The following is a 489,564-nucleotide window of genomic DNA, read 5'->3' on the forward strand; positions in this document are numbered from 1 at the left end:
TTCGCTGGTGGCGCAGTGGTTGAGAGTCCGCCTGCCGATGCAGGGGACATGGGCTCGTGCCCCGGTCCGGGAAGATCCCACATGCCGCGGAGCGGCTGGGCCCGTGAGCCATGGCCGCTGAGCCTGCGTGTCCGGAGCCTGTGCTCCGCAACGGGAGAGGCCACAGCAGTGAGAGGCCAGCAAAAAAAAAAAAAAAAAATGTTTTTTGAATGCCCTGTATGTAGTAGCATAGCACAGTAGTAGCTATGTAGTGGCAAGTAAGACACTGGTCCTCTAGGTACTTACTGGTCCTCTAGGTACTTAGTGGAAGAAATAAATTATGCACACAAACAGTTATAGTAGAAAACAGAGTCAAACACCATAAATGAGACATCTAATCGTTCAAGAGATGTCATTTTGCTTGGGGACAAGTCTTATGGAAAAAGACAAGTCTTTTGGAAAAAACAATGAAATTTAGTGTAGGCTATGCAGGTGGTGAGGCTTTTATAGAAATGATGGCAGAAAAGCTGAGGGGACTGATGGAAACCAGCAGCGTGAGCTATGACACAGAGGAGAGCCCAGTCTAGAGTGATTATGAGCAAGTCATTCTATTTAGCTGCAGTGTAAAAAGTGGCGAGTAGCTGGCAGGGCAGGGAGGGTGGAGAGAAGCTTGAGAAGGTAAGTAAAACCACCAGTAGGAAATTATCCTTTACTCAGAAGACAGTGAAGATTCCTAGGTGGTTCTGGAGAAAGAGCGTGGCACGCTCAAGTAGCAGTTGAGAAAACATTATTTTTCAATGAGACTGTAGGTTAGACTGTAGGTACAGAGATCGATTAGCAGGTATAGGCACTGCCCAGAAAAACGAAGGAAGCAGTGGAAATGGACAAGAGGACACCAAGCCACAGATAGTTCAGAATCTTTAGGACCTGGTAATCAGAAGAACTTGGGAGCTAAAGGTGTTACTCTTGGTTACAGCCAGATAACAGAAGGTTAAATTGAATTAGCTTAGGCAAAAAGAGTTCACAAAATCCAAAGGGGGGCTGAAACCCAGCCCTGGGAGCACTTAGAGCCAACTAGAAGCAGGGACCCAAATGCCATCCTATCTCTCACCTACCATCCTTCCTGCAAGCTGTTGTCAACCAACTTTCCATCTTACAAAGGAGCTTTTTCCACGTGGCAGACGTGGTCACTAATACCTCCTGAGGTTTATGTCTTCCAAGTTCTACCACTGAGAGGAAATAACAAACAGACATTGCTTTCTTCTCAAATCCAAACATCCCAGGAAATAACTGCTTTCCATGGTAATTTACATGTATTATCTCACTTGATACTCATTCAACAGTCCAATGAAGTAGGTACTTTATCATCAGAGAAACCCATGCCACCTATCTAGAGGATAGTAACCTACTGATTAAAATCCTGCCGTTTACTTCAGGGTCAAGCCATCAACCACCGTGTACTGCTGCTCTCCACAGGCATACTGTGGATCCACCCTTTAGCCAATCATCTGAGGCCAGAGAAGGTTGAACCCTGTAAGACTGTGGCCATGTAGCTAGGATGGGACAGTTCTTGAAGAAGCAGGGCTGGCAGACAGAAAAGCCTCTAGAAAGCCACTGAACAAAGACAAATCCAAAGTATCAAGCTAGCGTGCTGAAAGATAAATCATCAGGAAGTGATCATTTGCAAGAGAACATAATGAGTTTGACTCTGACTAGTTTGGTTTGTGCTGGCCGCCCACGTATGTAGATATAGCCACCAGGCAGGTGGGAATGAGATGGCTGTGTACCCAGGTAGAGACTAATTTTATAAATCTAGGAGTCACGCTCAAAGCAGGGGTAATTAAAGAAAAGGGAGTGGATGTTTGCTGAGGAAAAAAGTATAGAGAAGGTTCTAAAAATGAAAGAGAGAGTAGGAGTTCTTGGTGGAGGAGCCGGGGAAGGAACTTGGGAAATACTTCTACGTTTGGAGGACAGAAAAAGGAAAAGTCAGTAATAATGGAAGCAGAGAAGAAGCCACCAGGAAAAGACGAAAAGGGTGAGAGAGGAGGGTCCAAAGACAAGAACACTGCAAGATGAAGTAATGACAGTATCATCTAGAGACAGAGAAGGAAGACCCAGAACAATCTAATTAGACAACAGTCACTGGCGTCCATTTGGCAGCAAAGCGTGGGAGGGAATGTTTAAACTAATCATGGTTTAAGGAGTGGAGAGGGGCAGTGGGTCATGAAGTGGGTCGCAGGTGTAATGAGTCTTTGACGAGGTTCAGTGATGAAGGAAAGAAGAGAAGTCGTATGGAAAACAGCGTTTTACGATATGGGAGCCCTGAGTCTGCTGTAGGTCCAGGGGGCAGAGCCGTTAGAAAAGGAGGACTCACACGTGGGCAGCCCTGAAGGAAGGAAGGCCTCGTAGCACCTCACCTACCCAGAACCTGGCAATCCGGCAACCTCTCCTATCCAGAATACAATCAAGAACCACGAGGCAAAAATGGTCTCAACAGCCTAAATCAATGTCATTATACTTTTTCAATCAAGTTCTTGGGTTTCACCTAAAAGAAAACTCTGATTCTTCTGCAAAACTGAATCAGTCTTACTCTCCTCTAGGTCAGAGATGGAGAAATGTTTCTCCTGGACTCTAGTCTGATAGTAGAAAACCACACCCACATATACTCATGATAAAAGGTTAAATCAAATTCCCATTTAATTAGCTAAGGATACAAAATCTCATAGGACATCAGGAAGCCACAGAGCAGGAACAGATGTAACATATTTCAGCATGGCTTTCCTTGACCCAGGGTCCCTGGGAGCAGAGGTGGGATAGGGGCAAGAAAATAAAACTGACACTGTCCAGACAGGGTGGGGTTTTCTACCTGGAAACATAATTCTGTCTAAAATCCTGTCCTTTTATGCTAAGTGTCCAATCACCATTCTAGAACTTACACTAACACCATAGGTCATTCCGTTTAACGGAAGGCTTACAGATACCAGGTTTCCTGGTCCTTGAACCATTCTCAGCATCAGCAGGACACATCAGTGTATAGTCAGTGCCAGGTATCCCCAAATAATAGCTCTGCCTCTGGTTCTCCAGTACCCTAGAAAGATCATTTCCCCTCTGAGTCAGAGGTTTTCTGGTGCCTGTGTCCCTTCTCCAGCCATCTCCATCCTGCTCTGTGCCCTGGGAGAGGGATCTGTATGGACTGCACCAAAGAGATCTATCTTGCCTTCTGTATTCCAGTTGGGGTCGGCCAATAGGAAACACTGGAAGGACACTGAAATAGAGGAGGGAGATGAGGTCAGAGATTTGTTCTCATAAACTCTCTTCACATCACCAAGTTTGAGGTGCCATTTATTTTTTGCAGGGCCTGACTTCTACCACCATCCCATGACAGATAGGTTTCAGCTCCCATGCCAATTCTATCAATTGGTAGGCACTTCTGGGAACGTCTTTTGTGAAGGATTCTAAGACCACGTCCAGGCTTTTAGTGATTGGTGGGTCATGATTGGTTGGGGAAGAGTAGCTCTCATGCCAAGTGTTGCCAGCCCTTGTTTTGCATCTTAACAATCATCTGGTGTCCAGATTCTCAGAAGATGTAAAGCCAGAGACAGAGATTTGTTACAAGTGGTCAATCTGGGAAAAATACAAAGTGGCGGCTGACAGAGTAGCGGAAGAGGAGCCTGAAAGGAAAGCTTAAAAAGTAAACAAACAGGGCTTCCCTGGTGGCACAGTGGTTGAGAGTCTGCCTGCCGATGCAGGGGACACGGGTTCGTGCCCCGGTCCGGGAAGATCCCACATGCCTCAAAGTGGCTGAGCCTGCGCGTCTGGAGCCTGTGCTCCGCAACGGGAGAGGCCACAACAGTGAGAGGCCCACGTACAGCAAAAAAAAAAAAAAAGTAAACAAACAAAAAAGCTAAACACAATGAGATTTCTCCTGAAATCTAGCCTCAGCTTGCTGGGGAGCCCCGGAGTGTGAGCGGCACCACAAAGTCGATGCTCCTCATAACTGTTGAACCAGCCCAAACTAGCCCTATCCTGTTTCTAAAAAGGTACTGAGTTGTTTTCAGAGACAGCAGAACAAAACCCACAAGTCATGTGGCCAAAGCATGCCCAGAGGAGAAAATTTTGACCTAAAATAACACCTGGAACTAAAGTTCCTCCCCACGGAACCAAAGGACTGAGACATGACTGGAGCGTGAATGCCGGAACCCTTTCAGAAGCGAAGGGTGCTGAGACAAGGGCGATAGGTTTTTGTATCCCGTGTCAGTCAGTCACTGGTTCCCTGGTTGGGTGGGTGGAGGCAGGGGGTGTGCAGTAAACCTCCCAAGTAGTTCTGGGCAGTTTCCTGGGGAGGGCGATTCTCTGGAGAAGGGTGGATCCACAAGCTACTATCAGCCAACACTCACAACAGCTGAGGGTGGTGTGCTGGTCAAATAAAGGGGGGAGGGGTGAGACCAACAGTGTCTAGTAGAGGGGGCTTCCAAGGTGTCTAGGCATCGGCCAGTGTCCTGGATACTTGTTCTCCTACCACTCTGTCATCCAGAGGTCTCCATTTATCAGCACTTACTGACACTGGTGGCGCACAGATATGCCATCCCATGTGGTCTTTAGCTGGCCGTCATCAACTGAGATCTGATAACTCATCTGATCCCCAGGTGTAGTCAGTGCTGTAGTAGCCCCTCTGAGTCCCAGCCCTGAGAGCCCTGCAGTCTCTCTCCTCTCTCTCTCTCTCTCTCTCTCTCTTTCTCTGTCTGTCTCTGTCTCTCTCTGTCTGTCTCTCTGTCTGTCTTTGTCTGTCTCTCTCTCTGTCTCTGTCTCTCCCTCCCTCTCTCCCTCCCTCTCTCTCCCTCCCTCTCTCTCTCTCTCTCTCTCTTTCTCTGTCTGTCTCTGTCTCTCTCTGTCTCTCTGTCTGTCTCTCTGTCTGTCTTTGTCTGTCTCTCTGTCTGTCTCTGTCTCTCCCTCCCTCTCTCCCTCCCTCTCTCTCCCTCCCTCTCTCTCTCTCTCTCTCTCTCTCTCTCTCTTTCTCTGTCTGTCTCTGTCTCTCTCTGTCTGTCTCTCTGTCTGTCTTTGTCTGTCTCTCTCTCTGTCTCTGTCTCTCCCTCCCTCTCTCCCTCCCTCTCTCTCCCTCCCTCTCTCTCTCTCTCTCTCTCTCTCTCTCTTTCTCTGTCTGTCTCTGTCTCTCTCTGTCTCTCTGTCTGTCTCTCTGTCTGTCTTTGTCTGTCTCTCTCTCTGTCTCTGTCTCTCCCTCCCTCTCTCCCTCCCTCTCTCTCCCTCCCTCTCTCTCTCTCTCTCTCTCTCTCTCTCTCTTTCTCTGTCTCTCTCTGTCTCTCTGTCTGTCTCTCTGTCTGTCTTTGTCTGTCTCTCTCTCTGTCTCTGTCTCTCCCTCCCTCTCTCCCTCCCTCTCTCTCCCTCCCTCTCTCTCCCTCCCTCTCTCTCCCTCCCTCTCTCCCTCCCTCTCTCTCCCTCTCTCTCTCTCTCTCTCTCTTTCTCTGTCTGTCTCTGTCTCTCTCTGTCTCTCTGTCTGTCTCTCTGTCTGTCTTTGTCTGTCTCTCTCTCTGTCTCTGTCTCTCCCTCCCTCTCTCTCCCTCCCTCTCTCTCCCTCCCTCTCTCTCCCTCCCTCTCTCCCTCCCTCTCCCTCCCTCTCTCTCTCTCTCTCTCTCTCACACACACACACACACACACACACACACACACACACACACACACCCCTGTCATCCCTCCCAGGGCCTAGAAGCACTGACTGCATGCTGCACCTTCCCGGGTGAACGAGGTGAGTAAGCCTGCACCAGGCTCTGTGTGGGTCTTATGAGGCTTCCGGCCATCCCAGAGCTCCATCTTAGGAAAGGAGGCTCCCCATCTTGGCATTTTGAAAACTTGTCAGTAGTCTCTTCAGCTACCTTCCAAGGTTTCAACCCCTAATGAAGTGGGACATTTGCCTTCTCTGACCCACATGCCATCCATGTGCTCCGAGCCACTTTCCACCCTTCTTCTGGGGCAACACTTTTCTACTCTCTGGCCTGGTAGGTTCTTCAACTACTTTATTTACAAGGTAATTTTTTTCTGTTAAACTTCGTTAGGGGATTTTTTTAATTGGTACTGAAAACTAACCTTTTGTAACTGAAAAAACCTTTTCTCCCTCAAAAAGCCCTGATATATATATTTTTTTCTTTCACAACTATTGTCTCAGCTCTGGGTTTCAAAAGTCTGTTCTTGAAACACAAAAGCTGAGCAATAGTTTTTTCTTTGTTTTTACATTCCTGCCTTAATAATGCTGATCCTCCCTGAGGCAACGATGCCTCCGACTAAATAATAGAGCCTTTGAAACAAGGAGGGTTTCAGAAGAGAGGGCACAACCAGCCGAGATGGGACCGCAAGACCAGAGGCACGGAAACGTGCAGCAGGCTTAGAGGCTCTGGAGGGATAAGAAGTTTTCCAAAAAGGAGGACTGTGCCAGAAAGGCAAATGAAAAGGAATGTGGAAAGAAATCAAGATGAGTTTTTAGAGGTTTCAGTTTCAGGCTTGGTAGGGAAATCCCTAGATCACTTCACCTCGCCTGGGGCTGCACCTCAAAGGGCATGTCCAGACTTGCAGGATCTGGACCCTGGAGAGGAGAATAAGATGGAAAAGAATAGGAAGAGAAACCACTTTAAATTTGTTCAAGATACTTAAAATAGGCAGCGATGAATATTTGGCCTCGGTCCAGATACACAAACAAACATCCCAAATGTCTACTACTAGAGAAGAATTTAAAAGACATAAGAATTTAGTCCAAAATATGTCTGAGAGCTAGATAAAAAGAGTCATACGGCACGAGTAAAAGGAAACTGTTAGTTTTCTTCACTGTAGGAAACACAGATGAAGAGGGAATATTGTTCTGGTTTTAAAACTGGAATTAATGGTGTTAGGGCAGGCTGCCCCCAAATGTGCCAAAGTGGCATATTGATTATTTTGAATTACTTAAGAAACAGCCAATACAAGATGGACACTCTGACCCTCCTCTGTCTCCCTGAAAGCAGGAAATAAATCCCCCGTGTGAAAGGTACCCTCCCTGCACCAGGAGGTAGGGAGACATTCTTATCACCAGAGAGAGAGAAGTCAGTGCTCAGAAGGCTGTATAAACAACACTTGTTACTTTACTACCCCGAGCCCAAAGTTCTGTGTCTTGTCAGTTCTTCACAAATGTGTAGTTTCTTTGTCTAAAAAGTATAAAACTGCCTGCTCTGGTCATTTCTTTAGGTTCCATATCTATAAGAACTCTGAACACACAAAATTTAATTTGATTTTCTCCTATTAGTCTGTCTTGGGTCAATCTAATTATTATACCAGCCAAAAGAACCCAGAGGATAGGGGAAAATTTTCCCTCTTCAACAGTGGCATGATTGAAAATGGGCCCAGTAATCTAAATAAAACGTACAACTATCCATTGTATTCCAGAAACTTACCAGAGTAAACTAAGGTTTGGGCACATAATTCCTCTTGGTTTCAGATATTTGGGTCAAAGAAGCATTTGTAAACTTTTTAAAAGTATTTTTGTCTGTTTATAAATAACTGACAGAGTTTGTTTTTCACTCTTTGGTCTTTTAATTGATAATTTATTATCAATCATCTCTGAATTGGTTTATAGTTGATAATCACATTAACATTTACTGAGAACTTATTATATGCACTTTACCTATAATAACTCATTTAATTATCACAAAAACCCTGTGAGATGGATTCCCATTTTATAACTGAGGAAAAGTTAATTAAGCAAATACTATGTACCAGGCACAAAGTGCTTTGTATGTAGTATCTCATTTAACCCTTAAATAAAAAAATAACTACTGTTACCAAACCAAACTTGGGTCCGCTTGCCTGCCACGCAGCAAAACCAATCTAATGATACCAGGTTGTGATGAAGGAAAGTACAGCATTTATTTGCAGGGCACCAAACAAGGGAAATGGGCAGCTCACACTCAAAAGACCCAAACTCCCTATTGGCTTTCAGGCAAGGGTTTTTAAAGGCAACATGTGGATGAGATTTATGGCTCCTGGGCTTTCTTCTGATTGGTTGGTGGTGACGTGACAAGGTGATGTTTCAGGAATCTTAATCATCAACCTTCTGGTTCCAACTGGTCTGGGGTCTAGTGCTTGTGCTCAGAATGTAGTCACCATCCTTCACCTGGACAGAGGTCTTTGTTTCTACAAAACAACTCAAAGATATGCATCAGATTGTTACGTGTATCTCTTGAGAAACTAGGACTCTGTTTCATTGCTGCACTATTGTTTCTTGACTGCTTTCCCTTTGTTTCTGAATTCCCTCACTTTCCTAATTAGTAACTACTTGAGTCTGCTCTTTGAACTGAGGGAAGGTCTAGAAGACTAAAACCTTTTTTTACAAACAAGAAAACATGGAGCACAGGGGTTTTTGTACCCGGGAGGACCCTGCAGAGTCCTGCTTGGTTTCAATCCCCTCTTTTCTTTGATACCCCTCAATCCTGAGGGGAACAGGGATGGGGCACAAAAAGGGAATAAAGTTTTAGATAGAGAGGTTTGTCATAAACTCAGCAGGGGAACTCGATTTTAGGGGGACTCAGTTTCACTATGAGAGTCTATTATTGTCCCCATTTTATAGATGAGGAAATTGAAATTCAGATAGATGAATTTGTTTTAAGGTGATACAACTAGTAAGTGATGCAGGAAGGATTTTAACCCAAGCCTACCTATTAACCCAAATGTTATGTTAGAAAGCTAGAAATAATCTATGTTTAATAGGTAGAAATAATCTATATGTTCAGTAATAAGTAATTAGTTAAATAAGTTAATGGTACATCCATATAATTAAATATTATGCAGGCATTAAAAACAATGCTGAACATATACCATATTGACATATAAAACAAACTTTTCAGCTGAAAAAAGTAGATAACGTAATATGCACCTGTGATTTCATTTTAAAATATATAAAAATAAAAACATGCATACTTTCTTAGAAAGGAATGATGGAAGTTAAATGAAAATGCAGGGACCCTTGTGAAGGGTAGCAAAGTATGCCACCCCAAAATATGCCTCTTTGGCACAGGGATTATTACCTTAAACCGATTATTTTTGAGAGCCGGCAGACACAGCAGGAGCTCTAAAACAGAGAAGTTACCCTTTTGTAAGGGACATTTACATTTATAAAGGAAACCTCTGTGCCTCTCAGTACCAGGAATCTCAGGTTGACTAAATCACAAGAGAATCTTACTAATAATAGAGAAGGCACAGACGTCAATCTGCATAACAAATTTTACCCTTGTTTACCTGGCTTTTCCTGGTAACTTCCCATAACTGGTCTCTCCCTGTCTTTAGCAGAAGATGGAATTTAAGGTAGTGGCTTGGGCCATCTGGAGAGTTATTCATTTTCCCTGGGTATCTTCCACATATACATGAAGTATACATGTTAATAAATTTCTGTTTGTTTTTTTCTCTTGTTAACCTGTTTTTTATTAACAAGGGGGCCTCAACCAAGAACTCAAAAGGGTAGAGGGAACGTTTTTTTCCCTCCCCTACACTTGTTCAACAATTGCCAAGAATTTCAGGATGGTGACAGCAGGGCATTGAACCAAGTACAGGAGCCTTCTGAGTGCAGGGCTCTGTGTGACTGCACAGGTCACATGCCCACGCAGCTGGCCCAGTTATAAGTACTCTTTACTTTCTTCTTTTTGCTTGTGAAAGGAATCAGAACATACCACCCCAAAATATGCTACTTTGGCATAATGATTATTTTGAGCTGAAGGCAATTGAGAAGAGGTGACACAGGAAGAACTCTTTGCCTCCCCCTTTCTGCCTAAAACCGGGGCATAAATTTCCCTTCGTAAAGGTGATATAAATTTCCATTTGTAAGTGTGCTTTCCTCTCCAGGAAGAGGAGAAATATAGCTCTTATCTGCCTAACTAAACAAGCTTTGTCTCCCATATATTTCCTAGTCATCTTTCCACAGTTTACTACCCACAGAGGCCCCAAACTCCTTTTCCTTTGCTCACTTCTCCACAATTTATTACCCTTTGTTAAAAACGATACAGACATGAGTCCACTGGTTTAACGGATTCTTTGGGTTTTCACTTTTATCTTGAAGCCCCTGTGCATGTGAAAATATTAACATCTATAAAGAAAAACACAGTTTTTCTCCTATTAATCTGTCTTTTCTCAGTTTAATTGTAGGCTCCCAGATACAAAACCTGAGAGGGTGGAAGAAAATGTTTTTCCTTTCCTACACTTATCAGTATTACATTGCTTGTATGACCTGCTTTGGTAATAAGAAAAAGAAAATAAAGTAATAAAAGAAAGGGCATCAAATATGGTGATGGGAGTTTTGGAATATATACATATAAATATAGATATACATATACATACACATATATGTATAGATAGATAATATTTTTTTCTAAATGCCTGTCTTCATTCCTTCCTTCTTTCCTTCATTCTTTCTTGCTTAAATAATTTGGTACTAAAGCCAGTAGGTGAAATTGAGCAAAAGTAAGTATCCACATTGGAGAGTGGGTGCTAGTGGCCCAGTGCAAGGAGGTGGTTCCTAAGAGGGATGAGAAAGGCCTCTGCATGGAGTGGGGTTGTAGCAATGGCGTGGCATGTGCGCCCACACAAGATAGGGACAGCATCCGTACATGTGGGCGATTGCAGAACGAGGTGAGTGGATGCCCACTCGGGGCAGTGGGGATGAGAAGAGACTGATTACCTTGGGGGTTGATCCAACAAACAAATATATTGGGGTTATGGGGTCCAGGCTTCTCCCTCTTAGAAAAAGGATTTACAAATATGGAAAGGGAGGAAACTGGAATAAACCCTGCGGTATGTAAAATCAGAATTGGATATATCAGTCATTTTGTGTTTTCGATAGTATATGTATATAGGGGTGTGTGTGTGTGTGTGTGTGTGTGTGTGTGTGTGTGTGTAGATATATATGCCCTAGCTCTTTCCATTGAGAGAGCCTAAGGGCAATGCCATTGCAAAAACATTGAGAATACCTACTGTTCAGATCTGTTACTAAATACCATTCTCTGCAAAAAAATAACAAAAGAAAAACAGACAAACAAACAAAACAAAAAAAAGCCCAAAGCTCTTTGAAGATATACTTGATTCCAGTGTGTGTGCCAGAAAGTACAGAAGTGTTCAAAGAATGATGAGAATATGTCAAAAGAACTGAAAGCCAGCCTAAAGGGGCTAGGCAAATCTGGGACAATTTGAGGGTCAGTAAACAATGATAGAAACAAATATTGCCTACTGAATAAATTAAGCAACCATGAGTTCATGCTAATATACAAAAATGAATGAATGAATGAGAAGAAAAAGCTTTTCCTTACAGTATACAACACTATATATATATAATGCTCACTAATAAATGTGGAAGGAATGATGGATTTAGGAAATCACCATTTGGCATCATAGTTGAAAATCTTACAAGGCTTCTAGACAAAGAACAAAACTTTCAAAGGCAATTGATAATGGAAAGATAACTAGACTAGTAATAGACTTCTTATCTGTAACCTTGGTTGAATCAGACAATTTGCATTTATATTTACAGACCACTGGCGATATCCCTCTATCAAGGGAAGTTCTCATCCCCATGTGAGAGCAAAGAAAAGAAGTTTTGGAGTGTTGCAAAGGCTCCGAAAATATCCTACCTGTGTACCTTTCTGAGAAAATTTTCTAACCAAATGAAAATCAAATCTCATGATAGGGAAGATGAAAAGTTCAGGAAACATTGATGAACAATGAATTTCATAATATTTACAATTATATCTAAATGGAATATGACAGTTAACTGGAGATTATACTCTGGTAAGAATTTTGAAACAGGAGATTCTGTGAGGAAAAACTTGATGACTGTCTGGGTTTGAAATCCTATAATTTTCTCATACAAACTCAAGATTTGGGCTTCCCTGGTGGCACAGTGGTTGAGAGTCCGCCTGCCGATGCAGGGGACACAGGTTCGTGCCCCGGTCGGGGAAGATCCCACATGCCATGGAGAGGCTGGGCCCGTGAGCCATGGCCGCTGAGCCTGCGCATCCGGAGCCTGTGCTCCGCAACAGGAGAGGCCACAACAGTGAGAGACCCACATACCGCAAACAATAGGGAAGGTATGGGCAGTCAAATGTTCTAAAGGTTTCATTTCAGTGGAAGAAGTGGAGAAGCATTAAGCTAGTAATAGAGTGTGGTAGGAAGGCAAAGTTGTTACTTATTTTTTGATCCATCAATAGAAAGATGTAATTATTACAGTTGGGAAGACAACTATTAGTAAAATTGAAAAAATATATGTCTGGTAGGGAATGAGCGAGTTGGAGGACATTATTTAATTTTCACATATCCATAGAAATATAAAAATAACTGCTAAAGCCAGGAAAGTTATGAGTAGCAGAATGGAAATCCAATTTATGAGTGGAGGAGAAAAAGATAAAAAGAAACCTTATCAATCTAATAAGAGTGAGGAAAAGAGAGAAAAGAAAGTATACAAATGTACAATAAAGTGGAAGAAATAAAATTAAGTATATAAATTTTCACTACCATTGTGAAATTCTCCTATCAAAAGGCAAAAACTCTCAGACTGAGTTTGAAAATCAAATTGGATTATATTCTGTATCAGGCAGGGCCTCAGTAAGATGACACATTGGAAACAGGATAATTTGAGAAAGGTCTCCTCTGGAAAGTGTGCACGGGGAGTGGAAGTACAAGGCATAGTGCGATACTGGGTGAACACCAGCAGGGCTGTTCCCACTCCAAGGCCCAAAAGGACAAGGGGAGGGTGGGATTCCCAGAACCTGGAAAGAAAGAATCATGTAGAGTAGGACACCCAGAGAGGAGCAGTGACTCTTGGTTGAAGGTCATAGAGGTGACATCACAGGAAGGAGTCAAGAATTAACTTCAGTCTCCCTCCCTTGATTTAGCCAGAGAGCAAGGGAAGAAGTTGGTGTGGTCCCTACAAGTCAGCCCTTTTGCAGAGACCAGAAGGGTGAATGGTGGGTCCAGAGGAACAAGCAGACAAGATACTTGCCACACATACTGTTGACAAGCTCTACACCAAAATTAAAGCAACAAGGAAAACTTCGAAAAAAGGAAAGGTACGTAATAGTAATAGGATGTTAGTAGGATTTTCCTATTATCCAGAAGTTGTGAGATTTATGCTAGACCCAACGCTGGGGAGCAGATGGAGACAAATGTTCTCCCATAAGAGAACTATCTGGAAGTCAAGCTGCCAGAATATCCTGGCAGGACATACTAATGGGCACAGCAGCCAGTACCCTCCTCTCCCATTTGGGGATGGGGAAAAGTGATGTTTAGGCCTTAAGGAAAACAATATTCCTGGAGAGAAGCACTTGAGGAGATGCACAAAGATTGTAAATGAGGTGACTTGTGTCCAGTTCCTTGGCTGGATGCTTGCTGAGTTGCAGAACACACAGGTCTGGTCAGGTGATGCCACCAAAGTAATGCATACAGAGAGTTCTTGGGAGAGTAATGTGATCTCCTGAAGTATGGGGCATACCAGAACATGGACACTGTATCTACTTCTGGCCTGGAGAACCTTGAAGATGGCCACTGAATGACCCATGCCATCAGGGCTTGAAAGAACAGTGGTGAAGTGTAACCAGGAAGAAGATGGGGCAACCGTCCTCCCATCCCAAGTCCAACTTGATGTGACATGATATTACGGAGGATCTTATACTTTTTCCATCGTAGATAGAATACCAGCCACTATATCATTGGATAGTTATACCACATTTTAAATGACTTCTCTACAATCTACATGGACAAACAATTCATACAAAGGCTACTGGTAAATTAGGTACACGAAGTGCTTAACCAAAGCAGTATTTGTAACAATGGTAAAATACCATCTAAATGGCCCAAAATAGTGGATGGTGAAATGAATTATACACATATCAACTAGATGAAATTTAATTCTTAAAATAAGGATTCTTTGAATTGTGTAGCAAGATAAGAAATTATACTGTTAAGCAAGGAGAGTAGCATAAAAAAAATATTCCTAGTCTATGATTGGAACAGTGTAAAAAAGGGCATACACCAATGAGCAAATACAAAAAGCAAGCACAAATAAAACAAGAACTGATGTCTTAGGCTAGTGGAATGTGGATGAAGTCTTTTTTGCAGTCATCACTTCTGTTGTCATACAGTTGCTTAAGCAATAAGTGAAATCAAAGGCTCAAAACAGAGAAACAAATGGGTGGAAGCAGAAGAAGCAACAATTAGACAACCCTTGAGGAATTTTGCTTTAGACGGAAGCAGAAAATGGGGTGGTACCTGGAAAGGTCTGGGCCAAGGGAAGGGAGGGACTTTTATGAAGTTAGGGAAAGAGCTACATATTTTTATGCTGATCATATTTTTATGATCTACTGGGAAGGAGCAAAACTGATGCTGGGGAAAAACCCTTCAGCAAGGGAGAGGAAATGTGAGCCCACACTCAGGTGGAAGTGGGCAAGGGGCAGGTCAAGGGCCACATAGAGTACATGGGAGCAGATACAAGTAGGTTGGCTGTTTGATGGTGGGAAGTTGAGGGAATTCTATTCTGATTGATTCCATTACCTTCAGTGAAATAAGAAGCAAAAGGAGGAGTCAACTAAGAATGGGGTTTGTTGGAAGTTTAAGATAGAAGGAGAAGTGTGAAATGGTCTCAGAGGTTGAAAGTGTGAAACAACCAAGGCAATATGGTAGAATTCCCTGAGAAAACTGAGGGTCTACTTGAGGTCTGGGCAGTAACAGGTCTTACCGACATATCCTGTGCAAGACAACCTATCTCAACTATATGATATCAACGCCTTGAACACATGGTCTTTCTTTTTGCTGTGTCTCTTAAACAGTTCAGTTTTGGTGCCGTAAATTGCTAGTATCCTCCCTTTTCATTTTATGTGTGAACAATGATGTTGAAAGTACACTTGCAAGCAGCTGTCTTGAAGTATCAACTTCCATTTACTCTTTGAAAGTTTTATCATTATACCAGAACATCTTCTGGGAATATCAGAATGAGCTGACCCTAGACACTGACGCCATCACCCATCAGAAGCCATGACCCGTGATTTATGGGTGTGAATTAGATCGTAGACTCTCAAGAGGATTGACACCCTCAGCAACTGCAAAGTGAAGAAATCTGTGTCATTTTCCTCAGGATAAGTGAGGTAATTTTTGGGGGTTTTTTTTCTTTTATTTTGGTTTTGTTTTTGTTTTTAATGTGATGGCTTTAAGTGAAGACAGGGCGACACAAATTGCATGACGAGCTCCTCTCAAAAGTTATTTTTTGCAGCCTACACGCTGATGTCACTAACAGTACTTCACACCGGTGAGGTGGATATGATTCCACAGTGGGATTTATTCAAAGTGTATCAGGAAATGGGGGAGAGAAGTGAACACATTAAGAGGAAAAAAAAATTTTTAATTAATATAATAATTGACCAAGAAAAATGGTCAATGAATATTTGATCTTTTGTTCCTTTAAAAATCCATGTCGTATGAAAATGTGATGAGGAGAAAAGAACAATTAAAAGGTACAGGTACCTGACTGGCTTTTCCTGTCTCTTTCCCCAAATGTCAGGCTCATAGGAACCCCTATGGTCCACCTCTGTGCAGATAAAAATCTTTCCTTTCCAGACTAAAAGTCAAATTTCTGAATATTTATAGCCTGAAGTTATTGTCTGTGAATCTGGTAACTTAGACCAGAGAGTGTTGCTTTGAACACTGGTATTTGAGGTACTTTCCAGATAACATTGAAATGACCTTTCCTTAGCACTTGCCAAACTTATGAAAAAATTTAAAAAACAGTAATTTAGTGAACTGACATTTTTTGCACATCAAGGTTATGCCCGAGATGATACCCAAAGTGAATATGGAAAAAAGAGGGACTCTCATCATGCTTTCAGGAAAAGTGTAAACTGACAAAACTTTTTCAAACAAACTTGATAAAATGTACCCCAAAGTCTTAAAACATTCATTTATTTAATCAAAAGTATTTATTTATTGAGTGTCTTCTATATCAAGGGCTGGAAATTATATTCTATCAGTGAGTGAATAGACATTACACAAATAATTACTAGTGCAATGAGCCCCATGAAAGGAAAATCAAAAGGACCTAAGAGCAAAGAATTAGTCCTAAGAAAGTAATTAGAATTATACAGTAAGATATAATTTAAACAGTGAGAACTACCTAAATGTCCACAAGCAGTGGATTAAGTAAATTATTGTATATCCATGCAATGCAATAATACAATGGCATTAAGAATAAAGCTATAGAAAAATACTTAATAACATGTAGAAATGTTCATAATATACTGGTTAATGGAAAATGTTATAAAAATGTGTCCAGTATGACCCAATTTGGTAAAAACTAAACTATTTATAGATCTCTATCCTTATCCATCATCTATGAAGGATACACCAGAAAATGTTAGCATTATAATTGCTGGCTAGGGATATTACAGCAATACTTTCTTCTTTGTGCTTATCTTCATGAACATTCTTGTAGTTGTAAGAAATAATAATAGTAATAAGTATATAATTGGGCATGGGGTAACTGATATTTGAGAGAGAAGACCTAAGGAGTGTATTATTCAACTGTTCTTCTAAATTACGTGAAATCTGTTCTTGTATTAAATTAGATCAACAGAATACAGTGTTTCTGAAATACATTTTTAAAATCCTCTACAGAAATGCTTTCACCAAGTTACAACTGAATGATGAACTTGGCTTTATTAAGGCAATCTGAAGAATATTTTCTTAATCTTTGGCGAAATTACAGTTCAAAGTATTGGCCCTTAACGTTACTTACTGCTCCCTTTATAAAGGGCCACTTAACAGGTTTCTAAGAGAATTGATGCCAGAAAAGAGTTAACTTTTCCATGAGCTCTTATCAAATAGCACACATTTTAGAACACAACTTATTTATCTTATTGCCTTGTCTGCCAGGAAGATTAGAGCTAAATTCAGTGATCGATTAATGTAAAGATCCAGCTCCTGGTACAATTAGTACTGTCCTTTTAAGTGACATGTGTTGCTCATTTTTATAATTTTAAGCTCTTCTGTCTTTTAATAGGCAAGTCCCCTCAGATTGTTTTTCTAAATAGACATGTAAGGTAGAGAGATGTCCAGATGCTCTATAATAAATAAACAGGAAAAATTGGAAATTAGTACTCATTTGCTGTTCGTACATATACATAATGCTAAAGTTTTTAAATAGTTGTCCTTATAATAATATGATTGATTGTTTTTCTAACTACGTTTGCCTTTTACATGGATAGTGAAAACATTAACTTTATCTCAGCCTATTTGAATTGCAATGGTTTTAAATAGAATCTTTAAAATAACTTCATTATTCTATTAGTTAACTACTGGTCAGAATGTTAGTTTTTCAGACAGCACATTGTTTTGGAGAGTTTAAATTAATGAAATGCATTTTCCGATCATAGAAGGAGTATTGAGAGAACACTTGAAAATTTCAAGTCTAGTCAACACTGGTTCCAGTTTTTTTGTTTTTTTTTTAATCACTACTCCTTTCTGTATAACTTTTGTGAGAAGAACTTAACCTTAACACTAATTTGAAATGAACTTTTGTATTCTCCTAATGACTAGGGACTGAAGTGTTTAAATAACCTTTTTCATCCCCAGGGAGATGACTGCTGTAGGTCAGTCTTGAGGTCATTGGCTGAAGAGTTACAAAGAAAGTCATAGTTTTGGCTGAATATATAGTAAATTGGACTATGATAAAGCTGATGCTTCCTCTGAGATGAAAGAGAAAAATATTCAATCCTCTCCTCTGAACATAAATAAATACTGGCTATAGTTAGCCAGTTTGGGTGGATTGGAGTTTAAAATATTTCTAAATTTGGTACACATTACCATATGTAGTCAGGTTAAAGCTACTGATGTCTGGGAACATTTCTGGGAAAACAGAAGTATATCCAAGAAAAGATAAAGAATCTTAGAACTGTAGAGATGGAAGCCCTATGGTGGTCCATTCTCCTGTGTCTAGAAAGGCTGACAAAGAGTCCATAATAAGTAGAAACTCTCTTTGGAGAACTGAAGGAAGAGTGTTTCTGCAGCTTCTTGCTGTAATGAACTTTCATTCAGCCTTTGCATAAAAGAACCTGATGAAACGTGGGAATTTGCATGATTTTGGTAATCAGTGTTACCCTATCTTGAAAACTCTGTCTTGTCAATGTCTCCTTAAGATATTAATGTTCCAGGGCTTCCCTGGTGGTGCAGGGGTTGAGAGTCCGCCTGCCGATGCAGGGGACACGGGTTCGTGCCTTGGTCTGGGAAGATCCCACATGCCGCAGAGCGGCTGGGCCCGTGAGCCGTGGCCGCTGAGCCTGCGCGTCCGGAGCCTGTGCTCCGCAACGGGAGAGGCCACAACAGTGAAAGGCCCGCATCCCGCAAAAAAAAAAAAAAAAAAAAAAAAAAAAAAAAAAGATATTAATGTTCCATATGTGATGTATTCAAAGTTCAGAGAAATTGTACCCTCTTATCTGCTCACTAAACATCTATTAATGAAGCCCAGGTATGGTAGTTTTGGGGGCAATTATTTACCCTATTGGTTTCTACTAATCATGTGATCTTTCATGTTTCTTTTTTCAGTATACCAACAGCAATGATGACCTTTATTTTCAAATCATGGACAATCAGAGGTATAGATTTACACGGGGATTGTAGGCCTGGGATTAGGCCATTGAATTTTTAACTTCCATGTGATATTTTTTACGTGACTTTTTTCTAAGCCAGATTCTGCCATGCTATACTTGCTCAATTTATTCTTTTTTTAAACTTAGAAGCAGAACTTTACTATAGCTACTAATTTTATCTTAACCCTTCTAAGTTGTAGAAAGGCTTTTAAGTTTTAATTTTATCATCTGTACTACTAATTAGCATTTCCAGCTTTATGATGCTAAAACTTTAGCAAGAATGGCACCTCTATGAAGGCACGAGCGCTGTTCACTGGTCGGAATGTAACACAGTACAGTTACTTTGGAGGTGAATTTGGCAATGTATTTTAAAATTAAAGTTGAAAATGCAGGAACCCAATAAATCCATTGCTAGGTAACTCTGGAGAAAAAGTTAAATATATGCACATGGAGATACGTACAAAGACGGTCATCGCAGCACTGTTTGTAGTGGCCAAGACTTGTGTAAAACCTAAATGTACATCAGTCAGGAAATAATTAAGGACTCTGGAATGCTCTGTAGCCATTAAAATGAACAAGGTAGATCCATGTTTAATTATCATGGAAAGAATTCTAAGACATACACTGAGCGAAAACACAAGTTACTGAAAGTTAGGGAAACGTGATACCATTTATGTAAAGATACATACAGTCATACTAAACAACACTGTATCTTTTCTATGGTATACATATGCATGTAAATGCACAAAGAAAAATCTGAAGTGATACACCCCAAACTGAGAAAAATGGTTTTATCTGGGAAGAAGAAGGAAGTGACTGGGATTGGGGGTGGAGTCCAAAGGATACTCTCACCATTATCTGTAATGCTCTCATTTTTCACAAAGATATCGTATAACTTTGTATTATTGTACAAAGTTAATTTTTAACTGGTTAAAACCCAACAACGAAAAGAATGAAAAGAAACCTAATTCAAGGTGTCAATAAAAATGTTTAAAAGGAAAACATCCTTAAGCTCACATTAAAAAAATACTCCTTCATTTTATAGAAATGGTAAATGAAGAAATAAGAAACCAATTATATGACATTAGCTGCCTGAGAAAGTCCAGGAACATCTTCTCACTGGAAGATTCTCAACGTGTCCTTGTGGACATTTGGGGAATGGGCACCAAGTCAATCCATGCTCTCTCCTGTTCCGTGATGTGGCCTATTTCTGGGCCCTCATCCCTTCATATTCAGTATGAATTTTGGTTTTATCTCTTATAATGGAACTGAAAATTAAAATACCTCAGAGTCCAACTTTGAGGAGCGAGGCAGTAAGTGGATGAAGGGATACTTACAAAGATCTTCTCTCAAAATACAACTGCAGCCACTTTCCAACGGGGAGGATAAGATGGAGTGCAGAAGTCAGCAGAGAGCTGTCCCTGGAATCCTACAGGACATGGCCAGAGACGACACAGGGCAGCTTTACTTCATGGACACTCTGCATTTACTTTCTGGTTTTTATTGAGGAATTTTACCTCAAATTATTATATTTTTCTCATTACATATGTTTTCAAATAAGTAGGAAAAATTAGTACATGCATATGGTTTAAAAAAATCAAGTAGTACAAAAACAGTACAATGAGAAGTCTTCCTTTAACTGCAGATTCCAGTCCCCAGAGGCAGACACTCCTGAAATACTCTGTCTATAAAAGCACGTATTGGGTTGGCCAAAATGTTCATTCGTTTTGTTCCGTAAGATGCCTCTAGTAGCACTTAGTTGTCTTTAACTTCATTCGAAACAATTTTGTTAGATTGTATTGTGACAGCTGTCGTATCAGCGTGTATTTAAAAAAAAAATTATCAATATTGGTGAATTTTTGTGTAGCCCTTTTAATATTGAAGTTGGAAGAAAAAAGCAACATTTTCGGCATATTATGCTTTCTAATTCCGAGAAAGGTTAAAACGCAACTGAAACGCAAAAAAAGATTTGTGCAGTGTATGGAGAAGGTGCTGTGACTGATTGAATGTGTCAAAACTGGTTTGCTGGAGATTTCTCACTGGACGATGCTCCACAGTCTGGTAGACCAGTTGAAGTTGATAGTGATCAAGTTGAAACATTAACTGAGAATAATCAGTGTTACACCACGCGGGAGATAGCTGACATACTCAAAATATCCACATCAAACGTTGAAATCGTTTGCACTAGGTTGGTCATGTGAATCACTTTGATATTTGGGTTCCTCATAAGTTAAGCGAAAAAAACCTTCTTGACTGTATTTCCGCATACAGTTCTCTACATACATAACCTACATAACGAAAACGTTCCATTTTGAAAACAAATTGTGATGGGCAATGAAAAGTGGATACTGTCCAATAATGTGGAACGGAAGAGATCATGGGGCAAGTGAAATGAACAACCACCAACCACGCTAAAGGCTGGTCTTCATCCAAAGAAGGTGATGTTATGTATATGGTGGGATTGGAAGGGAGTCCTCTATTATGAGCTCCTTCTGGAAAACCAAAGGATTAATTCCAACAAGTACTGCTCCCAATTAGATCAACTGAAAGCAGTACTCGATGAATAGTATCCGGAATTAGTCAACAGAAAATGGATAATCCTCCATCAGGATAACGCAAGACCACATGTCTCTTTGATGACCAGGCAAAAGCTGTTAGAGCTCGGCTGGGAAGTTCTGATTCATCTTCTGTATTCACCAGACACTGCACCTTCGGATTTCCATTGATTTCAGTCTTCACAAAATTCTCTTAGTGGAAAAAATTTCAATTCCCTGGAAGACTGTAAAAGGCACCTAGAACAATTCTCTGCTCAAAAAGATAAAAAGTTTTGGGAAGATAGAATTATGAAGTTGCCTGAAAAATGGCAGAAGGTAGTGGAACAAAAGGGTGAATATGTTGTTCAATCAAGTTCTTGGTGAAAATGAAAAATGTTGTCTTTTGTTTTTACTTAAAAACCAAAGGCATTTTTTTGCCAACCCAATATATTGCAGGCATATGCATGTTTTCCCTTCATGAAAATGGAAGCATGCTAAACACATTGCAATATGCCTTACATTTTTCACTTATTTTCTACTTTTTCAGTATACCTAGATCATTCCACAGCCATGTATATAGATTGACTTCATTTAAAAAAAAAAACCGCAATAGTTCTTTATAAATTGCATCTGGCAATGATGGGCTCTCAAAAAACATTAAATGAATGACTCCACATAGTTTCTTTCATAAGCCTCTAATGAAGACCATTTTATTGTTTATTTCCAGTCTTTTGCACCCACAAGCAAAGCTGAAGTATATATGTTCACACATCTTTGTGCATGTGTGTGAATATGTCTGTAGGATAAATTCCTAGACAAGAAATTGCTGAATTAAAAGATACACTTATTTCAAATATTGACTGCTATTGCTGATCGACCTCCAACCAGCAGTGAAAGAGAGTACCTGTTTCCTTCAACTCTCTAATCCTATACGTTAAACTTTTTGACTGTACCCATCTGAGAAATAAAACAATGTATTTCTTTCCCTCGAATGTTTTATATTTTGTTTATATATTTTAAAAGGCTTCTTTATGGAAATATTATGTATTAATCTATATATTTTATTTATAGTTCTTTTTCTATGAACTACTTGTTCATGTTCTTTTGCCAGTGAGTCGTTTCTCACTGATATTTAAGGTCTCTTTGTTTTTTAGTTTAACTTTGATGTCACAGATAATGCATAATTTCCCAGTTTGTCATTTATCTTTTTTTTTTTTTTTTTTTTTTTTGTGGTACGCAGGCCTCTCACTGTTGTGGCCTCTCCCGTTGCGGAGCACAGGCTCCGGACGCGCAGGCTCAGCGGCCATGGCTCACGGGCCCAGCCGCTCCGCGGCATGTGGGATCTTCCCGGACCGGGGCACGAACCCGCGTCTCCTGCATCGGCAGGTGGACTCTCAACCACTGCGCCACCAGGGAGGCCCTGTCATTTATCGTTTGACTTGGGTTTAGAGCAGGGAGGGGGACAGCACTAGTGGTGGATACTTGTGTTAAATTTATATAATTGAAAGGTTTGTTCATATAGCTTTCCCCAAACCAAGGAGCAGTCTGTCCCAAAGGTAAATTCAGGTTCCTGCTTCTTACACAGTTGTTTTAAGATGACAGGGGTTTTTTTCTGCTAGTTTTTGCACATTAAAAAAAAAAAAAGTGCCTTGAATTGACGGTCAGGATGTCCCCTTTACACTAATGTCAAATAAGAACAAATGGACAATGATATTCGAATCTCTCTAATCTGAGCAGACCACACAGAAGATAAGGAATAGCAGGGTCTTTCTGTAAGGGGCTACTTTGAAATAATATTTATTATTAACAACAATTTATTTGAATGAAATTAATATAAGGAAGGCTGAGCTCCTCTGATTCAATAGCTTTTTTCATCCAACTTTTACTACTGTGTTGAGCTAATTAAAAAACATAGAACATATGAATAAACCTAGTTACTTCTAGCATCCCTCTCTTTTCAAAGGTAAAAGAACAAGTCCTTGTGGTTGTCCAGTGGCCCTCAGGGAAGCCCAAGATAATTTAAAGGTAAAAGACATCATGAAGTTTTTACTTTTCTGAATTTAGGAGTTGATCTTGGGAAGGCAAAATCAAAGCCTATGAGAGGAGACTGGTCACTTGATTAATATGGTCACAGACATCTGAAAATAGTGCATGATTGTAGCTTGACTGTCTATGTAGAGTGACAATACACTATTTAAAAATAAGCTGACCGAAGGTGACGTAATGAAGCCTTGGCTATTTCAGGAACTTCGGTGTGTTCCTTGTTTATTTATCCGTTTTTAAAAATCAAGGACACAAAATCCACATAAAGCACAGATCATTATTCTGGGTGAGACCAGAATCTGCCACCTGGGCATGGAAGATAAACAGTAACCTTTCTTTACGTCTCGTGGAGATAGAGGTGCTCACTCTATTACACCACAGGTGATGGTCATAATGATGACTCGAGAACTGATTAGATGACTTCTGATGTACCAGGCTTTAGAAGTCCGTAATTTGTATATTTTAGTAAGCTTTCATAAGGAAATGGGCTTGGTGTGATTTCATTCAAAAACGGTTAACATTTAGAGTCATTGACCACACCCATACATAATGTAGATGAGGAGTTTGGTTTTCAAAAACAACTTTCTAAAATGAAATTAGTGCATGTGCTCATTTAAAAAATATATATATTTGTTTAGACTGCTTAGTGCCACTAGGTCCAAGGATGCAGCAATGTTTAGGGCTAAAAGATCTCTCCTTTAAGGGACTTTGTATTCTATTGAAGTGAGGGGACAGATAATATAAGGAAACAAATAAACAAGATACAATTTTAGATAATAAGTTTTATGTAATAGTGAGTAGCCAGAGGTTATTTTTATAAAATAAAAATAATTTGACCATCCAAGGTATCAATACTAACATTTAAACATATCTCATTCTAATATGGGTTTGGGAGTATATAACAAATGGGATATTATTCTATAGTTTTGTAAACTACTTTCAATTAACAATATGTATACTGCAAGTATTTTTCCATGTTATGAATTCTCCTACAAAGCTGTCTGTGTGGCTACATGGAACACATTGGTTTCTATGACTATGACATGATTTATTTAAATTAATTTGTTCACCCTTAATTATTTGGATTATCCTTCATTTTTTCCTTATTATAATCAATGTTGTAATAAGCACCAAGGTTGCTAAATGTACGTGTCTGTGATTTTTTTCTTTAGAGTAAATTTCTTGCACCAAAACTGTTGGCCTAAATGATATTTAATTTCAAAAATTTAAGGACTTGGAACCTCCCTGAAGGTCCAGTGGTTAAGACTCTGCACTTCCAATGCCAGGGGCACGGTTTTGATCCCTGTTGGGGAACTAAGATCCTACATGCCAGGTGGTAGGGTGAAAAAAAAAAAAACCTGCTAAGAAAAAAAATTTAAGGACTTGATGCACACACTTTTAAACTGCCTTTTCAAAATGCTACAATAATTTATCCTCCATCTGGCAGCTCATGAAGTTTCCAGTTCACCCTGTCCTTGACAACCTGGGGTGATATCATTTCTATTTTTCTCTCAACTATATAGGAGAAAATTTTCATTTTTATTTCAACATGCATTTCTTTATTTTTTTCTAAGATAATTCACATGCCATAAAATTCACCATTTTTAAGTGTACAATTTACTGGTTTTTTAGTATATTCACAAAGTGGTGCAACCATTACCACTATCTAACTGCAGAGCTTTTTGGTCACTCCAAAAACACCCTACACCCGCTAGCAGTCACTCCCCAGCCCCCTCTTCTCCCAGCCCTTGGCAGCCCCTTTATCTACTTTGTATTTCTGTGGATTTTGGTCTCTTCTTGACATTTTGTATACATGGAATCATGCTCTTCTTTCTGGCTTTTCTGATTCCACTGTAACAAGTTTCATCCATGTTTTAGCATGTATCATTTGTTTTTAGAGTCAAATAATATTCCGTTGTATGGATATACCAAATTTTGTTTATCCATTTGTCAATTGATAGACATTTGGGTAGTTTCCACTTTTTGGCTATTATGAATAATGCTGCTATGAACATTCATTGACGTGCTTTTGTGTGAACACAGTTTTCATTTCATATATATAATGAATGCAATTGCTAGGTCATACGGTGACTCTGTGTTTAATTTTTTGAGGACCTGCCAGACTCTTCTCTATATTTATGTTCCCACCAGCATTGTATGAAGGTTCCAATTATTCCACACCCTTGACAGCCCTTGTTATTTTCTGTTTTTTGTTTGTTTGTTTTTTATTATAGCTATTTTAGTGGGTGTGAAGTGATAACTCATTGTGGTTTTGATTTACATTTTACTAATGACTATCTTGAAAATCTTCTCACATACTTACTGGCTATTTTTGTAGATTCTTTGGGGAAATGTCTATTCAAGTACTTTGTCCACTTTTAAATTGGGTTGTCTTTTTACTGTTGAGTTGTAACAGTTCTTTATATATTCTGGAGACTAGACTCTCATCATATATATGGTTTGCAAAATTTTCTCCCATTCTCTGGATACCTTTCATTTTCTCTAAAGTCTGATTTGATACACAAAACTTTCTAATTTGGATGAAGTACAATTTATCTATTGTTGCTTGTGTCTTTAGTGCCGTATCTAAGAAACCATTGCCTAATCCAAGGTCACAAAGATTTATACCTATGTTTTCATCTAAGAGGGTTCATAGTTTTACATTTAAGTCTATGATCTATGTTGAGTTAGTTAATTTTTTAAAATATAGTGTGAGGCAGGGGTCCAAATTAATTCTTTTCATGTGAATATCTAGTCCCAACACCATTGTTGGAAAGACTCTTCTTTCCCCATTGAATGGTTTTGGCATCCTTGTTGAAAATCAGTTGATCATAAATGTCAGTTTCTTTTTTGACTCTCAATTCTATTGCATTGATTTATATGTCTACCCTTAATCCTGTATCACACTGTCCTATACATTGTAGCTTTGTAGAAAGTTTTGAAATCAAGTCTTCCAACTCTGTTCTGCTTGTTCAAGACTGTTTTGGCTATTCTCAGTCCTTCACTTGTCCATATCAGTTTCATAATTGGCTTGTCAATTTCTTCAAAAAAGGAAGTTGGAATTTTGACAGAGAATGCATTGAAGCTGTAGATCAATTTGAGTATTACCATCTTAACAATATTGTCTTTCAATCCGTGAATACAGATGTCTTCCCACTTATTTACATCTTATTTAATTTCTTCCAAATAATGTTTTGTAGTTTTTGGTATACAAGTCTTGAACTTCTTTGGTTAAATTTATTCCTAAATATTTTATTTATTTTGATGCTATTGTAAATGGAATTGTTTCCTTAATTTCATATTTGGATTGTTCTTTACTAGTGTTAAGAAATACAACTGATTTTAATGTACTGATCTTGTATCCTGCAACCTTGCTGAAGTCATTTATTAGCTCAGATAGTTGTGTGTGTGTATTCTTCAGGGTTTTCTATATATAAGATTGTGTACTCTGCTAATACAGATAGAGTTACTTCTTCCTTGGCAAACTGGATCCTTTTATTTCATTTCTTTTTTTTTTTTTTTTTATGCGTTACGCGGGCCTCTCACTGTTGTGGTCTCTCCCGTTGCGGAGGACAGGCTCCGGACGCGCAGGCTCAGCGGCCATGCCTCACGGGCCCAGCCGCTCCGCGGCATGTGGGATCTTCCCAGACCGGGGCACGAACCCGTGTCCCCTGCATCGGCAGGCGGACTCTCAACCACTGCGCCACCAGGGAAGCCCTTATTTCATTTCTTACCTAATTACTCCATTATAAGAACCCACCCTTGTGACCTCATTTAACCTTAATTACCTACTTAAAAGGCCCCATCTCCAAATACAGTCACACTGAAGGTTAGAACTTCAACATAGGAATCTGGGGGAGGGGGGGACACAATTCAGTCCATGACAGTTATCTGCAACTTACAAGAGTTGTAAAGTTGCTCAAAGACAAAGGTACAGAGACCCCACAGAATCAGATAACCTAGACAATGCCTAATTTTCCACTGAAGATATATAGTAATCATTTCTGTCCACTTAAAAGTCTTTCAGATTTTTTCCCTGCAGTTAAGAAAAAAGTATTTGCTATTCTTATACGTTTATTTGTCCAATTGAATTTTACAATATTGCTAGATTGTGTTAAAATGGTGCTAAAATTTTAAACTAATATTGTTTAAAAAATTTAAATATGGTTAGGGGTATTTGACATTGTTATTTTACTGTATGTTTCCATCCAGGAACAGTTAAAAATTTTTTTAAGTTCTCATTAAATCTTTGTACTTTTCATCATTTAGATTCTGAACAATTCTTATTAATTCCAAAGTAATTTACCTTGGTGTTGTAAGGGAAATTCCTCTTTCCTTTATGGTTCCTAAATAGTTATCACTGGAAACCAATGGTTTTTAAAAATAATGAGTTTTGTATCCATCATCTTATAGAATTCTCCTATTGGTTCTAGTTATTTTTCAAAATTATATTTATTTTAATATTCATCCTTATAGTTGGGTAAATTGAGAATGTAAGTTGAGTGCTTATGGTTCAGCTGAGAGCAAATTGATTGCATCTAAGAATATTTTGTCTGTCTCTGTGTGTGTGTACAGGGGTGTGTTGAGAAGAGTCTGGGTAGGAACATGAGACAACTTTCTTAATGATGTCTTCTTGGAATTAACGCTATTTGTCTTGGAGACCTAGATTCCCAGAGCTGGCTTATCCATTTCATGTGACATCTCCTCCTCTGGTTTTAGAAGGAGCTAGGAAACAAGCAGTTATTGTACATGGGATGCAGTTCCTCAGGACCTGTGGTCTATTAGCACACAGATTCCTTAACTGCTTGTAGGTGTTCCCTAAATTTCTGGATACTACTGTTCAAAAATATTTTGACTTAGCTTTTATCCCTTTGCTCTTGCAATACTCAGGTTTGTGTGACACGGAGTTCAAGGCTTCTTCAAATCTAACTCGATTTCAAAGTTAAGTGGCAACCTGATGCATGCTGCAGTAGCTTTAAGCATTCCCTAGGATACCCACAGAGATCGTCTGGAAGGGAGCTGTTTGTCTTAACAGATTTTCAAAGCAGATAAAACCTGTCCATTTTGGAGAGAGATGTCAGACAACATACATCAGCCCGGAGAAGAGTACTCTGGTTTTAAAGCTCCAAAGAATCGATTCATACGTCCTAGAAATGCATCTAGAGTTAAATACCTCTTGGAGACTTATGAACAAGTGCACTGATGGATAATCTTTTGAAACCAAATATGTTCTTAAATAGAGGAATTTCTGTATTCTCACATCTTCCAAGAAGCTTTCCCTAACCCCTGCCTACCCTCAAGCTGAGTTACCCCTTATCTGAAATCTCACGAAACTTTATTTTTACACTTCTATGGCCTTGACACTTTCTGCTGGTATTTGTGTTGTTCGTGCTCCCCATGTATCAGCCTCACTGTGCCAGAAGATTGGGTATCTCCCACTGCACTTACTGAAATGCTTTGCAAACAGTAGGTGCTCAGTATATGAAGTTCTGTGGATGGACATTTTGATAATCTGTAGTACCTGTTATATTCTACTGAAAATTAGCAAAGTGCAATTAACTTCAATTTTGTAGTTTGGGATTTTCAGTAAACTACCCTCCCTCCAAGAAATGCCTAACAGTTTAGCTAGAATAAGACATTAACATACTTCTATCACGATGAGGATTTGAGGCCCATCTTCATCTTTCCACTTTTGTCTAATTCAAGTTAGGCTAGTAAAAGAAAAGCCTTTTCCTCTTAGCAACCCAACCCGCTCCCCTTCTCTGGCCTCTTTCTTCGCTTATGTTGTGAACTACTTCAGCCTCTGCCTTCAGTGTTAACAGTTTGTGCTTGTGCGTAACCCTCGGCTTTTGGTGATGAGAGATGTTCGCAACCTATTCTGACACAGAACCCTTCCTCGCTTCCGATTCCTCTGCTTCTTGGGGGTGGAAATAGTTTCTCCGCTTTGAAACGCTGGCAGGGAAAAAGAATGGGGGAGAAAATTGCATTTAAACTTTGAAAAGTTGAATCACGGCTGGTTGCACAGCAAAAGCTCCGCAGTGTGGAGAAAGTCTGAATGTGATTTGGTTTGCGCGGGGCTGGGCTGGGCGCCTTCGGGGGGAACCGGCGGGGTAGAGCCCCCGGGGCGGCGAAGGCCCGGAACGTGGCCTCCCGCCGCATCCCCGCACCTCCCCCGCCCCCCGGCTGCGTTCGGGCTGCCCCCACCCCCCGGGCAAGGAGGTCGCGCGCTTGCGTGTTGCGGCCAGAGCGCCCGTCCCGGAGACCGGTCGCAGAAAACGCCGAGCGAGTAGGGGGCGGCGCGCAGGAAGGGAGGAGGACCGGAGACCTGCGGGGTTGGTGGGCGTTCGCGGGTGGAGACGTAGAAGATGTGACGCCGTGGCCCGGCTGCTGCCAGACCAGCGGACGCTGTGCCGGCGGTTGCAAAAGGATCCCTGGCGCTGCAGCTTCGGGAGGCGGCCCTCCCGAGAGCGGCGGCTGCGGAGACACCCAGCCCTCACTCCCAGCTCCCGGGCCGCTCGGCTCCCCGCGCTCTAGGGCCGGCGGAGAGGGAAGCGGCGGAACAGTTTGAGGCTGGGGGCCCGCGGGCGCGGCCGCGTGCCGCGGGGAGGGAGGCTGGGGGGCCGGGGCCGGGGCCGCGCCCCGGAGCGCGTCCGAGGCCGGGGCCGGGGCGCGGCGACTCCCCGCGCGGCTCCAGGGACTCGGGGACCCCAACAGGGCGCTGGCGGGGCCATGGCAGCCGGGAGCATCACCACGCTGCCCGCCCTGCCGGAGGACGGCGGCAGCGGCGCCTTCCCGCCCGGCCACTTCAAGGACCCGAAGAGGCTGTACTGCAAAAACGGGGGCTTCTTCCTGCGCATCCACCCCGACGGCCGAGTGGACGGGGTCCGCGAGAAGAGCGACCCTCACGGTGAGTGCTGGCCGGCTCTTCCTACCCCGCGCCGTCTCCATCCCCTGCCGTTCTCTCTCCCGCCCCTGCCTTCCAGCCTCCGCGCTCCTTCCTTCTCTTCACTCTGACCCCAGTGGGGCTTGTGGTCTCTCCCCGCGCGGCCCTCGGCGGTTTTGGGTTCACCACTCGGCCCCTCCTGCTCCGAGCTGCGGTGGCGGGTAGACGCTCGCCCAGGCTTTGGAGTGTGCTGGTTTCCACTGGTAAACCAGTCCCCCGGGCCCGGAGCCGCAGGGCGCCCGGGCCTTGCCGGCGACTCTGTGGGCTCAGACAACCTGTCGCGTCGGGGATGCCCGGCGGCCGAACAGAGGTGGGTGGCTCACGGAGGTGCCGCCGGCGCCCCCAGCCTGAAGTTCCGACCCCTTCTCTGTGGGATGCGCGCAGTCCCCGGGACAAAGCCAGGAGGGACCGCAGCCGAATTAAACGTTTCTTATTGGAAAGATACCTTTCCAGAGTCGTGCCCTTAAATTCCAGTTTGGTAGGATCCAAGGCAGTTGGCACACTGCTGTCACCCATCCATTTCTGTTTTTTTCCCCGAATTTCGGAAAACTGAAAAAGCAGAAAATATGGACTGTATTAGTAAAGTGCTATAGACCTTTGTTGCAGTAGTGAAAAGAACTGCAAAAACTTTAATCTTCCACTTGCAGTTATTAGCTATGGGACCTTGAGCGACCCTTAACCCTTGAGCCCGTTTCCTCATCCTGAAAGGGGGGGATAATCAACCTTGCATCAGGCTTGAGGATCAAATGAGGATTTATATAAAGTGCACAGAGGACTCAGTTTACTAGTATGCAGTTTCGTTTTCTGTAAAAATAAAATGAAATAAAATCTATCTGTGGTTATAGAAAGAAGATGGGCCTAAGTCATTAGTTCTCAAACTTTAGGGATGCATCAGAATCACCTGGAAGGTTTGTTATAACACATGGCTGAACCATCTCCCAGAGTTTCAGATTGCTTAGGTCTGGAGTGGGGGCTGATTTGCATTTCTAACAAGTTCCCAGGTGATGCTGACCAGGGAGCACACTTTGAGAACCCACTGGTCTAGAGAAAAGATGGAGAAAAAGGTGTAAAATGGGCTGGTAAAAATACTGATGAATTGGAAGTGAGAGAAAGAGATCAGATATATTTTAACTGTCACCCTGTTAAGTGTAGGTAAAACATCTCTTTTGAAAGCTGTTTGTTCTGCCATTCCTTCCTTTATGGGTTTCAGGTGGAAAACCTGATCCTCTTTTTGCCTGAGAAAAGACCCGCAGGAGTCCGTCTTTACCTTATGATGCTAATGGTGTGTCCTACACTTTGGAATGCGGGAGTAGGAAGTGGAGAGAGCTCTGCAGCCAAGCCTCCATTGACAAATTCGGGAATGGGAATGTGCTTTCATAAGAATTGAGTCTGTATTGGTTCCAAAATAGCAACAAGCAAAAGATGCAGGCCTGTAATTTTTTTCAGGCCTGCCGTAATTAAAAAGTTTTCTCTTGTACTATCCAGTAAATCTGAAAAGATGCTTTTAGTCCAGTCTATCGGTAGCGCTCCTTCTCTATTTTGGTAACTTAAATGGATTTCACAAAATTATCTTTGTGTTTGGAGTTTGTTCTGCAGTTGTCTGCCAGGCTAGCCCAGCTGGTTAGGGCAAGGTGCACATATGTCCCAATTAGTTTTGCTCTTTTCTAGTAGCACAAAAAGGAGCATGTTCTTTGACGAGAAGACAGAAGAACTCTCCCCCAGATTGGGTTCATATTGAGGCTTCCCCTAGTACTCTCTTTTTTTTTCCAGACATTTTATTAGTTACAGTTTTTTTCTTTGACACTCTCGATACCCTATTTCCTTTAGAACAAAACTGTATAGGGGCTAGCGAGTGAGGGTAATTCTGAATTGCATACCGCATTACCACCCTTGTAAAAACACCTGTTAACTTTTTATTCCCAGTTCTGGGCTGGGCTGTCATTTTTGTAATCTGATTTTAACTCAGTGGTACTCAAATAGGATTGGTACTGCCTGCCCCCTTCCACCTCCAGGGAACATCTAGCAATGCCTGGAGACATTTATGGTTGTCACGCCTGGAAGGGTGGCATTTAATAAGTAGAGGCCGGGGATGATGCTGCAGTGCACAAGATACCTCCCTAATCCCTCAGCAAAAAATTTTCTGACCCTAAATGTTAGAAGTGCTAAGGTTGAGAAACCCTACTGACTTGATAACTAGCTAAAGACAAGACGTTTAAAAGTGAAGAGTAGAATATTCATCCAGATCTGTGGAGAGCACTGATTTTTTAAAAATCACCTTGTACCAGGTGATAGCCTGACAAGAATGTAAACCTAAAAATGATAAATTTAGGCCACTTTTGTATAGCCCAACCTGGACATAAGTTTAAGTACAGTGTTTTTTTCTGGCATGTCGAAGGCGTACTGATAGTTGACCAAACCAGGAGGAGACTGATGGGAAATATATAAGAAAAAAAATGACTTAACAATATCCTCTGAATTACATCCCCTCCGTTCCCCTGAACGAGCAAAACTGATCAGGAAACGTGGAGAAATCAGTTAACCGTTGCTACAGCTTCCCTCTGAGTTAAGGCCCAGATATCTAGACCTGTTTGAAACGTTGGAAAACCCCAAGGCCCCATTCCTCAAACTGTTTTGCCCAATGGACCCTAAAATGTGTCATTGGAGATTTATTCCTTTGGCGTTAACACTTTCCGGACGTTTCTAAAATGCAAATACAGTCTGCTCTCCGTATCCGAGGGTTCCCCATCTGCGGAGATGAGGGTCAACAGTGCTGCGCCACGTTCCTCGAGGGACTTGAGGCTCCATGGTTGTTGGTACCTGCGGGGGATCCTGGAACCGGCCCCCCACGGATACCGAGGGAGGAGGGTCCCTCTGGAAGAGTTCAGCAGCGTTCGGATTTTACCGTTTAGCGTGGATTAAATCGCACGTGCAGTTTCTTCTCCAAAACCTGACCTGGAGGACTGGAGTTGGCGGAGCTGGGGGGCGGGGAGCTGTGAAGGCTGTGGCATGAATGTGGGGCGCTGCTTAGGGGCGGGGGCCGTAGCTCAGGTTCTGGAGAGGACGCGGGGCGGGGGCGGACGGCGGCAGAAAGGAAGGGATCAGACGCCTGGACGCCCGTGTTTCCAGCTTCACAGTGTTGCTGAAGATCACCTGTGCTTCTCACCTGGGTTCTCTCTTGAATTGCTTTCACAAGTTGCCTTTGAAAAGGCAACTTTCCTTACAATCCTGGAATAAGCTGTGTTTGATACGAGAGTCTTGCTAAAAGCATGATAAAAACAAGGACGGAGGGCTTCCCTGGTGGCGCAGTGGCTGAGAATCTGCCTGCCAATGCAGGGGACATGGGTTCGAGCCCTGGTCTGGGAAGATCCCACATGCCACGGAGCAACTGGGCCCGTGAGCCACAACTCCTGAGCCTGAGCCTGCGCGTCTGGAGTCTGTGCTCCGCAACAAGAGAGGCCATGAAAGTGAGACGCCTGCTCACCACGATGAAGGGTGGCCCCCGCTTGCTAAAAAACTAGAGAAAGCCCTCTCACAGAAAAGACCCAACACAGCCAAAAATAAATAAATAAATTAAAAAAAAAAAAAAAACAAGGACGGAGCCTGTGCTCCCCCCCCCCCCCCCCCGTGTGCACGGTGCACACCCACCACCTTCCCTTCGGCGTCCTGGATGTTTTTACAGGCCCCTTCCAAATGCCCATGGGAATGGGTAACAAGTGTATGCTCTAAAGTAGTGAACCACGTGAAAACATTCAGAAGAGAGAACATTTTATCCCAAGCAGCACGTACAACATATGGTGGAGTATAGTAAGGGCAAAGTATGCTGCCTGTGTGCGTTTTAGCATCAAATTTATTCCAGATGCTGTTATTTTGGCAAAAATGAAGGTAGTAAGTGCTGGGTCGACCCTTGGGCCTCTCCCAGGAGGGCTTCTCCCAGGAGGTGACTGCCTGCTTGCCCCACTTCTTGGCTTCCAGGCTCCAGAGGACACTGAGCCTTGAAGAGACTGAGGGACCCGTCCACTCCCATTTGGAGAAGGGATGGGATCCGGTCTGTGTGACCCCTGGTCTGTGTGACCCCCGTGCCGTGTGCCATGGCACATATTCCATGCAACCCCTCATTGTTAAAAACATGAACTTGCGAAATTCAAAGGGAGGCTTCGGACCTTTTATTTCACAGATTTTAAAGATATTCTGGGGGGAAAAGGTTTTTTTGTTGTTGTTTGTTTTTTAAAAGAAGTTTGTATAGTGTAGTAATGATACGGCTAGATTCTGTGAGTGGATTATTATTCTCTGTTCATGATTTACACACTTTGAGAAAATGCTGGCACCTTAAGGTAGGAACCATGACTTCTCCATATAAATAAACATCATAAAAGATTTCTATCTTTTACTCTGGGAATTCTCACTAAATGTCAGCTGCTGATGAGAACATTCTGTGTGGACCATCCCGTGGAATAACTCCTCCTGGACCACATGACATATAAAAGCACGGTCGAGGTTTATAGTTCTCTTGGTGCAGTTAACACATACGTTTAGACACTTGGTCAGTCTTTTAATGAAGATGATTATATGTGACAAAATTATATTTGGAAAATATTTTGGAATCTTAAAAGCTGGCTATTAGCATTTTTAAGGGTAATCTATACAAAGATGAATCATTTCTCAGGATAATTAGTTTAAAGCTCTCATTATGAATCCTGTTTTCTTTTTTTTTTTTTTTAAATTTTATTTATTTATTTATTTTTGGCTGTGTTGGGTCTTCGTTTCTATGCGAGGGCTTTCGCTAGTTGCGGCGAGCAGGGCCCACTCTTCATCGCGGTGCGCAGGCCTCTCACTGTCGCGGCCTCTCTTTGTGGAGCGCAGGCTCCACACGCGCAGGCTCAGCGGCCATGGCTCACGGGCCCAGTTGCCCCGCGGCATGTGGGATCTTCCCGGACCAGGGCTCGAACCTGTGTCCCCTGCATTGGCAGGCGGATTCTTAACCACTGCGCCACCAGGGAAGCCCCTGAATCCTGTTTTCTTTAAAAAGCACCTGAGATTTTTACCACGTACTGTGTGATATAAAATTCCTCAGGTATGTTGTGCATTTTGTTCATTCTTTCTTTCGTGGCCAATACCCTAGAATCCTGTACGCTCTTCTACTTCATCTCCTTTTCTCTTTTTAATTCTGGATTCTGCACCAGGCATTCTACTTAAGTCATTCTGGGCCCCAGCAGTCTTCCAGTTCAATCACGTGGACTTATCCAATTTGTGGCCCTACTTGTGACACTTGACACCATTGTCTGCCTCTGTCTTCCCGAGAATTCCTTGGCTTCTGTTATACCACATCAACCTGGTTTCCTCTCACCCATCCGACCGTCTTTTCCTCTGGTTTCTCCTTCTTTCGGTCTTTTGCTATAATATTCCCCAAGGCTCTGTCTTGGCACTCTGTCTTTCTGTGTACTCGTGGTCCTTCTGCAGATCAATTATAGTCTTTGTCTCAGATTTCCCACCTCTGTGTTAGTACCGTGTTTCTCACTGCTCAGCGGACAGATGCACTGCCACAGCCTCACCTCAACCCACATAAAACAGACCATAACACAGTTTTCTCCAACTAGCACCCTTCCTACCAAATTTGTTTGTAGTGAAATTATCCTTCTAGTCTCCAAAGCTAGACGCCTTGGAGTCTTCCCTACCTCAGTGACTTTTCCTTGCCTTGTCTCTTGGTTTCCCCTGTCCTGTATTTACCTACAACCATACCCTCCCCGACTTTCCCTCTCCAATATGACCCACCTGCTCAGTCTTATTTCCCACTCTTTGCCATCCGCACTCCCCTGACGCTGCCAGTGCTCTGTGCTTTCACTGTAGTCTCTAATCTGACAGACCCATCACTGTTACAATGATGGGCTTTTCCACTTGTGATCCTTATTTTTGGAAAATCCTTCTTTTTCTTATCAATTCTTTTCTCACACCCTCCTCCCACTCCCACCTTTCTCTGGAAAGATCTTTTATGAGTCAGCTCAGTGGTCTTCTCCTTTGTGAAACTTTCCCCAGCCTTCCCAGGGAGAATTACTTGTTTCTATCTCTGCATTTCCCATAGTACTTGGTACATACTCTACGGACTTCATGATTTTGCTTGTAATTGTTTATGTCTCCTGCACTGGGGCTGTGAACTCTGTCCTCTCTGTGTCTGCTCAAAGAATGTGTGTTAAGTTCAACATGTACCCAACAAATTAGCCAAGTCTTCTAACTTCCTTTCTGATCGTCTTCTCACATCCTTCTTCTTCTCTTAGCCTTTAATTGGCCATTAATCCTCTTACCTTACCCCAGTCCTAGGCATGCATCAGGCCCCATTTCTTTCATACCGCCCTGTACCTGTCTTTCCTCTCCTGCATGCTATCTAAAAATTCTCTCTAATAGCTTGATATATTTTAACTTCACGTCCCTCAATTTTACTGGAAATTTCTAGTTGACAGGGATTTTTTAAAATTCAAATGACATTACCTAGCAGTTCTTTACTCTTTTCTACTCTGAGGTCTCAGACTGCATTTACTCACCCCAGGATCCCCTTGACTCCACTGCTCAGTGAATGACAAGGCTGAGGCCCATTGAAGAGGTTCAATCTCTATTGTTGAATGAGCTAGAACTTTAAATAAATAAGCATACGTACTTCGGCACGAGGCGTGTAAAATGGATAAATTGAATGTAGCATCACTGTAGTTCCTTCTGCAGCGACACCTTTCACATTATTCAAAGGAAGCAATAAAGGTAAAACACAATCATTTGTTAGGATTAATTTTTATCGTGGAAGATTTTCTTTTCAGCTATTGAATAGCATAACATTTCTAGCCAATTCCAGAACTAGTTATAATGCTCTAATTAAAAAATACAGATTTGAGAATTCATACTTGAACCATATACTTTAATCCTTAAATCTCTCTCTCTCAAGTCTAAAACCTGTGAATCATTTTATAAATTAGGATTAAGAACTGTCTGGTTCCATTGTTAGTATCTGCTTTGGCTGGGAGGAAATGACACAAATAGTTTCATTCTAATATTCATTCAGATTTATGAGCCAGTATTCACAACAATCATAAAACTCTTAAAAGGACAGAAACTGTATGACAAAGTGAGTCATAGTCTTTGTGATGTGATGTCTGCAAGGGTGGGTAGGAGAGATTGCTGAATGACCAGTCTCATTCTCCTGCTTTCTGAGCTGAATCATTTTATAAAGAGAAAACAATTCATAGGTTTACAGATCGTCATAACATAAACAGGAAATGGAAGAGAGTAACAGAGTCAAATACCCCCTTTTAAAAAGTTACTTTTTGAAATATAACATTTGATGAACAGTGTTTGTTTTGAATTAGAAATGAAATTATTTACTGCCTAATAACTTATTTTTTAATTTAACACCTGCTATATGTCTTCTTTATATATTTTCATTTTTTCAATAAATTATGTTTCTTCTCCCATCTTTTTATTTCTTTTTAAATTTTTTCTCTCGTGTCATTTGACCTTTCCCTTCTTAGCTATTTCTACCTTTGGCTTATTTGACAAGTGTGTGTGTGTGTGTGTGTGTGTGTGTGTGTGTGTGTGTGTGTGTGTATGTGTGTATGTAGGGGCAGGTGTCATTATTCACTGGTTGGATGACTACTTGAATTGGATGGGGACTCGAGAAGAAGGTCCCTTTCATCTTGGAAATTCTGATTCTGGGATGGTATAATCTTGGATTTTGCATGGTTGGTCCTCTTTTGTTACTTTTTATCTTACTCGAATCAGAAATTTGGAGAGCCTCTCTCAGTCAAATTTAATCTTTAAATGCAAGATTGATTAATCTTATCTCCTTATCTTCTTTGAGGCAAAGCATTTGTCAAAACAATTATGTGAAAAGAGAAATAGAATCTGAGTGTGTGTTTCTTAGTTTTAGAAGTAGTTCTTATATACTTATATTTATACATTACTCTGAATGCAGCAGTTTAGTAATGGGAATATAATGCAAGTAAAATTGGGAAGCCAATCTTGCTAACTGGTTTAGTAGAGCACAGTAGTATATGAATAAGGCATATACAACAAGTGTTAGATTAAAAAATAATGAATTACAGCAACACCTTCAGCTGTGACCAGGTGGGGAAAGTGAGACACAGACTGTTTTGGAGGGAGGGTGTTAAAGCATGAGGGGTTGATGGGATCTGTCCAGCCTTAGCCAGACACCTAGGGAGATTAGGCACCATAATGACTAGGCAAAGTCCCTGTGCCATCATAGGGGAAGGGTCAGTTGTTTGACCTTCACCTCTGTATTCCTTGGACCTTGTTACTTTCTGAGTGTTTTTTCAATGAATGAATGAAATTCTTGAGAACATGCTCTATGTGAGCTTTATGAACAATATGTTTAATCTTATTACAGTCTTCTGAAACAAGTATCATTTTCATTTTACAGATAAGGATAGGGTTTTTGCTGTTGGCTTTTCAAAACACGATCTCTTTGTTTGCGACAAGAAGTAATTAATTGTGCCTTCCGTACTTCTTAGTGTTTAGAATACAGTTCATGGCCAGAATTCCAGATGGATGGTGTAGCAGAAATTTGAACAGAATTAGTGATTTTAAAAAATTATTTAAACTCTTCCCAGAGCCTTTACCATGTCTAGCAGAGTTAACCTCTGTCATCTTTTCTCCCACCCCTTGCTTTATTGCGTTCTTTTTTGTTTAGAAAGTATTTCTGTCATGATTTATTATGAAACAGCTCTTTAATATTTAGGGGTTGTTTTCTGAAGCGCCCAAAGATTTTGAAATGGCATATTTAATTTAAAAAGTAAAATAGACGGCTTCCCTGGTGGCGCAGAGGTTGAGAGTCTGCCTGCCGATGCAGGGGATGCGGGTTTGTGCTCGGTCCGGGAAGATCCCACATGCTGTGGAGCGGCTGGGCCCGTGAGCCATGGCCGCTGAGCCTGTGCGTCCGGAGCCTGTGCTCCGCAACGGGAGAGGTCACAACAGTGAGAGGCCCGCGTACCGCAAAAAAAAACAAACAAAACAAAACCTAAAATAGAAAGAGTAGGACGTAATTAAGGATAAATACTGTATAAGAATGGAATGAACCTCGAAGATTGGGTCTGGAAGATTAAGATACAGAATAAGCGAAAGCATGCAGAAAATGCAAAGAGAATAACTAAAAGGATGTCTAAAAATTACAGTTAGACCCTTTCAGGGAAATTCACGATAGGCTCCCTCTTTAAGGACATGTGGTATAAGATTAAAAAAGCAACCAAAAGAAAAAAAGCAGATGTACTTGGACCTATTTTATTTTAATCTTCTTCACCAAGTGAGATTTTCAGTCAACCAATAAATGTTTGGATGTCTAGTATGTGAGGAAATAAAGACCAAGATAAGACAAAAAGATACAAAGAAAGTGCTTAGCCAGACACATCTAGAAATGTGTCTAAAATGAAAAATGAAACTCCTCTTTCCTTGGAATCACTTGCCTCCCTCTTTTGACTCCCCTATATTTTAAAATATAAAATATATTTAAAAAAATTTCTTGCCAACCACGTCCATCTCTTGGAGTAAATTTCTGCTCTTCATTTTCCTCAATCTTCACATCCCTTTCTCAGGCCCTGTGCATTTCGGTTCTGCAGTGTCTTTTACACTCACGTTGGCCTCTGCATTGTTGCCACAGCTGCTCTAGTTCTGTCCCTGACTGTTGCCAATGGCTTCTAGCCTTTCCCATCTGTGTAAGTTTGCTAGGGCTGCCATAACAAAATACCGTGGACTGAGTGGCTCAAACAACAGAAATTAATTTTCCCGTAGTTCTGAAGCCTAGAAGTCCGAGATTAAAGTGTCTGCAGGTTTGGTCTTTCTGAGGCTTCTTCTCGGCTCACAGACAGCTGCCTTCTTGCTGCCCTTTCATCTCTTTGCACACATACAAACCTCCTCTTCTTGGTTCAGATTTGGTTAGGGCCCACCCTAATTGACTCATTTTAATTTAATCACCTCTTCAGAGGCCCTATCTCCGGATAGTCATTTTCTGAGGTACTGAGGCCTAGGGCTTCAACATATAAGTTTGGGGCAGCGGCGGGTAGGAGATACAATTCAGCCCATAACACATCTAATCAACCGGATATTGTTCTTCCGCAGAGTAATCTTCCCAGAGAGCAGCTCCGATCTTCTTATTCCTCTCCTCAGAAAAACATGGACTCGAAACAGTCCAGTCCCCTGGTACACACGTCGTTTACAGATGTGGGCACTGTTAAAAGTCTGTGAGAATGATAGAGAATAGGAAAGTTACCAGCAGATGAGTGGTTGTCTTATATATCAAAAAGTGGGATAAAGCTATTTTCCGGAAACTCTATGTAGGTAGTAAGCTTGATGTAGTTTCTTGAAAAAAAAAAAATTCCAAGAGTCTTAGAATACTGAGAAAAGAAAATAACACAGAAAGTAGTAAATAGGGTGATCTATAATGGGAGAGTAGTAACATACATAGGCTTGATATGTTCATTTCAGTGGAATATCAGACCAAACTTCTCATAATAACCTTCTACAAAAGAAATACATTTTCTTTGGGAGAGAGTCTGGAGCTTTTCATGTTTGGGTTTCTAAGGCCAGGCTAAGGACTGTATCACTTTTAATGAACTGGAAGTATGCTCTCCCTCTAAAAGGTAAAAAATTGAAGATAAATTTATTATCATAATCTAAAAGTATTCTTAATAGACAGCTCACTCTGTTTTCTAATTACCACCCAAAAGTGAAGCTTTAGATTCTTATTCTAATTCAGGGTTATAATTTTTGCTAGAGCTTCCACCCAACTTTTTTTTTTTTTTTTTTTTTTGCAGTATGCGCGCCTCTCACTGTTGTGGCCTCTCCCGTTGCGGGGCACAGGCTCCGGACGCGCAGGCTCAGCGGCCATAGCTCGTGGGCCTAGCCGCTCCGCGGCATGTGGGATCTTCCCGGACCGGGGCACGAACCCATGTCCCCTGCATCGGCAGGTGGGCTCTCAACCACTGCGCCACCAGGGAAGCCCCCACCCAACTTTTAACGGCAGTGTAGCTCACATCCCCATACAGCAGGAGAATTCATTTAGTGATTTACACGTATGTTTTGCAGCTCAACTAATTTTTCTTGGAACGCATTGCAGGAAGTTACATTACTCAAAAAGTAGATAGTCTTTGAGTGTTTTAATGAGATTAGGGGGAAAAAAAAACCCAGTTGGGATATCTATTTGGTTATACCTATGTTGAATATTTTCCAGACTTAAATTATTTTTGGCCGTGCTTAATGATGTAGGACTGTAGAGCTTTTGTGTTGTAGAATTCTGGAGACTCTTGGCGTTGCCCATGGTATCACCTCCAGAAGTGATTGGGTGTTCCTTGTAGGCACCTCTGTTTTTCTAGAAGGAGCCTAATGCTCACCATGGCTGATAGTTAAAGCACATGGTTCTTTACAATTCAGCCCATAGGCCAGAGAGCAGCACTTTTTTAAGGTCCTGCTGTGGGAAATAATATTTATGGAGGCCTGACTCAAGGATCTATAGTACATCTTTCCTCCGGGTTGTGGATTTTAATATGGGTTGTCCATGGACAAGCTTCAGGTTTCCATAATCTCCTGAAAATAGATGCAAAATATTATGTCAGGGTGTTGTTTCTGAGGAGAAGATACATAGCATTTTATCAGGTTCTCAAAAAGTTGTCCATGGTCCAAAATATGTTAAGGATACTACCACTAATAACTAAGGTATATCTTCTAATTAACCTGACCATCAGCGAGGGAACCAATTTGAATACATTGGTGTGAGACTGTAGTTTATGGTAAACGATTTTCAAGAGTAACATCTCTCTGAAACTGGTGTCTGTGTTAATTCTAAGAAATATGTAAAGCTGCTGTTTATCTCATTACATTGTGTCCCCTCTGAGGACTCCTGAGAGAATTTCTCTGTGGTAACTGTAGTTATGCTTCTCCTTAGTGGCCAGTTTGTTCTAACCTTATGGACTCCGGGCAACTTGTTATGGCTACTGGCTTCTAGAAAGCCGAATATGTGGTGTGCTTCTAGCAAGTATAGTAATCTCAGTCCTGGCTTCACCAATTTTTAACTCTTATTTTCTATTTGCCTTATTAAAAAGCCATTTTTAAAGTTTTTGTTTGTTTGTTTTTGGTCTTGGTATATTGTCAATATCTTTGTAACTCATCTTAAATATTAAGTTGTACCTCAATAAAAATAATATATTTTTTGATTTGCCATTTTAACCACAAAATTTCTACTATATTGTCATATATAGCATTGGGTGCTGGGGATTAAAAGTCAGATAATGTAGGCACCTACCACCTGAAACTAACACAATATTTTAAGTCAATTAAAATTGAATTAAAAATATTTTAATTCAATTAAAAAAATGTAGGCCTCTGCCCCTTAAGGTGTATATTGTCCGGCAGGACAAGAAAGAGATGTAAGTCAGGAAAAAAAAAAAAAGAGATGTAAGTCAGTAAGGACACTGAAATGTTATGGCTGCTTTGCTCGTGTTGTGTCCTGGGGGAAGAGTGAGATCGTACTACGGAGGACAGTAATTCTACAGGGAAGTCAGAAAAGGCTTCAGACAGGAGGGACTGCTGGCCTGGGTGTTGGGAGGCAACTAGGTGTTTGCCCGGCAGCTGACCCTGTTATCTAATTGCCACCAAAAAGTGATGCTTTAGGTCCTTATTCTAAACAGAGTTAACAGTTTTTGCTAGACCCTCTATACCACTTTTAACAGCAGTATGGCTAACATTCCCATACAGCAGCAGAATTCATTTGGTTATTTATATATGTTTTGCAGCTCAACTAATTTTTCTTGGAAGACTCATAAGGGCATGCAGGCCAAGGAAGCAGCTCCAGGTTTGGTATGCTTTGGGAACTGCAAACATTTTGGCATGGCCAGAGTGTAGGGTTATAGTAAGAGGTAAGGCCAGCCACGTAGGAAGGGCCAGGATTCTTTTTTTTTTTTTAATTGAAGTCCAGTTGATTTACAAAGTTGTGTTCGATTCTGGTGTACAGCAAATGATTCAGTTGTACATACACATATATCTATTTCTTTTTGGATTCTTTTCCTTTATAGGTTATTACAAAATATTGGGTATCATTCCCTGTGCAGTATATCTTTGTTGTTTATCCACTCTTTATATAAGAGTTTGCATCTGTTAGTCCCAAACTCTCAGTCCAACCTTCCCTCGCTCCCTCTCCCGCTTGACAACCACAAGTCTGATCTTTATGTCTGTGAGTCTGTTTCTGTTTCATAGATGAGTTCATTTGTGTCATAGTTTAGATGCCACATGTGAATGATATCATATGGTATTTGTCTTTCTGACTTGGCTTAGTACGATGCTCTCTGGGTCCATTCACGCAGCTGCAAATGGCATTATTTCATTGTTTATGGCTGAGTAGTATTCCATTTTATATGTATACTGCATCTTCTTTATCCATTCATCTGTTGATGGACATTTAGGTTGTTTCCATGTCTTGGCTACTGTAAATAGTGCTGCTCTGAACACAGGGGTGCATGTATCTTTTCGAATTATAGTTTTGTCCTGATGTATGGAAGGGCCTGGATTGTGATGGACTTTGTAAGCCATGCTAACAATTTGGTCTTTATCCTCAAAGCAGTGGGGAGTCAGTGAAAGAGTGTAATCATAAGAATAAGAATATCAGATTTGGGCTTTTGTAAAATCACTCAGGCAGGTGTGTGGGATGGATCGAAGGGTATAAGGCTGGGAGTAGGGAGGAGAGTTAGGAAATTTATTGTGGTAGTCCAGTTGAGAAATGTAGATCTCTTATAGCATTGTCTGGCACATCATAAGTGAGGTACAGACATTAGAAGAGAAGGGTCTCCATTTTGTCAAGAGAAAAAAGGAAATTATTGGACTTCTGTCCAGGCCAGAACCCAAGATGGCTGTGCTCTTGTTGAGACATATTGGCCGTCATTGCCTCTGTGCCCACCTTGGTCCTCAGCTCTGTATCAGAAATGCTGTTCCTTTGGAAACCACAGCCAGAGAAGAGATGGAGAGGTTCTGGAATAACAACAGTGGTTCAGAGCACCCTTTGTCTCCCCATATTGCTATCTGTAGCTGGTCTCTTCCCATGGTGATGTCCATTTGCCACCATGGCACTGGTATTGCCTTGAGTGCAGGGGTCTTTCTTTTTGCTTGTCGGCCCTTTTGATCCCTGGAAGCTTTGAGTCTCATTTGGAACTTGTGAAGTCCCTGTATTTGGGGCCAGCAGTGATCCACACAGCCAGATTTGCACTCATCTTCCTTCTCATGTGTCACACCTGGAATGGGATCTGACTCCTGATGTGGGATCAAGAAAGGGCCCGATAGTTCCCCAGCTATACCAGTCTGGAGTGCTTGTCTTGGTTCTTACTGTGTTGTCCTCTGTAGGGCTGGCAGCCCTGTGAGGAGCCGAAGTTCCCAGCATCATCTTCCTACAGATTGTTACATTGACCTGTCTTCCTGCTTGTCACTCCTGTCTTCAGCCAGGGCAGAGTCCTCCTGATTTGTTTAGACCCTTTTTGCTTGCAGATCCCCCTTGGAGCTCAGCAGTAGAGGACCTTATAGGACCATAGTAGTGGAAAAGGGTCCAGTTTTCCCCTTCTTTCTTTCTTTTTTTTTTTTTTTTGCGGCACGTGGGCCTCTCACTGTTGTGGCCTCTCCCGTTGCGGAGCACAGGCTCCGGACGTGCAGGCTCAGCGGCCATGGCTCACGGGCCCAGCCGCTCCGCGGCATGTGGGATCTTCCCGGACCGGGGCACGAACCCGTGTCCCCTGCATCGGCAGGCGGACTCTCAACCACTGCGCCACCAGGGAAGCCCCCCCCGCCCCTTATTTATTTCTAAAGGTGGAATGACTGCAATAACTCCCTTTTCCTGGCTGTAACTTGCAGCCTACTCTGGGCCTGGGAGCGCTCAGTCTTTCTTCATGTTAGGCCTTGCTTTGTGCCGAGGGTCAGCTTTTGGCTCCTTCTTCCTGAGACAGTGGAAACGATGCCAGCTCTGTGGCCTCTGCTGTTGGGACTGGGAGTGGGGCTTTGGGTCCCGCTGCCTGTGGGTTGTTGGCTTAAGGACAACTCTGTTCATTGGTCAGAGCCCAGGGTCTTTAGCACCAACACAGCGTGACTGAAAGAAGAGAGGGGTGGTGGAGGGGAATTAGCCTGTCCCAGCTAGAGGCAGACAAAGAGAGTGAGTTGGCTCTTGGAGCAGGTGCTTTGGGGAGAAGAGATATAGCTTCTGATGCAAGAGGAAGATCCAGAAAATTATCATTGAACCTATTAACGGTTATTTCTTTTCCTTGCATTTACAGAAAAACCAAGCCTCTTATTGTCATGTTTTCTAAACCAAATTCATGTGACAGCTTTTTCTGAAACTGAATTTAAAAGATCATTTTGTCTTTGGAAACAAAAAGGAAGTTATTGGAATAACAAAAAAATGACCCCGTTTATAAAAATGCACACACACAAAAGAACTATATACTTATGGAGTAAATAAGTAGGCTAAGAGCTGAAAAGGATGTATACCAAACTGCTAACTCGTGCTTATAACTTTGGAGAGGGGGCTAGGATTGAGAGAGAAGAAATGAAGGGGAATCCTTACTTCTTTATCTATGTATTTGGAAAATTTTAACAATTATATATCCACATATTATTTATATAAAGATTTCTGAGAAGGATGAATGGAGTGAGGGAGCAGAGACAGATGGTGGATACTATTCTCTGGGGTATGTGAATATGAAGGGACAGAGAGAGATGAGATGGTAACCAAGAGGCTTCTGTCTTGGGAGGGTGGAGCTATGGGTGGGGGTCTTTGGCCATCGGTCACACAGATGATTGTTGGTGAGCAGTGCCCAGGCCTATGCCTGTCCCCTAGAAGGAACCCACTTCTCACTCCTTCATCCATTCTTTGGCTTATTTCCTCTTAAGCCCCACTCAGATGCATGGCCTTGGTCGTTATCAGTAAAACTGCTTTACTTTGCTTTGGGAAATGGTGCTTAATTAGTACTAATTATTTCTAATTCACTGTACATTCTAAGTCAAAGCATGCCAAAAATCTAAATCTAAATGTATTCTGCATAATATCGTTTACTTTTTTAAGGTGAATCATAACCGTGTTCTTTGGGAAAGTCCTATACTGGTGCAGCAGTGGGCTGGAAGAGACATGAAGGGACTGGATCAGATCACAGAGGGATGGAGTAAGTTTAATGGAAGCAAGGAGACTCTGGGAAGGGAGGAGACCAGCGCGGGTGCAGTTTGGACTGACCCTGTGGACGGGGTTTGACATCCGAACAGCCGTGCTCACTGAAGGTCAGCCTGACTTTGGAGTCTCATCACAGAGGCTAGTCCTGCTGGTGAAGATGTTACCAAGGGCAACAGCTAAACAGCTGTTTATCTCCTGACCACATAGCAGTTCAATTTGTAGGAGGACTGAGTTAGGTTCTCCAGAGAAACAGAACCATTAGGAGATACAGATGAGATAGAGTAGGAGAGGGAAGGAGGGATTTATTTTAAGAAATTGATTCATGTGATTATGGAAGCTGGAAACCTCTTAGGCTGGAGACCCAGAGGAGAGCCAGTGTTGGAGTTCAAGTTCAGAAGGCCGTCTGCTGGCAGAATTCTTTCTTGCTCAGGGAAGGTCAGTCTTTTGTTCTACTAGGCCTTCAAGTGATTGGATGAGGCCACCCACATTATGGGGGACAGTCCACTTTATTCAAAGTCCACCACTTCAAATATAAACCTCATCCAAAAACACCCCTCACAGAAGCATCCAGAATAATGTTTGACCAAATATCTGGGCACCATGGCCCAGCCAAGTTGACACATGACATTAACCATCGCAGGGCCCTTGTTGGCATAAATCCTAGACTGGCCTAAGTGTTCAACCCTGACTTGGATAGGACCCCCTTATTCACAGCGATATCCCAAGGACGTGGGGCGGAGGGTTCCTGAGAGAGGCACGAGACTGGCCTCCTATTCATGCTGAGATCATTTTGCTTTGGTCCCCACTGAGACCCCAAGGAGGCTCCACCTTCCATGACTGGTGCTTGCCAGGGAACATGGAGGCTAGCTTCTTTCTCCTCACCCCCTTCTCCCTCCTCTCCTCCCTTTTCCTCTTGTGAATTGAGATATAATTGACATATAGCATTGTACTAGTTTTAGTTATAAAACATAATGATTTGATATATGTATATATTATGAACTGATCACCACAGTAAGTTTAGTTAACATCTATCATCTCACATAGATACAGATTTTTTTTCTTATGATGAGAACTTTTAAGATCTACCCTTCTAGCAACTTGTAATTATACAGCACAGTATTGGTAACTATAGTCACCGTACCATACATTACATCCCCAGGACTTGATTATCTTATAATTTGAAGTTTGTGCATTTACACCTCCTTTACCCATTTTGTCCACCTTCCCAGCCCCCTGGCTCGGCAGTTGACTAATCAATCTGTTCTCTGTATCTAAGATTTTTTTTTTAAGATTCCACATATAAATGATATCATACAGCATACATCTTTGTCTGACTTATTTCACTTAGCATAATGCCCTTAAGATCCATCCAAATGGGTCAGGATTTCCTTCCTTTTTATGGCTGAATAATATTTGTGTGTGTGTGTGTATTTCACATTTTCTTTATACATTCATCCATCAGTGATGGACACAAGTGGTTTCCATGTCTTGGCTATTGTAAACAATGCTGCAGTGAACATGGGTGCAGATTTTCTTTTTGAGTTAGTGATTTTGTTTTCTTTGTATAAATACCCACAAGTGGAATTGTTGGATCATATGGTAGTTTTATTTTTAATTTTCGGAGGAACTTCTGTACTGTTTTTCATTAGCTTTTTTCTTCTGGTTCTCTTTTCCTTCCCCCAACACACACGAGTTAGTTTTGCTTCCTTAGGATTTCTGAAAACGAGAATAATGATCCTATTCCAGAAGAAAGGATATTATTAAAATCAACAAACAAAAAAGGATTCCCAACAAGTCAGAGTAATACTTACACGTGGAGATGTTCGAGGCTGTCGCCTGTGGTCACAGATAGCATTACTGCTGTCCCTGGTCTCCATCAGCTGCTGAATGCTCCAAAGGCTGCCCTGCTTGTCCCTCATCACAGAAGTGAACTGGGCCTCAGATGCCTGTTTCTGAGGACCAGACAGCAGAGGGCAGTTGAGGCTGCAGTCTGATTGGGTAGGTGTTAGTCTTTTTTTAAAGTCATGTTCTAGTCTGTGATTGGAAACGTCTGTTGCTTCTGTCTTACATCATCCTCAAACTAGCATTGATTAGAAGCAGGGGTATCAGCATAACTAGAGGCACTTCTGTTGTCAGTTGTCTCAGCCTCATGAGAGGTCCAAGATGACATAGAAGTAAGGGAAGGGTCAGATGCCTTTCTACTTCACTGGCACTGCTGGGAGAGAGCAGGGGATGTGAGGGGCTTTGATTAGGTGCTGGGCCAAGAGCGGGGGAGTTTCTCCATGTACTGCCCATCTCCCTTACCCGCACCCTGGACTGTTGGGTCTCCTTAACTGGGCCTCTTTGTTTATCTTTATGTCCTCAGGGGCAAGGTGCCTCCCCACTGGGAAGCTAAAAGGCCATGCCAGACAACACCAGATACACAGAGATTTCAGTGTGCCGATTTTGTAGCAAAATGGCACAAAATGACAAACCCTCTTTGGTGGCTTAGTTGCTGTTTAAAAAAAAAAAAGAGAGAAAGAAAAGACAAATGTGTTCCACTAAATGATGAGCTTAGCTTGGTCAGCGCAGTATGAGTGAATATGTTTTAGGTATGGGAGCACTGAGGGACCTTAGGTCTGCGATCTTCGGTTTTTCTTTGAAGCAGGAGGCAGTGTTATCTCCGGGAGGGAGGTATGGCTGTGGGCTGGGCCTGTAGAGCCAGCTCTAAGTCTTATGGCTGCTGTAGGGAATGGGAGAGGACAGAGACCGGGATGTGCCCACGGTCGCTGATGGCTCACTTGAGGCTGGAGACCCACATTCATAACAACACCAGTCTGGATGGTTGTGTCACTTCTGGGGACGTTTCCACTGTGTAGGTTCAACAGCGCGAGTGCAGGAGTGGAGAAGCCAGATGGCTATATTGATCCAAAAATTGGAGCTTCGATGGCAGAAGTGCGAGAAAGAAAAAGCAGGAGAACTGAGTTATGCCCCGCAGAGCTCAGAGTGATAAGGAGGGAAGCGCAAGAGGCTACGGACGGATAGATAACTGAACCTGACTCCACCATTTAAGTCAAAGCGGCTGAAGGAAGTGAGGTTATACCATGTCGGAGTTTGAGATGAAGCCGCTCTCGAATGATGGCATGGCCATGAGAGTGGTGAATGCAGGTTGCTAGACTCGATAAGCCAAGGATCTCGGAGGCTCGATTGTTGGTGGGTCTTCTGCATGAACAGTGCCATCTCTCTAGATGATGGCAAGGGATGCAGGGTGCCTAATTCCAAGGTTTTCAGTGAGTGACAGTGACGGTCAGTGGATAGCACTGACAAAGAGGAAGAGAGGGTATGGACCTTGAAGGATGAAAGACTTCAGTGTGGTCGTGGGAAATTTATATCGTAGCTGCCATTGCAGGAAGCCAGAAAACAGCTGCATATGCTAAGAGGGGAGAGGCTGGATTCCAGTGGAAAATGGCTCTTTGGAAGAATTGGCTGGACCCCAGTGTGCTTAGCTCCCAGTGGTGTTGCAATGGCCTGTGATGACCAGCAGCCCTTAGGATTTGAGTGTTGCAAGGGGGAGAGGTCTGGGTGGGGTAAGGAAAACATCTTTTGGTCAAAGCAACTGTTTCCTATTTTTAAGAACATCGGTGTTGGGACAGGTCATCTGCAAAGCACCTTCCTGGTTTAAAAGTTCTTTCCACGAATCTGAAAAAATGCACGTCAGGAGTTTGATCCCTTGTTATTGTCCAGCTGGAAGAATATGCCTGGATTCTGAATAATCTTTTCTTCATGTGAAAATCACCGTTCCCTTAGAGATAGAAAGTAAAATACTTTAGAAATTCTTGGGGGGGGAAAGATAATTACAGTAAAAGGTATGAGTTGAACAAAGTGAGCTGTATTTTGTGTCTGGTCTTGGAACAGTTTACTTGGGAGGGCGACTCCCTTCCATGCCTGAGATAAGAGGTTTCAGTTCAGAGCATCTCAAGAAGAATCACTTTCTGTGCCTAAAGCCTTTCCTATTCCTCTAAAAATAATGTCGAGATAATGGTGGATGCCTTTATAGATGTCTGATTTTTTTTTCTCTTTTTAGTAACCTCATATATCTTTTGGAGGAAGCAGAAAGGATAAATTAAATCAGGGGAGCAGACAGGGCAAGGGAGGTAGAAAGTGAAGAGGGAAAGGAAGAAAGAGAAAAAAAACAAACACACATCCAGGAATATGCAAGAGAAGATTTAGCCTGAAACAGACTTTCATATTCAAAACTCCTGAGTAATTAGTTGTGTGGGCTCTTGGCATTCTCTTCAGAGAGGTATTCCAACTCTGGGAAGGAGAAAGGAGCAAAAGAAAACAAAATGATGACTTTCCGTGCCACAGAGAAAGGGAATACATTCAACAATTATGATTCTAGGCTCCTTTTTTGGGATCGAAGTGTGAGTACTAGAGCCAGATGCTATTTGCTTTGCTATTTGTATACTTTTGTGACTTTTTTTTAAAACTTTATAAACTATAGCAATTAACTCTTTGTCTTTTTATTATGAGGAATAAGAAGACACAGTATAAGAAGATTTTCTTTGGGGAGATAAATTCCCTTACTTCTTGGTATTTTTCTCCATTCGCCGGTTTTCCCCTTACCCTCTCCATCATCACACAACTCATTGCTTGGAACAAGGCACAGTTTCAGCGTGATTTCAACCAGCTATTTCTTGAAGAATGGCAGATGAGAAAATAATAGAGTGACATGCTTCTCAGGGCAGTTTGGCTCTGCAGCCAGCAAGAGAAGGAGGGTTAGGACCGCTGACTTTTGACCCTGGGTCCTTAGGTGATCTTGGGCAAAGCAATCCACCAACCTGGGACTCTGCTTCCTTATCTTGAACTGAAAAGTCTGCACTAGATGATTTTCAAGGGCCAAGCGCTAAGGATTTTTGACTCAAATTCTGCTGGAGGGTTTTGACAATCAGTTTTGGGGAAGGGCTGATAATATCATCAGAAACAGGCGTGGCCAAAGGAAAAGCGTGTGAACCCAGAAAACAGGGCACTTCGTGTCAGCTGTGTCCCTGGAGATGGCCAGTGATGATCTTAAAGCAAGAGACGTATGGGGGCAAGCAGTGACTGTACACGTGGCTGTAGGGGACACGTGCTGTTACCAGAGTTAAGTGCAGAGGGAGAACGACAACAGAGCTGACTTTCTAAATAGGGGCTAGATTTGATTCACTCCCTAACTAGACTGTGTTGAACAGCTATTCTTGAAATTAGAGAAAAATGCAAAACTGTAATCAAGTCTTTGTTCTTTCTGCCCTGGTCCTACCCCCGGCCCCCTCTCCCCTTTATTCTCACTCCTCTGTTAAGGTCATTCTTGTCTTCCACATTTGTGCAGGCAACAGGTAGACCTGGGTTTAGGTCTCAGCTGTGCCTTTCTAGTTGTATGATCTTGGGTGAAATTACTTCATTTCTTTAAACACCAGTTTCCTCATCTGCCAAGCAGGGATGCTAGCTAATAATAGCCACCGTGTTAATAATGTTGTATTAATATGTCAGATAGTAAGCCCTTAGTGAACGTTAGCTGTGACTGCTGTTTACTGTTCCTAAAGCTCCCTTTTATAGACTTATATCTCGTCTGTCCTCCAGTGCTTGAGAAATCTATTGCTGTGTAACAAACATCTCAAAATTTAATGCTCTAAAATCACCATTTTATTATTTCTCATGATTCTGTGTATTGACTGGAGTTCAGCTGGATGGTTCTTCTGCTAGCATAGTAGCTGCAGTCAAATGGTGGCTGGAACAGGAATACCTAAGATGGCTTTACTTACGTGTCTGGTGCCTTGGCAGGGTAACTGAAACTCCAGTGATTTGTTCCTTTCTCCACGCGGTCTCTCCATGAGACTAGCTTGGGCTTCTTTTCATAGAGGCTGGATCGCAAGACCAGAGCTCCCATCTGTAAGCACTGTTCACGTCATGTTTGCTAATGTCCCATTGACTAAATTCAAGCAACACGGCCCAAGACTAGAGTCAATATGGGAGGGGCTACACAAGGTATGACTATCAAGAGGTGTGGTTCATTGGAGCCACCAAAATAAGTCTCTGCCACATCCAGTTTCCAAACCCCTACTGTCTGGAAAACAACTTCACTCGGATGTCACTCTGTAAGCTTGAACGTAACTAATTCACTTCCAATCAAATAAGCAGTTCATCGTTCTCCTTGAGCAGGAAGCTGGTGCTGGATCATAAACTGGATATCCTCATTTTGTCAACTTTCTTCCCAAATTATTCCATCATTTTTCCTTATTTCCAAGTTGAAAACCTAAACATAACTTTCCCCCCTTCTTGTTTTTGTTTTTTTACCAAAATCCAGACTTCATGAAACCCTGGTGTTTATTCCTTTGTTCTCTGTCCTCACTGCCGCTTTCAGCGTGCATATTCTTATTATCTTACACGTGTATGGCTGCAGTAACCTTTTTTTTTTTTTTTTTTCCGCGGTACGCGGGCCTCTCACTGTTGTTGCCTCTCCCGCTGCGGAGCACAGGCTCCGGACGCGCAGGCCCAGCGGCCATGGCTCACGGGCCCAGCCGCTCCGCGGCACGTGGTATATTCCCGGACCGGGGCACGAACCCGCGTCCTCTGCATCGGCAGGCGGACTCTCAACCACTGCGCCACCAGGGAAGCCCCCTGTATGTTCTCTTATATTGAATGGAGAGAGATGCAGAAGGCAGTTCCATGAATTATCTTCACCGTTAAAAATAGACATTTGTTCAGCACTTAATACATGTGCTCTAGACGCTGACCGAGGCGGGGATGAGTGAGGCTTACTTAGCTAGTTACACGGCACAATGAGAGCACCTGTTTCTTCTGTAGGTGGAGAGTATAAAACATGTTAGGAACATGGGAAGAGAAACCTATTACATTTTTTATTTTTTAGATCTATAAACCTTTTGGGTCAGATAAACATTTAAAAATTGGACTTTGAAAGAATAACTTCCTGTCCATATGAGGGAACAACATTATAAAGTGATAAACATAGAGAGGCATTAACCTGAGGAAGTTGAACAGGCGTATTCAGTTAATCCCTGACATTAATTTCATACTGTTCATTTCCATTCCAGAGGCGGCGTATTTTTGTGAAACCAGCGATAGTATTTAACCTCAGTAATTGAGATATCGCGTACGGAAGTGGCAAACATACTGGAAGAATCTCTCCCACTGTGCCAGCTTTCAGCCACAGTTTCAAATACCCTGTTTCAAAGAACTGAACTCCAGAGTAGTCCACTTCACTTTATTAACCTGGACTTCAAGGCAGCTGCGTTCTTTGGGGTGGAGCCATGCTCTTCTCTTAACTGTGACCCCGTTATTCCTTTAAAGTTATTCCGTTAACTTCTCAGCACAGCCGAAGAAGGGGCCCTGTTTCTGTCTTGGAGACTTTCAGGCAGAGGGGCCGTTTCCAACTTCCTACTAAGTCCACCCAGCTATGTCATGCAGGGGATGCAGGGGAGAGCTTTCCTTGGGAGGGCCTCCTCAGAAGTTTTGGAGATGGGCCTCGAGCTCTTGGCTGCCATCAGGGTTTTCCAAAGTGGAGGCCGCAGTAAAGCTCGTCATTGACCAAGAGACGTGCCGCCCAGGCTATTTTCATGAGGGTCAAATAAAACTCTCTTGTCTTAAGCCTGCTTTGAAAGGTGTTTTCCTAATGATTTTACCAGTCGAACAGAATGTGTGGAGAGTGCAGTTAAATAGCTGGGACACTCTGGGCAGCTCCCCTCCTCCACCCTGTGCCCCCCTCGCCTTTCCCCCGAAGCTCCTCCTTTCCCAGGCACACACTTGCTGCTCTGTTTTCTGTTCTGGAGCTGCCTGAATTGTGTGATTTTTGAGGATGAATGTGAACTCCTCAATCCAGAAAGAAGTGCCAGGAACGCAAATAGCTAATTGGCATTCACCCCTAGGGCAGGCGCGTGACCAGCCAAGCTGGTTGCGTTATCTCCATGGGGCGCTTAGCTTTGAGAGAGACCTCAGCTCTCTCAGATCATCCAAGGAGCATTTCCAAAAGGTAGAAAGAATCGCCAAGAAAAGGCTGTAATCAGGAGGGTGCTCTGTCTTTTGGGTATGTTGGATTGGTTGCAGAAATACTTGTTTGAGGCAGTTTATATTTTTGCTATTACTCTCTATCTGAGCTTCTAGTGATTGCAGGGCACTCTGGCCGGGTTAATAGCCTTATGAAACAGGGATTTCAGGTTGGTGATCCGCAAGCCAAATTCCAGTCACAACTCTGTATGTGTGTGTGTATATGTGCGCACGCACGTGCAAGCACCTGGCCGGTACTGAGTAGTGGCTGCCCCATTGGTTGGGAGGGGTATATGTTCTCCGGTTTATCACGGTCCCCACTATTCCCTGCTTCTCCTAACCTTATCACCAAGGTGCTTCTCTCTTGTCTGTTACTCACATGGTCCCTGTAGGCCTTTGAGTTTGCTACCCTGCTTTTAGTACAAGTATTTGCAGTGCTCCTTGAATGCTGAACTCTGAGACAAACCAAAGGAGCTGCTAAGGATTTTTCAAGAATTGATTTATATTATAGAACTAAACTTTAGAAACATCAGCTGTTATTTTTCAGTGAAAATAGTTTTCAGCCTATAGCAGGGGCTGCCCCTGACGGAAGGTGTGTCTGACTTTGAACAATTTGGTCCATATTAGGCTGTTGACTTCCTCAGGGGCCTGTCTGCCGCTGGTCTCCTCAGACAACAGCAGCGATTCTGAAACCTTGGTGCTTCCACCTCCAGCTTCGGAAGGCCTCTGCTGGAAGACGTCTTCCCATACGTAGCACAGGTGCCGGCCCCAGGAGCCGGTGCACATCCTGTTTATTCAGTAACATTATAGGAAATAGGAAGAAATGGGAAGTGACCACATGTTCTGGGGTCACCAGAGCAGTTCTCAGCGTTCTTTTACTGATTAAAAATGTAATGCTCTATAACATTCAGCTATCTGAGGCATACAGAATCTTTCTGTCTTGTCTTTATATAACCTTTACATAACCTCCTTCCACCGCCTAACTTTTTAATATGGCCACAAACAGGTAGCAAAAGTGGTATTTGAACTTCATCCTTCTTTCCTCTGCCTGCTGTTCCCTCACCATCTAATGGGAGTATTCAGAGGCTATGAATAGAGAATGGAAGAAATTGAGAACCCATGGTGGCACAATAGCCCATAGACCATGTATTGAGCCTCTGAATAATTGAGAATCTGATAAGTAGAATAAGCGATCAAAAAAAAAAAAGAATTTTCAAACAGTGATTCATCTTAGAATCATTTCATATTTTCCCCATGACTATTAGAGTAAAATCATAAAAATGGAGTGTTAACTGAAACTTTGCATCAGATCTTTGTACTGTGTTGTATTGTGTTTTATTCCATGAGCCCAGATAGGACTGCACTCATAGTGAGTGAACAAGTTGTAGAATGGAAAAACCTGCATACATTGGAGGCAAATTATTTGGTCTATGGGCTGTTCCACCTGTGGGTTCTCAATTACGTCCATTTCTATTCTTCCATGGAAACGGAACTTAGAGTAAAAATAATATCTAGAGGAGTCTATCTTCTTTATATTACTTGGCTTTTTTTCTCTCTTAAATAATTCTTTGTATCTTAAAGCATATATTTCAAATATTGACTATTAAACTAGATGAGATTTTGAACTAGTTGGTTGATACTTTTAAAATTAGTTAAAAAATTTTTTGAGGTAATTTTAGATTCACATACAGTTATAAGAAGTAATAGAGATTTGATGTCCCCTTTGCCCAGTTTTCCCCAACTGTAACATCTTGCAGTACCTTTTACAGTATCACACCAGGATATTGACGTCGACACAGCCGAGACACAGAACACTTCCATCATCACAAGGATTCCTCAGGTTGCCCTTTTATAGCCACACTCATTCCCCCAATCCCACCTCTGGCAACTGCCAATCTATTCTCCATTTCTGTAATTTTGTGGCCCCCTTATTTTTAGAACCATTTCTCCCACAGCTGGTCTCTGGGAAGAAAATAGCCTTTAACACTTATGTAGGGCTGAGGACTTTTTGTAGGTGGAAGCTGGTACTTGTTTATACCTGTGTGCCCTCAGAGTTGACTTGGGGTTCTATGCCAGGAGACAGCGTCTGGTCCTGAAATCCAGCTCACTAAGTTGTTGCTACTGCAGCCATTGCCAGAAAATGCCCCTGCCAAAGGTTGACGGAATTTTCCCTCCTGAATTACACACCGCTTCAAAGCAGGCCAAGAAATGACCTGGGTGGGAGGCATTTCTGCACTCTCCCTGACACTACGATAGTCAGATATTGTCTGGGGTCCCTGGTAGCTGTGGAAAGGGTGAGAGGAGGTATTCTATTTTCTCCACCTATCAACCTGTTGTGATTGTTTACTGATGGGTGTTGAGGCTTTGAACTCTTGCCTTTTCTCTCCATCTTTGAAGTTCTCTCTGCTGCTCTGCAGCTCTGCGTTAACCCTGTATTGCACTTTGAGCTTCTGGAATGCCACAAGGTGCCAGATAGTCTTTCCCTCTTTCTTGCTATCAGTATGACTTCATTACTTGATGCCACTTACAAAGTAAAAGCCATTGCCATTGTGTTATTAGAAGAATCGGGAATCATCCAATGTCTACAGCTGTTCGGACCTGTGTTACACTTGCTCTTGAGGTAGCTCAGCTACCTCAAACGCTTCCACTTTAGGACATGAAGTATAGATCCAGTAGAGGAGATATTGGAGAAAATTGATTTCTGTAGGTTTTTATGGATTGGAATTGCTTGTAACAGCCCTGTCTTTGGCATAAATCAACTGTACATTTAAAAAAAATTTTATTGCAGAAATTAAATGATATGGCTTAGACGTAACTGGCAAGAAATTTGGTATTTCAGACATATTATATTACACTCACTTAAAAAAATTATTTATTTATTTGTCTGCGTTGTGTCTTCGTTGCTGAGTGCAGGCTTTCTCTAGTTGCAGTGAGCTGGGGCTACTCTTCACTCTTGTTGTGGAGCACGGGCTCTAGGCGCGCGGGCTTCAGTAGTTGTGGCTCGTGGGCTCTAGAGCGCAGGCTCCATAGTTGTGGCTTAGTTGCTCCGTGGCATGTGAGATCTTCCCGGAACAGGGCTCAAACCCACGTCCCCTGCATTGGCGGGCGGATTCTTAACCACTGCGCCACCAGGGAAGCCCCTATTACACTTACTTTTATTTAAACTCTTTTAAATATTTTGTCACCATTGGTAGTCTTAAGTCCCACGATGAAAACAATTTCTACTTTGTGGATATAAGGCTTGATACAGAGAGAGATTTAATGGACTCATAAAGCCATGTCCTGATTGAGTAGTAATGAAAGAATTCATGGATTTCTAAGGTCCTCCCTTCCTTTCTTCCTTCCTATTTTTCTTTCTTTCATATTATGTCTACCTTTAACCTTCTTTGCAAACCGAGGAGTTGTTAAGAATTTGAAAGAACTGTGTGTGTATCTAATATTCTTATCTATAAACTTTAACCAGCCAGTTGAGTTGTGAGAAGAATGGAATGTGTGTTTTTTGGTTTCTGGGATGATATGCAAAAGGAAATGATAAAAAAAAGTTTAAGGAGAGAGTCAGTGTGAAGCTCGTTAGTCAAATTAGACAAACAAAAGAGGAGATAAATAAATTGAGGTTGCTGATCTTTGTAATCTATCTGATTATTACCTCTGGTATTCCACATATGTATGGAGATTTAAAGTTTTTCATTTTTAGCAAATGAGTTTCTTTTGCTACATACACTCCTTTGTCAGTTATCTGCATTAAAAAGTTTTCAGTGCTTGGTCTTCAGCATTAAATTGGATGATTCCTGACAGAAGAAAATAAACCAGTGGGTTATGCCTTGGAATTTAGTTGTCAGTTACTCAGTAATTTCTGTTCCAAGGAGACTACTAAACCTGACTCAGTTACTTTTTGACTCAAAAACGTAATTATATTGGAAAGCTAACACACTGTACCACCAAGTTTTAAATTAATATGTTTTTTTTGAATGGTAAGTAAGAAATTAAAATGTGTACAATGTTCTCAGAACAGGATGTCAGGAATATAAGTGCTTGTCAGCGGTAGATCCATATAGTGAACTTTGTAATATAGTATTAGGCAGCTTCTTTCCGATTATTTTTGTGTACTGAATTAAGAGTTTCACTTTGCTTAAGCTTAAAATTATTTAAATGAGAAATAACATTAATGCTGGCCCAGCTAAAGAAACACCATGCAGTTGCCACCAGAATGTAAGCCCCATGAGGGCACAGACTTTGTAGATCTTGGCTACTGTTGTATTTCTAGCTCCTAGACCAGTTCCTGACACATGAGGCAACTGATACCATTTTGTCGAATGAAGGAATAATAAACACAGGATAATAGATTGAGAAATTGTATAAGGTCTGTGTCTTCTTTGCAGTAAGTACCATTTAGTTTACTTCCCTTGAGAATAGTGACACTATAAATTTATTTGCCATAGGTAGAGTCAGCCTCAGTAGGGTACGACATTATGTACAGCATAAATGACATTACTGAAAGATGCCTCTGCCATTTTGTAGATCATACTTGCCCTTTTCTAGATATCCTCATGTCCTAGATCAAGTATAAGGTTTCCTAACACATCGTATAATCCTTGAGTCTCAAAACAAAGCAATAGGAAGAAGCAGGTGTAGAGTAGGAGGCCAACATCTATGATGGTTACATAGTTGATTACAAGGCTCTACTAAAACTTTTACATATGCAGAGAGATCTAATATCTAATTTTCACTATAGGCTTGTGCAATAGCAATTATTTTCCATTGTGCAGGTGAAGAGGTAAGCTCAGCTAGTAAGTGGTGAAGCCTGATGAGTCCAGTTCTGTCTGAAATTTGTTCAATTTGTCCAAAATGTGTGCATTTGACACCATGTTATTTTTTCTGAGTACTACAATTTAATTTCTGTGGTTTGTTTCAGTCAGAATTGTTGAAGAAGTTGTTTGCATTAACTGTTCTCAAATTCTTCCTGTGGTTAATCCAGTGATTACTTTTCAGTCCTATATTACCTGACTTCTTTTGTACCATTTGACATTGAAGGTCTTTTTAAAGGTCCCACTTGAGACTGTCTTCAGTTGGGTTTTACTCTCCCCTGGTTTTCTACTTCTGACCACTCTTGGGGGGTTCGTTAAATGTATAGACTACATGGGGGGAGACGTGACTCTCTATATTGAGTCTTCCCATTGGTAAGCATACATAGCTCCCCTTTTAAGTCTTTTCAGAATGACTTTCAATAAACTTTTATAACTTTCTCCATACAAGTCCTTGGTACCTTTAGTTATTATCTCAAATGGTATCTTTAAAAAAAAAAATAACTATGTGTTCTAACAGTTTGTTGTGGGTAACAGAAACTCAACTGATTTTTATACTTGTATCAAGCAACCTTGCTGGAGTATTTTCAGTACTTCATTTGTATTTTATTTCGACTTTCAAAAAACTTTTTATTCAGGAAAAATTATAGAAGATTTATAGAAGAGTTGCAAAGATTTTATAGAGTTCCCCTATACCCTTCACCCCGCTTTCCCTAAGGTTAACTTTTGCATAACTGTGGCACTTTTGTCAAAAGTAAAAAAAAAAAAAAAAACAACCAATACTGATACATTACTGTTAACTAAACTACAGACTTTATTTAGATTTCACCACTTTTTCCACTGACATCCTTTTTTTGCTCCAGTATCCAATCCTTGCATCTAGTCTCTTAATATTAATGCAGAAAATTGTACCACCCACAAAGAATAACAGTTTTGTCCCTTAGTTTCCAAATCTGTGCATGTGTGTGGTGTAGGTGTGCGTGTGTGTGGTGTAGGCGTGCGTGTGTGTGGTGTAGGTGTGCGTGCATGTGTGTATGGGGTGTAGGTGTGTGTGTGCATGCGTGTGTGTGGTGTAGGAGTAGGTGTGTGCACGTGAGGGGTGTAGGTGTGTGTGTGGTGTAGGTGTGCGTGTCTGGTATACGGGTGCGCGCACGTGTGTGTGTGGTGTAGGTGTGTGCACGTGTGTGTGGGGTGTAGGTGTAGCGGTGTGCGTGTGTGGTGTAGGTGTGTGTGGTGTAGGTGTGCATGTGTGCGTGCGCGTGTGGTGTAGGTTTGCATGTAGGTGTGTGTAGTTGTGTGCGTGTGTGGTGTAGGTGCGTGCATGTGGTGTAGGTGTGTGCACGTGTGTGGGGTGCAGGTGTGTGTGCGTGTGTGGTGTAGGTGTGTGCGTGTGTGGTGTAGGTGTGTGTGGTGTTGGTGTGTGTGGTGTTGGTGTAGGTGTATGTGTGGGTGTAGGTGTGTGTGTGCATGTGTGGTGTAGGTGCGTGCATGTGGTGTAGGTGTGTGCATGTGTGTGTGGGTGTAGGTGTGTGTGGTGTTGGTGTAGGTGTGTGTGTGGTGTAGGTGCGTGCGTGTGTGTGGTGTAGGTGTGTGTGGTGTCGGTGTGTGGGGTGTAGGTGCGTGTGGGGTGTAGGTGCGTGTGTGTGGTGTAGGTGTGTGTGGTGTCGGTGTAGGTGTGTGTGGGGTGTAGGTGCGTGTGGGGTGTAGGTGCGTGTGTGTGGTGTAGGTGTGTGTGTGTGGTGTAGGTGTGTGTGTGTGGTGTAGGTGCGTGTGGTGTAGGTGCGTGTGGTGTAGGTGCGCGTGTGTGGTGTAGGTGTGTGTGGTGTAGGTGCGTGTGTGTGGTGTAGGTGCGTGTGTGTGGTGTAGGTGTGTGTGGTGTAGGTGCGTGTGGTGTAGGTGCGTGTGTGTGGTGTAGGTGTGTGTGGTGTCGGTGTAGGTGCGTGTGGGGTGTAGGTGCGTGTGGGGTGTAGGTGCGTGTGTGTGGGTGTAGGTGTGTGTGGTGTTGGTGTAGGTGTGTGTGTGGTGTAGGTGCGTGCGTGTGTGTGGTGTAGGTGTGTGTGGTGTCGGTGTGTGGGGTGTAGGTGCGTGTGGGGTGTAGGTGCGTGTGTGTGGTGTAGGTGTGTGTGGTGTCGGTGTAGGTGTGTGTGGGGTGTAGGTGCGTGTGGGGTGTAGGTGCGTGTGTGTGGTGTAGGTGTGTGTGTGTGGTGTAGGTGTGTGTGTGTGGTGTAGGTGTGTGTGTGTGGTGTAGGTGCGTGTGGTGTAGGTGCGTGTGGTGTAGGTGCGCGTGTGGTGTAGGTGTGTGTGGTGTAGGTGCGTGTGGTGTAGGTGCGTGTGTGTGGTGTAGGTGTGTGTGGTGTCGGTGTAGGTGCGTGTGGGGTGTAGGTGCGTGTGGGGTGTAGGTGCGTGTGTGTGGTGTAGGTGTGTGTGGTGTCGGTGTAGGTGTGTGTGGGGTGTAGGTGTGTGTGGGGTGTAGGTGCGTGTGTGTGGTGTAGGTGCATGCACGTGTGGTGTAGGTGTGTATGTGTGTGCATGTGTGTGGTGTAGGTTTGTGCGCATGTGTGGTGTAGGGGTGTGTGGTGTAGGGGTGTGTGTGTGGGGTGTGGGGGTGTAGGTGTGGGGGGTGTAGGTGTGTGCGTGTGTGTGGTGTAGGGGTGTGCGCATGTGTGGTGTAGGTGTGTGGGGTGTAGGTGTGTGCATGTGTGGGGGGGTTGTAGGTGCGTGTGTGTGCGCGTGTGTGGTGTAGGTGTGTGCACAGTGCTTACCCTCGTGAGCTGGCTTGACTGACCACTCTTTTCCAGGCTCTGCTGGCTCTACACCCTCTACTCCTGCAAATGTTGGTGTGTCCCAGGATTCCGTCCTTTGCCCTTTACTTCATGCCTGTTACACACTGTTCTGGATCTCATTTTGTATCTCCCTGTGTGGGTTTGCAGCAGCCTGTGTGTCCAAGGTAGCCACTGTTTGCTATGATTACCAAATCTTTATTTCCAGCATAGATTTCTTTTTTTGAGCTCCAGATTCATATAGCTGACTCTCTTCTGGATATCTCTGTCTGGATTTTCCACAGACTGTCAATATGTCTTAAGGGAACTTATCTGATTATCTTCTCTTGCCAACTTGTCCCTCCTCCTGTATTTCCCATCTCAACAATCTCCCAAATATCCAAGGCAGAGAAACCCGTGGCTCAGAGAGAAACCATTCTTTCCTTCCTTCTTCCTTCCCTGCCTCCTCCTTACCTCCACTATCTCCCTTCATTAACTTTTAATTCTTTTTCCTTCAAGTCTCACATATTTATCAACGTCTCTCCATCCTATTTCATGCAAAGCTCGCATTCTTTCTTCTTTTTTTTATAGTCAAACTCCTTAACGTAGTCTTCAGAGCCTCTGGCCTCTCCAGCCTCATCCTGTCCCGCGATGCCCTCTCACACAGTACACACCACCCCCTCACTCTGTGCTGGCCACACCCATGTACCTGACATTCCTTGGCTGTGCCATGCTTTCTGTCCCTTTCTCCTTTGCAAGTTACGTCAGGATGCTTTTGTTGTTGTTGTTCCTACTCTCTCTTTTCCTGACTAACTCTGCTAATTCCTGTAGTCTCCATTCAGTTGTCGCTGCTTCCAGGAAACCTTTCATCTCCCAGGCTGGGTTAGGTGTACCTTCTAGTGTTCTTGGATAGCTTGTGTGAATTTCTCTCATGGCACTGACATTATGGAGCTCATCTAGTTATCTGTGTACCATCCCTCTTCTCCTCCACAGTATTGTATGTTCAAGGTCAAAGACTGATGTTGTAGTTTCCTTTATGCTTCCTATTGCTTAGCACGGTACCTGGCACATACCTGTTACTAGTAAATGTTCATGAATGAATGAATGAATGTATTATTCACTGTTCTCAGAAACACTGAGTTGTCTATTTCCCAAAACCATATTCTTTCACTGGGGACAAACCTCTCTAAATGTCAGCTTCTTTATTTATAACCGAGGAGGGTGCACTGGATGATCTCTGAAGTCCTTTACTGCTCTAACAAGTTAGTATTCGTGATTTTAAGATTTATCATCCTTGAGCCTATTCAAAAGAAAATGATACAAATTCATGGAGGAAATTCCAAAAAAGGAGTTGCAAAATGTTTCGAGCAGGCTTTTTGGTTATACTCTGTTAACTAAATGTGTCAAGTGCTAATTAATGGCCTGAGCACTTGAATATTTGAGTAGTTTACTGTGATCAGAGTTTCTGTTCCTTTGCTTACATATCTAAATCATTTTAGAGAGGCTGTGCAAATTCTCCTTTGCTAAAGATTTTCAAGTAAAAGACAACTGTTTTTCATGGATATTGTAGATGGGATTTAAGATGTAATTGTATAGTGATGGGACCAATTGACCCCTAAGATCTTGCCTAATGATGAGATTCTTCAATTTTGTGGTTTACAGCTTTTGTTTTTATGCTACAGCAGAGAAAAAAAAGTTGAATTTTAAACTTGGATAACACACTATGTGTTTTTCCAAGTTCACCTCTTAGTGGATTTAATATCAACATTAGGAGGCCACCAGAAGTCTATGTTTATCAAAATTGTTGACTTCTGTGCATCCAAAACCTGAATATAGTGGGTGGTCTCCAGCGTGCTGAAGTGACCGGGGCTACATCAGTGTTCAAGGTCCAATTTAGAAAGGTCTTTTATTGTAGACTTCTTTTTTTAATTTTAAAAACTTTCAAAATGTAAAATATAACATAGATACAGAAAAACACATAAAACAAACTTGTACTTTAATGGGTTATTACTAGGTGAACATTTTTGTAATCGTCCCTCAGGTCAGAAAACAGAACTTTGCCAGTCACCGTAGAAGCCCCTCTGTGTGTCCCCTGTCCCAATCACAGTCCCCTGCCTCCTCAATAAAAGTGTACAGATCTTTAATTACTTCTTTGCGTTTCTTAATAGTTTCATCACACTGATAGGCATCCTTAAATATTCTGCTTTATTTACTTTTTAAAGTATGTCAGTTTTAAGCCTTTTTTAGTCTCAGGTCCTTCTTCCATCTTTTTTTCTCCCTAGTAATTGATTGTTGAGGAAATTGGTTTATTTGACCTGTGGGGTTTCTTTAAAGTTTTTTTTTTTTTTTTAATGTGGACCATTTTTAAAGTCTTTATTGAATTTGTTACATTATTGCTTCTGATTTATGTTTTGGTTTTTTGGCCTTGAGGCATGTGGGATCTTAGCTCCCCAACCAGGGGTCGAACCCACACCCCCTGCATTGGAAGGCAAAGTCTTAACCACTGGACCCCCAGGGAAGTCCCCGACCTGTGGGGTTTCTCAGTCTGGATTTTGCCTGTTGCTCTAGCTGTCTTGGACTTGGCTGTTTAGGCTGTGTGGCTGTTTCGTGCCTCAGTCCTGAAATGACATTCTACCTGGAATATCATTCTATCTAGTCTCCCTACCCTATACCTTGTTCATGAGGTTATCTCCTACATATCCTTCAAAACTTAGCTCAAACCTCATCTCGCCTAGAAAGATTCTCTGATTTTCCCTCTAATAATAGATATGTCATTTTCTGTAGTCTCATAGCACCTGTATAATGCTCCAGTATGACACCAAGGACATTGCTGCAATGGTTCCTTTACCCTCTTTTTCTTGTGTGAGATGCTTTCAATTCATCAAACATTCACAAGAGACTTCTATGTGTCTGGCATTGTGTTAACTCACAGGATACAGAGATGGATATAGTTCCCTGCCCTCAAGAAGCTCACAATCAAAGAGGGCCAGACAAGTAGGGTACAAAATTGTTCCGAGTAGAGGAAGCAGGATAAAGGAGTATAGAGGAGAGGACTCCTATCCTAAACTGAGGGGAGAAGGGAAAAGGGAATGACCACAGAAGGTTTTCCAGGGTAGATTATAATTCCACAGTCTAGCGCACTGCATGCAAGAGAATTGGTACTTATTTATACTACAAAAAGGAATGTTCTATTTTATAGTCATTTATTATGCACTTTTTAGGTGGTAAGTTTCATATTATCAATATTATGGAGAAAAACAATTTTTTGTTTTGCTTTTTGGATAGCTATGACAGACACTTTTCAAGTGTATAAACAGCTAGATTGAAGTATTAAAATAGGGTTTAGTTTTATATAAGGTGAAAACCAAGGCTTTAACCTTTATTCTAAATGTAAAAGTATACATTAATATTTTCTATTTCCAGAAACTAAGCTGAGGATAATAGTTTCCCTGGTTAGGCACAGAAGGGAATAGATCATTTTTATGGTTCAGAAGAGTTGATGATAATGTTATCCAAAGTTATCCTCCATTTTTCAGAACATATTTTTGCTAGCTTGTCTATTATATTGTTTCATTTCCTGAAAAGTATGGAACATTTTACATTGTATTCGTTATGTGGAAATTTAATAGAATTCCTTTCATTTCCTATCTTGAAGTGCCTGATATTTAAAACCACTCCTTTAAAGAAGACCCTCTTCCCACTCTTCCTCCAGCCAACAAAACATGTCTTTGGTTCATGCCTTTTCTATGTCGTAAGATCCAATGGCTTTGCTTATTAAGAGTCTTCTAAATCTCAAGTATGATTATTTTATTGTAGCTTTCCTCCCTATGAAGCCAGTCCAGTATGAAACAGTGACTGTCCAGTGTCCTTGAGTACTGGCTGAGATTTCACACTGTATAGAATCCAAAAGTATCTCAAGGACTGTCTCTGGAACATTAACACAGTTTTCATACCTGTTATGGACTGAATGTTTGTGTCGTTCCCCACCCCCCGCCCCCCAAATTAATGTGTGGAAATCCAAACCCTTGATGGAATGGTATTAGGAGATGGAGGGTCTTTGGGAACTGGTCATGTCATGGGGGTGGAGCCCTCATGAATGGGATCAGTGTCCCTACAAAAGGGACCCCACAGAGCCCCTTCTGCTATGTGAGGACACTGAGAGAAGACAGCTGTTTGTGAACCAGAAAAAGGGCTCTCACCAGACACTGAATCTAACGCCATCTTGATCTTAGATTCCTTAGCCTCCAGAACTGTGAGAAATAAATGTTGCTTAAGTCACCCAGTCTATGGTATTTTTGTTATAGGAACCTGAATGGTCTAAGACAATACCCTTCAGTAAATTGGTACTCGCATTTAACATTAATTGCCCAATGAACTGCCTTGGTTACTTTTTGTTCTTTTATAACCACCCCCCCCCCAATTTTTTATTAGAGAAAGTTTCAAACATATACAAAAAATAGAAGAACCAATTTAATGAACCCCATGTACCCATCACCTAGCTTCAGTAGTTATCATCGCAGTCTTGTTTCATCTATACCTGCCTTAGCTCTTTACCCCCTTCCCTACTACTGGATTGTTTTAACTATATCTGAGACATCATGTCATTTCATCAAAGCATTTGAAAAATGACTACATAAATTACTACGTAAGTGATATGTATGTATTAGTGCATATTAGATACATAAATGATTGATATGTATCTCTAAAAGACTGATATGTATCTCTAAAAGATCCTTTAAAAATAATTACAGTTCCATTCTCATGCCTAAAAATTAAAAAATTCCCTTAGAAGTATAAAATATCCAGTTAGTGTTAAAATTTCTCCTATGGTCTTACAGTAATTTTTATAGTTGGTTTGCTTTCATCAAGGTTTACTCATTGCTTTTTTAAAATAAATTTATTTATTTTTGGCTGTGTTGGGTTTCTGTTGCTGTGTGTGGGCTTTCTCTGGTTGCGCCGAGCGGGGGCTACTCTTCGTTGTGGTGCACGGGCTTCTCATTGTGGTGGCTTCTCTTGTGGAGCACGAGCTCTAGGCACACGGGCTTCAGTAGTTGCAGCACATGGGCTCAGTCATTGTGGCTGATGAACTCTAGAGCGCGGGCTCAGTAGTTGTGGCTCATGGGCTCTAGAGCGCAGGCTCAGTAGTTGTGGCGCACGGGCTTAGTTGCTCCACGGCATGTGGGATCTTCCTGGACCAGGGCTCGAACCTGTGTCCCCTGCATTGGCAGGCGGATTCTTAACTACTGCGCCACCAGGGAAGCCCTACACATTCCTTTTGATACATTTCTTACATCGCTTTTGAGAAATTTCCCTCTTGGAACTCATGACTGCAATTACTTCATGTTTAATATGGCATACACTTGGCATTTTATTCTACATTATTTAAAAATTCTGACAATGCTAACATTGTTCTTGTTATAAAAGTAATATATGTTCAACCGAGAAAAAAATTTTAAATATCAAAAAGTGTATGAAAGTAAAATATTATTTTCCTCTTATTACGCTGAAATAACTGTTAGCTCTTTGGGATTATTTTCTACTAATATATATATATTCCATTGTGTAATTTTTACATAGTATGTATTCCCTCTGCTATTTCTTTAGGCTTAATTTGCTCTTCTGGTTCTTAAGGTAAAAGCTGAGATTTTCATGATTTTTTGTTTTTCCATTATAAACACTTAAAGCTATACCTTTCCCTTTAAGCACGTTGAGTTTTTATTACCATACAATGAGAAATATTTTCTAATTTCCCTTGTGATTTCTTTGATATGTGTTTTGCTTGGAAATGTATTGCTTAATCTCCAAATATTTGTGGGATTTTCTAGATATCTTATTGTTATTAATTTCTCATATTACACTCTGTATGATTTCAGCCCTTTTAAGTATATTGAGACTTGCTTTATGGCCTGCATATAATTTATTCTTGGGAGTATTCCTTGAAAATATATATATTCTGCAGATTTTGGGTGTAGGGATCTTTAAGTGTCAATTTAGGCACATCCGCATGTAAAACAATGAAGTTGGACCCTCATACAACATAAAAAAATTAACTCAAAATGGACCAAAACCTAAATGACAAGGTAAAACTAAAACTCTTACGAGAAGAGCATAGGCGTAAATCTTCATGGCCTTGGATTAGGCAGTAGTTTCCCAGATATGACACCAAAAGCACAAGCAATGAAAAAACAAAATCAATAAATTGGATTTCATGAAAATTAAAAATGTTTATGCATCAAAGGATAATACCAAGAAAGTGAAAAGACAAGCCACAGGATGGGAAAAGATATTTGCAAATCAGATATCTAATTAGGGTTTGTATCTAGAACATATAAAGAACTCTTACAACTCAATGAGAAAAAGACAATCTAAAAAATGGGCCAAGGATCTGAATAGACATTTCTCTAAAGCAGATATACAAGTAGCCAATAAACACATGAAAAGATACTCAACATCAGAAAAATGAAAATCAGATCTAAGACATACCACTTCACACCCAATCAGGACGACTATAATAGAAAAAACAAACAAACAAAAAACACCACCACGGACTATCACAAATGTGGCCTGGATGTGGAGAAACTGGAACCCTTAATTTCTAGTGGGAATGTGAAATGGTTGCTTTGGAAAAGTCTGACAATTTCTCAAATGATTAAACATAGAGTTACCACATTGACTTCTTGGTATATACCCAAGAGAAATGAAAACATATGTCTACACAAAATCTTGTACTTGAATGTTTATAGCAGCATTATTCATAATAGCCAAAAATTGGAAACAAACCAAATGTCTATCACCTGATGGGTGGGTAGATCAAATGGGTTCTCTCTATTCAATGCAGTGTTGTTTGGCAATAAAAAAGAATGAAGTACTGATACATGGCTATAATGTGAATGAACCTTGAAAACAATATGCTAAGTGAAAGAAGCCAGTCACAAAAGACTACATATTGTATGATCCCATTTATATGAAATATCCAGAATAGGCATATCTATAGAGACAGGAAGTGGATTAGTGGTAGCCTAGGGTTGGGGATGGTGGTATTGGGGACATAGGAGGTGAACCATAGGAGGTGTGGGATGATGAAGATGTTCTAAAATTGATTGTGGTGATGGTTGCACAACTTTGTGAATATACTAAAAACCACTGAATTGTATGTACACTTTAAATGAATTGTATCATACATGAATTATGTCTCAGACTGTTAAAAAACAAAAGCACCAGGGGTACCAATAGTACAAGTCCACTAGGCAAATAAGCATAGGATCACTTACCATGCTGGCAGAGTTAATTTTTTTTAGCATAGTTTTCAAATGACAATGATGTTAAGAAGAGACTAAAGTTTCAGGTAAATGAAACCTACCTGATCTCAAAAAAAAAAAAAAAAAGTCAGGTCAGGTTGGCTGATAACATTATTCTTATATTCCATATACTTACAGATCTATTTCTTCTGTCAATTTTTGCTTCAGGCAATTTATTATTATAGCACATTATCTATTATTATGTGCTACATGTTTAAAATTATGTTTTCTTGAGGTATCTGACCCTCTTATCATTATGAAATAACTTTGTTCATCTCTAGTTATACGACTTGCCTTGAAGTCCACATCAGATATTAATATAGCCATACTAGCATTCTTATAATTAGGGTATACATTTTATATTTTTTTCCCACATTACTATCAACTTGCCTGTATCTTTGTATTTAATGTGCTTTCCTTGTAGACAACATAGTTGGGTTTTGCCTTTTAACTTCTTGACAATTTTTCCTTTAAGTGTTTAGTTCATTCACATTTAGTTCAATTATTGATGTGTTGGGTTTAATCTGCCATCTTGGAATTTGTTTTCTAATTTCCCCATCTGTTCTTTGTCCTTCTGTTCCTCTGCCTTCTTTTGGGTTGAGTACTTTTTCATATTCCATTTTGTCTAAGACAAAAATAGCCCAGCTATTAACTATTTGGGTAGGTCAGGATTATCCTTGCTCTTGAAATCTACCATTGTCTTTTGAAGATCTCTCTTCATCCTGCTTTTCATTTGGTGAAGGCTCAGTGGTGCTCAGAGGGCTCTTTCTCAGCTCTGTTCCACTCCCAGCTGTCAGTGGACTGCTGCTTCGCACTCAGCAAAGCCTTAGGTGCTTCAGAAGGATCTCTTAGCCCTTCTGTTCTGTCCTCTGCCTCTGGTGTGTGATGGTTGTGCACTAGGTGCAAGCTCTGTAGGAGAGAACTGGCAGGTGGGTATGGAATTGCTGTTTGATTAGGGCTCCTTAGAAATCCAGTTCTTCACGTCAGCAGCACTTAAAGTTTGTAAAAGTTCAGCTGGTTTCTTTACACTCCCCATTTTGACAGGGTCAGTCTTCTTCCTGTCAAAGATGGAAGCAGGTCATCTTTTTGGTGGGGGAAGGGATCATCTGTATGTGAAATTTAGTTTACTTAGGTCTCTTTGCATCTCAGCTCTGATGGGTTTTTAAAGAAAATCTATGATTTTGTGGATTTTCCAGCTTCTTATTGGTTTCAGGCTTTGGTTACTTTTAAAGTTTATATATATCCTTTTTTTTTTTTTTTTTTTGGTGATACACGGGCCTCTCACTGTTGTGGCCTCTCCCGTTGCGGTGCACAGGCTCCGGATGCGCAGGCTCAGCGGCCATGGCTCACGGGCCCAGCCGCTCCGCGGCATGTGGGATCTTCCCGGACCGGGGCACGAACCCGTGTCCCCTGCATCGGCAGGCAGACTCCCAACCACTGCGCCACCAGGGAAACCCTTAAAGTTTATATTTTTATAGTTATATGTTAAGGGAAACACTTTTCAGGCATCTACAATTAGTGTTTACTTTTTAGTGTCTTATCAAATGACGGTATCCTAATGTGGAATCCCAAGAAATCTGTGAAAGGCCAATGAATAAATGAATGATGACATTTACTTTGGGTACTGAGTTACAGGTACTGACCACACATTAATATCCATAATCTGCCTTATGACCAGTAATACACATTTACAAGATGGTGGGCTTGAGCTAGGCTATAGTTTATTGATAAAGTGCTGGGAAAAAACCATAGTGATTGACTATGCAGTCTTGCCTCAGGAGCATTTATACAACCATATGAGTTAAAAAGAGATGCAAATGCATTCGTAATTAATATGGCTTATCTACATCACTTTAGAGCTATATACAAGGATTTTTATTCATAATCATTAATTTTGCTTATATTTGTTAAAAATAAATCTTGGGCTTCCCTGGTGGTGCAGTGGTTGAGAGTCCGCCTGCCGATGCAGGGGACACGGGTTCGTGCCCCGGTCTGGGAAGATCCCACATGCCGCGGAGCGGCTGGGCCCGTGAGCCATGGCCGCTGAGCCTGCGCGTCTGGAGCCTGTGCTCCGCAACGGGAGCGGTCACAACAGTGAGAGGCCCGCGTACCGCAAAAAAAAAAAAAAAAAAATCTTATTTTCTACAGTTTCCCATAATGTTTTGAAAGAGACTTTATGCCTTTCTCCGTTTAGTTTTCATGTCTTGATTATATTCCTTTTACTTTGTACTGTCTTTTAAGATTCTGTAGAAGAATTTCACCTGGAGTGACTGGTACAGAGGAGAATCAGACATTAAATGTCCAACAAATATCTTTTTATAAAAAATGTAAATTCTCATTCATAAAATAATGAGAATAATGAACTCCCATGCTTCTAATAACTATTGACATAGGTTAATCAATCTTGTTTTATTTATCCCACCCATTTTATTAAAAAAATATTGATTGATTCCTGGAATATTTTATTTTTTTCCTGGAATATTTTAAAGCCAATCCCAGATGTTATATCTCATTTTACCCGTATGTTGTTCTACCTGATAGGAAAAAGTTTAAAACATAATTACTATGACATAATTATGTCTAACAAAGTTAATAGTAATTCCAGAATTTTTCAAACATTGCCTTTTCGTGCCATGTTTCCTAGCTGCCCGGTTCACCTGGGAAAATTAAATTTACTTTATGTTTCTAATGTTATCCAAATAATATTCTGATTTCTAAAATTTTGAATATTCACTACTTTTTTCTATTGCTCTCAAGAATGTCCTAGATATGTTTATAGGCCACAGAATAGCCTATGAAAAAACTTGTTCTGGGACCCAAGCACATTTTATACACACTGTATACTTGATCCCCTTATGGTGATTTATAATGCAGGTTATGAGAGGCAAAGTTCTGAGAAGTTTGACAATAAAGAGTTAACTTGACTTAACCAAGAATTTCCTAAATTTATTTGGCCCCAGAACCTGTTTTTTAAGTAATCTCTGTCAGCCAAAATACATTTTGGGGAATGCTGTTCTAGGCAGGAGAATGCTGCTTCTGAATAGCAAAACAAATTTTGAACTTAATTTTAACTGGATTAATTAGATGATTATTTGTCCCTATGGCATTATCATCATGATCATGTAATATCTATTTTTTTGTTTTTCAACAGTCTGCTTAATATTGATAATGTAGTGTAACACATAGGTCATCCTCTTTAGGATCTTACATTCTGAAAATCTTTCATCACACTATAAGCAAATTAAGCATAAACATTTTGTTTTCCCAATAGATATTTGCAAAAAAAAAAAATCTGTACATCACAATCCCTCCATAAAGAAAGATAAATGCATTTGGTATTGATTGTATTGAAGGGGAAGCTAGAAATAAGAGGTGAGGAAACTCAAGGAAATACAAACCAAAAGATAATAGTGAGCAATTATATTTTATTTGTGAAGAATTGGTTAAAATAACTTTTAAAGAGTTTAAAGTTAGGCAGTAGTGTGGAAATTCTCATAAGTAGTTTATATATTCATGTACTCTTAAAATATGTTCATAAAAAAAAATCTAAGTAGTTAACAGGGCCAAGTGGAGGCTAATTACACATGAAGGGAAAAAAATTCTCCATCTGTCACTCTTATCCGCTTACTGACACTGGATTGAGAGGGGAGTCAAGAAGCACTCATACTTTAGTGGGTCTGCCTCTCATTCTAACAGAATTTAATTGACATCTGGCCCCTGTCCCCCAGCTCCTTGGCTGGATGCACAAGTGCCTCTTGTCTTTACCCTGCATGTTGCATAAACATGTAGATGCCTCTTTTTTCTATGATGCTACAAAGGTAATTTTTTCTCCATTACTTATAGTCAAACTACAACTTCAAGCAGAAGAGAGAGGGGTTGTGTCTATCAAAGGAGTGTGTGCGAACCGTTACCTTGCTATGAAGGAAGATGGAAGATTACTGGCTTCTGTAAGTAATGTTTTCTCTTTTCGTACTTTTTAAAAAAAAATTTTAGCTTTTATTGCTATGAATTTACTAGTATTGGTATTATTAAATCTTTATTAAGGGTTTTACAGGTATATCATTTAATCTTCACATTCATCCTATAAAATAGAGTATTATACTCTATTTCACAGAGGCAAAAACTGAAGTTCTGAGGGTGTAATAAAGTAACCAAGAAAACACAGGTCATATGAGGCAGAGCCTGGATGGCACACCAGGAGGGCATGCCAGGCAGTCTTGACTCTAGAGCAGGAACTCTAATTCACTGCATTTTACTGCCTTTGCTGCAAAGCTATTAAACTATAGTCTTGTTTTTAAATTATATTTTTAATAAATTTATTTACTTTTGGACGCATTGGGTCTTCGCTGCTGCACAGGCTTTCTCTAGCTGCGGTGAGCGGGGGCTACTCTTCATTGCAACGTGCAGGCTTCTCATTGCGGTGGCTTCCCTGTTGTGGAGCACGGGCTTCATAGTTACGGCACGCAGGCTCAGCAGTTGTGGCTCTACAGCGCAGGCTCAGTAGTTGTGGTGCACAGGCTTAGTTGCTCCACGGCATGTGGGATCTTCCTGGACCAGGGCTCGAACCCGTGTCCCCTGCATTGGCAGGCGGATTCTTAACCACTACACCACCAGGGAAGTCCCTAAAACTATAGTTTAAAAAAAATCTTTATATTGTGCAGTTGTCTGAAGATCACTGGGATGGACATATAAAATTTTGAGTATGAGTTTTTAAGCTTATTTCAAATATGACATAGAAACACTTGCCATTTAGAGTACTATAAAATAGAGACAATAATGATTGTATCTCAGAGTTTTTGTGTGGACTAAATAATTTATATCGTGCCAAAATCAGGGTCTTATACATAATAGGTCCTCAAAATTGTTACTTCCTCATGTTACTTCTGATTTATATATAAGCTCATTAAGGGCAGGGACTTCTCTTTTTTTTTTTTTTTTTGCGGTACACAGGCCTCTCACCGCTGTGGCCTCGCCCGCTGCAGAGCACAGGCTCCGGACGCGCAGGCTCAGCGGCCATGGCTCACGGGCCCAGCCACTCCGCGGCATGTGGGATCTTCCCGTACCGGGGCACGTACCCGTGTCCCCTGCATCGGCAGGCGGACTCCCAACCACTGCGCCACCAGGGAAGCCCTTCTCTTTTTTTTTTTTTTATTTTTTATCACACTACTCCAGGGTCCTTGCTGCTGGCTAGTATTCTTTCCATTAATACAGGCTCCCTGTCAACTTCACCATTATTATTACAACCAGGATTGTATGTCTGTTGAGCAGACACTGTGTGGGGAATGACGCAGGGAGGCAGATCAGTATAAAAGACACAGATTGTACTTCTGTCTCATTGGGGGAGTAGATAAGACATGTACCTAAAAGTGTGTGTATATACAAACCACAGCCATAATACCAATACCAGTAGCCAGTTATATAGCACTTTATAGCTTTCCCCACAGAATGGATCTAATAGTACTGAGCAGTTGTGGTGTTTTGAGCTTAGTTTTTGAATTTTTTTCTGAGTGAAGAGCTTTGGATTTCTTTTTAATTAATTTTTTATTGGCGTGTAGTTGATTTACGTTGTGCTAGCTTCTGCTGTACAGCAAAGTGAATCAGTTATACATACATCCACTTGTTTTTAGATTCTTTTCCCATATAGGTCATTACAGAATATTGAGTTCCCTGTGCTATACAGTAGGCCCATATTAGTTATCTATTTTATACATAGTAGTGTGTATATGTCAACCCCAATGTCCCAGTTTATCCCTCCCCTTTTCCCCTCGATAACTATGTTTGTGTTTTACATCTGTGACTCTATTTCTGTTCTGTAAATAAGTTCATTTGTACCATTTTTTTAGATTCCACATATAAGTGATATCATATATGTCTTTCTCTGTCTTCACTTAGTATATAATTTCTGTGTCCATCCATGTTGTTGCAAATGGCATTATTTCATTCGTTTTTATGGCTGAGTAATAGTCCATTGTGTATATATTTACATCTTCTTTACCCATTCCTGTCGCTGGTCATTTAGGTTTCCTCCATGTCTTGGCTATTGTAAATAGTGCTGCAGTGAACACTGGAGTGCATGTATCTTTTCAAATTACCGTTTTCTCCAGATATATACCCAGGAGTGGGATTGCTGGATCATATGGCAGCTCTATTTTTTTGTTTCTTAAGGAACCTCCATACTGTTCTCCATAGTGGCTGTATCAATTTACATTCCAACCAACAGTGCAAGAGGGTTCCCTTTTCTCCACACCCTCTCCAGCATTTGTTGTTTGAAGATTTTTTGATGATGGCCATTCTGAGTGGTGTGAGGTGATACCTCATGGTAGTTTTGATTTGCATTTCTCTAATGATTAGTGATGTTCAACATCTTTTCATGTGCCTATTGGCCATCTGTATGTGATCTTTGGATTTCTGAAGGGACTCAAACAGAATTACAGAGAAAAAGAATATTCAACCATCTGATTGATCATCTGACAAGGATATATTTATTATATTTATGTGATTTTTGTAGGATAAATAAGTCTCAGTGTAGTGGTGCTCTTTTTATGTAACTGAATAAATTTTAGAATCCTCTTCAATAGCTAGTATTTTTTGAGTGTACAGTATACTAGATACCATGCTAGGCATTAGGGTTATAAAACTGAATACAAAATGGCCTGTGCCTTTAATAAGTGACAATCTGGGGAGGCAGAAGTGTAAATAAGTATTCGTAATAATGTGTAAGGGGTGGCTTTGGTGTGTTCTTCTATATGTTGCATGTATGCATAGTAATAAAGGAAAGGGAGCGATTAAACTTGTCTAGATTGGGAAAAATGACCTACCAAGAGGATCTGACATAATGCAGAGGAAGGAGTTTATCAGGCAGTTCGGGAACAGAGGAATGGAGATCAGGATATAGATAATTCTAGGACATGGCACAGGCATGGATGCGGAAGGCTTACTAGGGGTTTCTCCAGAATTACAATTCACTCCTGCTGGAGTATAAGGTGCAAAGGCAACAGAAGGTAGAGGGGAAAAGACGAGGCTGGAGAAGCAGGTAAACTGCCTGCTGAAGTACCTGAGCTGCTCTCAGCAGTGGGAAGCCATAAAGCGTTTTAAGAGACACATGAGATTTGAATTCAAGAAAGAGCTCTCTGGCAGCAGCGCAGAGGATGGATTTGAGGGGTCCAAGGCTGGTGGAGACAGGCCAGTTAGAAGGCCATGGGAATAGTCCAAGCAAGTGATGATCAGAACCTGGCAGTGACAGGATGAAGAGGATGGAGTAAAGTGTGAGCACTGAAGCTGACCCGAGTTACGAGTAGAGTCGAGGAAAGAGTCAAAGATGACATCCAGGTTTCTAGTTTGGATGAGGAGGTAGATGAGAAAGGGGAAGAGGAAAAGAGCAAGTTCTGGGAAAAGGTAAGACAGATTCACATTTAGTCTTATCTAGTTTGAGGTGCCTAAGAGAAATTCAGGTGAAGATGTTCACTACATAGTTGGAGTTAGGGGTCTGGAGTTTAGAGGAGAGGTGTTGTGTTGATATATAGATTTGGGCGTCATAAGCATATATGTGGTGGCTAAAGCAGGGGAAATGGATGAGGTTTCCTAGGCAAAAAAAACATAGCTATGAAAGGCTGACTACTTGGAACTTTCACTTCTTCCACTGTTTTTTTTTTTCTACCAGCCTGTTGTCATCTCAAGGGATGATGTAATACTTTGGGAATCTACTGAAGTAGCATTTAAAATATTTCCAGGACAGTGAATCAATGGGTAATTTTGGATGACCTTGACCTTGTAGAGAGAAGAGGGGATAACCCTACTCTTCTCACCCCAGGATGTAACAAAACACAGTGTGAATCACTTTGTCTCCTGCAATAGTGTTGATGTGGCTACTGTCAGACAGTAAAGGTGGTGGAGGAAAGAAAGTAAATACATACAACATTTGCTTCTGTCTCAACTATGGACAACTCTAGTCAAATTGGCACTAGTCAAAATGGTTTTAAAGCTCTAGACTTTGCTATGTCTGTCTTGTGACTTCAGATTGTTACCCTGTGGTTTTCCACTTAAAGAGATTAGAAGATCCAGTAATCTGGTAATCATGGTGGCCCTGTAAGATAGTCATTGGAGGGGTTATTTATCTTGAGAACACAGGCTGGAACACAGGTTCATCTGTAATGATAAAAATAATTGTCAAAAGTGATGAAAACAGAAGCTACTCTACCTTATTTATTACATTTTTTTAAAAAAAATTGAAGTATAGTTGATTTACTATGTTGTGTTAGTTTCTGGTGTAGAGCAAAGTGATTCAATTTTAAATATATTTTCATATTCTTTTCCATTATAGGTTATACGAGATATTGAATATAGTTCCTTGTGATGTATACACTAGGACTTGTTTATTTTATACATAGTAGTTTGTATCTGCTAATCCCAAACTCCTAATTTATCCCTCCCCACTCTTCCCCCTTTGGTAACCATAAGTTTGTTTTCTATGTCTGTAAGTCTGTTTCTGTTTTGTAAATAAATGTCAACGGACATTTAGGTTGAGAAGTTACTCTATAGTGAGTCTTTGAAACTACTGGAGTCTGTAAAAGAGGAGACAATTTAAGACACTAGACCTAAAACCTGAGCTGTCTTCTCATTCTTAGAGAATTTTCTACAAGTTAGAATTCAGAGAATTCTGACCTCTTCTCTTGGCACATAGGCATTAAGCTTCCCAAACTGTTGATTCTGTACCATCAGAAGCATAAAATAAACAAATAAAACAATAAAATAAAAGTGTTTCCTTAGCTAAGCAGGACCTTTCACAAGATTAAGGTCACAGCATTCTATTTAGTCTTAAATATATTTCTGTCCCCTTGGATGTGTGTTAATTCTTCCAGATACAACAGATTTCCTTCAAGCTGGTACAGTAAGAGTTAGTTTAGCAATGCTCAGAAATTTATCACAAGCTCTGTAGGGACAATGCTACAGCTGTTACACATAAATGGAATATTCAGGATTTATCAGTTTTCTTTGAGGAAAGGCACCAGCCAAGATCCAGTTGTTCCAGCTCCTGTCACTGGATCTATTCCATGCCAAGGTCATGAGTCAATTTCTAGTCTTACCATTCAATTTGTGTGGCTTGCTGCCTTGCCTCTTCAGCAGCAATCCTCTTTCAGATTAGTCTGGGTGGGCTGTGTCAATTTTCAGATGAAAAAATAAGTGTCCCTAAAACAAGGGACACTTACCCCCAAACCAAGGAGGTGGTGTTGATTCAGGAAGTGGCATATTTTCCTCTGAGTCAGATCCATAGGCACTGAGCTATCAACAATAGCAACTTTCAGGCAAGAAATTAAAAGTCTTGACCCTTGGCTATTAATAGCATCTGTTCCACTGTTTAACAGGTTGAGATGAATCACTGATGATGAAAGACACTGTAGCTGGGGATGTCAGCAGGGACCTCACTCAGGTGACAATGGGAAGAGACAACTGGCATGTAAAAAAGAAAAACAAAACAAAACAACTTTGGGATAAGTCCAGTGTTGTGACCAGTAGCCATCATTTGGGGATGCAGATGTTCCTTATTACCTAGAGACACTGGGGTTTATGAACTTGCATTTGCCAAAGGCATAATTCTTCCCACTCTTCTTCTACAGGGCCCCACCCCATTTCAGACTGCTATGTTATGGCACATCCCTGGGTTCTTCTGCATTGTATCCTGTGTGCGATTCCTACACTGATTTGTAAAACATTATAGTTTCCCCTCAGAAAGAAGAGCATGCTGGATAATAACACATTTTGGTTTCTAAGAGTCAGGTTAGGTTGATTACTACCAGTTGAGAGTATTAAAAAAGACTCAGTAACTATATTTACCTGCCAAAGCCTAAATCTGGAGGCTGAAGTTGAGTAGTTCTTTAATATACAACAGACTCCGTGTTCCGTTCCATAGCAAAATAAATTTTGTTGCTATGAACAACAGAAGCCCAGGACAAATATTAGGATCTATGATTTCTTCTATGTTCAAAAATTGCATATAATGAGGTTAACTGTAGTCTTAAGTTTAAATCACCAAAGAACCTCAGTGTTAGCACTGGTATGAAAAAATCTGCCTGGTCTTTAGCTGCTAGAAAAAGTTGCACATTGTTTTCTATATTATGCGACAGATTGTGATAACCTAAACAAAATAATTCAGTAAGTATTAGAATGTGTGTGATCTGTGTTGATCCGTAAGAGTCAAATATGCAAAAGTTATGTATCGTATCTGAGAACATACATTTAATTACTGTAAAAGTAAAAATTTTTTTTACTTATCGAATAACTTTCTTACTTGAGGGGAAATGAAACTTAAAGAGATTTTTGAGGGTTCACTTATACAGAATGGTGATATATACTGATTAAATTTGTCAGAAAATGCAGTAAAGAAGAATATCATTTTTAAGAGATAAAATACTAGATTAAATGCAAAGGTTACTGCTTAATAAGAATTATTGCTTCTTTTAGAATCCAATCTTATAAAATTTTACGTAAGCTACATATATATTACAATATTAAGATTAAATTTAAACTTTTTACAATTTGTGTCTTTCTCAGTTTGTTTTGAAATAGTCAACACTGATACTTACACATCATGTCTGTTTCTAATTCTCAGAAGCTGTGTAAGCAAAAGCGTTCTTGGACTCGTGTTGAGCAAACTCTCTCATAAGCCAAAACTGCAAAATCAAAGTACTGTAAAAGAATAAACAATCCAAAAAACAGAGCATGGGGGAGTGAGCATAAGGGTCAATCTAACATTTAGCAGTGCACAAGAATTCTGAGGCCAATACATAAGGACAGGGGATGGTGGGGGGCGGCAGGGGGAGGAGAATTTACTCTAGTTCTTTTCTTATAGTATTCCAGGGCTTTAAGATTGTTTTAGAGGCTTAAAAATTGTTAAAGATTGGGAGGGATCTTAAAGATCATCTAACCCAGTCTTCTTTTACAGATGAGAAAAGTAAGGTTCAGAGCGGTTAAGTGGCTCACTCAAAGATACAAGATAGTCAGGGATCAAGGCAAGACTGGAACCCAGGTTTCCTGGCTCATAAAGATCCTCGCAGATGTTAGGATAGTCAATGGGTCAACTGGCTTGGTTTCCTCAGGGACTAAATTAGTCCATAAAATTAGACTATATTCTGTTTTTCAGTACTTAGGCTATATTTTCCTTGGCCTTAGTTCCTTTGTTCTTATTTAGATTTTGCAGTGCCATTGAATGGTATTTTTACTGTAACCTATATAAAAGTTTCATTTATTCATTAATTTAGTAAATATTTATTGATCACTATGTGCCAGGCACTGATATAGCAATAGAACAGAAGAAAAACAACAGAAGAAAATCTCCACCCGCCTGGCATTTATAGTATGGTGAAATAAAGTGGATATGTATATATAAATAAATGATCTGTATTTGGATGTTGTAGAGCACAGAAATGAATGAGATGCTTTTATCCCTCATAGTGTAACTAGAGTTACTAAATTCAGTTACTTGAGATTCTTTTTTTGTGGTCATACTTGTAGCCCTAAAGTCAGGTTTTTTTAAAAATAAATGTTGATTTTAGAATAGTAATAGGTTTACAGAAAAGTTGTGAAGATGCAGTACAGAGAGTTTCTGTATACTCCACACCCAGCTTCTCCTATTAACATGTTACATTAGTATGGTACACCTGTCATGACTAATGAACCAGTATTGATACATACATCATTATTAGCTGAAGTTCACACTTTATTCATATTTCCTTAATTTTTAGCTCATGTCCTTTTTCTGTTCCAGGATACCACATTTAGTCATCATGTTCCTGTAGTCTCCCTTAGATCATGACATTTCCTTAGACTCTCCTTTTTGTGATTACTTTGACAGTTTGAGGAGTACTGGTCAAGTATTTGTTAGAAGGTCTTCGAGTTTGCCTGATGTTTTCCTCATGATTAGACGTGGGTTATGAGTGTGTGGGAGGTGGATCACAGAGGTAAAGTACTATTTTCATTGTATCGTTTCAGGGAACATGCTTATCACTAATAATATTAACACCTTGGTCAGCTGGCTGAGGTAGTGTTTGTCTCCACTGTAAAGTTACTGCTGTTTTCCCCTTGCCATACTGTATTTGGAAGAAAGTCACTATACACAGCCTACATTTAAGAGATGGGAGTCGGGGCGGGGGAGGTTTATGCTCCGTCTCCTTGAGGAGGAAGTATCTGCGTAAATTATTTGGAATTCTTTTGTATGAGAAACAACTTCTTTTATTTAGTTAATCATGTGTATCAGTATATATGTATGGATATTTATTTTGTACTTTGGGTTATAATCCAAAACTGTATTTGTTGTTCATTGTTTCAGCTTTGGCTCTTGGGAGCTTTTTCATTTGGCTCCTGTATTCTTTGACATACCCCAGTCAATGTGGGTTTTTTTGAGCACTTCCTTTTCATGTCCTCTAAGAGTGCTCCAGTCTCATCTTGTATATTCCCTACTCCAGCCCAGAATGAGCCATTTCTCTAAGGAGGCTTGGTTCCTTCTACTGGAAAATGGCATCAGAAACCAAGATCTGGGCGTGCTTGTTGCTACCGAGGTGTGTCTGCTTCCAGGCCCTCTTATCTGACCGAGCAAGGAATATAGGCATATACCAACCTGGATATATATATATATATACATAACTATAAATATTTCTACATTTAACCATCTATATTTAACCATAAATATTTCTATATTTAAAAATGAGTACATACTGATGTTATCCAACCCTAATCCAACAGTATTAGCCTTCCCTGCTGGCTTGTCTGTAACTACCCACTCCAATAGTGAGAAACATGGTTCCTCCCATTTCCTAGGGTCAGTTTTTCATTATGTATAAATATCTCACATCAGTTTACTTTCTTTTTGAAATTTCAAAGTAAATTAAATATATAGGCAAAATACAAATGAAACTATTTAAAATGTTGATATTTAAAATGTTGATTATGCTTTTTCAAACTCTATTTGATTCTTTCCTATTCAGATGCCCCTACGAGGGGTCAAGTTTCCAGCACCATCTTTAAAATCATTAGCATCACCGTTATCAGTATCAACAAATGGTTATTGTGCCCCTTATATAGGACCATAAGCTAAGCTAGTTCATGTGGATAATGTTCAGGCAAGTCTTGAGGTGTGGCCTACCACTGATGCATGACAGATTTATATTACTCTCATACATGTACATCTACATTCAGTTTTTAGATTCCATACCTTTTAGAAGTGAGAATATGGCTTATTGGAATTACTGTAACTTAAAACACTTCTCAGCATTCCAAATAAATTAGTACTTTTCAAGTTCCAATTCTGTGGTTATTAGCATTAGTAAGAGGGAAAGAAGGTTAAGTGATTTGTCTCTTGCAGAGTATGCGCTCAGTAAACACTCTTTATCTCCTTTAGGACATCTAATATTCATCTCAAACTCAACATATCCAAAACTGAATTCCTAATCTTTCTCTATAAAACCTGTTCCCCCTCACAGCTTTCCCCATCTCAGCAAGTCCATTCCCCATCTCAGCAAGTCCATCATCTAGAACATAAACTTCGGTGCCACCCTTGATTCCTCTGTATCTTACACCGCACATCTGATGTGTCAGGAAACTGTGTTGACTCTACTTTCAGAATACATCCAGAAGCAGACAGCTTCTTACCTTCTCTGCTGCTACCAGCGTGGTCTGAGTCTCCCTCTCTGTCTAGGTTACTGAGCAAGCCTCTAACGGGTGTATCTGTGTCTGCATCTGCCTTTGGCCCAGAGTAATCTTGACAGCCAGAGTAATCCTGGAAAAATGTCAGATCATGCTCAAAAGTCTACAATGGCTTTTCAGTTTCTCAGGATAGAAGCCAAAATACTTACAGTAGCCTATAAATCTCCTATCTCATTACCTCTCTGACTTCATTTCCTTTCCCCTTCAAACCCTCTGCTTCATTTCCACTGGCCTTGCTGCCCTTCACACACTTTAGGCATGATCCTGTTGTAGGGATTTTACACTGGCTTTTCCCTGTCTGCTTGGGATGCTGTTCTCTGGTATCTGGAGGGTTAACTCCAGCTCCTTCAGGTTTTTGCTCAAATATCACTTTCTCAGTGGAGCCTACTGTGGCCGTGCTATTTAATACTGCAGCCTAATCTGTACCCACACCATCCCCCATCCCTCTTATCCTCTCAGTTTTACTTTTTCCCATAGGATTTATCGTATTTTAGCGTACAATTTATTCAATTATGCTTACTGCTTATTTTGTGTCTCCTCCAGTGAGAATCTGACCAGCACAAAGGCAGGGATCTTTGTTCACTGATGTATCCCAGTGCCTAGAAGAAAAAAATTACGTTAAATGAATAAATGCATTATTTGAGCTGTGTGCTTTCTGTATCCCAAGATTATTCTTAAATTAAAAAAAATGAAAATAAAGGAAAATGTAATTTGATGAAAAGGTGTCAGATGGATACATGGGCAAAGGGTTATCATTTATTTTTTTGGAGTATAGTTGCTTTACAATGTTGCATTAGTCTTTGCTGTACAGCAAAGTGAATCAGCTACACGTATACATATCTCCCCTCTTTTCTGGACTTCCTTCCCATTTAGGTCACCACAGAGCACTGAGCAGAGCTCCCTGTGCTAGACAGTCAGTTCTCATTAGTTATCTGTTTTATACACAGTAGTGTATATATGTCAATCCTAGTCTCCTGATCTATGAGCCTTGAGTTTTAGATTCCTCATTTGTTAATGAGTATATATGATACATTATGTCAGAGGATTGTTGTGGTATTTATATAAAATGATATGCATGAGAGCAGTCAATAACCATGAATTAAGGGATTTCCCAGCTCCTGGGCCTATATAAAATAAGGCTTGAAGGCAAGGTACAATTTGTTGTAAGCCCTTTAGGAGCTACTTACCCACTTCCTCTGTGATGTCCTCTGAAGATCTCCTTTTCTCTTAAGTTTGTAATGGTGAGCAGTTAAACATTGAGTATAGGAAAAAAGCTCTGTGAATATGTTTATAAAGGTTAAAAAAATTACACTGCATCAGTTTTTAACAGGATTATTGACATCACAACCAATGAAGATGATTTGTAAACTTAGGATGGAGAGAACTGCAAATTGCTTAAAATGGGATGTTAGATGCATGCTTTTATTGAGACTGAATTTTGGCTCTACTACCCATTAAAAGAATGCAGTTTGTTTTCAAGTGCACATCAGCTGTTTAGTAACCTTACATGTCCGAATGTTCAGCACAGATGCACAATTTCCTTCTCTCCCCTCTGTGTAAAAAGGTACAAGTAACCTCTGTTTAAAAAATAAAAAAACAAACTTGTGGTTTCCATAATGTATCAATATTATCCACTTAATCCCCGGTACTATTTCTTTTCTCTAAAATACTAGCATCTGGCTGAGAAGGCAAATATTACTGGCATGGTATGTATCCCAGTTGGCCAAGCATTATAGGGAGTGCTAACTAGCAAGGTGGGGCACCCTGTAGGCTGACTGAACACCAAAAAATGAGCATATCAACGTCCTGAGGATAACTGACTGATGTGGTTTAGGTCTGTTTCTGGGAAATTAGCCCATGAATCTCAATGCTGACCTTTCATGTTATCTTTATGATTACATGACTTTTCCTTTCACTCTTTACTTTTCAACTCCAGACCTTAAACCTGGAATAGAGAAAGAGGAAGATTTTTATTGGTGGCACTAAAAAGTGACAAGATAAAGTAAAACAGGTTAACGTCAGTTAACAAAGGAAGCACAATAATTTCACCAAAGGTAGCAAGTATTGGCTACAGAGTATCCATGCCACTGTTATTGCATTTGAATCTCTTTGAAAATCATGAGACAGTCCTGGGTATCATATAGCTGGGTCCTTGTGCAATGTATGCTTCTTTGTAAGGCTACCTGTGATTTATTTGCACTTAAGTTCCTTTCTTAGTAAGTTACAAAAAAAAAAAAACATGAGCAAACTAGATAAGTTTGCATTTCAGTTTTTAAAAGTTCAGTTAACAGTAGTCAAAACATTAAAGCCAAGTAAATATCCAGTAAAATTCTTATCTCTAGAAGCCGACTTACAGGAGCTATTAATCACTTTTAGGTCTTTCTTGTTACTGGATGTATGTCTTTTTGGAGACCACTGAAATCTATGTTCATGGGATGTTTCAAGTCTGAGCCAGTGTGGTTCCTACACCACCTGTGTGCTCCTACTGCCTAGCACCTGACCTGTCCATCGTGGGGCTGGAGAATGGTCCTTGGACTGCTCCTCCGAAGAAATGTGCTTGAAACTGTCCTGCTGATATGCTGTGTTCCTGTCCTGTGTCTTTCTGCAGACTCAGATTGTGTCAGATTTTGGCCTGTTGAGTCTCACTACTTTGATCGTCCTGCTGAACCCAAAGCACTGTGTACTGTCATTAAATATTTAACATGAAAAGTATGACAACAACTACTAATTTTTCCTTTGTTTTTCAGAAATGTGTTACAGACGAGTGTTTCTTTTTTGAACGACTGGAATCTAATAACTACAATACTTACCGGTCAAGGAAATACTCCAGTTGGTATGTGGCACTGAAGCGAACTGGGCAGTATAAACTTGGCCCCAAAACAGGACCTGGGCAGAAAGCTATACTTTTTCTTCCAATGTCTGCTAAGAGCTGATCTTAATGGCAGCATCTGATCTCATTTCATATACCTCATGCAAGAAGAGGTATATTTTAGAAATTTGTTGATGAAAGGAAAAGAAAAATGTATACAGCTATCTGCTCAGTTTACGTAACTGGTCAGATAACCTTTTATCTAACAGTAAAATATTTAACCATTGCCTTAGTAAAACAACAACAACAAAAATTCTTGGAAAATGCATAGACTTCCACTTTTTATATAGAATTTGCCTTTATCCAGTGAAGCTTACTTACAGCTACAATCTTTTTCATACATTTGCTTCATTTGAGAAGAGGCTTTTAAAATGTGCATACGTACAAACAAGTTTTCTTCACGGAAATCATAGACATTAGAAAATTTAAGTCAGATATTTAGTTAACCCAAATGTCCACTACTTCTTATAATACGGCACACATTAATCTACAGGTACAATTTACTTAAACATTTTAAAACCATGTAAATATAAATCTAATCCATGCCTGTCATAGTTTTATAACTGTCTGGCAGTTCCTTGTGATAGACTTTATAGAACAAGCCTGTGTAAACTGCTGGAAGTTCTTCCATGGTCAGATCAATCTTGTCAAACCCTTCTCTGTATCCATACAGCAGCAGCCTAGCAACTCTGCTGGTGATCGGAGTTGTATTTTCAGTCTTGACTAGGTCGCTGAGATCCATCCACTCACACCTTAAGCATTCACGCTGGCAAAAATTTATGGTGAATGAATATGGCTTTAGGCGGCAGATAATATACATATCTGACTTTCCAAAAGCTCCAGGATGGGTGTGCTGTTGCCGAATACTCAGGAGGGACCTGAATTCTGACTTTATACCAGTCTCTTCAAAAACTTCTCGAACTGCTGTATCTCCTACATAGAAGAAAATGTACAAATCAATAAGGATCACATTCTTAGGAATTTAATCATCAAAGATTTTCAAGAAGCATTTTCTAAATGCTCAAAAAGTACAACTTTACCCTAAGAAAATAAAGTTTTCAATGTAAACTCTTTGCCTTACTGGACATCCTGAAGTACCGAAGTATTTTCTTACCAATGTTTATCTAAGAAGCTTTTGAAATACTGAATATTTCTTTGGCTGCTACTTGCAGGCTTACCCACTTATATATATATATATATATATATTTTGGGAGTCACATTTTAAAAAATGCTTCCTGCTTTATTTCCCCAGAGGTGAAAACATAGGTTGCAAAGCTGCAGTTAATATTCCTACGTATTTTTTCATTATTATCCTGTTCCTGATTACCCATCAAAACTGCCTAAATTTATAAACATCAGAATTGAGAAAAAGTGATCCACTCTTCTTTATAAAAGTCTGGAGAGCTACAGAAGGTACTGAACTATGAAATGATTCAACTCTCCCCTGGTCTCTGCTGGGACTGTCAAGCCTCTGAAGTCATAGAGCTGTGAGTGGAATCCCACCATGGTTAATTTTTGGCATTTTCTTTGTTTCCTGCATTTCAAAGAACTTGGATTCATTCCTCCAACAGCAAAATGCAGTCATTTCATCAGAAGTTTTCAAAAAACTTGCAATTTACAGAATTTTATAATACAACTAGGGTTTTCACATTTTATAAGGTTGATTTTTCAATAATATGCAAATTTCTGGGACAGGATTTTTATTGCCAATAACTTATTTTTGTGGCTGCTTTTTCTAAATATCCAGATGAAACTCCTACATGGGATTTCTCTAATTTTATAATGCTCTGTCATTGTCTCCCAAAGTGTTTTATAAGAAGCCCCTAAAAAAGCTGCCTTCCTTGCCTATTTGCTGGGAAGCTTCACAATTGCCACAGGTACAAATTTTTGTTCAACTACCCTTTAATGCCTCCATTTTCTTGTTTGTCAAATTGTCAATTATATTTGTCTTCTTAGTAGTCCTACTAGTGAGGAATAGGCAAGGAAGAGCAAGTCGTTGAAAGAAAAAAAAATGTCTCAAATGTTTTTTCTGATAAACAGCTCTGGAAATATGCACAGGAAAAGTGTTTAATATATAAGACGTTTGTCTGCCATACTTGAATTATATGTGGATTTCCCTTATAATTGAGATTTGCCTTAGGTCAAACATGGTTAGAAATTATATTTTTAAACTGAAAACATAAAAGAAGAATTTATATGTTAAGGAAAACTTGCCTTAATAAGAAAGCTAATTTTTAGTAGTATACATGTTTGTTATTAAATTTGTTAAAGATTGTGGCAGTAGTCTTAAATTTTACATGTCATTTGCTGATCTGACTTAAAAATTGTTTAAATGTCTATTTTTATTCTTTAAACACTTTGAAAGATGACCATGGGGGTCTTGTTTAGCTTTTAGCAACACTAATCAAGAGTTTGGCATTTAGTTCTTGAGTCTGGCCTGTTGATGTGTTATGGAAGCACAGGACAGGGCTGGTGAGCGAAATCTGCCCTGCTCAGCAGTCACCACAGCAGTTGATTCAAAATTGGTGCTGCCTGGGTAGTTTGATCCGTTTAATTTGAATCCATGATATTGACTAGACTAAAAGCTGAATGGGCAAATAAGCGCTTTTGTATCTAGAAGAACCCCTTCCATCTTAAGATTGAAATCTCTTCTCCAAAGATTTTACCATGAATTTAAAGATTTTTCTATCTAAAGTGCTTTATTCTCCTGTACCTTTATTATTTTAATGTACTGTAAGCTAAATTGAAATAACTGTTTTATAGGTTTGAAGAACATAGGAAAAACCAAGAGGGTTTTGTTTTTATTTTTGCTGGTTGAAAGATATGTTTAAAAACGTCAGTGTTTTGTTAAGTTAAAGGACAATAATGAAATGGAATTTATATTTGTTATTTCTATTTTCTAATATTTAATAGGATTAGATTGAAATAAAAGGAAAAACTGTGCAGAATATGGGTTTTTCTGGTGTTTGTTTCCCTCTGACTCTGGTACACTGATGAATTCTGATCAGACCCCCCTGCTTTAAAGACCTTTGGCTATGCAGGGATGCTCTTCCTGTCAGTGGTAATGAGATTTTTTTTCAGGAAGGCAGCGTCTCCATTTTTAACCTTGTACATGTATTGTACTCTTAGAGTATTATATTATATGAAAACCTAAGGATTGCATTCTATTTTGTATACGCCCCCTTAATGATTTTCCTTTTTTTTTTAAGCACTACGGACAGTAGTGCTTCATTTACCTAGTAGTATCAAAGAATGAATGATTCCAAACAAATGTGCTTCTCAGTTAACTACTGTTTACTGCTTAAGAGCCAATATGAATGTTTGCACATTTGTGATGGCAGTATACCTAAAGTATATTACATACTTTCCTAAAAACAGAGCTTAAAGAAAATAATTTAAATAATTCCTGGATGATCTGGCTTCATCATTAAGAATAATCTATTATTGTACTGTTACAAAATAGAAATGCCCTCTATACATAGTCTTCCAGATCTCTACTGTCAGTTATCATTTCTAACTGCTTTCAGGGTTTTATCAGTTCTGAGGCAAAGCTTCAATTTATACTACTCCTAGGTAGTGTGGTGAATGCCAATTGCTGCTTTTTTCTTACTTCCACATGGTGAGGTGTATATACGATCTCTGAATAGGTGGGTTGTTGTGACAACCACAAACACACACAAAAAAGTAGTGAATTCCTAATAATATGGACTTGAAGTGTTCTGGAGTACACTCAAACCTACAATTATACACATTTGGCTTGGAAATGTGTTTCTCCATTTAAATATATCTGAAACTCAGACTATCCATAAAAATTCAAATGAGAAAAGTCAATTCATTTGAGAAGGCAAGACTCAGAAGAGGAAGCTACACAGACCTTCTCCTGTAGACTGCTGTTTGCCCAGTATCAACTGGATGAGGATGTAAAACATAAACTTAACTAGTTCACATGATGTCATATCACATAAGGATAGTGTGAGATAATCAGGAGCTCTAGAATAAATGCCCTTCTCTTTCAACACTTGCACCACTACAAAATCCTTTTTATTTCAACAGAAGGCCTAGCAAACTCTAAGCAAAAGGTCAGTAAGTACCTAAAAAACAAAATTTGCTATGGATATATCTGAATGTAGTGAATTTACTTATAGGATATTAGGAGTTGATTCTATACTATGTATACGGCATTTTAAATTTGTGGAACATTAAAAAAAATCGTTTCAAGTATATATATATTTAAAATACTTAAAAATAATTTAGGACATTGCCTTCATATAAATGATGGCTAAAGAGACTAGGGGACATACATATTGAGGAAAAAGTCATAGACAAATAATACTGATATGAAATGAGTTGATTTATTATGATAGGGACTGCACTTGACCCAATGGTTTAAGGAATAGGTAGGAAAACTCAGTTTCTATTCTTTCCTTCCTGTAAAATCCTGACATAATGAGCTCAGTAAATTGTTTTAGGAAGTTATCTTTCATTTCAGACTTTCTCATTTGAGACATTTTACTATGCTTTGGCTTTCTGTCCAAAATAAACAGTAGATAAAATTTTCATAAACAGAAGAATTATGTCACCACTGTTCTATAATTGACTTTATAAATAATTCTTATTTCACAATTCATTTAAAAGTTACTCTTGATCCTTGTGTGATAGAATGCTCAAGAATTTGTTTTATCATAGTTTAATTCCAACAATTTTAGTTATATTCAAAATAACCCTTAATGCTAAACTTGACTGATGTACATCCAAAGCTTCTCATTTTCAAGCAAATTAATCTAGAAGCAGTCCTAAGCAGAAAAACAGGTGTTATGCTCCTAATGGTATTATTTATAACAATGAAATAAGTTGTAATATTGGAAGTTTTGCTGCTAATTTTATATCATCCCTGAAGTAACTTCACTGAAATTTTCTGACTTAGCCTAAACCAATTAGAAAAGTTAAAATCTTATTCTCAGCTCTACAGCAAGAAAGTAAACATATGAATTTCCTCAACATTTTCAAGTCAATTAAAGATATGTAATATACACACCAATATCTTCTCCAGGCTCTGACAGGCCTCCTGGAAACTTCCACATATTTTTCAACTGCAGTATAAAATCAGAAAATAAAGTTAACATACCTTTTATTCACAAACATACACAAACACACGAATGCCACAAAATTTACTCATAATTGGTCAAGGTGGTTGAGAATTTATTTTTTGGTTAATTATATGCAAATTTTTTTCAGCTTCCTTCCTCACGCCTCCCTTCTTTTTAGGGATAACTGGTGACTTGTGAAACCTTTTCCCACCTTTTTCTTCAGGAACTAGAAGTGGTTTTGTTTGGTTAATGTGATAAATTCTGTATAAGTGAAACAGTGGGGGGGGAACATCTACTGAATTTGTGTAGTTAAAAAAATTTTGCTGCTAGTTTATTAAAAAATAGAGGAATCTTACTGATGCTGCTATAAATAAGTAGAAAATACAGTATAAATTTAATCACTAAAGTATGCTACTTTCAATTTTCACATTTACTTTCTGTATTGTGTCTAATCAGATATGTTCATCTTAAGATTTCTCTTATTCTCTGTGTTAATGATTTTATGTACAAATGTAACTGCTTTTCATGGGAAGTGTGAATAAAATTGATTAGTTTAAGTTTGTGGCTTTTTGTATATCATTTCTTTTTTTGATGGGGAGGGACAGGTGGGAAGATCTGATCTAGGAATGGGGATAAATGTGGAAAATTTATTTTAAATAATTCTGCAGTGACATGGGACAATATTCTTATGGCTGACACGATAACTTTTTCCTGTTAGGATTCTGTTGTATCAATCCATCACCATGATAAAAGCTGAAGAATGAGAAATTATGACATCCTCATAAAGGTACTGCAGCTTGGAGCCAGTACCCCTCATACTCTTCATTCATAAAACAAGTTTATGGACCTTTACTGGTGTGCTTTGTGACCCACTCATTTCCTGCGCAAGAGCTTCTTAAAGAATGTGTCATTTCCCAACTATGCTAGGTTGGAGCCCAGTGGCATGGTTCCCAGAGTTTCCACAGACTTGATTATGTGGGTACAGAATTGAGGCTTACCACCCTTCTGTGTCTGGCTCAGACTTGAGATTAATTTATAAAGCATATTATGTTTTACTTTTTAAATGTAGAAATATATCTCTAAGAATATCTCAACATTACATGTACTGTCTTTGGGGTTCCATTTTGAAATTGTTCCAGAAGCAATGTTTCTACAAAAACTATGCAGTCTTTTGTCTGCTAGTATATTAAACTTCACCACCATAAATTATTTCTAACAAAAGATGTTATAATAGGGCAAACAATTCTCCAAAACAAAATCAACTTTTAAAAATCTTTACCTAGACCTGATTATAAATAATTGGAAACTTTTGATTAAATTTGGAGATAGGAACTTATTAGAAGGGGAAAATGCTAGCTATAAGGATTGAAAACAGCTCACACACATTTGACTTTGATTATTTCATAAACCTTAGGTATGGAAAGATTATTTTTATGCTGGTGATTAGTTTGCGATATTTTCTGGCATCAATTAGGTTTAAAGAGCTTATTTTAAAACAGCTTCCTCCTCCTCCCCAAAAGCTTGAGCTTACATTTAGTTCTAAGTGGTAGGTTGAGAGGCCTAAGTTTGAAAAACCTGGTTAATATTGTAGATATGATAGATCAGTGGAGGGACAAGTAGGTCTTCTCACTTTTTTTTTTAACGTTAAAAAATACTCCCACTAGCTGGGTTTAGCAATATAATAAGTAATAATAATAAATATTACTAGGTAATGTATATTGAATGTCCACCATGTTCCAGATACTATGCTAAATGCTTTAACAATTATACACATTTAAACTTTATAGTAACCCCACAAGAAACTATTACTGTTCCCATTTTTATTTTTTTCCATTTCTTTTTTTATTGAAGTATAGTTGATTTACAATATTGTGTTACAGCAAAGTGTAAAAGTGTACAGCAAAGTGATTCAGTTATACATATGTTTTTCAGATTATTCTCCATTATAGGTTATTATAAGATATTGAATTCAGTTCCCTGTGCTATACAGTGAATCCTTACTGCTTATTGTTCCCATTTTAGAAGTGATGAAACTGAGGACAAATAGGTTAAATAATTTACCTGGAGTGGCACAGTGTGTAGCAAAACTCACAGTTAAAATCCAGGCAATCTGATTCTAATCATCTTTTAAGAAATTTAAAAAGTTGGTTTGCTATTTTCATACTAATTCTTTACCACTATTTGCTGCTTTTTCATTTATCTTTTGATCTTCAGACCTCATTGGAACATTCTATATAAACCCAACGAGAATCTGTATCCTAGTCTTACATTCCTCCAGGGTTTGTGAATTTGAACTAAAACCTAGTTTGGTATCAAACGTCTTTGTATCTACCTCTTGCCTGTGAGTTCCCTATCAAGAATCGTTTGATTGGCATGAGATTTATTTCTCTGCTAATGATTTACTACTACTCTGCTAGTGATTTACTGTTACTCCACTAGTGATTTGCTATTACTCTACTAGTGATTTACTATTACTCTAACACTTCCAGTATATTGTTTCATAGGGGAAAAATTACTGAGGAAGGGGTAAGGTTGGGTTTTGAATATGAACAGTAACCCATAGTTTCTGTTTTCATCCTTGTTCTCCCTTCTAATAAAAGACAAAACATCTCTATGCTTCAAGTGTAAAATTGCAAGATCCTTTTCTCCCTAATCTTAAAAAAGGAACTTTCCACTCTCTTCTAAAAGAAATACTCTACTCAGACATTCTCTTGCCTCTTTGCTTGTTGGGTCCTACCCAACATTCACATATATGACCCCTCCCTGCTTTGAGTTAGTCAGGTCATCTAGTTCCTGAAGCATATCTGATCTGATTTTTACATACTACAAAAGGCAGTTATCCTTTTAAATTATAAAGATGTGTGATTTTTTTTTTTTTTTTGTGGTACGCGGGCCTCTCTCTGTTGTGGCCTCTCCCGTTGCAGAGCACAGGCTCCGACGCGCAGGCTCAGCGGCCATGGCTCACGGGCCCAGCCGCTCCGCGGCATGTGGGATCTTCCCGGACCAGGGCACGAACCCGTTTCCCCTGCATCGGCAGGCAGACTCTCAACCACCGCGCCACCAGGGAAGCCCCAAAATGTGTGATTTTAAAGCATATTCAGAGTATTTCCAGCATATTGTAGAATGGTGAATGTGATGATAAATTTTTCCTATACGTTTGCCAATTATAAATCTTGTGTGTGTGTGTGTGTGCACGTGTGTGTTTGTAGGTGTGAGTGTAAAACAGAAGAGTGTGTAAATGATGTACAGTGGTCCCATCAATCACTGGAACCTCTTTCCTTCCTCGGTGTTAGGAACTGCTAGCCCCAATAGTAAGCATTTTGGGTATCAACAAAGGGTATTATTTTTTTAATGCATTCTTCATACTAACAGAGTGTAAGATATTTTCTGTTAAGGCAATTTCAAGTTTAATACCACTGTTTCTTATGCAACCTATCCTGAAGATAAACTCAAGTTTATTTTAGCGTTTCTAGAATGGGTAAATAGGAGTGACTCATTTTCTGATCCTTTTTCTCACTATTTTTCCAACCCCACAGACATCTTCTGTTTTCCTAAGCAGATGATTCGCTTCAGGATCTTCCCTGGGTGTGGCTGCTGAAATCCTAACTAGGAATTTGTGTAAACAGAACCCCCCAAAGACTATTAATTTCTTTCAAATAGAAATTGTCTAATCTCAAGAACCTAGAACAAGGGTACAGACTTGCTAGCCTCTTCCTTTTGGTTCTTATATTATTTGACTTTATCATTCTTCCCTAACTCAAACTTGGTCAGATGCCTGAGATCTCATTATCTTTTCTTTTCACTGTTCTGGTCTTTAATGCTACTACTCTCACTCTTCAGAATTCAGAGCCACTGTGTTTAGATAAATCCAATTAACTACAGTATTATCACTGTTATGTGACGGATGCTACCAGAGATGTCTTAATAAGTTTGTTCATTCATTCAATAAAAATTTACTGAGTCCTAGGTTTAGGGCATACAGAAAATTAATGCACAATATGGCAAGGCTAGTCATTCTCTTTCTCCTTATACTACTGTATTTTTCTTAATAACATTCACCATCACTTTATATATTATTTATTCATTCACTTATTATTTGTATCTTACCTATTTGAATATAAGCTCCAGATGTAGAAACTTTGTTTTGTTCACTAATGCTTACTTAGAGCTTAAAACAGAGCCTACAACATAGTTATGTACAGGAACTCAGTAATGTTTGGCAAATGAATGAATAGGTCCCTACCATTAACTCAGCTCTTTAGCACCTGGTTTACAAGGTCAAGCCACTGTTAGGTCTTTTGTTCCTCAAAATCATGGGGCAGGGACAAAGGAAGGGACTATATGGGTAGGAAAGGAGAAAGGACATGTTTTAAGTATTTCAGCTTTGAGTCTGAGTGTGCATTTGCTCATGCAAAGAAAGGAGAAAAAATGGCTCAGATGTCTGAAAATAACGCTAATTAGTTATTTACAGCTAATAGCTATCATTTATGCTTCAATTCCACCTAACACCAAAATAATTACAGAAATTAAATATGATTTAGTCTCACTTTATACTTTTTATTACATTGAGCTATACATTAATACTGTTTTTATATTTTATTGCTCTGTTAGATAGATCTCTGTTCATAACTTAAATCAAAACCCTAAGTAAGAGTATCACTTCTATTTAATTCACAAAGAAACCAAAGTCTTATATAATTTGAATTTGTTTCTAGCTTCTGCCAATCCCAGCTGCCTAGAAGCACGGTGGGGATCATGATTAGGTTCTGAGCAGCAGTACTTTCTCTTAAAGAACCAATCACTGGCAAGACTGAAAATCAGCAAATGAAGAATCTGGATGCCCAGTGTTCTAGTTTGGAGGTTCTCAAACTTGACCGTGCACCTAAAACACCTGGAGGGCTTGTTAACACACAAATTGTTGAGCGGCATCCCCAGAGTTTGATTCATCAGGCCTGGGGGTGGGGCAGGGGTGTGAGAATGTGTGGTTTCTAAGAAGTTGATACTATGATTGTCCCTCAGCTTCAAATTCAGCCTCCGTGCTCTGCCTAGTGATGCTGGAGCTGGGACTCTGCTAAGCAGTTTTGGTCTTGCCAACTGACTCCCTGTTAGGCTCCACCAACAGACTGCAAGGCTGGAGGAGGAAGAAGGGAGCAGCTCCTCCTGTCTGCTTCCTGTGGGCTTCCCACGTGCTTGCGGTTCCTGTATTGCCTCGGCATGCTGCTTCATTCTGGCAGCAGCAGTTCCTTCCCATAGCAACAGCCAAATCCACTTTGCAGTTTCCTAGCATTTCCAACATGAGCTTCATTGTGTCCCCTCCCCAGAGACACTGGCCAGCTGATGCTGGGTCCCAGGCCCTCTGAGTCCAGAGACATCAGCAGCTGAACAGCATTTCTTATTAGAGATTTGATTAGCTATGTGCAGTCCCAAATGAAGGGATGCACAACCTACCAGAATAGTATAAAGATTACCTTAAACTGAAGACATATGAGATACAGCAAGATGCAGAAAGAAGCCTTTTCTGAGATTCCCTTTATCTGATTAAAGGTAAAGCTTTCTGAGGACAAAGCTGCCATAAATCCTTTCTGGGGAGCTTCCAGCGAGGAAGGAAACTAACCTTCAGCACCTGGTGAGAAACTGCATACACAAACTTTATTAGAAGCTGCCATAACTTCTAAAATTACTCTTTATATCCTTCACTTAATCATGTCCCTTTTCTCCATAATAATTTTTCTTCACACACTTTTGTTCTAACCTCTTTTTTTTTCTTTAGGCCAAATATGTACTGTTTAAGTATCATCGTTGGCAACTGAACTGAATGGAACTGTCAACCTAAACAATACAGTGGCATCTGTACTATGTATTAAAAAAAGCGAAAAACTACCTCCCTAAAAAACAAACCCCATTCAAGTGAAGTCTTTTGTATCCTATGCAAAGTATGATAGGCATTGCCATAAAACTACTGACTCCCTCAAAAAAATCCAAGTTTTAATTCCATTTATGTTTTCATCTGCTTTAGTTTAGTGAAAAGATTCCTCTCTAGGCTTAAATTCTGACTCTGCCAATTACCAGTTGTGTAATGTTGAAAAAGTTACTGCAACCTCTCTAAAGTTTTTTTGAAAAACGGAGATAATAACGAATACCATTATTAAATAAGAAAATTTATGCAGAAGTATTTTGTCATCACAATTATCATTATTTATCTGATTTTATTTCTATTAAATAGCAAAACGATGGAATTAAAATAATTTTGTTTAGCCTGAAAACCTCATCAATTAGGATCACGAATGCGTACTATAATAGGAGAACAAGTGACTTGGAGAATGGTCGAGTGTTAGCAAATGTTTGGTTATGAATTTTTAGTAGGCTAGAAGCCATAGCAGAGCTGGTGCTACACTTTACTTGGGTTTTTAATCCTCTTGAGATATGGCTGTTGGTTCCAAGAGACATCAAATAAACCATTTAGGAACCTATCTAGGGTTAATTACTCAAAAGTCCCCCCAGCTTAAGGGTATGACCTTCAATTGACCCTAAAGGCAACTGACCCCCAAAGGAAACTTAAGGTGGAGGATTGAAAACTCTCCACTCACATCTTTATAAGCCCATGTTACAGGATGAAGAATGGCTAAAACAATGCCACTGTGGATAGGTCTCTTGGAGTTTTTGTTTAGTCATTAAGTCTTGGGTCTCCCTTTCCTTTGTTTCCTGACTACCTTGGAAAATACTAACAAACATTCCAGAAAACACTAGCAATTATTTCTTTGAAACTAAGATGAGCAAAACTAGAGAGGCACTGAATGCAATCATGATTAACTGAGAATCATAAAAGTTTTTAGTCATTTACAGTGGAGTTTAGGCAAATTTAGTATACATAGTTTTGACTATTGCCCTGTTTTAAAAATAAAGCTCAATTCAATTCTTTCCTTTTCAATTGCTGCAACACAGATTGCTCTGGAAGTTTGATTTCTGCAAACTAAAGCTGTTAAATCATTTGTCTTGGAAGGTTTTATAAGGGAAAAAAAAAAAACCATCCCCATAACATCACGCTGTCTAGGTTTGGAGTAAGACAGGTTAGCCATAATTGCCAGGGAAGCTCCTTCTTTTCTTTTTTTCAGACTGCAAGCCAATTTTTAATATTATTAGTTAGACCTAGGTTTATTCTCTATGAATTTCCATGTTTTAATAAATGAGTAATTACATAAATAGATTCTTAGTTGGTTGATCCACCAGTCCTGAAAAACTGCTCAGAATGGAGCAATCATATTACTCTGGCTGTCTTTCAGTCTCTGTCAAAGTCCTTAATGAAATTTTATTTGATAAAGTCACTTACAACACAGCGTGCTCTTTTAAAATCTTAAAAGTTTACCCTTTTCTTTCCAAAATACCAGAGTGGTTTAAACCAGGTTATATCTGGTATCTTATCTTACATGTGCATAAGTGTATAGGGAGAATTATAGTATTGGGATATTTCATTTGTGATCATCGAATCTAACTCCTTAATTTCATAAATGGGGCAACTTAGGTTCCCAGGGGCTCACAGATTTGCCCAGAGTTGTACAGCTAGCTAATGGCAGGGCCAAATCTTAGAACCCAGGTCTCCTGATCCAATTTTGTTTGTACAACTTCTTATGTCACCTGAGCGTAGAAAAAATTAAATTTTGGTGATACTGTTGCTTCTTTAAATGCAAGAAAGGACAGTTAAAGGCATACACTTAAAAGACAGTAAAACCTTTTATAATATCTCTTTAGAAGTAACTTTTATATACGAAGGTATAGATTATTTTTCCAACTTAGCAAAAGAAATTAACCAATTTATGTTACTTGTATATACTTGTATACCATATATATATGGTATCTGCCAATAATGTTTGGGCATATCATCTCTCTGCCATACTGCAGAGTTATAATATCCACTTTCAGTCTAACCCAATTTAATTGAACAAAATCCTAAGTAAGTTTTCTCAGACCTTGGGTACTAAATATTAATACAACCTCCTTTGGCCTAAGGGTAGTTAAGACCTGAATGATAAAATAGTAAAATAATGACTACGGGAACTGTTCTTTTGTAGGTTAGAGTAGGGTAAGTTAAGGACCATGACCATCTGGTGTTCCTCATAATTTCAAGGCATGTAGGGAAATAGCTGTATGTCTTTGAAATCCTTACTTGATGCTTGGAATTGGATGTGGAGAGAATCAGGGCTTATCACTCTCACATGAAATGAGTTTACTTAGGTTTGGGCTAATCTTTTTTAAGATTACAGACTCTAAAATTAGATTGGTTTTACTACCACGTTATCTGCATAATTTTGGGTAAATAGCCTCTCTGCGTGCCTTTCACCCTATCTCCAATTTCTAGATCTAGCAATTTACCCTATGGTAAAAGGGTAAATAACATAGTATAGTGATAAATAAACAGAGTATAGCTGTCCATATATCATCTTCATCACTGTCACCTCAATCAAAATCTTTCAGTAAACAAAATCTGAATTGTTTCTATGTCAAATCTAAACTCCTCTTCCTGGCTCTCAGGCCCCCTCATAACTAGGCCCTATTTTTACCATTCAGTCTTGCTTCCTACTTACTCTCCGCTCATTACCATCAAATATACATATACATACATACATATATATGTACTCCAATTCAAATATAAAACTTACTGATGGCTAGGCACAATACTACTTTAGGTACCCAATAAAAATCTGTTGAAGATAAAGTTTAGTTTGAGTCAGAGATCCTGCCTTAACTAAAACTTTAACGTTACTTAATACCATGAGAGTGTTTTCAGATAGCATTTTTGAGAAATGATTGATACTGCTTTCAGCTATAATTATGAGTATTAGTTTAAAATTTAAAAACATATATGAGGAGAAAAATGTATGACTCTATCCACCAATATTTACTGAAGTCTCAGAAAGTATCAAAGTAATTATTCTCGTCACTTATACTCCTGAGCATGAAAGCATCTGACCTCTAAGCATGGTACTTCTCTTAAAAACTTCTGTTACTTCTAGTTGCCTATAGTTCTTATTTGGGTGTATGAGGCTCTTTAATTCTGTTCCCAATCTAGCTCTCAAACCAAATATTTTACCATTCCCATCTGTAAAGGAGAGACGGTCCATACAGGCAGACGCTTGGCCCGGGGAGCCCCATTGCCTGCTGGGAAATCTGCTGAGTCAGACAGAGGGGCTGGAGAAGCCTAGACTCTGCTTGTGAGGAGTGTGTGCATGCTGGCTTGCTAACAATCAGGGCAAAAAGAGACCAGCACTGGCGGGTGCCGCCTTGCCACACTTCCCAATCCGCAGGGGTGAATGCCTGGGTCCCGCTTACTCCACACCTCAGCCTGGTGTGAGATAAGGGCAGAGACTCAATCTAGCTGCGCGTACAGACTGGGCCGCCTGAGGTGGATCAGGGCCAAACTGCAGAGACCACTGTCAGTGCACACATGCGGGTGGTGGATCAAACTGAGCAGACACTGTCAGTGCTGCACCGGGCCGTGCCACAATTACGCGCAGTGGCTAACTGCCAAATCTCCAAGTCCCTGGGAGAGGACTCGATATAGCTGCACAGAGACAACTTGAAGGGTCTGAGGCGTGGTCTGGGGAGAACCTCGGAGCCTGTGGTAGGTGTGTGGACAGCAGGGGCAGGTCGGCTGCAGCAGACTTGGTCAGCGCATGCATAGGTGGTGCCATAAAAAAGTAGAGTGGCTGGATGCTGCGTCTTGAGCAGACAGGCCCTGGGCAGGAGTATGCAGTGGTACGTGTCCCGTGGGAGTGCTCTGGCTCCAGCTCCACCCACTTCGCACTGCAGGGTGGAGCTGGATGTGGGGCTGGCAGGTCCTGGAAGAGGTCTACCACAGAGGCTGCCCAGGTCCCAGGTGCAACACAGCAACCTCAATTCCTGCAGTCACAGCCTCCAGCCCCAGTCTACTCCACACCACAGCCTAGCACTGGGTCTGGGATGAACACAACAGAGAAAGGGACGAGACCATGGGCTGCTTCTGGGCGAAACCGTGGGCAACTACAGGTGCACAGGTTCACTGTGACTACACAGGCGTTATATGCTTCTGCGGTCACCTCCTTTGGGGCAGAGCACACACTCAAGGGCAATTGAACCTAACTGCACCCAACCATTAGGGCTTCTTCAACAACTGGGGAGCAGACACTGCCCCCAACAGGGTGGTGACAGCCATGGAGCAAAGAGGAGGCCCTGCTCCTCATCTAGCACAGGTTCTGCACACCACAACACCTATTACAACCCCTATCAATGGGGTAACAGCCAGCACACTCTGAAGAAAGAAGTGGCTGGCATCTATACCAAAACAAGCCCTTGCACTAAAAATAACAGACTCACACAGTCTACACAGGGAAACACCCCTTCAAGATCAAAGTAGATAATTGTTTCTCCTAAATGCACGGAGACAGAGAAAGTTTAAAAACAGAGGAACTACTCCCAATAAAAAGAACAAGAGAAATCTCCTGAAAGAACAAATAATGAAACAGACCTCACCAGTCTATTAGACTCTGAGTCCAAAAATGAGGTAATAAAAATGCTTATTTAAGAAAGATTATCGGGACTTCCCTGGCGGCACAGTGGTTAAGAATCTGCCTGCTAATGCAAGGGAAATGGGTTTGATCCCTTGTCTGGGAAGATCCCACATGCTGTGGAGCAACTAAGCCCACGTGCCACAACTACTGAGCCTGCGTGATACAACTGCTGAAGCCCATGTGCCTAGAGCCCATGCTCTGCAAAAGAGAAGCCACCACAATGAGAAGTCCACATGCTGCAACGAAGAGTAGGCCCCGCTCACCACAAATAGAGAAAGCCCACATGCAGCAACAAAGACCCAATGCAGCCAAAAATAAAGTTAAAAAAAGATTATTAATAAAATTCAGATTATTAATAAAATGAAATTTACTAAGATCATTAATAAAATAATAAAAGTTTATTATTTATTAATAAAATAAAAAAGACTATTAATAAAATTCAGATCACTGTAACAAGGAACTATAAACTAAAAATGAACCAAACAGACAATTCAATTACTGAGATAAAAACCTATCTAGAAGCAATGAATAGCAGACTAAATGACACAGAAGGAATAAGTAATCTAGGAGACAGAATAATGGCAATCACCCAATCAGAACAGCAGACAGAAAGACAAATGAAAAAAACTGAAAGCAACATACGAGATCTATGGGATATGTAAAGTGTGCCAACCTATGCACAGAAGGAGAAAAGAGAAAAAAGGGTATCAAAAATGTATTTGAAGAAATTATGGCTGAAAACTTTCCAAACCTTAAGAAGGAAACATATATCCAGGTACAGGAAACACAGAGGGTCCCAAACAACATGAACACACACAAAGACATATCATAATTAAAATGGCAAAAGTTAAAGTGAGGATTCTAAAGGCAGCAGGAGCAAAACAAAGAGTCAGTTACAAGGGAATCCCATAAGGCTATCAGCTGATTTCTCTGCAGAAACTCTGCAGGCCAGAAGGGAGTGACATGATATATTCAAAGACCTGAAAGGGAAAAACCTGCAACCTAGGATACTCTACCCAGCAAGATTATCATTTAGGAGAGAAAGAATTTCTCAGACAAGCAAAAACTAAAGGAATTCAGCAATACTAAACCTATCCTAAAAGAAATACTGAAAGGTCTTCTCTAAATAGAAAAGAAGCAAGAACCTATAGAAAAAGAAAAACAAGAGGATAGGCAAATATATGAAAGGATTGAAAATTAAATAAGCAAGCACACAGATTTAAAAAACAATTAAAAAATTGTAGAAGTGATTATAACTAGAACAAACAGTAAAAGGGTAAGCATGAAGATGCAAAACAGGGTATCAAAATCACAAAAAGTGGGGGAGGGGAGTATAAAAATGTAAATCTTTTAGAACGTGTTTGAACTTGCATGACTATCAATTTAAAGCAGATACAGTTATGGGTCAACATACTTGTAAACCAGAGTAGCCACAAATCAAAAACATACAATAGATTCAAAGAAACTAAAAAGAAAGAAACTCAAGCAAACTAAAAAAGAAAACCATCAATCACAAAAGGAAAAACAAAAAGAAGAAATGAGCCAAAAAGAGCTACAAAAACAACTGGAAAACAAGGTTTTAAATGGCAACAAGTACATACCTATCAATAATTACTTTATGTGTCAATGGACTAAATGCTCTGATCAGAAGACACAGAGTGACAGACTGGATTTAAAAAAAAAAAAAAAACCTATAATATGCTGTGGACAAGAGACTCACTTTAGGGTGAAATACACACACAGGTTGAAAGTGAGGGGATGGAAAAAGATATTTCATGCAAATGGAAACCAGAAAGCAGGGGTAGCAATACTCGTATCGGACAAAACAAACTTTTTAAAAAAGTCTACAAAGAAAGACAAAGATGGACACTTTGTAAGGATGAAAGGGATCAATACAAAAAACCTGATATTACACTGTAACATATGCACTCAATATAAGAGCACTTAAATATATAAAACAAATACATAACAGACATAAAGGGAGAAACTGACAGAAATACAATAACGGTAGGAGACTTTAACACCCCACTGATATCAATAGACAAATATTACAGACAGAAAATCAATAAAGCAACAGAGGTCCTAAATGACACAATAGACCAGTTGGACTTAATTGATGTTTACAGGACACTACATCCAAAAAAACCAAAATAAACATTCTTCTCAAGTGCACATGGAACATTCTCTAGGATAAAACACATACTAGGACACAAAACAAGCCTCAACAAATTTAAGAGGATAGAATTTACCCCAAGCATCTTTTCTGACTACATGAAACTAGATATTAACCACAGAAAGAAAACTGGGAAAAGAATGAACACATGGAGACTAAACAATATGCTACTAAAAAACCAATGGGTCAACAATGAAATCAAAGAGGAAATCAGAAAATACCCTGAGACAGATGAAAATAAAAACACAACCTTACAAAATCCATAGGATGCAGCAAAAGCAGTTCTATAAGGGAAGTTCATAGCGATACGGGACTTCTTCAAGAAACAGGAAAAATCTCAAATAAACAACCTAACCTACCAACTGAAAGAATTTTAGAAAAAGAAGAATGCACAAAATCCAAAGTCAGCAAAGTCAGCAGAAGGAAAGAAATAATAAAGATCAGAGAGGAAATAGAAGAGAGATCCAAATAAACAAGAGAAAAGATCAATAAAGGCAAGAGCTGCATTTTTGAAAAGATAAAACAAAATTGACAAACCTCTAGGCAGGTTCATCAAGAAAAAAAAGAGAGAGAACCCAAATAAACAAATTAAGAAATGAAAGAGAAGAAATAACAACTGATACCACCACAAATAAGAAAAAAAAATCCTAAGAGAATCCTATGAACAGTTATATGCCAACAAACTGAACAACCTAGAAGAAATGGACAAATTTTTAGAAACATACAGCCTGCCAAAACTGAGTCAAGAAGAAATAGGTAACTTGAACAGACCAACCTCTAGATGTGAAACAGAATCTGTAATTAAAAAAACTGCAAACAATAACCCAGGACTGGACAGCTTCACTGGGGGATTCTACCAAACATAGAAAGAAGAACTTATACCTATCCTCCTCAAACTATTCCAAAAGACTGAGGAGGAGGGAACACTCCCAAATTCATTCTATGAAGCGACCATCACCGTAATACCAAAACCAGACAAAGACACTACAAAAAAAGAAAATTACAGGCCAACATCTTTGATGAACACAGATGCAAAAATCATCAACAAAATACTAGAAAACCAAATCCAACAATACATACAAAGATCAAAAACCAAGATCAAGTTGAATTAATTCCAGGGTTGCAAGAATGGTTCAACATATGCAAATCAATCAACGTGACACACCACATTAACAAAAGGAAAGACAAAAACCACATGGTCATCTCAACAGATGCAGAAAAAGCATTCCACAACATTCAACATCCATTCATGATAAAAACTCTCAACAAAGTGGGTATAGAGGGAAAATATCTCTGTAATAAAAGCCATTTAAGACAAATCCACAGGCAACATAATACTCAGTGGTGAAAAGCTGAAAGCCATCCCACTAAATTCTGGAACAAGATAAGGATGCCCACTCTCACCATTTCTATTCAACATAGTATTGGCAGTCCTAGCCACAGCAATGAGACAAGAAATAAAAAGTATCCAAACCAGAAGGGAAGAGGCAAAATTGTATTTATACGCAGATGACATGATACTCCATATAGGAAACCCTAAAGACTCCACACAAAACTATTAGAGGTTTACCTCCTCCCACAAATACATCAAAAACACAAAGACAAGTGGAATGATTCACACAGAACATCTAGTGAATGCTGGCAGAATGGGAAGAAAACTTCCACATAACTGAGTTAAGACAAAACAATAAAGGAAAAAAAAGAGAGAGAAAGGAATCCAATGGGACCTGAGCCCCAGGGAGGGAGCTGTGAAGGAGGAAAGCATCAAATAAAATACAAGGGGATCCCCAATAAGGTTAACAGCTGAGTTTTCAGCAGTAACTATTCAGGCAAGAAGGAAGTGGCACGATATTTAAAGAGATGAAAGGGAAAAACCTAGAACAAAAAATAATGTATCCAGTAAGGCTCTCGTTCAGATTCGATGGAGAAATCAAAACCTTTATGGACAAGCAAAAGCTAAGAGAATTCAGCACCACCAAACTAGCTTTACAATAAATGGTAAAGGAACTTCTCTAGGCAGAAAAGGTCACAACTAGGAGCTAGAAAATTATGAATGAGAAAGCTCACTGGTAAAGGCAAACATACAGTTAAGGTTGGAAATCATCTACACACAAATATGATAGGAAAACCAGAAATTGTGAGCAAAGCAGAGTACAAATGGAGGATATTGGAAATGGTTTGGAAATTAAGAGACCAGCAACTTAAAACAATCTCATATATATATGGCCTGCTACATCAAAACCTCATGGGAACTGCAAACCGAAAATCTGCAATAGATACACACACACACAAAAAAGAAAAAGCAATCCAAACACAACAGAAAAGATAGTCATCAAATCACAAGAGAACAAAAAAGGGAAGAAAAAAAACCTACAAAAACAAACCCAAAACAACTAACAAAATGGCAATAAGAACATACATATCGATAATTACCTTAAATGTAAATGGATTAAATGGCCCAACCAAAAGACGGAGACTGGCTGAATGGATACAAAGACAAGACCCATATACACGCAGTCTACAAGAGACACATTTCAGATCTAGGGACTTATACAGAAAGTGAGGGGATGGAAAAAGGTATTCCATGCAAATGGAAATCAAAAGAAAGCTGGCGCAACAATACTCAAATCAGACAAAACAGACTTTACAGGCTGTTATGAGAGACAAAGAAGGATACTACATAAGGATCAAGGGATCAGTATAAGAAAATATAACAATTGTAAATACATATGTACCCAATAGAGAGGTACTCAATGTATGAGGCAAATGTTAACAGCCATAAAAGGAGAAATTGACAGTTAGCACAATTATAGTGGGGGACTTTCACAACCCACTTTCATCAACAGACAGATCATCCAGACAGAAAATCAATAAGGAAACACAGACCTTAAATGACACATTAGACCACATAGACTTAACTGATATTTACAGAACTTTCCATCTGAAAGCAGCAGAATACACGTTCTTCTCAAGTGCACATGGAACATTCTCCTGGATAGAGCACATCTTGGGCCACCAATCAAGCCTCAGTAAATTTAAGAAAACTGAAATTATATCAAGCAACTTTTCCAACCACAACGTTTTGAGATTAGAAATCACATACAAGAAGAAAACTGTAAAAAACACAAACATGTGGAGACTAAACAGCCAATGGACCACTGAAGAATTCTAAGAGGAAATCAAAAAATACCTAGAGACAAATTACAATGAAAACACAATGATCCAAAACCTGTGGGACACAGCAAAAGCAGTTCTAAGAGGGAAGTTTATAGTGATACAAGCTTATCTCAGGAAACAAGAAAAATCTCGAATATACACCCTAACCGTATACCTAAAACAACTAGAGAAAGACGAGCAAACAAAACCCCAAGTTAGTTGAAGGAAAGAAACCATAAGGATCAGAGCTGAAATAAATGAAACGGAGATGAAGAAAACAACAGCAAAGATCAAAACTAAAAGATGGCTCTGTGAAAAGATAAACAAATCTGATAAATCTTTTGCCAGACTCATCAAGAAAAAAAAGGAAGAGAACTCAAATCAATAAAATAAGAAATAAAGAAGTTACAATGGACAACACAGAAATACATGAGATCATATGAGACTACTAAAAGCAACTATATGCCAATAAAATGGACAAATTCTAAGAAAGGTCCAATCTCCCAAGACTGAACCAGGAAGAAATAGAAAATATGAACAGGCCAATCACAAATACTGAAATTGAAGCTGTGATTAAAAACCCCCCACCAAACAAACGTCCAGGACCAGGTGGCTTCACAGGCGAATTCTACCAAACATTTAGAGAAGAGTTAACACCTCTCCTTCTGAAACTCTTCCAAGAAATTGCAGAGGAAGGGACATTCCTAAATTCATTCCATGAGGCCAAAACCAGACAAAGATACCACACACACACACACACACACACACACACACAAATTCACAGGCCAATATCACTGATGAACATAGACACAAAAATCCTCAATCAAATACTAGCAAACTGAATCCAACAATACATTAAAAGAATCATACACCATGATCAAGTGGGATTTATCCCAGGGATGCAAGGATTCTTAAATATCCGCAAGTCAATCAGTGTGATAAACAACATTAAGAAACTGAAGAATAAAAATAAAAAAACCCTATGATCATCTCAATAGATGCACAAAAAGCTTTTGACAAAATTGAACACTGATTTATGATAAAAACTATGAAGAAAGTGGGCACAGAGGTAACCTACCTCAACACCATTCTCAATGGTGAAAAGCTGAAAGCATTTCCTCTAAGATCAGGAACAAGACAAGGATGTACACTCTCACCATTTTTATTCAACGTAATTTTGGAAGTCCTAGTTACAGCAATCAGAGAAGAGAAAGATATAAAAGGGATCCAAATTGGAGAAGTAGAACTGTCACTGTTTGCAGATGACATGAGATTATACATAGGAAATCCTAAAGATGCTACCAGAAAACTACTAGAGTTCATCAATGAATTCAGTAAAGTTGCAGGATACAAAATTAACACACAAAAATATCTTGCATTCCTATACACTAACAATGAAAGATCAGAAAGAGAAATTAAAGAAACAATCCCATTTACCATTGCATCAAAAAGAATAACACACGTACCAACGAAAAAACGACAATCCAAAACCTTTGGGATGCATTAAAAGCAGTTCTAAGAGAGAAGTTTATAGTGATACAAGCTTATTTCAGGGAACAAGACAAATCTAAGGAGGCAAAAGACCTGTACTCTGAAAACTATAATGTGCTGATGAAAGAAATGGAAGATGACACAAACAGATGGAGAGACATACCATGTTCTTGGATTGGAAAAATCAATATTGAGAAAATGACTATACTACCCAAAGCAATCTACAGATTCAATGCAATCCCTATCAAATTACCAATGGCATTTTTCACAGAACTAGAATAAAAAATTTTACAATTTGTGTTGAACAACAAAGAACATGAAGAGCCAAAGCAATCTTGAGAAAGAAAAATGGAGCTGGAGGAATCAGGATCCCTGACTTCAGACTATACTACAAAGCTACAGTAATCAAGACAGTATGGTACTGGCACAAAAACAGAAATACACATCAATGGAACAGGATAGAAAGCCCAGAGATAAATCCTCCCACCTATGGTCACCTAATCTATGACAAAGGAGGCAAGAATATGCAATGGAGAAAACACAGACTCTTCAATAAGTGGCGGTGGGAAAATTGGACAGCTACAAGTAAAAGAATGAAATTAGAGGGCTTCCCTGGTGGCGCAGTGGTTGAGAGTATGCCTGCTGATGCAGGGGACACGGGTTCATGCCCCGGTCTGGGAAGATCCCAAGTGTCGCGGAGCAGCTGGGGGCCTGTGAGCCATGGCTGCTGAGCCTGCGCATCTGGAGTCTGTGCTCCGCAACAGGAGAGGCCACAACAGTGAGAGGCCCGTATACCGCAAAAAAAAAAAAAAAAAAAAAAGAATGAAATTAGAACACTCCCTAACACCATACACAAAAATAAACTCAAAATGGATTAAAGACCTAAATGTAAAGCTGGACATTATAAAACTCTTAGAGGAAAACATAGGCAGAACACTCTTTGACATAAATCTAAGCAAGATCTTTTCTGGAGATTTTATCGAAGATGGCGTAAGAGTAAGACACGGAGATCACCTTCCTCCCCACAGATACATCAGAAATACATCTACACGTGGAACAACTCCTACTGAACAGCTGCTGAATGCTGGCAGAAGACCTCAGACATCCCAAAAGGCAAGAAACCCCCCATGTACCTGGGTAGGGAAAAAGAATAAAGAATAAACAGAGACAAAAGGATAGGGACGGGACCTGCACCAGTGGGAGAGAGCTGTGAAGGAGGAAAGGTTTCCACACACTAGAAGCCCCTTCGCGGACGGAGACTGTGGGTGGCGGAGGAGGAAAGCTTCGGAGCTGCGGAGGAGGAAAGCTTCGGAGCTGCGGAGGAGAGCACAGCAATGGGTGCAGGGGGCAGAGCGGAGAGATTCCTGCACAGAGGATCGGCGCCGACCGGCACTCACCAGCCCGAGAGGCCTGTCTGCTCCCCTGCCGGGGCGGGCGGGGCTGGGAGCTGAGGCTCGGGCTTCGGTAGGAGCGCAGTGAGAGGACTGGGGTTGGCGGCGTGAACACAGCCTGCAGGGCATTAGTGCGCCACGGCTGGCAGGGAGGGAGTCCGGGGAAAAGTGTGGACCTGCTGAAAAAGCAAGAGACTTTTTCTTCCCTCTTTGTTTCCTGGTGCGCGAGGAGAGGGGATTAAGAACGCTGCTTAAAGGAGCTACAGAGACGGGCGTGAGCCGCGGCTAAAAGCGCGGACCCCGGAGACAGGCATGAGACGCCAAGGGTGCAGCTGCCGCCACCAAGAAGCCTGTGTGCAAGCACAGGTCACTATCCACACCCCCCCTTCCAGGGAGCCTGTGCAGCCCGCCACTGCCAGGGTCCCGGATCCAGGGACAACTCCCCCAGGAGAACGCACAGCGTGCCTCAGGCTGGTGCAACATCACGGTGGCCTCTGCCGCCGCAGGCTCGCCCGGCACTCCGTGCCCCTCCCTACCCCCGGCCTGAGTAAGCCAGAGCCCCCGAATCAGCGGTTCCTTTAACCCCGTCCAGTCTGAGCGAAGAACAGACACCTTCCGGCAACCTACACGCAGAGGCGCGGCCAAATCCAAAGCTGAGCCCCTGGGAGCTGTGAGAACAAAGAGAAAGGGAAATCTCTCCCAGCAGCCTCAGAAGCAGCGGATTAAAGCTCCACAATCAACTTGATGTACCCTGCATCTGTGGAATACATGAATAGATGACGAATCATCCCAAATTAAGGAGGTGGACTTAGAGAGCAAGATTTATGATTTTTTCCCCTTTTCCTCTTTTTGTGTGTATGTGTATGCTTCTGTGTAAGCTTTTGTCTGTATAGCTTTGCTTCCACCATTTGTCCGAGGGTTCTATCCATTCGGTTTTTTAAAATATTTTTTTCTTAATAATTACTTTTTATTTTAATAACTTTATTTTATTTTACTTTATCTTTCTTTCCTTCCTTCCCTCCTTTAGACAATGAATCATCCCAAATTGAGCAGGTGGACTTTGAGAGCAAGATTTATGATTTTTCCCCCTTTTCCTCTTTTTGTGACTATGTGTATGCTTCTGTGTGAGATTTTGTCTGTATAGCTTTGCTTCCACCATTTGCCCTAGGGTTCTATCCGTCCGTTTTTCTCTCTTAATAATTATTTTTTTATTTTAATAATTTAATTATATTTTATCTTACTTTATCTTCTTTCTTTCTTTTTTTCCATCCTTCCCTCCCTCCCTCCTTCTTTCCTTTTCTTTTCTCTTTACTTCCTTCTTTCTTTTCTTTCTTTCTTTCTCCTTCCTCCCTTCCTCCCTCCCTACCCTCCCCCCTTCCTCCCTCCCTCCCTCGCTCCCTCCCTTCCTATTGTTTCTTTCTACATTTTCTCCCTTTAATTCTGAGCTGTGTGGATGAAAGTCTCTTGGTGCTGCAGCCACGAGTCAGTGCTGTACCTCTGAGGGAGGAGAGCCAACTTCAGGACACTGGTCCACAAGACACCTCCCAGCTCCACATAATATCAAATGGCGAAAATCTCCCAGAGATCTCCATCTCAACACCAACACCCAGCTTCACTCAATGACCAGCAAGCTACAGTGCTGGACATCCTATGCCAAACAACTAGCAAGACAGGAACACAACCCCATCCATTAGCACAGAGGCTGCCTAAAATCATAATAAGTCCACAGACACCCCAAAACACACCACCAGATGTGAACCTACCCACCAGAAAGACAAGATCCAGCCTCATCCACCAAAACACAGGCCCTAGTCCCCTCCACCAGGAAGGCTACACAATCCACTGAACCAACTTTAACCACTGGGGACAGACACCAAAAACAACAGGAACTACGAACCTGCAGCATGCAAAAAGGAGACCCCAAACACAGTAAGATAAGCAAAACGAGAAGACACTAAAAATTAAACAGCAGATGAAGGAGCAAGATAAAAACCCACCAGACCTAACAAATGAAGAGGAAATAGGCAGTCTACCTGAAAAAGAATTCAGAATAATGAGAGTAAAGATGATCCAAAATCTCGGAAGTAGAATATACAAAATGCAAGAAACATTTAACAAGAACCTAGAAGAACTAAAGACGAAACAAACAACGACGAACAACACAATAAATGAAATGAAAAATACTATAGATGGGATGAATAGCAGAATAACTGAGGCAGAAGAACGGATAAGTGACCTGGAAGATAAAATAGTGGAAATAACTACTGCAGAGCAGAATAAAGAAAGAAGCATGAAAAGAAGTGAGGACAGTGTCAGAGACCTCTGGGACAACATTAAACACACCAACATTCGAATTACAGGGGTTCCAGGAGAAGAAGAGAAAAAGAAAGGGACTGAGAAAATATTTGAAGGGATTATAGTTGAAAACTTCCCTAATATGGGAAAGAAATAGTTAATCAAGTCAAGTTAATAGTTAATCAAGCACAGAGAGTCCCATACAGGATAAATGCAAGGAGAAATACACCAAGACACATATTAATCAAACTGTCAAAAATTAAATACAAAGAAGACATATTAAAAGCAGCAAGGGAAAAACAACAAATAACACACAAGGGAATCCCCATAAGGTTAACAGCTGATCTTTCAGCAGAAACTCTGCAAGCCAGAAGGGACTGGCAGGACATATTTAAAGTGATGAAGGAGAAAAATCCTACAACAAACATTACTCTACCCAGCAAGGATCTCATTCAGGTTTGATGGCGAAATTAAAACCTTTACAGACAAGCAAAAGCTGAGAGAGTTCAGCACCACCAAACCAGCTCTACAACAACTGCTAAAGGAACTTCTCTAGACAAGAAACACAAGAGAAGGAAAAGACCTACAATAACGAACCCAAAACAATTAAGAAAATGGGAATAGGAACATACATATCACTAATTACCTTAAATGTAAATGGACTAAATGCTCCCACCAAAAGACACAGATTGGCTGAATGGATACAAAAACAAGACCCATATATTTGCTGTCTACAGGAGACCCACTTCAGACCTAGAGACACATACAGACTGAAAGTAAAAGGATGGAAAAAGATATTTCATGCAAATTGAAACCAAAAGAAAGATGGAGTAGCAATTCTCATATCAGACAAAACAGACTTTAAACTAAAGACTATTACAAGAGACAAAGAAGGACACTACATAATGATCAAGGGATCGATCCAAGAAGAAGATATAACAATTGTAAATATTTATGCACCCAACATAGGAGCACCTCAATACATAAGGCAAAAACTAACAGCCATAAAAGGGGAAATCGACAGTAACACAATCATAGTAGGGGACTTTAACACCCCACTTTCACCAATGGACAGATCATCCAAAATGAAAATAAATAAGGAAACACAAGCTTTAAATGATACATTAAACAAGAAGGACTTAATTGATATTTATAGGACATTCCATCCAAAAACAACAGAATACACATTTTTCTCTAGTGCTCATGGATCATTTTCCAGGATTGATCATATCTTGGGTCACAAATCAAGCTTTGGTAAATATAAGAAAATTGAAATTGTATCAAGTATCTTTTCTGACCACAATGCTATGAGACTAGATATCAATTACAGGAAAAGATCTGTAAAAAGTACAAACACATGGAGGCTAAACAATACACTACTTAATAATGAAGTGATCACTGAAGAAATCAAAGAGGAAATTAAAAAATACCTAGAAACAAATGACAATGGAGACACAATGACCCAAAACCTATGGGATGCAGCAAAAGCAGTTCTAAGAGGGAAGTTTATAGCAATACAATCCTACCTTAAGAAAGAGGAAACATCTCGAATAAACAACCTAACCTTGCACCTAAAGCAATTAGAGAAAGAAGAACAAAAAAAACCCCAAAGTTAGCAGAAGGAAAGAAATCATAAAAATCAGATCATAAATAAACGAAAAAGAAATGAAGGAAACGATAGCAAAGATCAATAAAACTAAAAGCTGCTTCTTTGAGAAGATAAACAAAATTGATAAACCATTAGGCAGACTCATCAAGAAAAAAAGGGAGAAGACGCAAATCAATAGAATTAGAAATGAAAAAGGAGAAGTAACAACTGACACTGCAAAAATACAAAAGATCATGAGAGATTACTACAAGCAACTCTATGCCAATAAAATGGACAACCTGGAAGAAACAGACAAATTCTTAGAAATGCACAACCTGTCAAGACTGAATCAGGAAGAAATAGAAAATTTGAACAGACCAATCACAAGCACTGATATTGAAACTGTGATTAAAAATCTTCCAACAAACAAAAGCCCAGGACCAGATGGCTTCACAGGTGAATTCTATCAAACATTTAGAGAAGAGCTAACACCTATCCTTCTCAAACTCTTCCAAAATATAGCAGAGGGGGGAACACTCCCAAACTCATTCTACAAGGCCACCATCACCCTGATACCAAAACCAGACAAGGATGTCACAAAGAAAGAAAACTACAGGCCAATATCACTGATGAACATAGGTACAAAAATCCTCAACAAAATACTAGCAAACAGAATCCAACAGTACATTAAACGGATCGTACACCATGATCAAGTGGGGTTTACTCCAGGAATCCAAGGATTCTTCAGTATATGCAAATCAATCAATGTGATACACCATATTAACAAATTGAAGGAGAAAAACCATATGATCATCTCAATAGATGCAGAGAAAGCTTTCGACAAAATTCAACACCCATTTATTATAAAAACCCTGCAGAAAGTAGGCATAGAGGGAACTTTCCTTAACATAATAAAGGCCATATATGACAAACCCACAGCCAACATCGTCCTCAATGGTGAAACACTGAAACCATTTCCTCTAAGATCAGGAACAAGAAAAGGTTGCCCACTCTCAACCCTCTTATTCAACATAGTTTTGGAAGTTTTAGGCACAGCAATAAGAGAAGAAAAGGAAATAAAAGGAATCCAAATCGGAAAAGAAGAAGTAAAGCTGTCACTGTTTGCAGATGACATGATACTATACATAGAGAATCCTAAAGATGCTACCAGAAAACTACTAGAGCTAATCAATGCATTTGGTAAAGCAGCAGGATAGAAAATTAATGCACAGAAATCTCTGGCATTCCTATACACTAATGATGAAAAATCTGAAAGTGAAATCAAGAAAACACTCCCATTTACCATTGCAACAAAAAGAATACAATACCTAGGAATAAATCTACCTAAGGAGACAAAAGACCTGTATGCAGAAAATTATAAGACACTGATGAAAGAAATTAAAGATGATCCAAACAGATGGAGAGATATACCATGCTCTTGGATTGGAAGAATCAACACTGTGAAAATGACTCTACTACCCAAAGCAATCTACCGATTCAATGCAATCCCTATCAAACTACCACTGGCATTTTTCACAGAACTAGAACAAAAAATTTCACAATTTGTATGAAAACACGAAAGACCCCAAATAGCCAAAGCAATCTTGAGAACGAAAAACAAAGCTGGAGGAATCAGGCTCCCTGACTTCAGACTATACTACAAAGCTACAGTAATCAAGACAGTATGGTACTGGCACAAAAACAGAAAGATAGATCAATGGAACAGGATAGAAAACCCAGAGATAAACCCACGCACATATGGTCACCTTATCTTTGATAAAGGAGGCAGGAATGTACAGTGGAGAAAGGACAGCCTCTTCAATAAGTGGTGCTGGGAAAACTGGACAGGTACATGTAGAAGTATGAGATTAGATCACTCCCTAACACCATACAGAAGAATGAGCTCAAAATGGATTAAAAACCTAAATATAAGGCCAGAAACTATCAAACTCCTAAAGGAAAACATAGGCAGGACACTCGACATAAATCACAGCAAGATCCTTTTTGACCCACCTCCTAGAGAAATGGAAATAAAAACAAAAATAAACAAAGGGACCTAATGAAACTTCAAAGCTTTTGCACAGCAAAGGAAACCATAAACAAGACCAAAGACAAACCTCAGAATGAGGGAAAATATTTGCAAATGAAGCAACTGTCTAAGGATTAATCGCCAAAATTTATAAGCAGCTCTTGCAGCTCAATAACAAAAAAACACACAACCCAATCCAAAAATGGGCAGAAGACCTAAATAGACATTTGTCCAAAGAAGATATACAGATTGCCAACAAACACATGAAAGAACACTAAACATCATTAATCATTAGAGAAATGCAAATCAAAACTACAGTGAGATATCATCTCACACCGGTCAGAATGGCCATCATCAAAAAATCTAGAAACAATAAATGCTGGAGGGGCTGTGGAGAAAAGGGAACACTCTTGCACTGTTGGTGCAAATGTGAATTGGTACAGCCACTATGGAGAATATTATGGAGGTTCCTTAAAAAACTACAAATAGAACTACCATATGACCCAGCAATCCCACTACTGGGCATATACCCTGAGAAAACCATAATTCAAGGAGTCAGGTACCAAAATGTTCATTGCAGCTCTATTTACAATAGCCAAGAGATGGAAGCAACCTAAGTGTCCATCATCGGATGAATGGATAAAGAAGATGTGGCACAGATATACAATGGAATATTATTCAGCCATAAAAAGAAACGAAATTGAGCTATTCGTAATGAGGTGGATAGACCTAGAGTCTGTCATACAGAGTGAAGTAAGTCAGAAAGAGAAAAACAAATACTGTATGCTAACACATATATATGGAATTTAAGAAAAAAATATGTCATGAAGAACCTAGGAGTAAGACAGGAATAAAAACACAGACCTACTAGAGAATGGACTTGAGGATATGGGGAGGGGGAAGGGTAAGTTGTGAGAAAGCGAGAGAGATGCATGGACATATATACACTACCAAACGTAAGGTAGATAGCTAGTGGGAAGCAGCCGCATAGCACAGGGAGATCAGCTCAGTGCTTTGTGACCCCCTGGAGGGGTGGGATAGAGAGGGTGGGAGGGAGGGAGATGCAAGAGGGAAGAGATATGGGAACATATGTATATATATAACTGATTCATTTTGTTGTAAAGCAGAAACTAACACACCATTGAAATGCAATTATACTCCAATAAAGATGTTAAAAAAAAAAAAGATCTTTTCTGACCCACCTCCTAGGGTAATGAAAATAAAAAAATAAGTAAATGAGACATAATTAAACTTAAAAGCTTTTGCATAGCAAAGGAAACCATAAGCAAGACAAAAAGTCAACCCTCAGAATGGGAGAAAATATTTGCAAATGAAGCTACCAACCAGGGATTAACCTCCAAAATATACAAACAGCTCATGCAGCTCAATATCAAAAAAACCCCAAACAACCCAATGAAAAAATGGGCAGAAGACCTAAATAGTTCTCCAAAGAAGACAGATGGCCAACAAACACATGAAAAGATGATCAACATCACTAATTTTTAGAGAAATGCAAATCAAAACTATAATGAGGTATCGCCTCACACCAGTCAAAATGGGCATCATCAAGAAGTCTACAAACAATAAATGCTGGAGAGGGTGTGGAGAAAAGGGAATCCTCCTATACTGTTGCTGGGAATGTAAGTTGGTACGGTCACTATAGAGAACAGTATGGAGGTTCCTTAAAAAACTAAATATAGAATTACCATATGATCCAGCAATCCACTCCTGGGCATATATCCAAAGTAAAGCATGATTCGAAAAGATACATACAACCAGTATTCATTGCAATGCTATTTACATCCCAAGACATGAAAGCAACCTAAATTTCCATGGACAGATGAACAGATAAAGAAGATGTGGTATATATATATATATATATATATATATATATATATATATATACACACACACAATGACTATTACTCAGCCATAAAAAAAGAATGAAATAATGCCATTTGCATGGATGGACCTAGACATTATCATGCTAAATGAAGTCAGACAAAGACAATATCATATGATGTCACTTATGTGTTAAATGTTAAAAAAAAAAGAGAGACAAATGAACTTATTTGCAAATCAGAAACAGAATCACAGACTTTGAAAGCAGACTTGTGGTTGCCAGGTGGGGGAAATGTCGGGGGGAGGGATAAATTAGAAGTTTTAGATTAACATATACACACCACTATATACAAAATAATCACCAGGGACCTATTGTATAGCACAGGGAACTCTGCTCAATATTCTTTAATAACTTAAATGGGAAAAGAATTTGAAGAAGAATAGATAGATGTATATGTATAACGGAATCACTTTGCTGTACACCTAAAACTAACACAACATTGTTAATCAACTATACTCCAAAATAAAATAATAATTAGGAAAAAAAATGTTTTGTTGTTTAAGCTATCCAGTCTATGGTATTTTTGTTATAGCAGCATGAATGGACTAAGACACCATGTCAGCGCCTTTCTGAACTCTGTGCATTTATATATGCAATTCTATTTTCTCAGTCTGTTTTTCTACCCCACCTCCCTTCCCCACCCTGGTTTTTGTTTTGTTTTGTTTTGTTTTTGTTTTGCCTCGAATCTCCTACTCCTTCTTCAAGACCCAGTTTAAATGTTACTTCGAAGGAGAAGTCTTTAGGGGCTTTTTAAAGGTGAAGTTAATTGTTAACAATGTGTTATATGACTACTTTCCCAAATGGATAGTAAGCTACAGGACATCAGGGATACTGTCTTATTAATCTTTGTATTCTTAGCACCTGGCTCAGAATAGGAGCTTAATGAATATTGAATGAGTGGAATAATATCTTAACAGCTTGTTAGAAACAGAGTTTGTCTTCCTAATTAAATACAGCCATTTATAATTTTTTTGTAGTCATAAAATAATACTTAGGAACACTTAGGTTACTCTGACATTTTTAAGGACTGGATAAGTGTTTTTTGGATTAAATAAGTATCCAAATGATAACAACGTCTTAGAAATGACTTTAAAAATATCTTTCTAAGATATCCCATACTCTTGGATTGGAAGAATTAATATTGTTAAAATGGCCATACTACCCAAAGTGATCTACATATTTAATGTGATCCATATCAAATCACCCATGACATTTTTCACAGAACCAGAAAAATCCCAAAATTCATATGGAACCATAAAAGACCCAGAATTGCCAATGCAATCCTCAGGAAAAAGAACAAAGCAGGAGGTATAACCCTGCCAGACTTCAGACAATACTACAAAGCTATAGTCATCAAAACAGCATGGTATTGGCACTAAAACAGAAATATGGAACAGAATAGAGAGCCCAGAAATAAACCCACATACCTACGGTCAATTAATCTTTGATAAAGAAGGCAAGAATATACAATGGGAAAAAAACAGTCTCTTCAGCAAATGATGTTGGCAAAGTAGGAGAGCCACATGTAAATCAATGAAATTAGAACACTCCCTCATACCATAGCACCACTATTCACAACAGCCAAGACTAGGAAACAACCTAAATGTCCATTGACAGATGAATGGATAAAGAAGATGTGGTACATATATATAATAGAATACTACTCAGCCATAAAAAAGAACAAAATAATGCCATTTCAGCAACATGGATGCAATTATGGATTATCATACTAAGTAAAAAAGAGAAAGATAAATACCATATGATATCACTTATGTGTGGAATCTAAAATATGACACAAATGAATCTGTCTATGAAACAGAAACGGACTCATGAACATAGAGAACAGACTGGTGGTTGCCAAGGGGGAAAGGGTTGGGGGAGAGATGGAGTGGGAGGTTGGGGTTAACAGATGTAAGCTTTTATATGTACAGGGGATAAACAACAAGGTCCTAATGTATAGCATAGAGTACTATACTCAATATCCTATGATAAACCATAATGGAAAAGAATATTTAAAAAAGAATATATATATATGACTGAATCACTTTGCTGTACAGCAGAAATTACCACAACATTGTAAATCAAGCATATGTCAATAAAAAAATATTGATCAGAGTAAATTAAAAAAATCTTTCTATAATTCTTTGAGCATATCAAAATTCTACACTTTATTTTTCTCTAGATAGAACATTTAGAAAGCAATTTATAAAGCAGAAACAACTTACTTTATTTCGATCTTGTACAACCAATATTTTTCTAGTATTTTCATCAAATACAGCTCCTGTTGGGGGGTGGAAGATAATTGAGAAATATGAATTTCATTCACCTCAGACTACTCCCACACTATTACCTGTGGTCATCAGAATCCTACCCATCCCTGAAGGCCTACTTCAAATAACCACCTCATTCATGAAGAGTTGTAAATTTCTCCAGCAAGAAATCAGTTGCTCAGTTATCTAGGTTCTTTTAACAACTTAGGAGTACCAATGATGATTCTAGCATATGCTAACTCGTAGGATAATCATTTGCATCTCCTTCTCTAGATCATCTATTCCTGACAGTATAAATAATCTTTCTATCCTTTTTTAGCGTTTAGTGTCCAATTTTATTTTTTTTAACTTAAGTTTTATTGGAGTATAGTTGCTTTACAATGTTGTGTTAGTTTCTACTGTACAGCAAAATGAATCAGCTATACGTATACATATAACCCCTTTTTTTGGATTTCCTTCCCATTTAGGTCACCACAGAGCACTGAGTAGAGTTCCCTGTGCTATACAGTAGGTTCTCATTAGTTATCTATTTTTATGCTAGTATCAATAGTGTATATGTGTCAGTCCCAGTCTCACAATTCATCCCACCCCCCTCCCCGCTTCCTCCTTTGGTGTCTATATGTTTGTTCTCTATGTCTGCATCTCTATTTCTGTTTAGCAAATAAGATCATCTATTAGTGTCCAATTTTAAATGCCTAAAAAGATTTATTGAGTCAATGAATTGACTTTTCCATTCTCATTTTTATTCCTTGAATCACTATGTATATGCATGGGTTGTGCTCCCTGATGATCCAAATCTCAAATATCTAAATATTCAGTTCAAGACCTCCTCCTTAAAGCACTTAAATTTCTTTACCATGTTATGTACACAATGTTATAACTTACCAATATATTGCTTTGGAATATTCAAGTTCTAGTCCATTGCTTTCATTTACTCATTCATTATATACATTGCCCAGTGTACTAGGCATTTTACTAGATGTTAGGATCTCAAAAATAAGTTTTTGTTTTTTTTTTTCTCTCTTTGGGTAATCCTAGGTCAAAAATACAAATGACACTAATGATTTGTATTAGGTCCCTTTAAATGCTTTAATTTTAAAATTAAAGATACTGTTAAAAACATATTTTCCGGGCTTTCCTGGTGGGGCAGTGGTTGGGGGTCTGCCTGACGATGCAGGGGACGCGGGTTCGTGCCCCGGTCCGGGAGGATCCCACATGCCGCGGAGCGGCTGGGCCTGCGCGTCCAGAGCCTGTGCTCCGCGGCAGGAGAGGCCACGGCAGTGAGAGGCCCACGTACCGCAAAAAAAACAAAAACAAACAACCAAAAACCCATATTTTCCACTTAATCATCCATTCTTTTAATATTAACCGAGCTCCTATATATAATACATACAGGTTCTATGTATAGCATATTAATTGAGATCCTATTATGTGTCAGGTACTTTTCTAGGTGCTAGGGATACAGTGGTGAACAAAACAAAATTCCTCACCGTTACAGGGTTCGCGTTCTGGTGTGTGTTTGAGGAGGTGACAAATAAATAAAAAATTAATTACACAGAACATGAGATGGTGATAAATACTCTGTAAAGGTAAAATATAGTAGGGAATAGATATGTGCAACACAAGGAAGAACTATGTTCTCTGAAATTAAAACACCACATTTTAGTATTTCAAAGCCAAGAAGGGAAACTACAAAGTGAGATATAATTTAATGTCAGATTCTATTAGAAAATATAAACTGTAATTTAATTGGACTTTACCAGGGATAGAATGCCAGGAAAACCTATTCTTAAATTTTAATAATTTGTGATTGCTCAAATTGAACTTTTTCCGAATTCACTATAAACATGAGCCAAAATCAGCACTGCTAAACACAATGTGAGCGACCCCTGTGGGTCACAACATAAAAGTTAAATAAAGCCGAAGAGATCAGGGATTAAACAGAGGTTATTATTATATTATAATTAGTCAGGTACTGTACTAAGTGCCTTAGGTGCATTATGTCAGCTATTCCTCATAATAATCCTGTGAGTGGTATAATTTTGAGTGCCCAAGTTCACACAACCCTAAAACTGATGTCCTGTCTGGGTCCCAAGCAGGTATTCTTCTCACTGTGCGACACTGCCCCTTCACCACGCTACAACTGCCTTTTCAGAGGGCTGACATTGCCAACTGAAGATCTACCCAACCATTCATTTGAGAAATATTTATTGAGCACCTACTTCACACCAGACACTGTGTTTAGCCTGAGGATAAAATGGTAAACAAGACAGATAAAATACCTGCCTTCCTGGAGTTTATATTATTGTGGGGTCGATTAAGTATATGACATAATTTCAAACTGTGTAAGTACTATAAAGAAAAACAGAGGATAAAGGGACAAAGGATGATGGGACTGGCAGGTGGGAGGACTCTATTTTATACAGTAAGGTCAGGAGCTTTCCTGAGGAGATACTTCAGCTCTAAAGAGCTCGATAAACAAAGCCCTGGGGAAGAGCACTGCAGGAAGAGGAGCCAGTAGGTTTAAAGGCTCTGAGGCAGATAAAAGCTTGCTGCATGAAGAACAGAAAGAGAGCCATAGCTCACTCCATTCCACTGTAGGGGAGGAAAGATTTTTTTCTTCTACCCGCTTAGGTTCTGCGTCTGGGACCTGTGAGTTGAACTGACAAAGTACAGATAAATGGATAAGAAGTATATAAATTTTATTTGATGTTAATAATTTTACGTGGCCTGAGTAGGGGAGGAGAACTTCATAGAAAGAAGTGAAGATCCCCCCAAAGTGTTAGACCCAGGGGCTTATGTTCCATTTTAAGAAAGAGGGATAAATTGTGCAGAAATGACAAGAGGAAAAGGGGTGTGGGCTAAGGAAGGTAAACTGTGAAAAAGTGACTAGGAACTATTTGGGGAACTCACAGAATATAATGGCTGTTTTCACGAGGTTTGCACAGATTCATCTCTGTGCCAACTCCCTGGCTCCGGTGACAAGAATGTTTTCCTCTTCGTGGTAGAAAAGCTCAGAATGATCAACGTGCCAAAGGGGCACTTGGGGTGGCGGGCTGTGACTCCCTTCACCAGCTATGCCTTCTGCAGCTTATAAACAAGTGTCAGCTATTCTCTCTTCACCTAAAAACTCTGTACCTTCCCAGAAGAATTCCTCACACCACCTCCTGATCCCAACAGCCACTTCAAATCCTAGCTGGCCTTCAAGACTCTCATCAAGTTTCCGACCTCTCATTCCCTGAACTCCTGTGATGTATCTTAACTCTACTATACCATACTGTACTTGGTTATAAACAAGTTCTTCATAGGATACTCTTTACGCATATATTACCAATTCTGTAGTACTAACTAGAAACTCTGCTTTGAAAGTCTGTACCAATGAATTGACAATTATCTCTATGTCTTTCCCATGAAGTGTGAGGCTGCCATCAAATTTTCAAGTGGTCTTTTGAAGTAGAGCTGAATGGGAAGTTGCTGAATTGCCTCTACTTGCTAGAGGGGAGTGAGACCGTGGACAGAGAAAACATTAGAAATCCTTGAACAACTCCTTTAAGAGACTTTAAAGATGCAAACTACCTTTAAAAACTCTTGTAAATTATATAAAGGCAAATAATACTATTATTAATAAATTACTAATAATACATATTACTACTTTATTTCATAGTAAGTCATAAGGATTCTTTTCTATTTTTGTTTTTTGGGAAATCTAGTTTTCTTAACCCTGGTTCTCAAAGGATAGTCCTAGGACCAGCATCAACACTAGCAGCTGTAGCAGCAGAGCACTTATTAGAAAAAGCAGTTCTCAGGCCCTACCCCAGACCAACTGAATTAGAAACTCTTGGGGCTGGGGCCCAGCAATCTGTTTTAACAAGCCCTCCCGGTGATTCTGATGCACTCTCTACAATGTGAGAACTCCTGTCTTCACCTAAAGCAAGTCTTCTCTCAAGACTCTCTCTGAAGCTAACCAGTGACTTCAAAATTCTGTATTTAAATTATGCTATTTTAAAACAACTGTTTGGCACAATGACTTAATGTCAATGTCTCTAAGAAGTAATGTTCAAATCACTGAAAAACTGGTTTGCTTTGCCTTCAATTCAACTTAAAAGTTATCTTTTATTTTACTAAATCACATAATTAGTACTAATATGTTTTACCATAATGAAATGAATCTATCCCCTGATCCCAATTCATTGTTACTATTTCAGTAGTGAAGTTCACATATCCATGAAAAACATGTTCAAACATATCCTTTGAAAAACTAAACTTGCTTGTTCTCTGTGCTGCCCTCTGCTGATTCATAAGGCAAACTTCATCTATTTAAAGTATCAATACCAGCTGCAGTTCCAAGGAGGACAATCATTTAATCAACTTATTCATTCCACATGAACCGACTACTAGCTCATCTGTAAGAAGACACTGGGTGAACCTTTAAAAAGTTAATTGTGATTAACATTAGTTTGAAACAGACCTGCAACTCCCACTTGATGTGTAGCATATCCTGGTAATCTGCTGGGCCCCTCTCCCAGCCACAGAGTCAGCGTGGATGAGTCCGATTCTGCGTGGTGAAAGCAGAAGCCCAGGGAAGCGGCAGGGGCAATAAATCGACTTTGGAGGATGGGAATGTGCAGCCATACTGCTACTCTACCTTCTGATCTCCATTTCTGTATTGCAGCTAAAACACAGAAGATAAACATCTGTAAATATTTTCCAGTGAGAGGAGTGGAATAAAGCAAAACTCATCTCTGGGTGTCACCTCCTCCAGGAAGCCAAGTTTAAGCTCCACTTCCCTTACTAGTTAGCTCTCTTTGGGGGTGGGCGGGCGGCACAGGGGAATCGCAAAATGTACTGTTCACATACACCAGCAGCACGTAAACTATCACGTTTTATAATTATATATGATTTTTCCACCAGACTGAATTCCTCGAAAATAAAGTCAATATAGTGATGATCTTTATATATCACCTGACACAATACCTGGCACACAATTGGTGCTCAATAATTGTATTAAAATGAACAAATAAACTGATTTAAATAAAACACCATTTCATTGTTGTTCCTTTTAACAATCTTGGTTGTCATCTTTATAAATGACTATTATGGGCTTTTATTTACTTTTCCTTTAAAAGTCCTGTCTCTCATATATATATGTGTGTGTGTATATATATATACACACACACATATATATATACACACACATATATATACACACACATATATATATACACACACACATATATTTTTGGTTTATACATTTCAAGGTGAAAAATATAACTTTGTTGTTAAATAATGTATGGTAGTTCTAGAAAATTTTCAAAATAAAGTACAATGAAGAAATCAAAACTTCACATTAGCACACAGATAAATTTAAAATCGACATTTTTTGCATGAATATAATTTTGGAATTGACATACCATGTATAATTTACAACATTTTTTTTACTACATATTATAAATGTTTTGCTATGCCATTAAAATTCTTTAACAAACACACATTTTTAATGACTGTGTAATTCTCCTCATATAGGTCTACCATAAACTACTTAACTGACCTCCTACTTTTGGACATTTAGATTGTTTCTAACTTTCCTTTATTACAAATTATACCATGACAAACATTAAAATAGATTTTCGGTCTTTGACTTTAAATTCTCTTACTTTATTACTTGAGATTGAGCCAGGGAAAAAAGATGCTAACATTTATATGGCCCTTACTAAATTCCAGACATTTTAGATACACTGTTTCATTAAGTTCTCACAACATAAAAGGCAGGCATTATCACCCCTAATTTATAGGTGAAGAAATGAATACTTCCACAGTTTTAGAAAAACTTTTCAGATCACTTTCTCCATCCACCATCGCGATCTTTACAACAATCCTGTAAAGTGTGTGTGGAGAGAGGGGGAAGACTTGATTATTTGTTTAATGGTTAGATTCCTTTCCCTCCTCTTCTATGGCCTCTGCAGTAAGCATCTCCTGGTTAAGGGACCATCTTGCTCTACCTTTTTGAAGTCAGTGTGCCTAACACAGTGACAGACAATATGGGAGCCTTAATTTAACGTACCTTTTGATTTGGGGCTGTGGCGCCCCTTCAGATCCTTCTCTCATCAATCCTTCTCTGATTAAATCTTTTTAAAAACTGACAGAATTACATAAAGTGAAATGCACAAACCTTAAGTGAACATTTGGTGGGTTTTGACCTATGCATACATCTGTGCCACCCACGCTCCAGTCAAGATTACAGAACATTTCTATCACCCCAGAAAGTCCCCGTGTTCTCCTTCCCAATCATTCCAATCAAACGAAAAAGCTGAAGTTCTACAAGTATAGTCACTTGTTTCCTATTTTTTCTCTTTACACTCTGGCTTGGAGAACCTGTCCACTGCTACTGCTTCAGCTAACAACTACGCAACGGTGGCTGCCTAGTCCTGGCCTCACTGAACACTGAATTTTTCTGCTCTTCAGCTGCTCGCATCTTCTGAAGGCTGCTGCCTCAAACTTCACACCTATATTCAAAACTGATTCCTACACCAGCCACCTTAGTTTTGCTTACAGGCATTTTTCTGGCTCCAATGCTCAAAGCCCAAGAATCCTTTTTAAAATGCTTTCTTTCTTCTCTGCTTCACTAATAAACTTTAATGCTTCTTCCTCCTCTTTCTCTCATTCCTCTGCTCAGATCCAGCCCTCAAAGTGAGCTCACATACCACCTCTTTGACAATAAGCTTTCCTCACGTGCTTTCCAAATGTGAACCTAAGGACTACTTTCTAGTAGATTTGCTAGAACTTACTACACATTGCCCGATGACACCTGTTACTGTTTTTCTAATCCTAATTAATATTTTGTGCATTTGCAATCATCCAGGTTAACGTGAGATTATGCACTGGGGCTCAATTCCTATTCTATGACTGGCTTGTCTAAAGTCACACAGCTAGTGAGCGGCACAGCAAAAACCAGAACAAGTGTTATTTCCCCACTGATGCAGATATATGTGAAGCTTAGCAACATGTTACCTCTTCATCCATCTAACTTTAGTTATCAATAACGGGAACAGTAAAAGAATAGACCTCACGTGCAAAACAACCATTGCTAATACATTATAGGCAATCAGTTCTATTTACTTGAAAAGAAAGAATACATTTAGACTTCCTACCAGGCTTTCTTCTCAGATAATTTTAAGATTCTTTCTATAGGCAATACCATTCCCTTTTGTTTGACTCAATAACAAAAAAGCCAGCAATAGCTCTTATAGTGCAGCCAAGAACAAATTCTAGAGCCAGGGGAAGTTAGTCTGTCTCTTAGTACCATCATCTTTGAAATGGGGATAATAACAGTACCGACCTCACAGGTATGAGGATTAAATGAATCAATACTTTTGAAGTGCTTAAAACAGTGTCTAGCACTTAGTAAGTACAGAAGAATTTATTAAAAAGATACAAAAGAATATGGTACTTCAGAGTTTATAAATTAGTTTCATGTAATTTATCTTTGATTACCATATCTATCCAGTAAAGTAGTTAGAGTGGGCATTATTCACATGAGCAAACTAAGAGGCAAATATTTTCAGTGGTGATTTTCCTAATGCCTCGTTAAGCATGTGGCAAAACCTGGGACTTGAAACCTGGATGTGTGACTCCAAATTCAACCCACTTTCTGCTTTGCCTTCCTGACTGAGGTAGTGCTTTAATCACTGACAAGTAACAAGTGTGTACAATAAATACCTGTGTCTACCCACACAAACGTGCACATATTAGAGGATGAACATTTGATTCTCGTAGCGTTAACACTGTTGTAGTTAGCAGCTGTTCCCGAGGAGAGAAAACAAGGTGAAGAGGTAAACTGTTTATAACTGAGGATGGTTGAAGATGAAAACGACTAGCTCAGTTATATTTCCATAGATGCTCACTTGCCATATTGCTCCATAGGTTAAAGATTACTTTCAGTTTCCTCTAAGTGTGAGAGGATGAGTTTCCATGCTAGCTTTCAAGTTGATTATAAGGGCCCTCAGGGGCAGTCTGAAAAACGGGCTGCTCCGCCAAATCACGGGCTCTCAAAGTGAAGGCTCCTCCATCCAAGCTATCTTTCTTATCACTGGCCTCAAGGTTCAAAGAGAGTGGCGAGTTTTCCCACTGGAGACTGAAACCACTCACCAATCTCCCCGGTGAATCACAAAAGGCTTGTTACTAAGGAAAAGCAAACTCTAGTTCTCGGCGCCACAGCTCCTGACCCAACTTGTGCACAAATACGACCACTCAGAACCTCTCTGGCCCACTCACTGTCCACCACCTGTACTAGAAAGTGCTACGGTTCTGCCTTGGGCAAACTGTCCGGCGAAACGAAGGGTCGGTAAGTGATAGTAAACGAGAGCGTAATAATATCAACAAACATTTACAGAGCGTTAAATACGTGGCAGATACCGTGCGAGGCACTTCATATGCATTACGCAATTTATCTCTCAGCCATCCCATGAGCTCCTATTACCTGGTTTTACAGATGAGAAAACGGTGGTTTACAGAACTTGCCCAAGGTCACACACTAGAAAGATGACCAGAAACAAGGGCTGCCGATCCCAAAGTCTGAGCTCGTCACCATTTCACCCAACCGCCTCAGAGACCTCCCAGCCAAGGGCACAAGAACGAAAGGCACAAAACGGCTGCGGGTCACGCACGCCCTCTCTCCTTCCCTCAGGCGCGACTCGGGGTTGGGGGCCGCGGTTACTTCCTTAGAAAGGCAGGGGAGCCTCGGACCAGGCGCACTTGCCCTGCAAAGCCCTCTGGAAGGCGACCGGGTCCAAGCGGTGCATTGCGTCCAGCCGCGCCAGGCGCACGGAGACGCCCCCGAATCTGTCAAGCTCGCCCCGCAGCTCGCCGGCTCCGGAGGTGGCGTCCCGAGCGCAACCCGGGCCGCCCGAGGCCCCACGGGGCCCAGCAAAGAGCACTGCGCGGCGGGCCCGCGCCAACACCGCACGCCAGCGACCCCCTCTCAGTAGCTGCGGCATCTCCGCACCGGCCCTCGTGGCCCACGCGGACGCTTCCAAATCACGCGGCCTGGGAGTGACGGCGCTACCGTAAGTTTTAGAAGAGTGTCACTCACGCATTCTCAGAGTTGAGCAGGGGTCTGCAGCGCTAAGTAGAGGAGACGGCGAAGTCCGGTCGACCGGCTCCTCTCAAGAATTTGCCCAGCTCAAGGAAAGCGACAGAACTTTCCCACCACTCCCCTTCCCTCCCCTGTTCCCCCCACCCCCACCTCAGTTTAATTCAACAGACATTTTGTTCAGGGATAGAGAAGGAGGCGGAGATACGAAAAAGTCCTGTTTTTCAGGAATTTATAATCTAAATGAGGGTTCCGTCCACCTAATCCGTCTTCTGTGGGGAAAGTCAGAACGTCTTCCACATCTTCAACGACAGCGGATTCTGAAGACGCTATGTTCTCCCACTCTTGCTGCGCTCCACTCAGGGGATTACGGCGCGGGACGGAGCCTCGCTGGTTTCTGCCCCGGAAGTTTTTCTCTCAGCGAAGCGCGCACGTTGAGCCGGCTTTGCAGCTGCTTCTCTCGGGCTGTCTTCCGATCATGTCGTCCAAGAAGAACAGAAAACGGTTGAACCAAAGCGCCGGGAATGGTTCGCCCTCGGCCTCCGCTGCTTCCTTTTCTGCCGGGGCCACAGCTTCTGCCGTGGCGGCCGGGACACTGGTGGTGATCAACTTCTTAGAAAAGGGTAAAGAGTTCTGAGAGGGAGACCCGAGGCCGAGGGGGCGCCGCCCGAGAGGACGAAAACCTAGCGATTCTGCCTTGAGGTGTAAAGGTTTTTAAAAAGTTGGGTGAGGCAGAGGTGTGCGAGAGGCACAGAAGTATGTAAGACACTCGAAGCCGCGCCTGCACTAGAGAAGTTGGGCAGAAATGACTTAGTGGCTAAGTCAAGCTCTTTTGTAAATTGCTTTGAATTTCTAAATTGCGCTTGAAACGGTTTTGCCTTATTTAAGATTAACGGCGTATTTAACTGCGAAGTCGCTTGTCTCTAGCGATAATAGTATACCTATACTAAAAAACTGAAAGCCCAGTTCAGTACCGCTGTCGGTATGTCCTTCCTAAGAGACGTTAATGTGCCTTTAAAACGGAAAGTTGGCTTATTTCCTACTACACGGGGTTCTGGTATTTAATTAAACAGCTGTTAAGTGCGCACGGGTGCTAGCAGGAGCTTGGGTATTTCATGTATCTCATTTATTCTGCGCAGAGCTTTGGGAGATGGGTACTGTATTATTATGTTCATTTTACAGAGAAAGAAAAGTTAACGCTATTCCCCCCCACCACCCTTCCCCCCAGGTTACACAGGTCCTAACTAAATGGCAGAGGCTTTTTTTGAGTCCAGATGTATTTGATTCTAAAGCCATGGACCTAGATCACAGCAACCTTGACTTGGGAGAACGGATTTAAGTGAAAAGCATTGAGTTGGTAAAGCTTTTAGCAGGCGTGATGTTTTGTAGCTTTGAAAAAGGGATCAGATTAACCTAGTGGCAAGATTTTATTTATGTCTAGTGCAGACCCTAAAGACAATCTTCCAGTTAACATTGTATTTTCAGGCTTTTTGGGGATCGGAGGACAACTTGTTCTGTTGGGCATATTCAGTCTCTTTTTAAACTGGATCCTTCCCATTGACATTTAAACCTACTGATTTCTCTTTCACTTTTTTTTTTTTTTTTTTTTTTTTGCGGTGCGTGGGCCTCTCACTGTTGTGGCCTCTCCCGTTGCGGAGCACAGGCTCCAGACGCGCAGGCTCAGCGGCCATGGCTCAGGCTCCAGACGCGCAGGCTCAGCGGCCATGGCTCACGGACCTAGCCGCTCCGCGGCACGTGGGATCTTCCCGGACCGGGGCACGAACCCGTGTCTGCTGCATCGGCAGGCGGACTCTCAACCACTGCGCCACCAGGGAAGCCCCTTCTCTTTCATCTTTAAACAAAAGCTCCGCACTTTTTATCACCACCCTCCACTGCAAGACTTCTTAAAAGGAGGGGTCCCTGCCTCCTCATCTCTCACTTACTCCATAGCCTATTCCTATTTGACATCCACCTCATTATTCCATGGAAACTGCCTGTACCCTGGTCACTGATGATCTCCACGTTGGTAAATCCAATGGATGGTTTTTCATTACTTACTTTACTTGACCCCTCAGCAGCTTTTGGTATTGTCAGCCATTTCTATCTTCTTGAAACACTTTATTTCTTGACTTACGTGTCATCAAAATCAATGAGTTTTTCTCCTTCCTTTGGTTGGTACTTCATTAGTTCCCTTTGCAGGCTTACCCTCTTCCACCTAATCATCAGATGTAGAAGTTCCTTATTTCTTAGTCCTAAACCCTCTTTTTCTCTCTATAAATCTTCTTTCTTTGGCAAGTTCATCCAATGTCCAGCGTTTCCTTCCCATTTACCCTTATTATTTTCAGATTTGTATTTGTAATTTAGATTGTTCTGAGTCTTGATTTAATTGTCTTCTAGATCAATGCTTCTCAAACTTCATAGGGAAGGTTTAAAAATTTACAACACATCACAGATCAGCACTGTTGTAAAATATGATAAAAGTAAATTATTGGAAAAATAAGTTAAAAAAGAGAAATTTTTATTAGATTCAACAGATGTAAAATTACTCTGTCAAATTGCAATAAAAGCTTCTAAATGCTTATTCTCATTTTTTCTACTTACTTCATCATGAACAGTATCAGATAGTTTGTGGACCACACTTCTTTTTTAATTGAAATATAGTTGACGAACAGTATTAGTTTCAGGTGTAAGTCATAGTGATTCACTTTTAAATACATTAGGAAATGATCACCTTGATAAAGTCTAGTAACCAACCGTCTGTCACCATCCAAAGTTATTTCAGTATTGACTATATTCCTTATGCTGTACATTACTTCTCTGTGACTTACTTACTTTATAACTGGAAGTTTGTACCTCTTAATCGCCTTCCCCTGTGTGCCTAGCCCCCTCACCCTCCTCCCATCTAGCAAATATCCCTTTGTTCTTTGTATCTGAGTTTGTTTCTGTTTGTTTTGTTTTTTAGATTCCACATATAAGTGAAATCATCTGATCCTGATCTTTCTCTGACTTATTTCACTTGGCATAATACCCTCTAGATCCATCCGTGTTGTTGCAAATGGGAAGATTTCATTCTTTTTTATGGCTGAGTAATATTTCATTGTAATATATATGTATAAAATTTATTTATGTATTTTGGATATTAACCCCTTATCAGATATATCATTTGCAGATATCTTCTCTCATTCAGTAGGCTGTCTTTTTGTTTCGTTGATGGTTTCCTTCATTGTGCAAAAGCTTTTTAGTTTGATGTAGTCTCATTTATTTTTGCTTTTGTTGCCCTTGCCTCAGGAGACAGATCCAAAAATACTGCTAAGACCAACTTCAAAGAGTTTACTGTATATATTTTTTCTAGGAGTTTTATGGTTTCAGGTCTTATATTTAAAATCTTTAATCCATTTTGAGTTTATTTTGTACATGGTGTAAGAAAGTGATCCAGTTTGATTCTTTTGCATGTAGCTGTCCAGTTTTCCCAACACCATTTATTGAAGAGGCTCTCTTTTGCCCATTATATATTCTTACCTCTTTTGTCATCAATTAATTTCCCCTATAGGTGTGGTTCATTTCTGAGCTCTCTATTCTGTTCCATTGATCTATGTGTCTGTTTTTGTGCCAGTACCATACTGTTCTAATTACTATAACTTTGCAGTATAGTTTGAAATCAGGGAGCATGCTACCTCCATCTTTGTTCTTTCTCAAGATTGCTGTGGCTATTCCAGTTCCATACGGATTTTAGGATCATTAGTTCTAGTTCTGTGGGAAATGCCATTAGTATTTTGATAGGGATTGCATTGAATCTGTAGATTGCTTTAGGTGGTAGTATAGACATTTGAACAATATTGATTCTTCCAATCTGTGAGCACAGTATATCTTTCCATTTATTTGTGTCTTCAGTTTCTTTCATCAGAGTCTTATAGTTTTCCGAGTACAAGTCTTTTACCCCCTTGGTTAAATTTATTAGATGCAGTTGTAAATGGGATTGTTTTCTTAATTTGTGGTCCATACTTTGAATATAGCACTGTGCTATACCTCTTCTTTTGGACTTTTCAAAGATACTTCAGGACTGACTTCCTGAAGTCAGATTTCCTCCAACAAAACAAATGAGCTCTGTTCAGTCTTTCTCATTGTAAAATTCAGAAATCTAAGATTCCTTCATGACACCGCTCTCTTACATCTCACATTATCCAGTCCACCACCACGTCCTGTTTACTAAGTATTTCCCATGTTCCACTTCTGAACTCCCTTCCCACTGCTTCAATCTTAATCTCAGACACCATCCTCTCTCACCTGGACTACTACACTAGCTGCTCTCTTCCAATTCCTTTTCCACTCTGCAGACAGAATGATCTTTTAAAATAAAAATCCTGTCACGACCCTGCTTTTCACCACTAACTGGCCTCCAATTACTGTCAGATTAAAGACAAGGAGCTTGATAAAGCCCACTGCCCTGGGTGGTCTTGACCTTCCTTATGTGGTTCCTTGTTTCCTACCACTCTGCCTGTACTTTTTCCCTCAGATGGACAATGCTGTCTTTTGTCAAGGATGTCTGTACAAGCTCTTCTTTTTGCTGAGAATTGTCTTCCCCCCCACTTCTTCATTTAGTTAATTTTATTCTTCCTTCAGACCTGAATTTAAATATTCTTGGAGAAGCATTCTCTGATTCTTTCAAATTAGATCTGATCCTGCATTATAGCCTCTCTTAGGACTCTTAGTTTTTCTTTCATTGCATTAATCTTAGTTTAGAATTGTACAGTTATTTAGTGATTGTTTAATAACTTTCATTCTATTAAGTTATAAACTCCATGAGGCCAAGGACTGTGTCTGTTTTTGTTCACCTTATTTCCCCAGTGCCTAGTGTAGTATCCTGCCATATAGTGGGCACATGGTAAATATTTGCTGAATGAACAAATGAAGGGTGGGTGGTTGTTTGAAATTACCTTTACTATCTCATTAGTTAATCTGGCACATAGGTGCTCAGTAAGTGTGAAGTTAATTAATAGGAAGTAGATGTAGAGATATATTTTTAAAGTATTGAAGGAGTGAGGACTGGTGAAAATTGTGCGGGGGATAGCTTACATAGATTTGGATACTGTAAGCAGAGAATACAATGGAAATGTATTAGGAAATAAAGCCAACAGATGGGAATTTGAGCATGATCTCCATTGCTGATAGGGAGGAAATGGAGGTAGAGAAGTGTGTGATGTTTCAAATCTTGGTGCAGGATAGGATGGAGGGAAGAGAGGAAGAAAACTTAGAATCTTGTCAGGGACTGAGTACCCCCCTCAAGGTAATTATCAAGAGGGAAGGGTAATTCATTGAGGTTTCCTTTATTAGGAAGAAAGAAGTGGCAGAAACTGAACATTATGAGGTTATCAAACAGGACGCTTTGCTCTTATTGCTGGGTAAACTGTGTAAGAGACCTGGTGCTCATAGGAAAGTTGAATTTCTTTTCAGCCTGTCATATTTTAAAAAATGCTTATTTTATGCTCAGTTCTGTTAATCTTAGCCCTGGGAGATGCTTTGTTTTTCTAGATTTGTTCATCTGATGACAGAGGGAAAATAAATGTGTTGGGAAGTTACTTCGCAGTGGCAGAGAATGATGTAAATCAGACATACCTCATGGTTTTGCTTTTGTTGACTTAGTTCCTTTTTAATTACAAAAGATCTGTTTTTCTGATTATGAAAGAACACTAATACTAGTCAGAGCTCTGTGATTATGATATATGTGACTCTAAGTTTTATAATAAAGTTTATGTGAGAGGCATCATAAGCGTTACATGGATTTTGTGCTGAAAAGAAAAATATTGTATACTCATCTACTACATTCATTCATTTCATGCATATTTGTTATGCATCTGCTATATTTGATGCACTCCTAGGTGCTGGAGTTACAAAGATGAATATGACCCATTTCCTGTTACAAAGCAGTATATTGTTAAAGGAAAGTCAGATTGTAAAATAAATGAATATTGTGATAACTGCTAGTATCTGGCAACATAGGGTGCTGGTAGCATCAGAGGAGGGACAGCTAACCAAATGTGGAGCTTGAGGGAGTGTGTGGGCAGGGGTGGAGATGTTAGCATATCATTTTCAGAGGTTTTGAAACTGGCCTGAATTCTGGGCCCCTTCTTTGGCCAAAAGTTGAAAGCTCTAATGGTCATTTGAGTCGGTGTGTGTTCGCCTAAGGAATAAGACTTGTGTTATTGTTATCCATGTGTTCCTGGGAATAGAAAGGAAGAATGTCTGGTTCCTATCCTGTGGGTGAGAAGTGGAAACATAACTTAATCCTCCAGAGCCAGATGATGTGTCATTTCCCCAGTTCAAGCCTTTGAGTACTAGTAGCCAACTCAACTTAGAATCTGTAATATGAAAAGTTCAGAATGCAAGTATGAAAAGCCCTACTGCAAGTATGTTCAGTTAGTAATGAAATTAGAGATTTTTTTTTTAAATAATGAAAACCAATACCTACCCCATAAAACATCCATTTTTAGTTAGCAGTCATATTGTCAGTGGATCCTTACAAAGGTTTGGTTTTAAGTCTGATTGCTAAAATAAGGAGGGTTGGGACAGTAGTCTTTCCAGGGTTTGTTAAGTGCATTCGTATGGTCATGTGGATAAAGGAGTTTTATTTATTCCAAAAGAAAGCATGCTTTAACTTCAGTTACAAATAGTGCAAAAATAATTTTCTTTTCCTTCTTGGTAGACGACAAAGTTCCTAAAGCATTCCAGAATTCCCTTGTTCAACTTGGACTCAACACCATGAAGTCTGCAAACATATGTATTGGTCGACCAGTGTTGCTTACCAGTTTGGATGGAAAGCAAGAGGTGAGAGTCCTTTTCATTTCCTTACTTTAGAAATAGTTCAGATGTTTTTGATTTTAATTTTCAACACAAGCAGTAATAAATGAAAAGCTATATCTTACAAGACCCTCACATCTATGTAAACTTTTCCTTCCTTTGATACCCTGTGAGTTGTAGGCCCTAAGTGCCATGATGTAGAAAGAAGCCTTTCCTCCAGAGGTAGTGACACACTACCAGCCCTATTTGTCCCAGTCTGTTAGTTGTATTTCTTCACAGAAATGTTATTTTGGGTCATCTGTTTTGCATGTAAATATTTGATTACCCTCCGTTTGTCCTGGCTACCATTCATCATACCTGAGACTCTAAGTCCAGAACCTTTCCTGGGTCATTTTGGCAGCTTAGCTTTCTTCCTCTGACTCTGCCATGTCTTCTGCTGCTGCTTCATCAGTCAGTGTTCTCTCACCCAGTGGGGTCCTTTCGAAATGTTTTGCAGTCTTATATCTGCTGATGGCTTGCCTCCCATTCCTTTCATTGTTCTGGGCTTATACTGTAGAACATCCTTTACTGTGTTTTGTGGAAGAGAAGACTATAAATGTGTGATCTCAGCCTATTATCCGGAGCTAGAAATCTTTGAGTTTCTCCCTTACCATTTAAGTCGGTTGAGAACCAGGTTCCCATGGAGCTCTTGTACTGGGTCACTCGCTGTTTCCTAAATGTAGTTTATGCTCCAGACTGAACTACCTTACAGTTAGCTTGCCTTCAGTATTTTTTCTCATTTTTCTCTTATCACCTGTTAATGCCTGTCTCTTTTCTTAAATCCACCTTTCAGCTCTTCCACCATTTTCACTGTGGTATTATTCCTGATCTTCACAAAAGAGATGTAATATTTATTAAAAAAATAGTTTTTTTGTAACTGATGTCAAATCATAACTCCTTTGGGGTACGGACTGTGTTTTGCAGATCCACGTACTTGACTGTGCTTAGTTTTCTTCCTTATAAATGAATGATATTCTATAAATATTTATTATATTTTTGTTTCCTATGTTCTGGGCAGGTCTATACGGCCTGGCCTGTGGCAGGATTTCCTGGAGGCAAGGTTGGCCTGAGTGAAATGGCACAGAAGAATGTGGGTGTGAGGGTTGGTGATGCCATCCACGTCCAGCCTGTTTTGGGTGCTGTGCTGCAGGCTGAGGAAATGGACGTGGCACTCAGGTTTGGCTCTTTTCTTTGGTGACTGTCTGGATCAGTGCTGCCCAAATGAGTCACAAATGTGAACCACACATGTAATTTTTCATTTTCTAGTAGCCACATTTAAAAAGTGAAGAGAAAGAGAAAGTAATTGTAATGGTATGTTTTATTTAACCAGTATATGTAAAGTCTTATTTGAATTTATAATAACTACAAAAAACTATTAACAAGATTTTTCATTCTGTTTTTCAAACTGAGTCTTCAAAATCCAGTGTGTTATGTTACACTTGTAGCGTATCTCAATTTAGGCTAGCCACATTTTTAGCACTTGATAGCCACATGTGGTGAGTGGCTAGTGGCCTACTGTGTCAGACAGCACAAGCTAGATGGGTGCTATGTGATTTATGGACTGTGGACTCTGATGTCCCGTGACTAGAATATGCCCTGACATTTCAGGTGAGAGGAATTGTTGTTGATGGATATTTAACAGTTTTTTTTTTGTCTTGGTTTGCTTCTTGTCTTTTTTACAGTTGTAAAGACAGGAATAGCTTACTGTGATTTGGCAAGAAACAAGTTTTAATTAAGACTGCTCAAGTGAAGTGTACCTGATTCTGTATTTTAACTCATTGATTATACGGTCAAATAAAACAATTATATCTATCCAATTTTTAAATAGTCCCCCACCAAAGATGGCAAATATGGTTAAAGTATATCACCCATCCTCTTGAATGTTCTGTATCTAATAGGATTTTTACTCAGTTTGCATATACAAGTCTTATCAAAATTTGTTTTAAAAAAAAAAATCTTGGGCTTCCCTGGTGGCGCAGTGGTTGAGAGTCCGCCTGCCGATGCAGGGGACACGGGTTTGTGACCCGGTCCGGGAAGATCCCACATGCCGCGGAGCGGCTAGGCCCGTGAGCCATGGCCGCTGAGCCTGCGCGTCCGGAGCCTGTGCTCCGCAACGGGAGAGGCCACAACTGTGAGAGGCCCGCGTACCACAAAAAATAAAAAATCTTTTAATACTTTAATATCATGTTTGTAAAAACTTGGGGAATTTTATATGCCAGAATCACAAAACATTTTTCAGTCATTAGCTTGATTTTGAAAAGTTTTCTTCACTATTCTACTTTTGTAGATTCCAAGCTTAAGCTTTGGTGTATTTTTTCTTTTAAAAACAGGAAAATGTCTTCAGTGCATTGAATAACAGTTTAACGAGCAACAAAATAAAAAGCCAGAAAGGAAAAGAGAACATATGTTGAGCGTCAGCTGTGTACTAGCACACACACCCACACTTTCCTCTTTTTCTTCTCTCATTTAGTCCTCTAAACATCCAGCAAGGTATCCATATTTATCCCTCTTTACAGATGAGGAAATGGGCTCAATGAGAAGTAACTTGCCCATTATTTTATGGTAATTTTTTAGTTAATTCAGGTTCAACAGGATTAATCTTCATACTGTTTTAAAACAGTGCTTTAGGTAGCAGTAATCAGTTGACTGGGTTTTTGATGATTACTAACAAGTGTGACCTCTTGAGGGCGCAGCAGTCTTAGGTGATAATGATTACCTACTATAGAGGGACTGTATATGTTTTAAATGGAAACTTGGTTTTTTATTTTAAAGAACCTTATGTTTTAAACATGGCAGAAGAACTTAGACAAGAAACTTAATTTCCAATAAGAAGAATCAGTTATTTTAGTCTGCTGTTTAAATCCTTCAGTTGTATCTGAAAAAGTTTATTATCAATACTAATGTTAGAGCTCCTTCTAGTGGAAATGATTTTATCTGCTTTTTTAAAAGCAAAACTGATTGTTTTACATATTTGTACATATTTGCAAATATCTTCTCTTCAAAGTTTAATAAATAAAAGCAATTTAAGTAGTTTCAGAGTTCTTTAAACAAGTAAATTTAAGTATTTAAGGAAATATGTACAATCTTCTCTTTAGTTTATACACGCATTTGATTCATGAAATTTTCTCCTTGTTTTTCTCTCTCTCTTTTATATGACTACACAATTGGTTCTCATTATTGGTGATAGTTGTGTTCCATGACGTTGCCACAAGTACTGAATTAGCGAATACTGAACTGTTGCTCCTAGGGAGGGTGTGTGTGTGTGTGTATTTATTTAACACATATAAATATGTGAAAATATATATCTTATGTAGATTATAATCTTAAGTCCTTGAAACAACTCATTCTGGTAGATTCTATTTTCTTTATTTTTCAAATGAGGAGAAGTGGCTCAGAAATATTAAGTGACTTGCCTGAGGCCACCCCATTAACAGATGCCAGAGTTAGGATGCAAACCCCCTCTGTGTGGTGCCAGAGCTGGAACTTTTCACGCCATACTGCACTGCTCCCTACCCTGCCCAGCTTCCATCCTCTGGTCACCTCTGAATGAGAGTTGAAACAAAAGGCCTTTTTCAGCCTCAGCTGGGAAAGTATTGGGTTACAGTTTTTGCCTGCTCTGTGCTCATCCACAAATGACTGGCAGAGCTCTGCTAGTATTGATTTTGGGGTTATAAGCACATTTTAGCAAGTAGGTGAATTTGCATACGGAATTTTCAAATAATGTAGTTTGGCTGTATTGATTTTGTTACTGATAAGGTGGTTGGGAGCAAGGCTTAGATTTGGACCAGATGCTCCTGCTAATACACCTTTTCCTGAGCTAAACCATTCTCCCTCTGTGATCTCTGGCAGAGCTCGCAACTGTAGGCTTCCTCTGCTGATATGGGCCGCTTACACACAGAGGAGGAGGGAAAATGCACATATTCTGAGAACTCTCTAAGAACGTGTTTCTTTACACGTGTAATGATTTTTAGGCATGTTTCCTGTACTCAAACAAGCAATTTTCCTGGAAGACACAGTTTTTGGTCAGAAGACGCTTTTCCATTTTTTCTTAGGCATACCCTTTCTCTAGCATAAACTTGCACTGTACCATGACTCCGCTTTTTTTCTACCTCTTCAGATAACGTACTCTATAGGATTTAAATTTCCTTAAAGATAATGTATAAATTATACGAAGAGAATAAAGTAAGCTATTAATAAAAGCCTTTCTCCAAGCTGGGCAAGTTCAGAAAGGAAATGATTAATTGAGGCCAGTGTTTTTCCAATGTTTCTGACTATAACACACAATAAAAAACACATACTTTTCATTGTGATTAATTGCTCCTATACATCCACAGATGTAGTACATAAATGTACACACGTGTGTACATGTATATACCCGAGTATATAGGGGTGGGTGTGTGTGGTATGTAAGATAGTAAAGAAAACTGATTTAGGTCACTGGGACACCAAATTGCAAATGGTGTTTTCATGGCTATAAGAAATATCTAAAAAGTGTAAATCATTCCAAAATTGTATAAATCATTTCCAGATTGTAAACTAACGATTCTTTTGATTAGGTCTACATCACAACTGTGTACATGTCATTTTATATTACATTTTTGTTTCTGGTGTACTCAATGCTGATTTTTATTTCTCCCACCCTTCACAGTGACAAAAATGCAGATATTAATGAAGAGCAACTGACTGCTTGTCTTCTGAGAAAACTAGGTGAGATGTCTCTTCCATACGTTTTCTAAATGTTAAAAAGCAAGGCAGCAGCAAATAAACTGATGTGTCTTTGAGGTCTTATGTACATAATGCTGTTCTTTAAAATAGTGTAGAGAATATTCTCAATGAATGAACGTCCTTTTAAGATAGGGATGTAGTATCTGCCGCCGCCCCCCACCCCCAACTGCCAAGTAATTGATTGGTAGTTGAGCAGTGGAGAGAATTTTTGACTTAACTGTGAGCAAAGTCAGTGGTAGAACTAAGACTTTTAACCCTTGAACTCTGTTCTTTCTGGTCAGGTATGTTATCTTGGAGTGTTGGTGTAGATGTGCCATTTTAGCTTGGTTTGTTACTGAACGTGGAATGCCTGGCTCTATGGGGTTATAGCTGTAGAATCCTAAATGTACTGAGTGTAGAGAATTTCAGAGAATTAGCTTGACCTTCTGTCTCCAGATAGTGCCCTATCATAGGGGAATATTAGGTCCTCTGTTTTTCATAACGGTTGTTTTATTAATACTTCCATCTTTGATTTAGTCTTTTCAGTCAGATAGTTTTGTTAATAGATGAAATAAATTGCTATTTAAACTTTAAATGGGTGAAAAATTGTGCTAATGTATATATTTAATAAATTGTTTTCCAGATGGCAAGATTGTTTTACCAGGCAACTTTCTGTATTGTACATTCTATGGACGACCATGCAAGTTGCAAGTGTTGCGAGTGAAAGGAGCAGATGGCACGCTGTTGAGAAGGGCTCAGAATGACTCTGACACTATTGCCCGGGGAATGGCCTCCAAGCCATCCAGTGTGGAAACTAGTACCCTGGATATATCCTTACAGCTAAGCCAGTTAGGTCTGGAAGTGCCCCAAAACCCAACATCAAGCAGTACTCCTTACAAACCAGGAGATGGCAGAATGATAAATAAAGCTGGTGGCGTTTCGTCAGGTGTTACACAGAGTCCTGGGAATGGCAGTGGACTTGGACTAGAGGCAGTCACAGGTCTTAAACGTCGTTCTCAGTCTGCCAGAGAAGGAAATGAGCAACCTGTCAATGAAGAGAGATTGCTAAAGTCACCCAGCGTGGGAGCACAGTGCAACACCGATACCTTTTATTTTATTTCTTCGACAACAAGAGTCAATTTTACAAAGATTCGTACAAATTCAAACGATCAAGACAACCAATTAAAAGTAACTTATGACATGATTGGTGGCTTAAATAGTCAGCTGAAAGAAATTAGAGAAATAATTGAATTACCTCTCAAACAGCCTGAGCTTTTCAAGAGTTATGGTATGATTTCTTCAGTGTACTACACCCAGAAATGTTAAATTCATACTAAAAGCAGTTGGCTCATTTCACTTATCTAATAATTGTTCACCCTCTTTTCCTGTTTTTCTTTCCTGAGTGGGAGGTGTGGTAGGAGATGCCAGTTAAGTTGGCCTTTTTCCAAGCTTGGTCTCTTCAGGTTGTAATGTGAGTTAGTTGTAGCCTTGTCTCTCTTAACTGTGCACTTCCACAGTTGTTTGTATTGGATCTAGAGTAAGTATCTTGTCATGCTAGATTAGCCGTAATGACTAAAAAAATAAATCAAACATTTAAATAGTTTGGATAAAACTTCTTTGTTAGGAAATGTAGCTGGGTGCAGATCTCTTTGCGTTGAAACAAGTAGTAAGGGAGTGACTTGGCTTTTAGAAAACTCAGGGCTTCTTCTGTATTGTTAACTGCCCAGATCCTCTGCATATATTTGGTGCATACCGTGTCTTTCTCTGCTTTTTGCTTTTTCTTTTTTCATGAATATCTATATCTATCTATCTATATATAAAATGAATACTTGGATTCACATATAAAAGGAACCCTGGTAAGGCTTATGTTCTCTGAGATGGCTAGTTGGATAAAAATTGGGGTTGGGGGCTTATTTTGCATGCCCTTCCTGTTGCTTGGGCTTTGTTTTTTGATCATTGAACTGTGCTGTGTGGGATGGGGCATGTCAATAGTGTGGGTGTTAAACCAGTTTTTTTACTAACCAGCCTGGCCTGGTTGGGTCTACAGAGAGAGAAAAAGTCATTGTTTGAGATCACCGTTTGGGCTAGTTAGTACATTTTTCTATGGGGAAAGGGAAGTTCTGACTCTTACTTTAGTTTTTGTGCAAGGTAAATTTATTTTATAACTCGTGTTTGAAGTCATATGACAACACTTACAAGCAACCTAGTAATGCTGCATCCAGTGTTCTCTGCTTTTTCTTCTAGGAATTCCTCCCCCTAGAGGAGTGTTGCTCTATGGCCCTCCAGGTACTGGAAAGACAATGATTGCCAGGGCTGTTGCTAATGAAGTTGGTGCCTATGTTTCTGTAATTAATGGCCCTGAAATTATTAGCAAGTAAGTGCATAATTTAATAGACTAAACAATATTATTAGATATACATCTTAAATGTGGTTTTTAAAAAAATGACTCAATAGTGTTCTGTCTGGATATTTCACACATTGAAATTTTTTTGTGTGTGTGTGTGGTACGCGGGCCTCTCACTGTTGTGGCCTCTCTGGTTGCGGAGCACAGGCTCCGGACACGCAGGCTCAGTGGCCATGGCTCACGGGCCTAGCCGCTCTGCGGCATGTGGGATCTTCCCGGAATGGGGCATGAACCTGTGTCCCCTGCATCGGCAGGCGGACTCTCAACCACTGCGCCACCAGGGAAGCCCACACATTGAAATATTTTTAATTTGCTTTTTTAATGTGTATAAACATTAAGTTTGGAAAATAATTTTTGAAAGTAGTATTAAGGATTGTGGAAATATTTAAAAAGTCAGGTGAGCTTTTATAGAGCTTTAAAAATGATAAGAGTTGGTCTTTAAATGTATTTTATTTGTTACAGATTCTATGGGGAGACTGAAGCAAGGTTACGTCAGATATTTGCTGAAGCCACTCTGCGGTATTCTTTATTTTTGGATGTTTGGAATTAGTAGTCAAGGGTGTATTAATGAAAGTAGAGATAGTAGTACTTTATACGAAGCATGAAAGAATAGAACAAAAATAATAGTGATGGCACTGGAAGTAGATTGTAAGTTTAATGAGGTTCTATCTAATCTAATTCTATCTAATATTGTTTTGGAAATGTGAGAAATAAGTTATTAAATTACATAATGTAGCAAAAGGTACAAACTTCCCGTTATAAAATAAATCATGGGGATGTTATCTACAGCATGGTGACTGTAGTTAATAGTACTGTATTGCACATTTGAAAGTTGCAAAGAGAGTAGATTTAAACAGTCTCATTATAAGAAAAAAAATTTTATGACTGTACGGAGACAACGTGAATTAGACTTACTGTGGTAATCATTTCATGATACGTATATACAAATGTTGAATCATTATGTTGTGTAACTGAAAGTAATGTTATATGTCAGTATCTCAATTTTAAAAATTACATAAGGTAAAAGAATTAAGACAGTGCTGTCTGATAAGTCATGTGAATTTGCTTGAGCATATAAATTTATGATTTTCTTTCTTTTGGGTACATCTGATCTCGATAGACTATTATAGTTGCCCTTTAGGCTTAAAACTTTATTACAGTTTGCTTCAAAGTGACAAATCTTTTGCTTTAGAAATGATTCTTACTAATCATTTCTTAGTTTAGGCTACCATTGTTACATTGCAAGGAGTATTAATGAGTGGCCTGTAACTTGGTCTAATGTAGTTTTATTCATAATATGGCTATGTCTCTTTCATTGTTTTGGTATGTAACCTACCATAATTACTGCCCTCTTATCAAAACTTCCATTTTTAAAGTGTTTTCCTCCAGTAGATAAAATAAGTAGTCTTTACTCCAAATACTGAAGATTTGAGAATCAGTGGTATACCTTATTGTTTAGAATGTTTTTATTGTCCTATTAATTTGTTCCTGGAAGTTGAGACTTCCTCTTATGAGAGAATTCACATCTTTGTATGGGAGAATTGGTCATCTTGAAAGTTGTTTTTTTAGTAGATTTTTTAAAAAGAGCATTTCTACTTTCTATCTCTTGGAACTTTAAACCATCTCCAAGGAATAGCATCACTGGTCTCAGCTTCTGAAGTGATCCAGGCATAGCAATTTAGTGGGCATTAGTGGGCAAGTTCTGTCTGGGCATAGACTGTCATCTCATGAGCAATACATGTTCTCAGTACTCTACTTTTTATTGAGGGCAGATCTACTAGAATGTGATATTGGTGAGTTAATAATTTAGGCTAGAATTAATCTAAGATTTTTCAGCTTAACATCCTATTGCTTTTGTCTTTAATATTATTAATTAAATCCTAAATTTGATGCATTGCATTTCAGTCAAAAAATTAAAACAATTTCAATTTTTTAACTGCAGTGCAACATATCATTTAAAAATTAAATATATATTAGAGAATTCATTTTACTTGTTTATTTTTAGGCACCCATCAATTATTTTTATTGATGAGCTGGATGCACTCTGCCCTAAAAGAGAAGGGGCTCAGAATGAAGTGGAAAAAAGAGTTGTAGCTTCACTCTTAACACTGATGGATGGTATTGGTTCAGTAAGTACAGCACCAGTATTGATTTCTGTAGGAGGGGCTATTTTCTTAATAATATACATGTAGTGGCAAAAACTGTCAAATATGTCTGAGTTTTTTGGATACTCTAGGGTAAGGAATTTTTTTCATGATTTCTTAGTAACAGCTAGGACAGTATAATCTGGCATATTTTTCTAGCATATAAAATTATATACAATGATAGATTTATAATAAATGGTATTAACCTAAAAACCTGAAGCCCAAGTCAGTAAGGAAAATTTAGCAATTAAATTTAAGGGGAATTTACTAAGAAATTTCATGAGTAAGTCTTATTACTCTTGTAAAAATTGATTCTTTGGGGGCTCTAAGTTGGGCAAGTGAAAGGACAGAAAGTGAGAATAATGGGAAATGTGTTTGTACAACATTTAAAAAGAATTTACTCATGTTACCAGATTCTTTGATAGTGCATACAGTCTTATATTAATAAAAACTATGTGCTGATCATGAAAGGGAGATCCATAGGACTAATAGGGAAGAGGAATGAAGAAAAATTCTTTCAGACTCCTGTTAGGCATTTATCAGAAGAATACACTTCTTATACAAGATTGTAAATAACTCATATTTTTAGAATCATAATATGTCAGAACCAGAAGAAATTATAGAAATCATGGAGTCCCCAGTCTTTTGCACATTGAAAAACTGTGCAATTCAAACTTTTTGGTTTTACTGACTATTGGTAGAAACTGAACACGTGAAAATAACGGGAATGTTTGGTATTGTCTCTATTATTTGCTAACCTGTGTTACAATTTTAAGAGTAACATAAGAGAAGGATTGTAACCTGCGGGAGGCTGGATGACCATCTGGTTCTCAGTCTTAGGGCACTACCTAGGTGTGATCATGATGTCCCAGGTTCGGTTCTGAACTTACAGAGCTGGAGGATTCAGTGTTGTTAGTATGTTGGAGATAGTGGAGCTCTGAGGATAGATCCATAATAACAACACTCACAAGAGACTGATACATAAACTGGGACACCAGTTCGTCCATTTATGATAAGTATAATTATTATCAACTATACTTCAATGAAGAGTTTTGAAAAAGAAAAGTATAATTATTAAGCTGACCAAATACTTTGTTTATGAACGGCTCTCTTTTCATCCTGAAGAAAAATATATGTGGAGAGCTGTATTATAATTCGAATGGATTTTGGTGAGTAGGAAATCAGGAGGCTCTGTGTTGGAGCATCTTAATTACTATGTCATTGCTACCTCTTTCTCTGCCACTGGGATAGACCTGCTGTGAACTGATGTTCTTGCCTTTGGGCAGGACTGGGAGCATGTGACACTGCTGTTTTAGCCTGAAAATATTTAAGGACCTGTATTTTTGTCTTCTAAACTCATAATTCATAGGTTCACTGTAATCCGTGCACTTCCTGTTAGCACATCCAGTATAGTTGATTAGGTTTGAGTTTTCTTACTTCAAATCACATTCCAATTAAGCTTGTCTCTGTGAGATTACACTTGGGTCATCTGAGTAGAATGTTGGATAATTTCTACAGGTGGCTCATTGTGAACATAGTTCTTTATAATTTGTTGTTCCAGATTTTATTCTCAGAGTAAAAATCCATATGTATTCAAGGGTATCTGATACTTGGGTGTTGGTTATATTTTGTGTATTTTCAGGAATTTGAATATTTATCAAAACAAAATAGAAACAGTGTGAATGTGAGGAAGATTTCTTAGACAACTGCGTAATAGAGCCTTGTTCTGTTTGAAACACGTGTAGGTCATAATCTTTGCTTTCAAGTAGGGAAAAGGACAACTTAAAACAATTAAACAAATTAAAACTATGGTATAGGGTATATATGTTGTTATTTATGAGAATTGTGTAGTTAAGATGCTAGAAGTGGGAGAGACATCACTTAGAGTAGATAGTTAAGTATTGGAAAACTTTCTAGGTAAGGGAGCATTTAGACTGAGCTTTGGGAAATATGGGATGAATGACAAAATTTGAGAAATAAGGGATAGGACTTAGCCTAGTTAGATCTATCCTTGTCTATATAGTGAGTGCGTATTTTTTTTATTTTTTTACTTTTAGAAGAATATGTTTTATATATATATATATATATATTTTTTTTTTTTTTTTTTTTGTGGTACGTGGGCCTGTCACTACTGTGGCCTCTCCTGTTGCAGAGCACCAGGCTCCCGACGCACAGGCTCAGTGGCCATGGCTCACGGGCCCAGCCACTCCGTGGCATGCAGGATCCTCCCGGACCGGGGCACGAACCCCTGTCCCCTGCATCGGCAGGCGGACTCTCAACCACTGCGCCACCAGGGAAGTCCCTGTAATATATTTTAATTTTGTTTTGTTAGGAGGGAAGTGAAGGACAGGTGTTGGTTCTTGGGGCCACAAATCGTCCCCATGCTTTGGATGCTGCACTCCGAAGACCTGGACGGTTTGATAAAGAAATTGAGATTGGAGTTCCGAATGCACAAGACCGGCTAGATATCCTCCAGAAACTGCTTCGAAGGGTGCCCCATTTGCTTACTGAAGCTGAACTGCTACAGCTGGCAAATAATGCTCATGGATACGTTGGAGCAGACTTGAAAGCCTTGTGTAATGAAGCAGGTGAGAGTGATTTGCTGTAGTGACTCTGTACTGATGGATTTAATAACTGGTTTATTCACAAACTGATAATTTATATCTCACTTATTTCCTAATGGAAATAGCTAAATTTTTTTCTAATCATAAAATATATATGTTTTATGAAAAAAATCTGGATAATTCAGAAAACTATAAAAATGAAATAAGAATCACTCTTAATCCCTCTTCCTAAAAATAAAAATATACACATAAAAATATACACTTAAAAAAAGGATGTACTTGGCATATACAAGCAGTAAATAAATATTAACTGCTGTTAATATGACTTAATAATTTCAGATTTTCAGGTATTTAACTGATCTTCTGTTTCCCCTAATCTAGCAATGAATCAGATTTTGAGAAGGTAATTTTTAAAAAGATTAGTCTTAAAATTAAAGTGTCCAGTAGGGAAAATATGTAGTTTTGTGTATACTGTCTTAAATACTAGTATATGTTGTGTTATGCAGTCGTGTTCTCTAACTTTATATAGCAGAATAAAGCTTAAGAACAGTGTGCTAGAATTTTTGCAAGAGATTTTTCTAAAGAGGCAGGGGTGTATAGTAGAAAATGGATTTTGAGTAGAAAATACCTTTAAAATCAATCTTGTGGTCTTGGGCAAGTTCTTTGCCTTATCTGAGCCTTAGTTTTTCCCATTTGTAAATTGGGGGGGTTGTGGTAGATGATACTTAAGTGCCTTTGTACATATGACATTCCTTGGATATAAGGGAGAAGAAGAAATAAATGGAAAAAAAGAAGGGAAGAAAGGAAGGGGGGCAGGGAAGAAGGATAGGAAGGATAGGATGAACTAGAACATAACAAGGAAGTACCCAAGTTAGGCACTAAACCTGGCCTGGCCTCATTAGCTACTTTCATACACCTGGCTTTTCCACTCTTCATTGTCTTCACTTTTGTGTCTGAATGATTTAAACTTAGGTGGTTAGTCAGGGCTTTCTCCCACAGTGTTCTTAGAAATAATGCTACAAAGCAGACTAATGCTGATTGTGAAGTTAACTGCATTTTCTCATTGAAACAGTCTGACTAAGGACTTGATTAACTTATACATTTGGTTAATAGTGTGACTCAGAAGGAAAGATAAAACAACTCAAACTCTATAATTAAAAATAGTCGAATTTTGCTCCAAATGCTGTAGAATGGGCATATCTCACTTATTGAATATACAAGGGCACCCCTAATGTGTGCATTGAGCATAGGAAGAAAAAACTCAGCTGTACAGTAAATTTGAACTACGTATTCTCCTAGTTCTAGGTAAAAAGAATTGAAAATTTAATGTTGCCTTCTAGCTAAATTCAAATGTAGAGGAGTTATTAGGGGAAAAGTTGGATGGCTCTTAGTCTTTTAAAATGACTGCCTAGGGAAGTTTGAACTGCTGTGCCCCCCCCCCCTTTTTTTTTTTAACATAGTAAGTGTCCTTGGACAAGTAGAAGCAGTCACAATTATTACACTGACCTTAGAATTACACAAAGTTAGAATCATATTTTTTACAAAAAGAGTCATGGTAAAATTTTAATATTTAGAAGCAGTATGCTCAGTACGTATTTGAGAAGTGTATGTGAAAACTGGGAGACGTAATGAGGTGTAATTACCACTCCACTCCTCTTGGTAGAGTAATAAAAATATTTATTCACTTCAGAGTTGAGTTTAGTTTTGTCTTTAAACCTCCGTTGAGCTTCATCTCCTCCTATCCTTTCTTGCCTTTAGAAATCCCTGCTCTGTGCTAAGGAAACAACTCCAAGTGGTTATTGCTACCTTTATAGGTAGCAGTAGACAAGGTAGTGTTCTGTGATGCCTTAAATAACTGCTGCTATTTTTTTGAACATTTCCAGTCAATTTTTGGCTTCCCACTGACAAGATTTCTCAGCTATGGTTCTGACTGTGGACTTTAAATACATCTTGCTTAAAACCAGTGCTTTTTAGGAGGCATTTTCATTGTTCACCAGTTGTGCTGTGTGTAAGTGGACAGCTTGAGAATTCCCACTGGCTTATCTAGGAAATAAGGCACCTTGACCTCCAAATTTGTGAGGAAAGAGAGACTCCAGCTCCAAGAGATGTATTCCTGAGTACACAAGTTAATTCTGTCTCTTATTCTTTTCTGCAGAATTCAGATTCATTTCACATGTTCTCAATTCCAGACAGATCACTTGGAGTTGAGGTTCTCAGCCTTTATTGTGCATCAGAATCACCTGGAGAACTTAGTAAACTATAGGTGGCTGGCTGTGCCCTATTCCCAGAGTTTTTGGTTCAGTAGGTCTGGGCTGGTACCTGTGAATTCCTAATATGTTCCCAGCTGATGCTGATGCTGCTGGGACCACACTTTGAGAGCCACTGACATAGGTCACTGGTTCTTTTTTTTTTTTAAAGGTAGGAACCCCTGTTTTTGTTTTTTAATTTTTTAAATATTTATTTTATTTATTTTTGGCTGTGTTGGGTCTTAGTTGAATCACACAGGATCTTCCTTGTGGCGCACGGGCTCCAGAGCACCTGGGCTCTCTAGTTGAGGCGTGCTGGCTCAGTAGTTGAGGCACCTGGGTTTAGGTGCCCTGCCCATGTGGGATCTTAGTTCCCTGACCAGGGTTCAAACCTGTGTCCCCTGCAACAGAAGGCGGATTCTTAACCACTGGACCACTAGGGAATTCCCAGGTCATTGGTTCTTAAAACCTCATTATGCCTCAGGTTCACCTGGGAAGCCATGCACACTCCCATGCAGGTGTGCGCGCGCCCACACACACACACACACACACACACACACACACACTCCCTCTCTCTCTCTCTCTCTCTCTCTCTCTCTCTCTCTCTCTCTCTCTCTCTCTCTCTCTGTCTCTCTCTCACATACACACACACACACATACTCACTCACTTTCCATACTTAATTGAATAAAGAAGGTGGGGAACTGGAATCAGTATTTATGTTTTCCAAGTGATTTGAAGTAGCCAGTCTTGTACTTCCCTGTCAACAGGAAATGTATCATTAATTTAGGCCAGTGGTTCTCCTGTGTTAAACCTGTATAAGAATCACTTGTAGAGCTTGTTAAAACACAATTCTGGGCTGCATGCTACTGGTTTAGTAGGTCCAGCTGGGGTACAAGAATTTGCATTTCTATCAAGTTACAGATGATAATCAGTGCTGCTGGTCCAAGGGCTACACTTTGAGAACCACTGATTTAGGCCCACCAGTTCTCTGATTTTTGGAGATTCTCTGTAACTGATTTAAATAACTGCATTTAGTTTAGGTAATGTAATTCTGACTCTCTCACTGATAGTGTTGAGTTTCTTCCTAGAGTTTTTATGTGATAGTAATGTACTATTCTATACTACTGTATCATTTTAGTCTCTGACTGTAGGAGAAAATGAGTGTCCTAGTTTGTCTTGCAGGTATATATAATGGTTCTGAATAAAACTTTAAAATGAAAAATAATTCTGAAAGATAGAAAGCCACAATTAAGGAAGTAGTTAAGGATTAACACTTAAGAATACAAGTAGGAATGTAGACATGTGTTTTTCTTAGAACATTTGCTTGCTTATGATTTGTGGACATGTATGTTCTTTGAGCTTTTGGTGTGTTGGCTGTCTGGTGGTTTTCCTTTTTCCTGGACTGGCTTCTAGTTGGGGAGGCTCTGCCATTTTTAATAAAATGGTGCACAGGTGTCTAGTAATTACATACATTGAAGTGATTCAGAATTTCATAAAACCTAAGTGAACTATGTTACTGATTGTTTTGTTAATCTTAAGGTTATTGTTTGTGGGTTATTAATACAAAAGATCAAAATCATTGTAGTATATATGTTTGTGCATGCTTTTCCAGAGGACCGAAGGTTTGCAATCTATTCCAGAGTTTGTAAGGGTGATGCTGTGTCTTTTGCAGTGTGATTGCTCTCAACTTTTCTAATCTTTTTTTCTAGTGTTACTGAATATTTTCCGTATTTTTAAACTTTGTCTCCATAACAAATAAGAAAGTTGGAAATACTACTGTAGTATTGCTTTCAACAATTGGATCTCTTATTATCTGAGCAGATATAATGTTTAATGTTGCAGGTTGGGTGTGAAACTGATTTTCAAATGTTATGTTTTCTTTATAATTAATTTTTGAGCTAGAGTGTGGTTTGATAAGTTGTGACTTGTCCAAAAGCCTAATGTTTTGTAGCTCACCTTTTTAAGCAAAGAGCAGCTGCATTTTGAAATGTTTTATCTCAAGCAGACAAGCTGTTTATAAGCTCAACTCTGACACATCCTGACACTTAATGTCTGTGTTTTTATCCCTCCTGGGATTAGGCTGCCTTTCTAATTAATTAGTTGCATAGCCTTTTATTAATTCCCTCAAAATTTATAATGTTTTAAATTAACAACATAGATAAGCATACCACACTTTTTTAGAAAACATGAAATGTTAATTATGCAGTGGAGACATGAATTATATAAACTCTGCTGAATGTTAGAAGATGCTTAGCAACAATGTTTTCCAAATGCAGGGATTTATTATAAACTTATCCTTCTAAGGCTGCCTGTGCCATTTCAGGAGAGTGAATATAAATAGAGCTTGATTTCTTCAAGAAGAGGACTCGGTCATTTTGTTAACAGTGGAAGGAAGCATTTGCTTCACATCTCTAAGAATTTATCTTTAGCATCCTTGTTGATTACACATCATTTCAACATGTTCATACCAAATGCTTGGGCCTTGATAAGATACCATCACAGAACAGGAAGAATTAAAACTCTTATTTAAACAATGATTTTGTCATTATTACACTTATGTAGGTCTAGTAAAAATACTGAATCTAATTATTATAACATAACTTCTTGTGAAATGGAAAATGTTATCTGTCTTGCAGCAGGGTTCTCAGATATTTATAGCTGTTAGTCCTCCCTCCCACCCTTCACTAGCTTATTTGAACAGGAATTTATGGAGGATCTCCTATGTACAATCCAGTTCTTAAGAAAGGTTCTTTTTCTAACATTTTCCACCATTTTTGAATTCTGCCAATGTTATTTTCTAAGTTAGAATTAAAATGTTGATTCTTTAAAAATTCAATATTTTTAAATAAGATGCAGGGAAATAGTAGGGTTTTGTGGAAAGCTTATGGTGAGCTCTAGTTTCAAATGCTAACACTACCCCTTATCAGCTGGGAGTCACTGGGCAAGCCATTTAACCTCTTGAACTCTTTCCTCATCTGCTAAATAGGGATAACTTTTTTTTTTGTATAACATTTTAAAAAGAGTTCTTATGAGGTTTAGAAGTATAGCCTGACAGCAGTGTTCATGTTTTATACAGGCCCTTGGTAGGTGTCACTTTCTCTCTTTTTTAAAAAAAAAATTTCATATTTTATGTGTATTTATGCACTTCTCTGGTAGATGCTTATTTGAATTTTGACAGTATTCCTGATTTTATGAAGTATTTGGTTACTGTAGTACAAGTGGTATCAGGGAAGTCTAGCAGAATCCTTTACCTTGCTAGAGTAGCGACTTTTACTGAATCTGGATCGGTAAAAGTCTTGCCCATCAATAGAAATATGCAGACTAGAAATAGATATGGCTTATTTTGGGGGCGCCTCCCTGACAGATTTTCTTGCTGAATGTGAGAGCTCTCCTGTCATACATAGTCAGTTACAGTCTCTTGCCTCCCGTACCCACGTCGTCCCACATGTGAGTCCACTTTAGCCCTGCAGTAGAGCAACAAAATTAATTGATGTATGTATCACGATTATCCTCTAATTAATGCATTTCATAAGGGATCATATCTTTATTCATTATTGTAGGTGGATAAATAGGCAGTAATTATGCAATATAATATCATAAAACAATGAATTTTCCCCTCTGTTTTGTAATTCTGAAATATAGTGATAGTTATATTTGTGATGTTAGGATTTTTCCTACTGCGTAAACATTATGGATATTATATGAGAAGTAGAATTTTTTTTGGTCAGTGAATTGGGTATCTTAATATTAGTTCTGCTGTTCATTTGAAATGACTGGAGATGAGTGGTTTGTTTCAGAAAAACAAGTGGTAGTTTTGATTCTGTTTAAGCTCTAAGTGATATATCCTATTTACTTCACTAGTGGAAAATTTTCTGAGTTGCCTTGCCAAGGCTATAAAAGTAGAAAACCTAAGGAAAGGTTTTCTTTCTAATTAAAAAAAAAAAATCAGTCTTTCTAAACAAAAGTTACTTCTAAGAGTTATTCTTAATTCCTTTTTTTGTTACTCTTTGTCAGCTCTATTTTCAAAATTTATTCAGAGTTTCAGCTTTAAAAAATTTTTTAAACTATTTTTCATTGCTCTTGTCTAGACTGTTGGGATGTCTTCTTCCTGCCCACTCTGTCCTCCACCTTCTAACCCTTTTTATTGTTTACATTGTCTAAGCTGCAGGATTTTGAATTGCAGGTTTTGGAGATGAGAGTCTTGGTTAGATCTATGTTTTAGTGAGTTGTCACCGGTTAGATTATGATTGAAGCCATTGAAATGAATGAAGTCACTTAGAGAGAATGAACAGAGTTCATTTTTTCGTTCATTTATTGAGCCAGGCACTGCACTTGGTGCTGGGACTACGTCAGTGAATAAGAGAGACTTGGACTTTCTCCTCTTAGAGCTCAAGATGCACAGAGAAGTGCAGCAGTGTAACAGGTAAAATTATAATATGTTGTGTTGTATTTGTGAAGGATCAGGGAGGTTTTAGCCTGCTACTGAGGAAAGAAGGGATCCTGGGGAATACCACCATTCAAAGGTTGAATTGTTAGGAAAAATCTGGTATAGAAGACTGAAGAGTGGCTAGAGAGGTGGGAAGAGAACCCCAAAAAAGTGGTGACTCAACTGAGGGAAGATTCAGGGAGGAAGTAATTAGAAATAATATATTATTAGTTACCACTAATTGAGTACTTACAAGGTGCCATCCATTGTTTGAAGTGCCTTCACACGTGTTAATGATTTCTTACAGCATTCCTTATATGGTTATCTTCATTTTATAGGTGAAGAAACTTAGGTCAGACAGGTTATGGAACTTCACCAAGATCACACAGGAAATAAATAGTGGAGCCAGGATCGACAGTATAGAGACCACAGTGACATCAAGTGCTTAATACTTGGGTGGTCATGAGGGCCTTGGAAGAGAGTAGTTCTAGTAGATCGCAATAAATTGAGGGGGTGATTGAAAGTTCAAGGAACAGAGATAGTGACTGTGAATTATTTTTTCAGTTTTAATGGTGTGTTATTTAGAGTTTTTGTACCTTCCAAAAAAAGGGACAAATATAGTTGGCCTTCTGCCCCCCTGCCCCCTGCCCCAAGTCAGACTATATTCCTTCATTATTTTCCTGGTTCCTCTCCTCTTACCTGGACCTTGCTCTAGTCCACAAAGCCATAGATCTTCAACCTCTGTTGGCATAAGAATTGTGCTATGAGCAAACTATCCTTTTTGTTCCTAACTCTGCATTTTTTTTTTTTTGTGGTACGCGGGCCTCTCACTGTTGTGGCCTCTCCCGTTGCGGAGCACAGGCTCCGGACGTGCAGGCTCAGCGGCCATGGCTCACGGGCCCAGCCGCTCCGCGGCATGTGGGATCTTCCCGGACCGGGGCACGAGCCCGTGTCCCCTGCATCGGCAGGTGGACTCTCAACCACTGCGCCACCAGGGAAGCCCCTAACTCTGCATTTTAATAGGGTTGGTAAGCCAGGTAATAAATAATTTGATATTAAAATTTTGATACTATAAGCTGTATTTTTAGGAAAGTTTGTTAAAACCTGGGACTGGTGAAGTGAATTAATTCTGTCGTTTTAGAACTAGAATACCCTATCAGAAATCATTTCGTATATTCTCTTATTCCACAGATGAGTACAGACTGTGTGATCCATCCAAGCTCAAGCAGTTAGTGAAGTCTTGGCCCAAGATTCAGGTCTTGAGACCAGGGTGCTTTCCATAGTGCTATTACTTTTAAAAGCAATTTTTAAAAGTGATAGGGGATTCGTAATAGACCTGGCTTCTGCAGTCAGTCTAAGTTATACCAATCATTTGTAATAAAAATAACGCAAGAACCACAATACCCTCTTTGAGAGTATTCTGTTTAATTTCTTTTCTATGAATAAGGAGTGAGAAATGGAACTCTCCCAGTGATATATCAGGTAATACTTATCACCTTGTCTATACTTAATACTGAGTTGAGGGAGAGTAAAGACTCCAGATAAAACATTTCTGGAATTCTGATATTTTGAGGAAAGTATATTTTAAAAAGAGAGACTTAGATTTTTGTAGTTGCTTTCAGTCTTCATTTGCCTGAATATACTATTCAGAAATTTTATGCCTAACTTTTACAATTCAAATCTGAGATCCTGATGCCCATGTTTCATGTTACTTCTTTATATAATTGTCTGTAGGGTAGATAATAATTCTAAAAAACATTATTACTCCTGTGATGAATTTTAGTTTCTAAGGAAGGAACTTAATTGCATGCTCAAAAAATAACATCATTATTTAGCAAGCATTAAGTATAGAATTGTAGGATGCCGTATGCATGGAGCAAGATGTTTGTTGATTGAATATGGAGCAGATGGTCTTGAAGAGCATGAATTTAGAGTAATTGCTCTTGTCTAGAAGTGATTATATCTGGATAGTGATGTGGGGCTTGAGGAGAACATGTCATATACCGGAAAGAATGTGTTGGCATTAGGCTTGCCTGGGGCATTTTGTCTTTTGTTCTCTTCGTTGCATCTTGTTTCCCATTTCAAAACTTTTGAGATCATTGGAGCATAAAATAATGAAAGCAAAATGACACATTTAATTAGCTACACCTGTTTTTTTGTTTCAAAGCTGTGTTTCTTAACATAGTTTTATTGGTTCTGTTTTTGTTTACATTTTAAAAATTAAACTTAGTAATGAAAGGAAATGTTATAGATTGCTTGCCCTAAGCTGTATTCCTTGATGATGTACATGTGTCCGTTTGCTCCTCTAGTTAATTGTTTACTTCTGGTTTATAAAAATATGTGTCTTTTTAAAAATTTAATTTCTTGCCATAGATTCTAGTATGGCCTCCTGAGGAATGGTGATGTCCAATAATTTAAGCTTAGCATCATAGAATTTTCTGCACACAGCTTCATTCCCAATGGGCTGGAAACAACCTGGGGTTGTTTTGTTTGGGAGTTGTTTGACCAGGGCCTTTTGAACAGTAGTGTCCCAGTGAAGTACTAGATATTATTTATGTAAGAATGAGCTTTTCTTTTTTTTTTTTTTTTGCGGTACGTGGGTCTCTCACTGTTGTGGCCTCTCCCGTTGCGGAGCACAGGCTCCGGACGTGCAGGCTCAGTGGCCATGGCTCACGGGCCCAGCCGCTCTGCGGCATGTGGGATCCTCCCGGACCGGGGCACGAACCCGTGTCCCCTGCATTGGCAGGTGGATTCTCAACCCCTGAGCCACCAGGGAAGCCCAAGCTTTTCTTTTTTTAACAATAATATCCTTTCAGAAGTTTCTAACTACTTTGTAACTACATGACTTAACCTGGTGACAAAAGCAGTTATTAAAAAGACTACCTTTTCCAAAAAAATAAAAATAAAAAAATAAAGCTGAAAATAATTTAGAGAAAATACTGATATATTTTAATCTTTCCATTTAATAAATGACATAACTGATGGCCAGAGGAGCTAAGTTTTATATGTCAAGTGACATCTGAGCTAGTGGCAGATCTAGGACCATGGAGGGTTGTTTGCATTAATATGATAGCTCCAAGGATCTTTAACTTTATAAGCTCTGATATACATTTAATTCATATAAATTCTGTTTCAACTTATGTTATTTTCAAGAATAGCATTTGTATAAAATACAGTACCTCTGTACAGCATCTAGAATCATAGAACCTCATACTGAGAAAGAATCTGAAGGGCTCTGGTAGGAATTTCCAGTATCCTTGTTATGTTTTTACAGCTTTTGGAAATCTGTGATCTTTCTTATTTTCTTTTTCCCTTTCTGACAGTGTGCCATACTTCATCTTCTCACATTATCTACAAACGAATAGAGATGGATTTAGGTTTATTTAAAACATGTTCTTTCATATTTCTAAGTGTGAACTCTTTAAGGATAGAGATTTTGTCTTTTACTGTTCTTCAGGGATGCATCATCTCTGAAGTGTTATGCTCATTCTTGTCCCTAGGCCTTTTTTTTTTTTTTTTTGTGGTACGCAGGCCTCTCACTGTTATGGCCTCTCCCGTTGCGGAGCACAGGCTCCGGACGTGCAGGCTCAGCGGCCATGGCTCACGGGCCCAGCCGCTCCGCGGCATGTGGGATCTTCCTGGACCGGGGCACGAACCTGCGTTCCCTGCATCGGCAGGCGGACTCTCAACCACTGTGTCACCAGGGAAGCCCCCCTAGGCCTTTATATATGCTGTTCCCTCTGCCTTGAATACTCTGCTGCCTCTTTGGCCTCAATTCCCATATTAGCAGTTTAACATCAACTCATTTTTCAGGTCTAACTAATTTAGCTTGTATACATGTTTTAGTCTCTCTTCATTTGTGAAATAAAGGAATATACTAAATGATTTCTGTGAGGGTTATCTAACTCTAAACTGTCACTAATCCTACTAAACTGAATTAGATGTCCCTGACGTGTTTTTATGCCACTTTGTTCTTTCCATGTCATAATACTTGGCACAGTATATAATAATAACTTGTTATCATACGTCTTCTCTTTTAGACTGTTAGCACTATGAGAGGTTTATCTGCCTTCTTGCTCTTTTGTACTCTAGAAAAAGAGCTCAGTACATTGTTGAATGAATTAACTATGTCTAGGAGTTTCTAAGTGAATATTTTGAATGAATGAATAGAACTAATATTGAAGAAGAGTACCTGTGAAAGAGTAACTTATAGTCAATGAATATCTCTTCTCAGTGGCTTCATGACATGGTATTTTATTTTACTATTTGCTTTGCTTTAATATGAATTGTACTGAATTGGCAAGTAAGTAACACAGGTACAGAATAGTGATTCTCTCATTGAGAACTATTCTGTAAAAAATACTTGCAGATTCATTAACATAGGGAATGCTCTTGTCTCTCCTCAAGTCCTGTTCTTTTCTCCCTTGTTTATAGTGGCTTTGTTTATAGGTTTTTTCCCTTTCACTTCATTTTTTATGTATTCTATTTTTTAATAAACTTCTTTCTGAAATATAACATGTATAGAAAAGTGTAAAAACTATAAGATCCATGCATTTTCCAAAGTATATATAACCAGATATAAAGCATTATATATATATAAAGCATTATTAGTGCCCTAGAACTTCCATGAGATTCTCTCCCAGCCACTACTCTTCATCTCAGCACAAAAGGCAACCACTCTTTCTGGCTTCTAACACCATGGATTAGTTCAGCCTGTTTTGTGCTGTCTTCTTTCTCTCATATTATGGTTTGAGAGCTTCATCATTTTATTCAGTTGTAGCATTAGTTCATTTTTATTGCTATATTTTATTGTATAAATATTGTGAGTAATGATGCCATCAGTATTCTTGCACATATTTTTTTTGGTGCACAGATGTACACATTTCTGTTTGCTTTATATCTGGGTGTGGAATTATCAGGTTATAGAATATGTGTGTGTGTTGTTGTTAGTAAATACTGCCAAAAGTTTTCTGTGGTGATTGCTTCAATTTCCTCTTCCACTAGTAATGTGTGAAAATTCCAGTTTCTTCTCATTCTTGCCAGAATTTGGTGGGTTATTAACAGTATTTCATTGTGTTTTTATTTCTCTGAAGACTGAGTTGAATACTTTTTTATATATGTATTGCCCATTTAGATATCCTCCTTCGTGACATGCCTATTCAGATATCTGTTCAATTTTTCTATTGTGTTGCTTTAAAAAAAATAATTACTCTCTTTACAGTGTCTTTGAGGAATAGAAGTTTGTAACCATATACATTTATTATAACATATAAATATAATGAACCAAGTTATCAACATTTTTCTTTATGGATAGTGATTTTTTTTATCATGTTTAAGAAATCTGTGTAAATTCCACAATTGTGAATATTTTATTTTATATTATCTTCTTTCATTTAAAGATGCTTTATTATCTTTCCTTTTACATTACTATCTATAATTATTTCACTTTTTTCCATGTAGATAATTAGTTGTACCAGCACTAGTTAATGAAATGACCATTCTTCTTGCTCTGCATTGTTAACTAACCTTTGTCATAAATCAAGAGTTTGGGTTTGTTCTGAATTCTCTGTTCTGTTTCATTGATCTCTTTATCCTTGTGCAAAATACTGAAATATCTTTAATCACTTAAGCCTTCTGAAAAGACTTAATTTCTGGAGGGTAAGTACACCTTTTTTCTTCTTCCTCAAGATTGTCTTGACTATTCTTGGGCCTTTGCATTTGCTTAGAACTTTAAAAATCAGCTTGCCAGACTCCCTCCCCTCCAAGACAAAACAAAATTGGATTTAGATTGGAATTATTAAATCTCTTGATCAATTTAGGGAGAATTAGAAAGTTAATATCTACAAGTTATCTACCATTTGGTAGATCCCTTCATTTATTTTAGGTCTTTAATTTCTCTCAAAGTTTTATAGTTTTAAGGGAAGAAGTCTTGCATAATGTTCATTAGATTTATTCTAAGGTTTTTTTTAATGCAGTTATTTTTTAATTCTAAGGTTTTTTTTAATGCAGTTATAAATGGCATCTTGTAAAGTTTCACTTTAATTGTGTTTGTTGGTTTCTGGAAAAACTAAACTCTTATGTATTGACTTTGTGTCTACCTACCTTGCTAAATTCACATATTAATTTTAATAGTGTGTATGGAAATTGGTTGAGTTTTTATGTATGTAGTCATGTTAAAGTTTTCTGTGTATACAATCTGCAAATAGTGACAGTTTTCATTCCTTTTAACCTCTACACTTCTTTTTCTTGCCTTGTTGTAGTGGTTAGGATCTTTAACATAGTATTTAATAGAAATGATAACAGTACTTATCCTTATCTCATTCTTGATCCTAGGGAGAAAATTTTTAACCTTTTACTATTAAGAATTATATTTGCTCTCTTTTTGTAGCTAATATGATAGAGTAACAAAATTTCCATCTGTTCCTAGTTTTTATAATTAATGATACTGATTTTTATGACATTCATTTTCTGGGTCTATTGAGATAGTCATATTCTCTTCTTTATTCTATTAATGTGGACCATGATGTTGATTGATTTTCAAATGTTAAGCTAACTTTACATTCTTGGAATATAGCCATCTTGTCATGACGTATAATCCTTTATTTACATATTGATATTTTTGCTGATGTTTTGTTTAGGATATTTGCACCTATGTTCAGGAGAGATATCAGTCTGCAGTTTTCTTGTAATGTCCTTTTAAGATTTGAGGAACAGGGCTATGCTGGCCTCATGAATCAAGTTGGGAATTATCCTGGCCTCTTTTTTTCTCTGCAAGAGTTTTTGTAAGCTTAGTGTTATAGTCATACTTAACTACTTTGTAACATTAACCAATAAAGCCATCTACGTTTAGAATTTTCTTTTTGGAAAGGTTTTAATTACATAATGAATTTAATAGCTATTGGAATATTCAATTATGTACTTTGTTTTGATAAGCTTTTTTTCCCCCCTAGAAATTGGTTCATTTCATCTAAATTTTTGAGTTATTTGGTATAAGGTTATTCCTGATATCCTCTTATTATCTTTTCAATGGCCTGTGGGTTCTGTAGTGTAGACCATTCAGTAGTCATTTTTGCTTCCTGATATTGGTAATGTGTGTCTTTTCTCACATTTCCCTGATTTGTCTTGCCAGAGATTTATCTCTATTAGCCTTTTCAGAAAATAAACCTTTGGATTTATTGATTTGTTTTTTTAATTGCACATTAATTTTCCATTTCATTAATTTCTGTTCCTATCTTCATTATTTCCTTCCCACTGTTTTGTTTTATTTGTTTTTGGTTTATTTTATTCTTTGTTTTATAAGATGAGCACCTCATTGACCTTCACACTTTATTCTTCCCTAATATGTGCATTATGCCTGTCATTGTCCCTTTAAGTACAGCTTTAGTAGCATCCCACAAATTTTCATGTTATATTTTCATTATTATTCAGTTGAAAAACTTAACAATTTTCATTGGATTTTTTTTTTGACCATGAATTACTTGGAAATGTATTGGTTAATTTCCAGATATTTGTATTTTTGGTATCTTTTTGTTACTGATTTTGCTATTAAGTCTCATGTAATCAGAGAACATAAACATTATGATTTCAATCCTTGAAATTTGTGGAGAGTTGCTTTGTGTCCCACCCTGTGGTCAGTTTTGGTACTCCTTCCAGGTACCCTTGAAAGCATGGGTATTTTACTATTTTGGATATTTATTGTTTTGTATATATGCCAGTTAAGATAGGTGAGTTAATTTTGTTTTTATAACTTCTACATATATATTTTTTGTTCGTTTGTTTTTGTTACTGAGGGAAGTGTGTTAAAATCTGCAAGTAAGGCTGCAAATTTGTCTGTTTCTCCTTTTAGTTCTGCTTAATTTTGCTGTTTATACTTTGAGCCTTTGTTACTAGGCATGTATTAGAATTTTATGTATTCTTGGTGAATGGACCCTTTTATCATCCTGAAATATCTAGTAATACCTCTTAAAGTCTATTTGATAGTAGATATAGATGCACTATTTTCCTTTTACATGCATGGTACCTTTTTTCTATTTTACTGTCAACCTTTCTGTATTTTTATATTTCAGAATATGACTCTTGTAAACAGCACAAATTTGGGTTTTATTTTTTTCATCTAATGCTGTCAATCTTTTAATTCAAGTACATGATACATTTATATTTAGGGTAATATCTTAAATACTTAGGTTTAATTTACCTTCTATTTGTCCCACTTGTATGTTTTTTCATCTTTTTTACTGTCTTCTCTTGGAATAGTCAAGTATTTTTGTTACTTCCTCATCTTACGGTTATCTTTTTAGTTATGTATTTTACTCATCTTTTAGTATTTATCTTACATACTACAATATGTCTCCTTGGCTTACTAGAGACTAATGCAAGAAAAGTGCAAACAGTTTGGGAACACTTTGCTTCTCTTTACTGCAAAAACACTATTATTAGTGTTTTATTCAATTATTATTCATTTATATTTGTCTACATATTTGGTGGTCCCTGTAACAAACCACTAAGTTTGATGCCCCACTAGGAGTCATCACAGGACTCAGCATATAGTTGTATTCATGGCCTTGATTTATTTCAGTGAAATGATACCAAGCAGAAGCAGCCCAAGGAGCATAGTGCAAAGTATGGAAAAAAAATAGGCATAAGCTTCCAAGAGTCCTCTCCCTGTGGAGTCACACAGGACATTTTAAAAATCTTCCAGCAATGAAGTGTGACAACATGTATGTAATGTTGTCTACCAGAAAAGATCATTAGAGACCCAGTGCTAGGGATCTACACAATGAGCCAATTTTCCTATTATTCATTTACCAGCTACTAAATAGCCTGTCCTTTCCTCATTGATTTATGATATATTATTGTAAATTTATCAGATATTAATATTATACATGTATGGATTGTCTCTGAACTCTATTCTGTCTCAGTGTGGTCTGTATAGTCTTATAACTTTTAAACACATATTTAATACTATTAATTATATCTTAATATCCAGTAAGGTAAATCTTATTTATTTGCATTACTGTTGAGTTAGTTATGTATAGACCTTTATTCCACAGTATATTTTTAGGGAAAGTTTGTTCTGATTTAGCAAAAATATACAACTGACATTTTGACTGTGGTCACATTTACAATACATAGATTATTTTGAATATAATCGATGTTTTTGTTGTATTGTCATCCCATTCAAGAATATGGGATGTCTCCCTTGTGTTCATATTTTCCTCTTTATTAGAATTGTCTCCATAGGGGTGTTATGTTTTTGGTTAGGAAAATTCCTATATACTTTATTATTTTTGTCATTATTGTGAATGGTATCTTTTTTTCTTACTATATTTTAGAATTGCTTTTCTTGGTGTGGAAAAAGCTTATATTGATTATTTTTTGCAGGTTGTCTACCTTGCTTATCTCATAATTCTAATAGTTTTTTATTTTTTTTGGCTTTTCTGGGTAAATTATTGTCATATGCAAATAATGGCAGTTTTATTTCTTTCCATCCTTTTGGCTCTTTCTTAGTCTCATTTTTTTCTATTCTTAATTGCCAGGGACTCTACAATTGAATTATCCAGTAGTAGTGATAGTGGCGTCCTTGTCTTGTTGACAGTTTTGAAGAGACTGCATATAAAGTTTTTTCATCAAGTGTAATATTTGCTAAGGATTTCTGGAATGTAGTCTTAAGTACACTTTGCTAAGAGTATTTTGCATTATTTTTATCATTATAAATGGATGTTGAATCTTATCAAATATTTTTTCTGCATTAGTAATAATTATATAATCTCAATAATGTGGTGAGTTAGGTTTTTTGATGAACTGGCCTTTCATTTCTGAGATAAACTCTATTTGATTGTGAAATCTAATTTTTAATGCACTGTTAGATTTAGTCAGCTAATATTTTATTTAGAACTTTTGTCCCATGTCTGTAAGTAAAAGGCATTTTTTTCTTGTTCATATTTGGTTTTTGAGTCAAGGTTATATTAGCCTCTTAAAATGTTTGGGTAGTTTTGCTCTCACTTATAAAAACCTCAGTCTGGGGGACTTCCCTGGTGGCACAATGGTTAAGAATCCTCCTGTCAATGCAGGGGACACGGGTTCGATCCCTGGTTGGGGAAGATCCCACATGCCCCAGAGCAGCTAAGCCTGTGTGCTACAACTACTGAGCCTGCGCTCTAGAGCCCGCGAGCCACAGGTACTGAAGCCCGCACACCTAGAGCCTGTCTCCGCAAGAGAAACCACTGCAATGAGAAGGCCTTGCACTGCAACAAAGAGTAGCCCCCACTCGCCACAACTAGGGAAAGTCCTGCGTGCAGCAGTGAAGACCCAACGCAGCCAAAAATATAAATAAATATATAAAATAAATTTATTTAAAAAAAAAATCTCAGTCTGCATTATAATGGGAAAAAAGGATATTTCTTAAAAATTCCATAGGATTGTTATTTGTGTCATGATCCAGTTAGGAGATAGAACCTCTACCACTCATTTTTGTAGAGAGAATTTACTATAAAGCATTCATAACAAATTATAAAATTACTAACTGAGAAGCTACTATCACCTGTAAGGCTGGGGAAACAAAGGAAAGAGGTTGGGATTTCTAAAATCTAGAACTCAGACCTCTGAAGAACTGCCTGATATTTTGAAGGCTGGCTCAGACCTCTGAGAATGGCACTGGTGGATTGGTACTGATATCTCTTAGGGGTTGCTAGAGTGGAATAGCAGACAGGACAGGAGGCCACAGAAGTAAAGAGTTAGTCCCTTCTCTCCCCTTCATCTGCAGTCTCTCTCTAGAGCTTTGCTCTATCATTGGCAAAGCCTACCATGGAGCCAAAGTGTAGTTTGCAGAGTCTCAGCCCCAAGTATCACAAAGCCAAGTTTAGAAGTATGGTTTTGGAGCTGAAAGTCAATAATTTAGTAACTGGTACAACTGAAAACTAAGTTACATAATGCTCATATAATCTCTGTGTGAGCTGCAAAAGAAATTATATAAGGAACTAAATGTTAAGAATAGAATGGTAGTAAAAACTCTGTTTTAGATTTTATCTAAGAGGGAACTATAACAAAAACAGTTATCAGGAAACAGGAAGGGTTAAAAATAAATGCATTCAACTCAGATAGTTGGAAAAGAGCAATACAGTGAGCCCAAACATGAAAGAAATTTAAAATGTTAAGGGTAGAGTCAATAGACTTGAGAACAAAACAGCAAAGTTTAAAATAATCTCATTCTTTGACAAGATTCTTAAGATGATGAAGTCAGACCAAGGTCCATTCAAGAGACAGAACCACACGAGTGGAAGTTTTTGGTGAAAGAGAAAAGCAGATGCAAATAAAATATAGAATGGAGGAAATAATGACATGGTAGAGATTAAAAAAACAAACGTTCATTCTGGCTGTTAAAAAACCTTGTCTGCGGAAGAATAATGTGGAGATCTATGTCACTGGCTTACCTGTTAATTTCCTTGCAGCCTCATGATTAACTTTACTTTGATTAACTATACTTAAATATGTATTAACATTTTTAGTATAACCATTAAAATAATAGAGAGTGTATAACTTTAAAACTAAATAGAAGGCAAAATGGAATGTGAAAAGCACAAAAGATTGAGTCTCAAAGAAAGCAAGAAAAGGAAGTGGTAAGGATAAGAATAATTTTAATGCAAAACTCATTCCTTAAGGATGACTACCGTATATTGATAAAACATTCAGTTCACTGGGAAGTTATAACTTTTAAATCTGATGTACTTGACAGGGTAGCTTTGAAACATAAAACAAAAATATCTAACTACAAGGAGAAATGAACAGAACAACCATTTTAGTGAGTTTTAACACATCTCTGTCAGTCTTTGAGGATAGAGAAGGTTTGAAGAACACTATCAACAAACTTGATCTAATGGATATGTATTTGGAACACTGAACCAGTAACATATATACATATTCAAACAGGTAGAGAATGTTTATGAATTTGCCATTCGAAAAATTCATTTCATACAAACCTTGTTCTCTAAGTTAAATTCAGTCAGTTAAAAAACCTTCACGGGGCTTCCCTGGTGGCGCAGTGGTTGAGAGTCTGCCTGCCGATGCAGGGGACACGGGTTAGTGCTCCGGTCCAGGAAGATCCCACATGCCGCAGAGCAGCTGGACCCATGAGCCATGGCCGCTGAGCCTGCGCGTTCGGAGCCTGTGCTCCGCAACGGGAGAGGCCACAACAGTGAGAGGCCCGCGTACTGCAAAAAAAAAAAAAAAAACTTTCACAGTTTAGAAATTAGAATATTTTAAATAAATTATTGGTTGAACTGTAATATGCAAATAAAAAGCTATTTGGAATTGAATGATCAAAATCTGTGGTATGCGGCTAAAGGAATTCTTACAGGGAAATTTACAACCTGAAATTCTTATGTTAGAAATGAAGAAAGGTTGAGAAATAAAAAGCTGTGCATTAGTATTAAAAAAATAATAAACCCTAAAAAACAGAAAGATTTAATAAAGATTAGACAGAAATGAATGGAAGAAGAAAAGAATTATGAGAAATAAGTAGAATGATTTTGTGTGCTATTCCATCCTGATTGCTCTCCCCTCCCTGCTACCTCTGCATGGGTATCGTGAGCTCTGGAGTTATCACAGCCTCTGTTCAGCTTCTCTTGTTGATTCCAGTACTTCATTAGAAGCTCTTCTTGGGCAGATCTTTTACTTTATTTAAAGAATAGTCCTCGGCTTTATTGGCGAGGGGAGGCAAAACTATTCCTGCAGCTTTTCTCTAGGTCCCAACTATTTAGAACATGGTGATTTCCACTACTCTGTCTTCCAGTTTGCTGATGCATTCTTCTGTATCATGTAATCTACTGTTGATTCCTTCTAGCATATCTTTTACTTTAGTTATTGTATTCTTTTTTTTTGAATTATAGTTGATTTATAATACAGTGTTGTGTTAATTTCAGGTATAACATAATGATTCAGTATTTTTTCAGTTTATATTCCATTATAGGTTATTATAAGTTAATAGGTATACTTTCCTGTGCTGTATAGTAAATCATTGTTGCTTATCTATTTTGTATATAATAGTTTATATCTGTTAAGCCCATACCCCTAATTTGTCCCACCCCACTTCCCTCTCCCCTTTGGTAACCACAGGTTTGTTTTCTGTGTCTAAGTCTCATTCTGTTTTGTTTATACATTCATTTGTATTATTTTTTAGATTCCATATGTAAGTGATGTCATATAGTATTTGTCTCTGTCTGAGTTGTTTCACTATGCATAATATTCTCTAGGTCCACCAACGTTGATGCAAATGGCAGTATTTCATTCTTTTTTATGCCGGAATAATATTCCTGTGTTTGTGTGTGTATGTGTGTTTGTGAGTGTGTGTGTGTACATATATATTCTTTGATTTTTATGAGCTGTTTGTATATATTGGATTTTATTAGTTATTCTTTTTTTTTACAAATTTATTTTATTTATTTATTTTTGGCTGCATTGGGTCTTCGTTGCTGCGTGCAGGCTTCCTCTTGTTGTGGCGAGTGGGTACTACTCTTCATTGTGGTGCATGGGCTTCTTGTTGCGGTGGCTTCTCTTGTTGTGGAGCACCAGCTCTAGACGTGCGGGCTTCAGTAGTTGTGGCACACAGGCTCAGTAGTTGTGGCTCGTGGGCTCTAGAGCGCAGGCTCAGTAGTTGTAGCTCACGGGCCTGGTTGCTCTGCGGCATGTGGGATCCTCCCAGACCAGGGATCAAACTTGTGTCCCCTGCATTAGCAGGTGGGTTCTTAACCACTGCGCCACCAGGGAAGTCCCCAGTTATTGTATTCTTTACCTTTGTTTTCTTCATTATATTTTCTCTCTGTTAAAATTTTCACTGTGTTCATCCATTCTGTGTTCGCTGAGCATCTTTACGATTATTACCTTGAACTCTCTACTGAGTAGCTTGCTTATCTCCCCTTTGTTTAGCCCTTTTTCTGAGTCCTTTGTCTTGTTCCTTTATTTGGAACATATTCCTCTGTCTCCTCATTTTGCAGATTTTGCTGTGTTTTTTTTTTGTGTTGGGTAGGTCAGTTATGTTGGCTGATTTTGGAGAAGTGGCCTTTTGTAGGTGACATTCTATGGGGCCCAGCAGCACACTCCCCTCTGGTCACTAGAGCTATATGCTCTAGGGCAGCGGTCCCCAACCTTTTTGGCACCAGGGACTGGTTTCTTGGAAGATAATTTTTTCGTGTGTGGTAGGGGGGAGGGATGGTTCAGGCGGTAATGCGAGCGATGGGGAGCGGCAGATGAAGCTTTGCTCGCGCACCCGGTCCTCACCTCCTGCTCTGCAGCCCGGTTCCTAACAGTCCCCAGCCCAGGGGTTGGGGACCCTGGTCACTCTAGGGTGTAAGGTGTGAGCCCTACATGAGCTGCATGGGTCCTTCTGTTTTGGTGAGGCTGACTGCTAAGGGTGCTTGCAGAAGACACAGTTTTGTTTTTTTTTAATCGAAGTATAGTTGATTTACAGTGTTGTGTTAATTTCTGCTGTACAGTAGAGTGAGTCAGTTATACATACATATATATATATATACACTTTAAAAAATATTCTTTTCCATTATGGTTTATCATAGGATATTGAACATAGTTCTCTGTGCCATACAGTAGGACTTTGCTACTTATCCATTCCATATACAGTAAGGCCCCTACATACGAATGAGTACCATTCCGAGAGCCCATTCTTAAGTCCATTTTGTTTGTAAGTCCAACAAAGTTAGTCTACGTACCCAACTAACAAAATCAGCTATATAGTACTGTACTGTAATAGATTTATAATACTTTTCACACAAATAATACATAAAAAACAAACACACACACAAAAAAAACATTTTTAACCTTACAGTACAGTACCTTGAAAAGTACAGTAGTAGAGTACAACAGCTGGCATACAGGGGCTGGCACTGAGTGAACAGGCAAGAAGAGTTACTGACTGGAGGAGGGAGAGGAGGTGGGAGATGGTAGAGCTGAAGGATCGTCAGCAGTAGGAGACGGAGGGCAAGCTGCAATTTCACTCACGCCTGACGTCGATGGCACAGGTTCTGGTTCCTTGCTGGATTCAATTCTATCTACCCTCTTGAAAAAACGATCCAGTGACGTCCGGGTAGTAGCTCTTTTTTTTCTTGTCATAGATGACACGGTAGCACTGGATTGCATTCTGAATGGCGGCTGCAACCTTCCTGTACTGTTCTATGTTTGCGTCCTGTGCCTCAAAAACTAACAGTGCCTCCTCAAATAAAGAAAGTCCCCTTGCCATTTCCTGTGTCGTGAATCTCTTCGGTTCTTCAGTTTCTTATTCTTCCTGTTGTTGCTCCACTCTCAATTATTTTCACTTTTGTTTCCATCGTTATTGCTTGGCGTTTCTTAGCAGTACCACCTATATCACCGCTGCTTTCACACTTGCTTCCCGACATCCTGGGCTTGAAATAAAGATACTGTACTACTGTACTCTATACAGCAGGGGTCCCGGAACTGGGCCGCACAACAGGAGGCGAGCGGCAGGCAAGCAAGCAAATCTTCATCTGCTGCTCCCCATCGCTTGCATTACTGCCTGAACCATATCCCTCCCCACTCCCCACCTGTCTGTGGAAAAATTGTCTTCCACGAAACCAGTCTCTGGTGCCAAAACGTTTGGGGACAGCTGCTATACAGTACTCTACAGTAAAGTACACAAAAGCTCAACCTGTTGTAGAGGATGCATGCATGTTACAATGTATTCCAGACACGTGAACAAACTTACGTGATTAGACATGCAAGTGCATGTTCGTATCTTTGAAACTTGAAGGTTCGTATGTAGGGGACTTACTGTATAAAAGCCTACATCTGCTAACCCCAGCCTTCCACTCCATCCCTCTCCTAACCTCCTCACCCTTGGCAACCACCAGTCTGTTCTCTATTTCCGTGATTCTGTTTCATAGACAGGTTCATTTGTGTCATATTTTAGATTCCACATATAAGTGGTATCATATGGTATTTGTCTTTCCCTTTCTGACTTACTTGGAGGCAGGGCTGTCCCCAGCTCAGTAGGCTGCCAGTCCCTGCCTCATGAGTGGCTGCTGCTCTTTCCAAATCCCTTTCTCAAATGAAAATAATCGGTCTCCTTTATTGTCCCACTTTATGCCTTGTGACGTAAATGTGGGAAAATTATTAGACCACTTCCTTTGTTTCAGTTTCTAGTATATCAGTGCTGGTAAGAGTAAGGTATCTGGTCTAAATTAGAAATATTGACAAGTATTGCCAGATAGCCATTTGGGACATGAAGTGTTAGATTCTTTTGGTCTTTTGATCACTTCCATTTATGTAAGATTTTTTAGAACTGCTTTAATTCTTTCAGGTCACCAAGGTGCTGTCTAATACAACACAGTGCCTTATTACTGAGGATTTATTTATTTAGTTTTTTATGATTGCACCATTTGAAAGGTATGTTGGGCAGTGAAACAACCTAATTTAAAGTAAACTTTTATTTTCATGTCAAGAACTGTGAAGGTTTGCGATTTTACCCTACTTGCAATTTAACAAGTTTCACAAGTGCTTTCAGAAGACACAGTATTCCTGGGTCAGAGTCAAAGGATAGACTACTACTTACAGCAACAGAAGTAGCCAGAGAAACAGCATTTGCACCAGCTCCCGGAGCCTCATTTCTCACAAAGAGATACAAAAAGGGCTGGGTGACATCTGAGTCCTTATGAGGTGGCATTACAGGAGAACCTTGAGCTTAGGGAACCTTCATCTTTTGAAATGGGCAGTAAGCATATCTGCCCTTTGCTTTGGAGGGAGACACTCTGTCTTCCTGTACACAGACATCCTTGAAAAGATAGTCTGTAACAGAGGCAGTTAGTGCTTCTGTTGGAAAGATAAGCAGAAATGTGAGAGATGTAAAGAATTATCTTTCAACATTTTTGGAAGGCAGAAAACCATATAGATATTTGTAAGATAGACTTAAATAAGTGGCATAGATTTCGGATTGCAGAGTATGGCCTAAGAAATTTTCCATAGAAAATAGTGATCTTTTTACATATATCTTCAGTTTCCTCTTTTGTAGCTTTTTTTCTGGTTAACCTACTGTCTCGGAGACCTCCATGAATATTAGACTTGCAATGATAGCTTTCCTTGGGAAAGATTACTGTGGATCTATTTTCTGAGTGGTGTATTATTCACTGTTTTTCCTTAGTAGTCAAAGATATCCAGACCTCTGTTTGGGGGAGTTTGTGTTTTCTTTCCTTGAACCAATGCTTCTGTTTCAAAGTTCAAATAAATGAAGGCAAGTAAGATGACAATTATGATATCATTTAAATTTAGTAAAAATTCACTGAGGCATAACATTTTAGACAAAAGACATTAAAAATGATGGAGCTTGTTGGTGACCCAGGGCAAGTTCAGTTATTTAGACTGGATTTCTAAGAGGTCTCTGAGACTAAAATTCTTCAAAGTGGAACTTCATTGTGTACTAGAACACAAATATAGCACTTCATTACAAAATACCCTCAGGCAAAGAACACATAGGGACTTTGCTGCCCTCTAGACTAGAGGTCTTTGTCATAGATAAAGGGGCTCTAAATCTGGGAACTTGGATGGGGGGATGGCTTGGGGCATTCAGTCCTATCAGTGCTTAAACTCCAAGCAAACAGCAAAAACAAAGAACCTAACATCGGTAATGTTTTAGGTCAGCATGATCTCATTTAAGTTATTTTGCATCTCTCTAAATTTGACTTGGTTGATCACCTTTTTGGCTTTGTGGTATTTTACTATTCTGATTCTACTTCTCTATCTCTGCCTAAACCATCGTTTGTTCCTATACTCCTCAAATGATCGACTTCCCTAAGATTGAGATGTCAACCCTCATTCTTCCATCCCTGATCCCTCTCTAGCTTCCCTTTTATAGGTCTCTTCTACTCCTATAATATCAGATCTCGTGTGTATATACATAACTCTGAAGTTTGATTCTGTCTTGAATTCCAAAACTACATTTCTGACTGCCAACTGAACATTTCCTTCAAGATGTTCTGCCAATACCTTACAAAACTTGTAACTCTGGTTTGTGTGTATTAACAAAAAGGGCAGGGTGAAAGGTATGTTACTGGTTTAATATTTTACTCTTTTCAAAGAAATTCTCCAAACAGGTTATTTTGACAAATCTTTATGGTCTTTTTTGCGGAAGTTGTTTGGTAAATTTTATTTCACATATGTAAAATATCTGTCTTTTCATATTTCATAGCGGTTTGTCATATTTTTACCACCAATACTAAGCATTTAGATTTTTGCCTTCATCCCCCACATTATCCCTTCTCCCTCCCCACCCTCCCGCCACTGTACACGCACGCACGCATGTGCACAAGCACACAAAATTTTAAATGTTATAATATGCATGAGCTTTGGGTTTTTTGTTATTATTTTTATTGGTAATGGTTCAGTGTGTATTTATGAGGTGGAAGACAGAGCTTGTGCTACTTTTCTCTTTACAGGTCTTCATGCCTTGAGGAGAGTCTTGAGGAAACACCCTAACCTCCCTGACAGTAAGATGGCTGGGTTGGTGAAGATTACTCTGAAAGATTTCTTGCAGGGGATGAATGACATCAGGCCCAGTGCCATGAGGGAGGTAGCAATTGATGTCCCAAATGTAAGTCATTTGTACCCTCATGCTAGCCACACTGTTTGAATTAAACTCTGAAAGAAACTAAGACCCCAGGGAAACTACCTTCCTAAGCTAAACTTAAAAAAATTTTTTTTTCGCAAAAAAAAAAAAAAGGGCTTCCCTGGTGGCGCAGTGGTTGAGAGTCCGCCTGCCGATGCAGGGGACGCGGGTTCGTGCCCCGGTCCGGGAAGATCCCACATGCCGCGGAGCGGCTGGGCCCGTGAGCCATGGCCGCTGAGGCTGCGCGTCTGGAGCCTGAGCTCCGCAACGGGAGAGGCCACAACAGTGAGAGGCCCGCGTACCGCAAAAAAAAAAAAAAAAAATTTTTTTTTAATTGAAATTTTTATGGAGATAATTGTAGATATAGTACAGTTGTAAGAAATACTTTAGGGAGAGTGTATGTATACTTTACCCAGTCTCTCCCGCAGTGGTAACACCTTACAAAACTATAATACAGTATCACAAGCCAGGATATTGATAGAATCATCGATCTTTTTCAGGTTTCCCCAGTGTTGCCTGTACTCATTTATGTGTACGTGTGTGTCTGTGTCTGTGTATTTAGTTCTGTGCAGTGTTATTATATGTAAAGTTTTGTGTATCCATCACCAGAATCGAGATACTGAGGATTTCCATCACCACAATGATCCCTTGCTTTGCCCTTTCATAACTACACCCACCTTGTTCATGCATCCATTTCCAAAATTCTGTCATTTCAGAAGTGTTGTGTAAATGGAATTATACATTAGATAATTGTTTAGGATTAGTTTTTTTCACTTACTGTAATTCCCTGGTGATTCATTCAAGTTGTTATATATCAATAGTTTGTTCCTTTCTTTTGCTGAGTAGTATTCCATGGTATATGTGTACAACGGTTTGTTTAACCATTCACCAGTTGAAGGACATCTGGCTTGTTTCCAGTTTGGGGCTATTATGAGTAAAGCTTCTATGAACATTTTTCTACAGGTATTATGTGAATATAAGTTTTTATTTCTCTGGAACAAATACCCAAGTGTAGTACAGTTACTGGGTTGTATACTAATTCCATGTTTAGTTTTACCAGAAAATGTCAACAAGGCTAATTTTAGAACAAAAAAAAAATCTTCTAGTTATGATACTTTCTACTAATGATGCTTGATGTTTCCTTGGGTTCTTTTACATATACTTCATTGACTGTCTCTGCAGAGTTTTCAGTGAGATCACCACAAGGGCAACAGAAGTTACCTTTTATGCATGGACCACCTGTTACGTCACCTGTGACACACATGGGCCTAATATTCGGGGGTGGGGGATGGCTTTATAGTTTTCTTTGAATATATTAATATTTTTAGAAAATGAACATTGAAACAAACATTGGCAGTGTGTTCTGCATTATATTATATTGTAATATGTCAATATGTATTTTGAAGTGTCAAAAGAGAGCTGTTATTTAAACTTATTTCACCATGGACCACGTGGAGCAGAGACTTGCAGCATTTGCAGTGTGGTGGATTGCAAAAAATGACCACAAATTCTTCCCTTCACTGTGTTTGCCCTTTTGCACTGCAGTCTTGTAGCTCCTACTCTAAATGCTAGGGAGTCAAGTTTTCCATCCTTGAATCTGCACTTGGCCATGTAACTTGCTTTGGCCAGTGGAGTGTTGGCAGCCATAATGCAAGCAGGCTTGAAAGCGCTTAGGGCTTGCCTTCTCTTGCTGGTCTTTGCCATTGCATTAGCTTTGTTAAGAAATCTGTACTAGCTTCCTGGAGGATGAGAGACTGTGTGAACAGGGATGAGCCTTCCTAGTTGAGATCCCCTCATTCTAGTCATCACCAGTTGTCAGACATGTGATGCCATGCTAGACTATCCCACTCCAATCAAAGTTTGCCCCAACCAGGAGAAACCAGTTAACCCTCAGAATTGTCAGAAATAATAAAGTTATTTTGAGCCACTAAATTTTACAGTCATTAGCAAAAGCTAAGTGAAGCAGGCACTTGTTAGCTTCTTATAGAACACAGTTGTTTTGTAAGTTTAGGCTGGGAAACAGTACCCTGGAGATAAGAACATTCCCAAGGACTAACTGCTAGTTTAGGCTGCTTAATGTGATTTTGAATTCTTTTTGAAACATTTTCAAATTTACTACTGAAAGCTCAACTTTGGGGTTTTTCAGAAGCTCTGTAGCAGAACATGCTCATTTCATATGAATAATTTGACAAATGGAATTATAGAATGAAGAATGATTGATGTTGGGTTAGTAGAAACTTCACTTCTTTGGAACTTACGGTCTAAAGTTCGGGGACATTGATTGGTATGAATACCGATATTGGTATGAATATTTGCAGTATTTATCTGTATTTTATTGGGTACTGTAACATAATATAATGGGTCAGGTAGACACCTAATCATCAAATGCCTCATGTGAAAATTTCAGGGGATAGGGTTATAACCAACTGCACCATCCCCAAACATTTTAGTGATTAAAAAAGTTTAGGAGCTAAGGAAACCTACAGTCAGCTTTTAAACTTAAAGTTATTGCCAATGAAGAATGTGTTTAAGCAGTGGCTGTCCACTCTTAGAACTGCTGAACTGATTTATTCATCATAGGAACTGGTACTACAGCTGCACTTTTAATTGCTCTAATGAAAGAATTTTTCCTTTATTTTCTTTTGATACAGTATTTACAACCCATGGACTTGTGCCTTTCTCCATTTGGCGTTTCATTATTTGGTCTAAGTCCATGGTGTACTATGATGTTACTCATGAGCTCCAAAGTGATTAGCCTTGGTCAGAGGACTTTCTTACATTGCTTTTCATGCTCACTTCAGATTGTAAAAATTTTCCTGAGAAGTCAACATTTCTGTAATTGGATTCCTAAAGTTCACTCTTCTGATTTCTGGCTATTACACCTACAAAGATCTCTCCAACTGATTTCTGCAGAAGATTTAATATTTATTTTGCTATAGAAAACCTGTTTAAAGTAGCTAGTTAATTGCGGCTTTTTTTTTTAATAGCAAAGTGAGCATTCAGCATCTTTTGAGAAAAGATTTTAGTGTGTGAAATTAAACCTTCTAAATCACACTTGCTAAAGTTTGAAAGAAATGTCTTAAGGTTGGAATGTTGCCAATTATAATATAGTGCATTATTAATTTCAGGAGACCACAAGTGTTAGCCACTTACTTAAATGTAATGTTTCCTTTTTTTGGACTTTCTGAATTGGTGATTATACCAATTGGTGTGTTAAAAGTCAAATGCATTTTACAATTAATCAGTGATGAAAGTCAAATATATTTCTTTACTTGAGGAATCCTTAGAATCTTTGAATATGCTAATATGCATTGTGAAATTTCAGTTTTTCACCCAGAGATAACTGTTAATATTTTGTCACAGTTCCAATAGATTTTTTAGAATTTTATAGATTTTCTTCTGTGCATATAGGTATTTTAATATAGTTAATCTTAGGATATATATAGTTTTATGTTCTGCTTTTATCATTTAAAGTTATATGATAAATGTTTTACTCTAAAATTTCCTGGCAAACATCTTTTTATTGACAGCATAATAGACTGTTATGTTGATAAACTGTAATTGTTTTATCTTTCTTCCATTCTCAGAAATTTAGGGTTTTTTTCTATTTTTCTCTCATATAGTTATAAACATATTTGTGTCCAAATCTTTGCGTTTTTGATTTTGATGAAGTGGAATTACCAGACTAAAATATGTGATTTTTAAAGTTTGTGACAAATATCGTTTTCTTTTTTTTACCCCAGAAAGGTTGTTCTAATTTTTAATCATGTGATAAAAATGTGAAATTGCAAAGAACTTAAGCAAAATCTCATTTTATTTTCACTTTAGTTCTTTTCTCTTTTTACTTTCCACTAGATTATTTTCTTCACTGAAAAGTTCTTTATTACAAGGAATAATACTGGATAAGTTTTAAATGAATAGAGATTTAAAAAGAAAATGAAAGGTAGCTATCAGTTATGTCTCTTCTCCTCCCTATAAAAATGTTAAATTTTTAGATCAGGGGTATATCTGGATGGCTTTTAAATGAATTTGAAGTTCCATAAGACCAGAGGTTCTTTCTTTTTGTTTTTATCCTTAGTACTTAGCATAGGACTAGCACATAATAGATGTCCAATCAGTATTTGTTGAATAAATGAGCAAATAACTATAATTTTCATGAAAAAACATATTAGATGGTCAATTTCAGATATTTGAAAAATATTTTAAAAAGAGTGTATCATCCTTCTTCTGTACCAAACAAAGTACAATATAGGCCATTATTACCCTCATGAAACATTCTTCATATTTTATAAAGCAACTAATTTCTTTAGTGAATTTACTACTGTTAGTGAACTTAACAGTTTTGGAATACAGATGTCTATAATAGTGTTAAGCTGTCTAGTCTGGAAGGATATACAGTAATCCTTTATATTTTATGCAGAACATGTTGCTTTCTTTTTTTTTTTTTTTTTTTTGTGGTACGCGGGCCTCTCACTGTTGTGGCCTCTCCCGTTGCGGAGCACAGGCTCCCGATGCGCAGGCTCAGCGGCCATGGCTCACGGGCCCAGCCGCTCCGCGGCATGTGGGATCTTCCCGGACCGGGGCACGAACCCGTGTCCCCTGCATCGGCAGGCGGACTCTCAACCACTGCGCCACCAGGGAAGCCCTGCTTTCTTGATCCATTAAAAATTCTCATTGTATTAAGGTAAAGAAAAAAATACAGTGCTTTTAATACTTGTATTTATATATTATTGTTGCAATCAGTCATTGTGTATACGTCACAACAGTCATTCCTGATAAAAGTCATTCTTAGCCAAATATATACAAATTAATTCCATCAAGTTTATGTAATTCATATATACATCTTAACAATCCCCTTCTCCTGGCTTTCTCTATTTTATTTTATGTAGTTTTAGGTTATCCTTTATTATTTGGAAATAATCTATCTGTACCCTTTTTTTTTTTTTTTTTTTTGCGGTACGCGGGCCTCTCACTGTTGCGGCCTCTTCCGTTGCGGAGCACAGGCTCTGGACGCGCAGGCTCAGCGGCCATGGCTAACGGGCCCAGCTGCTCCGCGGCATGTGGGATCTTCCCGGACCGGGGCACGAACCTGCGTGCCCTGCATCCGCAGGCGGACTCTCAACCACTGCGCCACCAGGGAAGCCCCATCTGTACACTTTTGATATTACCTTCGGATTGCAGTTTTCAGAATTTGGACCTTTGGTTCAGAATAAGCCAAAAGCCAATTAAAAAAATAGGACTCTACTTTCACATGAACGCACTTTTGTAAAGTGAACTGCAGGCAGAGCCTCAGGACTACCTGTATAGCCCCAAACCCGTTTGCAGTCTTGGATCCAGGTTAAACTTAGAGGTAGTTGGTGGTCAAATTGAGTGTCTACCAAATGTCATTATTTAAATAAACATTCCTCATTTACTCCCATTTTAAAAACTAGCAAACCTCTTAATTATATGAATAATCAAAAGGTTATCTGTTTCACTACGTATTCAAAATTTGCAGCTGTATTTTCATTTGGCGCTTTTTCAGATGAGACTAGAACATCAGAATGTGACAAGTGAGTTGAATTTCCTAGGATGAGCTCATTAGCATTACTTTTCTGATGCAGAGATATGAGTTAAATAGTTTAATTGACCATAATTACATTTTATTCTTCTTGTACCCTCAGGATAATTAGAAGGAATTTGAGTTTCTGTTTTTTAAAAGCAGTACTGTATTCTATATTTTATTTCTTACAGACTCAGAAGATTGAGGGCTTCTATGATGCTTTACTAAATAACAGATTTTTTTTTTTTTGGAATAGATAGTACAACCTGTAGAAATTCTATTAATTCCATATTGGTCCTTGGCAGGGTTTTGAATTTGGTTTCTTTTGATTTTCCTTCTTGTTGTCTAGACAGAAGAGTGTCTTCTATCACTTACAAGATCCCAGTCTTCCCTGCCAACTACTCTTGAGCATTTTTATAGTTTTAAGTAATAACAATTGAACAGGAAAGCACATTTGGAAAAGTAGATTACTTTTTTTTTTAACATCTTCATTAGAGTATAATTGCTTTACAACGGTGTGTCAGTTTCTGCTTTATAACAAAGTGAATCACTTATACATATATCCCCATACCTGTTCCCTCTTGCATCTCCCTCCCCTGCACCCTCCCTATCCCACCCCTTTAGGTGGTCATGAAGCACTGAGTTAATCACCCTGTGCTATGTGGCTGCTTCCCACTAGCTATCTGTTTTACGTTTGGTAGTGTGTATAATACGTCCATGCCACTCTCTCACTTTGTCCCAGCTTACCCTTCCCCCTCCCCGTATCAAGTCCCTTCTCTAGTAGGTCTGCATCTTTATTCCCGTCTTGCCCCTAGGTTCTTCTGACCATTTTCTTTTCGTTTTTTTTTTAGATTCCATACATATGTGTTAGCATACAGTATTTGTTTTTCTCTTTCAGCCTTACTTCACTCTGTATGACAGCCTCTAGGTCCATCCACCTCACGACAAATAACTCAGTTTTGTTCCTTTTTATGGCTGAGTAATATTCCATTGTATATATGTGACACATCTTCTTTATCCATTCATCTGTTGATGGACACTTAGGTTGCTTCCATGTCCTGGCTATTGTAAATAGAGCTGCAATGAACATTTTGGTACATGACTCTTCTTGAATTATGGTTTTCTCAGGGTATATGCCCAGTAGTGGGATTGCTGGGTCATATGGTAGTTCTATTTTTAGTTTTTTAAGGAACCTTCATACTGTTCTCCATAGTGGCTGTATCAATTTACATTCCCACCAACAGTGCAAGAGGGTTTCCTTTTCTCCACACCCTCTCCAGCATTTATTGTTTGTAGATGTTTTGATGATGGCCATTCTGACCGGTGTGAGATGATATCTCATTATAGTTTTGAGTTGCATTTCTCTAATGATTAATGATGTTGAGCATTCTTTCATGTGTTTGTTGGCTATCTGTATATCTTCTTTGGAGAAGTGTCTATTTAGGTCTTCTGTCCATTTTTGGATTGCGTTGTTTGTTTTTTTAATATTGAGCTGCATGAGTTGCTTGTGTGTATTGGAGATTAATCCTTTGTCAATTGCTTCATGTTTATGATTTCCTTTGCTGTGCAAAGTCTATTTTGTCTGATATGAGAATTGCTACTCCAGCTTTCTTTTGTTTTCCATTTGTATGGAATATCTTTTTCCATCCCCTCACTTTCAGTCTTTATGTGTCCCTAGGTCTGAAGTGGGTCTCTTGTAGACAGCATATATACGAGTCTTGTTTTTGTAACCATTCAGCCAGTCTATGTCTTTTGGTTGGAGCATTTAATCCATTTACATTTAAGGTAATTATCGACACGTGTTCCTATTACCATTTTTCTTAATTGTTTTGGGCTTATTATTGTAGGTCTTTACCTTCTCTTCTGTTTCCTGCCTAGAGAAGTTCCTTTAGCATTTGTTGTAGAGCTGGTTTGGTGGTGCTGAATTCTCTCAGCTTTTGCTTGTCTGTAAAGCTTTTAATTTCTCCATCAAATCTGAGTGAGATCCTTGCTGGGTAGAGTAATCTTGGTTGTACGTTTTTCTCTTTCATCACTTTAAGTATGTCCTGCCACTCCCTTCTGGCTTGCTGAAAGATCAGCTGTTAACCTCACAGGGATTCCCTTATGTGTTACTTGTTGTTTTTCCCTTGCTGCTTTTAATATGTCTTCTTTGTATTTAATTTTTGATAGTTTGATTAATATGTGTCTTGGCGTGTTTCTCCTTGGATTGATCCTGTATGGGACTCTCTGTGCTTCTGGACTTGATTAACTATTTCCTTTCCCATATTAGGGAAGTTTTCAACTATAATCTCTTCAAATATTTTCTCAGTCCCTTTCTTTTTCTCTTCTTCTGGGACCCCTATAATTTGAATGTTGGTGCATTTAATGTTGTCCCAGAGGTCTCTGAGACTGTCCTCAATTCTTTTCATTCTTTTTTCTTTATTCTGGTCTGCGGTAGTTATTTCCACTATTTTATCTTCCAGGTCACTTACCCATTCTTCTGCCTCAGTTATTCTGCTATTGATCCCTTCTAGAGAATTTTTAATTTCATTTACTGTGTTGTTCATTTCTCCTTGCTCTTTAGTTCTTCTAGGTCCTTGTTAAACATTTCTTGTATTTTCTCCATTCTATTTCCAAGATTTTGGATCATTACTGTCATTATTCTGAATTCTTTTTCAGGTAGATTGCCTATTTCCTCTTCATTTGTTAGGTCTGGTCGGTTTTTATCTTGCTCCTTCATCTGCTGTGTGTTTTTCTGTCTTCTCATTTTGCTTAACTTACTGTGTTTGGGGTCTCCTTTTCACAGGCTGCAGGTTCGTAGTTTCTGTTGTTTTTGGTGTCTGTCCCCAGTGGCTAAGGTTGGTTCAGTGTGTTGTGTAGGCTTCCTGGTGGAGGGGACTAGTGCCTGTGTTCTGGTGGATGAGGCTGGATCTTATCTTTCTGGTGGGCAGGTCCACATCTGGTGGTGTGTTTTGGGGTGTCTGTGGCCTTTTAATAATTTTATGCAGCCTCTGTGCTAATGGATGGGGTTGTGTTCCTGTCTTGCTAGTTGTTTGGCATAGGGTGTCTTGCACTTGAGGTTGCTGGTCCTTGAGTGGAGCTGGGTGCTGGTGTTGAGATGGGGATCTCTGGGAGATTTTTGCCATTTGATATTTTGTGGAGCTGGGAGGTCTCTTGTGGACCAGTGTCCTGAAGTTGGCTCTCCCACCTCAGTGGCACAGCCCTGATGCCTGGCTGGAGCACCAAGAGCCTGTCCTGCACATGGCTAAGAATAAAAGGGAGAAAAAAAAGAAAGAAAGAAGATAAAATAAAATAAAGTTATTAAAATAAAAAATAATTAAAAAAATTTTTTTAAGTTAAAAAAAAGGACAGAACACTAGGACAAATGGTAAAAGCAAAGCTGTACAGACAACATCTCACACAGAAGCATACACATACACACTCACAAAAAGTGGAAAAGGGAAAAAAATATATATATCGTTGCTCTCAAAGTCCACCTCCTCAATTTGGGATGATTCGTTGCCTATTCAGGTATTCCACAGATGCAGGGTACATCAAGTTGATTGTGGAGATTTAATCTGCTGCTCCTCAGGCTGCTGGGAGAGATTTCCCTTTCTCTCTGTTCGCACAGCTCCCGGGGTTCAGCTTTGGATGTGCACCTGCCCCTCTGCGTGTAGGTCGCCTGAGGGCGTCTGTTCCCACTCAGGATGGGGTTAAAGGAGCAGCTGATTGGGGGGCTCTGGCTCACTCAGGCCGCGGGAAGGGAGGGGCACGATGCGGGGAGAGCCTGCGGCAGCAGAGGCCAGCGTGAGGTTGCACCAGCCCGAGGCACGCCATGCGTTCTCCCAGGGAAGTTGTCCCTGGATCCCGGGACCCTGGCAGTGGCGGGTTTGCACAGGCTCCCTGGAGGGGAGGTGTGGATAGTGACCTGTGCTCGCATACAGGCTTCTTGATGGCTGCAGCAGCCGCCTTAGCGTCCCATGCCTGTCTCTGGAGTCCGCGCTGATAGCCGCGGCTCATGCCCATCCCTGGAGCTCCTTTAAGCCGTGCTCTGAATCTTCTCTCTTCGCGCACCAGGAAACAAAGAGGGAAGAAAAAGTCTCTTGCCTCTTCGGCAGCTTCAGACCTTTTCCCGGACTCCCTCCCGGCTAGCTGTGGCACACTAGCTCCTTTCAGGCTGTGTTCACGCCGCCAACCCCAGTCCTCTCCCTGCGTCCGACCGAAGCCCGAGCCTCAGCTCCCAACCCCCGCCCGCCCCGGCGGGTGCGCAGACAAGCCTCTCGGGCTGGTGAGTGCCGGTCGGCACCTATCCTCTGTGCGGGAATCTCTCCGCTTTTTCCTCCGCACCCCTGTGGCTGCGTTCTCCTCCACGGCTCCGAAGCTTTCCCCCTCCGCCACCCGCAGTCTCCGCCAGCGAAGGGGCTTTCTAGTGTGTGGAAACCTTTCCTCCTTCACAGCTCCCTCCCACTGGTGCGGGTCCCGTCCCTATTCTTTGTCTCTGTTTTTTCTTTTGCCCTACCCAAGTACGTGGGGAGTTTCTTGCCTTTTGGGAGGTCTGAGGTCTTCTGCCAGCGTTCAGTAGGTGTTCTGTAGGAGTTGTTCCACCTGTGGATGTATTTCTGACGTATTTGTGAGCAGGGAGGTGATCTCTGCGTCTTACTCTTCCGCCATCTTGAAGCTCTCAAAGTAGATTACTTTTAACCAGCAAATACTCTGTGCCAAAATCAAGATTTTAGTTTGACCATTATTAAATATTGTAGAGGTTTAACTCTTTCATTCCACTTTTCTTTTTATACCTTACTTTTCTCCGGGTTCAATAGGAGGAGAAATGAGTGGAAGGATCACCAATTTCTATTCTCAGCTCTGACCCCAGTTAACATTGATGAAATTGAACACTTTTCCGTTCAGGTTATAAATAGAGAACTCTTAATTTTCAGTTTCTGTTGGGTGTCTCCTTTTGAATCTATAAATAGTGTTGAGGTTGTCCTAGAAGAAAATGCCACACTTGTATGTATAGTTGATCAGTACTCAGTACAAGCACAGCTCATTTTGTTGTGTTTCACTTTATTGTGGTTCACAGATACTGGTGTTTTTTTGTTTTTTTAAAAGAAATTGAAGGCTTGTGGCAACCCTGTGATGAGCAAGTCTGTCAGCCAGTTTTCTAACAGTATTTTCTCACTTTGTGTCTCGGTATTACTCTGTATTATTTGGTAATTATTGCACTATTTCAGACTTTTTCATTATTATTATATTTTTATGGTGATCTTTAATTAGTGATCTTTGATGTTACTATTGTAATTGTTTTAGGGTGCCACTAACTGTATCCATATAAGATGGTGAACTTAACCGGTAATTGTTGTGTGTTCTGACTGCTCTACCAACCATCTGTTCCCCTAGCTTGCTCCCTCTCCTTGGGCCTCTCTATTCTCTGAGACACAGCAATATTGAAATTAGGCCAGTTAATAACCCTACAGTGGTCTCTGCGTGTTCAAGGAAAAGGAAGAGTCACATCTCTCACTTTCAATCAAAAGCTAGAAATGATTAAGCTTAGTGAAGAAGGCATGTCAAAAGCCAAGATAGGCCTTTAAAAGCTAGGGCTCTTGTGCCAAACAGTTAGCCAAGTTGTGATGCAAAGGAAAAATTCTTGAAGGGAATTAAGTGCTTCTCCAGTGAACACATGAATGATGTGGAGAAAGTTTTAGTGGTCTGGATAGAAGATCAAACCAGCTGCAACATTCCCTTAAGCCAAAGTCTAATCCAGAGCAAGGCCCAAACTCTCTTCAATTCTGTGAAGGGTGGTATAGATGAGGAGGCTGCAGAAGAAAAGTCTGAAGCGAGCAAATGTCGATTCATGTTGTTTAAGGAAAGAAGCCGTCTCCATAACATCAAAGTGCAAGGTGAAACAGCAAGTGCTGATGGAGAAGCTGCAGCAGGTTATCCGAAAGATCTAGCTAAGATGGTTTAATGAAGGTGGCTACCCTAGACAGCAGATTTTCATTGTAGATGAGACAGCCTTACATTGGAAGAAGATGCCATCTAGGACTCTAATAGCTAGAGAGGAAAAGTCAGTGCCTGGCTTTAAAGCTTTAAAGGACAGGTTAACTCTTGTTAGGGGCTAGTGCAGCTGTTGACTTTAATTTGAAGCCAGTGCTCATTTACCATTCCAAAAATCCTAGGGTTCTTAACAGTGATGCTAAATCTACTCTGCCTGTGCTCTCTATAAATGGAACAGCAAAGCCTGGCTGACAATACTTTTGTTTACAACATGGTTTTCTGAATATTTTAAGCCCACTATTGAGACCTAATACTCAGAAAAAAAGCTTCCTTTCAAAATATTACTGTTCATTGACAATTCACCTGGTCATCCAAGAAGTCTGACAGAGATGTACAACAAGATTAATATTGTTTTCATGCCTGCTAACACAACATCCGTTATGCAGGCCATGGATCAAGGCATCATTTTGACTTTCAAGTCTTATTATTTAAGAAATACGTTTTGCAAGGATATAGCTACCATAGGTAGCGATTCCTCTGTTGGATCTGAGCAAAGTAAATTGAAAACCTTCTAAAAAAGATTCACCATTCTAGATGCCATTAAGAACATTCATGATTCACAGAAGAGGTCTATACCAACATTCACAGGGGTTTGGAAGAAGTTGATTCTAACCCTTATGGATGACTTTGAGGGATTCAAGACTTCAGTGGCGGAAGTAACTGCAGATGTGGTAGAAATAGCAAGAGAACTGGAATTAGAAGTGGAGCCTGAAGATGTGACTGGATTGCTGCAATCTCATGGTACAACTTGAATGACTGAGGAGTTGCTTCCTATGGATGAGCAAAGAAAGTGGTTTCTGGAGATGGAATTTACTCCTAGTGAAGATGCTGTGAAAATTGTTGACATGACAACAAAGAAGTTGGAATTTTACATAAACTTAGTTAAAGCAGTGGCAGGGTTTGAGAAGATTGACTCCAATTTTGAAAGAAATTCTACTGTAGTTAAAATGCTGTCAAACATCGCATACTACAGAGAAATTGTTTGTGAAAGGAAAAGTTGATTGATGTGGCAGGCTTCACTGCTGTCTTTTTTTTTTTTTTTTTTTTTTTTTTTTTGCGGCACGCGGGCCTCTCACTGCTGTGGCCTCTCCCGTTGCGGAGCACAGGCTCCGGACGCACAGGCTCAGCGGCCATGGCTCACGGGCCTAGTCGCTCCGCGGCATGTGGGATCTTCCCGGACCGGGGCACGAACCCGCGTCCCTTGCATCGGCAGGCGGACTCTCAACCACTGCGCCACCAGGGAAGCCCCACTGGTGTCTTATTTTAAGAAACTGCCACAGCCGCCCCAGCCTTCAGCATCCACCCTGGTCAGTCAGCAGCATCAACATCAAGACAAGACTCTCCACCAGCGAAGGATTGTGACTCACTGAGGCTCAGATGATGATTAACATTTTTTAGCAATAAAGTATTTTTTAATTAAGGTATGTACATTATTTTTTAGACATAATGCTACTGCACCCTTAATGGACTACAGTGTAGTATAAACATAACCTTCACATACACTGGGAAACCAAAAAATCTGTGTGATTCACTTTATTGCGATGTTCGCCTTGCTGAGAGTGGTCTTGAACCAAACCCACAGTATCTCTGAAGAAAGCCTGTAAATACTTGATGAGTATTTGCTAAAAACACAGATTTTCATTTAAAGGAAATCATTGGTAGGGTTAATGTGGTTCTTTTGTGGTACCACCTTTTCACTTCACCTTACACAGATACAGAGTAATTACACACTCACCTGATCTTGTCCCGTAGTCCATCTGTCCCAAACTGTCTTAAATGCCATCAACATAACTCCCTATTGATAACCTCTAAGATGAAGTCTAAGCTCTTTAGTTTGGTGTTCGTAACCTGGCTCGTGCCTTCTTCACTTTCATTTTACATTGTTCTGTTAAACCATTTTGTATTTTTGCACGTTGTCCTCCCCTCTGCCTGAAAAATTACTTTCTGACCTCTCAGTTACCAAAGATCTTGTAATATGATTCCTAATACACACATACAAAGCTAACACATATATGCCTTGTGGTTCTTTTGTCTTATTCATCTTTGTGTCCCCTCTGTTTGGCAAATAGTACCAACTAAATAAAGGTTTGTCGAATGACTGAATATTTTATGTAGCATTTTGGTTCATAGTGGTTCTCATTTTTCAGAAATGGTTCTTTTACCTTTTCATATAAAAATATATGTATATATATTTGGTAACAGCTTTATTGAGGTATAATTCACCTATCAGTCATTCACTTATTTAAAGGGTACAATTCAGTGGTCTAGTATATGCAAAAAGTTGTACAGGCGTCACTACATTTAATTTTAGAACATTTTCATCATCCCCAAAAGAAACCCTATACACTTTGCCCATCATCTTGCAACCTGTGCATTCCCCCATTTTTAATTGTTTTTTATTTATTATTGAGTTGTATATGTACTAGATACAAGTCCTTTATTATATTTGATATCAGGTATATATGATTTGCAAATATTTTCTCCCATTCAGTGAGCTGCCTCTTTTCATTTTCTTGATAATGTCCTTTGCAGCATAAAAGTTTTTGATTTCAATGCAGTCCAGTGTCTCTATTTTTTCTTTACTTGTGTGTAGTTTTGGTGTCACATTTAAGAAAGTATTGCCAGATCCAAGGTCAGGAGGATTTACTGTATATTTTCTTCTAAGAGTTTATAAGAGTTGCTTATAGTCTTAGCATGTACATTTAGGTCTTTAGTTAATTTTTTTTCCCCCAGGTAGGGTTAACTCTGCTCCTCTGTGTGTAACCATAGGACTCTAAAACTCCATCTATAGCTTGGAGTCATAAACATATATGGGAAAAGTTTTGTTGTTGTTTTTTTAAACTGTGGTAAACTATGCATAACATGAAATTTACCATTTTAACCAGTCTTAAGTATATAATTGGGTGGTATTAAGTATATTCCCATTGCTTTGCAACCATCATCACCGTCTAGTCCTGTAACTTTAATTATTTGGAAGGCTTAAGTTAAATTTAACTTTTTAGTAAATCTAGGACTATTCAGGTTATCTGTTTTTTTCTTGAGTTTGGTAGTTTGTATCTTTTAAGGAATTGGTCCATTTTGCCTTAATTGCCTGATTTATGGACATAGTTGTTCGTAGTCTTCCTTATTATCTTTTTACTGTCTGTGGGATCAGTAGTGTTTTCTCTTTCATTTCTAATACTGTTTATGTCTTCTCTTTTTTTTCATGATCATTCTGCCTGGAGGTCTAGCAGTTTTATTGATTTTTTTCAAATTATCAGCTTTTTGTTTTATTTTTCTGATTTTGATTTCATTGATTTCTGTGCTAATCTTTGTTATTTCCTTCCTTGTTTGCATTAGGCTTAATCTGGTCTTCTTCCTTTAGTTTAAGGTGAGAGCTGTGGTTAGTGAGTTTAGTTCTGTCTCTTCTAGGTCTGTGTTCAGTGCTATAAATAATCATTAAGCATTGTTTTAGCTGCATCCCACATATTTGATATGTTGGATTTTCATTTCCATTTAGTTCAAAATATTTTTTATTTCCTTTGAAACATCTTTAACTTAACATGGTCTACCTTCAAGTGATAATGTATCACATGTGTAGTGTAAGAACCTTAAAACAGTGTACTTCTTTTGCTCCCCTCCTGGCCTTTGTGCTGTTGTCATACATTTTACTTTTACATGGTTGTGAACCCCAGAGTACATTGTCATCATTTTTGCTCTAAATAGTATTTCCGTTTGAAGCGATTTAAATAATAATAAAGAAAATTTTCTATGTTTACACAGTGTAATTACCACTTCCAGCTCTCTTTAGTCTTTTGTGTAGATTCAGGTTTCCATCTGGTATCATTTTCCTTCTTCCTGAAGGGCTTACTTTAACATATCCTGTAATGCAGGTGTGCTGGTCAAGAATTCTTTCAGTTTTTGCATGTCTCAAAAAAGTCATTATTTTGTTTTTGTTTTAAAAAGATACTTTTATTGGGTAAAGAATTTAGATTGACAGTGATACCCCTCCCGTTACCCACGCACCCCTAGTTCTTTAATGATTTGCTCCACTCTCTGCTTTCTTGCATTATTTTTGAAAAGAAATCTGCTGTCTCCATTTTCATTGTTTTCTGTGTGTAACATATCTTTTTTTTTCCTCAGGTTGCTTTTAAGATTTTCTCTTTAACACTTGTTTTAAGCAATTTGATTATCATGTGCCTTAATAGTTTTCTTCTTGTTTCTTGTGCTAGTTCATTAGTCCCCTCACTGGGGACTAAAAATACACATGTACATTTGTCTGCTTGAGATTCTCCCAAAGCCCAGTAATGCTGTGTTCATTTTTTATATTCCTCTGTTTTCTTTCTCCCTTTTTTTTGTTTTAGAGGGTCTCTGTTGCTGTGCCTACCAGTTCGCTAACCTTTTTTCCCCATTAAAGTGTCTAATCAGCTGTTAATTCCATCCAGTACATTTTAAAAATTATGGACACTGTAGTATTTCTTTAGAAATTTGATTTTTATCCTTTTTATATTTTTTCTTCTCTACTTAATGTTTTCAATGTTTCCTTCATTTGAACATATGCAACATATTTATAATAATAGCTGTTATAATGTCCTTGTCTTCTAATTCTATCTGTGTAATTTCTGAATCAGCTTCAATTTATTGATTTTTTTCCTTATTATAGATTATATTTCCCTGCTTCTTTGCATGCACGATGCATTTTGATTGGTTTCCAGAAATTCTGATTTTTATTTTGTTGGGAGATGAATGCTTTATATTCATAAAAATATTCTTGAGATTTATTCTGGGGTGTGGTTAAGTTATTTGGAAAGTTTGATCCTTTTTGGTCATGCCTTCAAATTTTCTCAGGTGGTACCACGGCAATGTTTTGTCTAGGGTTAATTTTTCCCTACTAGTGAGCTAAGATCCTTATCAATATCCTACCTGATGCTCTATAAATTATGAGGGTCCACTCTGACTGTTGGGAGCAGGCATGCTTCCTTCTAGTCCTTTTAGGTCTCTGGTTTCTTTTTTTTTTTTTCCTGGCCTCATTTGTTTTGCTCACATGTGTGTACTGATAACTGAATATTTGATGGAGACCCTCTACAGATTTCAGGAGTTCTCTCTCTGTCTCTGTACCTCTTTTACCTCTAATACTCTGCCCTGCAATACCTACCTCTTTGACTTTCCCATACTCCCAGCTTCATTTTCTCATCTCAGAGAGACTGTGGGCTCTGCTTAGGTTTCCTCTCCACTGCTGCAACCTGTGGCCTTTCTCCAGGCAGTTAGATAGGCAGAGTCATAGGGTTCACCTCACTGTTTCCCTTCTCTCAAGGATCATCCTCCTTCATTGCCTGATGGCCAATGTCCTAAGAGTTTGTCAGCTTTTTAAGTTTTTTTCAGACAGAAAGGTAAATCTTATTTCTTTTACTCCTTGGCTGGAAGCAAAGGTCCCTATTTGGCAGTTTTCAAAAATACCATTTTTAATAATTTACATCTAAGCCACAGGGTGGGGCATATTCCAATGCCCCATGTTAGAATCACCATGTCAGAATTTCATGTACTCTTCAGAAAAATGCTTTGCAGTTTTTTATATAGGTTTTCTTTTTACATCTTTATTGGCGTATAATTGCTTTACAAGGTTGTGTTAGTTTCTGCTGTACAACAAGGTGAATCAGCTATATGTACACATATATCCCCATATCCCCTCCCTCTTGAGCCTCCCTCCTACCCTCCCTATCCCACCCCTCTAGGTGGTCACAAAGCATCGAGCTGATCTCACAGTTCTATGCAGCAGCTTCCCATTAGCTATCTATTTTACATTTGGTAGTGTATATATGTCAGTGCTACTCTCTCACTTCGTCCCAACTTCCCCTTCCCACCGTGTCCTCGAGTCTGTTTTCTACGTCTGTGTCTTTATTCCTGCCCTGCCACTAGGTTCATCAGTACCATTTTTTTAGATTCCATATATATGTGTTAGCATATGGTATTTGTTTTTCTCTTTCTGACTTACTTTGCTCTGTATGACAGACTCTAGGTCCATCCACCTCATTACAAATAACTCAGTTTCATTCCTTTTTATGGCTGAGTGATATTCCATTGTATAAATGTGCCACATCTTCTTTATCCATTTATCTGTCAGTGGACATTCAGGATTCTTCCATGTCCTGGCTATTGTAAATAGTGCTGCAGTGAACATTGTGGTATATGACTCTTTTTGAATTATGGTTTTCTCAGGGTATATGCCCAGTAGTGGGATTACTGGGTTATATGGTAGTTCTATTTTTGGTTTTTTAAGGAACCTCCATACTGTTCTCCACAGTGGCTGTATCAATTTACATTCCCACCAACAGTGCAGGAGGGTTCTCTTTTCTCCACACCCTCTCCAGCATTTATTGTTTCTAGATTTTTTGATGATGGCTATTCTGACTGGTGTGAGGTGTTACCTCATTGTGGTTTTGATTTGCATTTCTCTAATGATTAGTGATGGTTAGCATCTTTTCATGTGTTTGTTGGCAATCCGTATGTCTTCTTTGGAGAAATATCTGTTTAGGTGTCCGGCCATTTTTGGATTGGGTTGTTTGGTTTTTTTGATACGGAGTTGCACGAGCTGCTTGTATATTTTGGAGATTAATCCTTTGTCAGTTGCTCCATTTGCAAATATTTTCTTCCATTCTGAGGGTTGTCTTTTCATCTTGTTTATGGTTTCTGTTGCTGTGCAAAAGCTTTGAAGTTTCATTAGGTCCCATTTGTTTATTTTTATTTCTATTACTCTAGGAGGTGGGGCAAAAAGGATCTTGCTGTGATTTATGTCATAGAGTGTTCTGCCTATGTTTTCCTCTAAGAGTTTGATGGTGTCTGGCCTTACATTTAGATCTTTAATCCCTTTTGAGTTTATTTTTGTGTATGGTGTTAGGGAGTGTTCTAATTTCATTCTTTTATATGTAGCTGACCAGTTTTCCTAGCACCACTTATTGAAGAGACTATCTTTTCTCCATCGTATATTCTTGCCTCCTTTGTCAAAGATAAGGTGATCATATGTGTATGGGTTTATCTCTGGGCTTTCTATCCTGTTCCATTAACTATATTTCTGTTTTTTTGCCAGTACCATACTGTCTTGACTACTGTAGCTTTGTAGTATAGTCTGAAGTCCGGGAGCCTGATTCCTCCAGCTCCATTTCTTTCTCAAGATTGCTTTGGCTATTCGGGGTCTTTTGTGTTTCCATACAAATTTTTTGTTCTAGTTCTGTGAAAAATGCCATTGGTAGTGTGATTCGGATTGCATTGAATCTGTAGATTGCTTTGGGTAGTATAGTCATTTTCACAGTGTTCATTCTTCCAATCCAAGAACATGGTATATCTCTCTATCTGTTTGTATCATCTTTGATTTCTTTCATCAGTGTCTTATAGTTTTCTGCATACAGGTCTTTTGCCTCCTTAGGTAGGTTTATTCCTAGGTATTTTATTCTTTTTGTTGCAATGGTAAATGGGAGTTTTGGGGGCTTTTTTTTTTTTTTTAAGTGTTATACGAGTGAACTTTCTTCTGGTATTGACCCAATAGAAAGACCAAAGCTCTAAGGTGGAATGGTATATGATGCAAAAGTGGGAAAGATGGGATAGATTGAAAAAATGTAATCTGAAAATTAGCAGATGTCTGAGCACTCCACTATAAACTTAAGATAAATTAAAAGATGAGTTTAATAGCCTGAGATAAAGTTTCCCTAATGTTCAGGCCTATAGATGGGTAGTGGGGGAGTAGGTGGGAATGTGAGTTTTAGGGAATTCTAAGTTGTTTGTAATTTTATCATCTATCTCTCTGTCTTTGTTGGGGGACCTCAGGATCGCCCTCAGGCTTGATGATTCACTGGAAGGACTCACTGCACTCAGAAGCTGTTATACTCATGGTTATGATTTATTACTGTGAAAGGATACAGATCAAAATACTCAAAAGTGAAAAGTCACATGAGGTGAAGTCCAGAAGAAAACAGGAACAAGCTTCTAGGTGTACTCTCCCAATGGAGTCACTTGGGAGCACACTTAATTCTCCCCTAAACAGTGTGTGACAATATGTGTGAACTGTTATTGACCAGGGAGGCTGACCTCAACCTTGGTTTCCAGGGTTTCATTGCAGGTCAGTCAGTGTAGGTATACAGCACCGGAATGTCTGACTTCTGCTTCTTAGATTCTAGCTCTTCCCAGAGCAAAAACAAATGTTCATAAATCACCTTGTCAGGGTCAACTTATCTGGTCAAACAGGTATAGCATAGCCCAGGGCCTCAGGCAAACAAAAACACTCTTAGAGGCACAGTATTTAAAAAGCCCAAAGAATATCTCCCAGAAGACTGCTAAGGGCCAGTCCTAAAGACTGGCCTTTCTTTGAAATGGGCGGGGTTTGAATAACACAGGTTTTCTGATTAAACATGTCTTGAACACTATTTACTAAACTCCATACTTTAGTTGGATTTCATTAGTTCTTCCTAATGTCCTTTGTCTATTTCAGGATCCCATCTAAGCTATCACATTACATTCAGTTGTCATGTCTTTGGCTTCTCTGGGCTATGACAGTGTTTCTGTTCTTAACAGTTTTGAGGTATACTGCTTAGGTCTTTTTTGTAGAATGACCCTCAATTTGAGTTTGGCTGTTGTTTTCATTACGGTTAGGCTGGGATTATGGGGTTTTGGGAGGAAGACCACTGAAATGAAATGTCATACTCATCATAGCTTAACAAAACTATAAAATTAATTAAGATAAAACTCCTCCAGCCCCTCAGAAGTACTTAACCAGAATTTAGGCTGATGTGCTGCTTACATACAGAATTTATACTCAATGGCTCTTAGAACTGTTCTCTTTTCAGTAGTGTCAGGATCTCTAATGTGCATAACTTCAGATTTTTCTAGAGACAGCAGGGAAAAGAACAGAAAGTATGACAGTAACTGATCAAGTCATAGATGAGGGAAGCTAAAATGGGTCTGTTTTACCAGATTGAACCTGGAATGATAACGAGTCAGGTCCCTCAGTATGACTCTGCCGTTATTCTCATGCATCTCTTCCTTCCCCAGGATGAACTAAAAGCCGGTATTAGGGGCTACAAATGGTTCAGTGTCATTCAGTCTCTTTAGTTGCCTAACTGCTACTTATCTTTCATGCCTGTTTAAATATCAGATCTTCTAGAAAGCTGTATTTAACACTCTAGGACCCTCCAGGCCTATTATGTACTATTTGTAGCACCCCGTACAATTTTTTGTCTAGTCTTTAAATTAAATACTTATTAATGTATTTGTTTAATGTCTGCCTCTCCTTTCAGTCTATAAGCTCCATGATGTAGAGACCATGTCAGTCTTGTTCATTTTTTGTTATCTCACTCTGTATATTCTACCTGTATTCCTAGAGCCTGGCTAAGCACTCAAAACCTAACAGCCTTTTGCACTAAGATGAATATATTTGAGTGAATGAGTGAATAAATGAGTAAACAAATGGATATTTGATATTAAAACCTCTGTTAGTATACCTATAGGAGTCTGACTTTCTTGTTGATACCTGCAGCAGAGGAGACCCATACTTGTCAGAACTTATAAAAGATGGCACAGTTAGACAACATTTACCATAAGACAGTTAATTTTTTCTCAACAATCTACCACTTAGGCTTGGTCAGTTCTCTGAGACTTGCCTGACCTGTCTCAGTGAACTTAGTATATGCCTAGGATAAATTTCTAGGATAAATTTCTAGGCATAGAAATTTGTCCTAGGCATATAATTTCTCTAGGCAGCTTCTTTCTCTAGGATTTTCTTGCGGCATCTTTTGGCCTGATTCTCAAGTTGATCCTGTCCCACTAACATTCATCCCCCTATTACATGCAGCACATTTAGCAGCCAGGGACCAGCTTTGAGTATGAAGGTAAAATCTTTTATTCTTTTTCTAAATATTGCCCATTAAGACTGTGCTGTAAGGATTGTTTCCTAGTATCTCTTTAACCCTTTTTCAGGGCTTTCTCCTTATATCTGTAGACCTCAAACCAAAACAACATAGAGAATAACCGATGCTCTCTGGCCAGCAGCATTGGTTATTCTCCCCCATGTAGGAACTTCCTTTCTGGTCTGTATCTCAGGACGTAGTCGGGACTGCTTAGGAAGTTTGCTTACATGAGTTTGCTCAGCTTTCTGACAAAGAAGGGCCTCTTCTCTTTGCCTTCTATTTAACAAAAACTTGGAGCATCCCTTTAGCCAGTCTTGTCAGCAGAAGATTTTTCTCTATATATACGCAAACATTTTTATTGTCAACCAGCCATCAAAGGAGATTCAGGGGAAATGGTTTGAATTTATGACCCAACTATTTGGACAGATCTGGGCTAGAAAATGTCTTGCAAAGCATATGTATAGCCCTTGTACACTATTACATGTTGGCAACATTTTTTTACGAGTTCTGACCACACATGTTGGTTTATTCCTAACTCCCTAAATCTCTCCTGTTTTCCCCATCTCACTTCCTACAGCCTGTCTCCCTGCCATTTCTACCCCTTCTGCTACTTTTTTTTTTTAAGATAACCCAAGAGAAATGTGCATCTGCCCATTAATTTATTCCTATACCAAACAAACTGAGCATCTGTAGTATACAGGCACTGTTAGGAAGGTCCTGGTGATACCTACATATATAACAAAAGAGCTTTTCTGTTTGATTATTATTCACTTATATCACAAATTCCCAAAGATGAATAATCTGAACAAAACTCATTTAAAAACTTTTACTATTTGAAACATTTTTTTCTGGGCCTTTTATATGATTTCTTTTAATTTGGGGGCAATTGGTCATACATTATTTACATGTGGTTGATTTAAAATTCGCTTGAGAAACTTGTGACCATGTACTTCTTTAGTTCCTGGGCTTGGGGCCCAGTCAGTAGAAGTCCTGATCTCTTTCCTCTGTTCCTGTATTTTTCATTTCTTTTATCCATACTCCTTTATCTTTTCCTAGTTCTGCTATGCCAAATAAGAATGGCAGATGTTACTAACTTTCCTTAAATATTCAAAGCATTTTATGCTGAATGCAGGTAAATTATTCAAGGAATTTGGTACATTAGGAAAATATAAAATATTTTAATGAGATATGAAGAATTTTCTAGGTAAGACTTTATGTCATTTTCATGGTGTTTTACTTTTTTAAAATTATTGCTGCTATTGTTTTTTTTTTTTTTTCCTTGTTTAAAGTTTCCATTTTTTGTGAGATTTTTCCCTGTTTATTAAACAAAAGTAAATAGTTTTTTAAAAACTCATTTTGGAAATGATTAACCATTTTTAAGTTGAATTAAGGCAGGAAGTTTTTTGATCTAAGGGGGGCTTATTTAGATAATTACTATTTTATTTATAAGATTTGACTTCATATATAGCCCGCTTTCTGAGCACAGCTCATAGTAAACCTATTAAAGTGGGATTGTAATGTAAATGCTATTTTTTGAAATTGAACTCAGGTTTTAATATAAGCACTAAACTGATTATGAAATCTATAGTTTGAAATTTGGTTAAAATATTTGCCTTTAAGTTGATCATTATTTCCATGTTTTTTGGAATATCTATTTTATTTTTACTTGAATAGTTCCTTTCTTCTTCACCTTAATGTTTCCCTTTATTAATTAGGAATTATAGGAGCATCTGGCTCCCATAGCCTTTATAATATGTTTCAGTGAGATTCTGAAATGTGATTTACTAAAGAAGAGCAAAATTACTCGGATTAGTGGCAGTTTGCAATTAGTGACAAAGTTTTGTTGTAGTTTCTTATATTCTTTCTCATCTTTTTTTTTTAAGCATTCTGTGCTCTTTCCTGTGAAAATATTAGATATTTCAACCTAGCAATCTTATGCAAAATCGAAGTGAAATAGGAGGGGAAAAGCTGAGTCAAGAAAGAAAAGAGAAGGAAAAAACACTACTTGCTCAGCCCCTTCCACCACACTGTGCAGGGCCCTTCTCCGTATTACCTGCCTCATGCTCCACTTTACTTTTCAGAGTCTTCCTGTAGTGGGTTTTGTATTTTGTGTGAAGTTTGTATTTTTAATGAATTTGGGGGTGGGGGGGGAGAGGCTGTAGATGGTTTATGGTACCATAGTGGAACTGGAACTTTGACTTGTTTTTTTAAGAAACCTCGATAGAATGTTTTTTTTAAGCATGGGGAAAAATATTTTGTCTTTCACCTTATAAAGCTAATGGCTTTCACATGTTTTTACTTAGATCTCAGAACATATTTTGAACACTTAACTGCATCCTAATTTTGCTTTGTCTCCATTAAAGAAGCATCTGGAAATGTGTTTTTTTCTTTTGGATCTTAGAGGTGGGTTTTCTCAACATTTCTTTCTGCATTATGTAGTATCCCTAGTAATTTTGTATCCTTATGATTGCTTATCAAAATAAATCTACTTTAAATATTTGAATTGTTAAGAAGTTGGTGTATGGCCCAGCAGAGAACTGCCAACCCACGTGCTAGTGCCTGGCTTCTTATCCTTATGTTGGGACTTGTTAGTGTGAAAGAACAAAGTGAAAGGCACTCTTTGTTGCCATGTTTTCTATAAAACTAACACTTTCAAAAGAATGTTTGGGGCTTCCCTGGTGGCGCAGTGGTTGAGAGTCCGCCTGCCGATGCAGGGGACACGGGTTTATGCCCCGGTCCGGGAAGATCCCACATGCCGCGGAGCGGCTGGGCCCGTGAGCCATGGCCGCTGAGCCTGCACGTCCGGAGCCTGTGCTCCGCAACGGGAGAGGCCCCAACAGTGAGAGGCCCGCGTACTGCAAAAAAAACAAAAACAAAAGAATTTTTGTGCCTGGCAGTGTAAAACTTGGCACCTAGAAAATAAGAGGATCTTGACTCATAGATGTATAAGGACACTGTGAGTCCCTCTGGAGCTACTGAATTCCTCTGTCATAGTAATTCTCCTAGTTCATTCATTTTTATTTTGTCCTCTTGGAATTTTTCCATAAAAGTTTTTTTGTTTTGTTTTAACCTAATCATCAGGTGTCTTACTTCTGTGGGTGTGCAGTTTGAATTGAGTTTTTGTTTTTTGGGTTTTTTTTTTTTTGATTTATATATTGTTGGATGCTTGCTCAGAAAGTACTGTGGGATATTTGTGGGGGACATTTCCCTTGGGAAATTTATGTCACTGTGCTGTCTGTGCTTGTTTGACAGCTGTTCTGTCACTTCTAACTTTATTATTAATTCAAAAAGTTATAAAGCCATATGTGAGCAGCTGTTCACTATTTTCATCAGGACAAAATAAGAAGGCAAGGGCCCAAGTATAATATTATCAGGAGTGATTTAGGTTAGATTGTAGGAATAATTTTCTGGCAGTTACGATATAGTGTAACTTATTTAAGAGAGTTATGGAATTAAAAATAATTTTAAAGAGCATAAAATAGTATTTGTTGAAAGATGAGAGGACTTGAAAGGTGAAATACTGACTGAAGGTAGGATAGTGAACCAGCTAGTTTGTGAATTCCTGTTCTAGTTCTAGGATTTTATGATTTCATGCTGGCGCTTATTCTCTTACTGACTAATTTTCCCATGACTTTCTGTGCTTTAAGACTCTCCTATGCAATACTATTTTAAAGCAAATTTATATTTATTTTCATTAGGTATCTTAGCTATACAGAGACCCATCACTTATTTGGCATTCAGGTGCTAAATTAAAATGCAAAACTTGTTTGCCCTTATTTTAAGAAATGTAGGAATCAGACAAAAAGAAAAAGAATAGAAAAGTTATGGTAATTAAATATTGTTCATGAAACTACAAATGTAATGGCTTGATTGTCCTTTATCTTTTGTCATTAGTCCTTTAAAATATGACTATTCATTGTAATCATCTTTCAGACATTTAAATAAAATAATAATAATAATACCTACCAAGTATTTATTAGTTAACATGTGCCAGGCAAAGTGCAGTTAATGGAATATTTACTATACTGTTAGATTCTCACAATAATCCTGAGAGCTTAGGTTTTATTGTCCCCTATTACAGATGAGAAAGAAGTTTAGAGAGATGAAGCAAATTGCCCAAAGTGATACAGTAACTAGTAATTTCGTACAAAAAAAATGAAGTTTTTAAAACGCAGAATATAGAATTGTGTATATATTATGATCTCAATGAAAACTCATGCACAGGCATTTGAAAGACTAGAAGGTACTACACCAAAATACTAAAAATCGTTACTTTTAGGTGTTGGTGAAATAGGTAATTCTTATATTGTCCTTTGTAATTTCTTATAGGCTGCACTTATATAATGGCTATCCTCATAGACATATGAGGTGGGAATTGCTATTATTACTTTCATATTCTAACAGCTTGATGTAAGTCTTTCATGTATGCAACATTTTCCAAATCTCTGTCCTCACTATCTCACATATTTAAGAATATCTTAACCTATTTTATATTTTTTCAGTAGTTTTTGTATTAATTTGTGTGAAGACAGATATTTTATGTCTTTAGACAAACACTGTGTTTTTAAAAATACTTTTCTTATTCCTCTTTCTAGATTAAAAATATTTGGAGATATTATTTCACTTACCTTTGTGTGCTTACAGTCTCTAAGACAAGTTGAGCACGTAGAACACATTTCCCAAAGTTTACTGAATTTCTTTCCCTTGTAAATTCCAACCACGGTACAGTAATTGGAAACTAATTTCTTAATTTTCAAATATGTTTTTTTTCTCTTTTAATGTAACTTTCATTTACACAATTGCCCAAGTCTGAGTCCTGACTGTTACCCTTGATTTCATTTTCTTTTTTTACCGTCTCCTCTCCAAATCTCATTAATGATCAAGACTCATTGATTAGCCTTGTTTAATATAGTTTTTATCCTGTTTTGTTTTCTCCATAGCCCTACTGCTACTACAGTAGTGCAGATAACCACAGTCTCTTATAGGAATTACTGTAGAAGCCTCTCCTCCTCACCCTCCCAATTCTAATCCCCACTCTACTTTATAACCACAGTGGTCTTCCAGCAGTCTGATCATGTCATTTCCCTGATTAAATTGCTCTGCATTGCTCTCAGGATAAAGTCTAAATTTCTTGATGTTTTATGAGTCTTCAAGGTCTGATAGCTCCATATGCTGGCTAACCTCTTTTGTTTCTACTCCTCTTCTGGCTCTCTAAATTCTAGCCATACTGAATTACTTTTTTTTTTTTTTTTTAACATCTTTATTGGGGTATAATTGCTTTACAATGGTGTGTTAGTTTCTGCTTTATAACAAAGTGAATCAGTTATACATATACACACGTTCCCACATCTCCTCCCTCTTGCGTCTCCCTCCCTCCCACCCTCCCCATCCCACCCATCCAAGCGGTCACAAAGCACCGAGCCGATATCCCTGTGCCATGCGGCTGCTTCCCACTAGCTATCTACCTTATGTTTGTTAGTGTATATATGTCCATGCCTCCCATTCGCCCTGTCATAGCTCACCCTTCCCCCTCCTCATATCCTCAAGTCCGTTCTCCAGTACGTCTGTGTCTCTATTCCTGTCTTACCCCTAGGTTCTTCATGACATTTTTTTTTCTTAAATTCCATATATATGTGTTAGCATACGGTATTTGTCTTTCTCTTTCTGACTTACTTAACTCTGTATGACAGACTCTAGGTCTGTCCACCTCATTACAAATAGCTCAATTTCGTTTCTTTTTATGGCTGAGTAATATTCCATTGTATATATGTGCCATATCTTCTTTATCCATTCATCCAACGATGGGCACTTAGGTTGTTTCCATCTCTGGGCTATTGTAAATAGAGCTGCAATGAATATTTTGGTACATGACTCTTTGAATTTTGGTTTTCTCAGGGTATATGCCCAGTAGTGAGATTGCTGGGTCATATGGTAGTTCTATTTGTAGTTTTTTAAGGAACCTCCATACTGTTCTCCATAGTGGCTGAACCAATTCACATTCCCACCAGCAGTGCAAGAGTGTTCCCTTTTCTCCACACCCTCTCCAGCATTTATTGTTTCTAGATTTTTTGATGGCCATTCTGACTGGTGTGAGACGATATCTCATTGTAGTTTTGATTTGCATTTTTCTAATGATTAATGATGTTGAGCATTCTTTCATGTGTGTTTGTTGGCAGTCTGTATATCTTCTTTGGAGAAATGTCTATTTAGGTCTTCTGCCCATTTTTGGATTGGGTTGTTTGTTTTTTTTGTTACTGAGCTGCATGAGCTGCTTGTAAATTTTGGAGACTAATCCTTTGTCAGTTGATTCATTAGCAAATATTTTCTCCCATTCTGAGGGTTGTCTTTTGGTCTTGTTTATGGTTTCCTTTGCTGTGCAAAAGCTTTGAAGTTTCATTAGGTCCCATTTGTTTATTTTTGTTTTTATTTCCATTTCTCTAGGAGGTGAGTCAAAAAGGATCTTGCTGTGATTTATGTCATAGAGTGTTCTGCCTATGTTTTCCTCTAAGAGTTTGATAGTTTCTGGCCTTACATTTAGGTCTTTAATACCTTTTGAGCTTATTTTTGTGTATAGTGTTAGGGAGTGATCTAATCTCATACTTTTACATGTACCTGTCCGGTTTTCCCAGCACCACTTATTGAAGAGGTTGTCATTTCTCCACTGTACATTCCTGCCACCTTTATCAAAGATAAGGTGACCATATGTGCGTGGGTTTATCTCTGGGCTTTCTATCCTGTTCCATTGATGTATCTTTCTGATTTTGTGCCAGTACCATACTGTCTTGATTACTGTAGCTTTGTAGTATAGTCTGAAGTCTGGGAACCTGATTCCTCCAGCTCCGTTTTTTGTTCTCAAGATTGCTTTGGCTATTCGGGGTCTTTTGTGTTTCCATACAAAGTGTGAGATTTTTTGTTCTAATTCTGTGAAAAATGCCAGTGGTAGTTTGATAGGGATTGCATTGAATCTATAGATTGCTTTGGGTAGTAGAGTCATTTTCAGAATGTTGATTCTTCCAATCCAAGAACATGGTATATCTCTCCATCTATTTGTATCATCTTTAATTTCTTTCATCAGTGTCTTATAATTTTCTGCATACAGGTCTTTTGTCTCCTTAGGTAGGTTTATTCCTAGATATTTTATTCTTTTTGTTGCAATGGTAAATGAGAGTGTTTTCTTGATTTCACTTACAGATTTTTCATCAGTAGTATATAGGAATGCCAGAGATTTCTGTGCATTAATTTTGTATCCTGCTACTTTACCGAATTCATTGATTAGCTCTAGTAGTTTTCTGGTAGCATCTTTAGGATTCTCTATGTATAGTATCATGTCATCTGCAAACAGTGACAGCTTTACTTGTTTTCCGATTTGGATTCCTTTTATTTCCTTTTCTTCTCTGATTGCTGTGGCTAAAACTTCCAAAACTATGTTGAATAATAGTGGTGAGAGTGGGCAACCTTGTCTTGTTCCTGATCTTAGTGGAAATGCTTTCAGTTTTTCACCATTGAGGATGATGCTGGCTGTGGGTTTGTCATATATGACCTTTATTATGTTGAGGAAAGTTCCCTCTATGCCTACTTTCTGCAGGGTTTTTATCATAAATGGGTGTTGAATTTTGTCGAAAGCTTTCTCTGCATCTATTGAGATGATCATATGGTTTTTCTCCTTCAGTTTGTTAATATGGTTTATCACATTAATAGATTTGCGTATATTGGAGAATCCTTGCATTCCTGGAATAAACCCCACTTGATTGTGGTGTATGATCCTTTTAATGTGCTGTTGGATTCTGTTTGCTAGTATTTTGTTGAGGATTTTTGCATCTATTATGTTCATCAGTGATATTGGCCTGTAGTTTTCTTTCTTTGTGACATCCTTGTCTGGTTTTGGTATCAAGGTGATGATAGCCTCGTAGAAGGAATTTGGGAGTGTTCCTCCCTCTGCTATATTTTGGAAGAGTGTGAGAAGGATAGTTGTTAGCTCTTCTCTAAATGTTTGATAGAATTTGCCTGTGAAGCCATCTGGTCCTGGGCTTTTGTTTGTTGGAAGATTTTTAATCACAGTTTCAATTTCAGTGCTTGTGATTGGTCTGTTCATATTTTCTCTTTCTTCCTGATTCAGTCTTGGCAGGTTGTGCATTTCTAAGAATTTGTCCATTTCTTCCAGATTGTCCATTTTATTGGCATAGAGTTCCTTGTAGTAATCTCTCATGATTTTTTGTATTTCTGCAGTGTCAGTTGTTACTTCTCCTTTTTCATTTCTAATTCTATTGATTTGAGTCTTCTCCCTTTTTTTCTTGATGAGTCTGGCTAATGGTTTATCTATTTTGTTTATCTTCTTAAAGAACCAGCTTTTAGTTTTATTGATCTTTGCTATTGTTTCCTTCATTTCTTTTTCATTTATTTCTGATCTGATTTTTATGATTTCTTTCCTTCTGCTAACTTTGGGGTTTTTTTGTTCTTATTCCTCTAATTGCTTTAGGTGCAAGGTTAGGTTGTTTATTCGAGATGTTTCCTGTTTCTTAAGGTAGGATTGTATTGCTATAAACTTCCCTCTTAGAACTGCTTTTGCTGCATCCCATAGGTTTTGGGTCGTTGTGTCTCCATTTTCATTTGTTTCTAGGTATTTTTTAATTTCCTCTTTGATTTCTTTAGTGATCACTTCATTATTAAGTAGTGTATTGTTTAGCCTCCATGTGTTTGTATTTTTTACAGATCTTTTCCTGTAATTGATATCTAGTCTCGTGGCATTGTGGTCGGAAAAGATACCTGATACAATTTCAATTTTCTTATATTTACCAAAGCTTGATTTGTGACCCAAGATATGATCTATCCTGGAGAATGTTCCATGAGCACTTGAGAAAAATGTGTATTCTGTTGTTTTTGGATGGAGTGTCCTATAAATATCAATTAGGTCCATCTTGTTTAATGTATCATTTAAAGCTTGTGTTTCCTTATTTATTTTCATTTTGGATGATGTGTCCATGGGTGAAAGTGGGGTGTTGAAGTCCCCTACTATGAATGTGTTACTGTCGATTTCCCCTTTTATGGCTGTTAGTTTTTGCCTTATGTATTGAGGTGCTCCTATGTTGGGTGCATAAATATTTACAATTGTTATATCTTCTTCTTGGATCGATCCCTTGATCATTATGTAGTGTCCTTCTTTGTCTCTTGTAATAGTCTTTAGTTAAAGTCTGTTTTGTCTGATATGAGAATTGCTACTCCATCTTTCTTTTGGTTTCAATTTGCATGAAATATCTTTTTCCATCCTTTTACTTTCAGTCTGTATGTGTCTCTAGGTCTGAAGTGGGTCTCCTGTAGACAGCAAATATATGGGTCTTGTTTTTGTATCCATTCAGCCAATCTGTGTCTTTTGGTGGGAGCATTTAGTCCATTTACATTTAAGGTAATTAGTGATATGTATGTTCCTATTCCCATTTTCTTAATTGTTTTGGGTTCGTTATTGTAGGTCTTTTCCTTCTCTTGTGTTTCTTGTCTAGAGAAGTTCCTTTAGCAGTTGTTGTAGAGCTGGTTTGGTGGTGCTGAACTCTCTCAGCTTTTGCTTGTCTGTAAAGGTTTTAATTTCTCCATCAAATCTGAATGAGACCCTTGCTGGGTAGAGTAATCTTGGTTGCAGGTTTTCTCCTTCATCACTTTCAGTATGTCCTGCCAGTCCATTCTGGCTTGCAGAGTTTCTGCTGAGAGATCAGGTGTTAGCCTTATGGGGATTCCCTTGTGTGTTATTTGTTGTTTTTCCCTTGCTGCTTTTAATATGCTTTCTTTGTATTTAATTTTTGACTGTTTGATTAATATGTGTTTGGCGTATTTCTCCTTGGATTTATCCTGTATGGGACTCTCTGTGCTTCCTGGACTTGATTAACTATTTCCTTTCCCATATTAGGGAAGTTTTCAACTATGATCTCTTCAAATATTTTCTTAGTCCCTTTCTTTTTGTCTTCTTCTTCTGGAACTCCTATAATTCGAATGTTGGTGTGTTTAATGTTGTCCCAGAGGTCTCTGAGACTGTCCTCAGTTTTTTTCATTCTTTTTTCTTTATTCTGCTCTGCAGTAGTTATTTCCACTATTTTATCTTCCAGGTCACTTACCCATTCTTCTGCCTCAGTTATTCTGCTATTGATCCCTTCTAGAGAATTTTTAATTTCATTTATTGTGTTGTTCATCGTTGCTTTTTTCATCTTTGTTTCTTCTAGGTTCTTGTTAAATGTTTCTTGCATTTTGTCCATTCTATTTCCAAGATTTTGGATCATCTTTACTATCATTATTCTGAATTCTTTTTCAGGTAGACTGCCTATTTCCTCTTCATTTGTTAGGTCTGGTGCATTTTTATCTTGCTCCTTCATCTGCTGTGTGTTTTTCTCTCTTCTCATTTTGCTTATCTTACTGTGTTTGAGGTCTCCTTTTTGCAGGCTGCAGGTTCGTAGTTCCCGTTATTTTTTATGTCTGTCTCCAGCGGCTAAGGTTGGTTCAGTGGGTTGTGTAGGCTTCCTGGTGGAGGGGACTAGTGCCTGTGTTGTGGTGGTGAGGCTAGATCTTGTCTCTCTAGTGGGCAGGTCCACGTCTGGTGGTGTGTTTTGGGGTATCTGTGGACTTATTATGATTTTAGGCAGCCTCTCTGCTAATGGGTGGGGTTGTGTTCCTGTTTTGCTAGCTGTTTGGCATAGGTTGTGCAGCACTGTAGCTTGCTGGTCGTTGAGTGAAGCTGGGTGCTGGTGTTAAGATGGAGGTCTCTGGGAGATTTTCGCCGTTTGATATTATATGGAGCTGGGAGGTCTCTTGTTGACCAGTGTCCTGAAGTTGGCTCTCTCACCTCAGAGGCAGAGCCCTGACTCCTGGCTGGAGCAGCAAGAGCCTTTTATCCACATGGCTCAGAATAAAAGGGAGCGAAAGTAGAGAGAATTAGTAGAAGTAGGAAGAAAGAAAGGAGGGAAGGAAGGAAGGAAGAAAGAAAGAAGATACAGTAAAATAAAATAAAGTATAATAAAGTTATTGAATTAAAAAATAATTATTTAGAAAAAAAAGGGGCGGATAGAGCCTTAGGACAAATGGTGGAAGCATAGCTATACAGACAAAATCGTACACAGAAGCATACACCCTCTCAAAAAGAGGTAAAGGGGAAAAAATCATAAATCTTGCTCTCAAAGTCCACCTCCTCAATTTGGGATGATTCCTTGTCTAAAGGAGAGAGGGAAGGAAGGAAGGAAAGAAAAAGAAAGAAAGAAAGAAAGAAAGAAAGAAAATTATGTTTGAGTTATTAAAATTAAAATTAATTATTCAGAAAAAAATTAAAAAAAAAAAAGGACGGATAGAACCCTAGGACAAATGGTGGAAGCAAAGCTATACAGACAAGATCTCACACAGAAGCATACACATACACATTCACAAAAAGTGGAAAAGGGGAAAAAATCATAGTTCTTGCCCTCGAAGCCCACGTTCTCAATATGGGATGACTCGTTGTCTATTCATGTATTCCACAGATGCAGGGTACATCAAGTTTATTGTGGAGCTTTAATCCGCTGCTTCTGATGCTGCTGGGAGAGATTTCCCTTTCTCTTCTTTGTTCTCACAGCTCCCAGGGGCTCAGCTTTGGATCTTGCCCCGCCTCTGCCTGTAGGTCGCCGGAGGGCGTCTGTTCTTCGCTCAGACAGGACAGGGTTAAAGGAGCCGCTGATTCGGGGTCTCTGGCGCACTCAGGCTGGGGGGGGAGGGAGGGGCACTGCGTGCGGGGCGGGCCTGCGGCGGCTGAGGCCGTCGTGACATTGCACCAGCCTGAGGCGCGCCGTGCGTTTTCACTGGGAAGTTGTCCCTGGATCCCGGGAACCTGGCAGTGGCGGGTTGCCCAGGCTCTGCGGAAGAGGGCTGTGGATAGTGACCTGTGCTCGCACACAGACCCCTTGGTGGCGGCAGCAGCAGCCTTAATGTCTCTGCCCGCCTCTGGGGTCCACGCTTTTAGCCGCGGCTCGCCCCCGTCTCTGGAGTTCCTTTTAGCAGCGCTCTTAAACCCCTCTCCTCGCGCACCAGGAAACAAAGAGGGAAGAAAAAGTCTCTTGCCTCTTCCGCAGGTCCAGACTTTTCCCCGGACTCCCTCCCGGCTAGCCGTGGTGCACTAACCCCTTCAGGCTGTGTTTGAGCCGCCAATCCCAGTCCTCTCCCTGCGCTCCCACCGAAGCCTGAGCCTCAGCTCCCAGCCCTGCGCGCCCTGGCGGGTGAGCAGACAAGCCTCTCGGGCTGGTGAGTGCCGGTCGGCACCGATCCTCTATGCGGGAATCTCTACGCGGGACTCTCTCCGCGGGAATCTCTCCGCTTTGCCCTCAGCACCCCTGTTCCTGAATTACTTTTATTTAGTTCTCCTAATGTATAATGCTTTTTTTTTTACCTTTGTCTTCTCCACGGCATTTGCTGTTACTTTCAGCTGACTAATTTCTGTGTTTATTAGATCCCACCTCATATGCCACTTCTGAAAAGCTTTTCCAGACCGTCCATTTAAACTCTGTGACTACCCTTTTAGCATATACCAGGCTTTATAGTAATTGCATAATTATGAAAGTATGCTTTTTTAAGGAAATATTCCATCAGGTCAAAAACTCAGTATGGACAGGAACTATTTTTTTCCCAGGAACCAGCATAGTATGAAATAGGCATTTAGTCAGTATTTAATAGATTGATAGATGTTTCTGCAGATGACTTTGCCTCAAATTTTCCTGAGAGTCTAGAGATGTTCTGACATAATGCCCTTAGTCTTAAACTTTTTATCTTTTACTCTCCTTTCCTATCACTGTTTGGGGGGATAAATACTTAACTGAAATATAAAGTGGAAAATATAAGTGCAGTAGAAGTAGAGGGGTATTAACTATCTTTCAAAAAGTTTAGTGATGAGAAAGGAGGAGGTATAATATTAGGTAGAAATAATATCAAAGTAAGGTTGTTTTGAAGGATGGGGAGAAAAAGGAAATATTTGTAGGCTGAGGAAAAAATATAGTGAAGAATATAATGAAAGCAGGAATAGAGAGACAGTTGGTGAAGCAAGAGCCCCGAAGGTCAGGAGATAGGAAAGGGATAGAATTGTTTCATTTTTCTGCTAGTTCTTACAGCCTTCAGGGCAATGGACCAACTCCTCAGTATAGACTACTAGTCCATGCAGTGGCATTGGTGTTTTGGCCTGTTCCATGTCCAGTGAACATTCAGTTTTCTGGTAAGAGCATCTTAATTTCTCTTGAGGAACACACCTTCTTCAGCTCCTGGTCCAGCTGACACTGTTTGCTACTATTCCCTGATCCCTAACTAAAGAGATCATTTTTTATGATATGGACTTCCTTTTATTTTGGTGATTTCCATGTGTGTTCCATGTGAGTTTAATATCTTATATTAGGTTCTTTTAAATGACTCTTTTTAAAGATTTTTTAAAAGACTGATTAAAAAGCAAACACACTCAAATGTATTAAATACCAAATTTTATCATATTGCCAGGTTTATTTAGTTTAATATATATCTGAGAAAAACATCCTCCTAGCCATTTATAGGCATATCATTGAATTTTGTTTTAAATGCTATTAATTAGGAAGGATATAGTTATGTACTAATCTTGAATATTTTATCTGTATGTGTGCTTATTAAATTAGCTTAACTAAATATTCTGCTATAGTACTCAAGGTATAACTCAAACATGCTCCAAGGTATGGAATAGCTGTTTCTCATGGAGCATGTTCTCCAACAGAGCATGCTGTTCTCATTGTATAAGTATAATAGTTGCATAGTAACAACTGAATGGGTATCATGCAGCATCATAACAAAAACATAGTGTAATTTTAGTTCTTATAAGTTGCTTCCCTGACTTGTGTATCTATGATAGTTATAAATACAGCTTTTATCCATTATATATATATATATATATATATACACACACACACACACATACTGTCCCTCTATGTATGCATGTATGCATGTGTATGCCTGTATGTGTATGCATGTATGTGTGTATTGTGGGTATGTATATATGCCACTCTTAAAAGGCATAAAAATAAACTCTACTGATTGAATTAAACCACTATCCAGTAACCTCATTGTCAGATCTACTGACCATTTCTTTTTAATTCTTTCTACTTTCTGATCTATTAATTTTTAATAGTTGTTGACTACCCTCCTTAAAAATTTCTTCCCAGAATGTTTATTTTCATGAGAGGTATGCTAAAGTATTTAGAAGTGTCATACCTGCAGCCTACTTTAAAGGTTCAACAGAAAATTTAAAAATTGATAGTGTCTGGCCTTACATTTAGGTCTTTAATCCATTTTGAGTTTATTTTTGTGTATGGTGTTAGGGAGTGTTCTAATTTCATTCTTTTACATGTAGGTGTCCAGTTTTCCCAGCACCACTTATCGAAGAGGCTGTCTTTTCTCCATTGTATATTCTTGCCTCCTTTATCAAAAATAAGGTGACCATATGTGCATGGGTTTATCTCTGGGCTTTCTGTCCTGTTCTATTGATCTGTAATTCTGTTTTTGTGCCAGTACCATACTATCTTGATTACTGTAGCTTTGTAGTATAGTCTCAAGTCTGGGAGCCTGATTCCTCCAGCTCTGTTTTTCTTTCTCAAGATTCCTTTGGCTATTCGGGGTGTTTGTTGTTTCCATACAAATTATGAAATTTTTTGTTTTAGTTCTGTGAAAAATGCCATTGGTAGTTTGATAGGGATTGCATTCAATCTGTAGATTGCTTTGCGTAGTATAGTCATTTTCACAGTGTTGATTCTTCCAATACAAGAACATGATATATCTCTCCATCTGTTTGTATTATCTTTAATTTCTTTCATCAGTGTCTTATAGTTTTCTGCATACAGGTCTTTTGTGTCCTTAGGTAGGTTTATTCCTAGGTATCCAAAAATGGGCAGAAGACCTAAATAGACATTTCTCCAAAGAAGATATACAGATTGCCAACAAACACATGAAAGGATGCTCAGCATCACTAATCATTAGAGAAATGCAAATCAAAACTACAATGAGATATCACCTCACACCAGTCAGAATGGCCATCATCAAAAAATCTACAAACAGGGCTTCCCTGGTGGCACAGTGGTTGAGAGTCTGCCTGCCGATGCAGGGGACACAGGTTCGCGCCCTGGTTCTGGAAGATCCCACATGCCGCGGAGCGGCTGGGCCCGTGAGCCATGGCCGCTGAGCCTGCGCATCCGGAGCCTGTGCTCTGCAACGGGAGAGGCCACAACAGTGAGAGGCCCGCGTACCGCAAAAGAAAAAAAAAAAATGCTGGAGAGGGTGTGGAGAAAAGGGAACCCCCTTTTTATGGGCCTCTCACTGGCCTCTATCTGACATTGTCCCTATTTTCACATTTCTGGATCTCATCCATGCTTCAAGAGTTGGCTTTCAGATTTGCCTTCCAGCTGGGAATAATCTTTTCTTCCTGGGAAGTCCCAAAGCCTTTTTCTCTTTCTTTGTTATTGTGGTTAGTATGCTTTCCATTGTACTATAGTTATTTATGTGCATGTTACTGGTAGTTGTTAAGTTCTTTAAAGTCTGGATTTATGTCTTATCTATTTCCTGTGTAAACTATATGGTACGTAGTTCTCAATGAATATTTATTAAGTAAATATCTAAAGAGCTATCTTGTTTGGGGGGCCTTTTGGGGGGAACAAAATTTTGAGGTTTCTTTATTAATATACCAAAGACAGAAAAGATTACATGTTCCATAAGGACCTACAGAAGTATATTTAAAAGTAATTTTGCTAAAAAAGAAATACAAGAACTTAGATATATAGATGAGACCTTGGATCACTGATTCAAACCATTTTCAAACAGATGAAAGCTAGTTTTTACAGCCACGTAGAATAGAATATAGACTTATCAGAATGTTCAATCGTTGAACCAGTTACTTATACAAGTCTTGACAAACAAACATTTTGTTTTTCTTTAGTATTTCTATAATACGCAGTTCACATTTTATAAACTCCTAATTTACTTTTTGATGCTGTTGAAATTATTTTTAGGAAATTATTGATTCTTAAATAGTTCTGTTTCCCTTCTTGCATATATATATTTTAAAATTTTTATTATTTGCTTGTTTGTTTTGCAGGTATCCTGGTCAGATATAGGAGGACTGGGAAATATCAAACTGAAGCTGAAACAGGCTGTGGAATGGCCCTTGAAACATCCAGAGTCTTTCACCCAAATGGGTATTCAGCCACCTAAAGGAGTTCTTTTGTATGGGCCTCCTGGATGCTCTAAAACAATGATTGCAAAGGCTTTGGCCAATGAGAGTGGGCTGAATTTCCTAGCTGTAAAGGTAGGGTGTTAAATTTTTTAACTGCTACTCTGTCTTCTAGGCATCCCCGTCCAATCCTCTGATTCCTACCCTTAGGAGAGCATAAAAGGCCATCTTAAGGAGTAGTTGATTTTTATTTGAGATTGATGGCAATATAATATAGGGAGATGGGAGATAAATTAGTGCCTATAATCAGCAAATCATGGTTTAGTTTCTTGATTCTCAATATTTCTTACACACGTGTAATAGAAACCAGTTTTCTTTCTACATTTTTAAATTGTACTAATCACTTTTGTTTAACCAAGACTTAATTATAAATTTGATTGAATTTAATAAATTTAATATTTACAAACATAATATTTTAAAAGAAATCAAATACCTTATATGGTACAAATCATTTTATTTTTAATATTCATTATTTATTTGGCTGCATCGGGTCTCAGTTGCAGCACACGGGCTCTTTGTTGCAGCACGTGGACTTCTCTAGTTGTGGCACATGGGCTCCAGAGCGCATGGGCTCAGTAGTTGTGGCATGTGGGCTCTCTAGTTGCGGCACATGGGCTGTAGAGAGCACGGGCTTAGTTGCCCTGCGGCACGTGGGATCTTAGTTCCCCAACTAGGGATCAAACCTGTGTCCCCTGCATTGGAAGGCGGATTCTTAACCACTGGACCACCTGGGAAGTCCCCGAAAATAAATTTTTTAAAAACACTTTCCCAGTCAGAAGATATATATACATTATTTATATTCTGAAACACACACATGCATATTTTATTTGTTTACTGCCCTGCCCTATTACTTGGAATAGATTATCTTACCTGATATGTAGTTTTGCATTTACTATAGGACTAGATATTAATTTTGTTATTAACTTCTGTGTAACATGATAATATATCCATTTACTAAATATATATATATATTTTAGTATGCATGTATATGTATATATAAAACCTTAAATCCATTTCTGTAGACTTTATCGCAAAAATACATATTTAAATATGTTAACTATCAAAGTCATTTCAGAAAAGGTACATGATAATTTATTTTGATGTTGTCAGGGAATTCTTTTTGTAATAAAGTATGTTCTTTTAATCTTAAAACATTGAAATCATTGGCAGGTTGAATGTATAAAACCTATTTCAGAGTGTCAGTCTTTTACTTTACTGTTGACCCTTGAACAACGTGGGTTTGAACTGTGTGGTTCCACTTATACGTGGATTTTTTTTCTATAGTAAAACTATAGTATTACATTATCCGAGGTGGATTGAATCTGCGGATATGGGGAAACTGTGTAAATGGAGGGCCGACTATAAGTTACACTAAGTTATACTTAGATATTTGACTGCATGGAGGGTCAGAGCTCCTCACCCCTGCATTTTTCAAGGATTAGCTATACTTAAATTTTTTGTGGAATGATATTTAGATGTATTTAGGCTATTTGCTTTTTAAGAATCAGTATCTTCACAATAACTAGTGTTTGCCTGTTTTTTATTATCTTGTAGAAGACATTGGATAGGGATTTGGGGAGGGGACCATTGTCACTATGATTAGTTATGCTGAATCATTACCATAGTTTTAAAGGTTGCAGTTTTAAATGTTGGAGTGATGAGTGATTTTGAAATTTCCAGAGACATCTTGATTTCTCTTTGGTCCTTGTCCTCTTGTCTTGTGGTAGTGGAAGTGGTCATTTTACTGGCATTTCCTACTTTTTTTTTCTGTCATCTCCATTTTTTTGTGCCTGCCTTCCACAGTGTATATTCATAATTGAATTTTTCCTGTCTACTGGAAATCTAAAACTTATTTAATGAGGATTTAGCTCACAGTTATTTACACTTGAATGTCAAGGAAGAAAGAGCACATATATTTCCTTACAAATTAGTATCTCACTCTTTTGTGATCCAGGTGCTTACCAGGACTGCTTTCTGGCCTATCCTAGGATTACTTAGAAATATATTTATTACTGCTTTTGCATATGAAACCTTTCATAACTTTACAGTTTCACTTTTGTCTTTTTTCATGATGAGAAAATGAGGAAGACTCTTTTTTCATGTAAAATAACCAACTATGTGTTAATTTATATGCACCTTTCATTAACTATTTAATTCTTTTAGGTCACACACAAAAGATAAGTGATAAGAAATTTTCTTAATAAATTGAGTTTGTACTTGCTTAGGGATTATTACATATCCTACTTACTAATTTTTATTTAATGTGGACTTTTATTCATTATACAATTTAGTGTACTTTGACAGTATTATTCAATTTTTGAATCTGGGTGGAGGATATATTAAGTGAACAATGGGTGTTCATTTACTATTCTTTCAACTTTTCCTATGTGTTTATAAATTACAAAAGAAAAAGTTGGGAACACAAAAAATATTTGCTTTTTTATGCATTTTCATTGGTCCTTTCATCTTGGTCTGATTAATGCTTATGAGAAGAGTTAAAATAGCTATATCATACCATTTATGTATGAGGATATCAAGTCAAAGAAGTTAGGAATTCATATTGTATTCTTTCAAGTTTTATTTTCCTACAAAGAAAAAGTTATCTTTTGTTTCCAACATAGATAATTGTTTTCTGTGGGATTTAAGTGTTATAATTAAATTTGAACTTTTTGAAATAACAAATCTCACACATTTTGAAAGTGATCAGAAAAAAATAGGTAGACTCTGGTTTTGAGAAACACAAGTGTTCTGGATGTATTGAAAGAATAAACTCCCTAACACTTTTTGCAATGGTGATTACCTTTAATTCCAAAGATAAAGAATTTTAAAGTTTAAACATTTCTTTCTCTGAGTTTATGAAAGAACGCTTTATCTTCCCCTGTGCATCTTTTCTAAACAGTGATTACAAGATTTATATTCTACTCAGAGTTAAGACTTCACCTTGGCTTGTGTGGGCTCTTAATAGCCTTTGGCATCTGTGTGTGTTTTTGTGCAGACTGTAGCACTTGACATACGGTTAAGTTTAGTTTGCCATCTGGGTCAATTACATCAAAATATTTTCCAGTTGAAATTTCCTCTCTGCTTCTCGCTTGCTTTTTGTCTGGAGTGCTACAATAGATTAATTACCCTTGAATGGCTGGGCTGCTTTACTTTATGAAGAACTGTTACTGATTCTGGAAGAAGGGTGATTAGGCCTCTGACAGGGATTTTCAGCAAGTCCTTTATTAGCTGTATTGGTGAGTACAAGAATGTAATGAACTTAGTATATCCTTAACTTTTGGGGGAAACTTTTTCTGACACTTGTCCCAGAGAGGAATTGTGCAAAATACATCCCATTTTCAGGAAAAACCTGTATTTTACTGAAAGCAGTGCACAATTCAAAGTAATTACTATAGTTCGTTTAACTAGATTCCCTACTATTCTGTTACCAAAAGTACAAGATAATTTGAACTTTGTAGGTTCCAAGTTCATCTTCAAACTTTAAAAAAAAAAATTAGGCTAGTCTATAAATCATAGAGCTTTTATTTTGCAGATATTGCATGGAAAACTGCATAGATACCTCTTTTACATACTGAATGCTTTAAGATTAGTTTCTAGGATTACAAATAAGGATAGTGATGTTTAAGAAGGTGAAGTGACTTTTCCAAGTCAAAGTGGTGGTAATGGAACTGAAATTTGATCTCAGGACTTTCTGACTCCAGAGTCTAAGCACTAAACCCCACTGTATTATACAGTCTTCCATTTTCCCTTTTTTTTTTTTTTAAATAAAACTAGTGCCCAGTGCTTTTTTTCATTAATTACATCAAATTACTTGAGAAGGTAGTTCAGGCGGTTTCTATGGGGCAGGTTCAGAGATGTGGAAAGATGTTTCTGGGACCTAGTTTAAAAAATAATTTTGTTTCTCTCAGACAAAGAAAACTGAGGAAAATAGCATGGCTTTGGAGTGGAAGTTGATTGAGTTAATAAGAAAGGGTAAACTCTGCCAAAGAAACAGGAACCTGATGAACTAAATGGAAGTGTAGGGAAAAAGACTAGTGGTTGAATAATGTGAAGCTTGAAATTTACCTATTACTATATAATTTGTGCCCTTGAGATTGAGTGTGTTACATTGAAAAGAGCATTAAGCTAGGATTCAGATAGCTTTGGTTTGATTTCTAACACTAGCACTTTTTAGCTCTGTAACCTTAAATGCGTTCTCTAAGACTTAGTTTTTTCATCTCTATAGGCCTTTTGAGAGGATTATATTTAAATCGTAAGTGAAGAAGTTTTAGAGGGCATAACTACTTAACTCTTAAGTGTGGGCTGCATATAGTTATGACTTCCTTACAAGAGGGTTCCTTATGGAAAGGAGGGAGGGGCAGAGTTACTTGGTAGTGGAGAAACCTACCTCAGCCAGGTTATCATGGTTAACACCAATTGGTCATGTTGTTAGTATGTACCCGTGCATGATGCGATGAGAATGGTCCTTTCTTCCCAAGGTCTTCCTCCCAAACACTCATAATCCATGTCTACCTGTGAGAAAAACATCAGGCAAACCCAAATTGAAGGACGTTCTGTAAAGTACCTAACCAGTACTCCTGAAACTGTCAAGGTCATCAAAAATAAGGAAAGTCTCAGAAACTGTCACAGCCAAGAGGAGCCCAAGGAGAGGACAGCTAAATATACTGTTGTGGTTTCCTGGATGAGATCCTAAAAGGACATTAGGTAGAAACTAAGAAAACCTGAATAAACTGTGGACTTCAGTTAATAATAATGTATCAATATTGGTTCATTGTGACAAATGTATCACACTATATTAATATATGATAAGAATAGGGGAAACTGAGCATGTGTTGGGGTAGGGATGAGTATATGGGAACTCTTGGTACTGTATGCTCAGTTCTTCTGTAAACCTTAAACTTTACCAAAACAAAAAAGTCTGTTAATTAAATAAGAGTTCTAAGGTCAGTATCAGGGCATACATATTATGTCTGGATTCAGTGAATGTAACTGAAGTTGAAAAGCCCAGCTCAGGACGTCCCTGGCAGTCCAGTGGTTAAGACTCCATCTTCCACTGCAGGGGGCACAGGCTCATCCCTGTTTGGGGAAGTTCTGCATGCCACGCAGTGTGGCCAAAAAAAAAGGCCAGCCCAAGTGTTCTGTACTGCGCTGTACATGATGAGTGGATTGTAGGGAAGGAGCAGAATCACAGGGAGATGGTCGATTCCTTGGGTGAGGGCTTTGGAGGAGACCTTTCCTATTCATCACCCCTCTGTTCATGTTCCACAAGGTAGTGGAAAGTGACTGAGAAGAGCCCTGAGAGGAAGTTGGCTAGAGAAAGTGGGTTTGAGGCTTCCCTGAGCTTGCCTGTTTTACTGCAGTTCTCAGTTGAAGCCTATAAAGGTGTGTTGGTTCTGGCCCCAGGCCCCAACATTATAAAGAATACTTTCTTTTAGAGTTTTAGTTATTTTTTCTTTCACCTGGGTACAGCTTCTAATTTAGAGTCTCACTAGGAACTATGTCCAGTTTCATGCCTTTTGTGGACCCTAACTCTTTATTCTCCTTCCACAAGTTTATTGCTATTTGGGCTCATCTGGAGTCTGAAACCTTTTGAGTTTCTGTTTAATTTCCATTAGGGTTTTTTTTTTTTTTCCAACTTAAAAAAATCTTGATGTCTCCAAATAGTGTTGTCTTATGTGCCCCATACTCTTAAGTTGACAGTTATTAGCATCCATGTTAAATAAAGACATATAGTTAGTTTTATCAATGTTTTAATGGCTATTAGGGAATAACTAATAATTATGTATTTTTCTTAGGACAAATAGAATAGTTACTGTGCCATGGTCAGTATCACAAAGTTATGTAGAAGTTAGATTGAATTTACTTAAATTTTGTGCACCATATAAGCTGACATGTTAAATTTGAGACATCATATATTAAAACTGTATATGTTAATAAATTTTTTTTTGAGTTGGGCTTGTATCAGATTAATGTCTTGACATGAAAGTATTCTATAACATGTGGCTAAAAGTAAAAAATGACAATATATATAACAAATAATAACAAAACCTTTAGTATTTGGAATCTAAGACCTAGAGAAATTTAGAAGGAAAAGAATGCTTTTACACTTCGAAGAAGTTTACTTACTTAATAATAGAGCATTTTGTTGTTGTGTCAGTTCAGTTTTTATTTGTGGATTTCAGCTGAGAGAGATTAGTTATTTTTTCCTTCTTTTAAATCTCTTTTGAATGAAATTTAATTGGGGTTGAAATAAATATTACAGTTTCATGTCTGTAACACTAAAAATATTTGTAAATGTTTTAGTATTGCAACAATAACTCAAATATATATTAAGCACCTTCTGTATGTCTGGCACTGTACATGGTAAACAAAGTGCATTAGATGGTCTCCTTGGTATCTACCAACTCATGATTCAGTAAGAAAGACATTTGACTAAGCAAGTGTTATAATGAAATGGGTAGCATTTAGAATCTTGATGATTAATTGTATGTGAGAAATGAGAAAGAAGTCAAAGGTGATTAAAATTTTTACTTTTAATGACTGGCAGATGGAAATACCCCAACTCTAGGAAGAGTTAGCATGTGAGGAGGAAAAGTAGGTTGGAGGTGGGAGAGCAGGTACCAGATTGGGATTTAGATACGTGGAGTTTGAAATGCCTTTAGAGCAATATGGCAGAAATGTCCAAAAGGGTGTTGAATACGAGTTTGTAGCTCAAGAGAAAGGTTATTTCTAGAGATTAAAACATGGAAGTTGAGACCTCGTGTTTAAGATTGTGCACAGTGGTCAGTAAAGGGGATTGAGAGTCATGAGAGTGGTCACTAATATAAACGATTTTTCTGGGGGGGTGTGCACAAGTGCACTTTATAGCTAGCTTAACTCTAGTCAGCTTGGTGCCCACAGTGTAAGTTCTGAAGAAATGTGTCATTTTCTTTTCTTGAATAAATGAATTGTGGGGAAGGTTTGTATTATACTTTTTGAGAAAACAGCTTGAATTCTATTTCCTTCTCTGCCAGACCCTCTCACTTTTTAGGGGTTTTTACTTGCCCACGGCATTTCTTGCCTAGTACTTAATGCCTGTTTTCAAACTCTTTGAAGTGCTTTCCCAAAATGGCCTTCTCTGTGTGCTGATGCTGTACTTTTTATTAATTTTCAAGATCCTTTACTCACATTGCATATATATAGTTCTATCTCATGTGACTTTGGGTTTTTATGAGCTTATTCCATAACATTTAACCATAGTTAACGCTTGGGTTAACTTGCCTTCCCTAGACTTTCGGGAACTTATACAACCTTGATTTGAATTGTAATAGCCAAAAGCAACAGGCAGGTGTCAGACACATTTAAAAAGCCCTTGAGAAGACTGGAAAAAACCCAGTAGTGATTAAAGGGGCAAAATTGCAAGAACATGAGGTATAAATATTGTACTTAAATTTGTGACTGATATGGTGTAAAATACTGAAACACAGTAAAAAATAAGTCAGGTTTAGTTTTCACTAGATTTAACAGAACAGTTGGACAGATTTTTACATGTTTTTATGTTATTTTTGTTGTTTTATAAACTTGAACACTTGAAATCTTGGTCATGGAAAAATTAAAAATAACATTACCCCAAAACAAGCCAATTTATGGTACTTAACTTTTGGTGGTTTCCTTGGTCACGCTTATTAATGAAGCACTTACGTAGGCAGGCGAAATGTGGCAGGACTAACATAACATAGTTATTTTGGTAAGTAAAATTAGAAGAGAAATAACCTTATCAGCTTTCATCAACCTTATCCATTCTAGGGATTCATGTATTATTTTTTAAAAGAGTTAAATAACTTAGGAGCAAATGTGGGATTCATAGACCATACTATATGTACCTAACCCTTATAATTAGGTATGAATGGTCTCTTGTCTATAATGGTTATCAATAAAAATCCTTATTTTCAAATTAACCCATGCTAACAGCCATTTATTGACAGAATTTGCCCTTGCCACTTGATCTCTTCCCACAAATACCTTTGAATTTGAATTGCTGGTACCATGTACAATCTTAAGTGGACATTTCCTTTTTTTTTGGAACTTGGAAAACAGAGGACATCATAGTTTTTAGAAAAAGTAGTCTGGGAACTCAAATCCTGTATTCTTGTCATCATTTCTGTCATTTAACTTTTCTGGGACTTCTGGCATTTCACTTAAACTTCTTTGGGCTTTGTTTTCCTCAGGTTTTACGTGAGATAGGTTAGAGTAAATGATTCTCCTAAAGCCCTTCCACGAATAACATTCTATGAGTAGCTCACATAATGCTTATATTCTAATCTGTTGTTTATCTTTTTTGCCTGTTGGTGGCTAATCTATTCACCTCAGAGGAGTGTTGTAAGCAGTAAAGGGATAATACATATCAAGCGTTTAGCAAGATTTCATAAAATTAGCTGATGCTAGTTGCTGTTTTCCTCTGTTTTTAAGAATTGGATTATATTTGACCTCAAATAGAACAAAAAAGTATAGCAGCACAGCTTATGATCCCGTAAGTTTTCTGTTAGTGTTAGAATAAGATGTAGTATATATCTTTGAAAGTGATTTTAATCTTTTGCAACTTGTACCAGAACACAGTGATTTTGGGCAATTTGAACTTCAAACTCAAAATAACCTTTCTTTGCCTAGACTTCATATGGAATTCTGGATTTATGTAACATATCAGTTCAGCTACTGGGGTTGCATTTTTAAGCCAGTCATCCAGGTAGGATTCCTCAGCATGCAGTTCTGTACAAAATCACATGTTCTCTAGAGGCCTTACAGTACTTTTCTTTTTTTTTTTTTTTTTTTTTTTTTTTTTTTTTTTTTTGCCGTACGTGGGTCTCTCCCGTTGCGGAGCACAGGCTCCGGACGCGTAGGCTCAGCGGCCATGACTCACGGGCCCAGCCGCTCCGCGGCACGTGGGATCCTCCCAGACCGGGGTACGAACCCGCGTCCCCTGCATCGGCAGGCGGACTCTCAACCACTGCGCCACCAGGGAAGCCCTACAGTACTTTTCATTACTGCTATGACTTGTTAGTAATACTTGACTTGAATTATTCTAACCCAGATTTTCTTCACAGCTCTAACTTCTTAGGTTAGATTTTCAAATCTGTTTGATATTTTTTTTTCTTTTGTTTTGTTTTTGGAGAAAAAGCACTGTTTGTTATCCGCAGGTTTTTCTATACGTAGCCCACCTCTACGTAGTAGTGGAATGGCCCTTCATTGTTTAAGGCTGTAGGCCATATTTTCCCATTTTCAACACAATATTGTCGGTTTGCCTATACATCAGATTTTTAAAACATGTTAATCTTTCTGTTGTCTTTAGCAGCGTATTGTGTTCTTAGATCATGAAATGATCATAACCTTGTACTTTACAGCATCGATATTCAAGTCATCTTTTTTAGAGTCAGCTCTATGGAGAATAGTAATCATTTTTCCGGATTCTATAACCGCTTTCCTTCAGTTAAGCCAGATATTTAGAAGGCTGTATATATGTATTAAGTATATTCCCTGATTAAGGAAATGTCTTCCCTGGCTTACTATTTTTATGTTACACCATTGGATTTTTTTTTTTTTTTTTGCGGTATGCGGGCCTATCACTGCTGTGGCCTCTCCCGTTAAGGAGCACAGGCTCCGGATGCGCAGGCTCAGCGGCCATGGCTCACGGGCCCAGCCGCTCCGCGGCAAGTGGGATCTTCCCGGACCGGGGCACGAACCCATGTCCCCTGCATCGGCAGACGGACTCTCAACCACTGCGCCACCAGGGAAGCCCTACACCATTGACTTTTATGGAGAGTTGCTAGAACAGTAACAGTAATACAGAGTTTGCATGATAATAAAGTAACAGTGACACCAGCAGTTTCCTTTCTGATTTTTATTAGGTCACCCTTGCCTAAGTAGTCACCCTAAACTGAATGAAATTCTGCATAAAATTTTCTTATCCCTTCCTCACTCCCCCCACAACCCCTCTCCAACAAAAATCCATTCTCCTGATTATCTAAAGCTTCTTTTATCGAATGGGCCCGAATTGTTTTGTTGTTTACTTTCTTAACTCTGTTCATAGTCCCTTTTGGGTAAAAGTATAATTTATATTATATATTATAAATGGGCAGACCTTGTTTTGCCCTGTAGTGCAGGGCTCTAAAAATGGTCATGCAAGATGAAACCATGCAAAATGATCTTAATACCCAATGGGGAAAATTACAACTGTTCCATGACCTTTGAAAATTTGGCAAAACATGAGGAGCTCTCTACTCTTGGTTGTAAGTGTACAAGGCAGTGGATTTTGGCTGTATAATAACTTTCTTGCTGGTCTTCTTGCTGGCAAACTGTCTCTGTAGTCTAGCCCTTCATATTTTATAAGGACACTACAATTTATTTACCCATTTTTATGTCAATGAATTTTTAGATTTAATTAATGTTTAGATTCCAGGTTTAATTTTTTTGTTGCTGTAAAGAATGCTTCACTAATATTCTTGTACATATCTCCTTGTGTGTATGTACAAGAGTTTCTCTAGGGTATACATACCTAGAAATAGAAGTTTGTCATTGAGCATGAACAACTTAAACATTACTAGCTATTTTAAAATTGCTTTTTTTTTTAATGGTCATTGATTTTTTTCATTAATATTTTGATCAATTCTCTCAATGTTCTTTTTTGTTTCTTTGTTTGTTTTTTTGCGGTATGCGGGCCTCTCACTGTTGTGGCCTCTCCCGTTGCGGAGCACAGGCTCCGGATGCGCAGGCTCAGCGGCCATGGCTCACGGGCCCAGCCGCTCTGCGGCATGTGGGATCTTCCTGGACGGGGGCATGAACCCGTGTCCCCTGCATCAGCAGGCAGACTCTCAACCACTGCGCCACCAGGGAAGCCCTCTCTCAATGTTTTGAAGTCCAGGTTTTTCACTCAGCAATTGTGTCATTGGTATTTTTGGTGAATTTTGATCTCATTGGCAGAAATGAACTATTTCAAATTGTATGAGATTAATCTAGATCAGTAGTCAGCAAACTGCAGTTTTGGGGCCAAATCCAGCTTACAGTTTATTTTAATTTAGCCCTCTGGTTAAGAATGAACTTTACATTTCCAATGGGATGTTTAAAAGAAGAAGAATATGTGACACAGGATGTATGAGTCCCAGAGTGCCTGAAATATTTACTCTCTGGCCCTTTACATTTTATCTTCCTCAATCCCACAATACTTGGGAAAATGCCTCCAGGTTTATTTATCTTACTGATAGTTTTGAGTATAAATTTTGTGTTTTTGTTGTATAGTCTAACCTGTGTCTAAAACCAAACTTGTAAAATTGGTTTGGTATTAAGCTGTTGCTATTTCTTTATCCTTTAAAAAGTGAGAATGTTGTGTCTCGGCATTACTAATGTTTCATTGTTTGTCTTTATTCAAGTTAAAGCTATTTGGGATTGTATTATTTAAGAAATTAAGATAATTAAATCATTGGTGATGAGGTCACTCTGTAGTTATCTTTGGGGAGTTAGCTTCAAAACAATTCTGTTGTGTAAATATGATTGCTTGGAGACAGTTTAAGTATCAATGTACAAACAGTTGACATATTAATTGTAAATAATATTTAGTCATCAAAAGCACTGTCCAAAGCAAGTTTTCTTAATAACTTTGTTTGCTTACAGATAATTTATGCATTCCTTGGTTGTTGGTAAATTTCAGTCAGATGTAGGAGTACCTTTAAATGTTAGTTATGCTTTTCATGCATCTGCCCCCTAATTAGCCTCAAATATTAATTATTTTACAGTATGTATAATTTATTACTCTAAAATAATTTTGAAAAGATTATTTTTAAAGAAAATAGGAAAACACACATAAGAAATAGATGAGAGTTTTCTTTTGGGGGGAGAGGGGAACATAATTAACCTTGTTAATGTTATATAAAACTTACTAATGCATCAACTTAGATTACTCAGAAAATCAGGCAGAAAGGTAAAATTGCCCCTCTCATTACTTAAGGATTTCTGTATCGATGCTATCAGATAACTCAGCTGAACATGATGAATGGCAGTATCTTTGGAGCAGCTGGATTTTGTCAGCCTGAACTCTGAGTTATTCTTCCTATCCTTTTCTTACTCTTATCCTTGACTGTTCTACCCTGATCCCCATATGTTCTAATTTATTTACTTGTTACCATATTATAAAATTTCAATATTTTTGAAGCACCATTGTAGAGGTAGTATAAAAAATATTAAAAGATTATCTTCCTTTCCTCAGGCGTGTTTGTAATTTGAAAGACTTTTTTATGCCTGTAATTTTTATTCATTTATCCCATCTGTTCTTTTTTTCCCCCCTTTTCCTGCCTTCTTTTGGATTAAGTCGAGTATATTTTGGTATTCTAGTTTATCTCCCCTATTTTCTTTTTTTTTTTTTTTTTTTTTTTTTTTGCGGTACGCGGGCCTCTCACTGTTGCGGCCTCTCCCGCTGTAGAGCACAGGCTCCGGACGCGCAGGCCCAGGGGCCGTGGCCCACAGGCCCAGCCGCTCCGTGGCACGTGGGATCCTCCCGGACCGGGATGCAAAACCCGCGTCCCCCGCATCGGCAGGCGGACTCCCAACAACTGTGCCACCAGGGAAGCCCTCCCCTATTTTCTTGATAGCTAAACCTCTTGGTTTTTCTTTTTAAAAAAATACTTGCTCTAGGATTTATAGTATACACACTTAATTTACAATTTACCTTCAAATAATACTATACCACTTTATGTATAAGATTCTTAAAGCAATTTGCATACCTTTGGATGGAGAATTTAGAAACTAAGTTCTGAGTGTTACTTCATGGTGAGCCCCCCTCTGTGGGGAAGGTCTCCATACCCCTCTTGATCTCTGACGTCTCATGCTAGGTGGTTGCCACCACAAACCCCTGTACTGATGTCCCCTCGTCCTTCTGTGCTGTCCCGTCTCTACCACCCCATGGCTCCCAAACTCTACACTGCCTTTTCTCTGTCCCTTGTGGTGTTGCCCTTCTCACCCTACACCTAGTTATTCCCAGCATGTTGCCCTGAAACCTTTTTTGTCCATGTGCTTCCAGAAACTCTCTTTCCATGTTCTATCTGACCGTTTCCTTTATGTTAGCTTCTAGTTTTCTATCCTAGTTTATTAACTCCCTCCTTCCATTCTAAATGACCTGACAGTTGTGATCTCATTGCTGTTCAGGATTATTCCTTGATTCCTTTACCTGGAAGGAATCTTTGTTTTATTTTTGCTTCTCTTCGTGGCATTCTCTATATAGTTGTGGTATTTTTTTCTCACTGTATTTTTATTTTTTAAGAATATAATTATTGTTATGTTTTAAGAATAAGATTATTTTAGTAATCTATTAAACCATAAACTCATTATAGACAATAAATATTCCTTGAATGAATGATTCAGTGTCTCTCTATGTCAGCAAAGAAATTAAGCTGCTGGATATTTGTTTCTGATCTTCCCTGCCTTTGACTTTGTGTGGGTCTTTAATTTACTCACAGATGGAAAGTCATCATAGTAGCTCTGCATCTCTTTGTTATTTTACATAACTGAATTAATATATATATAAATTGCTTAGAACAGTTCATGGCACATAGGAAATATTCAGTAAACGTTAGCACTTATGTTCATGATTACAAAATTTTTAATTTTAATCATCTTGGATGGACTATTTTTAATGAGATATATATTTCTGAGAGTTGCTACACCGAATATATTGAGCATCCTTTTTTCCTTCATGAATTAAGTCATTGTGAACATCAGAAATAGTATAAGTCAAATTTGAATTAGTATTCCTTCCCTCTTATTCTCTCTTTCACATCTTGCTACTCACAACAAATTAAGTTGATTTTATCTTTTTAAATAGTTTATGTGGCTGTCTTCTCATTTCCATTCCGTTGTTTTACCTTAAGCCTGTGCCTCATTTCTCACCTTTGCTGTTTTAAGAATTTCATAACTGCCATTCTGGTCTCATATGTTCCTCCCAATCATCCTTTATATTGTGTCTAGAATCATCTTTCCCTAATACACCTATTATCAGTTAACCCCCCTAAGACTCTTCCCATTGCTTACAGGATAAAGTTTAAACTTGTTTTTGACATGCTCCTGCCTCCCACTTTAAGTAGCCTTACTGTTGCTGCATTCTCTCTGCCCCCTAAGCTCCACCTGTTATAAATTCTTAGATCAGTTCAGACTCAAGTTTGTTAGTCTTGTATATAACTGAAAAAGTCAGTGAACTCTAAGTTAAAATCTTAAGACCTCTTCTACCATTAAAGTGCATATCAACACCTGTTTTAGCTCATCAGAGACCTTTTTGATTTATTTCTGGGTCTTGATGTATTTCATATTTTTGAGGGTGGTAAATCAACTGCACACTCACCTGAAATGTTACTTTCTCTAGGAACATCCTTGACTCTAAGCGGTTGCTTTTCTATGTTTCAGTGGCACCTAAGCATCCCTCTATCCTAGCACTTGCCATGCTATATAGTATAACAGCTATCTTTGTAATAAGGTGTCTTATCTGAAGCTAACTATTGCCTGTACCAATTTGTAGCATTAGTTGACATTCTGCTAGGTTTGCCTGTGTGCTTCAATCAGTCCGATTTTTATTTAATTGGTGTATTTTGTTTTGGAAATACTCAAGCTAGTGTCTAGTTATATCCCGTAAATTGTTGGGACCCATAATTTGCCTGGGATAGAACATGAATCTTGTTCAAAATAATGTGTGTGTGTGTGTGCATACATGCATGCGTGTGCAGAGAGAGAAGCACACACATACATGTCTAATGGGTTTGGAATTGTGTGGGGAAGGGTGTCAATAGAAGCCAGATACTGGGAAGAACAGTGAGTGAAAGCCCATAGCCGAGAAAGACATCTGACATTTTGTACAATAAACTTATACCAGTATCTGAAGGGAAGAGTTGTGGTTCTCAGGACAGCATTATTATTATTATTATTTTATTTATTTGTTTTTTAATCCCATGACTTCTTGTGATGTGATAACTAGCATGAGAAAGTAGATAGGTGTGTGGTAAAAATGAAAGCCTACCATTTCATACTATACATAATATTTTAGGTACTTGAGAAAGAAAAATCTTACTATTCAGAAATGTTGAATGTCCAAAAAAAAGTGTATCTTTGAATCAGTGATAGGCGCTTTATTGCTGGGAGTCCAGCCACTTTTATGAGGATTCTTCTGTTGATGGCTGGTTAGTAAAAACTGGTAGATTTTATTACTAGAAGTCCACACCTTTCATTCTTGGTACCCATTCTAAAATAGCTGGACACAGAAGGGAAAAGAGATTTCCCATCAACTGGATGAAGTGCTGAGTGGCAGATATCTGAAGGGAGATTCAGACAGAGGCTGAGTGAATAGACACTATGGAGGGTAACAAGGGTCATTGTCATTTTCACAATGTGATACACTGACTGAGGGTTAGCTTTGTTGGTGGTCCTAAGATTTTTGTCTGCAGGAGTTATCTCCTTTGGCTGGGATAGTGGCTGAGAAGAGCTTGTTTGGCCCTGCAGATCCATAAAGTCAGCTTCTACATGGCCAAGTCAAATGAGAGGAGGGAGCTGGAGAGTAGCATTTATTTTGGAAATACTCAGGGACTAAGATAATGTCATTGATTATGTGATTCCCATTCCATTTTCAGGGATTATCATGGAGTCATAAAAAGAATTAGCTCTGAGGTCTTGCTTCTTGTCAGAGAGGGCTGTTGATCTAGTATTAGACTGTTCTATCTTCAATGACTAGCACCATTCCTGATATATAGTAAAATTATGGATGGATGGGTAGACAGATGATGAATGAGATGTTAAACTATCATGTTTAGTTACAGTCACTGTGTTGATGTGTAGTTTTTGGAATACAGAATGGCTTTAATTTTTGAGGCATAAATAACACCCAATAAAAATAAGCATGCTAGAGGAACTGTTTTAATTAAAAGCTGATTTTTGTCTATTTTTTTCTTTTTCTTTTATGTGTATATTTTCTCTTTTATTGAAAGATATACATGTGTTTGGATTTATAAAGACACTGAACAGTTGTTTTCTTTTCATTCAGGGGGCTGAATTAATGAACAAATATGTTGGTGAATCTGAAAGAGCAGTTAGAGAGGTAAGAAGATTATGTCTTAAAGTGGAACTCTGCATAGGAGAACCAGGCTTCTGTCCTGTATGGTTTCCATTTTGTTTCAGGTTATAGATTTTGAAGTTTCCAAATCTAAATTCTAGTGGTATAATTTTTCTTCAGGCAAATATTATTTTTAAATGCAATTTTGGTCATCTGCAATTCTTTGTTTTTGCTTTTAAACATCATAATATTTCCAGCCTTTAGTTTTACCAAATATTTTTTAACGAATGTCAGCGTTTCATTAAAAAAAATAAGGATATGTTTAAACTTAACAAAGAATGCATGATGTCAGAATGAGATTTAAATCCTTTAAACCAGGTAGCCCTTTAAATCAGATAAGCTTATTAGTATATGAAAATGTCACTGTACTCTTCTTATTTTATTTACTTTACCTTTGACTGGTGATTTAGAAAGTGCATCCCCCTCCTCTCTTAAATTTTACAGCCAGTGCCTGATTGGCCTACTGGCTAATCCATATTGCTGAAGCTACATAACTGGGAAGTTCATGCAAAATCAAGGCACTGAAGTGGGGGTAACTATAGCAGTTTGATCACAAGTCTCGGCTTCCCAAGCAAAGATTGGCCTGCCTCACACAGGCACCCTGTATCCTCAAAGAAGCTAAGCAAGGACAAAAACACATAAATAGCAGTGGAACGGATGGTCTTCTGCTTATGACACATGTGGGTATCAACCAAGAGTCTTAGAGATTGGAATACTTTGTTTTGCATCTGAGAAAAAAACTTAAGTTACTTTTTCTTTCTTGAAATGTAGATGTTGGTTATAATATAAAACATTAACTGATAATGATAGCACCTCATTGATTAAAATATGAAAAAGGTGGTGTTTATTAATATTAAGGTTTTGGTGACTGTTGTGTATTTTTATGGTCATCATACTTGTGGCCAGAAAATGGAGGCCTAGGTTACAGGTTACACACATTTGGATTTCTTTCTGCTTATGCTGACGTTTTCTAGCCCATTTCCACATGTTTTCCCCATGGCTGTCTGGCCAGTCTTTGATGTTGATAGTCTGATTGACGTCAGATCTAACCTATCTATGCTTTTCCAAGTTTTAGCTGTTTTTTCCATACAGTCTTCAGAGAAATGAGCAAAGTGTGTGCCTTTTAGGTTTATGAGTATTGTATATGCTAAACTTTGGCTGATTTTATACATTTATGATTTTTCTTTTAAATATGTGTTTATTTAGATAAATGTTCCAGGCATTATACTAAGTGCTTTGCATTCTTTTTTAATCCATTTCTTAAACTTCTGAGGCAGGCATTTTTCATAATCTCCATTTTATGTGGAAATCGTAGTTTATAAAAATAAAGTTACCCACTGAAGGTCACACAGCTACCAAGTGGTGAAGGTGGGATTTTAACTGAGATTGTTTGATTACTTAACCAAATTGTCTCCTACACACCTCTAAGAATATGTGTTGGTGTCTTGTCTCTGTTTGCAAGTAAGCACCGTGGAAGAGGATACTTTTACATCCATTATGAAGTGCTATACATCTGTTACAGGTTGTATACAAAGTGATTGGGCTGGTTTACTGGTACATAATAGATTTGGTTCTAAATATAATTTTCAAACTAAAACTAGCTATGGAGTTTTCTGGAATTTGCTGATCTTTAGCTAATGTAGCACTCTTTCCACCAGATCTTCCGAAAAGCGAGAGCAGTGGCTCCTTCCATCATTTTCTTTGATGAACTTGATGCCTTAGCAGTTGAAAGGGGCAGGTAAGAAATATTTAATAGGACTGCTATTAAATATTAGCAATTACAGTGTAGAGGAATTAAATTATTTCACATCATCACTTTATAGTACTTTTATGTATAATTTTTTTTTTAAGGCTGATATGCATTGGGGGCATTTGAGCTAATTTTTATAGTTTACTATCTAAAGAGAGCCCCCTGCACTGCCTATCAAAATTTGGGTTTTTATTAACATGTGATTAAAACTGTAAATAAAGTTCAGTTAAGCATAATTACGTGATAGAGTAGAATCCAATTATAATAAAAGTTGTTATTATACAGATTTTAGTATTATCTGGATTAAGTCATGTTTCCTAAAATATAGTTACAATAGAATAAAAATTAGTATTAATAGTTTTGTTTCTGAATGTCAGACAATAAAGAGGATTATTTATAATATCATATCAAACATATCGTGTGTGTGTATATATATATTAAACTGTTTTCAAGTGTGATTTTTTTTTTCTGTACAAAGATTTACAGGTCTTTTAAGGAATACATGGTACAAGTACTTCATGCTGGAGAGTGTTTATTTGTGTGTTTTCTTCATAACTCTCTGATTATACATTGACTATAAAAGTTTTGCTGATGATAATTATGGTGATGGCAGAAGGCACCTTCTAAGTCTCAGTGTTAAATTTGATAAGAGGCATACTGCTCTCTTCTTTACAGGTAGAGCTGCCTAATCAGATGAGAGTATGAACTGTCACTAGGAAACATTGGGAGGTAGCCTGCCCTGCTCTCTACCCCACCCATCTGATACTCTGTAAATACCTACCAATCTTGTTATTTTATGAGTTGGAGTTCATGAGTCCTTTTATTACTTCTGAAGTGAGATGGAACAAAAGGTTACAAATAGCTCAAGTTCACCTTGACTGCAAGAGAAGAAAAAGAAGCCAGAGAGGTTTACTGAAGTAGGGTGATCTGCCACATTTATGTGCCATCAGAGACGTCTGTTTTTGGAGCCTAGAAAGGGACAGGGTGGGAAACACTGTTAATATGAACCAAATGGGAGGTGGAATATGTAGCAGAGTTCTCATAAAATGCCTTTGAAAGGTAATGGTATGAGAAACCAGACAAGGCACTTGGTAGAAATAAACTTTTTGTAGGCAATTTGGCTCAGTAGGAATTTGCAAATGTATTAAGAGATGCTAATAATTTGCAGTCTCTAGATATCATTTCCTCTAGTAGTCTTCATCTTATTGTGAGCCCTTCCTCAGTGGCTCATTCAGATAAAGTACAGGTAAATTCTGTGTAGTTTCCTTTGCATAGAGAAGTTTCAGTCAAGTTAGTTGACATTTCAGAAAACAAAGATAAGGCTGAACTACCAAATGTAATGTTAATAGTCCAAAGTAGAGAGTTTTAGTTGTACTTTAGCTGCACTAAGTCTTATATAGTTTGGTTTTTATAGCCATAAGAATCTCATAGAATGATATTTTGATTGTTTTTTCCCCATAATTGTGTGATGGGCCAACATTACCTAGAAATTTATTGTTTTATCTAGTTAGAGTGCTGTAACCTGAAAACAAAAACAAACAAAAGCTTCACACGTATATTTTTGTTCTTCAGCTATTTGGATTGGACACAGTTTCTAGAAACTGAAAGCACAGCTGTTGATAGATAGCAAAAGTATGAAATTCCAAAAATACTAAACCAACTCTATACATTGTTAAGGAAATATAGGAAAATAAGAAACATAGTAACATAGGGAAACATAGAAAAATTAAAAATTCCATAAGCTAGAAATTTTCTATATAATTTTGGGTTGTAGAATATTCATTGCTTTCATTTCTTCTGATTTTTTATGATAACATTCAGATCCAACTAATAATATGACTAGTCCAAAAATGACAGTGCCTAAGACGACTGTTTCTTCTTATCAAGATTTGGATTTCCACACTTAAGCTGTTTAACAGATTGAGCCATGAATTATGATATATACTAGTCTGTACTGTCCTGTGCATGTTACGTCAATTATTTTGACTACTTGAAGTTCCTCAAATTAGCCATGAAACTGAGGATTGCAATCTGCACATTAAATAGAGTATAGACATACTATTTGCTTAGCTTTAGAAACATTTGTGCTTTCAGAAAGAGAGATTTTTCATGTTTACAAAAGTGTCTACTTACAACCACTATTTTCTCCTCTTCCCTGCCCCATTTAAGTTCTTTGGGACCTGAAAAATAAGTAAGCCTGATATTTACTTCTCTTTTTCTGTATGCCCATTTAAATTATGGGTGTTCTGAATAAGATTTTTTTGTCTTATTTCATATTGTGAGTTGGATGAAATGTTGTAAGATTCCCTTTGCAAAGTGCTTTAATGATCTGTAAATATTTGGGAAAATTGAAAATGCTGTTAAAGTAGCATAGCTCTTTGGAAAATGGATACTATGGTAGGGAGTAAGGCACAGACGTAGGGAAAAGATTTGAATTATACTGAGCTAATAATAATATTGGGTAACATTTATTTAGTGCTTATTGTATTCTAGAACCTGTTTTAAGTGCTTTACAGCTGAAGAAAAAAATTCATAAAAAGGCCCCTGCATTAATGCAAAGTAGGATATTACACAGTTGGTTCTAGTATTCTGCCCTGCCTCCCAGCTAGCTTAAGTTTTTACCTTTTTCAGGGTTATAGTGGGGAGGGGAGAGCACGCTGGGCAGTAAATCAACAGTCACTCTTGTCTTAGGCAACACTACTGTCCCCAGAAGTGAAGAAGGATAGGGTGATTCCCCATATACTGTATTCTCTTGGCCCGGTCTCCTCCGACTGAGGAAATGGCCACTAGACTAATCTAGAGATTCCTAGAACAACTTCCTCTGTCTGGGACGTTCCAGCTAGTCAGTGGATCTTGGAATCATCCTTACCAGCTGACATTAATGACTTTCCTTAGAGAGATGGCCTGATGCAACATTTTACTAGGAATTGGGAGTTATTTTTTGTTGTTATAGGACACATAGGTCATTTGTAGCTATCTTGCTTTTAAAATGAAAATTTGCTTGCGTTTTGCATGCACCAAGAAAATTATCATAGTGCTTGTGTTCAGAGTGTTGATAGTATATGTTTGGCTAGTCTTCTTTAGGTCTCTTTCAAGCCTGAATATTGACTTTGGGGGTGTGGGGGGTAGATTTTAAGAAACAAATTCAGATGCCTGCCATTTGGGATTCTTTATGACATTTAAAAATTATACTAGAAAAACATTTTAAAATTTGAATTGGATATGACTTGTTGGCCTATAATTTAGAAATCATATGAAGAGATGATAGGGGATTTTATTTTATTGCAGGAGCTGAAAGGAAATAAATATCATTTTTGTGAAATGTTTGCTATTGAAAAATAAAATCAGTGTAATAATTACCATCATGGTGGTGAGATCTCCTTAAGATAGGGGTTAGCATTCCTTTTCTGAAACAGGCCAGTTAGTAAATATTTTTTGCTTTTTGGGCCATACAGTTTCTATTGCAGCTATTCATCTCTGTTGCTACAGTGCGAAAGTAGCCATAGACAATATGTAATCAAATAAGAAACAGTTGGCTGGCCAGATTTAGACTGGCTATAGGTTCCTGACCTTTTTTAAGATATCATAAAGTCCCTTCAGTCCACGGCACTCTGACTTTTGAACAGGGATAATTTGGAAAAAGGGCTTGACTTCCGAAGGGAAAAGAAAATTAATCTTTTGGAAATGTCTAATTTCAGTACTTTCTATAGCTGAACATTTTTTCCATTGTTGTATTGCCTGTCTCTAGCAGATAATAAAGTTTTATAAAATCATTTCATTATGTTAGTGATTATACATTTGTTCTTAAACTTGGAGTTGGTTTTGATTTCCTAGGATGTCAGTTTTATGGATTTTGTTTCCTACTGTGGCTTTGAAAGTCAGCCAAGAATATTTCTCAGTCCATAAAACAGTTTCACTATGCTACTCCAGCTAGCTATCAGTGATCTGTGGAAATAAAGGGCAAAGGCAACATGAATAATGGGAATCCAAAGAATTCCCTTCACCTAATCTTCAACATTAATTATAGCCACCAAGTTTTTCTACAACAAGTAGCAAATTAGACCAGTATGAGCTTCACCTCTTTCTGTTTAACGGCACTTGACTAGATCAATACATTTCTGAATACAAGGAAGGGGATATATGTATACAAATAGTTGATTCACTTCATTGTTCAGCAGAAACTAACACAACACTGTAAAGCAATTATACTCCAATTAAAAAAAATAATGAATTAAATAAGTTACGTGCTCCGTATTACCAACACAGAATTTTTAAACTAGAAAGACCTGTATATATATCTTACCTAATTTAACTCCCTCATTCATACATGCCAATAATTATGAAATCCTCAAGGGAATGGCAACATCTTCATCCTCTTACCTCAGATGTCCAGCACAGTGCCTAGCAGAGAAGGCACTCTGTGCTAAAACCCAGACATTTAATTTTTGAATAAGGGAATGAAGCCTCAGAGAAACTAGAGATTAGGTTCACTCAGCTGGTTGTTAGCAGAATATGATTTCACCATGTTTTAGTGTCATTTGTGAACCAATTTTATTTTAAAATTAAACACTGAGACTGTCTTTTGGAATTTTGTCACCTGCATTACGTTCATAGAAGCATCAACATCTTCATTATAAAGAATCATTTGTAAGCTTTGGAATACATTCACCTGTCAAAGAGCTCCGAAAAGAATTAAGGAAGTGCTAAGTGATGCGGTTTTCAAAAAAATTCAGTAGTTTTTGTACACACTAACTTTAAAAGTGAGTCTAGAGTCGCAAAACTTTGTCAGTTGTGCTGAGGGTACAGAAATGATAAATGTTCTTTTTAACATAGCTGATAGCAACAGTATTCAAAGGATAATAGAGGATAGCAACAGTAATGAGATCATGCTTATTAGATCAGTGACGAAACATTTTGAAAGACTATGTACGTCCTTGGTATACTAATTAATTTTGTAGAAAGATCACCGTGTTACCCTCTGCCAGAAGGCCATTCAATCGCATTTATTTTATTGTAGGGGGATCAAATTGAGTCTTTTCTCAAGTAAGCAAGCATGCAAATCACTGGGTTCCAAATCCTATGTGTCTGTAGTCACAGAGCATTCATTATAAATCAAGAGCCTGAGTCAGTATCCACCTATCCCCCACTTCCCCCCCCGCGCCCGCCCCCCCAAAAAAGTTCATTTAGAAGATACAAAAAGAGGATAGAAAAAACAGATGAAGAGAACTTCTTTCGGTATAGAGCTAAGAAACCAGGGAAGTGGAGATTTTCTTCTCACTCTATTTCATTTCTGCATCTGAGCACACAGTCTTACAGTATATTCTGTTTTTTTCTGTTTTAGAAGGTTTGCCGTTTTTTAAAAAGTCATTTTTCACGTATAAAAATATCTGAGAAAGTATAAAGGTCTCCTTATCTGGAACTTTTTGCGGTTCAAAATAAATTGTTCCTTGAGGACCCTGAGGAGCCAAATTGTCACTACATTTGAGCAGCTAATGAAATGAGAAGAATTCTCATTGCCAGGGCATAGCAGGCTCCTACTAATGCATCTTGTACAAACAAAGTGTCTTTCAGCAGTTTATTTATCAGGCTCACTGTTTTGGGCATAGTTATGAAGGGCTTAAGAGAAGTAGTTTTTATCTTAGAATTATGTCGGTGGCTTTTATGGAAGAACTTAAGGAAGTTTGATACTTTCTACCATGTTTTAAGTAAAGCTCAGTAGAGAACTGGCAATGTGAATCTGCATATATCTGCTGACCTGTGCTATCCTGACTTCCGAAAATCTTCAATCATGTATCATGTTCATGCTTTATTTCAGTAACCTTTATGTGCCAGACACTCCTTTTTCGGTTTAATTTGTTAGGATAACTTGTAAAATGTTATAGAGATCTCTTCATTAAGCCAGGTATACTGGTGATAATTATAATGATAATGCTTATAACTGTTATCTATTGACATTTCCTTTGTGCTAAGTATCAGTAGATCCTTTATACATCTATTTAATTTTGAGGGTGGTATGAGTCTTTCCATGTTTGATTGAGAAAACTGAGTCTCAGAGAGGTTAAGTAACTCTTCCACAAGATTACACAAAAAAATAATGGTAAGGCTTACTAATTGAACCCAAGCTTACTGATTATCAAAGCTCTTTCCCAAATTCAAAGCAAGCTTCCTAATGAGTACTAATCAATGAAGGTTTTACTGGAATGATTTTAAAACCTTTATGTTGTATAATCATATATTATAATTACTATAGAACTTTAGTTTTCATTGTCACCATTTCTAGATCTATGGTACTTAAGAAAATGACACATGTTTAGAAGCATTTTCTCTGCTTTAATTTTTAGCTTGAATAAGTTTGAACTTACATGTATTAATTTTCCTTATTTTTCTTTTGTTGGATTATGTTTGTAACAATAACCTGGGGGCATCCAGGATTGTGAAAAAATTCCCTTCAAAAAATTGCTTTTGGCAGAGGGTAAATTGAACTGTGAGTTTAAGAATCACTTGTTTCTCTAATACTGTGTTTTGAGTCAAAACTATACAGATGTAGCGAGTGTTGCCTATGTTAGCTTGGAATTTTTACTGGGAAATCATGGCAAGATGGAAAGATACATACTTTTATGTCATTTTCTGTGTTAACACTTTATACAAAGCTGCCGTTATTCAGAGCACATGCAGCTTGCACAGCTCTAGGACAGCATGTGAAGATAACTCATATATGTCTGTCTGCTTTTATAGGGTATGTTGTTAATCTAAAATAATTTATTTACTATTAGGTTCAAGCTGAATATAGATCATAATCTGACAGCATAGTTTATCGTGAAGTGGTCAACTAGAATATTCAAGGCATTATTGATTCTTGACATTCATCAAATGATTTTTGCTTTCACTTTCTGAGTTTCTCGGCATATGTTTCTGAATATTACTCAGCCATAAACAAGAATGAAATAATGCCATTTGCAGCAACATGGATGGACCTAGAGATTTATCATACTAAGTGAAGTAAGTCAGAGAAAGACAAATATCATATGATAAATAGCTTATATATGGAATCTAAAAAAAAAAAAGATACAAATGAACTTGTATACAAAACAGAAATAGACCCACAGACATAGAAAATGAACTTATGGTTACCAAAGGAGAAAGGGAGGGGAGGGAGTTTGGGATTAACATATACACACTACTATATATGAAATAGCTAACCAACAAGGACCTACTGTATAACACAGAGAACTATAGTCAATATTTTTGTAATAACCTATAAAGGAAAAGAATCTGAAAAAGAATGTTACACATATAAATAATATAAAATCATAAATATATAAAATTATTAAATATATTAATACAATATAAAATTATATAAATATATTAAACATAATACAATATAGAATTAATATAATTTTATATTTCATTTTATATAACTATATTATATATAAATTACAATTATTTTATAATTATCAAATTATTTTTATATTATAAAATAATTATAATTATAAATAATACAAAATATATAAGTATATATATAAAACTGAATCACTTTGGTGTATACCTGAAACTAACACAACATTGTAAATCAGTTATACATGAATTAAAAATTTTAAAAAAACCCAAAATACCCCAAAACTAGTCTTCCATGTGATTTTATTTTTCATGGATTATAACTTGCTTAAGTATTTGTTCTCTTGCTGGACTTTTTAAATATATAAAAATTGTCTCTCCTTTAAATTTTATTTTAAAGAAGTGTCTGTCAAGGAGCCAGAACTGTAATTATTGTTCCCATAGTGTTATCATCTTCAAGGTATTTGATCAGAGTTTAATTCATATTTTTCCTGAACTTTAGAAAAACAGGGAAAATAAAAAATAAATATTGTATCTGTTTCCTTCTTCCCCAAACTCATTTTCCTTTAGATGGTTATACTCACTGCCTCAAGGAAAACCAGCTCCTTCACAAGTAGAGAGGTTTCCTAATCATGGCAATTCATTTTAAAAGAAATTCACATTGGGCTTGTCAGGATCAGGTAAAGAAAGAAAAAGCAAAATAGGACCTGGAACACTTGTATGTATTCTTAACATTTTCAGTGAGTGAACAGTATCTATGCAAACAGATGGCCTCATAAAATCTACAGTTTCTCTCATTAGGGAAGTTGATACTTAGGACTCAGAAGTATCGTGTTTGTGACTCTTTTAATTTTAACCACTGTACAGAAATCATTCTGCAAAGAAAATTTTTTTGTTGATCACTTTAAATGTTGATCACAGACTTTTTATCTTTAGTTTAGTAATAATTTTACTGGCTTTAGCATTTGAGAATCCTGAGCCCATTCTTGATGCCTTCGATTACTTTTGATGATTTTGGGAAATTCTCAGGTTGTGTTTCCTGAGATATGGCTTCTATTTGATTCTCTCACATCTCTCCTTATGAGACTGCAGTTATATGTTTCTTAGGCTTTCCACTGGGTTCTATATGTATTTTTACTATTTTCATTCTTTTTTTCTCTTTGTGCATCAGTTTGGATATTTTCTACTGACCTGCCTTCCAGTTCAAGGATCCTGTGTTCTGTTGTGTTTAATCTACTGTTACATTCATCTTTTTAATTCTTAATTTTAGTTATTATAATTTTGAGGTTTAGAATTTTTCTTATGGATCCCAGATCCCTGCTGAAATTCACCATTTTTAAATTTCTGTGCTTTTGGTTTGTTTTGTTTTGTTTTACTACAATTCAGGTGAATTTTTGTTTTTATTATCTTAGTCCCATCCCTGTCCAGATTACATGCTAATTTAACATTGTTTCAGATTCTAATTCCCTAGCATCCTTCCTCTTCTTAAGAGGAAACCAAACGGAAGAAGGGATAAAGGCTAAATGAGAGTCTAGAAGAATCTTTTCCTATTTATCTTTTTATTTGCAGGATATAGCGTTTTGAGGAATGGGTGAATTAGGGATGTATATATTCAATATTATGCTTTTGTTGATAACAGTGTATCTTGGGCTTATCTGTTCCGTTTCTTTTGTGGACTCCATATCTAATGCTTGTTGTTGGGTTCAGTGTCTAAAGCGATTATGGTAATGGTTATTTTTCTATTCGTGAAATGTTTTACCCATTCTTAGCTTTAGATTAGTTTATGTTAATTGAATGTGGTGGTGCATCAGTGTGCTTTCAGCATCTAAAAATGGCATTTAAAAAGCCCCTTAACTTTTTTTTCTTACCTATGACTTAAATTCAAACTGAAAGACTGTTGTATTGTTTTTGTTTCCCCTGATGAGCTCTCATGTAAAAAGTGCTTGTAATAAAGCTTGTATGTGACATCCTTTCATCTTTAAATCTGTTATTTTCTACAATGATTTATGTTCAAAACATTAGTCCAAGGTTATAAAATACTGAAATACTGTTCAAATTATATGATGAAAAATTTTGTAAATTTGGAATGCCTTTAAATGTATTCAAATTTTTTGTTTTATAAAGTTTGAAGAGTTAAAACCACTATGTGGATTTTAATAATAATCTATGTTATTTGTTAAACTTACTCATTTTTTAGCCTCTTAACATCATTGTTTAATTTTTCTTTCAAATGTTACCATGTAGGAAAGCTTGTATTGAATGGTGCTCAGATTCAGTACTAGCCCTGGCTAAACCTAACTTTGATAACTATAAGATTGCTCTCCTTTCTATAAAAGATTCTAAATGTTCTATATAGTATGAGCATTCATGGTTATAAGTTAGAGCCACTGCTTCATTACTGATGGGGTAAATCAGTTATCTTAATCTAGTTTTATTTAGTTACGTTTATGCTGTCCAAGTTCTTGATTTAAACTGAAAGCAGATGTTATCCAGAGTTCTTGAATCAGTCTTTCAGGAACTATTCTGTGTTACTTATTTTGGAAAAGCAAATGAATGTGGAGTTTTCTTTCTCCCTGCTAGACTCTAAGGTCCTTGAGGAAGTAGGGACTGCCATCTTAATGTTTTCATTCCCATTTCCTAAAGCCATGTCTGGCCTGCTAGGCAGTGAATGTTTATTGCATAAATGAGTTGAATTTAATTGAATGAATTGTTGCACTTTCTAATAAAATTACCCCCCTCATTTTTCCTCTCATTCTTCTCTCACTGTACCACAATGATGTTTGCCTAATCTGAAACAAAACCTAGTAGCTATTTTTTTTTTTTACTTCTCAGCAAGTTCAGCTAATACATTCATACTTAGCAGTAAGACATCTAGCAGTCTTACTAATTCATTGGAGGAAGAAGGGAGAATGTACATAACATAGCTAAAGATGGGTTCTGACATTATTTGAATATAGTTCCTATTAGGAAGCACTAGCAAGCAAAGCACTAGCACACATAGATTTAGATGTGGCATGGGCCCAGGATTTTTTCTTTTGATGGAAGTATGCCATTCACTTAAAGCTATTCAGTTATGTTACACAAATTCCTTTAGGTAGGTCACAAAAATTAGAACTTTATCATTATCTAGTAACGCTGTTAGGTTAATATTTTTTTTTTGGTGTATGTGTAACTCTCCAGTGCTAGGTAGTATAACATTCCTATGGGGATTCACTCTACTCTCCTTGCTGACATATTTTCTGAGGAGTCATTCAATGTAATTCTTATCTTTGTGCCTCTGTAGTGAAGTGTTTTTGTCCTCTAGCTACTTTCAAGATTTTTTCTTTATCTTTGGTTTTCTATTGTTTGAATACGATATGCCTAGGTGTAGCTTTTTGGCATTTTTCCTACTTGATGTTCTCTGGGCTTCTTGGATCTTGCTGTCAGACATTAATTTGGGGAAATTCTCAGTCATTATGGCTTCAGATAGTTTTTCTGTTCTATCTGTCTTCTCCTTTTGGTGTTTCAGGTACACATATATTTATATTTTGTTGTTGTCCACAGTTCTTAGATTTTCTTTTCTGTTTCTTTTTTCTTTTTTACTGTTTTCTTCAGTCTTTTTTTCTCTTTCCTTTTCCGTTTTGGATGTTTCTGTTGACTCATACTTAAGTGGAGAGATTCTTTCCTCAGCCATGTCTAATCTGCTAATGAGTCCAATAAAGACATTCTTTATTTCTGTTATAGTGTTGTAACAACCTTAGAATTCTTTTAGAGCCTTAGAATTTCCATTTCTCTGCTTATGTTGCCCCTTTCTTGTGTGTTGTCTACTTTGTCCACGAGAGCCCTTAGCATATTAGTCATAGTTTTAAAAAATTACTGGTGTGATAATTCCAGCATTCCTGCTGGTTCTCTGGTTCTGATGCTTGCTCACTTGCTTCCAGCTGTGTTTGTTTGCCTTTTAGTATGCCATATAGTTTTTTCCTGATAGACATGATTTACTGGGTAACAGGAACTGTGGCAAATAGGCCTTCAGAAATATAGTGGTAAGTGAGGACACAGTGAGGAGGTGTCGGTTACCAGCCAGGGGAAAAGAGTCCTCATCTGACCATGCTGGCCTCTTGATCTTACCGGCCTCCAGACTGTGAGAAATGAATTTCTGTTGTTTATAAACCACCTAGCCTGTGGTATTTTGTTATAGCAGCCTGAACGGATTAAGGTACCTGTGATCTCACATTTCTGAGGGATCTAAAAAGAATTGTTAATTTTTCAGTTTATAGAGCTTTTTACTTGTTATTAGGAGGAAGTAGAGCCTTCTAAGATTCTTATATACTGGACTGGAAAACATACCAAAACTGCCCTTTTGTGATCTGTTTCTATACTGTGGCTGCTGTAGTCCTCAAAAACATAAATCTGATCTTGTCATGTCTCTACTTGAAACTTCCCATCAACTTTAGGACAAAATCCAAACTTAGTAATTTGGATAATAAAGCCTTTGTCATCCAGCCTTGGTTTATCTTTCTGTGCTAATATTTTACATTTTTACGTTACTGCTATGCTGTGCTACTCTGAACTGTTTTCCATTTTCAGTGTTCTGTATTCTCTCTCTTCCCTATCTTTTTCTTTGCTGGTCTGGCCCCCACTCATCTTTCGGGTCATAGGTTAGAAGCTATCACCTCTGAACAGCCCACCATGACTCTCCCAAGACCTGTTCGTTTGACCTTCCTTTACCCCTTGTAGTGTAGGATCACAACTAATTAGCGAAGTAGATACAATTAAAGGCCTTGGATGTAATCTGTTGGCATCCTTAAATGCTTATATGCTTGCAGTCATGAAGGAGCCCACAGAGCTTTTGCTAGCAATGTTCCTATCTAACATTTGGGAAAGTTACATTTTGAAGCGTTTTTGGAAAGATATATAATCTGTTTATTCAAAATGTTCAATCTTAAGTAGACCCAGATCAGCAAATCCATGCACCAGCCAATTGGTTACTTGCAGGAATTAATGTTAACCAAGACAAATCTCAGTGGCTTCCCAGATGCTCCTTGCTTGGTCCCAAACTTTTTGACATTGGGAAGGACTATTTAATAAATTGACAGTGTAATTTGTATAACAACCTGGAAGGACCAACCGTTTAATTTAATTGACAGTATGATTTGTGTAACAACATCATGTTTGTCTGATTAGTGTGAGTTAGAGGCTACTCTCCTTTGTGTCAAGTTTTTGAACTTGTAATGCGCACTAAGATCTAAATTCTTTTATTTAGAGATCCTGATTACCTTATTATTAAATATATTATGTGATGATTATACTAAGGTGTCCTTGCTGTCATGGGTGCTAAGACAAAGGTATGGGGTGTGTCTCTTCTATCCTCTTTCCCTCTTCTCCCCCCTTCCCACTCTCAACTGTATCTGATTGAATTTATATGTTTAATATACTTACAATGCTGTTTCACTCTGTAATTGTCCACCTAGATGTTTATTATATATTTCCCAATTCTGAACAGAGCTTAGTAAATCCCAGCTAGTGCTAATGAGAATTATTATTGTGGGATCTTGATTGTGTAATATCAGGGTTTTGTTCACTATTAAGACCTGTTGAGTTTACTTCTTAAAAATTAATATTCAGTAATTTTTTGTGATCAAGGGAATGAGATTAAATTAAGTTGTACTTTGTTCAGGAGTAGCTTTGTAATTGACCTGGTGCATGAACAAAAGGAACAAAATAAAATGTTTTTATTCCCCCTATTTCTCCAGATATGGGTATTGTGATGACCCCCTGCCTGCTGATGTGTTTTAAAAATATTCTTAATATTTTAAAATATCAAGATAGGTCAGAAATATCCTGTTTGCTATAGGTTTGTAAAGAGTCTTCTGTCTCACATAGGCTCTAAGGTTCATATGAGAATGAGTCTGTACCTTATTCATTTTTTTATTCCCAATTCCTGTCAGTTTATTTGCCATATAAAATGTAAATATCGGGGGGCTTCCCTGGTGGCGCAGTGGTTGAGAGTCCGCCTGCCGATGCAGGGGACACGGGTTCGTGCCCTGGTTCGGGAAGATCCCACATGCCGTGGAGCGGCTGGGCCCGTGAGCCATGGCCGCTGAGCCTGCACGTCCGGAGCCTGTGCTCCTCAACGGGAGAGGCCACAGCAGTGAGAGGCCCGCATACCGCAAAAAAAAAAAAAAAGAAAGAAAGAATGTAAATATCGATTAAGTTAAATAATTATGTATTCGATGAACTTTTAAAAATAATCTTATTTCTTACATTCCAGGTCTTTTATATTTGACACTCTTAGCATTTCATTATTGGAGAGAAAATAATCATGGTTGTTGATGGAGGAAAAGAAATGATTTAATATAGTTAGTTCTTGGATCTAATTCAACAAGTAATGAATTCTGAAGCATGCATTTTATGTTTTGAAAAAGACATAATGTTTCTTGTTATAGAATATACGATCTTTTAAAAATAGTAGAGTATTTGGGGATAGATAAACAGATTTTTAAAACTGTATTTTTAAAAATCAGTTCATCAGGTGCTGGGAATGTAGCCGATCGTGTTTTGGCTCAGCTCTTGACAGAAATGGATGGCATTGAACAGTTAAAGGATGTGACAATCCTGGCAGCTACTAACCGTCCAGATAGGATAGACAAGGTAAGAAAGAAGCCGGTCTGGGCATTTTAAAATCAAGAACTGGATCGTTTGATTATGTTGGGGATTTTTGGGTTTTGGTTTTTTTTTCTGTCAAATTACTTTCTAATCAGTTTGTCATTTAGAGGATGCTGAAAGATTAAACTAAAGGAAATGAAGAGAACTGAGAAAAGATTTTATGTTTTTATTACTTATGTTTGGTATTAATGAAACTATTTTGTAACCCCTTGAGTTTTCCCTCCCCCATTGTTGCATTAAATTCTTAGTATATTTCCCTAGAGTATTTAAGTTCTGAAATTCTTTTTGTGTTTCATTTGATTTATTTTGAGAACTTTTAAACATTTTCATTCATTTTAAGGTAAGCTTCCGGCTATTTACTACTAGTTAGACTCAAGTTATTTTCAACAACTTTCTAGAAGTCCTGGCCTCTCAGTTGCTTTCAGAGTAATTAGAGTAAAAATGACAATGGATTTTATTTCTCTTAAGAAGTTACTTAGGCTTAAATTAAGCTACATAGGTGCAAAATTAACACTTTCAAGCTATTGCTACCACTACTTTTCCCCAAGTCATATTTTAATAAATGAGTTCACTTAACTTTTAAGTGCCTAATTTATACTTAATGATCTAAACTGAGAGTAAAACTTTACTCCCAGGGCGTGAACCAGTTTCTCTTTCTTTTGTTGCTGTTACTGCCTCATGTCCATGACCTTATGAGCTCCTCCCTCCCTGTGCACATATATACAAACTTTCGGTTTTAACAATGGAATTTTGAAAGAAATCATCTTTTTGAAGATATGAAAAGAGGTTTTATGTGGGAAGGTACTTTGTGATAAAGTCCCTTGGTCAAATGCAGGTAAGAAAGCTTTGAACCTTAATAAGTTAAATTGTGCCCTTTCTGCTGCAGTGTTTTACAAGAAGCTAGGTAAGTTATGAGCATTTGTAGGATCTGGGTTGGTGCCCAGACATCTCTGATGTCTATAAAAAAGATAGAATTGTGTCTTGACAAGAATTACAGAAAATGCTGAAAGAGAACTTAAAGATTACCTAATCCCACGTTTTGGTTTCAATGAATCCAAGAATCATCTTTATCCAGCTAAATATACATTGTATTTTTATGACATATTTCTCCTGGTTACCCCATGGCTAATGAGCTCTAAAATTTCTTAGGTTTTTTTTCTCTACAACATCTGATCTAATAGTGGCCTTCTTTGGTTTCTTAATATTGTATGTCTTTGATGTTAGACACATGTCTTGAAGTAGGACTTTGGGCTTATAGTAAACTTCTTGGGTTCTTCTAAATCAAGCTGTATGATTTAGCTTGTTTAGTGCTTGTATTAATTTTGTCTTGCTGTGTAACAGATTACCTCGAATTTAGCAGCTTCACACAATACTCGTTTATTAGTGTTTCTGTACGTAGGTCAAAATCTGGGTGTGGCATGATGGAGTTGTCTGCTCAGGGACTCAACAAGGTGTTGGCCGACCATTCTCATCAGGAGCTGGTATTCCTCTTCTAAGCTCACGTGATTGTGGCAGAATTCACTTCTTGTGACTATAGACCTAAGGACTAAATTTTCTTACTAGATGTCAGCTGGGGGCCACTCTCAGCTCCTAGAGACCCACATACGTGGTCCCTTCCATCTTCAAAGACAGCGATGGAGAATCTCCATCATATTTTATCCATCTTATGCTTTAAATTTCTATTACTAGGAAAAGCCTAGTCTCTTTTGAAGTCTCACCTGATCAAGTTAGGCCCACCAAGGAAAATCTCTCTACTTTCAAGTCCGCTGGTTCAGGATCTTCATTACATTTGCAAAAGCCCTTCCCAATAGCACCTAGTCCAACATTTGATGGAATAACTGGGAGAAGGTGTGTGTCTAGCAGAGGACCAGAATCTTGTGGCTGAGCAAAATTCTTTCTACCACAGTGCTCTTCAGCTTCTTCCCCAACCCCTATGTGAGTTCTCTTCTGGGCACTACAACTTCCAACTTTCACAGAGACCAGCTTATCTTTGCCAGTCATTTGATTGGCTACAAACCTGCTCCTTTGAAATGTCCTGTTCTGTGGATTCTATCTTTTCTCAGATGGAGCATTTCTCCACCTTACCTTGTCCAGATATATCTTTCTTCAAGTTATACGTATACTCTCTCTTAAAATAGAAAAGGATAAATGAATTTAAACTCCTTTATTTTAAGGATACATTTTTCATGTTCTTTATATGTATAACACGTAGTAAGCCTATTATTTAATACAGTAGAATTGTTGACTTACCTCTTTTGCTTACTTTTCCCTCTGTAAGACCTAGATTGAACCCCAACTGTTGTATTTTGCAGTAAGGTGAAATTTATCCTAGGTTTTACCTATACCTGATACAAAAGACCCCAAGAAATTTTTAATATAAACCTAGAGATAATAAGTTATCTTGGGCCACTCTAAGGTTTTGGACCTTTTTTCAGCCTCATCTTAGAATACGTCAAAACCCCAAAGATAATGGTAGATGACTTCCATTCTTTCTGGGATACTTTAGTCTGTGGATATCTTGGCTCTCTTGGAGAAAATGATTAACTGGATTTTAGGCAGAACTTGTCTCCGAAGGTGGGAGATTGAAGGGATGGAAGTGGTTCTTTTTTACATTTCTTTGTGCATTGTTTTAAATATGTTTCTTACTAGCTAATAATATTTGCCTTAGAAGGCAGATGCTGTGTTTTATTATGTCAACTCATAAGTGACAGTCTGCAATATCACAGTTTGAGAAATTAAAAGTTTGGAAAATATCTTGCCAAAATTCTAGTCATATTTTTGATCCTTTATAAAATGTTACCTTTAATACCTTGGTTCTCAAACCACCTAATAGTCCAAAATAAGTGTTTTAAGTACCAATATTATTACACACTGGTAACATCTTTTGACTGATTAACCTTTGCTTCAGGAGGCTTCAGAGAGAAGTGCAAACATATACAAACACACACACATATATATACGTGTATTTATATATATGCTTGTATGTTTGTGTATATGCATGCATCATATATATACACACATGTTCACATATATACACACATGTACATACATTGATTAGTTTTAAAAATTAGGAATCCAACATTTTTTAACCAGCTAATCTTGGATGAGCACACTTAAATTTTAAGACATTGAAAGTGTTTGTAATTAGATGCAAAGACTCAATTTTCTAGGTCAGGGGATCTAAAGACCTTTTTAATTTACTATTCAAATTTTTCAAAATTTATAATGTTTAATTTGTAATAGATGAAATAATTATGACTGGCAGTAAAACATAAAACTGGTAAATGGAAAAAGTATTTTTAAGTGGTAAAGCAGTGCCTTCAAGATCATCAAATGATATGCTATGCTTTCAAGTACAACTTTGAATTTAGTACATTGAACCATGGTCTAAATTCTGCATATGTCTGTAATTGTACAAAAAAACACTACTTTAAATAATCAGTGATTTTTGTAAAAAATATTTTAATCGTTTTCTATTTCAGGTAGAATTCCATATTCATGTGTAGTGTGAATTTTTTGTTAACTGTACTTCTGTTATTACTCAGATGGTATAAACTATATCAGAAGTATATTTTCTAGATTTTTTTCTCTGAACTGTTATACAGCATTATTTGTGTATTGTTTAATAGCACTATAAAAAAGGTTTCAGTACATGTGTGATTAGAACATGGTGTTCGAACTGTGCCCTGAATGTGCCGTTAGAAACAAAGCAGTCTTAAGAGATGATTTATTTAAAAAAAAAAACTTCCTTTTATGAAATGAATAGACATAGTTTTCACCACCTGTCTTGTCTGGAGGAAACGGTAGTAGGAAGAGAATAGGCAACAGGAGAATTAAAGTAAATTTCCTGTGCTGATACTGAAAGGTAGAGATTTTATTTTTGGTTTAAAACTGGAAAGAAAAAGGACTGTTCTAGTGTAAAAGAAATAATGCATTTGGTCTAACTTTGACTACATTTAATTCAGGTGTTTGGCCTTGTAAATTAGCTAGCTTACTTTACAGTCCTTTTGCCTATTAACCCACAACCTCTATGTCATGATGACCTTAAGTTAGTATATTGGAACAGAGAGAATTCTTGGACTGTCAGAGGAGTGAAATTGATATCATTATGTGACCCATATGTTGCACATTTTTCGTGTCTTTTTTGGACAATATTTCAGTTTCATATAGTCTGGGGAAACTAAAGCTGGAGCTTCCTGGGGCTTCAGCAAGGGAAGTGAGACACATAGCTCAAGAATCACATTATCCTACTTCCTGCTATGTCGTATTTACATGTCAAACACAATAGCTGTCATGTAGCACACTAGGCTGAGTAAAGTGATTGCTTGGGGTCTCCAGTGGTATCCTGAAGTCTCCATAGACCTTTTACCCCCCTACCCTCCTCCTTCAGCTTATAGATAAGTGAAGAGAAGTTGCATCCTTAAGAGTCCATTTTGCATAAGAATGACAGGGTATGAAGGACAGATGAAGATTAATGAGATTGTGATGTCAAGTAGTTACATTGTCTTTAGGTTGATGATGGCCTGGATTTCCACAGCATCAGGAGACTTCAGAGCAGCAAACAACTAAATTATTTTTGATGCCCAAATAATAGTTAAAAGCCTGAACTCTAGGAGTTTGTATTATTTTTTGTTAGGCTATTGCTTACATAGCCCCTTTTAGAAGAGTATAGTGTTCAATCCATGGTATTTCATGTATTTGTGTTGAATATTAAGGAAGAAATGATCATGTCTTCTTATCCTAGTGTTAAACAAGCTTCGAAATTGTTTAATTTTATGAATATTTTAAAATTGAGTCCCTTTGGTTACTTTTAATACTGATGCTTGGTATATAATAGGCTCTCAATAATGATTACTATTGTAATTATTATCTCTAGCCTGAAACCTGGTTTTCGTATAATAATAAATTTGCAAAATTTTAAAAATTCTGCTCTGAGACATCCATGGAACAGATTGCTCGATTTTTTGTAAGTTTTGTAGAGGTCTTGAGTAATTCAGTGTTCAGAATTATTTTCTAACTTAGTATGTTTAACTCATGGAAGTTATAAACTGGCATTAATTTTCCTTCCAGTTTTTCTGGGAGATGGGTTGATGTGTTAAATATGACAGTATTTTTTATTTCTTAAATACTATAAATTAAAAGTTGATTTTGATTGCTTTGTAACATGGAAAAAATTAGCATGTTTAGAAATGTCAGCAAATGAGAAGCTAAATATATGTAGCTTCCAATTTTAAATGAATTGTGTTCCAAAAATACCTTCGGACAGGTTAAAAATATGTTTGTGAATGGTTTTCCTCCCCACCCTTCCTAGTTATAAATTAAAAGTCCCATTCATCTATTATTGCTGTTCTCAGCTAAGTCAGTACTAAAAAACAAGCTGCTTGATCTAAGAAACATTAAAAGTTTAAATGAATCATAATTCTTTACTTTCCTGTAAGTATTTAAGGAAGGGATGCTTATTGATCTTTTATATTTAGCAAAATGATGTGGAGAGTCTTAGGGTGTTAGAAGGTGAGCCACAGTGTGGTCAGACTTGGGCTACTGCTTCCAAGGTCATCTTCCAATTTCAGCTTTACCATCATTTTACAGGACTGTTAGAAATAGTTTTATTATTGTTGCTGAGTGTTTATGTGTTTCTTTTTTGTTTTTTAAAACACCAAGTGTTTTCACCATATCTATTATGGTAGCAGCTGTAAGGGTTTCAGCTTCGGGAATAGGGTATTGGAATTTGGTCAGAGGTTGTATGCATATGTGGGTCATATTTCATTTAGAAGTTAAGATAAAGACTGTCTGTCCCAGGGGTCAGCAAACTATGGCCTGTGAGCCAAATCTGACCCATCAACTGTTTTTCTACGTCCCATGAGCTAAGAATGGTTTTTACATACTTAAATGGTTGGACAGAAAAGATGATTTAGTGACATGTGAAAATGATGTGAAATTCAAATTTCGGGCCTCATAAATAAAGATTTATTGGTATATAGTTACACTAATTTTTGATGTATTGTCTGTGACTGCATTTGTACTACTGTAGTAGAGTAGTTACAGTAGAGACCTATGGCCTATAAAGCCTAAATTATTTACCATTTAGACCTTTGCAGAAAAAGCTTACTGACCATTGATCTATCCTTGTAAGCTTTTAGCAGTTTCCTAAAGTCTCTAATTTCTGTTGTTCACACATGAACTACAAAATTTTTCTAAAGATTGTTTAAATATATGTATTGCATAAATTTTCTGAAGATAAATTATATATAAGTCAATAATATCATGCTGAGCTTAAAATAAACCAGTAGTAGTAGGAAGGCTGTGTTAACTTCTTATTCTTTAAAATACCTTCAGTCTCTTCTGGAACATTTTTTAATACTTAATCTTTTAAAATACATTTTCTTGGACTAAATAATTATTTTTCCAACTGAATGACTTACCAAAATCCATAAATATAGAAATGAAGTTTTTTATTATATGAAAAAATAGCAAATATTTATTCATGGCACCTCAGTCTTATAGTTGCATTGGTTTTTTTGGTTTTTATAATTGTGAGTTGAATGCTCTGTGTAGTCTCTTTTATCATTGAGATTTTCAGGCTAGATATTTAAATTTTGAGGAGTTAAGAGTCTATGTTTATGCATTTGATAGTAAATAATATTTGATTATGTCACCGTGCAAATAGTAGTATGTTTAATCTTCTTTTAGAGAAAGAGTAATAACATAATAAAGTACATATTGTCCTTGATACACAAATTCTAAAAGAAATTAATTTTTTCAAGATTGGAGAGAACTTGGAAGGTGTGATAGTCTAGTTATCCTTCTGATGCATTAACCCTGTTATAAAATTTCTACCCCTCATTTCTCCATCCTTTGCTTACTCGCCTATACTGATGGGGAACCTGTTAACTCGAAATAGACCACTTCATCTTTGTCTCAGACTATTAGAAAGCTCTTTAGTCTACTGAACAAGCAGCTGTTTTTCTGCCTAAAGCTTCTACACACCAATCTGATTCTACTCCAAAATGCTATAAAGAACAGTTTTTAATACCTCTTCTATGTGGTTCTTTATTTTTGAAAACTGTATTGTGTGTCTTATCTTTACATTCCATCTCATGAACCAATCTTTCCTCCTCCGGGTTTGGCATCTTGTTTTATTTCATATGGTACCCTTATTCCATCTTCAGCGTTCTTACCCTTTCCCCCCCCCCGAAATGTTGTCCATTTGTTCCTTTCTTTCTGAAATTGTGGTATCCACAAATGTATATACTATAATTAATTTTTAGTGTGATCAGTACAGAGCTGACGGAGACACTTAAGGCATTTAATCTGAATACTGTGCTTCAGGTAATGCATTCCAGGACTGTGTTAGTTTATTAGCCAGGTCAATCACACTGTGGACTGCTATTGAATTTAAAGTCATCAGGAACAAAAGAAAAACAAAACTAAAATGTCCAGGTCTTTCCTTAGAGTCTTCTGCTAAGTAGTAGCTTCACTGCCTTGGGCTTATGCTAGTAATTTCATTTAAGCCTTAGAAGTTGAACTGTGAAACCCCCTGGCTCATGCCTGCTCCAGCTCCAGCCTTCCAGCCAGGGTGGCCCCAACGTGATATACCCCAGAATTCCCCTAGCCTGCACCCACTCCAGCTCCAGCTGGACTGCCAAAGATGCACAGCACATTCAATCCACACAGGGGATGCTTCTACACAAGGTCATACCTTCAAGACCAGGAGAGGTAGCTATTTCACCTAATTCATAGAAACAAACAGAAAGTCAAAGCAAAATGAGGAGACAGGAATATATTCTAAAAGAAAGAAAATGATACAACCCTGGGCAGGGTGGGGGATGGGGGCTAATGAAAGGGAGATAAGTCATTTACCTGATAAAGGGTTAAAAGTAATGGTCATAAAGATGCTTACTAACTTGGGACAAGAATGGAGGAACACAGTGAAAACTTCAACAAAGAGTTAGAAAATATAAGAAAGAACCAACCAGAGCTGAAGAATACACTAATTGAAATGAAAAATACACTAGAGGGAATCAACAACAGATTAGATAATACAGAAGAACAGATCAGTTATCTGAAATACAGAATAGTGGAAATCACCCAATCAGAACAGTAAAAAGGAAAAAGCATTTTTTAAAATGAGGATACTTTGAGAGACCTCTGGAACAACATCAAGCATACTAACATTTGCATTATAGGGTAAGAAGACATGATCATTTCTTCCTTAATAGTCAACACAAATGCATGAAATACCATGAATTGAACACTGTACTCTTCTAACAAGCAATAGCCTAACAAAGAATAATATAAACTCCTAGAGTTCAGGCTTTTAACTGTTATTTGGGTATCAAAGATAATTTAGTTGTTTGCTGCTCTAAAGTCTCCTGATGCTGTGGAAATCCAGGCCATCATCCATCTAAAGATGAACAGTTTCCTAACCTGGGAAAGGAAACAGATGTTCAGGTCCAGGAAGCACAGAGTCCCGAACAAGATGAATCCAAAGAGATCTATACCAAGAAATATCGTAACTAAAATGGCAAAAGTTAATGATAATGAACATTTTAAAGGCAGCAAGAGAAAAACAACTACAGTTGACCTTTGAACAATGCAGGTTTGAGCTGCAAGGGTCCACTTACATGCAGATATTTTCTAATAGTAAATACAACAGAATTATATGGTCTGTCCTTGGTCGAATCCATGGATGTGGAGGAACCATGCATACTGAGGGCTGAGTATAAGTTATACATAAATTAACCCCCATGATGTTCAAAAGTCAATATATAGTCATAAGATGATCAGCTGATTTTTCAGCAGGCACTTTGCAGGCCAGAAGGGAGTGGTGTGATATATTAAAAGTGCTGAGAGGAAAAAACTTAGAACCCAAGAATACTGTACCCAGCAAAGTTACCATTTACAAATGAAGGAGAAATAAAGAGCTTTGCAGACAAGCAGAAACTCAAGGAGTTAATCACCACTAAAATGGCCTTACAAGAAATGCTAAAGGGTCTTCTTTAAGCAGAAAACAAAAGGTCATAACTAGAAATAAGAAAATATATGAAAGAAAAAAATCTCACTGGTAAAGGCAAGTATATGCTAAATGCAGTGTGTCAGCCACTTAAAAAGCTAGTATGAAGGTTAAAAGAAAAAAGTAGTAAATTCAACTATAACTATAGTGAGTAGTTATCAGATACACAAAATTAAAAGCTGCAGATATGACATCAGAAACATAAAACATGGTGGGGGGAGTTAAAATGTAGTGCTTTTAGGATGAATTTGACTTATGTGACTATCAGCTTCAAACAAACAGCTGTATAAATAGGCTGTTATAAATGAACCTCATGGTAACCACAAATCAGAACCCTACAGTAGATACATAAAAAATAAAGAGAAAGGAAATCAAACATTATCACACCACAAGGCAAGAGACCAAGAGAAGACAGATACAGAGAAAAACTACAAAAACAACTAGAAAACAATTAAAATGTCAGTAAGTACATACAATCACTTTAAATGTAAATGGACTAAACGCTCCAATCAAAAAACATACAGTGGCTGAATTAAAAAAAAAATGATGCCACCCCTATGCTGCCTACAAGATACTCACTTCAGATCTAAAGACACACACAAACTGAAATTATAAGGATAGAAGAAGGTATTCCATGCAAATGGAAACAGAGAGAAAGCTGGGGTAGCAATAGACGTATCAGACAAAACAGACTTTAAAACAAAGATCCTAACAAAGGACAAAGATGGGCATTACAAAGTGAAAAAAGGGTCAATCTAAGAAGAAGATACATTTGTAAATATTTAGGTACCCACCATAGGAGCATCTAAATATGTAAAGGAAATATTACTAGACATAAAAGGAGAAATTGATGGTAATACAATAACAGTAGGGGTCTTTAATACCCCACTTACATCAACAGATAGATCATCCAGGCAGAAAAATCAATAAGGAAACAGTGGCCTTAAATGGCACATTAAATCATATTAAATTAATCGACATATACACAACATTCCATCAAAAACATCAGAATACACATTCAAGTGTGCATGGAACATTCTCCAGAATAGATCACATGTTAGACCACGAAACAAGTCTTAATAAATTTAAGGAAGGGGACCTTCAAGATGGCGGAAGAGTAAGACACGGAAATCAACTTCGTCCCCACAAATACATCAGAAATACATCTACATGTGGAACAACTCCTACAGAACACCTACTGAGCGATGGCAGAAGACCTCACACTTCCCAAAAGGCAAGAAAATCCCCACGTACCTGGGTAGGGCAAAAGAAAAAAAACAGAGACAAAAGAATAGGAATGAGACTTGCATCTCTGGGAGGGAGCTATGAAGGAGGAAAAGCTTTCACACACTAGGAAGCCCCTTCACTGGCGGAGATGGGGGGTGGGTGGGAGGAAGTTTTGGAGCCACAGAGGAGAGCGCAGCAACAGGGGTGCAGAGGGCAAAGCAGAAAGATTCCGTCACAGAGGATCGGTGCTGACCAGCATTCACCAGCCTGAGAGGCTTGTCTGCTCACCCGCTGGGGCAGGTGTGGGCTGGGAGCTGAGGCTCGGGCTTCGGAGGTCAGACCCCAGGGAGAGAACTGGAATTGGCTGCATGAAGACAGCCTGAAGGGGGCTAGCACCACAGCTAGCCGGGAGGGAGTCCAGGAAAAACTCTGGACCTGCCGAAGAGTCAAGAAACCATTGTTTCGGTGTGTGTGAGGAGACGAGATTCCTTCCCCGTGTGCCCACAGAAGGCAGAGCACCACCTAAGTAAGCTCCAGAGACAGGCACGAGCTGCAGCTATCAGCTCAGACCCCCAGAGATGGGCATAGAATGCTAAAGGCTGCTGCTACCAAGTATCCTGTGTGCAAGCACAGGTCATTACCCACACATCCCCGCCCCCCACCCCCGGGAGCCTGTGCAGCATGCCACTGCCAGGGTCCCGAGATCCAGGGACAACTTCTCTGGTAGAGCACATGGCACGCCTCAGGCTGTTGCAGTGTTATGCTGGCCTCTGCCGCTGCAGGCCCGCCCCACATCCCAATTATGATTACCATACCCCTCCTTCTCCCCGGCCTGAGAGAGCAAGAGAGCCCTAATCAGCTGCTGCTTTAACCCCTTCCTGTCTGGGCAGAACCACATACCTGAGGGTGACCTACATGCAGAGGCGGGGCCAAATCCAAAGCTGAACCCCAGGAGCTGTGTGAACAAAGAAGGGAAAGGGAAATATTTCCATGCTGCCTCAGGAGCAGCAGATTAAATCCTCACAGTCAACTTGATAAACCCTGCATCTGTGGATACTTGAATAGACAGCCAATGTTCCCAAAATGGAGGCAGTGGACTTTGGGAGCAACTGTAGACTTGGGGTTTGCTGTCTGCGACTGATTTGTTTCTCATTTTTTTGTTTATCTTAGTTTAGTTTTTAGTGCTTGATACCATTGGTGGATATGTTTATTGGTTTGGTTGTTCTCTTTCTTTCTTTCTTTCTTCTTTCTTCCTTCCTTCCTTCTTTTAAAAATTTTATTTTATTTTATTTATTTATTTTAACTTAAAACATTTTTTTTTCTTCCTTTTTGTTCTTCCTTTTCTTCTGAGCTGTGTGGCTGACAGGGTCCTGGTGCTCCGTCTGGGTGTCAGACCTGAGCCTCCGAGCTGGGAGAGCCAAGTCCAGGACACTGGACCACCAAAGACTTCCCGGCCCCATGTAATGTGATCATCAAGAGGTATCCCAGAGATCTCCATCTCAACACTAAGACCCAGCTCCATCCAATGTCCAGCAAGCTCCACTGCTGGATGCGCCATGCCAAACCACTAGCAAGACAGGAACACAACCCCACCCATTAGCAGAGAGGTTGCCTGAAATCATACTAAGTTCACAGACACCCCAAACGCACCACTGGACACGGCCCTGCCCACCAGAAAGACAAGATCTGGTCCCACCCACCAGAACACATGACCAGTCCCCTCCATCAGGAAGCCTACACACGTCCCTGAACCAATCTCACCCACTGAAACCAAAAACAGGAACTACGAACCTGTGGCCTGCAAAAAGGAGACCCCAACACAGTAAGTTAAACAAAATGAGAAGACAGAGAAATACGCAGCAGATGAAGGAGCAAGGTAAAAACCCACCAGACCAAACAAATGAAGAGGAAATAGGCAGTCTACCTGAAAAGGAATTCAGAGTAATGATAGTAAATATGATCCAAAATCTTAGAAATAGAATGGGGAAAATACAAGAAACACTTAACAAGGACCTAGAAGCACTAAAGAGCAAACAAACAATGCTGAATGACACAATAAATGAAATTTAAAATTCTCTAGAAGGATTCAATAGCAGAATAACTGAGGCAGAAGAACGGATAACTGACCTGGAAGATAAAATAGTGGAAGTAACTGCTGCAGAGCAGAATAAAGAAAAAAGAATGGAAAGACTTGAGGACAGTCTTAGAGACCTCTGGGACAACATTAAACACACCAACATTCGAATAGTAGGGGTCCCAGGAGAAGAAGAGAAAAAGAAAGGGATTGAGAAAATATTTGAAGAGATTGTAGTTGAAAACTTCCCTAACATGGAAAAGGAAATAGTCAATCAAGTCTAGGAAGCACAGAGAATCCCATACAGGGTAAATCCAAGGAGAAACATGCCAAGACACATATTAATCGAACTACCAAAAATTAAATACAAAGAAAAAATATTAAAAGCAGCAAGGGAAAGGCAACAAGTAACATACAAGGCAATCCCCATAAGGTTAACAGCTGATCTTTCAGCAGAAACTCTCTGCAAACCAGAAGGGAGTGGTAGGACATATTTAAACTGATGAAAGGGAATAACATACAACCAAGATTACTCTACCCAGCAAGGATCTCATTCAGATTTGACAGAGAAATTAAAATGTTTACAGACAAGCAAAAGTTAAGAGAATTCAGCACCACCAAACCAGCTTTACAACAAATGCCAAAAGACCTTCTCTAGGAGAGAAACACAAGAGAAGGAAAAGACCTACAAAAACAAACCCAAAAAGGTTAAGAAAATGGTGATAGGAACATACATATTGATAACTGCCTTAAATATAAATGAATGAAATGCTCCAACCAAAAGACATAGACTGGCTGAATGGATACTAAAGCAAGACCCTTATATATGCTGTCTACAAGAGACCCACTTCAGACCTAGGGACACATACACACTGAAAGGGGATGGAAAAAGATATTCCATTCAAACGGAAATCAAAAGAAAGCGGGAGTGCTCATATCAGAGAAAATAGACTTTAAAATAAAAGCTATTACAAGAGACAAAGAAGGACACTACATAATGATCAAGGGATCAATCCAAGAAGAAGATATAACACTTGTAAATATTTATGCACCCAACATAGGAACACCTCAATACATAAGGCAGATGCTAACAGCTGTAAAAAGTGGAAATCGACAGTAATAATAGTATGGGACTTCAGCACCAATGGACTTTCACCAATGGACAGATCATCCAAAATGAAAATGAATAAGGAAACACAAGCTGTAATGACACATTAGACAAGCTGGACTTAATTGACATTTATAGGACATTCCATCCAGAAACAACAGAATACACTTTCTTCTCAAGTGCTCATAAAACATTCTCCAGGATAGATCATATCTTGGGTCAGGAATCAAGCCTCGGTAAATTTAAGAAAATTGAATTCGTATCAAGTATCTTTTAGACCACAATGCTATGAGACTAGATATTAATTACAGGAAAAAAACTGTAAGAAATACAAACACATGGAGGCTAACAATATACTACTAAATAACAAAGACATCACTGAAGATATCAAAGAGGAAATCAAAAAATACCAAGAAACAAATGACAGTGAAAACACGACCACCCAAAGCCTATGGGATGCAGCGAAAACAATTCTAAGAAGAAAGTTTACAGCAATACAATCCTATCTCAGGAAACAAGAAAAATCTCAAATAAATAATCTGACTTTACACCTAAAGCAGTTAGAGAAAGAAGAACAAAAACAACCCAAAGTTAGCACAAGGAAAGAAATCATAAAGATCAGATCAGAAATAAATGGAAAAGAAATGAAGAAAACAGTAGCAGAGATCAATAAAACTAAAAGCTGGTTCTTTGAGAAGATAAACAAAATTGATAAACCATTAGCCAGACTCATCAAGAAAAAAAGAGAGAAGACTCAAATCAATAGAATTAGAAATGAAAATGGAGAAGTAGCAACTGTCACTGCAGAAATACAAAGGATCATGAGAGATTACTACTAGCAACTCTATGCCAATAAAATGGACAACCTGGAAGAAATGGACAAATACTTAGAAAAGCACAACCTTCTGAGACTGAACCAGGAAGAAATAGAAAATATAAACAGACCAATCACAAGCACTGAAATTGAGACTGTGATTAAAAATCTTGCAACAAACAAAAGCCCAGGACCAGATGGCTTCACAGGCGAATTCTATCAAACATTTAGAGAAGAGCTAACACCTATCCTTCTGAAACTCTTCCAAAATATAGCAGAGGGAGGAACACTCCCAAACTCATTCTACAAGGCCACCATCACGCTGATACCAAAACCAGACAAGGATGTCACAAAGAAAGAAAATTACAGGCCAATATCACTGATGAACATAGATGCAAAAATCCTCAACAAAATACTAGCAAACAGGGCTTCCCTGGTGGCGCAGTGGTTGAGAGTCCGCCTGCCGATGCAGGGGACACGGGTTCGTGCCCCGGTCTGGGAGGATCCCACGTGCCGCGGAGCGGCTGGGCCCGTGAGCCATGGCTGCTGAGCCTGCGCGTCCGGAGCCTGTCCTCCGCAACGGGAGAGGCCACAACAGTGAGAGGCCCGCGTAACGCATAAAAAAAAAAAAAAAAAAAAAAATACTAGCAAACAGAATCCGACAGCACATTAAAAGGACCATACACCATGATCAAGTGGGGTTTATCCCAGGAATGCAAGGATTCTTCAGTATACACAACTCAATCAACGTGATACACCATTTTAACAAATTGAAGGTAAAAACCATATGATCATCTCAGTAGATGCAGAAAAAGTTTCCGACAAAATTCAACACCCATTTGTGATAAAAACTCTTCAGAAGTAGGCATAGAGGGAACTTACCTCACATAATAAAGGCCATATATGACAAACCCACAGCCAACATCATTCTCAGTGGTGAAAAACAAACCATTTCCTCTAAGATCAGGAGCACGACGAGGTTGCCCACTCTCACCACTGTTATTCAACATAGTTTTGGAAGTTTTGGCCATGACAATCAGAGAAATGAAAGAAAAAAAAGGAATCCAAATCAGAAAAGAAGAAGTAAAACTGTCACTGTTTGCAGATAATATATTATACATAGAGAATCCTAAAGATGCTACCAAAAAATGAATTTGGTAAAGTAGCAGCATACAAAATTAGTGCACAGAAATCTCTTGCATTCCTATACACTAACAATGAAAAATCTGAAAGAGAAATTAAGGAAACACTCCCATTTACCATTACAACAAAAATAATAAAATACCTAGGAATAAACCTACAGAAGGAGACAGAATACCTGTATGCAGAAAACTATAGGACACTGATGAAAAAAATCAAAGACAGTACAGACAGATGGAGTGATATACCATGTTCTTGGATTGGAAGAATCAACATTGTGAAAATGAATATACTACCCAAAGCAATCTAAAGATTCAGTGCAATCCCTATCAAACTACCAAGGGCATTTTTCACAGAGCTAGAACAAAAAATTTCACAATTTGTAAGGAAATACAAAAGACCCCAAATAGCCAGAGCAATCTTGAGAAAAAAAAACGGAGCTGGAGGAATCAGGCTCCCTGACTTCACACTATGCTACAAAGCTACTGTATTCAAGACAGTACGGTACTGGCACAAAAACAGAAATATAGATTGATGGAATGGGATAGAAAGCCCAGAGCTAAACCCACGCAGATATGGTCACCTTCTCTTTGACAAAGGAGGCAAGAATATACAATGGAGAAACGACAGCCTCTTCAGTAAGTGGTGCTGGGAAAAGTGGACAGCTACATGTAAAAGAATGAAATTAGAACACTTCCTAACACCATACACAAAAATAAACTCAAAATGGATTAAAGACCTAAATATAAGGCCAGACACTATAAAACTCTTAGAGGAAAACATAGGCAGAGCACTCTGACATAAATCACAGCAAGATCCTTTTTGACCCACCTCGTAGAGAAATGGAAATATAAACAAAAATAAACAAATGGGACCTAATGAAACTTAAAAGATTTTGCACAGCAATGGAAACCATAAACAACACAAAAAGACTACCCTCAGAATATTTGCAAATGAAGAAATATTTGCAAATAAGAAAATATTTGCAAATGAAGCAATGAAAAAATGATTAATTTCCAAAATATACAAGCAGCTCAGTATCAAAAAAGCAAACAACCCAATCCAAAAATGGGCAGAAGGCCTACATAGACATTTCTCCAAAGCAGATACAGATTGGCATCAAACACATGAAAGGATGCTCAACATCACTAATCATTAGAGAAATGCAGACCAAAACCACAATGAGGTATCACCTCACATCAGTTAGAATGGCCATCATCAGAAAATGTACATAGAATAAATGCTGGAGAGGGTGTGGAGAAAAGGGAACCCTCTTGCACTGTTGGTGGGAATATAAATTGATAGAATATGGAGAAGAGTATGGAGGTTCCTTAAAAAACTAAAAATAGATCCACCATATAACCCAGCAATCCCACTATTGGACATATACCCAGAGAATCCATAATTCCAAAAGATGCATGCACCCCAGTGTTCACTGCAGAACTGTTTACAATAGCCAGGACATGGATGCAACCTGTGTGTCCACTGGCAGATGAATGGATAAAGATGATGTGGCACATATATACAATGGAATATTACTCAGCCGTAAAAAGAAACAAAATTGAGTTATTTGTAGTGAGGTGGTGGATGGACCTAAAGTCTGTCATACAGAGTGAAGTAGTCAGAAAGAGAAAACCAAATACTGTATGCTAACACATATGTATGGAATGTAAAAAAAAATGGATCTGATGAACCTAGAGGTGGGACAGGAATAAAGATGTAGATGTAGAGAATGGATTTGAGGACACAGTGAGGGGGAAGTGTAAGCTAGGATGAAGTGAGAGAGTGGCATTGATGTATATACACTACCAAATGTAAAATAGATAGCTAGTGGGACGCAGGTTCATAGCACAGGGAGATCAGCTTGGTGCTTTGTGACCACCTAGAGGGGTGGGTTAGGGAGGGTGGGAAGCAGGCTCAAGAGGGAGGGGATCTATGTATGCATATAGCTGATTCACTTTGTTAAACAGCAGAAACTAACAACATTTTATAGCAATTATACACAAATAAAGATGTTAGCAAGTTAAAAATGAATAAATTTAAGAAGATTAATATCATATGAAGCATCTTTTCCAAGCACAACAGTATGAAACCAGAAATGAATTACAGGACAACTGGAGAAAATACAGACACATGGAGAACTGAACAACATGCTACTAAGCAACAAATGGGTCAATGAAGAAATCAAGGAGGAAATGAAAAAATAACCTTGAGAGAAATGAAAATAGAAACACAACTTTCCAAAATCTGTTGGACTCAGCAAATGTAGTCTAAGATGCAAGTTTATAGCAGTACAAGCCTACCTCAAGAAACACGAAAAATCTCTATCTTCACACCCAAAGGAACGAGAAAAAGAAAAGCGCACAGTTAGTAGAAGGAAGGAAGTAATAAAGATCAGGGCAGAAATAAATGCAGTAGAGACTTAAAAAACATTAGAAAAGATCAATGAAACCAAGAGCTATTTCTCTGAAAAAATTAAATTCCCAAACCTTTAGCTAGAATCATTATGAAAGAAAGAGGGTCCAAATAAATAAAACTAGATATGAAAGAGAACTTACAGCTAGTACCATGGAAATACAGAAAGTCATAAAAAATTGCTACAATTACACTACAACAAATTGGACACCCCAGAGGAAACGGACAAATTCATAGAAATGTGCAGTCTTCAAAGGCTTAGACAGGAAGAAAGAAAAAATCTGAATGGACCGATTAGTAGTAAAGAACTTGAATCTTTAATTGAAAAAGCCCCAACAAACAAAAGTCTAGGATCAGATGGCTTCACGGGTGAATTTTATCAAACATTTAAAGGAGAAGTAATAGTATCCTCAAAGTATTCCAGAATAATTGAAGAGGAAGGAATGCTCTTAAACTCATTCCACAAGGTCAGCATTAATTACCCTGATACCAAAACCAAAGACACAACAAAAAAAGAAAATTACGGATCAACATCTATGGTAAACATAAATGCAAAAATTCTGAATAAAATATTGGCAAACCAAATTCAGCAACACATTAAAAGGAACATACACATTGATCAAGTGGGATGCATTCCAGGGATTCAAGGATGGTTCAGTATCTGCAAGTCAGTCAAAATAGTATACCATATTAGCAAAACAAATGATAAAATCATGTGATCATCTCAGTAGGTGCAGAAAAAGTGTTTGGTGAAATTCTATATCCATTCATTCATTATAATAGCTCTCAACAAAGTGGGTAGAGAGGGAACATATCTCAATATATAAAGGCCATATATGGCACACCAAGAACTAACATCAGACTCAGTATTGAAAAGCTGAAAGGTCTTCCTCTAAGATCAGGAACCAGAGAAGGATGCCCAGTTGCCTCATCTATTCAACATAGTATTGGAAGTCCTAGCCAGAGAATATTCAAGGAAAGGAAGTAAAAAGCATCCAAATTGGGAAGGAAGATGTTAAACTTTCAGTATTTGCAGATGACGTGATATTGTATATAGAAAACCCCAAAGACTCCACCAAAAATGTATTAGAGCTATAAATGAATTTAGTAAATTTGTAGGATACAAAATTAATATACCAATACCTGTTACATCTATACACTAACAAAAAGCTATCAGAAAGAGAAATTAAGAAAACAATTCCATTTACAATTGCATCAAAAATAAAATACCTAGGAATTAATTTAACCATGGAGTGAAGACGTGTACTCCAAAAGTTATGACATTAATGAAGGAAATTAAATATGACTCAAATAAATGGAAAGATATACTGTGCTTATGGATTGGAAGAATCAATATTGTTAAAATGTCCATACTACCCAAAGCAATCTACGGAGTCCGTGCAATCCCTTTTAGAGTTCCAGTGGTATTTTTCATAGAGCTTGAACACATAATCCATAAAAGTTGTATGGAACCACAAAGGATAGCCAAAGCAGTCTTGAGAGAAAAACAAAGTAGGAGGCATCATGCTTTTTGATTTCTAATTGTACTACAGAAATATAGTAATCAAAACAGTATGGTACTGGCACAGAAAGAGACATACAGATCAATGGAACAAAATAGAGAACCCAGAAATAAATCCGTGCTTATATAGGCAATTAATCTATGTCAGTGGAGTCAAGAATATACAATGGGGAAAAAACAGTCTCTTTCAATAAATGGTGTTGGGAGTATTGGACAGCTGCATGTGAAAGATTCAAACTGGATTACTTTCTTATACCATATGCAAATAAACTCAAAATAGATTAAAGATTTAAACATAAGACCTAAAACCATAAAACTCCTAGAAGAAAACATAGAAGCTCTTTGACATTGGTCTTAGCAATATTTTTTTGGATCTGTCTCCTGAGGCAAGGACAACAAAACCAAAAATAAATAAATGGGACTATATCAAAATAAAAAGCTTTTGCACAGTGAAAGAAAATACCAATAAAATGAAAAGGCCACCATCTACTGAATGGGAGAAGATATTTACAAATAATATATCCAAGAAGGGGTTAATATCTAAAATGTACAAAGAACTCATACAACTCAACATCAATAAACAACTCAATTAAAAAAATGGGCAGAGAATACACATTTTTCCAAAGAGGACACACAGATGGCCAACAGACACATGAAATGATGCTCAACATCATAATTATTAGGGAAATGCAAATCAAAACCACAATGATATATTACCTTACACCTGTCAGAGCTGTTTTCAAGAAGACAAAAGTTAAAAAGTATTAGCGAGGATTAAGTAGAACTACCATATTACCCAGAAATTCCACTTCTGGAGATTTATCCAAGAAACAAAAACACTAATACAAGAAGATATATGCACCCCAGTGCTTCTTGTAGCATTATTTACAATAGCCAAGATAAGGAAGCAATCTAAGTGCCCAATGATAAATAAGTGGATAAAGATGTGATACACATACACACACACACAATGGAGTATTACTCAGCCATAAAAAATTGGAATCTTGCCATTTGGAACAACATGGGTGGACCTAGAGGGTATTATGGTAGATGAAATAAGTCAAACAGAAACATAAATACTATGTTATTTCATCTGCATGTGGAATCTAAAAAGCATAACAAATGAACAAACCTAACAAAACAGACTCATAGATACAGAGAATAAACTAGTGGTTGCCAGAGTGTAAGGGAGTGAGGGGATGGGCAAAATAGGTAAAGGGGATTAAGGGGTATAAACTTCCAGGGATAAAATAAATATGTCACGGGGATGTCATGTACAGCATAGGGAATATAGTCAATAAACATTGTTATAACTGTATATGGTGATTGATGGTAGGTAGACTTATTGTCATGATCATTTCATAATGTGTAAAAACATCAAGTCACTGTTTTGTACACCTGAAACTAATATAACATTGGAAGTCAGTTGTACTTCAATAAAAAATGGAATGAATAACTGATACACACAATAACATGGGTGAAATTCAGGGACGTTTCTCTAAGTCAAAGAAAATATAAAAGGTTACATATTCTATCATTCCATTTGTATGAAATTTCTAGAAAAGTCACACCTATAGAGATAGAAAGCAGATGATTGAGTGTGGGAGTGAAGATTGACTACAAATGTGCATGAGGGAAATTTTCCAGATGATGAAAATATTATAAAACTAGACTGTTGATGGTTGTACTACAGACGTTGAAGTGTACACTTTAGGTGGGTATATTTTATGGGATATAAATTATATCTCAATAAAATAAAATGAAGTGAACCTATTTGGAAAAAAAGAAAAAGAAATGAGACAGACACAGATGAAGGGATCTTGGTTTCTAACTCTAGCTCTGTTGCTATCAAACTGTGTATTCTTTGAAATTATTTAGCCTCTCTGGGCCTCTGTTTCTGTACCTGTCAAAGATGTACTAGACAATCTCTGATATATCAGTAATGTTCTACAATTCTCTTACTTTGTGACACAGAGATAGATAGTAATAGAGATTACAAATGCTACATAAAAGGTTGATATTTACGAAACAGATGTCTGAGGTTTCTCTTGGTTTTTTGGGTTTTATTTGTCTTTTTTAGAAAAGTTTTTTCAGGTATCACCTTTTCAAACTTTCTTGTTATTGAAAAGTTCCTTTCTTTGTACAGGTTATAAAGTAAGCAAATATCATCCAGGTACAAAAGTGACTTTTCTTTTTAAACACTTGATTGTCAGAAAAGGGGGGGAAAAGCCGTAAATCAGCCTTAAAGGTGCTGTTGTGTAATAGAGAACTTAGTTGACAGTTGAAGAACACTTTAACTTCTTCCCTGAAAATTTATTATTCTTTCAAAAAGGAAAACTTGTTGAGCTGCATATTTTCTCTTTTCACAGTTGTCTGTTCAGCCTGTAATATTTTGGTGTATTTTGTATGCTCTTTTTAAAAGCTTCTATTAATGTAAAAATAATTTTTACTTAAAACAGAAATGTCTATATGATTATTTTAAATTGAGTTACTTTGAAAGTTGAAAAATCTTCTTCACTTGGATTATTAATGCTTATAGAATCTCATATTAGGGAACTAATGTTAAGTGTAGCCAAGAACTAAATCTGAAGCCATTTATTGAATATTTTAAAATCATTAATAGAAGAGCTAATTTGGTGATTACTTTTAAAGTGTATAGAGAGCGTTAACAGTAATATTCCATTTTTTTTGTCTGGCATTATATTCAGTGTGTGTGTTTCTGTGTTTGGAAGGGGTGTGCAAAAGTATCAGACAGGGGCATATGATATAAGAAAACTCAGTTCTTTTCCTCAGATATAGGCCATCTAATTTGAAATACAGTTAAATTTTGAAATATTATAATCATCAAACATGAACAATGTAGACTTTGTATGCCATAATGTATTGGCGTATACATCAGAGTAAATTTGGAAAAATGGATTTTAGATCTCATACTCGCTGGTCTCTGTCATCATCTGTGTTCTCTATTTGACAATAAATTTGGTATTGCAATTACTCTTTTTGGACACAAGATGGTGATGCTTACCTGAAATGTTTCCTGTGTGTAGGATCTACTGCTTCTATTTTAATTTTTTTAGTCATCCATTACATTTTTATGTATTCATTTATTTTACCTATTGATTGATTGATTGAAGTATAGTTGATTTACAATATTATATTAGTTTCAGGTGTGCAGTATATTGATTCAGTATTTTTACAGTTTATCCTTCATTAAAAGTTAGTACAATATAATGGTTATAATCCCCTGTGTTATACAATATATTTCTGTTGCTTATCTATTTTATACATAGTAGTTTGTATCTCTTAATCCCATACTAACATGCCCCTCCCCTCTTTTCTCTCCCCACTGGTAACCACTAGTTTGTTTTCTATATCTGTTTTCTGTTTCTGCTTTGCTGTATAAATCCATTTGTTTCATTTTTTAGATTGCATAAGTGATATCATACAGTATTTGTCTCTCACTTATTTCAGTATATATAAATAGCTTATACAACTCAATATCAAAAAAACCCAAACAACCCAAATAAAAAATGGGCAGAAGACCTGAATAGCCATTTTTCCAAAGAAGACATAAAGATGGCTAACAGGCACATGAAAAGATGCTCAGCATCACTAATTATTAGAGAAATGCAAATCAGAACCACAATGAGATATCACTTCACACTTCTCAGAATGGCTATTGTCAAAAAGTCTATAAACAACAAATGTTGGAGAGGAAGTGGAGAGAAGGGAACCCTGTACACAGAAGGTGGGAATGTAAATTGGTGGAGCCACTGTGGAAAACAGTATGGAGGTTCCTCAAAAGACTAAAAATAGAGTTACCATATGATCCAGCAGTCCCACTCCTGAGTATATATCCAGAAAAACCAAAAACTCAATTTCAAAAAAGATACATGCACCCCAGTGTTCACAGCAGCACTATTTACAATAGGCAAGACATGGAAGCAACCCAGTGTCCATCAACAGACGGAGGGATAAAGAAGATGTGGCATATATATATGTACACAACAGAATATTACTCAGGATCTGCTGCTTTTAGAGGCTTCCCCTCCTGCAGCTGAAGAATGAACAGCTTAAGGGAAATGAGTGGAATTGGCTTTGCTTTTAGAAATAGTAGTTGCAATTTTTGTGTGATTTTGTTCTACTGTATAACTTATTTAACAAATAATGATTTAAGTGCAAGTTTATGTAAGTTTGGGTTTGGGGGAGTTGGGAACATTAAGAAAAGGGAAGTTTGAACATTGGAGAGAGAACCAGCAGTCATTAGGTTTATACTATGCACCAGGCCTGCTCTGGGTGATTTACATGTTATCTAAATGATTCTAGTCAAATATAAGCACTCTATATATTTTACACAATACCAGTGTATTCCTTAGCTCGATAAATTGTGCAGGATTAGTAGTGTTTTCTCTCTCATAAAAACTATGGTATACCATCAATTTAGTATCTTTCTTCACAGTTTAAGTGAAGTTATCAATTTTTTTAAATAAAAGTTTCTTATATAGTTAAATACATACTTATACATAGCAATCCTACTCCTAGGTATTTGTCCAAGAGAAATTAAAACATTTGTCCACACAAAGACCTATAAGTAAATGTTTAAGGCAGCTTTGTTCATAATCACGTAAACAGCCCCAAATGTCTATCAACTGATGAATGGATAAAGAAATTGTGATATGTTCCTACAGTGATGTACTATTCAGCTGTAGAAAGGAATAAACTACTGATACATGCAACAAGATGAATGAAATCTTAAAAATGTAATGCTGGATGAAAGAAGCCAGATACAAAAGGCTACAGAAAATAATGACTGATTCCATTTGTGGGACAGTCTGGAAAAGGCAGGATGATAGGGACAGCTATCAGATTTGAGAATTGAGGGAAAGGCCCTGGACCACAGAGCGCCATGAGGAAACTTTCTGGGAGGATAGAAATACTCTATATTTTGGCTGTAGTGGTGATTATCAGACTGTATGTGTTTGTCAAAACATTTCTATCAGTAAAACTAAAAATAGAGAATTTTGTAGTATTTAAAGTGTACCTCAATAAACCTGACCATTAAACACACTTGAAAAAAACTTTTTAATTGTAAATACAAAGGAAAATGTCAGCTTTATTTCAGCAACAGTTTGTCCTCAGTAGTACCTTCTTGGAGGTAAAGCCTCCTGCATCTTGGCTCTTTTCCCAGCCTTGATTATCTTCTGATAACCCATTTACACAGACCTCCCTTTGTCACTGCCTCAGTAAGCTCATAACTGCTTCAGCAGATTTTGCTTTAAAATATTACCGCCCAGCTTTTAGGGCAGAACAGATAGAATTTTGGTGCTGGGAAGATTCTTAGAGAATTTGGTTTCTTAGTAAAAATTTGGCAAACTAGAGATTTTACAAATAAATCTTTTAGTAAGGTTATTAAGTAACAAAAGTCAGTTAATTTGTTATGCATGTATTATGGACAGTTTTAAATGTTTTTACTGTAATAAAGTATAACTAAAATTATGAAAATATAGTTTTCCTTTCTTTTTTTTTTTTTTAATGCTAGATTATATTCTTGTCTCCTGGAAGGAACAGTGCAGGTAAACCAGACCAGAGCTTTGGATACATCATTATATTGCATATCAAGTAACAGTGTTTACCTTCCCAGTAGCTTTTTAATCTCTTATGCCAGTAAAATTTATGGCCCAAAGGTTACATATTTGATGGCATTTGATGGCAGACCTATTCAGAGTTATACTTTCTTATGGAAAAAACAAGTATAAGGCAATCATCATACTCATACCTTTTGGAAATCTTGATTCTCAAACTTCTTTTTGGTATTAAAGTACAAAAAAGAGTATTTAATGTAATAACATAAAAATAAGAGGTAGTATATTTTATATAAGTAGAAAGGTGAAGAAAATTAAATGTTAATGTGTGGGGAGGGTGAGCAAAATTGTATTTTTAAGCACATGTAGCATACTTTTGGAGATTTAAGAGTTCTCCTCCATTAATCCCTTATTTTCAGGCTTAATGATGTACTCATTTCCTCTTCTGGATAAAATGAAGGTGTGCTTTTTCAAACGCCAGTAGTAGGCTGATATTCTTTATTGACTGCAGTAACTTTATGAGGTAGGTGCTGTTGTCCCTGGTTTACAGCTGGGGAGACTATTACTTTTTTTTTTTTTTTAATTAAGAAGATGTTGGAGGTAGGAGTTTATTAATTAATTAATTATTTTTTTGCTGTGTTGGGTCTTCGTTTCTGTGTGAGGGCTTTCTCTAGTTGTGGCAAGCGGGGGCCACTCTTCATCGCGGTACATGGGCCTCTCACTATCGCGGCCTCTCTTGTTGTGGAGCACAGGCTCCAGACGCGCAGGCTCAGTAGTTGTGGCTCATGGGCCTAGTCGCTCTGTGGCATGTGGGATCCTCCCAGACCAGGGCTCGAACCCGTGTCCCCTGCATTAGCAGGCAGATTCTCAACCACTGCACCACCAGGGAAGCCCCGAGACCATTACTTTAAAAGAGTAAGTAAATTGCTTAATTCACTGGGGCTGGCAGCTTAACAGATTCAGGCAATTTCAGAACTCACACTCTGAACCACTAACTAAATTAATTCTTAAATTCTGTGTCAGATTTAATGTCTTTGAATTGTTTGCTTGTTTAATACTTTGACCATCTTCTGCTTTTGCATTTATAAACCTGAATTCAGTCTCTGACATTTGCATTGTATTACCAGTTGACTGGTGCTGCATGTCTGTATGTTCTCCCTCATAAAAACTATGGGCTAACATCAGCTAGCGTAGTAGCTTTTGTCACAGTTGGAGTGAGTTAACCAATCTTCACTTAAGAAAGAGAAAGGGAAAGGAAAGGAGAAAAGGAGACAGAAGAAAAGAGAGAAGGGGGGAGAAGTGGAGTTTGCATGTATTGTTATTGTTGTAATTATGTTTTGTTTATTTGAGTTAGTTGATTAGAATTAAAAATGTAAGCATTTGCAAGTAGATGATAAATTTACCTTTTTACCCCCAGGAAATTTTAACTGAAGGGTTAAGCCAATCAGGAATAGAATAAAGTAAGCTGAGATTGGAAAACTCCTGTGCTTGCTGCCTGTTGTTTTGTTTCTTTTTTGCGGTACGCGGGCCTCTCACTGTTGTGGCCTCTCCCGTTGCGCAGCACAGGCTCCGGACGCGCAGGCTCGGTGGCCATGGCTCACGGGCCCAGCCGCTCCGCGGCATGTGGGATCCTCCCGGACCGGGGCACGAACCCATGTCCCCTGCATCGGCAGGCGGACTCTCAACCACTGCACCACCAGGGCACCCCCCTTGCTGCCTGTTTTTGTAAATAAAGTTTTATTGGAACAGCCACACCCATTGCTTGTTTAAATGACAATATGAAAGTATTTACTGTCTGACCCTTTACGAAAATCCCTGAACAAATTTTGGGACCAAAACTGTTCAGATAAACTGTTTATTGGCTTGGATTGAGTCATTCAGTAAATATTTATTGAGCATCTGTTATGTGCCAGGCTGTGTGCTAGGTGATGGAGATGCAAAGTCGAACATGTCCTACAAAAATGTTTGACTCTCTTTTTTATTACTAATTATAACACCAGTTGTAGAAAGCTAATAGGAGTTATAAGAGCTAGGAAATACTAATAAGACAGATCTCATTTGTTTGAAGCAGTAATAATACTGCATCTCTTAGGCAATGACCTTATCAGTTATCTGACACCATAGATACTCCAACTCCTTTTCTCTGGTTTTCCTGATTCCCTTCTATGCTACTCAGTTATTTTTTCTATAGTATTTATTACCATATAGTTTACTTACAATGTTTATTATTTTTTATCTCCCCTTGTCCCAGTGTAAACTCCACAAGGGCAAGGATTTTTGTTCTGTTTACTAATGTATCCAAGTACCTGGAACACATGGTAAGCAGTTAGCATGAAGGAGACCTGCCTTACATACTCTTCTTACTAGCTATATTAATATATTTGGAAAGCATCAGTGTTTTCATGTCAGCTATAATTTTGTTGATTCAAAATTAAAATAATTTGCTGAGCTAGATTGTGTATCTTTTTGTTTTTTATGTTCTTCGTTGAGAAAACTAGTATTTCCTATATTCTTAACCTCCTCACTTTGTCACCAGTTATATATCATTCATGTAGTTTTTCTTGGACATAATAGATAAATGTTTAGTAAAAGTTGTTTTGCATAGTTGAGTAATATATTTATTGAAAAGAAAAGTGCACCCTGAGATTAGAGCTTATATCAATTTTTCTGATGACCTTGAGGAAGTAATGTGCTTGCACATTTAATTGCTATTAAAATAATAAGAATAATTTCTCATAAAATTTCTTTTTCTTTTAGTTACATTCGTGAGTATGTTTTGGTGATAGTTGATTACCCTGCCTACATAGTTTGCAAAATTAGCAAGGAGAACAATATTCTGAAGCCAAGTTTCCATGAGTTGATATTTCACATTCACGTTTGTGACCTGAACCTGTATTCCTTCAGACAGTGAGAAAAGCCAAATGTTCTCATAAGCAGTGAGGATTTTCTTCATGGAAAACAAAGAAGTAAAAGTGTATTCCAAATAAAAGTATAATGCATATATTGAATATTATAGGTAAGTCTACCTATATAAATATGAATAAATGCCTTTATGCATTTCATCATAGGATTTTTTTCTTGGTATTATTTTTAAAGTAAAAATTGAAGGGAAGGTACATGAAGGGAATCAGAAAAATCAAGAAATATTACCATTTTTAATTGAGCAGGCAACATCATCTGTAATTCTAATGACCCTGCAAAGTAGTATTTCTGTTTACATTTTGGAGATGAGAAGATTGATGTTCAGTGAGATTAATAGCTTGCCATGGTTCAAGAACTAATAAAGGCAGTATTGTACAGCAGGGCTTTCTGCCTCTGAATACCTTATTCTTTATCCTACAACATGTCAATTTCTCATATATTGTCATGGTGTGCTCCCAAATAACTATACTCTATATTGATACTTCATTTTTAAAATTCACATTTTGTAACATTTACACTGTATACTTTTAAAATTTAAATTTTGTAATGTAGTATGCTTCTAAATAACCTGGAAAGAGTGTTCTGTGAAAGGAAATGGTTTCCTAATTCCAGGGAGTGGTGCATGGAGGGAATAAATGCCTCCTTGTCTGTCATTTTCAAATTAAAGCCATTGCTTTCCAATTTTAAGCTGGCATATGTTCTTCCATTTTACCTCTCTCATCTTGTTAACATTTATTAGTCATTATATAGCCACATATATGCATGCACATAATCACACTATGATTTTCAAAGTTTGTTTTTATTTAAAATATTTAATATTGCAAAAGTTTTTAATTGAAAATGTTGTGTATAAAGGTATTACCTAAAGACATCCTTATTATATAAATTGACTGCTGAAGAAACTGGGATGTTATATGGTACTTTTTATGACTATATTTTGTTCCTATCATTAACTGGGATTACCATGCCATATTAGCCAAGAAATTGAGATAATGTCATTCTGTAGCCCTTCACATAAGATTCACTTCTAGTTTTTCTAAATTCAGATGTTTAATTTTCTACGAATGAATACTTTGCCTCATTTAATGAGTTTTCACTTTTTAAAGCATTAAGAAATAATGTATTGTTTTTACTGTGACTTGAGGATATATGACATATGAACCCTTATATTCTGGTTTAATATAGAATTTGATATTGTTAGATAAACATCTAAATTTTGAGATAGCCCTCAGATTTTACATTTAATAAGACAGTGAAAAGGGCTCATTAAACTTCGTTTGATGAAAGACAGAGAAACCATAGGGCAGTGAAGGAATTAGCATTTGTGATAAAAGTTATATATTTAAGTCTTGTGGTGGCATATGAAAAAGAACACTAGTCTTGAAAACTCAGGAAATTTAAGTTGTAATATTATATTTAATTCTGTAACTTCCCAAGACTCCCTACAGCTGCCTCCCATTTCTATCTCTTATTCATCATGAATTTAACTTTTCCCCTTGCATTAGTAGATCATAAAACCAAGAAAGAGTGAAAGGTTAATTATAATAATGTTGTGAAGTTGTTTTGTATGTACTTAAACATTATATAAATGTTAATTCTTATTATAATAATGATGATTATTATAATAATAGAGGACCTATGGATACTGTTTATTAATATCAAAGATGAACTTAAATTAGTATCTGTTGAATGAGTATATCACTGAATGACTGAATGAATTCAGAGCTCTGGGCTCCAAAATTATTTAGATCTCCCTTTGAATGGAAGGTCCTTCTCCTTGGTTTTGAAGATATTATTTTAAAAGACAACTTAATATTGTTATTTAGTTATTTTCTATAAATGCCAAAGAGAAACTATAGAGTCCTCCTAAAGACAAGTAAGGAGGTAACGAAAAACCAATAAAATTGAAGAGCTAAATTGTTAATTATTTTTGTTTTATATGTTCCTCAAGGTATTGAGATTAAAATTCAGGTGTAGATACAGTCCTCTTTTGAGTTTTTTGTTAGAGTCTTGTGATGTTCATTCTCTCCATATCAATAATATTGCTCAAGATGGTTCTTGATTTAAGGATGGATTTTTTTTTTGTAGTTCATATTTGTTTATCATTTGTCTTATGAAACTTAAGTTTTTCCATCATTCAGATTTCAGTTTCTCTTCCATCAGAGAAATAGTGATATGGAATCATTTTGTCTAAATAGTTGGTTAAAAGTACAAAATGCAGAAGATAGAAACTTAAATACAGAATACTAAATTTGTTTCTATTCTTCTTTATCTGATTCCCAAGAATTAACATTTTTTCTCCTGGTACTGGTGTTTTTAAGATTCTTCCAAAAGTGTCCCCGGGGCACAGGAACTCTGTTTAGATTTTTCCTATGTGCTTTATTTTCTTGATATTTTCATTTTGCAGAATGAATTTGCCATTTATTTTTGATGAAGTTAATATCTGTATAGTAAGTATCTTTAGATTCTTATTTCCTTGATTTAGAGGATAATTTGAACGTTAGATTTTTTTAAAAGGCGTGTACACAGATGGCCATTGGTAGTCAAATCTGGTTTGTAACTAATCTACTGTAAGTTAGTTATCAGGGGCTAGTGGGGAGTCATTCACATATTTATATTTCCTGTTTCATGTATTTACAAATATTTGATGATCGTCATTGGCTTTTTTTCTCTAATGTATTTTAAACTTCAAGGAATGAAGGCTCTGTATACTTATCTCTCTGCATGTGCATTTTCTTGTGTTTATTTTCACTGGTTTTAAGTAACCTACTGGTTTTAAGTAACCTACTATACATATAAATGTACATTGAAAAAGATGGTCCTTCCAAAAGCTTTGCTTGGGGTCTTTGCTAGGAGGATGATTTAGAGGGATGGAGAGGGTCGCTTGCTTTACTATTTATCATTCTCCCAGACAAATCCATGGAGACAGGCTGCTGATAGGACAGGAGAAAAACAACAAAAACAAATACAGTGCTTTGGCTTGGAACTGAATTGTATTATCTGTGCTGTCAGCTAGAGTCTTTGCTCACTTACCCAGACAATCTCTACAGGGATTAAAACATCCCCCTGCATTAGTAATAGCCTTTAGTATGCTGCAGCCTCATATCCAGTTTAAAAAAAAAAATCTGGCTATAAACAGTTTTTAATAGCTTGCAAAATCCTCACCGGTTCACACTTCGGGGAGAGTGATTATGCTGATGACTCAAACAGGAGTGTCAATAATTAAATTGCTATTTACCTGTATTTCATTTTTAGTTTCCATATATAGCTCCTCACAACCCCCAACTTTGAGCCTGATTTGGAAGGTTTATATTTTGTCATCTTTGTCAAAGTTAAGAAGAAAAACATGAGCATATATAGTAATGGGTGCACTGGCAATACAAGAGGTATTTTGAGGACATTTCTCTTATTTTTTAAAGTTATAAGAATTTTGACTCTGCATGAAAGTTTAGAGGGAGAGATTTATAGAAACAAACAACAAGAAGAGAAACTTCAAAAGATGCTGTAGGGCTTCCCTGGTGGTGCAGTGGTTGGGAGTCCGCCTGCCGATGCAGGCGACATGGGTTCGTGCCCTGGTCCGGGAAGATCCCACATGCCACGGATGCGGCTGGGCCCGTGAGCCATGGCCGCTGAGCCTGCGCGTCCGGAGCCTGTGCTTCGCAATGGGAGAGGCCACAACAGTGAGAGGCCCGCGTACCAAAAAAAAAAAAAAAAAAAAAAAAAAGATGCTGTAAACCAAACAAAAACTATTAGAACTAGCTTTTATATCAGTGTCTGTGCTCTCCAGGAAGTTGATTATCTATTCTTTTCTTTAAAATCTTTAATAATGGCAATTTTACAATCTTCTATAAAAGCGATTCTCAACGGGTGGCCCCCAACCATCCCACACCCCTCGGACATTTGGCAGGGTCTGGAGACATTTTTGGTTGTCGCAGGTAGAGTGATGATATTGGCATCCAGTGGGTAGAGACCAGGGATGCTGCTGAACATCCTGTAATGTACGGAAGAGCTCCCACCACAAAGTATTATCTAGCCCAAAAGTCAGTTTTGTTGAGGTTGAGAAACCTTGCTCTCAAGCATGAATTTTTATTTTGATGGGAGTTTTTAAAAATGAATAGCTACAGTGGTGTTTACAGTGTTTTATAGAGAGATTTTATTTTATTTGTTTGAATTACTAAGAAGAGAGAAAAGAGACTTTAGATGTTGATTTGGGGTTTATGGACTTGGAAAATGCAAACATTCTTTGAAAAATGTTCATGGAGACACTATGGTGATCTCATGATACAGAGGAATGAAAATCTTACTTTATCATAGATGGACATGAGACATTTTGTTTTATTTTTTTTACCTTCACAAATATGGAAGGAAACTTCTACTTTGTAGGAGATGGGGTTATAAAGAATTATTTCTATATTGATGAATTAAATAGTTTAATAAAAAAGAATAATCACAGTATGTAAAGTTAATTATCTTAGCAGAATATTCAGCGGCCTGAAGCTCTGAATTTACTTCTTAGTTGTGACTGTGGTTAATTTATTTAATGTCTAAGCCTCAGTTAACACATCTGGAAAGTCATGTGGTTATTTTAAACTTGTCAAGTGGGTGATTGCTAATTTGTATTGACACTTAACTTTTCTCAGATGAATTAAAAGAATTGTCCATGGGCTTCCCTGGTGGCACAGTGGTTGAGAGTCCGCCTGCCGATGCAGGGGACACGGGTTCGTGCCCTGGTCCGGGAAGATCCCACATGCCGCGGAGCGGCTGGGTCCGTGAGCCATGGCCGCTGAGCCTGCGCGTCCGGAGCCTGTGCTCCGCAACCGGAGAGGCCACGGCAGTGAGGGGCCCGCGTACCGCAAAAAAAAAAAAAAGAATTGTCCAACCTTTAACTAATTGATTGCTGCAGCTCAGTGTAAGAAGTAGGCATTCCTTTGTTCATTCCACAAATGGAGCTATTGTACCTCCATTCATTTTCATCATTATCTACTAAATCACAGTAGTTTGCAGTAGAAGGAAGTATATGTAACCACACATGTATAAACACATAACACACCTAGTAACTTAGTGGTAGGGAAGTTAGAAACTGGCAGAAAGTACTTACATTGCCTTCCAGAGCTCTAGGCTTTTGGAACCTGGCCTGGGATCCAGGGCATAGCTATTACAACCATTGAGGTTTATGGAAGTAGTACATGGGGAAGAGCATATAGCCTTTAAAGAGATTTAATAATATTTCATCCATTGTGCTAAACAAACCAAAAAAATACATTGGGGACTAAACGTAAGTCGTCTTCTTAACTCCACAAACATTTAAAAAATTGCAGTTGACCTTATTATTTAAATAGTTATGTTGTCTGCCTTACTTCCCACACCCCAATAACTGGATACGTTTTATGAAAAAGTCGTGTTTTCCGTAAAGTAGAAGGTGAAAAAAAATGCAGCTTGAAGTCACAAATCATAGCAAGTTACTTTACCTTTGTTTACATGGTTAAGAAGTTGTCTCTTTCATGAAGACACACAGGAGATCTGCATTCTATCACCACCAAAAGTCTTCTTAGGGTTTTCGTTTTGTTTTGTTTTTTTAAATTAAGGGACCAGCCAGAGCCATGAAGTTAGTACAGAGGAAAAAAAATGGATCTCAGCTAGAGGTAAAAAACGCAGTTTTACGATCTCTTCAAGATTGTAATGTGTAAAATAAATTGTTTCACTGATAACTGAAAGCAAAGTAATAAATTTCATGTTATCCTGTATTTGTATATTCTTTTAGTTATTTTTTCATTTTAAAGAAATTTTTTAGAAAATTCTTTTCATTTTAAAGAATATTTTGAATAGGCAGTATAGATCTAAAAAATCTAAAGTGTATAGAAAGAACTACATGGTGATACCTTGCTCCTACCTCTGCATCCCAGTCTTGTCTCCCTCACCTCATTTTTATTAGTTTCTTTCTTCTTCCAATGCTGTTTTTAATACAAGCAATATGTATATTTATTGTTTCTAAACCCACGTCCCCCATAGATATACAAAATGTAGGAAACTGTACATACTGCTCAGTGCTTTGCTTTTTTCCTTTAGCCTTGTATCTTGGAGATCTTTCCTTCTCAGTATATGGGTATTTTCCTCATCCTTTTGTAGGCTACATAGACACAGAACTACATACAAATAGTCCCCTTTTGATGGACACTTAAGCTGTTGCCAGTCTTTTGCCATAACTAACGGTACGTCAATGAATAACCGTGTCCAAGTGTTATTTGGTACTTGTACAAGTTTGTTGTAAAGTGGAATTGCTGAATTAAAGGATAAATGCCTTTGTAATTTTGGTAGATATTGGCTTATTTCTTTGTATACTAGTTCTACCATTTTGCCCTTTCATCAGTAATTTTGAATGTGTCAGGATTTCCAGGTTGGTACCAGCAATTAGTAGTTAATTGAAAAAGTCAATAAAGAATCATTAAAATATTTTATATGAGGTTTAATGATTTTACTTTAACAAAACATTTAGATACTCATTAATTTCCTGTTCATTTTTTTTAAGGGAAAATGCTCTTCTTTGAGAATAGTCCACTGATTTGGAGTTCCATGATATCTCCGATCTAAACTTCATTTATTGATTTCAGTGTTTGGCTTTTATAGAGTGAAAACTTAGGACACTCTGAGTGTCCCTATTCTTTTACAGATGTTCTGTTTACACCAAATTAACAGTTACTTTAGTTACTCACCTTTATTGAATTTTCTTGAAGCATTTACCTTGGTTTTCCCAGAAATAGTAATGTTCTTTTAACAGTCATGTTTTATTGGCTTATGTAATATTTATTTACATAATGTTACTTTAATATTAAATAATTGTTAAGCTAGAATTTTTGATTCAGGATTTTAAAACTGTGTTTTATTCACTGATGTTTCACTCTTTAGGTATGTCTGGACAAATTAAGTGCTCAGTTAATATATATTGAATAGACTATAGAAAGGAAAAGAGGTAGTATGGGAATAGACCCAACTGCCTGTTGGTATGCAACCAGAACAAGAGAGCAAAAGTTAGGCAAGGAAGGGGAAGTGAGGCATAGCAGAGGGTAATTTACCAGCCAGGGATGTTTAACCCGTCATCACAAGCACTATTGTGTATTGGAAAATTAAGACTTTTTGTGATATTCCTCTGTGATGAAATTGAAAGAGAAGTGACCTAAAGGAAGCCTGAACTCTTAAGTTCTAACTCACTTACTTAGCATGAGTGCCTGACTGGGCTAGACATCTGTATTATGCTCTTGCCCAGCCAGCAGCGTACTCTCATTTTGAAAAAAGATACTGAGACTAGTTGAGTATTTTCTAAGTTTTGTATTCCCCCATGCATCACCGTGAATTTGCCATATTCGCCTTACTGCAGCACCTTACTGCTATTTGCTTTATATTTTTCTTCAGTTGACATATTAAACACTTAAGGACAATTTATATCTCCCTAAAAGGAGCACTTACTATAAATAAAAACAACAGTAAAAAATAAACACAATGCAAATAAAGCAGTGCTATGAAGCAAAAGTTAAATATGACCTTTGCAGAGGGCTCTGAGTAAAACAAGATTTGCAGTTGTTTAGAGAGATGTGAAAAGCATACCAGTAAATGGAAACTTTCTTATTTGGTAAAGGACCATGATGTATGCAGCCTATTCTCAGATGGTTCAAAAAAACAAAAGCAAACAACTACAAAAACCCACAGCACACTAGAACAAGAGAGCAGAGATAAGGCAGAAGGGTAAAATGTTAATAATAGATGAATTTGAGTAAAGGTTACATGGGAGTTCTTTGTACTATTCTTATTCTTGCAACTTTAATGTGAATTTGAAGTTATCTCTAAAGAAGTTTAAAAATTAAACTTATGTGAAAATTGAAAGGGAATAAATTTTTGATGTTATTTATTTAGTATAGTATCCATGTATTATCTAAAAGCATCTCAGGTTGTTTTAGGCACTCTACTCTTCCAGAAATAGTGTACTAGATGATGTCTAAGGTCCTTTATAGTTCCAGTGTTCAGTGACAGTGTGCATTGCTTTAAGGCAGCATAGTTAAAGCTACCTGTGCTCCCAACTCAGTATTTCAATGAATAACATTGTAGATGCTCAGTCTGAGGAAAGGCTGTATATTTAGATAAGGTAACCTGAATGGGTTGAAGAGTAGAAGTAGCTTAGGAAGAATAGCCTGGTCTGTTTCAATTGTGAGGAATAGAAATGTTAGGTAAGAAAGTTTTTGAGAGGATTCAGAGAGGCTTCTGCCTAACACATAATATTATTAAGTTTTTTATTTGTTATGTTAATAATACTGATCCTGCTATATCCTACTATATCCTGATCCAGAAATATTTTATTTCTGATAATAAGAGACTTTAAGAATTTTGGGTGTGGATATATTTCTGAAAAACACTACCACTACCATTAATACTACAGTGTTAATTGAAGATTTTTTATGTGCTGATGCTGTTTTAAATTCTTTGTATAAATTAGCCCACTCACTTAGTCCTTATAGCAGTCATATGAGGAGGTACTCTTAATCCTATTTTACAGATAAAGAAAGTGAGGCATAGAGGTTAAATAATTCCATCAAGATTACATGAAAAGTATGTGATGGAACCAGATTGTCTGACTTGGAAGTCCATCGCCTTGGCCTTTCTTCTCTACCATATATATTTTTACAGCTTGTTAAAAATAGATAACTAGGGACTTCTACCTTTTAGTTTTCATTTGTCACTGTATCTTATTTATCCATTATTATGCTTTTAGTTCCATTTTATTTCTTTAAGCATATTAAATATAGTCATTTTATATTCAGTTTCCAAAAAATTCCAATATATTCAGTCTTTGTAGATCTGATTCTGTGTTTTATGATAACTGGTTCTTTGGTGGTGTATTTCCTCTGTTTTGTAATGTGTGTGTCAATTTTTATTGTTAGCTCATGTTTCTTGAAAGTTTATTTTTTGAGATCTGAACTTAACTTTTTTTTTTTTTTTACTACCCAGAGAGTTTGTTTTTATTCTGCAAGGGACCTAGAGACACTATCAACCAAACAAAAAACTTCAAAACAAAAAACAAAAAAACTTTTTTATTTATGACATTATTTCAGACTTACAGAGCAGTTATAGTAATTTTGCAACAAATTCTCTTATATCTTTAACCCAAGCTTCCCAGTTGTTAACATTTTCCACATGTAATTTGTCTATTTTCTGTCTACCCGTATTTTTGTATTTTTTCTTAACCATTTGAAAGAATGTTACAGGTACAGTGCCTTTTGACCATAAATACTTATATGTGTGCTCCCTCAAAACCAAGGCCATTCTCATACAAAATCACAATTCATTGATAAAAATCAGGAAACTGATGCTGACATAATAATGTTATCGAATGTATAGATCCTCACATTTTCTTAATTATCCTAATAATATCCTCTGTAGAAAAGAAAATGCAGTATCATGTACAGCATTGAGTTGTTATATCTCTTTATTCTCATTTAATTTGAAATAGTTCCTCTGTCTTTATCCTTCATGATTTTGACAGTTTTCACAAGTACGAGACAATTATTTTATAGAATGTTCCTCCATTTAGATTCTTCTACTGTTTCTTCATGAGTAGATTCAGGTTATGCATTTTGACAGGAATATCACATGTATGTCCTTCTTATATCAGGAGGCACATGACTTTGATTTGTATAATGTCATTACTAGTGATGTTATCATTGATCACGTGGTTAAGGTGGTGTCTTCCACGTTTCTTTACTGTAAAGTTACTATTTTTCCATTTAGTTTATAGGTATCTTGTTGAGGTATATTGTAAGATTGTTTAAATACTCTAGTACAACTCAGACTTTGACCACTAGTTTTAGAATCCATTGATGCTTCTTGCCTGAACCAGTTATTATTACAATGGTTGCCAAATGGTGGTTTTTCTCATTACATCATTTTTCTGTCTATTGATTGGCTTTCTACTATGTGGAAGAATGTTCCCTTTTTCCTTGTTTTTATCACTATGGACTTTTGAATTCTTACTTTATTCAGTGAGTTTTAATCCTTTACTATCATTATTTATCTTGATGTTCACATTGTCCCAATTTAGGCCACTTGGAGCAACTTCTAGCTGCCATACCCTTTTGCTATATCTCCATCATTCTTTTATATGTCCTTTCTGGCACGATGTGTCCTGGACTAATAATATACTTTCCCTGCTCCAGTCCTGAAATCAGCCACTTCTCAAGGGGCCCTGATTCGTTTTGATGGAGAATGGTATTTAGAAGCCAGGTTCTGCACATTAAGTGTGCTTATAGCTACTGGGGTGTCCAGGACCAATTTAAACTAAATTTTTAGTTTGAGGTTTTGGGGGCTATGTGTGTAGTCTTAAGACTCATGATTATCAATTCTATGGAGAGTCTTTTTTTTTCTTTACTTCTCTTTTACCAAGATCTAAGGCTGTGGTGCCATATTCTTTAGGCTGGGTTAGGCAGTGTTGACCTATTTAAGATGTCCCATTTGGGAGTCACTTCTCTTATGTGCTCCCTCTGATTCAACCATCCACCAAGGCCAGGCCCTTGATTTTTTTTTTTTTTTTTAACTTTCACAGATATATGGGATTCATTAATTTCTGGACCACAAGGAATCCTCAGATACACTCAGATATACTGCCCTAGAGTTAGCTATTTTTCATTAGCTTGCCTCTGTAAATTTGTATTTTCTTTTTGTTTCTTGAGAATTCTCTTATATTGCCTTCACCTTTAAAAAAGACAGTTTTTTAATTTTGTGTTTGATATTTTTAGGTGCTGATAACCTAGGTTTTCTCTTTGTTGGGAAAAATACATCTCTATAATTTTAAAATTAGAAATATTTGAGGCTTTCTTCAACAATATGGGATTTTGCTTAAAGAAATTATAAAAATATTGAAGGAAAAATCAAGACAGGGTGTCTTAGAAAGAAGGAAATATTAATGAAGAGTTACAATTGACTAGTGCTGAAAGTGAAAAGGTAATTCTGAGTGTGGGCAAGTTTCTTGTATCATTTAGACAGTTTATTTGTTCTACCATTTCACTCCATCTCCTTTTGTCTCTTGTTCTTGTCTTTGAGGAGCCTGAGGATCATAACCTTGGCTTTCAGAGAGAGATGAGATAAGCAATAAGTATCCTTGATCTTTTCTGAAGAGTCTAGGAAACTATGTACTTTGCTTTCCACTTTCCACACTTTCTCTTCTTAGTCATAAAAAATTAAGATGCAATAGAGTAGTATGCAGGGTAGGTCTGTCTTCATTCCCCATTTGGCTTTCATTTGCAACTTGTTTATTCTTGAAAATCATAATATTTCCTGTAGAATTGATGAGCTAGATGTGCTGGGGCTTAGAGAGCTTTAGACCAGATTACAAAGATAAAGGTTCAGTTTAGATAGTATTGTGTTAATGAGGCCGTAATTATGGGATATTTCCTTGTAGTGACCAGTGATTTTCATCTCTTCCAAACTCACAGAATTTATCATCAACCCTGACCAGCCATTTCAGTTTTGTCTTAATTGTTTCAAATACTTGTCAAGGGACTTTGGATGGATCCCTGCAAATTAATCACTCCTGCTGAGGAAACAATTCATTGCATGTGAATTTGTACAGTGAGTCATTAACATAATGCTCATATTTAAAATTCTGCCTGTATCTTTTCTGACATTTTCTATCTTGCTTTTATCCACATAACTTCTAGAGAAACCCTTAAAAACCAAAAAAAGACAATAATAATTAAGCGTTAATAATGAATAAAGGACTTCGGTGTGATGATGATATCATTTTATTCATTACTATTTACCAATAAAACTGATAATTAACCATCCTTTCAATTTATATATACATAAATTATTTTTCTTATTATGTGTGCTGTCATCATATACAGGACCTAAACATGTCCCTCAGGCAAGACTAAATAAGTCTTGGTGAGTGAGGATTGTTACTGCTGTCAAATTCAAGATACTTTGTTCTGTAACCTTGTCTAAATAGACTATTTTAATTGAGTCAAATTCCACAGCCCTTTTTGTATCCCCTTGGAGCATAATAACCTTTTTCCTTCTAAGTTCTTAAAAGATGAGTATATTCAAGGCTGACTGTTTACAAAACTTTTTAGGGGGCAAATTTAGCTTTTTACTTTAAACTGGCTTTGTCACTCTCAGGGATACCATCACCCCGTATTTTTCATTTCTGACCCAGGGGCCAATGTACTCTTTCAATTTCCTACTTGTTTTTTGTTGTTTTGTTGCTTCACTCATGTCCGCACAGCACCCTCTTTTTCTAGTCTGTATATTCAAAACTTACTTGTTTTAGTGTCTAGGGTAATATTTAGATAATCAGGTAAATAGTTCCTCAGGATATGCTGATAGGAACGAGGTAGATTTGCTCTGGGATACATATATTTGATTTAAGTATCCTCCTCTTAACATAATACTGCTACTTTTGATGTTTAATGCAATAATAGCTAATGAAGAAAAATACCAGAAAGAAAGATTTTTGATATTGTATTGGTAAACTGTTCTTTCTATACATAGGGCTATCTCCTTGTATTTATATTCATCTACTTTAATGAATATAGTATAAAGCTGTTATTTTGGCCATGTTATATTTTTTCAATTACACACTTGTTAGACAACATATTCATTGTGGGTAGTGTTTTGAAATACACCTCTGCTCTTCACCCAGATGTGTCCTACATGCAATGTCAAAATCTGCTTTGCATGCCTCAGATTTAAAATAGTCATTCCTATTGTTTTATCATATATATTTTACTTTCTGAAAATTGACCTCTTTATTTTATTTTTTTGCAGTTAAGTCTCTTGTCAGAGGAACTTTTATTTCTTTTTCAGGAGGCAATTGCCTTGGAAAAATCCCTTTACTTGAGTTTGAAAATGGAAAACTGACATTTTTAATTGCAAAAGTTGTTTGAAATATCTAAAATAACTATTGCTATAAAATGTATTCATGTATATAAGGACTAGAGGATAATATTCAAAGAAGAAAAAATGGTTAATTCTTTTTTCTTTTTCTAAAATTTTATTTAATAACTTATGTAATCTTTTTCAATTTAAAAGGAAAAAGTTATTATCAGATCTCTGCCTATTTAACTTTAGAGAGAACTTACTTTGGTCTATTATATAGACATGTAATCAGTGTAGCACTTTTATTCATTGTACAAATACTTAGGAATTCTTGCTGATTTTTAATCTTTTCTAGGAAGTATCAATAAGTGTTAACATCTCATAGCAATTTTATTGTAATATTCAGAATATTTAGTCATGAAGAATAAGACCTTGCCTCAAACCAATTGGTGACCTCTTCAATAAAATAATATGTTATTGGACCTCTGCATATCCTGAGGTTTATTGCATCATTTTTTGAGTTTTAAGAGGAAACTTTATCATTACACTGGTCATTTTTTTACAAGTGACATTACAATGACACAAGGTAGTGAACTTGGATCAGAAACATTACACATAATTTGCTCTGTAAGCAAATTACTTAACTGAAATCTAACTTTGGTATTATACTTCTTTTAAGAGAAATTTCTTTACAAAGAAAATGTAACATAAAATTCAGAAATTATGATTTCCCATGTTTGTTTGTTTTGGTGATTCTAAAAACTGCACTTTTATCTTAGAAGACACATTATTTTTCCATAAGTTCTTACCATTACCACTTTTACCTATAGCATGTGAATAAGGTCTATTATTGAGTTGCATGCTCCATTCCAGATGTCTTCACATAAACCATGTTTGGAAAAACTATATTTGTATGTGTCGGAAGCAGTGTCATCAGTGGGTCAGCTTTGAACTTTTTTACAAAATAGCACACAGATTTTTCTAGACAGGTATAGAAAAATGAGAAGTCTTGGCTAGATGAAGCCATCCCTTGGGACTGGACATGTCCAGTAGAAACTGGACTCTGATGTAGAAAAGTGACATCAAATATTTTCCAAGTTTTTTTCTGAATATTAATCTATCATTCTTTTTTTGAGAAGTGAACTTCGAAACTGATTTATAGAGATAATCGAGACCATTTGCCATTAAATTCCTCACGCATCCCATCTTTAACTATAAACGTAGCTCTGCCCTGTTATTTACATGTTCCTCCTCTCCTCTACGTTAAGATGGACGTGTCCTCCCTAAAGTGAATTCCTCTACTTTGTATGTGAGGGTCACCATTGGCTGCCAAACAAAATTTAGTGGCTTCTTAAGGGTTCTTATTTGTTTTGAATTCCACAAATTTGATCCCGCTGACTACTCACATCTTCTTGAAACTCTGTATCCCATTAACTTCAGTGACACTACAGTTTTCCCTTCTGTTAACTCTTTGTCCACTACTCCTCTTTTATTTCAGTTGAATTGAGCAATCACTTAATATGGCATAAGAATTAGACAAAAATCTAAATCCAATCAGGCACCCAGTTTTGTTTTTAACTCAAAATGTATCTCAATTCCATTTTTCTTTTCCATTCCCATTGTTCCATTCTGGTTGACTTCTTTCCTTGGCTCATTATAGTTGTCTCTTCACCAGTTTCTCTGCCTGCAGGCTCTTCTTCCTCCGTTTCCTCTTTGTTCTATTTCACGGAACTCTTCCTAAAGGATTGTCTTTAACCAAGTTATTATGCTGCTTTACCCATTTGTTATACTGCTTTACCAGGTTAACATACTGCTGAGGAACCTTCAGTGGCTCCTTGTTTGCCTCAAGTCCAGCTCTTTATTCTGGTTTTTTTAGTTTCAAAAGTTGGGCCCCAACCTCTCACTATTTTCTTTTCTCACGAAACATTTGTCCATTTATTCTGGAAATTAAATCTCCTGGTGTCCTGTGTTCTGTGCACTCTATGTTCATTATTTGCTCCAGGCTTTTTCTTATTTTGTCTCTTTTATATGTCCTCATTACTTTTTCTTAGTTGTCTCAGTCTTAACTTTTTCATTAAGTTTTTTAAACTAATTTGGCCCTACCAATCCCTCTTTCTCTAGCTTACTTCTCTTCAGTATCATTTAGTTTAGTTCTTGATTTTCTCTGATAGTTTATTATTTTCCAGATTCTTCCTGTCCCTCTAATAACTTGTAAGTATTTTGGGGTCAGAGAGATGAAACCATATTTTTGATGTGTCAGGTCATAGATATTCCACAAATATTTTCCCATTGAGTGAAAATAAGACACAGAGGTTATTTAAATATTTAAGTCTCCTTAGTTTTCAATAAGAAATTGAAACCAATTTCTGAGTAAAAACAGTTTAAAAAATTAAAATTTTATCAAATCAACTTTTGTAGTTCTGAAAATTTCACATCAGCAGGGGGCAGTCAAACCAAAGTTCATTTTGCTATCATACGGAAAATTAAAATTTATCTCTGTGAGACTTATTCTATTATTACTTGGGATACCAGCTGTACTTTATAATCTATTTGTAAATAAAGTTTAAAACTCTTCAGTAGTAGGTTTGTAGAATTAATTTTTTTTTTTTTACTTATGGAAGGTAAATATTCTTCCTTTGTTTTGGGGGGTTTTTTTAGTAAAAAAAATGGAAAAATATTTTTTAGAATGTGAAATGGTTTATTTGGTGTTTTTGATTGGTGGCCCCTTTACATAGAAATTTGTCTTTTCTGCCTCCAAATCAGTATTTCAATTAAATTAATTTATTATTAGGTTGTTTTTCATTCAATAATATGTTAACTTTTATAGAATACTTTTATTTTCTCCTGTGAACTTGGGAAAAATGAGTTTTTATTAGAGACTGTAGCGTAACACTTACTAAAACACAGTGTGGCAAATTCTTAGTTTGAGTTTTTTTCCCTGAACCTTTGGTCTGGCCGACTGCAAACAACTAGTGGTTTATGTTTAGAGATGTGCTCATTTTCGTCTCCTTCTCTTGGAGGTTAACCTAGTACTTATTAAGGGAGAAACACAGTTTATACTAAATAGTGTTTACCTTATACCAATGGTATTACTGTATTTCCTGTTTTGTGTTCACAATAAGAAGATTCTGAAAAACTGCCTTTGTATAAATACTTCACTGACATTCCAGACAAGTATAATCTTGTCTGCTGGTAGGCAGGAAAGAGTGATGTCCTGGAATGCTGTTAGAGAAGGAAATCTCTTTGTGTTCCACAAATGATACCCCTAAACCTTTTAAGAATATAATTTAGAAATGACAACACTGTATTTGTTTTTCCTTCCGTTTATTAACTTTGTATGCTTTTAGTTAAGAAATGCATTTAGTCAGAAAAAAAAATCCATTGTGTCTAAGAAACAAGCATCTTCCTGGTAGTTTGCTGGAAATTGTTGGTAGAAGCATCAGAGGGTAAACATAAAAAAAGCTTTAGTAAATAATTATTACTTTTTTTCCTCTTAGCTTCAAACATTTTTTTGATACTTGAAGCAGGCTTTTGATAATTCTCTGCAGGCATAAAAGATGCAGAGTTTCCTGCTCCTTTCCAAATTTCTAGTAAAGAAATAATTTGGAGATTGTTTTTAAAATACAGATTATATTTTTTTAAAGTTAGATTTGGAGTTTTTATGTTATTCTATTATTTAATGTGAGTCATTAAGATATATAGAAATCAGTTGTATACCTTTAGTCTTGAATAATCTAATGAATGTATTTTTTTATACTTAATTGTGATAGCTAAGAATTCAATTAAAATTGTACTGAAGTTCCTTTTCCATGACTGAAAAAAAATACTCATAGTTAAACCTTTAAATAATAGCCAAAACAAACAGCACAGACTAAATCTGTGTCTAATTTCTAGATCAGTAGTTCTTTTTCTTCTTTCTCATTATTCCCATTATTAACATGGGAAGTAACCTAATTACTTACATTGATTCTCTACTTCAGCCCCTCACTCCCTCTAAAAGCCAACAAAATGAAGAATCACTTGTGAGAATTTCCAAATATATGCAAAGTTTAAAGTGCTTATCAGTCAGTTTCAAACTGTAGGAAGGTATCATGTGCTTTTTGTGATCAGATAATTCTTGTATTATTAATGTATATGTCGTATGTTGTGCCTTTTAAGTATTTCCTTTAAAATATGTTGACATCGGGGCTTCCCTGGTGGCGCAGTGGTTAAGAATCCGCCTGCCAGTGCAGGGGACACGGGTTTGAGCCCTGGTCCGGGAAGATCCCACATGCCATGGAGCAACTAAGCCCATGCGCCACAACTACTGAGCCTGCGCTCTGGAGCCCGCGAGCCACAACTACTGAAGCCTGCGCGCCTAGAGCCTGTGCTCCGCAACAAAAGAAGCCACTGCAATGAGAGGCCCGCGCACCCCAACGAAGAGTAGCCCCTGCTCACTGCCACTAGAAAAAGCCCGTGCGCAGCAACGAAGACCCAACACAGTCATAAATAAATAAAAATTTAAAAATATATATATGTTGACATCATTCTTTGTATATGTCCCTTCTCGTAAATCTGCTGTGATGAATTCTGAAATACCAAGGCTACTGCATCTTCAGTTAAGAGTCTTTTAAAGGGAGTAATTTAACACAATGGAGCCACTAACTGATATGGTGGTTCCATGGTGTCAGAAACTCAGGTTCCTTCTGTCTTGCTGCTGTACCATCCCTTAGGCCACATGGTAAGAAACATCACTCGTGTCGCTTGGGTTCTCATTCAGGTGAGCAAGAATGAGGAAGTGAGTATGACCCAGCAATCCCACTCCCGGGAATATACCCTGAGAAAACCATAATTCAAAAAGAGTCATGTACCACAATGTCCATTGCAGCTCTGTTTACAATAGCCAGGACATGGAAGCAACCTAAGTGTCCATCGACAGATGAATGGATAAAGAAGATGTGGCACATATATACAATGGAATATTACTCAGCCATAAAAAGAAAAGAAATTGAGTTATTTGTAGTGAGGTGGATGGACCTAGAGACTGTCATACAGAGTAAAGTAAGTCAGAAAGAGAAAAACAAATGCTGTATGCTAACACATATATATGGAATCTAAAAAAATGGTTCTGAAGAACCTAGTTGCAGGACAGGAATAAAGACGCAGGTATAGAGAAAGGACTTGAGGACACGGGGAGGGGAAAGGGTAAGCTGGGACGAAGTAAGAGAGTGGCATGGACATATATACACTACCAAACGTAAAATAGATAGCTAGTGGGAAGCAGCCACATAGCACAGGGAGATCAGCTCGGTGCTTTGTGACCACCTAGAGGGGTGGATAGAGAAGGTGGGAGGGAGATGCAAGAGGGAGGACATACGGGGATATATGTATATGTATAGCTGATTCACTTTGTTATAAAGCAGAAACTAACACACAATTGTAAAGCAATTATACTCCAATAAAGATGTTAAAAAAAAAAAGAATGAGGAGGTGAGATAATAGCTCAGTCCCTTGCTTTAAGGACATAACCTGTAAATTGCATGTATCATTTACATCCCATTGGCTAATCTTAGCTACATGACCATGTTCAGCTACAAGAGAGGCTGCAAAATAAATACATTCTCTATTTTGAGTAGCTGGTTGCACAGCTTGAATTGAGGGGTTTTGTTACTAAACGAAAAAGAGAAAATCTAAAAGTCTCAGTCATCATCTGTTAGCTTTATTCACTGTCTTTATCCACTCCTTCCTCTTGAAACATTCTCTTACTTTGTTTTATATGACGTAATAATCTCCTGGTTTTACGTCTATTTCTGTCCCCCCTTGAATCCTTTGCATATTTATTCTCCTCTCTCTAGACATAAAATGTTGCAGTTCATGAAGACTGGGTGCTAGGACCCCTCTTCTTCTGTGTCCGTGGGCACTCTCATCCACACCCACTGCTTCCGGAATCAACATCATTGTCCCTGATTCAGCTCAGATATTTCCTCTGACCTCTTCAGTGAATTGCCTACTTAGATATCTCAAAGGCATTTCAAATTCAACATATCCTGAATCTAAGTTTTGCTTTAAGTAATTTAATCATTAAATCTTCTTAACTTTATGAGGTCAATACAATTGCCATACCCGATGCTATAGGTGAGAAACTGAGATACAGACAGGTTAAGAAACTTGACCAAGATTACAGAGCTAGTAACTCTAGCTCAGTGTAGAGACATGTGAGTTTTGACAAATGTGCAAAATTGTATAGCTACTACTACAATCACAATACAAAACAATTATTCACTCCAGAAAATTTCTTCAGGCTGTACCTTTGTAGTCAAACCCTCTTTCCACCACTAACCCCTGGCAACTACTGCTCTGTCCCTACAGTTGCCTTTTTTCATATGTCATATAAATAGAATTATATAGTATGTAACCTTTTAAACATGGCTTTTACTTAAGTTTTTGAAATTTATCTGTGTTGTATGTGTCAGTTTGTTCCTTTTGCTGGGTAGTATTCCACTGTATAGAAGCACTTCAGTTTGTTTACCCATACACTTGTTGAAGGACATTTTAGATTGTTTTCAATGTTTGCTATGAATAATGCTACTGTAAACATGGGTGGACAGGTTTTTGTGTGAATGTAAGCTTTCATATCTCTAGGATAATTACTAGGGTGGGACTACCGTGTCATAGGGTAACTAACTGTATACTTAACTTCATAAGAAACTGCCATATTCATCTTCAGATTGTTGGAACTTTGTTGCATTCCTGCCAGCATTGCTAGCACTTGGTATTGTCAGTTAAAAAAAAAAATTTAACCATTCTAATAGATATGTAGTGTTAAGTTATTGTGGTTTTAATTTGTGTTTCTCTAATGACTAATATTGAACATCTTTTTTTGCTCTCATTTGTCATTAGAATATTTTCTTTGGAGAAGTGTTTTAAATTCTTTTGACCTATTTATACTTTTTTAATTGGGTGGTTCTCTTACTTACATTCTTTATATTCTGATTAAAAATCCTTTGTTAGGTATATTGCAAATATCTTCTAGTCTGTGGGTTATCTTTTCTTTCTCTTAACTGTATTTCACAGAGCAAAAGTTTTTAATCTTGAAGACGTTCAATGTCCTTATTTTGTTTTTCAGGGTTTTTTTGATCAACTCTTTGCTTAACCCAGGGTCATAAATAATTTAAAAAAAATTTTTTTTGGTAAAAAAACATGCAACATAAAATTTACTGTCTTAGCCATTTCTGAGTATACAATTCAGTAGTGTTATGTATATTTATTGTTGTGCAACCAATGTCCAGAACTTTTTCATCTTGCAAAAGTGAAACTCTATCCCGTAAAACAGCTCTCCATCACATCCTCCACCCAGCCCTGGCAACCACCATTCTACTTTCTGTTTCTATGAATTTGACTACTCTACATACTTCAGATAAGTTGAAGTATGTGTCTTTTTGTGACTGGAGTATTTCATTTAACATATAATCTTCAAGGTTCATCCATGTTGTAGCATGTATTAGAATTTCTTTTCTTTTTAAAAGGCTAATATTCTATTAACCTTTTATATAGGCTATATTCTATAGCCTATATATACACACACACACACACACACACACACACACTCAAACACACACATACATACATACATACACACACTACATTTTGCTTATCTATTTATCCATTTGTGGCTGCATGGGTTTCCACCTCTTGGTTATTGTGAATAATGGTGCTTTGAACATGAATATACAGATATTTCTTTGAGATCATGCATTCAGTTATTTTGGATATATATCCAGAAGTAGAATTGCTGGATCATATGGTAATTCTATTTTTAATTTTTTGAGGAACACCCACACTTTGTCAGCAGTGTACAAGGGTTCCAATTTCTCCACATCCTTGCTAACACTTGTTATTTCCGGGTTTTATTTTGTTGTTGTTGTTGTTTTTTAATAGTATGTGTGAGGTGATACATCTTTGTGGTTTTGACCTGCATTTTCCTAATGATCAGTGATGTTGAGCATCTTTTCTTGGCCTTTTGTATGGCATCTCTGGAGAAATATCCAAGTCCTTTACCCATTTTTTTAATGTGATTTTTGTTGTTGTTGAGTTGTAGGATTTCTTTATGTATTCTGGATATTTTCCCCTTATCAGATATATTATTTGCAAATATTTTCTGCCTTTCTGTAGGTTGCCTTTTTACTCTGTTGATTTTGTTCTTTGAGTCACAGAAACTTAATTTTGATGTAGTCCAATTTGTCTATTTTTACTTTGTTGCCTGTGTTCTTGGTGTCATTCCAGGAAATCCAATGTCATGAAACTTTTCCCTTTTGGTTTCTTCAAAGAGTTTTATAGTTTTGGCCTACGTTTAGGTGTTTGATCCATTTTGAGTTAATTTTTATACATGATATAAGGTAAGGCTTCATTCTTTTGCATGTGATATCTAGTTTTCCCAACATGATTTGTTGAAGAGACTCCGCTTTTGTGAAAGTTTTACAGTTTTACATTTCACAGTTAGATCCATAATTCATTTTTGACGTTTCATATCTAGTGAGAGTTATATGTAGAGGTCCATTTTTACATGTGCATGCAAAATTGTTCTAGCACCATTTAGGGTGCTAGCACCATTTAGGTAGTCAAAAAGACTACCCTTTCTCCATTGGATCGCCTGTACACCTTTGTCAAAAATCAGTTGACCATATTTGTGTGGGTCATTTCTGTCTATCCTTTCAGTAAACCACACAGTCTTGATGATCACAGCTTTATAGTAGGATCTAAAATCAGTGTGTTTAACTTTGTTCTTCATTTTCAAAAGCTGTTTTAGCTATTCTACTTCCTTGGCCTTTCCATATAAAGTATCATCTCAGGTTGTCATTATCTTTGAAAAATCCTTTTGGAGTTTTGTGTGGGATTATTTAAAATCTATAGAACAACTTGGGGAGAATTTACAACGTAACAACATTGAATCTCCAGTCGTAAACATTGTCTATCCATTTATTCAGATGTTCTTTTATTTCAGTGTGTTGTAGTTTGCAGCACAGAGAACTTGCACATATTTTGTTAAGTTTATACTTAAGTAATTCTTTTTCTTTGAGGTGTATTATATGTGGTATTGTTTAATTTTGGTTTCTAGTTGTTTATTGTTAGTATCTAGAAATATGGTTGATTTTTGTATGTTGCCACCTTTGCTATACTCACTATTGGTTCTTTGTACCTCTTGGTACTTTGTAGATTTCTTGGGATGTATGTACTTAATCATGTTGTCTGTGAATGAATATAGTTTTACTTCTTCCTTTCCAACCTGTATGCTTGTTTTTCTGACTTCCTACAAGGATTTCCAGTACCATGTTGAATGGAAGTGGTGACAGTGGACATCCATGTTTTGTTCCTTATCTTAATGAGAAAGTGTTTAGTGTTTTACCATTAAATATGATGGTAGCTTAGACATTTTTGTAGATGGCTTTTAACAAGTTGAGAAAGTTCCTTTCTATTCCTAGTTTGATCAGAGTTTTTAACCATGAATGGATTTTGAACTTTGTCACATACTTTTCCTACACCTATCAATATGATCATGGGATTTTTTTTTTTGAGACTGCTAAAATCTTGGATTACATTTACTTTGAAATGTTAAACCAGTCTTGCATTCCCAGGATAAACCCAGTAAGTCATGTTGTATTACTCTTTTTATATATTACTGCATTCAGTATGCTAATATTTTGTTAAGGATTTTTCTGTCAGTGTTCATGATGGATATTTGTGTATAATTGTTTTACATTTTCTTTGGTTTAGTATCAGAATAATACTCTCTTAATAAAATGAGATGGGAAGTATTTCCTTTCTTCTAGTTACTGGAAGAGATTATTTAGAATAAATATTTCTTCCTTATATATTTGGTAGAATTCTCCACTAATACCATCTGAGTCTGGAGTTTTCTTTGTTGCAGTTTGTTTTTGTTTTACTAGGAATTCAGTACCTTTAATAGATAATAGACAATTTTGGTTACCTATCTTCCTGGAAAAGTTTTGTAAGTTTGTGTCTTTCAGGGAATTTTGTTCATTTCATCTAGGTTGTCAAATTTATACCTTTAGAGTTCACTGTTTTTTCTTATCCTTTAGTGTCTGTAACGGTCTGAGTAAGATTTCTTCTTTCCTTTCTTATGTTGGCAATTTGTGTCTTCTTTCTCTTTTCACTTTTCCATTTTTTTTTTTTTTTTTTTTTAAACATCTTTATTGGGGTATAATTGCTTCACAATGGTGTGTTAGTTTCTGCCCTACAACAAAGTGAATCAGCTATACACATACATATGTTCCCACATGTCTTCCCTCTTGCGTCTCCCTCCCTCCCACTCTCCCCATCCCACCCTTCCAGGCTGTCACAAAGCACCGAGCTAATATCCCTGTGCCTTGCGGCTGCTTCCCCCTAGCTACCTACCTTACTACGTTTGTTAGTGTGTATATGTCCATGACTCTCTCTCACTCTGTCAAAGCTCACCCTTCCCCCTCCCCATATCCTTAAGTCCGTTCTCCAGTAGGTCTGCATCTTTATTCCTATCTTACCCCTAGGTTCTTCATGACATTTTTTTCCCTTAAATTCCATATATATGTGTTAGCATACGGTATTTGTCTTTTTCTTTCTGACTTACTTCACTCTGTATGACAGATTCTAGGTCTATCCATCTCATTACAAATAGCTCAATTTCATTTCTTTTTAAGGCTGAGTAATATTCCATTGTGTATATGTGCCACATCTTCTTTATCCATTCATCCGATGATGGGCGCTTAGGTTGTTTCCATGTCCTGGCTATTGTAAATAGAGCTGCAATGAACATTTTGGTACATGACTCTCTTTGAATTTTGGTTTTCTCAGGGTATATGCCAAGTTCACTTTTCCATTTTAGTAACAGTTTATCAATTTTTTTGATCTTTTCAAAGACCCAGGTTGTGGTTTCATTGATTTTTCTCTATTGCTTTTTGGTTTTCAATTTAACAGATCTCTGTTCTTGTCCTCCCTCCGTTCCTCCCTCCCTCCCTCCCTTCCTTCCTCTTTCTGTCCTTCTTTCTTCTTTCTTTGGGTATTTTTTGCTCTTCTTATTCTTGTTTCATATGGTGGAAATTTAGGTTATTGATTTAAAACCTTTCTTCAGGTACTATAGATTCCCTTCAAAGTACTGCTTTGCCTGCATTTCACAATTTTTTTTGATATGTTTTATTTTTATTTGCATTCAGCTCAAAATTTTCTAATTTCTCCCCTAAGACTTCCTATTTTATTATAGATTACTTAGAAGTATGTTGCTTAATTTCCAAATATTTGGGAATTTTACAGATATCTTATTGTTTTTAACTCCTAGTTAATTGTTATGGTCAGAGACATGCTTTGTATGATTTCAGTTCTTTTAAATTTGATAGATTTGTTTCGTGATCCAGGATGCCATCCTATCTTATTGAATGTTCCATGTGATTTTTAAAAGAATGTAGTTTGCTGTTGTTGGGACATCTTTTTCCATTCTTTTACTTTTAACATATCTATTTCTTAATTTCATTTCAGTTTCATATAGGTAACATTTAGTTAGGTCTCCGGTTTTTAAATTGGTGTGTTTATACCATTTACACTTAGTATAATTGTCAGTATGTTTGGGTTTAGTTCTGTGATTTAGTTGCTTTTCTGTTTTTTATTTTTTCATTCCTCTATTTTCTTCTTTCTGCCACTTTTTGAATTATTGGAATATTTTTCAGTACTCCATTTTACTTCATATTTTGCCTTTATTATTGTATTTCTTTGTGTGCTTTTTAAAATTAGTTGTCCTAGTGATTGCAATATTCACACTTCACTTTTCAGACTGTACTTAGAGTTAGTATACTGTAAGTTAAAATGAAGTGTAGAAACCTTACAACCATCTAGGTCAAGATGGGTATTCAGTGACAGCTAGGTGTGTGCCTCAGAAGGCATCCTTAAGTTAGTTGCTCTTTAGCCTCTTCTTCTTCACTTAATCTTTTCTGTACTACCTTTAATCATTTGTTTTGTTCTGTACTACTTTCAGCCTTGTAGTGTTACAAGTATGTGGAAAATAACTTTATTCATGCCTCTTTTCTTGGAATTATTTTTTTAATTCAATATGAGATTATCGATATCGATGAGAAAACTGAGATGCAAAGAGATTTAATTGACTAAGGTCACACAGCTAATAAGTGGCAGAGCTGGGATTTTTACTCTGGCACACTTGCTTCAGGGTAGGCACATTTGACTGTATTTTACTTCAGACAATAGTTGTGCTTATGACAAATCTCTTACTCTTTTAAGCATGTGGTTTTTAAGTCTACTTATTATCATATCTTTGGGGGTTCTAATTTAGTTTTGTTTTTATAAATTTATTTATTTTATTTTTGGCTGCGTTGGGTCTTCATTGCTGCATGTGGGTTTTCTCTAGTTGGAATGAGCGGGGGCTACTCTTCATTGTGGTGCACACGCTTCTTGTTGCAGTGGTTTCTCTTGTTGCGGAGCACAGACTCCAGGCGTGCGGACTTCAGTAGTTGTGGCACGCAGGCTCAGTAGTTGTGGCACACGGGCTTAATTGCTCCACGGCATGTGGGATCTTCCTGGAGGGCTCAAACCCGTGTCCCCTACATTGGCAGGTGGATTCTTAACCACTGAGCCACCAGGGAAGCCCCTAAGTTAGTTTTTAAAATGTGACTTTTTTTCCATCTTCACAAGTACTTCTTAAAATAGCTCGTTAAAAATTTATTCCAGCTATCTTAACTTTTTTGAGTAATGGAACTAGTTTTTGGCATCAAAACATTTTGTGGATTCCCACATAATTGCAATTAAATTTTCTCAATGTAATTGAAAAAATATTTTCTGGAAAAAAATATTACTGAGAACTGTGTAACACCTTTAAATGATTTTCTGTTTTTGTAATCGCAACACAATATATATTTGAGAAAACAATAGCATATATATGTGCGTGTCATATTATTTATTCATGTTTTAGATAATGCTTGGTATTAATGTAGGGCCTTCAAGCACAGAAGTCTGCAACCCACAGACTGGGAACCATACTTTAGACTATTAATGAATGATAATAACAAAAGTAAAATTTACATTTTTTTCTAGGATGCTAGAGTTGAATAGATTCAAATTCAGGGGGAAAATATTTACATATGTAGATCAAAGAAGTCTAATTTTTATCAAACTCAAACCTTACCATTAAAGTGGAAGTACTCTTCACATTATCCACCTAAAAGGTTCCTATTACCTGTGAGGTGTTAACAGGTATAATTATGGAATTTTTAATAGTTATCTTTTTCATCTTTGATTATAGTATAGTCTTCTGAAATGGAAAAAGAAACAGATTTTTCAGATATTAAGACAACCAAAAACATGATGTCTGTGAAGCACAGATTATTTCCAGGAAAATAGAGCTGAAAGATCAAAAAATGCTTTGAGTTTGGCTGCTTTCTTTTTCTTTCTTCTTTAGTAATCAGTGTCTTGTTCCTAAAGAATTAGTACTAAGAGTCATTCAAAAAGATTCATTAAAACCAGCAGTGAAATTGTTCTGATCAGACTTCTTTTAAGCAGACTCTTGTTTTTTAGCCTTGGACACAATAGTCTTTTTTCGTTCTTCTGAAATCAGATGAGTTTTAAAGATTTGAGAAAATGAACTCTGGTATTTGAAGGTTAAAATCTGATGCATTCAACAGAATTTTGATTCAGAAAAGCTAGAAGTAAAAGTATAAATTCTAGTTTTACAAATATAGTAATAAAGAATATACTTCAGTGGTAACTTAATCTCCATATTAGAGAACTAAGATACTCAATGAATTTCAAAGTATCAGACTGATAAAGCAACACCTGGATTAATGTACTTTATTTAAAACTGTTATGAAGGAATGACTAGTCATATGAAGTGAACTTTTATCTTTCATTTAAGTAAAAATGTATGTTATATTTTATGTTCTGTAAAAGTTGACACATTATTGCACTACTTGTAGAACATAAATAGCAACTTGGGAACAACTTTGTGAATGGTTACTAGTTTTCTAAATCATTTAGTTTATACATTCTATTAAATTTTTAAGCTTATTATCAATATTTAGTATGAACTTTTTCTCATTTTCAAATTGAGATCCATTGCTTTTCAGCCATAGCAGAGAGATAGGTTTCCAGAATAAAACAAACAGTTTAAAATACCATGCCCACAAAGAGATAAATAGATATCCCGTGGGGATAGGGCTAAAGTTGGAGAAGTCACATTCTCCCTTCTTTTCAAGACACACAAAGTGTAAAACAAGATAATTTGTCCTGTTCATTGCCATCAAGATTTGCACGTCAAAATAATAGCCCCATTCTGTCAGCTCTGTGTTGAGTACTCTCCAGAATACTGTGGTAAATCACAGGTGGGTTGTTCAGGTGTTCAGAGAGCCCTCAGGAATGGGCAAATAATCAACTGACAGGTCATTGCTGAATCAAGGAATTTACCCTTTTCTTTGGCATATCATAGCTCATGAAGGCTAACATTTTGGTAACTGTTTCAGGAAAAGAAATATTGTACTATATTTCCTTTCTTCCCTTCAGTCTCTGTGATACAAAGCAAACAAACTTGTTTACAGAACATCCAGCATTTGATTGAGTAAGTGACAGTTAGGAAATTAAGCTGTTAATACAGGAGGATGATTAAGTGAGGAAATCCGTCTTTTGTCAGGCACTCATATTTTTATTAGTTTTAAAATAGAATCTGCCTTCAGTTTCAGTGGGAGTGTTAGATGTACATGGTTTAATGGATTTTGTACTTGAAATCTGGCTTTCCTCTTTTACTTACAATCTAACATCACAATAGAAAATAATTAAAATAGTCTTGTAAATGATTGATATAGGATGATGGTTTAGGCTTATTTATTGAGTCAGAGCTCCACACCTGTTCTGTGTCATAACAACTTCCTCAGAGGATGAGTTTCGTTTTGTTTTGGTTTTTTTAAGCCATCCTTTCTTGTGATGCCAGAGACATTATAAATCTCTAAATTGAAAAATGCTGAATTAAATTTGGTTCTTATTTAAATCTATTTAAAATTAACCCTTTGGATACTTTCTGATTTTTAAAGTGGATTGCTGATTATCACATTGCTCTGTATATATTTCTTTTTTTTAATAAGTCTTGATGTTTATCGCAATATAAAGAATAATCGTAACATTACATACAACATTCTTCCCCTAAATGACGTTTACTGAAAACAACTGTAAATTTTTACATTTAAGATCATCAAAGTAGACACATATAGGATGACCAAGATTTTATTTGTTTGGTGGCAAATGGAAATTTGAGCTCACATGTAATATAAGTCAGCATTATCATAAACCTACTAAAAAATGCTCATGTCATTTTAGGCTTCATTAATTATAGTATCCAGACCACATGAACTAATACTTTTGTGGTACTCTGTCCTGGTCAGATCACATCTAGAACATAATACACAGTTTTGGGATCTCATGGTTTGTGAATAATTTTAGACATAACAGGTATGGATCAGAACATGATTTTACCTTGGAAAATAGAAAAATACAAGGCAGTTATTGCCTTCAGATATTTAAAAGTTTATCCTATAGAAAGGACAGAATTAAAAGGTCTGGCAAAACAAATAGAACAATTTCCCAATGAACTAGAATTGTTCACTTACTATTATCATCCTGTTATTGCAGGTGTTTTAAAAAGGGGCTGATTATGCTAAATGTCTGCTATGTTGATTGGAAGTTGGAAAAGATCATTTTTGACCTCTTTTCAATTTTGATTGAAGTTGATTAGGAAGTTGGAAAAGATAATTTCTGACCTCTTCAATTTTGAATTGAATTGGCAAAAGTATAAAACGATTTTATTATTCAATCACTTAGCATACATGTGAATATTTACAAATTTGGGATTTGAATTTTGAGACTAATCATTGAAAATTACCTTTGGTCCTATGAACGTTCCACGTATTTTTGCCTTCTATATTTTTTCTTCTTTTTAAAGATGATTGCAAATATGTATCAAAAAGAAAAAGAAAACAAACATCAAAATTTGGCCCAGGTCATATAAATCCAGTCTGAAGCTAGAGATAGGAATAAGAATGAACAATACAGGTCCTCTGTTTAACATGTGAATCCCACTTTTCCGATCATATGTGAAAGTTGCATATTAGGAACTTAATAGCACAGTCTAATAACTTGCTACTTTCTTTGAAGCAAACATGGTCCCTCCTCGAAAGGGGGGAAATGTACTTGAAGATCATTTCTTGGCAGTGTTGCCCTTTGAACTCTAGGTTGACTATTTGAATAGATAGGCTTTCTGGCTCATCTCATCATCCAAAACTTCTTGATATTCTTCTCCTTTCTTTAATGTTGTAAATATTTGGGAGAGTGGATAGTGAATATAGGTTGTATGTTTGTGCAGAATTCAGCAAGAGAGGTTGGGTGTTTTGCATTAAGTATCTATATTACTATAAAGTTTAATTGCTTTTAGATACTAGTTAGCACTGAGTAGTACACAGAAAGTACCTGTTACACAGAGTTACTCATTTGTGGAATATAAGAGTGAAAGAATATATGCATGCATCCTTGATAGTTACAAGGGCAGTCATCATGTTTTATCCATGGCCTAGTCTCAGGATGTTTTTTGGCACTCTCAAGTCCTGATTAACGTTTGTCATGTAAATAAATATATTCAATTCAGATAGCAGCAGATAGATGTTAGCATTTAGACAAAGCAGATATATTGTCATTTTTTAAATTATATATGTAATTTATTTCATCATTAAATTATGAATTTTCTAGGGAATCTATACATATGTTGATTTCATATCAATCTAAAACAATGTATTGTATAGATATATTAACTTTGGTAGTCTGCCATAAACTTCACTCCATTCTTGTGGGCATTGATACAGGAGAATGGTAGTTCTTTTTTTTTTTTTTTGGCTGCATTGGGTCTCCGTTGCTGCGTGCAGGCTTTCTCTAGTTGCGGTGAGCGGGGGCTACTCTTCGTTGCAGTGAGCAGGCTTCTCATTGCAGTGGCTTCTCTTGTTGAGGAGCACGGGCTCTGGGTATGCAGGCTTCAGTAGTTGCGGCTCACGGGCTCTAGAGTGCAGGCTCAGTAGTTGCGGTGCATGGGCTTAGTTGTTCCATGGCATGTGGGATCCTCCCAGACCAGGGATCAAACCCATGTTCCCTGCATTGGCAAGCAGATTCTTAACCACTGTGCCACCAGGGAAGTCCTGGAGAATGGTAGTTCTTTTAGATGCCCTCTCACTATTAATCTCTGAAAAACCAAGAGCAGTTACGAAAAGTACTTCTTAGATAATACAGGATAGAATAGCTTTTTCTTTGTTTTCCCCTTAAAATAATCTATAGTTATAAATGGGTCTTAAATAATTTGAAGCTGGATTTGAATTCTATTTTGGCCTTTACTGTGTGATATGAGGCACTGTTTGCTTATCTGTAAAATGGGGATGCTACCTCTTTTTCAGAAATGTTGGTGAATTGTATGGGGTAACTCATATGAACCATTTAGCTTTGAGCCTGTTACAAAGTGAGCCCTTGAGAAACAATAGCTATCATTACAATTTCGCCAGGAAAAAAAAAAAAAAGATTAACATGTCATGGATAAATACCTGACTTTAGCACTTAAAATTTTAAGTTGTTACGTCTTCGATTGTTTTATTTTTCCTTTTCAATTCTAATGTTGAAATTTTTCCTCCCATTATACAGACTGTATTGGCAATTTGTCATTGGTCATCACTATAAATGAATTGCTTGTTAACTCTAAGTATTCCTTTGGGGAACCTGGTGATATCTCCTTTTCCTCTCACAGTGTGATGGTTAATGCATGTGATATCTATGCCCCTTCCTCTATATTTTTCTGCATAAAGGTTTCTGAGATCTCAAGGAATCTGGAATGGTAAGGTCCTCATCCATTGTCAGGAATCCAGCTTCTTAGGAGCTTTTCCAGCCTTTTGGCTAATACCTAAATAGAATCTTCTGATTTCCTCAACTTGGTGACTAACATTTTTGTATTTTTAAACTGGCCTGGGTTGATATGAGTCTGTTTGGAGAAGGGTAGTCTGGAAAGTGTTAAGCCAGAAACAGGAAGATTTAAAGATTGAATCACCCTGTCATTCATTGTATACATAATACCTTATTTTCTCCAAGGTTCTTGTTTAGCCTGTATGATCTGCCTTATATACATGTGCACACACACACATTTTCCAATATAGTCTATAACATGTACCGAATAAACTACACCAGCTGTATCTTTCTGTCTATTCTAATCTTGGTCAGCATCTGCATAGCACTTCTAATAGAATTGCATAGAACTTATGAGCTCAAAATAAATACAAATTTAAGCTTTTCATCTTTATTCTAGGAACATTCCCCATTTCCAAGTTATTTATATTATCATAATTCTCCTATGAAATCATAAAACAAAAATTGTACCATCCCTTCAAATCAGAACTTTATTCAGTTTATGACTCTGCTTGGAATAAGAACAAAAGTTTAAAGAAGGTATGATTTAAGTATTACTAGGGGAAAGTAAGGAGAAAAGTGTTAGGTTAATAAATTTGCATTGTATGCACATTGTCAGCCTCCCAATCTGTAGAAGCATGAAGAATAGAATTTATGTTTTGCATTTTTCAGAAAGTGAGAGACCAGTAGGATTTTAACAGTTTCATAAATGGAGCAGAAAAGAAGAAAACTGTTGAACCTAAAGCCTGGCTTCATCCAGAAGTAAATATAAATTTTTCTTTTTCTGTCTTTAACCTGAAAGTATGCTCAGAAAGTCAGGCCTCACCAGAAACATTACTGATGCTTTGGGGCAGTATTTTTTTCAGCTTATGTCCTTTAGTTCAGTCTTTCTGTCTAATGCTGGGAAATATTCCCACCAATATTGAATGAATGAACTTATGTGAAAGTTTATGCCTGGGGAAAAAGCAAGCTAGAGGCTTTTGATACCTAGTACTAGCTGGTTTGATATAGTAAATGTTACAGTTCAGAGAACAGAGAGATTACGGAAAGTCAGAATAGTTAGGAAAAGATAAACACACATTACTTATTTGTTAAAAAATTCATTTTCTATGTGGCAGGCTAAGTAGTTTGCATATACTGTCTCATTTCAATCAGCATAATAATGCAGTTAAGGTAGATACTCTTCATACTGTTTTGTAGGTAAAGAAACAGTCTCGCAGAGTTTAAGAAACTTGGTCCGTGATCTAACAGCTAATAAATGACTCTATAATGAATGTTACTTTTGTTCATTTGGATATTCTTCCCAGAAATCAGTGACTTTTCATGGCCTTTAAAGAATCTGAACTAGTTAACAGGATTGCTACAGACCTTGGGAGTTTCTGGGAATAGATTTAAAGGCACTGAGAAAATCTGATGATGGCTATTGAGTGGGAAGTTAAGTAATCCACCTAATTCTCTGTACTAAAAATAAAGTCAGTTGCAATATATTCTTTTATCATTGACCTGAAAAATTTCTGAGTGTGTAATCCTATGGTGAGTGATAATGTGTCATCCAAGCTTGCTTTACTTTTGGCAGGTACCAGTTGAATCTAAGAAGTACCTGCTTCTTGTATACAAGGTTTTAATTTGTTTAACAGACAAAAATATGTATTTGCAGCTTGAGGGATCTTTCATGAATGGGGGTGTTCGGTAATACCTCTCTTTCAAGCATGCCATGGTATCTTGTTAACAGTGACATTTATGAGTTGAAGTAGAAACCAAAATCATTTCAAAATAGACACTGTTCACTACAACATTATTGGCATCTGTTTTTAGCATACCAATAATTATTATTAGGGAGCTCTTTTTTGTAAGGCAATTTAACATTTTTTTATTGATTGATTGGTTGTATCTAAGCTGCTACAGCTTGATATGTGATGGTTAAGAACATGGACTCAGGCCATGGGTTTGAATCCAGTTACATCTCCTACCATATGTATGACCTTTGGCAAATTAGTGAATCTGTGTGACTGTTTTTTCACCTGTAAAATGGAAATTACAGTAGTACCTATTACAGAGGGTTGTTGTGAGGATTAAATGAATAATAAATTTGAAATAACTTGAAACAATGCTTAATAAATATTACTTGTTAGCCTACTTTTTAAAAGTTTGCCTCAGTTTATACCCATGAAAAATTCTTTATGGATATTTTGTTCACTGTGTATTAAAATACATTATTAAATGTGGTTGATTTGTATGTAATAGATCATCTATATATATTCATTATAAGGTATCATTTATATATTAATCTGGTAGGCTAGTACAAATGTACTCTTTTTGAAAATTATTTGTGCTTTTGGAAATCTGAGATCCTTCCCAATATTTATGTATAGTGAATTTCCAAAAAGAAAATGAACATTAGATTTGTGAGGTACATGGGAAGGTTCTATTCCCAGACAGTTAATAATTATTATTAAATTCCTAATTATACTTTTCCCAATAGTAGTAATTATTATTAAATTCCAATTATACTTTGCCTTTAATAATTATTATTAAATTCCTAATTATACTTTGCCTTATAATTATTATTAAATTCCTAATTATACTTTGCCTAATTATATTATTAAATTCCTAATTATACTTTGCCTCTACTTTTTAATATATTAAAAATATTCCTAAAAATATTTTCAACATTTTGATTGTTTTCTGGGGGCTTTGTTTGTTTTTTTACCTACTAAAAATATTTGTTTAGATCCTTAGTGTGTATAATGTTAAGTGCTGGGAATACAAGAATGAATAAATAGATGAAATCTCTTCTCATGAGGCATATGGTTTGGTGGTGGTTACAGACAAGTAAACAGGGAACTACAATAAAGTGCTAAATTCTGTGATAGCAGAAGTGCAGAGAACTCCAAGGGGAATGGGGTAGGACAAAGAGAACACTAAAACTAGATTTAGGAAAAAAGAAAAGTTTCTTAGAATGAACCTGGTAAGGGGGCTAGAAGTAATGGAGTGGAAGGGATGAGATGTTTCAGGAAGAGCATAACATTATGTGGAAAGGCCTAAAATGGAGAGAGCACATGATACATTTGTAGTTCAATATGGCTTGGCCATGGAGGGGAAGATGAGAATGGCAGAAGTGATCACACTGAAGAGACAATTTATGTTTTAACCGTAATAGTCTTTGAATACCATGGCAAAGAATTTTTCTCTTATCCTGGGAGCAAGAGTAACCATTAAGGCTGCTAAGCAGCCGGTGGCATGATCAGATAGGTGTTTCAGAATTCTCTGATTATAAGAGGATGGACAGTGAGGGTCTGTTGGTAGAAGTGACTTTTCAGCAATCTAGGAGGAGAGTCAGTGGTCTGAATTCGGGAATTATGAAGACGAGGTGAAAGGAAGTAGTTGGTTTCAAGAGATCCTTAGGAGTGGAATGCACAGGACATCATGGTTGGTTAGACCATGGCCTTGATTTTACTCTGACAGGATCAGCGTTCTGAGCATTCAGTCTGTACAGCTGAGTGGGGCCCTGTGCCCAGAAGGGACTCACTATTGGTTTAATGCTGTTGTTGCTGTCTTTAAATTCTTAATGGTTTTTGAACAGGGAACCCCAGATTTTCCTTTTAAACTCAGCCTTGTAAATTATGTAGCCAGTCCTGGTCTTGAGAACTGGTTGGATGGTGGTATGTTTCACAGGGAGAGGGAAAACAGGAATACATTTTGGGGGAAAGATAAAGAGCTCTGTGTGGGATATATTGAGTTTAAGGTATTTAAAATATTTAATAGCCTTTGGATCCTTAGTTCAGCTGGCCAATGATACAGATTTAAGACTAAGCATTTTAGTGATAATTGAAGCCATTGGAATGGATAGTATCTCCTAGCGTAAGTATATAGTAGCTGGAGAAAAGGTTGAAAGGAAGGAACCCAGGTGCACTCCAATATTCAAGAGTGGGCAGAAGAAAAGGAGTCCGTAATGAGTGCAGAAGAAATTATATCTATGTAGGAGTTTGAATATTCAGAAATAAATTATGTAAAGTTAGAGTTTGTAAGTTTATTGATGTCAGGAAGTTAAGAGAGTTCCTATCTAATATATTTTATTTCCTCTGTGACATAGGAGGTTAGGTCAGCTGCTGAGAAAAAAGGAAAGTGGTCAGGTTAGGGATTTGAGCTTGAAATAACTTCCGAGAAAAAGAACTTTATGAGGAAATTGGAATGCCAGGCAAGGTTAAGGATCTATGTGAGAATGGAGATAATTTTGTTGAGATTTTTCATTTTCAGTGCTTAGCCGTCAGTTGTAGTTGTGTGAAATGGAGATGGTCATATTGATTGGGACTCAGTTTTGCCACATGGAGGAAAGAGTCTTGAATGGATGATTAGGCAGCGATTCTTAAACTTTAATATGCATTTGAGTCACTTGTATGTCTGGGATGGAGTCTGAGATTTAGCAATTCTAATGTTTCTGGAAAAGACTGAGGGTCTAAGTATTGTGTATTTTAAGAAGATCTCCCAGATAATTCGTATGCACATTAAAGTTTGAGAAGCACCTAGCTGGAGAATGATTGAAGTATACAGTAAAATCTAAAGAAAAGGACTGATAGGGTGAAAATTGAGGGGTTATGCAACCGGTAGTCTCAATGAATGAAGACTATCTTTAATCATTTGGATAGTCTCTGAATTCAATGTAGGTATATTTTTGTCTTTTGTGACTGTTAATTTTTCCATTTTACCAGAGGCAAAATATTTTCAATGATTTTCTTGAACAAAGTAACACTTGTATATAATACATGTCAAGGTCCATATGCAGAGACCAGACCAATTATAAATTAGTAAGTAGAATCTTGACAGTGGGATGTTATAAAACTCATGACTCAAATTTGTATGGAACTTTTAATAATCATTATTTAGCCTTTATAATCCTATGAGTTGGTAGAATTAGATAGTTTATGCTAATTATACATGTAAAGTAGAGCTACCAGATTCATTAAACCCTCCCATGTCATTTTGAAAATACATTTTTTTAGTGATTTAGAAATTGAAGTTATGAATGCCTCTGTGTTTTCACAAATGAATACTTTGAATAACTTAATTTCATTTTAACTTTTATAAAGTGTTGCTTTGCAAATAGACTGCACTTCATATTTGACGTGCACATAACGCCACACTTCATTCAGAGGCATAGATATTGGTGAATGGACTGGGGAGAATTAGCCCTACATTTTGCCTAGAAATTTTCAATATAAACTCTTAAAAAAAACCTGCTGTATATGCATAATTGTGTGTACATATACCTTTGTTTATAGGGAAAAAAACCTGAAAAGATACATATGTTCAAATGTTAAAAGTGGTTATCTATGGAAGTGATGGTAAGTATATATTTCCCTGTTTTCTAACTTTACTGCAATGAACATGGATTTCTCTTTAAATTATTTTTAAAAGTGTAAATATATATAAACTTTACTGTCATAAAATTTTGATAATGTCTTAAATTGTCTCCTGAGCTAAATTCTTTACCATTCCTTAGCACCATAACTAGACATACATACTCGATCTCAATTCCACAATGAGTCAAGACAAATTCAACAGTCATTAGGTGATGAAGGTCTCATTCAGATGAAGTAAATAATCTTTTCCTTCAATGCCAGTAGATAACCTATTTTATATAGACATATTATTTTTCAGAGGGTACTTAGCTAACTGTAGCTTGCTATAATTGTGCCCACTAATGATTAAAACTCTGATAATTATTATGGTAAGGCTATAAGGACTTGCATCTCTGCAGTAAAATCTTTTATCAACACAACTTAAAATGTACGGTAAATTTATTCTGTGGTACTAAATAAACCAAGGATTATGGGTTTTGAGAATTACAATGAATTCTACAGTTCTTACTAGAATTAGAGCTAGTAAGAGAGTTTAAAACATTAATATAATAGTCATTAAATTTTGTGAATATTCAGGTTTTTAGAATGTTTTTTACTCAATCTTCTGTTATCTTTTTTGTACCTAAATCAAACCACAAATAGTGGTTACTATTAATTTTAATAATAAATATGTTTAATCAAAATACTTTGAAAATAAAAACTTATTATTCCTTAATGTTACTCTAATCTGTACAGGTCAATAAAGTACATTTTATAAATATGTATCTTCCCAGGAATTAAACTATGTCCTGTTTGCACCCCCAGGAAGAGACTAGTTTACTCTTCTCATCAGTAAGGCCAGGCCAGTTGTCATAATTAATTTGCCAAGACATACTATGAAATTAGTAAGTGCCAATTATCCCCTTTCTATAAAAGACTGAGGGACAGAAAGCATTAGGCAGTTTGCCAGTAGACAAGTAGTAAACTTCATGGAAGAGCTCAAGTAGTCTCTAGGCCTGGGGAATTGACAATTTTTCTAGTTACTCTAGGAATCATTGGCATCATTTTGTTGTTATTACCCTATCATATATAGACATGACAGAAATTCTGGAAAGAGTACATCCTCATAACTTTTTTTTTTCTTTTTTTTTGCTGCATTGGGTCTTCGTTGCTGTGCGTGGGCTTTCTCTAGTTGCAGCAAGCGGGGGCTGTGTTGCGGTGTGCGGGCTTCTCATTGTGGTGGCTTCTCTTATTGCGGAGCATGGGCTCTAGGCACGCAGGCTCAGTAGTTGTGGCACACGAACTCTAGACCGCAGGCTCAGTAGTTGTGGCGCACAGGCTTAGTTGCTCCGCGGCATGTGGGATCTTCCCGGACCAGGGCTCGAACCCGTGTCCCCTGCACTGGCAGGTGGATTCTTAACTACTGCGCCACCAGGAAAGTCCATCCTCATAACTTTTTAGCTCTATTTATCTGTCGGTTTCATTTACTTTTTTTTTTTAATAACCAAAATAGTTTATATTATAACTTAAAATTCTTTCATATAAAAAATAGCAATCTTTAACTAATACTTTCTACTCTCCTAGGAAAAGGACATTAAAAATGCTGCACATTAAGACATTAATTGCATTCTTTATATTTAATTTCCACATTTCACATTTGCTACCTGTAATTTCACCAAAATCTATTTCACCTGGCCTTTATAAAATATTTCACTTTGAAATGATTATATAATCATTCAGTTACTTTTTAATATTCTTTCTGACAGATATTTTTCTGTCTTGCTCAGCAAAGTTCAATTTAAGGATAAACTATATAAATGATCTAATTCAATTTCAATTTCTTTACATGCTTCAATAATATAGTCATGCTAATTATGCTTTCCCTTTTGCTCTCTTATCATCTGAAGCCAGATTATAGTTTTATATACTAGGTTCTGCACTGGGTGCCAGATGCAAGGGAAGCCAGTAAATAACTTAATATCCAGAAAGATCCTAGCTTTGGTTGAAAAAGGAAGATGTCTTGTAAGTAGGACTGTTGTAAACTATACAGTAATTGTAAATCTCCATAATTATAAAGGGGCATTTTCTCTTCTTTCTTTAACCTGTCTTAAGTATTAGATATGATTAAAAGAAGAAGTGTTTCTCTCAATAAAAGAAAAAAATTACTTGTCTTTACAGTCAGTTTTGAGACAAAAGGAAAAACTCCACTGGGATAAAAATATGTCCACACAGGGCATGCTATGTAAAATTTTCCAGACTCATAGGGACTTGAACCCCGTTTTTTAGTTATTTGATGAAATTGCGCATACTAGTTTATGAATAGGTCTGAATGTTCTTGTGTTCTTTTTCATATAAAATATTTTAAAAATCTGTCAGTTTTGGTTTCTCCATTAGTAGATGGACCTGTGGGAAAGTGGGACTTGTTTACAAAATGCATTGAAAGCAAGTACTTTCCCAGCCTTGAATAATTTATTTTCTCCTTCTTCCAGTCTCTTGTGGAACATATTCTATTGTGTCCACTGAACATTTAATATACATGGCTTTAAATTGCTATTTATCGTTATGTTTATCCCTACATTGCAAGCTCCTGAAAGGCAGAGATTCACTCTCTTGCTTGTGATATTCCCATTGCCTGTATCTTACATAGAATTAGTTTTTAACAAATTATTCATAAATTATTTATTCTGACAGTTTATTTTACCCATTACACAATTGGGGGAATAATTTTATCTAGCTACACTGACAGCTTGTATATATATGCCAGCTCTTTTACTCAGTTGCCTAGTTGTTTAAGTGAAACTGAAGCTGGAGACAAGTCAAGGAAGAGGACCAATGCAGCGAAGACACAGGAGTCTTGAAGGTGGCTGCAGTTTCTTCATTAAATCTTGTCAGTGACATAAAGAGTTCTTCAAATAAAACTCATCGATGACAAATTGAGCAGTTAGTGATACTGCACATCTAATAATAGCAAATCATGCAATTTCAATTTGTTAACATGCTAAGCACCTTACATTATTTCTTTCTTTTACAAGAGAGAGTCTGAAGCTTAGAGAGTTTACAAATTTCCATGGAGTAATGTAGTTCATAGTGGCTGGATTAATATTCTGTTTGAATCCAAAGCCAATGATTTTAACAACTTCCAAACAATAGTAACAACAAAAAATGAGAAACATAATTCACTGTATACCTGAGTTCGTTGAGACATACACGATCTCATCTCATTGTTAGTCTCCCCAGCAATTCTCTGGCAAATACTTTCTCATTTTATGGGTGAGGAAATTGATGCCCAATGAGACATATCCATTTGGCATGTTGGTTTACATTTGTAGATAGATACAGATATAGATAGAAAAAGATATATTTTTGGAGTGGCATTCTAGTGACTGATGATTGAACTACTAAATTTTTAAGATTTAATTAGCAATAATTTAATTTCAGATGCATTTTATACAGTATTTCTTAATCCTTGAATTTTTTTTTTTCCTTTTTGGTGGTTGCATATGGATTACTCTTAATGATTTATAGCAGTACTTTAGAGCAGTTTAGAAAGGTCCCAGCCTAGAAATGTCTGAAATATTTGTAAGGAGTAATGCAATTTTATTATCTAGAATCCTGCTAACATATATGATAAATGTTAGTAGAAAAGGATGTATTTGCTTTTTTTTTAATTTTCATTTTGTAAAACAAAACATTCCTGTTAAGTTAGAAAATAACCAGGATTTCTGGTTTGGAGAAAACCATGTTTAAGTTAAGTAGCTTTATATGTTTTATATGTTAATTGTTCTAGCAGCGTTCAGAAACCCTAGTGTTTATGAGTATGAGCTGTTATTTAGATTCCCATGGCCCTTCACAGCCCCAGGTCCTAGAAACAAACAAACAAGACTTTACATAATAAAAATTGAAATAGAAATTTAAAATATGACCTATAACATGAGGTATGAACTTGCTTAAACTGTGTTTGCTTCCTGCTATGAATTTTCAGAATGCCATTGCTAAATGTGGAAGTATTTCAGAGTCAAGTACGAAATAATTCCAGAGAGAATCAGTTCAGTGTCAAAAAGAAAAATGTAAAAGGAGAAAATTTACTCAATTTTAGAACCAGGAAATGTTAGACCTTAAAGAGACTTTAGAGATGATCTTAGCCTACCTCCCAACTAGGGAGGTGGAAACTGGCTTTATTATGAAGGAGAACGTCAAGAGCCATGTTAGAGGGATCATAAGCTGAGGGAGAGTTTTCTAATTGAGCCCTTTTCTTTCCTTCATAGTGCCCTTATAATTGCTCACTCTGTTTTTAGTATAAGGCAAGAAAGTAGCAGTCTAGTGCCAGCTAGAGACAAGACAAGAGTATCAGGACAGTATGGGAGCCTGGCTTGGGAGACAGTATTGTATTAGCAATAGATTTAGGTATCTTATCTCTCTCAACTCTCTTCACTCTGTGGACCAGGCAACTGTTATAGAAGCAGGAAAGCCCCTAATAATAAAGATGCCTAGGGTGGAGATCCTAGGAGATTTGCTAGTGAACAGAGGCCCTGGAGAGGTGGGATTGGAGAGTGAAAGCAGGAAATGATTTTCACTCTCATTTTCTCAGGAGTTGCAGTTTGAAAGGACTTTCAGTTGTGATTTTTTTGTTGTCTTTTCTGATATATAATTCAAATTTCAAAGAACTGGGAGATGTTATTATAGCAAAATTTCCTATATTCTCACCTACTTGTTTATGTGAACAAAGTCTCTCTGTGCTTTATAGTCTCCCATGTTTACAAGAATGCATTGGGGAGGAGGAGACTAATGAGATAATTCCATCGGTCTCATTAAGAAATGAATTTCCAATAAACTTTAACATTTTATGCTTAATATTTTGTCTAAGTCTATAATATATATAATGGTACATAAATAATTGCAATGCTAATTCAATCCAGAGGAAATTTAATAGCTAGAACCTTATATTCATTTGAATTTTTAAAAATTTAATGTATGTACATAGTTTTATTTGTGAAAATTATTACAAAATGAGTAATGAAGGGGGTAGTGGAATGGAAATACAAATTTAAGGAGAAAAAAAGCAATTTAAAGTTTCTCAGAGCTAGCTTTTATATGGATGATAGTGTCAAATCATTTAAAATTATTGAATAATTGGAAAAAGTTGAAATAAAAGTCATTTAAAAATATCAGTATTTATGGTATTCTGGAAGTTACATCTGTTACAACTATTTAAACATGGGTACATGTGAGAAGGCAATAATTTCACCTTTCTTTTTAAAATATATGTATAGCTCCTTTTTAGCACTACTAAGAGCTACATGTGCACACTGATTAAGACCAGAACTCTACATTTTTGGAGAGCAGAAGGGAGATGAAGAGAGAGAAAAATGCTTTTAAAATTACACAATGAAGCTTTTCCAAGGAGTGATGAAGAGTGCATGCTTATAAAATGATTTTAGAAGCAGATCAGCCAGAACGGTGAAAGGATCAGAATGCTGATATGGCAAAAGATAATGGAGTTGGTCCCTAGCCAGGCTGTAGCAACTGCCTTATTATATTTCAATATGTGCCATTAGCTGTATATCTTGATTCCTTCAACTTTCTGCCCAAAAGAATGACTCTTATTTCTACAGTAACTAGAATAGAGTTGGCTGGTCTGCTGATACCACCACAGCCTTTACTAATCCACTGTATATTCGTAGAGTGGGATAGGAGGATGGTGGTGTTCCTTTGATTTAAAAAAAAAAAAAAAAAAGGTACCGACCTTGGAAAAATTTGTGACGTGTTAGAATTGAAGTCAGTATAGAACCCACACATGAGTGCATATGCCTGTAGCGCACTGTTCTTCTACACCTTACCCAAGTTGTAACAGAGGTCTTACTTATGCTTTGTAATTAGAGGAGTTTCATGCTTAGAAATGGGGAAATAGAGAATCAAGTGATGAAGGGAGATAGCAATAAAACTATGTAAGATGAATCTTTGCTGCAGATCTTGGCAAAATCCTAGGCTAAAGAATTAGAATCATCTAATGCAGAAAATGTACAAGGAGTCAATGGAGGGAAAAAGGAAAGAAACAAACACAGGAAGGATACTATCAGAGAAATTGTGCATGGGTGTGGGGGTGGGGGGAAGGTCTGAGGGGAGGAACAGGAAATAAAATAAGTTGTTTGCCTAAATCAGTGATTATCAGTGGGGCTCCAGGGTGTGCCTCTGAAGAGTACTCATGTATTTACATCAAAGTATACAGATGCTCTCTCTTCTTCACAGGATTCTGATACGACCAAATGATCTTAAACAATGCTTCCCCTGCCTACCTCACACATACAAAAATAAAGTAAAATAAATAACTACTTGATTTTGCATGTGGAAATATGCATCCATGTCAATGACGTGGAAGTCTAAACAATGTTATTTTCATCATACAGCCAACATGTAAAAATTTTAGATTTCCTAAGCATTATTTTAGGTAAGAAATTGTAGGGTTTTTTACTGCTTTAAAAAAAAAAAAAAACTTTTAGCTAAAATAATTTTCATACTACTCATTTAACTGAGTAGGAAGTAAAATATTAAGAAATATAGCGGCCATTTAAAATATGTAATCCCCAACATTTCTTAATGGGAAGTGGGTTCTGGTAGCTGGAATGCTTTCTACTTTATGCTGTGGTGGGTGTGTATAGGCATGTTTGAAAGAGGAAACTAGGATTGGCCAAACTGCTCATTCCGGCAAGGGGATAGCTGACATCTGATGGATAAAATAATAAATAATGAGGAAACTCAGGTTATTTCTTTGATAGTAGTTATAATCACTAACATTACTGAATACTTATGGTGTGTTGGGCACTATCTTAAAATTTTACACATGATAAATTATTTAATTGTCATAATAATAACCACATGTGTCTTATAATCACGGAAATGTCCCAAATTTTCCTCTTATTTTCTTTCTTATTTATTTCTTTTATCATTCAGCTGTTGATTAGCTCTCCCCTTGTCTGAGTGGGCAGCTGAGCCCAGTCCTAGCTCCCTCTTTTGAGTGGAGGCTTGACTGACCTAGAGCATCCACAGTGGCTCACCATATGTCTGGCTCACCTGGGGCATTCTCCTGGAGCACCTTGGAGCTCTTCCACATGGCCTCTCGACAAGCACGGGCTTGTAAAGACATGGCAGCTAGGTTCTAAGATGGAGGTTTCAAGCCCAGAAAAGCAAAAGCCACAGATCTCTGAAAGCCCCTCTCTGAAGTTATACCGTGTCAGTTTACCCAATTCTCTTGCCCCACATTTTGGCCAGAGCATCTCACAGATTGAGTGGGAGGAGAATAGACTCAACCTCTTGATGGGAAGAATGGGAAAATATTTGCAGCCATCTTTAATCCACCATAGATAATATGATAGCTTCCTATGTTGTTGTTGTTGTTAAATTCTGTTTATGAGAGCTAACCACCTATTTTACTTCCTGTAACATAAACTATTTCAAAAGTGTCTTGCCTATGATAGTTTTCTTAAAAACCGTCTGATAGTTGGATAAGATTTTGGTCCTGGAGGACGGAAAGGAAGGGGACTGAGTGCTCTTGTGCGCAGTTTCACTTATGCATGACTCGACTCAGTCTCAGCCTTCAAGTAAATCACTCTAAGCAGTATGAGGTAGAGAAAAGTATCCCAGTACTTCCCAGAGTGCAAAAGTTTATATTTTGTGGGGAGACAGAGAGAGAGAAGATGGTATTGCTTATAAAATCATTTTATATATGTATATATATCTATATTTTTCATTTATATATCTGTTTCTGTTTAGTTTTATCATAGTAATACCTGCTCATATTTTTAAAAATCAAAAAGAACTACACGGCTAAAAAGAAAACAGAAGTCTCCTGCCCTTTCCTCCTCATTCTCAAATTTCTACTCCCCAAGAGGAACTGCTTTCTATTGATGTAGTAACCCTCCCGGTTGCCTTATGAAATGTCATTTATATTCTTATTTCTTGAAAAAAGAACCAAATGAAACTTCTAGATCTGAAAAATACAAAATCTGAAATGACGCTTTCACTGAATGGGATTAACAGCAGATGAGACACTGCAAAGAAAAATCAGTAAACATATCAACTATTGGCAAATGAACCCATTCAAACTGAAGCCCAGAAAGAGAAAGGCAAAAATAAAACAAAATCACGCGCACGCACACACACACACACACACACATACACAAATACACAAAAGAACAGAGCTTCGGTGACCTGATGGACATTATTAGGTGATCTAACATAGATGAATTCCTGGGGGTGGATTGGGAAGAGAATCAGAGAAAATAGGTTTAAAGAAATAATGGCCAAAATTTGTTCAGATTTGATAAAACTATCAACCCAACAGAAAAAAGTAGCCCCAAGAATAAGCAGGATAAGCAGGCACAAAGCAATTCAAGCAAGATAAACACAAGACCTCACTAGGGTATATGATAATGAAGTTGCTGAAAAGCAGTGATAGAAAAGGAAGTCTTAAAGCAAACCAAAAAGAGAAAAAAAGAAAAAACATGTTCAATACAGGAACACAGGTAGGAATTGTCAGAAACAGTGCAAGCCAGGCAACAGTGGAATGATATCTTTAAAATGCTGAAAGAAAAAAAAAAACCGTCAGTATTACAAAGAGCAAAACCTATTCAACTTAAATAATGAAACATGTTCATATTGAAAGAGTCCTTTCCATTTACAGAGTCACAGAAACCAATGCTGTAAAGGCCCTTTGAGCTTATTAGTCTGTAGTAATGGAAGTAGGTAGGAGTAAGGAGGAGATTAGACTGACTACCCCCAGAAATACACACAGGGCTTTTAGGTTTCTCACATACACCTGGAAGCTTTTTCACAGACACCCTCACCCTCCCCTCTCACTGTAGCATTACTAGGGCAGTGAGCCTCTGAGTATAATGAGACCAAATAGGATCATCTCTGGTGTGTTGAGGCAGAAATAGATTGAAAACCACCGGCAGTCCAAATCCTCACTTTATGCATATGATCATTAAAGCTTTGAGAAGATAAAATGACTTTTCCCAAATCATTTTTGACAGAGAAAATAGTAAACCTGAATCGCAGATCAGGTGCTTCTCTATTTCTTTTGGATATTTAAAAAATTGGGGGTCCTCTTGGAATTTGTCTATGACAGTGTATTTGCAATGAGAGGTGAATCTAAGGAGTTACAGAGCAAAGTTTGTGTTTATATATGTGTGGAGGGGGAGATACTTAGAGTTTTTATATCAGTGCAATTTTATATAAACTCTTAGTATATAAAGACTAGAGTTTTCTAAGCTATCAATTTACTAAGACATAACAATAATAGGGATGAATAAAATATCTTTCCAGTATTTCATCTCTCTCCTTCTTGACAGGTGAAGTTCCAGGTGTGGTAATACCTATTGTGTAGTGGCTCCCAAAGGAAGTTCAAGTCCAGAAATACAGAATACATAGGCAGTATATAAATATGCTTATTGTTGCATCATGTCAGTGGAGGAAAATACAGAAGGAACATTTGAGCTCAATAAATCTCTGCTAAAGAGAGCTTTACTTGCTACAACCTGTCTGCAGCAATCAGAGGAAGGAAGTCAGCAAGAAAGGGAAAGAATGCCAAGTTGCAAGTGCCAAATTGTCTCATCACTTGCAACTCAAGAGAAAGAGCAGATTCCTATAACTCAAAACAAGGTTCAAATTCAGCTGCTAAAATTGTAATAGTGTCCTAGATTTTAGAACCCTCTTTTCCCCTACCAATAAAGGTGATCTTTATCCAAATATCAGTACTGAAAACCACAGAGGCTAAGTGTTGAAAGGGTCTTGAATCATGTCAAACCGTCTACTTTTCAGATGAGGTAACATGGATCAAAGAACATTATTTGACTCCTGCTCCAGTGTTCTGTCCATTAGACTCTGTTATGGAGAATAATTCTAACCAAATCACTTGCAAATTCCAGGTAAATCATTCCCCACCAAAAGTGTGTGTCTTTGTGATTTGGTTATAGCTATTAAGTATTCTGAGGAACTAATTCTGAAGGATTTACAGGCATTATTTAGTTTTCTTTTGTAAACATTTTGACAAGTTTTTAATCTGATATTTTGATCCATTTGCGAGCTACCAAATGTTGCTTTTAAAAGTCTCATTTCTCACTCAAAAACAGTTTTAATAAGATAAAACAGGCATGATTCTGTGGGGGAGTATTTTGAAAACATAGGAGCCAAATCAGATGGAAGTCATACAGGTGTTAAGATGCCATTGATGGTAAGGTATATCATTACTTTATAGATTATTGAGAAAGAAAATGCAGCCAATTAAGTTACGATGTGCATTGATTCCAAGATACACACTCACTCATTTCTGTGATGTTAAAGGATGAAGAAATGTGCTCCTTAGAATCATTGAAATATTGAAGGTAGTTGGTTAGGAAAGGTGAGGACATTTCTGAAGAGGAGGAAGCAGAATGGAGGCAGGACTGCAAAGTAGAGCCTGGGTTACAAAGCAGGTGAGCCTAGCTGAAGACTCCTCAGGGAGCAGTGGGAGATAATTGCAAGCCAGCAGCACCTGGGGGCCGGGGAGGAGGGTGTTGTGAAAAGAGTTGTGAGGCCCTTGGTTCTGAGATTCTGGTTCTGTTCAGTAGTGAACAGAGGAATGTATCCGAAATTGAGTCTTAACAATTTAAATGGGAGAACAACCCTCAAAATCTATGAAACTCTCCTAAGATTTAGAAGACAAGTTAAAAGATTGAATGCTAACCTAAAGCATTTGAACCTTAGTTTTTAGTCAATAGTGAGCCTCTGAAAAGGAGCGAAATAAAGTTAACCAGTGTTTTAAGAAGATGAATCTAACTAACGAGGGTGTGAATAATTACAATCTGCCAAAAATCTTGTCTTTTTTTTTCTCCCTCAGCAAGTACTCTCTCTGGAGAAATAGTAATGTGATGACTAGCTTTTTTCTTTCTTTCTTTCTGTTTTTTCCAAGTTGTGCTACTTCTTTGAGAAAAATCCAAGTCCTACGCATGATAGTAAAGAAACTAGAAGTTATTTACATGAGATTTTAACCCACCGTCACAAGTAAACTAAAACACAACATTCATTTACATCCTTCAAAAACAAAAGATTCACTTTGGGCAGAGTACAGACTTGCCCATAGTCTTTGGTTTTACTGTAGGCAAAATAAAGACACACCTCTTCCTGAAAACATAGACAACACAAATTACTGTGGCCAACTTCTTACCTGCTCATCACCTAATACTACTAATGTAAACACCTGCCCTTTTCAAGCACCAGGCCTCCTGCGGTGTAGTACTCTGGGATAACCTCTCATTCTGCACTTTCTTCTTTGACATTTCTTCTTCCTACACGATTCTCTCATCTCTAACTGTATTTTATTACCTCCGCCATATCACTATGAACAAGAAATGGTCTTCCTATTTGTTTGCTTTGCTAAATTCCTACTTTTTCTAAGAATCAGATCTCCTGATATCCCCCAGCAGAGATTTGGGGTTCTTCTATGCATAAAGCAGTCTTCCCTCCCTCCCTTCCTTCCTTCCTTTCTTTTTAAACATACTTTGGTTCTTTCATTGTATTGTATACTCCTTGAAAGCACAGACCATATCTCTTCAGATTTATATCCCAAAAGCTTAGCATAGTGCCTCGTACATAACGGATGGTCACTAAATGTTTGTTGAATTGATTGATTGGTTAGATCATGGTGATTTATATCATCTGCTAGCTATAAAGTTTGTATTTACCATGCACAGTATTGGCTTAATAATATATATCACTAGCCTCAAAATCAGAATCTAATATGAAACTTAAGAAACACAGCTACTTTGAAGACAAGGAATTCGGAAATAGTGCTCTAGAAAGAGTGTGGAGATCATCTAGGAAGGACAGATGGCTTCCAGCAAGAGTAACTAAGAGATAATAATTATGCTAATTCTTGGGGGAAAGGATGATATTTCAGGAAGCAGAGGAGAGGAGTAGGTAGACATTCCATATAGACCTGACACTATAGATAAGGGACGTAGACGTGAAAACAAGGAATGTATTTGGAGAATGATGAATATTCTTATTTGCATGGTTCAGAATTATAAGTACAAGATCAGTGGCTGATACAGCTATGCAAGTAAGTTGAAATCACATCTAGGGGGAGTTCAGACTTCAGTAGACTATGGAGAGAGATAATTTCTGAGTAGAAGAAAGAAACTGTCACGAGATTTTAGGAAGCTTAATCCATGCTCAGCCTGGATTAGAAGAGGCAGAAACTACAGAGTGGGGTGAAGCGTTTATAGTAGTTCTTTAGGACAGGAATTTAAGACAAGCCACTAAACTAAATCAAAAGAAGGATATATGTGAATGACATTGTAATGTATAAAGAAAAAAAAGTGTCTCACTCTCTTGCATGTTGGTCAGCTTACATTTGGATTACCACATTTTATGAGAAACACTGGCGAGCCAAGGTAAATCCGAAGCAGAGTAATCAGGATTTGGATGGAAGGGAGGGACAAGGGTCTGCAAACTGTGAGTTCCTGATTAATCAGGAGGAAAAAAAGACTCTGAAGGAGAGGTGTGATAGGCAACTTCAGTTAATTCAAAGGACTGTCATCTAGAAGAAGCGACAGCATCCTTATTGTGTTACTCCAGGGGGACAAGCAGAAATACTAGGCTGTTTCCAGAAGAGTGTGACCTAGATGTAGAAACCATGTCACACAGGAAGAATAATTGAAGTATTTTGAGAGGCTTAATTTATGATAAAGGAGCTTTGGAAGGGACTGAGCTCTGTCTTCAAATACATGAAAAGTTGGCCACGTGGAAATGGGATTTGTAAGCAGATTAACTCCATACATCAGAACTATTTGTAAGTTATAGATAAGCAGCTTTCTCTTTAATATAAGAAGCTGACTATCTATTGTAGCAGGGCATCCAGCAGAAATATTATAAAAAGTATGTTAGAATTGGCAAATGGTTTTAAAAGGACCAATTAATAGAGACCATTGGATTTATTTTATCAGTATGTATCTCTATTATCAGAGAGTAAAGAAAGAAAAATCCATGGACCCACCAATGTCTTAGAATTTAACATCCATATTATTTACTTATTGTTATTGAATGAGTATTTCAGAATTTATAGCTCTAAGATAAACAGAAAGTACAAAGTCATATAAGGAAGTTTAGGTACCTACATATCAATAACAAAATCTCTTTCTTAAACTGCATGCCAAATAAGGAGGTATGGCATAGTATAAAGAGCATGGGTTGACATCAGGCATACCTGAATTTTAAGCCAACTCTGCCACTTACTAGCTATTTTAACTTTAGCATATTACTTGGTCTCTCTGGGTCATGGTTTAAACAAGGGTATAATTACTCTCTTCCAGGGTTATTACACAGATTAATAATAATGCTTATTCAGTACATAGAAAAGAACCTAGAACATATTTGATATTAAAAAATAGTAACAATTGATGTTATTATCTAAAAAAGTTTTAGGTAAGCATACTTCATAGACACAAAATGGTAAAAAATGGAAAGAACATGGGCTTTGGAGTCAGACTGACCTCACTTTGAAGCCTAGCTCAGTCACTTCATTAGCAGTACATCCATAGCAACCTGTTTAACCAATATGAACTCAGGTTCTTTATCTGTAAAATGAGAACAGTACTTATCTACTCTCCAGTTCAGAATATTAAATTAGGTCATTTTCATTATTTCTATGTTTAGCAGAGTATGGTATATAGTAAAAACTATGTGTTAATATCATTTCCTCAAATGTATGAACAGGGAGTATCCCACTCATGACCTGTTAATAGTATTTTACTCACTTACATGGACTGGAAGTCCTGGCTGGGCTTCATAGGCCCTGAGGGAAGAAAGAGCTGTTCCTGTTTGCCAGTGCCAGCTCCTAGGACTGATTCATCTAATGGACTGCCCTCTATTATGCAACCCTGGAAAGGAAATGTCTAAGTTTGTCTCTTCTAAATGAAGAGAGGACAGAGACTCAAAAACTTACTTTATTTTATACCAAAGTAAAGGGTTTGTTACTAACATCTGGGCACACTTGTAATTCCTCCTCTCTTAAACCTTATCTAATACTTCTATAGCTTTACCTTTTCCAGAAATGCATGATGACCAGAGGAGAGATTTGAAGTCACCACTTTATCTGGTTTTTTACCCTCTCATCTTCAGCCATATGTCATAGCTAACTTATATTGACTCTTCCTTATTACTGAGCTAACTCACTTTCTTCTTTCTTTCTGCAGATTTACTGTGGTGTTCTTCTTATTTAGAAAGCCACTCCCTTCGGACTCTTATATAATTCTGAGCCACACTTGAAGAGTCATCCTAAGTTCTGCCTCTTCTCTGTGGCCTCTAGTGATCTTCCTAGCCCACAATATTTTTCCTACCTTGATCTCTCTCAGCCCCAATTCGGACTTCACATTTTGACACTTATTTTCTATTTTGAGTTCTCTAATAATTTCATATGTGTCATTTATTTTCCCCAATAGAAATTTAAGCCCTTGACGGGTAGAAAACTATATTATTGTATTTCTACTATGTCCCCCGTGGTGCCTAGCAAAAAATGTAGTTATGTATGGTAAGTATTTGATTAAGATTTATTGAATTACTTAGTTTTAGATATTTTTTGAGGTCTCTGCCAACACTTAATTACTTTGTTCAGTTAATTTGCCTTTGAAAATTTTCTTAGCATTTCTGATTTATTTTCATAATTGGAAACACTTTGAGGTTTCATGACTAGGAATCACTTAATGTAGAAAACAGACTAAGTGTTCTAATCCCTAGTCCAATTTTCTTTGTTCTAAATAGGATACTGAAGAAAACAACAAATAGCACTTCTACTTATTTAATGATTCTGCAGTTCTGACTTATGCTTAATGACAATGAGTGTAACATTCGAAGGTTCTTCTAGTATCTCTGAACAGTCCTAAAATTTTCCTTTTCGTTTTATGGTTATAATCTCTGATAAACATCTGGGATTTTCATTTTCACTTGACTTGAAGGATAGCTTTATTTGGCGAGTCCTGTAAAAAAGTACATTGGGCTTTAGAAAAATTCTTCTTAGTGTAAAAATAACTAATAAGATACGTGAGTCCATGATTTATATCAAATATCCAGATAAGGCAAATCTATGGAGACAAAAAGTAGAACAGTAGTTGTCTGGGGTTGGGAGTTGCCTGGGAGATTAACTAAGAAAAGGTATAAGGCAACTTTGGGGGGGCAATGAAAACTTTCTGAAACTAGATTACGATAAAGTTTGGACAACATGGTACGTTTACTAAAAATCATTGAATTACACACTTAACAATGGTGAATTTTATGGTATGTAAATTAATTCTTCAATAAAGTTGTTAAAAATAACTTATGAGATTACATGGTTAGATTTTATTTTATAATAAATTGTCCAAAGTGATAATATTTCTAGTATGAAAGGCCAATATGTTGATTCAAATTATTCTGTTAGAAAAACAAATTATTGCTACTTTTTATTTGTATTGATATATGTAATATTCATTAAATTCAGATGATTTCTGACTGATATCTGTGATTTTCAACTCTGAAATATATAATTATTACTTGCCTTTTTAAATCAAGATATACTACCAGAGTTGATCATAGAGTGAATATTTTCAAAGGAAGTCTTAATTTTTCATATATTTCTATCATTAAATTTGAGAGATATTCACATTGAGAAAAAAATTCAAATTTGGTAAGCTTTTGACAATGGAAGGTTGAATCTACTGGCTTAAATTTTTGCTAATCTCTGTTTGCTATTCCATTCCCGAGAATTTCCCTTGTGCCTGATATCGTTTGACTTTATACTTTTAGCTTCTGTTTCTAGGTTTGTGTTCTTATGTCCAGTTGAGCAATAATGCTGATGTTTTACTTCACAAACATATGCTATCAGACAGGAAAATTTGAAGGTGCAAGAGACCTTAGAAATCATCCAGTCTGTCTTATTAAATTATGCGGTTATTATGAGATCCTAGGTGGTGAAGGGACTTGTTTGGATGTATAGAGTTAAATAGTTAGCTCTTCATTTTCAAGGAGGATTCACAATAAACCAGCATAATTTCCTCATCTAGTCAAAGAGAAGAGAGTTAGACTGATTTGGTCAGTTCCTTGAACTTCAAAATTCCGTAAACTTGCTGGATTTGAATCTAGCTCTGCCAGACATTTACTCTGTGACCTTGGACAAGTTATTCTCCCCCTCGGTATGGTGAGAATAAAATTCTTCATGAACTTGTGAGGATTAAATGAGTCAATATATGGGAAGTGCTTAGAATAGTACATTGAATATAGTGTAATAGGAACTCACTATTAACATAATGTTAATAATATGCTGAACAATTAATATGTTGAACAAATTGGTTGGAATGGGTAAAGAGATACGTATTAGTAGCTTTTTTACTCTTTCTTAGCCTTTTTCACTTCATAGGTTTAATTACTTACTCTTAAACTTAAGTAATACATGGACACATTTTAAAGAAAATAATTCCATCAGGCTTTTAAGAATATACCTCCAGATTCCAGCCAAGGAATGTGCATTATTTAAATGCTGTCATTTCCATGATAACTTGGTACTGACACAATCAGAAATACAAATGCAGATTTATGTGCTGAAATCAGGTTAGCAGTAGCCTGTTGTAAGGTGTTCATTCAGTTGATCTCGCATTTTTATTTTTTGAGGTTATCATCAAAATGAAAACACAGGGGCTTCCCTGGTGGCACAGTGGTTGAGAGTCCGCCTGCCGATGCAGGGGATACGGGTTCGTGCCCCAGTCTGGGAGGATCCCACATGCCACAGAGCAGCTGGGCCCGTGAGCCATGGCCGCTGAGCCTGTGCGTTCAGAGCCTGTGCTCCGCAACGGGAGAGGCCACAACAATGAGAGGCCCGGGTACCACACACACAAAAAAAGAAAACACAAATTTAAACTTTTTAAATTTCTTGACAATATTTCAGCATACCTTAGTATGAGTATTTTTGCATCAGAGGCAAAAATAACCCACCTTATGTATAATGAATCTCTTGTTTTATATGTACCTAAGGCTCTATTATTCCTATTTGTTTTGATCAGTTGAAATTACTGCAGGGTACTACCAAGTCTGGCTGCCAGTGGTGGTAGCAGCTGAAGCTGACTTTGGTCAGATCACCAAAGAGCAAGGTCCATGCCAGTGCTGGGGCCAGCCCTAGGTATAATGATGAAATTGGTTGTAACCTCTTTGTCTTCCTTCTATCATCCCACTAAGTCCTCCTGTCCATCCTCCCATGTGTGACTTTACTCTTACCCCAAGTATATGTTCCATACTAAACTGAGATTGATAAGTGCTTATTAGTGTGTTACTTTCCCCAGATTTACTTTTTAATTAAGCAGTTCTAAGGCCCTGAAAGACCTTAAGATTTATTAGAATCTCTTAAAGTGGAATTTCCAACACTACGACAGTTTCAATAAGAAGAAATATAGGGATATATATTTTTATGTAATTTTTTTTATGTTTGTAAAACAAGAACATGCTCTCTGTAGTAAATTTTGAGAATGCAGTGAAATAAAACAAAGAAATAAAACATGAATTCTGAGCTTATGAAGATAACCAATGATAATATTTTTGATATTTTTCTTGACAGATATCTTTGGCATTAAAAAAAATTATTAAGCTGGGACAAAGTGAGAGAAATGTAAAACCGATAGCTAGTGGGAAGAATAGCAGAGGGAGATCAGCTAGGTGGTTTGTGACCACCTAGAGGGGTGGGATAGGGAGGGTGGGAGGGAGGGAGATGCAAGAGGGAAGAGATATGGGAACATATATGTATATGTATAGCTGATTCACTTTGTTATAAAGCAGAAACTAATACAACGTTGTAAAGCAATTATACTCCAATAAAGATGTTAAAAAAAAAAAACTGACCAGTTTTATAGTTTGTCTTTTTCACTAAACATAAAAATATTTCATGTTTTTATAAACTATTCTAAACATTATCTTTAGTGATTGCATACTGTGGATTTACTAGGTTATGAGTATTTATCATGTTCTTTTTACATATTGCTAATAACTTTTCAGAAATTTTATACTGTATTACATTTCAGTCAGCAGTATATGAGTCACTTTATTGCCATATTTTATTTAATTGGTGAAAATGGTATCATTAAAAATATCTTTTCTAATTTTCATATTTTTATTAATCATTTGATTTTCTCTTGTGTAAATTTGCTCTTTATGTCCTTGCTCATTTAGCTATTGAAATCATAATATCTTTCTTAGTAATATGTTTACATTCTTTGTATAATTAGATTATTAATCTTTTCTTGGAGATATTTTCCCAGGTGGCTGTTTACTTTGTAATTTCATTTGTAATGTTCCCTAACATACATAAATCATCTCTACAGATTCTTCTTTGCTTTTAAACTTGGAAAATTTTGAGGGGAAGATAGTCAGAGATAAGGTGGGACTTCTCCTGCATTTCAAACTGTTAAGCTTTATATTTTTAAAAAATCTAAACTTGTGTTCATCTCTAAGCAGTTTTATTAATGTAGAAACAAAGAATGTCAGAGGTTTGTATAGTCTTAATTGTGATAACAGATAACGTGAAAATGAGAAAGCAAATCTCAACTAATTATTTACATTTTTATTTTTATTTCAGATGATACAGTAAATGATGTAATATCCAACTGCTTTTAAAAATATGTACAAGACAGGATTGCTAGTTTTTAAAATAATTTGTCCAACTAGGTAGTAACAGGTTAATATTCAAAACCTAGGGTGCTTTTGCGAAATAAAAATAAATTTTAGAACCTGGCACATTACGAATACCAAAGTTATTAATTCTACTAGGAGGAAGGGCAGAGTAGTCTCCATCTTCCCTTAAGTAAAGCTTGCTTATAAAAAGACAATGATCATAAGGAATTAATTGAATACTACTTCAAATGGGGGAATATTTTGGGTACATATTAACAAAGAAGTCATTTAAAATATAAAAGCATTATATCACTTTGTAAGTCTCTTTAATTTGGGGAAGAAAAGCGCCAAAGATTCCTTTTGTATGTACTAAAAGCTATAAATATTATTAATTTGTGTCTGATAGCTCCCTGTAGAAAAGGAAAAATTGATATTACCATAAATAAACTTTGTTCTTCGACTGAGTAGTTGAAGCTAATTGTAGATGATTGGGATTTCATTTCATTTCTGGTTATCATGTTTAGAATCTTATCTTATGACATGATTTGTTTTAGAGTACTTAATGCCTGCTTGCAGTTAAGTGCATCCATTAGCTGTAAGCCTGGTTAAATAGTACCTGTCCTCAGTTGGTAAATGTCTACTTGTATGATGATAATGCAGTAACAATCTGGATATAACAACTACAGTATTAAATCCGTGATGATGAGATGGAAACTGTCTTGTTAGTTTAAAATATTATTAGAAGGTTGCACGTTTAGTGGGGGTGGGGAGAAGACAAAGTAATAGCTTCTTGCCAGAAGTCAAGTGTAGGCTTATATGAAGATTTCTTACATTCCTTGAATGATCCCTTAAAAGGTGACATTTTTTCCATCTTTGCTTTCAGTTCTTGCTTATATAGTGAAAATAAAGTGAGGAACCTAGAAATAAGAGCTAAGTAAATTCTCATTTTTGTATTCACATGCTATAAGATTTCAATCAGTAAGTGCCAAATGGGGGAGAGCATTTATATTTGCTACCAATCTATGGTGTTCCCAACTTTTAAATTATCAGTCCTCAGAATAACCCCATAAATCCAGGGAGGATTAGTGACTTGTCCAAGGCCATTCAGTCCCAAATAGGTAGAGTCTGCCCTGGAGCCATGTTCTGTCTGACTGTAAAATCTTACTTGTTCCCTCTTAAACAAGCACATATGTATGATATATAAAGCGTAATATAAAACAGTTAAGAAAAGGTGACTGCCAATATAGTGTAGTTTCTGGTTAGTGCTGAATGAGTGGAAGAAAGAAAGGAGAGATTGCTCCAGAGTGGAATAATCAGGAAAAGCTATATGAGGTTACAACTTGGAATTGGACTCTGAACTCTGGGCGGATGGATTATCACTAGATGGAGATATTGGCCTGAGGTGGAGTGAAGACCTTTGGAAGATAATTGTTAGTGTGTGTTTGAAGACAAAAGGGAAGATGGTCTCTGGGTTACTTAAGGGCGCAGTCTCCGTTATTGGTGTCTCAGTACTTAGCACAGTACCTGACACCCAGCTAGATGCTTAACAATATTTAAGTGGTGCATCTGTTGAATTGAAAGCATTCTGGGAGATGAGAACCATAATTGAGCGTGTGTTGCCTTGTTGGAGGTAGCAGGATTAAGAACACTTTCCCCCAAGTTGTTAGCCTTGTGTTGGGGCTGGGAATGGGGAAAGGAAGAAAGAAAGTGAGGGCAAGTCAGCCCTTCCTCCGATTTAGATTAATGGGTCTAAAAAAGGAGGACTTTGAGGTCATGAGCAAGGTTGTTGAAAGAGTTAACACCTGATGCCCTTAGCCAACATTGAAGGACAGGAGACTTCCTTGAAGCTTTGTGGGGAGTAGAAAGGATTTGGATTAGCCATTGAGGCAAGGGCAGATGGGTTAATAAAATGAATAGCCATAGAGCAAGCAGTAAGGACCAAGTTGAAATTTGAGAACTACATTTGAATTATGGTTTTTTTTTACAAGGTTTTTCTGTTCTCAGAAATCTGAGGTAGTGCAGAGCCAATAGCTCTAAATTTACTGTTCCAAATCTAACATATGCAATCATATCAGGTTCCATACTTTATTCAGGTCATGGGATCTAACTGCAAATATATCCCTAGATCTTTATGCAGGGTTGGAACAGTGTGTAGACACAAATTAAACATATTCTCCTAAACAGTTTCTTTTAAGAATGCTTTAAAAACCTTTAGGTCACACAGCTCAAGTAGCAGAGCTGGAAAAAACGATTTGGTGGGGATAACTAATGGGTTCATTTTTGCAATTCTAATGATTGTAGTATTTTTAGTAGTTAGGATGTAGAGCCCTGTCCTTCCCATCATCTAATTATAATGTGCAAGGGCTGATTGCATGTGCTCTTTGACTACCCTCCTGGCACTAAGAACCATAAACAAAGCTGCAGGCACTAATTACCTCCTTTTCCTAATCTGAATTTTGATGTGCTTTTGAACTAGTAAGTCTTCTAGCATTCTAAGAGGTCTTCCCCCACTATAGAGAGAGTTTTACTTCCCCTGAATTCCGGTAACAAGATTTTGAATTAAAGTTTTTTGGAGAAGTTTTTGATGCATATCGTTTTATAGCAGCACAAATAAATCAGTATGTCTTTGTTTTATATATGCAAACCAGCACTGCCTGCACACAAGAAAGAGATAATTAATTATAAAAGTTTAAGATACGAGATGTTGTGTGCTTTTTCATAGAAAACATAGAGACAGAGAAGGTTCATTCTGTCTCCTGATGGTCAGATTCTATCTATAACTAATCAATAATGTGATCCTGTATCTCTTTTTGATGTGCTATTACCTGAATTTCTTGTGCTAATACTAAGAAAGTAGAAAGAATAAAAACTAACTTTGGGTTTATGTCAGCGTAAAGGAAGGTAATTCACTGATTGCTGAACAGATTTGAAAAATGACACAGCAGAGTCTATTTATTCCTTTTTGTTAAAGAACCAGGAGACACTTTTGGCTAATGGCATTGCAGTGAGTCAGATTTATTAGCTTGAAGCACAGAACTGTTGTTTTTCTCCAAAATCTTTACCAAGAGAATACGGTCTGGTATAAAAATAAAGATAATTTAGTTTATGATTTTTTCTTCTTTTTTTAAAAATTCATTTAAATTTTTCTTACTCCTATTATTGTTTTTATTAGTTATGTGACTTGGGCAACTCACTCTACTTCAATTTCCTTATCCTTAAAATGGGGTTATTAACCTACCTATTTAACAGAGTCATTGTGAGGATTAAATAAGATCATGTCTGTGTAATGATTAGAATGACTAGAACAGTACCTGATAATTACTCAGTTGTTTTCAGTTAAACCAGTATGGCTTCAACCACACTGGCAGGGATAATATTTCAGTTCTGCCCTTTACTAGTTATGTGACCTAAGGAAAGTTACTTAAACCTCTTTGTACCTTATTTTCCATATCTGTAACATGGATGCCTACCTTATAGATTTTTTGTGAAAAGTAAATGAGTTAATGCATGTTGAAGTGCTTAGAACAACCTGGCATATAGTAAGCTTATTACTGTAATTATTTTCAACATTATCACTGTTTTTGTTAGGACAGAGTTTATAAAAATGCAAAAAAAAAAGTGCTATGAATGTACATAGTTCTACATCATGGCCAAGTAGAGAAATAAAAATAGATAAGGTAAAATCACAAGACATGAGGGAAGAAAAAGAATGCAAATTGATAGGATTAGGCATGAGAGCAAGTACTATAGAAATAGACAGTATAAAATATATACACACAGGGAGAGAGAACACATAACATAGGAAAGTTCCTGAAAGTTCTTCCTACTTCTAAAATTCATTTACTTGTTTTTACACACACACACACACACACACACACACACACACTAAAATCCTAGCGACTTGCTCTGTGTGCTGCTATCTCCCATCACTTCATAGCATTTATTACACTGTATTCCGTTTGCTTGATTAATTGTCCATCTTCCCCTTCAGACTGCAGGCTCTTTGAAGGCAAGAAACATGTATGTCCTGTTCATTTTTGAAATCATTGTATCTTTCACATTGTAGGCACTCAGTAAGTATTTAAATTTCAAAAATAGGACTTTGCAATACTAACTTGGATTTTTCCATCATTTTTTCCCTAATACTTCCCAAAAATATGCCTTGAACATGAAATATATGTGTGTATTTTATGATTATATAAAATCCCTTGACTCTGTGTAACCTATTTGCCTTTACTACATGTAACATTTTTGTTTATAAATTTTTTGTTTTAACTTGGAAATCTCAATAATTACTAAATACCCATGCTATTTAGCATAGTAATGCTTACTACATCTTTAGGAAAATGCAGTTGTCTTATTCACCACATGTATGTCATGTTAATTTTTCTATTATTTCTTTTCTTTTGGAGCCTATTGTTCCTTTTGTTTGTAAAGCAGCATAGTTGTTACTGCAACCAGTGGCTTTTTGCCATGCATTCTTAGTACTTCTTGGAACATTTGGTTTAGGAAGTAGGGTAATTAGTATATAAACATTGTGTAGCAGAACTATTCTAATTAGTGCCTTTTGGCCCAGGTCCAGTGATAAACAAAGTAAGATGCACGTCAGTATTTGTCCTAACAGTTTATAAAAATCCTGTTATGGCCCTATGGGACAGCATACACAAGATATATTAAATAATGTGGTTGTTGAGATCATGAGAAAGGGTTCCATCATGTCAATTTAATAGTCTTCACATAATAAATTAGCTGCCTAGCTTTGAAGGCTTTCATTTGTCTTAATTATTCAGAAATCCTAAACTTAGCCATCCAAGTGTATCCCTAATAACTTTTCACATCTTTAGTGAAACGTTGCCCCTTTAATCTGTCCCTAAACCAATTTCTCTATGTTCCTACAGTCTGCTAGCAGGAGAAGAGCATTGATTTAGGTTAGACCATCAAAATGAAATAGATTTAAAAACCAGGTTCAGCGGCACAACATTTCTCAGTCACTTTATGGGACCGTCAGCAAATCTTCTTTGGTTCAGTTCCCTGTTTCTTAAGTCGCTTACTTCTGAAAAGCACTACTTCCTATTTTTGAAGTATACATGCTCAGAAGACTTTTCCTATTGAGATGTCGTCCTGTCAGTCCACATTACTCAAGCTGCTATCCACATAGGGAAAGATAACTTTTTCTAGAGACTAAGAACAGAACTTTTTGCTAGCCAGCTTATTTTTTAGAGATATTCTGGGTTTAAAACTGGGGACAGAGTATGAGGTCTCAGTGCTGGTTCTTTTGATTCTCATTTATGCTCAGAATGTTGGTTGTCAAAAACCTTGTGATTAATTTCCTTGTATGAAACCACTGAAAACAGAAAGTAAATATGTATAAAAGTGGAAAACTTAATAGTCAAATATTTGTCAAAGAAATGGAAATGATAATCAAAGCCCTCCCTAAATTCTACACACAAACACCTGAATAAACCGACACACCTCCCCCTGTTGAATAAGTTCTACAAGATACTTTTGCCAAGCTTTCAGGAGTTATAGTTTCTGTCTCGTGCAGATTTTTTTTTTTTTTTTAAAGGGAGAGGGGTTGGGAGAATGCTGCCTGGCTAATTTTGTAAGACTTGTACAACCTTAATTCCAGAAGAATAGTAAAGAAAAAAAAATTATAGGTCCATCTCACAGTGACAAGTGTGGGAATTCTAAATGAAATATTTGCTGTCTAAATCCCAACAGCAGATGTTTTTAATACAGTATTTCTCTCTGGAGGGTGAGGATGTTTTAATATCAGAAATATCAATGAAATCTATTAATGGTGAACATACATAACAGACAAAAAACATCACATAATTATCTCAAAGAATGCTTAAAAAGTATTTGATTAACTCCAATTTATGACTGAAAGGAAATTTTACAAACTTGATAAAGGTTATATACTAAAACCTATAGCTATACACTAATATGTATAAAATGGATAACTAATAAGAACTTGCTGTATAAAAAAATAAATAAAATTAAAAAAAAAATGGATATATGTATATGTACAACTGAATCACTTTGCTGTACACCTGAAACTAACACAACATTGTAAATCAACTATACTCCAATATAAAATAAAAATAAAATTTAAAAAAAGAAAAAAAAACCTATAGCAAACATCAAAACTTTAAACAAACTCTAGATAAAGCAAGACAAATATACCTGCTAAGACTGATATTCTTGATATAGATCTGACTAATTCAATAAGAAAAAAAATAAAGTGAAATAAAGATGGACAGAGGGAAAGGAGGAGGGAGGGGGAAAAGAGAAAAATATAACAGACAAAACGCCCTTATTTAGAGATTATATGATGTCTACATAGGCAAAGTATTAGAACTAGCAAAAGCAAGGTATATACTTTCAAAAATCAATAGTTTTGTTCTTTCACATTAGCAGTAATTACATTGCAAAATTCACAGTAGTTTAAAAAAAATTATAATGCATTTAGACATTAACCTAAAAAATGCATAACAACTTTATAAATTTTAAAACTTTATTAAAGGATGTAAATTAAGACTTGAATAAATGAAGAGTTATAACATAGTCATTGGTGGGGCACATAACAGCATAAGATGTCAATTCTTACCAAATGCAATTCCAATTAAAATTATAGTGGGATTTTTTTGAGGACCTCAATAAAATGCCTATGATGAAGAACAAAACTCTCCAAATAGCTGTCTATTTGAAATATATCTGGAGGAAGATTACTTTTTTATTTTTTTAACCAGATTTTAATTCATATTAATAAAAGCAGTTTGAAACTGGCGCAGAAACAGATAATCAAGCTAATGAAACAGATATGGGTACTCAAAAACAGACCCAAAGTGGGGAAGAGGTTTGTTGCTTAGTAGGTTCTTGGAAAAATGGTTTATTAGATGAAAAAAATAAAGTTGGGCCCCTACTTTACATCATATACTATATATGAACTGCAGAGAGAACAAAGACCAACCTAAAAGTAATAGGTAAAACTATAGAGCTAATAAAAGAAAATGTTAGAGAATATCTTTGTGACCTTGGTATGTGAGAGAACTTAAACCCTTTCCTAAAAGCACAGGCTATCAAGGATAAATTGGTAGCTTTACAATGTCAAAACTAAGCATTTGTGTTCAGTGAATTATAGGGTAAAACAAAACTAACATTGAAGTGACAGGTTGGAAGAAGATATCTGCAACATCAAAGACTGAAAAGAGATAAATATGTGGAGTACATGAGAAATGCTTGCAAATTCAAGAATAAGAAGAGGAAACATATATTGCGTTGGCTGAAAAGTTTGTTTGGGGTTTTCCATAACATTGAACTTTTTGGCCAACCCAATATATACATACAAAGGTTATTACTAGGCAATTCATAGAAGGAGGTTCCTGAACAACTAAGTGTTTGAAGAGAGATGTTTAACCTTATAAGTAATTAGAGAAATGCTAATTAATATAACAGTAACATACCACTTCACACCCATCTGAGTGAGAAGAGATTTTTGAAAAATCAGTAAGTAAATCAAATCGAATCAAAATGTAGGTGAAAATTTGGGGTAGTGGGGACACTTAATAACTAATCGTGGGAATCTAGACTGCTGTAACCAGTCTGAAGAGAAATCTCTTAACAATCCTTAGTAAAAGTATACATATAATTTTTCACCCAGTAGTCCCATTTTTTTTAATATAACATCTTTATTGGAGTATAATTGCTTTACAATGTTGTGTTAGTTTCTGCTGTATAACAAAGTGAATCAGCTATACGTATACATATATCCCCATATCTCTTCCCTCTTGCATCTCCTCCCACCCTTCCTATCCCACCCCTCTAGGTGGTCACAAAGCACCGAGCTGATAGTAGTCCCATTTTTGTGTACCTATTCCAGTACAACACAGCTCAGGTCTATAACGGGGTATATTGCAGACATTGTTTATCACAGAACTGTTTCTGGTGGTTTAGAGTTGAGGACAACTTAAGGGTCTATCACTAGGGGGACGGTTAAGTAAATATGATGGATGCATCCTGTAGAACACTGTAGCAGTCAGAAAGAGTAAAATAACTGTATTGGCAATGCCCTCCAGCCCAAGACCCCCAGGAACACACCCCTGTAGTAGAAACAAAATGGATTTATTATTCATCATAGGGAGTGGGTAGCACACACTGGAACCGTGAGGCTTCTCAGCAAGAGAATGTTTGGAAGGATTTACAAGATTCGAGCTTGTGTTAGATGATTTGAGAGAGGGTTAAAGTGGGACTTTGCTTTGGCTTGGACACTGTCAGGAAGTAGAAGCAATTCTATGATTGGTTATCTTAATTAAATCTTATCCATAGGAAAGGAAGACTAGAATGAGGCAAAGCTATAATTGACAAGGAAGCTGTGGTCACTCTTACTAGCCAGGATAGGGAATGTGTGGTTGTTTGTGTGGCTTGGACAACGTTCATGTGTCTGTGTTCAAACATGATTATGCAGTTGGTCTTGTGTTTGTCTTGATCCATTATGGTCACAGAGTGGCCTTGTGTGATGTTGATGTTCTGTGAAATTGTTTATGTGCAACAGAACACAAGTGTTAGGCTCGTAATAACACGAAGGCCTTGCTGATACGAAACCCTGATGCGCTTTTCTCTTTCACAGTACAGCAGCAACTTGAAGAGAACTTAAAACACGATATAGATTGTTAAAAAGGGCTTACAACAAGATCTATAGCATTAAACACATAAGTAAAACAAGAGTATGTATTATTCAAGGATGAAAACACACACACACACACACACAAGGTTCTATACCAAATGCATAGGTTCTCATCTTTAGTGAGGGTAGAGGGAAAGGGCCAGTAGCCAATACTGGGGGTGAACAATATTGGAGGGTGAAAGGAAATTATTAAATAACAGAGGAGTCTCCTGAGGACCATTGTGATAATATGCTATGGATTGAGGGTTATAATAATTCAGTTCTCAACAGCTGAGATCTAAAGGGCAGTGTATACATCAGCAGAAACATGTTAAGGGAAAGAGTAGGAGCCTGTGGCCCAGCTTCATATTTGCATTTACTGCCCTTGCCTTGTGGGAGGTGAGGGAGGCCTTCTTTAAGCTTTTCCTAAATCTCTTTCATTTCCCCCAGCGGGAATGAGCTATTGTAATGATAGCATGTTGATGCTTGTTGAAATAAAACATGCCCACTAGTGTAAAATGAGAGCATTAATATTTCATGTGAGGACTTGATTTAACTTTAAACGTATCTAAAAGCTTTGAAAGTAAAAACAACAACAAAACAAAAACAATGAAACACCCAACTCATATTAGCTGCAGAGAAAGCTACTTGATTACGTTGGTAAATAAAAGGTAAAAGAAAGGTAAAGGTAGAAGATTTAAAAACAGTCTTTTACATAGGTAAAAGATTTCTTTGTAAACCTTAAAATTAGTGCCTGTAATCATGTTACTATGTCATAATTTACTTTCTAACTATAGAAAAGAGCTTGTACTTTTAAGAAACAAAGACTTCCTATCCCCACGCCTGGCATCTTATCAGTGATTCTTTAAAAGTAAATGTCCTAGCGTCTCGAGTGAATTGACTTCAATTTCTATAATACATATTTAGAGGCAGTATTAATAGGTATTAAGATAATAGATTCTTTAACTTAGGAAAGAAAAACTTAATTTTTATTTTGACACTTTTCTGCTCAACTCTTAAGTGAATGTGTAGGTCTCTGTCTCCTGGGGTCCTCATTATGCTTTTCTTTGCCCTTTCCAGTGTTTCCATCACATTGGGGCCCCTGGCTTCACAGGCGTTAGCAAGATAAGGCTAATGCACCTATGAAGGGCAATCTGCCTCTCTGTTATGTCTTACTGTTAGTTCTTATTCTTCATTGACTATGTTTTGGAAAAGATATCTTGGTGTTTTTTGAAACATTCTTTATTTACATCACTTTCTGGACGGGCAGGGGGAAAAGTATCCTGTGATAGTTCTTATGTCATCAAATCTTGTTTTGTAATCTCTATAATTACTTGAACCTTCATTAACGTTGTAGGAACAAATATAGAACTTTTTTATAAGCATTCAAAACCCTGAAATTAGTTTTTAAGGATAATTACTCTTTATTACACTACCTCTATAAATCCATGGCAGATCCCTAGATCTCTTTTATGTCCACTGATAAATATAATGAATTTTGATTTAAGAAGCAAACATACCTACGTTCACATTCTTGAACAATACCCCAGTTGAATTACTCTGGAATTTTGCTTATGAAAATACAATATAAGTTATTAAATCCCTGTATTGTATAAGACCACCGTTTTCTTTTTTTTTTTTTAAAGAATTGGTCTGTAGCAAACTAAACTTTTTTAAATTAATTAATTAATCAATTAATTTTTATTTTGGCTGCACTGGGTCTTCGTTGCAGCACACGGGCTTCTCTAGTTGCAGTGCGCAGGCTTAGTTGTGGTATGTGGGATCTTAGTTCCCCAACCAGCGATCGAACCCGTGCCCTCTGATTTGGGAGCACGGAGTCTTAACCACTGGACCACCAGGGAAGTCCCTAGACCATGTTTTCTGGAGAGAGGTGACATTGTTTCTATAGAACCTTTTCAGACTTCTGCGTTTGATCTCTTGAAATGTCTGTGTTTCATCTCTAAAAATATTTAGCAAACTCCACATTTGTTTTATGTAGATAGGATTATGAAGGAACTGTGTTCTCAAAAATTGTACATAAATTGTCCAAATTCACATTTTGCTGTAAAACAGTATTAAGAATGATAGCTCACAGTCTCTTTTAAACCCATAATGTGGCCAACATACTATGTTTGCAATAAAGAATACTAGAAAAATAATACTACTGTAAGCATACAGAATAGTCTTTAATTCTACATGCCCCGTACTTCTGTTAGTACCTGCAGATAGGTTTCCCACAGGTGCCTTGGTCCATTCCAGATTCCGAAACTCATTTACACTAAGATGAGTGAAAAATGCTTGATCTGCCTTTGATCTTATGAAATAGAGGGAGCTAATGGACAGTAGTACAATATTATTCCCCTCCTTCCCCCCAACCAGTTTTCCTTTCTAGACATATTTATGTTTTCTATATCCCCTACACCCTTGGGCCCAAGACTATAAAACATAGTAAGAAGCCGAAAAGAATACCTTTAGAGGAACTTTTTTCAAGTTAGTGTACCTAAGCGGACTAGGACCTTAAGCAGTTTTTCCTACAGATGCTTGCAATCTGGAAGGAGTAAAATGAGAGCAGACAGGTTGCTTCCTCACCTAAATAACTGAATGTGTTTTTTTGCAAACTCATCAAGTTGTCAATTCACACACACTTTAAGTAAGACTGTACTTAGTATCTCCATATCAGGAATGGAACTTGACACAAGTTTCCATATATGCACCCACACATAATAAATGTCAGCCTCTTAGCAACTGCTATAAGAATTAGTGCTTATAGCATTGGACATTCTGTTAAAATCATTAATTTGAAATAGCGTTCTTTACAGGGGAATTTTATCAGAAAGGATATAAAGTGTTTTAAGCATGTGATTCCAAAGGAAAGGGAAAGCTAATACAGAACTTAGTAGCATCACATTGATTTAGCTATTTTACAGGTACAGTTTGGAGCTAAAGTGATTTTTAGCCTCTTTAGTGATTTAAGTCTAACCACTGTGGTGGTAGGAGACAGATTTCATATTTACAGAGGTTCATATGTGGTACATTTGGCTTTAAAAGTAATTGTGGTTGGCACTGTAGTAGGAAGCCATCTAGGGCACTGCTGACTTCTAATACACGGTGTTTCTGGTAGGCATGGGCCAGAGTTTGATTTGTTTTTTGAGGAGAGGATTACATATCTATTTAGGCAAGGTCAATTCTTATTTTTGGCATTCATACTAGAATTCTCTATTCTGGTTCTTATGTTTTTGCACATTATAGACAAGTAGTAAATCCCAAACAGAGAAATTCCTGAGAATACAGGTGTTTAAAACCTGAAATCAGTTTACCTTAAAACATTTCAATGTTTTGAAGGAGAAAAGGATATTGTTTTAATTCCCCTTTTGCGAAGAAGTTTTGACTACCTTTTTGAAATGTGTTTTATTACCTGATATACCAGGGATGTTTGGTTGGTATTCTTTTTGTTCTTAAGTCTCAGTATTTCTGTTTTCCTTTAAAACGAGGGTCAGCAGACTTTTTCTGCAAAGGCCCAGAGAGTAAATATTTTAAGCTATGTAGGCTACATATGGTGTCTGTTGCATCTCCCCCAGCTCCACCGTCCTCTTCCCCTTCTCTCTCCTCATCCTCTGTTTTTTCCACCCTTCTAAAAATGTAGAAACATTCTAACCTTGAGTAGCCTACAAAAACAGATTTGACCCCCTGGCTGTTTTAAGTGAGCCCTTAATTCTAGGCTCAGTTCTGCCCCAAACTCACTTGTGCTTATAGGCAGTTGATACGATTGGTTTCTCTCACCTGTTTACGAAAATAACTTAATAGTCTCTTCCAGCTTGCAGAATCTGTGAAATACCTATACACTTGCTTTTGTTTTGTCATTTTAGATATACAGTTTAATTATCGCAGAAAAAGTTTGATTGTGCTTCAGTTAAATTCCATAATGCCTGGATTAGAATTATCTAGAGCCAAGTCATCTGGCATGTGAACTCAGTGTCAGAAAGCCTGAATTTGAGTCCTTCCGCCCCCCGCACCCGCACCCCGCGCCAATTGTTAGACTCTTCTGGTCTCAAGCAAGCCACCAAACCACTCTGACTTTCAATTTCCTCTTTATCAAATTGAGGAAATGACACCAATTCTTCCTGCCTCTTAAAATTGCATACTTTTCTAATTGAAATGTAGATACTGAAAATGCTTTGTAAACTACAAAACATAAAATCGTCATTGTACATCATTCTTTTAAGCTATGTGCTTTTATAACTGAATTTCCCTTTATAAATTTTATTATAGGAAAAAAAAAAAATATATATATATATATTTTTTTTTTTTACTTAAAACTACTAGCTTAAATAACATTAGCCAATAGGGGCAATAAATTCTTCTTAGTTTAACATCTGGAAGATAGTAGGTGACCAATGACTAGTTAGTCAAGGCAGCAGAAGCTTTTTCCAACCAGAACTTATACCTAGATTTTGAATACACTGTTTCTTTTCCAGTGGTATCAAGTGCTCTCTGGAGTATGGATAACTCAGTTCTTAATATAGTGCCTTGCACATAGTAGCCACTCAAATATTTGCTGACTTTCTCTAGGACCTTAGTCCACAAAGACATCAGATGTTCCTATTTCCCTTTCAGCTGTAAATAATTACATTTTTATACTTAGAATATAAAACTGTTGGCTTTCCTTCTTTCATAGTTGTTGTTAAAGAAATTCTCCACTGATGTTTGCTCCATTCCCTCTATTCCTTTTCTTTTTTTCCTTCTTCCATGACATGGAGAATGAAAGTCTCCATTCCCTGAGACTGGACAGGTTTTGTCCAATTAAAAGGTAGTTAATTCCCAGTTGACTTTTTTCTTAACCCCCTCACATCAATTATGTCCATCAAAAGCCTCTTTAAACCAATTTTCATGTAATAAAAGCTATGCCTTGGTTAACGGAAGTTGCTCTGGGTGGGGGCAGGTAGGAAGGAAACTCCCTAGAAATCTGAGATGAATTTCTCAGGTTTATTTGGTTTTGTGTTATATACAACCTAAAGTACTGCACAAAATACCCTAGTGCAGTACTCCTCAAATCCGGCTGTACATCAGAATCAGCAGAGGAACTTTGAAAAACCAAGGATTTCCAGGCCCTGTCGCAGACTTACTGAATTAGAGTCTTCGAGAGGGTCATGCCTAGGAATCCATATTTTTAAAAAGATCCAGCCAGGTTTGAAAACCAGTGGAGTAGTTACTGCTGTGGTCTGTAGGGTAAGACAGATGTGAGTTTAAATTCTGGCTATGTGATTTACTTCCTATATGAATTTGAGCAAATCATTTAACCTCTCTCCAAAAGAGTAAACATAATAATAAAATTATATTGCATAGATGTTTTCAAGGATTACATGAGATAATTTAGCATTTATGTGCTTGGCATGGAACACTCAGTAAATCCTTTATCATTGTATATGACTGTATTATTATTTTTCTGACAAATACTGTATTCCTTAGCAAAAAAGTTTAAACTGAATTTAAATTTTGAATATAATCTTATTTAAATAGGATTTGAATTAGAAATTTATTTCATGACAGTCCCAATTTAAATTAGTTATGCCACATGTGACCTTTCAGCATCTCATTAATAGAAATATATATTCACTCTGTAGTTTTCTTAGGAAAACTTGGTACTTCTTACAGCAGTAGTATGTACATGTTGCTAATAGGCCAAGGGGACAGTCATGTCTATTTGGTAGAAACTATTTAGAATTAAATGCAGTAAAAGAAAAATTGAAAAGAAAGGATACAAAGGTATTCTGTGTTCACTGCTTGATTTCCATTAGGCCCAACCTGATTTTTTTTTTTTTTTTTTTTTAAGACTAAAGCCACAATTGAGTCTGGTGGGGTGCTAGTGGATACAAGAATATGATATATGCATGGTAATTGTAGCAAATATTTAGTGTTCTTTAAAAATATGATTTCAAATACTATACCAGAAAGAAAGAAATGATATCAGCCTTTCATATGTGCTAAAATAAGTATCTATATAGGCTGCTATGGTTTTTAACATCCTAAATATTATGAGATCCTTTAAAAATACTTATCCTTCATGTTTGTTTATATGTAAGAAAATAAGTCTTATCATGAAACATAAGAGTGCTTCATGCTCCACTCATCATATCATGCTAAGTATTGTCTTACTATTTTAAAAAATTATTTGCCCAGTAGTTTGGATGTGTTCTATGAAACACTGAACTGCTATCACAGTTATGTATTACTGGGACTATCCCTTTCAGTAAGGTCTAGGGTAGCCATTTCTAAAGTGAAAATGAGCAGTGAAAAATCATCATTAAAAATAGCCAATTATGTTGGTTCTTTGGTTACAATGAAATTCCCAGGGGTAGCCGTATAAATTATAGCCTTGTACTGGTAAGTTGAATTTGGCCAAGTCGTAGCTCTAGTTTGTAGCAGAGTCAATCTTAAAACTCAGGTCTCCTAACTCCCCTCGGAAACTAGCCCTTTATTCAGTAGATAAGCCTAGACTAAGCCAATTTGGTCCTCACCCACTTCCCAACATCCCCAAGATGGATTGTTAGAGAGTATTTACTGAGACCAAATGTCTGAAGAATTAGAGTAATATTAAGAGTAATAGTTAACCTTTATTCAGGTACCGAATTGGTGCTTTACCTGCTTTCATTTAATTTTTATTCTATCACCCTATGAGATATATATTGTTATGTCCATTATAGAGTTTACTATCTACCTAGTATTCATAATTTCATATCAAAACCAGCCATAATATTAACTGTTATTAGAATAGCTACTGTAGGACCTTATTTCTGACACTGTCCTTTACTTTCTCTTTTCATATTATTTTATATATTTATGAGAGTATGGGTGTGAATATTCACATTTTGAACATTTAGCACCTGACACCAAACAGGTTGAAATAACTTATCGAAATTCACAAAAACTGAGCTTTGAACTCAGATCTGATTCCAAATTTCATTCTTGTTCCACAACTTTATTTTACTTCTTCAACACTATATTCACAACTCTTATTAAAGTAAGATTGGTTTTATTTGGGAAACAGGGAGGGCATATCAGAGCAAAAATCTTTTTTCTTAAGCCAGGTGTTCTTACCATATGTATGCTTTAATTTTCTAAGATAAAAACGTTTTCCTGTTCCATTGTTATCAAACTGTAGAAAATCAGTTTAGTGCCACAATATACAAGGACTTTAAAAGTTACTTAGAGAGTAGAAGTGTTGTGGCCTTTCTGTGAATTGTCAGAGATCTTCTCCAGGTATGTTTCATGGGCACTTCCGTTAGGTGAACTCGGAACATAGATATTTGTGGAAAGTATCATAGTGTCATGCATGTTATTATTTTCTTTTGGAAGCTAGACAAACTTGCAAGAGTATATCATTCAAAATGCTAAACTTTGGATCTTCTGTAGCTAATCTGATTAAACATTCAAAGTTACAAATTTGTGATGAGTATAATGCCAAAATTTGCGTAGGTTTTAGTAATTAATAGCACAGTTGTCTAGGAATCCTGGTATAAGGATTATTTTGGAGACAGATCATTCATCCATTTCTATTTTAGTTTACAGCTGACAGTAGTATGATTGATACTGGTACTGTATTGATTCATCTTGATGGATATTGTGACTCCAGAATAATTAACATAAGGGATGATTTTAACATAAGCAATGGAGAAGTTGAATAAAAATTATTAAAAATGGAAGGTTTACTTCTCCAAGATAGTGGCTTTTCAGTTTTTCTTTATTGTGTTCTACCTTAAGTAGCTTTTAGAGTTTAGTAAATAGCTATAACCTATTCCAATGGAGTTGGTAGACCTGTCAAAACTGGGTGCCTTCTTTTTCTTTTTATTGGTGTATAGTTGCTTTACAATGTTGTGTTAGTTTCTGCTGTACAGTGAAGTGAATCAGCTATATGTATACATATATCCCCTCCTTCTTGGACCTCACCCCCCCCCCCGTCCCACCCATTTAGGTCACCAAAGAGCACCCTGTGCTCTTTGTGCTATACATCAGATTCCCACTAGCTATCTCTTTTACACATGGTAGTGTATTTATGTCAAACCTAATCTCCCAGTTCATCCCACCCTGCCCTTGCCCCTCTGTGTTCACATATCCATTCTGTATGTCTACGTCTCTATTCTGGCCCAGCAAATAGGTTCATCTGTACCATTTTTCTGGATTCCACATATATGCATTAATATACAATATTTGTTTTTCTCTTTCTGACTTACTTCACTCTGTATGACAGACTCTAGGTCCAACCACATTTCTACAAATGACCAAATTTCATTTCTTTTTGTGGCTGAGTAATAATCCATTATATATATGTACCACATATTCTTTATCCATTCATCTGTCGATGGGCATCTAGGTTGCTACCATGACCTGGCTGTTGTAAATAGTGCTTCAATGAACATTGGGATGCATGTGTCTTTTGAATTCTGGTTTTCTCTAGGTATATGCCCGGTAGTGGGATTGCTGGGTCATATGGTAGTACTATTTTTAGTTTTTTGAGGAACTCCATACTGTTCTCCGTAGTGGGTGTACCAACTTACATTCCCACCAACAGTGTTGGAGGGTTCCCTTTTCTCCACACCCTCTCCAGCATTTACTGTTTGTAGATTTTTTGATGATGGCCATTCTGACCGGTGTGAGGTGATACCTCACTGTACTTTTGATTTGCATTTCTCTAATGATTAGTGATGTTGAGCATACTTTGCTGTGTTTGTTGGCAATCTGTATATCTTCTTTGGAGAAATGTCTATTTAGGTCTTCTGCCCATTTTTTGATTGGGTTGTCTGTTTTATTGATATTGAGTTGCATGAGCTGTTTGTATATTTTGGAGATTAATCCTCTCTTCGTTGCTTCATTTGCAAATATTTTCTCCCATTCTGTGGGTTGTCTTTTCATCTTGTTCATGGTTTCCTTTGCTGTGCAAAAGCTTTTAAGTTTAATTAGGTACAATTTGCTTATTTTTGTTTTTATTTTCATTACTCTAGGAGGTAGGTCATAAAAGATCTTGCTGTGTTTTTCCTATGTCTTCCTCTAAGAGTTTTATAGTGTGCGGTCTTACATTTAGGTCTTTAATCCATTTTTATTTTATTTTTGTGTATGGTGTTAGGTAGTGTTCTAATTTCATACTTTTATGTGTAGTTGTCCAGTTTTCCCAGCATCACTTATTGAAGAGGCTGTATGTTCTACATTATATATTCTTGTCTCCCTTGTCATAGATTAGGTGACCATCGGTGGGTGGGTTTATGTCTGGGCTTTCTATCCTGTACCATTGATCTATATTTCTGTTTTTGTGCCAGTACCATACTGTCTTGATTACTGTAGCTTTGTAGTGTAGTCTGAAGTTGGGGAGCCTGATTCCTCCAGCTCTGTTTTTCTTTCTCAAGGTTGCTTTGGTTATTTGGGGTCTTTTGTGTTTCCATGCAAATTGTAAAACTTTTTGTTCTAATTCTGTGAAAAATGCCAGTGATAATTTGATAGGGATTGCATCGAACCTGTTGATTGCTTTGGGTAGTATTGTCATTTTCACAATATTGATTCTTCTGATCCAGGAGCATAGTATAATCTCTCCATCTGTTTGTGTTATCTTTGATTTCTTTCATCAGTGTTTTATAGTTTTTTTAATTAATTAATTATTTATTTACTTTTGGCTGCATTGGGTCTTCATTGCTTTGTGCAGGCTTTCTCTAGTTGCAGTGAGCGGGGGCTACTCTGCATTTACTATAGATGTCTGCTACCTCTTTCCTCAGTGTATGCTGACCATTATCCCCTTGATAGATGTGGCTGATGTGGTGACCAGAGCCTGCACTGGCTATTGAGCAGGGCCTCCCCTTTGCTCTGTGGTTGTCACTGCCCTGTCAGAGGTGGGGTCTGCTCTGTAGTTGTTGGAGTTGAGGCCCCCAGATCTGTTTCTGAGCTGTGTTTCTGATCTGTGGTGCAAAGTAGCTGGGATTGGAGCACTCCCACTGGGAGAGAAGCAACTGACTATTGCTCCTCTGGAGTTGTTGCCCTGTGGGCATGCTCTGTTATGTCACCTTTCACCTGTTATGTGAGCTCTCAGATTACACTGTTGTTGGCACTGCTCTTGGCCCCACCCGAACCAGGGGTATGCCAATAGTTAGCCCTGGTGTCTCTCAGTTGTTTTTGTTTTTAATTAATTAATTTATTTATTTTTGGCTGCGTTGGGTCTTTGTGGCTACACGTGGGCTTTCTCTAGTTTCGGCAAGTGACAGCTGCTCTTCATTGTGGTGTGCAGACTTCTCATTGCAGTGGCTTCTCTTGTTGCAGAGCACGGGCTCTAGGTGCGTGGGCTTCAGTAGTTGCGGCACAGGGGCTCAATAGTTGTGGCTCGCAGGCTCCAGAGTGCAGGCTCAGTAGTTGTGGCACACAGGCTTAGTTGCTCCGCAACATGTGAGATCTTCCTGGACCAGGGCTGAAACCCGTGTCCCCTGCATTGGCAGGTGGATTCTTAACCACTGCGCCACCAGGGAAGCCCCTGTAGTTTTCTGAGTACAGGTCTTTTGCCTCCTTAGGTAGGTTTATTCCTAGGTATTTTATTCTTTTTGTTGCAATGGTAAATGGGAGTGTTTCCTTAATTTCTCTTTCTGATCTTTCGTTGTTAGTGTATAGGAATGCAAGAGATTTCTGTGCCTTAATTTTGTATTCTGCAACCTTACCAAATTCATTGATTAGTTCTAGTAGTTTTCTGGTGGCATCTTTAGGATTTTCTATATATAGTATCATGTCATGTGCAAACAGTGACAGTTTTACTTCTTCTTTTCCAATTTGTATTCCTTTTATTCTTTTTCTTCTCTGATTGCCGGAGCTAGGACAATACTATGTTGAATAATAGTGGTGAGAGTGGACATCCTTGTCTTGTTCCTGATCACAGAGGAAATGCTTTCAGTTTTTCACCATTGAGAATGTTGTTTGCTGTGGGTTTGTTGTATATGGCCTTTATTATGTTGAGGTAGGTTCCCTCCGTGCCCACTTTCTGGAGAGTTTTTATCATAAATGGGTGTTGAATTTTGTCAAAAGCTTTTTCTGCATCTGTTGAGATGATCAATGATTCTTCTCCTTCAATTTGTTAATATGGTGTATCACATTGATTGATTTGCATATATTAAAGAATCCTTGCATCCCTGGGATAAATCCCACTTGATCATGGTGTATGATCTTTTTAATGTGTTGTTGGATTCTGTTTGCTAGTATTTTGTTGAGGATTTTTGCATCTATATTCATCACTGATATTGGTCTGCAGTTTTCTTTTTTTTGTGATATCTTTGTTTGGTTTTGGAATCGGGGTGATGGTGGCCTCATAGAACAAGTTTGGGAGTGTTCCTCCCTCTGCAATTTTTTGGAAGAGTTTGAGAAAGATAGGTGTTAGCTGTTCTCTAAATGTTTGATAGAATTTGCCTGTGAAGCCATCTGGTCCTGGACTTTTGTTTGTTGGAAGATTTTTAATTACAGTTTCAATTTCATTACTTGTGATTGGTCTGTTTACATTTTCTGATTCTTCCTGGTTCAGTCTTGGAAAGTTGTACCTTTCCAAGAATTTGTCCATTTCTTCCAGGTTGTCCATTGTATTGGCATATAGTTGCTTGTAGTAATCTCATGATCCTTTGTATTTCTGCAGTGTCAGTTATTACTTCTCCTTTTTCATTTCTAATTTTATTGATTTGAGTCCTGTCCCTTCTCTTGATGAGTCTGGCTAAAGGTTTATCAATTGTGTTTATCTCCTCAACCAACTTTTCATTTCATTGATCTTTGCTATTGTTTTCTTCGTTTCTATTTCATTTATTTTTTATGATCTTTATGATTTCTTTCCTTCTACTAACTTTGGGTTTTCTTTGTTCTTTTTCTAGTTGCGTTAAGTGTAAGGTTAGATTTTTTATTTGAGTTTTTTCTTGTTTCTTGAGGTGAGATTGAATTGCTATAAACTTCCCTCTTAGGAGGGAAGTTTTTTTGCTGCGTCCCATAGGTTTTGAGTCATCGTGTTTTCATTGTCATTTGTTTCTAGGTATTTTTTAATTTCCTCTTTGATTTCTTCAGTGATCTCTTGGTTATTTAGCAGCACACTGTTTGGCCGCCATGTGTTTGTGTTTTGTACAGTTTTTTTCCTGTAATTGATTTGTAATCTCATAATGTTGTGGTCAGAAAAGAGGCTTGGTACATCTATATTTCAATTTTCTTAAATATTCTGAGGCTTGATTTGTGACCCAAGATGTGATGTATCCTGGAGAATATTCCTTGTGCACTGGAGAAGAAAGTGTATTCTTCTGCTTTCGGGTGAAATGTCCTATAAATATCAATTAAATCTATCTGGTCTATTGTGCCATGGAAAGCTTATGCTTCCTTATTTATTTTCTGTCTGGATGAGGTTTTCAGCTGATTTTTCAGCAGAAACTCTGCAGGCCAGAAGGGAGTGGCAGGATATATTTAAAGTGATGAAAGGGAAAAACCTACAACCAAGATTATACTACCCAGCAAGGATCTCATTCAGATTTGATGGAGAAATCAAAAACTTTACAGACAAGCAAAAGCTAAGAAAATTCAGCACCACCAAACCAGCTTTACAACAAATACTAAAGGAACTTCTCTTGGTGAGAAACACAAGAAAAGAAAAAGACACAAATCAGTTAAGGAAATGGTAATAGGAACATACATATCAATAATCACCTTGAATATAGATGGATTAAATGCTCCAACCAAAAGATACAGACTGGCTGAATAGATACGAAAACAAGACCCCTATGTATGTTGTCTGTAAGAGACCTACTTCAGACTAGGGACAATACAGACTGAAAGTGAGGGGATGGAAAAAGATATTCCATGCAAATGGAAATCACAAGAAAGCTGGAGTAGCAATACTTGTATCAGATAAAATAGACTTTAAAATAAAGGCTGTTACAAAAGATAAGGAACGACTCTACATACTGATCAAGGGATCAATCCAAGAAGAAAACATAGCAATTATAAATACTTATGCACCCAGCATAGGAGCACCTCAATACATAAGGCAAATACTAACAGCCATAAAAGGGGAAATCAACAGTAACACAATAATAGTGGAGGACTTTAACACCCCACTTATACCATTGGATGCCTTCTTTTCTTAAAAAGTAATGTGCTCTTCTGATTAGCAAGCTCAGTTTTCTATAGTCTTATAACCTTGTGAAAGATAGAACATTTTTAGTTTGAACTCTAGTTGAAGTGTCTAATTGAACGCTTTCAGTCATGGGTTGTAGTTTTCCTAAAGGTTTCATTCTTGAGAAGTATTGGCCCAGCGTATCATAAAGGAAAATAATGAAAACTGTATTCATGAACATACGTGCTGTTGGGGATGTGAGGTGTAAAGCATGTGGGGATGTTCCTAAGAAGTTACCTTAATTGTAAGGAGAGCACCGTATGCTATTCTTCGGCCATTCAGAGAATGAGAGTACAGGTATGGGCAGTGGGGAGGGTGAAATATGTACCTGCAGAGCTCTTATGAATGGAACTGAAAGGCACGTCTGGCATGTGAAAGGAGTGTAGGGCATACTGAGCTACCTAAAAGACTGTTGTCATTGCAGTGGCTCCTAGACACTGCTTTTTGAGGAAAGAAAGGAAAGAGGAAGTGTGTACATACTAAGGGAAAGACTCAGGAAAAAGAAACATCCTTGATTTTCTAAGTGCCTCTTCTGTTTTCATTGCTTTGTAAATAAGATGGAGGACAAATACAGTTATTCAAAAATATAAATGACCACAAAAGAGAGAAGTCATGGTTCAGTATACTTTGGTTTTTACTGCTGTTTTTTATGGTGTGCATTTGTGTTTACAATGCTCTCTGAAACAAACCTCCCATAGTCACTTTTTTTGTAACTTCTTTACCACTCATCATCTCACTTTTATGAAGTTGTTTGCATTAATTTGCATCTGTAGTCATTCCCTAAGTTCATTCTGGAATGGCTGAAACCACTTATAAAGAAGAAAATATTGAGAGTATCTAATGGCCCAGTGTGTTACTTACGATTGCTGAATTTTGCTTTTGACCAGGAATGGTTTTTTTGTTTTTGTTTTTTAATGTTTATTTATTTATTTGGCTGCATTGGATCTTTGTTGCGGCATGCGGGATCTTCCACTGAGGCACATGGGATCTTTCGTTGCAGCATGCGGGCTTATCTCTAGTTGTGGGACAGGCTTCTCGCTAGTTGTGGCACGCAGGCTCAGTAGTTGTGGTGCATGGGCCGTAGAGTGCGTGGGCTTAGTTGCCCCATGGCATGTGGTATCTTAGTTCCCTGACCAGGGGTCGAACCCAAGACCCCTGCATTGGAAGGCGAATTCTCAACCACTGGACCACCAGGGAAGTCCCCTGACCAGGACTGTATTAATGTTTTCATTAAAAAATACATCATTTTCTCTTTGTAATTATAATATGTATGGAGACAATAGAGTATTTATTAAGAATAGTAATAAATATTACTTTGAATATTTCTCTTTGAAGCTTAGAAAATTTTGGCATCAAAGTTACATTTAGTGCTGATTATACACAATAATTGTATTATTTTTATCAATTGTATCTCAACTAAAGTGTTCCTCTGCAATTCTATGCCCTAGGGAGGAAAAAGACTGAACTCTGTTCTTTAAATCTATACTTCTAGATTTTAAGAAAAAAGAAAGGAAATAAAATTACTTTTATTCTTAATCTTTTATTTTTATTTCCTATTATTAAATATATAGAGCACAGTATTATATAGTCCATGTAATAAATTTAATAATCTGTATTTAGTGGGGATTTGTATATTTTAATATCTTTTCCTTAATAGAATAGATACATTCCTAAAAAGTTTGCTCTACAACTTTCTATTTATTACAGTGATTTTTTTCCCGATGATTTCCATAATATTAAAATTGTAAATCAGTTTTCTAGTTCTGACATCTAACTATCATAAAATCATATTTGTTTATAAACATCTATATCCTTAAAAGAAAAGCAATAGTTCTCCCATAAAATACTAACAACCTTGAAATATTAACAACATTTCTGCAACGTACTCAAAATAAGAAACTTTGGCAGAAGGATTGTCATTCTCATTTTTCTTCACAAACTGTTTTCCCATCATAAACAATCGCATGAGCTTTAGTGATTAGGTGGCACTGTTTGCTAGTGTGGAACTGCACTACCAGTTCAAATGTTATCTCCACATTAACAGTATGTTTTTTCTCTTAGCCTTTTTCCTTCTTTAAAATTTATTATCTTTTCCAAAAGTCTTGATTTAGATCACTTCTATTTTGACATGCTGATCATAAATAATTCTGTTTTAATAGTGTATCTATTGTATGTTGAATCATAACAGCATCATTTTATAGGTAGGCATCCTCATAGTCATAGATGTTGTATTGGGCCCCTGAATTCTGTAGTCAGCTAGTTATTGTTCTGTAATATTGAGACAATTGACAGACTTCTAAAATTTGCAGGTTTAACAAGTGAATTTATATTCATTGTTCCTAAAGGTATGTCCTTCTTACAGAATTAAGTATATGAGATAATGCCTATGAAACACTGAAGAACTAAACATATTTGGTAGTTATGGCTATCACTACTCTGTGTCAGCCTTCTTCCCTGGGTCACATTTTCCCTTTTCTCCAAGGACTTCTTTGGGTTTTTTTATCTTCAGCTTCAAAAAGCATTATGTTGGTTTAGGTTAACTCAGCAACCAAGCAGAGGTGGATGGTGAGCGGTTATAGAAACGTTAAGAAATGATGGGACTATTGTACAAACGCTTCTCCAGTCCCTTTTTATGTGAAAAAAAATGTATTTGTCTTTGTAGTGCTCTCATTGTGACCCGCTTAATAATATATGAAAAAGAAGCATCATTTAGATGATAGAAATAAAACATGCAGAGGCAGGGAGTGGAAATTGCTTATCATTCCCCAACTTTTCTTTAAGCACCATCCTGTGTCAAACCAGATTAATGTAAAGTAGCAGAAAAATGATATTAAATATGAATATACCCAGATTTTCCTGGCCAGGCTTATTTGTTGGCTTCTTGATATAATTCCTGAATTTCAGAATCCAGACCTCAGCATGTACTTTAGATGAAAATTTTTTTTAATTTGAAATACAGAGAATATTAAGAAGTACTTGGTTACTGGATGTTAAAATTCTGAGCTCCCAACTACATCTCTATATAACAGATTCTCTCCATTTTACCAATTCACCATGTAGGGAGGGGTCTTGAGACCTTCAGGAGAGACTTGATAGCAGTTAAACCTTATACTCCCAGTCCTTTGGTTCAGAAAAGAGGTTGCATACATATCTTCATGGCTTTGCCTTTGTACATTTTATTTTCCCTTTATGGAATGTGCTGACCTCTGACAAGCTCTGGTTCGTTCTATAAAACATAATATAGGTGTCCTTATCATCTAAGGCAACTGCCTGACATTTCTACCCTTCATAGATAAAGTTGGTTGCATCCTTTGCATTCTCTATCACTTTGTGTACACCTATTGGAGCACTCTTTCTCAGTCAGTAGGATATAAGTTCCTTGAGGGGAGAGACCAAATCTAATTATCTTTGTTTCTATTTAACCTGTATATAATAGTTTATACCTAGTGTGTGTTTAGTATGTGATTGCTGAATACAAAGATAAATGACCATGTTAAGAATCAGTGAATCCAGCCATACCCTGGGTTCAGGAACATATGTTCCATCTTTACATGTATATTTTAGGTGATTATCAATCTATAAGCATTATTGAGTATACCATATCCACATCTACCCATAGGCTAATAGAGTTTGCTGGAAAAAAAAAGTTGTAGAGAGTCAGGGAACAAAGTTAAGACAAAGCAAGAAGGTGGCCCAGATCCTAGGCTAGACTGAGATTGGATTTTGCAGCATTAAATCATATTAACAAGTGAACTATTTTTATTGAATATTAAATCATATCAACAAATGCAACTATTTCTACTATGAGCAAGGCATTATGCCATAGTTAGTTGTGGGTTCTCTGTTATAAAGAAACTTATAGTCTAATTTAGGTAGCGAAACATAAGCAGATGAAGAGTGGCTCTGCAGTTCTCAACATTAGTTCAAACTATGAGAAGTCATAAGAGATGCCAAATGATTTTACAGATCAATTTAAAACCAAAACCAGAACTACTGTGTTGATTCCTGGTCATGTAATGGTGTGACTACTAACAAATCACCATTCTCCATTTTATGCAGTGGATGTGCTACACTGCAGAAGACCTCCTCTGTGTTCTTATTCTCTCATACCTACCTTCCCCACTGTCGTCTTCCAGTCCCCCGCTGTATTCAAATAGGGAAAACAGGATTATTTTGTGACGTCTATCCCCTCACCCTAAAAACTTTGACAATATCTTTGGCCATTTTGGGGGTCTTTTTCCTATTACTTTCTAGGTCTTCATATCTTCTGATTACTAATCCTTTGTCAGTTATATGTAACTTAAATGTCCTCTCCTAGTCGTATGGCTTGTCTTTACACTTTATGTTTTATGTGGTCTTTTATTGTAGGAGAGTTTTTCACTTTAATGTAACCTAGTTTATCAGTATTTTCCCTTTTGTGTTCTTTATGTCTTCTTAAAGAAATCCTTCTGTACACCCAAAATCATATTTTTCATTAAATTCTGTCAAGTTATACCTTTTATATTTAGGTCCTTAATCCAACTCGAGCCTTTGATGTAATATTCAGTGCTGCAGTGAATATAGCCATGCATCTCCTCATATAGATATACACTGTCCAATACAGAGACTACTATCCACATAACTATTTCAATTTAAATTGATTAAAATTAAAGAAAATTTCAAATTCAGTTCTTCAGTCTCACACTAGCCACATTTCAAGTTCTCAATAGCCCCTTGTGGTTGATGACCACCCTACTGGACAGTGCACATACAGAACATCACCAGCTCTTCTCTAGGGTCTTTACCAGGACTCTGTTCTTAGTGGGTTCCTCCTGAACCCATAAGCATGTTGAAAAGGCAGCTAGCTTTTTATCTCTCAATAACTTCTTCCAAGAGTTAGAGCTGCTTCCCAGGTGAAAAGCTGCCCTTTTAAATACAGGACTCGTCTCTATAGTCCTCCTCCCAGATCTTGGCCTCATTGTTACTTGTTAGTTCTCTGATTCCTTCATTTAGCTGTTTTTCTCCACTTTTTCTACCTATTCTGAGCAGGAGGGTTTGTTCAAATTACCTAGACTGTCATTATTAAGAATGCAGCTACCCAGCATTCAAGCTTGCATTCCTTAACTAAAATATTGTTCATTTATATAAAAGTTTGATTCTTCTACCCTTAATTTTTATTAAATTTACCCTTAATTTTAATTAAATATAGTTTATTTTGTAGTCAATATATTTTTCGTCCTAAATCCAAATCTAGTTTTCTGTTCTACCTTTGATTAGGCCTGTCAAGTAAATAAACCAGTCTATTTAAAGACATGCCATATTCAGTATTAACTTCAAACATAAGCATAAATTATAATAGAATATTTGCTTAATATTTCTGAGGTACTCGTGAATAAATAAGAAATGAGTCTAGGCTTTATCTGTTCATTTTTTAAAATATGTTTTGTTTGCTCATTGAATATCTCTAATTCTTCTGAGGATACCAGTAAACTCCCAAGTAAATACAAGTAGTCTTGGAAACCTGAAGCTTTCTAGTAAAACTTTGCTGGAACACAATTTTGTGGGGAGAATTATAAACTTTGCAGATTAACATAGCGACAACAACCCAACTTCAAGCATTAAAACCAAACTGCCTGATAACCAGTGTCAATAGGTTACCATTCATGCAACGACACATTAACATACTTAGTGGCATTAATGCAGCGCTACCAACTGTGAAATAAACACTGCAGGCTTCAGTGCCCTCGGAAAGCATCTAGGAAATTGAAAACAGCATTCTTGTTTCTGTTTTTTATACACTCCCTAACGTTACAAGATTTTAATATATTTACCCGTATGAAGTTTTGGCCTTCAATACAATATGCAGAGGATATAAGATTGAAGATAACTGTTAATACTGATTATTCCTAATAAACTTTGTTGCTGAATGTTATAATAATAAATAACAAGCTTCACTTTAAAGCACCACAGATAAGAATAAAGGGTAATATTCATTTTACAGCCAATTAATAAATGATTTAACATTTTAAAGCATTTAATAAGACTGAACCCCACAGCAAAGCTGTTCGCTGGTGTATAATTACCAGAGAAGTTCACTAGGTCAGAGTAAAAGCAAAGAAGATCGATCTTAACATGTAATATGCAGTGCACCTTTGTTTCTTAATCAAAATGTGGAAAAGGACATAAAATACAGACTTGTATTTTCATCAAAATTTAAACCAGACTTGACATCTTTAAAATATGCCTCAAAAATTAGAAGTATAGAAATGTCATCACTTGCACAAGTAAGAAAAAACTAACACATGTGTAGTCCATCTCAGTCATTCCTGAAAACAGACCACACAACAAACTTACATTTTTAAGCCAAGGTGTAAAGGGAGAAAAAGGAGACTTACTGGCATCAGAACTAATGTCCCCTGGGTATGGAAAGGAAAAGTCTAGTGTAATAGGGCAAGTATTCTTCCATCAGCCTCTCTGTTTACTCTCCACTGTTTTTTAGGGTGAGGAGGTAATTAATTATCTGTACTTTATTGAATCATAAGGCTTTATTAAGCAACAACTTGAAATGACTTATATAAAATGTCTTATGTGGACTTCAGTCTTTGAGGCACAAACTAATCATCAAATTTCTTTTTATAAGGTAATTTACAAGGCTATACAGTTTCCATGTTAATATGTAACTCATATGCTGCCTTATTTTATGTTTTACCATGTCTTATAAGTGGCTCTTATAAATTTTAAAGCACTTATGTAATTCGGTACTAGTTCTTGGGTGACTCTGAGGAATGGAAGGCAGGACAATACAATCTGCTTTCCTTCCATAAGGAACATGAGTATTAGCGGGGAGATAGCAAGGTCGGACATAAGGGCTAGAGAAAAACTCATTGAAACCTCAATGGCACTTTTTATGGTAACTTTTCTTAGGGCTATGCTAAGACTGAGCCATATTTTAAAATATATTTTCTCTATAAGAAAAGGCAAATCTGTCTTAATGAGTAATATAAAATCTAAGAGATTTGAAAATTCAAAAAATTATAAAGAAAATGTATCAGTATTTTTATTGCATTTCAATTAACAAGTTAATTTATTTATATTTTTGAATGGTGTTTAAATTTTTTAATTGTTAATTCAAAATCAATGATCAGTGCATGACTTTAAACATGAGATTTCCTAGTTTTGTGGTGACGACAAAATCAAACAGTTTCTAGGCTCGTGAGCAAGACTGGTACTTACTAGCAGTAGTAGAAGTCGTAATAAAAATAATGATGTCTGACAATCATAATAACACTTCTTACTTGATTACCATCTATTACCGATTTTCTTTTAAGATGCCCCCATATTATTATTATTATTAAATAGCAAATAGGGAAAATAAGGCAAAAACAAGTCAAATAACTTTAAATCTTCATTCTTTCATTCATTCCCTCATTATTCATTCCCCTCCTAGTTTCTAAAAGGATATTAAGCTAATAACAGCTTAATGATAGACATCATATGGTGACTCTTAAACAAGTTGACAAGGTAAAATGAAAGCATGACTACTTTACACACTTCTCTCATCACTAAGGCATTATGCCAGTTAGTTAAATAAATAAAGAGATAAATATGTCAAACCAACTTGTTTTATGTAGAGAAGACATAATCCAAGACATTCCCTTTTCTCACAGTTATTTGCTATCCTGAGAATCCAATCTGAATCTCAGTAGTAGATGTTTGAAAATACAATGCATGTACAGAGAGAGGACTTATGAGTTTATGTATATGCAGATATACAGTGATGTTTTTAAAATCTAGATTACAAAACTGATATAAAATTCAAGCTAACAACATATCTTATTAAGATAAGAATCTTAATCCTCTATGAAAAGAAAAACAAAACAAAGCCAGATAACAGGTTTCCTTTGGTGGTGATCTACAAGGTGTTAGGGATATGATTTCCCTCTTGTTCTGCTGTCTCCGTGTCCCTCAGTCATCAGAGGTAGCCCATCACTCCAGTTACTCTTCCTGTCAGTTATTGGTGGCGACAGCCAGTCTGACCTGAAAAGAAACCAACACTCCTTCCCAACCTGGAAATGCTGGTGACTTATTTCAGCAGCCCCCATGCCCTGCAGCTGCCGCCGTCACCCTCCCAACAGCAAGCTTTGTTTATTTAAAATACAGCAGGCCGCCTTCACATGGAAGCTGGCTGGATTCTTCAAGTACTAATCAGCTGAACACAGTTTTTCTGAGCATTTCACATAAAAAGAAAAAGCCTGTCACTTTTTTCCACATTAGACCATTACTTCTGAACCATCCTACTTCTTTAAAGAATTTCTTTATAGTGGATGTTGTAATAGGAGTTGTTTTATATGCTATTTGTTGGTCAGGTATAACTAGGTGCAGAGAGTGGATGAGGGAAAGTAAAGAGAAACTACGGAAGCATACTTCTCAGACGCCACAAGTTAGTTACTATTTAATAGTATTAGAAACAAAGTCACTATAATTTCCTTTTCCAGCCCTATGTGTAGTGTTAGTAATATTGTTGTCATGGTGTCTTTACTATTTATGGATTTATAGGAGCCATTTTTCTGGCAATCCAAAACTCTCTTAAACACAAAACATTGAATGAAATGAGTTGAAAAGATTATTAATACTATTAGACAAAAATGCTGTCCATTAGTTTCAAAGAAGATGATGTCATTAATATTAACAGTGTCACTTGCTTTAAAAGAATAAGTATCGTACTCCTGTTTTTCATTAGAAATACAAGCAAGAATACTAATAAAGTCTTTACTGCAATAATCAGTCATTTGAAAGAGTTGTCTGAAACTATTAGATTTACGCACTTTATATTGGCCGTACCTAAGTTTATTATAAGTAGTCAAATACAGCTAAAGTATATATTAAACCCACCAATTCAGTCAGTGCAACAATTTAGGGGGACATTGATTCTCTTATTTTAGACAGTGTTAGCTCAAATATAATATGACTAACCATTAGTGCTTGTTATACTTATATATTTTTCCCTACTCATCCCTAATTATTCATTTCTGTTACTTCTTAAATCCACCCCTTGGTTAAGAGAACATAGACGTTTGCATGTAGCCGTTAAAGACAAATAAGATAAAAAAGGAAATACATATTAAATTCCCTATTAGGCTCCCTGACCGTGCTCACTGGTTTCATTCTAGGTTTCTTTTTCTATAAGCATATGTACTTTACTTTCATGGATGTGTTCAGAGTATTAACTCTATTAAGAGTTTTTGAATGCTGAATTGCAAATTCTATTTAAATAACAATAGAAACTCTGGGATTTTGAAGCCCCCAACATAATGGTGCATTAAGAGGATAATAGAAACCAACTTGAAGGTATCTAGCTTACAGCTGCCCAAGCCTCCTCTCCCTACATCATGGACCTATTTTGCTTGGTATTATGGTGTGTGTGTATGTGTGTGTGCCTGATTGTGTATCTGTGTATGTATATGTGTGCATACATCTATCTGACTGGAGTGTTCTTGCCTCCTTTGGGTCTCTGGCTCCCTGGTTGAACTCTGATAAGACCACCATTTGAAGGGATCCTACCAGCCTATTCCTAGAATTATATCTCTGCTTCTGAATTTGTATCTTCTCAGATAGACATCATTAATTGAAGCTAGAATTTTACACAACACTAAAAATCACAAAGTAGGACCATTCAAAGCCAAAACAGCTTCCTACCCTAGGATTGGGTCCTTTCCCCACCTGAGATTGGTATATGCTAAAGTTGACTTGCATTTTAAAATATGTTTTCTGTTACTTGTAAAACAAAATAAGATTAGGGAACGTGTGGACATTTGTGGGGGTTAGATCTAGGAGGTGAGGGGTGAACTGGAATTCTGTGACGTCTTGTGTTAGTCTGACATAACATAGATGAAGGGCAACATGATATTAGTGTTGGTAGATTCAAGGCATAAATTGTATTGGTGTCACTGTGAATGGTGGGAGAAGGGACGGTCAGGTGTTTGGGGCTCCCTCTTGAACCCATTTATGAAGGCTTAATGGTCTAGGAAAGTGGATCTAAACGCCAGTGTGCAGAACTCATGCTTAACCTGTCTGGAGGAGAGCAGATGCCTCCATGTCAGGGCTACTCCTCCTCTTACAGGTCAGGGCTACTCCTTGATACCTATGGGTTATAGACATTCTGGATCAGTAAATAGATGATAGGTATGGATATAGAGCCTGGTTAGGTGTATGAAAGATACAAATTCTGATCTCTCCAAACATCAAATATAAAACAATCTTAATGTTTACATTATACAAAAGGACTTTTAAACAAACCGAACTTGGAGAATTTAGATGACCCACAGAGACAATGATTTTCAGAATCAGTAATAACATAATTGTTTTGAATTTTTTTTTTTTTTTGCGTTACGCGGGCCTCTCACTGCTGCGGCCTCTCCCGTCGCGGAGCACAGGCTCTGGACGCGCAGGCTCAGTGGCCATGGCTCACGGGCCCAGCCGCTCCGCGGCATGTGGGATCCTCCCGGACCGGGGCACAAACCCGTGTCCCCTGCATCAGCAGGTGGACTCTGAACCACTGTGCCACCAAGGAAGCCCTGTTTTGAATTTATGAGAAGACTTGTAGTGGTAATATAAGAGACTAAAATATAGCTCTAAATAGATAATGTCATATTAGCTTTTCCCCATTAAATTTTTAAATTCATCATATTATAAGCACTAGGTACAATAAATTATAGAATCTTTTCAATGGTATACCCAGATTTTTAATGTTTTGTCTGTGACTTTCCTGCAAGTCTACTTATAGATCCACTAATCCTCATGGCAGAGTGTATAAAACATCTACCTTTATGTGGTCCTTATTTTGTATGGAATATTTACCTAAACCAGGCTTTGGTTTTCTTCTGGACTAAATTTTTTAAAGGTATTTTAACATGTTTACATTTAGCATGCTTCTAAAGGAATGAAAAATATCTTCAGATTCCTTAAAAACTACTTTTGTTAATTCTTTGTCCTTAGATCTCTGTCTTTATTATTATTATTATTGATATGTGGAGCAAGACTTTAATTTTTCTCTTTTCCAAATTTTGAAATGAGAGATATGTAGCAATTCATGTTGTGGTTATTTCAGAGATGAACTTAAATTCACAGGGCTTTAGTACACACCAACCCTGAATAAGTGAATAAGTAAAACACTGGCACCAGTTATTCTCTTCCAAAGGAATGTCCACATTCCGTGTGTTAATTTGTTTTCTCCCATAACCATTTCATATGGTATTCAGAATTATGAGAGGAATAACATTTATTTTCTCTACTCTTCCTGTACATCATCTTGAAAGCCCAAAGGAATGTTGTGTTCAGAACAGCAATTCGTGCTGTTGTTCAGTGCGTATTGAAAACATACTGTTAACAAAGCTGTGGATACCTCAGGGGCTGATGCATATGTAATATTAAAACATTTCTTTGAAGAGAAAGCTTGTGTTTGCCCACGGTTGCCCAGTTGGGAGTGCTCCTGTGCGTACCATAAGCTTGGCCCTCGGTTTGTCCCTGCTCATGGCTTGGAGTGGCTGCTTTCGTTGTTTGAATTTGGTTGCACTGAAAAAGCAAGCCTGTTACTTCATTGTAAAAAGAAAGTGCTTGTCCAAGCACGTTGCATGTTGGCAGTTTAGAGGCTGCTCTTTTTGCTGTCTGGAACTTGGACAACTTTTTAACCTCTCCAAGGCAAGGTAGCTGTGACAAGGTGTCAGTTACTTTAAAAAAGTAAATAAATCACAGGCTTCGAGTTTCGGTGTAATAATAAAGATCCAGTGTCCTCACGTGAGTTTCTCATTCCATGATTTTGATTCATATTTTTTGTAGTGAATGCTCTACCTTCAAAGTAAAACTTTAAAACTAAATAAATAACTTTAAAAAATAAAAGCACAGTTTAGAGAGCAAAGTCCCCTGAGAGGAAGATTTTTAAGAATTCGCAATGAAGGAACAATGAGTTAGCTTTAATAACATGAATTAAAGAACCAAAAAAATTAAAGATATATTTGAAATTTCCTCTTTCCTTGCCTATTTTCTTTACCAAATCAGGAAATACCAGGATAGCTGTAGTGTGAACATCTTTGTACTTGAGGGAGTGACTTTAAATGTTTAATGTATTTCATAAGCCAGTTAATCACTTGCTGTAAGTTCACCTAAGACAAATTTCCATGAATAATTCTAAACTTACTCTATAAGACAGTACCTCAAAAATGACAAATCCAGAGATGAATCTTTATGGCTTAAGTGTTGATCGGCTACTATCAAACAACAGTCTACATTTGCCAGGTTCCCCTCCAAAACCATAAATTCGTACTGTTTTTAGAAGGGCAATAAAAACACTAGTTATTAATTGAACAGAGAGACTATTTGCTTGATAACAAAATGGTCTGCCAACATATGGAGCTTGAATTTGCTAATCTTTACCAACTAATTTCCAGGGTTCTTCAAGTATGTGTAATAGAGGAAGGATACCTCGCTGAGCAAAAATTGTTTTAGTTTTAGTTTCATTTGTTTTTATAACCTCCAAAACTGTTGGTAGGGTTAATCCTGAGTCACAGATTGTCTAAAAAGAATGAATAAGAATATGTAAATAATAATAACAGTAATAACAGCAATAACATCCATAAATTAGATGAGAGTACAAAGGGTTTTTACAGCTGATTGAAAGTGTGTTAGGATTGCTAAAGTCTTTTCCAGAGAGAAGCAACATAAATGACTAGTTGCCAGAATTGCTGGTGCTTATTCTATTTCTACTTAACATTTTTTCAAATTTATTTTTTGTATTTCTTACTTTTACTGTTTAATGCATGGTTAATATTCTGGAGATAATGTGTCAGAATACTATATTACATTTTGTTTTTCACTGTTTAAGAAAGGTATGCTAATAATACTTCAGAGCTTTGGTCTCTAAAAAGTAAACTTTTTTACTTTTTAGCATGAACCACCGGTATATGCTTATTTATTTATAACTTATATACAAGTACATTATACAACATATTAAAAAACATATAAACACAGAAATATAAAAGGATGAGATTTTATGTATTAAATATCTATTCTAATTATCTTAATTTTATACCCAGCGGATCATTTTTCTCTTCCCTCTTATTTGTTAACTTTTTATTTTAGCATAATTGTAGATTTACAGAAAGCTGTAATAAATAGTACATAGAATCCCAGGAACCTTTCACCACCTCCCCCCAAATGTGACATTTCATATGACTGTAGAACAATATTAAAACCAGGACATTGTCGTGGGTTTAATAGTGTTCATTAGACAGACCTGATTTAGTTTTCACCAGTTTTTACATGCATTCATTTGTATTTGTGCATTTGCATGTGTATCTGTGTGTGTATAGTTCAGCACTGTTTGATCCCATTTATAGATTAATGTAATCACTACTACAGTCAAGATACAGCCTTGTATTTTGGATCACCACAAAGAATTCTCTTGTATACGCCTTAATTGTTGAATATTCCTTTCTTCCCTTCATCTCTGTCCCTTGGCAACCACAAGTCTGTGTCCATCTCCACAGTTTTGTCATTTCAAAAATGTCATATAACTACAATCATAGAGCAAATATGTAATCTTTCGAGATTGGCTTCTACCAGTAAGCATTATATTCTTGCGATCCATCCAAGTTGTATGTATCAATGGTTGTAACTTTTTTTGTTGCTGAGTAGTACTCCACCATATGGATATATCCAAGTTTGTTTAGCCATTCACCTGTCCAAGGACATTTAGGTTATATCCAGATTTGGGCTCTTATGAATAAAGCTGCTATGAACATCCGTATAAAGATTTTTGTGTGAATAGAAGTTTTCATTTCCTTGTGCCCAAGTTTGCAATTGCTGGGTCACATGGTATGAAGTTTAATATGTATCTCACTGGCTAAAATCAAGCCGATGGCAGGGCTGCATTCCTTTCTGGAGGCTTTAGGGGAGAATCTGTTTCCTTGCCTTTTCTAGTTCCTCCTGATGTCCTTGCCTAGTGGCCCACTTTTTTTTTATGTGCTTATTTGCCCTTAATATCTTCTCTGTGGTAAAATGTCTGTTCGTATCTTTTCCCCATTTTCTAGTTGGATTCTTTGTTATTTGACTGTTGTGTTTTGAGAATTCTTTATGTATTCTAAATACAAGTTGCTTGTTGGATATGTACCTTGCAAATATTTTCTCTCAGTCTGTAACTTGTCTTTTTATCCTCTTTAACATGTTCTTTTGCTTATGGGAAACTTTATAAAATCTCATTTCTCGCCTTTGAGTGAGTGACGCCACATGCTACAATCATGAATATTTCATGGGGTTTAAAGAAATTTACACGAGACAGTAATCATTACTTAAAACTGTATTTCAGGTAATACCTTGTGTTGATTTGGATGCATTTAGAGTTGGACCAAGTGATGTGCTAGAACTGGCTCTTACCAGTTTGCAAGAGCTGCTTTAAATTTTTTCACGAATGTTACAAATCGATTTTAAACAGTCAGTACCCATGTTGGGGTATGTCTACCATGGGAATTGTCAATCACTACGAACCAGTGTTTAGAGGTGAGATTTGAACCAAGACTATCTGATGGTGAAGTTTATAGTCTAATCCACACCACTAAACTATACTACTTATTACTGCCTGGAATACTGGAGAATTATAATCCTAAATAAGACAAAGTTGACGGAACAAAAATAAAGTAGCAAAAAAATACAAAGCAAATATTATAATCTGTTGCAGAGAATGCCCTGACTTATTTATTTATGATAGAAATCTCAATTGGTATTGATTTACTTTTTAAGAAAAGAAAAAAAAATCAATTTATTGATAATTCTTTGCCTAGTTCCACTAGTGGTATGCCGATAAGTATTTAACAACTCACTCCCCAGAAAGAAACAAACAATTTGGTAACTGTTTGTCCCTGGGCAATATCGTCTCATATGTAAAATTGTGATAGTGTTAATACATACTTCTAGATTATGCTGCTCCTATCAGTATAAAATGATGTTTATAAAACAGCATTTAACAGATAATGACTCAGTAAATGTTAACTGTTACTATAATCATCATCTCTATAATCTCTACAGGGTAAGCTGAACACCTTTTATAGTCACAGCAAATTTTACCACAGGACATTCAATAAATTATGTATATAACAGTACTAACTAAGAACATGGCTACCTCCATATGTTAGTCCATATGTTAGTGGAGTTGAAAAGATAAATCAACAGACTACACATGGGAAAAATTCATCTTATAGGTATGATACTGGACATAGAAATATATAACAATACAAATATATGTAATAGAATAGGTTAAATATAAGTCGTTCCTATTTACTAAGTACCTACTATATGCTGTTGGATACCATTTTCTCTTGAGGGAAAAAGCCCTGGGAAGTATAAATAAAACAAACCCTTTTCTTAGAAAATAAAATTAAAGAGATAAGATGATTTAAAAATTACATGACGTGAGCTTTTTTTGAGTTAAACTAAAAATGCCTTGTTGATATTAGAATACCTTTTTAGTATTCAGGCATTTCCTACCTAACACTTAACATCCTAGAAAACGAGGTATCCTACTTGAAAATGCTAACCAGGAGCCCATTTCCCAAAAATGCCCAACCAGTTTCTTAAAACCTGCTAAGTCCATATAATGGAATGTTTTTAAATTAGCAAATTATGATGTTAGGATGTAAAATGCTTAAACCGTGCTTCCTGCTGACCTAACAATCAAATGTAGCTGTTAAGGAAAAGTTGCTTGGTTGACACTCTGAGGGCTTTCATAATGTCTACACATGATCTGCCCTTTCCACCACTTGTATTTGGGCTGTAACATGAGACTTTCGCCTCATACATCCTTTCGTTTAAAATGTTATATTACGTTTGAGAAATTTAAGTAGAGAACTTTTCCTGTATAAACATCAGCTAGAAAATGTTGGATTAAGAGACGTATATTCCGTGAGATATGGGTGTTAAAACTAAGAGGCATGGGGCTGCCCTGGTGGCCCAGTGGTTGAGAGTCCGCCTGCCGATGCAGGGGACACGGGTTCGTGCCCCGGTCTGGGAAGATCCCACATTGCCATGGAGCGGCTGGGCCCATGAGCCATGGCCGCTGAGCCTGCGTGTCCGGAGCCTGTGCTCTGCAATGGGAGAGGCCACAACAGTGAGAGGCCCGCGAACGGCAAAAAAACAAACAAAAAAAACTAAGAGGCATTCTATGAGGTAAATGTTAGCCATGGAGACTCTCTTCAGGTAGGCCTGTTTTTTGTATTCTGGCTTACTTATTGGGTGAAGGAAGTGCAGTAATAACAGTAAACCTCTGGTTTAGTGCTGCATGCTTTAAATATGTGCATATTTAATTCTCAAACGACCTTCAATGAAAAAATGGGGGTTCAAAGGCCTTAAAGTAATTTCACAAAACCATATAACTCCTCAGTTTCAGAGCTGGGATTCAGATCTACTTCTATGGTGATATTCAGGGACTGCTATTAGAAAACTTGTAAAGCAACAAGGAAAACACACTGTAGTGTGTCTCAGATGGATCCAGTGTCATGTTTTGGATTAAATGCCCTTTCCATCCCCCCTGCTCCTACAGGAAGTTTTAATCCCTGTTTCCAAATAATCATTATATGAGGCACACTTTTCCATTGTGCTGTATATACAATTACCCCGATAGTATTTTTTTACTCATCCTTTAGTAAATATTTCTGAAATCACTATTTGTTGCAAAAGAATTAAGAAAATGTATTAGGAAGTTTGCTAGAGCTTTTTACTTTGCTTATCCCATGGAATCAAGTGAAAAATTAGACTTATCGTATTTCATTTACTCAGCAATTCACATGAAAGTCTACTTTAATATGGCAGTTGAACTGAGCATATCCTAACTGCCAGCCTCATGGAATCATTGGGCATTGAAGCAATCAGTTTTTAAATTTATGTTAGAGAAGAAGAAATGAATTAATGAAGAAAATTATGAAGGGAAAGTTGAAGCATTATAGAGAATTCTGTTGAAAATTAGCTGCTCGACCACTTTTGCATCAAGTGTTCTAGAAAAAAGCAATGTGGTACTTGGTCAAATGTTAAGTCACAGTCTGGCCGTTCTGTTTCCTTGGTAGCACTCAAATTATTTTAGATTGTGTTTCCATATACCAGCAGTGAACAATCAGGAAATGAAATTGAGAGAACAATTTCACTAATAATAACATCCAAAAGAATAAAATACTTAGTAGTAAATTTACCCAAGGAGGTGAAATACTTGTACATTGAAAACTATAAAACATTCATGAGAGAAGTTAAAGAAGACCTAAATAAATGGAAAGATATCCTGTGTTCATGGATTGAAAGACCTAATATGGTTAAGATGTAGGTACCACCCAAAGCACACTGCAGGCTAAATGTAATCCCTGTCAAAATTCCAACAGTGTTCTTGCAGAAATGAAAAGATTGATCCTCAGATTCATATGGAACACAAGGGGCCCCAAAGAGCCAAGACGATATTGTAAAAGAAGAACCAGGTAGAGGACTTATACTTTGCTGATTTCAAAACCTACTGCAAAGCAGTAATCAAAACAGTGTGGTACTAGCGTAAAGATAGACTGTATGTAGATTAATGGAATAGGATTGAGAGTCTGGGAATAAACCCATGAATATATGGCCAGTTGAATTTCAACAGTGGCCAAGACTGTTCAGTTGGGAAATAATAAACTCTCCAAGCTGGCACAACTGGATATCCACGTGGAAAGAATGAAGTTGGACCCCTGCCTCACACCATATACAAAAATTAAAATTTATCAATGATCTAAATATAACAGCTAAAATCATAAAACTCTTAGACAAAAACTTGGTGATAAATCTTAATGACTTTGGATTTGGCAATGGATTCTTAGGTATGAAACCAAAAGCACAGGGGAAGAACAGAATTAAAGGAACAGCTTGGCTTGTAAACAAACCCAGACCACAATGACAAAACTGTTATGAAAAAAAACTAGTTAGATCCATCTGAACAGCTTATCTAGCTATCTACTGATTTGGATAGGTAACATGAGACCAATTTTTTTATTTGTTGGCAATTAACCTGCATGTAGTAACTAACCTCCAGGCTTTCTATCGGTAAGCTTTGTCAGACTTTACCAAACTGATCATCAATGGTATTGTGGATAGAATATACCAAAGCCTTTGCGGTAATGTATTTGGATGATGAAGAGGGTTAGGGATATTCTCCAGAAGGATACTAAAGTGATTCTTATCAAACAGTATTAAGAAATAGCCGTTTTTCTGACTGTTTTCCTCCCACTCCCCAGATCTACTCTTGCCTTTATCAGTGCTGCATGTGTATATCTCTACATGAAAGGGAGGGCGAGGTGACCCCTATGGACTGTGTAGCCCTGACTTCCATTCCATTGAGTTCAATGAAAAGCATCAAGAGGAGATTAGATGATGGGAGGAGAAAGAAGTCAGGATATGTCTTTCCTCTCCCATCCTGTGTAGCGCTACGGTTCCAGCACTGGCTGTGTCACTTTGTGACTAGATTTCCTGTACTTTGAGCAGCCACCCTACCTTCCCAGCAGCTTCAGCTTTATTTAGGTTTTGATAGAACTATCTCCTCCCCCTTACTCCTTCAAGCTGCTAAGCAGTAATAGCTTCCTGTAGTTTCTAGATTTTGGGTCCCTCAGCATCCCTGGTGGGTACTCTTAACCTTTCCCACTCTTCTGGAAATGTTTCTTAAACTGATTTATCCTTAAAATCCCTGCTAGAACCCTGGCTAATGTACTGATCTTCCAACACAGTTATTTCAGCATATATTTGTAGAATAACTTGTATCTATTTAGTTTTTTTATATAATTTAATACAATATAAATTAATTTACATGTAAATGGTCCTTAAAATAGTTGAAATTATTAATAATCTCACTGTATTTACTCTTAATTGTCCTATCTCGGTCTACAAATATATATAAGTACCCTTGGGTATTTTGTTACTAGATCAGTGATTTAAACTGTCAGTACATTTATTATTAATACCCACAAAGGTCACTGGGGTTCAAAACAGCAGTTTAAGCAGTTGAGGAAAAGCATGGGACATTAGTAACATATTTATTTTAATGTCTTTGCAATTAATGGGAAGTTTAGTAAGCAAAAGAAACAGATTATGACAGAGTTCATAATTATAATATGTTAACAGAGAATTTAGAAGTATGGCATTAACATTGATCTTGAAATTATTTGTTTTGACTGGATATTAACTGCTTATTTTTTAAGATATTTTTTAACAACTTAATATTATGTAGATATAAAAATTAGATCCAGCACTGGTTTTACTTTAATTAACCTTTGAAATAAATTAAGATTGAAAAATAATACTCATTTGCCCCTGCTCATTTTAGATATTGATAGTATATGTAATGATTTCATACGTTAAACCCAGTCTAGAGCTAAACCAGTTTAGACAAAGTCGACATATCAGATTTGCCCATTTTTCCATGAAATATTTTAATGCTTTAATCAGGCCCTAAAGTTATCTTCTAATGCTGATTGTAATGATGTGGATCATATGGGTCAATAATTTTATGTTTTAAATGTTAGAAATTGTTGGATAAATTGTAGCTGTTTTAATGACTTCTAGAATTTATTTGTACAATAAAGTCTGATCAGAATGTTTGAGCTAAAGAATATGTTAGATATAGTGGTCCAGTCCCTGTCCTTTTACAGATGAGAAAGCTGAAGCTCCAGAAATAAAGTGAGAATAACTTCGCAGAGGTCACACATAGGATGAGAATAGACGTGCAGATGTGCACTCCAGTCTGTCAATTCCTTTTTTTTTTTAATTTTTATATCAACTTCATTAGAGAGGTTCTATGATGAGCACTATTTTACACATGAGGAAACTAAGAATATGAAAAAATAAGAAAATCATCTTATCAATTAGTTGGAAGTTTTTTTCGGGCCTCTCACTGTCGTGGCCTCTCCCGTTGCAGAGCACAGGCTCCGGACACGCAGGCTCAGCGGCCACGGCTCACGGGCCCAGCCGCTCCGCGGCATGTGGGATCTTCCCGGACAGGGGCACGAACCCATGTCCCCTGCATCGGCAGGCGGACTCTCAACCACTGCGCCACCAGGGAAGCCCAATTGGAAGTTTTAACTAAGTATAATTATACTTTGAAGCCTCCCCCCCCCTTTTTTTAATGGCTTAAAACAACACAGATTTATTGCCTTACAGCTCTGTAGATGAGAAGTCTGACACTGATCTCAGTGGGCAAAGATCAAGTGTCAGTAAGGCACATTCTCTTCTGGAGGCTCCAGGGGAGAATCCATTTCCTTACGTTTTCCATCTTTAATGGCTACTTGATTTCCCTGGCTCATCCCCATCTCCCTTTATCTTCAGAGCCACCAATGTCAGGCTGAGTTCCCATGCTGCCATCTCTCAGTTCCCTCTTCTGATACTCTCTTCCACTTTCAAGGACCCTTATGATTACATTGGGCCCACTGGGATAAGCCAGGGAAATCTCCTTAGTTTAAAGGCAACTGTTTAGCAAATTTATTTCCATCTGCCACCTTAACTCATCTTTGCCGTGTTACCTAACATATATTCATAGGTTATAGGGATTAGGACATACACGTTTTGGGGGGTCATTATTCTGCCTGCCACAAGTATCTTATCTATCTATCCAATTATATATACTTACAACCTAGGAAATGTAGTGAGTCATTTTAAAAACTGTGTCTGTATGCTACCTCTGCTTTCCCAAACCACAGCCCCCCAAAAAAGAAAGAAAAAACTATTCAAACCACAGAATGAAGTAGTTCTAGAGTTTAAAAAGTCCAGTTCCTCTTTTGCTGTATGGCTTTAAGAGGTCAAGATCTCCAAAGCATCACTTGTGTGGGAGTTTTTGTGTGGGAACCTAAATGCTCATAAGTTATTTCCAAGTCCCTCTCACAGAATGAATAGATATGATCCTGTTATAATCTGCCTACTGTTTGCCTGAAATTGTTTAAGCCCTTTTTTAAATTGAGGTGTAACTGACATATACTGTTTTATTTTAGGTGTATAACATAATGACTTGATATCTGTATATATTGTGAAATGATCACCCAGTCTATTTTGAAAGCCCATGTTTTTCCTACTACATCACGGTGCCTCCCACCTTTTAACTTTCCACCCGTGCTCCTTCCACATTCCAGATATTACAGGTTTTCCTACCTTCCCTCAACACCCACCAAAGACAAGTTCCTAATCCCCATTCTCTCTCTGCCTCCGGGGATATTTATTGCCTGAATGAATCTCTAAATAGCATGTTCAAATAGTGTAACAAGATGAAACGAGCATTCTAATGTCAGAGGGGCTCTTCGGGGGGCCAACGGGGCTACTAATGCGAAGGCTATTCTGTCTGAATCTGCCCTAGTTCCAGTCTTGCTTCTCATTAACTCTTGTTCTTTAGTTCACTCCTGAACTGCATGCAGTCTCTAAAAACTCTGGGTGTTTTCCTTTTTTTTTTAAAACCTATATGATCTCCTAGTAAGGGCAAGAATAAAGGAGAAAGGCTTTTCAAGGAAATAGAGATTATTTTTAATTTGGTAATTAAGTGTATAGCAGACACTTAGGATCCTGAATTTCATGTTCCAAGATAGCAAAAGAATATATATAGACAGAACAATGGCATGAGATTTGACCTATGACATGTTTTTCTTGGACATTTCTAGAAGGCATTCTACATTTTTTTCAATATCATATATTTCCATATTATACTTTTGAAAATATATGTAGATAAAAGTGATTGTGGGCATAAATTAGCATAACCTTTCTAGAAGGTAGTTAATATGTAACAGAAAAACTTCAAGTGATCACCTTTTGTCCCACTAGGAATTTATCCTAGGATATAACAAACAATCCAAGATGTTAGTTTAAAATGTTTGTTGCAGGGGCTTCCCTGGTGGCGCAGTGGTTGAGGGTCCGCCTGCTGATGCAGGGGACGCGGGTTCGTGCCCCGGTCTGGGAAGATCCCACATGCCGCGGAGCGGCTGGGCCCGTGAGCCATGGCCGCTGAGGCTGCGTGTCCGGAGCCTGTGCTCCGCAACAGGAGAGGCCACAACAGTGAGAGGCCCGTGTACCGAAAAAAAAATAAAATAAAAGTTTGTTGCAGGATTTTTATAGGTTGAATCTCTAAAATAAGACTAATGGTACCCACCTATCTTAAGGGTTGCTTTGAGGATTAAATATTACATATGTGTTATATGTAACAAAATAATAAACAACTATTAAAATGGTGATATGTCCTATATGTATTAACAGTAAAAGAAATCCATACACTATAATTACTGAGAAATAAAAGTATCAATAGGTTATAAAACAGTCATAAATAACACAAATTTTATGTAAAACAATGTACAATGATCTGGAAGATTGTTCCCAAAAATATTAACAGAGCCATCATTTTGTTAATTTTTACTTTCTAATTAATGTAAATCAGTATTGTGTCAAAATCGTTTGTAATACTATGTATCATTTTTATATTCACAGAAAGCAGTCGTTTTTATTTTTAAAGGAAGCTGAATGTGCATAGCGTTGCTAGTTACTGACAGTATCACTTTTAATTTGTTCTAAACTTCCTCCTGTGTAAAAGGAGAGTAATAATAAACTTCCAGCATAAATGTCAGTTATAATCCCCATCCCATCTTCCTCCCTGTTTATCAGTCCTGAGCCATTCTTGGCTCCATAATAGCTGAAGTGAATGAATGCCTTCTCAAAGGATGTGGGGTCAGATTTCTTATCATCGGCTTCCTTAGCACAAGTAATGCTGTCAGGGAGGTGGAAGGGGGTGGAGGGAAACCGAGATGTTGACAGAACCGAGGAGAGAAGTCAGCCTGATGATTCAGAGGAGTATTGGCAAAGTTGAGAATTGTGTGGCAATTTCAAGACTGTATTTAGTTTTACTCATTTAGAGCTCAGTCATGTTTTAAACATTATATTGGTAAATTTCAGGAAGGGGAGACCATCTCTCATTTGGACTCAGCAATTTTATTTTTAGGAATATATAGAGGAGAAATTTCTTGGTTAAAAAAATTTTATTTTTTTTTTTTAAGGAAAAACTTTAGACAGCTAACTGAAGTGATGGTAATCTGAGTGTATGTGTAGAGGATGTAGTGAGTGACAGTGTGTCATACCCCTCCCACACACACCAGAACCTTTACTTTGAGACATGAGTGCTTTTGCCTGGCCATTCTTAGAAATAACACAATTTTTTAAGAGTACTGTATGACCAAATCTGAGGGGTTTAAAAGTAGGTGAGACAGGGTATCCTGTAGTGCAGCATATGGATTTACAGTTTTTCTTCTTTCTTTACTTCCCCATTTAGTTAATACTAGGCAGTAAACCCATTTCAGAATTATTCACTGAAAAGGAAATGGCTTAACTACTCACAGCTGTAGCTGCATAGGTCCTCAACAGCTCCCTGGGATTTAGGATCAAATCTGAGTTGATATTATCAGACTACTTCTGCCCAAGATAATAAAATTTGAAGTCCTGTGTTTCAGGAGGACTGAAATGTGTGCAAATACCTGAGGAAGTTTATTTAAAGTATAATCTTTTCAAAAAGCAGGAGAAGCAGGAGTGCAAGACCAGGATAGTATATTGGGGGCTTTAGTTTAAGATACCCTTAACAGTTTCTTTCCCTGAGGAATTTTAGTTCTCTTTAGCAACCTAGCTGTCAAGTTGCTAGTGAATTCACAATTGTGAATCTTACAGAAAATATGAAAATGAAGAAATGAAGAAATTCATTTGCTATTTGTACTGGATTGGGGGCAGGTGTAATAAAAGTAGGCATCTGATACAAGAAAAAAAAGAATTCTACTTAATTGAGCTGAACTGAATCCCATCTCTATATAGTTTGAAGGGTTGTGAGAGGTTTGTGTTATGATTATTTTGTTTAGAAAAGTTATACAGGTTTTGCCTTTAAGAACAAAACTTTCAATTTTTCATCATGATTTGAAACCATTTGTTACCTGTCATCTCCATTCTGTAAGCTTCTTTAAGGTAAGGGTGATATTGCTTATCTTTGATAAATCCAGCACCAGACGTAAATATTTATTTGGTTGGCTAATTAATTAATTCTGCTTTTTAATGCAGGTGATTTTGCCTAACAATAGTTTTATACACACACGGGCCTACCTTCTGTTTTCTGCTGCTTCCAACTTCAGGAGTTTGGGAATGGGAATAGTTTTGCTACAGCAGTTTACAAAGTTTTAGTCTTAAAGGATGAAATTACAATAAATTGAGTGGGAATTGGAAGGAACAGTAATATTGGAAGCTGTTTTTATTTTAATGTTTATTGCTAGAGGATAGAAAATGGTTAGCTATGGCCTTCACTACATTGAAACATCACAATCTGTGACAAAAATGAATTAACCACCACTCCCCATATTGGCACTTAGTGTGACAAGTGATGCAAAGCATAATTATATAATTACTAATTTCTTTTCATATTTTAATTTCTATAGATAATATATGTACCCACAATTTACATATATGTAAATATAAATATAGAAAAACAAACCACATAATAGTATCTATTTCAGACAGTTGAAATATAATTTTACTTCTGTGTGTGTGTGTGTGTGTGTGTATTTATTTATACATACATAAATACATACATACATATATATATATACACATAATATTTCTAAAAGTAGTACCTAACAAGAAGACCTTAGCTCTGTTTCTTAAAACAAATATAACGCTCTAATTAATAGACATTTTTTCATATCTCTGAACTGAATGAGTTGAAATCTTGAATTTCTACTAAAAGTCTATGACAAGAATTTGGGACCCAGTGTCATAGAAACAGTACAATTCCATTACATATTTCTCTTAACAAGTAAAATCAGATAGTTTACAGGATTACTTTTCTAACAATTAGTGCCTTTAGTAGAAATCTAAACTAGAGTTAAAGCAGAGTTCAGCATATAACTGAACAACAAATTAAAATTTTACTTGAAATACACCTCTGTTGTCACAGATTCTATTTTATAGTGAGTTTTAGCCGCGATCCTTTTGTTGTTGTTATTAATGAGCTAAACATTTTTCAGCTGATAATGGTTAATTTTTTTTAATGAATTTACACATTTTTTAATTTACTGGTGAAGATAAACAAAAGTCTTTGGAAGAGAAAGATGCTCTCTCATGTGAAGGAAGTTGATGAGCCTGGTTAATGCTTTCATAAGGGTAATTTATCCAGTGTCCTAACAGTTTAGTTTGTATCTGGGAATAGTTTCTTCAGTGAAGTTCTCCACATACCCTAGAACTGCCTGTCAGTTTGGTAGCCACATGTGGCTATTGTGGCTTGTCCAAATCAAGATGTGCTCTAAGTATAAAATACACTCCAGATTTCAAAGGCTTTGTATTAAAAAAGTATACTATTTCTTTAATAATTTTTACATTGATATTTAAATCACACTGTGGATGTATTATATTAAATAAAATACACTATTAAAGGTAAGTTTACCTTTTTAAAAAACTTTTAAAGTGTAGCTACTGGAAAATTTTAAATTATATATGTGGCTCGCATGATATTTCTGTTGGGCAGCTCCAATCTCAAGTTTTACCTTTATCATTGTCAGAGTTTAAATGGATGATGATCATGCTGCCGCAGGTATAATCAGAGTGGAAATCTGGGTCCTGGGTCACAGGTGGCCTCCAGCTTTTACTTACTTTTTACTGACCTCAGTTGTGGCCTGCTTTTTGTAGGAAATACAATTTTTCCTGAGCTAATAGGATACCAGAATTTGTCTTCACTTCTTTAGATCTGGTAAAATAAGTTAGAACATTATGACAGGAATGGCTCTTTCTAACATATCACTTTCTTGTGTGTCTGTTATTTCAAATTTCAAATTCTCCATTAAAACTCTGGGATGGGTTTAGGACATGTTTCTCCTTGCTCTGAAAGGTGTCATTTTCAGGTAACAAAAGTTCTTAAGCACTAATATTCTGGTATGAAGTTGCTATGTGTTTTATAATATTACTGGTATAACAGCCATGCATGGTTTTAATCTTTGAGAGGTTATATTTTTATAGTTTTGTCAAAGGACTTTCCTCGTAATCACATCTGAATGTTGTTGCAGTGACAGAGGTTAGGGCTTCATACCGAGCAAAACAAGCCCCCAGATTTCAGAGATGTTTAAACTACTTCTTACTTATTATGCTTAGAGATTATTTAATGTTTTTTGTATGCAGATTGTTGGGGAGAGGATTTATAAGAATAATTTGCAGTATGTCTTTCCTGTTAATTCTTTTATCACATGGCCTTGGGGTGGGGAGATGGGTGCAGAGAGAGGGTAAGACCAGATTGGTCCATGAACGGAGGAAATTTGAGCCAAGAGAATACTCTGCTTCAAGATAAAGGCCAGGTGGACCACATTTTTGTTACTGTTTTTGTTGTACTTCTCCAAATTATTTCCTTCTAAAGTTCTTGAAATTTCTAGTCAACTTTGAACTAAAGTCCAAACTGATGATGATTTGCTTCCTGGATTTGTGAAAGGAAGACTAGAGGTAATACTCTTTTAGCAAGTTTGATTAGGGGTCAGGGAATCATTAAAGGCCCTGAAGCATTTTTGTGAAACTGGAGTTCTTAGTCTGAGTGTCTGGGCCACATAGTTTCAGTAAACTCAGTCTTAACCATGAAGAATATAGATAGAAAGGCAACCCCTGTATTCTCTTTGGCTAGATATCTGCAGATATCTAATGGCAATTCCATTTGTGTACAGTGATCACACTTTCTTCTATTTACTTTTGAGTTCTTTTCAGTTTCTTACTGAAAATTACATAATTACAGAAATTACTTAAAATAGTCAGATGCTTTATCTGTTATTTCAAAACCTCCTCCTCAAAAAAAATCTAAACATTTCATTGAAACTCCTTCAAGGTATTTAAACTGTGATTTCCACAGATAGTTTTTTTCTTAATCTCAGTTTCTTCTGGATAACATCATTTCATTTACTCCTAGTCTATTTGTTGTTTCACTCTCTTAGACAACAATCTAATATGTTCTCTCTTCAGACTTTCAGTACCGTCTCCTCTACCCTCAGTCTCACCTGATGTCTTTTTAATAAGAAAACTGAATAATTAGCAGGAAAAGCATTCAATAGAAAGTAGACCAAAGCTAATAGGGATGATAAAATTAGCAAACTTTAAAGCAGCTATTATAAATGTATTTAAGAATTTAAAGGAAAACATAATTAAGAGGAGATAAATGGAGGCTATGAAATAAATCAAGTGAAAATTCTAGAGTTGGAATATATAGTATCTAAAGCAGAAATTCACACTGGTTGGACTTAACAGATTAGGTGCTACATAACAATAGAACTATCCAAACTGAAGCATAGAAAGAAAAAATGTGTGCGTGTGTGTATATTGGGAGTGTGGGTCATGGAAAGAATATAGCCTCAGTAACCTGTGGGATGATATCATGTAATCAGAGTACTTAAAAAGAAATCAGAGAGATTGGGGCAGAAAATTATTTGATTAAATAATGGTCACAAAAATTTCCCAATATGATGAAAAAATATATATCTTAATAAACCCCAAACAGGCTATACATAAGGAAAATTACACAAGGCACACCATGATTAACTTGTGAAAAGCTAATGATAAAGAGAAAAATCTTAAAAGCTGCTGGAGAAAAAAGTGATATTACATACCGATTAACAAGATAATAATCCTGCTGATTGCTTACAGAAACCATGCAAATCAGAACCCAATGGAATGACAAAGTACTGAACAAATGAATTCACAAAGTCAGACATTTCTTAATAAGGATAGCTTTCATTTATTTAGTACGTATTATATACCAGAAATTGTATTAGGTTTAATGTACATTATCTCATTTAATCCATAGAACAACTCTGAGAGGTAGTAAAATTACCACATCTTAGAAATGAAGAAAATAAATCTCAGAGAATCCAAATGACTTGGCTAATAAATGTTACACACTTAGCAAATGGAAAATTAAGGATTTGAAACCAGGTGTGATTTGACATAAAGCCACTTCTTTCACTATAAACCATACAAAATAGAACATTTATATAACCTGATTTACTAGGTAAGCCAGTTGGAGGCTATTTGTTGTGGTTTGTGTGTTTGAAAACTACTGTCAGTCAGCAAGTATTTATTGAGCACTTAAGATATGCCTGGCTGGGTATTGGAATGGAATAGTAAACGATACGAATATGGTTCCCCATTCTCATGGAGCTTATAGTCTAGCAAGAAGAGAAATATGGTAAGTCTGACAACCTCTCAAGGTTTTTCTAAGGGTTAAATGAAATAATGTATGTTACAAGAATCAGCACAATTTGGGTATATGGCATCTCTATTAAATGTTTCTATTTATTAAATAATTTTAAGTATTTAAGAAAATAGTTATAGGTATTCATAGTGCTTTGAATAAATACCAAGTGCTATGGAAACATGGAGGAAAGGGATTCTGACTTAGTCTGGAAGATTAGAGAGGGCTTCCCTGAGTTGTTGATTTTTTAGCTGAATCTAAAAAATGAATAGGCTGTTAGCCAGAAAAAGAGAGAGTGGGGTGCAGAAGATCATTCTATTCAAAGGACTCAGCATTTGAAAAGACATAGAGGTTGGAGAGAGCATAGTATGTCCTTTACTGGACGTTGAGAAATAATTGATGGTATTAAGGATGTGATTGGAGAGTATCTGACAGTCATCACATTTGCGTTAAAAAGTCATTTCATCATTCCAGCACTCTGTATGACCAATCTTTGAGGGATGTGACAAGAATGGACGCAAGGATAGCTGTGAGAAACTGGTTCAAACATTGGGAATGGAACAAAGTTAGAATCCACAGAATCTGGCAGTTTTGAAAATGGGAAAGGAGAAAGAAGATACACAGTTCCTAGGTTTCTGGGTTGGTGGAAAGGCTGTTTGCTGAGAATGGGAATCTTGGAAGTATCACAGGCTTGGAAATGAAAATTATGAATTATGTTGGGTATGTTTATATGGATATACTTGTGTGACATCCAAGTAGAGATGTCAAATATGAAAGTTTTACACATGAGTCTGGAGCTCAGAGGAGAAATGTAGACCTGATATGTAGATTTGGGGAATCATTTGTCTGTAGATGGTAACTGAAGTCAGAGGAATGGATGGAAAAGTGAAGAGAAGGAAGAGGAGAAAGATAAGTGTAAGTGCTGAGGAACTTCAGTCTTCAAGTTTAGATAAAGGGAGAATAGCCAGCCAGCAAGGGTAGCTGAGTAAGAATATCCAGAGAAATGAGAGGTATAGTGTAGAGTGTCAGAAACCAGGAGGGAAGTGTTTTAAGAACAAAGGAGTATTTCAGCTTTTTAAATCCTGCTGGAAGCTTAGGCAAGATATGGGCAGAAAAAGTATTTGTTTTTTAATTCAAAAATCTGGAAGTCGCTGATGATCTTAACAAGGGTCAGTTTGGTGGTGTGATAGGAACAGATTGGATTCAACTGAGAAAGAGTGACAGGTGAGGGCTTCCCTGGTGGCACAGTGGTTAAGAATCCACCTGCCAGTACAGGGGACATGGGTTCGATCCCTGGTCTGGGAAGATCCCATATGCCCCAGAGCAGCTAAGCCCGTGCACCACAACTACTGAGCCTGCGCCTAGAGCATGCGAGCCACAACTACTGAAGCCTGTGTGCCACAACTACTGAAGCCCGCATGCCTAGAGCCCGTGCTCCACAACAAGAGAAGCCACCACAATGAGAAGTCGACGCAACTCAATGAAGAGTAGCCCCCGCTCGGTGCAACTAGAGAAAGCCCACGCACAGCAAGGCAGCCATAAATAGATAGATCGATAGAGTGACAGGTGAGTAACTAGAGCTTAACTCTTTAGCTTTGCATGGGGAAGAAGGAGTTGGGGCAGTAGCTAAAACACGATGAGGTGTTCAGCAAGGGTTTTTAGTAGGTCAGAGGTATCTGAGTATGTTTAAACCGTGATGGAAAAAAGCAAACAGAGTAGAACTTGAAGTTATCCCAGAGTGGGGATAATTGTAGTGCCATGTGTTGGCAAGGTGAGGTGGGGTTTGGAGGGAATGCTGCTAGATAAGGCGAATAGTTGATAGAAACTTAAAGTAGGTAAAAATGTCTAAACATCTAGTCTAAATGTCAGTTCTTACCATCACACTGAAATCAGGCAAGGACTTTGCTTGCTATTTCTAAAGGAAATCTTTCTTGTTAGAACAAAATACAAAACTAACCCAAAAAAAGCAAATGAAGATACTGAACTGACATCAAGGAGCAATATCAAGTAATGAAAAACAAAATTCAGTTATTGTTTATTTACTTATTAAAGCAGAATTGTCTATTTGAGTTCTTTTATATCCACAGTCCTATTAATTTTAATGCCTGAGGCAGTTCTAATCCATAACCTACATGAAAGATTTTTTTTTTTTGCGGTACGCAGGCCTCTCACTGTTGTGGCCTCTCCAGTTGCGGAACACAGGCTCCGGACGCGCAGGCTCAGCGGCCATGGCTCACGGGCCCAGCCGCTCCGCGGCATGTGGGACCTTCCCGGACCGGGGCACGAACCCGTGTCCCCCGCATCGGCAGACGGACTCTCAACCACTGGGCCACCAGGGAAGCCTGAAAGATTTTTTTTTTTTTTTTAATGCTTTGTTAGAGAATGTGGTGGACTTTAGTTGCAACTTTCAAACTCTTCTTTAACAGTTCGTAATATTTGGCTAGAATTCCATTTTTTCTTTTTTTCATACAAAGAAATCATTGCCCTCCCCCACCTTCAGAGTAAGATTTGAGATGATGCAGCCACATCTGTCAGAGCTGTGCTAACCTCTGTTGTCCAGCTGTTCTGGTAATAATAATTTCTTTCCCTTTCCTCTCGTCTCCTATTCTCCCAAATCTTAAAAAAAAAAAAAAAAAAAAAGAAGGTTGAGAGAAAAAACCAGTTGTCTCTCTTTCATATTGATACTTAAGATAAAATAAAGGTAGTTATAAAAGCATCTATCAACATAGCACTATCTTGCCAAGCTAAGTATTTGGGTTGGAAATCATTCTTTCCCAACTGCTTAAAAACAGGAAATATCTCTGTTAAATTATAGATAGCTCCCTGATGCCGGAAGGGAAGGTCTCTTTCATTTCTCTCTACATTTTTCAGTAATACAATGAGTTCTGCAGTTTCATACATAAGAGCCAAATACATACATACATACACATAATATATACATACATATATGTGTGTGTGTGTGTATATATATATATATATATATATACACACACACACATACATATATTGCAAAAATCCATTTGCAGTATGTGAGCACATACACACACATCCATACAGGCATACCTCATTTTATTGTGCTCTGCTTTTTTTGTGCTTTGCAGACATTGCAGTTTTTACAAATTGAAGGTTTACAACCATGCAAGTCTATCAGCACCATTTTTCCAACAACATTTGCTCATTTCAGGTCTCTTTGTCACATTTTGGTAATTGTCATAATATTTTAAGCTTTTTATTATTATTAAACTTGTTATGGTAACCTGTGATCAGTGATCTTTGATGTCACTATCGTAACTGTTTTGGGGCACCACAAACTATACCCATATAAGATGGTGAACTTAACTGATAAACGTTGTGTGTGTTCTGACTGCTCCACCAACCAGCTTTTTCCTTGTCTCTCTCCCTCTCTTTGGGTTTTCCATTCCCTGAGGCACAATATTGAAATTAGGGCAAATAGCACCCCTACAGTGTTCCAGTGAAAGAATCAATTGATGTGGCAGACTTCATTGTCTTGTTTTAAGACACTGCCACAGCTGCCCCACCTTCAACATCCACCCTGGTCAGTCAGCAGCATCAACATCAAGGTAGGACCCTCCACCAGCAAAAGCTTGTGACTTGCTGAAGGCTCAGATGCTGATGAACCTTTTTTAGCAGTAAAGTATTTTTAAGTGAAGGCATGTACATTGGTTTTTTAGACATAATGCTATTACAATTTTAATATGCACTAGGAAACCAAAAAATTTGTGTGACTCACTTTATTGCAGTGGTCTGGAACTGAACCTGCAATATCTCTGAGGTATGCCTGTATATGTAAATATATGTTAAAATACCTTCAAAGGTTTTAAACATAGAATTTCTTTTCATAAGCCAGCCCAGGCACATCTTATCCAACAATTCAGGCAGAGCTTTTGGATCTGTCAGAAACAGCCTATAGGTTTGCACTGGGTGATTAATTGCCAGGAGAATCTGGTTCTATATTTCATTACATATAATTGTTATCTTTTCTAAAGGTGTTCTTTTACTAAGCTCCTACCGTAAACAGGGGAAAATACACACACATAACTTACATTCCTGATGCTTAGCACTTCTTACAAAAAGAAAGAGGAAAACTTTAGCTTAATCCAGTAACAAAGGCCTGTTCGTCTTGGTTCACAGATGATTTTTTCCCCAAATTTTTACTAGAACTTTAATAATATTTTTGTGGGTTTTTTTGTTTTCTTTTTTTTTGCGGTACGCGAGCCTCTCACTGTTGTGGCCTCTCCCGTTGTGGAGCACAGGCTCCGGACGCGCAGGCCCGGCGGCCGTGGCTCACGGGCCCAGCCGCTCCGTGGCATGTGGGATCTTCCCGGACCGGGGCACGAACCCGTGTCCCCTGCATCGACAGGCGGACTCTCAACCACTGCGTCACCAGGGAAGCCCTTTAATAATATTTTTTAATTGCCTAGAAATTTGTCTTGGGATAGCAGTGTGGAATAATGGAATAATAGTTTAGTTACCATGATCTGAGGGTATGGAATTAAACCTTAGTTCAAATTCCAGCTTTATTACATAATGTTCCTCTGACCTTTGGCAATTATTTAACCTCTTCAAACCATCATTTTCTGTCTTATAAACTGGGTATAAGAGTATCTCCTACTGGGCTTCCCTGGTGGCGCAGTGGTTGGGAGTCCGCCTGCCGATGCAGGTCACGAGGGTTCGTGCCCCGGTCCGGGAGGATCCCGCGTGCCGCGGAGCGGCTGGGCCCATGGGCCATGGCCGCTGAGCCTGCGCGTCCGGAGCCTGTGCTCCGCAACAGGAGAGGCCACAGCAGGGAGAGGCCACAGCAGTGAGAGGCCCGCGTACTGAAAAAAAAAAAAAAAAAGTTAAAAAAGAATATCTCCTTCTGAGTGTTATTGTGAGGATTTTACAGATTGCCATAGTAAAGCATTTATCACAGTTGTGAATATATAGTAGGAGCTCGATAACGTTATCATGTTAAGCATATTTAGAATGCTTCTTCTAAGTCTACCAGTTAATCATGGGATGTATTTTGGTGTAATGGTTGAGTGTGAACTCAAGAATGAGACTACCAATATTACCCCCAGCTCTAATACTTACTAGCTGTGTGACTTTGGGCAAGTTATTTAACCTCTCCCTACCTCAGTTTTGTTATCTGTAAAGGGGGGTTAATAATAGTACCTAACTCATAGGGTTGTGAGGATTTTATGCCAAGGACTTAAAACTGTCAGGCATACAATGACTTCCACGTACAGGTATTATTTATTGTTATCATTATCCTCATCCTGGAACAGCCTCTTCATTGTCTTTTAGCCATAGCCTATTATACCTGTTATAACAGGTAGATAGGGTTTGGTTTCTCTGAAATACAGAGATAGAGCTGTAAGCTTTGATATACGTTACCTCTTGTTTAGGACTGAGATCTCTAAAGATGCACATACACACCAATAGGATGAGAGAAGAAAATATTAGAAACTTATATTCATAATTATTTTATATAGCATTTTTAAATTTTATCTATTTATTTTTGGCTGTGTTGGGTCTTCGTTTCTGTGTGAGGGCTTTCTCTAGTTGTGGCAAGCGGGGGCCACTCTTCATTGCGGTGCGCGGGCCTCTCACTGTCGCGGCCTCTCTTGTTGTAGAACACAGGCTCCAGACGCGCAGACTCGGTAGTTGTGGCTCACGGGCCCAGTTGCTTCGCAGCATGTGGGATCTTCCCAGACCAGGGCTCGAACCCGTGTCCCTTGTGTTGGCAGGCAGATTCTCAACCACTGCGCCACCAGGGAAGCCCTATAGCACTTTTTAAATGTACATTTGTGTGTGTTATGTAATATACACAATATGTTAATACAGGGATGCATGTATATACTTTCTGAATAAGTATAGGAATACTGGGAGAAAGTGTTCAAAGTGCAACTTTGTTTATAAAAACAGGTGGTGGGACAGATTTGGCCCATGTGCTGTGATTTGCCAAACTCCACAGAGGTACATGGTTCTTCACCTGCCTCACTGAGCCACTGTTGGACTGTGTTCTCAGGTACTTTGGGTTATTTGACATGAAGATTGAAACTACTGTATTAAAATTCAGTTAGTAAGTAATAGAGCCAGAATTTTAAACTCTGTGAAGGAAGGAGGGAAGGGAGGGAGGGAGGAAGGAAGGAAGCAAGGAAGGAAGGAAGGAAGGAGAGGGAGAGAGAGAGAGAGGGAGGGAGGAGGGAACCTTGTAGAATATATTATCAAAGATAATTTCAAAACAAAAAGGCATCAGGTACTAGGAAGAAGAAAGGTACACTGAACAGCCAAAGCAGATAAAGCAGATACAGTACTGACGGTCACAGAGCTCAGAAGTGGGCTAGGATCAACCTAAGAGTTTAAAAAAAAAAGGCAAAGAAAAGGATAAAACAGTCCTGCACTCTCAGATGGTGGGATTGATAAGAAATAACTTCATAGATGTTTGTATTTTGTACCTTAAAAAATTGGGGTGTTGGCAGGAGTGCAAAAGACAAAGTCGTTCTCTTTGGGGTGAGAGGCAGAGTAACATTGCTGTTCAGCTCAGCGACTGTAGAACAATCATGAACCTTGCAAATGCAAGCAGGGAGGCCATGTGTAGAGCTCTGTAGTGCTGCTCTGCAGTACCCATCAATCCCGTGCTGCCCATTCAGGTCACACTGTATAAATCTGTCATACTGCATCTCTATCCTTGACAGCTACCTTTAGCACAGAACAGTGTATGAGAGGGGGAAAACTTTGAGTCAACAAGAAAAAAGTTCATTTACATTTACCATATAATCTGTTGTACATAGTATATATCAGATTTCTATTTTAACTTTTTAAAAATGGTTTGTGTGTAATGGGTTAAATACCCCAACTATCCAGAAAATTAATATTCTCAGCAATTTGTGTGTACCACCTGATATTTCTTGTATGCATGCTTCTGCATCTGGTAGGTATCTGTAGGTGGATCACCTTACATTTTGACAAACTGATTTTTTTTTAATTTGGAAAAATACATGTCCCTTGAATACCTTCCAGCCCAGTGGGGGCATTAGAACATGTAAACAAATACTGTAGTATAATGTATGCAACAGACATGTAAACAATGTTCAGAAGTAATATAGAGAAGAAAATGACTATTCCTTTGTGTATGCAGAAGTGATTTCAGGAAAGAACCAGAATTTTCATGGAGTACATGGCATAGAGATGGGTAGGACTTTCAGAAAGATCAGCATATACAGAGGTGTGAAGGATGTGCTATTTTCAGGGAACTACAAGGAGTTCAGTATTGGTAGAAAACAAAGGGCGGAGAGGGGTCAAATGATGGGAGCTGATTCTGGGAAAATAAGCAGGGGATAGATCATTTCTCCCCTGACCATCACCTCTCACCCTTTTCCCCATAAACAACCTATGGGTTTATTTATATTTAAATATTATAAAAATTGATGTTTACATGTAAGGAAGTTTCCACCCCTTTTCAACCTTATGGAGAACTTTTAAAAGAGTGAATTTTATAGAGATATTGGAGAGATTAATTGCACTATTTTCAGTTTTCCTCTGTAGTGTATCAAAAAGCAGATTCACTTTTTTTTTTTTTTTTTGCTGTACTCAGGCCTCTAGTGTTGTGGCCTTTCCCGTTGCGGAGCACAGGCTCCAGACGCACAAGCTCAGCGGCCATGGCTCACGGGCCTAGCCGCTCCGCGGCATGTGGGATCTTCCCGGACCGGGGCACGAACCCATGTCTCCTGCATTGGCAGGCAGACTGTCAACCACTGTGCCACCAGGGAAGCCCCGCAGATTCACTTTTTACAAGAGGAAGAATTAGGATTGGTTCTACATAAGTACTGTTTTAGCTTTGTAAAAGGGCTCTTTAAAAGAAGTAGGTGAAGAATATATCATTCTAGTAAAAGAACTTAAGTGTGTGTGTGTTTGTGTGTGTGTTGAATTATTTTTGTTCTGTTTTCTTCCCTCTTTTGTACTCCTCATCAAGTACTGCCATTTACTATGGTATATTCTTCCTAAACACCTGCTGTCAAATGCATCAAGTCTTTTCTTGCACAGTGCTACGGGTTTCTACAGAACTGAGCAAGCCCAACATTAGACAGATAGCCTACAGACTGATTGATTTATTTGTTTTAATACAAACGCATGCTCAGATGTTGTCATACAGAAATCCTTTTTAGAAGAATTATTTTTCAAAGAACGAAGAATGTTGTAACCCTAGCACCTAACCCTGTGCCTGGCACATAGTAGATACTCACAAAGGTTTGTGGAACTGAACTGTTCTGTGAAGTCTCAAACTGAATAGTCTCAAACTCCTTCAACTCTACGAGTAACTGAATATTTTAAATAGCTACAATATGAATTGAAATGTTTAAAAAGCATTTCCAGCAGTTGAAAAGTTGTATCATATTATAAGATCCAGATTTTAATTTGGCAAGTATTGTTCTCTTTGCAGAATACAAAACAAATCTATATAAAAGAAATCCTGCTTTATCTTTATCTTTCTTTGCAAAATGGGAAGGCATTGTCAAAAGGGGGAAATGTCTAATAATAAGTTGAAAACTTTGGGCAGTTCTACTTGAAAGGTATCTCTTAAATTGTGCTTTGCAGGTTCACTGCCTCTGTTATTATTATGTTCTAATGTAAGACCTCAAGATTGTATTCTCTTCCTAACTGGAAGCTGCACTTCATTCCTGTGCTGCCTCCACACTGCGGCCAGAATTATTTGTTTCCTTAAACAGAAAATTAAGCCTGTCTTTCTTCACCTGATTACAAACCTTTCACAATTTCCTATGGACCATGATGAGATAAAGACCACAGTCCTTGGCATTACCCACGATATGTAATAATATCATACCTGTAGAGGATATTTGTTTGTTTGTTTTACTTCATCTATCTTCGTAGTCCCATGTTTCCAAGAAGCCTCCACCAGTGCTTCCCAAACTTCTCCATGATATGTCACACATGGTAATAATAACCAGACAAAATTGCTGTCTGACTGCCTGGGGCCTCTGGCTTCTCTGGGCTCCTGGCCTTCCGGAGAGCTGAAGGAAGCAATATCCTTAGCACACCTGTAATCCATTCCTGGTGCAACTGTTGCAAAGGTGCAACAGTAAACCTTTTGCCTTCCCAGAAATGGTCTGTACATTGCTGCACCCTTAATTCTTTGGACGTAGTATTTACTCTGCCTTTCTCACCTTCTCAACCTGGTAAATACCCCCTACTTGCCATGTAAAGCCCATCTCATTTGGATCAGGGTAATGTTTCTAGATTTTTTAAGGCAGTTTGAAATTTCTCACTTCCAAAGTCTTAAATCAATTAATCTTGACTCTTGGAACTTCTCACTTTCCATTATCTGAATCAGTTGTAATAAGTATAACTTCACTAATAATGATTTTATGTTTTAAAAATACAAATAAAATTTTTATTTCCTTGGGTTTTTTGGAAAGATTCTTTCCCGCATAGATTATATTCTCCATGGTTTCAAATATACCCATCTCAAAAGGGTTACTTATTTAAAGTATGATGTGTGTAGTACAACTATATATCATTACTACTTAGTTATACTACAAAATTAAAAGATCTCAAATTATTTGTTATGAAAAGGTTTACTAAGCTAAAAGCTATAAGAAAGGAATTATGAAGATTGGTTAGAACCTATTGCTTATTTTAAGTGTAATTGACTTCTAACACATTCCTGTCAACTCTTTCTGCCTTTCTAAAATGTTTTGTATATGCATTAGGTAAATATGGCTGGTTTTATCTCATCAGATGAGTGGCTTTTAGTATCACAGCATCCATCAAATTGCAATTTTATTCCCAACTCATCCTTAAATTATTAATTAACACTTATTAAATATTTTGTCATCTTTTCTACTACTGTCTTAGCCCATTGATTAAGACTTACTGTATTTAATTCTTTGTATGTTGACTTTTCTCCACTTTTAAAGTATAAGTTCTTAAAGATTAGGTCCGAGTCGTATGCTTGTTTGTATTGCTCATAGTTTGTATTGCTCAGAGTGCACAAAAAAGTAACTCAAGTTGGTGTTTTTAAGTTACTTTTAAAATATCACATGGGTAGTTAAAATTTTGTTATTCAGATTTTATGTAAAATCTGTTTCTCTTTTCTGATTTCTGTTCAGCAGGTATTTCCCCCAACTTAAGTACAATTTGTATACTTTCTCATTGCCCTAAAAGCTTAATTACCAAGTAATATAAGGCAGAGTGTTCCTTGCAGGGGCTTGCATGGTTTTTGCTAAATATTGCTTATTTTATTGATCTCTAAAGCTATTCTTCCTTCAGTCTAATTATACTTTTAAAGATTATTAAATTTCATAGAAGATATTAAGAAATAGTATTCCTGAAACATTAAGAATTTCAAGACTTAAAAAGATAGTAGCTAAAGTGAAATAAGCCAGACAGAGAAAAACAAATACCATGTGGTATCATTTATATGTGGAATCTTAAAAAAAAAAAAAGCAGATTTCATAGAAAGAGAATAGAATGGTGGTTTCCAGGGGCAATGGAGGTTGGGGGTATGAGGACATGTTGGTCAGAGGGTACAAACTTTCAATTATAAGAAAGTTTTGAGGATTTAATGGACAGCATTGTGACTAAAGTTAATAATATGGTATTATGCACTTGAAATTTGCTGAGAGTAGACCTTAACTGTTCTCACCACACACACACACACACACACACACACACACACACACAAAGAGTTAACTAAATTTGAGGTGATGGATATGATCTTGATAATAATTTCACACTGTAAATGTATATCAAATCATCACATTGTACACTTTAAATATATACAAGTATATTTGTTAATTTTCCTCAATAAAACTGGAAATAAATAAATTTAAAGATAACAGCAAAATTCAAAGATATAAAACATTTCTGTACTAGCAAATTGGACAACCTAGAAGAAATGGACAAGTTTCTAGAAACATACAGGCTGCCAAAACTGAGTCAAGAAGACGCAGATAATTTGAACAGAACAATCACTAGAAATGAGATAGAATCTATAATTTAGAAAAACAAAACAAAACAAGACAAAACAAAACTCCTTGCAAACTAAAGTCAAGGACTGGACGACTTCACTGGGGAATTCTACCAAACACACAAAGAAGAATTTATACTTATCCTTCTCAAACTATTCCAAAAATTGAAGAGGAGGGAACACTCCCAAATTCATTCTGTGAAGCCACCATCACCCTGATACCAAAACCAGACAAAGACACTTTAAAAAAGGAAAATAACAGGCCAGTATGTTTGATGACTATAGATTCAAAAATCCTCAACAAAATATTTACAAACAGAATCCAACAGTAATAAAAAGGATCATACACCATGATCAAGTTGGTTTCAGTCCAGGGTCACAAGCATGATTCAACATACAAAAATCAGTTAATGTGATACACCACATAAACAAAAGGAAAGACAAAAACCACATGACCATCTCAATAGACACAGAAAAAGCATTTAACAAAATTCAACATCCATTCATAATAAAAACTCTTACCAAAGTAGGCATAGAAGGAACATATCGCAACATAATAAAAGCCATTTTTGACAAACCCACAGTCAACATAATACTCAAAGATGAAGAGCTGAAAGCCTTCCTGCTAAATTCAGGAACTAGACAAGGATGCCCACTCTCCACTTCTATGCAGCATAGTACTGGAAGCCCTAGCCACAGCAGTCTGACAAGAAAGAAGAAATAAAACGTATCCAAATTGGAAGGGAAGAGGTAACACTCTCACTATTTGCAGATGATGTGATACTCTATGTAGAGAACCCTAAAGTCTCCACACAAAAACTACTAGAACTGATAAACAAATTCAGCAAGGTAGCAGGATACAAGGTTAACATACAGAAATCTGTTTTATTTCTTTACACTAGCAATGAAATATCGGAAAGAGAAAGTAAAAAAAAAAAAAAAAATCCCATTTAAAATCACATCAAAAATAAAATAAAATACTTGGTAATAAACTTATCCAAGGAGATGAAAGACCTATATGCTGAAAACTATAAAACATTGATAGGGCTTCCCTGGTGGCGTAGTGGTTGGGAGTCTGCCTGCCGATGCAGGGGACGCAGGTTCGTGCCCCAGTCCGGGAAGATGCTGCGGAGTGGCTGGGCCCGTGAGCCATGGCCGCTGAGCCTGCGCGTCTGGAGCCTGTGCTCCACGGCGGGAGAGGCCACGACAGTGAGAGGCCCGTGTACAGAAAAAAAAAAAAACATTGATAAAGGCAGTTGAAGATGATTCAGAGAAATGAAAGCTATCCTCTGCTCTTGGATTGGAAGGATTAATATTGTTAAAATGGCCATATTACCCAAAGCAATCTACAGATTTAATGTGATCCCTATCAAAATAGGGACATTTTTCACAGAACTGTAACAAATAACCCTAAAATTTACATGGAACCACAAAAGACCCAGAATTAATTGCCAAGGCAGTCCTGGAGACATAACCCTTCCAGACTTCAGACTATACTGCAAAGCTACAGTAATCAAAACAGCGTGACATTGGCACAAAAGCAGGCATATGGATCAATGGAACAGAATAGAGAGCCCAGAAATAAACCCACACACCCACAGTTACTTCATCTATGACAAAGGAGGCAAGAAGGTACAGTGGAGAAAAGACAGTCTCTTCAACAAGTGGTTCTGGGAAAGCTGGACAGCTACATGTAAATCAATGAAATTTTAACACTCCCTCACACCATATACAAAATAAACTCAAAATGGTTTAAAGAAGTAAATATAAGACATGACGTGTAAAATTCCTAGAAAAACATAGGCAAAACATTCTCTGACATAAATCGTAGCAATATTTTCTTAGATCATTCTCCCAAGGCAAAAGAAGTAAAAGCAAAAATAAACAAATGGGACCTAATCAAACTTAAAAGCTTTTGCACAGCAAAGGGAACCCTCAACAAAATTGAAAGACAACCTATGGAATAGGAGAAAATATTTGCAAATGATGAGACCGACAGGGGCTTAATATCTAAAATGTAAAAACAGCTTACACAGCTCAATATCAAAAAACAACCCAGTCAGAAAATGGGCAGAAGACCTGAATAGACATTTTTCCAAAGAAGACATACAGATGGCCAACAGGTACATAAAGAGATGCTAAACATGGCTAATTATTAGAGAAATGCAAATCAGAAAACACAAAAAACATTTCCAGGGCTTCCCTGGTGGTGTAGTGGTTAAGAATCCGTCTGCCAATGCAGGGAACATGGGTTCGAGCCCTGGCCCGGGAAGATCCCACATGCCGCAGAGCAACTAAGCCCGTGCGCCACAACTACTGAAGCCCATGCACCTAGAGCCCGTGCTCCACAGCAAGAGAAGCTACCGCAATGAGAAGCCCACGCACCGCAACAAAGAGTAGCCCCTGCTCGCCGCAACTAGAGAAAGCCTGCGCACTGCAACGAAGACCCAGCGCAGCCAAAAATAAATAAATAAATTTATAAAAAATAAACACACACACACACACAGAGCTAGGATCCCACATTTAAAGAAACATTTCCAGAAGTCAGCTATGTTCTCTAGGCTGAATAATGTGTATCCGCAACATGAAAAGATTTAATAAATACAAGCATGGTCTAGGGCCTCCTCTCTTAATGATCCCTTTATCAGATTCCTATTGAAGAGAGCAAGCCTATGTCTATAACTTCTCCCTTCTGTATTACGAAAGGGCTATGAATTGAGCATTTCAGAGACTATGATAAGAAGCAGGAAGAGGCAAGTAGAGACTTGTTAAATAGTAATCCTGTTTAAACATTGAAATATAAATATAAATCAAGAATCTGTATTTTAACCTGACTTGTCTACCATTATTCTAACCTCGTGGTTTTAGAACATTTATTCGTTCATTCATTTAAAGAACATTAATGTCTACCATGTGCCAGGTATTAGGATCCAAAGATAACTGGCGTTCCCTATATTCAAGGAGCACAGTCAAATACTGGAATAATTATACAGGAACAGTAACAGTGATAATAGCATCTAAATTGAAGCATGCATGCCATGTGCCAAGCACTGTCCTGAGCCCTTTATATAGATTATGTCATTCAATTCATAGGGTCATCCTCTGAGTAACTAGTACTGTTAATCATTTTAAGATACCAAGGGGTTTAAATGATTTATCTAAACACACAGCTAATACATGATGGAGCTAGAATTTTAACCCAGTTAGGCTGATTCTTTTGCCCTCACTTTTTTTTTTTTTTGACATTTATAAAATTTATCTTGGTAAAATATTAATAACATAAAATTTACCAATTTAGTCATTTTAAAGCGCACAGTTAGGTGGCCTAAAATATATTCACATTGCTCTACTACTACCACCATCCATCTTCAGATATTTTTCATCCACAGATCTTTTTCCATTTCCCCTAAATAAACCTCCATACACATTAAACAGTAATTTTCCATTCCCCCACTTGGTTTGCTTCCACCTTTTGTATATTGTGAATAATGATACTGTGAACATGGGTGTACAAATATCTATTAGAGTCCCTGTTTTTAATTATTTTGGGTATATACTCCAAAGTGGAATTGCTGAATCAAAAGGTGTAAAAGTCCATTAAAAATTTTTTCACGACCACCACATCGTTTCCGTAATGGCTGCCCATTTTACCATACATTCAAACCAACAGTGCACAAGGATTTTCTGTATATCCTAACACTTGTGATTTCCTGTGATTTTGTTTAATGATAATGGATGTACATGGTATCTCATTGTGGTTGTGACTTGAAACTCCTTAGTGATTAGTAATGTTGAGAATATTTTCATGCAATTATTAGCCACCGATACATCTTTGGAAAATTCATGTCTTTTGGGCATTTAAAAAATCTGATTGTTTCATTGTTGAGATGTAGGAGTCATTTATATATTTGGATATTAACCCCTTATCCCATATATGATTCGATGGTGTCTTTGGTGCACCTTAAAAAAATATTTACGTATTTCAGTTTATCTGTTTTTCTTTTGTTGCCTGTACATTTGGTGTCATATCAAAGAAACTATTTCTAAATCCAAGGTTATGAAGGCTTTCCTGTATTTTTTAATAGTTTAACTGTTTTAGCTCTTATGATTAGGTCTTTGATCCAACTTAATCATTTTTTTAATAAAATGTAAGGTAAGGATCCACCTTCATTATTTTCCATGTGGATATCCAGTTTCCTCAATAAGATTTGCTGAAAAGACAGTCCTTTCTTCAATGACTGGTCTGTGTATCCTTTTCAAAAATCATATGACCACATTAGTGAGGGCTTTATAAGGGGCTCTCCATTCTGCTCGATAGGTTTATGTAACTCTCCTTGGATAAGTAACACAGTGTCTTGATTGATGTAGGTTTTTAGGAAGTTTTGAAATTTGGATGTGTGAGTCCTCCAACTTGTGTTCTTCTATAACAAGATTGTTTTGGCCATTCGGGGTCCCTTGAAATTCGTTATGAATTTTAGTCTTCTAACTCTACAAAAAAATACTATTCTCACATTTGAATCTGTGGATTGATTTGTATAGTTTTGACATCTTAACAAAATCAAATCTTCCAATCTTTGAACATAGATGTCTTTCCATTTATTTGTGTCTTCTTTAAATTTTTCAATTTTGCCCTCACTTTTAGCCTGTATGCCAAATTACAAGTTATATAGTACTCAGAAGAGATATAGAACGTTGTATTAAAGAGAAGACTTTTAAGCTGAAACTTGAACAAGAGGCGAAGCTTACCTGATAGGCTATGAGATAAAAGCATTCAGAGCAGAGAGAGGATTATGTGTGAGAGCAAGGATGCAGAAAGCAGCATGGAGTTTGGCTAACTGTGAGTGTTTAGAGTTCTTAGAGCCACAGGGTGAAAAAGGAAAAGTGGCTGCAGATAAGTTGGGAGAGTTACACCAAAATTACAGAAGCTTGAAATATTATACTTGAATTTGACTTTTTCCCTTGAGGTGCCCTTAAATGGTTAGAAAATAGGAAGTTACAGTATTTGCAGTTACAGTGATCAGTTTAGCAGTGATGTAGATAGGGAGAAGAGGGAAAGAGTAAGACTGCAGGCAGGAAAAACAACTAGCAGGGTAGTTATGGTATTCTAGACAAGAGATTATGTTGGCACGACTTCATTGAGTAAAAATGTATTGAGTGCCTTGAATGTGCTATTGCTGAGTTTACATTGTTGAATAAAAAAGTATGATACCTGCCATTACACACTGCCTACAATCTATTGGGAAAGACAGACAGGAAACAAACAAATATATAATAAAGAAGATAGAGTAGAAGTAACAGTTTCAAGAGAGATTTAAGAGGTAGAATTAACCACACCTATTAATCAGTTGAATTTAGAGTGAGAGAGATACCTAAAGTCCAGGGTTTCTTTGAAATAAATCAGAGCTGTTACCAAGGATCCACCTCTCTCCCTAGTTTCTGGAACTGTTTTCTCCATGAATCATGATATATTGATATGTTTTCATTAGAGTAAAATGTAAAGGCTTAGTGCTGCTTTTCTTTATAGAAGAAAGACATTCCCTGCACTCACATACACACCCTGTTGATCATTTTATTTATTTCTTTTAAAGGGGGTAGGAAAATTATGTTTTCTGAACACCAACCTATGCCAGACACAGGGCTAGATGATCTACATACATCATTTCCCATAATCCTTCTAAAAGCCTTGTTGATCATTTTAAATGAATGAGAGCCAATGGAACCTGATTTTTCAAAGTGTCTGTTTTAATGCTTTGGTATGAACAAGTATTTCTCTGCTAATTAGATTAGGACATGGATAGAATATAAAATTACAAATGTTGAACTTCAGAATTTATAAAAAAAGAAAAGGTAGCCCTTTAACTGTGGTAAAGGTAGCCCTTTAACTGTGACCTTTACAAAATGAACTGAGTTCATTTTGTAAAGGTCAGACGAAGAAAAGGTAGTAATATTAGTTTAAGTAGTGTAACTACTAAAATTGTAATAACACATTTTCAGTAAAGATCATATAATGTAATCAGGCATTGCCTTGAGTAAGATAATATATGGAATTGGGTCTAGAAGGCCCATTTAAAAGGTCACCTAATACAGTAATTCTTACTGTGAGGTGCACAAGCAGATTTCACTTGAACTCAATGGAATTATTTGCAGAATTGTGTGGGGATGTTTTCTCATTTTGTATATTTTGAGGGAAATTCTTGTCAGAAGTATATAGGCCTCTCTGATTAAAGAACCACCACCATTTTCACACATGAGGAAACTGAGGCTGTGAGAGATATAGAGACTTTCCCAAGGTCTTGAATAAGTCCTCTTGAAAAGGCAGTTTGCCCGACAGTTTTTAAAATAGAGTTAATGTAAGACTGCAGTGTCTATGACCTTGCGGCCAGAAGCGTTCAGGGTATTAGGAAGCCTAGGCTTGTTTCTTCATTAGAATTGTCACATGGTGATTTTAAAATATCAGAACATGCCATCATTCAGAATACATTCTTTCACCCTAATATTGCAGAACAGTATCTTTAAAGAAATTCTAGGAAGGGTGTTAACTCATTCAAGATTTTACAGGAAGGAAAGCTCTTTCCTACCTTTTTTTAAGCTAACTTTCACTGACAAGATCAAGCCAGAAAAAGCCTAGCTGGCTGATGGCCCAGATAAGGTTATAATCGTTCAAGTGTCCTCAACCTGCATTGCCCACGGACAGCTACAACTTGGGGGGGCCGGGGAGGGGGGCACAGATGCATGCTGAGTGTTGTTCCAGTGACTTAGATGATGTGTGCGCTCTATATCCTTTGCTGTGTTGTTCTTGCAGCTATTAGAAAGGAAATTTTAAAATAGCCTAGAATGACTAGTTTTCCCAGAAAGGTGAAAAGGATAACCTCAACTTTAAAAAACTAATCAAGCCATTCGCAGCTGTATCCCCAGCAGCTAAAACAGAGCCTGGCACAGAGTAGCTGTGTAATAATTTTTTTGATGAAAGAAATATTTAAATTTATTGTGTTACCTGTATCATATTTCAGAACAAGAATTTTTTTTTCTTTGTCCATTGATACTGAGTATCATATTGTACTGGCAAGATAGTAAAGTAAAAAAGGTATGATTCAATATTCAGAGACCTCCTGATTTCAGTTCAATTTCTGTCATTTATTGCATGATCCTGGGCCTCATCTTCTTTTTATTAACGGGGGTATATCTAATTCACAGAATGTAGAGTCATATTAAATGAAATACACTATGTGAAAATTGCTTTATAGATTCTTAAGAGCTATATAAATATTAATGTTATTCATCTTAGATAATATTTTTAATAATTTGAAAAAATATGTTTACTGGTATCATCCTAATTTCCTAAATCCTGTATTTATTTGTTTTAGGTAGGGAAGAAGTGATCCCCATGATTGAAATGCAGTTTTGAATTCTATGATAAAGTACATTTCGAGGAAGATGATCTTGCATCATTTCTACCTAATGAACTAATGTTAGGTGTGGGGAATAATCTGAAAATAATTGAAGCATTCATTTTTAAACAAAGGCACTGTATTTACTATGCATTTGTTAATTGGCTTTTTGCTGGCTAATTTGTACATGATTTAAGAATTAATAGATATTTGATAAACGCTCAGCATGTTCTAGGTATTGTGCTATGTGCAAAAAGTATACAGCAGCATTTTTCAAAGTAGAAATGTAATGTTAGCTTTTGAGATGTTCTGTGATTAGAATGTGGGATAGAATTTCTATCTGCTACTGCAGCTCTCTCTTGGAGATTTTTCATACCCATTAGTATCGGCTCCAAAAATTCCTGCATATAGAAACCTGTTTAATTTTGTTTCTACCCAGTGTTTCCCTAACTTATTTTAACAAGAAAATCCTTTTTTTCATTATATCTGCTAACATTTACCCAAGCATTTTATGGGACACCTGTATAAGATATATGGTATGGACTCCATGAGTTTTAACGTTCTGTTTGGAACTCTAAACATAAATATAAGGTAATTAAAGAAAAAGAGGGAGAGAGAGTCCAAGAAGATAATCTTTTTAGATAGAGAAGATCTGAAAACATCTCTAATGCCCTTAAGTTTACTGATGTATAATACTGAGAACCTAACAAATGCAAGTTTAATCAACTTTATTTAGTTATAATTTACACACAATAAACTGCATCAACTTAAAGTGTACAATTCAGCTAATTTACATATATACTATATGTGAACCTGTGAAGCGACCTCTGCAATCCAGATGTAATAGAACATTTCAGTCAACCTAAAAGGTTCCTTTTGCTCCTTGGCAATCCATCTTTCCCTCTACCCTAGGCTCCAAACAACCACTTGTCTGCTTTTTGTATAGATTACATTGAATTTTTAAGTATCTTATATAAGTGGAATTTATAGTATGTATTTTTCAATGTCTGGTTTCTTTAACTCAGCACAATGATTTTGAGACTTGTGCATGTTATTGAGTGTATCAGTAGTTTTTCTTTTTTATTGCCGAGTGGTATTCTATTATATATAAATACATATTTTGTTCATTCATGAAATGGTAGACATTTGGATTATTTACAGCTTGGGGCTGTTCTGAATAAAGCTGTTATGAACATCTATGTACAGATCTGCATGTCTATACATTTTTGTTCCTCTCGGATAAATACCTAGTAGTAGAGTAGCTGGGTTGTTATGCTGGGGAACTTTCTAAGAAACTGCCAGTTTTCCAAAGTAGTTGTACTGTTTTATGTTCCCATTAAGAGTGTAAAAGTTCTAGTTTCTCCATATCCTTATTCAGTCTTTGGTGTTGTCAGTGTCTTTAGTTTTAGTCATTGTTATGAGAAGGAAATGATAACTCATTGTGGCTTAAATTTGCATTGATCTGATGACCAATGATTCTGAGCAGCTTTTTTATTTATTTATTTATTTATTTATTTATTTATTTATTTATTTTTGGCTGTGTTGGGTTTTCGTTTCTGTGTGCGGGCTTTCTCTAGTTGTGGCGAGAGGGGGCTACTCTTCATCGCGGTGCGCGGTCTTCTCATTGTAGTGGCTTCTCTTGTTACAGAGCACAGGCTCTAGACCTGCAGGCTCAGTAGTTGTGCCTCACGGGCTTAGTTGCTCCGCGGCAAGTGGGATCTTCCCAGACCAGGGCTCGAACCCATGTCCCCTACATTGGCAGGCAGATTCTTAACCACTGCACCACCAGGGAAGCCCCTGAGCAGCTTTTTACTCAACATTTACTTGCCAACCCTATAGCTTCTTGTATCTGAATCTGTTCAGATTTTTTGCCCACTTTCTATTGGGTTGTTTATTTTCTTATCACTGAATTTTAAGGGTTCTTTTTATATTTGGATACAAGTTTTTTGTCAGATATAACTATTGTGAATATTTTATCCCAGTCAAAGGCAAGGTGGCTTGCCTTTTTATCTTCTTAAAGGTATCTTTAGAAGAAGCGTTTATTTTTATAAAGACCAGTTTATCAATTTTTTTCATTTATACTTCTAGAAGTTTGTAGTTTTAGCTCTTACACTGAGTTTTATGATCCATCTCAAGTTAATTTTTGAGTATATAGGGTGAGGTAGGGGTCAATGTTCATTTTAAAAATATGAATATCTAGTTGTTGAGCATCATTTCTTAAAATACTTTCCTTTCCTCATTGAATGCATTAATAATAAAAATCAATATGAATTCCTTATTCTGTTCTATTAATCTTTTATTTCTGTCTTCTAGACCTTATCACATTATCTTGTTTCTCTATTAGTGTTGTAAGTTTTGAAGTCAGGTAAGTCCTTCAACTTTGTTCTTTTTTTAGGTTGCTTTCACTATTCTCAGTCATTTGTATTTCCATATAAATTTTATAATCAGTTTGTCACTTTTTTAAAAAGTCTTTGTGTAATTTTGATTGGAATTGCATTGAGTCTATAGATAAATTTGGAAAGAAAGAATATCTTCATAATTCTGAGTCTTCCGATGAACATGGTATATCTCTCTGTTTAAATAGGTCTTGTTTAATTTCTCTCAACAGTGCTCTGTAGTTTTCAGTGAAGCATTCTTTTGTTAATTTTATTCCTGTCTTTTATATTTTTTATATATTTCCATAAATTGGATTTTTTAAACTTCATTTTCTAGTTAGTTTGCTGCTTAATACATTTTTTCTAATATTAAACTTGTATCCTGTAATCTTGCTATTAGTTGTTTTGTAGATTCTGTAGGAGTTTTATATAAACTCTCATGTTATCTACAAATGAGGATAGTTTTACTTTTTTTTTTTTTTTTTTTTTTTTTTTTTTTTTTTTTTATGCGTTACGCGGGCCTCTCACTGTCGTGGCCTCTCCCGTTGCGGAGGACAGGCTCCGGACGCGCAGGCTCAGCGGCCATGGCTCACGGGCCCAGCCGCTCCGCGGCATGCGGGATCTTCCCAGACCGGGGCACGAACCCGTGTCCCCTGCATCGGCAGGCGGACTCCCAACCACTGCGCCACCAGGGAAGCCCCAGGATAGTTTTACTTTTTACTCTTCCAAGTTCTATACTTTCTTCCCCCCATACTCTCCCTACTCTGGTTTCACCTTATTGCAAAGGCTAGTATCTCTATTATAATGTTTGGTGAAAGTGGTGTTTTTTACCTTGTTCTTGATCTTAGGTATAAAACATTAAATATTTTGACAATTATGATGTTACCTGAAGGTTTTTTTATTTTATTTTACTTTTATTTATTTATTTTTGGCTGTATTGGGTCTTCGTTGCTGTGTGCAGGCTTTCTCTAGTTGCGGCGAGCAGGGCTACTCTTCATTGAAGTACACGGGCTTCTCACTGCGATGGCTTCTCTTGTTGTGGAGCACAGGCTCTAGGCACACAGACTTCAGTAGTTGCAGCACGCAGGCTCAGTAGTTGTGGCTCACAGGCTTAGTTGTTCCGTGACATGTGGGATCTTCCCGGACCAGGGATCGAACCCATGTCCCCTGCATTGGCAGGTGGATTCTCAACTGCTGTGCCACAAGGGAAGCCCTACCTGTAGGTTTTTGTAATACCATTTATTATATTGAAGAAGTTCCCTTCTGTTCCTAGTTTGCTGAGAGTTTTCTTATTTTGAGTAGATCTTAAACTTTGTCATTTGTTTTTTCTGCACATATTAAATGATCATATTGTTTTTCTCCTTTATTCTGTTTACTGTGGTGAATTATATTCATTGGATTTTGAGTGTTAAACTAACTTTGCATTCCAGGGATAATTCTTATTTGGTTATGATGATTTATCCATTTTATATATTGTTAGATTCTATTTGCCAATGTTTTTAAAGGATTTTTAGGTCTATATTTATGAAGGTGTCATTAATCTGTAATTTTCAATTTTTGTAGTATCTTTGTCAGGTTTTGGAGTTAGTATTATGCTGGCTTTATAAAACAAGTTGAGACATGTTCCTGTCTCTGTATTCTAAAGTGACTGTATAATTTTGATGTTATTTCTTCTTTGGTAAATTTCAGAAGGGAAATCATATGGGCTTGGATTTTTCTTAACACATTTTTGACCGGAGACATATTAACAGCCACAGGCGTTAGTTTCTGCAAAAATCCCCTGGTCAATAATGTGTTAGTGGAAAGGTTGGTTACAGTGGATTCAATTTTTTGATGAGTTCAGTTTCATTTTTAAAAATAAATGTAGGGCTATTCTGATTTTCTGTTTCATTCTGTGTCCATTTTGTACCTGCATTTTTCAAGAAATTTGTTTCTTTTTATCATCATAAAGTTGTTTATAATATTCTATTATTATCCATTTACTGTCTTTAGGATCTGTAGTGATAACCCTTCTTTCATTTCTGATGTTGATGATTTGTTCTCTCTATCCTTGTTCAGTCTAGCTAGAATTTAATCAATTTTTTAAATCTTTGTAGAAAACTACACTTGCCTTTGATTTTCTCTCTTGTTTGTTTCCCATTTCATTGATTTCTGCTCTCATGTTCATTATTTCCTTCCTGTACTTACTCTTGAAACTTAGGTCATTGCTTTTAGATTTCTTTCCTACTATAAGCATTTAAAGTTATAAAATTGCCTCTAAGCACTGCTTTAACTATATTCCACAAATCTTCATACGTAAGATTTTCATTATCATTCAACTTGAAACATTTTCTCATTTCCTTTGTGATATCTTCTTTGACCCATGGTTTATTTAGAAGTATGTTGTTTAATTTCCAGTGTGTTTGGAGTTTTCCTCTATGTCCTATTTTTATTCATGTCTAACTTACTCTTCTCATAGAGTTCTACTCTGTATGATTTCAGTCCTTTTGAATTTGTTGAGTTTTGTTTTATGGCTTATCATATGGGCTGTCTTGGTGAATATACCAAGTGTACTTGAAAAGAATATGTGTTCTGCAGTTGTTGGGCATAGCGCCCTATGAATAAATACCAATTAGGTCAAGATGATTGATGGTCTTGTTAGATCCTCTCTGTCTTACTGATCAATGCTAAGAGAGGAATGTTAAAATCTCCTATTATGATTGTGGAATTATATATATTTATCTTTTTAAACCTGTCAATTTTTGCTTTATATATGTTGAGGCTCCATTATTAGGAACATATGTATTAAGAAATATGAAGGTTCCGAGACTTTACCCTATTTGAAAGCTAACAAGTTAGTCTGCCACAATTTCATAGAATCTGGCAAAAGACTTGAGACTCCTGAGTCAGAGACAGATGACAGTTTATTACTCACAGAATATCATCATTTTTTGCACCAGTTCCCTAAGAACTAAGTCCCACAGAGCAACCATATGAGGTTTCAATGTTTGTTTTTTCTGTAATGTTTAATGTATGGCCCAGCTACATTTTCAGGATTTGGAGGTTTGTTGTTGTTGTTGTTGTTTTAGTTTTTATAATTAAAAGAGGTTCATGTCTAATTCTTATCTTCCTTACTTTCTGTATTCTATCACACCTTCTTTCTGGATACTTCATATTCATAAGTACACATATAGAAATGTGCTGTTTTTCACTGTTTATAAGTGAGTATCTCCTAAATATTCAAGGAGTGCTGTTTCTGATTATGCCAGCAAGAAGAGTAATTTTTTTGGAGATGGAAGGAGTCTACATTTTGGGGGTATATCATTTCTAATCCTTTCGATTTCTTCCTGAAGATTCCATTTTTCCATCTCATGTCATTTCCCTTCAACCTAAAGAACTTCCTTTAGCATTTTCTGTAATGCAGATCTACTGGAAACAGATTTCCTTGGTTTTCTTTTATCTAAAAATGACTTTATTTTTCCTTTGTTATTGAAGAGTACTTTCACTGGGAATAGAATTCTGGGGTGACATTTTTATTCTTTCAACACTTTAAAGATGTTGTTCTACTGGTTTCTGCCCTCCATTGTTTTTTAATTGAGAGTCATTGGTGATTCAAATCATTGTTCCCTGTATTCACTCTGGCAGCATTTAAGATTTTATCTTTGGTTTTCAGCAGTTTGACTATAATGTGTTCATGTATGGTTTTCTTTGTATTTATTTTGTTTGAAATTCACTGAGCTTCTTGATTTTGTGAATTTATGGTTGTTTACCAATTTGGGGGAATTTACAGCCTCTTCTTCAAATATTTTTTTCTACCCCATCTTCTCTTTTCTTTCCTTACTGGACTCTTATTAGACCTTTTTTTGTCCCACAAGAATGATCTTTGCTTGTAAACCTTACCATTTCACCTGCCTACTTAAAACCTTCCAGTGGCTTCTCATTGCAAATAGAATGCAGCCCAGACTCTTCACCATGTTGTTTAAGACCTCATAATCTGCCTGTGACTGTCTCTCTAACCTCATTTCCTACGTCTTTTCACTTTATTCACTGTTTCTACCACAGTGGGTTTTTTCTGTCTCTGGAACATGTCAGTCATCTGTGCCTTTGTACTTGAGGTTTCTTTTACCTTGAATGCTCTTTCCCAGATCTTTGTATGGGTGTCTCCTTTGGATATCTGCATAAGTTACCTCCTCAAAGAGGCTTTCTCTGACTACCCCAACTAAAAGCTGTCCCATCCCCTCAAAGCACACACAGATACGTGCACACTTTTGACCCATATCTCTCTTAATAGCTTTATGGAGATATAATTTACATACCATAAAATTCATCCACTTAAAATATAGAATTCAAAGGTTATTAGTATATTCACAGATGTGTAACTCTCGCTATAGTCAATTTTACACTTATCTATCTTATTCGTGCTGTTTCCTAGTACCAAGAACAAACCCTGGTGTATAGTACCGCTCAATAGTTTTTTCTGAATAGATGACTTCATTAGCTCTAAGATAGTTCAGGCATTCACCTTCGATAAAATATTAGGGAAGTGCATTTGACTGCCATCAGCTCTAGAAGTATTCTTTGATCTGAGCTATGTTATTTTGTGGGCTCTCTGAAAACAGCTTAACCCATATTTGAAGAGTTATTGCAGGAAGTTACCAAAAAAAACCTTTTGATATGATGAATGCAAGTCATATACACATTTCCTTAAAAGACAATAGTCGTCTTTTACTGACCTGACAGTTGCCGAGGAGCAAAAAGCCTTTCAGAAATCCTGTTTCTCTATTTTCAAAAGTACTCTGACATTGTTCGTTTGTTTGAATCTTTGAAATAGACTTTAGAATCTCTAGTACTTGTTTTATTTACTAATTATGATAATAGTGAGATATTCATGAGATTCTGGGCATCCTCTTTCCTTGGGTTCCTTCATATGGAATATCAATTCTGAGCTTGGTTAACCTTTGTTACCCCTTCTTCTTTCTAGGCCTTGATGCGGCCTGGAAGAATTGATAGAATCATCTACGTGCCTTTACCAGATGCAGAAACAAGAAGGGAAATATTTAACTTGCAGTTTCACTCTATGCCAATCAGTAATGATGTTGATCTGAATGAACTCATCCTCCAAACAGATACATATTCAGGAGCAGAGGTAAGATAGTTCCCCTTAAAATACCTTGGTGGGAAGAAAGCAGTGCTTTGGGGTCATTAGCAAAGAAAAGATTGCTTGATGCCAGCTGTTTTAAATAACTGTGTATTAAGTAATCTTAAAACAGGAAATATACTACATTGACTAAATTAAATTGCATTTTACCTGGCCTCTATTATATTTAAATTGTTTTTACCTGGCTTATCTTTTTCTCAAAATGTAGTCTTCAGAGAAGCAGCATAATATAGTGGAGAGAACACTGGACTAGAAGTAGAAGATTCTTATTTGGGGGCTTTTTGTTTTTGTTTTTTGTTTGTTTGTTTGTTTATTTTAACATCTTTATTGGAATATAATTGCTTTACAATGGTGTGTTAGTTTCTGCTTTATAACAAAGTGAATCAGTAATACATATACATATGTCCCCATATCTCTTACCTCTTGCATCTCCCTCCCTCCCACCCTCCCTATCCCACCCCTCCAGGTGGTCACAAAGCACCGAGCTGATCTCCCTGTGCTATGCAGCTGCTTCCCACTAGCTATCTACCTTATGTTTGGTAGTGTATATATGTCCCTGCCACTCTCTCACTTTGTCCTACCTTACCCTTCTCCCTCCTCGTATCCTCAAGTCCATTCTCTAGTAGGTCTGCATCTTTATTCCCATCTTGCCCCTAGGTTCTTCTGACCATTTTCTTTCTTTATTTTTTTCTTTAGATTCCATATACATGTGTTAGCGTACGGTATTTGTTTTTCTCTTTCTGACTTACTTCACTCTGTATGACAGCCTGTATGACTTCACTCTGTATGACAGTCCATCCACCTCACTACAAATAACTCAGTTTCGTTCCTTTTTATGCCTGAGTCATATTCCATTGTTTATATGTGCCACATCTTCTTTATCCATTCATCTGTTGATGGACACGTAGGTTGCTTCCATGTCCTGGCTATTGTAGATAGAGCTGCAATGAACATTTTGGTACGTGACTCTTTTTGAATTATGGTTTTCTCATTGTATATGCCCAGTAGTGGGATTGCTGGGTTGGTTGGTAGTTCTATTTTTAGTTTTTTAAGGAACCTCCATACTGTTCTCCATAGTGGCTGTATCAGTTTACATTCCCACCATCAGTGCAAGAGGGTTCCCTTTTCTTCACACTCTCTCCAGCATTTATTGTTTGTAGATTTTTTCATGATGGCCATTCTAACCAATGTGAGATGATATCTCATTGTAGTTTTGATTTGCATTTCTCTAATGATTAATGGTGTTGAGCATTCTTTCATGTGTTCGTTGGCAATCTATATATCTTCTTTGGAGAAATGTCTATTTAGGTCTTCTGCCCATTTTTGGATTGGGTTGTTTGTTTTTTTGAAATTGAGCTGCCTGAGTTGCTTGTATGTTTTGGAGATTAATCCTTTGTCAGTTGCTTCATTTGCAAATATTTTCTCCCATTCTGAGGGTTGTCTTTTCGTCTTGTTTATGGTTTCCTTTGCTGTGCAAAGGCTTTGAAGTGTCATTAGTCCCATTTGTTTATTTTCGTTTTTATTTCCATTTCTCTAGGAGGGGGGTCAAAAAGGATCTTGCTGTGATTTATGTCATAGAGTGTTCTGCCTATGTTTTCCTCTAAGAGTTTTATGTTGTCTGGCCTTACATTTAGGTCTTTAATCCCTTTTGAGTTTATTTTTGTGTATGGTGTTAGGGAGTGTTCTAATTTCATTATTTTACATGTAGCTGTCCACTTTTCCCAACACCACTTATTGAAGAGGCTGTCTTTTCTCTGCTGTATATTCTTGCCTCCTTTATCAAAGATAAGGTGACCATATGTGCATGGATTTATCTCTGGGCTTTCTATCCTGTTCCATTGATCTGTGTTTCTGTTTTTGTGCCAGTACCATATTGTCTTGATTGCTGTAGTTTTGTAGTATAGTCTGAAACCAGGGAGCCTGATTCCTCCAGCTCCGTTTTTCTTTCTTAAGATTGCTTTGGCTGTTCGGAGTCTTTTGTGTTTCAATACAAATTGTGAAATTTTTTGTTCCAGTTCTGTGAAAAATACCAGTGGTAGTTTGATAGGGATTGCATTGAATCTGTAGATTGCTTTGGGTAGTAGAGTCATTTTCACAATGTTGATTCTTCCAATCCAAGAACATGGTATATCTCCCCATCTATTTGTATCATCTTTAATTTCTTTCATCAGTGTCTTATAATTTTCTGCATACAGGTCTTTTGCCTCCTTAGGTAGGTTTATTCCTAGATATTTTATTCTTTTTGTTGCAATGGTAAATGGGAGTGTTTTCTTAATTTCACTTTCAGATTTTTCATCATTAGTGTATAGGAATGCAAGAGATTTCTCTGCATTAATTTTGTGTCCTGCTACTTTACCAGATTAATTGATTAGCTCTAGTAGTTTTCTGGTAGCATCTTTAGGATTCTCTTTGTATAGTATCACGTCATCTGCAAAAAGTGACAGCTTTACTACTTCTTTTCCAATTTGGATTCCTTTTATTTCTTTTTCTTCTCTGATTGCTGTGGCTAAAACTTCCAAAACTATGTTGAATAATAGTGGTGAGAGTGGGCAACTTGTCTTGTTCCTGATCTTAGTGGAAATGCTTTCAGTTTTTCACCATTGAGGACAATGTTGGCTGTGAGTTTGTCATATATGGCCTTTATTCTGTTGAGGAAAGTTCCCTCTATGCCTATTCTCCGGAGGGTTTTTAATCATAAATTGGTGTTGAATTTTGTCGAAAGCTTTCTCTGCATCCATTGAGATAATCATATGGTTTTTCTCCTTCAGTTTGTTAATATGGTGTATCACGTTGATTGATTTGCGTATATTGAAGAATCCTTGCATTCCTGGGATAAACCCCACTTGATCATGTTGTGTGATCCTTTTAATGTGCTCTTAGATTCTGTTTGCTAGTATTTTGTTGAGGATTTTTGCATGTATGTTCATCAGTGATGTTAGCCTGTAGTTTTCTTGCTTTGTGACATCTTTGTCTGATTTTGGTATCAGTGTGATGGTGGTAGAATGAGTTTGGGAGTGTTCCTCCCTCTGCTATATTTTGGAAGAGCTTGAGAAAGATAGGTGATAGCTGTTCTCTAAATGTTTGATAGAATTCGCCCATGAAGCCATCTGGTCCTGGGCTTTTGTTTGTTGGAAGATTTTTAATCACTGTTTCAATTTCAGTGCTTGTGATTGGTCTGTTCATGTTTTCTGTTTCTTCCTGGTTCAGTCTCAGAAGGTTGTGCATTTCTAAGAATTTGTCCATTTCTTTCAGGTTGTCCATTTTATTGGCATAGAGTTCCTTGTAGTAATCTCTCAGGATCCTTTGTATTTCTGCAGTGTCAGTTGTTACTTCTCCTTTCTCATTTCTAATTCTATTGATTTGAGTCTTCTCCCTTTTTTTCTTGATAAGTATGGCTAATGGTTTATCAATTCTGTTTTTCTTCTCAAAGAACCAGCTTTTAGTTTTATTGATCTTTGCTGTCGTTTTCTTCATTTCTTTTTCATTTATTCCTGATCTGATCTTTATGATTTCTTTCCTTCTGCTAACTTTGGAGGTTTTTTGTTCTCCTTTCTCTTATTGCTTTAGGTGTAAGGCTAGATTGTTTATTTGAGATGTTTCTTGTTTCTTGAGGTAGTATTGTATTGCTATAAACTTCCCTCTTAGAACTGCTTTTGCTGCATGCCATAGGTTTTGGGTCATTGTGTTTTCATTGTCATTTGTTTCTATGGCAGATGACTTCCTCTTTGATTTCTTCAGTCATCTCTTGGTTATTATGTAGTGTGTTGCTTAGCCTCCATGTGTTTGTATTTCTTACAGATTTTTTTTCCTGTAATTGATATCTAGTCTCATAGCGTTGTAGTCTGAAAAGATACTTGATATGATTTTGATTTTCTTAAATTTACCAAGGCTTGATTTGTGACCCAAGATATGATCTATCCTGGAGAATGTTCCATGAGCTCTTGAGAAGAGTGTGTATTCTGTTGTTTTTGGATGGAATGTCCTATAAATATCAATTAAGTCCATCTTGTTTAATGTCTCATTTAAAACTTGTGTTTCCTTATTTATTTTCATTTTGGGTGATCTGTCCATTGGTGAAAGTGGGGTGTTAAAGTCCCCTACTATGATTGTGTTACTGTCAATTTCCCCTTTTATGGCTGTTAGCATTTGCCTTATGTATTGAGGTGCTCCTATGTTGGGTGCATAAATATTTACAATTTTTATATCTTCTTCTTGGATTGATCCCTTGATCATTTTGTAGTGTCCTTCTTTGTCTTTTGTAATAGTGTTTGTTTTAAAGTCTGTTTTGTCTGATATGAAAATTGCTACTCCAGCTTTCTTTTGATTTCCATTTGCATGGAATATCTTTTTCCATTCCCTCACTTTCAGTCTGTATGTGTCCCTAGGTCTGAAGTGGGTCTCTTGTAGACAGCATATATACGGGTCTTGTTTTTGTATCCATTCAGCCAGTCTAGGGGCTTTTTGATACAGCAGCTTCCACCCAGTTATACACATCTCTGAACTTTGATTGCTTTACCCTATCAAACGGAAGTGGTATACAACTTGCCCTACTGTTTTCTCATAGAGATCATAAAAATGAGGTTAAGATATCGTGTAAGCACTCTGAAATACAGAAGACTTGGCAGAGAGATTTTATTATTATCTTTTAAGATTTGGGAAAATTATCTCAGTCTACAATGATTCTCTCATAAAAACCATAGAAGTGACAGCCAGTCTGCCCTTGATAGTAAAAGTATACTCTCAACAAGAATAGCAAGACCTCTGTGAAAATATGAAAATTTTAAGTATGGCAAATAAATAAATATTTTTTCTGTCCTTAGCAACTCTTTACTTAGGCTGTTTTTATTTACAGAATAAAATTCCATTAAACTCTTTGTGCAGCTTTTCTACATGTATATCTTAAGAAAAATTTGGACTATATATTCCTCAACACAGAAATGTCTTCTGAATACCACTGATATGGGTCTGTACTGGGAAATTAATACTTTCTTAGTAAGAAGCTGTAAATTCTTTTCATTCTGAATTATCCAGCAGGCTGGGACTCCACATTCTGTTTTGCTTGCTATTATTTTTTATCTGTCTTCTGTAAAAACCAAAGAGGTTAACACATAACAGATCATTAGTGGTACTCAGAGAGTCTTGTAGGTATACTTACATGTGGAATTGAATTTAGTATATCACGTAGTCATAGCTAATAACAACAACCAAACTAAATATCAAATCTACTCACTGCTTTTTTCAACTAGTAACTATGTATGTTTGATTTTCCCCCTTTAAATTTTTAAATTCCACTGGGGTGGAAAATCCATGTAGAAAGTAGCTTGAGAAGCAGTTAAAGTGCGTTCACCTTTAAAGTCCTGTCTGAAACAATAATCTTTATGAGCATCTCTGTGGCATGACCATCCATTAAGTTAAAATGAACATACAGTTACTGCTAACTGACTGCTCCAGCATTTCTAGAATTTAATTTTTGTGTGAGACCAAGGGCTGTATATGATATGTCAGTTTACAGGAAGTAGGCAGGAAAAGAAACCATAAATCTTTCACTTGAGTTGAGTGAAGTGGAAGAGTAGTTAGCAAGGTATAAATATGCCTTTCTCACCTTGAAATAATTCATGGTAGTAACACAGAAGTGCAAAACAAAAAGCAAAGCCAGTGAGGTCCTGTCTGGCTGAAAGGTAAAAACTCACTTGGTGCCAGGAATTATTGTACCAGCTTACTAGTTCTTATGTAGTACATGCCTAATTCAGTCTGAAATATAAGTAAATTCACTCCTGATTGATTTTTATATCAGATTTTCTAAAAATAGTCACAGAGAAAGTAGCAGAAAATACTGTCCCTCAGTTTATGTTTTTATGTCCCATATTGCTTAGGTGAGGGAAGGGTATCTTTCTGTGGTCCTAGTTATAATCAGTATATTATTACAACTTCATAGACATTTATTCCAGAGCCGTATCTTAGTAGTTCTAGGCTTTTCAATTTGGACAAGACAGGTTTGTTCCACATTTTTTGTTTTGGGTGGATGGTTTGGTCTGAATATTTAAGTAATTCACACAGGTGCCTTATTGTTTGAGGAAAAATATTATCTTTTTAAAGTCTCAAAATTAATCAGTAGGAAGTTTAAGATAGATTAAATTTAGCTTCACATAAAATATAAGATCTCTCTCATCTTTTTTTTCTTCTCTCAGAATTAAAATGGCACAACAATGTTTGAAAGCCAAAATTAGTTTTGATCTTTTTTTTGGCTGCATTGGGTCTTCATTGCTGCAAGGGCTTTCTCTAGTTGCAGCGAGTGGGGGCTACTCTTCGTTGCGGTGAGCGGTCTTCTCGTTGCGGTAGCTTCTCCTGTTGCAGAGAACGGGCTCTAGGCACCCAGGCTTCAGTAGTTGTGGTACACGGGCTTAGTTGCCCCGAGGCATGTGTGATGTTCCCAGACTGGGGCTCTAACCCGTGTCCCCTGCTTTGGCAGGCAGATTCTTAACCACTGCGTCACTGGGGAAGTCCCTGATAGGTTTTTAAATAGTAAAACAAATCAAAGCTTGAACCTCAGTCATCTGGTACCTACAGGCTCAGTGCTTTACCACTGATTTAACTAATTTATTTCTTCCCCCAGCAAGGCCATATCCTTCAGCACAGAACCTACTACATAGTACATACTTAACAAACATTTAATGAACTGAAAAAAAGTTAGATTTAGGAAAAATAGGCTTTCCCTTCTCATTTATCATAGAGGAACCTTCTTGTAGCAATGCACCCTGCTATAGGCACAGCCTCTTTTTCAGAGTTGGGGTGTCTCTGTGGGCACTTTTGGTATAAAACTGAAACTACTGACTCAGTTAATTGTCTTCACGGGAGAGTAGTATATTCAGTATTACATAAAATTAATTTTATTTGACTGTACAGTATCAGCTATACGAACAAGAATTTGGCCGGGTGAGCCAGAAATGAGGAGATTGCTGACACTGCTTTTTAGAAACATAAAATGTTTATTTTAACTGTAGTGAATATTTTATTTTTATTTTTAATTAAAAAGTTGTTTAGAATGTTTAGGATGGAGATGATATTGCACTCATTAAAGGACTGGGATAGGAGGGTTAATTTTTTAAAATATTTTTTTGTCACCTGGTGCTTTTGCCAGGTCAACATTGTTCCGTAAAAGCTTACAGACACCCTAAGTTTGAAGTAGCTCCTTCTACCCTTCTGAGCTACTTCATTTTCCCTCCTTGGAGAGGGTATACGGGGAATTAAAGCATTATTTTAATCCTCAGGAGAGTGCCAAGAGGAAGTTTGTCACCAGCTGAAAAGAGAATGTGGTCCCTGGGGAGCAGCCTCTAAGGAGCGGCTGAAGCAGGCGGCATCCTTCAGCCATCTCTGCCGCCTGCTGCTCTCCCGTGGCCAGAACCTCATTGTCTTCGGCTCCTTGGCTGTAGCTCCCAGTTGATGGAAAAACATGTTGCCATTTAAAAGCAGATGGGAATTCACTTCAGGAGGAAATAAAAAGTCTTTTTTGGTTATAGCTATTGTTTTCTTTCGTCTTTGATTTTTGTTTTTTATTTGTAGCAGATTCCACTTGATGTATTTGTCTTATATCAAATTATCCTAGTTCCTTTAAGAAAACGTTTATCTTACCCACTGCCAGGAAATCAGCAGTCACAAATCTATGCGTATGAAGCCATGACAAGGCCCATTACCCATGTGCCGTGTGCTTGAGGACAGAGGTGATGGATAAGATACATCATTTCCTCTCTGTACAGGAATTTGCTGACACAGGCTGACAACTCATATCTAAAATTTGGATTGAATGTTTATTTGCATTTGGATGTTATCCTCCTTTCAGTGATTATCTCATTAAAACTGACAAACTCTCTAAGAGCCAGGTATCACCTGTACATTTTATAAATAATATAGGCAATGACAGCATTTATTTCATATATCAAGATTTGAGAATTCAGCTTTCAAGAGAGGCAATAAAGTAGGGGAGAAAAAAGAATGTTAATGCTGCAGTTGAGTGGACTTTTAATCGAATTGTAGCTTTTTTCTCTCTGGGTGGTTACAGGCAAGTTATTTAACTTCTTTGAACCTCAGTTTCCTCATTTATAAGATATCTATGTGACTGAAATTGTTTTGAGGGTTAAATGAGATAATAAATGGAAAAGCACCAAGAAACAAGGCCTGACACATAAGGAGTGCTTCATAAATGTTATTTCCCTTCATCCTTTCCTCGTTTTATCAGTTCAGTATTTATATTTACCACGACAGTATTGGATGACGCTGCCATAAGGCAGTTTTCATTGTCTCAATAACCAGATAATTTATCTGAAATTATTATTTATAATAATTGAGATTGCCTCTTAGTCTTTTCTTCAAAATGTAAAAATCTACTTTATATGGTGATTTTTAGGGTCATCTTATGAATCTAGCTCTAGCAATTTGTTAAAGTTAAATAATTTCACATTAATTTTTCAAAAAGCTTTAACTTCATGTAAATTTAGTGTACTTATCTCTATTTTACTAAAGTGATGTGTCTTGCCCTGAATTCTGTTTTGTAGTCTAGGCCCTCCTGGGTCTCATAATAGCTCAAGGTCTTCATGCCAGCTTGCTATTAAAAATTCACCTTCCAGTGTGCCTCTTTAATTCAAGAAGCATTCCTTTCACTGTGCTTGAGTTATTATAGCTAATAAAGGGACAGACTTAAATTACTTTTCTATCTTGCTGATTATTATTCCTTCTGATAGCCTCTCTCTTTTCTCCTACCCAGTGAAAACAGAAGGAGCAATTATAAGCACGTAGGGTATCTGTACGCTTCCTACGTGAAGCCTCTTGTGACTGTTTTCCCTAATCTAAATAAAAGTCAGGATCAGTGTACTAGAACCTGGCATAGACTGACTCTATATGACGAGCCTAACAACACATCTAAGATAGGACTAAAGATCCTAAGGCAGGACAGGACACGTTTTGGCCTGGTCTCAGGCTCCCTGGGTAGTGCTGATAGAGAGCAGCTAGCAGCGGTGTTCCTATCTCAGAGTGAAGCAGGGCACTGCAGGACTTAGCAACCTCCTGTAGACACACGTGCAATCTGCTTGTCCCGCCTTATCAGAAACTGCCCTATGAAATCATGCTGTTGTCACTAGCTGGTCTGCTGTTCTTATTTGAGATCTTTGTTCTCTCTACTCTTTCTTGTGCATTTACCCTAAAATTCTATATCTCTAGCCCAAATTTCAAAGAACTCTTTGTTTATACAACCTACTGAAATCACTGCTTTGTCATAAAACCATCATGACAACCCCACCCAGAAATGGCTTCTCCTTTTGAACTCCTTTACTCTGATTTCTGTTTCACTTGTTTAGCATTTAGGATATTTTTGTGGTTATTTTAATATAAGCAGCCGCCTCATGTCCCTTCCCCTTCCCCCTCCCCGCCCCCCCCCCCCCCCCCCCCCCCCCCCCGCAAACAAACTGTAAGATTCTCTATGGCAGAAACCAGGTTTTCTACTTCTTGGAGTCCAGCAAAGCAACCATTCTGTCCACTGAATCAGTGGACATTAATGTTGGATGGATGATTTATGTGTTGACTCTAAGTAATTCTGATGAACAAAAATATCAGTTTTAACGTTCACTAAAGTGACACTTCTGGTTTTAAACTTTTTTGTTTTTGATATACGTTATCTGAGTGCCTAACACTATGAGAACACCACTGTAGCAAAAGAACTAGAGCCAAGCAAAAACAATTGATTTGTCTGAAGTCCCACAGCAAATAAGTGACAGACCCAGAACCAGAACCTGGATCTTTCAACTCCTCCTGAAAGACTCTTCCTGCCTCTGAGTCAACAGAGGAATCTTTGAAACTGTTTCCTAGTTCCCCTTAACATCTCTGAAACTTTGATAAAGATTTGCCTGCTCTTGTGGACAGTAGATATGAAACATCTTTACTTTTTTTTTTTTTTTTGTGGTACGCGGGCCCCTCTCACTGTTGTGGCCTCTCCCGCCGCGGAGCACAGGCTCAGCGGCCATGGCTCACAGGCCCAGCCACTCCGCGGCATGTGAGATCCTCCCGGACCGGGGCACGAACCCGTGTCCCCTGCATTGGCAGGCGGACTCCCAACCACTGCGCCACCAGGGAAGCCCTACATCTTTTTATATGTACTTTTCTGACAGTTGTCTTTAGCTACCTCGATGTCATCTTCGCAAAAATAGTAAGCTACTTGAAGTTAGGAACTATGTTTTTCTTTATTCACTTACAGTATTTACCAGGTATTGTGAATAAGGTCTTCAGTTTAGAGGGAAAGACATATAAACAACTAAGTTCTGTATAATGTGTTTTATGTGGCATGACGTAATGATGTGCAGAATACTAGGGGAGAAAGAAGAGGATGTAACTCACACTAACTGGGATTGAAGGAGGGGATAGTTGATCTGAGTCTTAATAGGTGAATAGGAGTTCCCAAAGTAGAGTAGGGCCGGAAAGGGGAGCATGCCTGGCATACAGAAAGGCAGAGATGCATAAAAGAACATGGTGTGTTCTAGATTCAGTTAAAGGTTAAAATATGAGTAGAAAAAGAGTCTGAGAGTGGAAGTAGTAGGTGATAAAGCAGGAAAAGTAGGTCAGACAAATGTGAAGGACCTTGCACATCATCTGGACTTGTTTTTCTCCTTTAAGCTGTGGAGAACCATTGAAGAATTTAATAAGAAATACTGTGGTCAGATTTGTGTGTTTGGAAGATTGGTGGCATTTGTGTCCAAGGCCACCACTAGCTTAGCCTATGGAGCACCTTTACACGAATTAGAAAAAGATGCTCCTTTACCCCATTTGGTGACAGATTCCTGCGAGGGCAAAAGGCTTGTCAAGCAGAACATGAGCTTTCATGAAAGTCCCTATTTCATTAAGTCCTTATTCACCCCCTCAGCTGGGCATCCTTGTATATGCTCAACCTTCACATCTATACAGGGTCGTCTCATTTTTTGGCTTATCTACCTTTAAATATCCCTCACAGTGCCTACTAGCACAGTACCTCATGTAAAGTTTATACGTATTCATCAAATAAATAAATTTAGATTTTAATCCCAAGTAGATAAACTACTTTCTGTGACTTTAAGATTTGCCTCATGAGCCCTTGGACAAATATGTTTTGTGAATGGGATAAATGGGAATTTAAAGATGTCTTTTGTACAACATTAGCACGTTAAACCTGCCATGAGGTGCAGGACCTGATATGAATGGCCAAAATGTTAAAAGTCAGGTGGATTATGTCTTCTGAGCCATGTTACCACTTGTAACTTTGAACATAAGCTCCTAGGGCAAGTACCTTATCTCTGCAGCTCTGTTCAATGGCTAAAATGTAGCTACCCTGTTGTAAATGAATCATGATAAAACCTTCCAGAGCAAAAATCAGTTACACTAAAAGCTTATATCTAGACTATAACTTTTAAACCAGTCCTCCACCCCTCTCCCTTACTGTTTGGTAAAAACCAAGACCTAGACTTCAGTCCCATCTTGACCATTTACTGCAGTATTAGTTTGGCCAAATCAGTTATCATCTCTAGAGCTCAGTTCTCATATTTTAATAAGGGAGTAGAAATAACAGTCTTTATGATCCTTTCTAGTGCTAAAAATGTGTGCCTATATACCTGTCATAGATTAGATTAATTGTATAAGGAATTCTTTAGGGGTTGGACCTCCAGGGACATATAACATGGTTATGTTTTCCTTACAATGCTTCTAGAAACCTGGGATCTTGGGGTTGTGGTCAGTGTCTCTGAATACTTGCTTCTGTGGCCTAGAGATCCTAATCATGGCACCAGAGGAATGGGAACCTTGAAAGACTCTGACAGTTCATAGAATTAGGATTTTAATAAAATTCTCCTAGGAATTCTGTGGCAGTCTAGTGGTTAGGACTCCGTGCTTTCCCTGCCAAGGGCCCCGGTTCAATCCCTTGTCTGGGAACTAAGATCACGTAAGTTGCATGGCATGGGCAAAAAAAAAAAACTTAGCAAACTTAAACAATTTTCCACTGAATGGAAATGAAAGTTTTAATTGCTCAGAGATTCCCATGCCCAGTGATTTTTTTTTTTCCTGATACTTTTGGTTTTTCTGCTTTTCAGCTTCCTTAAGAACAGCAAGTCAAGTTCAATATCTATGATTCTGGAGATGTTAGGATAAAAAGTCTTATAAAACGGAAATATGCATCGGCCTACTTTTTCCCTAGACTCTTCGTTAGGAAAGTAAGAAAAAGCTACGAAGTTATAATGTTCATTTTAACTTACAGTTTTTAAAACTTACAGCGTATGGAAATGTAACATTCTCTATATTTCCAAACATGGACTTCTACTTAAATTGGCAATAAAAAGAACCTTAATTCAGCTTACCTGAGGTCTGTTTTAGATAGGATGTTTACACCAAGCAAATCATTCTCCAGAACACCTTGTGCTGCCATACCTGTATTGCTGACTCCTTGCCAGGTGTTTAAAACTGCTGTCAGATTACAAAGGCAGTAGTCAGAAAGGAAATGAATATTGAATGAGAGGTTGGCTGGCAACAAACTTAATACAGCATTTTATTACTGAAAGTATAAAGTATAAAGTACTGAAGCCCCTTTATAAAGAGAAGCCATATATCAAGGCAACAAGTTCATCAAGACCTACCTGATAATCTAGTCCCCAGGCCTGGTATCCAGGCTAAATAAGTATCTATGAAGAATTACTCAGGCCAATAATAATGGCATTTTAACATTCCACCTTGTTTCTCCTCTTCCAAATTCTCAGTCTCTCTATTGAATCATTGCTGGTTCTCCAGAATTTTTGTACAGACATTTAATCTGTGCTTCTTCATCTTCAAATGTGTGATAAATTTGGTGGGGGGGTGGTTCTACCAACTTGAAAGGAACTCATGATTTTTAAAAGATGTGTAGGGACTTCCCTGGCGATCCAGTGGTTAAGACTTTGCCTTCCAATGCAGGGGCTGCAGCTTCGATCCCTGGTCGGGGAGCTAAGATCCCACGTGCCTCGAGGCCAAAAAACAAAACATAAAATAGAAGCAATATTGTAACAAATTCAGTAAAGACTTTTAAAAAATGGTCCACATCAAAATTAATTAATTAAAGGATTGTAAAGCATAGTACTAATTCTATAGTATAGATTCTGGTAGAGTTGGATATTTTCGTTTGGTTATTTGAGGTGAAGGTGGGCTAACTTCTAATAATGATCCCAATTGATCTGTATACGAAAAGTATGCCGCCAATGTAAGTGAAAACTTTTTCTTCTTTTATGAACAGTTTGTACTATGTGAAACTGCATTACAGTTAAGCAAATGAGTTATGGAATGAGAAATATCTAAATCCAAATGCCAGGTCTGACCATTTCCTAGATTGTGACCAGTTTCCTTATTATGTAAATTATGTGAGAGACCTCTCCTTTATAGATCTGTTGTCCAGAATAGATGAAATGATTCATATAATAAGTAATATGTGTACTTATCCTAGTATATATAGCAAGTGCTCTTATTAAATCAATTTTGTTATATTTTTATAAATCAGCAAAATCAATTTAATTGATATCTAATATAAAGAATTTACAATTTGCTTAATTTTTCCATATTTTATTGCCTTATATTTTATGAATACTCAGGAGTGTTTCATGTGTATGTGATGTTTTTAGTTTTGGTGGTGTGTTCTTTAAATTCAAACTATATTTCATACTTACATGCAGCATTTATTTCAGCTGATTTATATTTATAAACATCTGTAATTCCTATTTTTATTTGTTCCTTTTTAAGCATGTATACTATTTTTTTGCTTTCAAGTGTAAAGCTAATGTTTATTTTCAAACTGTCTACATAATATCCCTATTTTAGTATATCCGTTAAGGTAATAACTAGTTCCTTGCATACGACTTAAATTTTTCTTATATAAATTTATTTATTTTATTTATTTATTTTTGGCTGCGTTGGGTCTTCGTTGCTGCGCGCGAGCTTTCTCTAGTTGCGGTGAGCGGGGGCTACTCTTATTTGCCGTGTGCAGGCTTCTCATTACGGTGGCTTCTCTTGTTGCGGAGCACGGGCTCTAGGCACACGGGCTTGAGTAGTTGCGGCTCACGGTCTCTAGAGTGCAGGCTCAGTAGTTGTGGCCCACGGGCTTAGTTGCTCCGCGGCATGTGGGATCTTCCCAGTCCAGGGCTCGAACCCGTGTCCCCTGCATTGGCAGGTGGATTCTTAACCTGATGCCACCAGAGAAGCCCACGACTTAATTTTTTAATGTAAGTTTTATTAATTAAAAAGAGAAAAAAATAGTGAACCTAGCATTTCTACTAGAACGATGATTTAGGAAATACGCATACCTAATTCATATGCCCTTTCATTTTAGCTAAGGGTTGAACCCTAGTGCTTAGGTAAGTCTCAGAAATCGAACGCTAAGGACAAAAGTACTGCAGGTATGTCATGTGGTGTTTGACGGTGACATAGGGATGTTCTTATTCTTCATCCTCAAGAGACAGTAACTCTGAGTTCTCAAAGGTATCATTCTATTAAAATGTTGCTAAAACTCTATAAAATAGTTGTTTAGAGTTGCACTGCAGTCATTAAGTTGTTCTTAAACATAACCTCTACTGTGTTTTAGGGATTTAAAAACTGAATCTAATCTTGCCTTAGGCTTGAAACAAAAGTAGAAAGAATTAAGATTTGCATGTCTGTCTTTTGTCTATGTTTTTAACCTCCAACTATTATTTCTGGTGTTCTTTAATAATAGCTAGCTCTCTTTTTGTTTAAAATCTGGAAAATGGGTTTTGCTTTTATATTTGTAGGAAAGTTCCCCTGTTCATTTAGAAGAAGAAAAAAGAATTAGGTATAATCCACATGCCACTTTTATGATTTTGAAAATTCCAAATCATAAATTAGTCATTTTCTCTTTTTCTTCAGAATTACAAAAAAAAAAAAAATCACTTAAACCGTTTTTGGCATTTGGAAAAGACCTTCTTTCAGTGATAGCAAAAGTAGCCCCTTGGCATATTTTTATTCACTTTAAAAGAATCCTTAAGGAGTGGTTTTATATTTAAAAGCAAGAATTGTATTTAGTTTGCCTAGCATTAACTTCTTGCCAGAATTCTTAAAAATATGAAAGGTCAAGCAAACACTCTGAACAATAGTAGTCCCCAGCATTTCTTTTTTCTTTTCTTCTCTGTGTCATAAATCTGGTCAGAACTGGAGTTTAGTGGGGAGATGAATCAAAAGTTGTCAATTCAAAGTGAACTTTCTTGTTGTACAACTGAATTGGTCATAATGGGCATGAAGTTTGCATGCATGCACGCATTTCATTCATGGCTTCTACCATTTCATTCATGGCTTCCTTATAGTTTAATAATAGATGTTTATGCTATAAAATTAATAGTGTGTACCTGCTGTGTACAGCACAACAAAACTTTTTGCCATGTCTAGTTTATTTTTGAACCCTGTAGGGATAGTTTCATGAGTAAATTGTACCCTCAGTGCTTTTAAATTACATATTTTAAAGAAATATTTCTTTACAAAATTTTAGAACATTATATAAAGCAAGTTACATTAATATTTTCATTCACTTTGTACTTGTATATAAAATTATAAATCAATAATTGAATTTTAGGAACATAATAAAATAACTCAATAAGGATAAGACTTGGTTGATATTATACAACATTCTAAATTATGTAAAAATTGAAACATATCGAAGTCCAACTGGAACATGATCTAGCTTATTATAAAATCTGGTTTAATGTGGGCATGTCTTGGATCCTCCCCCAAGTGGTTTATTGCAATTAGTACCCTAAAACCTCAATATAATAATTTTTTCTATAATAATATCTTATAGCATAAAGTAATATATAACTATGTTCTGTATTATTTTGAACTTTTACTTTTACTACTCCTGTAGTGATATATCCTGAGGACCTCCAAGGTCTAAATATAACTTTTACAGGTGTTTGAAGAATCGGGTGACTTGCTGGCTGAACCAGCTACATCTGTAAAGCTTTGTTTAAATATAGCTCTACATGTAAACTGATCATGCCTTATAAGCTAACCACCCATAAAGACTGTATGTTTTCTTCTTTGGTAGACAATACTTTAGATGATCAATATATAATCCACATTTATAGTCATATAATAGGCAAAATGTAGAATAAAGTAGAAGAGAATGTTTCTCTCATTTTATGTGCTTCACAGAGAGACCCACAGGCTGATTGGGAAAAAAAAAAGAGAGAGTGAGAGAGACAGGTCTTAGTGCCTAATAAACTTGAAGTTTTCTTTCCTCTTTTTCCTGATAGTAATTGCTTATAATTTTTTAAAGAGTCACTATGAACTAAATTCTGTCCCTGCAAAATTCACATGTTGAAGCCCTAACCCCCAACGTGGCAGTATTTGGAGATAAAGCATGTAAGGAAAGGAAGTAACTAGGATTAACTCAAGTGATAGAGTAGGGTCCTAATAAAGCATCCTGAATGTACAGAGGAAAGGCCGTGTGAGGTTACTATGATATTTGTGGCTGTCTGCAAGATAGGAAAAGAGCCCTCACCAGGAACTGACCATGATGGCATGCAGTCTCAGACTTCCAGCCTCTGGGTTGTGAGAAAATTAATTTCTATCGCTTCAGTCACCCAGTCTATGGTATTTTGCTATGGCAGCCCAAGCTGACTAAGACAGAGTCCATTACACCTCACATTATTATAGCACAGATCATGTTCTATTTTTTACTTCTTTTTTTCTAACTAATAAAGATGATTTCTGTTAATTTGTAGTCACTAATTTCATCCTGAATTGTCTTTGAGAATCAGATGAGTATAGGCAGTTCCTAGTTTACAAAAAGTTTACTCTAAGTTGCCTTTGGAGAATTCAAAATAACGTTTATTTCAAGCAGTGCTTCCAGAAGCATTGGTGGATAGTTTCCAAGCTAGCCCCCTGACATGTCTTACACCCTAGTATAGGTAACCTAACAGTAGTAGGCATAAGTTTTAGATCCTGGAGGAAGGAGAACGTGCACTATTAGAGCCAACCAAAGGAAAAGGGGAGTTTTTTTTCTTTTCTTTTCTAGGCACAGAGCCAGTCCCATGCAAGATTAGGTTAGACAGAGTTTGTCATCGCTTTATCTCTTTGTATAGCTTTTCACCCTTCATCTTCCAAGATCCCCAGCATCCTCTTCACCTACTTTTCTGAGTTCTTTATTTTGACAATCTCAATCACTTGTCTGGTTGGAACAGTCTGATTAAATCAATTCACTATATAATGCCAAATAATCAAGAACACTTCCAGAGGTATCTGCATTTTTAAAAAATTTTACTTTCCCAAATGAATCTCTTAACTGGTGGATTTGGGGGTTATATAAAAAAAAAGGGAATAGAAAAGAACTCAGAAGTATTCTAGTCTACTTTCTATAGCTTTTCTTGCTCTTTAACCCTTTACCTTTCTTCTTCTGCTGACTTTCAAGGTACTTAAAGGGTTTTACAAGGCTTCTTGTAAAAAAGGATTTATTCTACACCAAAAATTTTTACACATCCATTGAACATAAACAGATTTCTAATTTGCGGAAAGGACTTCCAGTCTTTTCTGTTATATGCAATTACATTTTGACATGGTTATACTAACATTGCATGACACATTTTATTGACTCCATTGTATTGGTCTACTCTCATCTTAAACACTGCTATTCCATTGTACTGAGCCTTATTAGCATCAGGGACTTTGGAGTGGAAGCTGAAAGGAAGGTAATAGTAATAGAAACTTTTGTAGTAAGTGATTTTGTAATTGGAAAATATTTATATTTTCGAGAATAGTTTAAAGCTGACTCTAAAAGCACTAGGGTTCTTTGAGGTTGTCTCAAGGCCAGGTCATAGGAGCAAACAGGAGGAAGAATCCTAGGGCCCCACACCTGGACTTCATTGGGGGGAGCAGCTCCATTTAATCTGTAAGATTTTGTTTTATAACAGGGATTTGTCTCTAAAAAATTTTGGTTTAAGGCCCCTATTTAAGAGGAAATTCATAGTTAAAAATATAAAAAACTGGGAATTTCCCCCACAAGCACCAAAAAGACAACTGAGTTAAAGAATAAAATTAATAACCAATTTCTGCCCCTTGTAAGAAGTTTTTCTTTGTTAGACAGTTTTATGCAAAATTTTTGGAAATGTATTAGAAGGCATCAGCTAAAGAATTTCCAAATAAAAATATTTATAAATATTTGGTCACCAATTCTCAAACATGACCCCTAAAACTAGGACATACATGCTTAAGATCATATTTTTCTAGTATTTGTATACAAAATCTGAAAAGTACCATTTTCTATTAACAAAGGGCCAAAATTCTCTCTTTTTTAAGTGATGCATGTTTGTAACTTGAAAGCTATATATGGGAATCATATCTCCATTTATCTCACTAGAAAAATTAGAACTATTTCTTCTACATTACTAAAAGATATGCTTTTAATAGCTAGAATTATCTCTTACATAGCATTTTTAATTATATGTATATTTTATTAATAGATTTTATTTTTGAGCAATTTTAGGCTTACAGAAGAATAAGTGGAAAATATGAAGTTCCCATTTACCATCTCACCTCCTCCTCCTAATTTCCCTTATTATCTTTCATTAGTGTGACACATTTATTAAAATTGTTGAGCCACTATTGATAGAGGGTTTTTTTATTATTATTTATTTATTTATTTATTTATAGGTTGTGTTGGGTGTTCATTGCTGCACGTGGGCTTTCTCTAGCTGTGGCAAGCGGGGGCTGCTCTTTGTTGTGGCGCGCGGGCCTCTTATTGCAGTGGCTTCTCTTGTTGCGGAGCACAGGCTCTAGGCCCGCGGGCTCAGTAGTTGTGGCGCACAGGCTTAGGCTCTGCGGAGCATGGGATCTTCCCAGATCAGGGATTGAACCCATGTTCCCTGCATTAGCAGGTGGATTCCTAACCACTGTGCCACCAGGGAAGTCCCTAGATTATTAACTAAACTCCATAATTTATGTTAGGGTTCACTCTTGGTGTTGTACTGTCTATGGATTTTGAGAAATATATAATGACATTTGTATCCACCATTACTGTATCATATAACATAGTTTCATGGCACTAAAAATCCCATGTGTTCCACCTATTCATCCCTTCCTCCCTGACTCCAAACGCTTGATCTTTTTACTGTCTTCATAGGTTTGCCTTTTCCAGAATGCAATATAGAAGGAATCTTCTTTCACATAGCATTTTGCATTTAAGGTTCCTCCGTGTCTTTTTGTAGCTTGATAGCTCATTTCTTTTTATTGTTGAATAATATACCATTATCTGCATGTACCACAGTTTATCTGTTCACCTGTTGAAGGACTTACAAGTTTAATGAATGAAGCTTGAATAAAGCTGCTGTAAACATTTATGTGAAAGTTTTATTTATGGACTTAAGATTTCATCTCTTTGTGGTAAATATTAGGAGTGTGATTGCTGGATCATACGTAAGAATGTGTTTAATCATAAGAAAGTGACAAACTGTCTTCCAGTATGGCTGTGCCATTTTGCATTCCCAACAATGAAAGAAAGTTCTTGTTGCTCCATATCCTCATCAGCATTTGATGTTGTCAGTGTCTTAGATTTTAGCCATTTAAATACATGCATAGTGATATTTTATTGTTAATTTGCAATTCCCTAATGACATATGATGTTTAGCCTCTTTTCATTTGCTTATTTGCCAGCTATATATCTTCTTTGGTGAGCTGTCCATATTCACATATTTTGCCCACCTTTAACTGGGTTGTTTTCTTATTTTTGGATTTTAAGAGTTCTCTGTACATTTTGGTTACCACTCCTTTATCAGATTTGTGTTGTCTAAAGATTTTGTTCTTAGTTTGTGGCTTATCTTTTCACTCTAAACAATGTCTTTCATAGAGCAGAAATTTTTTATTTTAATGAATTATCTATTTTTTCTTTCAAAATACATTTAATAAGGTGTTAAGTGTATTCATTCTGTAAAAAAAATATCTATTTGGAATCAATTTATGCTTTGTAAATGTTTATAGATAAAAATCACCATATTTGCTCAATAGTTTACTTTTGTCCTCATAATTGTGATGATTTATAACTTTTAATGGCAAGGGGGAATTATTCCCTCAAAGAACTGCTAGCCATGAAGAAAACCATTCTCTTTTGAACATTATGCTACTGTATTTGAATCAGATATTTCTGCCTGTATGAATAGAAAAACATTCTCCTCAGAAACTGGGACTCAGTACTCAACAGGAGCGGTTTTAACTTGGGCACATGCGGTATTTTACATGTAGATCATACACTACACAATGGCAGTACTATATGGCCATGTTTTAAAACACAGGATAACTGTGCTAGGAGATGATAGATGAGGGGAGGGACCTTTCAAGTGAAGAAGTACATTATAGAAAGAAGTTTTTACGTTTTTAAAGTTTTGTCTGATTCAAGAACCTTGTCACATCACACACTGGCAGTGAGGTGATGGAGTTTATGTATTCAGCAATCTCTTTCTATTGGCACAATTTTAAAAATACCCTAACAAAATACTACAGTAGAGTAATACAGAGCAATCTAGGATAATTTTTCTTTTTACATTGACTTAGCTTTACCTGTATTTTGTGGGTTTTCTGTTGCCACAGTGCACATATATATATGTATGTTCACCTACACATCAAACTCATACACAGATCACAGCAATTAGAACTTAGGACTTAGCTGAAACTAAATTATTTTTCATATCAGGCAGTTTCCCTCAATTAGCAAAGCTACCTTATAGGAGTCATATAGTAAACTGGATCCATTTATTACACTATTAAAAATGCCCATGTCCGCCTGCCAATGCAGGGGACACGGGTTCATGCCCCGGTCCGGGAGGATCCCACATGCTGCGGAACGGCTGGGCCCGTGAGCCATGGCCACTGAGCCTGCACTTCCGGAGCCTGTGCTCCGCAGCGGGAGAGGCCACAGCAGTGAGAGGCCTGTGTACCGCAAAAAAAAAAAAATAAAAAATAAAATGCCCATAGAATGGGATGTGCCCTACATGTTACAACAGCTTTAGAGAATGAAAGCTTGGCAACTTTAGAGAATGAAAGGAGAAGCAAATATAGTTATATTTGGGTGGTAATAACAGAGAGACTATCGTCTGGAGTCTAGTATAGAGAATAAACATTCACCTTTGTTTTTCCTACTCTCCCTCTCCTACTTTCCTCTTTTTTCCCCCCAGCTTTATTGAGATATAATTGACAAATAGAAGTATATTTAAAGTGTACAGCATGATGATTTGATACACACTGTGAAAGGATTCCTTCCATCAAGTTAATATCAATACACATATTTTGTGTGTGTGTGTGTGTGTGTGAGAGAGAGAAAATTTAGTTTCTACTCTAAGCAAATTTCAGTTACACAATACAGTATTTTCAACTTTAGTCATCATATTATACATAGATTTTCAGACCTTTTATTCATCGTATTACTGAAAGTTTGTACACTTTTACCAACATCTCCCTATTTCCCCGACCCCCCAGCCTCTGGAAACCACTTTTCTATTCTCCGTTTCTATGAGTTTGGCCTACCTTTTATTTATTTATATTTTTAGACTCCACATATAAATGATACCATGAAATATTTGTCTTTCTCTATGTTATTTCACTTGGCATAATACCCTGCCTGTTTATTCATATCACAAATAGCAGGATTTCCTTCTTTTTAAAGACTGAGTAATATTCCATTTTATCTATATTTATAAATATATAAATATTTATATATATATCACATTTTTTATCCATTTATCCAGAGACAGACACCTAGGTTGGTTCCATACCTTGGCTGTTGTGATTCATACTCCAATGAACACGGGAGTACAGGTGTCTCTTCAAGATAATGCTTTCATTTCCTTTGGATATGTACCCAGAAGTGGGATTGCTGGATCGTATGGTAATTTTAAGTTTTTTTGAGGAACCTCTATACTGTTTTTCGTAGTGGCCGTATTAGTTTACATTCCCACCAACAATGTGCAAGTGTTCCCTTTTGTCCACATCCTCAGTAGTATTTATCATTTCTTCTCTTTTTGATAATAGCCATCCTGGCAGGTGTGAAGCAATAACTAAGTATGGTTTTGATTTGTATTTTCCTGATGATTAGTCATGTTGAGCACCCTTTTATGTACCTGTTGGCCATTTGTATGTCTTTGGAAAAAATGTCTATGTGGGTCCTTCACCCGTTTTTTAATTGGGTTCTTTGGTTTTTCGCTGTTGAGTTGTATTAATACTTTGTATATTTTAGATATTAACCCCTTTTCACATGTATGATTTGCAAGTATTTTCTCCCATTTAGTAGGTTGCCTTTTCGTGTGTTGATGGTTTCCTTGATATGTAGTAGCTTTTTAGTTTGATGTAGTCCCACTTGTTTATTTTTGCTTTTGTCACCTTTGCTTTTAGTGCCAAATCCAAAACATCATCGCCAAAACCAGTGTCAAGGAGCTTACCCCCTATGTTTTCTTCTAGGAGTTTTACACTTTCAAGTCTTACATTTAATCCATTTCAAGTTGGTTTTTGTGTGTGATGTAAGATATGAGTCCAGTTTCATTCTTTTGCATGAGAATATCCTATTTTCCCAACACCATTAATTGAAGAAACTGTCATTTCCTCATTGTATATTCTTGGCTGCTTTATGAAAGTTAATTGACCGTATATGCATGGATTTATTTCTGGGCTCTCTATTCTGTTCCATCAATCTATATGTCTGTTTTTATGCCAGTACCATACTGTTGTGATTACTTTAGTTTTGTAATATTGTTTGAAATCAGCAAGTATGATGCTCCAGCTTCTTTCATCTTTCTCAAGATTGCTTTGACTATTCAGAGTCTTTTGTGGTTCCATACAAATATTAGGGTGTTTGTTCTATTTCTGTGAAAAGTGTCACTGGAATTTTGGTGGGGATTGCACTGAATCTGTAGATCACTTTGAGTAGTACGGACATTTTAACAATACTAATTCTTCCGGTCCATTAACACAGTATATCTTTCCATTTATTTGTGTCTTCTTCAGTTTCTTTCATCAGTGCCTTATAGTTTTCAGTGTATAGATCTCTTACCTCCTTGGTTAAATTTATTCCCAAGTATTTCATTCTTTTTCATGCCATTATAATTGGGATTGTTTTCATAGTTTCTCTTGCTGATAGTTCAAGCTGGAGCACCAGAGGTGTGTACAGGATCATTCCAGGGAGATACTGGCAACTTGGTTTCATTGTTTGAGCTGGCCAAAAAGAGAAGGTGGGAGAAGTGTTTGCAGGCTTCCCCCAGAGATTGCAGCCAACTCCTAAATGTGTGCATAACTACAAGCTGGACCCTTGGGCAGCAGTTTGTAACGTTTGCATTTAGACCCCTTTCAGGGAAGGACTGGGAGAGATAGGTGCTTTTTTATTTCTTCCTCAGTGCTGAGTCCTGGGCGGGGGATAACTACAGTGATTACATATGTACACCTGAAGCACTGCCTCTTTGTTTGCTATAATCTTATAGGTCTTATGGACACAAGCCCTGTTGGCTTCCAGAGCTAGGTATTTGGGAGCCAGGTGGAAGTCTTAAAAGTTGAGGCCTTAAATGTGCAATCCAAACCCTTGCTCCTCAGGGAGAAGCTGAGAGTTAGTTCTCTTCAGATTATATGGCTGTGTGCCAGAGTGGGGTTTATGACAAGAGTGCATCTCAGCCTTTCCTACCCATTTCAGTGTGGGTATTTTCTTCTTCATCCTATGTATACTATGTATATAAGTCTCTCAGCTTATTTCTGGATTTCTTTCATAGGTAATTGCTCCATGTGTAGCTGTACAGCATGTATGTGGGAAGAGGGAAGTTCAGAAATCTCCTGTGTTGCCATCTTGGTCAACTCCCCTCCTGCTTTCCTTTTTATAGTATAAAATCAAAGTTCTTTCAGCGGTATCAAGCAGTGTAAGGGGTGAGCAAAGACCAGACCAGAAATGGATGTGTTTCTTTGCCAGGGTTCTGTTGCCTACGTTAAAAACTAACAGATGCCAAAAAGAAGTTATAATAGAAAAGGATGTAACTTACAGTCTAGATTCATCTTTTTGCATTTTTTTTAATGAGTAATTTGGAAGCTTTCTTTGAGGACTGGTGAGCTTAAGCAAAACTCAGAAATAGGGACTTCCCTGGCGGTCCAGCAGTTAAGACTCTGCACTTCCACTGGAGGGGTCACAGGTTCAGTCCCTGGTTGGGAAACTAAGATCCCACATCCCACATGCTGTGTGGTGTGGCAAAACAAAAAAGAAACTCTGAGAAATAAAAATAAAAAGGGGAAGGGCCAAGAGCAGGATTTGTTGCAAGTTTTTTTTTAATCTGGGAGACTGGCTCGTTTGACTTTGCTTAGGATTGGAGAGACATGGACCTCATTTGCTGACCTTATTACAACAGTCTTCATTTATATTAGCATACTAAAGGTTGAAGTTTCACCTGCTCTCAGTTTCATTTCCTGTGTAATACATTGCCTTTAAAGCATTGTTTTGCTTTTCCTGCTGCCTATCGACTGCAGAGCTGCTGTTGTCTCCCTTGTTTTAAAGGCTACATTCTCCCCACCCATCAAATGGGGATAAATAATCTTATTGAATGAGGAGAACAAGGGTATTTTAAAACATTTTGTTATATAGCTGCAGCTTCATGGAACTATTTGTTTGAGTCTTTTGTACCCATTCAGCTTAGAGATAACTTCTTCCAGAAAGCCATTTCTAACCACTTCTAGCCCAGATTAGATACCTTTACTATGTATCCCATAACACTTGAATATTTCCCTTTCTTATCTAGCTTTGGGGTTTTGTTTTGTTTTGTTTTTTAAGCTTTGTTGAGACAGAATCAGTAAAAGTAGCTGTATCTGGTGTTGAGAATCTTGACTCATGAGTTAGGATCTCCGTCGGCCTGGTAATTTTGGTGACTTTAAGCTAAAAATGGGTTCCTCAACTTGGCACTTGATGAAGATGGGAAAAGTTGTTGAAAATATCTTAACATATGCAGTGTAATAAAGCTTTAGGAGATTTTACTTTCATATCTCTCTTGTAATAGTTTCTGATAATTTCTTATTCCTCCAGTATGGCTATGGTAAATATTTTGGTTCACTTTGGAAGCTCAACCACATGTCTTGATGCTATTATCTCATACCCTCTGAGTCCACAAGTCCTCTTTTCGTTTCAGGGCTGTTACTGCAAAGTCTTGAAATGTGTGCTTCCTTGGTCATATCCTTTAAGAACAAAGCCCTTAAAAAGTAACTCCAGAAAGGGCTTTAATTCTCTAACTTGCTCACCAAAATGCTAGTTATGCCTGTGTGGTGCTACAGCTCTGTCTGTTCTGACTGAAACTCTATGTCTGTGTCCTCTTTGATGACCACATCCTCCCTTTTGGGCCAGCATTCATCTGGATACTGTGGCAAAAGGAAAGATGTTTACATCCCTTTCAGCAAAGAATTCCTTCCATGGGCTCTAAACTGGAATCAAATCCCCCTGTTTTACAGAAATATTCAGACCATGTAACTTTCAGTGTGAGACTATTAGATATGTCCCCAGAATCCGTGTATCCAGCTATTGTTTAAGAACTTCATGACTTCTGTTTAACATGGGCCACAGGAACCGGCTCAACACACTGTATCCTACTCACCTTCAACTGCTGAATTATAAGCTTCCCCAAGGTAGGATCTGTGTCATATCTCTGTATCCCCAGAACTTAAGCACTTAAGAGATGCTTCATAATTTTTTTAATAAAAGAATAAATGACAGAATGAAAAATGAAGTGCCTCATAGGTCCAGATGCTGTGAACTTCATAACGACTCTTTCTCATCTCACTTTCTTTAGAAAATAGCAATTACACACACACACACACACACACACACACACACTTTTTTTAAGTAAACAAAGCAGCAACTCATTAAATGCTGTCTGGTGATTTTATATACTTTATGATATATTAACATGCTAACCTATCTTAACAGAATAGTAGAAAAAGATTAGTGGGAAAGTATTTCATCATGCAGAAGCATATTAGAAAAACTATTAAAAGCAGCTAAAATATAAGCACTTAGTATCTCTTAGCCACTGTTCTTACCTAAGACTTCATAAGCATTATCTCGTTTGTGTCTTTTAGCAACCCTTTCAAATAGATACTACCTTATACCTTTGATTCTAAGATGTCATCAGTTGTTAGAGCCATCATCAAATTAATCATAGCTTTACAATGACTCTGTGTGTTGGAGGCATAGAGATTGCCACTTTAATGTTCATGTCTATTTTATGACAGATACTAATTTTAAATGTTAAACATTTGGAAAAGCATATCATAGTAAAATCCTTAAGTACTTTAGAAATTGAGGTCCAGGCCTCAAGATACAGCATGCTGGCATGGTTCTACATATAGCTGGCTCTGCATGATGAGGCTAAGTTCTGAGACATAGATGTGTTGAACCTGTGGGATGACCCGTGGAAACCGAACATCTTTAAACAAATTAATGAAACTTCTCATTATGCATGGTAACCTGAACACACTCATTTACATCTGCTTCCTTCTGAAACTTACAAAAATACAAGTAAAGAATAAGAGTGGCATAAGCCAATAATGACAAAGAAAATGAGAAAGTTGATAACCAATGAAAAATAGAAATAAAATTTTTGAAGCTGGACAATAAATGTACAGATTAAGAGAATACTGAAACCTGTAGGCAAGAGAAATGAATAAGAAGCAGCTGATTTCACAATAGGTCTCAAGACTCAAGAAAGGAATTAGAATATAGGGCACCTCTGAAGAAAAAGGGGAAGGGCCAAGAGCAGGATTTATTGCAAGTCTTTACGTAGAAGAGGTGGACTCCTAGACTGTTTTCCAGGCTCCTCACAGATGACCCCCAGCAGAAAACTGGAGCTTTGTTTTCAGAAAAGTTGAACTACAGAGGTTCTGAACATGAAGATACCAATTCCGTCTAAAGATGAGGGAGGGGTGACATGTCAAGTGAAAAACAGGGTATTAAATGAAAATCTGTATACTTCATGCTGAGATTTCCAAGCCCCTTCCCTTGCTGTGCTCCGGTCATGCTGGCAGCCAGGCAGAGTACTGGATGTTTGCGGTCTGGAGAAACTGCCTGTTAGTCTAAGAGAACAGCCCTACAGATACTTACATTTGGGAAAATTACAGCAATGAAGATGACCGGCTGACAAGCCTCACCCATACACACAGAGTTTCCAATTGAAATTTTAGCCCCCCATTCCTAAATATGAATGGAAAACTGGGTAGGGATCCCTAATATTTTAAGAAAGCTTCTAATATGAAAGACACTCTAAAACAAACACAGGGAAAATAGAGACAATGAGGGAGCAGATGAAAAAAACAAATAAGAAAAAGATAGTACAACCAGGGATTTCCCTGGTGGCGCAGTGGTTGCGAATCCGCCTGCCAAGGCAGGGGACACAGGTTCGAGCCCTGGTCCGGGAAGATCCCACATGCCACGGAGCAACTAAGCCCGTGTGCCACAACTACTGAGCCTGCACTCTAGAGCCCGCGAGCCACAACTACTGAGCCCGTGTGCCACAACAATTGAAGGCCACACGCCTAGAGCCTGTGCTCTGCAACAAGAGAAGCCACCGCAGTGAGAAGCCCACGCACCACAACGAAGAGTAGCCCCCGCTCGCCACAACAAAGCCTGCCTGCAACAAAGGAGACCCAACACAGCCAAAAATAAATAAATAAATAAATTTATTGCAAAAAAGAAAGAAAGATAGTACAACCAGGAAACAAGCACCAGAGGTTCTAAAAAAGAATATTTAATCGTTCCTTAATTGAAATTTTAAAAAGTTCAGGGAGTCACAACATTGTAAATCAATTCTACATCAATTAAAAAAAAAATCAAAGAAAAATAAATAATTTCTAAAATAACTTTAAAAAAATGTTCAGATAGAAATTTTTTTTTTTAATGCAATAGAAACATTGGAGGAAAAAGTTGAGTAAGTCTCCCAGAAAATAAAACAAAAAGACAGGGAGATGAAAAATGGAGACATGTAGTCACATGTAATAGGGGTTTCAGAAAAAACAAACAAATCAGAGGAAAGAAAACTATCAAAATTTCTTTCCACAAATTGAATAACATAAGTTTCTAGATTGAAATGTTTTACTAAGTGTCCAGTCCCAACCCATCACATACAGAGGACTAAGAATTTGGACTGTCACAAGATAGTCTACAGCAGCAGTAGAAGCCATGAGACAGGAGAGCAACTATGGTTTTAAATTTCTGAGGGGAAATGATTTCCAACCTGGAGTTCTTTATCAAGCCAAACTATACAATCAAATGTGAAGATGAAATAAATACATTTTAGACATGCAAAGTCTAAAACAAATTTATCTCCACGTACCTCTTTTTAGGAAGCTACCAGTGGATGTGTTCCACCAAAAACAAGGAAGAGACGTGGCATCTAGGAAACAAGCAGTTCAACACAGGAGAGTAGTAAAGGGAATTCCCAGGGTGATGTTGAACAGAAGTTCCAGAGAAAACATTTTTAAGCTTCCCTTTGTAAGCTGACAAGGAAAAGTCATTCTTTTCAGGTTGTCACTATTTGTCTAACTTTGCTTTTCAATTGAGAATAAAAAATAAGAAAGACTAGTAGGTGAAGATTACATCAGTTACACTTAGAAATTATAAAAGCAAAATATTGTCTCAAAAAATTATGTTCTTTCCATCTCTTCATTCCAATCCAGAGCCATGTTTCTCCGTGAAAGCTTTATTTTAGAATTCAGTGTTAATCTTTTCAATCGTTTTTGAAACTGAAGAAGAGTAGTTTCTAAAAGATTTTAGTAGCTGAAACTTTTTCCCTCCCTCAAATAAAATCTTATGTAGGAAGACCATTATATAGAAGAGATAAGAATGAATCTGCTTTGGTTGGGGCCTGTCCCACCTACATACCCTTCCCTCCTCCTGCTGTGACCTCTAAGGCACGTGGGAGACTCTGCAGAGCATTTTAAAAACTATTTCGCTAACCAGAAAAGCTACTGAACAACACGTGACCATTCTTATTTCTCAGAATTACAACCTGAGCACTTATTATCTTCATGAACTTAAGAAGCAGAACATTGTTGTGAGGTTGTGTACCTGTGTCTGTGTGAAATGCAAACTAAAATTCCATCTTGACAAGTTTGCACCTATCTGATTGTAGCAGTCTTGTTTTCAATGAAATGTCTTTGCTTGTTTCAAATAAAATTTAGAACTTCAGTTTTTACATTCCTGACATTTTTAAGTTTGAAATTAGTAACTCATATTTCCTTTCCCTTGTAAGCATGAGCTTAGGCAAACATTGAGCTGTAACACTGTATCTGGGGAGGGGGAGCGTGCATTGCAAGTACTCCTTGTGCTGCTCCCTTTGTCCCTCTTAATACTGTCCTTTTTTCTCCCACGTCACCCTATAAAAGAAACCGTTGACAGATTTATAGTTTTCAATAGCTTTCCAGATACAATCTTCTCTGGTAAATAGAACTGAAAGATGAGGTTAAAGAATAAAAACAGATAACTTAATGCTATGAGAATTTGAGTTTTTGTGTGTAGTGTGGTCATTATGGGATGTCTTTCACATCGGAATGGAACCTGCCTGCTTACCTTGAAAATGTAAAGCATAAAATAGCAGAGCCTGGCAGTAACTTTTCAGTTTGAATAATGATTTATCATTGGTGAGTATTAAAAATGCCAACTTTATTGTCTTTATTACCTATGTACTTTCTAGGGGAAGGGTAGTCCCTAAACAAACTTTTTGTGAACTGGTTAATGTTTAATATTTATTTGTAAAGCTTAGAAATATAATGAAGAAATAGCTATAAATCTTGCATGCTTTGTGAATCAAAGAATTTAGGTTCGTGTTGCTTTCCCATTCACCTATTTTTGGGTTCTTCAACTAAATAATACAGAAAACATAGCTTATGAAATTAAAAGAGGAAAATAATATTTTTAAAACTCCACCTTTTATATCCCTACCTATAATTCTGAGAATTAAAACCTTGAGCAAGAGTGTATCTTGTCAGGCAAATTATTTTAACCTGAAGCTTGACCAAAGTACAATTAGAAGAACACTCTGAATCATAGCTAGAGATATTATCTTCTTACGCTCAACCTAAAAAGCGGATGCACAGATTACCATTTCTACTCAGAGGATGTTTTTATCTTGAAAACCATGGAAAGCAATTTACATGGGAAAATCAATAACAGTCCATCATTTTTATCCCTCATTCATTCTCCAAAGATAGTTTTTGTGACACCTGTGAAGAAGCAGTACCATGGGGTCATGTCCACATAGGTAATAGGATGTACCCAGGTTTAGCATGATAGGTGATATCCTTGTGGTCCACTGCAGCACAGTGCTGGAGAGTGACTAGCACTCCAGAGAAGTCCCTCACTTAGGGGCTACTTTCAAGGTCAAAGAATTAACTAAACATACCTTTAAGGAAAATTGTGCCTTCCCAGCTTGGCAAGAAAATAATGGTTGGAATAGCTTGAGGATGTTCTTCAGTTCTTTATCATCTTCCGGTTTTCTTCCTGTAGAAAGAGTTAAAACTATCTATCTGTTATTTTTCTTCATCTTGTTTTAATTTAATGAGGATCTTTTTGTTATCAAGGTTGACAGCACTGGTAAATTCCTGCCAGCAGGAACACAGCAGTGCACAGTTCCAGGGGGATCCATGTGAATATCACCCCTTGACTTAGGCAAGACTCAGTCCCTGCGGCCTTATTTGGTGTCCTTGCCTGCCAGCCTCATTTTGTATTGCTTTTCATGCAAGGTTCATGGCTTGAAGGATGTCCTGATCCCTGTGGGTTAAGCTGTCCTCTTTTTCTCCTTTGGTTTATAGCTGGCTTACCCACTACTGAGAACAAAGATCTCTGGGTACTTGAGACTCATTGTTCATTTGATGGAACTGTGATGCACGTACATTTGAATAAATTTAAGCTTTTCACTTGAAATTGTAACTTATACCGAAAAGTCATTCTGGTCCTACAGTTAAAATTCTACCCTGGGCATTCTTAACATTTTGGTGTTTTTTTTCATGCTCCAAGGTGATACTGATAATTTTGTCTTGCTCACTGGAACGTGAATATAATTTACCTATAATAATTTTGGAAAGAATTCATATGCTAAGAATCATCATGTCATTAATAATGCACTGTAGTACACAGTGAAATTGTTTGAGGTGTTGGCAAGAATGATCTTTCCTATCAACTTATAAATGCTTCCACCAGTCAGCAGAGGCAGTGCAAAATTTCATCACTCAGTCTTGAGGCTCAGATAATACCAGGAGTCAGGGTGACATTGTTGAGCTTCTCTCTGCTAGAAAGTGTTTTGCTTTTTGTTTCCAGAGATGGCTGTTGACAGATAACTCATTCTCTACGTGTATGGATGTAATGAAAATGCCACTGTGGCTTTAGTAGACCCACACACAGTCCATCTTCAGGATTTGGCTGCATATTTGCAAAGCTTAGTTATGCACAACTGTGTCTCCAGCCTGTGAACTTCCGCTCCTCATTCCTTTATGCTGTTGCTGTATAACAATGTATTCCCCCTCAGTCTCCGACATTGGATGCTAAATGGCTGTAAAAATTACTTTGGAGTTGCTTTGCTTCTTGTCATCTCACATCAGAACCCTATTTATCAGCTTCAGTTTTTTTCTGGAGGTTCCAGAAGAGCTGGAACTTCAGGAATTAGAGGCAAATTACAGCCAAAAGGAGAACATATCCACCTGTAGAAACAGAAGGACATGTATGACTTCCACTTGAATTAGGTTATTAATAATTTGTATTGGGAAAAAATGGTAGATAAATCTATAGCCACCAGATTCTCTATTGGCCTTTATTATACATTCACTAATCAGGTAGTATACTAGTAATATTAGTAATGTTTGCCACAATTTTGTTGAGCACTTACTATGTGCTAGACATAATAATAAGTCTAGCAATATCTAATAAGTCATACAGTATCTAATTTAATACAATAACCCTAACTTAATCTAGCTATGAGATACAAAATTGTCTAATTTAATACAATAACCCTATGAGAAACAAAATTAGTTCAGTCATTTTACAGAGGAAGAAACTAGCTTAAAATAATGTTTTCAAGATCTCACAGATAACGTCTGGTAGATCCAAGATTTAAACCCAAGTATGACTCCAAAGCCTATGCCCTTAAATCCTGATTTCCTTGGATAGCCATTGTTTCTTTAGAATGGTTTTGAATGTTTTCAGTAAGAGTGTGTGTGTGTGTGTGTGTGTGTGTGTGTGTGTGTGTGTGGCAGGGAGTTGGGAGAAGACAAAGGTACTGACATTGGAAGATTTCCTTCAAAATATTGAGGAAAATTATCTTTAACCTAGCATTATATGCCAAACCAGACTTTAGAAATGTGAGGAGTAAATAAAGGCATTTTCTAATATTCTAGGAGGGACTCAGCATGTACTCTTTTTTACAAAGTTACTTAAGATTGTATACCAGCTAAACAAAGAAATAATTCAAGAAATAGGAAGCCATGGGAAGAGTAATAATAGAAAGTCTTAGGATGAGAGCTGTGCTGCAGGTCTAGAGAGCAGTTAGTCCATATAGAACAGGAAAATGTAGGGTTTCAGGAGACAGGTGTCAGGGTAAAGAGAGAGTGGGCTCCATAGACTAGGTATAACGATTGAGATGCCAGAAGAACCCAAATTTTGAGGAAGGACAAAAATATTAAAAGTGCGTGTTCGGTTAGGAAGAGTCATTAGATAACATGCTTAAACATTCTTTATTGATTTTCAACTTCAGAATCAATCTATAGACAAAGCTTAATTATAGTTACAGAACAAAAGGTAAAAGTTATTAACACCAACAGTAATAAAACTGAGATGAGGAAGGGGTCAGAGAAGTACACTGAGGAAAATGACATTAATATCCTAATCTTGCAAAGTAAGGAATCAAGATATATACTGTCTGTAGTTAATGGAACAAGAAATAGAGATTAAAGTAAATTGTTTAATGTGACTAAATAAAAAAGGAAAGTGGAGGGCTTCCCTGGTGGCGCAGTGGTTGAGAGTCTGCCTGCCGATGCAGGGGACGCAGGTTCGTGCCCTGGTCCGGGAAGATCCCACGTGCCACAGAGTGGCTGGGCCCGTGAGCCACGGCCGCTGAGCCTGCGCGTCCGGAGCCTGTGCTCCGCAACGGGAGAGGCCACTACAGTGAGAGGCCCGCGTACTGCAAGGAAAAAAAGAAAAAGGAAAGTGGAGGTATAAATAAGCTAAATATACATATATGATATGATATCAACAGATGATGTCTGAAGTTGATAAATCAAGATTTAAAGATAAGCAACCACCAGAAGATTTTTTTTTTTTAAGTGTTAGAAATTGTCAGTCTGGGGAATAGAATGGAGAGGAAGGGGCTATTGCTTTTTAAAATAACCTCTTCTTTGTTTATTTTAGCCGTGTGCATGTATTACTATAATTTAGAAAAGTAAATTTTCATTTTAGGAAAAACTGAAGGAAAAAATGCTACCAGATTATGGACCTGCTTCACGTAATTTTCATGTATTTCTAGGGTAATTTGAAGTACCGTGACCAAAAGAGAGCAAACCAGTCAAAACCTCAAGTTGGCAAGCTCTTAGTTTATCATGGGTAACCCATGGAAAAGTTCAAGTTGCCTCCAGAGGTTTCCAGGATGAAATCTAACCCTCACTGAAGGGACAGATCTCAGAAGTTTCAAAATAAATGGTGAAGGAAATTATGAGAGCCATTGAAGAAGTCCAGAAAGGGAAATAAATGCAGTGAAACTTAAAAGGAAGTAGGGAGGCCACCCAGTGGGGCCCTATCAGAAAGGCTTTATGAAATACTTAACATTTTGGTGAGCCTTTAAAGGATAAGTAGAGTTTTATAAGGAGACTATGGAAGAGAATACCTTTTAGGCAGAGGGAGAGGCAGAGAAGGATACAGCTTGCTAAAGCCTGGATATGCACTGAGAAATGGGCAGTGTCGAAGAGCGTTTGGAGGTAAGGTTCTAAGACAGGTAAGGCTTATATTGTAGGGAACCTAGAATATGCACATGGCTGGAAGCTTGTTATTTACTAGGCAGACACCAATGAACTTTTGATGAGTTTTGAAGTGATATCAGAGCTATAATTTAGGAAATTTATTCTGGGAACAAGTTGGCTAGTCAGGAATCTATTACAAGGTGAGTAGTATAAAGGAGGAAGAAAACTGAAATGAAAAAAGAAAATAATCAAAATAACAATTACAAAAGTTAGTAGTTGATGGATAAAAAGCATCAAAACTGACTAATATTTTCAGCCTGATGAGTGGGCAAACAGTATTTCCATATCAGCATATATAAGAATGTAGTAGTTAAGTTTCTATTTGTTGTAAGTAAGAAAAAGCAGCTGGAACTGACTTGAGCAAAAACAAAGGATGTTTTCAAAATAGACTATGATCTCAGTATTTAAGGAATAGGCCTTTGTAAGGTCAGGAGCTAGAAGGATTCCACCGTCTTCAACAACAGGAATTATAACTACTCTGCAGCCATGAATGTGAATCAGCTACCCGCAACTCTTCTTTGTGTCTCTCAGTTCCAGAGTCCCTAGAGAAAGGATCTGATTGGCCCATTCTGAGTCATGTGTCTGCCCCTGGACTAATTAGCTGGGTTGGTGGGGAGCACACAAGGTCATAGCTTTTAGATGGCTGCTGGAAGACTAATTTCCCAGAGAAGAGGAAAGTATTTTGAGATGGGCCATCTATAATTGATTAAGTGTGTATATTCTATTCTTGAATGAATGCATAGATTAGGCACACTTACCTTCCCATACTTGCATCTGTATGTGAAACACAATACCTTGTTATTTGTAAATAATTATAAATGTTATTTATAACATTTATAAATGTGCCCTCCCCAACTAAAGAGAGCAGCTAGAAGTAACACTGTGTGACTGTTGTTTTCCAAGTTCATAATCTCGTAGTGATCTCCATTCTTTCTGTGGTTTCATCCTGATCTCATCTTGCCTGTGGCCTTGCAAGATTCAATAACCTAGGGATTAAATTGCAAATTTAACTATTGCCAGTATCCTCTGTGTAGGGATAGGGAAAGGAAGAGGGTAGAGGAGAAGCAAATGACAAAAGAGAGTATCATTTAAAAAGAGGAAAGAAAAAAGGAAAGGGATTTTTCCTTAGTTACTCTAGCTGTATATAAGCAAGGAAGAAGTGGTAGAGGCTATACTCATAGTTTTTGTGTTTGGTTTCTCCACTGACACTTCATGTTCTTCTTTGCCCTTTGATTAGTATTTCACCAAGTCAGAGTAGAGTTCTTACTGTTGGCATGACCCAAACCTACATTCCTGAAGAATCTGAGCTCTGGATGAAATTGTTTGTTTAGTGTTGTGATGGTCATCCAATAGTCCTAACCAACACTTATCAAAGTACAAGATGTTCTGCCCCAGAGGTTACCAAGGTTCCACTCATACCCTTCTGAGCCTCTATTATGCGCTATCAGTCCTGACCTCTGCCTACCAACACTGTGGACCTTTTCCTTCGTCCCTCCCTCCCTCCCTCCCTCCCTCCCTTCCTTCCTTCCTTCCTTCTTTCCTTCCTTCCTCTCTCCCTTCCTTCCCTCCTCCCTCCCTCCCTCCTTCTCTCCCTCTCTCTCTCCCTCTCTTTCTCTTTCTTTCTCCCTTTCTTTTCCTGTTCTCTCAGTGAGAAAAGAAACTCACAATAGCCGGTAGCAGACTCAGCTCCTGCTTCAGTTGAGTCTTATGTTTGCAAGTGGAAGCATTCCTCCTTTGGAAACTAAAACTTTTAAGACCTTTTGTTATGAAGGGGAAGCAAAAATTCTAATCCTGGGTCTTTAGGTCTCTTCTACCTCATCCCTTAATTTCTGGACTCATATTCTTGCTGTAGAAGTGAATACAGTGAGTATCAGCTCATTACTTTCTTAAGTGACAATTGACTTTATTGAACGGAGGCGTTACCCTTGGGATATGTCGGCAGTGCATTATGCATTCGGAGGGTCACTGTATAGTGGCTCTGGGAGAGCTATGACAGGTAATCCAAATTCAAATCCAGAAGAATTGTTTTTCTAGTGATTAAAAGATCACTGTGCCCTTCATAATGGAAGGGGCTCAGTGTAGATGACTTAACTTCTGTCATTGGTTGATTCTCTGAAGAATCACTGGCTACTTACCTGCTTAAGACCCTTCCTTGGCACGCATACACCAAAGGCCTCTCCTACCTGTACATCTATCACCACTCTAGGCCCGTTGGTTTTTACTTCAGTAACAAAATGATGCTAAGTGTCCTGTACCTCTCTTTTTTTGTCTTTCTACTTATGCTTATGCTGTTTCTTCTTTGTAGAATTTTCTAACCCTCTTTACCTAACACCTACCCTTGACTTAGGTATTCTTGTTTCAGGAAGCCTCTTGACCCCATTCTCTTTAGTTTCCTTTTCTCAGTTCTTCCAGAAAACTCTCCCTAGTGTTGCACTTATCACATTGTATTATAAAATTGTTCATGTACCTTTCTTCAAGTAGATTGTGATTTCCTTAAGCACAGAAGTAACCAGTGGCTTAATTAACAAAAATTGACCTAGAAACCTCCTGTGAGTCCATCTGTATAAACAGAGCTCCTCCTGTTTTTTGGGTTTTTTTACTTTGAGTAGAGAAGTAGGTTAGGCTGAGCAAAGATGAGGTTTGGGGAGAGTGTTTTCTCTCACAGAGTGGGAAGGAGTCTAGGGTGCCTTTTTTTTTTTTTTTTGCCGTACGCGTGCCTCTGTTGTGGCCTCTCCCATTGCGGAGCACAGGCTCCGGACGCGCAGGCTCAGCAGCCATGGCTCACGGGCCCAGCCGCTCCGCGGCATGTGGGATCTTCCCGGACCGGGGCACGAACCCATGTCCACTGCATCGGCAGGCGGACTCTCAACCACTGTGCCACCAGGGAAGCCCTAGGGTGCCTTTTTTGCCTTGTACAGCTGCAGAATTGACAAGAGATCTGGACAGAGGATATAGTCCAGTCCTGTGCTCCCACACCAGGTCATAATTAACTCAACTTTGTCCTCTTTGCCTATAATATATCTAATACTACCCCCATCCATCCTGAGAGTGACTCTGAAAGTGAGCCTCAAACAAAACTTGATTCAGTTTCACTACTGCAAGGTTCATGTTTTACCTAAATTCTCTAGTTGTGGTGTGAAGAGTAGACTTAAGATAGACATGACTAGAAGCCCAGATAATAGCCCACATAAAGGAATATTAGGGGCTATACTTGTATTGGTTAAGGATGGTGAAGTGAGGGTAGATTCATAAAACATTTAGGAAGCAAGACTTAAAGATGAATTAGTTAGGAGGATAATAGAAGAATCAAAGGGGACTGTCAGGTAGCTACCTTGGGTAATGATAGTGCCACCAAGTGAGAGGAAAAAATACAGGTCAATTGGGATGTAAAAGTAATAAATCCAGTTTGGGACATGTTCAGTATCAAGGACTTTTGAATCAACTAAGAAGAGATGTCAGCAGGTAGTAGTTGAGTATACAAATTAGGAGATGAATCCAAGAGAATAAAGGAAATTACACTGTAGAATATATAAAATGAGAAGAATAATGGGTCCAAGAACGAAACCTGAGATCACCAAAATCTAAAAGGTGAACACAGGAAACAGAACAGATATGACTGGGGAGGGAAGGGTTCTAGAAGCCAACGGGATAAAGAACATTACCAAATGCAGCTGGGAGGTTCAGGTCTATTGGGTTTAGCAGTATGTGGTTCATTAGTGATTTCATTGAGAGCAGTTTCCGTGGAGTAATGAAGACAAAAACTAGATTGTAGAGAACTGAAGTGAAAATGGAGATGAGATATTACTGTAGATATCTCTTTCAAGAAATTTGAATGAAAAAGGGAAGAGAGAGATTAGATTTCTATCTAGAGAGATATTGGTGAGAGTGGGAGAGACAAGTATGTTTATAGGCTGAGGAGGAAGAGTCAATAGAAAAGGGAGAATGAAAATATCCAAGAGAGGAAAATGAGGAAGGGAAGAACTAATGAAGGAAGGTCACAGAGGGCTGGGCTCATGGGCACAAAGAAGGATTTGGCCTCCAGCTGAAGGAAGGGAGCCCTTGCTCCCTTACACTGTTGACAAAGAAGTTAGGATGATTGTGGATATAGATGGTTTTGTAGGTAGGGTGCTGGAAAATTGAAGAAGGAGGTTGGATTCAGTTATCCCCAAGCCTCAACTTGAGTCTTATTTCATGAATATTTTATTTGACCCATAGTATTGTGAATCCATATATAATGAACTGTCATAAGCTTGAGTTTTTCCCTTTATTATATATAGTACAATGCATAGTAAAGTCTGATCCGTCTTTTTGAAAAATAATATACAGAATCCCAAACTTTAAAAATGTAAACATTGAGCTTCCCTGGTGGTGCAGTGGTTGAGAGTCTGCCTGCCGCTGCAGGGGACACGGGTTCGTGCCCCGGTCCGGGAAGATCCCACATGCCGCGGAGCGGCTGGGCCTGTGAGCCATGGCCGCTAAGCCTGCGCATCCGGAGCCTGTGCTCTGCAACAGGAGAGGCCACAACAGTGAGAGGCCCGCGTACCGCAAAAAAAAAAAAAAAGTAAACATTGAGTTTGAGGTGTCTGTGAACATCTTTTTTTTTTAATCTTTATTGGAGTATAATAGCTTCACAATACTGTGTTAATTTCTGTTATACAACAAAGTGAATCAGCCACATGCATACACATGTCCCCATATCCCATCCCTCTTGTGTCTCCCTCCCAACCTCCATATCCCACCTCTCTAGGTGGTCACAAAGCACCGAGTTGATCTCCCTGTGCTATGCTGCTGTTTCCCGCTAGCTAACTATTTTACATTCAGTAGTGTATATATGTCAGTGCCACTCTCTCACTTCGTCCCAGCTTACCCTTCTCCCTCCCCATGTCCTCAAGTCCATTCTCTACGTCTACGTCTTTATTCCTGCCCTACCACCACTAGGTTCATCAGTACCTTTTTCTTTTTTTTTTTTAGATTCCACATATATGTGTCAGCATACGGTATTTGTTTTTCTCTTTCTCACTTCACTCTGTATGATAGATTCTAGGTCCATCCACCTCACTACAAATAACTCAATTTCATTTCTTTTTATGGCTGAGTAATATTCCATTGTATATATGTGCCACATCTTCTTTATCCATTCATCTGTCAATGGACATTTAGGTTGGTTCCATGTCCTGGCTATTGTAAATAGTGCTGCAGTGAACATTGTGGTACATGAGTCTTTCTGAATCATGGTTTTCTCAGGGTATATGCCCAGTAGTGGGATTGCTGGGTCATATGGTAGTTCTATTTTTAGTCTTTTAAGGAGCCTCCATACTGTTCTCCATAGTGGTTGTATCAATTTACATTCCCACCAACAGTGCAGGGGGGTTCCTGAAACCACACCCTTTTCAGCATTTATTGTTTCTAGATTTTTTAATAATGGCCATTCTGACTGGTGTGAGGTGATACCTCATTGTAGTTTTGATTTGCATTTCCCTAATAATTAGTGATATTGAGCATCTTTTCATGTGCCTCTTGGCCACCTGTATGTCTTCATTGGTGAAATGTCTGTTTCGGTCTTCCACCCATTTTTTAATTGAATTGTTTTTTTGATATTGAGCTCCATGAACTGTTTGTATATTTTGGAGATTAATCCTTTGTCCATTGTTTATTTGCAAATATTTTCTCCCATTCTGAGGGTTGTCTTTTCATCTTGATTGTAGTTTCCTTTGCTTTGAAGTTTCATTAGGTCCCATTTGTTTATTTTTGTTTTTATTTCCATTTCTCTAGGAGGTGGGTCAAAAAGGATCTTGCTGTGATTTATTTCATAGAGTGTTCTGCCTATGTTTTCCTCTAAGAGTTTGATGGTGTCTGGCCTTACATTTAGGTCTTTAATCCATTTTGAGTTTATTTTTGTGTATGGTGTTAGGGAGTGTTCTAATTTCATTCTTTTACATGTAGCTGTCCACTTTTCCCAGCACCACTTATTGAAGAGGCTGTCTTTTCTCCGCTGTATATTCTTGCCTCCTTTATCAAAGATAAGGTGACCATATGTGCATGGGTTTATCTCTGCGCTTTCTATCCTGTTCCATTGACCTATGTTTCTGTTTTTGTGCCAGTACCATACTGTCTTGATTACTGTAGCTTTGTAAGATAGTCTGAAGTCAGGGAACCTGATTCCTCCAGCTCCGTTTTTCTTTCTCAAGATTGCTTGGGCTATTTGGGGTCTTTTTGTGTTTCCATACGAATTGTAAAATTTTTTGTTCTAATTCTGCGAAGAATTCCATTGGTAGCTTGATAGGGATTGCATTGAATCTGTAGATTGGTTTGGTTAGTATAGTCATTTTCACAATATTGATTCTTCCAATCGAAGAACATGGTATATTTCTCCATCTGTTTATGTCATCTTTGATTTTAGAGTTGATACCCAGACTAGTTTTCATTTTGTTTGAATTTCTCCCCATTCCATTGAAAACATGAGCCATTGTGTTAAGTTCTAATTAATATAGATCTATTGCATAAAGAGGAGAAGCTCTATATGCATGGATGGTTATGTACTTATGGAAGTTTTTTTACTATAAATTAATATTGCTTTCTCATCAGAAAGTACGATTGAATATACTGAGGTGACAAGTAATTCCTTAGTCTCCTGGCTTTACATAATTACTCTTTAGGTCAGGACGTTTTTTCTGTGTAACATTTTTGTTCGTTAAGCTTCTACTCTAGCTTTTTCTTTCTGACCTGCTTGATAATCTAGTCTCATATTCAGTATCACAAAGAATTATTCTATGTAGTATGTTAGTTGTAACTCAGTGTTGCCTTAAAGGGTTTTCTGTGTTATTTTAATACTTGCCGTTCTGCAGTGATCTGAAAACCATTTACATTGTCCAGAAATAGTACCTTTTGTAATACAGTGTTAAAGCTTCAGAATCTTAGAATGAATTGATTGATTGAAGAAGACTATGAGTGCCTGGGCCACAGTTTGTATTAATACTTAATAAATGTTTGATGAGTGAAAGGCTGAATGCATGCAATGTTATTTTTGTGAAATTTTACCTCACTGAACACTCTCCCATCTTCTCTGGAAAGACGTAGTATATGTTCTTTTTGGAATATCTGAAACTGTTTTATCTTAACTATAGTAACAATCATTTTTGTGAGTCCCAGGCATTCACCAAAGCAGTCACAGGAGATAAAGAGACTTCACTTACTTACTTTTCCCTTGGGTATGAGTTTTGATAGTTGCTGATAACAAGTTGGGATCACTGCTGGGTTAGGCAAGGTTCAGATTAATTATATAAAAAAGTACATAATTTTTTAAACCCTATCATATCCTGTTACCCAATTCTCTAGTTCAAGTGCTTTAGGCACTGATTTAATCTGGAAATAATAATTGGACTATCCACTAGAATAGGCCATGTGTTTTGAGAGGCTATCTGGTAATGAGAGGATGTCATTCTTATATGGAAGAACTTGAGGCAAGAATCTAGGATGAAGAACTCTAGTTGATCTCACCATAGTACTGGCAGCACTGTGATCTGAAACATTTTGGTCAAAGTCAAGTTGACTGAGGGTCATAATTTTCAGTAAGAAGAAGAATCCCAGAGTAATTTGCTGGATGGGTCAGAGTAAAAACACAACTCATAGGTTTCATGATTGAACACATTTGCTTGTATTTCTTGAGTTGTGCAGATGTATTTGCTTTCATATCCAAGTGTGCTGGAAGCACTCTGTATTTTAATTGAATTACGTTTATCTTAATTTTCTCTGCAGTACTTTTTCCTCAGACAGACCCTTGGATGGTTGTCTTTTTTTTTTTTTACCCCCCTCAGTTTCCACCATCTCACCTCATGTGTGTTCCAGTTAAATGTAAACAGCCACACTCTGTAAAATATCCCATTTCTACCCTTGAGTCTATGCATTCACTTTTCTCTTAAATGACTTTGGGGTCCTGCAGAAACCAAGTGATGAAACCGGAGGTAGTGCAGATTTGTTTGCAAGCAGTGTTTGCATAAAGTTCTGGTAGCCTCTTCTGTCCTTGTTTGGTTTGATCTTTTAAACTCCCTTACCTACTGCTGTGTTTTTGTTTTGTTTTGTTTTTTCATTATTTTAGTCTCTTTAGGGCCAGGGAAATGACTTGGAGGGATAGGAAAGTCCTGTGGCAGTCCGGCTTATATGCTTAGCTAACTGATTTAATTGGCTTATTTAAATTTTGTTTGTGAAACTATAAAAACATAAAGCAGGTGATAAATGCATAGTTACAGTACTGATGCTTTTCCTTGATTATGTACATTCCATAAATTAGTTATGTTTCCACATTAGGGTGAGTTGTATGCTAAAGTTTTAAGGGGAAATTTTATGTCTTAATCTATGTGTTTCTTATATAAATGGCACCTTGCATTTTGTGGACACTGAAATAAACCCCAGGGTTTAGGACCATGGTAAAGAAACCTGAAATTACTAATTTTTCCCTTACTGTGAGTTTAGTTATCTCTGGTTAAAAAGACAGTTTTTTTTAAGCTTCAACTAGAAGAAACATATATAAAAATATATACAATTGGAAGTATAGCAGAGAGATGAAGAACTCAGTGTCTGAAATTAGGCAGTCCTGGATTTGAATCCCATCTCTGCTATTTACTAGCTCAGTGACCCTGGGTAGTTTTCTCGTATGTGTAGTAGTTGTAGTAATAGTAGTTACTTCCTAGAGTCACTGTGAAGATTAAATTATTATCTGAATATTTTGTCTCTAATATTAGCAAGCAAATAGCTGGCAAAATTTTTAAAAGATATATGAGTCATATTTTTTTATAATACTGGATGCACCAAAAAACAAACAAACAAAAATGTGACTTTCGGGGTGTTAAACCTGGATTAAGCATTCGACTCCAAAGACTAACAGATCTTCAGACCTGCGAGCTGCCAGTGAGGAGAGCAGTACCTTTAGGTGGTAGATGTTGGATGCTGGGTTCAGACAAATGCACAAGGAAGTGAACAATGCTGTGGGCCTTCACTTAACCTCTGGGCCTCTGTTTTTTCATAGCTGTCTTGAGGAGTGTATGGGTTGCTATTTAAGACCCTGTCTGTTTTTCACATATTTTGACTTTGAAGTAGAAGAAAGAAATTAAAATAAAAAAAGAATCACTGCAAAAATTATGGAAGCAACCAAGGTGTCCTGCAGTAAGCGAGTGGATAAATAAACTGGTACATCCAGACAATGAAATATTATTCAGCACTAAAAAGAAATAAACTATCAAGCCAGGAGGGGAAGGGGACGGTGGGATGAATTGGGAGATTAGGTTTGACATAAATACACTACCATGTGTAAAACAGATAGCTAGTGGGAACCTGTGGTATAGCACAGGGAGCTCAGCTCGGTGCTCTGTGATGACCTAGATAGGCAGGATGGGGTGGGGGGGAGGTCCAGGAGGGAGGGGATATATGTATCCGTATAGCTGATTCACTCCATTGTACAGCAGAAACTAACACAACGTTGTAAAGTAACTATACCCCAGTAAAAAAAAAAAAAAGAAATGAACTATCAAGCCATAGAAAGACGTGGAGGAACCTTAAATGCATATCACTGAGAAGCCAACCTGAAAAGGCTATATGCTACATAATTCCAACCGTATGACATTCTGGAAAAGGCAAAACTAATAAACTAGTAAAAAAATCAGTGGTTGCCAAGGGCTAGGAGGGAAAGAGGGATGAAGAGACAGAGCACAGAGGATTTCTAGGGCAGTGAAACTACTCTGTATGATACTGTAATGGTAGATACATGTCATTATACATTTGTCCAAACCCATGGAATATACAATGCCAAGAGTGAACCCTAATGTAAACTCTGGACTTTGGGTGATAATGATGTGTTGCTGCAGGTTCATCAGCTATAACAACTATACCACTTGCTGTGGGATGTCGATGGTGGGGAGGCTGTGTGTATGCAGGGGTGGGGGTGTCTGTATTTCCCACTCAGTTTTACTGTGAACCTAAAACTGCTCTAAATAATAAAGCGAAGTGTACTAAAAATAATAATAACGGTACAGATGGGAGGAAATGAAGAAGGAGAGAAGAAATAAAAGGGCTACTCACTGAGCCTGCCCTCAGCGCCACTGCCTGTTTTACACACTAGGCCTTTCCACTCTCTGCAGCTCTCCCTGTCCTCCAGCCTCAGTCGTTTCCGTGTGGATGGTTGAGGCAGCGTGCTTCCCCACAATGAATTCCTAGAAGCAGTGCCATAAAGCAGACCACCGCAAAACAGATCGTTGTTGGAAGAATTATATTTCCTTATACAAACAATAATATAATAGAGGATTGCTATCCTGTGCAGAACTTGCCATCAAATAAAAAAGTATGTTCCAAATTCTCTAAAACGAGCGTGAGTATACACTACACATCGATCGGGATCCTGTGTCCCATGAGTGATTGGTTGATAAAAATACAACTCTGGAAACAATCATGTTTTACAACCATTTTGGGGTAGTATACTCCTTTTTAAACCTTCCTTGGATCATTGTTACCCTTAGGATACAACCTGTCTCAGCCAGCTGGGTCACGCAGCTACCCCTGTGGCCCGAGGTACAGGGCACTGTGACCAGCTTATAAAGGGTTGGCGTGGCTGAGGAGCAGTTCCCTAAAAAAGAAGTCCTCATTTGTTCCCATTACTAAGAAGACATACCGGAAATAAACACACACACACACACACACACACACACACACACACACACACACACGCGCGCGCGCAAAGGAGGAAGGAGAGGAAGAAGAATGCTGTTTTCTATGTCAAGGTAGTGAGACACCTACCACGATGTTTTATAAGATTTTCCCTTTTAATGCAGAAAGAGAAAGTCAGTGTTTGTTCTATAACAGAATATTTAATGTATAAAAATTACTTTGCTTCACAAAAACTTTGAATGTAGATGCCTTGCACTTTTATATTTCCTTTGTTTCTGGAAGTCTAGGTCAGATGCTCCATAAAGTTTTTATCACCATGTGATCTGTAAAGCATATGTTCCACCAGAAAATGCTTCTAGTCACCAGCTCTCTGGTTTCCATAGAGGTGATGATGGAAATTTATGTGTAATTCCAGACTAGCCTTATGCTGCAAAGGATGTTTATAAAATATTAACTTCTGATAAAGGGGATAATATTTTAAAACATTCTTGATCCCCAAATAATGTTGCATATTAATGGTTATATAGCATTTGGCTTCAAAATTTCATACTGAATAAACTTTGATTTCATACTTGTATAAGTATCCTGCTAGAAACAAATAGAGGTGCTTGTCTTTTTCACAGGGTTAGAGAGTCTGCTTTATCTTCCAAATAAATGCTTTTGACCATTACTACCATTTTTTTGTTCAGCTACTGACAAAAAAAAAAAACAAAACAGCAGTTTTTATTACCCAGAATCCCAAATTTGAGTCAAGCCCAGTTTCATAGGAATGTTCTTTCTAAATCAGGGGGGTCAGCAAACTACAGTCTGCAGGTCAGATATGTCCCACAATCTGTTTTTGTAAGGCCCATCAGCTAAGAATAGTTTTACGTTTTTAAGTGATTGAAGAAAAATCAAAAGCAGAGGAAAAAACATGAAGTTCTAATTTCAATGTCCCTAAAGCTGTATTGGCACACAGCCACAACTCATTCATTTACATACTGCCTATGGTTGCTTGCACACGACAAGAGTGATTTGAGTAGTTACAGGAGGGCCTGTGTTCTCCACAACGCCTAAAATATTTGCTCTCTGGCCCTTTGCAGAATAAATTTGGTGGTCCCTGCGCTAAAGAATTTTTCACCATCTGCCACTCTACCCACATGCTCATATTCATAGTCATCCCTCCCCCTCCCTCCCTCCTTTCCTCCCCCTCTTTTCCTTCCTCTTCACGTGCATATATCATTTTGAAGCTGGCAATTGCAGTTACAAAGAAATCAAATTGTGAGCCTACAGCAAATGCTAAGCGGAAACAAGTTTTAATTTCCCTTTGACTTGTCAACTCTCTCCTCCCTGTGTACTTTCCCTTTCCTCTACTGCCTTTATATAGAATTTCTAAGGCCATGCCATTTCCCAAACATAGTTTGTTTTTAAGGTGGGGGTTGGAGCTTGATACATTTTTTAACTTCCATGGAAAGTTCCCTGTTAGTATGTGGTCCCATTTTTAACCTATTTGTAGACACCCCCGATTATCTAAAATCACTTTCACATGGGGCTGAGGTTAAGCTTTATTTCTCTTGGCATGTCCCTGCCATAGCAGACACTTCCTCTTTGCCTTGAAAGGACAAAACGATGTTCAGCTGTCTGGGCTTAGGCCCAGTATTTGATTTATACATTATTTAATTTCCTCCTGAAAATTGGAAGCAGGACTTTCAGGAATGGAAGTCAGTATTTTTCATTTGTTTAAGAACACTTTTAGGTCTAATATAATCATCAGTAGTAGATGTCAGCGTGATTAGGGGGTGACTTAAGGTAAAGCAAATAAAACATGAATACAAAGGAAAATTATTTGACAGTGGAAAAGATCTGAAGTTTTTGAATAACCACATTGTATGTGTTAGTAGGTTTTTTGTGTGTTAGTGTTCATTTAACAAACTTTTCTGTGCTACATTTTGGGGCACCTGTCTTTACCCACTGGTGGAAAGACCTCTAGCCATTACGTTATAGTTGAGATTGGGGGATTAGAAGTTTGAGGAGAAGTTAATGTAACCATTCCAGTAATTTTACAGAGGATTTTTGGTTTCTGTCTGAGCTGCTACTGCGTTTATCTCCACAATTAAGTTCATACGCATGCCAGGATATGAATGCCAAAATGGTTTGAAATTCTTACAGCAGTGGACTCAGGAAATTAAAAATTAACTCTGGAAATACCATTTCTTGTTTTACATCCACTTTTGGATGGTGTATTCCTTTTTAAACCTTCCTTAGATCATCGTTACTCCTAGGTTACAGCCTGTCTCCTTTTTGCACCAAAGTCCTTAAAAGTCTGGCACACCTACTCCCTCCACTTCCACACTCCTAACTCACTCTTCAAACCCTGGCAGCCTGGCCCCTCCCTCCCTCCACACCGCTGAGCTGATCTCACCCACTGCTTCCTGATCTCCAACCCAGAACCAGCTTGGAGTCCTCGGCTTGCCTGGCCTTTCTGCTCCATCTGCCAGAATTCACACCCCGTTCCTGAAACGCTCTTCTGGTTTCCATGTGAACTCTCTCGGATTCCTCTAGTTCTTCCTGTCCTTTACAGACTCTCTCCTTGTATCACACTAAGCTGAAGTGTTCCCCAGGTTCTGTTCTGTGGATCACTTCTTCCCCTACACTCCTAGCCTTTTCCTTCTCATCCTTCCTCGGTACCTCAGACATTTGAGGAGAAGCTGGAGGCTGCAAGGGGCGTACTTTGAAAACCACCGCAGTCCTGTGAAACTACTTCGAGTCTCTGAATACAGCCCACCCTCTGCCACCTCTGTGCCTTGCCCAGGAGTGTTCCTTCACGTGGAGTGCCTCGCTGCCAACACCAGCATTTTCACGTTCTCACATTCCTTTAAAGCTCATCACTAAGGGATCTCCTCTTTGATGTTTGTGAGCTCCTGGTAGATATTTTCTCTTCCTCGTCCGAGCTACGGTGGGGGACAGCCTGATATACTTAGAGCAAAGGTACTGGGGTCACCACTTACCTGATTGTATGATATTGGGCAAATTTACCTAAATGCTTTAAATGTCAGTTTCTGCATTTATAAATTATTGGGGAGGGGGAATGCTGCCTACCTCACTGGACTGTTGGATGGATTAGACATGTGAAGATCTAGAATATTTGGGAGTCAGTCAGTAGTGGTACTGGTAGTGGTGCTGATGGTAGTAGTGGTAACTGTTATCATCATCATCAGTAGTATTCTCCTACGCCAGCATTTTATGTTTCTCATATGTCAGTTACTTCACTTTCTGAAAAGCATTTACACAGTTGTCTTATTTCCCCTTCTGAATTCTAGGCTCCTACAGCTTGTCTTTATATTCCCTCCCCAAGAGCATTGAACAATGACTTGTGCATGGGTTTTCCTAAATGAGTTGAGTTGAATAGAATCGCCCTTCTCCTCCCCTAAAGAAATACTGGCTTCACCGTGTTCTTGGGATTCAGAGCTGGGTATGTTTGTAGCTGTATCTTCATATTTCAGTCAAATATTAGCATACTGAAAAGTCTCTGCCTGTTGTTATATTGTGTCACACTGAATCTTGAAACTAGCCTCTAAAATTATTGCATTTTAATTTCTCAGAGACTTAAGGACCTGTATTTTTAGAGCTAGTCTGAAATAATTCTTATTTTTGAAAAAAAAACTACTAAACTACTTTGTATTTGATACATAAATGCTATCAGTAGTAAAATATTTAAAATAAGGTAAATTAATACATATTTGAAGTTTCTGACATTAAAATATTTCTGTCTTTTTATACTTTCTGACTTATAAAATCAAAGCCAACTGCAGTTTTTTTGGCTTATATAACTAACAGTTTTTCTTACGTTACGTTTTTCCTTACAAAACCCTTACTTTCTGTCTCTAAACATATTTCTGGAAAGCAGATTTTCTGCTTCTCAGAAGCATCACTTCTTCACAGATCACACATTATCCTGGTTACAATAACCTCTAACTGCTTTGTTGTTCAGAGGACCAGGAATGTAGAACAGGTTCTGCTGATGATTTTTGAAGGAGAAAGTCAAAGAAGAGTTGTCGTACTGTTGCTGATCTGAACTTCTGTGACAGGGGAGTCTGAAGCTAGTGGATTTGACTGACCGATCAGGCAGGCATTGAGGCCTTGGGAAAGCAGCGTAACTTCACGTGGAGTACTTTTTAAAAGTACCAGCCACCGAAAGTCACTAAGATCTCCCCTGATCAGGCATTCATCAGTCAGAAAGCCTTTTTGGAGCTGCAGTTTTGCAGAGCTCAGTACTGGGTGGTGTTCTCAGAGCTTTGAACCGGGTGTGCTTCACCTGAGTTAAGGCTACCTCTCCGGCGAACCCTGGGTTAGGGTAGTGATGGGGTCAGGGAAGGGAGGGGGTGGCCAATGGACAGACTGAATTTACACTTTGAATACTTTCAGGAATTATTTGCAACCACTCGGGAATATAAAATAGTATCACAGCTGAGAGCTTTATTTCACATTCCATTTAGCTCTAATCTCTACTTCATCTCTACTGTTTTTATTTGGTTACTAGGTATTTAGTGCAGCCCCATTTTGTGGAAGGCTGGCCAGAAGCACACTTGAAATCAATAGTAGTCAAAGCTAGCTCTACTGAATCTAGATTAGAACATGAGCATAAAGGTCCATTGGTTCTGAAGTTTGTGGGATAGTTGTTTTGTATTTTTTTTTTTAAGTCTTAACAATCTGCCTAAGCAGTATAAACGATGTAAAGTGATAAATACAGCACCTGATCTAAGGCATAAATTCCACATTTGGTAAAAAACCAAACGGTTAGGACTAAAGTCCTAACTTTAGTTAACATTAAGTCAAATATCAGACTTGTCCTCATTCATTCATTCAACATATATTTACTGAGCAACTACTATTTGCCAAGTAAGTTTCCAGGCACAAACAAAAGAAACAAAAATCTGTACTATTTGTGGTCTTCATTTTTGTGAGGAGAAAGAAGACATCAACAAAATAAGTTAAAATGTAATATATTAGATGACAGTAACAGAGGAGGAGCAAGATAAAGCAGGCAAGGAGAAAAGGATTATAGGGAGGAGGTGGCCAGGGAGAATCTCACTGAAAAAGGTGACAACTGAGTAAAGACCCGAGGTAAGTGAATTGTGCTGTTAGTTATCCAAGAGAAGAACATTCCAGAAGGGGAACAACAAGAGTGAGTGATCTGAGCGAGACTGAGCTTTTCCCATGTTTACGAATAGTCAGGAAGCCAGTGTAGCTGGAGTGAAGGGAGTGAGGTGTTCCAGTGTCCTGTTGAAGAAAGTGGGAGGGGGTGGTTGATATCAGATGATAGATCAAGTAAGATGAGAACCGAGGATTTACCATTGGATTATGATCTTGACAGAGCAATCCAGGTAACAGGCGAATGAGAGTTCACTGTACATTATTTTCTCTACTAATGTATATGTTTGAGTTTTTCCTAGTTAAAAAAAAAGTTTAAATGAGAGGGGAAAAAAATATAATATTATTCCCTCCTTAAATATTCACTAAGGACTCCATCTCATCTATTTCCCCTTTCACCTCTATTCTCAAGAGAAAGAGTTGGTCAGGTTTACAAAGTGGGGTGGAGCTGGTGTGAAAGACACTTAAAATCATTTTTCAGACACTTAGAATGGAAGAATTAAGGCAAAGTTTTCCAAACTTGGAATACTGTCCATTTCGTTCTTCCCCTCCTTAAGTCTTGTTGACACGTGTTTCTAGTTACATGCACAATTTTAATTGAATTTAGGGACTAGTCTCCAAATAAAATTTCCATTAACTTCCAAACTGAACAGCTCCAGACTCGAGCTTTGTAATCTATTAGCTATATCACCCCTCCCCCTACAAAGGAAGTTAAGTTTTTGTTTGCTTTTCTGATTTTCATTGAGACTTCTCTAGTTGCTAAGAAGGAGAATGGATTTAACACAAAGATAACATCTGTCTTTGACCATGACCCGTGTTAGAATCATCATTCAAAAAAACTAGCTTTAAGTTTTCCTGTAGATTCCATAATCATTGCCAAAGAAGTTGGACCTTGTGTTTTTTCAACTTTGTCATATTTTGTATAAGTACCGCGTGCTAACCGATGGTGCCACCAGAGCTCCATCTTTATCATATTTTGGATGATAACCTGTGATCCGAAAATCAGTTGTACAGCCCAGAATGTTATCTGGACCCCCTGATGAGCAGCACCATCTAAGGAAGCGGCAGCTAGAAGCAGCTGGCCGCACTGAGGTATGCTGAGCACTGTTGCTTTGCAAGTATGGTTGGCAGGGCACTGCTGGGCACGAGGTCCATTTGGCACCTTTTCAGCAGAACGTTTTGATAATGTGTCGCCAAGACAGCATTCGAAGCAATGCGTAAGTAACGCAAGGTTACATATACGTAGAGAAGAATAGAGGACACTTTTTAACATTCTCTCTCTCATTCCTCAACCAGCCAACATAGGCCTGCTCCAGTTGCCTATACTTCCAGGGTCCCAAGGATCTTCACCTTCTCCCCCCAGAAAACTACAGAGTTGTCATCACAACGTGACCAACACACACATGGTTGATATGGTGCAGAGGAAATGACCTACCTGAATTTGGCTCTATCATAATGCCCTTTCCCCAGCCCCAGTGATCGGGCCAAGCCGCTCAGAGACGTGCCACAGGAGTTTTGGTTACTAAAATGAGAATATGAGGACTGTCTGGTGGCTAAAGCTGTAAGATATAAAACACAGAAACTGCATTGTCGTGTTTTCTACCACGTGGAGAAAACCACTCTGTGGTGAGAGAGAAATAAAGGCGAAGTACACAGAGCAGCATAGATCAAAATCGTGGACAGAGAACAAGTCCAGGTGGTCTGTTGAGGCCCAGCCACACTACTGTCCTCAGGTTCTGTTAGAGCCAATAATATCCTTATAATGAATTTCCCCTTTTGATTCAAATTGAGTTTCTGTCCCTAGCAGTCAACTAATATACAGCAGATGTCACAAATGATTGCAAATATTTGGAGACATTAAGAGAAGCTGAGGCAGAATTTAATCCACCTTGCTAAGAGGCGTTCACATATGTAGTGTGAAAACTACTCATTAGTCCCTGTTGATTGAAGTTAGCCTGGTCGTGTTTGTTACGGCAGTTAAAGAATACATGCCTTAAAGTCTTTTCAAGACTTGGGTTCCTTCTTAAAGAAAATAAAAGTGTTCATTAAAAGATTGATATAAAAAGTTAGTAATTCAGAGGTTAACCCAAAACTTAGCATAATCTTCCTTGGGAACATTTGTATATGTGGGGCGGGGGGTTAAATTCCACAAATATTACTAAAATGAGCAATTGGCAGAAAGATGGTTTAAAATATTTTGTTTCAGCATGTAAAATCTCGCTTTAGTACAGAATTCTTTTGTTAAAGGCACAGCTATGCTGGGTTGCTGCCAGAGTGATGGGATCTTAACAGCGTAGTTAATTTTAAAGGATTTACAAATGCTGGGCTTCGAACTAATGATAGTAAAACATACTTCACACTTTAATATAGTGCTTAAACTCATGCTACATCTTGTGAACTTAATATTGCATCTGCAGATGAGGGGGGTTATGGGTGTGTGAATGTAGATATTTTATTTCAAAGAGAACAGTGTTGGTGGGGGAGAGCAGGACAGACCTGTAAAATAACTCAGAATTTCTCCTGACTCTCACATTCTTCACTGTAATTATAAAATATGTACAGAAGATATTTGAACACACTGTATCAAAGATGGTATGGGTTTATTTCCAGTTAGATGCCAGCACCATAAAGCGGAGGTGCTTGTTACCAAGGTGTAGCCTATCTTAAGTTTCGTGATTAGATCTCCAAATGAAAAAGTACAGCCCTTAAGAGGAAATTCTTGGCATTTGCTCCTCTTTACAACATTATAGGGTGCTTTTATGTGTATATTTTATCATTCATAATAGAGAATACATTGACTAAGATTGCAAAATAGTTTCCATTGTATCGTAATCCCCTTGTGTCCAGTTGACTCACCTCCATGAAAAAAAATTCTGTTCAGTTAGAAATATCTACTGGTCTCTTTCCAATGGTAAGTTTTTTGATGGTTAGAAATTTGACGGTTAGTTTAAAATGATGAGGTAAAATGTATGGGTACAGTCATGAGATTTACTAAATAGACATACTCAAATTTACTAAATTTTACATCTTTAGATTTTAAAAACTATACATGAATAATCTGTGCTTTAAAAATTCACCATTAGCTCCTTAAATATACCAACTGTTGCATTTCTCATAACAAACCAATCCCACCAAGTGACAATTTAATACATCTTTTAAATTAAAAAAATGTTGAATGTGATTTCTTCATTATCAACAAGTAGTGTCATCTGTTCTCCTTTTTCCACAACCCTTCCCATATCTGTGGATTGCTTTTATGGCCTTTCTCACAGTTTTTAGTTTATTCTTTACAAACGGAGACTTTCTGGCCCTTTTCATTGCTGAACTTGTCACAAACCTTGTTCTCTCATTAGAATTCTTGTAAAGGAGTTTAGGTAAAAGTAGTTGAGAAAGAATGTTTACGTTTCATAGGCCATTAAGTAATGGACTTAATGATCAGAAGGAAAAAACATGAATGTTTTGGTTAAAGCCTTCATAAACTGAATCATCTTTATTCTTCATCTGCATCTGGATTAAGAGTAACGGTAATGAAAAAATGATTAGCCAATGTGGCTTTTACAAGTATTTGTAATTTCTTTTTAAGTTATATTACATATATAATTTTTTAATTGTTAAAAGGCAAGCACTGTATCTTACTACTGGCTTTTAAGTCAGTAAAATCAGAGCTCTTTTCTTTTTTTCCTTTTTAATGGACATTCAAGAAATAGTTCAAAGTGCATCTCATTCCTTACAAGACAACAGGCCAGATAGTTTTTCAGATAAGGAAACAACTTCCTCAGTTTCTGAATACCCTAGTGTGTAATGTTATTACCAAATATCAAAACCTACATATATTTAAATTTTAAAATTCACTTAATGGGTAAAATTACACATAGTTAATACGTGCCACTTGTAAATGCTAATCTTAACTTGGGAACTCGGGTTTTGTATTCCTTAACTAATATGCTTAAATTTGCAGTCTTAGTGTCTTATTATCCTACCTTTTTTTTTTTTCAATAAATGAAATAGGATATAGATCTTTATTCCTCTTCATGTCAATAAAGACCTAAATAAGCACTTAGTTATACCTAGAGGCAGTTGTTGAATTGTTCTAGGGTACAAGAGGAAGGTCTAAGAAAGTAAAAACTACTTGTCTTTACTATGATCAACTCTACTTCATAACTTCTGTACTCCCCAGCTGTAGTAGTTCTAGCCCAGTTGCATTCTGGCCTAAGTCATCTGGAAAGGGGAAGATAGATATTACAATGAAGGAGTCATAGGATTTAAGAGGATTTGAAGTGTAGTTACTATAGAGCAGTAGTTCTTAACCTTTTTGGGGTTATGGTTCCTTCTTAGAATATGATGAAAGCTTTGAACCATCTCTCTACATACAAAAGTTTTCATAGGTTTCAGAATACTCTTAGACCCATCTAGCTATCCAGGGACCCTAGGTTAAAAATCTTTCTTATGTAGCCAATAAACACACAAAACTGGTGAAGTAATACTTGAAATAGCATCCAGTTCATGTAACAAATAAGACAGTGTTGCTTTATTATTATTTGAGTGTAAAACAAAATAATATAATGTGAGCTTCTAAACAAATGGCTAATAAACAACATAAGGATTATCTGTCAGAGGAAACAGAGACCACCTTAAAAATGTAAAAGTAGAGAAGATATGTGAATATATACTGTTAGGTGTTTTAGAGTATCTTATTTGATGGTGATATCACTTAATATAAATCCATTTTTTTAAATTTATATGTTATTGGGAAAGAAGAGCTTTCCTTTCTTTCAGGACAATACTACTCTCAATGAGAATGACATCTGTAAAATAAGTGTAAGATAAATAATCATGTTGTCTTCTCACTCCCTGTCGGGAGCTAATGGTATACTTAGCGTTTGCTCACTGGGACCTGTCTTCAGATGCCCCTTAGCTAGCTAGGTATTGTCAAGTCATTGTTTTCTAGTTAACACGGATAACCATTAACACCATACCATACTCTTTAAAATGACTTTAAGGATGGCAGGCAAGGCTGCTGATGAAGCAGGACCAGCCTGCAGCTGCTCGGAAATGGGAAAGGAGAAACGAGTTCATTACGTATATTATATGGGTGTGGGGGGTGAAGGCGATCAAAAGGTGAAGCTTCCACTTATAAAATGAGTGAGTGCTGGGGATGCGTAGCACACAGCATGGTAACTATAGTTAATAACACTGTGTTGTGAATTTGAAAGTTGCAGAGAGAGTAGATCTTAAAAGTTCTCATCACAAGAAAAAGAAATAACTGATTGTGGTGATCATTTCACATCACATACATATAGTGAACCATTACGTTGTACTCCTGAGACTAATGTGATGTTCTATGTCAATATCATCTCGAAAAAAAAAAGGGCGTCAAAGGTACCAACTCCCAAATACTCCACTCTGTGGTCAGAGTCCAGAATCCCAAGCTAGACAAGATCCAGGCAAGGCTACCCAGAGCACCCCCGAAGCTCTGGAGTTTCAAAGGAGGCATTTTTCTGTGTGTGTTGGTGGGGCATGATGTGGGAGTTTGCAGTGAAGACGGTTGGCAGATGATGAAACACGGGGTATATTAAAACTGGCTTAACACCCCTGCTTACACCTTCCCCCAGCCACTGCTTCCCAAGCTCCCACAACGCTGGCAGGGAGGATCCAACCCTCCAGACTTCAAGAGGAGTCCTAGAGCTAGCTGAACTTTGCTTGGTCCCCTCTCCGTAGAATATCCCCTGTTGTGCCCTTCTCTCCTCTTTGCGGGGGGCCTAGCTCTCCCATTCCTAAGTGCTTTTTACCCAAAGTTTGGTGCCTCTTGCAGGGCTTCAGTAGCCTTCTGGGCGTAACTTGGTCATCAGCACGCCCCCCCCAAGGGCTCACAGATACACACCTAGGATGACCCATTGTGCCCCAGACATTATTGCTTTTTTAGTCTACAGTGGGCAGTCATCTTGGCTGCAGTTGTCACAGCAAGAGCTGCATGTGTATGTGTGTTTGTGTGTATTTAAAACAAAAAAAATGTAAAAACTATATCTCTGTTCAGAGATGAGCTCAGCAGTAGACCTTTTTGTAGACTCCCGAAGGTCAAGGGGCTTGGTACGTTTGGGGAGTACAGCAGGGCCAAGGCTGGCGAGCCTACATGGAACTTGTAATCTAGTGAGGAGGCAGACATTTACCACTAATAACTCTACCTGCCAATTGTGATATGACAGAACAGTAGTACAGGCTGCCACCAGACCATAAGGCAAGGGATCCTAAAGCATCCAGGCGCGGGGAGGTAGTGAAGTTGCCGCTGGGAGCGCCTCTCAGTGGAAACAGTCACACTGAACCTTGAAGGGCAAGTACGTTAAACCAGTACTTTGCACAATCTTGTCGCATGAAGGTGGGACTTTGTTTTCTTCACTGCTCTGTTCCCCAGGGCCTGGAACCTTGTAGGTGGTCAGTAAAGATTTGTTGAGTAAATGAATGAATGGAGGCCTCCCAACATCTGTTTGCCTTTCTCACCCCTCTCCTTCCCTACCACGAGGTTCTTGTTCTCTCTATACCCATACCAGTTGGCGTGTTCTTCAAAACTAAAAATACTCCTTTTTATCTTGTTATGGGTTCAATTAATGTTAGAAACTTTTAAAGTTCCCACAGCTGCAGTTGGTTGTAGAAACAATAAGAATAAAAACCCCAGCTCTTTCCCTCTGTGGGGTGATCAATTCTTTTGTAAATGTTTAAAAAACAAAAACTGTTATGGGTTTCTTCATGCAAGTAATAATGACTGGATGTACATATACTTAAGCTATATATTTTAGAGACCTCATAATAACTTACATCAGCAGAATTAAGCAACCCAGGGGTTTTTCCCCCTTCTCTAACATCACTAGGCTTCTAGAAATTCTGTCCTTTTGACTCTGTACTCTGTATGGCACTCTAGATTGTATGATCTTAACATAATCCCAGATGGATTCGTATCATAAAGCTTATTTTGCAGACAATCCAAGGGCAGTAGTTCGGTGATTCCTTAAATCTGAAACTTGCCCTCCAAAATCCTCACTTCTAGCCTCCCACGCTCGCTGAGGTGGTATTTTAAAGAACTCTGAATAAACGCCGCTTTGCTTCCCTCCAGTTCCCTTCCCCGGCTGGCGCTGTGCTCTGCTCTGCTCTGCGTCCTCGGCAGTTCGGGGCACCCCTGGCCGCGTTTGCGCCTGTGGCAGTCTGACTCCATCTGCTGCTCTATGGTCAGGAAACTGCTGCGGTCCCCTCAGTCACATCTTTCAGGCCCGGCCACTCAGCCAGCTTTCACCGCGTCTCAATGGGGCCGGGGAGAATGGGTCCTCGGCATCCGCGTGAGCACATAATCTCCCAGGTAGCCTCCTCCTTGAAGCACATCCAGTGCAGGCTATTCGCAAACAGCAGGACTCCGCTCTCTGCTGGGTTCCTAATCCCTCAGACACGTAGGGGAAGTTGGTCGCGGGGCTGTGAAAGTGAAAAGGAAAGCGAGGGGCGCGGGCTGAGCGCGCACCACGTCCCCCGCCCCTCGCCACAGCCAGCGCCAGCTGCAGCCCAATTAAGCGCAGCAGGGCACAGGTGTTCCAGACAGAAGATGCTTTTAGCGAAACCACTTTCCTGAAAATACCTAAGACTTTTTAGAGCACCGCAGCGCACTCCTTTTGGTGGATTCTTTAAAGCTGTTTAGTACACTTGAAATACAAAGAAGCTGAAAAGCACATTTAGGCCTCACTGGGAGGCGAGCTTTCTTCGCGCCGAACATCAGGAGCGGCGGAGAGAGGGGAGCCCTGCCTCTGTGGATCCGGCGTGTAGTTGCCCAAGAAGGGGCCTGGGGGCGTCTCTCTTCTCCGGCTCCGTCTCCCCATGTAGCCTACTCTGTACTGTGCAGTGCACCTACTCACGCATGTTCATATCCTTGTACCCATAAATTCCTGTCCCTAGGATGCAGTTGTAGGTTTCCTATGAACTATTTTAAAAGCAGCCCTGACACGTGCTGATTAAAGTAGGTAAGTGAACTCAGCTCTCCGGAGCCACTTTTTTTATCATCTGAGGTCTCCCTATAAATTAAGCCTCCTCTTCTGGCACATTTAAGATCACTGACTTCTTTTTCTCCACAGATCTGAGTACACTCTGTGCCTGCAGGATGGGGTGATGGGAACCAAACAGAACTTCAGTTGGTTGTTTAAGCCGCCTTCAGAAGTTTGTTACCCTTCCGTTTTTCTGGAGGATACAGATAAGCTCTGAGAGGTAGCTAGGAGCTTAGTAGCGGCGGTTGCGTTAGAATCTCAGCATCCCTGTTGGAAGCGAGCAGCTCCTAGGCCTACTTGGGGCAGCAGCCCTTCTTCCCAGGCTTACATGCCCTCAAGGGTGGTGTTCCTGTTGTCACTGTCGTGATCTGTTTACAGTCAATAGCAAAGAAGTGCAGGTTACTACCCAGGCCTCATCTGGAATGGAAATGACTGTGCTTGAAGTTTTATTGGGTTCCTCATCTCAGTGCACCCGGAGAACTTGTAGTGCTGCTGTGGAACTGAAAAGAACAAGGGAAGGGTCACAGCACAGGAGGAATGAATACCCAAAATAGTGCCCGACATTTTCAGGTTTTCCTTCCTGTTGATTAGTTTTTGGTAAACAGTTTTTGCCTTGACTGTCATTCTGAATCCCGTCGTTTTAAAAAATTGCCGCTGCCTGTTTAGAAACCATGTTGGTTTTAATTTTCGCAATGAGCCTGTTTCTGTTTCACAAAGCTGAGCCACCTGTTTAAACTCTTCTTGTTTCATGGACTGAGGCAAAGAACCGTAGGCTGTGTATAAGAGGTTTCGGTTTTTTTTCCACAGTGAAGTAAGACATTGTTCTTATTCTTCGTGGCATTCAGAATTCTGCACAATTGCCTCTTTTGCCCTTTTGCATTTAAAAGTGAGGTAATTAGATTTCCCAAGGTTCAACGGTCAAGAGCCTTCTCACCCTGGGAAGTTGCCTCTCCACACCCCTCACAAGGGGAGTTGTCTCACGTAATCCAGTTATTGCTGTATTGTTGTTCTAAAGGCACTGCTTTTTCAGAGGACAAGCATAGCATGAAAATTCATACTCATATGTCCCGTTGCTGATATTGCCGAGTTACGTTTCTTCCAGCAATTGAAAACAATTACTGTTTTCCTCAGTGACTTTGTCTTGAGGATTTCTAAACATTTTCATAAAAGTCTTTTCCTTTCTTACCTTTTAGGAGCTCATCTCAAATATGCCTAAATCTTTCATATAGAGATTTCTTGCTTATTTTGTTATTTTTCAGATATCTGATAGATCTATTATTACTGCTGAACGAATGGAAAGAGGATTTGTGACGTTGGCACCAAAAAATGGGTGTCACGGCCACTGAAACACAGCCTGTCTTAGTCGCTCTGACAGTGAGACCTTAGGCCCACTCTGCTAGTCTTTTGTCTTGTTTACTCATTTCCCCAAACAGATAACATTTTCACCTTTCAGCAAAGCACGTATCTATTCTTTAAAACAACGCAGAATACACGCTCTGTGTATTCCGTAAATACACGCTGGCTTTACAGAGCCAGCCAAAACATTTTGCTTTTACAGCCTAATGGCAAAAGCAACCTGACTGGTAATTGGCTAAAAATTCATTTAAATGATCTAGTCTGCAGCCTTTGGGGGAAGAAGACAGACAAGATGGTGAAGGGATTAGGGGAAAGCTTCCAAAATCCTTTTTGCCAAAGATGTTAAGGCGCCTAAGTGCCAAGAGTTTTCTTTCTAAACGGGTTAAACATTCCAGACAGTCTGTGACTCAAATTTGCATGTTCGTCTACACCCCTCAGTGAGGTTCTTCTGGGGCCTCATGGGGAAAATTCATCTGAATTCCCCCATCACTGAAACGGTCCCAGACTCCGTGTGCTTTCAAAATGATGAGCTGAATGATGAGCTGTGTGGTCCCTGTATATACTGTAGATGTATATATACATATACATACACTCATTCAATTTTCTTACAAACTTTAGAGAGAGCAATGAGAAAGGTCCTAGTTTCAACTGAAGGTCCTTCTTCTCAGCTTCTGTAGTATTCATTCCCAAATAGAGTGGTGTATTAGCAGATTTATGTGAAAAGACCTCACCTTTCCAAGCTTAATACAGAAAAGTCTTCAGTAATTAACTGATACCAGATTACTTTCATCAAGTGAGACAATAGATAACCATTTGCACAACTTTTAAACAAATCTTCCACTTTGGTTCTGTAAACCAATATGTATTACTGCATTGTGGGTAAATTTGGGGGAATCCTTCTCAATTAAAGTGTGGTTTTCTCCCCCATGACAACACGGGAAGAAGTTTCCTGTCCCTGTATAACAAATTTTGATACCTAAGGAAGCATCCCTCAAACTAACAGGCATACTTGTATTCTTGCTAAAATTTCTGTTACTTCTAAGGAAAGAACTAGATTCAAAGTAGTGCCCCAGACCGAAACATTTGCTAAAAATGAACGTACATCACAGTGTTAAATAATTTTTCTTACTGAGTTTATCACTCCAAAAACTTAAATGTAACTGACAAAGTCTAGGTCATATGGAACTTAAGTAAAAATATTACAAGACATTGGCCAAATGTTAGAAATACGTATATAACATGCACTTTTGGAAAATCTGTGGATAGTTAAGGAACTGTTCAATTCAATTCAACAAATGCACGTGGACTACGTGCAGGTCCAGGGCACAAGTGTGTGCTGTGGCTGCTGCCTTTTGACTCCGTTAAACAGACTGGTCCTCCTCCAGTCTCTCTTGCTCAGCCCTTTCCCTTTTCTCTCTATGCTGGAATAGGCGAGAGCAAAAGGAAAAAGGATATAAGCTAGGCAAGAGCCATATCGTGCCCAGACTGAGCTGCTTGGTGTGGGTGAGCACCTCCCAGAGTGCGTGCTGAAGGTCAGCAGTAGCCCTAAAGGTAACCATTTGTAGGTGTTCTGCCAAAAACAGAGGACAGGTGGAAAGTTCTGTGGGAAACATCAGCTTAAAAAAATTAAGCAGGTCATCATTGCTAGGCCTCACAGCAATCTTTAGCATTCTACTGTGCTTTGTGGGAGGCAGAGTATATACAGTGTTACCTAAAACCTATTTGATCATGAAATACTTCTTCTTCTGAAAAGACACTGATATGTCAAGGGGAATGCTGGCATGGGCCATGAAAACAAGCAGGAAAGCTGCACTTTTCTTGGGAAGCATGGTATCTTGGAACTCACGCCAAAATAAATGACCCAGGGCAAATAGAAACCAGCCATCATGAAATGGATCTCCTAAGAATACTTGCATTTCCGGGCCTGTCTTCTTATCGGAGTTAGGAGAGAAGAACTAATAATCTGATTAGTGTTTTTCCTTTTGGGATTTCTACTGAAAAGCCCTTTTATGGGGAAAAAAATAAAAACAAAGGATCTTTTAGGAGTTACGCTCTGTCAGCTGCTAGCGCACCATCTGCTTGTGCGTTGGGTTTAGAGCATTAGAGATGACTGTCATCGACTAGCCTTTACTGTCGTTATGGCCCACGTGACTTCTGAAAACTATCATTGTTATTTTTAGTGACATTTTCATGATAGAATTACTTTTTTTTTTTTTACCCCTTCCATTTGGGATACTGAGGCTAGATCCTTGTAATTCCTGGTTTCTTTCTCCCCACCTTGCTCACTTTATTTCTTCTGCTCAGAATGCCCCTTCCTTTCCTGGGTGCATATCTAAATTCTGTCCTTCCCACTCCCGTTTATGAACCAATAATTTCTTCCTTCTTTCCATACCAAAGCACTTTCCTTTTGCCTTGCTAGTGGTACCTCTTAATGCTATGTCTTAGACATCTCTGGACCCTCCAGCTGGCCTCACCTAGTTGTTGCACAGAGTAACCAGCCATTCAGTGGACGTTGATTGATGAGTGACGGGTTAATTATGAGTAGACTTCTATTTCCTCTCAATTACTTGTTGTATATTGCTAAGCAAATATGATAGGAAAACAAAAGTGGCAGAAAAGACTGCCTAATTGACTGGTTCTTCAGGGCATCCCTTGTAAATAAAAAGAAACAGGATAAGGTTTATTGAAGCAAGTGTTGAATTCAGGCAGCCCTCAGCCACGCTAGAACTGCAAACAGCTGGGCTCCTTCTACACAACGGAAGACAGCTTCATATGAGGTGCTTGAGGACCAGTATTCAGCTGCTCTGTTTCCCTTGTCATTGTCTCCCAGAGATTCTAAAGGTCATCTCTGTCTAATCCAAACATTTCTTAGCGCTTTAGTCAAAACTCTGTCCAAGTTTTCTATACCTCACAATTCTGTAGAAATTGTTAATTAAGGGTCAGGCCAGTATTAAATATAGTTGGCAAATTACTGTGAAATGTTAACATATACCGAAGGCCCCAAGTTACTAACATCCAGCTTTCAAATGGCGGTTACTGCTCTGACCACCACCAGTGCCCCCCTCTGCCACTGCTGTAGGAGCTAAGGGCAAAGAGCAGTTTACAGCTTAGAGTAGAATCTATAGATGCAGATATGAAGGAAGGAAGGTTGATCTGCAAAGAGGAACTGCTCAGGGGAGCCGACCCCAAGGGCAGCCTTCGAGGCCTCAATGACCTCTCTTCCTACTACCTACCTTTCCCTACCTTGCCATGTTAGGCTACTTGAGATTCCAGTTATTAGAGGAGTATAATCGTTTCTTCTTCACCCAGTTTGACTACTGTGTATTGAGAGAGGAAGCCTTACTAGACTGTTGGTTCACTTTCTCAAATGCGCCAGCAATATTAGCCACCCGGCCACATGAACCAAATTCCAGTTTTGAGGGGTTCCAGGCAGCCTTGCGCCTCTCCTTCCTTCCTCAGCCCAACCCAACCTCCCTCCCCCGCCGCTCACCACCACCCCATTTGCCATGCTTCCATCAGGCTCCACACACACCTCTACGAGGGGGTTACTGCATGTACAAAACCTGGGGGCACAAGTCCCACAGCAATTAATTGGTGAAGTCATTAGTAATTGTCTAGCACACATGGCAGGTGTTCAGTGAATGTTTGTAGCCATTATGTGCTGGGTCCAGTATTCTCTGAGGGAAGTGTCAGGTATGAAGTGTGCAAGACATGGCATTGGCCCAGTGGTGGCAGCCTCTCTACTCGACTTAGCCTGATGGGGGGAGCCACACAGTGGAAACCTTTCCTGTACTGTCTCAGAGAAGCCGCTAGAACTGCACCAGCGAGCAGGAAATTCAGTCCTCTTTGGCTCTTCCAGTGATTCTTCTTCCTGCTTTTCAGCCTTGCAGCCATCGCTTCAGATTCTTGCACAGATGAAAGAAGTGCTGCTCAGATGGAGAGGAGGAGGGGATTGAGCTCTCCGTACTTGGTCCCTTCACCTCCTTCTGGAGGTCCCTAAGGTTCCTTTGGAACAGAATAGAACCAGTTTACCATGGGGGCATTTTATGTGCTTTTACTGTGCTTGTTAAATATCACATCTGATTTTCAAATAGCCCTTTTTGCACCAGAATATGTGATGACGTTGCTTCGCTAATCCTTAGAAGTTTTGTTTTTTTCCTTCAACAAGTTGGTAGCCATTCTTTTTGGAAAAGCATTAACATGCATAACCACTATAGTCGACTTCAGTGCCCGTTAATGAAGCCCAGAACTAACGGTTACATTGTCGTAATTTGACAAAGCCATCTAAATCTATGCATGTTTTTTTGAAAGCTCCCTAAACATGCTGCTAAATCCCCTAAAGAGCTACTAAACTGCTTTGGCAGCCATTAGCCCAGCATAAGCAGAGGAACTCTTTTCAGTAAGTGAACAAACAGAGAAAATATGCTGAATGGCCGGACAAATGTGTTTCAGCTGGCCCTTTCATTTACCGATATAAGGGTGCAGTCACTATCAATCACTGTTTTCCCTGTTGCCCTGAAAATCACAATATCTCTTTTCATCCCACAGGCTCTTTTCACCACAGTAATGTGTCTTTAGAATGACACTGGCATCAGCCAGCTTCCGCTGTCTGAAGTCCAGAGAGCTTAAAACACATTTCAGGATTCAAGACTTGAACCTTCCTCCCTTCCGTTTTCCTACCGCGCACTCTCTCCTCCCTCCCTCTAGCATCCACTCCACCCCCTCCCCAGCTTCTTTTCAATTCTCCCAGCTTTCCTCGCTGAGTAAACAGAATTCACTTCTCTGTTCTAATGCAGCTCTCCAAAGCAAACGGAGACAACTCTATCTGATATTCCTAAGATTTAAGAACACATTAAGGAGATGCACATAAAGAAATGCTTTTACATGTTGGTAATAGATCAAAGGTTGAAAGGAATGTGGAAATTCTATGCTATGACAAGGTGCGCTGATGTGCAGGTCCTCACTCTCCAGCAGTGCCTCCTTCCCCGGCCCTCCCCTCATCACTGGGCTTCTCCCCCGTCCACCCCACCACCACAGACACACTCATCCTTTTTCATCCCGTGTTAGAGGTCTGTGCCTGCACGTCTGCTCCACCTTTACAATTGTAAGCTCCTTAAGAGCAAACGCCATAACATATATCTTTTTGCCGCTCCTGGATCTCGGTACTTAATACGTTGTTTTGAAATGAAGGTGATTGCTTTTTATCCTTTTGAAAACTTAAGTGGAATGACTCCCAAAGATAAATTTTAGGGATAGGCTTTTAGTTGTAGAAGTTACCACGGATGAATATTTGAAATGTTAACATTTCTAAAAAACAGTATTGATTGTTTTCTCTCTCCTTTTTTTTGTTGTTGTTTTTGTTTTTGTTTGTTTGTATTGTTTCAGATTATAGCCGTATGTAGAGAGGCAGCCCTTCTGGCTCTGGAAGAAGACATTCAAGCCAACTGCATTATGAAAAAACACTTTACTCAAGCCTTGAGCACCGTGACACCCAGACTTCCTGAATCATTGAGACGTTTCTATGAAGATTATCAAGACAAGAGTGGGCTGCATGCGCTCTGAGAAAATATACATATTCATTATGCTAAAAGTACTTTCTAGAGAAAACTTGTTTCTTTTTTAAAGAGTGTCAGAATAGCCATTAATAAGCAATACTTATTAAGCAATACTTAATAAGCAATACTTATTAAGCAATACAAATATGTTGACTAGATTGAGGGGCCTCAGTTCTTATAGACATTTTGAATCATATGGCAACAATGAAAATATCCATGAAAAATCTCTGGACAAGAGTTTAAGTCAGTTTTATCCGGAAATGTGTGCTGAGTTTTAAAAGGCAAACTTTTAGCTTTTTCATTAATTTGACCTGGTTCATTCCTCCCATGAAATGCTTTCCTTACTCCAGAATCCATTTCAGTGCATTTCCAAATACCAAAACTGTGGGCATCAGTTTTATACAAGAACATAGAAGATGCGTGTAGATGAAAGCACGGTGAAAATTATTTACAAACCTTTAATTTTGAAGGCCAGCCCATGAAATGGCTAAAGCACCAGCTAGGCTTATGTGACCTTGTTTCCAAATAGGTATTTGTTCTCATTATAATTCAGACTTAACATTTTCGCTTTAGCCTTCTTAACCTCTACTTATGGCAATTAAAAAAAGAATTGAGAGTTATTTCCCATACTGTAATGGCCTTTGGAAGTTTAAAAAATTGGAAATATAAGCCCAGCCCAGACCTAGAAGTACTTGTGTTTTTTTTTTCTTCTTCTTGTTTTCATAAAAATGCTATAAATTAACCGTATGAAGTATTCATGTTTTAACTTGTATGCATTTCCAGGTTACCAATAAACTTCTTCAGTTCAAAGAAAAACCAACTTGAACTCTTAATCATATTGTCTAACATTGCATTCTAAATATCTGTATTTATGCTCCAAATTATTTATCCTTGAGATTTCTTGACACTTTGATAATCCATAAATATCCTTGAAAAAGCTGTTGGAAATTGATTGGTTGACTTCCAGTTCAGAAGCTGGCAATGGGAAGAATGTGCACTTAAACCCAGTCACTGTAGATCTTTGAAAATTCCCAGAAAGACAAGTCAGGCGAGAAATACCTGATTATCAAAATAACACGGCTGTACAGTTTTGTGGTGGTAGACATTCTGAAATCACATCTCACTGTTTCATCCTTTGACTATCAGAAATAGATTTGCAGGCTTCCGGTGGCGCAGTGGTTAAGAATCCGCCTGCCAATACAGTGGACACGGGTTCGAGCCCTGGTCCGGGAAGATCCCACATGCTGTGGAGCAACTAAGCCCATGCGCCACAACCACTGAAGCCTGCGCTCTAGAGCCTGCGAGCCACAACTACTGAGCCCACACACCACATCTCCTGAAGCCCGTGTGCACCTAGAGCCCGTGCTCCACAACAAGAGAAGCCACCGCAGTGAGAAACCCGCACACCGCAACAAAGAGTAGCCCCCGCTCGCCACAACTAGAGAAAGCCCGCGCGCAGCAACGAAGACCCAACACAGCCAAAAATCATAAACAAAAATAAATAATTTTTTTTTAAAAAGTAGATTTGCAAGGGGTTTTTACCCAGACTACATTGGTTTATTAGTACATAAAACCACCCAAGGGACGAAGAATGTTACTGCTATTTAGAAATGTGCTGGGAATTCCCTGGCTGTCCAGTGGTGAGGACTCTGCGCATTCACTTCCGAGGGCCTGGGTTCAATCCCTGGTCAGGGAACTAAGATCCCACAAGCCATGTGCGGCCAAAAATATATATATATAAATGTGCTGTCAAATAAAATAGTCACTAGTCACATGGCTATTTGAGATTTTAATTAAAATTAAATAATATTAAAAATATAGTTCATCAGACATGTTAGCCACATTCCAAATGTTCAAAGGCCACATGTGACAAGTGTCTGCCATATTGGACAGAATAGATTGTAGAACATTTCCATCACTCAGAAAGTTCTGTTGGACTCTCTTGATTTAGAAAATAAGGCTTACACATTGAAATAAATAGAACCCCAGGGCTTCCCTGGTGGCGCAGTGGTTGAGAGTCCGCCTGCCGATGCAGGGGACATGGGTTCGTGCCCCGGTCCGAGAAGGAGCGGCTGGGCCCGTGAGCCATGGCCGCTGGGCCTGCGCGTCCAGGGCCTGTGCTCCGCAACGGGAGAGGCCACAACAGTGAGAGGCCCACGTACCGCAAAAAAAAAAAAAAAAAAAATAGAACCTCAAAGTTACTTTTGTGCTTCCCATTATCCCTTTAGTCATTAGGAGACCGTAACTTCCCTCTAAGTGCTGGGGCACAAGAAAATAGGAGAAAATCTTATCCCCAAAGGCCTAAACAGGAAAATTAAATCCCACTGCCAGTAAACGAAAAACCAGAACAATAAGCTTGAACCAACACTGAGGCTCTCGGGCTGGGGCTGGGTACTGGGGAGGAGGAGGGCAACCTCGTCAGCAAGGAGTTTAGGTGTTAATGGCCACTCAGACCCTTCAGCCCATACAATGTTTGAAGTTGTGACTGAGCCTCATACATAATGTTCAGATCTTTAAAGACCAACACCTTCAGTGTAAGAGCAGACTAGACATCCTCCCACAGGCCAGGGAGACCACAAGGAACTTCTCTTGACTTGGTCTGTGCTTTGGAATAAAAGAGAGGCTTGACTATGGGCTCACCTGACCATGGCTTCAGGGTTTGAATTCACACAAACTCTGACACAGAGCTCAAAACCTAGAAATAAACATGAAGACAGAATCCAGGCTAGAAATATCCTTTGGGTGACTAGCAGTTGCACTAGTTGGAGGAATATATCCTCACCCTGGCCACAGAAGATTCCAGCAGCTAAAACCCTGCTTACAGAGTTCGTAATCCCAAAGGATATGGAGCAGTGGGGCGTCACGCTCGGCTGGCAGAGTATAAATTTGTGCAGCCACTTTGGAAAACAACTAGCATGTCTAGTAACCCTGTAATCCCAACAGTTCTTCAAGTGTATATCTCAGAGCAAGCTATTCAGTAAAGTAATGAATGAGAAAATCATAGCACCATTATTTGTAAGTAGTAAGAAACTGGAAACAGTCTAAATATCCATCAGTAACAGAATGGATTTCTATGGAATACTCATACAATACGGTACCCGTGGCAGTTAAAAAAAAGAAAAAGCTGTATGTAAAACAGGAATCTCAAAAGCAAAAAGAATGTTTCATAAGCATACTTAACAATATTTATTTAACATTTAAGGCATGCAAAGTAATATGTTGTTTCTGCGGACATGTAGTAAAAGACTACGTGAATGGAAACATAAAGCACCAAGTACTGGGAAGGAATTTCCTCAGGGGAGAGAAGTTGAAATGTTTCATCTTAAGCTGAGTGATGGGAATATAGATGTTGATTGTGATACAGTCTGTACTTTTTGCATGCCTAAGTATTTTATGACAACTTTTAAGAGATGACTTTAAACTGACAGGTTATGGTGCAAGGGCAAAATGCACCTATAGCCATGTTCTGCGTTCTAACTAACATCACAATCCTATTCACCCCATTCCATGGACTTCCAGTGCAATCCACAGCGCCCACAATTCCATGTGTCTGGAAAATCAGGGGTACCTGGTATGATGGAATAAAATGCAAGCAGGGAAATAAGAGATCAGGCTTTTATGACCCAGGAAACAAGCTGAAAGAATTTTTTTGTTTTCTACTAGTTTTTAATTTCCAGTTTTATTGAGATATAATTGACCTAGAGCACTGTATAAGTTTAAGGTGTACAGCATAATGATTTGACTTCCATCATGAGATGATGACCACAATTAGCTTAGGGAACATCCGTCATCTCAAACTGATACAAAATTAAAGAAATAGAAAAACAATATTTTTCCTTGTGAGGTTGGAAGAAATTTCTTGGTGAAAGTTAGTGTTTAGGTGCTACGTGTCTTGCAGCGGGTGGGAGAAATTAAATCTGGGAGTCAGACATCTGTTTCCATGGCACTGTGATCATGCAAAGAGTTGGAATTTAAGAACTTGAAAAGATTGTAGAGCACTACATCTTTAGTCTATTCCAAACCAATTATATTTTATATCTTTAGGTAGCTAATTATTAGCGTGGAAAATGCAATGATAGTCCTTTATTTGAGGTTTGTGCCCTTTCTACAACAGTAACAGTAAAGGTCTGAGCCACACAAAGGAGCAGGTCAGGTGTTGCTGATTAGAGTTTACCCTGTTTGATCCATGGTGGTCTGACTTCTAATTCCAGAATCTCACGTTTATGGACTTAAAAATAGTGTATGATCCTATTATCTGGGATAGTTTGTGATTGAATACACAGTATAATTCATGGAAAGTTTAAGTTCAGCAAAGAAAGAAAATGCCTAGCTTCCTGCCTTTTTGGTATTTTGACATCTATTTGGTCAAAAGTTTGTCATTGGTTCAGGTTCTTTCCAGGGTTTGGGGATATTCACATTGACAAGCTTTTTGCAGCGCGCCAAGGGATTTTAGTTTGAATAGTGAACTTAATGTTTCCTTCTAACAACAAAACTTAGAAGAATAGCTTCTAACTTTTACTTCTTTGTGACCAAGAAAATGTATTTTTAAGCTTAATACTGACCACCCTAACTTAGTTTGAAAAATATTCCGTTCTGTGTTATTTCTAATATGTAAAACAGGTTTTAAAAATAATGTATAAGCTTTCCATTTTGGAAAAATAATTATTGAATTTATAGAAAAACCAAACCTGAGTGTATGTTTCATTTATCTTAATCAGGGGAAGGCTGTAGAAAAATTGCTCTAAAGGTAGAATAAAATAATTTCCCTGGCCTGTTGTTACTTAAATTCCTGAATGTGAGGTTGTTAGAGGCTTGGTTCATTCTGTCATGTTTCTCTGAGTCCTTCCTTGAAAGATGGGCACGCACCAAAGCACTTACGGAATTAGCAGGAGTTTCCAAATACGGTTGACGTAGAAATTCTAGTTCTCCAAATGATTTGCTTTCCTTCCTTCCGTTTTCATTATACCAGTCGTGTGCATGGATAGACTTTACCTAACGTCTATGTCAAATATAACCCAGTAGCCTGTATCTTTGGTGGGGGTCTCTTTTGGGGAACAGAATTCACTAGCAAATTGAAGCAGACAAATTTACAAGGTTTTTAATGGTTCACAGAATCATTGGGAAATGTGTAGACTCTTCTTTCAAGACTTAGTGATAAACGTACCTGGGAAGATGTTTAAAGTATCACATACAGCAAAACCCAAGGAAATTAAAAGAAAGAAAAATAGAGCTCATCTATGCTGAAATTAGAGAACAGATAAACTATGGGTGTTCTACGGGTTGGCCTCCAATTCATGTTAGAGTTAGGAGATCTGTGACTAGTACTCAGAATAAGAGTTGGCTAAAGGGTTGGAGTATTATGCTCTGTTGTTTAGATGTGTGAAGTATTGGGACGAATATTAGAACAAGGATTGAGAGTAGCAGTGCTAGGACTCCTCCTAGTTTGTTGGGAATTGATCGTAGGCTTGCGTATGCAAATAGAAAATATCACTCTGGTTTAATGTGTGCTGGGGTGCAAATGTGTAGAAATGCCAGGTAAGGCTGGTTGAGACCAATTGTTACTATTATTAGGCCTAGTTGGCTGGAGGTGGAGAAAGCAATAGTTTTTTTGATATCGTTTTGGGTGAGGGCACTGCATGTTAAATATTTCAAAGGCTATCTGTCAGGTACAATGTGGACCAACTTGAAAATGTGCTCTGTAACCACCATGTAATAAAACTGAAAATAAGAAATGTAGAAACAACAATAATAACAAAAAAACCAACTACTCAGAAGTTCAAAATTCATTTTGAAATAATTCTTTGATCAAAGAAGAAGTCAAAATCGAAATAGTGGAATATCTGGAAAATAATAATGAAAATACATCAAAATTTATGGTTCATTTCCATATAGCTACCTCTCAAAAAATTTTAAGCACAGATGGTTTTATAGGCAAAAATTCATTTAGGTCTTCAACCTGAGCATTGTTATGCTATTTCAACTGTTTCAAAGCATAAAGCAAAAGAAATCCGAATTCTTGCTATGACTAGCATACTGCCAGCCCCCCTTCACTAGCTACATATCAAAATCTTTAAAAGAAGTACTTTAAAAAATGATGACTCAAAATCAGATAATAATTTAGCATATTAATAGATCAAAGTAGAAAACAATGCACTCAGTTTTATGGAATTCAACATCCGTTTCTCATTTTTTAACAAAGTAAAGATAACATTAACGTGCTAAAAATAGTCATCCTAAGCCAATGGGCAGTAACATAATTAAATATCAGAAGTGATTTTCTAATTTTGTTGTAAAATTGATATCCCCATCTGTGTTTCATCCAGGACGACTTGGAAATAAAAATATTTTTAGTGTGTAAAAACTAATAATAAATAAATATCAGAAGCTAGAGCAGTTGTTCATCTTAACTCCTTGAGCGCCAGCCAATGAAGGCATACGTGGAAGTAGAGTAAAAAAAAAAAACAAGATAATTCACTGAGGGATTATGATGCAACTAATACAGCCTCAGACTTCACTGGCTGTTACAACAAAGTAAGGTCACATTCTCTTTTGTGCCCAATTTATGTCTTTAAGCCTTCGTCCTCCAATAACCGAAAGTCCATTCTACTGATTTTGCCTCTTCAAGTATTTTCTGGGGCTCCCCCATTAACAGACTTCAATGTTTGTTAAATACATAATGGCAGTAGCTTAGTACCACTTCCTTGCTGTCCACTCATCCCCCACCAACAGGTTCCTCCAGCTCCGTGCTGCTCTCCCTCTCTCTTCCCCCCAGTTTAGACAGCGACCTTACCTCAACTCCCGCAGTGCATAGGCTAAGGCTAGGCTGTGACGTTTTAGAAAACTGATAATAGAGAACCATTACAATGATGAAAACATTTTAGTTTCATACTGGATATCAGGGCTCCTAGAATCTGTACCCGTGTTCCTCCATGGGCAAATGATCTCTTTCTACTACCCTGTCAAAAGAACCAGCCTGTCACATGCTAACTGCGGTGTCCTTCACTGTGTGCCCCAATCAGGACACAGAGTAATTTCTGCCATTCTGTCCACCATGGAAGCCACTGTCATCTATGGTGCAGAGTCATCTAACTCAACTGTCCCCCAAATTTTCATTCTAGAAAGATTTTTGTTTTAATATTTGAATATCTAAAATTTACATGAAGATATTTTTTAAACCAAAATCTTTCCCCTAGAGGTAAACTTCTCTTCTACCTTGAGAACAACAGTAAACCACATCAGGAAGTTTCAAAACTGCTCTTAGATTATCAAGGTTCCAGAAATATTATATTCCAGTCTTAAAGGAGCCTTGGGGGCTTTCCTGGTGGCGTAGTGGTTGAGAGTCCGCCTGCCGACGCAGGGGACGCGGGTTCGTGCCCCGGTCCGGGAAGATCCCACATGCCGCGGAGCGGCTAGGCCCGTGAGCCATGGCCGCTGAGCCTGCGTGTCCGGAGCCTGTGCTCCGCAGCGGGAGAGGCCACAGCAGTGAGAGGCCCGTGTACCGGTAAAAAAAAAAAAAAAAAAAAAGGATCCTTGACTAGTCTCTCCATGAAGGGAACAGGAAAAGGAAGAGAATATAGGGAGCTCAAAAGGATACCTTATAAGTGGAAAAAGAAGACATTTTCCAGAAGCAGGGAAACTATCTCAATGGAGCGATAAAGGTTAATGGTGGTTACACTATGTTGCATACTTTATGTGGCTTTTTCCAAAAGAAATTTTAATACAATAAGTGTGTCCGTTAAGTTCTTTTCTGCCATCTCCAAACTCAACCTTCTAAACTTTACTCTGTGGTGCTGAGGCTGGTACTCAACAAACCACATTCCTTCATTGCCAGCTGATGCCCTAATAACCGTGCCAGTAGGAGGTGCTAGAGGAAGACTGTGAGGCTGGAGTAGAAGATGGAACTTGTTCCTTTCTGTTGTTTCCTGTGGGCTCCCTGTGTCTTCCCTGCCTGTTTCCTGAGCATCACCTGAGCGCAGTTGTTTTTTTAACCCCATCAGTGGCAGTTCCTTCCCACAGCAGTTGAGTCCAACATTTGCAAAAGCAGCCTCATGGCTCTCTTCCTTTCCTCAGAGCTGCCAGCACTAGGAAAATGTTTGTGGGTATAGAGTTTAAGGATATTAAACCAAGGAGGATTTAGTGTAACACTGGATTGAGCTCAATGTATGATATACGCTCATTTATTACAGATTTTGGATTAAATGTGTTGTTTGTTTAGCGGCAAGTGGATGTCATAAGCTACTTCTTTATTTTACTTTGTAGTAGTTTCTTGTTTCTCTGGTCCCCACTGCTTCACGTGTGCAGGGGTTTTTCTCTGTTTTGTTCACTGCTGTATTCTCCCCAATTTCCGCTGTAAGTGAAGAAAAATTTTTTGGCTTTGCTGCCACATTTTAAAAAATAACATCTTTTTTAATTTGCATATTTCCACAAAAAGAAATTTTTCGTGGCCTTCTGTTCTCTGTATAACTTCTCAGTAGGAATTCTTCAGAAAACTTGATGAGAATGATTGAATGAATGCAAACGAGCCTATTGGCTGAGAGGTAAAGGATAACAGTTTGCCGTTTCAACTGCTTCTACTAAGCTTTCTGAGGTTCTGTCAAGAGAGAAATCTGGTCTTTTGTCTCCCACCTTTAACAATTCACCCCTTTATTCCTCCCCGTCGCTCCCATTTTAGTAATAAAATATCTAGTAAAAACTAGGAGTTGGTGGAATCATTCAAATAGATACAGCAATATTAACACACAATTTTAAACATTTTGTTCACAAAGGCCCACACTTTGGGAAAATTCTGAGACTTTTGGTAGGTTTTCTCACAAAAAGTTGGTGTTCCTGAAAAAACATTACAGTGAAGTTTTAGCACAGAGCCAGGTTGCAGCAACCCAAAGGACAGTGAGGATTTTTCCAGTGTCTTCTGGGGTAGTGTGTACTTTTCACCCCTATGGGCAGGTTAGAGTTCATCATCACAGGGCCCATCAGCCCTGGAATCACAGCTCAGAACCACAGGAATTTGTTCAACGTTCTGGGCAGAAATTGTCTGTCATTGCCACCCAGGATCAGGCTTCTCCTCTGGTCTCAGGCTCAGTGGAGGTGGTGACCACCAAGCTTTGTGTACACCACAGTTCACATCTTCCTTTCCTGTTTCCTTTTAACAAGCTTCGTTCTTTACCATGGTCTTAACTGCCCAGCCCTGGTGGACTCCAGGTGAATTCCATCAGAGAGCACACTGGGAAGAAGGTAGAAGAATATTGGCAAAATCACAAAATGTGGATAGTAATATGCCAGTTGCAATGGAACACTCACCTATCTCCCGGGGGTGCTGTGAGAACCAATTCATGTTTGCAAAGGCCTTTGAGTTCCTTGGAGGGAAGGTGCCACCAGACCACTAAGCATTATTGTGAAGGGATTATGTGCACAAATACAATACCAGGAGCCAGGATATTACTAAAAATAAAGCAGAACTTTCTGTGAGGAAGGTAAGGAAGGAAATGCCTCACTGAAAAAAGCTTAACTGTCTCTTAACACAAATGCTTAGGCCACCGGGCAATGGAACGGCAAATCTGAGATTCTATTCTAGGTAAAGAATTATGTTTTCTCAGCATTGTCAAGGTGCTGTGGAACAAAACAAAGTGACTGCTTTACCCGAAAGAAAGTTATAGTCTTTGAAAAAGAGATTAAGAGGATGTTTGGCTACTGCGCTGTGTCCATCCATGAGGAAAACAGCAACAGAAAAGCAAATGTTTGTTTGCCTTACGGGGGAAGGAGTTTAAGACACTGGAAGAAAGGAGACTGCTTCAAATGTAAATACTTGTTGATCGTGGCTCCCAATAAACCTAGTGATGAGGATTAAAGCTTGTTAGAAACCGAAACACACTTTTCGTTTGCTTTTTTCTCAAACAAGTGCTTTAAAACCTATGTTTGAAATAGCAGAGGTAATATCTTCTTGCTTGTGCGTTTACAAAAATGATCACATTAACTGTGTGAAAAAACAAAAACAAAACAAAAACTCTCTACTTTGTCCATGTTATAAGTACAACATGCTATATATACGGAATGGGTCGTATCGTGTTTTCGAAGCCCTCATTAGGCACTGGGTTAATAAACTCACAGCAGAAATAGGGATGAAAACTGTCTCCTCCCAAACCCCTCTTTCTGACCCTTTCTTTCTCCTCCACCTGCTTCTTTTTCTTTTCTTTTCTTTTCTTTTTTTTTTTTTGCTGTACGCGGGCCTCTCACTGCCGCGGCCCCCTCACGTTGCGGAGCACAGGCCCCGGACGCGCAGGCTCAGCGGCCATGGCTCACGGGCCCAGTCGCTCTGCAGCACGCGGGATCCTCCCGGACCGGGGCACGAACCCGTGTCCCCCGCATCGGCAGGCGGACTCTCAACCACTGCGCCACCAGGGAAGCCCACCACCTGCTTCTTTTATAACAAGGCCTCAGGAGCCTGAAGCAGATTAGCAAACAAATATAACCTTTAATGTCATGGCATAGTTTCCCCAGCATAAATGGGATTAATCTGCCAACCCAGCAAATTCTACATGGCAAATACCTCAGCCCCATAATCAGCCACTTCCGCCAACCCCCTAATTTATGGCACAAAGGTCATTTTATTTTAATGTTTGCGCTGGTTAGACTTTCTCCATTCTTCCCTTCCATTCCCTCTCTCTCTCTCGTTTTCTACTTTTGAAAAGTTCTGTATGCAGCCTTTAGACAAGCATGAAAGAGAAGCAAACCTGTGGTTCCCAGAGAAGCCAGAAGAGTGAAAGAATGTGGAACCCGAACTGCCCTCCAGCAGCCCCAGAAGATCCAGCTCCAGAATTTCCCAAGGCAGCCTGGGTCTGGCCCTGGCTGGACAGCGCAGGGGTGAGGCCTGAACATCATGGCCAAACACAGGCACTCTATCGCCCCCAAAGCTTGTTTCCCCCGGATTTTACCATAATAATGAAGAAAAGCTGGGCCGGTTCCCTAGACCCTACTCAGACATTTGAAGAACTAGAAATGTGTTTTGTACGAATGGAGAAGGCAAGCGGCCTGATGGCTGATCTCAGAATCGGAAGGTGTCCAAGCGCCACTGACTTCAGTGACTTGCTCAAGGTCACAGTGTAAGAGGAAGGGGCAGGCGGGTGGTTTACAGTCACTAGCTCTTCCGCCCACCCAAGCCATCCTGTTCCTACCAAACCGCACTGCTTCCCTGAGGAAAGGATCACCATGCCGCTCTCATTCAGGAACCTGAAGGGAAAAGGGCTATTTTGGGGTTATTTCCTCAGAACCATTGGGTAAATTCTGAGTCATATTAACGTTTCCCTTTACTCACCCTTTGAAACCTGATCAACGTGAGTCACTAAACTGTTCTATCCTCTTCGTTGGTGACCACAGGGAAATGCTGCATTTTAAGAAGTCGGTCGTCCTGGCTGTTGTGGGTGCGTTTCTGAGAGTCACAATGGGCAGAGATGTGACGAATAATGAGGCCGGAAGGGCCCTGCAGCTGTGAGCCCCCAAGTCCTCATGGCACGTGAGCCAGAGAGACTCCTCCTTCCTGAAATACAGGGTCTCCGTCAGGCCTTTAAGCTACAATAGTAGGAACAATGTGTTAAGGAAGAGCGAGCACGTAAGCATGTTTCTGAAGAACGGTCACGACATCAGGACCTTTTACTGCAAAACGGCAAAGGAGCCTAACAAATGCAGCACAGCGACACGCAACACGATGGATGAATCTTAGTAATGGGATATTAAGTGAAAAAGAGTGTCCCCAGAGATTAGGTACCACCATATAATGCCCTTTATATAGGTTCAAGCAACTAACAGTTTGTTTAAAACCGTGAGCAGTTTAGGAAGACAATACAACGATATAGAAAGAAAAGCAAGGAGTTGATGGGTTCAGGATTCAGGATGGTGATGGGGAGGGCAGTAGTGATGCTGGTGGGAGAATGGATGAATAGATGTGAGTTATTTTCCAGTCCTATTTTTGCTTTGGGAGATGGGTTCATAGATGCTAAGTACATTTCCATAAATTATTTACATACCTAGGATTTAGCAGGTACATTATCTATACTTAATTAAGGTAAGTAAATCATTTATGTACTTAATTATACACGTAAATAAGTAAATAACTAAATTTAAGTTGAACATTTGCCGCCCAGTGATAACAATGTATCGAGAGTCAAGGATCCTTGGCGCATAGACGGCCATCTTCTCCCCGTGTCTCTTCATATCATCTTCCCTCTACGCTGTCACTGTGTTGAACTTTCCCCTTTTATAACACACTGGCCATACTGGACTTAAGAACCACTCTAATGCCTTCATTCAAACTTGATTACTTCTCTTGAGACGTTTTCTCTGAATGAGATCACATTCTGAGGTACTGGGGGTTAGGATTTCAACATACCTCCTTTTGGCAAGACAAAATTCAACCCATACAACAATGCACAATACTTGACTGTTAAGATCCACGGCATTGGGAAGGGGGGCGGGGAACAGTTGTTTTAATTGTGCATTTACAATGCCGTTTTCAAAGTTTTTTCTTCATTTTGGCACTGCTGGCTTAAACATTGTGAATGGAAGAAAGCATAGAAAGAGTGTTAAAACACTCTGAAAGAGAGACAGAGAAAGACAGATAGAGACAGAGAGGAATCTCATTCCCTGAGTCTTTTTATTTATTTATTTATTATTTTTTAAAAATTGAAGTATAGTTGATTTATAATATAACAGTTTTAGATATACAACATAGTTATTCAAAATGTTTATAGATCATACTCCATTTAAAGTTATTATAAAATATTGGTTGTATTCCTTGTGCTATACAATATATCCTTGTAGCTTGTTTATTTTATACAGAGTAGTTTGTACCTCTTAATTCCCTACCGCTATCTCACCCCTCCCCGCTTCCCTCTCCTTACTGGTAACCACTTGTTTTTTCTCTATGTCTGTGAGTCTGTTTCTGTTTTGTTATATATGTTCATTTGTTTTACTTACTAGATTCCACGCATAAATAATAACACAGATTATTTATCTTCGTCTGACTTATTTCACTAAACACGATATTCTCTAAGTCCATCCATGTAGCCGCAAATGGCAGAATTTCATTCTTTTTATGGCTGAGTAATATTCCGTCATGTATACATACACCACATCTCCTTTATCCATTCATCTGTTGCTGGGCACTTAAGTTCCTTCCACATCTTGGCAATTATAAATAATGCTGCTATGAACATTGGGGTGCATGTATCTTTTAGAATTAGTGTTCTCATTTTCTCTGAGACTTTTTAATTGATCACAAATATTGATTACAAAACTTCAAGCCAACTTTGATTCATTCTGCTCCTTAAAGCAGCCACTCAATGCTAGGTACCCCTTCTATCATGCAACATCTATCAACATTTAAAATGCATCAGCTTCTCTCTTCCTGGAATCTATTTATAGCATGAGTTTTTAAAAGATGTCCAAGCCTGTTTATGGCAACATTGTTTGTACTAGCAAAAGAAATCTAGAAACATACTAAAGGTGTATCAGTAAGGGAATTGTTGAATAATTTATGGTATATCTATGCTGTGCAAGCATTTAAAAAGAAGAAGAAAGAGTCTTATAATAATAGCCAAGCAGTGGGGAGCATTCACTCTGTACCAGCCCTGTGTTAAGTGTGCTTATACAGATTGTCTGATTTATTCTCGGCCAGTCGGTCACTGGCCTGGGTACAGTTGAAGAAAGAGGGACCTAAGAGACTTGAGTGGTGAAGTCACTTGCCCAAGATTACACAGCTAGCTCAGCTAGGATTCAAGCCACGAAAGTGTATAAATGAGAAAAAACGTTTTGAAAAATATGTACCTAGGTTTGAATAGTGGTTATCACTCTAAAGTGGTGGGGTTGGGCTTCCCTGGTGGCGCAGTGGTTAAGAATCCACCTGCCAACGCAGGGGACACGGGTTCGAGCCCTGGTCCGGGAAGATCCCACATGCCGTGGAGCAACTAAGCCCAGGCGCCATAGCTACTGAGCCTGTGCTCTAGAGCCCGTGTGCCACAACTACTGAGCCCGTGAGCCACAACTACTGAAGCCTGCGCGCCTAGAGCCTGTGCTCCCAATAAGAGAAGCCACTGCAATGAGAGGCCCGCGTACCACAACGAAGAGTAGCCCCCCCTCGCTGCAACTAGAGAAAGCCCGCACGCAGCAACGAGGACCCGACACAGCCAAAAATAAATAAATAATAAAATAAAATGGTGGGGTCATGGATGACTTTGCTTTGCTTTTTCAAAAAGACAGAGTTTGTGTCTCTCAGGCCCATTCCTTTCTTCCTTTTCGTTCCCGCTGCTCCCAGGTAAGCCCAAGTTTCATCGTCTCATGCTTAGTTTACACACTCGTCTCCTGGTCTCTGGTTTTCCTCTAAATATCCTGCACGACCCTTGGATCTGACAGTCCCTTCAGTAGGTACCCTGCCTTCCAAGGAAGTCCAGCTCTTCAGGCTGGAATTGCCTGGCCACCTCTTAATAATCCAAACTTTTCTTCCTCTAGGGTTCAGCTTGACCACCTCTGCTGCAAGAAGCCTCGTCTTTTTCCTGCCCCTCTCTGTTCCACATTTCTGCCACCTGTGTCCTTACATGGTTTGCGCTCTCATCCACAGGGGCCCCCCTTTCCTTCTTTGCTGAACTAAAGCCTTCAGCACTCAGCCAAACACCATCACTCCATGAGACCGTCCCTCCCTGGCTCTGCCAACCTTCAGTGCCCTCCCCTCTCCATGCCCTCCTATGGCACCTATACCATTCATTCTGGCACTATGTTCTTGCTGTGCCATTTTACTGTTTAATATGTGCTTTATTCCTTGTTGGGGAGTAACTCCCAAAGGCAGGTAGCACCTATTTTCCTTGTTGGAAACAGTGTACCATTCAGCACTGTGCTGTATCTCTACCTGGTGTCCAAGAAACATGTATTTAATAATGCCAATGTATTAAAGTGCCATGTTTAAAATAGCAAGCTTATGGATACTGTCCATAAACGAAATCATAGATGGCTTACCTAAAGCAATATGTAAAGCGTAAATATTGCCTCTGAGCAATACTGACCTGTTGTTACACCAGTTCCTCTGTGACTGACCTTCTCATCCCTGAATTGAACCTCCACCATGGATGTACCACCATCTGCCTGGCCGGACTCCTATGGGAGCTTCTACCTAGAACTCACCTTTGACTTTCGATTAGGTTTGAACCTTTAGTTAATGGCATTCATTTTCCATCCCCAAGCTACCTAGGGGCCCAGCCAGAGTCACCTCATTAGCATAAACTCAGGCATGGTTGAAAGGGGCTTATTGCGAAGAACACAAGATGCTTCGCTCACCCCTAACACTAAGGAAAGTCCAAGGGTTTTAGGAGCTCCGTGCTAGGAGCCAGGGATGAAGACCAAATATATATTTCTTATTATATCACACTCTGAAACATCTACCTTTTAAGGTTGTGAAGGATAAAATGAAATAACATGTGTGAAGTGTGACCCAGGCCTCATCTTTAATGAGAGCTCTTTGGCCTTCCCTTCCTGCCTCCCTCGCAGCCCTGGTTCTAAGCACTGGGCACGGCGTCCCTGCGTGTACATCCTTCTGCCCTTTAAACACATCCTGTGGAAATTTGAACAATTCAGAGAAGTTTTTCTGAACAGCCATCACCTGTTCTTTTTCACAGGGATTATTTATGTGTTCGATCTGACACTGGTGGTTTTTGGCTTTTTTTTTTCTTCAGAGTTTCCCTTCCTTGTGAATCATATTTCTGGCCCACACGGGCATACCTATCATCTTTCTGAACTTTCTAAAGCCTGTTTTCCAAAGTCCAGGACTCACGTCAGCTCAGCCTGATCGTCCCTTTCCTCTATTGGACCAGGAATGACGCAGTCGTTTTTTTCTCGAGGTTCCTGGAAATTACACAATAGCCATCAAGTGCTTTTTCATCAGAATTAAGTCAAGAATAGAAGTTCCCTTGTTGTTTCCTCTGTTTTCTTGGTGATGAGGGGATTGTGAAGATTGGCAAGGAATTACCACATGGTTTACTTTTTTTTCCCTGTATCTTTTTTATATTATTATTGAGGTATAGTTGATGTATAATATCACATGGTTTACTTTTAGCAGAATAAGACTTCTAGTAAAATCTGAACCTTTGAAACTGGTCTCCACCATCACCTAAGTTACCTGTTTATTATCTAGCATTGATAAAGCATTTTCCCACTTCACTTTAGGAATAATACAACAGTAACAGCTTACATTTACTGTGCATTTTCAATGTGTGTACCAGGCACTTGCTAAGCGCTTTAAGTACATCATAGTTTTTAGGCTTAAAAACAACCCCACAGCTATATATATATATATATATATATATATATATATATATATACACACACACACACACACACACACACTGCAATATTACTCCGTTTAAAAAAGAAGGATATCCTGTCATTTGTGACAACATGGATGGACCTTGAGGGTATTATGCTAAGTGAAAAAAGTCAGAGAAAGACAAATACAGCATGGTATCACTTACATGTGGAATCTTTTTTAAGAAATCGAACTCATGGAAAGAGTAGAAAAGGGGTTGCTAGGGGCTGGAGAGAGAGGGAAATAGGAAGAGGTTGGTAAAAGCCCATAAATTTTAATTTTGTGACTCTAGTTGTTAATGCTGTATTGTATAGGTGAAATTTGCTAAGAGAGTAGGACTTAAATATTCGCTCCCCCCTCCGGCCGCCAGAAAAAAAAGGGAAACATGTGAGGTGACGGATGTGTTAACTCGATGGGGGGAATCCTTTCACCATGTACACGTACACATATCAAATCATCACATTGTAGAGTTTATATATCTTGCAATTTTGTCAGTTTTACCTCAAAGCTGAAGAAAGAAAAAAAGCCAAAACCAATCTCATAAGGTAGGTGCTCTAATTAGTTCCCATTTTACAGGTGTGGAAACTGAAGCACAAAGACATTATGTAATTTGTCTAGAGCCACGTGGCTTGCAAGCAGGACAGCGGGGATTCTAAGCTGTCTCCCAACCGCTGCTCTCTACTGTTCCTCCAGCTTGGATTCTAACGCCAGCTCCCTAGCTCACCGGCTTCAAGCCTGTGTCTCAATTTCCTCATTTGCAAAAAATGGGAATGACAATATCGACATCATAGAGATTGTTATGAAAATGAAGTGAGGTACCACGGGGGCAACCGGTAGCACCGGTCCTAGTAAGCGGGGTGCCCGTCAGCAGCGCTGTCGGGAGCATCCTTCCTATTCCTGCCGCCGCCGCGTCTTCTCTGCTCGCAAGCTGCTCCCTTTCTTCGCACGTTCCTATTTCTGAAGTCAGATTCCATCATATAAGCAGTATATACACACTTCGGCTTTTTCCCTAAAAAGTTACTACTTGGTGGCATGTCTTTCCATAAACGGCATCTAAGAATCAAGGAAATAGAGCATTTCCATGTGTATTTGTTTTGTCTAGCTAGCTTATGGATAACTTAAGGGCAAGAGAAATATCTTGAATTTGTCTGAGTTCTCTCAACGCCCAGTACCGAGTCTCACACTCTTTAAATACTCAATAAATAGTCGTTGGGCACAGTAGTATTTGTCCAAAGCTCAGAATTCGGCAGCTCTGCGCCGTGCTGAGTAAAAGATGCTCCCTGCTCCCCGCTCCCCGCCTCGCCCCCGCTGTGCTCCCCGCCCCTGCCCCCTGCAATGCAGGACGCGGAGTCGGGGTGTGGCGGGCAGCGTGTGTTTTCCTCCAGGGTCTTTTTTCCTTCCAGCAGAGCGGGGCCACCCAGCGCTTCCTGGAGCGAGTGGAGCAAACAGCCGCCCGCAGCAGCCCTGGGCTCGGCAGAGCCTCCCACCCCCGGCTTCCCAGGAGATGCTGTCGGCCAAGCCGAGGAAGCCAACAGCCAGGGGGCGAGGGCAGGCTTCCTCTGCGCCACTGCGCTGAGCTCCGGCGCTGCGGGGTGCGCAGGGGGAACGGGAGAAGGGCAGAGCTGGAGTCTCTCCTCCGAGGTTTGGGGTGCGTGTCCGCCGGGCTTTCGCACCCCGCCCGCCATCAGGACTTGCTGATGCAAACGTCCTGGCGGGACCTGATAAGATAGCGAAAGCGGTCCGGAGGCGGGCCCCGCGGGGACAGGGCCGCTGTCTGCACCAGGTACGGGCCGAGCGCAGGCAGGAAGTACTGGGAACAAGAGGACCGCGATGGTATCTTTTGGTAGCAGTTTCCACGCCTCCCCTTTGCAAGACTTTCATGACTACTGCTCGAAAGCAAACAAATGAATAAAAATGAACTCGTCCGAAAGGTGGTTTGCTAAACCTCAAGCTGGAGATCATATTTTTCCCTCCTGAAATTAATAAAGTTCCTAAATTATGGGTCTATAAACAAGTGAAGTCCTGTCCTGGCTGTGGGGACATTTTTACTTGCACTTTAATGGCTTCAAAATTAGAAAGAGGGTGTACTTTCCTCCAGGATTACCTCCTTCTTCTTATTAAGAGGGTGACAGAAACAGCGTCTGTGTGGAACAAGCTTCTGTAGCATATATACTGGTTTATAAATATTTTACAAAACTTCTCTGATTGGATTTTGAAAAAGGTTGAGATGTCCAGCTCCTGTTGTACACAGAGAAACGTCCCCTTGGGTTTCCAGGGGTTTTCTTTGTTTTTCTTTGAGTTTTTTTCTTTAGTTTGTTTTGATTGACAGGGCCCAATGCTGGAGTTGCTTATGGTGGGAAACCTGCTTTTCTTCGTGAATTTACAGACGTGGAAACATGCTTCTGGATGAGCTCTGCTCCCCGAATGAAAGGGAGCTCTATGTTCTGTTCCTTATGTCACTCAGCTCGTGTTGGGAGCAGAAGCGGCCTGGACAGTCCTCACCATGAGAGTGACCCGTGGGCGGAGGTGGCATCGCCCCAATCGGTAGGGATTATTTGGTGTGTTAATTAATAAAAGGTAAAGTCTCCTTCTGCACTTTTTGCTGGAAATTTACAATTATGGCTCTTCTCAAATGTTGACCTCAGCCCTCTTCTTGTCTGTTCTGAAGGGCAACTGTGTTGCCAACTCCGGGGGCTGTGTTCCCTCTGGGTTCAACGCTCGGAGTCTCGGGGCTGTGCAGTCCCTGCGGGAACATAATGGTAATGGTACGTGGGAGCAAGTGCCTTTCTCCCCTCCCGTGAAGTTTCCCTTCTTTCTATACCATTCCCTTAGGACCTCTGACACCCCTCGTAGCTCTTCTTTCCTCCTCTCTCTGGAACTTTCCCCCTTCTGCCACGTATGTCCCTGAGGCCCAGCTTTACCGCATCCCTCCTTGGATGAGACTCGAACACCATGACAGACTTTGGCAAAGTATTTGAGAGTCATGTTTTCCAGAGGGTTTACCTTGGGACATTTGTTCTGAGAAACGCTTCGCAATAAAAGGGGTTTCTGGACCTTTTGGGAGAAGTTTCATAACATCTTTCTTTCAGATAGTCAATTAACCTTGTTAGTCAAGGTTAAAATAAGCCTGGGAGAAGTCCTGTGTTTAAAAAATAAGGAACGAACCAACCAGCCACAGGAGCAAAAGTAAATGTGATTTAACTTTGATTAACCCACAATTTCCCAGATGATCTGTACTCGTTTGTTTCATGACACTGGTGGCCCCCAGGACAGGCTTTGGGAATTGCTGTTCTAGAGCATCCTGGCCACCTTCTAGGTCCAAGGAAGTCATAGCAATTTAGCAGAACTCTTCGATCAGTTTCCACGGAGCTGTATATGATCTCTATCATGTTTAAACTTTTCCATTGTTGTCCTAAAGTAGGTAACACCTGGAAATCGAGTTGGGTTATAACTCTTAAAGCCCCATCATGCAGAGACCATTCCGCTGGTGTGCATGAGAAACGACAGTTGCTACACTGGCCCAAGTCTAGGTGGTGAGATTGGAGAGAAAAAAACTAGAAACATTGTAGAACAGGCCAGATGACAAGAACAGCCTCTTAAGGAAAAAATACCCAGATCCTGTCCTCAGTTGCATTCAGGTTGAGAAACTTGATTTGGTCAGTGCACTCAGGTGATCAGGCTCAAAACTATTAACTCCCACTAAGAAACCTCACACACAACACCAAATGCTGGTGTGGATGTTGGAGCAACAGGAACTCCCATTCATTGATGGTGGGAGTGCAAAATGGTACAGCCACTTTGGAAGACAGTTTTTCAGTTCCTTACAAAACTAAACATACTCTTACACTACGACCCAGTAATTGCATTCCTTGGTATCTACCTAAAGAAATTGAAAACCCATGTCCACAAAAACTGCACATAGATGTGTATAGCAGCTTTATACATAATTGCCAACACTTGGAGGCAACCAAGAGGTTCTTCAGTAGGTGAATAGACATACTGTGGTACGTCCAGACAATGGAATATTACTCAGCACTAAAACGAAATGGTCTATATAGTTATGAAAAGACACGGAGGAATCTTAAATGCGTATTACTTAGTGAAAGAAGCCAATCTGAAAAGGCTACATACTGTATGATCCCAACTATATTATATTTTGGGAAAGGCAAAACTGCATGGGGACAGTAAAACTATCAGTGGTTGCCAGGGTTTGGGGTGGAGGGAATGAATAACCAGAGCACAGAGGCTTTTTTTTGTTTTTTTTTTTTTGTGGTACGCGGGCCTCTCACTGTTGTGGCCTCTCCCATTGCGGAGCACAGGCTCCGGACGCGCAGGCTCAGCGGCCATGGCTCACGGGCCCAGCCGCTCCGCGGCATGTGGGATCTTCCCGGACCGGGGCACGAACCCGTGTCCCCTGCATCGGCAGGCGGACTCTCAACCACTGCGCCACCAGGGAAGCCCAAGCACAGAGGATTTTTTTGGGCAGTGAAACTACTCCGTAAGATACTATAATGATGGCTACATGTCATTATAAGTTTGTCCAAATGCATAGAATTTACAACACCAAGAACAAACCCTAAGGTAAACTTTGGCCTTTGGGTGATTATGGCGTGTCAATGCAGGTTCATCTGTGGTAATAAATGTATCACTCTGGTGGGAGATGTTGTCCTGGGGAGGCTATGCATGAGTGTGGGCAGGGAGTCTATGGGAAATCTCTGTGTATTCCTGGCAATTTTGCTGTGAACTGTCCTAAAAAACATCTTAATGGAAGTCTTTCATTAAGTCTTAGAGAAAAAGAAGGCAACTCAGAAAGGAAAAAAAAACAAGAAAGAAACCTCACACACAAGATTGATACATAAACCAGAATGCTGAGGACTACTGTTTAGTAAGAATAGCAATGTCGGGCTTCCCTGGTGGCGCGGTGGTTGAGAGTCCGCCTGCCGATGCGGTGGACACGGGTTCGTGCCCCGGTCCGGGAAGATCCCACATGCTACCGAGCGGCTGGGCCCGTGAGCCATGGCCGCTGAGCCTGCGCGTCCGGAGCCTGTGCTCCGCAACGGGAGAGGCCACAACAGTGAGAGGCCCGCGTACCGCAAAAAAAAAAAAAAGAATAGCAATGTCAAGGCTTGCCGTATGGTCACATTGGCTGGTCAGTACACTCTCTTCCCGTTGGGAAGCTGCATGGAAGTCAGAAATTTTAATCCTAAAATTGCTTCGTGAGCAAGAAATATGAACAAGGAAATTTCATTGGCTAGTGAGGTTCACTAGAAGGGTAGACTTGCCAAATAGAAGAACATTGGCAGACGGAGACATACCTCTCTCCTGGAGACACACTAAAACATTCTTCCTACGAAAGACCTCCTTTTACTGCCCTCTGAAGACTAAATCTATTGGGAGAATAGAAAGAAAGTTTCCAAACTGGACTCCAGACCTGACTTCCAGCACCCGTGCTCTAGTTGCCTGGGCTGCAGTTGGTACTTCCCTAGATCACTTGACCTGATATTCCCAGTCTTCAGATGGTTTTCTTCTGCAGATGGCTGATCCCCGTCACCACCCTTCACTTTCTGAGGTTATTTCCATATTTGGGCTGCATTATTTCACCCTGTGTGTCCTGACTATGCTATGGTCCAGCCTGAAAGGTCTCTCTGTGACAGAGACATGAGCAGAGATGGGGGGAATCTGGGGATAATGCTCCCATACATATGCCACCCGGGAACTTTTCTATACAAACAACCCTTCCCCCCAGTCTGTTATGCTTCTTGGGTTAATTGAAAGCAATTCAAATCAACAAATACAACAAATATTTGTTTACTGAGTATTATGGTGTATGGTCAGGCCACTCAGAATGGCTGTTCTCTGGCTCTCTGTAAATCCCCTGCTTGACCGGTGTCTGCTTCACCTACACATCACTCACACGGCTGACCTTCCTATGTATTTGCCCCTGCGCCAGCTGGTGACTGTTATCAGAGGGGCAGTGAGGGGCATGCCCCTCTGCTAGTTTCCCGATGACACCACCTGATGTCAGTTCCCCCTATAACTGGCAACCTCCCCTTCCACTCCGGAGAGAAGGCTGTCCCGCCTGCCGTCTGCTGCATGTGGTAGGGAGGCCCTCCAGGACCTGGCTTCACACATGTAAGCTCCCCCATCCATTAAACCATTGATGTCTCTGTTGCTGACTCCGGGCTCTTTCTTCGGTCTTGAAGCTGGGCAGGCACAGGGCTTGTAGGCCTGCAGGATGCAGCCCAGCGTTTGGGCTGAATGTTTACATCTCCCCAAATTAATAAGTTGAAACCCTAACCCCTCACCCCCGACAGGATGGTACTAAAAGTTGGAGCCGTTGGGAGTCATTAGGTCAAAAGGGTAGAGCCCCCATGATGGGATTAGTGTCTTTAGAAGAAGGCAAAACTACCCCTCTCTCTGCCCTTCACCACGTGAGGACACAAGGAGAAGATGGCCATCTGCAAACCAGGAAGAAGATTCTCACCAGACACTGGATCTACTGACACCTTGATCTGGGACTTCTCAGACTCCAGCACTGCGAGACATAAATCTTTGTTGTTTAAGTCACCCAGTGTATGGTATTCTCTGCAAGACATAAATCTTTGTTGTTTAAGTCACGCAGTGTATGGTATTCTGTTACAGCAGCCCGAATTGACTAGATACCAAGCGCCTATTATGTCTAAAGCAGTGTGCTTAGTGCTGTTGAGGAACTGGAAACGGAAAGTCAGGAATTCTGACCCGTATTCCAGGATTTTGCCCACTTACTGAACCTAGCAAATAGTTGTCTAAATATCTTTGAGTGCACACAAATTCTATTTGCACTGAAAAATTGAAACTGCTTCCTCTCATCTGTATCATTCCATTTCTCTGTCACCTGTACAGTCTTGTTTTGTTTCCAGGTCTCCTAGCACTAGACCTGATGCTTCAAACTTTTAACTTCTATAACCACCCTATCTAAAGCAGTACTCCATCACTCTCCATCCTTAGTTTATTTTTAGAAGCACTTATCATTACCTGAAATTATTTTGTCCATTTGTTAATGGTCATTTCTCTGTCTTCCCCATGAAGAAAATCCAAGCTCCATGAAGGTGAAGATGTTCATTGTCTGTCATTTAGGGTGGTATTAATATGTCGCTAGTCCTGGGAGCAGCCTTAGTATACAGTAGGAGCTCAGTCAATACACACCGCAGAGGAGGAAATCAGTGAGGCTTGTCCTGCAATCAGCACACCTGAAATCTTCTGTCAAAACCTGATTAAATACAGAAGCAGGGCGTGCACGTTCCCTTGATTCTCGAAAGACAGCACTGCTAGCAGGTGCAGCAGGGGCGCTATCTGCTCCGTCAGCGAGACGCACTCGCAGACCCTGGCACCTGGCAGCCCCGCGAAGCCCATGGCGCCCTGATTCACGTGGAGCTGACGAGGGAGGACAAGTGAGAACGTGCTTGTGCCTTGCTCAAGGGCAGAGAGGTGTTAATAGGAAGAGGGAAGAGGGACTAAGGTAGAAAGTGTAGTAGCGGGGATGGAATAAAGAATTATTAAGTCTTCATTGTCGGGAGCCTTCAAGGACTCCAAAGGCAACCCTCTACCTTTGCTGTCCTCTACAACAGCGGTCCCCAACCTTTTTGGCACTAGGGACCAGTTTCATGGAAGACAGTTTTTCCACGGTAAGGGGTTGGGGGTGGGAGAC

General features: G+C 37.8%; 3 protein-coding genes and 1 pseudogene across 4 annotated transcripts; 3 read left to right on the top strand and 1 right to left on the bottom strand.

The window, feature by feature from the left end:
• Nucleotides 1-29,932: 29,932 nt before the first annotated feature.
• On the top strand, nucleotides 29,933-85,832 carry FGF2 (fibroblast growth factor 2). Its single transcript, XM_065877146.1, has 3 exons — nucleotides 29,933-30,110; nucleotides 73,048-73,151; nucleotides 85,647-85,832. The coding sequence occupies exons 1-3, from the start codon at nucleotides 29,933-29,935 to the stop codon at nucleotides 85,830-85,832; spliced, it is 468 nt and encodes a 155-aa protein (XP_065733218.1).
• Nucleotides 44,029-44,536, top strand: LOC136123083 (succinate dehydrogenase cytochrome b560 subunit, mitochondrial-like; annotated as a pseudogene).
• Nucleotides 85,833-86,025: 193 nt separating the features above from the next.
• NUDT6 (nudix hydrolase 6) lies at nucleotides 86,026-128,716 on the bottom strand. The gene is made up of 5 exons (XM_065877889.1): nucleotides 128,074-128,716; nucleotides 124,161-124,364; nucleotides 119,648-119,703; nucleotides 90,804-90,858; nucleotides 86,026-86,701 (listed from the first exon to the last, which is right to left on the bottom strand). The coding sequence occupies exons 1-5, from the start codon at nucleotides 128,153-128,155 to the stop codon at nucleotides 86,304-86,306; spliced, it is 795 nt and encodes a 264-aa protein (XP_065733961.1). The 5' UTR covers nucleotides 128,156-128,716; the 3' UTR covers nucleotides 86,026-86,303.
• A 542-nt stretch (nucleotides 128,717-129,258) lies between these two features.
• Nucleotides 129,259-465,545, top strand: AFG2A (AFG2 AAA ATPase homolog A). Of its 2 annotated transcripts, XM_065877711.1 has the most exons (17): nucleotides 129,259-129,403; nucleotides 130,135-130,137; nucleotides 135,481-135,602; nucleotides 136,633-136,790; nucleotides 140,263-140,321; nucleotides 140,962-141,606; nucleotides 142,563-142,692; nucleotides 143,185-143,241; nucleotides 144,728-144,851; nucleotides 147,199-147,454; nucleotides 172,553-172,707; nucleotides 210,263-210,472; nucleotides 226,440-226,493; nucleotides 228,167-228,246; nucleotides 242,097-242,223; nucleotides 400,633-400,797; nucleotides 465,369-465,545. In XM_065877711.1, the coding sequence occupies exons 1-17, from the start codon at nucleotides 129,259-129,261 to the stop codon at nucleotides 465,543-465,545; spliced, it is 2,667 nt and encodes an 888-aa protein (XP_065733783.1). The 2 variants fall into 2 exon arrangements, with proteins under 2 accessions (XP_065733783.1, XP_065733784.1); XM_065877712.1 differs by lacking the exon at nucleotides 130,135-130,137.
• Nucleotides 465,546-489,564: the final 24,019 nt, after the last annotated feature.

The sequence above is a fragment of the Phocoena phocoena genome, chromosome 5 (assembly GCF_963924675.1).
Source record: "Phocoena phocoena chromosome 5, mPhoPho1.1, whole genome shotgun sequence".
NCBI lineage: Eukaryota > Metazoa > Chordata > Mammalia > Artiodactyla > Phocoenidae > Phocoena > Phocoena phocoena.

Excerpts from the sequence above, each read along its gene's own strand:
- FGF2 (XM_065877146.1), top strand. The coding sequence starts at position 29,933 with ATGGCAGCCGGGAGCATCACCACGCTGCCCGCCCTGCCGGAGGACGGC. Across the intron at positions 30,111-73,047 it reads CGAGAAGAGCGACCCTCACG|TCAAACTACAACTTCAAGCA; the intron begins GTGAGTGCTGGC and ends CATTACTTATAG. Across the intron at positions 73,152-85,646 it reads ATGGAAGATTACTGGCTTCT|AAATGTGTTACAGACGAGTG; the intron begins GTAAGTAATGTT and ends TTTGTTTTTCAG.
- NUDT6 (XM_065877889.1), bottom strand. The coding sequence starts at position 128,155 with ATGGGATGGCTGAGAGATAAATTGCGTAATGCATATGAAGTGCCTCGC. Across the intron at positions 90,859-119,647 it reads TTGTACAAGATCGAAATAAA|TTGAAAAATATGTGGAAGTT; the intron begins GTAAGTTGTTTC and ends TTTATACTGCAG. Across the intron at positions 86,702-90,803 it reads AGAGCCTGGAGAAGATATTG|GAGATACAGCAGTTCGAGAA; the intron begins GTGTGTATATTA and ends TCTTCTATGTAG.
- AFG2A (XM_065877711.1), top strand. The coding sequence starts at position 129,259 with ATGTCGTCCAAGAAGAACAGAAAACGGTTGAACCAAAGCGCCGGGAAT. Across the intron at positions 135,603-136,632 it reads GTTTGGATGGAAAGCAAGAG|GTCTATACGGCCTGGCCTGT; the intron begins GTGAGAGTCCTT and ends TGTTCTGGGCAG. Across the intron at positions 141,607-142,562 it reads TGAGCTTTTCAAGAGTTATG|GAATTCCTCCCCCTAGAGGA; the intron begins GTATGATTTCTT and ends TTTTTCTTCTAG.